This window comes from Narcine bancroftii, chromosome 10 (assembly GCF_036971445.1).
Source record: "Narcine bancroftii isolate sNarBan1 chromosome 10, sNarBan1.hap1, whole genome shotgun sequence".
Taxonomy (NCBI): domain Eukaryota; kingdom Metazoa; phylum Chordata; class Chondrichthyes; order Torpediniformes; family Narcinidae; genus Narcine; species Narcine bancroftii.
Window position 1 is genome coordinate 29,726,350 of NC_091478.1, and position 576,716 is coordinate 30,303,065.

General features: G+C 42.4%; 8 protein-coding genes and 6 long non-coding RNA genes across 53 annotated transcripts in view; 8 read left to right on the top strand and 6 right to left on the bottom strand.

Moving 5' to 3' along the window:
* The first annotated feature begins 20,568 nt into the window (after positions 1-20,568).
* entpd1 (ectonucleoside triphosphate diphosphohydrolase 1) lies at positions 20,569-63,177 on the top strand. Of its 2 annotated transcripts, none has more exons than XM_069900445.1 (10): positions 20,569-21,055; positions 30,409-30,533; positions 45,493-45,610; positions 46,932-47,082; positions 49,276-49,435; positions 50,099-50,305; positions 50,875-51,132; positions 57,859-57,972; positions 59,025-59,159; positions 62,611-63,177. In XM_069900445.1, the coding sequence occupies exons 1-10, from the start codon at positions 21,037-21,039 to the stop codon at positions 62,743-62,745; spliced, it is 1,422 nt and encodes a 473-aa protein (XP_069756546.1). In that variant the 5' UTR covers positions 20,569-21,036; the 3' UTR covers positions 62,746-63,177. The 2 variants fall into 2 exon arrangements, with proteins under 2 accessions (XP_069756546.1, XP_069756545.1); XM_069900444.1 differs by lacking the exon at positions 62,611-63,177 and adding an exon at positions 59,563-62,391 and having other exon boundaries at positions 20,575-21,055.
* Positions 52,114-59,184, bottom strand: LOC138744378 (uncharacterized). The gene is made up of 2 exons (XR_011345460.1): positions 59,058-59,184; positions 52,114-52,246 (listed from the first exon to the last, which is right to left on the bottom strand). It is a non-coding gene; the product is annotated as an uncharacterized lncRNA (long non-coding RNA).
* A 3,120-nt stretch (positions 63,178-66,297) lies between the features above and the next one.
* On the top strand, positions 66,298-81,310 carry LOC138743789 (peroxisome proliferator-activated receptor gamma coactivator-related protein 1-like). Its single transcript, XM_069899394.1, has 13 exons — positions 66,298-66,493; positions 67,365-67,508; positions 68,516-68,674; positions 70,063-73,336; positions 73,596-73,649; positions 73,870-73,903; positions 74,244-74,311; positions 74,716-75,376; positions 78,301-78,444; positions 78,680-78,791; positions 79,453-79,574; positions 79,651-79,802; positions 81,026-81,310. The coding sequence occupies exons 1-13, from the start codon at positions 66,314-66,316 to the stop codon at positions 81,127-81,129; spliced, it is 5,208 nt and encodes a 1,735-aa protein (XP_069755495.1). The 5' UTR covers positions 66,298-66,313; the 3' UTR covers positions 81,130-81,310.
* A 3,960-nt stretch (positions 81,311-85,270) lies between these two features.
* rrp12 (ribosomal RNA processing 12 homolog) lies at positions 85,271-146,630 on the top strand. Of its 2 annotated transcripts, XM_069900446.1 has the most exons (34): positions 85,271-85,470; positions 90,345-90,568; positions 91,176-91,259; positions 93,417-93,493; positions 98,603-98,708; positions 100,102-100,218; positions 100,499-100,637; positions 104,610-104,734; positions 105,383-105,481; positions 105,580-105,671; positions 108,457-108,568; positions 110,152-110,252; positions 110,884-110,998; positions 112,710-112,852; positions 114,212-114,333; positions 117,687-117,751; positions 118,373-118,535; positions 118,757-118,911; positions 119,270-119,337; positions 120,117-120,210; positions 125,100-125,258; positions 126,249-126,329; positions 126,792-126,897; positions 130,764-130,871; positions 133,041-133,198; positions 133,461-133,552; positions 136,003-136,158; positions 137,290-137,456; positions 140,960-141,067; positions 141,347-141,396; positions 142,409-142,478; positions 142,644-142,717; positions 142,848-142,930; positions 145,506-146,630. In XM_069900446.1, exons 1-34 carry the CDS (start codon positions 85,332-85,334, stop codon positions 145,594-145,596), a joined length of 3,843 nt encoding a protein of 1,280 aa, XP_069756547.1. In that variant the 5' UTR covers positions 85,271-85,331; the 3' UTR covers positions 145,597-146,630. The 2 variants fall into 2 exon arrangements, with proteins under 2 accessions (XP_069756547.1, XP_069756548.1); XM_069900447.1 differs by lacking the exon at positions 130,764-130,871.
* Positions 146,631-153,920: 7,290 nt separating this feature from the next.
* LOC138743790 (uncharacterized) lies at positions 153,921-161,927 on the top strand. Its single transcript, XM_069899395.1, has 5 exons — positions 153,921-154,095; positions 154,306-154,449; positions 154,921-156,114; positions 161,546-161,680; positions 161,854-161,927. The coding sequence occupies exons 1-5, from the start codon at positions 153,921-153,923 to the stop codon at positions 161,925-161,927; spliced, it is 1,722 nt and encodes a 573-aa protein (XP_069755496.1).
* sh3pxd2aa (SH3 and PX domains 2Aa) lies at positions 154,004-359,031 on the top strand. Of its 4 annotated transcripts, XM_069900483.1 has the most exons (15): positions 154,004-154,095; positions 161,854-162,089; positions 175,129-175,209; positions 182,701-182,776; positions 200,699-200,775; positions 220,811-220,902; positions 239,666-239,694; positions 257,691-257,822; positions 286,036-286,149; positions 313,935-314,018; positions 319,843-319,960; positions 346,399-346,748; positions 350,741-350,790; positions 353,879-353,998; positions 354,587-359,031. In XM_069900483.1, exons 2-15 carry the CDS (start codon positions 162,012-162,014, stop codon positions 356,558-356,560), a joined length of 3,375 nt encoding a protein of 1,124 aa, XP_069756584.1. In that variant the 5' UTR covers positions 154,004-154,095; positions 161,854-162,011; the 3' UTR covers positions 356,561-359,031. The 4 variants fall into 4 exon arrangements, with proteins under 4 accessions (XP_069756584.1, XP_069756585.1, XP_069756586.1 ...); XM_069900484.1 differs by lacking the exon at positions 313,935-314,018; XM_069900485.1 differs by lacking the exons at positions 154,004-154,095; positions 161,854-162,089; positions 175,129-175,209; ... (2 more) ...; positions 220,811-220,902; positions 239,666-239,694 and adding an exon at positions 257,319-257,388.
* Positions 359,032-367,259: 8,228 nt separating this feature from the next.
* LOC138744388 (probable inactive serine/threonine-protein kinase DDB_G0278909) lies at positions 367,260-373,649 on the bottom strand. 2 transcript variants are annotated; one of them, XM_069900497.1, is made up of 3 exons: positions 373,508-373,649; positions 372,117-372,461; positions 367,260-369,252 (listed from the first exon to the last, which is right to left on the bottom strand). In XM_069900497.1, the coding sequence occupies exons 2-3, from the start codon at positions 372,202-372,204 to the stop codon at positions 367,493-367,495; spliced, it is 1,848 nt and encodes a 615-aa protein (XP_069756598.1). In that variant the 5' UTR covers positions 372,205-372,461; positions 373,508-373,649; the 3' UTR covers positions 367,260-367,492. The 2 variants fall into 2 exon arrangements, with proteins under 2 accessions (XP_069756598.1, XP_069756597.1); XM_069900496.1 differs by lacking the exons at positions 372,117-372,461; positions 373,508-373,649 and adding an exon at positions 371,961-372,110.
* Positions 372,575-406,435, top strand: LOC138744396 (uncharacterized). The gene is made up of 5 exons (XR_011345504.1): positions 372,575-374,168; positions 375,481-375,671; positions 379,002-379,080; positions 400,891-401,124; positions 405,896-406,435. It is a non-coding gene; the product is annotated as an uncharacterized lncRNA (long non-coding RNA).
* Positions 395,426-409,361, bottom strand: LOC138744394 (homeobox protein vent1-like). Its single transcript, XM_069900511.1, has 3 exons — positions 409,046-409,361; positions 408,568-408,740; positions 395,426-396,217 (listed from the first exon to the last, which is right to left on the bottom strand). Exons 1-3 carry the CDS (start codon positions 409,221-409,223, stop codon positions 395,915-395,917), a joined length of 654 nt encoding a protein of 217 aa, XP_069756612.1. The 5' UTR covers positions 409,224-409,361; the 3' UTR covers positions 395,426-395,914.
* On the top strand, positions 408,551-460,240 carry LOC138744399 (uncharacterized). The gene is made up of 3 exons (XR_011345507.1): positions 408,551-409,925; positions 458,807-458,916; positions 459,866-460,240. It is a non-coding gene; the product is annotated as an uncharacterized lncRNA (long non-coding RNA).
* LOC138744400 (uncharacterized) lies at positions 424,519-425,528 on the bottom strand. Its single transcript, XR_011345508.1, has 2 exons — positions 425,195-425,528; positions 424,519-424,805 (listed from the first exon to the last, which is right to left on the bottom strand). It is a non-coding gene; the product is annotated as an uncharacterized lncRNA (long non-coding RNA).
* A 23,601-nt stretch (positions 460,241-483,841) lies between the features above and the next one.
* Positions 483,842-576,716, top strand: part of LOC138744395 (uncharacterized) — a 461,764-nt gene continuing 368,889 nt past the window's right edge. For 32 of the 34 annotated variants that reach the window (XR_011345476.1, XR_011345502.1, XR_011345485.1 and 29 more), the window contains exons 1-4: positions 483,842-483,987; positions 488,838-488,895; positions 495,234-495,295; positions 541,094-541,170. This is a non-coding gene — a long non-coding RNA (uncharacterized lncRNA). Of the gene's footprint in view, positions 483,988-488,837; positions 488,896-495,233; positions 495,296-514,540; positions 514,618-541,093; positions 541,171-576,716 lie in introns of all 34 variants that reach the window. The other 2 variants (XR_011345500.1, XR_011345480.1) reach the window with 2 other exon arrangements.
* Positions 519,201-527,208, bottom strand: LOC138744380 (uncharacterized). The gene is made up of 2 exons (XR_011345461.1): positions 526,535-527,208; positions 519,201-521,504 (listed from the first exon to the last, which is right to left on the bottom strand). It is a non-coding gene; the product is annotated as an uncharacterized lncRNA (long non-coding RNA).
* Positions 544,047-545,436, bottom strand: LOC138744393 (heparan sulfate glucosamine 3-O-sulfotransferase 1-like). Its single transcript, XM_069900509.1, has one exon. It carries the CDS (start codon positions 545,344-545,346, stop codon positions 544,402-544,404), a length of 945 nt encoding a protein of 314 aa, XP_069756610.1. The 5' UTR covers positions 545,347-545,436; the 3' UTR covers positions 544,047-544,401.

Genomic DNA, 576,716 nt, shown 5'->3' on the forward strand with positions numbered 1-576,716 from the left:
GTCCAGTAATCATATATCATTAATTTCAAGATAATTATGGTCTGGGCTTCGGGTTGAGATTCTAAATTGCAAAAATTCTAATTCTGAGGAAATGAGAAAGGATCTAGAATGCATGGATTGGGATAAATTGTTTTCAGGCAAGGATGTACGAGGTAAGTAGAGGACCTTCAAAGATGACATTTTGAGAGTACAGAGTTTCTATGTTCCTGTTAAAGGCAAGGTTAGAAGACATAGGGAACCTTTGTTTTCGAGGAATATTGGGGATCTAGTTCGGGAGAAGAGAGAGGTATAGCAGGTATAGGCAACATGGAGCAAATGAGGTAATTGAGGAGTATAAAAAATGCAAGAAAAAAAGGAAATCAGGAAGGTTAAAAGAAGATATGAGATGGCTTTGGCAGAGAATGTGAAGGTAAATCTTAAGAGTTTTTAACAGGTATATTAAGAGTAAAAGGATAGTAAGGGACAAAATTGGTCCCTTTGAAGATCAGAGTGGCCAGCTTTGAATGGAGCCAAAAGAGATGGGGGAGATCTTTTTTTTGCATCTGTATTTACTCAGGAAACTGATATAGAGTCTAGGGATGTGAAATAAGCAAGCAGTGTGGACATGGAACTGATACAGACTAAAGAGGATGAGATGCTTGCTGTTTTAAAGCAAATAAATCCCCAGGGCCTGACAAGATATTTCATCAGACCTTGAGTGAGAATAGTGTAGAAATTGCAGTGGCCCTGGCAGAAATATTTTAAATGTCCTTAGCCTGGGGTTAGTGTCAGAGGATTGAAGCTCACATTATTCTGTTGTTTAAAAAAGGCTCTAAGCATAATCCAAGAAATGTTAGGCTGGTCAGCTTAACATCAGTAATGAGTAAGTTATTGGATGGTGTTCCAAGAGATTGGATACACAGATCTTTGGTTAGTCAAAGACTGATTAGAGTCATGTTTAACCAATCTCATAGATTTTTTTGAGGAGGTTACCAAGAAAATTGATGAAGGAAAGGCTGTGGATGTTGTCTGCATGGTCTTTAGTAAGGCCTTTGACAAGGTCCCACATCAGAGGTCAGGAAGGTTCAGTTGCTCGATGTTCATGTTGCGGTAGTAAACTGATTCAATATTGACCTTACAGGAGAAGCCAAAGAGTAGTGGTGGATGATGTCTCTCTTGCTGGAGGCCAGTGATTAGTGGTGTGCCTCAGGGATTGGTACTGGGTCCATTGTTGTTTGTCATCTATAACAATGATCTGGATGATAAATGTGGTAAATTGGATCAGCAAGTTTGCAGATGACACAAAGATCAGTGAGATATGGACCAGTGAAAAAATAGGCTGCAAAATGGAGATGGAATTTAATGCAGATAAGTGTGAGGTGTTGCATTTTGACATGACAAACTAAGGTAGGACATACTTGGCAAACAGTAGGGCACTGAGGAGTGCGGTACAACAGAGGGATCTGGAAATAAACACATAATTCCCTGAAAGTGGCGTCACAGGTGGATAGGGTTGTAAAGAGAGTTTTTGGCATATTAACCTTCATAAATCAAAGTACTGAGTACAAAAGTTGGGTTATTATGGTCATCTAACTACAGGAAAGATATCAATAACATAGAAAGAGTGCAGAGAAGATTTACTTGGAAGTTGTCCGGACTTCAGGAACTGAATTATAGGGAAAGGTTAAACAGGTTAGGATTTTATTCCCTGGAGCAGAGAAGAATGAGAGATTTGATAGACGTTTTTAAAATTATGAGTGGGTTAGACAGAGTTAGGCTTTTTCCATTGAGGTTAGGTGAGATACAAACCAGAGGACACGGGCTAAGGGTGAAAGGGGAAAAGTTTAGGGGGAACTTCTTCACACAGAGAGTGGTGGGAGTGTGGAACGAACTGCCAGCTGAAGTGGTGAATGCGGACTCAATTTTAACATTTAAGAAATATGTGGACAGGTAAATGGATGGGAGGGGTATGGAGGACTATGGGCTGGATGCAGGTCAGTGGGACTAGGCAGAATAGTACAGCACAGACTAGATAGGCCAAAGGGCCTGTTTCTGTGGTGTAGATATCTTTTTTTAAATCAAAATGCATTTGTTGAACATCAAAAACAACTTTGAACACTATATACAAATGTACATTCTGGTCCTGTGTTTTTAAAAAACAAAAAAACCCTCACACATAAACACCAATACTTACATGACCCTCAGATACATGCCTGAACCCCCCCCCCCCCCCCCCGCACACCTTGGCACCTTTGCTGACAGTATCATCGGTATATTATCGATGGTACTGGTACAAATGTCTCACAGTTAGTCTTTTACTCCGTAAGCACAGGTAATTCTGAGAAAAACACATAAAGGGTTGCCATTTGTGGAAATTTTTCTGGTGGATCCTCTCAATGTGTATTTTATTTTCTTCAGTTTAATAATCCTTAATCCATTGTGTAATAGAAGGACCCCTGTCAGACTTTTAGTGTTACATAATTAGATACTTGGCTTATAGAGATGTAAATGTTATTGCGTCTTTCTGCAGGGAATTTAGGAGATTCCATATATTGCAGTTAATGGGCAAGGTTGCAAATAAACTAAATATTTCGGAGAGTGTACTGATGATTCCACTCCAGAACTCCTGTATTTGGAGCACTGATAAAACACATGACTCAGGTGGGAAGGGGAGCCATTACACCGACTGCACTTGTCCTTGTTCTGTAGAGTACTGTGGTTCTAAGATCTGAACCCAGTGCACCAGAGAAGGATCCCTGATGCAACAATGGGGTGGTATTGAGCCTCGAGATAGTTTGTTGTAGGAAGGAATGATTCCTCCATTCTGCCCATTCCTTCAGAGGAAGCAATTCCCTCAGACAGCGTGTGGAAGTGACTGGGGTGGGGATGGAATGGGCATTCGTACCCAAGTTAGTGTCATCCCCACATGCCAGAGTTCTGTCACAGACATTCTCAGCTCCAGTCATTTCTGTGATTGGAACTTCCTTCTTCAACTGAGGAACTATTTTCAGCAATGTGTGTTAATAATTGTCTCAGATCAAGGGGAAATAGGCAGGTGGAAGAGAGCCTGAGAATACAGCAATGGTACATGGAAATGAATAAATGTATTCCAATGGAAAAAAATAACATATAATTTAAAAAATAAAGTCACATTGTTTGAACAAATTTGGGAAACATACATGGAGAGCTTGCCTAGGACCTCCATCCTCTAAAATGATAAGAAGACAAAACGACTAGATTCAGTGTGTAACAAATAGATGATGCATTTTTCTTGTGTATTTTCCTTTGTGTGAAGATATTGTTTTATGGTTTTATTGTATTGTATATGTTGAATATGGGTTTTGGAGGGGGATGGGAAGAGGGGAGGGAGGGAAAGGGGGAAAAAAGGGAGAAAATGCCACTGTGTAAATTTAATGAGAAACGTTTGTACATATTTTGGTTGATATGGTTCACAGTGTGAAAAATAAAAAATTATTAAAAACAAAGGTTGACCTCAGGTTGAGTCAGTGGTGAAGTAGGCAAATGCAATGTGGGCATTCATATCTAGAGGATACAAGGACAGGGACGTGAGGTTGCGGCCTTATCAGGAACTGGTGAGACCTCATTTGGAGAACAGTTTTGGGCCCCTTATTTAAGAAAGTATGTGCTGACATTGGAGAGGATTCAGAAAAGATTTACAGGAATGATTCCTGGAATGAAGGGATTAGCATATAAGGAATGTTTGACAGCTCATGGACTTTTTTCGCTGGAGTTCCGAAGAATGAGGGGGGAACCACTTAGAAGTATTTTGAATGTTGAAGGGGTTGTTCAAAGTAGATGTGGCAAATTATTTCCTATAATAGGGGTGGGTAGGACAAGAGGGCACAACTTAAGGATTGAAGGACATTTAAAACAGATGTGGAGGAATTTCTTTAACCAGCGAGGTGTGAACCTCTGGAATTTGCTACCATGGATCATTGTGGAGGCCAGGTCATTGGGTGTATTTAAGGCAGAGATTGATAGGTATCTGTATAGTCAGGGTATCAAAGGTTTTGGGGAGAAGGAAGGGAAGTGGAGCTGAGTGGGAAAATGGATCAACCCCTGATGGAATAGCAGAGCAGACTGAATGGGCTTAAATGACTACTTCTTTCTTATGGGATAATGGTCCTGAGGACATTGATGTGAATATTTTTAAGAAGATGCAGCACTTCCTCTAACCCCTGCGTGCTCCAGCACAATAGCCTGTTCTAACCTTACATTCAGCAAGGTCCCTCTCCCTACCGTATACTGAAGCAAAGTATTCACTTAGGAGCCCCTCTCCTCACCTACCTCCAGCCGCAGCTCCCCCCCCATCCCTAATCAGCTCACCCTCACCCTCATCATTCTTTTGTATTTCACATATGTGTAAATGCCTTAGTGTTCTCCTTAATCCTACACCAAAGTCTTCTCGTGCCTCCTTCGAGCTCTTTTTTACCTCCTTCCTGGCTTTTGCATCCTAAACCTTCTGATCAGCTGCCCCACCTCTCTTGTCAATCATGGCTCCTTTACCCTGCCATCTTTTCCCTGTCTCAGTGGGACAAACTCTCCAGAGCCCCAAGTGTGAGATCCTAAAAACCTTCCACATTTCTGCTATGCTTTTCCCCGAGAACATGTTTTCCTAATTTACTTTCTTGTTCCTGTCTTATCCCATAGTAATTAGGTCTTCCCCAATTAAACACTTTCTCATTTTGTCTTCTCCTATCTTTATCCATAGGTATGATAAAGCCCAGAGAGTTGTGGTCACTGTCTCCAAAATGCTCCTCCACCAAGAGGTCTATTACCTGACCAGTTCCAGATATGGGCAGAGAAATGACAGATGAAGTTTAATCCTGATAAGTGTGAGGTGTTGCACTTTGGAAGGTCAAATGTAAGGGGAATATCTGCAGTTAACAGTAGGGTTCTTAAAAGTATTGTTGTGAAGAGGGATCTGGAGTTTAGAGACACTTGCCAAGGTAGATAGGGTTGTAAAAAAAAACAGTGATATTAAACTGGTTAGGTTGCAGGTGGAATGAAAAATGCATTTCTGTTCACCCCATTTGTTTCATCTTGTATCCGTATGTGTGAGTTCTTAGACAACACATGAATGAAGGAAAAAGATCTTTACTTTAAAGTTGTTGTAAACAGCACATGAGGCATGCCACGAGGCTGCAAGCCTCCTTTACAGATCTTACATACTGTCTCTTGCTGTGTGTCAGCCCCTGCTGGCAGCCAAGTATAATCAAATGGAAGCTATAATCCTTAAGGCCTTGCTAGTTGCATTGCAATCAAGATCACTGTCATTACATCTCCCTTTCTTAAAACGAAAGTAGCTTACTTTTAACTAACATGTTTTCTTTGTATAACTCTACAATTTTAACTTTAACACCAAGAACTTATATTTTCAATATTATCAACATTGTTAACATTTTTTAAACTTGTTTTCTGTGTTCACATTTACATAGACTAAAACTTGAAGAGCGAATAAGATAGCACTACTTCATTCTATAACAGGAGACTTTAAATTTGCTCTATGAGTGTCTTAGGAGGATTCACGTGTCTTAACGATCTCCTAATTGATTGTCTTTGAATCTGAGTTGTTGCCTTAGATGATGCATTCAAGTTGTTCAACAGTTTCCATCTTTCCATCTACTGTGGCTGGTCCCATTTGAAGTTTTTGATGATTTCTTCACAGAACAGCACCTTCATTTGTCTGAATCGTGTATGATCTTGGTTGGACTTCACTAAGGACAGTTCCTTTCTGAGTCTATAAGTTTTTTTTGTCTTTTAGCCTTACTTGGTCACCAGTGTAGAGTTCCAATAGGTTTTTTGTTCCTCTGTCAAAGTAATACTTCTGCTTTTCATTCTGCTGTTCTTTGAACTTCCTCACTTTCTCCCCCTCTTTTGGTTCTCCTGAATGGGTAAGTTTGATCTTTGCCTACGTCCCATAAGGAGTTGTGCTGGTGACATACCACATTCGAGAGACGTTGTGCAGTATACTAGCATGCTCTGGTAGGTCTGTTCCATTGTCTTTTGCCTTGTTCATCAGTCTTTTCACTGTCTGTACCAATTTTTCCACTGGACCATTGGACTGTGGAAAATGAGGACTTGACGTGGTCTGTACGGAGTCCCTCTCTTTGGCAAACTGTCTGAACTTAAAATAGCAAAACTGGGGTTCATTGTCTGTGAAGACCTCGCTTGCCCCGCCATGTCTGGAGAATATGGTTTTCATACTTGTTATTACAGCATTTGCAGCGGTGGTGTTCAGTCTACACACCTCTGGATACAGGGAGTAATAGTCTGACTACAAGATAGCTCTTCCCTTGACATTCTAATAGGTCAGTGCCTACCTTCGGGTAAGGTCCGTATGGTGCTAGGTGTGCCTTTAGTGGTTCTGCAGGATTGCTTGCTTGATATTTCCAGTATATTGTACAGTTTGACACTTCATTTGTTATATCATTGTTGATTCTTGGCCAGTACATCACCTCTCGTGGTCTGTTCTTACACTTTTCGATTCTGAGATGTCCTCCATGGATCCTTTTTAGCATCTCTTTTCTCAGACTCTTTGGGATAAGGATTTTACTTCCTTTGTAGATGATATCTTCAACCACTGATAGTTCTGCCCTGCCGTTCCAGTACTCTGAAATGTCAGGTGAGCAGTCCTGCTTTATGATGGGCCATCCATCCAAGATGTTTTGTTCTCAGTTGTCTCAGTGTTTCATCTTTGTTTGTCTCTGACTTTATGAGCTCCATTTTTGGATCTGATATGAGCAGTGCACTTGTGATCATGTCCACGAAGGCATTCATATCTTCATCCATTTTGGTGTTTGTGAGCTCTCTCGTGTCAATGCTCTAGACAATGATTATGCTGTGTACACTAGCTTACCTGGAGTGTATGCTACATTCAGTGTATAGCGTTGTAGCGTTGTATTCTAAGTGGACATTCATTTAATGGCTTTTGGAACAATGCAATCAAGGGCTTATGGTTAGTATCTACACTGATTTCTTGTCCTGACACAAACTGATGAAATCTTTCACAGGCATATGTGATGCTGAGCAGCTGCTTTTTGATTTGAGTGTATCGCGTTTCTGCGTCAGTCAGTGAGCGTGATGCATATGAAATGGTTTGCCAGTCATCATATTTTTGCAGAAGAACTGCACTAAGCCCACTATGTGATGCATCTGATGATATCTTGATGGGACAACTGGTTCCTCTGTCAGCAGTTTCTTTAGTTCCCTCCATGACTTTTCATGCTCATGATCCCACTCCCATTCAATGTTCTTTTCTGATAATCTTCTCACTGGAGCCATCTTTTCTGAAAGGTTGGATATGAATTTACCCAAATAGTTGACCATTCCATTAAACTCTGTATGCCCTTTTTGCATTGTGGCCTTGGCATGTTCCCAATGGCGGACACCTTTCTGGGATCTTGTATGATGCCCTCACTGCCAATAATATCTCCGACAAATGTTAGTTCTGTCACACCGAGCTGACATTTCTCTTTATTCAGCTTTAGGTTTGCTTTCCCTGTTGCTTCCAGCACTTTCCTTAGTCTCTCATCATGCTCCACTCTCATGGTTCTCCATATTATGATGTCATCCATTGAGATATCAACCCTGACCAGGTGCTCATAGACCACATGGATAGTTTTCTGATACACTTCAGGAGCTGAGGCAATTCCGAATAGTAACCTTAGGAATCTGTATCTACCAAATGGACTATTGAATGTGCACAGTCTTGAACTTGCTTCATCCAATTTTAACTGCCAAAATTCTTTTTTTTTTTAATTTTTATTTTTCACATTAACCATGATACATACTTTTTCCTTTTCAAATATATACAGTGCCATTTTCTCCCCCTCCCCCCTCCTCCCATCCCTCCCTCCCTACTTCCCCCCTCCCGTCCATTTAAAGTACAAAATCTAGGATACATTAAACCAGTCAAACAATGTTGTCATTCAATAAAAATAAACAAGAAATTCCACTGAGTCAATTCTTTTCATTTCCTTCTCCTTTCGTTAATTTAGGTAGTGAATGTCCCCAGTAGGTTTTCACTATTGTGTTTAATGTAAGGCTCCCATATTTGTTCAAATATTTCAATATTATTTCTTAAACTATATGTTATTTTTTCTAATGGAATACATTTATTCATTTCTATATACCATTGTTGTATTTTCAAATTATCTTCCAATTTCCAGGTTGACATAATACATTTTTTTGCTACGGCTAGAGCTATCTTAATAAATCTTTTTTGTGCATCCTCCAAATCAATTCCAAATTCTTTGTTTTTTATATTACTTAGGAGGAAGATCTCTGGATTCTTTGGTATATTGTTTTCTGTAATTTTATTTAATATTTGGTTTAGATCTTCCCAAAATTTTTCTACTTTCTCACATGTCCAGATTGCATGAATTGTTGTTCCCATTTCTTTTTTACATCGAAAACATCTATCAGATACTGTTGGGTCCCATTTATTTAACTTTTGAGGTGTAATGTATAGCCTGTGTATCCAGTTATATTGTATCATACGTAACCTCGTATTTATTGTATTTCTCATCGTTCCAGAACATAACTTCTCCCATGTTTCCTTTTTTATCTTTATATTTAAATCTTGTTCCCATTTTTGTTTAGTTTTACCATTTGTTTCCTCATTCTCCTTTTCTTGCAGTTTAATATACATATTTGTTATAAATCTTTTGATTATCATTGTATCTGTAATCACATATTCAAAGTTACTTCCCTCTGGTAAACTCAGACTGCTTCCTAATTTGTCCTTCAAGCAGGATCTCAATTGGTAATATGCCAGCACTGTATCTTGAGTTATATTGTATTTATCTTTCATTTGTTCAAAGGATAATAATCTATTTCCTGAAAAACAATTTTCTATTCTTTTGATCCCTTTTTTCTCCCATTCTCTAAAGGAAAGGTTATCTATTGTAAAAGGGAGTAACTTGTTTTGCGTCAATATTAGTTTTGGTAATTGATAATTTGTTTTATTTCTTTCTACATGAATCTTCTTCCAAATATTGAGTAGATGATGTAATACTGGAGAACTTCTATATTGTACCAATTTTTCATCCCATTTATATAATATGTGTTCAGGTATCTTTTCCCCTATTTTATCTAATTCTAATCTAGTCCAATCTGGCTTTTCCCTTGTTTGATAAAAATCTGATAGGTATCTTAATTGTGCGGCTCTATAATAATTTTTAAAGTTTGGCAGTTGTAAGCCTCCTTGTTTATACCATTTTGTTAATTTATCTAGTGCTATCCTTGGTTTCCCCCCTTTCCATAAAAATTTCCTTATTATTTTCTTTAACTCCTTGAAGAATTTCTCTGTCAGGTGTATTGGCAATGCCTGAAATAGGTATAATATCCTTGGAAAAATGTTCATTTTAATACAGTTTATCCTTCCTATTAGTGTTAGTGGTAAATCTTTCCAATGCTCTAAATCGTCCTGTAATTTTTTCATTAGTGGATAATAATTGAGTTTATATAGTTGGCCGAGGTTTTTATTTATTTGTATACCTAGGTATCTTATTGCTTGCACTTGCCATCTGAATGGTGATTCCTTCTTAAATTTTGAGAAATCCGCATTATTCATAGGCATTGCTTCACTTTTATTTACATTAATCTTGTAACCTGACACTTCTCCATATTCCTTCAATTTCTTATATAATTCTTTTATTGATAGTTCTGGTTCTGTTAAGTATACTATAACATCACCCGCAAATAAACTGATTTTATATTCCTTGACTTTTATTTTTATCCCTTTTATATTATTTTCTGTTCTTATCAATTCTGCTAGTGGTTCTATAGCTAACGCGAACAATAAAGGTGATAGTGGGCATCCCTGCCGTGTTGACCTGCTTAACTGCCAAAATTCTGATGATACATCTAACTTGCTGAAAAACTTTGCATTTGCAAACCATGACAAACCGGGACAATCAAAAGTCATGTCATCGATGCGGTGCTCAACACCTACCAAACAAGTGTCCAGCATATGGTAAAACATGCTATATGTGCAATAAAAACAACCAATATGCCCATTGCTGCAGGAACCAAGTTCAACAAAGCAAGGTTCCTGCAGTAGATGAAAGGGAGATAACATGTTTAACGTGTTCTTTCATTATTGCTCTGTTTAGATCTCTTGGATCCAGGCAAATTCTAAGCTTTCCATTCTTTTTGTCCACAACAATGAGTGAACTCACCCACTCCATTGGCTCATCTACTGAAGCATGTCCAACTCTGCTTTTAGTTGTTTTTGAAGCGCAAATGGAACTTTTCTACATGGATGTATTATCAGTGGCAGATGTTTATCCACTCTGATTGTGTGTTCTCCTGGTAGGCAACCTAGACCCTGAAATAAGTCATTGTACTCCTTCATGAGTTCATCATAGACTGTCTCTCCTTCACTTTCCACAAAAAGGACTCTTTTTACCAGGTTCTGTTTCTCACAGGTTGTTAAATATAGTCTGGCCTGTACATACTTTGGTACCACAATGAATGCTAGCATGTACTCTTTGTCCTTGGATTTCACTTTGACCATGCATTCTCCTTGCACTGGTATATCAGTACCTAAATATCCTGTCACCTTCACTTTTGTTCCATACATCTTTGGTCTGGGTCTAATCTTCTTAAAATCAGTCCCTGATATTGCAATAACTTGTGCTCCAATATCCAATTTAACTGAAATGTAAATGTCATCCACTTTTAATCTCAACATCCAGTCTCTGTTTTCTTTCTTGTTTTTAGTCACAACGTCTACATATAATTCCTCTATCTCCCTATCATCTACTGCAGGAACCTTGCTTTGTTGAACTTGGTTCCTGCAGCAATGGGCATATTGGTTGTTTTTATTGCACATATAGCATGTTTTACCATATGCTGGACATTTTTTTGGTAGGTGTTGAGCACCGCATCGATAACATGACTTTTGATTGTCCCTTTCGGTTTTGTTTGCTGGCTTTCCACTTTGGCGCACTTTTTGTTAAATGGTTTATCCACCCTGAAGCTAGATTCACTGAACAGCTCTTTGCCTACAATTTTACAGTTCTGCAGCTCTACAGAGTGCTATAGCTTTTTCCAGGTCTAGATTTTGCTTTCTTAGCATCTTTCCCTTAGATTATTATCTGGAATACCACTGTGACAGAGTATATAGATATATATATATATATATATATATATATATATATCTATATATATATATTTATATATATATATATATAGATATGCTTTTTGTGAGATAAATTGGGGAAGGTTTGTTTGAGTAGGTCACATGCAAACACTTTAAAACAGATCCTATTTGAAATACTGGAGACAATGGCTTTTCACACTTTTTTGCAAGAGCTTTAAAGAGTGCTAATGGATTATTGTTTATCAAGGCAACAGATGAAAGATCAGACTGGAGCTGGTGCTGTCTGAAAGGAGAATTTGCTGTTGTAAGAGGATCATGTGGTTTTGTAAGCAGAGAGAGTCAAACAGGCTTTTTCTTAGTTTCAGTGAGTGAGAGAGAGAGACAGAGACAGAGATTACTTGACAGTGTCAGCCAGCAGAAGTTGTGGAACTTGAACAGGACAAGCTGGCAAGAAACCCCAATGTGGAAGATGGCCTAGTCACAGCCCTTGTAGTTCATGCAACAGGAGAAGACTGGCTGTCTAATGTTTCACTTGGAATAAATAAACAGAAAGGAACTCTGAGGTGACCTGAAAAAAAGAGGTTATCATCTGGAGAACCCCAAAAGAGGCAAGTTTTGTCAACAAGTCACTGAGGTGACTGATGGAAGTACATCAGTGGTGGAGGTCTTGGAATGACAAATCTCTCTCTGAAAACTGACAAGAACCTTCCTGAGCAGTAACCATTTACCTTTCGAGCACCAAAGCCTGGTGCACAGTAGAAGAATTTTCTGCAACCAGTGAATTTGGAGGAATGAGAGTGAGAACCAAAGAACTTTTCTGAACTTAAACGCACACACACACACACACACACACACACACACACACACACACACACAACCTATATGTGTGCTTAGAATTAGAAGGGGGTTAAGTTAGGTTGTTAAGTTAATAATACATAAGTTAAAGTTTGATTCAGTTTTCATGTTTAAAGATAATTAAAAGCAACATTTGTTTCAGTAACCATTTGTCTTGGTGAATATCTACTGCTGCTTGGTTTATGGGACCTCTGGGTTCATAGCATTTTATGGGAACTTGTCCGTTCGATTTGAAAATTTGAGTTTTTGTGATTTATTAGTTTTTTTTTTCAAGCTAATTTAAAGCTTGTGTGTGGAAAAAAACAGCAGCAATGGATGTTGATAAATTTTTGTCACAACCATCACCTGCAGAGCTGAAGAGCAAGAGAAAAGAGGAACTGATGGTTATTTCTAAGGCATTAAAACTGATTGAAGTTAAGCATTGGATGAGGAAAATACAAATACAGAGGATTATAGTGAAATATTATATAGGTGAGGAAAAATTTGTTGAGAAAGACAGAAAATTTTCCATAGGATAGATCTTTTGAGTTGGAATTGGAGAAACAGAGGGTGTTGGAGGCTGAGAAACAGACGATATGAGGCAGACGAAACTGAAAAATGGAGGAAATATGAATTAGAAGTAGCTGAAAAATGCAGGGAGAATGATGAAAGGCAAAGAAATATGACTTGAAAAAGATTGAAAGGGACAGACGGTTTCAATAAGAGAAGTTAAAAATTGAGATGGAGGGAAGTAAGAGAATTGAGGCTGTAACTCCTGGGGAGAGGTGTTTTACTAGTAGAGAGATACATCTAGTTCCTCCTTTTGATGAGGGAGGTATAGATACATATTTTCAGCTTTTTGAAAAGGTTGCTGAGAGCTCAAGATGGCCAAAAGAAAAATAGCCTCTTATGGTCCAAAGTGTATTGAAGTGAAAAGCACAAATTGCATGGTCTGACTACAGAGAAAGTGGCAAGTTATGATACTGTTAAACAATCAGTGTTGGAAGCTTATGAGTTGATTCCAGAAGCATATAGACAAAAATTTAAGAAAACAAGGTGCAAACATGGAATCAATCTTATATGGATTTTGCTCTAAAAATATCTGTATAGTTTGACCATTGGTGCACCTCGAAAAGAATAAATAATGATTTTGACATATTGAGAGAATTGATCTTAATTGAGGAAATTAAAAGGTGTGTTCCAAATGTGATTAAATTATACTTGGATGAGAGAGACTTGGGTCGTGATGACAAATGGCTAGATTAGCGGATACATTTGCCCGAATTCACAAAGGTACATCTCAGAATAGTAGGCATTTTCAGAAAGTTAATGTGGAACAGAATAGTAAGCCTGAAATTCAGTCTGGAGAGAATGTTAAAAGAAAAGATGAAGGTAAGGTGGGAAAGGACAGAACTTCTAGATTTGTATGTCATTTTTGTTTGAAACCTGGTCATGTTATTGCAAATTGTTTAGTTTTGAAAAAGAGACAAGAAAAGGAGGTTTTACCAGAAGCATGTATTCAAACAGTTGAATTTAAGGCGAGCAGATGTTCCAAACCTGGTAAGGGTGTCATGGATGTTTTCAAACCTTTGTGTCAGAGGGCTTGGTTTCAGTAAAGGAGGGAGAATCATAGGTTCCAGTTAAAATTCTTAGAGATACTGGGGCTGCTCAGTCATTGTGGTTGGAAAGTGTTTAAACTCTGGAGAGACAACTTTGATTAAAGGTGTTGGAAGTGAGGTGGAGTCAATATCTCTTCACAATATTGTGCTAAATTCAGAATTAGTCAAAGAACCTGTTGTAGTAGGAGTAATTTCAAAGTTACCTATGCAGCATGTCTCGATTTTATTAGGGAATGATTTGGCAGAGGATAAAGTTGGGTCAGTTTTAAGATTAACAAATCAGCCTAAGGATGAGGTTAAAGAGGATTGTGAGATATACATGCATGTGCTGTAACAAGGTCTGTGACTAAGAAAATTATGAGAGCTGAAGAAGATCTAGTTGATAGAGACTTGCTCAGTGCTTCTGAAATAGTTTTGAAAGAGCAGAGTAATTGTGAGAGTAAGGATTTCTTTTTGTCAATGAAAGAGCTAATTCAACAGCAGAAAACAGATATAGATCTTGTTGTTTTAAGGAACAAAGCAGTAACTGAACAGGAAATTAAAGAAATGGCTTGTGGTTATTACTTGAAGGTTGATGAGAAAATGGAGACCTCTTGATATTCCTGCTAATGAAGAGTGGGGGGTGATTCATCAGGTGGTTGTTCCTAGAAATTACCGGAATGAAATTTTAAATCTAGGCCACAGTACACCTTTGGGTGATCATCTTGGTGTAAAGAAAACCATGAATAAGATTTTGAGACAATTTTTCTGGCCTTGTTTGAGGAAGGATGTTGTAAATTGGTGCCGGACATGACACTTTTGTCAGGTTGTGGGGAAACCTAACCAAGGTTCTCCAGTGGCTCCATTGCAACCTATTCCTTTTGTTGGGGAACCTTTCACTTGGGTTATTGTGGATTGTGTAGGTCCCCTGCCTAAAACTAAGTCTGGGAATCAGTACTTATTAACAATAATGTGTACAGTGTCTAGATTTCCAGAGGCTATACCATTGAGAAATATTAAAGCCAAAGCATCGGAGGCTGAGGGGAGACCTGATAGATGTGTATAAAGTCATGAGAGGCATTGATGGGGTGGACAGTCAGAATTTTACCCTCTGGCCACTGGATGACAAGTGTTTAATGTGAGGAGGAAGTAGTTTAAAGAAAATATTTGGAGCAAATACTTTACACAAGGAGGTGGATGTCTGGAACGGGCTTTCACTATTGCAAGAAGCAGATACAATGTTTGTGTTTAAGAGGCTTCTAGGCAGAAACATGGATATGAACGGGATAGAGGGATATCTATCAAGTGCAGCAGCAGATTTTCAGTTTGATTTGGACATCATGTTCAGCACAGACACAGGCTGGATGGCCTGTGTCTGTGCTGAACAAGTTGGGTGTGTAATAAAACACTCTCCAATTGTAAGAAGTGGATGTCCAGCAACCTTGCGATGTAGCAATCCAGCCCCACGTACCCATGCCAACAATTACATTTAGAAAGGGGAGTCAGAATTTGCAAATGTTATTCTGAAGGTATTAGATGCATGCTTATAAAATTATTTTTTCAATCAGACCAATAAAGTTTTTTGCAGGTGGAATAGTTCAGTGGTAATTCCTTGGATCTGCAACAACTTGTCTCATCCACATGTTATAACAGGTATTTCTGAACATCCTGGGGATTTCTGCATTTTGTCAACTAAACAGAGTAACATTCTCTATGGTGGCTGCAGTGTGTACAACTACAAAATGCACTGCAGTTACTGAGCTAGCCAGCACTGAGCACCTCCCATCACTCACCACCACTCCCACCAAGAAGAACGAGGGCAGTAGGATCCTGGGAACTCCATCAGCCACAGGTTACACACAATCGTGTCTAAAATATCATCACCACTGGGTCAGAACAGTTCTGTGGGAGCATCTTCTCCTGAGATATTGTGGCAGTTCAAGAAGGCAGCTCATTCCCCTCCCTCCCCCCACCTTCTCGAGGGCAATTAGGGATGGGTAATAAATGCTGGCCTTGCTGTCCTGAGAATAAATATTTCCGACCTGGTTAACCTGCACCCAAGACCAAGTGAGAGGAAATTCCCTCCATCTTTAACCTCTCACCACCCTCTGCAAATGACCCCATCATTCATTTGATGTGACACCTTGACCTGAGAGGGTGGCCTGGGAAGATGTCCACACTGTTACTTGAACCTCAGTCCTCTGCTGCCCAACCCTTGTTGTTTCTACACCCTGTGTGCAAGTCTTCAGGTGGCCCCACGAGTCAGGACAGCCTTCTCTGCACCGATGTGTAGTTACTAAGTCAGCAAAGATGTTTTTTCGTGAGGATCGAGAGAATCTGGTAAAGTAGGGCAAAGGTTTGCTGGTGGACAAGAGCAAGGTGTTACATTTTGGGAAGTTGAACTAGAGCAGTTCAAAGGATGGAATGACTCGGTCTGAGGCTTATTCCTACTCTTGGTGGTGAGGGAGAAGGGGTATTGTCCCAAACCAACAGAAAATCCAACTCTGAATAAGCTGGTGATTAAATTTAATGGCCCGATAGAGGAATTTTTTTTTTGTTAATGGTTGCATAGTTCATTCGGTGGATTCAAGATTCCTTTCTTGTCATGTAACGGTACAGAACACGTAATATTATACAAAATTGCCTCTTGCCTGCCGTAAGTGTTGCCTGCTGCCCCTTACAATATGAGAGAACGAGGACCAAAAGAGAGTCCCTTCAGAGTCACTGAGTGTCCGTGGATTTGTCTCCAGCTCCTGTAGCCTCTGCAGCTGCACAGACTCCTGTTCGATCCATCGGCCGCCTGAGCTCCAGATCCAAACCTTCCACGCCATCAGGAAGCCTTCAGCACCCAGGCCCTTAGGGACCCTTGCTTTCCTTCAGCACCCTCTCTTTTTTTAATTTTTCACACTGTAAACCATATCAACCAAAATACATACAAACATTTCCCTCTTAAATATACACAGTGGCATTTTCTCCCCTTCCCCCCCCCCCCCCCCCACTTGATAGAGGAATCATTGTCAGGAGATCTGTTTTCTCAGAATTCAAACAAGTTTCTGCTTGTTCTCCATCTAATTCAGATCAGTAACTGTGCCCTTGTTAATCACCACTTCATCTTGGCACTGAATGAGAGCCACTAAAGGAGTAGTTTACAGGTGCAGGTCAGTTCAGGTAGGGTGGTCAGGGTGGGGAGTAGAGCTAGCTTTGAACCTGGATCTGATTGGAGTAGAGACGAGGGCTGACGATGAAGTGTGGAGTGAGGAAGGGAGAAAGCAGAGCCCTTGATTCTTGGGACATGGGAATGAGGATCGCATCATAGTCCTGACCAATTGGACTCCTTCCAATTGTTACCCAGCTCCTGACTTCCTGGGTGGGGAGAGTGTGGGGAATGGGGGCAACTGGATTGGTGTTGCATAGAGCTATTATGGGTTTAATGAGCTGAATCAACTCCTGAAATTATTGTGTATTTCTGTTAGATCCACTTTATAAAGGTTTAATGCTAACCAGAGGTACCTTTGAAACTCCTATAGATCATTAATCATGAATTTGATTATTGGAAATGTAATCTGGTTGATAATGAAGGCCTTTGGCACCTGTGCCTTCGTTGGGTGGGGTATAGAGTACAAAAGTTCGAATGATTCAGGTGTGCAAGGTGTTGGTGGGAGCACACGTTCTAGTCACCTCGCTATAGGAAGGGTGTCAATGCAGAGGAGATTCCCCAGGATGTTGCTGGGACTGAGAGGCTTACATTATAAGGAGAGGCTAGATAGGCTGGGGCTTTGTTCGCTAGAGTGGTCACTTGATGAAGTATTCAGCTTGCAGTGATGATCCAGAGCTTTCAGTGACCTTAACTCTCCATCCCTCCCTCTCTCTCTGCTCTGTGTGCCCAAAACAGTGACTGCCCAACTCTCTCCATGGACTTGGTTCACTCAAAATTCCAGTGTCTGCAGTTCTTGCTGCTCATCTAGTTTATTCCATATCTCTCTGCAGGGACCTAACATTCCAATGTTTTCATTCTGATGATGATTTTCTTCCTGCGTTCACCCTGTCCTGGCTGACCTTTTGGTGAGCAGCCATCACCCTTCCCTGTTCCAGATCAGGAGAACCTGCAGAAGGTGGTGAATGCAGCTCAGAACATCATGCAAATCTCCTACCGCTCCACGGACGCCATCTACATCTCCAGATGCCTGCAAAAGGCAGCTGACACACTGGAGGACCCCTCAAACCCCAGACACACTCTCTTCTCTCTCCTCCTTTCGGGGAGAGGGCTCAAGAATATGAAATCAGTACCAGCAGGTTTAAAGGCAACTTCTTTTGCATAGCTATCAAGCTCCTGAATGAACTCCTTAACAGTGCTCTCATGCTGACCTTGATGGGTGATAATCAATCATCCGTGTCGTTGCAACCCCACACTGTATGAAGGTTAGAGATAACTGGTAGACTGCTCACAGAAAAACTCTTCTCATTGTGCTGGGTGTTTTGTGACAATACACTTCAAAGTAACTGTTCTGATTCCCTCACTGACCAGAGCACCTTGTTTGCAGCTTATCCCGCTGGTCATCCCTGGCTGGACCCAATTGGAGGTACCCCCTCCCTCAGCTTTCCGGTTATACCAAAGGTCTCTGACCTGAAGTGTCAGGTGCTGCACTCTCCCTACCGATGCTGCCTGACCTGTTGAGTATTTCCACCATTTTCTATTTTTATTTCAGATCTTTATATTTTCACTTTCATCTGTGCAAGCATCCAGTTTAATTCAGGCTGACATTTAAAAAAAAGGTTTTAAATACCCAACCTGGGGAGTTTGTATCACATCCACTGTCCTGCCTGATCAATCAATCTCTCCATTCTCCTTCAGGCTCATGCCCTGGTTCAATCATTCTTTGGAACAGGATCCAGTGCATAGGGCATGTTCTGTTCTTGCCAAGGGCTTGTACAGTGTGGATTCCTCCTCCAGTTGTGTTCTCCTCACCATGCCCACTCCCTGGGTAAACAAGCTTTGTTTCAAGGTGACTCTGTTTGCCAGACACTTTCATTGTACGTCATTTAGTTTTTGATCCTTCCACCAATGGGAATACATTCTGTATGTCCTTCATGACTTTAAACATTTTGATCAAAACCCTCAAAATGTCCTCAGTTCCATGGAGAATCTTCTCCAGAACATCCACAATGAAAACTTCTTGTCCTTTGAGTCATCCAGACAAATCTCTTCTACACCCTTAACATAGAACAAGAAAAGTACAGACAGGAATGGGCTCTTCAGCCACCATATCTCTGCTGCCCTGTGTACTTACTGGACACTGAACCAAGGAATAATGTACAAAGGATTGTCAAGGCAACACATCTGGCTCTGCATGATCCATCTCCCTCCCATGGTTGCCTGTTAATGTGCCCATGTAAAGCATCTTAAACGTCAAACTCACATCTGTTTCCACCACAACCCTTGGTAGTCTATTCCATCTACTCACCACTCTGTGTAAAATGACCTGTCCTGTTCCTTCTCACCTTGAACCCATGCCCTTTAGTATTTCTAACCTGGGATAAGGACTTTTTATTCTCTATCATTAACCTCATCATGTTGTACAAGGTCCCTCTAAACCTCTAAACCTCCAACACTCCAGGGAGAAAAGTCCCAGCTAATCCAGCCTCTCCCTATAATTCAAGCCCTCTGCTCCCAGTAACATTCTTGTAAATCTTTTTTGCATTCTTTCCAGCTTAATTATATCTTTTCTGTAGTTATGTAACCGAAATTGTGTACTATACTACAGGAGTAGACTCACCAACAGTTGTCACATGATATTCCTACTCCTAGACTCAATCATCTGACTGATGCAGGCAAGAGTGCAAAACACCTTTTCACTGCCCTGTCTAACTCATCACTTTCATGGAACGATGGAACTCTATTCCTAAATTTATCTGTTTTACAACACTCTCTCGGGCCATGTTAACTCCTGTCCTGGTTTAACCTCCCAAAGTGCCACATCTCGCATGTGTCTGAGTTAATTTCCATCTGTCATCCCTTGGCCCACTTTCCCAGTTCATCAAGGCCCTGTTGTAACCTCGGACAACCTTCTTTTCTGTCCACTGCACCACCAACCTTGGTGTCATCTGCAGACTTACTAACCACGATAATTACATTGTTATCCAAGTAATTCATATATATGACAAACAGTGGACCCAGCACCGATCCTTGCGGCACACCACAAGTCACCAGCCTCCACTCTGAGAAACAACTCCCCCTCCCTCCACCACCATCCTCTGCCTCCTCCCATCAAGCCAACTCTGTCTCCAATTGATCAGCTCCCCCTGGATCTCATGCAATCAGCCTACCATGTGGGACCTTGTCAAAGATCTTGCTAAAGACCATGTAGACAACATCTCCTGCCTTGCCCTCATCTCTTCAAAACACCCATGAGACACACACAAAAGCACGCCAACTGTCCTGAATCAGTCCTTGCCTTTCTAAATGCAGTAACTTAGCCATGACTGGTTAAACTCACAGGCCTGTCCTTTTCCGCTTGTCCCTGCAGTCTTTTTAAAATAAAGACACAACCCCTCTCCCCCAGTCTCCCCCGACACCTGATCTGTGATTGATGGTGATACAAATATCCCTGCAAATTCTTCTCCAGCTTTCCACTATGCCCAAGGACACACCTGCAGGTTTCCCTTGTGGAGAAGGTTGATCATGGACAGATTGAGCAGGTTGGAACAATGTGGAGAGGACAGAAGGAGATGGGACTTTACTGAACAGAACCCAGGGCTGAAGCTGACCAGATGTACCTTAGTGTGATATTTAGAATTGAATGGGGTGGGGTGGCCTTTTGTCGAGACAGGGCCACTGCGTGTTTAGGGCAGAGATAAGCAGATGTTTCCTCTGTTGGGAAGCCCAGGATTACAGGGAAAGTTCTTCCTGCAAACTTTTTTTGAAACCAGATCCCTTGTCATTCGCGCTCTCGTAAACCCATTCCCCTGCTGGGATCTGCAAATGTTGAGCTATCTGGGCACGCAGGACTCAGGCAGCGTCCATGGAGAGGATGTCAGTCATCTCTCTCCACAGACGCTGCTAGACCCGAGTCTCAGGTCTGTCCCAGCTCCTCGCCCCGCGCTGAAATCCCTCCACACACCGGTCCTGCCCTGTGCATTTGCTCCTTACTCCTGGCTGGCTGCCTGCCAGGGCGCTCTGGGCAGCAGGAAGGTTAACCGCTCGCTCGCTCGCCTCCCCACAGAACCTCCTCCACCTGATGGCACCGCCTCCTCCCCGCCTCTCCTCCCGCACAGGCGACCACAGGGCCGCGGAGTTTGTTTCATCGGGCTCCTCTGCTCCTGTCCCGTAGAGAGGCGGCCGGTTCCTCATCCGACTTAGTCCGGGTGTCGGAATCTCCGGAGCCGGGAATCCGAGGCTCTGGGGAGTGCAGAGTCCAGGAGCCGGGAGGAGTGTGGAGTCCGGGAGCAGAGTCCAGGAGAAGTGAACTCGGGGATCTGAACGGGAGCGAAGCGGCGATGCCGGAGGCAAGGGAAGGTAAGAGGCGGACGGGGGTGCGCTCTTTACGGCCGGTCCTTCGGCTCATCTGAGCGGCTCGGGGGGATGGGGTGGTGTGGGGATCACTGGGGCAGCCTCTGGTTCCGAGCCGGCCAGGATCAGGGTCATCTCCCGGACCCTCACTGACCGCTCCTCCCGGAACTTCACACCCCCCGCGGGAGGGGATTAAGTTCGGTGTTCGGAGCGGTGTCCGTTCCCAGTCTGGTCCTAGTGTCTGGTCTCGATCTAGTTTTGTCCAGAGCAGTATCCTGTTTCAGTCCGGACCCAGTGATCGGAGCTAGTCTGGTCTCAATGTCTGGTCTCAGTCCAGTCCTAGTCCGGACCCAGTCTGGTTCTATTGTCCGGTCTTGGTCCAGTCCCAACGCTTAGAGTGGTGTCTTGTCTCAGTCTGGTGCCAGTGTCCAATCTCAGTTCGGTCCCATTGTCTGGCCCCATTGTCTGGCCCCAGTGTCTGGGGTAGTGTCCGGTCTCAGTCTGGACCCAGTGTCTGGGCAGTGTCCAGTCTCAGTCTGGGCCAGTGAGCTGACACACCGCAGATGCACAGATTGTGTGAACTCTCCTGCGTGGAGCTCAGGGAGAAGATAGATCACAGAACTGTACAGCATAGAAACAGACCCTTCAGCCCATCTGTTTGTGCTGAACATGATGGTCAAATCAAACTAAAATTCTACTATCCCTCCACCCCCTTCATACTCAGTGCCACTGGCCATATGCTTCTGAGTAGCAATCCCTCTGAACCTTACCACAGAGCTATCCGCCCTTCTTCCATGCAACCTGACCTTCCAGACCAGCCTACCTTGTTAAAGCCCATGTGGAGATCAGCTGCCATTGTCTCATCAATCTCTTGATCCCCTCCACCAAAACCTCACAATATGTGAGGCACACATTGTGTTGGAACTGGTTCAGTCCAGCTAAGTGAGAACCCTCTTTCTTGGCTCACTCCCCCTCTGCCCAGCAAAGAGGGTGAGCACAATGTTCCAACTTATGTCCGTCACTGCAGCCTCTGCCATCAGCCTCTTGTTATTCTCACATGTGACCCCAGGATGCGTTAAATCTGAAATAAAAACAAAAACTGCTGGAACTGCTCAGCTGATCAGACAGAGTCTATGGAGATGAACAGAGTTCACGTTTCATCCTGAAAACAGTTGGTCAGAACTGAGGGCCTTTGAGGGTCTGGCACTTGTGTGGTGTGAATGGTACCTGCCTCATCTGCCTGAAGGCTCTGTGGAGTTTGCTGCCTGCAGATAGCAGCTATTTTGTATGATATCCTCACTGTCCTTGTGTTTGACACATGCTGAATTTCTTTGAGGAGCTAGCAAGCAGGTAGACCATGGGGGAGTAGTAGAGGTAGTGTATTTAGATTTCAATAAGGTCTGACATAAATGGTTACTGCTCAAGATAAAAGTGCTTGTGAATTGGGGTGAGATCTATTGTACGTGGTATTGTCTAACCCAGCAGAAGACAGTGAGCATCAGATGTCAAACAGTAGTTAGTGGGGTGTCACAGGGCATAGTGCCAGGACCCCAACAACACATAACCATTATTCCTAGATGATAGGACAAATGATCGTACAGAGTTCAGTGGGGCAGCAAAATGTGAGAAGGCACAGAGGGGATTGAAATAAAAATGTACAGAAATGCTGGAGGAAGTCGGCTGGTCTCACAGCATCCATAAAAGCTAAAGCTCTCAGGGCTCAAGCAATATATCTTTACTTCCTATGGACACTGCAAGACCAGCTGACTTCTTCCAGCATTTCTGTATGTTTTTACTACAGTCACAGTGTCACTCAGATAGGCTGAGTGAGTGGGCAGGAAGATAACAGTTGATGGGAAACTGGGAGGTTATCACTATGGGAAGGAAAACTGACAAAACAAGTTGTGAGGTGACTGGAGTGAGAAGGAAAACTGTTGCAGTACCACACATTGCAGGTCATCATGCACCAAGCACAGGACATTATGCCAATAGTTACAGCAAGTAATTCACAAGGTTAACAGAATATTGGCCTTATGTACAACAGAATGCAAAGATGGGGCAGGGTTTGCTGCCACGTCTGCACTGATGCCAACAATTTTTGTCTCCTGAAGGATGGATGTGCCTGCAGAGGAGGCAATTCAGAGAAGGTTCTCAAGGTTGACTCCTGGGGTGAAGTCACTGAAGGAAGGTTGACCAGTTTTTGCTAGTAGTCACATATGAAAGAAAGTGCTCACTAAAGTGGAAGACCATTAAAAAATTCACAAAACTTGCTCCAGGCATGGCAGACTTGCAATGTGGGCCAGTGTTCAGTATGAGGATGCAATGTCTGCACAGGGTGGATGCAGGCAGAGAGATTCACCCATTTCAGTGGTGTGGAGCTGTGGGTCTGTGACAGGGGTCAGGAGTGCGAGCTGTGGGACTAGGGTCAAAGATCTGTGTGAGTGGAGTCATTGACAGTAAGAAGCCTTCACACTGTCTAATGAAGAATCTGACTGAAACAGTTGCCAGCACCAGTCTCTTCAGTGCCTTTACATCCTCTCTTCCCTCAGAGACCATTCCAATGTCCCCTCACCTCCCACAGTGCCTTCTAGTTTCCAGCCTCTCTCTCTGAGTGGACAAAAGTTTCTCTGTGTGCCCATGTTTCTCCCCTTGCTTTCAGTAATGGGGAAATGTCTGTCACTGTCACCAGCCCTCTGCAGTGGTATGTCTGTGGGCTGGACACTGTGCACTGTGGATGGGAGCAGACCGTTCTCCTCCCAGGGGATCTATAACTGGGACAGCCTTTCAGAATCAGGGGCCATTTTACACTCAGGAGAATATTTGTTCATGAGTTCTGGGATTCCCTTCCTCAAAGGATATTGGAGCAATCTCTGAATAGATATTGCAGGAGCAATATTTATTGCTGCTTCTCTCAACAGCGTGGTCATGTGGCCTAATATCCTGTTGCTAGCTCCTCACCACTCCATCTTTCTGAGCTTCCTGACTGGTTTTGGCAAGGTGTAATGTCCTTTCACAGCTCATCAGTGCAGCCTCCCACCACCCCTCCCCTGACCTCGCCCCTCTAGCAGTGACTCGCACTTCTCTGGTCCGGTGAACTTCTCTGGTCCAGTGAACATGTCAGAAACTTATCTTTCTTCAGAGCAACACTGCTCTGAACCACGGCTTCCTGCTCTGTCTTGCTGTGCAGCCTGGTTTACTGGCAAAGTAGCTGCTTGGGCTGAACACTGGCGGACCACAACTGAGACCATGCGTGCTTCAGCTCACAGCCGTAATGTTCTGTTGGATATGCAGGTTCAACAGTCAGTATGTGGAAATCCCAGCACTGAAACCCACTGATGAGGTGGCTCACTTCCCTGTGGTTACTCAGATTTCCACTGCTGAGAGGCCTGGCCTCTCAGTACTGCTGAAACCTCTTGCTCAACAGTTCTCACTGGTGACTGGGTGGCTCTCTCATGGTCCCTACGTGAAGCGTCATGATCACAATCTTGGTCAGCAGGTGTTCAACTGAGCAACTACCTTGCCAGAGAGCAGCAAAGCAGAAAGCAGAGGAGCCCTGAAGAAAGACAAGTCTCTGCACTTGTTCTGTCCTAGTTGCAATGACAACACATACCAGGGCCTCCATTCCTTCATCTGGTGGTCTGCCCTGACCTTGCTATTCGTCTCCCACTTTCAATCAGATGATCTCTTACCGACTTGGAGCAAATGAGGGCAGTGGAGTGAGAGATCTGGGCTACAGGACAGCCTTATGGTGGAGGCACACTGGAGATGCAATCTCAAGCCAAGCACAGCAGCCTGGAGGATCTCGACGGGTGGGGCAGCATCTGAGGGAGAGACAGAGTAGTCGGTGTTTCAAGCTGGAACCCCCATCAAGACTGAGGATGCAGGACAGGAGGCACTGCAGGGGAACAGGCTAGAACAGGAGCCTGTGTGGGATTGCTGAACCAGGGGGAGGTGAACTAGGAGGCAGAGGATGCCACACAAAGAGAGAATGAGAAGAGAAATTAAGGGGTCAGATGGAGGAAGATGAGTCACATAGGGTGAAATGGGGGATGAGGGACAAAGGCTGTCGCTGCTGGGGAGAGGAGAATGGGTAGAGGTGGAGTATGGGGGCAGGAATGGGGAGAGGGGGATGAGAATGGCAGGGAGAAAGGAGCAGGAGAGAATGGGGTACAAAAGGTGGGGAGAATGGTGCTGTCACTGGACGAGGCCAGCAGTTACTACCTTTCTCTTACCCTGTCTGGTGGGTAATCCGCAGCTGGGGGACACTGCTCCCAGTCACTAGATAGATCATAAAATATTGGAGCAGAAATAGGCCATTCAATCATGAGCTAATCCATTTCCCCACCCAGCCCCATTGCCCAGCCTTCTCCCCATAACCTTTGATGTCCTGTCTAATCAAGAGCCCATCAATCTCTTTCTTAAATACACCCAATGACTTGGCCTCCACAACCACCTGTGGCAACAAATTCCACAAATTCACCCCCCTCTGGCTAAAGAAATTCTGTTTTAAACGGATGCACTTCAAACCTGAAGTTATGCCCTCTTGCCTTAGACTCTCCTACCATAGGAAACAACCTTTCTGCATCTACTCTGTCCATGCCTTTCAATGTTCAATAGGTTTCAATGAGATGCCCCTCATTCTCCTAAATTCCGATGAATACAGACCAAGAGTTGTCAAATGTTCCTAATATAATAACCCTTTCATTCCTGGAATCATCCTAGTGAATCTCTTTTGAACCCTCTCCAACGTCAGTACACCCTTTCTTAAATAAGGACTCCAAAACTGTTTACAATACTCCAAGTGAGTTCTCACCAGTGCCTTAAAAGCCTCATCATCACATCTCTGTTCTTGTATTCTATTCCTTTTGAAACTAATGCCAGCATTGCATTTGCCTTCTTCACCACCAACTCAACCTGCAACCAGGCTATCTCACATGAGGACTCCCAGGTCCCTTTGCATCTGGGTATTTTCAATTTTCTCCTCATTTGAAAAATAGTCTTCCCATTTATTTTTTCTACCAAAGTACATGACTGTGCACTTTCAAACATTATATTTCATTTGCCACTTCTCTGCCTATTCTTCTAATCTGTCTAAGCCCTTCTGCAGCCTCTGTGTTTCCTCAACACCACCTGCTCCTCCACCTACCTTTGTATCATTTGCAAACTTGGCCACAAAGCCATTCATTCCATCATCCAAATCATTAATGTATGACATAAAGAAGAAATGGCCCTAATACTGGCCCCTGTGGAAAACCACTAGCAAATGACAGACAACCAGAATATCGTCCCTGTATTCCAACTCTCTGCTTCCTGCAAATCAGCCAATACTCTCCCTACGCTAGTATATTTTCTGTTATACCATGGGATCTTATCTTGTTTGTAACCTCATGTGCAGCACCTTGTCAAAAGCCTTCTGAAAATCCAAATACACAACATCCACTGCATTTCCCTTATCCAGCCTGCTGGTCACTTCCTCAAGGAATTCCAACAGGTTTGTCAAGCAAGATTTTCCATAACCTCATCCTTGACAATTGATTCCAACATCTTCCCAACCTCTGATGTCAGGCTAACAGGTCAATAATGTCCCTTCTGCTACCTTCCTTTCTTTCTTGAATAGTGGAGTGACATTTGTGATTTCCCACTTCTCCCGAACAATGCCAGAATCTATTGATTCCTGTAAGATAATTACCAATGCCTCCAGAATCTCTACTATTAGGACCTGAGGATGCAATCCATCTGGTAAAGGAGACTTATCCACCAATTAGACCATTCAGCTTTCTGAGCAGCTTCTCGCTTGTAATAGTAACAACATTCACTTCCTTTCCCTGACACTCGTGGACATCCAGCACACTGCTTATGTCTCCCACAGTGAAAACTGATACAAAATACTCATTAACTATATCTCCTCTGCCATCTCCTTGTCTCCTATTATTATTTCTCCTGCATCATTTTCTAGTGGTCCTATATCTACTCTCACCTCTCTTTTACTCTTTATATACTTGAAGATGCTTTTTGTATCCTTTCTGCTTGCCTACTTTCATATTTCATTTTTTTCCCTCCTCATGAGTTTTTTTTAGCTGCCTTCTGTGTTTTTAAAAACTTTCCCATCATCTATCATTTCCCATTTCTTGCATAAACCCCATCCATTGCTGATCTGCTGTCTTCTCTACTAGTGTCCACTTCCAATCTACTTTGGCCATTTCCTCTCTCATGCCACTGTAATTCCCTTTACTCCACTGAAATACTGACTCATCTGATTTTATACTCTCCTTGTTAAATCTCAAATTGAACTCAGTCATATTGTGATCACTGCCCCCTAATGGTTCCTTTACCCTAAGCTCTCTAATCACCTCTGGTACATTACACCACATCCAATCCAGTACAACTGATTCCCTTATGGGCAAATCAACAAGCTGCTCTAAAAATCCATCTCATAGGCTTTCTACAAAATCTTTCTCAAGATCCAGTCCCAACTTGGTTTTCTCAACCTACTTGCATGTTAAAATAAATAATATTGCCCTTCTGACACATCTTTTCTATCTGCTGTTGCAATTTGTTGTCCATATCCCAGCTACTGTTTGGAGATTGGTATATAACTGCCAACAGTCTTTTTACCCTTGACATCTTGACATTTCTTTAATGATTCCCACAATGATTCTATGTTGTCCACAGCTGATGAGCACAGCCCCCCATCACTGCATCACCTACAGCTAGTGGGCACTGATCCCCCAGTAACAGACCCCTCCCACACTGGTTCTCATCTACAGCTGGATTGGCCTTGAAATCACACACAAAGGATCACTCAAGACATAGGAGCAGAAGTAGGCCAATCGGCCTATCGAGTCTGCTCCACCATTCTAATCACCCTCCCCCTCAGTCCCACTCCCTGGCCTTCTCCCCATAACCCTTGATGCCCTGACTAATCAAATACCTGTCAGTCTCTGCCTTAAATACTCTCAATGACTCACTTCCACAGCTGCCTGTGGCAACAAGTTCTACAGACTCAAGGACCTCTGGCTAAAGAAATTTGTCATCATCTCTGGTTTAAATTGATGTCCTTTTATCCTGAAGTTATGCCCTCTTCTTTCTTTTTCAATCTTTTTATTGTTTAAGTATAACATGAAATATACAATAGACAATGCACTGAGAGAATAAGGATACATTATTGACAAGATTATAATATACAACAGCCAATGAAAGGTAATAGTGTCTTTATCTCCCCGTACACAGTTAAGGAGAAAAAAAAGAATTCACATTATACTAAAACGCCCTGTACTAATCTATAAAAATAGTTATGAAAAACAAAAACAAACACCAGAAAGCCTTGGAACAGCATTTGTCAGACATAAAGAAGCATGGTCTTCACCCACAAGAGAAATTTGATGGGATCAGGGAGGGGCAACAACTCCAAAAGTAAAACGTTAGAACTTATAACACATGAAAATATTATATGAATGGGCATCAAGTTTCTTCAAATTTAACAGAAGAATCAAATGAGCCACTTCTAATTTTTTTTCTAAATTCAGGCAAGCCATGGTTTGAGAAAACCATTAGACGATAGTAGGAGGAGTGGGCTTCTTCCATCTAAAAAGAATTGCTCTCCTAGCCATCAGGGTAGTGAAAGCGATTATCTGATGAGCAGAAGCTGGACAACGACCTACATCTGTTCCTAAAACTCCGAAAAGAGCATTTAAGGGATTTGGCTGTAAGTCAATTGTGAGAATTACTGAAGGAGTACCAAAGATATCTTTCCAATATTTTTCCAAATCCAGACAGGACCGAAACATATGGGTCAATGAAGCCACTTATGAATTACACTGTCACAGATTGGATTAAAATTAGGAAAAGTACAGACAAGCTTGTCCTTGGACATATGCACCCTATGTACTACCTTAGATTGAATAAGGGAGTGTCAGGCACACATTGATGAGGTATTAAATAGCTTAAGAATCTTTTCCTACGTTGATAACTTTGGTCAATGCATATCGAAAACAGCCTAACCACGAGATGTGGAAAAAGCCTTTTTTATTTAAAGTGTTAGAGAAGTTTAAATTTGGCCCTTTTCTTTATTGGTTGGGTTAATGCTTTATATACAAACCCAGTTGCCAGGATGGTGACAAATGGTCAAGTTTCTTTACCTTTTAAATTGACACGTTCAACTTGGCAAGGTTGTCCATTGTCACCAGCCTTGTTTGCATTGGCTATTGAACCATTAGCTCAGATGATAAGAATCTTTTCCCACATCTCTGCAGAAAAAGATGTTGAAGCTCCTGCTCCCATGGCCCTTTGAATTTATCACTCAAGACTGGTCGCAATTTTAATAACATATCATATATAATTGCTTTAAACCCTTCTGGGAGGGTATCTTTCCTATAATTCTTTCCTATAATTCCATGGGCTCTCATCTTGTTCAGCAGATTCATGTGTAGCACCTTGTTGAAGGCCTTTTGAAGGTCAAAATACACAACATCCACTGCATCTCCCCGTCTATCCTATTTATGATCTCTTCAAAACATTGCAGTAGGTTTGTCAGGTATTATTTTCTTTCACTGACTTGTGTCCAGTCTCAGGCTGACCCAGTTGCCTGTTAAATGTTTATTTTGTGATCAAATATCTCGTATATACACATCCTCCGGGTCACAGAGTCACTGCCTATCTTTGGTCTGCAGACATCTATCTGGGTTCGATCTGGCATGTGTTCAGACTCTGAAAAGTTGTACTTGTTTTGTCTGTTTGTATCCATATTCTGAATATATGTTTACTTTGTGTGTTTGTGTTTTGTCCGTGTGTGTGTGTTTTGTCCACGTGTGCATTTGTCCATGATCACGTTTTGTTTGCATTTGTCTATGTGCATGTTTACATGTGCATTTGTCCATGTGTGTGTTTGTCCATGTGTGCGTTTTGTCCATGTTCTCATTTTGTCCACATGTATTTGTCTGTGTGCATGTTTGTCCTTGTACGCTTTTGTCTGTGTGTGGCTTTTGTCTGTGTTCACATTTTGTCCACGTTTGTGTTTTGCCCGTGTGCGTGTTTGTGTTCGCATTTTGTCCATGTTTGCATTTTGTACTCATGTGAGCTTGACTAAATTTATGTGTGTTTTTCTGTGTAAGTACTCTCAGCAACTTTCTGTGGTCAGGGGTTCCTCAAGTTCACACCTCTCTGAAAAAAGAAATTTCTCCTCATCTCCTTTTTCCTGTGCCCCTTGCTGTGGACTCCCCCAACACTGAGAATGGTCTTTCTGCATTGAACCTGTGTCCAGAGACAAAAACCCATGAAAGGAAGAGATGACCAAGACCTGGATGGGCTACTGAAGGAATCTATTGATGCAAACCCTCCAGTTTATCCTTATTTATTTACAGGAACAAAGAGGCGCCACTGGTGCAAGTGCTTGCTGGTGACCACTGCCGTGCTCTTGCTGGTTGTCGTTGCAGTGTTGGTGATTGTGGCTGTGCGGCAGAACAGACCAACTCCACCCAATCTGAAGGTAAACCTCAGCAGGAGCAGGGGTTTTTCCCTGCTGTGAGTCCCCTGCACCTCCCCAACTCTCAGCCTCATCATTTGTTACAGTGAGGAGGTGGCTGGATAAATCTCTGAACTGTGGGAGTCCATGTTCCCCCAGCTCCCATCCTTCCTGCTCCTCCCCCTGCAGCCCCACACCCTGCAGCCCCACACCCTGCACCCCCCCACCTTCACAGTCCCCAGCCTCCAGCGCACATCTTTTGGGATTCACCTTTATCCCGCCTGCCAGCTCCATCTCATGTCCTTATTTTGCTGTCCTGACCCCTCAGAAGCTCCCTTCTGCACACCCTACATCATCAAGGGATTTGCTTGATCTGGACATTAAATCTGAAATACACAGTTTTTCTGACCAGAAAAATCCCTCATCAGCCAGGGGTCCTTAATCTGACCAGCCTTGCCTTCACCCTGATGAGACTGTCCTATCTCACCTTTAAAAAGTCCCACTTTCCATTTGCCCTTTTACAAGTAAATATCCCTCCCAATCAATGTCTGCAAGTTCCTTCCCAATTACTTCACAATCATTCTTGCCCCAGTTTCAGGCATGAACCTGTGGACTGGAGCTATTTTGAAACCAATGGAGTTGTGCTCACTTGGCCTAAAGTTCTCCCTCAGTGTCAGTTCCGTCACTTGCCCCATCTTGTTCCCTAAAAGGACATCCAGTCTCATGGGGCTCTCAGTGTATTGAAGGTGAGGGGTCTCTTGGATACACTTTGTCCGTATCTTCCTCTGGAGCGGAACCTTCATGCTAAACTTGTTTTTCCAAGGACTTAACAAACTGAGTTGGTTATTTTACTAATTTACTAATATTTGTAATCTCAAACCTTTATTCCCCTACCTCACCTGGATTCCTACTTTTCAAGAAATTTGTAATCTCCTTGTATTTCTTATCAAGATGCACTATTCCATAATTACACATGCTGAAATATACATTCCAGTTATCCATGTCATCTAGTAAACCCCCAGTAACACCTGGATTCTGTGTGATGTGTGGTTACGAGGAATTTTGTCGTTCATATAAATTATGCCTTCTGTCACATGCTTTCTGTTTGATTGGAAGTGTTTTGGTACAAGAACATTTGGCCCCTCGTGCCTGCTCTGCCGTTCAATGTGGTCATGAATGACCTCCCCCAACACTCCCATATGACCAAAGTTCTTTCCCAATGCTGCCTGCACTGTTCCCACATGCCTTGATTCCCTTAACATCCTTAACATCCTGAATATACTCAGCAACAGCTCTCTTAGATGGAGAATTCCAAAGTTCACCATGCTTGGGAGGCATGTTTCTTCTCACCTCACTCCTGAACAGCAATTTCCTGATTCACCAGTAAAAACACAGAGATATGGGAGGAACTCAGCTGGTCTCACAGCATCCATAGGAAGTAAAGATATATAACCAACGGTTCGGGCTTGAGATCTTCTTCAAGGTGCCTTGAAGATACCTTGACAAAGGCCTCAGGCACACTAATGATATTACATTCAAAATATGTGTTAAGCATGAGTCATTGCTGGTTAAGGGTGATCGTAGAACAAGGCTCTTCAGCCACATGTCTGTGCTGTCCTTGCTGCCATTCTAACCATCCCATCTGCCTGCACATGGTCCATGTCCCTCCATTCCCACCCTGGTTATGTGTTTGTCTGAATTCCTTATGGTTGTCGTTATTAGATCTACTTCCACACCTACCACAGAAACTGTTCCTGAACAAATAGACAAACAACTGCACCCATGCACAGCACTGACCCCTGTGGAACACCACTGCTCACAGACCTCCAGTCAGAGAAACATCGTCTCTTCTCCCACCCTTTCTCCTACAACAAAGATAATTTTGGCCTCAATTTACCAACTGATAAAGATCCCATGTGACTTCACCTGTGGGTCAGCCAGCCATGAGTGTGGAATGCCTTATGAAAGTCCATGTAGACAGCATCCACTGTGCTACCCTCAGCAACCACCTTCATTGCCAATGTTTCATAAGACACAACTTGCCCTGCACAAACATGTTCTGTCCCTCACCTGACAATGCCTTTTCAGAGTTAAACAGAGATCACCCTGTGATCATAGTGCAATACAAAGTGCTGGACAAACTCAGCAGATCACAGGGCATCTATGGGAAGTCAAGGGGAAACCACCATTGATGAAGGGCTCAGGTCTGAAATGTTAGTTACCGTTTATTTCCCATGGATGCTACATGACGTGTTAAGTTTCTTCAGCACTGGTGTGTATTGCACTGCCTTTCCCGATAGTTTGTGAGCATGGCCAGGCTGGCCAATAGAATGGGGAGATGAAAGGGGGAGGAGTGGCATTGCTCATTGGGGAAAATATCACTGTTCTCAAGCAGGACAGACCAGAGGGCTCATCTACTGAGGCTATATGGGAGGAGCTGAGGAACGGGAACAGTATGACCACACTCATAGGGTTGTATTATAGGCCACCCAATAGTCAGTGAGAATTGGAGGAGCAAATCTGTGGAGAAATAGCAGACAGCTGCAGGAAACATAAAATTGTGATAGTAGGAGATATTAACTTTCCACATATTGACTGGGACTCTCATACTATAAAAGGGCTGGGTGGCTTGGAGTTTGTCAAATGTGTTTATGAAAGTTTTCTAAATCAATATATATAGCTGAATCTCCTCAGACACTTCACAAATTATAGCCATTGGGAAGTCTTCATTGTGATTGCATCAACATGAAGGCTCCAGGACAAATCCTCAAAGATGTTGACACCCAGAAAATTGAAGCTCTTGACCCTCTCAACTACTGAGCCCTTGATGAGGACTGGGTAGTGTTCCCCTGACTTCCTCTTTTATTGATATTTCTGGTTCAGTTAAGTATACTATAACGTCATCTGCAAATAAACTGATTTTATATTCCTTATCTTTTATTTTTATCCCTTTTATTTTATTTTCTGTTCTTATCAGTTCTGCTAGTGGTTCTATGGCTAACGCGAACAATAAGGGCGATAGTGGGCATCCCTGCCTTGTTGTTCTGCTTAAGTTAAATTGTTTTGATATATATCCATTTACTGTCACTTTCGCCAATGGCCCCTTATATAATGCTTTAATCCAATTAATATATTTCTCTGTTAAGCTGAATTTTTGTAGTACTTTGAATAAATAATTCCATTCTACTCTGTCAAAGGCCTTCTCTGTGTCTAAAGCAACCGCTACTGTTGGATCTTTATTTCCTTCTACTGCATGAATTAAGTTAATAAATTTACAAATATTGTCTGTTGTTCGTCTTTTTTTAATAAATCCAGTTTGGCCTAGATTTACTATTTTTGGTACAGTAAAGATATTGGTCTATATGACGCTGGTGCGAGTGGATCTTTCCCTGTCTTTGGTATTACTGTAATTATTGCTGTTTTGCATGAATCTGGTAAGCTTTGTGTTTTATCATTCTGGTTGATTACTTCCAGGAGGGGAGGAATTAATAAATCTTTAAATGTTTTATAGAATTCTATTGGGAATCCATCCTCTCCTGGTGTTTTATTATTCGGTAGTTTTTTTATTATCTCTTGCATTTCTACTATTTCAAATGGTTTTGTTAATTTATTTTGTTCGTCTGTTTGTAATTTCGGTAGTTCAATTTTAGTTAAAAATTCATCTATTTTGTCTTCTTTCCCTTCGTTTTCAGTTTGATATAATTGTACGTAGAATTCTCTGAAGTTTTCATTAATCTCCGTTGGATTATATGTCTTTTTTCCTTGATGCCAATACCATTCTCTTAGTTTGTTCTATCTTAAGCTGCCATGCTAGAATTTTGTGCATTTTTTCTCCTAGTTCATAATATTTCTGTTTTGTCTTCATTATGTTCTTCTCCACCTTATATGTTTGTAGTGTTTCATATTTTATTTTTTTATCTGCCAATTCTCTTCTTTTAGTTGTGTCTTCCTTCATTGCTAATTCTTTTTCTATATTTGCTATTTCCCTTTCCAACTGCTCTGTTTCCTGATTGTAGTCCTTCTTCATCTTGGTTACATAACTTATTATTTGCCCTCTGATGAACGCTTTCATTGCGTCCCATAGTATAAACTTATCTTTCACTGTTTCCGTATTTATTTCAAAGTACATTTTAATTTGTCGTTCAATTAATTCTCTAAAATCCTGCCTTTTAAGTAGCATGGAGTTTAATCTCCATCTATACATTCTTGGAGGGATGTCCTCTAACTCTATTGTCAATATCAGGGGTGAGTGGTCCGATAATATTCTAGCTTTATATTCTGTTTTCCTAACTCTGTCTTGGTTGGGTTAATGCTTTATATACAAACCCAGTGAACTAAAATTGTGGGCAGTAATTTTTCAAAATTAATTTTCACGAGTCGTAAAGTGGTACAGCACCGAAATGGACCCTTTGTTCCAACTTGTCTGTGCTGGCCCATTCATCTTCACAAAACCAACTTTGTCTACCTGAGTGTATTAATAAACAAACTGCAGAGTTGTGATATTTAAAAAAAAATCAAAATATATAGAGGTACCAATGAGTAAGATCTCCTATTAGGGAATGAGACAGGACAGACGACAGAAGTAAATGTAGGGGAACATTTTGGGTCCAGTGATCATAAAGCCATTGGTTTCAAGTTTATTATGGAGAAGGATAGGTGTGGGCCTTGGGTTGAGATTTTAAATTGGAGAAAGGCCGATTGTGAGGAAATAAGAAAGGATCTAGAATGCGTGGATTGGGATAAGTTGTTTTCAGGCAAGGATGTGCGAGGTAAGTGGAGTACCTTCAAAGATGGAATTTGAGAGTACAGACTTTGTATGTTCCAGTCAGGATTAAAGGCAAGGTTAGAAGATAAAGGGAACCTTGGTATTTGAGGGATATTGGGGATCTGGTTTGGAAGGAGAGGTGTATAACAAGTATAGACAATATGGAGCAAATGAGGTACCTGAGGAGAATAAAATTGCAAGAAAAACCTCAAAAAAGAAATCAGGAAGGCTCAAAGAAGACATGAGGTTGCTTTGGCAGACAATGTGAAGGTAAATCCTAAGGTATTATAACCCCATAACAGTATATTAATAGCAAAAGAATAGTAAAGAACAAAATTGGCTCCCTTGAAGATCTGAGTGGTCAGCTATATATGACACCACAAGATCTTAAATGAGGGGAGATCTTAAATATTTACTTTTCATCAGTATTCACTCAAGAAATGGGCACAGAGACATGGTGTGTAAGGAAAACAAGCAGTGAGATAATGGAAGTATATACTGATTAAAGAGGAAGAAGTGCTTGCTGTCTTAAAGGAAATAAGGGTGGATAAATCCCCAGGCCTGACAAGATAATCCCTTAAGGGAAGCTAGTGTAAAATTGCAGGGGCTCTGGCAGAAATATTTAAAATGTCCTTAGCCAGAGGATTGGGGGTAGCTCACATTGTTCCATTGTTTATAAAAGGCTCCAAAAGTAACCCTGGAAATTATAGACCGGTGAGCCTTTCGTCAGTGGTAGGTAAATTATTAGAAGGTGTTCGAAGAGATTGGATATACAATTATTTGGATAGTCAGGGACAAATTAGAGATAATCAACATGGCTTTGTGCATGGAAAGTTTTAAAAAAAATTTTTTTATTTTTCACACTATAACCATATTGACCAAGATACATACAGACATTTTTCTTCTTAAATATATACAGTGTCGTTTTTTTCTCCCTTTTCCCCCCCTCCCTTCCCTCCCTCCCTCACCCCTTCCCCATTTATTTGAAGTTCAATCTATAAGATACATTAAACCCGTTAAACAATGTTGTCATTTAATAAAAATAAACAAGAAATTTTACTGAGTCAGTTCTTTTCGTTATCTTCTCCTTCTGTCATTTTAGGTGGTTGGTCCATGGTAGGATTTCTCTATTATGTTTCATGTATGGCTCCCATATTTGTTCAAATATTGTAATGTTATTTCTTAAATTATATGTTATTTTTTCTAATGGAATACATTTATTCATTTCTATATACCATTGTTGTATTCTCAAATTGTCTTCTAATTTCCAGGTTGACATAATACATTTTTTTGCTACAGCTAAGGCTATCATAACAAATCTTTTTTGTGCTCCATCCAAATCAAGTCCAAATTCTTTGTTTCTTATATTACTTAGGAGGAAGATCTCTGGGTTTTTTGGTATATTGCTTTTTGTGATTTTATTTAATATCTGGTTTAGATCTTCCCAAAATTTTTCCACTTTCTCATGTCCAAATTGCATGAACTGTTGTTCCCCCTTTTTTTTTCCTTTTTACAGTGAAAACATCTGTTTGATACTGTTGGGTCCCATTTATTTAACTTTTGAGGTGTGATGTATAGCCTGTGTATCCAGTTATATTGATTCATGCGTAACCTCGTGTTTATTGTATTTCTCATAGTTCCGGAGCATAGCTTCTCCCATGTTTCATTCTTTATCTTTATGTTTAGATCTTGTTCCCATTTTTGTTTAGGTTTACCATTTGTTTCCTCGTTCTCCTTTTCTTGCAGTTTGATGTACATGTTTGTTACAAATTTTTTAATTATCATTGTGTCTGTAATCACATATTCAAAATTGCTTCCTTCTGGTAACCTCAGACTGTTTCCCAATTTGTCCTTCAAGTAGGTTTTCAGTTGGTAGTAGGCAAACATTGTATTGTGAGTTATATTATATTTGTCCTTCATTTGATTAAAGGATAATAATTTATTTCCTGAAAAACAATTTTCTATTCTTTTGATCCCTTTTCTCTCCCATTCTCTAAAGGAAAGGTTATCTATTGTGAAAGGGATTAGCGGATTTTGCGTCAATATTAGTTTTGGTAGTTGGTAATTTGTTTTATTCCTTTCTACATGAAACTTCTTCCAAATGTTGAGCAGATGATCCAATACTGGTGAATTCCTACGTTGCACCAGTTTTTCATCCCATTTATATAGTATATGTTCAGGTATCTTCTCCCCTATTTTATCTAGTTCCAATCTGGTCCAATCTGGTTTTTCCCTTGTTTGATAAAAATCTGATAGGTATCTTAATTGTGCGGCTCTATAATAATTCTTAAAGTTTGGTAGTTGTAAGGCTCCTTGTTTGTACCATTCTGTTAATTTATCTAGTGCTATCCTCGGTTTCCCCCCTTTCCATAAGAATTTCTTTATTATTTTCTTTAACTCCTTGAAGAATTTCTCTGTTAGGTGTATTGGTAATGACTGAAATAGGTATTGTATCCTTGGGAAAATATTCATTTTAATGCAGTTTATCCTTCCTAGCAGTGTTAGTGGTAAGTCTTTCCAATGCTCTAAGTCGTCTTGTAATTTTTTCATTAATGGATGGTAATTGAGTTTATATAGATGGCCGAGGTTTTTTATTTAGTTGTATACCTAGGTATCGCATTGCTTGTGTTTGCCATCTAAATGGCGATTCTTTCTTAAACTTTGTGAAATCCGCATTATTCATTGGTATTGCTTCACTTTTATTTGCGTTGATCTTGTACCCCGATACTTCTCCATATTTCTTCAATTTCCTATGTAATTCTTTTATTGATATTTCTGGTTCTGTTAAGTATATTATAACGTCATCTGCAAATAGACTGATTTTATATTCCTTCTCTTTTATTTTTATCCCTCTTATTTTATTTTCTGTTCTTATCAGTTCTGCTAGTGGTTCTACAGCTAACGCGAACAGTGAGGGAGATAGTGGACATCCCTGCCTTGTTGATCTGCTTAAGTTAAATTGTTTTGATATATATCCATTTACTGTCACTTTCGCCAATGGCCCCTTATATAATGGTTTAATCCAATTAATATATTTCTCTGGTAGGCTGAATTTTTGTAGTACTTTGAATAAATAATTCCATTCTACTCTGTCAAAGGCCTTCTCTGCGTCTAAAGCAACCGCTACTGTTGGAGTTTTATTTCCTTCTACTACATGAATTAAGTTAATAAATTTACAGATATTGTCTGTTGTTCATCTTTTTTTCATAAATCCTGTTTGGTCTAGATTTACTATTTTTGGTACACAGTCGACTAATCTGTTTGCTAATAGTTTAGCTATTATCTTATAATCTGTGTTAAGTAGAGATATTGGTCTATATGACGCTGGTGCAAGTGGATCTTTCCCTGTCTTTGGTATTACTGTAATTATTGCTGTTTTGCATGAATCTGGTATGCTTTGTGTTTTATCAATCTGGTTGTATGTACAGGAGGGGAGGAATTAATAAGTCTTTAAAGTGCATGGAAAGTTAATGAAGGAAAGACTGGATATTGACAATATGGACTTTAGTAAGGCCTTTGACAAGGTCCTGCATGGGGGAGTTAGTCAGGAAAGTTCAGATGCTAGGTATTCAGGGTGAAGAAGTGAACTAGATTTGACAATGGCTGGACGCGAGAAGCCAAAGAGTAGTGGTGGATGATTGCTTCTCAGATTGGAGGCCTGTGAATAGTGGTGTGCCTCAGGGATCGGTACTGGGACCATTGTTGTTTGTCATCTATATTAATGATCAGGAATGATAATGTGGTAAATTAGATCAGCAAGTTTCCAAGTGAACACTAAGATTGGAGGTGGTGTGGACAGTGAAGAGGTTTTCAAAATGTGCAGAGGGACTGGACCAGCTGTTAAAGGACTGAAAAATGGCAGATGGAATTTAATGCAAACAATTGTGAGGTGTTGCATTTTGGAAGGATAAACCAAGAAAGTACATACACAGTAAATGGTAGGGCACTGAGGAGTTTAGTAGAACAGAGGGATCTGGGAATACAGATACACAATTCCCTGAAAGTGGCATCACAGGTAGATAGGGTTGTAAAGAGAGCTTTGGGCATATTGGCCTTTATAAGTATTGAGTACAGGAGATGGATGTAATGGTAATCTCAATCTGTTTCCCAATTTATCCTTTAAAGAAGCTTTCAGTTGGTGATATGCAAACATTGTACCATGAGTTATTCCATATTTGTACTTCAACTGTTCAAATGTTAATAAATTATTTCCCAAAAAACAATTTTCTATTCTTTTCTCTCCCATCCTCTAAAGGAAAGGTTATTTATTGTAAAAGGGATTAATGGGTTTTGTGTCAATAACAATTTTGGTATTTGGTAATTCATTTTTTTCCTTTCTCAGTGGATCTTCCATATATTAAGTAAATGATGCAATACTGGTGAGCTTTTATATTGCACCATCTTTTCATCCCACATAAAGTATATGTTCCGATACTTTCTCCCCTATTTTATCTAGTTCTATCTTAGTCCAGTCTGGTTTTTCCCTTGTCTGATAAAAGTCTGATAAATACCTTAATTGTGCTGCTCTATAATTATTTTTAAAGTTTGGTAACTTCAAACCACCTTGGTTATGCCTCTCTGTTAATTTATCTAACACTACCCTCGGTTTACCCCCTTTCCACAAGAATTTCCTTATTATTCTCTTTAGTTCATTAAAGAAGTTCTCTGTTAAGGGAATTGGCATTGATTGAAATAAGAATTGTATCCTTGGGAACACATTCATTTTATTGCAATTTACCCTGCCTATCAATGTTAGCAGTAATTCTTTCCAATGTTCTAAGTCTTCCTGCAATTTCTTTATTAGTTGCTGGTAATTTAGTCTGTACAAGGGGCTTAAGTTATTATCTAACCTGATACCTAGGTATCGGAGGTATTGGGTTGTTTGTGTTTGCCATTTAAATGGTGATTCTTTTTTAAATTCTGTATAATCCGCATTAATCATTGGCATCACTTCACTTTTATTTGCGTTGATCTTGTACCCCGATATTTCTCCATACTCCTTCAATTTCTTATGCAATTCTTTTTTTGATATTTCTGGTTCTGTTAAATATACTGTGATGTCATCTGCAAATAAACTGATTTTATACTCCTTTATTTTTATCCCTTTTATTTTATTTTCTGCACATCAGTTCTGCCAATGGTTCTATTGCTAAGGTGAACAATAAGGGGGATAATGGACATCCCTGTCTAGTTGACCTACTTAATTTAAATTGGCTCGATACATATCCATTTACTGTTACCTTCGCCAATGGTCCATTATACAATGCTTTAATCCAATTAATATATTTTTCTGGTAGATTGAACCTCTGTAATACTTTAAATAAATAGTTCCACTCTACTCTGTCAAAGGCTTTTTCTGCATCTAAAGCAACAGCCACTGTTGGTTTCTTATTTCCTTGAACTGCATGAATTAGATTAATAAGTTTACAGACATTATCCGCTGTTCGTCCTTTCTTAATAAATCCAGTTTGATCTTAATTTACTATTTTTGGTATATAATCAGCCAATCTGTTTGCTAATAATTTTGCTGTTATCTTATAATCTGAGTTAAGTAGTGATATTGGTCTATATGATACTGGTGTTAATGGATCCTTCCCCGTCTTTGGTATTACTGTAATTATTGCTGTCTCATATGAATCTGGCAAGTTTTGTGTTTCTTCTATCTGGTTCAATACTTCCAGGAGAGGAGGAATTAATAACTCTTTAAATGTTTTATAGAATTCTAGCTTTTTAAATATATCCTGTACTTCTTCTATTTCAAATGGTTTTATCAGTTTTTGTTCTTCTTATTGCAATTTTGGGAATTCAATTTTAGCTAAAAATTCTTCTATTTTATCATCTTTCCCCTTGTTCTTAGTTAGGTATAATTGTTCATAAAATTCCTTAAAGTTTTCATTAATTTCTATTGGGTTATATGTAATTTGTTTGTCCTTTTTCCTTGATGCCAATACAGTTTTTTAGCTTGTTCTGTTTTAAGTTGCTAGGCTAATATTTTATGTGTTTTTTCTCCCAGTTCGTAATATTTTTGCTTTGTTTTCATTGTGTTCTTCTCCACCTTGTATGTTTGTAATGTTTCGCATTTTATTTTTTTGTCTGCCAATTCTCTCTTTTTCGTTATATCATCCCTTTTTACAACATACCTCCCTGCTGGATCTATTATTTCCTCCTCTATTTTGATTGGTACATTTTTATTAACTAATATGGTACACCGCTAGCTTTTAAATTATATGATGCTGCTGCTATGTACCCTATATAGTCTCTCTTTAATTTATGATCCACTTAAAAAAAAGGGATTAAAAGAATAGAAAATTGTTTTTCAGGAAGTAGATTCTTATCCTTTGAACAAATGAGAGATAAGTACAATATAACTGGAGATACAGCGCTGGCATATTACCAACTGAGATCCTACTTGAAGGATAAATTAGGAAGCAATTTGAGTTTGCCAGAGGGAAGTAACCTTGAATATGTGATTACAGATACAATGTTAATCAAAAGATTTATAACAAATATGTATATTAAACTGCAAGAAAAGGAGAATGAGGAAACAAATGGTAAAACTAAACAAAAATGGGAACAAGATTTAAATATAGAGATAAAAAAGGAAACATGGGAGAAGTTATGTTCTGGAACGATGAGAAATACAATAAATACGAGGTTACGTATGATACAATATAACTGGATACACAGGCTATATATTACACCTCAAAAGTTAAATAAATGGGACCCAACAGTATCTGATAGATGTTTTCGATGTAAAAAAGAAATGGGAACAACAATTCATGCAATCTGGACATGTGAGAAAGTAGAAAAATTTTGGGAAGATCTCAATCAGATATTAAATAAAATAACAGAAAACAATATACCAAAGAATCCAGAGATCTTTCTCCTAAGTAACATAAAAAACAAAGAATTTGGAATTGATTTGGAGGATGCACAAAAAAGATTTGTTAAGATAGCTCTAGCCGTAGCAAAAAAATGTATTATGTCAACCTGGAAATTGGAAGATAATCTGAAAATACAACAATGGTATATAGAAATGAATAAATGTATTCCATTAGAAAAACTTACATATAGTTTAAGAAATAATATTGAAATATTCGAACAAATATGGGAGCCTTACATTAAATACAATAGCGAAAACCTACTGGGGACAATCATTACCTAAGTTGATGGAAGGAGAAGGAAAGAAAAGAATGGACTCAGTAGAATTTCTGGTGTATTTTTGTTGAATGACAACATTGTCTGACTGGTTTAATGTAACCTAGATTGCATACCTAAAATGGATGGGGGGGGGGTGGTGGGGGGGTGGAGAAAAAGTCACTGTATATGTGTGAAAAAGAAAAAGTGTGTAGCATGGCTAATGTGATTTATGGTGTGAAAAATAAAAAATTAAATTAAAAAAAAAATTTATGTTCCACTTCAGTTAGATGCGTTTCCTGCACAAATGCTATATCTATTTTTTCTTTTTTTAGTATATTTAATAGCCTCTTCCTTTTAATTTGGTTATGTATTCCATTAATGTTTATAGTCATAAAGTTCATAGTGGCCATCTTATATCTTGTTTACACCTCTTTTCCGCTTCCTCACCACCTCCATCCCCCTTTTTCCCATTTTTATCTCTCAGTTTTTCCTTTTTAAACTCAATGTATGACAATACATTTAAAACATAAAATACTCCAACAATTCCCACACCCAATATTACCTTAACCCCAAATGTCCCCCCTCTCTGAGTTTCCCCTTATCCCTTGCCAGGCAACCATAACTCCCCTTTCCTTGGATTGTGATCTTGCTCGCAAGCGTCAACTGATTTCGCAGTGACAGTTATTCTCTCCCACCCAAACCCCCCCAGAAAACACTTTTAAAAAAAATACACATATAACAAAGTTCTCCCTTTTTACCCCCTTACTTCCTTCCTTCCCCTCTCTTTTCCCTCTCTAGATCTTTACATATACATTGTTTTTACATCTTTATATATACTTTATCACCTTTGTTCATTCTTATTACATCTCTTCATCTCTCCTTCTATCCGGCAAACGCTCTGTGAATTCTTGTGCTTCCTCCAGATCTGAAAACAGTCTGTTTTGCTACCCGGGTATAAATATTTTAAGCATGGCTGGAGGTCTTAACATGAATTTATAACCTTTTTTCCATAGAATCGATTTTGCTGTATTAAACTCTTTCTTCTTCTTTAAGAGTTCAAAACTTATGTTTGAGTAAAAAAAATATTTTTTGACCCTTGTATTCCAATGGTTTATTATCTTCTCTAACTTTATTCCTTGCCCGTTCCAGTATATTTTCTCTTTTCGTATATCTCAAAAATTTTACTAAGATAGATCTTGGTTTTTGATGTGTCTGTGGTTTCGGAGCTAATGCTCTGTGAGCCCTTTCTATTTCCATTTCGTCCTGCATTTCTGTCATTCGCAGGACCTTCGGGATCCATTCTTTTATAAATTCCTTCATGTCTGTGCCTTCTTCATCTTCCTTTAGGCCCACTATTTTTATGTTGTTTTGCCTACTATAATTTTCCAACATATAAATTTTCTGAGATAACAACTCTCATGTCTCTTTAATTTTTTTGTCACTTTCTTCCACGTTTCCTCTTGTCATTTACTTCCATTTCTACAGCTGTTTCTTGTTCTTCCACATTTTCTACTCTTTTCCCTATTTCTGTCATCACCCATTCTAAACTTTGCATTTTATCTTCTGTTCTTTTCATTTTTCTTTTAATTGCACTAAATTCTAATGACAACCATTCTTTTAATGCTCTCATTTGTTCTTCAAAAAATGCTTTATCTATATTCTGTCCATCTGTTTTACCTTCTATTTCTCTGTGAAGATCTTGGTTGTCTTCTTCCTCTTCTTCTGTGCCTGTATCTGTGTTTGTGTCTTCTTCTTCTCTTCTTTTTATCTGTGTCTCTTTTGATTCTCCTGATGAGTTGCTTGTCTCACTTTGTTGGGCCTCTTATTGTTGATCTTCCCCTCCTGGGCTGCTCATCTGTCGGGCCTCTTGCTGCTGCTCCTCTTGCCGTTCACCCTGTCGACTTTCTTCCTCGCCTGGTTCTTCACTCCCTCTCTTGCCACCTTCCTCATCTTCCAGCTGAGAGCCCTGGTTTCGGGCATCTCTCAGCTGGTTGCGCCGTGGTTGCCCGCTCCTTGGCTGAGCCCCCCCTCCTATCGGTGATTCCTTTTACCTTTGATCGCGCATGCACAGTTGCGCACTTTTGTTTGGCTCAGAAAGCCATTTGGCTCAGAGAGTCGGGGGGTCACAACTCCGCGGGGAGGCACCCACCTCAGAGATTGGGCACTCTTCGCCACTACGGCTCCCTGTTCCTTCATGCAGGTAAGGCCTTCTTCTTTCTTTTCCAGTGACTTTTCTTCTTTTTCCACCGTTGTCTTTACTTTTTCCTTCTTGGGTGCCATCTTCTTTCTCTTCTCTGCAACTTTATCTTCTATTTCTTATACTTTATATTTGTTAAGCTTTGTCTTTACTTTTTTTCTGGAGAGGGCTGGTTTTACCCTACCAGCCACTACTCCATCACATGACTCCTTGCCGAGTTGGGATGTTATGGTGAGATTGTATAAAACATTGGTGAGGCCAAATTTGGAGTATTGTGTGCAGTTCTGGTTGCCTAATTACAGGAAGGATATCAGTAAGATTGAACGAGTGCAGAGAAGATTTACTAGGATGTTGTCTGGATTTCAGGAACTGAGATACAGGGAAAGGTTAAACAGCTTAGGACTTTATTCCATGGAGCATAGAAGAATGAGAGATTTGATAAAGGTATTTAAAATTATGAGGGGGATATACAGAGTAAATGTAAATAGGCTTTTTCTACTGAGGGTAGGTGAGATACAAACCAGAGGACATGGGTTAAGGGTGAAAAGGGAAATGTTTAGGAGGAACATTAGGGGAACTGTTTCACACAGAGAGTGGTGGGAGTGTGGAACAAGCCGCCAGCTGAAGTGGTGAATGTGGGCTCAATTTTAACATTTAAGAAGAATTTGGACAGGTACATGGATGGAAGAGGTATGGAGGGCTATGGATTGAGTACAAGTCAGTGGGTCTAGGAAAAAAAATATTTTGGCACAGACCAGAGGGGCTGAAGTGGCCTGTTTCTGTGCTGTAGTTGTTCTATGGTGAGGGTTGGGGAAACCTGGCTGCGGGAACTGGTGAGCTGTACGGCACTGCTGTTGACTGATGATTGGCTCTGTTCACAGTTTGGTATTGTTTTGGATGCTGGTTCCTCTCACACGGCACTCTTCATCTACCAGTGGTCGGCGGAGAAGATGAATGACACCGGAGTAGTGCAACAACAGAAATCCTGCAGCGTGAAGGGTGAGGGCACAGCAACAAGCTAAACCAGCATCCTTCTTCCCATACACCTCCTCTAGTTCCTGGCCTCCATGTACTCCCCATTCACATACCTCATTGACATACCCCAACCTCATACCCCCCTCCACATTCTGGCACTTACAACAGGATCCCATTACCAGACACATCTTCCCCTCTCCTCCCCTTTCTTCCCTCCATAAGGACTGCTCCCTCCATAACTCCCTCATGCACACACCCACCCCCCCCCCCCCCAACCACCCCCAGCACCTTCCCCTGTGGCTGCAGGAAGTGCAACACACGTGCGCCCACACCTCCTCCATCACCACAGTCTGGGGCCTCAAACAGGCCTTTCAAGTGAAGCAACATTTCACTTGTGTATTCACAGGACTGATTTACTGCATCCGGTTCTCTCCTTGTGGCCTTCTCTACATCAGAGAGACTGGGCACAGTTTGGGAGATCACTTTGCTGAGCATCTTCATTCCATCTGAACCAGTGACAGAGACCTCCATTTCAACCATTTCAGTTCTGTGTCACATTTCATACTCACATGTTTGTCTGTGGCCTCATGTACTGTCACACCAGGACCACCTGAAAATTGAAGGAACAACACTGGATTTTTCATCTGGGCACTCTCCAGCCAGATGGCATTAACATCGATGTTTCCAGTTTCTGTTAACCTGCCTCTTCCCTTCCCAATTCTCCTCCATCCCTCCTCCCTTCCCTTCACCTAGGCATCTCTCCTTCCCTTGATTGCTGCTGTCCCCTCCCTCCCTTTCTATCACCTCCTGCCTTTGCGACCACACCTCCCCCTACTCTTCTGCTCAGGAGTCAGACGACATTTTCCCAAACCTTGATGAAGGACTCGAGCCCGAAATGTCAGTTCATGTAATTTTACCTTTGCTACATAAAGAACACAGTTTGATCTGCTGAGTTTCTCCAGCATTTTGTGTTTTTACTTCAACCATGGTGTCTGCAGACTTTCATTATTCACTTCCCCTGCATGTACTCCCTTTTCCACGTTCCTCCTCCACGCCCTCCTTTCTCCTCACTGTGCCTCCCTCACTATGTCCCCTCCACACTCCTCCCTCCCCTTACCCTCCTACCTACTTCTCCTCCCCTATCCCTTCCCCTCTCCTATTTCCCTCCTCCACCCTTCCCCTCCTAACCCCTTTCCCGATCCAATGTCCCTCCTCCTCTCCACCTCCTCTCACCTTCCCTACTCCCCTGCTCTCCTCCTTCCCCTGACACCCCACCTCTCCTTTGCTCCTACTCTGCTCTCTGGAGGCATGCCATCATTATTGGTGCATCTCCCCCCTTTCCCAGGGCCGGGTATTTCCAGTTACTGGGCTGATGTTGATCAGGCTGGCCTCTCGTTGCGAGCGTGCCTGAACGAGGCGAAGCAGAGTATTCCTGTGGGGCAGCACAGACACACGCCGGTCTATCTGGGGGCGACAGCTGGCATGCGCTTGCTGAGGTGAGAGTGCATCTCCAGGAGAGTTACTTCATACCCGCTGACCTTGCCTCTCCCTCCTCACAACCCACTGCAGGAATTATTTAGTAGGTCGGGCAGGACCTGTGGGGCAGAGAAACACTGAGCTGCCAAACTGAGTTCAGCATCTGTATTCCCTGGTGTCTTCTGTTCCAACTTTAACTCTCAGGCTGTTTTGTAACGTTGGAGCCACACAGGAGAGTGCAGACGCTGGCATAGAAAGCCAAGTACAACCTGCTGGAGGAACTCAGTGGGTCGAGCAGCATCCATGGGTGTAAAAGGGTATGGGCATGACATGCTTTTCCCATGGATGCTGCTCAAGCCACTGAGTTCTTTCAGCAGGATGTGGTTCGCTTCTCCATGTGATTTTGTTGTACAGTGAAGCTGGATGACTGATGCAGGGGCCAAGCTGATGTCTGGTCCCTTTGGTGACCAAAGGCAGAATTCAGAGGTGGGTGGTATGGGATTGAGAATCCAAGAGACCAGCTCTTAATGACTGCTCTATCAATTTATGGTTATGGCTGAAGAGACTGGCTCTGTCGGCTCATAGTTACTGTACATTCATGGTTATGGCTGAAGAGACAGTTCATGTTCCCTGCAGAGTAGTCCCCACATCTGCATTTGGTCTCCGTAAGGTAGAGGCACAATATGAACTCGGAATGTTACAGATTTGTGCACGGAAGGGGGAATTACAGGTTGCAGGGCAAGTGGCTGTGGAGCTGAATTCACAGCCAGATTAGTCACGACCTTGCTAAATGGTCGACCAGGCATGAAGGGCCAAATGGCCTCCTGCTCCCATTTCTCATGTTCTTTAGTGCAGATTGGGTTAGTGTGAGATTCATGGCCATTGTTTTGGGCATGGGGAAGGTGTCGGGGGGGGGGGGTGGAAGACAGTACACTCAGGAGGATGGGACCCTGGGGGTAGGGAGAAATGGGACCTTTGGGGGGGACAGGACCCTCAGGTATCGAGAACATTTAGAGAGGGACGGGACCCTTGGGGGCACCCTCAGGAGGATGGGACCCTTGGGCGGGGGGGGGTCTCCCCAATTGTTGGGCCCTCCAGTCTCCCCATGCGGATCCAGCAGTTTCCCTGCTTGTCAGACCCCCCCAGTCTCCCTGCTGCCATCCCCGGTGTGGGTTTGATAGTGAAGTTGGGATATGTGCGGAGAGTGGGCAGAGCGTTCAGAGGGGGTGAGATTAGAATATGAGAGGCGAGTGGTGAAATTGAAATGGTTGATGTCTCAGTGGCAATTAGAAATATAAAGATCCAGAGCAAGGCAGCAGCTGGCAGGGACAAAGTATCCAAGAGGAGGAAGAAAGTTTAAAGTGGGAGAAGGGATGGGGGGGGGGGTGGTGGAGAATCCTGGTGGAAGAAGTGGGCACGGAGATGACAGAACAAGAGTTCGGCATCACGGCATGCAAGGAACTCACTGAGGCGTAGGCAAAGGGGGACAAAGGTGAGGCCTCTACTAAAGATGGACCATTTGTCTCTGGGGGGGGGGAGAATGTCAGAGGGGATGCTGAAGACCAAACAGGGGTCAGAGTGGGTGCCAAAGGGGTGGTGGGTGTCAGGGAGGGGAGAAGAATTGGGTGGATCAGGAGATGCAGGGTTGGAGGTATCCAAGAGAGGAACGGTAGGGTTGGGAAGTCAGAGGGGGCAAGGGGAGGGTGAGAGGGGCCAGGGTGATAGATCGTAATGGAGGCTCAGTATTGTAGGGTAGGCTGCCGGGGTCAGGGTCAGAATTCATGATGGGGGCTCGGTCTTGTAGGGTAGGCCGTTGGGGTCAGGTCAGGGTGGAGATCTGCGTGTGGGGGGTGGGGGGGGTGTCTCAGAGGTGGCAGTCTCCCAGGAAGGGGAACTTCTGATCCTTGATGGCAACAGGTGGTTAAAAATGTGGATCCAGAAGAGAACGGTGTAGGAGAGGCCCTTGGCAGATTGTGGCGAGTGAGTTACGGAGCTGTGGTTGCGAGAGAGCTATGGTCCACTGGTATTGAGCTGAGAGTGGATCGTAAGATACATTAGAAGCGGAAAGTGGGTGTCAATGCAGCGTGGGTACCCAAGATCCTGTTGAGATCAAACTGGGAACTGGAGCTGAAACCATGCAGCACCTGGAGGTGGCAGAGGCCAAGTTGTCAGGAAGGACACGTGGCTGGTTTATCTCCTATCTTTGTTTGCAGATCACAGAATTCATCTCAGGCTGAAAAAATCCTGCAGGCAGTGGAAGCATTCATCCACTCCTATCCGTTTGATTTCCGGGGAGCACGGATTATAACTGGAGCAGATGAGGGGGCATTCGGATGGATTACCGTCAACTATTTGATGGGAAATTTCCTGCAGGTATTCCCTGGACCCCCGCAGCACTGCTGAACCAACTATTTCCCAGACACCCCCCTCCCCTAGCACAGCTGCATCAATTATTCCCCAGACTCCCACCGCCGACACAGCTGCATCAACCATAACCCAGACTCCCTCCCCCGGCACAGCTGCATTAACTGTTCCCTGGACCCCTGGCACGGCACAGCTGAACTAACTTCCTCCTTGTGGAGCCACAGGCCGAGAACCCTCAGCCCAGACACCCCCTACCCATCCCCCATACCCCCCACCCCGGGTCTTGGACCCAACCATCCCACACACACACTCTCCCCCCACTCCCCAGTGTCCCAGCCCTCCACAGCAAGATTTACCCAACAATGTAGCCCCTCACAGATCTCAGTCATTCGTGCTGTGGGGGGTGTGTGGGTGGGGGTGAGGTATATAGGTCTGTACAGAGTGTGAGGGGGGTGGGTGAGGAGGAGTATGTGGGTGTGTGTAGGGGGTGTATGTGAGGTCAGGGTGTGTGTGGGGTGTATGTGGGGTGGGAGTGTGTGTGTGGGGGTGCGTGTGGGGGGTGCATGTAGAGGGTGTGTTTGTATGAGGTGTGGGAGTGTGAGGTGAGGAAGGTGAGGGGCAGATTTCTTGTCGGATCGGATCCTCCACTCTCCCTCCTCCCTGAACATACAGGACATAGCTGGACCACATGAAACCATCGGGGCCCTAGACCTGGGTGGAGCATCCACACAGATCACGTTTGTTCCTGATGGGGAGATTGAATCTCCGGGCAATTCCATGCATTTCCGCCTGTATGGGAAGAACTATGAAATGTACACCCACAGCTACCTGTGTTATGGGAAGGATCAGGCGCTGAAGATGTTTTTGCAGAACCTGCAGGTGAGTGGGTTCGGGAGCGGCTGCCGTCAGAACCCCACAGCTCAAACACCAGTCTGTCTGATCACTCCAATCTCCAGCATGAGAAGGGGTCCATCTCCCTAGATACCAGAGAGGGGTCCGTTACGCTGGACCACTAAGGAAAGGGGTCCCAGAGAGGGATCCATCACCCCGGACCCCAGAGAGGGGTTCGACATCACAGATCTTAGAGTTGGATCTGTTGCCCAGAACCCCAAAGAGGGAAGAGGGGTCCATCATCCCCTTGGACCTTTGGCACAGAATGGGCTGTCTGCAACTTCGGTCTGGAGACCCTAATGTCTCCGGTCTGGGTACCCCAGTTATGCCAGTCTTGGACCCCTGGTGATGCTGGTCTTGGACTCTCGGTGACTCCAGTCTCAGGCCTCCAGCAACTCCGGTCTTGGGTCCCCAGTTCATGGCAACTTTGATCTCTTGTCCCCCTCAACCCCTGCGACTCTGGTCTCGGGACCCCGGCGACTCTGGTCTCGGGCCCCTGGCAACTCCGGTCTCTGGCTAGTAATACTTCATTGAAACATCCATCTGGTCTTTTCTAGGTGTCAGCCAACGGAATCATTTCCAATCCCTGTTTTAACAAAGGATATGAGAGATTCATCAACGTGTCCTCCTTCTTCAACAGTCCCTGCACACCCATGCCGACCTGGACCACCGACCAAACCCTGAGAGTTATCGGCACTGGCATCTCTCACCAATGCAGAGCCCACGTCAGACAGCTCCTCAACCAAAGCAGCTGTACCTGGAGCCAGTGCTCATTTAACGGTGTTTACCAGCCTCAAGTGTGGGGCAAATATGGGGTCAGTATTGCTGAATTTTCTGGAAAATCAGCCAAAATTAACTGGCAGGTGACGCTGGAGGCCAGGGTCAACAGGAGTAGCCAAGGGTCACTGGTATCACGCTGGGGTGGGGGAATGGTGTGGGGTTACTGAGGAACACCATGGGGTTGTTGGGGTTACTAAGGTTTGAGGAATTTCTGTGGCATGGCAGTGCAGAGGCTAGTGCTGCTGACACCCAGATCCAGACAGCCAGGTTCATCTGTGGAGTTGGAACTTGTATGTTCTCCCTCTGACCAGAATTTGGTCAGTCATCCTCGCTGTGAATCGTTAGCAAGTGAAGCTACCAAACTGGGTACGTTTATGACTTTTTACACGGGAAGGGCTGAGAAGGATATACACCAAATGCAGGCAGTTGGGACTCTCCCAGCATGAGCCAGCAAGAATGTGAGGCCAAATGGCCTGTTCCATGAAATTAAAGTGAGAGGGGAAGATTTAAAAGGGACCCGTGGCATCTTTTTTCGCATGAGATGGTGGGTAAGTGGAATGATCTGCCAGAGGAAATGGTAGAAGGTGGATACAATGAAATGTATGAACATTATTTAAAGGGATACATGGAGAGGAAAAGTTTGGAGAGATTGGGGATGAATGCAGGCAAATGGGAAGTCTGGTTGGTGTGGACAGGCTAGATAGAAATGTATGTGTGGCATGGTTAGCGGAGTGGTTAGCACAACACAGTTACAGCACCAGCTATCGACGTTTAAATCCGGTGTTGACTGTAAGGAGTTTGTATGTTCACCCTGTGTCTGCAAGGGTTTCCCTGGGGGCTTTGGTTTCCTCCCAACCTTCAAAATGTACAGGGGGAGTTGGTCAAATGGGTGTAATTTGGTAACTCAGGTGTAATGTCCGGAAGTGGGTTCTACCATGCTGTAAATAACATTTAAAATCTAAGTAAAATATAAAATGTTCCATTAGGCAGATACAGCATAGAATGAGGTAGGGCAGTCATGTTTCACTCATATATTTGAGGATATAATGAGTGCAGAATCAAAAGGAGTTAAATTTAGCAAAAACGGTATTATGGATAAAAGGTTATAACTTTGTGTTGCGACATCCAGAGTGTTGAAGATATTCATTCCTGGTGGAAAAAATAGATTGTTTTCAGATCCAGAAGAAGCTCATCGCTTTGCAGACCGATCACCAAATAAGCAACAAGAAGAAGAGTAAAAGAAATATTAAAAGGACTGTTAAGATAAAATATATATATCAATAAGTTGGAATGTCAATAGTTTGAGTACAGACGTTTAAGGTTTTAGAAAAAAGTTTTGTTATATTTTACTGGGGGAGCGCTGGGAAAGGGGAAAGATCTACCCACTGTGAAATCTGTTGATGTTTGCGGTCAATATCGCAACCCAGGTAGAAAAGGGAGTTGTGATTGTCTTGTGAAGTGGCAAGGACAACTCAGTAAAGGGAGAATTAATGTTGTTTTTTTTTTAAATCGTATTTTTTGGGGTTTTTTACGGTTTTTGTTATTTTCTTATTCGTTGTGTTGTCGCGTATAGTAAAGTGTAAGAACAATTTAAAGAGTGATTTTGGAAAAGGGAGATGGAGGGATTGAAGAGGTGGAAGATAGCTGAAAACAGATGAGTAAGATGAGTACATTGAACTATATGACTATTAATATTAATGGAATCCACAATCAAATTAAGAGAAAAAAGTTACTAATACTTCTTAAAAAGGAAAGAATAGACATAGCATTTATACAAGAAACACACTTAACTGAGTTAGAACACCACAAGTTGAAGAGAGACTGTGTCGTGGCATCATCATACAACTCAAAAATCAGGGGATTTGCTATATTAGTTAATGAGAATCTGCCAATTAAGATAAAGGAAGTAATAACTGACCTAGCAGGTAGATACGTAATAATGATGTGCCAGATTTATTCAGAATTTTGTAATGCTGAACATTTATACACCTAATGAAGATGACCAGGAATTTATGCAGGACATCTTTTTAAAGATAGCAGACACACAGGGACACATTTTTCCTAGGTGGAGACTTTAATTTTAACCTTGACCCATTGATGGATAAAACCAGGAAGACAACTATAAATAATAAAGCAGCCAAATTTACATTAAACTCAATGCATGATTTGAAGATAATTGACATATGGAGAAAACAACACCCAAAAGAAAGAGATTATTTATATTATTCAAACAGACACAGAACTTATTCTAGGATTGACATGTTCTTGTTGTCGGCTCAGATTCAGGGGAGAGTTCAAAAGACCGAATATAAGGCAAGACTTTTATCTGACCACTCACCCTTGTTATTAACAATTGAGTTAGAGGATATTCCACCAAAAACGTATAGATGGAGGCTAAACCTTATATTGTTAAAGAGGCGAGACTTTCAGGAGTACATTGAACGACAAATCAAAATATATTTCGAGACAAATACAAATTCAGTAACAGATAAATTTATATTATGGGATGCAATGAAGGCCTTTACTAGGGGACAAATAATTAGTTACATGACTAAGATTAAAAAAGAATCTAATCGGGAAATAGAACAGTTGGAAAAAGAGATAGTAACTATAGAAAAAGATTTAATGAGAAGAGAAGATGTAGAGAAAAGGAGAACATTGGCAGAGTAAAAATTAAAATATGAAACATTACAAACGTACAAAGTGGAGAAAAACATTATGAAAACAAAACAAAGATATGATGAATTAGGAGAGAAAACCCACAAAATATTGGCCTGGCATCTTAAAATAGAACAAGCAAAAAGAACTATCTAGCAACAAAGAAGGAGGATAAACAAATTACATATAACCCATTAGAGACTAATGGAAATTTTAAAAAAAATTCTATAAGCAATTGTATCAAACTGAAATCCAGGGAAGACCAACAAAATTGATGATTTTTTTTATCAAATATTGAATTACGCCAATTACAGTTGGAAGATCAAAATAAATTACTAAATTGCAGAAATACAGGATACATTAATGACACTACCAATGATAAAATTCCAGGTGAAGATGGATTGCCTACAGAGTTTTATAAGGTATTTAATAATCTATTAATTCTGCCCCTTTTAGATGTGGAAGAGACCCAGAATTTGTCTGACTCATGTAAAACAGCAATAATCACAGTAATTCCAAAAATGGGAAAAGATCCGCTGTCACTGGCATTATACAGACCAATATCTTTGCTAAATACAGATTCTAAATTAATTGCAAAATTACTAGCGAATAGATTGACAAATTGGGTACCAAAATTAGTGAAGCTAGATCAGACAAGATTTATTAAAAATAGAAGAGCAGCAGATAATGTCTATAAATTTATTAATTTAATCCATACAGTGCAAATAAATAAAACACCAACTGTGGCAGTTATTCTAGATGCAGAGAAAGCTTTGGATAGGGTGGAATGGAATTATCTATTTAAAGTACTATAGGAATTCAAATTACCAGAAAAATTTATTAATTGGATTAGAGCATTGTATAATGGGCCTTCGGCAAAAGTAGTAACAAATGGTATGTTTCAGACCACTTTAAATTGAGTAGGTCAACTAGGCAGGGATGCCCATTATCATCTTCCCTGTTTGCTTTGGCTATAGAACCATTGGCAGAGCTAATAAAAAGGGAACCTATGATAAAGGGAATAAAAGTAAAAGAGGAAGAATTTAAAATTAATTTTTTTGTGGACAATATTATAGTATATATAAAAGACCAAGATAAATCAATAAAAAGGTTATATATAAAATTGAAAGAATATGGAGAGATATCAGGATACAAGGTTAATATCAATAAAAGTGAAGTGATGCCAATGAACAAAGTCGATTATACAAAATGTAAAAAAGGAATCCCCTTTTAAATGACAATCACAGGCTATACGTTACCTTGGTATCAGGATAGATAACAATTTAAATAATTTGTATAAATTAAACTATCAACCGCTAATAAGAAAAATACAGGAAGATTTAGAGAAATGGAAATATTTACTGTTAACTTTAATAGGGAGAGTAAACTGCATCAAGATGAATATATTTCCACAGATACAATATTTGTTCCAAACACTATTGATTCCTTTGACAGGGGAATTTTTTGAGATTGAATAAATTGAATAAGAAAATTTTTATGGAAGGGTAAAAAATCAAGAGTGGCTTTGGAAAAGTTAACATGGATGTATAAATAAGGAGGATTGCAGTTACCAAAATTAAAAAACTATTACAGGGCAGCACAGTTAAGATATCTATCAGAATTTTACCAGACGGGAGAAAAACCGGATTGGCTCAAGATAGAATTATCCAAATTAGGAGAAAAAGTCCCAGAAATATATTTATTCTATAAATGGGATGAGAAACTGGTGCAACACAGCAATTCACCAATACTGCATCATAAACTAAAAATATGGAAGAGAATACATCTGGAGCGAAAGATAATAAATTATCAAATACCCAAAAAAATGCTACTGACACTAAACCCATTAATTCCTTTTACAAGATAAAATTGATTTTTTTAAGGGATGGGCTAAAAAGGAATTAAAAGAATAAAAGGTTGCTTTTTGGGAAATAATTTATTAACATTTGAACAGTTAAAAGACAAATTTGGAATATCACATGAAACAATATTTTCATACTATCAGTTGAAAACTTACGTAAAAGAAAAAAATGGGAACTATCTGAAGATTACCTGAGAGTAGCTGCTATGAAAACTTAATTACAGACACTGCGAGAGTAAAAAAAAATTATTACAAACATGAACAGAAAATTGCAATACAAGGAAAAACAAAGTTGGGAAAAAGATGTAAATATACGAATAAAGAACGAAACATGGGAAGAACTATGCACAGGAACCAAGAGTAATACAATAAATACTCTGTTTTGTAGAATACAATACAATTGGCTACATAGATTACATGTTACACCTCAAAATGGAATCCAACAATATCGGACAGATGTTTCCGTTGTAAACAAGAAATTGGAACAACATTACACACAATTTGATCATGTACAAAAGTGAAAACTTTTTGGGAGGTTTTAACTTAATATTAAATAGAATTACAAAAAAATAAGATACCAAAAGATCCAGAAATCTTCCTGTTAAACAACATAAAAGACAAAGAATTAACCCTAAAATTAGACAGGGCTCAAAAAAGATTTATGATGATTGCGCTCACAGCAGCAAAAAAGTGCATAATGATAACTTGGAAAACAGAGGCAACCTTAAAAATACAACAATGGTACATAGAAATGAACAAGTGTATTCCATTAGAAAAATTTACCTACAATCTATTTGAATAAATTTGGGAACCATATTGAAAGGTCAAAAACTAGCAAAGCAGTTTGTCGAAGTTATTTGGATTTTATCTCTAAAAGTGATAAGCTACAGGTGTGAAAATATACTTAAGTATGGAATTTTGGACGACACAATTTCTTTTTCTTCTTTTGTATTTTTTTATTGTTTATTTATTTTTCTTCTTTTTATTTCTCACTTTATGTTATAGGGGATGGGGAGGGTGGGAGGAAGGGGGAAAACGAAAATGTCACTGTGTCTATTTCATTGATGTTGAATATTTGTATATATTGCTATTGACATGGTTCACGGTGAAGTATTAAATAAAAAAATATATAAAAAAATAACTTGTATTAGGGGTCTACAAAGGGGTCGATGTGACTATCCAAAGTGTTGGAAAATCCCAGGGGGTCCACTGAATCTTTGGGGTCAAAAAAATTGTAGAGCCCAAGGACCCGCTTCTGCTGGGCCCCTCTCCTTTCTGGGCCCCTAGGCTAAACCTACTCAGCTGAATGTTTAATCCACTACTGGAAACAGGTGGACATTGTGCATTTGGATATACAGAAGTCATTTGATAAGGGACTGCACAGAAGTCCTGCACCGGATGCATGGAGTCGGGCTGATGTATTAGTACAGATAGAGGATTGGTTAGCCAATAGGAGGCAGAGAACGGGGATAAATGGGTGTGTCTCTGGGTGGCAATCGCTGGTGAGCGGGGTGCTACAGGTGCAGGGGTCAGTGCTCGGCCCACAGCTGTTCACTATGTACCTAAATGATTTGGAAAAGGGAATTGATTGTAACATAGCTAAGTTTGCTGACGACATGTAAAAGTACATTTTCACGAGAATGTGGGGAGATATAGATAGGTTAAGTGAGTAGGCAAGGGTCTGGCAAATGCAGCACAATGTTGGTAAATGTGAGGTTACCCACTTTGGAAGGAAAAATCAGATTATTATTTAAATGGGGGCAGCATCCTGATGTATAGAAGGACATGGGAGGGCTTGTGCATGAATCGCTAAAGGTGGGTTTACAAGTGCAGCGGGTAATGAAGAAGGCAAATGGGATGTTGTCCTTCATTGCTGGAGGGATAGAGTTTAGGAGCAGGGAGGTTCTGCTGCCACTGCTCAAGGTTGAGGCTGTATCTGGACTATTGCGTGCAATTCTGGTCTCCTTTCTCGAGAAAAGGGATTTAAGACAGAAATGTATTTAAGACAGAAATGTATTTAAGACAGAAATAGATGTTTGAACAGTAGGGCACTGAAAGTTTTGGGAAACAGGTGAATCAAGTGCACGGCCAGATTGAGTAGCGGAGCAAGCTTGACGGGCTGGATGGATGACTCCTGCTCCTATTTGTTCTGTTCATGTGAGATGGGGAGAGATCCTCTTTCCTGCTGCATCACCCTGTCACTTATTATTCTCTCTCTTTCTCTCTCACTCCCTCCTGCCAGGCAATGTCTGCATTTTATTTTGTGATGAAATTTTTTAACATGGATAAGGAGAAACTGAGTTTGGATGAAGTGAATGTAGCAGTAGATAAGTTCTGCTCCACGCCCTGGGACCAGGTAGGTGGCAGATCAGCGATGCTCCCGGTCCCATATAGCTCGGGGTGGGTCTTCAGCATCCCCCTGCACAGGACCCAAAGTCAGTCTGGCCCAGGGGTGGGGACACAGACCTTGCGTGGCAACAAAGGGGAGTGGATCCACCTCCTGATGACAGGATCGCAGGAGGGAGGGTATAGGGGAATGACAGCTCTGGGTCTTGGTTTGGCGTAGGGGAATTGTCAACTCTGGGGTTGAAGGGAGTGGGGGGCCAGGAGTGAGTGTGGGATTGACAGATCCAGGTCTGGGGAGGGTGGGGGAGGTGGGAGAATGACAGCTCCAGGTCTGGGGTGGGGGTGGCGGAATGACAGCTTTGGGTCCGGGGTGGGGGGCGGGGGGGGAAATTTTAGCTCTGGGGCCGGGATGGGGGGGATTGTTAGCTTCGGGGACAAGGAGGAGTAGGGGGATTGTCAGCTCCAGGGGTGTTGGGAGACAGCTCTGGAACCAGGATGGGAGAATTGTCAGCTCTAGGATGAGAGTGTGGGTGGGGGGGGGGGGGGGTGTCAGTTCCGGGGTTCCAGACTCACAAGGGAAAGTCCTGGATTTGGGGAGATGGGGAGTCCTGGCTCAGAAACCCAGGAAAAGTCTAGTCTGACCCCCCTCTCCTAGGGGAGATTCTGTTGGCTTTAACCACCATGGGAGATACCAGCCCGCAGCGCTATGCCCCAGGGTTTAGCCAGCCCTTGACCTGGGGTCTGGTCACCCTGGTTTCCCCCTCTGTGGGGGGAGGTCACAGCCTCCACCCACATGCCCATAGGTCTGGGCTCCCCGAATTCCCCATTGTGGGGGGGGGGGGGGGGAGGCGTCACTGGTCAGCATGTTCTTGTTCAGCAGTTCGTGCACTGAACACGCAGAAACAGAGTCCACGGTGTGGAGCCGGTGATTGGTAACGATGCCCTGTCGCCTGCTCCATGGGATTTTCACGGGCCTGAAAGGGGTAGTGGTGATACCGGGGGTGGGGGAGGGGGGTGGGTGGTTTAACACAGGGGTCGTGTCACATTCTGTTGTTTTCACAGGCTAAGAAACAGTACAAGATTAAAGAAAAGTACCTGAGCGAGAACTGTTTCTCTGGACACTATGTCCTTGTCCTCCTTGTGGACGGCTACAATTTCACCTCCACCACCTGGAACAATATTCACTTTATGAAAAAGGTTTGTACACACACACACACCTCCCAGTTCATTTCATATTACCCTGCGGCCACACCAACCCAGTTATCTCCCTGAGCTGATCCATTTGTCTGTGTGGAGTGAAACACAAAAGTCTGCAGACAGTGTGAGTGTAATAAAGACAGAAATGCTGGAGGGACTCAGCCAGTCTCTCAGCGTCCATAGGTGGTAAGGATATACTACTGACATTTCAGGCCTGAGCCCTTTTACAGGTGTGAGGTTCATACCCTGATGAACAGTTTAAGCCCAAAATGTCAGTAATATATCCTCTTGATGTCAGGGATCTATCTCCCAGTGATGGTGATCCACCTCCTGGTGACAGAACCACCTCCCGGTGACAGGGATCTATTCGCTGTTCTGGTTATGAATGTCCCTCTCATTCCAGATTGGAGGGTCTGATGCTGGCTGGACACTGGGCTACATGCTGAATCTGACCAACATGATTCCTGCCGAGCTGCCTCGACCCCCGCCCATGAGCAAGACCTCATATCTGTCTTTCATGGTCATCTTCTCCATTCTTGTCGTTCTGCTGGTCATCTGTCTGCTTGTACTCAGGAAGAAGCTCTTGAGGCAGAGATCGAAGGAGATGGCGTAGAGATTTGATCTGAAACCTGTGACACCATGTGCTTTAACTGAATTGACAAAGTTTTTGTGCAATTCTCACCCAATCTTCTGCAAGTCCACGCAATGGCTGCAGATCCCAGCTGTCCTACCCACAGGTCATGCCCCACCCACAGCTCTTTCCCCCACCCTCGGGCAGTCAGGCATGTTTACATCCCTGGGTTGTTGAGTGCTGAGGACATCTGCAACCCTAGGCTTCCAGTCTGCTATAGCCACTGAAATCCTTGCCTTGGCCGGATCACAGCAGCCACCGTTCCCACAGGAGATGCCCATCCTCCCAATTTCCCAGGACGTCTTATCCACAACCCCTGCTCACCAGGTTTCCCCAGCGCATCCTCTGCACATCCCCAACCCTGCCGAATACAGCCTCTTCCCCTGATCCTCCCTCATCCTGCCCTATCAACTACTCCCTCACCACCCTGTTGAGCAACAGCCTCTCCTTCAGAACTGCCCCATGATCCTTCCTTGTGAGCTCCTCCAACAGAACTGCCCGACCCCTCGATCCTCCCATGCACACCCCCTGCAGACATCTTCCACCTCCCTGCAACCTTCTCCTGAACGTCACCCCATTCTTTCTCCCACTCATCCTCTCATTTTCCTGCCACTGCCACTGCCACTGACTGCGCTTGGATCCCTTACCACCCCGGCTCCAGGGGACCTGGTGTGCCAGTGGTCCAGGCAGCAGGGATCTAAGTGTAGGGGAGCCCTGATTCAGGTGGATGGGGTCCCATAATTCGGACGGACAGAGGCTCTCTGGGCTGTGGTTGCAACCGCTGGTCTGCACTTGCAGCTCAGCTGTCACCAGCAGGACAGAGAACTGTTCCAATCTGCACAATGTTCTTAGCAGCTGCCAGAGTTCTCACCTCCTTCAAAGGAAGAGCATCAGGGACACGGAACATTATCAGATCCCCTCCATCCTCTAATGGAACAAGTACACTCCCGTTACCTCATCACTGCTCAATGTAAATCCTGCCACTCTCCCTGACTGTCAGCAGGAGAACTGCTGGGTCCTGACCGTCAGCAGAAGGACTGCTGAGTCCACAACATCAACCAGGACCTTCAGGGTGGGCAAGAACTCATAGCCATATCTTTACAATGAAAAGGAGGATGCTCGGGGAGAATGTTTGCAATTTTGAAGACCTATTACTGTGACTTGAAGCTTCCATTCTAATGAGGAGGGCGATAACCTCTTGATCCACTTAGTCGGTGAAGGAGGGGAGAAATGACCTGGTGCTTGTCAATCGCCTGGAAATGGGACTTTCCTGGGAAATCTCCCAATACTGTTCTAGGCCTTGAAATCCTTCCAAAATATGGCTCGGAAATGGAACCCAATGCCAAGCCTAGTATCAAAAAGTTTGGTCTGATTACCTTATGTTCAGAAAACCATAATTTTTGCATCTCACTGAGGTCTAATAGATCCTGTTTCACTCAACCATGGACAGTGCAGTAATTTTCACAGCAATTACACCACCAGGGGCGTGAAGAACAAAGTTAGTTCCTGTGAGTCTGAAGTGACGAGAAGATCAAAGATTGGAGCTGACTGGTTCATGCAGAGGGACACCATTTGTCCAGGAAATGATTTCATATATTTACACTACAGATAACAATGAAGTGTGACAGATTATGTTCTGTTTGTTTTGTATATAGATATGTTTTTGGGATAAATTGGGGCAGGTTTTTTAGTGTAGGTCACATACAAACACTTTAAAACAGATCTTATTTAAAATACTGGAGCTCTGCTCATGCTAGACATGTTGGCCTTTGCAAAAGCTTTGGAGAATGCCCAAGAGAATTCACTAATGAATTGTTGTTTACAAAAAGGCAACAGATGAAAGAACTTTTTGGAGCCGCAGACTGTCTGGAGGGGAACTTGCTGTTCTAAGAGGATCATGTGGTTTTGCAAGTAGAGAGAGAGTAAAACAGGCTTTTTCTCTGGGGGGGGGGGAGAGATAGAATCAGAGTTCAGTTCTACAATTTTATAGTCAGCAGCAGCAGCTGGGACTGGAACAGGACAAGCTGGCAAGCTTGTGGAAAACCCCATTTGGAAGATGGGTTATGAATGCTTAGTTCAGCCTGATTAAAGCCCTTGTGGTTCATGCAAGAGGAGAGGACTGGCTGTCTAATGTTTCACTTGAAATAAGAGAAACAAGAAGGAACTCTGTGGTGACCTGAAAGAAAGAGGTTATCATCTGGAGAACCCTGAAGAGGCAAGTTTCTTTGGTAAGACACTGAAGTGGCTGATTAAAAATGAATCACTTGTGGGTGTCTAGCGAACAACAAATCTCTCTGAAAACGGACAAGAACCTTCCTAAGCAGTAACCATTTACCTTTCAAGCACCAAAACCTGGTGAACTTTATAAATGTTAAATTCTATGCACAGTCTAAGAATTGCCTGCAACCAGTGAATTTGGAGGAATGAGAAGTGAGATTGGACCGTGAACCAAAGAACTTTTTCTGAACTTACACACGCATTACAAGCACGAGCGCTTAGATTTAGGGGTTTAAGTTAGGTTAGTTAAGTCAATAGTGATAAGTTAAAGTGTGATTCTGTTTTCATGTTTAAAGATAATTAAAAGCAACTTTGTTTAAGTAACCATTTGTCTTGGTGAATATCTGTTGCTGCTGGGTTTTGGGGTCTTCTAGGCTCGTAACAGAAGTTTCAGCTATTATGCTGGTTATCTATTGCCACAAACTCGTTTTCCAGTACAAGTTGTTGAGAGAGGCAGCTCACATATGTAGCATATCTTAGAACATATGCAAACATTGCATCAGGTAGCAACAGCTTTGCCTCTGACTCTTCTTCTCTACGTAGGAGCTGCCAATTTCGCTCAGCATTTACAACACCTGCAGTTGGATGATCTCAGAGCAAGTTGGAAGTCCAAGAGATTCCAGCACTGATGCAAAACTCTTAAATTCATTGCTGACGAATTGTAAAGAATGTTTATAAAATGAACACTGAGCCCAGATGTCAGCTTCTGCGCTGGTCCACAGGACAAACACAAGAACTGCAGAGGTTGGAGTGAACAACTCAGTGCAGGAGGGACTCTCTGGATCGGGCAGATGTTTGGGGTCGGGAGCCTTGTTCTCGAATTGTTGACTGGCCATTTCCCTCCATGGATGTTGCCTGACCTGCTGAGTCCTCCTGCACCTCATGGTTTGCACTAGTCCACAAGTCAGCTACTTCCTCAGGCAGTGGTTTAGGGTTGGCCAAGGAGTTCAACTCCACATGCAGCAGATCTCTGCTGGGGTAGAATGTGAGAGCTCTGCTACTAATCTTGCTGAAACATTTCCCAGCTGCTGTGGGAAGATTGTGTTTTTATTTTGTGCAAAATTATTAGTTTAATGTTTCTTTTCAATAAAATGTTCATGCAGAAAACAAGGCAAATGCTGCTTTTTGTTTACGAATCTCACAAACCCTAAACGTGGTCTCTGGACCATGTTGCAGGAATGGTCCTGCAGTTCCCCAACATCAGCACCCCTCCCAGGAGACCCCAGGGGAGAGGGGAAGCTTACAAAGCTGGAAGGCGAAAGGGCCCTGGAGTGGTGGGAGAGGGTGAGGTATAGGAGGGTGAGTGGAGGGGATCCTGGAAAGGAATAGGAGGAAGTGGATGAGGGGGGTGGGGGGGGACAGAGGATCCTCTGGGAGTGGTGGGTGGGGGAGGGGAGGAGATGGGAGGATCCTGGAGTGGTGGGTAGGATGGGTCCTGAAGTGGGTGAGGGGGAGAAAGGAGAGGATTCTCTGGGAGTGGGGAGGGGAGGGTCTGGTAGTGGTGAGGGGGGGGGAGTGTTCAGGTGGGGTGGGGAGAGACTGGGAGTGGTGGGTGGTTTGGGAAGGGGAGGGTCAAGGAGTGGTGGGTGGGGAGGGAAGGTCCTGGAGTGGAGAAAGGGGAGGGGTGGGTTCTGGAGTGATGGGTGGGGGAGGGTCCTGGAGTGGAGGGTGCAGAAGAGAGGGACCTGGAATGGTGGGTAGGGAGGGGAGGGTCCTGGAATGTTAGGAGGGAAGGGGTCAGGTGAGAACAGCCTCAACCGGTTGAAGGCAGCAAAGAGAGGGTGGGACTGGAGTGAGTGGGCAAGGTGCAGAGTTAGGAAATTAGTTATTAAATAACTAGTTATTAAATAAATAAAAATATTTATTTAAAAAATACAGCACAGGCTGGGAGATCATCTCCTGAACTAGTCTTGAGTTGAAAGGAGTTTTGGTCATGTGTCCCAGGACTCTGTTCCAGCTCAGATACCCCAGCTGAGCCCTATCCTATGGTCATTCAATGCTAACAGGCTTTGAGTTGATACAATGAGCTCTCAGCACACAAAGCATGCAAGGTCAACACCCTGAAGCATCTGTGTGTTTGAAAACAGGCTCGCTGGAGTGATCTCCAAGTAAGACTGAAGTCGAGGGTCTCTGCCCCTCCTCTCCAATATCCTTCAAGCCAGGGTGCAGTCTCTGGAGAATAAAACTGATGATGAGATTGCTGCATCAGAGGGACATGAGGGGTGGCTGTGTGTCGGCTTCACCCCTGACCCCTGGGTTCACCCATGGCCCCCAACTTTCTGATCCCTGGGCTCAAACAGGACCCCAACTCCTGGGGTCATCCTGACCCTCTGACCCCTGGGGTCAGTAGAACCCTGCAGCCTGAGGGAATCTCCTGATGTCGTACGGATTGGACAGTGTCATTGAGGAAAAGAAGAGGTGGCGGTGTCTGCTTCATGGTGAAGTGAAGGCCTGTGAGTAGTGGTGTGCCTCAGGGATGGATGTTTCTCATCGATATCAACTATCCGGATGATAATATGTTAACTGGATCAGCATCTGTAGATAACACAAAGGTTGCAGGTGTAGTGGACAGCAAGGAAGGCTTTCAGAGCCTGCAGCAAGATTGTGGGCCAGTCAGTGGAACATGTGGCAGTAGAAAAATATGTCAGTGCTGCCGTTGGTGTGGTGCCACAGGGAGCAGAGTCACAGCAATGCATCCTCTGCAAGGTCTATCCTCCTGGCACTCAATCCTTTCGCTCCATACAGGCTTTCAACTGCCTGTTAAAGGAGCTGATGGTGGTTTATTTAAAAATCCTGCAACTGCAGAGATCTGGGGCCAAGATGGCAGCACCTGTGCTGGGCAGCGGCCTCAAGGGAATCGAGTCCCTGGAGGAGCAGTGGACTGGCACAGGGCACCAGAATTGGGGAAACCAAACCCCCTCCCTCGCTGAGAAAGATAGCAGATGACCTTATAGGATAGTGCCCACTGTAATGGACAAGCAAGGGACTCTGTGGCTGAAGGACCTTCACAAGCTGTGGGCTATTGGCAACTCGAGGTCATAATACTGGGTATAATTCTATTTCGTTGTGTGCTTAATTAGGCAGTCTCCAGGGACTTCTACTAGCCTGAGGGCCAAATGACATGGTGTTTTTGTCCTTGGAGGGGTGACAGTTAACACAGAGGGTCACCTCATTGGTCAGACAGCAAGTAGGTGGAAAGTCATGACTGCTGTGAGCAAATATTACATCCACCCACAGTCTACACCACCTTCCAACTAGTCACCCTATACACCTGGAGTAATTTGATAACTGGGCTAAAAACACAATGTTGGAGAAACTTAGCAGGTCAGTGTACTTCATGTAGCAAAAATAAAGATACATAAGCAACATTTCGGGCTTGAGCCCTTCATCAAGGTTTAAGCAAAATGTAGGCAGGCACCCGAGTTTCTCCAGCATTGTTGTTACACTTCAACCACGGTTTTACCTTGAGATACAAGTACCTGGACTGGCCTCGGGTACCTATATCTGTGAAGATACCTGCAGATTGGCTTCAGGCTGCAATCAATCTCGCAGGCAGCTGTGAAGGACCAGTTATGAGATGTGTGCTGTAAAAGAGGTGGAACTCATTCTTGGCGTTCACCTGTTTTAACTTGTACACTGGTAGGATAGGTAAGTAATTTTTAAAATCCGTGGGCTGTGCCCATTGGGGAGGGGAGGCAGGTGCTCAGTCGATCCAGATCCCTTCCTTCTTCAGGTACTTGTATCCCAGGTAACCTGCATGCTGCCCAGATCGGTTTGTGGGCGGGGTGCTGTCTCCTGTCTCCTGATGACAGAAGTGGTGAGTCCAGGGCAGGGGATTGAAGATGGTACAGGGGAGGGGGTTTGGGGGTGCAAACGGAGGGAGGGGGTTGGATGGTTCATGTGTAAGGGGTGTTTGGGTCCCTGATGGAGGTGAGGGAGGGAAGAGCGGACAGGGGGTGCAGGGGAAGGAGCTGGGGGCAGGATGCAGGGGCTGGGACGGGGAGATACCTCAGTACAAACACCTGGACGATTGTAGTCAGTACCTTCACACCGACATTGAAGCAGTGATGACACGCAGCGTGGAAGCTGGCCCTTCGGCCCATCTCCGCCCTTCCGACCGGAATGTGGGTGGACGTTCGGCCCATCTGCAAGGACCTGCCCGGACCACGGTGTGGGCCAGGGGCATCAGATCCTCCCGCGGGGATCGGGATCTGCACACGGACAGGGCAGGGCGACAGCTGCGCTGATGGACAGGCGAAAGGCGGGACATGGTTCCGGAAGCGGAAGGCAGAGGCCGGTGGAGCAAGTGAAGCCGAGGAGTTGGCTGCAGATGGCGGCTCGGCGGGCGGTCGCCTCGCGAACTCGAGGCCGGGGCCGCGGGCGAAGCCGGAGGCTGGAGGTGGCCACGGAGGAGGAATCCACCTCGGTGAGCGCTGGGGCCGCTCGGCCGCTCCGGGTTCCCCTTATTCCCCCACCCGGGACCGGCAGCCGCTACCGTGACACGTGTGCGGCGCGGGGATCGGAGGGAGGCGGGCGGGCGCGGGGGCGGGGGGGGCCGCCGGGGCTGGGAGCAGGGAGCGGAGCCGTGACACGTGTGCGGCGGCGACGGTGGGGGTGGGGGAGGGGGGGGAAGGGAACCGGGCTGGGGTGTCGACACGTGGCCGCCCGGGCCAACACGTGGGCATGAGGAAGCGAGGCGGACGCTTGTCCCGGTCCGTCCCGTCCAGTCCCACTGTTGCTCTGTCGTGAGGTTGGATATGTGATGTGATTCACCCATCGGGGGGGGGGGTGATCACCATCTGCGGAATAGGATGAAAGTCCCTCTCTATTTGTGGGCTGGACAGTAGGGTGGCCATTCCAAAGGAGGACATGGTCATAGGTAACCAGACCCAGTGATTTTGCATATGTTGTTTTTGCAATACATGGTAACCTACGACCCTGTCCCTCCTCTGGAAAGGCTCTGTCGTTTAAGAGATGCTCCTGTTGGGTCTGTTCCAAGGATCCATCTGCATATCCAAGAAGAGTTCAGAAGCCAAAGCTGCTGAACCCATAGGGTGGGAAACAGGCCCTTTGGCCCCCCAACTTGTCCATACTGACCCATTTTCTATGGAAAGGTGAAAATGCTGCAGGTGCTACTTTCCTAGTGGCGTTTGGCTGCATGTCTGAGGAGGGAATCAGTTACAGGTAGACTTGTTCTGGGACCTGTAATGCTTCAGGTAATGACGGAGTTTCTGATTGTGAAGTTTCACCAGCCCATTCTTCCAATAAGTTATTTCTGTGATTTGATTTTATTGCAGACGGCCAATGGGGAAGGTTATTTCTCGTCCAACTTTCCTGACCACATCAGCACAGGTTTGGACTCTGCAGAGATTTTAGGAGCTTCTCATGGTTATGCTGACCAGACCATAATTTCCATCATTGAAGATTCATCACCCTCGGAGGTAGGAGATGATCACATAATGACTGTGAACCCTGGGACACTCCTCTCATCTTGTTCATTCACTGTATGCAATTCCAGGTGACACTGGTTACAATGCAAATGACATTGAATTGTTTCTTATCAAGTAAATTGAAGTACCATAAGAAGCTTTATTTTGTGTGCTATTCAGACAAGTCAACTAATACAGCAGGTAGTGCAATAATAATAATAATTAAGCAACGGACTCAGGATTTGTGTTACAATAGGTGAGATGGTACAAGGCATGAAGAAAAGTGCAGTAAAAACAGTGCATGGACATCTCTTCATAATTCATTTAAGAATATGATACAACAATAAAAAAGAAATGTGAATCTGGGGGTTTGAATTTGGATTCCCCAAGTGTGATGGGGTTTGGAGATGGTTCTATATCTGAAATGGTGATAGGCAATCTGGTGCACTGGAGTCAGTGTGGGGTCAGGGGTCACTGGGGGAGGAGGGGGTTGGTGGAGCGCTGGGTTGGGGAGTAGCATGGACAGGGGTCGCAGGGTCTGCACCTGGTCGGTGGATAGCGCAGGGTCGGGGGAGTGCGGGGGAGGGTTGATATGGAATGCAGTCCACACCAAGTGGAGGATGGACACTCTGGCTTTGCTTCAGTGTGAGAAGAGAGACCGACTGGTGCTGCACTCCCTGTAAACTGCAGAGCTCACTGGAAAAATGTGTAACACTGTGGTATAACAGACCAAATATTAGCAGCACAAGTGTTAGACTGACGTTAGTAGTCAGGAAAATCTGCTCATCCACCACCAGCCTATTCCTGAAGGTGCTACCTGGGTTTCACCACCAATAGTTTGCATTCTCCAAAGTTTAAGGATTGTATGAATTATTGTTTCGAGTATTGGACTGAGCTGATAATTATTTGACATCCCAAGGCCTGTGAATGTGTGGGAGAGTGTGTCTGTCCTTGTCAACAACGTACTTATATTGACAGTGCTTTACTGCCATCAATTATCAACCCTGCTTTGTTTGCAGAATAAATGCCCATTGGACGAGGAGAGTGAAGCTATGCTACTTACGGCCCTGAATGACATACTAGACGCTGTCGATGATGAAAATCCCTCTCCATTTGATACGCTTCCTGACACTAAGTTATTCACCTCAGCGAAGGATCTGCATGATGAGCTACTTGGGGTGAGAGAGCACATCCTAGCTGCGACTGGGATAATATCAAGCTAATCTTACTTGGGATCAGCAGGAGACAGTCGGCCACTATTTGTTTAATTTTTCTTTCCATTCAAAGTTATTTCTGTGTTAGTTTCCATTTAACCAGAACATTGTTTGTCCTCTTCCTTTTCTCAGTCTTACTTTTTCCCAGTCTCAATCCAATAAAATAGCACTGGTCCACAAGTTAAAGTGCTAAATTGGGGCAAGGCCAACTCTGATGGCATTGAACAGGATCCTGCAAAGGTTAATTGGGAGGAGAGGGTGTGGCAGAAGGAGGAAGGCTGGCAGGGTTAGAGAGCCCTGGATGTCCAGAGATATTGAGGATTTGGTCAAAAAAGTTGGAGCAGAGGCCTTTCATTGAATCTTGCCATTGACTTCGATCATGGCTGATTGTGTGAGCTCAGTCCTGTTCCTGCTTTCTCTTCACACCTCAAACCCTTTGGCCATAAGGGCCACACCCAATTCTCTTTTGAATACATCTATAGAACTCGACAAATGTCTGGAGTTCCTCAAATTCACAACTCTTTGGGTGAATGTTTCTTCTCATCTAATCCTATACAGCCTTCCTCTTATTCTTAAACTGCAACCCCTTGTTCTGGATTCTTTTTCCTCCCCCCCCCCCCCAAAAAAAAACCCAAGACTTTGGGAACATTCTTCCTGGAGGCGTATGTCAGTTGTAGGGGATGTAGGAATTCATGGGAGAATGAGGAGAATGGATGGGCTCAGACTTCATTGGACCAAGCGCAGACAGATAGTTGTCTGTCCACTAACTGTCCTCAGTGACCATCAAGGCATCCCTGTTGCTAGCACTTTACTCCCCTTCTCATTTCCACGCTGAGCTGCCTGTCTTGTCCTTCTCCACTGTCAGAGGCCCCAGAGGAGGAACAACAGCACATCATCTACCTGACTGTCTAGAGCCCAGTGGTATGACCATAGAACGTTACAATTTCGTATAACTTGTCCCTTATCTCTTCTGTGAAACATGAAAGTGCTGACTCTGTGATTATAGTAAAAGCAGAATCATTGGGGGAACTCATCAGGTCTTGCAGCATCCATAAGAGATAAAGATATATAACCAACGTTTCAGGCCTGAACCCTTCTTCAAGTTATGAGTAAAAAGGAGGTAGCTCATTTGGTTTAAAAGGGATAAAAGGCCATCTCCTGATCCATTCCATTCTCCTCAGCACCCTTCACCCCACTGGCCCACATTCTAATTCTTGCCTGGTTTTTACATACCCTCCGACCCTCCCCCCTCAAAGACGGAACGCTCAGTCAATGGAGGCCTCACATACAGAGAGCCCTTCACCCTTCCTGTGCTCCTATGATCACATTTGTGCTCTCTTGTTGCCTTCTAGGTTGAGCGACACTCTTGGGCCTCGTTCCCAGATTTGGGGAAGGACCTTGTGGAGCCAGCTGCTCCCCAGGGAGTCTTATGGAGGTCGGAGGAGCTAGCTAAGAAGAATCATGGTGAAGAGAAATGGCTGTGTCACTTGGGTGATGAGGCCAGTAGTGTATGTGATGCAGTCCTGGAGCAGCTGGATACAGCAGGGTTGGAGGACAGCGTTACATCAGTGTTGGAGGAGAACGTGCCATGTGTGATCAATGTGGAACATGTATCACTTTCCGACCTGATCAAGTTCATCCACCCTTACTGCTTGCCTTCTGATCCAGCAACCAGCACCGTTCATTTGGAAGTCATTCAAAAAGGAGAGGTGGACATTCTCTGTGAGGGCCACCAGGTTCCTTTCAGGCCAGTGCACAGGTCTGAAGTGTTTTCATCTGATGAAAAGCCTATGATTGCTGGAGTTCTGCACCTGGGGACCCTGCCTGGAGTCCAGGGAACAGGCCCTGCCTCGACGGCCCTGCCTGGGGCACTGTTGGGACCGGACAGGCCTGACTCAGTACAGCAGGAGAACCCACCAACTCGAAGGAAGAGGGGACGGCCGAGGAAGACGGCCAAGCCTGTAGGTTCAGCAGCTGTGAGGGTTTGTCGTGTGGAACCACCACTTACCCGGTCCAGCCTCCGAGCACAGCTGCAGGCTGTGAGCGGTGCGCAGGAGCTGCAGGCTGGACTCGCTGTTGGTTTGCAGGAGACAGGACGTTTCAGGCAGCAGATGGACCATGCGGGGCTGGTGACCAGGAGGATGCAGAGCAGAGGCAGGGCTGTGACCCGAGGGCAGGGCAGGCGAAGGATGCTTGGGAACCAGAGAATTGCAAGCCCTCAGAGGCAGGCACCCCAGACATGTGGGCTGAGAGGCAGCAGTCACATCCATGAAGGGGGAGAGGTGGGAGAGCCCCACTCTACAGCAGGGCGTCTGCAGAGAGATTCCAACACCCCAGAGGGTGCAGAGGGGCGTGAAGTGAAACCAGGCTCCAGACTTCCCCCTCCTGCCCCCTTGGGGTTGCTCCCTCCAGCCCTACCATCCCCCTCGGGGTCACCCCAGCTTCTTCCTCAGACCCCCTCGGGGCCGCCCCCTCCGGCCCTTCAATCCCACTCGAGGCTGCCCCCTCTGGCCCTTCCATCCCCTTCAGAGTCGCCCCCTCCATCCCCCTTGGCATTGCCCCCACCAGCCGCTCCCCTGGCCCCGCTGCAACCCCCCACAGCTTGTTCTCCCACCACCACTGAGCTCCGAGTGCGTCCCATCAGCCTAGAGCAGTATCGACAGCGCCTGCAGCAGCGGCTGCGTGACGAGGTCCCACGTACTTCAGATCCCCCCCCTGGCTCCAATCCCAGCGGTGCCTGGCCCGTGGTTCCCATCCATTCCATCGTGCATGGGCAGCTCAGTGTACTGCCGCTTGGCCACATCACCTCACCCACGGGATTATCTGTGCCAAACCACAGCCCCCTAGAACAGGGGCAGGCTGCTGGGCCTTGGCACAGGAACAATGGGCCCACACCCCACGGCAAAGTCCCAGAGCCGCATGGCAACACCACTGTGCCCCACAGTGATGCCCTGGCACTCAACTGCACCTCTTCATGTGCACAAAATGCAACTATGGCCAAAGCTTTGTCCCAGGCCACCACCCTGATCTCTGCCCAAAGTACACCGTTGGTCTTCCAGTCAGCACAATGCTCTCGTCCAAGCCAGGAATCTGCATACCCAGTCCCCATACCAAGCCAGATTCCTGCCATGTCAGTCCCCACAACGAGCTGTGTCCTTGCTGCGGTGGTCTCCATGCAAGGCCAGGCCCCTGCTGTGCCGGTCCCCATGCCGACCCATGTCCCTGCCGTACTGGTACCCAAACTAAGCCGGGCACCTTCCTTGCCAGTCCCTGCCGTGCCGGTCCCCGCACCGAGCCGGGTCCCCGCCGTGCCGGTCCCCGCACCCAGCCGGGTCCCCGCCGTGCCGGTCCCCGCACCCAGCCGGGTCCCCGCCGTGCCGGTCCCCGCAACCAGCCGGGTCCCCGCCGTGCCGGTCCCCGCACCCAGCCGGGTCCCCGCCGTGCCGGTCCCCGCACCCAGCCGGGTCCCCGCCGTGCCGGTCCCCGCACCCAGCCGGGTCCCCGCCGTGCCGGTCCCCGCACCCAGCCGGGTCCCCGCCGTGCCGGTCCCCGCACCCAGCCGGGTCCCCGCCGTGCCGGTCCCCGCACCCAGCCGGGTCCCCGCCGTGCCGGTCCCCGCACCCAGCCGGGTCCCCGCCGTGCCGGTCCCCGCACCCAGCCGGGTCCCCGCCGTGCCGGTCCCCGCACCCAGCCGGGTCCCCGCCGTGCCGGTCCCCGCACCCAGCCGGGTCCCCGCCGTGCCGGTCCCCGCACCCAGCCGGGTCCCCGCCGTGCCGGTCCCCGCACCCAGCCGGGTCCCCGCCGTGCCGGTCCCCGCACCCAGCCGGGTCCCCGCCGTGCCGGTCCCCGCACCCAGCCGGGTCCCCGCCGTGCCGGTCCCCGCACCCAGCCGGGTCCCCGCCGTGCCGGGCCCCGCACCCAGCCGGGTCCCCGCCGTGCCGGGCCCCGCACCCAGCCGGGTCCCCGCCGTGCCGGGCCCCGCACCCAGCCGGGTCCCCGCCGTGCCGGGCCCCGCACCCAGCCGGGTCCCCGCCGTGCCGGGCCCCGCACCCAGCCGGGTCCCCGCCGTGCCGGTCCCCGCAGCCAGCCGGGTCCCCGCCGTGCCGGGCCCCGCACCCAGCCGGGTCCCCGCCGTGCCGGGCCCCGCACCCAGCCGGGTCCCCGCCGTGCCGGGCCCCGCACCCAGCCGGGTCCCCGCCGTGCCGGGCCCCGCACCCAGCCGGGTCCCCGCCGTGCCGGGCCCCGCACCGAGCCGGGCCCCCGCCGTGCCGGGCCCTATACTGACAATGAAATCTACTCCAGTCCTTGGCCGAACCTTGCCTGTTCATCCCCCATGTCTGGTCCACATCCAGACTCCTCTGGCTGCCCCGACTTCCAGCCCAGGGCCAACTCTCCCAGCCCACCCTGCCTTTGGGGAGAACAGGCTGAACATGCAAAGCAAACTGTCACAGGATGGACCAGTAACATCGCCTAGAGGACCCGTCGCTAGTTCTGGTCATCTGCGGCTGCTTCACCAGTCCACACCAACACAGCATCAATGCAGCAGGATGTCTGCGATTGAGCACTTGAGACGGAGTGTGGCAATCTACAACATTCAAGAAGTCCCAGCCAAGGACAACGCAGAAGGTGTGTTGTTCGTGGGACTGGGGAACATTGAATCTTAACTGGGAAATCCCTATGGAGTTGAGGGCAGTGATCGGGATGGGGGCTTCCAGGAGCTGGGTCAGGGAGGGAGTGGGATGTGATAAGGGGCACATTATGGGGCCAAGATGGGTGAATGGGAATGGCATAGGTGGGGGAGAGGGCTGCTGGGGATGAGGGTGTTTCTGGCCTATTTGGGTGTTTGTGAAGTTTGGGTGAGGGTTCATTCGTGTTCTCTTCCCAGGGATTGAAGCCGGTGACGTGATGAGTTTGCTGGAGCAATTTGAAGTGACTGAGGGTAAGAAAAGGGGGTTGTGGGGGCTGGTGGTGGGGGAATGGCGGGGTTACGTGGAGGGTTCATGCGGGGAGATGTGAGGGGTCTGGGTTGGGAAGGGCAACCCAATTCAAGTGGGATTTGTGAATCTGCTCAGTGGCTGGTGTAGCACAGGGCTGCGTTCAATGCTTCGCGGGGCCGCGTACAAAGCAATGAGGGACCGATGACTGTGTTTGCTTTTCAGGCCATGAGGAACAGTCCCTTGGAGGTGGCAGTGGGTAAGTTGGTGAGGAGTGGAAATGGGTCTGTGGCTGGGGTTGAGATGGTGACGGGCTTGAGAGGGTTTGAGTGGGGGTCAAAGTGGGTTTGGGACAGCGGTTGGGGATGGGCTAGTGGAGGGGGAAGGGGGATGGGTGAGTGGAGGGGAGGGGAGGGCGAGGGGAACGTGGTGGGAGAGAGTAGTAGGGGAGGGGTCAGGGTTTGGAGTGTAGGGAGTGGGGTTCGGGGGATTGGGAAGGGGTCAGGAATGGGCAAGAGGTGTCGGGGATGGGCAAAGGGCATTGGGGATGGGTGAGTGTGGGGGTTGGAGCCAATCTCTGATCTTTGGTGTCTCTCCAGGACAGAGATGCCGGATGAGAAGAGGTTTCTGGATCATGTGTTGGCAGCAGAATTGGCAAGTACAGCAGGTGAGGTTGGGTATTGCCTAAGGACAGTGTCAGGTCTGCGGGAAGGGGTCCATTTCCCTGTGCAAGGAGGGATCTGTGGGGAGGGATCACTAGCCCCAGGTCAGGGTGGAGAGTGGGGATGCTGGTGGGCTGTCTCCCACAGTTGGGAAGTGACAGGGGTCTGCTCCTTGGGAGAGGTGTCGCACCGGGGTGGGGGGTAGAACCCCTCCATGGTATGGGATTGTGCCCCACCGTATTAGGGAGAGGTATCCCCTGGAGTTGAAGGACATATATGATTTTATATGTGAGTGTTTTGTGGGCCATGGCCAGCGGTGGGTTGGGGGGGAGGGGGTGTGCGGGAAGGATGTTGGATACGCTAGGGTTAGGACAACAAGTCACTTCTAACAGAGCTTGTGTTTCTGTAGGTTTGACCCCCCCAGCCACACCCCCCCACCAGTGCTGGAAATCCCTCGTTTCCGTGGGCAGTCATGCTGAGTCTGGCCCAGTCTCTCCACATCTCTCTGGGAGGCGAACTGAGGCCCAGGTTGTGCAGAACAGGCACACAATGTGTGTGGGAGCGCTGAGTCCACCGCGGATGTCCAATTCCACGGCCACTCCAAACACAGCCCACAGGGATCACGAGTATTGTTTGCCCAGTGTGGACAGGCTGATTCCACGACCCACACCCAGACCCAATGTTGGCTGCCGTTGGAATGTAAAGCGTCATGCTAATATTGTCATCAAACCCATCACGTTGTTGAAACATCGACCTGAAAAGTCCCGCAGCCATGTGTTGGCAGCTGGTCTGCCGTCACATGGTGGAAGTCATGTGGATCAGCACCGGCTTACAGGGGAGGATGTCCTACCACTAAAGCTTCAGGGTGGAGCAGAGAGACACAGCAGCCAAACTTGTTCACCAACCCAGGGTGGCTCTCACATAGAGGAAGAACCTTTGGATTCCTTCGAGAACCGTGGAAGGTCCCAGGCCTCGCCGTGCTACAGTCGGGAGTGTTCCAGTTCGTCTTGCTCCAGTTCCCGCTCCTGCTCCCGGTCCCGGTCCCGGTCTCCAGCCCAGAAAAGAAGACGGTAAGGCTTTGATGGTGAGGTTAGTGTTTACCTGGCATGTCCGAGGTTCATTGGTCTGATCTTGTTTGTGATGTATATATCTTGCCTTCCACTTCACTTTCCCCCCCTCCCCACCCCTCTCTGATTCAAACCCCCTGGTTTGCCTCTCACTGGTTACCCCTCCTCTCCATCTTGCCCCTCTCTGCTTCGCCTCTGGCCCTCCCACCTTTTCCCAGTTTACCCATCCCCAGTTCCACACCCCTTGCCCCCCACCCCTTCCTGGTTCACCTCATCCCCCTCACCAGGTTCCCCCCATCTCAGTTCATCCATATTTACCCCAACATTCCCATCAACTCTCCACACCATCTGTCTTTCATGTGTGCGCTACAGGACAGTCACAGCAGCCAGTCACCCTCTGACCCATGAATCATTGAGCTGTGGGTGTTCTGGAGTTGTGGAGGCATGTGGAACTTCTCCAGGATGTTGCCTGGACTGGAGGGGAGAGATCAACAGGCTGGCTTGTTTTCCCTGGAGTGAATGAAATTTGGTGGGGGGAGGGTTACCAATAGAGGGTAGGGGTGTCAGAGGCGAGAAGTAGGAGTTATAAAGGGATCTGAGGGACAATTATTTTATGCAGAACGGTTAGTGTCTGGAACCTGCTGCCAGAGTTAGTGGAGGCAGATCCAATCACATGGTGCAGAAGGATATGGTTCCATCTCACAGGGGGATGAGGTTGGCATGGATGTCGCCAGGGCATGTTTTTATTTTGTATAATGTGCCCCTAACTCAAGCTGACCCCTCCCCCCCCCAGGATTCCAGCTCAACATGCCCCACAGGGTCACTGCTATGGTTTCAGAACCTTGCTGCCATTACCCACTGTTCTCCTCACAACCACCCAACTTCAGTGAGTTTGAGGTCCTTTTTGGCACTCAGCCTGTTTCTGGGAAAACCACTCAGCTTCTTGCATGTGGCATGTGGATCTGCCATTCAGAGCACTGGGAGAGTGGGGGAGAAGGGAGCACAGTGTTGAGAGTGGTAATGATGATGTGTAGATGGGCAGAGTCCTGTACCCCTCAATGCCACTGGGAACCAACTCATGGCTCCCCTAGCCCATCCAATCCATTTTGGCCCCTCCACCAACTTGACCATGGGGTTGTGAACCTGCTGGATTTCCCATACCACCATCACAAACCACCTAGTCTCCATCAGAGTGTGACCTACACGCAGTGGCACCTCTGTCACCACTTTCTTGCTAACGATTGGCTTCCAGATTGAGGGTTTTCCCCAGTGGGTCAGTGCGCTTCCACAAGCCCTTGTCCTGGATTGGCACTCAGATCTACTGGTGAGAGAGCACCCACTGCTCCTATTGGCAGTGAGTTGCTGCAGAACTATTCTGTCAGTCACTAGATGTGCAAGAGGATTGCAAGATTGCCAGGAATGAGCTTAAGAAGCTACAGGAAAGATGTGGATGCTGTAGAGAGGGTGCAGAGGAGATTTAGAAGGACCCTGCCTGGATTGGAAAGGACACTTTATTAGAATAAGTTGAGTGAACTTGGAGAGGCATTAATGGTGTAGATGGCCAGAGGGATTTTCCTTGAGGCTGAAATGGCTAAAACGAAGGGGCAGAGATTTAATGTGCTTGGGAGTACGTATGGGGGAATGTAAGAGGTAAGATTTTCACACAATGAGTGGTGGGTGCATGAAATGTACTGCTGGCACGATGATGGAGGCAGGTTCAATTGGATTGCTTAAGAAACTTACACCCTTTGCTGTGTAAAATGGCAATTTTCCTAGTTATGTTGCAGTTAGAAAGAGTCCGACCCGGTCAACCTCGTCGGAATCCAACTAGGTCTCTGACCTTCCTCAGAGGTAGTAAGGAAACCCAGGTAAACTTAACTATGTCGCGTCAACAGGCAATTTGAACAGGAAAATGACTGACCCGCTTATTCCAGTGATGTCAGCACTTGCTTGCGTGTGTGGCCAGGCAGCAGCATCTGACCATCCCGGTGGTACTTCCAGTGAGTGTGTGACACGTGATTGTGGGGGTGGGATCCCCCTTATATTGCCCAGTTGGTGATTTAATGGATCAGTCCCCCTGCAATTTAAAGGTCCTTCCAGCACCTTTGCCCCAGTAATTGCACCCTGGTCCCAGGAGGGCTACCCAGGTGCTGCAGTTTAAAGGGGGCTAATATTAGATAAGTACATCGAACTGAGGAAAGTGGAGGGCTATGCAGTGGGGAAATTGTAGCTGGTAGAGTAGGGTATTGGGTCGGCACAACACTGAGCTGAAGGGCCTGTACTGTGCTGTAAATTTCTATGTTCTATCATTGACACAAGTCATTTAGTCAAATGGATTTACTCAGTGTAGGAGATGGAACAGATCTTGTATAGGTTCCCCAAAGATCAAGAGAAGCTGCATCAGCCTGGATATCCACCTTGTACTCTGGACTTGTGGCAAAGCAGCACTGGGTAGCAGAAGCATTCAATAGTTGATCTCAAGCCACCTGTTTGTTGCACCCTTGATGGCTACGGGTGTCTGGCTCCCTCTGGTGTTCCTGCAGCGAGGAACTGTGGATCATCTCCCATCATCCCACAGCACTGGGAGTATTGTGAGTAGATGGAACGTCTCCCCTCAGGGTCCAAGACATTTTGGCCTCCACAGTTTAGGCTGCACAATTTGGCGATGGAAATTTTGGCGCTAACAGGTGGATCTCACCATGGAGAGATGGGACCGTGGGGAGGGGGGAGCGTGGAGATGTCATTTCATTATATTTAATTAAAATTATAATCAGTTAATTATTTTATATTCATTATATTTAATTAAAAATCTATTGTCAAACTACAGACGCAAAAATGTCTGAGTCCACTCCCCACAACCCACAGCCATGCTGTGCATGTCACCCTGGAGTGGAGGGATCATGGTTAACCACTCTTCTTGGGAACAGGTGCTACAGGAGACGGTCTCGGCACTCCCGACACAGCTCACAATCAGATTCCAGGTCCAGCTCACAATCCAGGTCATATTCCCGGTCTACATCTGGGTCAAGGTCAAGATCCCGATCACCACAGAGACGCAGTGCCCGCATGAGGTGAGATTCTGGGGCAGGTTGCAGGGTGTGAAGGGGTGGATGGTGGGGCAGTGGACAGTCAGGTTGTTGGGGAATGGAGGTGGGAGGGGTGGATGGCGGGGCAGTGGGAAGGTTGGGGGTGTGGGGGAGGTTGGTGGGTTTGTCTCCCCAAACTCCATTGCTGGGGAAGGTGGCAGGCATTGGGGCAGTAATCTGCACATGCTGTGGGACGAGTTCTAACTTTCTGCTCCTGTAGTTACTTCACAGATGAGTTTGATCCATATGACGTGGGGTCAAGACACCGATATCGATACTCCAGGCAGGAGGCTCAGGAGCACAGTGTCAGCCAGCAGAGAGAGCTCGCCATCGTAAGCAACGCGCTCCGCAGACAGTTCCAGTATCTTGGGCCTGGATCATAACTCCCGGGGTGGAAGGTGGGATATTGTGGGCTGACAGAGTGTTTCAGCACTGGGGTCCTGGGCCCATGGGTTGTGAAGTCAAGTTTGTTGTCATCTGATTGTACAAGTACAACCCGATGAAACAGCTTTCTCTGATCCTCAGTGCAAAAGTAGACATAATATACATATAGACAAACAATACATATGGAGGACAAGTATTTCATATTTACAAATAAATATTGTTTCATGAATATGAGAGTCTCGGGTGGTTAGTGTGAGCCGTTCCTTTGGTTGTTCAGCATCCTCACTGCCCAAGGGAAGAGGCTGTTCCTCGGCCTGGTGGGTCTGCCTCTGACACTTTATCTCTTCCCTGATGGGAACAGCTGAAAGATGCCGTGTGCTTGGTGGAAGGGGTCCTCCATGATTTTTGGTTTCAGTATTCAGCTGGGCTCGAGGCAGAGCTCAGGCTGGCACTGCCTGGTTGGTGGAGCAGGTGCTAGGCACTGCTGTGGGAAGGGAAGCCGGGGGTGGCAGGGGCAGCGGCGGGGCCGAAGGTGTGGGGGCATAGGGGCAGGGTGGGGTGGAGATTCGAAGGAGTGGAGATGCCAGTCATGGTGATTTGTGCCAACAGGAGGAGCGGCGAGTGGTGTACGTGGGTAAGATCAGAACTGGAATGATGCGTGAAGAGTTGCGCAGACGGTTCGAGGTGTTTGGGGAAATTGAGGACTGCAACATTTACTTCCGGACTCGCGGGTGAGAACTTGCTGGTGGCATTGAGGCAACGCGCTCCCATTGGTGGTGCCTGTTGTAACCATTCAATCTCTTTCAGGGACAACTATGGTTTTGTCACCTTCCGCTACACCTGTGATGCTTTCGCAGCCATTGAGAATGGGCAGTCTGTGCGAGGACCTGACGAAATGCCCTTTGACCTCTGCTTTGGTGGCCGTCGCCAGTTCTGTAAAACCAACTACACTGATTTGGGTGAGTGAAGACATTCCATGGTAAGAGCAGGTGGGCTTCAAACCACCCCCCCCAGCACCCTCCCTTTCCTCTTATTCCCTCCTGGCTGCGTCCCTCACCTCTCCCAATGCGCAGGTATGGCACACTGGTGAACATAGTTAACCATGTGAGCAAGAGATGACGTTCTCTCCTGGGTGAGTGCCCCAACCTCCAATACACACCTGACAATTACCCATCCCCCTGCTGTTGTGCCCCGTGCTATCATCTCCCGCCCTGCTGCTTCCCCCCCCCCCCCTTCTCCCACGCTGCCGTCTTGGGTGTCTGGTTCCTGGCATAGCTCCCCCTCCCTGTGAAAGGTCTGGTTATACTTCATTTAAAAAAAAAAAAATTTTTCACACTATGAACCATACTGACCAAAATACACACAAACATTTCCCTCTTGAATATACACAGTGTAATTTTCTCCCCTTTTTCCCCCCTCCCCACCCACCCAACGTTCAACATATATGATACATTAAACCCATTAAACAATGTCCTCACACATTGAAAATAAACAAAAAAATTGTGTCATCTACTTTTACATACTGGGTCAGTTCATTTCGTCTTCTCCTTCTGTCATTTTAGGCGGTGGAGGCCCGCGGTAGGACTTCTCTGTTGTATTCCATGTACGGTTCCCAAATTTGTTCGAATACTGTGAAGTTATTTCTTAAATTATATGTTATTTTTTCCAATGGAATACATTTATTCATTTCTATGTACCATTGCTGTACTCTCAGGCTCTCTTCTGATTTCCAGGTTGACATTATACATTTTTTTGCTACAGCTAAGGCTATCATAGTAAATATTTTTTGTGCTCCATCCAAATCGAGTCCAAGTTCTTTACTTCTTATATTACTTAGAAGAAAGATCTCTGGATTTTTTGGTATGTTGCTTTTTGTGATTTTATTTAGATTTAGATCTTCCCAAAACTTTTCCACTTTCTCACATATCCAAATTGCATGTACTGTTGTTCCTGTTTCCTTCTTACAGCGAAAACATCTATCTGATACTGTTGGGACCCATTTATTCAACTTTTGGGGCATGGTGTATAGCCTGTGTAACCAATTGTACTGTATCATGTGTAACCTCGTGTTTATTGTATTTCTCATAGTTCTGGAGCATAGTTTTCCCATGTTTCATTCTTTATCTTTATGTTTAGATCTTGTTTGGTTGTACTTCATGATGCTCTTTATGATTCCTTTCAGATTCCAGCCACAATGACATCAGTTCCTATTCAAACAAAAGCAAGTTTGACTCTTTAGACTTTGACACTTTATTAAAACAGGCCAAACGAAACCTTCGGAGGTGACAGCAGAGCCCGTTGTGGAGGGGAGGAGTGGAAGGGGCTGAGGCCCTTTCTGTTTCATGCTGCTACTGAACTGCTGGACTTTTATACCAACTCTGGGCTGCTATTGATGCTGTCGGAGTTAACCCAGGACCATGAGAAGAACAAACCCACTTTTAAAGAAAAATAAAACACATGAATCATGGTCGCGCCTGCTGCTTATTGAAGTGAACTGTGAGAAAATTGTGGAGATGGAGCAGAGGTGGTGGGAGAGAACTTCGGGACAGATCCTGTGGCCTGCTCCCCAGCCTCCCACTGGGCCCTCCAGCTTGAAGACCCCAAGACATAGGAGCAGAAATAGGCCATTCAGCCCATAGAGTCTTCCCCACCATTTAATAATGAGCTGATCCATTTTCCCACAGCCCGGCCGCTCCATATAAACTTTGATGCCCTGGCTAATCAAGACCTATCAATCTCTGTTTTAAATACACACAATGACCTGGTCTCCACAACCACCTGTGGCAACAAATTCCTCCACCTATCTTCATATCATCTGCAACTTTGGCCTCAAAGCCATTCATTCCATCATCTAAATTATTATCCTAGACTCTCCCACTGTGGGAATCATCCATTCCTCATGGACCTTTTAACATTCAAAATATTTCAATGAGATTTCCACCCCTCCCCCTCATTTCTCCTAAATTCTGAGTATAGGCCAAGAGCTGTCAAAAGCTCCTTTCATTCCTGGAATTATCCTTGTGAGCCTCCTCTCAACCCTCTCCAACGTCAGCACATCCTTAAAGGAGGAGCCAAAACTGCTCACAATACTCCAAGTGAAGTCTCACCAGTTCCTTATAAAACCTCAACACCACATCCCAGCTCGTGCATTCTATTCCTCTTGAAATGAATGCCAGCATCGCATTTGCTTTCTTCATCACCATCTCAACCTGCAAGTTTACCTTCAGGGAATCTTGCTTGAGGATTCTGAGGTCCCCTTTCATCTGGGTATTTTCAATTTTCTCCCCATTTAGAAAATAGTCTGATTGTTTATTTTTCTTTGCAAAAGTGCCTGACTTTGTGACATTATATTTTATTTGGCGGTCCTCTGCCCGTTCTCCAAAGTCCTGCACCTTCTGTGTTTCTTCAACATCATCTGCTCCTCCACGTCACTGTATCATCTGCAAACTTGGCCACAAAGCTGTTCATTCCATCGTCTAAATCACTAATGTACTACATAAAAAAGAACCAGCCCCTGCAAACATGCAATGACCCCTGTTCAAAACCATTCGCAACTGGCAGATAATCAGAATATGATCCCTGTATTCTCTATTTCCTGCCAATCAGCTCTACCCATGTTGGTATGTTTCCTGTTGCACCATGGGCTCTTGTCAAGTAGCCTTGTGTGCCAAACCCTTCTGAATATCCAAATACCTAACACCCACTGCATTTCCCTTATTCAGCCTGCTTGTCACTTCCTCAAAGAATTCCAATAGGTTTGTCAAGCAAGATTTGGCTTTGGCCTATCTTGTCATGTGTCTCCAGGTTTTCCGTCACCTCATCTTTCACCATGGACTCCCAACATATTCCCAACCACTGACCAGCCAATAATGTCCTTTCTGCTGCTCCCTCCTTGAATAGTGGAGTGACATTTGTGATTTTTCCATGCCAAAATCTATTGATTCCTGAGAGAATGCCTCCACAATCTCTACTGCTACCTCTTTCAGAATCTGAGGGTGCAATCCATCCAAGAGACTTATCCACCCTTGGGGCATTCAGCTTTCTGAAGACCTCCCTTGAAATAGTAACTGCACTCACTTCCTTTCCCTGATACCCTTCGACATCTGGTCATGTCTTCCATAGTGAAGGCTGATGTAAAATACTCATTTAGCTCCTCTGCCATCTCCTTTTCTCCCATTTTTTCTCCAGCAACATTTTCTCTTGGTCCTATATCTACTTGCACCTCTCTTTTACTCTATATTCTTGTTTTTTTTGGTATCCTCTTTGATACAATTTGCTCACTTACTTACTTTCATTCTTCATCTTATCCCACCTTGTGAGTTTTTTAGTTGCCTTCTGCAAGTTTTTAAAATCTTCCCAATCCCATCTTCCTACTAATTTTTGCTTTTATGTTGGCTTTGTCAGCCACAGTGGTGACATTTTTCCAGTTGAATATTTCCTCTTTTTTAGTGTGTATCTATCATGCACATCCCCATTTCTTGCTGAAACCCCATCCACTGCTGATCTGCCGTCTTCCCTACTAGTGCCCCCTTCCAAATCTACTTTGGCCAGTCCCTCTCATGCCACTGGATTTCCCTTTATTTCACTGAATTACTGACTGCACTCCCACCCCGTGGCCGACTGTGTCACAACAGCATCCTATTCCATCCCGTGGGCCAGTGGCACTGTAGCCCCCTACTGTACCCAATGGGCACAGTGACCCTGCAGCCCCCTGCTCCACCTCTTGGGCCACAGTGGCACTGCAGCCCCCTGCTCCACCCCGTGGACCCCAGTGGCACTGCAGCCCCCTGCTCCACCCCGTGGACCCCAGTGGCACTGCAGCCCCCTGCTCCACCCCGTGGACCCCAGTGGCACTGCAGCCCCCTGCTCCACCCCGTGGGCTACAGGGGCACTGCAACATTCCCTTTTAACACTGCCAAGTATATGTGGATTGAACCGGGTAATTTAGTAGGTCCATACCCGGTAATCATGTGATGGGTAACATCCTAACCAGGAAGCGTGAGTTAAAATCAGCCAGTCTCTGACTTGGTGGGGTCAAGTGTCAGAGCCCGGCTGAGTTAACTTGTTAATCACTCTGTGGTGGGGTGAATGGTCTTGAATTACCGTGTACCGTTTATGCCTACGTGCTTGTGTTGGTTTTCAGTTTGTGGGGCTGTAGTGCGTGACTGCGCTGTGAAATATAACTTCAGTCGCCATGGCGGTTAGCACATACCTGTGCTTTAAATCAGCACATTATTTTTAATATTTAATTCAATGTAATGCTATGTAAGTTGTTATACTCTTGTTGAGGGAATAATGACAAGCTGGTTTGTGGGTTTGTCCCAAGTTTGAAGCCCGCTGTGGCAGATTTTCCCACGGTCTTTTATAGATTGAGCATGTATACCTTATTAAACTGTGCGTATTTTTTCCCATGGTCTTTTAAACATTGAGTGCATGTGTGCTTTATTCCCGATACAATTTCACTGTCATGCATGCACATAATACTTCACTTGTGACATCGCTGCTGGACGTGGGATTTTCCCCCCCCATTTAAAATCCTGGGGTCCTCATGAACCAGGTAAATCATGGTGCAGTGGGAAAGGTACCCTGAATGCAGCATGCCCAGTAAGTTTACATGCTTTCTAGGAGGGTTGGCGGCGTGAAAGAGGCTCCATTGGCAAGAGACAGGGTTTTCCTGGTTCTCACTGAGTGCTGTTTTCCTGGATCAAAGTCCTGGAACTCTTTCCCCCCCCCACCCCCACCCCTCCCATACTGTGGGTCTACCCCTCTAGGACTGCAGCGGTTCAAGGAATCAGCGTCCCACCACCTTCTCAAGAGTGATTATGTGTGGAGCTCATATCCTTGATTGAACAAAAGATGCACTTCGCCCTTCCCAAAATTTGTTGGTTTTTCACCATGTGGTGATGTTGGTGTGAGGATGCTGCTGGCTGGCACATTCCAGACTGCAGGTGAACTTGCATTGAGGCTTGGTTCAACCAATGCCAGGAAAGGCCCAGAGTCCTCCCATCACTAGGCATTGAGAAGCAACAAGGTGCCACAGGGTTGGTGTAAATGGAAAACAAATGTGATGGAATGTACAGATGTAACTAACTCGATGAGCGTGAAAAGTCTGAACGGTTTTCTTTTTTGTAAATAATTTTTTGAGAATAAAATATATTTTTGTTTAAAAAATATGTTGCTGCTGATGGTTGGTGAGACATTCGACAGACATTGGACATTTGCATTTGTGAGAGGGGAGAATGCGGTGTGGAGGTGCTCAGTGGATTGGATGCAACGACTCCGGATCCACGCTGGGATTGTCGCCCCTGGCCGGGTGATGGATATGTCCGGGAGGATCTCGCTGGGATGCAATACTTATATGGGCCGTTGGATGGCGCTGTCGCGGAGGACCGCGCTGAGATGCAGTATCGCTCGGCGCGGCGGCGCTGTGTGTGGAGGTTTCGGTGGGGACTGCAAGGGCAGAACGGGACCGGCACCGGCTGGGAACGATGGTGCGGAGTGGGCGCTTGCGGTCAGGCGTGAAGCAGAAGCTAAATCGCTGGAGAAAGGGGCACAGCAGCGAGTCGAACCCGCAGACGCGGTGCTTTCGGGAAGCAGCGCGGAGCCGCTTCTTCAGCAGGCCGTCAGGTTGGTGCCGGCGGCGGCGGCGGAGGGTCGGGGCGCACGCGGGTCGGGGCGCACGCGGGTTGGGGGTTCTGAGCTTCCCCCCTCCCCCCCCAGGGTGGACAGGAGGTTCCGAGCTCTTCCCCCCCCCCCCCCCCAGGGTGGACAGGAGGTTCCGAGCTCTTCCCCCCCCCCCCCAGGGTGGACAGGAGGTTCCGAGCTCTTCCCCCCCCCCCCCCCCCCAGGGTGGACAGGAGGTTCCGAGCTCTTCCCCCCCCCCCCCAGGGTGGACAGGAGGTTCCGAGCTTTTCCCCCCTTCCCCCTCCCCCCCCAGGGTGGACAGGAGGTTCCGAGCTTTTCCCCCCTTCCCCCTCCCCCCCCAGGGTGGACAGGAGGTTCCGAGCTTTTCCCCCCTTCCCCCTCCCCCCCCAGGGTGGACAGGAGGTTCAGAGCTTCCCCCCCCCCCTCAGGGTGGACAGGAGGTTCCGAGCTCTTCCCCCCCCCCCCAGGGTGGACAGGAGGTTCAGAGCTCCCCCCCCCAGGGTGGACAGGAGGTTCCGAGCTTTTCCCCCCTTCCCCCTCCCCCCCCAGGGTGGTCAGGAGGTTCAGAGCTTCCCCCCCCCCCTTCAGGGTGGACAGGTTCAGAGCTTCCCCCCCCCCCTCAGGGTGGACAGGAGGTTCCGAGCTCTTCCCCCCCCCCCCCAGGGTGGACAGGAGGTTCCGAGCTTTTCCCCCCTTCCCCCTCCCCCCCCAGGGTGGACAGGAGGTTCAGAGCTTCCCCCCCCCCTTCAGGGTGGACAGGTTCAGAGCTTCCCCCCCCCCCCCCCTCAGGGTGGACAGGAGGTTCCGAGCTCTTCCCCCCCCCCCCCCCCCCAGGGTGGACAGGAGGTTCCGAGCTTTTCCCCCCTTCCCCCTCCCCCCCCAGGGTGGACAGGAGGTTCAGAGCTTCCCCCCCCCCCCCTTCAGGGTGGACAGGTTCAGAGCGCCCCCCCCCCCCCAGGTTGGACAGGAGGTTCTGAGCTCTTCCCCCCCCCCCCCACCCTAGGGTGGAGAGGAGGTTCCGAGCACTCCCCGCCTCCCCTCAGTGGGTAGAGGGGCCTGAGCCCTCCCGGTAGACAAGGTCAGAGCAGTGGAGCCTGTTTGTGAGTGGGGAGAGGAGGAGGCTGGTGTACAAAATGGACAGTGAGGCGTGGAATTAAACAAAATCTCAACATCGTTGGGGTGAAACAAGAAAGTCTGCAGGTGCTACAATCGTCATCCATACGTAGAAATGTTGGAGAAGCACAGTGTTCTTCGAAGGCAGGGATATACTGTATAACTAAAATTTTGTGCCTGAAGCCTTCCTCAATGTATAAGCAAAACGCAGGAGGGCGTCTGGATTAAAAGGCCAGTGGGTGGAATTGGTGGGGGAGAGGAGTAAGGGCCATCAGCCAAGGCTGTAGATGGGCGAGGGTAGGAGAGAATAGCTGATAATTCATCGGGGGATGGGGTGGGTCTGTGACTGAGACAGAGGGAAAAGGTAAGGGGAGAGATGGAGAGGGGGCGTTCCTAACCAAAGCCAGAAAAGTTGATATTAATGCCATCCAGTTGAAGGGTGCCCAGACGGAATGACGGTTCCTTTAATTTGAAGGTGGTCTTAGCCAGTTTAGTAATGTATGAGTCCATGGACAGACATGTCAGCAAGGGAACAGGACAGGGATTTGAAATGGGTGGCCACTGGGAGATCCTCACTATTGCGACAGACAGGGCGAAGGTGCTCAATGAAGCGATCTCCCAGTCTGTGTCCAGTCACTCTGGTGTAGAGGAGACCACAACGGGAGCACCAGATGTCGTATATGGCCTCTGCAGATTCGCAAGTGAAATGTTGCCTCACTTGGAAGGAATGTTTGGGGCCCTGAGGGAGGAGGTGTAGGCGCAAGTGGAGCATCTCCTGTGGTCATGGCTGGGTACCAAGGGGGTGATTAGTGGGAAGGGAGGAGTGGACAAAAGTTTCTTGGAGGGTATAGTCCCTGCGGAAGGCAGAGAGGGAAGGGGGAGGGGCACTGGACCGGCCAGAATGGTAGCAGATCAGTGAAAGGCTCAGAAGCTGAATGACCCACACAAGTTGTGGGCTGCTGGAGACTGGCTTTAGGAAACTAGGTATAAGTACCTGGATTCAAAAGGATATTGAGGACCGGAAGTGTTCCTGAAGACTTTGGGTACTGAAGGCTACCTGATCGTGTCAGAGGTTTAGGACTGGAGCTTGGGTTCCTGATGATTTCAATAGGAATCTGTGCATCTGCAGAAGCACTGAAGACAAATCCATGGACACTCAGTGTCTCTGAAGGGACTCTTCTCTTTCTCCTATTGTTAGAGGTACCAGGCAATGCATGTGGGTACTCTGTTTGCCTTATTGGCAGGCAGGATATGGAGATGCTGGTGTGTGTTGAGTTCTGTTAGGGCCCATTAACCGCCCCCCCTCCCCCCCCCAATGACGCTTCCTTCTCCTACTCTTTGTCCCCTTTCCTCCATCTCTGCATTTATATAACTACCCCTCACCACCAATTAATTCTCACCTTTTCTCTCCTGCCCTCGTCCTATTGAAATCATCAGGAACCCAAGCTCCAGACCTAAACCTCTGACACGATCAGGTAGCCTTCAGTACCCAAAGTCTTCAGCCTCTTGGCTGTTGGCCTGTGCTCCTCCCCTTCTTTCTTCCTCCCCCACCTTTTCCAGCGATTGCCTGCTCATACCCAATAAAGGGTTCAGGCCCGAAACGTTGGCTTTATATATCTGCTGAGTTTCTCCAGCATTTTTGTGTTATCCTCAGATGTTGGGATCAAGAGCAATACACAAATGTGTTGGAGAATGTCTTCATCAAGTAGATCCTTTACTTTCTATGCATGCTGTATGACCTGCTGAGTTTCTCCAGCTCATTTCTAGACAGGGAAGATCTTGAGTAATTGAATTGTTCTCAAGTGCACTGAGAGACTGAAAAAAGTACATCAGGTTGTGCAAAATAAATTGAAAGTGTAGCACCTGGTGTTGCCTCAAAACATTCGGTTCAAACATTGCATGGATGTGATTATGTAGGGTTTGTGAAATCACCTTTTGTTAAGGAGAAGTCTTTTCATAGAATCGGAAGAATCAGAATTTATTGTCATAAACAAGTCATGAAATTCAGTGTTTTGCTGAAGGCAGAGGCTTAACATGATAGGTATGGATCAGAGGGAAAAAATAACCCAGTGAAAGAAATGTAATCTGGTGTTGGAGGTAGAGACTCATGTCGGACAAGTACTTGAATCACCAAGCCAGAGAAGGCCATGGAGCTTTATGAATCTTACTTGATGGGTGGCACAAACCAGGTGGTCAAAGGGGCTGTTTCTGTGCTGTAAGACTGATTCATTCAACAGAAATGTAAATTACATTGAGAAAATGCTGGAAACATTCAGCAGGTCTGGCGGCTTCTGGAAAGACAAATAACTCGTGTTTAAGGTGAAAGATCCTTCTTCAGAACAGTGTCAATATCTGTGACCTCTGACATCATTTTCGCTGTCCTCGGATGCCACTTCACCTTGAGAATGTCTCTGGCATTTTCTGTCTTGAATACTGGTACGTCCGCAGATAAGCCTCCACAACTCTCATGCAGAAATTTTCAAAGATTAAACCTTACCCCCCTCCCCGGCCTGAAAGAATTTCTTCCCATTTTCAATTAAAATGATTGACTTTGTGCTGAGTTACCTTACCACCTTTTATAGATGCATGATTAAAAAGTATCCCCTTACCAGCTGCATGACAGCATTGGTTTCAGAATTATTCTGCCGAAAACTGGAAGAAATGTTAAATGTCACGTGATGTCCTGAAATCCAATCCCCTCCATCGACCGTCAATAACTCTCACTGTCTTGGGAGAGCTCCAAAATATTACAGGATTCATCTTACCCCATTCACATTCCCTACCTCCGCCCTCTGTCAAGCAGAGATCCATCAGCTGGAGAACCCAAACCTCCAGATTTAAAAAGTTTTTGGCTATTGGTATCAGACTCTTCGATGATACCTTGGCCCGTTCTTTACTATCTCCCCTTGCCATGTCTTTATTAATGACACCTCTCTATTCCCTGTCTTTACCAACGGCACCTCTCTATTCCTTGCACTGTGGACTTTATTTTCCCTACCCTGCTCTATTTCATATTGTTTACACTATTTTTGTTTTTTTGTTTGTCATTATTGGCACTACCTTATTGAGGGGAGATCTGACAGAAGTTTATAAAATATTGAGAATTAGAGATAGGGTAGATGGTAAAATTGTCATACACTAGAGACCATGTATTTAAGGTGAGGGGAAGGAAGTTTCGGGGCCTGTGCAGAACAAGTAATTTTCATGAGAGGGGTGGGTACCTGGAACGGGCTGCAAGCAGTAGTAGTAGAATCAGAGATAATGGCAGGGTTGAAGAGGCTTCTCGATGGACAAATGAATGTGCATGGGATGGAGGCATAAAACTGCAGAGCTTTAGTTTAATTTTGGCATTAGGTTTGACACAGATGTAGGCTGAAGGATCTGTACCTGTGATGTGCAGTTCTCTCTTCCACCTGCTGTATGAGCTGCATTGTCTGAATAGCATGCAGAATGAAGCTTACTATGTTTTGGTACACGAGATTCAATTCAAGTAGTTACCCATTTTCTTTCTTAAATTATGTATTTACATTTGCTATTTTTGGCAAGTACTAGGCCATTACCACCTCACAGAACATGAAGATCACCATCAATCCCATTATTGTATTCATTTTTTTTAACTAAAGTTGGTTTCTTTCAGCTGCACATTTTCTCAAGAAGTGTTGTTCTCCACAATTTTCAGGTTGGTTTTGTATTTCTGTGGCTCAGTCTGTTTGCTTTTTACCTCTGATGTTTGTGCTTCTCAGGAAAGAGTGACCTGACAGTAGATGTGTTGAAACTGCATAATGAGCTCCAGTCCAACAGCTTGTCCATCGGCCCGAGGGAGTACTCAGCAGAAGGGCCAATTGCAGAGAGTGAGGAAAATGCCCTTACAGAGAAGACATTCCTTAGTGGACTATCTGACTGCAGCAACCTGACCTTCAGCCGAGTTCAGCGGTTCTGGGAGTCCAATTCTGCAGCCCACAAAGAGGTGAATGTTTAGCATTTCGTTTTGAGACTACCGGGGAAAGGTCTGTGATTGGGGGAGTGGTGTCTGGATAATAATGCGGTGTGCTGGAACTGGGGGCTTTGCTGCAATAAGCATTGTGCTTCATGTCTGATTCTGCGTGACACAGCAAGGAGTAATGGAGCTTCTCATGACTACCAGCATGGATCCAGTTCTGCTTGTTCTATCTGTTTACACGCTCTTCTGCTTGCAAACTTCTACCCGTGTGTGTTTACACTGTCTTTGCCTTTCTCTCTTTTCAGCAAAGATTGCTGGTTGAAGTTTGATAGGTATTTGTGACTGGTTTATAGAGAGTAAGTGAAGGGAAATTGTTTTATGTGGATGGTTTGAAGTGAAGAGTGGAAGGTTCGTGCCTGGTAGGAGAAACATTGTGTGGAGAACAGTGTTCATTACTAGCAGATATTGTGGAAAGAGAATCATTCAAGGTGTCATGGGGAAATTGGGAGAGAATTTGCAACCGGACAAGAGAAGTGAGTGGGAATTCATTTGGGAAGGAACAGGGAACAAGGATGTAATGAGGAGAATGGCTTCCTTACAAAATATTTTATTCTGTGATGTGTGTATTTCACAGATCTGTGCTGTATTAGCTGCTGTTACGGAAGTGATTCGCTCACAAGGTGGGAAGGAAACAGAAACCGAATACTTTGCTGCTTTGGTGAGTTCCCTGGTGTGCCCATCCCATCTATCTCCTGTGCCCAAGAAAGGCCTCTGCTTCACAACCACAGGCCGGGCAGATTTCAGATCCAGTAAAACATGAAAGTCTGCAGACACTGTGATTGTGAGCAAAAAAAACAACTTTCCTACTCGTACCTTGAGGAAGAACTCGGGCCTGAAACATCAATTATATACCTTGACCTCCTATTGGATATGCTGCGACACCTGCTGAGCACCTGCAGGATTTCTGTTTTTACAGATTTCAGATACAGCTATTTAGCTCTGTGTCTCAGTGGACTGGGAGTGGATGTTTGATTGGGAGAATGCCAATTTGTACCAGGCATGAAAAATGATTTTCATAAAGAGCATTGAATCTCAAAATCAGCACGAGTACAGTAAAAACCCCTGGTATCTAGGACCCGTGGGGATTGGTCGATGCCTTGGAAAAGTGAAATTTCTGGTTGCTTGAGATTGTGGGCTGCGTGATTGGTGAACTCCGCCATTTTGAACTTATGCATTTTTAACTCTTTATATTCCCCTATTTTTTGCTGGTTGCTTGAGGCTGCCAGTTACTTGAATTATGGCTGGCAGGGTTTTTACTGTATCAGTTTTGAATATTATTACTTTTTAAAATGTCCCATTAGTTCAGATCATAAAGTTAGCATGGCAAGCACTTAAAGGCAAGTATGTTTATCAACTGTTTGGCCATTGTATGTAGGTTGACAAAGCCTTGGGTGTAATGGAAGGCCACTATAGTCTCTCTTTTCTGAGGTTCCTTATAAAAGTTGTAAATATCATTGCATAGTTACAAAAAAATTCCTTTATTGTCATGCATCGTGCACAAAATTTGTTAACCTTTGCTGTAAAGGTACACAAAATGGTGCCACTAGTCTGGTGGCCCCACTAGTAAGGGAAAGAGAAGCAAACGAGAGTCCTTTCTGAGGCACCATGTCTGTGGATTCACCTCCTGTGCCCCCCCCAGTCTCTGCATCCATGTACTTCATGTCCCTTCCAGTGGTCAACCTGAGTTGCTAGTTCTGAACCTCCAGTGTGGTTAGGAAGCTGTTATCACCCAAAGCCCCTCAGGAGCTATTCTTGCCATTGGCACTCTCATGAATCCCAGTCCTAATATCTGGTTCCCACAAGCCTGCCTCTGTGAGTCCTTTGGCTTCTGAGGCCCCGCAGGACTTTGAAGTTATCAGTTTTGTGCTCAGTTCATCAACAGGCCTATTCAAGGGTCTGTTTTGATCAAGGACCATGATCAAGGCTGAGTAATTATTTTTCACCTCTTGCTGTGTTTTCTCCAGTAACATTTGTGAGATTGCATGGATGGGTGCAAGACTTTATATTGGGCACTGGCTTCAGTGATGAAAGAACATGCACTGCATGCAATCTGCAGTAGAGTGAATATTTTAACAATACATGAATATTGAGAACACAGATCCCACATTGGGCTCTGTTATTCATTGTTCATGTAGTTGGGATGGACCTCGAGCCTCCGGCGGCGGCAGCAAGATCGTGTTATATGGCGAGCTCTCCACTGGCCACCGAGACAGGTGCACCAAAGAAGAGGTACAGGACTGCTTAAAGAAATCTCTTGGTACCTGCCACATTGACCACCGCCAGTGGGCTGATATTGCCTCAAACCGTGCATCTTGGCGCCTCACAGTTCGGCGGGCTGCAACCTCTTTTGAAGAAGACCGCAGAGCCCACCTCACTGACAAAAGAGAAAGGAGGAAAAACCCAAAACCCAACCCGAACCAACCAATTTTCCCTTGCAACCGCTGCAACCGTGCCTGCCTGTTCACCAACGAGCCTGCAGCAGATGTGGACATACCCTCCATAAATCTTCGTCCGCGAAGCCAAGCCAAAGAAAGGAGTTGGGATGAAATGTAGTGAGCTGCGCACTTGTATTCAGAGTCAGAGCCTTGCCCTCCCTACTTCATTGTGCTATCTGAAGCACAACTGGTGTCTGTACCGGACGTAATACCTTGAAAGGTTTAAAGTCTGTAGAGCAAATGGAACAAGTAGGATGTATTCTGGAAGCCTTGAACAGATTGAGTGAGATTGTAGTTCATGGTGTGTGATGCATAGGGCAGGTAAGGCAGTGTGCAGGATGTGTGTAATCACTAAACCTAACTAACACTGCACTTCACAGATGACTACATTGGAAGCCGTGCAATCTGAGGAGTCAATCACAGCCGTTGTATACTTGCTGAGCTTGGTGATGAAGAGGTAAGTCCAAATGTTGCTGAAGATTGATGTTGTATGAAGGCAAGTTTAAAGTAAAATGCCATGTATTTGTAATTAAGATAGTCTCTTGATTGAGAGTTCAAAGTTCAAATTTATTGTCAGTATACATACATGACATCATTTACGACTTTCAGATTCTTTTTCCTGCAAACCAGGCAGTATTTCTTCTTATTGGTAACTGTAAACTATTCAAGAAAAAAAAAGCATATATAAAAGAGAATTGTAAACAAAGAAATATAAACAAACTGCAATACAGAAAAAAAAAATCAATATTTGGTAATAAATAATGTGTAAAGTAAGAAGCCTTAAACGAGTCTTTGACTGGGTGATGGTGGAGGAGTAGCAACAGTTTCTGAATGCGGTGGTACAAGTCTGGTGGCACATATACCTTTCCTGATGGCAGCAATGGTGGTGTGGATCCCTGATGATTGGTGTTGCACTCTGACGGCAGCTTTCCATGTAGATTTTCTCGATGGTGAGAAGAGTTTTATTTATGATGTCCTGGGCTGTGTCCACTACCTTTTGCAGGGCTTTATGCTCAGGGGTATTGGTGTTCCCTATACCAGACCATGTTGCAGCCGGTCAGCAAATTTTCCACCACTTATCTGTAGAAATTTGCCAGGGTTTTCTATGTCATTATCAAACTTCTGCAAAACTCATGAGAAAGTAGAGGGGCTGACATGCTTTTTTCATGATGACATTAGTATGTTGGGTCCAGGAAAAGATCTCCAAGATGGTGACTCCCAGGAATTTAAATTTGTTCTCCCTCGCCACCTCTGATTTTTCCCTCAGTAATCACTGGATTGTACACCTCTGTTTTTCTCTTCCTAAAGTCCACAATCAGCGCTTTACTTTTGATGACATTGAGTGCGAGGTTGTTGTTGGTGCACCATTCAGCCAAGTTTTCAGTCTCTTTCCTGTACGCTGACTTATCACCTTTATTTATACAACCCACTATCGTGGTATCGTTAGCAAATTTGTAGATGGTGTTATTGTCGTGCAGAGTCTCACAATCATAGATGTAGATCAAATGGAGCAAGGGACTAGGTATACAGCCTTGTGGTGCTCCAATACTGATGGAGATTATGGAAGAGATGTCCACTCTGATTGTGGTCTGGTGGTGAGGAAATCCAGGATCCAATTACATGGTGCCTTTTGTGAACGTGGTGTGATACCTCAGTGAATGAGTGGAGTGTGTTAATGTGAGTAGATGTTACATAGACTTGTAGCATCATGTCCCAGGTTAATACACCATGTAAATGTACATGCAAGTACTTATCAGTACTATTGTAGCCCCAGGAAGAAGGTGCTGGCTGTTTACCCTATCTTGGCCTCTAATAATCTTAATTATTATAAATCTCATAATTAGGACAGTGCTTAATGCAATGCCTTGACAGTGCCAGCAATCGGGACCAGACCAGGGTTTGAATCCCGTGCTGTCTATGCATGAGTTCCGGGGGCTCCGGTTTCTTCCCACCCTTCAAAAATATACTGGGGTGTAGGTTAATGGGATGTAAATTGGTCAGCGCAGACTCATAGTCCCGAATTAGCCTGTTACAGTGCTGTATGGCTAAATCTTGTGCACCTTTCCTCCTTTATCACTCCAAAGAGAAAAAACCCCTTAAAGATCTGTCAACCTTGCTTCATTTGACACGTTCACCAAACCAATCCCAGCAACATCCGGGTAAACCTCACCCTAGAATGAGGTGACCACTGATACTCTGTGGTCTACCAGAGTTTTATACAGCTGCAACATTATGGTAAACTTAGAGCATGAATTAGTACATGGAATTACAATGTTGTAGCCATTACAGGATTGGTTGCTTGATGTTCTCGGTTCAAGGGTTTAGATGCTTCAAGATGGATAAGGGAAGGAGGTAAAAGGAAAGGGAGAGCGGCATTGCTGATTGGATCCTATCATAGCTACAGAAAAGGAGAACGTCGAGAGGGGATCATTTACTGTCAGTGAGGGTGGACGTCAGAAACAGGAAAGGAGCAATCACTCCATTGGGACTAGTCTGCAGGTCTCTCATTGGGCAGCAGGATTTTAAAATTTTGCAAAAATCACAGGGTTCAACTTTCCTAATATTGACTGGCACCTTCTTTGTGCAAAAGGTTCAAATGGGGCAGAATTATCTGGGTGTCCACAAAAGATTCCTGACAGTACGTGGACCAGATGGCTCGAGGGAGGCTATAATGGAAGTAGGACTGGGTAATGAAGCTGGTCAGGTGACACCACTCAGTATTGAGCACTTTGGAGTCAGTGACCACAACTCCCTGACCTTTAGCACAGCTTTGGACAAGGATAGGGGCAGACATTTATCAAGATCAACGAGACAGGGTTGTCCATTGTCTCCAGCTTTATTTGCTTTAGTGATTGAACCTTTAGTTCAATCTATTAGACATACTGTAGGGGAGGATGAATATAAAATTAATTTATTCAAGGATGATATATTAATTTATTTAACAAATCCTAAACAATCTTTAGTTTATTTACAGACATGTTTGCAACATTATGGAGAGATGCCTACATATAAAATTAATTGGGCAAGAGTGAATTATTACCTGTTTCAAAGGATGATTATTTGGAGTGTAAACAGATTACTCAGTTTCATTGGTCTGAAAAGATAAAAGTATTTAGGAGTTGTAATAAATGTGGATTATAATCAATTATATCAGTTAAGAAAAGTTAAAGCAGATTTGAAGAAGTGGAAAGATTTACATTAACTCTAATAGTAAGGGTGAATTGTATCAAGATGAATATTTTTCCACGAATACAATATCTTTTTCAGTCTATTCTTTGTTTTTTACCAAAATCTTTTTTTTAAGGAATTAAATCCGACTGTTCATTTATTTTTGTGGAAGAGTAAATTATCTAGAGTTTCATTGCAAAAATTGACTTGGAAATGTGCATTAGGAGGCCTTCAGTTACCTAATTTTGAAAATTATTATGAGGCAGCTCAACTGAAATTCATTAATCGAATGTTAGATAGGGGGAAAACTCCTATATGGCTCAGATTAGAATTAAGTCAACTTTCAGAAAGTGATGTAAATTCTTTTATATATAGGTGGAGACCAAATTTTTTGAAGTCTTTTAGTGTTCCAGTACTTCAACATTTAATTGATATTTGGTATAAAAGAGATGGTATAATTGGATCTAAGGGTAAAATTACTGGTCGGACTCCTATATGTATGTATGTATGTATATATATATATATATATAGAAATAGGATTATACCATTTTCAATGGATAGTTATTATTTAAAGGAATGGGATTCAAAAGGTATTAAAAGGGTAGAGGATCTTTTTGAGAAAGGGAGCTTTCTTTTATTCAATTACAAGAAAAATTTCATATTTCAATTAATTCAATATTTGCTTATTATCAGATTTTTAAAAAGAAAATTTTGGAAAAGAAATTAAACTTCCCAATTTGTCCAGATTTGAAAAATTAATTACAGACCTTTGAAAAAAGGATTTATATCAGAAATGTATAGTTTATTACAAGAGAAAATGAAGAAACTTAGTGTTTTTAGAATAAAAAGTAAATGGGAAAAAGATTTATAACTTACTATATTGGAGGATGATTGGTTAAAGATATGTGAGAATGTAGTAACTAAGTTGATTAATGTAAGATATAACTTAGTTAATTATAATTTTGTACATCAGTTATATTTGACACAGGAGAAGTTGAAAAGATATGGTTTTAGGGATTCAGATCTATGTTTCCAGTAGAGTACATAAAGGGACTTTTTTACATTCAGTTTGGTTATGTGAAAAGGTGCAAAATTTTTGGTTAAAAGTTAGACAGTTTTTAGAACATTTGTATAATATTCAATTATTGTTTGACCCTTTATTATTTTTATTAGGGTTTATGACAGACTTAAGGGGTTTGAAATTGGATAAATTTCAGATTGCCTTTATTCGTTTAATTTTAGCCATTGTGAGAAAATGTATTGCAGTAACATGGAAAGATGAAGTAGAGATTAGTATTTTGAGGTGGCATAACGAATTAAAATCTTTTATTTCTTTAGAAAAAAATAACATATAGGTTACATGATAATTATTCATTTTTTAATTAAAATGTGGAATCCATATTTAAAATATATGGGTCTTAGTATATGTAAACTGTTATTTTAATTATTTTTTAATTAATATCTATATATGCTGTATTATGATATTTTAATCTTTGTATAAGGCTCCAATAGTTTGTAGAAATGGGGATAGTTTAGGGTTTTTGCTAAGGGGATTGGGGTGGGTTATTAATGTACTAATTTAAGATTACTAATATATTTTTGTAATAACGGGGTTTGTATTTTTGATTGTATTATCTCTTTTTTAAAAATATTATAAATAAAGTTTAAAAAAAGGATAGGGACAGACAGGATAAGAAAGTGTTCAATCGGGGAAGGGCTAATTACAATAGTATTCAGCAGGTGTTTGCCAGAGTAAATTGGAACAGATGTTCTTAGGGAAAAGCACAGCAAAAATGTGGAGAATGTCAAGGGGCTGCTTGCATGGGGGTTCTGGATAGATTGACGACGGTGAGGGTAGGGGTGCTCAGCGATTTAATTTAAATTAAAAAAAAATTTTTAAATTTAATATTTTTTAAAATGTGCGTCTGGTTGGGGAGAAGGTCGGGAGGTCCAAAATGAAAGTCGAGGTTATGTGACAGGATAGACCAAAGCCAGTATGGTTTCCTTAAGGGGAAATCTTGCTTGACAAACTTATTGGAATTCTTTGAGGAAGTGACAAGCAGGCTGGATAAGGGAGATGTAGTGGATGTTGTGTATTTGGATTTTTGGAAAGCCTTTGACAAGTTGCTGCACATGAGACGACAAAATAAGAGCTCATGGTAGAACAGGAACCATACTAGCGTGGGTAGAGCATTGGCTGATTGGCAGGAAGCACGCATTCCATTTATTTTCTTAGCTGCCTACATGTGATAGGTGTCCAGGCCTCACTTTCCCAGTCTATTATAGCTCGAGCAGCCTGCCTTCCTGTTTTTGCCATCATATGGATCACTAATCTCACTGATCTTAACTTGAAGGACCCACTCTTGATGCTAATTTTATGCTCCTATCTCAATTACAGGGTGCCTGTTACAGTCCTCAAAAAAAAGTTCTCAGACACAGCAAAAGTCTTTATGAACCTCCTCCCCATTCAGGCGAGTACAGGATCCATGCTGGCACTGCGATGGGTAAGTCTGATCTATGCATCGATTTGATTATATAAGTCTGATCTATGCATCGATTTGATTATATAAGTCTGATCTATGCATCGATTTGATTATATAAGTCTGATCTATGTATCGATTTGATTATATAAGTCTGATCTATGCATCGATTTGATTATATGCTCTGGTGTTCGGGATTGGAATCCTGTTCTCAGGGAATAGTGGATTTCCTGAGATTTTAGGGGTTTTACATGGAACACCACAACACGGAAGCAGGTCCATTTGGCACTTCTAGTCTGTGCCGAACCATTTTTTTTTGCCTACTTCCATTGACTTGCATCTAGTCTATAACTCTCCATACTTCTCAAAATTCTTCTTAAATGTTAAAATTGAGCCCGTATTCACCACCTGAGTTGGCAGCTCATTCCACATTCCCACCACTCTGTGTGAAGTACCCCCTCATGTTCCCCCTAAACTTTTCCCCTTTCACCCTAACCCAGGTCCTCTGGTTTTAATCTCACCTACCCTCAGTGGAAAAAACTCCCCTCATTCTTCTGTGCTCCAGGGAATAAGTCCTAACCTGTTTAGCCTTTCCCAATAACTCAGTTCCTGAAGTCCGGGCAACATCGTAGTAAATCTCTGCACTCTTTCTATCTTCTTGACCTCTTTCCAGTAGTTAGATGACCAAAACTACACACAATCCTCCAAATTTGGCCTTGCCCATGTCTTATACAACTTTTTTTTGTAATATTTTCTTTATTATTTTAAATATATTTAACAATCAACAACCATACAAAACGTCAAGAGAACCCATCCTTCCACCCCCTCTCCCCTCTGAATGTTGTCTGAAACAACTTTACCATAACATCTCAGCTCCTGTACTCAATACTTTAATTTATGAAGGCCAACATGCCAAAAGCTCTCTTCAGAACACTATCCACCTATGACACCACTTTCAGGGAATTGTGTATCTGCATTCCCAGATCTCTCTGTTCTACTGCACTCCTCATTTACTGTGTATGTCATTTCTTGGTTTGTCCTTCCAAACTGCAACATTTAACGCTTGTCTGCATTAAATTCCACCTGACATTTTTCCAGCTGGTCCAGATCCCTCTACAAGCTTTGAAAACCTTCTTCACTGTCCACAATGCCTCCCATCTTAGTGTCATCTGCAAACTTGCTGATCTAATTTACCGCGTGGGTTTTGATTTGTGGTGCAAGTGGTTGGGCAGGTGGGTGGTCAAGTACTGAGCATGCATGAGATTCTGGTCTCTGACAAACCAGGCCAGGTCCATTTGCCAGTTGCATGAGAAAAACTACCTGGTGTGAAGTGGTATTACAACAAGGAGGGTTCTGATTTCAGGTGTAAATCAATGTGCACTCTTTGGAAATGTGTTCTTGTCTCATTGATTGGCAGACAATCTCCTGTCTTTCCACTCTGCTGCGTCGGCAAGATTTGGATGCGTGGAGCTTCTCCTCAACTCTTCAAAGTTACCATGGTCTCCTCAATTTTGCTGTGCATGTCAAACCAAAAGTAAGTGGCCAATCAGAGTGTATGGTGGTGATATGACCATCTGGTGGGATATTAGATCAAGGGTGGGATGAGGGCCAGAACAAAGGGGAAGGGGTTGACAATTGGGTGATCGAATGCAATTCTGGCACCACAAGTTTGGGTATTTGGTGAGCATGGGGGTATTGAGGGGTTGGTGTTAGGGGTGGGTGGCAGAACAGTCACCAATGATGGATGAAGCTGGTGTTCTGGGGTGGGAGTAATGCTGCAGGATGGTGAGAAATGTATCCTTCCCTTTCCCCAGGTCCGAAAGGAGGCACAGCGTGGCATCTGTGCCATCCTCAGGGGAAGTGACTTTATGTTTGGGGACTTGGCTCCACCCCTTCACCCAGCTGCCCAATCAACAGCCAAATTCTGTATCAAAGAAATTGAGGCATGTGGAGGTAGGTATCAAGGGCCTTCTTGTGAGAAGGTGGGCTTGTGTATGGAGAGGTTTGTCATGGGTTGGGGAGTGGTGGAGAGGAGTTCAGTGGACTGCTGTCAGGATAGATGACAGTCTCACAGGGCTGATCTTGGTTCAGATGCTGCCTGGGAAGGATTCCTGCTGGTGGGTAAGGGAATCTCATGAGATGGGGGAATCACAGGTGGCAAAAGAATAGTGGACATCTCAGATTAAAATTAATGGCTTGCTCCAGATTCCTGCATCTTCAGTCTGGTGTCTCTAGGTCCAAGTGGAGTGAGTGGTTCCCAAGGCGGGGAAGAGGCTGGTTGTGGTGAGTTGGAAGGATCTCTGGAGTAAATAGTGGAAGACTAGATCCAAAAACGTAGGTTGAGAGCAGATTCTGGAGAGAAAAGTGTTGAGCATTTAAAAGAGCTCAGATTAGACCTGTCCCAGTGAGGGTGAGAACCAAAGATGGTGAGATTAAGAACCCTGGTTTACAAAGGAAATTAAAGGTTTGATCTAGTATTACGAGCTCCCATTTTAGTAAAATGCGATTATCACTGTAAGGGATAGTATGGACAGGAGGAATTGAATGGTCACAGTTAACATTTCACACAAGCACCGTCACAACAAGAGTCACAACCCAGTGACAATTTGATACATTGGAGGAACTGAAGGAAGGCTGGTTCCAGATTCAATACATTTGCTCTCCCCTTGCTGACTGCTGAAGAGAAAACAGCTTTTTGAAGCAGCTCTCGTGGCCAGCCATTTTAGTGGAATTCAGACCAAAGCCTGCCCTGTGAATGGCTGGGCTTTTAGGTGGATTGACCTGTGCCAGAAGGGTCTTTTAGAAAGCATTTTGATTGTGAAGTTACTTGGAAAGATCAGTGCCAGGGTCTTGGAAGCTTCATGGAGGCTGCCGATTTTGAGTCTTGCCTACAAAATAACCAAGAGTGTTATGACCACAGCTCATGTGGATGGACATTTCTTCAAAGGCAACGCAAGGAGAGTCTGTATCAGCCACAACCCCAGGCTTCACATCAGTTCAATTTTAATTCTGGGCATCAAATTTCAAAGGCCTACGCTTCAACACTGAATTTAAAAGACTGAACTTTGAAGTAACTTTCTAGATTTTGGCCTGCACACACATATCACACACACATACACCTGTGCATGGTTGGGGATAGATTTAGTGTTAAGGATAGTTTAAGAGTTAGAAATAAAATTAGTGTTTTAAAATTAAACACTGTCTGGTTCATTGTCTATTGCTGCTCGTGGTTCATACTATCAGGAAGAAGAAGAAATAAAGAAAAGTAATTCCTTTGAGATTTATAGTGATTGTAGGTGAGAACTTGAGAAAGACTTTGAAATGGTGCAGAAATCACAGGGTTGTGGTATGGGAAACTTCAGCTTCCCTAATATTGACTGGGACTTCCTGACTATGATGGATAGGTGGGGTTGAATTTGTCAGGCGTGTCATAGAAAGATGCCTGACCCAGTACTTGGACCAGCCAATGAGAGGAGAGGCCACATTGGTTCAAGAGCTCAGTAATGAACCTGGTCAGGTGGCAGACCTCTCGGTGGGGGAGCATTTCGGTGAGAGTGACCACAACTCCCTGAGGTTTAGCATAGCTATGAACAGGGATAAAAGCAGACCAAATGGGGAAGTGTTTAATTGGGGAAGAGCTAATTACAATAGGATGAGGCAACAACTAGGGTGAATAAATTGGGAACAGATGTTCTCTGGGAAAAGCACAGAACTAATGTGGAGGATTTTTTTTTCGGACCAGTGAGGCAACTAGTTAAGAGGAAGAAGGAAGCATACATTAGATTTTGGAAGCAAAAAACAGGAATGGTTGATGAGAATGATACGGTAGCCAGAAAGGACAGGAGAGCTCGAAGGGGTCATAAGAAGGCCTTGGCAAATTGGATTAAAGAGAACCCCAAGGCATTCTATGTATGTGTATGTGAAGAACAGAAGGATGATGAGAATGAAGGTGGGGCCACTTAAGGATTAAGGAGACATGTGCCTGGAGGCAGATTTTGGTTCAGTATTTACCAGAAAAAAAAGGACCTTGATCAGGGTGAGGTTAAAATAGATTAAGGGAAAGGAAGTGCTGGATTTTCTTTAACGCGATATATCTCAGGTTGCTGTGGAAAGGGAGGGAAGAAGAAGGAAGACCTCATCTTGGGAGCAGATACAATGTGTTTTAATCGGGTCCGTATTGGAGTCGGGACCTGTTGAGATTGTCATGACTACTGTGGGAAGCGAGGGAGGAGATTGCAGTGATTTTCACATAGTCACTGGGGACAGGAGGAGTACCAGGGGGTGAAGGGTTGCTAATGTGGTTCACCTGCTCAAGAAAGAGAGTAGAGATAATCCAGGAAATTATAGAACACTGAGTCTTATTTCAGTGGTGATCAAGCTGTTGGAGAAGATCCTGGGAGACCGGATTTAGAAGCTTTTAGAGAAGCACAATCTGATTGGGGATAGTCAGCATGGCTTCATCAAGGGAAAGTTAAGTCATAGGAGCCTGATTGAATTCTTTGAGGATATAAGGTAGAGTGGTGGATGTGTGTTTATGGATTTCACTATTCATTCAAAACTCATTCAGAAAGTGAGGTGGCATGGAATCCTAGGAGGCCTTGCTTTGTGGTTACAAAGGCAGAGGATGGTTGTGGTTTACATTCTGCATGGAGGTTGGTGACCAGTGGTATTTCACTGTTCTGGGACCCCTCCTCTTGTGATTTAAAAAAAAATATCTTGGAGGAGGAAGTGGAAGGATGGGATAGTAAAATTTGCAGATGGTGCGCAAGTTGGTGGTGTTGTAGATAGTCTGGAGGGTTGACAGAGGTTACAGAGGGATATTGATTGAATGCTGGTCTGAAAAGTGGGGATGGAGTTTACCCAGAAAAGTGCAAAGTGGTTCATTTTGGCAGGTCAAATGTGAAGGCAGAATACAATGTTAATGTGAGGTCTCTGAGTAGTGTGGATGAATTGAGATCTTAGGTCTGAAGGACACGCAAAGCTATTGCACAGGTGGAGAATGTTGTTAAGAAGGCGTATGGTGTGTTGGCCTTCATTAGCCATTGAATTGAGCTTCAGAGTCGTGAGGTAATGTTACTGCTATATAAGATCTTGGTTATTTAACTCGAGTTGGAATACTGTGTCCAGTACTAGTCACCTCATTACAGGAAAGATGTGGATACTCTAGAGAAGGTGCAGAGGAGATTGTGACCCTGCCTGGATTGGAAAGCATGCATTATGAGGATAGGTTGAGTGAGGATGATCTTCTCCTCAGAGCAACGGAGGATAAAGGGTGACCTGATAGATGATGAGAGGCATTGATCGTGTCGATGGCCATAGGTCCGTCCTCGTCTGTGTCTCCGCCCCCCATGGGCTGAAATAGCTAACACGAGGGATATAGTTTTAAGGTGCTTGAGAGTGGTGGGCACATGTAATCCACCACTGTCAATGGTGGTTGACTGGTACAGTAGGATTTTTTATTTTCTTTTTAAAATACTTTTACTGAGTTTATGGTACAGTAGGATTTTTAATTTTCTTTTTAAAGTACTTTTACTGAGTTTAACATAATAATCCATATACAGATAATATTGCTAAAGCAAAACAATATGATAATGTATACATAGCATATAATTAAGGTAAATGCACAAAATGGTAAGTTTTAAATTTCATTTCCAATTGTTAAATGTGATTATTAAAATGATTATCCGTATGGATCTGTTAAATAACATAACAAACCTCATTATTCATTAATATATATATATCTAAAAAAAATCTAGGATAATCATAATTAAACCCCATAAATCCATTTTTTAAAAAGACCATTAGATAAGTAGGTGGAGCATAGGCAGAATTATGAGTTTCTAGCAAATGGGCTCCGAACAGATGAATGGGTAAGAGGAATTGGGTTCATATGTTCATTATACTATGCCTGTTTGTTCTCTGCAGGTACAGAGACAGCCACCACACTGCATGTGTTGTGTTTGCTGAAGGAAGTCCTGCCCTGTTTCCCCGTCAGTTGTGTCAAGTCGTGCTGTGAGACTCTGTTGAGAGTCATGACCCTCAGCAATCCGGTAAGGTGCAAAGTTCAACACCTTGTGCTCGGGTGCCCCTTCAGCAGCACCATGAATACTCAGGCCCAAAACATTGGTTCCCTATAACTTACTGTGATGCTGGAGGGGATGAATTATGGAGAGAGATTGGATACTCTTTAGCATCAGAGGCTGAGGGGAAACTTGGTAGATGTTTATAAAATCATGATAGAAATTGGTAGGGTGGACAGTCAGAATCTTTCCCCAGGGTAAAAATATCACCACACACTAGAGGACATGAAGCTATGCTGAGGTAAAGGAAGTTTAAAGGAGATGTTCAGGACAAATATTTTACACAGAGCATGGTGGATGCCTGGAACACACTGCCAGGTGTCACGGTGAAAACAGATGTATTAGTTGCATTTAAGAGGCCTCTAGGTAAGCACATGGGTGTGGAGGAGTTGGAAAGATATCTGTTATAACAGTAAGGTTTTGGTTTGATTTGGCCATCATGTTTGTCACAGACATGGGAGCCTTGGGCGCCTGTTCCTATACTGTTCTATGAGCCAGTGTTGATTTTCCTGCTGCCCTTGCCCTTCAAGGATTCCAAGGCACTCACCCTTCCTCATTGAACACCACTTCAGCCCCAACACTGGTACTATCTCATGCTCTCTCTCTCCTTTATTGCAGATGGTCACAGCATGCTCAATGCAGGTATTCCATGGCCTCTTTGCTGCCAAACCAGGAAAATCCACCTTGACAGCAGAACTGAATGCACAGATTATAACAGTGAGTGCTTGGAGATGGCTTTGGAGGGGAGTGTGACACAGGGTGGTGAAATGTGTGTTTCTGAGGGGTCTTTACTGAATTATCTGTTTCACTGTCAGGCTCTTTATGATTACCTGCCGAATGTCAATGACCTGCAGCCCATGTTGGCCTGGCTTACAGTCGTGGAGAAGGCTCACATCAACTTGTCCAGGTAACATGCACTCACATCACCAAACCTGCGAACTGGGGGCATGTCACTCTGTTGTTCCAGGGCTTGGGCTTCCAGGGACCACAGCTGGAGGTGGTTGTGACTCTGCCATCTCAGGGCAGGAGCTTCCTGGGAACATAGCTGGAGGTCATCATCACCCTACTGTCCAGGGACCACGGCTGGAAGTTATTTGGGTTGGGAGACCGAAAGGGGTAAATTGGGAGATTGGACGTAAGTTTGGGGGCAGTGACGAACATGTATTACTTTTGGGTGTGGGGATTTTTGTGGAGGGTTGTGGACATTGTTTTTGCAGGTACTGGGGGTGATTTTGGCAGGGTGAGGTTATTTCTGGTGGATTGGTGGGGAATTATTTTGGGTGCACTGTGGAGATTATTTTGGAGGTAAGGCAGGTGGTTAGTGAGGGTTATTTTTGGTGCAGATGGAGAACTGTCTTATTGTGAGGGTGGGGAAGTGCAGATTATTTTGGAGGTGGGGAACAGGTGAGTAATTTGGGTCTCTGGAACAAGGTTTCTTGGACTGTGGGAATAGCATGCAGAACATTACAGCACAGTGATGTTGTGTTGACCTACTCAACAATCTACACCTTCCCTATCTCACACCCATAACTATTTTTCTTGCATCCATGTGCATCTGGTGAGCCTTACGTCAGTGGTGTGCAAACTAATGGAGAGGATTCTTAAGGATGGGATCTATGAGCATGTGGAGAAGTACAGTCTACTCAAGGATAGCAGCATGGCTTTGTGAAGGGAAGGTCATGCCTCATGAGTCTAATTGAGTTTTTTGAGGAGGTTAACAAAAGAAATTAATGAGGGTAAGGTGGTAGATGTGGACTACATGGATTTTAGCAATGTCCCCCACGAGAGGGTCATTCAAAAAGTCATGAGGCATGGGATCAGTGGAACCTTGGCTGTGTGGATAAAAAATTGGCTTGTAGGAAGAAAGCAGAGAGTAATAGTGGAAGGAAAGTATTCTGCCTAGAGGTTGGTGACTAGTGGAGTGCCACAAGGATCTGTTCTGCAACCCCTGCTCTTTGTGATTTTTATAAATGACTTGGATGAAGAGGCGGAAGGATCACAAGAAGGTTGGAGGAGTTGTGGATGGGGCTGAAGGTTGTAGAAGGTTACAAGAAGATATAGACAGGATGTAGAGTTGGGCAGAAAAGTGGCAGATGGATTTAAATCTGGATCACTATGAGGTGATACATTTTGGAAGGACAAAACAGAAGGCTGAGTACAGGGTTAATGGTCGGTTACTTAAGAGTGTGGATGATCAGACAGTTACATCCTTCAAGGATGTCGCACAGGTTGATAGGATAGTTAAGAAGGCCTATGGGATGTCGGGCTTCATTATGGGATTGAATTCAGTAGAGAGGTCATGTTGCTACTCTACAAATCTCTGGTAAGACCACACTTAGAGTTTTTGTCAGGCTCTGGTGTTTGCTTCTCTCACCCAGGAAAAAGATGCTGTCTGTCCACCCTACTTATTGCCTCTCATAATCTTGTAGACCTCTATTAATGCACCTTACTGAAGCCTTTTTTTCCTATAGAGCTGCTGTCACAGCCACACATGCATCACTTCCTCAGCCTCTGCTCATCGAAGCCTCCAAATCCCACTCTCACACTGGCCACCCCTGCAATGGCTACTCTTTCGTGGTGGCTCCACTTCAACTTACCCTTTTTATTGTTGAAAAAGTGTTAGCTAATTAGTTACTTAGCCAAACACAAACTGAGCATCTATCTGTACTGTTCCCTGAATGGATCCTTGCCTCTTTCATCCATAAGTGGCCCTGGCTTCACTCATTCTTCTGCTCTTCACGTATGCATAGAACACCTTCAGCGTTTCCTCAATTCTTAAACCTTCTGTATGCTTCCTCATAACTAGCTGTCTCATCTCTTTTGTCAACCATGGTTTCCTTACTACCATCTTTTCCCTGTGTCAATGGGATAAACCTATCCAGAACCCTGTGCAAGTGGCCCCTAAATATCCTGCACATTTCTTATGTGCTTTTTCCCGAGAACATCTGTTCCCACTTTACTCTCCCCAGTTCCTGCCTAATCCCATTGTAATTAGCCCTTCCCCAATTAAACCCTTTACATTTAATCTTCTCCTATCCTTGTCCATAGCTATGCTAAACTTCAGGGAGTTGTGGTCACTGTCATCAAAATGGTCTCCAACTGAGAGATCCGAAACCTGACCAAGTTCATTACCCAGTACTAGATCCAATATGGCCTTTCCTCTAGTCGGCTGGCGCACATATTGTGTCAGGAATCGTTCTTGGACACACCTGACAAATTCTATCCCTTCTATCCCTCTTGCAATATTAGGGAAGTTGAAATTCTCATAATGACAGTCCTGTTATTTCTGCACCATTCCAAATTCTGCCTACCTATCTGTTCCTCAGTGTCCTGAGGGCTATTTGGGTCCCTATAGACTACTCCCAATACAGTGATCACTCCCTTCCTGTTTCTGACTTCCACCCACACTGACTCAGTAGACAATCCCTCCACAACATCCTCCCTTTCTGCAGCTGTAATACAATAATATTACTACCCCCTATCTTTTACCTCCCTTCTGATCCCATTTAAAACATCTAAAACCTGGTCCATGGAACAGCAAATCCTGTCTTTTCATCAGCCAAGAGTTAGTGACAGCCACAACATCGTAATTCCGTTTATTGATCCACGCTTTAAGTTTGTGTCAAAATGTTGTATTTTACTGCCATGTTCCCCTTGACTCCAAGCGCATCGACTCTGACTATCTTTCTCAGGTTGCAGGGGTTGCTGTGTTTGTCTCACCTTCCTCGTGTCTTCTCGACGGCGGTCAATTGTCTTCTGTCTCCACACACCCAGCTGATGTCAGCTGCAGCAGACAACATGAAGGTAAATGGGAGGTTCTCAATGCTCATCTTCCAGTCTTTGAAATATTCATGTCATAGTGAAGAGGGGCATGATGAATGAAAGGGTTGCAAAAGTTTGAAACAAGTTGTAAGAATTGGGAGCACTATGTAGACTAAATATTTTCAGAATCAGAATTTATTGTAGAAGTTTTTGAGAGTCTTCAGTGATGTACCAAATCTCCTCAAACACCTCTCAAAGTATAGCTACTGGCGAGCCTTCGACATAGAGGCTCTAGGACAGATCCTTGGAGATGTTGACACCCTGGAATTTGAAATTCATGACTCTCTCCACTACTGAGCCCTCAATGAGGACTGGATCATGTTCTCCAGACTTCTCCTAAAGTCCACAATCATCTCCTTGATTTTGCTTGGCTTTCCAAGTCCATAGCTTGTGCTGGAATCAGTGATTGGATTGATCGACTTGTGGAGGAGGCTGCATGTATATATGGGGAGGGGGTAGCCAGTGGACGGGATCTAGTGGCATAAATCATGATAAATTGTGTGAAACTTCAAAGCACTGTTTAAAGTGTCTGGTGTCGGTGCTAACTAATCATTGACCCACCAACCATGAATGTCCAGATTACATAGATTGATGATGTCCCATTGGGAGGTAGCTTGGCTGGTGAACCACAGTGATTTTTGGAAGGTGCATACAAACCTGGTACGTTTAGCGGTGGAGTTAAGATTCACGTGGTAAGAGGATGTCGTTGACCAGTGCGGTTTCATGCTGCTAGTGTTTTATTGAGCCTGCACTCATCTGGGCAGCTGGAGTTTTCTATTGAGATTGAGGCTGGTGAAAAGGATTTGGTGCATTGCTCGCTGTGAGACAGAACCTCTGACCTGCTCTTACTGAAGTTAGCCACAATCTGCTGGAGGAACTCAGTGGGTCAAGCAGCTTCAGTTGGAGATACAGAATGGTCAGCGTTTTGGGTTGGATCCCTTCACCAAGAATGATCCATTTGACTTCCTGGTCAGTGGTTATCTTTGGGTTTGGTTAATGAGCGACTTGGCACTCAATGGGATTAGCCTGGCCAAGGTTTGGCTTCCTCTCTTGGCAGATGGTTCGAGTAGTTGGGCCATGCCTGAAAACCTACCCAGGTAGTATATGTTCAAGTATGGAATGCTTCATTCTCTAAAGCGTTCAATATGGGAGTGAACTAGTGTAATCATCAATAGCACTTCCACTTCTAAGCTCATGATGAAAAGAAAGGCTCATGGTTGGATCTGGGATACTGCCCCAAGGAACTGCTGAAGAGATATTCTGGGACAATTAATTCTCAACCTCCTACTTTTGTACAAGGTGTGAACCTAGGTGCTGGGGTAGTCCATGCTGATCCTGATTGGTGTAGTTGATAGGTGTTGCAGGATGTTGAGATGTGACCTGTCTAACAGCCACTGTATATACGTGGCTGTTTCATTTAAACCAGCTCATGGTGACACCTCCCCCGCATTGTTGAGGGTGAATGTCAAGGAATGATAGATACTCTCTTACCTGTTTTTATTGGTGTAATACTGTCTTGTGTTCAGGCCCTGATGTTGAGCTTTATGAACCACTATCGTTTGCAGGTGCTGCTGAGAGAGTGTGTGGCTCCTTTCAGTGCTGACGTCGGAGTCTTCGTTTCATCATCCCCCTCAGGACCTGCGTCCTACATCTGTAAGATGTTCAGGTGAGATGTGCCTGTAATGATCTTCTATTAATTTCACCCTGGTGTATAGAATTAGAAATAAGAGATGGCACAGGAGTGAGAAAGTCCAGTGAGGAGTGAAGTGGAAAGTGATGGAAAGTCTGAGGATCAGAATGCATGTGAACATGGGTACTGGATAAGTTGAATTAACCGAGCAAGCTGTAGGCATAAATAGCAATGTGAGCTTGTGATACAGTGGAAACATGGCATAGTAAAGGTTGGGGTGATAAATATTTCAATTTTCAGGAAAATGAGTGAGGGGCAAATAAAGGAGGGATTAAAGTTGATGAATGTGTTATTGTGCCAAAGTGCGGTTTCTGTCGCCCGAGTGGTCAGGTCTGTCCCATCTGGCTACTTTGGAAGTATAGAGTACCGCTGCAGTGTTTATCTGAAAAAGGCATAAAAAATGCCAAATTGTAGGAAGGAAAAAGATGAACAAAAGTGCAGAGAAATTATAAATCTGGCGAAGTGCAGTCACTGTGGGGAGGTCATATTAATGAGACCATTTATGGGTAGTCTTCACCAATTTATGTGTGTGAAATGGATTGCTTTCAACTGTGTTAGGGTGCCACATTTCTGTCCACTCCACTAATTGATGGTTAACTTGTTGCAGGACAGTGGAGGATGGCCTGGCCTATCGCTTTTATGCTTCCTGGGCCTTTGTTCTACAAGTTCTCAGCACGTTCTTCGAGGTTATTGGCTCCCAGGCATACCCGGCCATGAAGCAGGTAGGAGTGTGTCAAGGAATCAATGCAGTGAGGCTACCCTGCTGATGGCTAAGGTGGAAGGGCAGTGAAAAGCAGGGCACAAAAGTGGGTGGAGGGTGAGGAATATTTGGAATTCTCTCTCATGGTACGTGAAGGCCCATCACTGGCACTTCAGGTTACATTGAAATTTCAAGGATCCAGCATGCACAATTATCAGTGGTGCCATTTTAGTAAATTTTCTGGGTTATTTGTTTTTGATCCAATGCATTCACTTTTATGTTATAAAGAATCACCAATACATTTCCCAGTGATTAAAGTAAATTTAAAGGGAACCTGGGCTTGTCGACTGTGAGGGGGCGATGGGGCTGGTCAAACCGGGGGCTGAGGAATCAGGGTCCTGACGACCAGGAGGGGGTGGTGGAATTGATCCCTGATGACCAGAAGAGGGCAAAAGACGGATAACTATTGGCCAGTTACTTTAACGTCTGTAGTCGAGAAAATGCTTGAAGCTCTCATTAAGGATGAAATAGTGAGACATTTAGAATGAAGGGGTTCCATCAGGCAGACACAGCATGGATTCAGAAAGGGCAGGTCTGTTTGACAAACGCTGAAGTTCTTTGAGGATATAATTAATGGATGCAGTAGATAGAGGGGAACAGGTTGATGTTGTTTATTTGGATTTCCTGAAGGCATTTGACAAAGTGCCCCATAAGAGATGTATCAATAAGATACAGGTGAATGGAGTTGGGGGGCGAAGTATATTGACGTGGATTGAGGATTGGTTAACTGATAGAAGGCAGAGTGTCGTGAAAAATGGGTGTTTTTCTGATTGGCAGTCAATGGTAAGTGATGTGCCACAGGATTGGGTGCTGGGCCCACAGCTGTTCACCATTTAAAATTATGATTTGGAAGAGGGGACAGTGTAGTATGGCCAAGTTTGCAGATGATACTAAACTGAATGGAAAAGCAAATTGTTCAGAGGCTGTGGAGAGGCTCCAGAAAGATATAGTTAAATTAGGTGAGTGGGCAAAAGTCTGGCAGATCGAGTACCATGCTAGTAAAAATGCAGGGTCATCCATTTTGGTAGGAAAAATAGAAGAATGGATTATTATTTAAATGGTGAAAAACTGCAGCATGCTGTAATGCAGAAGGACTTGGGAGTAGTTGTGCAGGTACAGCGGGATATTATGAAGGCAAATGGAATGTTGACCTTCATCGCTACAAGAATTGAATTCAAGATCAGGGAGGTCATGCTGCAATTACACAAGGTACTGGTGAGGCTGCACCTGGAGTACCGTGTACACTTCTGGTCTCCATACTTGAGGAAAGATGTACTGGCCTTGGAGGCAGCCCAGAGGAGACTGACCAGATTGATCTCTGAGATGAGGGGGTTGAGACTAAATCGCCTAGGATTATATTCACTCAAATTCAGAAGAACGAGAGGAGATCTTATGAAAACATAAAATTATGAAAAGGATAGATAAGATAGATACATGGATAGAAGAACTCTGGAGGTTTATGGAATGAGTGCAGGTCATTGGATCTAGTGGGATGATGTTTTGGCTCAAGACTAGAGGGGCCAAATGTTGTGTTTTATGGTTCTAAAATACATTTCGGATGGGAAAGGTGGAGAGGAATATGGGCTGAACACGAACAACTTGGTGAGCATGGATGTGAAGCTGAAGAGTGTGTTTTTGTGTAGTAAAACTGACAATTTTGTGTTAATGCTTAGTGTCTGCAGACGCTCGGTGATCTACGAGCGACTCCACATTTCCCTTGCGTCATGGAACTGGAGCGAGCGGTGGGAATGGCAGTGGAGAAGATGGGACCTGAAACGGTTTTACAGGCTATTCCCCTACAGATTGATGGCACAGAGTGAGTAAAACAGTGTAAAGAAAGGAATCTTCTAGCTCATCTCTTTTCCCCATACTCTGTCTGAGCCAAGTATAAGTGTCCACGTGATTTTTATCCCCTCACCAATATCACACCCTGGACTTTATCTATCCTTCCGCACTGTTAATCCTCCCATGACATCTCATAGTCCATCTTTGTAAAGCCCTTGTCCTTGTATCTGTTGATGTGTTCGTTGTGTGTTGGGATCTGGGCATCAGCAGCGAGTCCAGCATTTATTGTTCATCCTGAATTAAGCTTGTGTTGAAGGTGCTTCCACAGTGGTGTGGGATGTGGAGTATAAGGATCTGTGTGTGGTAATGAAGAATTCAGATGGTATATAACTGAGGGAAATGTGCAGATAGATGTGTTTCCATGCCTCCTGCCCATCAGTCGGGATGGGAGGTGCTGATGGTTTGGGCTGCAAGTCAGTCTACCATGTGGGACCTTATCAAAGGCCTTGTTAAAGTTGGACAAAAACTGCCCTGTGCTCGATCCTTTTCATCACTTCAAATTTGTGAGACAATTACCCGCACACAAAGCCATGATGACAATCCTAATCATTACTTTCCAATGAGCTTAATGATAATAAGTTTATTGTCATATACATTGTACAACATACGTGCACACCAAAATTCAAACTTGCTGCAACCACACAGGTACTTGGTTTAAAAATAAAACCAATTCCAATAGTGTACATTAGAAAGAGATAAATAATATAAAAGATCAATAATAAATATTCACTATTACTTTAATGCAATAAAAGAGTGGCGCTAGAATAATGCAGACAGGCCTTTTTATGTGATGTTGACTATTTTAAGGATATTGTTGTATGGGGAGGTTCAAGAGCCTGATAGATGCTGGCCAAAATAAATGTTTTTGAAACTTGATGTGCTGGTCTTTAGGCTTCTGCCTGAAGAAGGCAGTAAGAAGAGGTTGTGACCAGGGTGATGGGGGTTATTCATGACAGTGACTGCCTTCTTGAGGTAGTGTCTCACATAGATGTCTTAAGTGGATGGGCAGTCAGAGACTGATGGACGTGGCTGTGATTATTACCTTCTGCAATCCTGGGCACTTAACTTATCTAACCTGGCTCATCTCCGGAATCAACCTGGGCAACTGCCTCCAAAGCCAGTGTTCCCTTTCACAAGTGAGGACAGTAAAAGTGCACACAGTACTCCAGAGGATTTTCCTCTCTCCAGTCTTCTGAGGAAATGCGCAGGAAAGTGGAGATGAGGACAGTCTTGATTTCCCTGACTGATAATGCAGCTCAAGGCATACTCTTTCTTTTTTGTGCTCTTCTGGGTTGTGGCAGTGATTGTTTTGGTGTGCCTTTCGTTTTAGGGAGGAGTTTGATTTTCCTCGCAGCTGGCTCATTCCTGTGATCCGAGACCATGCCAAACACACACAGCTTGCATTCTTCAACAAATACTTCTTACCTTTGGCAGCGAAACTGAAAAGCAGAGGTATGTGGTGTGTGGGACAGGGACTTTCTGGCTGTGTGGCTCTCATTCATTAAATGTCTCGGTTTATGGAGAATGTGTAGAAGGCTAAGCAGAAGTATTGAGGGCACTTTTGTAGCTGGTGGGACAGAGGCAGGTTGGAGAGATTGTGGTGATTAATTCCTCAGTGGTCATGCTTGCTCACTTCAAGTGATTCATGCACTAGAACACCTGAACTTTACTCACTCGCAGTATATCTTTAGTTAGATAATCTACATTTTGATTTCTCTTCCTGAAGTGCACAATCTTGTGCTTATTTGGCAGTTTTTTCACACTTATTCATTCAGTCTATATCCCCTTGCAGAATCACAGGATTGTTGCAAGTATGCAGTTAGCATAATGCTATTACAGTGCCAGTGATCTGGGTTCAAATCTGGCACTGTTTGAAAGGAGTTTGTATGTTCATCCCGTGATCGACATGGGTTTTCCCTGGATGCTCCGGTTTTCTCCCACCCTCCAAAACACACTAGGTTGGTAGGTTAATTGGGTGGCACGGGTTTCATGGGACGAAATTACCTCCTACCACGCTAATGCATTAAAATTTAAAAAAACACAACAGTACAGCCTTTTGGCTCACAATTTCTGTGCTGAACTTAATGCCCAAATTAAACTAGAGCTTGAGATGCAAGAGACGGCCGATGCCAGAATCTAGTCTGAAGGAACTCAGCAGGTCGAGAAGCATCAGTGAGAGAAAAAGAATTTTTCACTCTTCTAATTGGAGCCCTTCCTCTAGATGTGAAAAAACCCAGTCTTGAAGAAAGATTCCGACCTGAAATGATAACCATATCTCCCACTGATATTACTTGACCTGCTGAGTTTCTCCAGCAAATTTATTTTTATTGTAAGATAGAAACCTGCTGCCAACCAGAAGTCTCTTAGCACTACCATTGTGTCTGCTTCCTCCACTACTTTTGGCAGCCTGTTCCAGGCACCCACCACACAACCTCCCTCCCCATCCCTCACTTTGTCCTCTACTATGTGATTTTTTTACCTGCAGAGAAAAATTCTGTCTGTCCATCCTATCTGTGCATCTCGTAATTTTATAAACCTCTATCAGGTCTCTTTCCCCACCCCCACCCTGATTCTGACATTCCAGAGAAATAACCCAAGTTTGTCCAACCTCTCCCTGAAGCTAATCCCCCCCCCCCCGAACCAGGTAGCCTCCTGGTAAATGTCTTCTGTTCCTTTCCCAAAGCCTCCACACCCTTCCAATAATTGGGTGGCCAAAATTGGACACAAAGCTCCAATTGTGCTCAAACTGACCTCTTGAGTCTAAGATTGCAACATGATTTTAAGTACTGTACTCAAAACCCCACCTACTGAACCCAAGCATTCTATATGCATACTTTTAACACCCTGTCTCTTGTAGCTTTAGACTTGGATCCACACATCTCTCAGTATATCAGTACTATATTACGGTACTTCCTCCTTGACCCTCCAAAGTACAGAACCTCACACTTGAGCACACAAGAGGTGCTGAACCATATTAAAACTACCTTAAGGAGGTCTCAGCAGTCTTGGAGCGTATTAAAGTGGACAAATCCCCAGGGCCTGACTGGACCCTCTCTCCCTGTGGAAATCTGGGGAAGAAACTGTGGACTTGGTGATACATGCTGCATCATTGTTGGCCTTTGGTGAAGTGCTGGAAGATAATGTCATACTGTTATTTAAAAAGGCCATGCAGCTTCAGGCCACAGGCTTGATGGGAAATTGCTGGAGGGGATTCTGAGGGACAGGATCGACTGGCATTGAGGTAAATGGGGACTAATTGGAGGTCGTTGGCATGGATTTGACCATGGCAGATCATATCTCATCAGTCAGATAGTTTTTGGAAGAGGTGAACAAACTGTTAGGTGAAGCAGGGTGGTGGACATTGAATACATGTACGAGGAAGGCCTTTGCCAAGGTCCATGGCAGGTTAATTTGAAAGGTTAGACCATTGGCTCTTTGGATTCAAAACTGGCCTTAAAATCCCAAATGGCAGAATTCCCTGCAAATAATGGCTCAGTGTGAAATGCTGCTGGGTTCAACTTGCCCTGCAATTTTTTTCTGTTCTGTAGGGTGGTCGGCAGTGGGGGAAAAAAACTTCTGATTGGAGGCCTGTGTTATAAGGGGTCTATGCAGGTCCACTTCTGTTTGTCATCCATGTTAATGATTTAGATGGCAACATTGTTCACGATTAGTAAATTGGTGGTGTCGTTGACAGTGAGGAACGATATATATCTACAACAGAGTGGGATTTACATGATGAATGTTGGGTACCTGGACAGTGTTGCAGAACAGAGTTCCAGGGGTACAGGGTCACAGTTTCTTAAAAGTGACAACTTGTGTGGATAGGTTGGTGAAGCAGTATTTAGCACATTGACCTTCATTGGGTAGGGTATAGAGTACAAAAGTTGGGAAATTGTGAGACAGTTGCACAAGGTGCTGGTGAGACCACATTTGGAGTATTATGTGTAATTTTGGTTGCCCAGCAATTGGAAGGACATCGGTAAGTTGGAAAGGGTCACCAGGATGTTGTTGGGACTAGAGGGGTTGAGTTGTAAGGGAAGTTGGATAGACCTGGGTCTTTATTCCCCAGAGTGAAGGAGGCTGAGGAGAGACCTTATTTGAGGTTTATAAAATCACCAAGGGAATGGATAAAAGTGAATGCTCATACTTTTTCCTAGGGGAGATGATTGTAGAATTGGATGGTATAGGTTTGAGATGAGAAGGGAAAGATTAAGATTTACCCAAGAGCCATTTTTCCCACCCCAAGGGTGGCCCGCATTAAGAATGATCTGGCAGAGGAAACTCTAGAGGTTGGCACATGGGCAGATTTCTGGATAGAAGGTGCTGGGAGGGATCTGAACTAAATGCCCAGGGCAAAAGCTTCACACACTAAAGGACAAGGTTTAAGGAGAAGGAGAGGAGGTTTAGGGGAGATGTGTGGTGCAAGGTTTTAGATAAAGTGATAGATGCATGGAATGAGCTGCCAGGTGCAGTGGTGGAAATAGATACAACAGTAGCACTTAAGAGGCTTCTGGATAGACATGAATATGAAGGGGATGGAGGGACATCCATCAGGTGCATGCTGCAGACCTTTAGTTTGATTTGGACCACATGTGGTAGACGTGAGGGCTGTTTCTGTGCTGTTTGGCTCTGTTAGGCGAGAGTGCTCAATTGTGATACCAAGAATCATGCAGAAATTGAGCGGTTCTGCCGATGGAACTCCAGACTTTGTGTGAAAGTGGATGATGGGAGCTTGTGTTAACATATCAGCTATTTCTGGTTTTATCTTGTGTTTTTCTGCTAAATGAATCTGATTTCCTCTCCAGCTGTGGAACTTGCTGAGTCTGGTCAATCCCTTGTGGCTAAAATCTACGACACTCTGCAGTGGCAGGTAAGATCATGTACTTGAGGGGGTTATCAATCCAAGGAGATCAGGCTAGTAGTGTGAAAGTGGTTGGATTACTCTTGCACAGTCTGATCCACTAGGATACAGGTTGATGTCAAGATCTGATTTGTTGAGGATCAGGGTGAACATTGCTGACTTCATCACCAGTCACATTCTTTGAGTTTGCACATTGAATCTGTGACACTGAAGCACCAGTTGAAGGCTCCTCATCAGAGGAGTGTGTTCACCCCCTTGATTCAATCGTCCCTCTTTTTCTCATGCCCATAAACACCGACATGGTTTTTGCACCACTTGCCACATTAAGGGTAATTTACAATAACTTGCATGTCTTGAGGATGAGGATGGAACTGGAGCATTGGGTGAGATTGCAGTCACAGGGAGTGTGCACGTTGGCCACAGGCTGCATGAGAGGTGAGGATAGGACCTGCATCACTGGAGCTGTTTGCAGCATATGTACTGCCTGTGTTTTGTCCACCATCGTGCCTGGTCATTAGTTATTCATGTGAGGAAAGTTTAGTGGGACAGGAGAAAGGTTGTTTTGGTTAATATCTCCTGCCAGGCTCTATGTTTTAAGGACCTGATCACTTCCATGTTTGTTTTGTTTAGATATGGACGACATTGCCAGGATTTTGTACGAAACCCACAGATATAATGGTGGCATTTAAAGGCATTGCAAGAACCCTTGGTATAGCCATCAGTGATCGACCAGACCTTCGGCTGATTGTCTGTCAGGCTCTCAGAGTCTTGATCAGCAAAGGCTGTGAAAATGGTGAGTGATGTCTTTGTTAACTGGTTCACCCCCATTGCTGAATCCAGTTCTTACATGATCTGAAGAGAAAGCTGTTCGATTGACCGGGAGTCATCCGTATCATCAATTGGAAGCCCTGGCCATTCCCCTCCCCCCCCCCCCAAGTGACCTGTCCACCTTACCCCACCTTGGTCAAACATCCAAGCCCCAAGTCTCAGTCAATTGTCCTTTCTTCCGTGCAGAAGCAGACCGAGCTGAATTGAGTCGATTTGCCAAGAACTTCCTGCCCATCCTGTTCAATGTTTACTGCACGCAGCCAGAAAGTGGGGAGAATTCTACCTATCGACTCCCTGTGCTTGACACCATCAAAGTATATCTGACCCTTGCTGAGCAACAGGTCAGTCAACATGAGAACAGAAACTATTATTAATTTATTAACCTGCCTTACCTGTACTCCTGAGGAGGATAGACTTGGTTGCTTTGCTCTGTGCTAGAGCTTTGTGACAGGACCTCACTCTTCTATAGAGCCTGAAGCAATGTGTATGGGAGGTGGGGAGGATGGGTGTTTTGGGTGGGTAGAAGAAGGTTATGAAACCTTGAGCTATGTGGGTGAAGAACAGCTTTGAGACATGGTTTGTATCATGTAGGTGAGTGGAGTGAATTAGAAAGTTTGTGTACCTTGCTGGCTTGGTAGAGTTGGTGATTTTTAAAAAAGAAAACAATCTGTTGCACTGCTACTCTTTGATTTTTGGCAGCTGGTGTGTGTATTCCTGGACAAGGCCAAAGAGAAGCTGGAGAAATCGGAGAGTACAGAATTCACACGGTGAGGAGCATGTGCACAGGTCTGCATGTCTGCTCTGGACAGGTCTGCGTTCTGCTTGTCTGCACTGGGCAGGTCTGCGTTTACATATTTGTGGGCAAAGCCAGCATTTATTACCCATACCAAATTGCCTTTGAGAGGTAGTGGTGAGACAGTGTAATCCTTTGGGGAAGGATCTCCCATGGCACTAGTGGAGAGGGAGGTCCCACGGCATCGCCACTGACCAGCTGAATGTCCCAAGCACCAAGAATAACTAGACATGTCAAAGGACAGTGCCTCAGAGGGGGGGAAGGGGAGCAGGTCCCAGAGGAGTGCCCCAAAAGTGTGGGGGGGGGGCAGGGAGGAGGGCAGGTCCCAGAGCAGAGCCCGGAATGGAGGGGGGAAAGTTCCAGGACAGTATCTGGAGAGGCAGGGGGTGGGTCTGGAGTGGGGGAAGGTGATCATGGTCTGGGACAGTGCTCCAGAGTGGGGGAGGTGAGCATGGTCTGGGACAGTGCTCCGGAGTAGAGGGGGTGAGCACGGTCTGTGACAGTGGCCTGGAAGGGGAGAGGTGAGTATGGTTTGGGACGGTGCCCAGACTGCATTGATGATTCCCATTTTATTGAAACTGAATGCTACAGTGGTTAATGTTGGCTGCATTCACTGAGTTGTTAATTTTGTCAAATAGTGGTAAGATTCATCATTAAAATTGAAACATCATGTCCTGTTAAAGTTAAAATGTAAGATCCATGTTGAAACTCCCAAGACTAAATTAATGCCGGCTTCTTCTTGCCTTTCTTCAGACTGTCAGTGATGGATCTGTTTGTGGCTATGGCGCCATTGGTCGATGAGTCCAGTTTGAATCAGATATACCAAAACATTCTCCCATTCCTGCAGGTAAGCACCCATACTCACAGGAACCTTGGGAAAGATCAGTATCTGTTCAAGAAGGCCACCATGTCATTTGTCTGCTCAGCCATGTGCTAGCTTCAAGGACTTGCAGACATATTCATTCTCAGTGCTCCCTCAAACCTTACCATTAATGAACTATATTCTAGCTTTACTAATGCTCTGAAGTGCATTACCTCACATTTGTCAAGATTAAGCTCCATCTGCCTTTTTTCAGCCCATTTCACCAACACGTGGAACAATTTCCTCCCTTTCCAAGCCCTTTGCACATTGGCAGTCCCAGTTAACATGAGGGAAGTTGAACTCTCCGATTGCAGCCTATTATTCTTACAACCATCTGTGATCTCCATATATAGATAATGGAAAAATGGCTCCAACAATGTTATTTTATCTGCAAACAATCCTTTCCAATAACTACTTTGAATTTTATAAAATTTCCCCAGCCTACACTCCACCACCTGTCTTCTTTCACTTCCCAAAATAAAGTCAAGTCCAGCCATTTCTCCATGAGGAAAATCCACATATTGTCTCACAAAACTACCTTGGACGCACTTACAAGTCTTTGCACCAACAGCCCCAGACAATACCAAGAAATCCCCATTTACTATAACCATATTTCTCTTGCACCATTCTGCAATTTGATAATGAAGAGGTCCTTGTCAAATACATTGTTCAATGCACATATTCATCAAACTATTTGCTACAGCCAAGCAGGTACTTTGTAAGAAAGTTCTTACTTGTCTGAGTTAAACAAGAAAGTCTACAGGTGGTGTGACTGTAGTTCAATATGCAAATATGCTGGAGAAACTCAGCTGGTCATGCAAAGTTCTTCATGTAGCAGAAATACATAAAGTATGAGCAAAAAGGCAGGTGCCCGAATAAAATGGTGGGTGAAGGGGTGGGGGTGGGGGAGAGGATGACAGACCCACAGGCAAGAGCTGGATATGGGTGGGAGGGCAGAAGGGAACAAAAAGTAATAGGAAGAGGGGATAGCTCTCTGGAGAGGGAAAGGGTGGGGAGCTGGAGGAAAGGAGACAGAGAGAGGGGAGGGGCCTAACAGAAACTGGAGGTCGATGTTGGTGCCATCTGGTTGGAGTGTGCCAACACAGAATATTACATAATGCTCCTCTGATTTGCAGATGGTCTCATATTGGCAGTGCAAAAGGCCGTGGGCAGACATGTTAGCACGGGAGTGGCGTATGGAATTGAAATAGTTGGCCACTGGGATGTCCCCGCTGTTGCAGCCAACAGAGTGAATGCTTTGACATCCCAGTCTGCATTCAGTCTCTCCATTGTAGAGGAGGCCACAATGGGAGCATCAAATGCAATTGATGACCCTGGACATTCATACGTGAAATGTTGCTTCAATTGGAAGGACTGTCTGGGGCCTTGAATGATGGTGAGGGAGGAGATGTGGGCACAAGTGGAGCATTTCCTGCAGTCGCATGGGTAGGTACCAAGGTGGAGATGAGTGGGAAGCGAGGGGTGGACAAAGGAGTCACAGAGCGAGTGGTCCCTGCAGAAGGTGGAGAGGGGAAGAAGTGACTTGTGGTGGGACCATGTAGTAGATGATGGAATATGCAGAGGAGGCTGGAGGAGTGGTAGAAGAGGACAAGGAATTTTGTCCTTGTGTCTGGGGCGGAGAGGGCCAAGGCAGATATGTAGATAGGATAAGGAATGAGTTGATGGTGGTGGAGTGGGAAGCCATGTTCTGTGAAGGAGACATCTCAGATAATCTAGAATGGAAGACTTCATCCTGGGAGCAGATGAGATGGAGGAATTGAGAGAAAGGAATAGAATTTTTGTGGGGAATTGGGTGTTAAAAACTGTAATCAGTAGCTCCTTTCAAACTGCTGTGTAAAATGGGGTTAACTGGGCAATTTGCACGGTTAGGGCCCCGGATACACGGCAGTTTGAAAGAGTCCAACTGGGTGAACCCCGTTGGAACCCATTCGGGTCCTTGACCTACCTCAGATGTAATCAGGGAACCCAGTAAAACCTACCTAGGTTTCCTTTGTAAAGGAAAATGGCTGATCCTCTTATTCCAGTAATGTCAGCGCTTGCGTGCATGCATCACCACAGCAGCCAGCATCTGAACATCTTTCCTGTTCACCATTTTGACTTCGATTCTTAACTTCTGGCAGTACTTCTGGTGAGTGCGTGATGTGTTATTCATCGTGTCATGGCAGGGATGGGATCCAGGTTGGCGATTTAATGGGTAGATCCTCGTGCGAATTGAAAGGTGCGCCAGTAATTGCACCCAGGAGGGCTACCCGGGTGCTACAATTTGAAAGGGACTAAGGTAACTGGGTATTGGTGCGTTTGTAGATGGTGTCTATAGAAAGTTTGTCTCATGAACTGGAGACCAAGATCGAAAAAGGAGAGAGTGTTGCCTATGATGCACCAAGTGAATTTCAGGTTGGGGTGAAAGTTTGCAGCAAAGTGGATAAAGTTGATGAGCTGCTCATGAGGCAGCCCCAAAGTAGTTGTTGATGTAGCGGAGGAAGAGTTGAGGAGCCTTGCTTGAGCAGGCTTATAGTTTGGATTGCTTCATGTAGCCAACAAAAAGGCAGGCACAGCCGGATATGCATGGCCACCCCTTTGACTTGGAAAATGAGGGATAACATAGAAACTTAGAAAACCTACAGCACAATAAAGGCCCTTCGGCCAACAAAGTTGTGCCAAACATGTCCCTACTGTAGAAATTGCTAGGCTTACCCATAGCCCTCTATTTTTCTAAGTTCCATGCATCTATCCAAAAGTCTCTTAAAAGACCTTATCATATCCACCTCCACTCTGTTGCCGGCAGCCAAATCGACGCACCCACCACTCTGCATAATAAAAGCTTATCCCTGACGTCTCCTCTGTACCTTCTCCCCAACACCTTAAACCTATATCTTCTTGTGGCAGCTATTTCAGCCCTGGGAAAAGCCTCTGATTATCTATGCGATCAATGCCTCTCATCATCTTAAACATCTCTATTAGGTCATCTCTCATTCTCTATTGCTCCAAAGAGAAATGGCCAATTCACTCAACCTTTCTTCATATGGCATGCTCCCTAAACCAGGCCTTGTAAATCCTTGTAAATCTCCTCAGCACCCTTTCTGTGGCTTCCACATCCTTCTGGAAGTGATGCAACTAGAAATGTGCACAGTACTCCAACTGGGTTCTGACTAGGGTCCTATTTAGCTGCAACATTACCTCTCAGCTCCTAAATTCAATTCCACGATTAATGAAGGCCAATACTACACTCCATGCCTTCTTAACCACCGATCAACCTTTGAGCGTCCTATCTCGGACCCCAAAATCCCTCTGATCCTCCACACTGCCAGTAGTCTTACCATTAATACTATATCTGCCACTTCTCAGCCCAGTTTTGCATCCTATCAGTTGTCTCGATGTAACTTCTGACAGCCCTTTGCACTATCCACAACACCCCCAATCTTTGTGTCATCCACACATTTACTCACCCATCCCTCTACTTCCTCATCCAGGTCATTTAGAAAAATTACAAAGAGTAAGCGTTCAGATCGGATCCCTGAGGCACACCAGTGGTCACTGACCTTCATGCAGAATATGTCCTGGCTACAACCACTTTGCCTTCTGTGGGCAAGCCAGTTCCGGATCCACAAAGCCTTGTCCCCTTAGATCCCTGCCTCCTCACTTACTCAATAAGCCTTGCATGGGGAACCTTATCAAATGGCTTGCTAATATCCATATGCTCTACATCTACTACTCTTCCTTCATTAATGTGTTTTAGTCACATCCTCATGACCTGCCCTTTACAAACTCATGATGACTATTCCTAATCATATTATACCTCTCCATAAAACCTGCCTCTCAGAATCTTCTTAAGGAGCACAGCCATAGAGTACCTAACTCTACCCCTTCCCCCTCCTGACTGTGACCCCCTTGTTTGTCTCCCATGGACCCAATGTGACCACCTGCCAATAACTCCTTTCTAGTACCTTCTCACTCTTCCTGTCCAGATGAAGGTCATGAGCTGCAACTCAGATTTCCTAATGCAGTCCCTTAGGAACAGCAGCTCGACAACGGTCAAAGGAGAAGTTATTGAGGGTGTGAGCAAATTCTGCCTGGTGGAGGAGAGTGGTGGTGGAAGGGATACTGATTGGGTCTGTTGCTGAGAAAGGCTTTGAGACCTTCAGTGTGGGGGATGGAGGTGTTTTGAGATTCGATGTACCGAGTGAAGATGTGGAAGGGAGGGACTGGTTTGTGGGGGGGGGGGGGTGAGGTGTGGATAATGGAGTGGAGGTAAGATGATATCAGTTCAGTGGAGCAGGAGAATGGGTTCTCCTGGACAATTGGGTTTGTGGATCTTGGGTCAGGGGTAGAAGTAGAGGGCAGAGTTCAAATCAGAAATGCACCACTACCAACCTTATCAGTGGATTTGATCGTGAGGTGAGGATTGGTGTGGAGAGAGCAGAGGGCTCCGAAGGGATGAGATTAGAATAAATGAGGAGAGTGAAGTTGTGGTGCTTACTGGTGAATCTGTTGGAAGACCTAGAGTATAACCTCTTTTGAATCATTGCCTTTATCCTATTACTAAATTCTACATATGGAGCGTAACTTCAATCGGTGATCTCTGAAGGATATTGTGCACCAGATCGAGGGTTCAAAACGCATCAGTTGCAATTTAATAGAATAACAACATGCTGGAAGAAGTGAATAGCCTGCTGTCATTTCAGTCAGTCAGGGCTGCAGTTTTGTTGAACTTGCAACTGTGACAAGCTCATTTTTCTCATTGTAAGATATCAGAAATAACAGTGAGGGAGCGTATTTGGCCCATCTATTCAAGACAGTTTGTGTGATCTGTCCACTGAAGTGATCTGACTGAGCTGTTTGCCTCTCTGCATCAGAGCAAGGACCACAGTGTCCAGAAGAAAGCCTATCGTATCCTGGAGGTTATCTGTGGAGGTGAGCAGGAGCCATGCAGACAGTTCATTCATAAGCATTTAAAGGAATTGACGGTGACACTGGTGGGATCCCTAAAGAATGCAGCATCTCCCGCAAAGAGGGTAAGCAGCAGGAATGCTTTTTAATTTTTGGAGATGCAGAACAGTAACAGTCTCTTCCAACCCAAATACACCCCCATGACCAATGAACCCATTAACTTTGTATGTCTTTGGAATGTGGGAGGGAGCCGGAGCACTCAGAGGAAACCCATGCAGACATGGGGAGAACGTAGAAACAGACTTGAACCCTGGGTCGCTGGCCCTGTAATCTTTGGCTTGGCTTCGTGGACGAAGATTTATGGAGGGGTAATGTCCATGTCTGCTGCAGGCTCGTTGGTGACTGACAAGTCCGATGCGGGACAGGCAGACATGGTTGCAGCGGTTGCAAGGGAAAATTGGTGGGTTGGGGTTGGGTGTTGGGTTTTTCCTTCTTTGTCTTTTGTCAGTGAGGTGGGCTCTGCGGTCTTCTTCAAAGGAGGTTGCTGCCTGCCGAACTGTGAGGCGCCAAGATGCACGGTTTGAGGCGATATCAGCCCACTGGCGGTGGTCAATGTGGCAGGCACCAAGAGATTTCTTTAGGCAGTCCTTGTACTTCTTCTTTGGTGCACCTCTGTCTCAGTGGCCAGTGGAGAGCTCACCATAGAACACGATCTTGGGAAGGCGATGGTCCTCCATTCTGGAGACGTGACCTACCCAGCGCAGTTGGTTCTTCAGCAGCGTGGATTCGATGCTGTCGGCCTCTGCCATCTCGAGTACTTCGATGTTGGTGATGAAGTCGCTCCAATGAATGTAATAGGCCCTGTAATAGGGTTGTGCTAACCACTCTGGTAACTGGGCCGCCCTTTATCTTGAATTTGTGACAAGATTGCTGAGGCCTCTGCCATCTCGAGTACTTCGATGTTGGTGATGAAGTCGCTCCAATGAATGTAATAGGCCCTGTAATAGGGTTGTGCTAACCACTCTGGTAACTGGGCCGCCCTTTATCTTGAATTTGTGACAAGCTTGCTGAGGCAACAGAGTCCATTATTCATTCCTTTTTTTTGTCTCTTCCAGCCAAGGTTGAAGTGTCTGATTCATATTGTAAAGCAGCTGCCTGCAGACCATCATGATTTCATCATCGCACTGCTTCCTGAGGTAGGTTTGTCTTTCGCCCAACCTTTTCATCTTGCTAACGGACTGATGAAGTTCTGTCATGTGAGAATATGGGACATTAAAAAATTGAAGTAGATAGAGATCACAAGAGAAGAGTGAAGTTGCAGCTCTCTGTCTTTGTGACTTGGACATTATGAAAAGCTGATGAATCTGCCATGTTATCCCAGTAACTAGCTGTCACTATTTCAATGGTTTCTCTGAAGTAACTTGAGATATTTCAAATTTATTTTTGTTTGTATTCAAATGGAAGCAATCCCATTGCATCAGAAATTATTTTCAAATGGAGTTTCTTGACTCCGATGTCAAGTGTGAGTTGCAGTGATTAAGCAGGAGGTAAGTGATACTGAATTGTACTAACACTTCCCCACTCTTGCATGCTGGTGGTTTGTATGAACAAGTCATTGATAGGTGATGAAACTAATGCTGAAACTCTTAAATCTCAAGGTTATAATTTGCATGAAAGAAGTTTCCATTGGAGCACGCAGAAATGGCTACACTTTATTGGTGGAGATTGGACATGCCTTTCTGAGGTCCCATAATGATCCTCAAGGTGAGTTTTTAATCTGGAGTTTGTGTTGGAGCAGACTAACCTTGGGGTGAAGGGTAGGATAAACTCGGTCTCTCGTCAGTTGGTTCTCAAAGAGCTAGCTGCGTGGGGACAAGCTCAAGCAAAACCTAAGACAAAATTTTCAGAGCCCATTTTGGGTGCTGTTCTCTCTTGCCAGGAGGCTTGGGTGTGTTATTGTAAATTAAGTTGGTGCTAGTGATTTCAATCTGCTTTCATTGGACTTGACTCAGGCCCTGGTACATTACACTCTGGTTCAGTCTTGATCACACTGTGGAACATGCTCTAACTTTGCTTGAGGATCCAGGGAGTTGGTTTCTTAGTGCTTCAGTTATCCAGACCACTGATGAGACCACATCTGGAGTACTGTGGAAAAGTGTTGGCTTCCTTATTTAAGAGAGGATATTCACCAAGGACATGGGGGAGGGATGATTAAACTGTTGGGTATGTTAATATCAAGGGCACTTTGTTGAGACTTTTGAGGTGCATCATGGTGGAGTGCATCCCAGATTATTGAGAGAGATTGCTGTGACCTTTGCAGAGATCTTTTTTATCCATGTTAGCCCAGAGGGCTAGTGAATAACTCTCGTTATTTTATTTAAGGGCAAAAGGGACAAATCAAGTGACCTTGCATCAATGGTGGAGGAGTTATGGGGAAGATTCGATGGATAGAATGTACAGACATAGAAAAACGTGGATACATCAGGGATAGTCAGCTTTGCCACTGTATGTGGGTTGTGCAGGGAAATTTGTGTCTCATAAATTTGATTGAGTATTTTGAGGTGACAAAGATAATAAATGAGGGTATGGCAGGGGATGTTATCTGCATAGACTTTAAAAAAGCATTTAGCATGGTTCCTCATGGTCGAGAAGACACACGTGATCCTATAAATTGGGTAGTGAGGAAGGTTGTCAAAAGATTCAGTGGTATCAGCCATGATTGTATTGAATGGTGGAGAAAACCAGATGGTCTTCTCCTATTTCTCATGTTCTTGGGTTGTAGACAGGTTGGAAATAGGCACAGAGGCAGATGAAATTTAATCCGGAGAAGTGTGAGGTGTTGCACTTTTGGAGGTCAGATGTAAGGGAAAATTATTCTATTAATGGTTGGATCCTTTGGAACATTAATAGTTATAAGATGTAGGAGCTGAAGTGGGCCATTCGGCCTGTCGAGTCTGCTTCATTCTCACACTCAGCCCCACTCCCTGCCATCTTCCCATAAACTTCGATACCCTGGCTATTCAGATATCTATCGATCTCTGCCTGACCAGAGGGGTCCTGGGATACAAATCCATAGTTACCTGAAAGTGACAACGCAAATAGATCGGATGTAAAGAAGGCTTAAATCACATACCTTTTCCAGTTGGGATATCTTCTTTGGAATGGTGGATGCAGCAATAGGGCAGATTGTTAGTGTTTTTTCCACCTTGGAAATATCAAATACAGGAGGTAGGGGGCAGGGGGTCATGGATTTGAGGTGGGGGGTGGGGGAGCTACAGAGTAGTAGGTTCTAGGGGAGATAGTGGAAGCAGATATAATATTGAAATTTGGACAGGGTCATGAACAGGCAGGGAACGAGGGATGTGAGCCATGTGAAAGCAGATGGGATCTATTTAAACTAGTATCATGATTAGATAGACATTGTGAGCCAGAGGCCATTCCTCGTAGTATGATCTAAGCCCTCTATGTTTTAGTCTTCACTACTCTGGGGAAAGACAACATCCATCTACCTTATCTATGTCATTCGGCCCATCAAGCCATTCCATCATGCCTGACTAACTATCCTTTTAAATCCCATCTCCTGCCTTCTCATATACCCATTCCCAATGAAGAACTTATCTGCTTCTATCTTAAATAGTATTTAATGAATATTTCTTGTATTTATTTACTGTGGTAAAAGCATGGTGACAAGGAAACTCAGGAAGATAAATAACAATGAGATTGGATAGAGGAGAAGAGAGACCATATTACAGAAGACAAGGTGTTAGTTATTTTTATAACCTGTCTTTCCTTTATTGCTTGTTTTGTGGTTCTTTGTTTAGTTTTTAGTTTCCCACTACTCTTGAAAACTTTTAATTTGGCTTTCCCAACCCTCACTGTCCTTATTTTCAACTGGAATATACTTTTGCTAAGCTTTTTGAAAGTCCTCTTCTGTTCCTCAATTGGTATGGGCTGTGTAGGAGGATTGGATTGATTGTGGAGTTGGGCAACACTGAATTGAAGGGTCTGTACGATGTATGTTCATGTCGCCTGTGTTCATAGTGTACGTTGGCATACTCCTCCCTCATTGTAGTCTCTTTTTGTTTAGGAGCTGAATTCTAGTTTAGATTGAACCATTATACCTTCCATCTGTGTGAGAAATTCATTCATACTGTAATCACTCTTTCAGAGAAGATCCTAACCATGAGATCATTAATTTTACTTGTCTCATTATACATTGCCACATCATGTTCCCCTGTAGATCGTATAACATACCGTTCAAAAGAAAAGAAAATGATCAAGATGATTCTATGAACTCCTCAAGACTTCCTTGACTAGCTGTGTAATTAAATTCCCCTATGACAACTGCGGCTCCATTCTTATAAGCATCAAATATTTCTTGGTTTGTACCTATGCTACTGTATCAATGTTATTTCATAGTCTGTAAACTACTCCCATCATTAACTTTTCCCCTTTCTATTCTGAATCTACATCCATAGATCATCTTGTACCATCTCTCACTTTCACCCTGATCTCATATTTTTTTAAAGAGCTTTCCCACCTCCCTTACCTCCCTGCCTGTCCTTCCAAATTCTGGATATTTAATTCCCAGTCATCTCTACCCTGCCACCACACTTCTGTCGTAGCCACTGAGGGGTATAATTTGCACTCATCCTTTTAGAATTTGGTTAAGTTTATGCCTTTAGCATTTGATTTTTTTCTGTTCTCTACTTTTATTTTCTTGATTGATTTTCCCTCTGTCTTCCTGTGCAGATTCCCACCCTCCTGCCATATTAGTTTAAGCCCTCTCCTACAGCACCAGATCGATCTCCTCACCACTTAGACAACCAACAACACTTCGATAGCAGTCTCTCTCTAAATGACCATGCTACTAGAGTCTGTCTTCTTTTCACGTTTCACTGCAACTTAACCAGCACTTGCCTTATCTGCCACCTTTTTAAATCTGTCTCCTTGTTTCTCTTGACGATCCCTGTCACCCAGCTATCGGAAATATATCGTCAAACTGGAAAGGAGCCAGAACTGATTCACTTGTGAGGAGAGGCTGGATAGTCTGGGACTTTTCTGAATCAGGAGAGGGCATTAGATGAGGTAAATTGACAGAGTTTTTCCTTAGGGTTGGAGAATCTAAACCTTCAGGGGAAGGATTTAAAAGGATCTGAGGGGATAGAGGGTGTTGGGTATTTGGACTGAGCCACTAGAGGAAGTGGTAGGCACAGGGTAATTATTGTGTTTGTGGAGGGGTAGATGGATAGGAAAGGTTTAGAGATATGGGTTGATGCAGGCAAATGGGACTTGCATGGTTGGACAAATCAGACTGAAGGGCCTTTTTCCATGCTATAGAACTCTTCTGTCCTCTTGGTCACCTGTTCAAAAAACGATGGAATTGTAATACAGAATTTACTTTGCAAAGGGATCAGCTGTCATTGTATTAAATGGCCATGCAGGCTTGAGGTGCAAGTAGCTCAAACCTGCTCTAAATTAATGTGTGGATATGAAGGTTAGGAAATGAATAACAGAATCACATGCTTTAAAGATTCTGGATTGGTTTATCATTATCATTTACCTTCTGTTTGAGGAAGAAGTAGAAACTTAAGGTGTAATGTTACTTCTTTGGTGTGTTTGCTTTGCAGAGGCTATTAACCAATATCTGGCACTGGTTTATGCTGGTTTAACTGGCTCTGTAACCATGATCAGCTGCACTGTTCTTGCCCTCACTCGCCTTGTGTTCGAATTCAAAGGTATGGAGCCAGGAAAGATTTTTAAGGATGTTAAGCAGTGATGCATACATTCATTGTAGGTTTCTGCAATATTGGGCTGCAATGGGATAAGCAGATTGGGTTTATTATTAAGTAATGAGCAAGATGTGTTCACAGTGCTGTGTAAACTTAATGGCTATATGTTTGGAAGGAAGATTAAAAAACAGCACCCTGATTCTACCTGCATTAAACTGGGTTAATCTGATCATGTTAAAAAGGCTTGCATCAAAGGGAAGTGTTCCAACAAGAATTTAGTGTGTTAAGATTATTATTGGTAGAGACAAGAGGCCTAGTAGTCCCAATAAGCCAATGGATAACTGAACAGCAAAGGATCAATCTGAAATATTATAAAGATGAAAAGTACTTCAGAGCAGAAGTAGGCTACTCAGCCCATCAAGTCTGCCTCACCAGTTAATCATGAGCTGATCCATTTCCCAATTTAGTTCCACTGCCCAGCCTTCTCCCCATAACCTTTGGAATCCTGGCTAATCAAGAACTTTATCAATCTCTGTCTTAAATACACCCAATGACCTGAACTCCACAAGCGCCTGTGACAACAAATTCCACAGATTCACCACCCTCTGGCAAAAGAAATTCCTCCACATCTCTGTTCTCAATGGATGCCCTTCAGTCCTGAAGTTGTGCCTCTTGTCCTAGATTCTCCCACCACAGGGAAACAAATTTCTACATTGTTTTGATAAGCAAAAGGGGGGGAAAACATTACTAAGAAAAGGCAGCACTGCGGACTGAAGGTTAAAATCAGACCTGGAGTTACACACGAGACTATCGATGCTGAAATCTGGAGCAAGATTTTTTTAAAAACTAGGAACTCGGGGCAATGGGGTAGAATTGTTGACATTTGTTCATCTGTTCCAGAATATCTCAACCTGAAACATCAACTGCCCATTTCCCTCCAAAGTTATTGAATTTCTTCAGCAGTTCGGTTTTTGCTTAAAATCAGATCACTTGATTTTATTGAATGGCAGAGCAGGTTTAAGGGGTTGAATGGCTTACCCTTCTTCCCCCGCCCCCCACAATCATGTGCTTAAAAGACCCATCCTCCTAAAGAGATTCCTCCACATTTCTGTTCTTTGTGGACACTCTTCAATCCTGAAGTTGTGCCTCTTGTCCTAGACTTTCCCACTATGCGAAACAACCTTTCTGTATCTATTCTGCATGCCTTTCAACATTCAATGTTTCAATGAGATCCTCCTCATTCTCCTAAATTCCAACGAGTACAGGCCAAGAGCCAAAACATTCTTCATCTGATAACCTTTTCATTCCCAGAATCATTCTTCTGAATGATCTCTGAACCCTCTCCAATGTCAGCACATCTTGGGAAAGATACAAATGTCAGCAAAGGGTGATGAAGCAGTAACCAAAAAGTAATTACCATAGTGAAAAGGGTGTTCAAGCACAGCAAAGGACCATTGATTATTATGAAACTACCATATATGTCCTGTTGTAGGACAATCCGAAACTTTAAATTTTCACCTTAAAATCAGCATCGTCCTGTATAGAGTCTAAAATTCTTATCTTGATGAAGAAGCCTTAACACCACCGCCATCTTCCTTCCGGCTCCAATTCATTCTCACGCATGTCCCATTAGTTATTTGTGAAGTCTCAGCGCTCCTTTGCAGGGTCCATCCACCCAGTTTGACTGCTGTCAGCTTTGTACAGGTTTTTAATGGCCTGTTACGGGAGTCAACAGTGGTTTATTTTAAAATATCCAAGCAAAATTTAAATCTTTAAATGATAATTTTTTATTAAAATACTATTAACAGCATCACTGGTTAGCGGAAAGTGCCAGATTTTATGGGGTGGGTGGAGGGAGGGTTCATACTATTCAAAGGATATCACTCAAAACCTACATTTTAGGTGAAAATTCCTGGGGCTGTCCTATACAGAGTTGGCCAATACAAAAGCATGTATGGTAAATGAGAAGGACATTTGGAAGATGCATGAGAGGACCAAGCTGGTAATGGGAGGTCCAGAATTGTGTATGAAAGGAAGTTTAAGAGCATGGGAAAAGGGCAATAAATGTGGCGATCTGTTGAGCAGAAGGATGAGTCAGAGCTGGAGGCCAACTTTAGCATCTGCTGGAGCCTACACTGAGGGACCAAGGCCTCAGATTGTTTTTCATGTCCACAGATAAGATGGATATGCCAACTATTGAACTGTTACTGAAGAATATCTGCCTCCTGCTGCAGTCTAAGACACGAGATGTGGTCAAATCGGCACTTAGTTTCATCAAAGTTGTTCTGTTCATCATGGATACGGGTGCGCTGGCGCAACAGCTCCATCTCTTGGTGAGTGACACCACCACCACACCCCACCCCCCCCTTCCACCATCCCAGTGACTCCTCTGCTGTGTGAATGGAAATTGTTCCAGTACTGGCAATTCCATGATGCTTTCACCTTCCCTTCTTTTCCCATTCCAATCCTCTCCACTCCCCACTCCCCCCCTCTCTCTCTCCCCCCCTCTCTCTCCCCCCTCCCCCCTCTCTCTCCCCCCCTCTCTCTCCCCCCTTCTCTCTCTTCCCCCCACCTCATTTATGTTTTTTGCCTCAGATGGAGAGTATTGGCAACATGCGGGATGATAGTAGACGACATTTCCGTATGAAGATAAAGAACATGTTCACAAAATTTATACGCAAGTTTGGGTGAGTTTCTTGGAAGGCCTGCTGCTGGTAAAAATCTGTTTTGCTTTACCACCACTACATTGAAGCTATTTTACACCATTTCAAAGAATGTCCAGGACGGCTGTCATCTTTCACCAGTAAATGAGGACTAGGATTGGTCAGATTATAACCTCTCCCATTTCCTTGCAGTAACCGTTCACCTACTGCTTCCAGCTTTCCTCCTGGGTATTACAAATATTTGAAGGATGCTTCCACTGCTCTGCTCCCCTGCCAGCCCCTGACGATGAGATGTTGTTGACGATGAGTGGCAGACACAATAGAAATTTGCCTTTTTTTTTGTAAGCTAGTTGGCTCTGAGCTTATTTTTATGGAATGACATCAGAGGAGTTTTAGCATCTTTTAACATGTTTGAAGTGGTTGCTCATGTTAAGCTTGTCCAGAAAGTCATGGGATACTCAGAAACTTGGTTCATAGATGTGGGATTGGCTTGCCTGCAGAAGGCAGAGGGAGGTAGTACATGGGATGTATTTGGACTGGTGTTCAGTAACTAGTAGTGTTCTGCAGTGATCTGTTCTGGGACCCCTGCTTTTTGTGGATGAAGAAATTGAGGGACAGGTCAGTAGGTTTGCATGATGGTTGGAGATGTTGTGGATAGTGTATAAGGTTGTCGTAGGTAACAGCAGGATATAAACAGGAGGCAGAGTTGAGGAGAAAGTGGCAGGTGGAGTTCAGTGTGGGTAAGTGTGATGTCAAGTACATCACTTGAGAGTCTTAATTGTGCCGATTGTACAAAGTAATGTACTTTGGAAGATAAATCTTGAAGGCAGAGTGCCTGGTTAAGCTCTGGTTAGACCAGATTTAAGAGGATTGTGTTCAGTTCTGGTCACTGCATGTAGGAAGGATGTGGAAACTAGAGAGGGTGCAAAGGAGATTTACTAGGATACAGCTTGGATTGTAAACATGTCTGCTAAAGAAAGGTTAAGTAAGATAGGGCTCTTTGAAGTGATGGAGGATGAGAGGTGACTTAATAGAGGAGTATAAGATTGAGAAGCAGAGATAGGGTGGACAACCAGCACCTTTTTGAAGTTGTTTTTTTTTTTACAGAGTGGTGGGTGTCTGGAATGCATTGTTGGGGTAATGATTGAGGCTTGTACAATCGGCACAATTAAGACTCTCAGGTACATGATTGTAATAAAAACTGGGAATTATGGATTGAAGAATGGTTGGACTGATTGTGGAGTAGATTTGTGTAGGTTTATACAACTTGCAGGCCAGAGGACCTATACGCTGCGGAATTTATGTTCTATCTCCTGGGTAAATATTACTGACACAGTATCCTTTCCACATTGATGTTCTATTCAGTTTCCCAAAGGAGATCATTCCTTCTGACCCTTAGTAATTTCTGCACAATGGTAGCTCATTAAACCTAGAGTTCTAATGGCTGAGAAATTCATTTATGTTGGTTTTGTGAGCCTCCTTAACTTAACTTCAGAATAATTGTTAGATTTAAAAAAAACTTTTTTAATATGGACTTTTAAAATTAATCCCGTGGGAATTGTTAGGGTGCGTGTTGCTTCTCATGACATCGTGACGTCCCCTGTCAGCCTCTTTTAGTATTGTGAATGTAATCAACAGCGAACAAAGAAGTTTGGGGAACTCGGTGGATCAGGCAGCATCCATGGTCAGTCAGCATTTTGGGTCGGAACCCTTTTTGAATATTTTATTTACAAATTTTAAACCACAATAATTACATTTCATTAAATTTAAAAATTATTTCACAAAGTTATACATGTGATATATAAGAAACCACCCCCCCCCCTCCCATTTCCCTCCCCTCTCCCCAAAACCCATGCAAAGAAAGAATAGTAAGAGAAAAAGAGTAAAGAAGGAAGAACCGGAAAATGCCCAGGGAATAGAGCATTTATATCATGAACTATAATATTGGAGGTTACAAGAGCTGAGGTCTTCAGAGAGTATCAAACATACACTGTAAACTGTAAGTAATCTCTAGTGGTATACAGAATCTGTAACTGACTTCCATAATATTGCTATGCATTTCCTAGAAACTGCTGAAGCAATTTATATAAATTCAATTGGATGCATAGTTAATTTTAATTTAGGTCTGGGTGGGTACCCTTGATTGAGACTAAAATTGGAAGCAATGAAATTCAGCATATCAAGGGATGGAAGAAGGTGAGGAGGGGCCAAGAGGTGATAGGGTGTTGGACAGAAGGTGGGAGAGTTGGAGAGACAACAGGGAAGTGAAGGAGAGGCCTAATCCATCCAACTTTATCCTTGATAAATGATCTTGGCCTGAAACATTGATAGACAGTTTTTACCCGTGAATGCTGCCTGACCTGCTGAGATCCTCCAGCTTCTCTTCGTTAACTCAAGATTCCAACATCTGGCGTTATTGAGTTCCTAAATAATTAATATACTAGTTTGTATGTTCTCTATTTGCAACCGTCCAGATTTGAGATGATTGAGAGCATGGTTCCTGAGGAGTACCACAAGGTGCTTGTTAACATTCGTAAAGCAGAGGCACGTAACAAAAGACAACGGGCTATGAAACAAAATACAAGTGAGTTGGAGAGTGAAGACGAAGCTCCTCAACAGTCCAGGGACAGGTATGTTGTGAAAGTGAGTGAGAAAGTCACAATCACAATGCACATAACAGGCCCTTTGGCCCAACTTGTCCATGCAGACCAAGTTGGCATTATAGGTGTGACCCATTTACCTACATTTGGCCCATAGCCTTCTCGACCTTTCCAATCCATTTAACTGAGCAAATGTCTTCTGGGTGCTATAATTGTATTAGCTTCCACAATATCTTCTGGCAGATCATTCCAGATACAGACCACCCTCTGGGGGGATTACCCTACAGCACCCTCATAAATGTCTCCCATTTCACCTTAAATCTATGCTCTCCATATCTGGAATTGTCTACCCTGGGAAATACTCTGAGCATTCACTTTATCCATTCACTGTTCAAGGGGTAGAGTTTGATGAAGCTGACAATTTCTTAAGAGTGAGGAAGAAGAGAGACTGCATTTCTTGCATGCCTTTCACTCGGGCAAGAGTTGCTAATTGGTAGATAACATGCACACCTCGATTACCAAGTAATAGCGAGTTTCACTGCCTGCCCTGACATTTACTACAATTGCTGAGAATCTCCTGCTCTCTATTGATGGTGGAGGGGAATGTCTAAAATGTAAACTGGACAACTTAAATATGCACAAAGACTAGAAGAGAAAATGCTGCTCAATGTTGCCATATGGCATCTTGGGGAGTCCACATCCTACAGCATAGACAACCGACATCCATGCTGACCTCCATGCCTATGATACCCAGTGCCCATACCTTTCTGTGCCTTGCCAATTCAAATACCAAAATACTTTTTAAATCAACTAATTCTGATTCCATCTAGGGTAAATTCCAGATGTCGAACCACCCTCTGTAGAAAAAAAAGTACTCCTCAGATCCCCTCTAAAAATCTTTCCTCAGTTTGATGTGATAACCCAACCGTACAATGGTTCCCAGACATGGTGCCTGGTTCATGGCGATGGTGCCTGTTCTTGGTGCCTGGTTCACGGCTGTGGTGCTGGTTCCTGCTCACAGCGCCATGCTCATTCCTGGTCATGGTGCCTGGTTCCTGCCTGAACGGAAAATAGTTGTTTGTGTGGAACAGTGGTCAAGCAGGGCTCAAGGTGGGAGTGCTCAGTTCCTATATGTCTCATATTCCTCTGATTTCACTCTAGTATTGAAGACATTCTGGCTGAGACTGATTCTGAAGATGATGCAAATGAGGAAGAGAAAAAAGAATTGAAAAAGCGACCTATTCAAATGAGGCCAGCATGGCTGAAAGAAGGTGGAGAGGATGAACCGCTCAATTTCTTAGATCCACAAGTGTCACAGAGAGTGCTGGGTAAGAACACAACACTGAATAGGAGGCCAGGTGACTCTGAGCCTGCTCTATCTTTCAAGAAGAGCATCACCATTTCTTGTCATGAGCCACAGTTCACATGTTGCCTTACCATAGGAAGAATGTGGCTGGGCTGGAGGGCAGAGAATATTTGCCAGGATGTTGCCTGGATTGAGGGACTTTAGTTATGGGAGGCTGGTTTTCCCTGGACTGAAGTGAGCTGAGGTGATGGAATCAGATACAATCACTACATTTAAGGGACATTTAGTCAGGTGGTTGGAAAGGTGAGCCAAGGAGAGGCCAATGGAATTTAACTTGGACAAGTGTGAAGTATTGAATTTTTGTCAGTCAAACCAAGGTGGGATTTGTAAAATGAATGGTAGGGTAATGGGGAATGTTGTACGACAGAGAGGCCTTGGGGCTTTGATGTATTGATTTATGAAAATGGAAACTTGGGTGAACGAGGTGATGAAGCAAAAGTTGGGACATCCTGGTCCAGCTGCACAAAGCATTGGTGAGAACATACCGGGAGTATTGAGTGAAGTTCTGACCACCAGCTCCAGGAAGGATATCAAATTGGACAGGGTGCAGAGCAGGTTCATCAGGATGTTGCTGAGACTATGTTATCTGTGAAGTTTAGATAAGTTGTGTCCTATTTCTGCCTTTTCTGATTTATCTTGAAGAAGGGCTCAGGCCTGAAACATCAACAACATATCTTTGTCAAAAATCCTTTAGATGCTGAAAAGACCGGCTGAGTTCCAACATTTTGGTGTGTTTACTAAAATCACAGCATCTGCAGCCTATCGTGTTTTAACCAATCTTTGTATTGTCTGCAGTATTACAAAGCCACCCACCCACCTATTTTTCATCCATGTTGTTTATGCATTTCACAAACAGGGGTCCCAGCATTGATCCCTGTGGAACACCACTGGTCTCAGGTCACTAGCCAGAATAACACTGTTCCATCACTATCCTCCGCCTTCTATGAGCCAACCATTTTCGTATCCAAATTATCAACATGTCTTGGATCTGTTACATTTGCACTTTCTGAACCAGCCTACCAAGATGGACTTGTCAAACACCTTAATAATGTTTGAGTAGACAACATCCACTGCCCTACCCTCATTAACCATTTTTGTCATTTCTTTAAAAAAACTTGGTCAAATTGGTAAGACATGTCCTGTCCCTCACAAATCATGATGACTATTTCTAATCTGACTGCAACTTTCTAAATGTGCATAAATCCTATCCTTAAGTATCCTTTCCAATAATTTCCAAGAACTGTTGAGGACCCCTACCATCCAGCATATAGTATCTTTGACCCACTACCATCAAGGAAGGAGGTTCAGAAGCATCAAAATCGGGACTGCCAGGCTGGGAAATAGTTTCTTCCCGCTGGCTGGAAAATAGTTTCTTCCCGCAGGCTGTGAGATTGATTAAACTTGTAACTTTAGGTCTCTTATAAACTAAATTCTTTAAAAATTAGACATTTCGCGTGATAAAAGGCCATGAAATGAAACTGAATAAATTATTCCAGTATATTTATATCTATTTGTTTTATTTTTTTAAATGTGTGTGTGTAATTACACTGGTCAACAAATGTTTTCACAAGGTTTGCTTCCTGGGGATTATGATAGTTTCAGGCTGAACACAAATGTAATTTCAGATTTGCTGTATCACGTACGATGTTAGAGAAACATTAAATAAACTTTTAATGAATTTGGCATTACATGATGATACTAACATAATGCTTTCAGGTTGATTGCACACGCTGCACAAAAAATGTGAGGAGCTCAAGGTTTGTCTTGATCACCAATTTTACAACCAAAGTAAAGTTCATAGGCTTTCTTAATAAGTGCAGTCATGCTGTGTCTTTGAGCCTTAAGCGTATACTTGCCACAAATGTAACAGAACGTAGCGCAGCTGTCGTGACATTGACAAGACATTTCAGCTATATTGAATCTTCCTGAAGACAATAAATGCTATTGTTAAGTACATTCACTATGCTATTGCCTGAAGAACATGTGCATTAACATGCATTCAATCAATAATCAATGTAATGCACAGCATCTGTATATGTGAGCTGCTTTTATAGCGTCTCTGCATCTATCCTGACCAAGCATTCCCAGGCCTAAGACAACATTTGCATAGCACCTGCAGTGAGTTCATGCCTACACATGCTCCGACTGACCAAAATAGCTTGCTTTGTGGGCAATATGCTAGTGGACTTAAAATATGACAGGAAATCACAAAACTGTTATATCTAAAAAACAGTCCATGATCGGAAAAGGTTATGGCTGTTTTCATGATCAGCAGCCCAAAATCCATAAAATATACCCCAAAGTGTTCAGGAAATAAAATCTTCGATGTCCAGTGTTGTTATGTGTTGAATGAGAAATGTATTGTGTGTCTATGTGTGTGGATTGTGGCCCAGAGAAACACTTCTTTATCTGGATGGGTATGTACAGTCAGTTGATAATGAACTTGAACTGTACAGCAAGTACTGTCCTTTTGGCTCATGGTGTTGTGCTGATCTGTATAAACCTATTCTACCACCAATATAACCCATCCCAACTTTGCATCCCATAAGACCTTATTTTTCTAGTATCCATGCGACTGTCCAAGAGTGTAAATATCCATATTGTACTTGCTTCCACCACCATCCTTAGCAATGTATTCCAGGAATTTACCACTCTATTTATATTAAAAAAATACTCATCTCTGGTGTCTCCACTAAACTTTCCTCCACTCACCTTAAACAGATGTCCATTGCTCCCTGGTTAAAAGGTGCTGGCTGTCAATGCTATCTATGGTCCTCACAATCTTGTATACTTCTTTTAAATTGCTTCTATCCTCCAGTCCTTGCTCATATAATCTTTCTTCATTAGACATAGTCCCCATTCCAAGCAACACCCTGGTAACTTTGCACCCTTTCCAAAGCTTCCACATTCTTCCTGTAATGAGGCAACCAGAATGGAACACAACATTCCAAGTGTAGTCTAATCAGAATTTTAGAGTTGCAACGTTACCTCACGGCTCTTGAAGGCCTGCACATCTTGCACCTTCTTAACCACCCTATCAACCTCCAGAGATCTCTGGACTTGGATGCTAAGATCCTCCACATTGCTAAGTAATATGTTGAAGGATAGCTGACTAATGCAGGGAAGAGGTATTGTGTAGATGGGTAAAAGGTCAGTACTGATGTGTTGGGCCATCGGGCCAGTTTCTATGCTGTACCACTCAGTCTATTATGTACCTTAATTTTGTCAATGTGACAGAAGTTAAGTGTGTTGGTAAGGGGCGTTGTAATGCCGCTGGTACAGAGTTATTGAGGAAGGTGAAGGCAGTGTTTTGCTGAGGCAGGTGGTAGCATTGCAGAATGCTGGTGGTGAGCAGGAGGATGCTGACGGGCCGTTGACAATAATTAGGGTTTCATGGAGGTGCATTAGCTTACTTTTACAGAAGTGAGTTTGATTTTGACCTCAGTCTATTCTTTGTCTTTTCAGCAACTAACCCAGAGCACAGGAAGAGATCAAAGATCCAACACAATTTCACTGTAACGCCAGATGGCCGATTGGTCATCAGTGAAGAACCATCAGCCAAGCAGATGAATGGTGAACTTCCTGTCATTCTTTCCAATGTTCAACTACGTTCCTTTTGGCCAGCAGACTGGTCCAAGAAACCTCCCACCGTTTACCTAGCCACATCCAAGCACCACATTGCTCCTCGCACATCACACGTCATAAAGCTGTGTTCTAGGGTGCAAGTGGGCAATGGTAATGGAGTTGTGGTTGAGGCCCCTACTTTGAATACAATTGCCCTTGGACACTCTAGAAAGCAGAGTTCTGTTTGCTGCGGAAATGAAATGGTGATGGAAATGTCTTTGTTCACAGATTCTGAAGATGAAGCCAATGAAATCTTGGAAGAAGTTGGTGTGAAAAGTGTGAGTGTTCTTGCCCAGGTCAGGTACAGTAAGTAACAGCCATCACAGAGCAGCTTCAAGGCCAGCCCTTTGCTCTATGCCCCATCTGTAACTCCCCTGCCTACTTTTTACTGCACTCTAGACTTCTTCCCCACCACTTCATCCTTACCTTACACTGGCATAGGAGTGCCCTGCTTTATGAGATGCCACTCCAATACTGCAAGGACTTCCCACCTCCTCCAAGACATCTTAGTTTCCAATTCTGATATCTTCCCCATACCCTTCCATAATGTTCTATGTTTTCCCCTTCTCAAATCTGCAATCGCCCCCTAAAAGGAAGGAACATCCTCGTGTCGACGACAGGATGGCTGGCAAGTGGGAAGATGGTAAATAGTGATAGAATCCCTTTTAGAATGAAAGGTAAGGCTGGCACGATTAGGGAACCTGGATGACTTGAGATACTGAGGCTCTGGTCAAGAACAAAAAAGAGGACCATATTGGGTATTATCCGATAGGATCATGAATTTCTTGAGGACTAGGGAGGTCATAGGAGAACACTTGGAGAGAAATAAGGAGGGCAGAGATAAATGGGGATGAGAGGCTCTGGAAAATAACCTCCAAGGAAATTACCCAAGTATATTAAGGGTATAAGAATAACTAGGTAGAGAATAGGGACCCATCAAAGCATCAGCAAGGTCATTATGTGGAGTCACAGGAGAAAGGCATGACCCTCTGTACTTCTCATCTATATTAACCCGAGGGAACTCGGGTTAGCACATAGTGATGCCAAAGAGAGACCATGTACTGTGGTGCAGGTGCTAGAGGTCTTAAAATGAGTCCCCAGGGGCTGATGAAGTAGCAGAGACATGGAAAAACAGGCAGCTATAAGGCAAGGAAAGGAGTAGAGGGTATGGACTGGACAGAATTATATGGGTGACCTTGAAGAGATAGCTGCGTTGGCCCAAACCAGTGAGCAGAAGGGCAGGCTTCCATGCTGTATAATTTTAATTTGTGTTTTTTTTTCTCCATTTAGAAATCTGGACAAAAGCAAAGAGTTAAAAGTGCTGATGGTGATGAGATGCAGATTGATTCCAGGCACAAATGTGAGTGGAGAATTCTATTGGCCCCCCCATCTATCGTGGGCGTGTGATCTGTGTGTGTAAATGCTGCCTGTGGCTCTGTGAGAAAATGTGTAGAGTGATGTGGGTGATACTGCTTTCTTGAATTGTACATTTTACTACAGCAACTCACAAACTTCTTTGTTTCAGCTGGAAGTTCCAGAGCTGCCAGGCCCAAACCTTTGAAGAAAGATAAAGAATACGGTGCTGAATATCGATCAAAGGTGAGTGACGGCTGTATTTAATGTAAGGTGTCTGTGTGGCCAGACTGCAGCTGCTTGTCTGCCCTCTTTCACCATTCCATGGCCATGGACTTAAGTCATTAATTGGTATTCATTTGCTGTCTCCTTTCAGAAAGGTCGAGGGGATGTGAAGCGGAAAGGTAAACCTGATCCCTTCGCATATGTCCCACTTAACAAATCTCAACTGAACAGAAGGTAAGAAGAGGGCATTGGTTGGATACAGGATGTGTGCATCTGCCAGGGCAGCATGCAAGGGACATGTAGGCTCAGGCCTGGGTGCGCACGATGCTTGCAGTCTTGGCTGTGCACGGGGCCTATGGTCTGGAGCCTAGGCGCGCGTGGGGCCTGTAGTCTCAGCTGTGTGCATGGTCCTTGGTCTCGGGCCTGGGCGTGCGCCGGGCCTGCATTGTGCTACCTGGGTGCGGATGCAGGTCCTGTGGTCTGGGGTCCGGGTGCGCCCACTAGGCTCATGGTATCAGCCCTGGGCATGCGCTGGATCACGATCTCGGCCGCGTGCTGGGCTGCCGTCTGGCCCCAGGCACACGTGGGGCCTGGGGCCGTGTGTGGGGTCTGAAGGGCTTGAAGTCCAGGCCCGGGAGTGTGCATGGGGCCTGTGGTCTTGGGCCTGACAGTGTGCCAGGCCATGGTCTCAGGCCTGGTTTTTGGAATTCCTCCTAAACATCACACCTTTTCATCCTTAACCCATGCCCTCTAGTTCTCTTATGACCTAACCTCAGTGGAAAAAGCCTGCTTGCATTTACTCTGACTTAAGAGATGCATATTGAAAGGTGAATTTGAAGGTGGAGAAACTGGTTAATGACATTCTACCTTAATGTGGAAGAATGGAGAGACTTTTGATCCAAATCTATGGATTTCCAAGTTTGTCGTGCAGATTGATTGGGTAGTTAAAAAGGCAGGGGTGGCCAAACCGCGGCTTGTGAGCCAGGTGCAACTCTTCGACACATAATGTGCGGCTCGTGGAAATATGTTGGCTGACACAGGAATCGTATGAGCTGGTGCTCACAGTGGTAGTATTAGTGGGTCTCGCATGATTGCGGCTCTCAAACATCTGAAGTTTATTTTATGTGACTCTTGTGTTAAGCAAGTTTGGCCACTGCCAGTTTGGAGTGTGCAGGCCTTGGTCAGTCAGGGGATTGAGTTCAGGAGTCATGAGGTAATGTTGTAGCTCTATAAAACTATGGTGAGACCACACTTGGAAGATTGTGTTCAATTTTGATTGCCTCATTACAGGAAGGATGTAGAAGCTATGCAGATGGTATAGAGGAGATTTACCAGGATGCTGCCTGGAATGGAGAACATATCTTAGGAGGCAAGGTTAACAGAACCAGGGCTTTTCTCCTTGGAGCGAAGAAGGATGAGAGGTGATTTAGAGGTCTGCAAGATTATGAGAAGGATAGATAAATCTTTTTCCCAGGGTCGGAGTAGTTTAAGATGAGGGGAGGAAAGTTTAGGGAAACATCAGGGATAAGTTTTTTTTCTCAGAGAGAATGGTGGGTGCTTGGAATGCATTGCTAGGGGTGGTGGTGGAAGCTGGTACAATCACATTTAAGACTCTGGCACATGGATGTAAGAAAAATGGAGGGTTATGCATATGAAGTAAGGAAGGTTTGGATTGTTGAGTAGGTTGGCACAACATCATGGGCTGAAGGGCCAGTACTGTGCCGTAATATTCTATACCTTTTATAATTTTATATACCTCTGTTAAATCACTTCTTTTTCCTTAATGTTTCAGGGAATAAAGTCTTATGTTGTTTTTTGAATTTTTAGCGATGCAACACAATGACAGGCCCTCAAACCAATGCTGCCCAAATGCACCAATTAATCTCCAATTCCCATATGTTTTTGAAAATACCGTTTAACCTTTCCCTGTAACTCATTTCCTGACATCTGGTCAACGTCCTTGTAAATCTTCTCTGCACTCTTTCAACTTTATTGATATCATTGCTGTAGTTAGGTGACCAGAACAGTACACAATACTCCAAATTTGGCCTCACCAATGTCTTATACAACTTTACCATAACATCCCAACTCCTATAATCAGTACATTCTCTCATACCTTGATGAAGGGCTCAAGGCCAAAACCTTGGTTATGTATCTTTACCTTTGTTACATAAAGGACACTGACCTGCTGAGTTTCTCCTGCTTTGTGTTTTTACTTCAACCGTGGTGTCTACAGATTTTTGTGATTTACTGTTGTGTATATCCTACCTTGGATTGACCTTTCAAAATACAACACCTTACACTTGTCTGCATTAAATTCTATCTGCCATTTTCCAGCCCATTTTTCCAGCTGGTCCAGATCCCTCTGCAAGCTTTGAAAGCCTTGCTGTTCACTACACTCTCAATCTTTGTGCCGCGTCAGGCAGTGGTCAAAACCCTTCTCCAGGACTGGCAAGAAAGAGGGTAGAAGCCCAAATTAAGTGGTAGTGGGGGGAGGAGGGGACATGAGCTGGTAGGTAATGAGGAAGAGGGCTTTGACCTACTGTCCTTTTAGAGCGCATCTTCCAGTAGCAGACATTGCTGCCAGGTTTGAATTGTTCCAATAAGTGGCTCGTCTCCTCCCCTGCCCTTCCCAACACCATTTTATAAGCTCATATCTTGACAAAGGGCTCAGGCCCCGAAACATTGGTTACATGTCTTTGCTACATAAAGAACGCTGCATGACCTGCTGAGTTTCTCCAGCACATCTGTGCATTGAACTACAATCACATTGTCTGGAGACTTAAAGAAACGGCTATTGTCTTCTCAGGAACAAGGCCAAGGTGAGCGGGCAGTTCAAGGGCCTGGTGAAGAACCGAATCGCTGGCCACAGACTGCACAGTAGGAAAAGGACAAAGTGATTGACTGTGAAGAGCAGTGGATATTTGTGGACTTGGTGACTGATTCACTGCTGATGTGCTTTTCCATTATGGGCCTGGAAACAGAAAGACCTCATTTTTATGTTTGCGATGAATTGAGTGAAATTAAATCTATCAGAAAAGCATTTGTTGAATAATTGCATTGGGTGTAAAAGTCTCACAGTATGGAAACAGGCTGTTGAACTTGATCCCTTTGGTTAGCGACCTACACACCAAGCGCCTTCTGAACAACACTGTCAACCTGTGCAGCAGCTATGAATGTCCAATGGACATAAACCGTTCTCTCAGTTTGTTCACACTGCTCAGAGACCTCCCGTTAACATGGTATACTGGCTTCAGATTTAATCTGAAATGAACCACTTCACACTTTTCTGGGTTAAATTCCATCTGCCACTTTTCAGTCCAGCTCTGCATCCTATCAATAGCTCTGTAACCTCTGACAACCCTCCAGACTATCCAAAACACCTCCAACCTATGTGTCATCTCCAAACTTACTAACCCACCCTTCCACTTTCTCATTCAGGTTATGATTAAAATTCACAAAGGTGGGGGGTGGGGGTGGGGAGTTCCCAGAACAGATTCCTGTGGAACACCACTTGTCACGAACCTTCATACAGAATATGAACCATCTACAATTAACCAATGTCTTCTCTCATCATGCCAATTCTGTATCTCAAGTACAGAACCATAGACTTCCATGTGTTGTATTTCCCCTGGCATGTTCCAAAGCTGCGCATTTTCCGATGCTTCCCTGTCTATTCTCCCAACCTGTCCACGTCCTACAGACTCCCAGCTTCCTCAACACAACCTGCCCCTTCACCCATCATCTGCAAACCTGGTCACAATCAATTCCATCATCCAGATTACATTAGACAATGGTTTTTTTTAAAGTTTGTTTCCTGAAAAACACTTGTAGATTATGATAGACAACTCCACGCTGAGGAGAAAGATAATTTCAGATTTGCTGTAACATGTAGGAAGTTGGAGAAATATTAAATGAACTGTTGGATTTGGAATGTTTGATTGCGTGATGCTGGCACATTGTTAGCTCAACTGACCTAAAAATGTCTTGTCCTTGATTTTCATTTGTACTCTGCGTCAGATGCCTCTCATGTCTGCGTCCAACAGTAGTCAGCCAGCATTAATGGATTCCAGTTGCCCTAATAAGACTTTTCCATGGTTGCAATGCCCTGGTGAAACCTTTCACCATGTTCGTCACTGCACCAACATCTGCAGGGAAGAAGTCCATGTTTGAATGCAGAAAATGAATTTTCAATGACATGTTGCACTTTGTGGTTTTGTATGCTTCAAGCATGTTAAAAATATGACAGGAAATCACAAAAATAGGTTATATCTAAACAATGGTACAAGATAGGAAATTTTTAGGGTGATTTTCATGACCAGCGGTCCAAAATTAATAAAATACACCCAAAATTATTCAAGAAGTAAAATCTTTGATATCCAGTGTAATTAACATATAATGTGAAAACCCCCAGCCCCACATCCAGTCAGTGGCAGCCTGCCAAACAGGCCCTCAAGTCTCACCATGCCAATCTTCTCTCCATGCTAATACCTTTGCAGAAATACCATGTGAGGTATCAAAGACCTGAAAATCCAAAGTACAAAATATGCATTGATTCTTTGTATATCCTCAAAGAATTCCGACAGATTTGTCAGGCAAGATCTGGAAGGAAACCATAACCAAACTCAATCAGCTGTGGGAAGTTAGCCAATGGAGCAGCATCAGAGGGAGAAAAAGAGTTGTTGACATTTTGAGCTGAAATTCTTTATCAGGTCAGAAAAATTAGAATAGAAAGCAGAGTAGAAAGGCCAGGTTGGGAGGTTTGAGGCACGCCCATATGTAGCTGGTGAACTAGGCAGAGGATTGGCAGGTGTCGGACACAGGGAGGTAAGGAATACAAAGGGGCCAAGTGGACCAAGGTGAGTCATGCAGAGTGGAGTGATTGATTTAGCTCTTACTCTGAATAACTTCCTTTTTGACTCCTTAATTACGTCAAATGAAAGGCGTAGCTATGGGCAATTGCACAGTCCCAACCCTGTCTGGATTCTTGTCGGTGACATGGATCCATCTTTGTTCCAAACCTACTCCCCCTCAAACTCATCCCTGTTATAATGATGACTGCTTTGAGATTGCTTTCTGCACCAATGCAGAACACTGTTCATGCAATATTACAATTGAATGAAGGTAACTCTAGTGACATAAAAGAGGAGCATGCCAACATTGATTGGATGGGGATTCTAAGAGGAATGAGGGTAAGACCAGCAATGTCAAGGGTTTCTGAGAGTAATTTCATCCTAAAGAAGAAGGGTTCTTAACAGAGGATGAGGCAACTGTGGCTGATGAGAAAAAGCAAAGAAAGCATAAAAGCAAGAGTAAAAGAGAGGGAGGAGTGGACATCAAACCACTGGAGAAGTTGAAGACAGCCCAGGTTGAATAGGTGTTCCTCTTGTTTGCATTTGGCTTTACTCTGGCAGTGAAGACCCTGGACAAATGGGTCAATGTGGGAGTGGGAAAGAGAGTTGAAATAGCTTTGAACTGGGAGGTTGGGAAGACCATTGCAGACAGAACCCATGTTGAACCCATGGTTTGACTTTCTATAATGCAGACTCCTCCAGTTAGATAGCAAGAAATAGGTCCATGCCAACAAGGCAGCATTCTGAGCTCTTCTCATTTGCCTTCATTTATCCAAGTCCATCATATCCCTTTGTGTCCATAAATCTGTCCAAATCCCTTGAATGTCAGAAATGCATCCATTTCAACAGTTTCCTCTGACAGCTCACTCCAGATATGGACCATGCATTGAGAGAAAAAGTTTCCCCTCAGGACCCTCTTAAATCTTTCCCCCTCACCTTAAACCACTGCCCGAGAATCCAACTTCTAAAGATAACAAGCCTCCAGTCTGAGCAACATTTATTTCATGGAATAGTGTAGCCCCATCAGCCTACAATGTTGTGCAGACTTGTATAACTCTTCCCTCCCTCACAGTCCATTTTTCTTGCATCTGTATCTTTCCATGAGTCTTTTAAACACCCCTATTGTACCAGCTTCCATGGACACCCCTGGCAATGCATTCCAGGTACACTCACTGTAATGATAAAACCTACCTACTTTCCTCAACTCACCTTAAATGGATGTCCTCTTTTATTGGCTATTGCTGCCCTGGGAAAAGTATGGTCCACTTTATCAGTGCTCCACATAATTCAAGTTAAACAAGAGAATCTAGATGCTGAAGTCATACAATGGAGAAAAGTTGCTTACCTTTTACTATATATGAATGCTGCGTTGACCTGCTAAATTTCTCCAGCACTCCTCATAACCCAATATGCCTCTGTTAAATCACCTTTCATCTTCTGTCTCCAAACAGAAAAGCTCATTCAACTTTTCCTTAAAGGAAAAGTTCTCTAATCCAGGCAACATCCTGCTAAATTTCTGCCCCCTCTCCATTGCTTCCAAGTACTTCCTCTAATGAGGTGACCAGAACTGAACACAATACTCTTGAGTGGTCCCTCCAGTTTTATAGAGCTGATGCATAATTGAGAGTGTCCTGTGGAGGTGGGTCAATAACTTTGCAGTTGATTTAAAGGTTGGAGGTGTTGTGGATAGAATAGAAGGTTGTTATAGGTTACAACAGGATATAGATGGAATGCAGAATTCAGAGAAATGGTAGATGGGGTTCAATCTGGATAGAGAGAAGTGAAGCACTTTGGAAGATTGAACTTGAAGGCAGTGTATATGGTTAATGGCAGGATTCTAAACGGCATGGAGGAACAGAGGAATCTTGTAGTCTATAAAACTCTTGCAGTATTGAATTCAGTTCTGGCCACATTACAGGAAGGATGTAGATGCTTCAGAGAGGACGCAGAGATTTACCAAAATGTCTGCATTGGAGAACATGTCTTATGAGCAGAGATTGACCAAGCCAGGGCTTTTCTCTTTGGAGTGGCGAATGACCTGCTGTGCACCAATCGTTCCATGATCTTGGCTATTCCTACTTCCTTAATGAACCATTTCCCCCAACAGCATCCATGCATTTTGGAGACAGATGACCCCAAGGGATTCCTGCACTACCTCCTGTCTGTTGGTCACCCATTCCCCATCCTTCCTTACATCCTTTAACTAGTGTGACCAACTCATTAAATGTGTGCTCCACAACATTCTCAGCATTTGCCCCCTGTACTGTCCATCAGTATCTGCAGCTGGACCTATCATCCCTGAGTTCCCAGAATACACAGGAGGAACATGGTACTTACTGCCATGACCAAAAGCCTTGAAGAAAAGATTTGACTAGCTTTGAAGTAGTAGGAAAAAAGAACCTACCCACTATACCTCAGTGTTACTTGCTCTCCTCACCAAAGCCCGTTATTCATCGGAATCCATCAAAAACACTTGCATGATAGGATGTCTTTAAAAAAATCAGCCTCTATCCTCAAAGACCCCCACCACTCAGGCCATGCCCTCTTCACTCTGCTACCATCAGGAAAAAGGTACAGGAGCCTAAAGACGAGCACTCAGCGGCACAAGGACAGCTTCTCTGCTGCCATCAGATTCCTGAATTAACAATGAACTACCGACACTGCCTTACTTTCTGTACACTATTAATTTTTTTAAAATTATTGTTGTAAGATGGTTTATAATTATGAATGTTTGCACCATGATGCTGCCCCAAAACACTGAATTTCGTGACTTGCCCATAACAATAAATTCTGATTCTAATAAGCAATCAACAACACTGACAAGCCACCAACCCCTTTCAAAATTACATTCTGCTCGACCTCACCCTTTTATATTCTCCCAAAACTCAACAGCAGTCACGAATCTCCTGTTCAGCTCCATTTACTCCTCTCTCCCGATGGTGCCTCCTGTTGCTCTAGTTGGTTGGCTGGTCCGGATGTTTAAGGCACATGAGATTTAAGGTTTGCTGGTTAATTGGATGGAAAATTGAGTTGGAGGGAGGAGGCATTTCAGATTGGGTCTGACTAATGGTGTACCACAAGGAATGGTGTGGTGTTCACTCTATTTTTGCATTATGTGTAAATTATTTGGATGATGGAATTGATGTATTTTGGATCATGTTTCCAGATGATACTAAGAAAGGTGCAAGGTCAGGTCATGTTGAGGAAGCAGGAAGTCTTCAGAGAGACTTGGATAGGTTGGAGAATGGGCAAAGAAGTGGCAGATAGAACACAGTGTACAATGTATGGCCATCTACATTGGTGGAAGGAATAAATAAGTTGATGGGGAGAGAATTCTGAAAGTGGGACTTGAGAGTCAAGCGCAGTATTCCTTAAAGGTTAATGTGCAGGTTGAATCAGTAGAAAGGAAGGGCAGATGTCATTCATTTTGAGATGTTTAAAATATAAAAGCAAATATGTAATTCTGAGATGTTGGTCAAACCACCTTTGGAGAATTGTAAGCAGCGTTGGGGTCCCATATTCAAGTAAGGATCTGCTGGTGTTGAAGAGGGTCCAGAGGAGGTTGACAAGAATGATCCCTGGAATGAGAAAATTAACATAGGAGGAATGTTTGATGGCTCTGGGGGCCTGTACTTGCTAGAATTTAGAGGATGAGAAGGGTCTCATTGAAATGCTCCAAATATTGAAAGGGCTGGATAGAAAGGACATGTTTCCAGTAGTGGGAGAGTCTGGCACCAGTGGACTCAGAATAAAAAGACATCCCTTTGGGATAGAGTTAAGAAGAAATGTCTTCAGCCAGAGGGTGGTGAATCTGTTGAATCATTCCCATACTCTATATTTAAAGCACAGGTGAACAGGTTCTTGATCAGTAAGGGTGTCAAAGGATATGGGGAGAAGACAGGGGATTGCGGTTGGGAAGAGATATCTTGTGGGATCTATTATGGGGGAACCCACCTTGAATTAAAAAAGAGGACATTTCATATTTTTCTGCCCAGGCAGAACAGAAATTTTTCTCTCTCTAACTTCTTCTCCCCCCCCCCCCCCCCCCCCACTTCGTGCTCTGTCCCTCTACCTGTCACACCTCCTGATCTTTTATTTCTTTCCCCCTTATATATGTAATATAACTCCCACCAGCCTCCTCCTCTTCCTCCTTCAGCCTCCTTTTCTGCCACAGGCCACATCCCAGCTGAGCCATTGGCAACCTCCTCCTCAGCGAGCTGTCTCATTTCACAACGGCTGCCTCACTTCACTACATGAAGCAGCAACATGCGCTGGGTGATTGAGAGTGTGGATGGACCATGGTAAATGGAGTACAATATCAGGAAGTGGAAAATCATCCAGACAAGCTACCTGATTGAGAGGGAGCACAAAAAAGTACAACTTCAGCCCACCAGCTGGAAAGATTTGGAAATTAAACAAATCCCACGAGGCTGCAAAAAAATCCACATCCTTCTATATTCTGTATGTTCACATGCCTATTTAAATGCCTCTTAATGCAGCGGCTGCCAACACCTGCAGCCCCGTTTCCAGGCACCATTGTGTTCAAAAAAAACTTTCATCGCACATTTCCTTTAAATAAACATGCTGGAGAAACTCAACGGGTCACGTCAGCATCCATAGGAAGCCAAGGGTACCAACGTTTTAGCGTGGCCCCTTCGTCAGGCAAGGTGGGGGAGGGAGGGAGAAATGGCCAGGGATCGGGGGTGGGGTGGGGGAGCACCAGTGAACAGATGGGATCCAAGTGGGAGAATAGAAGAGAATAAAGCTGAGATGGAGGGAAAGGGGAGCTCTCTGCTAGAAGAGCAAAGGGAACAGTGGCTTAGCTTGGGATGGGGGTGGTGGGAGCAATGCCCCCCCCACTTCCGAGCACATTTTTGCCTTTTTGCCTGGTCACCGAGACGTGTCTGTTCTGGGCTCGAAAAGTGTCGAACAACTCAACACCGTGCCAATTTTTTTTTAGCAGCCGGATGCATCATCAAAGACTAGAAGTTGTAGCGAAACAAGAAGGCTTTTCTTCGCAGCAGAATGGAGGCTGGTCCTGGAATGAGCTGGGGGCTGTGGCACAGTCGCCTTTATGGTCGGTGGGAGGAGCCTCAGACCCAGTCAGTAAGGGGAGGGTCCTCACGCCTCAAAACTTGACCAGCAGCCTTTCAGCGCTCATAACAATAATAAACAAGAAGAGTCAGGGACACAAGCAAGTCTACTTGCTAACGTGGCGTGGGAGTACGTTAGGGGTGACAGGGAAGAAAACAGACTCGAACTGTTCTGGTCATTCTCCATGCCAAATCAGTGGGACATCTGTGTGCTGAATGTTCGGTTACCAACTGCAAGGGCGCTTAAACATCTCTTCAAACCAGATCTAATAAAGTTGTATTGCACAGATTTGTGTACAAGCAGTTTCTGTCTGATGATAGAACTTTAACAGAATATGGAAGACCGCCGGCAGCTGGAGAAAGAAACCTTGTTTGGAGACTGGAGCCGATCGTCCACTTCGCAGACGCACTGATGTGACTCTCGAGCAGCAAAGGTGGCTATTTGCTGTCACCCGGGGCTCTCCATCGGTGTCGAGCGACGTGCATAATCCTCTTCGAGTCTCCCTGACCAAGGAGCACAGCCAGAGCACAGCCAGAGCACAGGTTACGCAGGCTGACTTGGAGAATGAGCTTAATGGAGCAACCTCGATGACCATCAATTTGAATGGCAGGCTGTTAGTTCAGATAAGGGTTTTATTACAGACAGTTAAGCATATCAATTGTTATCGTTCATATTCAAATATCCATTTCACCATCTTCAGGGATGAAGGATACCAGAAAAGGTGTTACTCGTGATTAGAGCAGCTCCTGGTGAATTTTCCTGGACCTTCTTTTAATTCTTCATTGTAAAAGCTTGATTTTAGCTCTGGGGATCTTGGGAGTGATAAACTCTGTTTCCTGCCAACCAATTTTGCTCAGCTTGCCTGGTTTGCATCTACAAGGCACTTTCCCGAGAAATCCAAGAGACGAATGTGCATTTTTAAACAAATATTGGCAACACACTGGTTAAATGTTACAAAGTTGGCCAATAAACAATAGATGGAAACGTGTTGCAAATGGGGAATTAATTCTGTGATTAATGATACCTCTAAAATTGCTGGAAAAGGGTACAAGTTCAAAGTGCGTGCAGAACATAAAATGGGATATTTAAAGCCACAAAGTTTACTCTAAGTTTAATAAAAAGCCACAGTTGAAAGTGCAAGCAAATGATAGTTGATCTTTGTAAATTTGTCTCAATTGTTTAACACTGTCATCTATCTAAAATACACCTTGCAGAGAATGCTGGAGATACTTAGAACAGAGTCACTGTTTCATTGGGGTCCCTAAAGTGGTCGATAAATGCTTGGGTCGGTGAACGCCGAAGGAACTTCTGTGGGCACAAGCAGGGGTGGGATTCAGCGCCAACCTCTCGCGAGAGCTGGCCTTGGGGGCTGCCATATTATGTTTGGCTTCGGCTTCTTAATAAGCGGAGAGCAAGTCGGAGGATGGGTGGACGGAGCGGAGAATAAAGTTGGTACGTGTGTTTTGAAAGTTGGGGGGTCGTGATCAGAGGCGCCGACCCCTCACCCCCGGACAGTGCCGCCCCCCCCCCCCCCACCCACTACCCGGACATCGCCCCCCAGACAATGCTTGATACTGCCACTACCCTACCCGGACAGCACCTCCCGCCACCATTCCCCCACCCACCCCCGGACAGCGCCCCCCAACAATCCCCCCCCCCCAGCAACGCCACCGCCACCCCCCCCCCGGACAGCCTCCAACGCCATCACAACCCCCGGACAGCGCCCCCCCCCCACCACCCACCCCTCCCCACGGTCAGTGCCCTCCCGCCTGGACAATGTCCCCTTGCCACCACCCACTACCCACGGTCAGTGCCCACCCAACCTGGACAGTATCCCCTGCCACCACCCCACCCAGACAATGCCCCCAGCCTCCGCTGTTCCCCCCCCCCCCGCGCCATCATCGTCCTCGGCGTCATGTCCCCGTCCACCCCCCACCCCCCCGGCGTCGTGTCCCCGTGTGTTCTCCCCGACCCGGCGTCGTGTCCCCCCCGGCGTCAGGTTGTTGTGTGTCTCCCCCCCCCCCGCGTCGTGTGTCCGTCCCCCCTAGCGTTGTGTCCCCGTGACCCCCCCACCCGGCGTCGTGTTGTTTACCCCCACCCCCCCAGCATCCTGTCCCCGTGTGTCACCCCCAGAGTCGTGTCCCCACCCTCCCCGCGTCGTGTCCCACCCCCCTGGTCCCCGGCGTAGTGTCCCTGTGTGTGGACCCCATGTGTCCCCACCCAGTGTTGTGTCCCCGTGTGTCCCCCCAGGCTTCGTGTCCCCGTGTGTCCCCCCAGGCTTCGTGTCCCCGTGTGTCCCCACTGGCGTCGTGTCCCCGTGTGTCGTCCCCCCGGCGTCGTGTCCCCGTGTGTCCCCCCCGGCGTCGTGCCCCCGTGTGTCCCCCCCGGCGTCGTGCCCCCGTGTGTCCCCCCCGGCGTCGTGCCCCCGTGTGTCCCCCCCGGCGTCGTGCCCCCGTGTGTCCCCCCCGGCGTCGTGCCCCCGTGTGTCCCCCCCGGCGTCGTGCCCCCGTGTGTCCCCCCCGGCGTCGTGTCCCCGTGTGTCCCCCCCGGCGTCGTGTCCCCGTGTGTCCCCCCCGGCGTCGTGTCCCCGTGTGTCCCCCCGGCGTCGTGTCCCCGTGTGTCCCCCCCGGCGTCGTGTCCCCGTGTGTCCCCCCCGGCGTCGTGTCCCCGTGTGTCCCCCCCGGCGTCGTGTCCCCGTGTGTCCCCCCCGGCGTCGTGTCCCCGTGTGTCCCCCCCGGCGTCGTGTCCCCGTGTGTCCCCCCCGGCGTCGTGTCCCCGTGTGTCCCCCCCGGCGTCGTGTCCCCGTGTGTCCCCCCCGGCGTCGTGTCCCCGTGTGTCCCCCCCGGCGTCGTGTCCCCGTGTGTCCCCCCCGGCGTCGTGTCCCCGTGTGTCCCCCCCGGCGTCGTGTCCCCGTGTGTCCCCCCCGGCGTCGTGTCCCCGTGTGTCCCCCCCGGCGTCGTGTCCCCGTGTGTCCCCCCCGGCGTCGTGTCCCCGTGTGTCCCCCCCGGCGTCGTGTCCCCGTGTGTCCCCCCCGGCGTCGTGTCCCCGTGTCCCCCCCCCGGCGTCGTGTCCCCGTGTGTCCCCCCCGGCGTCGTGTCCCCGTGTGTCCCCCCCGGCGTCGTGTCCCCGTGTGTCCCCCCCCCCGGCGTCGTGTCCCCGTGTGTCCCCCCCGGCGTCGTGTCCCCGTGTGTCCCCCCCCCGGCGTCGTGTCCCCGTGTGTCCCCCCCCGGCGTCGTGTCCCCGTGTGTCCCCCCCCGGCGTCGTGTCCCCGTGTGTCCCCCCCCCGGCGTCGTGTCCCCGTGTGTCCCCCCCCCGGCGTCGTGTCCCCGTGTGTCCCCCCCCCCGGCGTCGTGTCCCCGTGTGTCCCCCCCCGGCGTCGTGTCCCCGTGTGTCCCCCCCCGGCGTCGTGTCCCCGTGTGTCCCCCCCCGGCGTCGTGTCCCCGTGTGTCCCCCCCCCGGCGTCGTGTCCCCGTGTGTCCCCCCCCCCGGCGTCGTGTCCCCGTGTGTCCCCCCCCCCGGCGTCGTGTCCCCGTGTGTCCCCCCCCCCCGGCGTCGTGTCCCCGTGTGTCCCCCCCCCGGCGTCGTGTCCCCGTGTGTCCCCCCCCCCCGGCGTCGTGTCCCCGTGTGTCCCCCCCCCCGGCGTCGTGTCCCCGTGTGTCCCCCCCCCCGGCGTCGTGTCCCCGTGTGTCCCCCCCCCGGCGTCGTGTCCCCGTGTGTCCCCCCCCCGGCGTCGTGTCCCCGTGTGTCCCCCCCCGGCATCGTGTCCCCGTGTCTGTGTGTGTCCCCCTGCATTGTATCCCTGTGTGTGTATGTCCCCCAGCGTTGTGCACCCGTGTGTGTGTGTGTGTGAGTGTGTGTCCGGCGTCGTGCCCCCATATGTGTCCCTCCCCGGTGTCGTGCTCCCGTGTGGCCCCCCCCGCCGTGTCCCATCCCCCCCAACACCATCTGCCACTGTAATTAGATGAAATAGGGTAAATGAGAGAACATTAATGACAGGGAAATTAATGAGGGAATGGAATTATATGGTGTTGCTCTGAGAGGAAGCAATGACTCAATGCATAGCATAACCTTCGATAGTAAAGAAGGAGTTTAATACAGCAAAAGCGATCCTATGTAAAAAAGGATATAAATTTATGCTAAAGTACCCAGCGGTACTTAAAATAGTTATTCCAGGGCAGCAAAACAGACTATTCTCGGATCCGGAGGAAGCACAAAAATTTGCAGAACAACTGCAAAACAAACAGAGAGATGAAGACATGTAACGAGAGCAAAAATGACCACGAACTATATATATATATATATATACATATGTGTGTGTGTATGTATATATGTGTGTACATGTGTGTATGTGTATTTAAAAGAAAATATAGAGTATAGATAAGAATTAATAAGGGAAAGAAAGGGAAGAGAGGAAGTAAGAAGGAAATTAAGAGAGTGACCTTTGTTATCTCTGAAGATTAAAATCTTTTCTGGTGGGGGCTGGGTGGGGAAGAATTACGGTCACTGTGAAATCAGTTGACGTTTGCGAATGATTTTGCAAATCCAAATGGAGAGGGGAGATGTGGTTGCCCGACAAGGGACAAAGGGCAACTCAGGAAGGGGAGGGGATAATGGGGTTAAAGGATTTTTAGATAGGAGAGTAATAGAAATATTTTATGTTTTAGAAATGTTGTCTTATAATGTGCTTAAAAAAAAACAGAAATGGATAAGAAGGAAAGGTGATGATGAGCAAACGGAAAGGAAAGATAAACAAAGTATAAGATGGCTATGTTGAATTATATGACTTTAAATATTAATGGAATACATAACCAAATTAAAAGGAAGAAACTGTTAAATTTATTGAAAAAAGGAAAAATTGATATAGCATTCATACAAGAGACACACTTAACTGAAGTGGAACACAAGAAATTAAAGAGAGATTGGATAGGACGTGTAACAGCAGCATCATATAATTCAAAAGCTAGAGGAGTAGCTATATTAATCAGTAAAAATGTACCAATCAAAATAGAAGAGGAAATAATAGATCCAGCAAGAAGATATGTAATGATAAAATGTCAGATATATTCAGAGTTTTGGAATTTACTTAATGTATATTCACCTAATGAAGAAGATCAAAAACTTATGCAAGATATCTTTTTGAAGATAGCAGATACGCAAGGGAACATACTAATAGGAGGGGATTTCAATCTTAATTTGGATTCAAACATGGATAAAACTGGAAAAAAAATTAATAGAAAGAACAAAGTAACCAAATTTATAATTAAATCGATGCAAGAAATGCAACTTTTGGATATATGGAGGAAACAACACCTAAAGGAAAAGGAATATTCATATTATTCGGGCAGACATAAAACATATTCAAGAATAGATCTATTCCTGTTATCAGCTCACATGCAAGAGAGAGTTAGGAAAACGGAATATAAAGCTAGACTATTATCAGACCACTCACCCCTGTTATTGACAATAGAGTTAGAGGACATCCCACCAAGAATGTATAGATGGAGATTAAACTCCATGCTACTTAAAAGGCAGGATTTTAGAGAATTAATTGAATGACAAATTAAAATGTACTTTGAAATAAATACGGAATCAGTGAAAGATAAGTTTATACTATGGGACGCAATGAAAGCGTTCATCAGAGGGCAAATAATAAGTTATGTAACCAAGATGAAGAAGGGTTACGACCAGGAAACAGAGCAGTTGGAAAGGGAAATAGCAAATATAGAAAAAGAATTAGCAATGAAGGATGACACAACTAAAAGAAGAGAATTGGCAGATAAAAAAATAAAATATGAAATACTACATACATATAAGGTGGAAAAGAACATAATGAAAACAAAACAGAAATATTATGAACTAGGAGAAAAAACGCACAAAATTCTAGCATGGCAGCTTAAGACAGAACAAACGAAGAGAATGGTATTGGCATTAAGGAAAAAAGACAAGCAAATCACATATAATCCAACAGAGATTAATGAAAACTTTAGAGAATTCTACGAACAACTATATCAAACTGAAAACGAAGGGAAAGAAGATAAAATAGATGAATTTTTAACTAAAATTGAACTACCGCAATTACAAACAGAGGAACAAAATAAATTAACAAAACCATTTGAGATAGAAGAAATACAGGAGATAATAAATAAACTACCGAACAATAAAACACCAGGAGAGGATGGATTCCCAATAGAATTCTATAAAACATTTAAAGATTTATTAACTCCTCCCCTTCTGGAAGTAATCAACCAGATTGATAAAACACGAAGCTTACCAGAGTCATGTAAAACAGCAATAATTACAGTAATACCAAATACAGGGAAAGATCCACTTATACCAGCGTCATATAGACCAATATCTTTACTTAACACAGATTACAAGATAATAGCTAAACTATTAGCAAACAGATTAGCCAACTATGTACCAAAAATAGTAAATCTAGACCAAACTGGATTTATTAAAAAAAGACGAACAACAGACAATATCTGTAAATTTATTAACTTAATTCATGCAGTAGAAGGAAATAAAACTCCAATAGTAGCGGTTGCTTTAGACGCAGAGAAGGCCTTTGACAGAATAGAATGAAATTAATTTATTCAAAGTACTACAAAAATTCAGCTTACCAGAGAAATGTATTAATTGAATTAAAGCATTATATAAGGGGCCATTGGCGAAAGTGACAGTAAATGGTTATATATCAAAGCAATTTAACTTAAACAGATCAACGACGCAGGGATGCCCACTATCTCCTTTATTGTTCGCATTAGCCATAGAACCACTAGCAGAACTGATAAGAACAGAAAATAAAATAAAAGGGATAAAAATAAAAGACAAGGAATATAAAATCAGTCTATTTGCAGTTGATGTTATAGTATACTTAGTAGAACCAGAAATATCAATAAAAGGATTACATAGGAAATTGAAGGAATATGGAGAAATGTCGGGGTACAAGATTAACACAAATAAATGCGAAGCAATGCCAATGAATAATGCGGATTTCTCAAAATTTGAGAAAGAATCACCATTCAGATGGCAAATGCAAGCAATGTGATATCTAGGTATACAAATAAATAAAAACCTCAGCCATCTGTATAAACTCAATTATTATCCACTAATGAAAAAATTACAAGACGACTTAGAGCATTGGAAAGATTTACCACTAACATGATAGGAAGGATAAACTGTATTAAAATGAACATTTTCCCAAGGATACAATATTTATTTCAGACATTATCAATACGATTAACAGATATTTTTCAAGGATTTAAAGAAAATAATAAGGAAATTTTTATGGAAAGGGGGGAAACCGAGGATAGCACTAGATAAATTAACAGAATGGTATAAACAAGGAGGCTTACAACTACCAAACTTAAAAAATTATTATAGAGCCGCACAATTAAGATATCTATCAGATTTTTATCAAACAAGGGAAAAGCCAGATTGGACAAGATTAGAACTAGATAAAATAGGGGAGAAGATACCTGAACATATATAAATGGGATGAAAAATTGGTACTACGTAGAAATTCTCCGGTATTGCATCATCTGCTCAACATTTGGAAGAAGATTCATGTAGAAAGGAATAAAACAAATTACCAACTACCAAAACTAATACTGATGCAAAATCAGCTAATCCCTTTTACAATAGATAACCTTTCCTTTAGAGAATGGGAGAAAAAAGGGATCAAAAGAATAGAGAATTGTTTTTCAGGAAATAAACTATTATCCTTTGAACAATTGAAGGATAAATATAATATAACTGATGATACAAGGTTGGCATACTACCAACTGAAATCCTACTTGAAGGACAAATTGGGAAACAGTCTAAGGTTACCAGAAGGAAGTAATTTTGAATATGTGATTACAGATACAATGATAATCAAAAAATTTATAACAAACATGTATATTAAACTACAAGAAAAGGAGAATGAGGAAACAAATGGTAAAACCAAACAAAAATGGGAACAAGATCTAAGCATAAAGATAAAGAATGAAACAAGGGAGAAACTATGCTCCGGAACCATGAGAAATACAATAAACACAAGGTTACGTATGATACAATATAACTGGATACACAGGTTATACATTACACCTCAAAAGTTAAATAAATGGGACCCAACAGTATCAGACAGATGTTTTCACTGTAAAAAGGAAACCGGAACAACAGTTCATGCAATCTGGACATGTGAGAAAGTGAAAAAATTTTGGGAAGATCTAAACCAGATACTAAATAAAATCACAAAAAGCAATATACCAAAAAACCCAGAGATCTTCCTCCTAAGTAATATAAAAAACAAAGAATTTGGACTTGATTTGGATGGAGCACAAAAAAGATTTGTTATGGTAGCTGTAGCAAAAAAAATGTATTATGTCAACCTGGAAATTAGAAGACAATTTGAGAATACAACAATGGTATATAGAAATGAATAAATGTATTCCATTAGAAAAAATAACATACAATTTAAGAAATAACATTACAATATTTGAACAAATATGGGAGCCATACATGAAACACAATAGAGAAAACCTACCGTGGACATCTACCACCTAAAATGACAGAAGGAGAAGATAATGAAAAGAACTGACTCATGGAATTTCTTGTTTATTTTTATTGAGTGACAACATTGTTTAACGAGTTTAATGTATCTTAGATTCTGAACTTTAAATAAGTGGGAGGGGAGGTGAGGGAGGGGAGGAGGGAAGGGGGGGAGAAAACGACACTGTATATATTTGAAAAGGAAAATGTATGTATCTTGATCAATATGGTTTATAGTGTGAAAAATTTAAAAAATTTAAAAAAAAATCCAAGGAATAACACCACACACAGTTGATCCCTCTGCCCTATCACAATTTCCCACAACAAGCTCCCTTTACAAAAATTGCCAAAATTTGTTGGTTTTTGCTAGGACACTCTAAACCGAGTGCCCTCCACCGTCACCAGGAGTGGGTGTTACCGGTTCTCGGGATGACCCATCAATCAACTCATGCAGTCACGTGTGTGAGAGAGGGTTCGCGAGAGTTCCCTCGGGACCAAGGGCATTGTATATTAGGGTTAGGGATGGGGGGGTTTGCTGTATCTGGTTTAACTGCAGAATAAAACCTAATCTTGTCATCACGTAAAAAAAAAACAATAAAGTGAATGTAGCAGAGATAATCATAATAACAAAGATACTAATGCCTGATCTCAGCAGCATATGTTTGTAATTGTTGACAGCATTCGTTCTGCCAGACACATCGATCAAACGGAGGGGTTGTCCACGTCAGAAGGTGAAGAAAAGCTGTCACTGAGGACGTGCATGTGCATGAAGGATCCAGCAAAAGAAAGGGCAAATTGTAGCAGACTGTGGCTCCGGCATCCTGGCAGTCGGCAACATGCAGCCCCTGGGCCGCACTGCGGTAGATGTGCGAGTCAAGGATGTGCAGAAGCGGAGGAGCCCCAGTAAGCACTATGTAAGTGTGGGAGGCGCAGGACTCGGGATCATTGGGATGGAGTTTGGGAGCGAATTTACAGAAGGGTCTGACCAGGGGGCAACTGGCATGGAGGGTGGGCCTGGACAGCTGTTCGGTGGACGATGGAAGGCGATGGGTGGACATCAAGGGGTGTGGGTGGGATGGATTTCAAAGTGTTGGCTGGAGGGCCACCCTGGGGCGAGAGATCAGGTGGAGATTTGAGTGGGAACATTACTTAGTTGTATAGTCATGGATGTGGAGGGAGTATAGTAGGGGCTGTGTACCCACCATTGTGGAGCATTGTTGTTGAGTGTGATTGTGGAGTTGTTGTTGCTTTTCATTTTCACTGATTGAGGTCTCTTCGGAAGGACCTAGTTGCAGAGGGGGGCACCGAAGCCCAGATATCAAAGTTTGTGAAGGACTGGATGTGGTAGACTGTAGAACATTGCAGGATAGTACAGGCTCTTTGGCCCATGATGTTTTGCAGACCTACTGGATTTAAACCTACTCCAGAACAATCTAATCCTTCCCTACCCATTTTTTTCCATCCACATCTAAGAATCTTTTAAATGTCCGTTTTATACCAGCCTCCACCACTGTCCTGAGCAAAGCATTGCGGGAACTCACCACTATGTTTATAAAAGAGTAACTGTCTCCCCTAAACTTTCCTCCACTTCCCTTCATCAGATGTCCTCTGGTATTTACTACTGTAGCTTGGGAAAAAGGTGCTGGCTGTTCATCTTGTCTATACTTCTCGTTATATTATGTATCTCTAAGTCATTTCTCATTCTTCATCACCCATCAATCTCAGAATATGCATTTAACATTAGTATCCTTGGCATTGAGGTGTTCCAGGGCTGCGCTGAGAGTGAGTGAGATGGTGTCTGGTTTGGATTTGTGTGCACAGTGGGCAAGTTGAAGTCAGTCAAGGATGGCAGGTATGCTGGAGTAAATGAGCCATGACCAGCGTCTCTCACGAAGGTGGATGTCAGAGCCACCGGTTGATAGTAAATCAGGCCTATAATTGTGATTTTCTTTGGTACTGGTATGATAGTAGCTTTCTTGATTAGGGTTATGTCTGTCAGTTGATCTGTGTAGTTCCTCAGGATACATCCTGGGACTCCGTCTAAGTGACTTGTTTTGTGTGGTTTTGCATGCTGGATGGCCATCCTTAGTTCAGCAGCAGTGATCATGGTTGATGTGGGTGTCACTTCGTTTCTGTTCAAAACAAGCCGAGACCATATTTAACTTCTTGGGGAGTGTTGTGCTATTTCATGTTATTCTGCCCAGCTTTGCTTTGTTTTTCATGATAGCATGCCATCCATAATCACTGTGTCTGTGCTGTTCACTTGGGACTTGATCTTGGTGCAGGTAACATCTTGGCTTCCCTGCTGGCCTTGTGCTTGTCCTTGGATTTCTTGCAGAGGGCTGGGACTCCTAACTTTGAATGCGTCTCACTTGGCTTTCAGCTGTGTTGACTTCAAGATTCATCTATGGTTTCCCATTGGGGAATACATGCATTGTTTTCTTGGTCTTGAAGAAGCCAATGAAAAAGCTCTGTGTCCCCTAATGAACGGGCCCCCTGCATAGCCGCGGCTGAGGTGGGGAGAACCCTATCCAAGGTGAACCTACACAAGGCTGCGAGATCAGACAACATACCTGGTTGAGTCCTGAAGGTCTTCACAGACATCTTCAACCCCTCACTTCAGCAGTCCGTCGTTCCCACAGGGTTCAAGACAGCCTCCGTCATCCCAGTACCCACCGGGATGACGATAACGGGTCTCAATGAATATTGGCCTGTGGCTCTGACCTCCACCATTATAAAATGCTTTGAGCATCTGGTGATGGAATGCCTAAAGTCACACCTCCCAGAGATGCTGGACCCATTTCAATTTGCCTATAGAAGAAAACATTCTACGGGCGATGCTATAGCCTTGTTCTGACCGACCTGGAGGATGATGCCTTGTATGCCAGGCTGCTGTTCATCGACTTCCATCTCGGTGTTTAATATTATTTCCCAGACGCTGACTGAGGAGCTGACCTCACTGGGACTCAACACCCTTCTCTGTAACTGGATTCTGGGCTTCCTACAGGAAAGATCACGTTCTGTCTGGGTTGGTAGCAGAATATTGAGCACTGTCAGGCTGAGTAATGGCGCACCTCAGGGCTGTGTGCTCTGCTGCTCCTGTTCATGCTACTGATCCATGACTGCATCACCAGATCCAGCTCTAACAGTATTCAACAGTGTCATCAAGTTTGCAGATGATTCAGCAGTAATTGGGCCTAATCAGCAACAGTGCTGAGTCACACTACAGAGAAGAGGTGGAAAATCTCGTGATGTGGTGCAAGAGTCTCAGCCTGGACACGATGAAGGAGATGATCATGGACTCAGGAGGGTCAGGAATGACCACTCTGCATGATACATCAACCAATCTGTTGTGGAGAGCACCAAGTTCCTAGGAGTTAACTGAACTAGTGCATCTTCTCACTTGTCCGGAAGGCTCAACGGTGACTGTACTTCTTGAGAAGACTGAAGCGGGCAAGGCTACCGGCCACCATCGTGTCACCTGGCTGCAGGAGCTGCATCAAGAGCATTCTTGCAGGCTGCATCACAGTGTGGTACAGTTGCTGCAGAGAACTGGATTAGCAGTCAGTCCACAGGGCAGTAAGAATGGTAGCGAGGATCTTCCCTTGTCTTCCCTCCCCCCTCCCCCCCCCCCACCCACCAAAGAAGTGATACTGGGATCGTTGTTGGAAGAAGGTGCGCTAAAACATTGAGCACTCCTACCGCGTACACAGTATCTTTCAGCTGCTCCTGTTGGGAAAGAGATACCGAAGTTTCAGACCCAGCACCTTCAGGCTGAAGAACAGCTTCTTCCTTCAGGCAGTGAGACTGCTGAATGAAGAACTGCTCAGACTAACCATTGAAACTCTTAGAGTGAAGAAACAATATTTATTTAGTTATTTGTGTATGTAATGCTTGTCTATATTGTGTGTCTGTGTGTTTTGCACAGAGGACCAGAGAATGCTGTTTTGTCGGGTTGTACCTGTGCAATCAGATGATGATAAACTTGATTTCATTACTTGTACCCTCAACCTTTAGGAATGCTTCTGCTCCTATACATAAAAAACGTCTTTCTTGTATCGGCTAAGCTTTTGTCTGGCCTTAAAAAAGGTAGGATAAAAACACTCAAACCTCCTTCAAGAAGTTTAATTGAATGTGTCAGATGGACTGGTATAACCTTAATCTGCCTTGTGTTTGATTTTTTAAAAAAAAGTAATAAATCTGAATATTTGCTACTTTTCAAAGTGGAATTTTTCTGATGAGTGAACCTTTCATACAGGCTATTTTTATGGGATCTCTGTGCAAACCTGAACATTTTATGAAGATTTATGGAGGGGTAATGTCCACGTCAGCTGCAGGCTCGTTAACAAGCCATGAAAGACCTCAACAATGAAGACGCTGTTTACATCCGGAACTGCACGGATGGCAGTCTCTTCAATCTGAGGTGCCTGCAAGCTCACACCAAGACACAAGAGCAACTTCTCCGTGAACTACTCTTTGCAGACGATACCGCTTTAGTTGCCCATTCAGAGCTAGCTCTTCAGCGCTTGACGTCCTGTTTTGCGGAAACTGCCAAAATGTTTGGCCTGGAAGTCAGCCTAAAGAAAACTGAGGTCCTCCATCAGCCAGCTCCCCACCATGACTACCAGCCCCCCCACATCTCCATCGGGCACACAAAACTCAAAACGGTCAACCAGTTTACCTACCTTGACTGCACCATTTCATCGGATGCAAGGATCGACAACGAGATAGACAACAGACTCGCCAAGGCAAATAGCGCCTTTGGAAGACTACACAAAAGAGTCTGGAAAAACAACCAACTGTAAAACCTCACAAAGATTAGCGTATACAGAGCCATTGTCATACCCACACTCCTGTTCGGCTCGGAATCATGGGTCCTCTACCGGCATCACCTACGGCTCCTAGAACGCTTCCAGAACGCTTCCACCAGCGTTGTCTCCACTCCATCCTCAACATTCATTGGAGCGACTTCATCCCTAACATCGAAGTACTTGAGATGGCAGAGGCCGACAGCATCGAATCCTAAATAACTAGTGAAATTACAAAGCCATAATTTACAGTAATATTTAGTATTGACCTCATTTCTATACATATCAAATTGTTGGCTTTGGAGCAAAGCAAACATCTTGTTCACCTGCAATGTAATTGCCACATTCTCACCCCACTTACTGTTTGTGGGGTTGCAAGGAAACTGGCAGGATGAATGCTGCCAACAATTATAAATGTATGCTGTCGAGATTAGGCTAGTTTCTAGTAGTTTTGGTATCATGATTACATGCCATGAATTCTCTGCTAAATTCACTTTACTGTTAGTGCTGTTTGTAGCTGTGACAAGGATGAAACTTGAAAATAATTTTATTGGGTGAGAATCACATGGATACTCCGTGGCTGCCTCCTGCTCCTAATGTTCACACGACATCTTGTAGGTCTCCATTGCTTGTTTAAAATTTCTCATATTTCTTTACTACAGAAGGCTATTTCTTGCATTGAGTCATGACTGCCTCTCAGAGCAACACCATATATTCCATTCCCTCATTTATTTCCCTGTAATTAATGTTCTCTCATGTACCCTAATTCACCTAATAACACATAGTGGCAGATGTCAGAAATACAAATAATCTTAAATCTTTACCCTCCAAAATAAAAGTTGAAAATTCCAGTTTGGGGGAAAGTTCGAGACGTCCTGTACTTTTTGTATGTAAAAGAATAAATCATTTTTTATAACTCCTAGCTTTATTTTTAGGATTACGTCCTCTGTTCATAATTTTTGCCCACTGAAGGAAATTTTCTTTACATGTTTTTGACAAAATTCTGAAAAACCCCAGGGCAGAGCTTTAAGTGGGGAGGGTGTGTGTGTGTGTGTGGAAGTTTAAAGGAAATGTTTAACAAGGAAATCTGCAGACACTGGAGTTGAGTGCAATGCACAGATATAGTGGTGAAACTCCACAGATCATTCAGCATCCACAGAAAATAAGGCTTGGGCCCTTCGTCGGGTATAAGCAAAAACAGGCAGGCATCTGAATAAAAAGATGGGGGAGGAGGTGGCAAGGGAGGAAGAGGGCGGTGGAAAGGAGCACAGACTAACAGATAAGAGTCACTACAGCATCAAGTTTAGTCTGGCCTTTGCATGGAAGAATTCTTAGTCTGTGTTTCTCTGTTGTTTCATCCAAACTTTACAGTAAGCATTCTCTGACCCATCTATAGCCTTTTTCAACCATTTAAAGGTCTTTTCCCATTTGGGATCGCACTTTCAATTACTGTCATAAGAAGTTATTATAACTAAGACGTAAGGTTTCGTATATTGACTGCCCAATAATAAAACCTAAAGTTTAGTAAAGCTAAACTTTCTTTTTAAGTTTTTGTAGCAAATAGTTTACTGGGAAACACTGCTTGCTACATTCTGCCTATTTAAGTACCTAGACTTTATCCTAAATCTCTTGCAGTCAACCAATTTTCAATGAGTTAAAGGCAGCCTCCAATTCTACGCATTTTCTCTTGCTGATAACCCTATGTGAAATCTTTAAGGATTGTCAGAAGGTATTCAGTTTTGAATCATGGACATACACTTTTGTGACTTACTAATGTTGATTCAAATTCAGATGTGCCAGATAACTGAATTATGGTCCTGTAGAATGAGTAGAAGGAGCTAGATAGCAAGTTAAAAATCAGGACTTCCAAGATTGTAATCTTGGGATTCCTACCTGTGCCACGTGCTCGTGAAGATAGTGTAGATTAATGTGTGGCTAAACAGCTGGTGTAGGAGGGAGGGATTCCAATATTTGAATCATTGTGCTCTCTTCCAGAGAAGATGGGACCTGTACAAAAGGGACAAATTACACTTGAACTCGAGGGGGACCAATATCCTTACAGGAAGGTGGGCTGGTGCAAATGGGAGGTTTAAACATGAATAGCAGAAGAATGGTAACCAGGCAGTAGGCCAGCAACTGGAAGAGTTGAGGGGATGGAAAATGCTTGGGCAAGCAAACCTAAAAGGGAGAGTAGGAAGAGATGGGTGAATGGTTACAAGGAGAGTGAGGGGTTGAAGTTCATTGATTTTAATGCAGCGAGTATTGTTGTTAAGGCAGATGAATTTAGAGCCTGGATCAGTACTTAGAATTATGATGTCTTGGCTGTTATGGAGACATGGCTTCAAGAAGAACAGGATTGGCAGCTCACTGTTCCTAGGTTTTGTTGTTTCAGATAAGATAGAGGTTTAAGAAAAATGGTGGTGTAACATTGGTAATCAGGGAGAGTGTCACAGCTACACTTGGACTTAATGGTTGTCTCAAAATTTGAGGCAGAGATGGATCAGCAACGAAAAAGGTGCAATCACTCTGGGCAATACAATAAGACTCCCAATAGCCACTCAGAGGTGGAGTAACAGATATATAGGCAGATTCTTGGAAAGCTGCAAAATCAACAGGTTCTCAGAGTGGGAGACTTTAATTTCCCCAGTATTGTCAGAGTTTGAGAGGTGTAGATGGGGTAAGTGCATCCAGGAGATTTCCTTGAAGAAGCGCGAGAATAGCTTTACCAGGAAGGGGGGCTTATCAGACCTTGTATTGGCAAATAAGGTTGGCCAGATGATCAGAGTTTGGGGGAGGGGGATATTTTGGAAATAGTCATAAATTTGGGCCTTGTGGAAAAGGACGAAATTGGGGAGGGCAAATTGTGACATGATTGGAGAGTAGCTATTATTGGGCAAGCCCACAACTGATGTAGCAGTTATTTAAAGACCAACTAATTAGAGTCGGTGTTCCATTGCGAAGGAAAGGTAAGAGAACCTTGGATGATCAGGGAAGTCATGAACTTGAGTCCAAAAAAAAGAGGAGGTATAAGCAAGGTTCAAGGCCAGACAGTGCCTCGGAGGAATAAAGATTGCAGGAAGAGCCCAAGCAGGGAATTAGGAAGGCCAAAAGGCACCATATTCTTCCTGGGGAGTCTTAAACCTAACCACAGGAACATTGATTTTTCTAATTTTGGGTAACTTCCCCCACCCCATTAGATTCTACTGTTTCTATCTCAAATTTATTTGCTCTGTACTTGTTTTTAATTCTCCAACTTGTTTCTCTCCCCGCAAATGGTTTCTCCCTCTACCTGTCTCTCCATTCCCCACACCTTCTGTGCTTTACTCTATCACCTCTGAACCCCCCCCACTCCTCCAACTTCTTTCTCCTTTATGTAATTTCACCTATTCTATCTTTGATACGGTTCAATTCTGAAATGTTGACTGACCATTTCTACCCATGGATGCTGTCTGACCTACTGAGTTCCTCCTACAATTTTCTGCATGGTAGGGGAGTCTAGGATGAGGGCACAACTTTAGAACTGAATGGCAGCCATTTAAAACAGATCCATTACTTTAGGAATCTCTTTAGCCAGAGAGTAAAGAACCTCTGGAATTTGCTACCACAGGTGGGTGTGGAGGCAAATTCGTTGGGTGTATTTAAGGGAGAGATTGATAAGTATCTGAATAGTCAGGGTATCAAAGATTATGGGGAGAAAGCTGGGGAGTGGGGCTGAGTGGGAGAATTGATCAGCTCAAGGTGGTATGGTGGAGCAGACTCAATGGGCCGAATGGCCTACATCTCCTTGGCACTCTGATTCTCAAGGTTCCAGCATCTGTAGTTTTTATGTTTATTTATTCTTGGTCATAACTAACTTCAAATTTAAATAGTTGTGGTCACTATTTCTAAAAATCTCTAACTCTGATCACCTGTCCAGAATTATCTCTCAGTTTCGCTCTGATGTGGCCCCTTACTTGGTTGGACTATCTGAATACTGCTTTAAGAATCCCCACTGGATGCACCCAACAAATTGAGTCCCTTTATGCCACTGGCACTCACTCGGGAGGAAGGTTTTTGACAAAATACATGTTGAGATAGAATACATTTGTTATCTACATTCTTAAGACCTTTATAGCTATGCACAAACAGGGATTCTGTTATGATTTATGGGTGAGCTTTCAGGAAGTAAGATGTATGCTGGGTCTGAATAGAGAAAGTAACTTCTGATTGTTTACATGGAACTATGACAGGAAAGGGAAACAGATACAAGGGGAAATCTGTTAACATGCAGACCTCTCCAGATGTTGCCTAGAGCAGCACCTTTATTAATGGTTGCTTGCATCATTTTGCAGTTAATCTTGCTTTTGTGGCATCTTCAGCTTGCATTACATTTGAAAATTACTTCTAACATGTATAGCTTTGTTTGATTATATAAACCAAATAATAAATGTACATTTTTGAAATACTGTTTCAGCAACAAGGAACTAACATGTAATGGCAATGCTTCAAACTTTATGAAATAATTGCATCAAATCTGAATGCACTGGAGGAGTCACGTGATGGAGTAGTGGCCGGACGGTGAACTCCAGCCCTCTCCAGAAAAGTCGGAAAAAACAAAGGAAAATACAAAGGCACAAAAATAAAAATTAAAGAAAAGTGAGTATAAAGGTGGAAAGAAGATGGCGACGAAAAAAGAAAAATCGAAATCAACGGTAAGAAGAGAGGAAGAGAAGACAACGGAAGAAGAAGGAGAAGGCCTTACCTGTTCGAAGAGGCCCGCGGTGGAGAGGGAAACCCGCTCCCTCAGGTCGGTAGAAAGTGGACTACAAAAATGGCTCGCTGAGCCGAGTAAAAGTGCGCAACCGCGCATGCGCGAGGAGTCGCGCATGCAAAAAAACACACCGACGGGAGGGGTGACCAGCTGGGGAGTCGATCTCCACAGCCGGCAATGACAGCTGCAGAACACCTGCAGCAAGAGGAGAACATAGAAGACAACGAAAACAAGAAAGAAGAGAAGAAAAGGGCAACAAAGAAACAACAGATGGCCAACCCAGAGGAAGAAGAAGAGGAAGAGTACAGTGAAATAGAAGAAGAAGGGAAAGGCAAGATAAAGGATATACTTTCTCTTATTAAAGAATACATGGAGTCATTTAAAGAATGGCAAGCGCAAAAATCTGAATGCACTAATGCTTGTGGAAGCACTGTCCTTGTATTTGTTATCAAAATTGCTCTCCCCTGCTTCAAGAAAAGCAATCCCAACTTTTGTAGCTTTCATGTTTGACATCAAGGACCAGAGGGTACAGAAGTGAATGTAAGATTTGGGATGATAATTAAATGGCTATACAAACTTGTCCCATTTGCTTGTGTTTGCCCTATATCTCTAATCCTTTCCAAGAAATGCCCCTAAAGTGGCTTTTATATGTTACTATTGTACCCTTCTTTACCACTTGCTTTGAAAAATGTGCACGACCCTCAGTTTCCTTTTAAAATTTCCCCTCATCTGAAACTCTTCTATTCTGAGAAAAGGATTACGATTATTGACTTTATTTGCATCACTCATGATTTCAGTAAGACATAAAATAAATCAAAATGTGCTGCTGTTTATGACCTGGAGATACAAAAGACTCTAGATTCTGGAATCTGGAGAAAAAAAAAACAAACTGGTGACTGGTCTCTACTTTGCAGAGACTAGATGGCAGCTTCCGAATACCTTGTACTTTCCCTGTGACCGTGACTACACCAACCATCTAATAATAATTTTAAAAAGAATTTTCTCATAATTTAGACAATCAACCAGTAGCAGGCTATTTCGGCCCATGAGTTCATGCTGCCCAATTTACACCCCATTAACCCTCACTGCCAGTCCGTTTTTGAGTGGTGGGAGGAAATCATAGGACCCGGAGGAAACCCACGCAGACACGGGGAGAACGTAAAAACTTCTTGCAGACAGCGTGGGATTTGAACACTTCTCCGGTCTTGATTGCTGGCGCTGTAAAGGTGTTGGGCATGGTCTCCCATATCATCTCCGTCTGGAGATCCCCGCTTCACCTGATCATGCCCATTTTTATTTCCTTGTAAACCTCCATTCCTGAATGGGATTGCCTTCAGATCCTCTTTCTTTATAGAGCACTGCTCTAACAGGTTCTCCTCTACTGTGCTTGATCTTGCCTGTAACAGCTTTTGGTTTGTAGAAAGTGAGGGATACCAAAGTTATAGTTGTGGGCACTTGTAAAGGGTTTTTGATTCCTAATGTATGCTTCCTTCTTCCTCTTGACTTGTTGCCTCACCTATTATGTCAATCATGGTTCCCTTTTCCTACCATCTTGTCCTGTTCAGAACACTGTGCAAGTGGCTCCTAAACATCCTTCACATTACTTCTGTGTTTTCACTGAGAACATCTGTTTTCAATTTATTCTCCTTAGTTCCTGCCTCATCCCATCATAATTAGCCTTTGCCTATTTCATCTCCTTTTGGGGAGGTCGTATATGAATACTTTGCTTTGGAGAAAAGGACCTTGGTCAACGTGAGGTCAGAATAGAGCAAGCTTATGTGCTGGACCATGTTGAGATTAAGAAAGCGGAAGTGCCAGATCTTCTTAAAAACATTAGAATTAACAAGTCCCTGCAATCGGATGAGATGTACCCTAGGTTCCTATGGGTAGGGAGGGATGAGATTGCTGGTTATCAATGATCCTTGCATCCTCCTTGGCCACAGGGAGTTGCTGGAGGACTGGAGAATGGCAAATGTTGTTTCCTTGTTCAAAAAAGGTTATAGGGAGAATACTGGGAATTATAGACCATAGAGTCTTACATCAGTGGTGGGCAAAATATTGGAGAGGATTCTTAAGGACAGGATTTACGAGCAGTTAGAGAAGTATAGTCTTCTCAGAAACAGTCAGCATGGCTTTGTGAGCGGAAGGTCATGCCTCATGAGCTAATGGAGTTTTTTTTTGAGGATGTAACAAAAGAAATTGTTGAAGGTAGAGTTGTAGATGAGGTCTATATAGATTTTAGTAAGGCATTTGACAAGATGCCCCTTGGGAGACTCTTTTAGATAGTCATGGGACATGGGATCCATAGTACCTTGGCTGTTTTAATTCAGAATTGACTTGTAGAATGCAGAGAGTAGTAGTGGATGGACCATATTCTGCCTGCAGGTCATTGACTAGTGGAGTTCTGCAGAGATCTGTTCTGGGGCCTCTGCTCTTTGTGATTTTCATGAATGACCTGGACAAAAAAGTAGAGGGACGGGTCAGTAAGTTTGCCAATGACTCGAAGCTTGGTGGTGCTGTGGATAAAGCTGAAGGTTATCCGAGATTTCAACAGGATATAGACAGAATGCAGAGTTGGGTGGAAAAGTGCCAGAGTTCAATCCTGTTAAGTGTGAGGTGATACATTTTGGTAGGTCAAACTTGAAGGCAGAGTACTTGATTAATGGTAGGATACTTAAGCATGGAAGAACAGAGGGACGTATGGATTTAAATCCATATATCTCAAGGTTGCCATTCAGGTTGATAGGGTAGTTAAGAAGACCTTTGGTATGCTGGACTTCATTAGTCAGGGGTTTGAATTCAGGAGTCGTGAAGTAATGTTGCAGCTCTATAACTCTGGTGAGACCACGCTTGGAATATTATGTTCAGTTCTAATCACCTCAATACAGGAAGGATGTGGAAGCTATGGAGCAGGTGCAGAGGAGATTTACCAGAACGTTGCCTGGATTGGAAAATATGTGTTATGAGGCAAGGTTAGCAGAGCTATGGGTTTCCTCTTTGGAGTGAAGAATAAGAGGTGACTTAATAGAGGTCTACAAGATAATGGAGGCATGGATAAGGTAGACAGTCAGCACCTTTTTCCCCAAGGCGGGAATATCTAACACCTAAGGACATCTACAGAAAGTAAAAGGAGGAAAGTTTAGGGGAGACAGCAGAGGAAAGTTTTTTTACACAGTTATGGGTGACTGGAAAGCATTGCTGGGGTGGAGGGGGTGTAAGCTGGGACAATGGGGACATTTAAGAGACTCTTAGGCACCTGGTCAAAAGAAAAATGGAGGGTTATGAGGTATAGAGGGTTAGTTTTTGGGCAGATATATATAGGTCGGCATTGGAGTCAGTGCTGTGCAAAAGGAAGTGTAGCGTGCTTCTTCCGTCCGATCACCTACAGGTCACCCTTGAGCAAGGTGTAGTACCTGTTTAGCCTCCTAATTAGGATCATGTGAAGCCATGAATTGCAGATGGTGGATGGTTTTTATAAGTAGCTGCTACAGATTGGCATTTATGGTTGTAAAACCAAAAACACTGGGCTGATAAATCTGCTGATCAATGGCCAGGGTTACCCATCCAATAAGGTCACTGCAATTAAAGAAGGCAATGGGAAATCACTTCAGTATTTTTCCCTTGTATAATTGTGAACTCGACATTGACTACGGTCTTGGTTCAAAGATGAAGCCTTCACCAAAGAGACAGGGCAGGCAGCAATTACAGTTCATAAGTTCGGAGATCATAATGGATGGAGAGACATGCGGAATGTCAAGGCACCTGAATGATGATGATATAGGTCGGCACAATATTGTGGGCTGAAGTGCCTGTGCTGTAATGTTTTATGTTCTAATGGTGACTATGAAAACCTATTGTTTAAGAGTTCATCAAGTTTACCAACATCTTTCATGGAAGGATAACTGTCTTCCTTGTTTAGCCTTATATGTCACTCCAGTTATAACAGTGTGACTGAAGTGAACCAGTACTTGCCAGTGATGTCCACTTAAATAAATATTAAACTAGAAGTATCCCTTTGTTTTATGTAAATGTGAAGCTCATCATGCTCTTCCTCAGGTCGTTGAAGCAGTGGCTAAATGAAAGCAAGGCCAGAATGTATTCAGCGGTACATGACTATTTTACAATTTTTTGCTCTTGGGAAGGCATATAAATATGGAGCCTATATTATGTTTTTCTGCTTGTGCCCAATGATGCTTGATTTTCTCAGTCAAAATGTATGGCTTTTGTTGGAACAGTGAGCAGATTCTTCAAAGGTGGGAAATGGTATGATGCTCATAAGATGTTTTGAATGATAGCAGTGAATCTGCACTCCATATTTAAATATTTTGTGAATAGATGTTCTTTGATTTATTTATTTCTGAACTCTTTCAACAAAAGTTCATTTAACTTCTGCAGGTTTACGTTATCCAAGTGAACTGGTCAGATCAGACCACAGATACAATCTACAGACGTTACAGCAAGTTTTTTGACCTACAGGTATGTTTACTTTTGTTTAGCTCCAGTATAGAGTTACTGACAGCTGCATTTTCTGTGAGGTTGACCATAGTCATTCTTCAGATGTATTTTTTAGGGGTCCTAATTTTCAGACTGTTTCTAATCTGCCTTTAAATAAAATAATCTTCTTAATGCTTTTAATGGTCAATGAACAGAAAAATATGGTCTTTTTCCTCTGAGTTGAGTGAAGCAAGGTTTGATTCCAGGTGGTAAATTCCTTCCCTTTGATATTCACTGATATTAGATTTAACTGAACTTACATTTTTCATATTTGAAAATCATACTAACTTAGAACCGGCTGAACCTAAGATGCCTGCACTGAACACTGAACTAAAACTGTTGTTTGTACATGATACATGTCCATCTATTCTCTGTATATTCATCTGTCTATGTTGAAGTAATTTAAAAGCAGATTTCTGGTCCAACCACGTCGATGCCATTGTCAAGAAAGCACATCAGTGACTCTGCTTCTTTAGCAGACTAATGAAATGTGGCATGTCTCCTATGCCTCTTACCAATTTTTATAGATGTATGCGTAGAAAGTATGGTGTTTGGTTGCTTCGTGGGTTGGGCAGGAGAACTGGTCTGTGCAAGACCACAAAAAAAAAGCAGGGATTTGTGAATCCAGCTCAGGCCTTCATGCAAACCAACCTTTCCTAGAACCATTGAACACAATGTTCAAAATGAACTGGGAATTGTAGGTCTATTGGGTGTAATTTGGCAGTAGACGTACAACCATTAACAGGCCATTTCAGTCCACGAGTCCATGCCACCATTTACACCCTAGGTATGTTTTTGAAGGGTGGGAGGAAACTGGAGCCCCTGAAGAAAACCCATGCAGACACAGGGAGAACGTACAAACTCATTTTAGACAGCACGGGATTCGAATCTTGGTCCAGTGCCGATTGCTAGTGCTGTAAAGGCGGTGCGCTAACCGCCAACCGTGCCGCCCATTTTCTCTTGTAGGCCAAAATGGCCTACAAAATGTTACAATTAAAAAAAAAAAAATTTAAATAAAAAAACCTCCAGCACTGAAACAGCCCTCCATTCATTCCATCTATAGTTTTCATCTACCGTATATACTCATGTAAAAATTGAATTTTGTAGACCATTTTTAATGTTAGATTTATGGGGTTGACTTTTACATGGTAACTAATTTTAAGGAGCTGAAATTCACTCTAAACAAATAAAGAATAAAAACAGAATGTACGGGGGAGGTCGAGTTATTGGTAAGTATCTGCGTTTCCAATCGGTGGGCAGCCGGGGAAAAGGCAAGATTCCACATTCATGGCAATGGGGGCTGTGGCTTATGAGTGGCCGGGGCTGAGGTGAGAGACTAGGATCGACTTTTACGCGATGTATGTGGAAAATTCCAGATTTTTTGGCCTAAAATGGGGGCTTGACTTTTGAGATTGATTTTTACATGAGTATATGTGGTGTTTATTTCCAATGCTTCCACTTCTGTCACAGTCCTCTCCCCTCTGCCAGGATGAAGGTGCATTACATTGAAACCATGATTCATGGACAGTTTTTCCTGTTGTCAGACTCTTTTTGAATATTTTATTTTAAAAAAAACTCAAGCAAATATATACAAACAATACAACACATTTTCTTATTATATATAATATCTCTCTCTCTATTTTTCTCCCCTTCTATGGATATTAAATAAACCATGAAAGGCAATGAAAAAAAAAATTAAAACATGTCATCTGTACCACAACCTTAATTCACTCTCTTCTTTATTATCTGTCAGGATGGTTTACATCTTATTTCTTAAGTGGGTGGGGGGGGGGGGGCTGTGATGGTGGTAAAGATCATATCTGTGCACTTTTGTGCCTCAGGTACTGCTGTCATACTTCTTTCTCAAGTTGTAAGGAATCTTCTTCAGGGAAGTGCAACTTTGGATTTCTGTACTCCATTAAGTAATACTAAGTTGAGAGTTGGATTTCCATACAACTGCTATACACTTCCTGGATACCGACAAAGCGATCTTTACAAATTGAATTTGGTGTTTGGATAATCTAAACTGTACTTCACTAATAACACCCAGAAGGAACAAATCTGGGTCTTGTGGAAACTCTACTTTTGGAATTTTTAAAAAATGTCCCCCAGTTCTACCCAGAAGGATCTCACCTTTGTACATAGTCAGGCGGAGTGGATAAAAGTTCTAACCTCTACATCACATCTGAAACACATATCTGAAATTTCTCACTTGGATTTATGTAATTTTTGTGGTGTGATATACAATTGATACAGGAAATTGTACTGCACCACCATGTATCTAGCATTAATAATCCATGTCATGCTGTTAAGACACAAGTCTTCCCACCAATTTTCATTGATCGTTGTACCCAAGTCTGACTCCCATCTCTCCCTTGACAGGTGTAAATCTGGTTTTGGACTCTCACTTTGGAATACGAAATGCATTCTAGAAATAAATTTAAATACATTCCCCTGTTGAATTAGACTCTCCATGGTGCTACACTCCGGCAGAGTCATTGATTATCCTAATTAGTCTCTTAACAAAGATCTCAATTGTCAGAAGCAGAAGAATGTTCTATTAGATAACCAAAGTTTAATTCTCAATTGCTAAAATGACATTATATGCCTTTGTTCATAACAATCCTTGATACACCTGATCCCTTCCTGGCACCAGGTGCCCAGGATCCTGTTGTTCAGCGTCATGGGTATTAAATTGTTCTGGGTCAAGGGTGCATTAGGAGACAACCCCACCTTCAATCCAATGCATTGATTTTTTTGCCATATTTGCTATATATGTTTTAATATGGAGTTATTTGTCATTTTGGAAATTAATTTGGTGTTCCATTTATAAGCTGTCATTTCCTCTTATTGAAAGTGTTGTCCAATTTGTGCCCAGAATGTGGGGGGGGGGAGCCCTCCTGCCCTCCTGCCCGTCCTCCCTCCCTCAAATGGAGAGGCGATAAATCTCGCTTGGCAAGCCCAATAAAATTTTTTGAAATCTGGCAGTTTTAGACCCCCCCCAACTTTATATTCCCATGTTAATTTTTCCATGGAGACTCTAGCCACCTTCCCATTCCATTAAAGTTTCTGATATGTTCATTGAGCATTTTGAAGAAGCGCTGGGGCAATGGAATGGACAACTTTTGAAAAAGATATTGCATCACCTTCATTTTGATACAATTTACACTGGCAACAAGAAGGTATCAAATATTTAGGGGTAAGGGTAGAAAAAGATTTAACTAATAAATATATATGTTAAATTATCTCCTTATGCTCTGGAAGATAGAGGAGGACTTGGCTAGATGGAAAATTATTTTGTCAGACTCTTGAATGGAACTGTAACCAATTAAAGGTGATGCCCCTACACTTTTTAACTGTACTTTTCTCTATTTTCCCCTTGGTCCTATTGTACCATTTCCTGCAATTTTTTTTAATTTGCCCTTCGGTTTATATATTACACCATCTGATGTACTTAGTTATGGGTAGACTGGCTGGGATAGCATGCAAAACAAAGCTTTCAATTTATCTTGGTGCATATTGAACTTTATTATCATCTATTGGTGAGTAGGTTTGGGCTCCTCATTTAAGAAAAGATGTGTTGACATTGCAGATGGTTCAAAAGAAGTTCACCAGGATAATTCTAGGAATGAAAGGGTTATCATGAGGGATGTTTGACAGCTCGCGGCCTTTACTCACTGGAATTTAGGAGAATGAAATTCTCAATGAAACCTATCGAACGTTGAAAGGCGTGCACAGAGTAGATGTGGAAAGGTTGTTTCCCATGGTGAGAGAGTCTAGTACAAGAGGGCACAACTTCAGGATTGAAGGGAAGTCACTTATAACAGAGATGTGGAGGAATTTCTTGAGCCAGAGAGTGGTGAAACAATGGAATTTGTTCCTACAGGTGGTTGTGGAGGCCAGGTTATTGAGTGCATTTAAGGCAGAGATTGATAGGATGAGCCAGAGCATCCCACATACCAAGCCGTTGTACAGCCAGTCAACATGCTCTCCACTCACATCTGTAGAAGTTTGCCAAGGTTTTTGATGTCCTTCCAAACCTCTGCAAACTCCTGAGAAAGTTAAGGTACGGACATGCTTTCTTCACAATGACATTCATCTGTTGGGTCTAGGAATGGTCCTCTGCAATAGTGACAACCAGAAATTTAAATGTGCTCACTCTCTCCAACTCTTATTTTCTCCCCAATTCTCACTGGATCATGTACCTCTGGTTTTCCCTTCCTGAAGTCCACAATCAACTCCTCGGATTTGGTGACATTTAGTGTGAGTTTGTTAATGCACCATTCAGCCAAGCTTTCAATCTCCTTCCTGAATGCTGACTCATCACCCCCTTTTCTACAACCCTCCACCATAGTATTGCCACCAAATTTGTTGATGGTGTTGTGTCGTACCAAGACACACAGTCATAGGTGTAAAGTGAGTAGAGCAGAAGGCTGAGAATGCAGTCCTGTTTTGGTCTGGTACTTGTGGAGATTGTGGAGGAGATATTCTTACTAATCCTCACTGGTCAGGGTTAAATTTTTTTACACAGAGCTGTGGGTACCTGGAATGCATTTCCAGAGGTGGTGGTGGAGAATGGGACAATAAGGGCAATTAAGAGACTCTGAGGCATATGGTGAAAAAAAATAGAGGGCTATGAGGTAGGGAGGGATGTTTTTTTGGGAAGGTATATATAGGTCAGCACAACATTGTGGGCAGAAGGGCCGATATGACAAGGGCCTGCAAATATTTTAAATGTGTTTGGAAGCTTATGGACAGGATTGTGGAGTTGAAAGGTACATTTTACAGTTACCATAATGTGGCAGAGCGAAAATGCAGGCACTGTACAAACAGGAAATATTCTGGATAGAAAAGAAATTAGATTCTGAAAGCTTCCATTGAACTGAGAAGCTTTCTGATATTGGCAAGCATGAGCAGGACAGTAACAGCTTTCAACACTGGAACATTGAAGTTAATAGTGTATTTACCAAAAGCATGGTTGGAGCTGTGCATAAAGTTTATCAATGTAAATGTGTGTCTCAGAACATGGTGGTGTGATACTGTGGCAGGAAGAAATCGAGGTCGTATAACAGCACAGAAACAGGCCCTTCGACCTCAGTGTCTGTGCCAAACATGATGTCAGAATCAATCTAAAAATCTGTTGCTTGCACTTGATAGTTATCCCTCCATTCCCTTCACATTTACCACATTGAAATAGATGAAAACCAGCAAAGGACCCAGCATTGATCCCTGAGTCACAGGACTACAGTCAGAGGGGAAATCATCTACTACCACTCTAGTTTCTCCTATGAAGCCAATGTATAATCCAGTTTACTACCACATCCTGAATATGGAGAGACTGATTTTACAGGACCAATTTCCATGCAGAACCTTGTCAAAGGCATTACTAAAGCCAACTTAGATGACATTCACTGCATTTTTCTTCATCAACTTTCATGAGAACCTTCTTGTAAATCTCTACTATGGCTCTTGCAATCTCTGCTCAAGCCTCCCTCAAGATCCAAGGGAATATGTATCAGGCCCTAATGATTTATTCATCCTTATTTGTCTCAAAGTAGCAAGTACCTCCTCCTCTGTGATCAATAGAGGTTCCATGACCTCCCTGCCGTTTATCTTCACTTTTATCATTTCTGTGTCCATCTCATGAGTAAATACAGATGCAAAAAATCCTATTTAAGATCTTCCCATCTCTTTTGGCTTCAAGAGGATCAATTTTGTCCCTTACTATCCTTTTGCTGTTTATATATCTGTAGAAGCCCTTGGGATTTTACTTCATCTTGTTTGCCAGAGCCATATTATACTTTCTTTTAGCTCCTCTGATTTCCTCGTGTTTTCTCTCATCTCTTCTGCTCTTCTAGAATCTAACTTGCTTCCCATACTGGTGTACGCCTCATTCTTCTTAACCAGGGCCTCGTTAGCTCTCAAAATCCAAGGTTTTTTGTAACTATTTGCCTTGCCTTTAATTCTGACAGGAATATACAAACTAGCACTTTTAAAATCTTACCTTTGAAGGCCTCCTACTTTCTAAAAAAACGTGTCCCAGTCTACAATTGCCAGCTTTCTGATACTATCAAAATTGGCCTTTCTCCAATTTAGCACCTCAATCTGAGGATCTATTCTTTTCTATAATTATCTTGAAACTCATGGCGATATGATCACGAGATCCAAAGCACACACTTCTGTCACCCTCCTTGTCTTGGTTCCCAAATTGGAGATGCTACATTGTATTATAGATCCAAGTTTCCCTGTTAATTGGTTTCTTTACTGTAGTGTTAAATGAGGGCAATCCAACTTGCTTTATTTGGATTGCTTGATTGAAATATTTAAAAGAACTGGTCTTTCTGGAAAAGCACAATCAATTATTTCTTACTCAAGATGGCACAGGCGAAGTAAGGAAAATTTTGAGCTGTTCCAGAAGACCCTTGCTTAATAAGAGGTGTTTCCCTAATCCAGGCATCACATTTGCAAATATCCTTCAAACCCTCTCTAAAGCATCAACATCCTTTCTATAATAGAACATTACAGCACAGTACAGGCCCTTTGGCTCATGATGTTGTGCTGACCCATGTAAACCTACTCAAAAACTAAACCTTCCCTACCTTACATCCATGTCCATGTTTAATGTCCATATCGTACCAGCCTCTATCACAACCCTGGCAATGAATTCCAAGGACCCGTTACTATGTGTGTGTATATATATATTTAAAAAAAATCTCTCTGACATTTCCTAAACTTTCTTCCCCTCAAATTATACAGGTGCCCTTTGGTGTTTGCTCTTCTTGTCCTTACAAAAAGGTACTTGCTGCCCACCCTATCTATGCTTCTTATAAACCAGTAGACCTCCATTGTCACCTCTTGTCCTTCTTCGCTCCAAGGAGAAAAGCCCAAGCTCTGACAACCTTGCTTTGGAGTGACAAAGGATGAGAGGTGTCTGAACAGAGTCAGATTATAAGATTATATAAGATTAGGAGAGGTATAGATAGGGTGGTCAACCAGTACCTTTTCCACAGGACAAAAATAGCAAATACCAGAGGACATCTGTTCAAGGTGAGTAGAGCAAAGTTTAGGGGAGACGTCAGAGACAAGTTTTTTTTAAATTAAAAATTGACGGGTGTCTGGAATGCATTGCCGAGGGTTGAGTCTGATACAATCAAGACATTAAAAAGACTTGGATAGGCATATGGAAGTAAGAAAAGTAGGGGTCCTGGTTGTGAGGAAGGGAAAAGAATGAGACTGTTGTGAAGTTGGTGTACATGGGTCATGCAACTGTGAGCTGAAGGGCCTGTATTGTGCTGTCATGTTGTATGTTCTAATTTTCTGTACTTAAGATCTGTTTCTGACTGAATAGTAGCTCTTGTTGCAGATTGGATTCAGAGATTATATAGAAATGTATCATGAAGCATTGATGGGTAGCAAGATTGTTATACTTTTTCATGTGTATGTATATATACCTTTGACCATTCCTCACTGCAGATGCAGCTCCTGGACAAGTTTCCCGTTGAAGGAGGACAGAAGGATCCAAAATTGCGGTGCATCCCATTTCTGCCTGGTGCGTAGCATCTTAAATAAGTCATTCGTTACTCCCTTCAAAGTAATTTTTCATGCTTTTTTGAGGATGCATTCCTTTCTCCAGCTTGGGGCAACTGGTCCACCACCACCTGGAGACGATTTGGGGCATAGAAATGACCCATTATCCCAGCAGGAGTCATTTTGCATGCAAGGTTACTTCCACCTTCTGCTCACCCTAACTTTATCAGCAAAGTCATTATTACTTTGTGGAGAAACACCAAAACAGCAGATGCTGGAATCTTGAGCAAACATTGAGCTGCTGGAAGAACTCAATGGATCAGGCAGCATCCATGAAGAGAAATGGTCAGTCAACATTTTGGGTTGGGACCCTTTTCTTGAGATTAAAGTATAAAGGGATGATATTATGTATATGAAGGGAGAAACCAATAGACGATAAGGTATTGGATAGAGGAAGGGTGGACCTCCAGGAAGTGGAGAGGGGCTGAAAGAGAAAAGTAAAAATGGGTAAAGGAGAAATGGGAACAGTGGAACCAGAGGCAGATGAGGATTATCTAAAATTAGAAATGATGTTCATGCCTTCGAATCCACACTGCTGAAGATCAAACTGCGCTGGGTAGGTCACGTCTCCAGAATGGAGGACCATCGCCTTCCCAAGATCGTGTTATATGGCGAGCTCTCCTCTGGCCACCGAGACAGAGGTGCACCAAAGAAGAGGTACAAGGACTGCCTAAAGAAATCTCTTGGTGCCTGCTACTTTGACCACTGCCAGTGGGCTGATATCGCCTCAAACCGTGCATCTTGGTGCCTCACAGTTCGGTGGGCAGCAACCTCCTTTGAAGAAGACCGCAGAGCCCACCTCACTGACAAAAGACAAAGGAAGAAAAACCCAACACCCAACCCCAACCAACCAATTTTCCCTTGAAACCGCTGCAACCGTGTCTGCCTGTTCCGCATCGGATTTGTCAGCCACAAGCAAGCCTGCAGCTGACGTGGACATTACCCCTCCATAAATCTTCGTCCACGAAGCCAAGCCAAAGAAAATAGAAGGAATATACTTGACCTCACCCTGGCAACAGATGAAGCCAAGGATAAATGTATCTGGGCAGGAATGATTGGCTGATTTGAAATTGTTCAACTTGGACCCACAAACAGAGCAGTATTCAGTGAAGTAGTAGCCCAATATGCATTTGGTTTCGCTGATGCAGAGGAGGCCACACTTCCTTCTCTATTCTGTGTAATTTAGAACACTACACTACAGCACAGTACTGGCTCTTTGGCCCTTGATGTTGTGCCGACCCATATATAGTATTCCTAAATAAAAGTACTGAACCCTCCCTATCCCATAACCCTCCACTTTTCCTCCATCCATGTGCCTGTCTAAGAGTTTCTTAAATGCCCCTAATGTTTCATCCTCCACGATCATCCCTGGCAAGGCATTCCAGGCACCCACAACTCTCTGCAAAAAAAAATAACTTACTCCTGCCTCCATCTTATCTATCCCTTTCATAATTTTATGTTTCTCTCAGATTTCCTTTTATTCTTCAGTATTCCAGCAAGGATAGTTCCAGGGTGCCTCAATTTCTCCTCAGAACAAATCCCCTCATCTCTGGAATCAACCTCGTCAATCATTGTACATATACAACCAGACAAAACAGTGTTTCTCAAGACCACAGTGCACACAAAATACACGCTCATAGTAGTAACTAATATACATAATGATATACAGTACAACTCCGATTATCCGAAAAGGTTGGGACTGGGCCCATTTTGGATAAACGTTTTTTTCGGAGAACTGGTTATTTTTTAATAACAGCCCAGTAGCAACAGCAAATCGCTTGTAACAAGTGTTTAAAGAACCACAAACAACAAGGTAAGGCTTTTAAAGCGTTAAAATAATGTTTAATTCTCACCAAAAAAAATGCTGGCCACCGCTGATCACCGATACCTCCCACTGAGGCCTCACTTGTGCTGGGAGCCCGAGGGTCCTGCTCCTGCCTGGGAGCTTGAGGTTTCCGCTGCTGCCACCGCCAGGAGCCTGGGTCCACTGATGCTGCCACCGGGAGCCTGACGTTCCTGGTCAGTTCAGCTCTGGAAAAATTTTAGATAAATGAGGGTTTCGGAGAAGCCAATTTCTGATAATAAAAGTTGTACTGTAATTTAAAATAAGGGGATATAATTATTTTGGAATTATTTACTCGGTTACAGAGTGCTATTCATTAATCTCACAGCCTTTGGGATGAAACTACCGGTGTTTCCTAGTGAGTTAAAGATGCTGTGTGCTGAATGCAAAGGGTCCTTCATAATTCTTTGAGCACTATTTAAACAATCCTCCTGTTAAATGTTGACAATAGTGGAAAGGAAGTCCTCGGTGATCTTCTCAGCTGTTTTGATGATCCTCTGTATTGACTTCTGGTCCAAAGCTCTGCAGCTATCATACCACACAATGATGCATCCAGACAGGACACTCCCAGTTGTGTTCCTGTAAAATGTCAAGATCAGGCTGACCTTGCCCTCCTCAACCTCCTTCGGAAGTGTAGGCATTGCTGTAAAAACACACAGAAATGCTGGAGGAACTCAGCTGGTCTTTTCAGCGACCAAAAAAGCAAAGATATATTGCTGATGTTTCTGCCTGGGTCCTTCCTCAAGAAATGAGCCAAATAAGCCAGAAGCAGGAAATCTCAGAAAGTCTCAGATTTCAGATAATGCTGGCTGGGGGAGGAATGCAGAACCAGACAATGGTGGCTGTCTGCCGCAATAGCATGGATCTCCCAGTGGGAGATGCTGACATGTCTGTCCATGGTTTCATGCATTGCCAGACTGAGACCACTTGCTAATTGGAGGAACAACACCTCCTCCTCCAACTGGGCACCCTCCAACTGGATGGTATTAGTATCAACTTCTCTGGCTTTCGCTAAAACCCCCACCCCCTCACTTCTTCCCATAGACATATGGGGACTCTTTGGATAAGGGGGGGGCAGAGGGGTTGATTTGCACAAAACTTTACAGAGGGCCTGCACTGTGGCTGGGGAGGGGGAGGGGGTAGGAGTGGGAGGGAGTGGGGAGGGGAAGTGGGAGCGGGGGAGTGGGAACTGGGGGAACTGGGACTTGGTGGGGGGGGGAGCAGAGCAGAGACTGAAGAGGTGGGGAGAGGGAGGGACGTGCTGTGCTTCAGTGACCCAGTACCATGCTAAGGCCAAGTGAGGACATTTGTGGCTCCTCCCTCAGGGAGCCACTATCTCCTTGCCCTCCCTGAGCCCCTCACTCACTGGACAGGGCCTCCCCACAAAAAAATTAAAGCCTTACTTGTTGGGAAACTCCGCGAACATGTAGCCACACTTGAGCTGAACTTGTCAGACCTTGACTGCGCCCCACTGTGGTCTGCACCCTAGGTGGCTACCTAGTTTGCCTAATGGTAGCACTGGCCCTGGTTATAACCAGCAGAGTCAGTCACACCGGGGTGGGGGGGGTCCAGATATATCGAGTGATGATGATGGATTTCAGTGACCTCTCAGGGAACGTCAGATGCTTTCTCTGTCCAATTTATTTTCTTGATTTGCCCGAATTTTCCCCACTGTTTTTCCTGAATTTGGGAGGGCAGTTGCCCCCACCGCCCCCTAGTTCTTGTGCCTATATTTCTTCCCCCATCGCATTCCCCCTGCTCTGTCTTGTTTTTACCTCTATTCTGTCTCTTTCCCTTTTCCCTGTCTCCTTTGGGACAAACATGATAAATTCTTACATTATCCCTTATCATATCTAATTCACTCCTTTTGTTGGGTTGGATTCCTCCCCAGCCAGCATTGACTGAATTCTGAGGTATCCTGCTTTTGGTTTATTCTGCTTATTCCTTGAGGAAGGGCTCAGGCCCAAAACATTGACAATATATCTTTGCTTTTTTGTAAACTGAAAAGTCCGGCTGATTTCCTCCAATATTTCGGTGTATTTTTATTATATGCCCAGTGCCTGCATACTTTTGTGTTTCACTCTGTTCAGTTGATCCACTACGAAATCTCTTCAAGGGATGCATACCCTGAAAGTTCTCTCTGAAAGGAGTTCTGTAGGAGTCTCTCTCACAGCTTCCTTCTGCACCTCCTGCTTCTCTCAAGCACTATGACCATGTTCTCACCCAGACTTGCCTCCGCCACCATCTGGTGCCATGTGGATTCCATTTCCGTTTCCAAGCATTCCACTTTGGCCCCCAATAGGATCTCAGGCATTGACTTCTGCTCTCTTCCCTTCTCCTGCCATATCCTACAGACTACCCTCAGTTCGATGTGCAAGTACCAGTGTCTCGCTACCACAGCAAACTCAGTCGCCATGATCTGCCATAGACCTTTCCTACACTTCATCCTCTGCTAGATCCACGCATTCAACCGCCAATTCTACACATACCTGCAAACTTCCACCCTGACTTCAAATTCACTCTTTCTTTCCTCGATTTCTCTGTCTCCATCTCAGGAGACAAGTTTTATAAAAACCCACCAACTCCCACAGCTACCTCGACTACACCTTTTCCCACCGTGTCCCTTGAAGGATTCCATTCTCTCAATTGCTCCATCTCCATTGCATCTGCTCCTTGGATGAGGACTTCCATGCTAGATCATCAGTGATGTCCTCCTTCTTCAAACAATGTGGCTTTCCCTCTTCCACCACCAACTCGGCGCTCACCCACATATCCTTCATTACCTGCACATCCACCCTGGCCCCCTCTGCCACCAAGCACAACAAGGACAGGATTCCTCTTGTACTCACCTATCACCCTACCAGCATCCTCATCTAACATATCATCCTCTGCCATTTTCGCCACCTACTATGTGATCCCATTACTAGTTGCATATTCCCCTTGCTGCCTTATGCAGGGACTGCTCCCTCCATGACTCCCATGTCTGCTCCTTCCTCCCCACCGAATGTCCTCTTGAGACCTCCCCCTGTGACTGCAGGAGATGTTCCACTTGCCCACACCTCCTCCCTCACCACCATTCAGGGCCCCAAGCAGTCATTCCAAGTGAAGCAGCAATTCACTTGTGAATCTGCCGGGGCCATCTAGTGCATCCGGTGTTCCCATTGTAGTCTCTACATTGGAGAGACCGGACGCAGCACCTTATCTCTGTCTGCTGCAATAGCCCGGATCTCCCAGTGGCCACCCATTTCAATTCTCCATCCCATTCCCTTACTGACATATCTGTCCATTATCTCATGCACTGCCAGACTGAGACCATCCACAAATTGGAGGAACAATACCTCCTCTTCTGTCTGGGCACCCTTCAAACAGATGGCATTAATATCAACTTCTCTGGCTTTCGTTAACCACCCCCCCACCACTTCTTCCCCCATTGCTTTCCCTTAGCTCTTGTCTCTCTCTCTCTCCCTTTTCCCTGTCTCCTTTCGCACAAACATGATAAATTCTTAACTCATCCCTTATAATATCCATTTCACACCTTTTGTTGGGTTGGATTTTTCCCCAGCCAGCATCGTCTGAATTCTGAGACTTTGAGATTTCCTGCTTCTGGCTATTCTCTTTATTCCTTGAGGAAGGACTCGAAACGTTGGCAATATATCTTTTCTTTTTTTTGGACGCTGAAAGGACCAGCTGAGTTCCTCCAGCATTTTGGTGTGTTTACTGCTGACTCTCATGTTACCCTTGTAGGCACTACTGTATCTTCCTGACTAATGAGGAGGTGTTGTAGATCCTGGGTAGGTAGACCTTTATATGCATACCAAAACATTTTACGCTCTTTACTGTCCACGATGAATCCATTGATGTCTAATGGAGAAAGGTTGACCTTCCCACTGTGACTCCCATGCATTTTAACCTTTTGGATCAGCCAACACGAGGGACCTTATCAAATGTTTTACTGATAACATCATGGCCTTATCTCATCAAGCATCTTTGTTACCCCTTTAAAAATCAGTCAATTTTGTTAGACATGACTGGCCACACACAAATTCATGTCAAGTCTCCATAATTAGCTCATGTTGTTCCAAATGCACTTAAATCCTCTCCCTATCCCTGTACATCCTCTCCAACAGCTTCCCTTCTATCCCTGTGAGGCTCACCAGCCAATAATCTCCTGGATTATCCCTATTTCCCATGTTGAACATAGATCTTCTGGAACCTCTCTGGTTGCTAGTGAGGATACAAAGATCTTTGTCAAGGTCCCAGCAGCCTCCTTTCTTTTCTCTTTTAATAACCTGGGATATATCCCATGAGGCCCAATGGTCTTATGCAGCAATACCACCTTCTTGATCTCAAAATAGCCAAACATGCTAGCATTTTTCACCTTGCTCTCACCATCCTCTGTGTCCATGGTAAATATTGATGCAAAAGACTCACCCACTCCAAACACAATTTCCCCATTTTTCCGAGAAAGGTCCTCCCTGCCTGCCCCCCCCACCCCACCCTTTGCCATTCCCTTATTTAAATGCAAGTGGAAAACTGGTGGAGGTACTGTAATGGCAGCATTACTGCCTGCGTGGACCTGCGGGGAGTGAAATCACAGCACTCCCACAGGGACCAACTGTCCAGTCTGACTGTCATCAGCTCTGCACAGGTTTTAAACAGCCTGTAAATGGAGTTGATGTTGGTTTCATTTAAAATCTCCCATCTGGTCTGAGGAGAAGCAGAGGAAGTTACCTATGGGACGGTGACCACAACATCTGATCAGATGCTGAAGAACGCCCAGGCAGCAGGCTGTTGGCGATTTGAGGCAAGGAACCCATGCAGGCTGTGGGCTGCTGACGCCTGCGGTCTAGGATTCACACTGTGCTACAAAACAGCTGAAGACTGGCAAAAGGGATACCAGGTATTGGAACTGGGATGCGGGAGGGTTTCGAGGGTGTTGAAGGATTCCTGATCGTGTCTGATGGTTTGGAATGGATAAAGTGTGGCTGCAAAAGCTGGAGGTGAATCCATGGACTCATGATGACTCTGGGGGACCCTCTGTTTCTTCTCTTTCTCTGACTAAGTGGCATTTTAGGGAATTTCTGCTTATGCTGAATCTGTCTGCCTGGTGTCTGTTTTCGGCAGATGAAAACAAATTTTGTGTAATATTGCACCATCTTTATTACATGACGATAAATTGAATTTTGAATCTTAAAATACCTTTAATCCTCGTCGCAAAATGCATTAATGTCCCCTTTTGGCCTTCCTCAAGCCCTGCTTGAACTCCTTCCTGCCATCTTTATATTCCTGCTGGAATTTAGCTTCCTAAAACTGTTACATATGCTTCCTCTCAACCTTTTTTTTGAATATTTTATTTTTGATATTCAAAGACTCATACAAGTCCAAACAAACAACACAATCTCTTTCAACAATAGTATATAACATTACAGAGTCTATTTTTTCCATTACCTCTTTCCCCTCCCTCCCATACCCTAATACAACAAAGAAAAAATTGTATGAATTAAACAAATACAAAGAACCAAATATCAGTAAAGTCACAAACCCTTAAGGGAACTTAAGAAAAACCCAAAGAAACCTAAAATATAAAAAAGATAAGGAACAAAATACTTGGATAACTACATGTATGGCATGTCATCTGCGCCACCTCATTGATCTTGCTCTCTGCTTTTGACTTCATGTACATTTTTTATCATCCAAGGTTCCCTTACCTTGCCATCTTACCTCGTCTTTACTCCTGCAGAAATTTGCTACTTCTGGACTCTAATCAGCTGGTCCTTGGACAACTCCCACATGTCAGATGTGGATTTGCACAATGTTAGCAACTCCCAATTGACTCTCTCTAGCTCCTGTCTAATAATGTCATAGTTTGCCCTTCCCCAGTTCAATACTTTTCTGTAGAGTTGTCTATGGAGCTAGTTTAATTTTCACGCATTCATATATTTTTTAAAGATCTAAATAATTGTTTGAATTACTTGTTGATGTAAAATGTTCACAACAGATCTTGAAGCTTTCCTGAATGCTCCCTATGTGATTTATTGCATGGTTTTCTTTCCAGATTTTTCATTGTAATGAAGCTTTGATTAAGTTCACCTCATGTTAATCTGTGGAGCAGATTCAGAGCCAATGTCATCTGTGGTGCATCTAGCCCTTCACATAATATCTCTTCTGAAAAGTGAACTTGAGTTAAATTGAGTTCAAGCCACAATATTCACTCTGTGGTTGTAGCCTTCATCCTAAAACTGGCCCTTTGAGAGAAAGTGTTCAGCTTGTCGCCATCTGTTACTGTTGAATTGTTGGGATTTATTTGTGGGTGTGCCGCTCTTGTGCTATTAAAACCCCTGACTTCAGCAAAAACACATGCTTTGTGTTTTAATATACCAGTCAGCAAGCTATCCCCTGCCAGTAATTATATGCAGCCAGAATATGTATTATTCTTGTTTAGTTTATGACAGGACAGCACTGTCACAAGAAAGAGAAACAAATGCAAGAATGGAAGACCATTCGGGAATCTAAATGTATTTAGTCAGATATTATACTCTAGCTTCTTTTACCTTTATGTTCTTTGAGATCACACAAAATCTGTCAATCTCATTAAACTGGAAAAATGAGTATAGGCTGTTGAGAGAGGATCTTATTGAGGTCTTTTAAATCATGAGGGGCACAGATAAGTTGAATAGTGATGGTCTTTTTCTTAAAGAGGAGAGGACATAACTCTGAGGTGAGAGGATGGTATTTACAAGGGTCGTGAGGGGTGGCACATCAGTCAGGGATGGGCATATGCAGTGAACTGCCAGAGTGGTGGAAACAGATATGTTAATTTTCTTTCAGAAACACTTGGATAACTACATGTATGGGAGGTGATTCTGAGGGTATGGGCCTAATGTAGGCAAGTGGGACTAAAGTAGGAGGGCATGTTGTTCACCATGGACAAGCTGGGCCTGTGGCCTTGTTTCTTTGATGTATGACTCGATGGATTGTGGTAGAATGTTAAATGTTACTGGGCATTATCAACCTGTCCAGAGAATTTTGGAAAATTATCATGTATGCCTCTAATATAACTGCCATCGCTTCTTCCAATTTTCTGGGATGCATTTGATCAGGGATAAGGGACTCGTCTCCCTCCAGGTCCACAGGTTTGCTCAGCACTACATCTCCAGTGGTAGCAATCATTTTGAGGTCCTCACCTCTCTTCTCATCCTTCAAATTATTTTTTGGGCATGTTAGATGTGTCCTCCACGAAGAATGTTGCAAATCTTCAGCCACTTCCATGTTACGCAATGTTAATTCCCCTTCTCATCTTCCAAGGAATCAAAGTTCACTTGAGCCACCGTTTCTGCTTTAGGTAGTTATAAAAACTTTTTCTGCCTGTTTTCCCCAATACTCCATTTTGCCACTAATTTTTGCTTCCTTCTATGCCCTCTCATGTTGGCTTTAGCTTCCTTTGTCAGCCACAGTGGTGACATTTTCCCATTTTAATATTTCCTCTTTTTTGGTGTGTATTTATCCTGCACCTTCCCCATTTGTTGCAGAAACCCCATCCATTGCTGATCTGCCATCCTCCCTACTAGTGTCCCCTTCCAATCTACTTTGGCCAGTTCCTCTCTGATGCTACTGTATTTCCCTTTATTCCACTGAAATACCAACATTTGTCTAGTTTCTCCCCTAATGGTTCTTTTACCCTCAGCTCTCTAATCACCTCTGGTGTATTACACAACACCCAATCCAGTACAGCTGATCCCCTCATGGGCTCATCAACAAGCTGCTCTAAAAAGCTTTCTCATAGGCTTTCTACGCTTTCTCTCGAGATCCAGTCCCAACCTGGTTTTCCCAATCTACTTGCATGTTAAAATCGCCCATGACTACCATAACGCTGCCCTTCAGACACACCTTTTCTATTTGCTGTTGTCATTTGTTGTTCACATCGCGGTTACTGTTTGGAGGTCTGTACGTAACTGCCATCAGCGTCTTTTTACCCTTGTCATTTCCTCACTCAACCCACAATGAATTGGAATCTTCTGATCCTCTGTCACCTCTTTCTAATGATTTAATGTTGTTCCTTACTAACAGAATCCTCCTGTCCCTCTGTTACCTGCCTATCCTTTTGATATACTGGGTATCCTTGAATATTCAGCTCCTAATGACATCCATCCTTTAGCCATGACTCCGTGATGGCCACCACATCATACCTGCCAATCTGTAGCTGTATTACAAGGTCATCCACTTTATTCTTTCTATGAGTAAGTATATGACCACTAGAAAATGACATTGGAACTGTAATAATGGGAGACAAAAAGACAGCAGAGAAATAAAATGAGTATTTTGCATCAATCTTCACTGTGGAGGACATTAGCAGTGTACTAGATGTCGAAGGGTATCCGAGAAGGGAAGTGAGTGCAGTTGCTATTTCAAGGGAGAAGGTGCTCAAAAAGTTGAAAGATCTGAGGATGGATGTATCGAGCAAATCAGGGTCTCTTCTGTCATTTAAGAGAAGGTTGGATGTGTACATGGAGGTGAGGGAGTTGGAGGGTTATTGGTGGTGAGCGGGAGGTTTGAACTAGTGGAGTTGTTCTAGTGAACTGGTGCAGACTCGAAAGGCCGACATGGCCTGTTTCCGCTCCGTAAATGGTTATATGGTTATAAGTTTCCCGAACCAAATGGATTACACCAGAGTGGATGTATGAAGGTTGTTTCTCAAGGTGGGACACGAAGGCACAACTTCAGGATTGAAAGGTGTCTGCTTAGAAAGGAGATCTGTGGGAATTTCAGGACAGAGATTAATAGGGTCTTGATTAGCCAGAGCATCAAAGGTTATGGAGAGACGGTCAGGCAATGGGGCTGAGTGGGGAAAATGGATAAGCTCATGATTAAATGATGGGGCAGACCTGATGGGCTGAATAGCCTATTATTGCTTCTATGACATAGTTTTATCTGTATAATAAACTTGAACTTGAGTACTTTGCTTCAATATTCACTAGCGAGAGGGACCTAAGTAAGTGTGAGGTCAGTATAGGACAGGTTAATGTGCCGGAGTACGTTGAGATTAAGAAAGAAGAAGTGCTGGATCTTAAAATTATTTGGACAGATAAGTTCTTGGGCTGGATGGTTATACCCCAGGTAAGTGAGGGAAGAGATTGATGGACTATTGGCGATGGTCTTTGTGCTTTTCAAGCTCACAGGAAGTGAGTGGAGGAAAATTTACGGGAGATGACAGAGGTAAATTTTTTACGTAATGGTGGCTGGATAGTTCGGAGTTGAAAGATTTTTTGATAGGCATGTGGATGTAAAAAAAAATGTTAATGGGTATGTGGTAGGGAATGGTTAGTTTGTTGTGGAGTAGCTTTATGGATGTTAGCACAACATTGTGGGCCAAAGAACCTTTTCTGTGCTGTAAGCTTCTCTGTAATCTGATGAAAGACATTTTTGCTATTGTCGGAGTGCAGTGAAGATTCACCAGACTCCTTTCTACGATGACAAGTTTGACGTATGAAGAAAGACCTGCTAGACTAGCGTCTTTCTCGTTAGAATGCTTCAGAATGAGGAGTGATCTCATTGAAATAACTGTCTGAGAGGACTAGACAGATTAGACTAGACAGGAGGAATGTTCCTGATGATGGGGAAGACCAGAGTATGGAATCATGCGTCAAGGATAATGGGTAAGCCATTAAAACTGTGATGTGGAGAAACATCTTCACCCAGTTTGTGAGATATATTTAAAAAGATGTGGCCCTATTAGCTAAAAGGACCAAGGGGTATGAAATAAGGCAGGAATAAGTTACTGAAGATGTCTGATCAGCTCCGATCGTATTGAATGTTGAAGCCAGATAGAAGAGTAAATGGCCTTCTTCTACTCCCATTTTCACATTTAGAATCACATTTTGATTAGGGAAAATAATGAGAAACTGTATCTGTATATAGTTCAATCAAGTGTTGCAGGATCAAAAAGCAGTGAGGTGTGAGATTAGGTGTTTTTTTGGAAAAACACTTTGCATTTGACAATGGTGTCATTTTCCCTGCTTGAGGGAGTAGAAGCCCACTCTCCTTATTTTAAAAATAGTCCCTTCTCCCATTTTCCCCTTAATTCTAGGAATCATTCTGGCTGGCTTTATTGCATGCCTTCCATCACGAGTATAACCTTTAATCAGGAACATTGAGCCAGCATTCCTCCTCCCCTTTAAGCCACGTGTCAGTAATTGTTTGCATTCTTATCTGTCTTTCCATGTCATAAGCATGTCTGCTTGATTGACATCCCTGTTGCATTTGGGACTATTAATGTTAAACCAGCTACCTTAAGGTGTTTTTGTTTTTTCTTTAAACTTTTGTTTTTGCCTTTCAGTCTTTTTTCCCCCCCATATTCATTACAGCTCTGCAATTTTCCCTTCTGAATCAATTCTCCATGTCCCATCACCCTGGCAAGCTTGTTTATTGCTGAAAGTTCAGATCAAAAACTTTTAACTATGATTCTTTCCCCATGGTGCAGCTGCATGTATCTACTGTTTATCCAACAATTAAAAAAAAATTAGTTCAAATGTTGGTGTTTCTAATTTACTGAGAAAGAAATACTTCACACTTCTCTGCCCAAAAGCACCCTCCAGACTGTAAATATCCTGACTCTTCAGTGTCAATGATCTTAGACTTGTAGCTTTTTAATTCCTTGTGTGCACTCCACCTTCTCCAGTGTTGGGAGTTGGTGGTGTATTTTGGGCTGGGAGTTGGTTGTGTATTTTGGGCTGGGAGTTGGTGGTGTGTTTTTTGCTGGGAGTTGGTGGTGTGTTTTGGGCTGGGAGTTGGTGGTGTGTTTTTTGCTGGGAGTTGGTGGTGTGTTTTGGGCTGGGAGTTGATGGTGTATTTTGGACTGGGAGTTGGTGGTGTAGTTTGGGCTGGGAGTTGGTGGTGTAGTTTGGGCTGGGAGTTGGTGGTGTAGTTTGGGCTGGGAGTTGGTGGTGTAGTTTGGGCTGGGAGTTGGTGGTGTAGTTTGGGCTGGGAGTTGGTGGTGTAGTTTGGGCTGGGAGTTGGTGGTGTAGTTTGGGCTGGGAGTTGGTGGTGTAGTTTGGGCTGGGAGTTGGTGGTGTAGTTTGGGCTGGGAGTTGGTGGTGTAGTTTGGGCTGGGAGTTGGTGGTGTAGTTTGGGCTGGGAGTTGGTGGTGTAGTTTGGGCTGGGAGTTGGTGGTGTAGTTTGGGCTGGGAGTTGGTGGTGTAGTTTGGGCTGGGAGTTGGTGGTGTAGTTTGGGCTGGGAGTTGGTGGTGTAGTTTGGGCTGGGAGTTGGTGGTGTAGTTTGGGCTGGTGCAGGCCCTGTGGTTCTCCACAATTGCTTCAATATTCTGAACTTGACGATTCAGCTCAATGCTCTATTTTTGACTGCCACAAAGTGCCTTTAATCTGACATTTCTATATGTTGAGTCTAAGCTTCTGCCCGATAGAACTAAATGACCTGAATAGATCTTTGCAGTTAAATGCATACCACGTAGTCAAATCTTAATGTGAAAAAAGTGGGATTGCGTTAAATTGGTGTTTCAATAAATCACTGCCAGGAGCATGACTTCCCCATTCCTGCTGAGAGCCCTACTTCCCTGCTCCTGCCCAGGTGCCTGACGTCAGAATCAGAATTTATTATCTGATTTCTCCATGAAATTCAGAGTTTTGTGGCAGCATCAATAGTGCAAACATTCATATTATAACCATCTTACGATGTTACTATTAAAAATAACTAAAGAATAGTGCATTTAAAACAAGGCAATTTCTTTGCTTCATGGCTAACTCAGGAAACTGATAGCAGCGGGGAAGAAGCTGTCCTTACGCCATGAGCGCTTTTCTTTAGGCTCCTGTACCTTTTTCCTGATGGTAGCAGAGTGAAGAGGGCATGGCCTGGGTGGTGGGGGTCTTTAAGGATAGAGGCTGCTTTTTTAAGACATCGCCTCATGGAGATGTCCTCGATGGAGTGAAGTCTAATGCCTGTGATGTCACAGGCCGAGTTAACCACCCTCTGGAGTTTATTCTTGTCCTGAGAGTTGGCACCTTCATACCAGGCAGTGATGCAACCAGCCAGAATGTTCTCCATGGTATACTTGTAGAAGTTTTGAAGAGTCTTCAGTGACATACCGAATCTCCTCAGACATCTCACAAAGTATAGCTGCTGGCGAGCCTTCCTCGTGATTGCATTGACATGGAGGCTCCAGGACAGATCCTTGGAGATGTTGACACCCAGAAATTTGAAGTTCTTGACCTTCTCCACTACTGAGCCCTCGATGGGTCACGTTCCCCTGACTTCTAACTCCACACTCCTGCCCGGGAACACGATGCCCGAGTCCAATGACTCATCGTGTTATATCTGAATTTGATTTAAATCGGGGCATGTAAAATTGGGGTTTTACTGTACATACATAAATCCTCTTTGAAGCAATGTATATGTTTTTATTGTTAGCTTTGTTACAAGTTCATATTCATTCCGTTTCTTACTGCAAGTTGTCTGAAAGTACCCATGTCAAGGTTCAGGATTTTCTATTATTCAATGCCCTCTGAAACATGGAGATGATTTTTCACATTTAGAATCATAAGTCCTACAGCACAGAAGGAAGCCCAGCTTCTCTGTGTCAAACATTGTGCCCTCTTGCTGTAGTCCCAATTGCCTGCATTCAGCCCATGCCCTTCATAGACCCTCCCTTCCATGTAGTTAACCAGGTGCTTCTTAAAGAAAGCTTATGTACCTGCCTCCATCACTTTGTCTGGCAGCTTGTTCCATATGCCCAGCATCCTCTGAGTAGAGAACCTTCCCCCTAATGCCCCTCATAAATCTTAACCCACTCACATTATAGTTATTTCTCTTGTATTCTTCCAGGAAACAGACTGTCACTATTCATCGTATCTGTGCCCATCATGATTTTATTGACCTCAATAATGATTCCTTTTCAACTTCCTATGCTTGAAGAAATACAGGCCTACTTTTTCCAGTCTCCCACAGAAGCTTCCCTAATTTTGGCAACAACTTCACAAACCTCTTCAAGTTTATTATCATTTGACTGTACTTTGTTAAGGGGCATGGGGCAGAAAACCGGGTAGTAGTTGATGGAACATATTCTGCCTGGAGGTCAGTGACTAGTGGCATTGTGCAGGGATCTGTTCTAGGATCCCTTGAGCTTTGTGGTTTTTATAAATGACTTAGATGAAGAAGTAGAGGGGTGGGTCAGTGAGTTTGCAGATAATACAAAAGATGGTAGTGTTGAGAATAGAGTAGAAAGTTGTCTGACATTATAAAAAAGATATAGACAGGATGCAGAGTTGGGTGGAGAAGTGGCAGATGGAGTTCAATTAAGATAAGTGTGAAGTGAAGCACTTTGAAAGGTTGAACTTAAAGGAGGAATATCTGTTTAATGGCAGATTCTTAACAATGTGGAGGATCAGAGGGATCCCTCAAAGTTGCCATTCAGGTGGATGAGGTGATTAAGAAGGCGTATGGTATACTGGCCTTCATTAGTCAGGTGACTGAGTTCAAGAGGTAATGTGGCAGTTCTAGAAAACTCTGGTTAGACCGCACTTGGAGTATTGGGTTCAGATCTGTTCAGCTCATTGCAGAAAGGATGTAGATGCTTTGGAGAGGGTGTAGAGAAGATTTACCTGGATTGGCAAACATGACCTATGAAGCAAGGGTGTGCGAGCTAGAGGTTTATAAAATGAGTAGAGACATTGATAGGGTGGACAGTTGGAATTTATTCCCCAGGGATAAAGTGTCACATGTCAGGATGTTTGTTTAAGGTGAGGGGTATCAAGTTTAAGGGAGATATGTGGGACAAATATTTCACACAAAGTGGTGGATGCCTGGATCGGGCTGCCTGGAGTTATAGTGGAAGCAGATACGATGGTAGCATTTGAGGCTTTGGATAGGCACATGAATAGCAAAGGGGATAGATATCTTTCAGGTACAAGAAGCAGATTTTTAGTTTGATTTGGATATCATGTTTGTAAGAGATACATGAGTCAAAGGGCCTGTCCTGTGCTGTTCTGTTGCACATTCTAAGAATCCCATACAGATATGGGCAAGAAAGAGCAGATGGTGATTAATCCAGTCATGTGAGGTGTAACACTTCGGGTTGTCAAATGTGATGGGAACTTAATCAGTTAATGTCAGGACTGTTAAAAGAATTGATGTACAGAGGGATCTGGGCTCCTTGAAAATAGCCAAACAACCACAGAATACAGGGTGGTGAAAGGGATGTTTGTTATGTTTTCCTTCATTGGGCATTGCATTGAGTACAAGAGTAAGGGAGTCATGTCTCAGCTATTTGTGGTTTGGTTACCCTTGCCATACTTACTACATGCACTTCTGATTTCTTTTGTCTGCTGAAAATTCCAGCATCTACAGCACAATACAGGCCCTTCGGCCCACAGTGTTGTGTCGACTTAATAATCTACTTTAACAACTGCCTGGTACTTCCCTACAGCATAATCTTCCATTTTTTCCTCAGTTCCCTGTACCTATTGTGTGTCTCTGTCAAGATATTGGTTGAATGCTTTACCGAATACCTGCACTCTGCCTTTGGGTCCACGTTTAAACTTCTTGAGGCCAACTATTTCATTTCCTAGTAATATTAACACACAGGGCAGGTTTGTCCTCTGCCCCATCCATTGGCTAAACGTGAACTTGAGGAACAACACATAATTTTCCTTTGACCTTAAACCTTACAGCAAGAAAGTTGAATTTTCTAACCTGCATGTGGTTCCACTCTCTCCATCTCTTTTTCACCTACTCCTGTTCTAACTTTTCTCTGCCCCTCCCAATGGTCTCTCCCTTTGCCTTTCTCTACACCTATATCTCCTTCTGTCCAAAACCTTATCACCTCTTGGCCCCCCCCCTTTACTTCGTATTACCCTTTCTTACTTCAGTATCTATAAAAGGTATCAAAGCAAAATGTTGACTGATGAATTCAGTCCATGGATGTTGCTTGACCTGCTGAGCTCCTCAGGCTTCTCATTGTTTGCTCAAGATTCCAGCAGCTGCAATTTCAGGATGTTGCCTGGATTAAAGGGGATGAGCAGTGGGGAAAGGTTGGACAAACTTGGATTGTATTCTCTGAAGCATTGGAGGCTTGGGGGAAACTGAATAGAAGTTTATAAAATTACTGAATTGGGAAGGGGAGGGGGCAGTTAGCCTAAGTGGAGAGATTGAATCACCTGGAACTTTTCTAGAATTTAAAAGAATGATGGTGGATCTTGTAGAGACATATAAAGGGATAAATAAAATAGAGGCAGTAAAGTTATTTCCACTGGTATGTGAGACTAGAATTAGGAAACATAGCCTCAAGATTCAGGGAAGTAGATTTATTATGGAGACAACAAACTCATTTCCCAAGGAGTAATGAATCTGTGGAATTCTCTGCCCAAGAATGCAGGAGGCACTGCATAATTAAATACAAGACAGGCAGATTTTTGCACTGTAGGTGAATTGAAGGTTATGGGGTAAAGGCAGGTAGGTGGAGCTGAGCCTGCAGTCAAATCAGCCATGGTCTTACTGAATGGTTGAGCTGCCTTAACAGGTGAGATGGCCTACTCTTGCTCCTGTTCCTTCTGTTCTTATCCATACAGAATCATTTTTCCAAGGGAAAAATGCCAAATATTCCAGATGAGGCCTGAGAAAGTTTAAAGAAGCTCTGTGGGGCAAACATTTATGCATAGAATGGGCTAGTAGGGGTAGTGATGGAAGCAGATGCAATAATAGTGTTAATGAGGGTGCAAGATAAACATGTGACTACAGGGAATTGAAGGATATGTATCAAGTGCAAGCAAGAGAGTTTTAGTTTATCTTGGGGGCATTCTGTTTGGCACAGACATGTGGGCTATAGGGCATGACCCTGTGTTGTACTGTATTATGTTCTTCGTAGAAACCTTTTAATCTGCTGCAAAATGTTCATTTTAAATTTTACATGTATTTACAGACATGTTGGAAAAGTGTTGCTGGATTTTGACTAAAGTAAGATGTAATTCTGGGTTTTTGAAGTGTGTTGTTGAGTTTAAATTGTTGACATATGGGCACTCATTTGCTTTGAATTGCAGGAAAAATTCTCTTCAGAAGAAGCCATGTGAGGGATGTGGCTGTAAAGAGACTTGGACCCATTGATGAATATTGCAGGGTAAGAAAATAGTGAATGCCATCTCTTGTATTTTTATAATGTTAATTTTGGAAGTTGAGTTCACTCTCTTTTGTAGATGTCACTCACATGTTGGAGTGACAACACCCTTTGAGTATTGAAACATGGTTAAAAATAACATTTGGGATATTGTGACTTCAGGATCTATTCGAGGATGAAACAAATTTTATAAGAGCTTGCATTTCTTTAGTTTCTCTTTATATTAGTTGTGTGCCAAATTACTTTGTAGAAATTGCATTTCAGAATGGTGGTATTACTGCAATGGAGCGTGGAAGCCAGATATTGCTTCAATTCACAGAGGACGGTACCATTGTTGGCCTGATTTTGAGCAGTGGCAAGACGGAATATAGAAGGGGAGATGGAGCGTCCAGTGACAACAACCTCTCCATCAATGGAGTTGGCCATAGACTTCCGGAAATGGGGTGGAGCTCACTTTCTCCTCTCCACATTGATAGCACTGAGGTGGAGATAGCAGGCAGCTTCAAGTTTTTAAGTGTAAGTAATTCCTGAGTGGTCTTGGTTCACCCACACTGAGACAATGGCCAAGACAATGGCTACTTCCTCAGAAGCATGAGAAAATCTAGGGCGACCCCTGTGGCCCCTCAGCATCTTTTATAGATGCACCATCAAAGGGAGGCATCACAGTGACATGGGAATTGCTCCCACTAAGATGAAAAGAGGGATGGTGAGCAGCCAAATGTCATGGTCCATGTAGGGACCAATGACATGGGTAGGGAGGGTGATAAGGTCCTACTAAGAGAATTCAGGAGTTGAAGGACAGGACTTCCAAGGTTATGATCTTTGGATTGCTTTGCCACATCCATTAGAACCTTGCACAAGCTCTTGCATCTATTATACTTTAAAAATAACATAGATGTATATTATGTAGTGTAACTAAGTGGACACTGATAAATAAAAAGTGAATATTGCATAACTCACACTAAAATTATAATTGACATTCTGCTACTAGGTCTGGATATTGTTTAAAAAACTGAATGCTGGAAATAAAATGCCTCTAATATATTGTTTGTCTTCAGCCTGATCTGGAATTGTGTAGCTGCCTTCAAAATAAAGAATCATTTCAGTAAAAGTCCTCTTGAAGCATCTTGTATTGTACAGCCTACATTTAGATTTTAGAAACATAGAAGATAGGAGCAGGAGTAGGTCATTCGACCCTTCGAGCCTGCTCCGCCATTCAACGAGATCATGGCTGATCTTAAAGTTCAGTACCCCGTCCCCGCCTTCTCTCCGTAACCTTTAATACCCTTATACTGAAGAAATAGATCTAATTCCCTCTTAAATATATTTAATGAACCTGCCTCCACTGCCCTCTGTGGCAATGAATTCCACAGATTCACCACCCTCTGGGTAAAGAAATTCCTCCTCATCTCGGTCCTAAATGGTTTGCCTATTATCCTCAAACCATGGCCCCGGGTTCTGGATTTTCCCATCATTGGAAACATCCCATCTGCATCCACTCCGTCCAGTCCTGCCAGAATTTTATATGTCTCTATGAGATCCCCTCTCAATCTTCTAAACTCCAGCGAGTACAATCCCAATTTGCGCAATCTTTCCTCATAAGTCATTCCTGCCATTCCAGGTATCAGCCTGGTGAATCGCCTCTGCACTCCCCATCTCTTAATCTATTGCCATTCAAATAGTAATCTGCCCTCTGGTTTGTATTACCAAAGTGGATAACCTCACATTTATCCACGTTGTAGATAAGAACTTTTAATTTTGTATCCTCCAAATCTCGTAAAATAAAAGATATACATTTAAAATCTGCCATAAAATTTGAGCAGAGTCTTAACGGGACCATAGCCTAAAAGAAACATTAAGAATAACTGCATTAAAGTACCCCAGTATAGAAGGAAGGAATAAATATAAAAGATGAATAATAAATATTCAGATACAGATAGTACAAGAAAATAAAATGTAGTTTCTATAGAGCAGTTAAGTCTTTTCAAAGTAGTTCATAGTTTTTGTAGTAGCCTGATAGCTGTTGATGGAGCTGCTGGACTTCTGGCTTCTGTACCTTCTTCCCGAAGGTAGTAGCAAGAAGTTGTGATTAGAGTAATGGGAGTCCTTTATGATGTTGGGTACCTTGATAGGAGGTTGGAGCTCGTGGTGGACTTGGTCATATTGCTTCTTTCTGCAGTTTTCTATGATCCTGGACACTTAATTACTAACCCAGGCTGTCATGTGACTAGTTAGTATTCTTTCCATAGTACACTTGTAGAAGTTTGATAGAGTATTTAATGACATGCTAGGGCAGCACGCTTAGCATAACAGTTAGTGTGATGCTGTTACAGTTCCAGCAATCGGGACCAGGGTTCAAATCCTGCACTGTCTGTTAGGAATTTGTATGTTCTTCCTATGACTGTGTGGGTTTCCTCCCGAGTGTTCCGATTTCCTCCCACCATTCAAAGCATATAGGAGTTGTAGGTTAATTAGGTGTAATTGGGCAGCATGGGCTTGTGAGCCAAAAGGGCCTGTTACTGTGCTATATGTCTAAATTTAAATGTGTGAGGTTAGAAATAGGATCCTTGCCTAAGTAATCAAATTATGATAATAGTCCATGAATGGGCCCCATATCTTGTCAAATTCAACCTTGATCTCTTTAACATTAGATCTAATTTTCTCCAAACTCAAGCAAGACATAACATCCTGTAACCATTCCACATGAGTTGGTGCTCTGCTGTCTTTCCATCTTATCAAAATTGCTCATTTGACCATCAGTGAAGAAAAAAACTACTGTTCTTTTTTGAATTGAATTCAAGGAAATCTCTCTTCTAGAGAATTACCAAGCAAAGCCATAAAAGGACACGGTTCTAATTACTTAGGCAGGGTGCTCTGGGGATTTTCTGTCTGGTGTTTGAGAGCCAATACTTGATTATTTCCAATTTATTTGCTGGTTGTCCATGTTTAATGGGAGGTTAGATTAGTATAGGTTTTTCTTTATTTCTTTAATCTTATTTTTTTTCTACAACTAGAAGAGATTGGTCTATTTAGATAATCACACTGTATATCTCTTAGAATATGAGGTGAAATTCTCAAAAGGATTTTTTACTTTTTTCAAGAATTATATAAGACAATGAATAATTTATGTGACTCATATTCTGTATTGCATGATATAAAACTATATAATTAATTAATATATAAACAATGTATACATGTAATATTTCTCGCTATCAAATTAATAAAAAATATTTTAAAAATAAAGAAATAGAAGGATAATACAGCTTAACGTGTGGCTTAAAGTATGGAGTAGAAGGGAAGGATTTAAAGTTCTGTATCATTGGGCTCTCTTCCAGGGAGGGTGGGACCTGTACCTGTGCTAAGGTTAGTATCTGAACTGGAGAGGGACTAATACCTTGCAGGAAGGTTTTCCCATTTTACCCTGTGGGGGGGGGGGGGGTTAAACTAGATTTGCAGGGGTATGGGAACCAGAGTGTAGTTGAAGTGGGAAAAATATTATGTGAAGATTGCATTCAAAGACAGGATTCAAAGAGTGGGAAAAATGTGAGGTGAATTATTGAAAATACATTAGAGTTTGCCAAATGTGTTTAGGAAAGTTTACTAAATCATTATATAGAGGGTACTCTCTAGAGAGAGTGCACCACTGGATCTTCTGTGGGGGAACGAGACAGGACAGCAGATAGAAATGTTTGTTGGGGAACACTTTGGGTCCAGTGATCATAATGCCATTAGTTTCAAGATAATTATGGATCATGATAGGTGTGGTCATCAGGTTGAGATTCTAAACTGGGAAGAGGCCAATTTTGAGGAGATGAGAAAGGATCTGGAAAGCCAGGATTGTGACATTTTTTTCTGGCAAGGCTGTGTTCAGTAAATTTCACCTTTAAAGGTGAAATTTTGAGAGTGCAGAGTTTGTATGTTCCTGTCATGATTAAAGGCAAAGTAACAGGCATAGAGAACATTGGTTTTCATGGGATATTGGAAATCTGATTGAGTGATGTATGATAGGTATAGGCAACAAGAAGCAATCGAGGTACTTGAAGAGTACAAAAAATGCAAAAGAAGGAAATCAGGAAGACTAAAAGAAGACATGAGACTGCTTTGACAGATAAGGTGAAGGAAAAACTTAAGGGCTTTTACAGGTATATTAAGAACAAATTAGAAGGATGTGCTTACTGTCTTAGGGCAAGTGAGGGTGGTTAAATCCCCAGGGCCTGACAAGGTATTCCCTCGGATCTTAAGGGAGGCTCGTGTTGCAGGGCAGAAATATTTAAAATGTCCTTAGCCATTTGAGGTACAGGGGGATGGGAGGTAGCTCATCTTGCTTGTTCTTCTTTAAAAAAAAGGCTCTAAAAATAATCTAGGAAATTATAGGCGAGTGAGGCTCACATTAGTAATGGGACTTACAAGTATTTGGATAAATAGGGACAAACCTATCCTGAACCCAGCACAAGTGGTCGTGAAACTTTCTCCACGTTAGAACTGTGCTTTCTCTCTTGAATATCTATTTCCAGTTTACTCTCGCTAGTTACTGCCTTATCTCATCATAATTAGCCCCTCCCATTTTGACTTCTTTTATCCTTGTCCATAGTTATGCTCAGGGAGTTGTGGTCACTCTCCAAAATGCTCCCCCACCGAGAGGTCTGCCACTTGACCAGGTTCATTACCTAGTATTAGATCCAGTATGGCCTCTCCTCTCATTGGCTGGTCCACATACTGTGCCAGGAATCCTTCTTGGACATACCTGACAAATTCAGCCTCATCTATCCCTCTTGCAGTTAGGAAGTGCAGTCAATATTAGGGAAGTTGAAGTCTCCCATGAAAACAACCTTATCAATTTCTGCACCATTCCAAAATCTGCCTCGGTATCTCAGTGTCGTGAGAGCTGTTTGGGGGTCCCAAGACTACTCCCATCACAGTGATGCACCCTTCCTATTTCTGACTTCCACCCACATTAACTCAGTAGACATTCCCTCAGCAGCGACCTTCCTTTCTATAGCTGTGATACGATCTCTGATCAGTAATGCCACTCCCCCCCCCGCCTCTCTTACTTCCCATCCTTTTAAAGCAGCTAAACTCCAGTATTTGCATCAGCCAATCCTGACCTTCAGCCAAGTCTCTAATGGCCACAACATTGTAGTTCCACGTACTGATCCACGCTCTAAGTTCATTACCTTTATTCCTAATACACCTAGTGTTGAAATAGAAATATTTCAAACCCTCTGATTACTTTTATTTTCTCCCCTCCCTGTCCTTTCTCACAAACTCAGAACACATAACATGATGCTTTCGACCTGTTGCCCAATTTTCTGCACTCACATTCAGGTTCCCATTCCCCTGCCAAACTAGTTAAAACCCTCGCCAACATCTCTACCAAACCTGTCTGACAGGATATTGGTCTCTCTCTAGTTCAGATGCAGCCTGTCCTTTTTCTACAGGTCAGAACTTCCCCAGAAGAGATCCCAATGATCCACAAATCTGAACCCCCTGCCCCCTGCAACAACTCTTCAACCAAGCATTCATCTGCTATAACTTCCTATTCCTTCCCTCACTGGCACATGGCACAGACAGCAATCCTGAGATTACTATCCTTGAGGTCCTGCTGTTTAACTTCTTTCCTAATTCCCTATATTCCCTCCTCAGGACCTCATCCCTGCTCCTCTCTGTTATTGATCTGCAAGTGGAATACGACATCTGGTTGCTCACCTTCCCACTTGAAAATTCTATGGACTTGATCAGAAAGGTCCCTGACTCAGACAACATCTATTTGGGAGCCTTGATTTTGTTCACAGAATCACCAACGAATGAATCCCCAGTCACCATAACTCTCCTCTTCTCTCCCTCTTCCCTTCTGAGCCGAAGAGCTAGTCTTCACACCAAGGATGTGACCACAACAACTTGTCCCTGGTGGATCGTTTCCCCCCCCTCCCCCAACTCCCCCCCCCCCAACAGTATCCAAAACAGTATACTTATTTTTAAGGGGTACAGCCACAGGGGTGCTCTGCACTGTCTGCCTATTCCCCTATCCTCTCCTAACAGTCACTCAGCTACCTGCCTCCTGACGTTTGGGAATGACTATCTCCCTGGAGCTCCTCTCTATCACTGCCTTTGCCTCTTGAATGATCCAGAGTTCATCCAGCTCCAGTACTCTAACTCGGTCTCCAAGGAGCTGCAGCTGGATGCACCTCTTGGAGGGAGAATTGTGCTCTCCCAGCTTTCCCATATCCTGCATTTGGAGCATTACACTGCCCTTGCTGCTGTTTCCTTTACGTATTCTTAATAAATATGTAAAGATTTTAGCTGGCCTTAGCTGACTTGAAAGAAGCTCATCCTTAGCTGCTGCTAACTGAAGCTTCGTGAGCCCAAAGCATCAAAGTCCCACTCCTATCCTGAGCCACTCACACAATGGCCAGTTTGCACTGGTCGCTCCACTTGAGCTTCCTCTCTTTTTATTTGTCATTGCCACTTTTATGTAGTACTCACTCCCATCAATCACCATTCTGTTTAATGCTTGTCCTCTGCTCCCTTTTTAAACTTGCTTATCATAAGCCTGGTTCTGATACTTTAGTCTCTGAGTCCTTCACCCCTTCTCTCTCTGCGATGGTCCCAAAACGACTCACTGATAAAACTAATAAAGTTGGTTATTAAATGCGATTACTTATGTATGAATGCTTCTTTGGCATGAGTTGCCTCGTTCTGAGAGCTGGAAATGCTATTGAATGTTGTACTTGGTAGAAAATGTGCCTACTTTTAATCGCATAATGAATTAAAGCCCACCTTGTCTATGTTGTTCCTGTTGCCAGTGTAAACCAGTTCCATTTGCCGCATGAGGTCCCTGCCTCTACATGTGTCTGTACAGACAAGTGTGTCTAACACATCTGTTTTCATCATCTCCCCTGGCAGGATATTACAGTAAGAGGGTGTAGATGGGCACTTGAATATGAAGCAGATGGAGAAATATATTCCAGATGCAAGCAGCAGATTTTTAATTTGGTTTGGACCATCATGTTCGTCACAGATGCAAGGGCCAATCAGCCTGATCCTCTGCTGTGCTATTCTCTGTATATAAATGAGAGGTCTGTGATGTAATGTGAACCAAACTGAATTATTTGTGCTGATAGCAACAATATGGAGTATAGATATCATGAGGCATAATTCCAAATAGCGACTCAATACTTTCTTGTTTAGAAGCTTCGTGCCACTCTTCCCTTATTTAACTCTCCTCAATGATTAACCTGAATCTGTCATCTTGTATTCGTTGCCAATCAGTGCAACACTGTTTTTGCACAAAAGACAAGGAGACTTTTCTGCATCATTATGAACCTGGGTCAATCTGAGACAGACAGACAATGCAACCCTCTCTTCATTCACTGAAGATCAGTGAATAGTACCAAAAATGAACAATATTCTTGCTTTATCTTGTGTCCATGTTAATCTCTGGTGAAATTAACCACTGTTCAATGTCATATTTGATGTGATTTGTGGTTTATCTCATTAATTTGCATATATTTCTAACTTGAATGACTATATTTGTCACAACAGACCCACTTGATAACATTGTTTGACCACAGGCATAACTGAATAGAGTTCTAGTTGCCACATTACAGGAAAAAAATTCTGAATTCTGGCACAGAACAATTGACAAGATTGTTATTCAACATAATTGTGTCTTAAAATGTTTAACCACAGGCAGGTCCTTGCTGTTGCAGCAGACAGAGATACTCAATGAAATTATCTCCCAGTCTATGGCCAGTCTCCCCAATGTAGAGGAGGCTGCATCAGGAGCACTGGATGTAGTAAATGACACCTACAAATGAAGTGTTGTTTCACTTGGAAAGAACTGTATGAGGCCCTGAATAGTGATGAGGGAGGACGTTTAAGTGCTGTACATGTGTACCACTTCTTGCGATCACAGGAGTAGCTAGCAAGGGGGGCGATTGGTGGGAAGGAATTGCTGCACAAGGAAGTCATGGAGGGAGTGATATTTATGGAAAGCAGATAGGGAAGATGTATCTGGTGGTGGTATTCCACTGTAGGTGTCAGAAATTATGGAGAATATGTTGGATCTTTGTGCTGGTGGGGTGGAAGGTGAGGATAAGTGAACCCTGTCCTTGTTACATGATGGGGCTGAAAGGGACCAGGCAGATATGCGGGAAATGGAGGAAATGCGGGTGAGGGCAGAATTAATGGCAATAGAGGGGAAACTATGTGTTCTGCAGAAGGACAATATCTCAGTCCTGGAATGGAAGGGCTTGTATAAAACAGAAATCTTCAGCGCAGTACAGAACCTTTGTCTCAGTGTTGTGCCAACTCAATAACCTATTCTAACAACTGTCTAGAATTTCCCAACCTCCTAACCGTCAATTTTTCTCAGCTCTATGTATCAATCTAATGGACTTTTAAAAGATCCTACTGTCCCTTCCTTCACCAACATGGCCAGCAGTGCATTCCATGTACCCACCACTTTCTGTGAAAAAACTTATCTCCCCCCCCGCCCATACCTCCAAGCTCCTTAAAATTATAATCTCTCGTGTTAGCCATTTCAGCCTAGGGAAAGAGCCTCAGGCCATCCACATGATCATTGCCTCTTCATAATCTTGTATACCTCTATCAGGACAGCCCCTCATCCTCTGTTTCTCCAAGGAGAAAAGACCAAGTTGACTCAACCTATCCTCATAAGGCGTGCTCTCCTATCCAGGTGGCATCCTTGTTAATCATCTCCTGCAGTGAGATGACAAGAATGGAACACAATATTCTAAGTGGGGTCTAACTAATGTCTTGTATGACTGCAATATTACTTCATGGCTCTTGAATTCAATCCCACAGTTAATGAAGGCCAACACACACCATATGCCTTTTTAACAACGTTGTCAACCTGTGGAGCAATTTTGAGTTTCTGTCTCAGTTTGTCCACCCTGCTCAGAGATGTCCCGTTATCATGGCACTTTGCCTTCAAATTTGACTTTTAGAAATGAACCACCTCTTTTTTTCTGAGTTAAACTCCATGTGCCAGCTCTGCATCCCTCTGTAGCACCACCAACCTTTGTGTCATGCACAAACTTGCTAACCCACCCTTCCACTTTCTCATCCAGGTCATTTATAAAAATCACAAAGAGTAGGGGACCTAGAACAGATCAGTATGGAACACCACAGGTCACTGACCTCCTTGCAAAAAAAACAGATAATCTACAATCACCCTCTACCTTTTAAAAAAAATATTTTATTTTTCATTTTTTAAATAAATATTTCTAATAAATCTTCTATATCACAATATATTAAACTTTACAACAAAAAAACAAAGAAAGCCCCTCCCCCACCTCCTACAAAATATAAATCCACACACCATCAGAGCTCACATTTATACTATCCATAAAAAATTGATGTGGGGAAGTCACATCTGTAGCAGCATCTGTTATCATTATTATAATTGGGCCCCTCTATGTTCCAAATTTGGCTGCCATATCTTTACAAGTATATCATTCTTGGTTTTTTTTTTAGATTGTATGTAATTTTCTCCATAAATATACAACTATTCATCTCTGTGGTGCATCATGCTATGAGTAAGGGAGAGTTGGACTTCTAAATTATTGCGATACACTTCTTAGCCACAGCTAAGAATATGGGTAGAGCTGCAAAATGCAAGGGGGCAGAAGACATTAGTGGGAGTTGTATATAGACCACCTAACAGTAGTAGAGGTTGGGGATGGCATTATACAGGAATTGGAAATGCGTGTAACAAAGGCAAGGCAGTTATAATGGGTGACTTTAATCTCCATATAGACTGGATGAATCATATTGGTAAGGGTACTGATGAGGATGATTTCTTACAAGGTATATGGGATAATTTTCTAACCCAGTATGTTGAAGAACCAACAAGGGAACAGGCCATTCTAGACTGGGTTCTGAGTAATGAGGAAGGGTTAGTTAACAATCTTGTTGAGCGAAGCCCTTTGGGCAAGAGTGACCACGATATGGTGGAATTTTACATTAGGATGGAAGTGACAGGGTTCTGTAACTCAGGTTCTGAACTTAAAGAAGGGTGACTTTGAGGGTATGAGATGCGACTTGATTAAGTTAGATTGGCAAATGTTACTTAAAGGATTAACTGTAGAAAGTCAATGGCAAGCATTTAAGGATCACCTGGATGAAATACAGCGTTTGTTCATCCCAGTTTGGAAAAAGAATAACTCAAGGAGGGTAGTACATCCTTGGATAACAAGGGAAATCAGGAGAATATCAAGTGTAAAGAGAAAGGGTATAGACTAGCCAGGAAAGACAAAATACCAGAGGATTGGGAGAAATTCAGAGTTCTACAGAGCAAGACAAAGGGATTAATCAGGAAAGGCAAAAGAGATTATGAGCGAAAGTTGGCAGGGAACATAAAAAATGACTGCAAAAGTTTTTATAGATATGGAAAGAGAAAGAGACTAGTAAAGACAAATGTGGGACCCTTGCAGTCAGAAACAGGTGAATTGGTAATGAGGAACAAGGACATGGCAGACCAATTAAATAACTACTTTAGTTCGGTCTTCACTAGGGAAAATATGAATAATCTTCAGGAAATAATAGGGGACCATGGAGCTAATGTGACGGAAGGACTGGGGAAAGTAAGTGTAAGTTATGAGGTTGCGTTGGATAAATTGAAGGGATTAAAGGCAGACAAGTCCCCAGGGCCAGGTGGTTTGCATCCCAGAGTGCTAAAGGAAGTAGCCCATGAAATAGTGGATGCATTGTTGTTAATTTTTCAAAACTCTTTAGATTTTGGAGTAGTTCCTGAGGACTGGAGGGTGGCTAATGTAACTCCACTTTTGAAAAAGGGAGGGAAAGAGAAATCAGGGAATTATAGACTGGTTAGCTTGACATCGGTAGTGGGGAAAATGTTAGAGTCAGTTATTAAAGATGTGATTGTGGCACATCTGGAAAGTGGTGAATTCATTGGTCAGAGCCAGTGTGGTTTTATGAAGGGAAAATTGTGTCTGACTAATCTTATTGAATTTTTTGAGGATGTAACTAGTAGAGTGGATAGGGGAGAACCAGTAGATGTGGTTTACCTAAATTTTCAGAAGGCTTTTGATAAGGTCCCACACAGGAGATTACTATACAAACTTAAGGCACACGGTACAGGGGATATGGTATTGAGGTGGATAGAGAATTGGTTGACAGATAGGAAGCAAAGAGTAGGAATAAACGGGTACTTTTCGGAATGGCAGTCAGTTACTAGTGGGGTACCACAAGGCTCAGTGCTCGGACCCCAGTTATTTACGATATATATTAATGATTTAGATGAGGAAATAGGAAATAGAAAACAGCACTTCCAAGTTTGCAGACGACACGAAGCTGGGTGGGATTGTAAGCTGTGTAGAGGCTGTTAAGAGTGTGCAGGGAGACTTGGACAGGTTGGGTGAGTGGGCAAATGCATGGCAGATGCAATATAATGTGGATAAGTGTGTGGTTATCCACTTTGGAGGAAAGAATGGGAGGGCTGAGTACTGTCTTAATGGTATCCAATTAGGAAAAGGGGAGATGCAAAGAGGCCTGGTGTCACTGTGCATCAGTCATTAAAAGTGGGCAGGCAGGTGCAGCAAGCAGTAAAAAAGGTGAATGGTATGTTGGCGTTCATATCAAGAGGATTCGAGTACAGGAGCAGAGAGGTATTGATGCAGTTGTATAGGGCCTTGGTGAGACCTCACCTGGAGTATTGTGTTCAGTTTTGGTCTCCTTATCTGAGGAAGGACATCATTGCCATGGAGAGAGTGCAGAAAAGGTTTACCAGATTGATACCAGGGATGGCGGGACTTGCATATAAAGAAAGGCTAGAGCGACTCGGCTTGTTCTTGCTGGAGTTTAGATGATTAAGAGGAGATTTAATAGAAACGTTCAAAATTCTTAAGGGATTTGACAGGCTGGATGCAGGAAGATTGTTCCCAATGTTGAGCAAGTCTAGAACCAGGGGTCACAGTTTAAGGATAAAGGGGAAGTCCTTTAGGACTGAGATGAGGAAGAATTTTTTCACTCAGAGGGTGGTGAATTTATGGAATTCTCTGCCACAGGAAGTGATTGAGGCCAGTTCTATAGCTATATTTAAGAGAGAGTTAGATTTAGTACTTGTGAGTAGGGGGATCAGGGGGTACGGAGAGAGAGCTGGAACAGGGCACTGAGTGGATGATCAGCCATGATCAAAATGAATGGCGGTGTAGGCTTGAAGGGCCAAATGGCGTACTCCTACACCTATTTTCTATGTTTCAAACACCAATCAGTCCAACATCTTTCTGATATTACAACACCTAAGTCCAACTCCCATATCTCTCTCGACCTTTGTAAACCTGGTTTTGCCCTTTCACTCTGGAGAGCATGGTACATTTTTATAAATTTGGGTGTATTCCCCAGCCAGATCATTGTTCCATTTCATTAACTTCAGGTAGGACCAATGTTGGCCCCCATCTTTCTCTCTGTAGAAAAACAGAAGAAAGTTTCATTAGCTAATCCATATTTCTGTTTTAGTTGATCAAAAGACACGAGTCCCCTCTGCATAGCAATCTTCAATGTATTTTATTCCTTTGTCATACCAGGAGTTTAATATTCTGTTACCTATATTCATAGGCAACAACACATTCTTACATAATGGTGCTCTTAATGATATCCCTGCTTTTTTCCCCCATACTTTCTTGCCATACTCTAATTATATGTTTTAATATAGAAATAACCATCTTTTTTGTTATTGACTTAACACTCCACATAGATAAAATCCTTCGCTGCCCCCTCTTTCATTGAGTTTAGTCCCATTCGAATCCAAGGTGGGGGTGGTGGTGGGGTGGGGCTGACTTCCTCAAAAAATGATGAAAGAAATCTGGCTTGTGCTGACAAATAATACTTTCTAAAATTTTGTAGCCTTAGACCTCCTACCTTATAATCCCACGTTAATTTTTCCAGTAAAATTCTCAGCGCCTAATTATTCCATAGGAATCGCCTAATACAATTATTTAATAATTTAAAGAAACTTTTCAGCAAAGAAATAGGCAGCGATTGAAAAAGATTTTGTCATCTTGGCATCACTTTCATTTTGACACAATTAACCCTTCCAATTAAAATAATCGGCAAATCTTTCTATTTCTGCAAATCCTTCTCTATCTTCCCCAACAGGGGAGTATAATTTAATTCGTACAAATTTTGTAGGTTATTATCAATCATGATTCCTAAGTATTTAATTCCATCTACTTTCCATTTAAATCAACTTCCTCTTTGAAGCTTTCACAATCAAAATTCGTTAATGGCATTATCTCACTTTTGGTCCATATTAATTTTTATAACCTGATACTCTTCCATATTTTTCAAATGTTGTTTGCAATTTCTCTAGAGACGCAGCTGGATCAGATAAATATAATGGGACATCATTAGCAAAGAAGCTGATTTTACGTTTTCTTGTCCAACTTTGAAGCCTTTAATATCTGGATCTCTCCTTATAATCTCCACCAGTGGTTCATTTGCAAAAATAAATAGTGCTGGGGACAGGGGACACCCCTGTCTATTCGATCTTCTCAGAGGGAAACTGGTGACAATTGACTAATAGTTATAATTTTGGCTTGAGGTTTATGATCGAGTTTTTTAATTCAATTTATAAATACTCTACCTATTCCAAATATCTCCAATGTTTTAAATAAAAAAGGTCATTCTAAGCAATCAAATGCCTTTTCTTCATTGAGAGAGACTGTTGTACTCGAATTCAATTTTGATTCAGCCATATGTATTATATTGTATTATATAGTCTTCCTTAACAAATCCCATCTGATCTGTCTGTATCAATTTAGGTAAATATTGCCCCAGTCTATTAGCTAGCTCCTTTGCCAATATAATCAGCATTCAAAAGTGAGATAGGTCTATTTGATGAGGTTTTTAATGAGTCCCTGTTTTTGTTGAAAAAGAGTCCAGAAGAGTCTGAGTCTCCTCTACCCAGTCTAGCATTTCCATTACAATAGGTATCAACTAATCCTAAAATTGTCTATAAAACTTGGGTGGGAACCCATCCTCTCCCAGAGACTTATTAGCCTGCAGAGTGTTCAGAACCTTCTCAATTTCTTCTCTTGTGAAAGGGGCGTCTAACTGCATCTGTTATCTCGCTTCTAATTTTGGAAGCTCAACGTTCACTAGGAGCTCATCCATCTCATTATCATCTCCTAATAATTCTGTTCTATATAGTTTTGTATAGTATTGCCTAAAAATATCATTAATCTCTTTTTGGCTGTACATTAAAATATCGATTTCTATTTTAATTGCATTTATCATCCTTGATGATTCCTCTGACGTCACTTGCCAGGACAAGACCTTATGTGCTTGTTCTCCTAATTCATAATATTTTTGCTTAGTTTTTAAAGTAATTTTTCCATTTTATACATTTGTAATGTGTTATATCTGTTTTCTGTTCTCTGAGTCTATATTTTTCTTGTAATCCCATCCTCTGATATTCTTTCTCCAGTTCTGTTATCTCTTTCTCCAAACCATCCAATTCTACATTATAATGTCTTTTAAATTTTTTTTTGTATAAGGAATGATTTGCCTTCTCAACTAAGTTTTAAGCATATCCCATATCAAAAAGCTGTTATCGGTGGAAGAGAGATTTGACTCATAAAATAGTTCTATCTGTCTCCTAATAAACTCACAGAAGTTTGTCCTTTTCAACAATGTGGCATTAAGACGCCATCTGTACACATTTTATCGTTTTTCCACGATCGCAATAGTTAAGGATAATGGTGAGTGGTCTGACAGTAGCCTCACCAAGTATTCCGTTTTTACCACTCTGCTTTTTAACTGTGCAGACATTAAAATTAAATCATTCCTTGTATGTGAATCATGGACCCTTGAGTAGAACAAATAGTCTCTCTGTGGGGTTGAGCTGCGTCCAGATAACAATCAGATTTAAATCTTTCATAAATTATAGTGATGCTTTTGCAGCCTTTGCCCTTGTTACTGTTCTCGCTGATTTATCAATTATCGGATCTAGACAGAAATTAGAATTCCCCCTAACCAACATATCTTGTCTACCTTCTGCCACTTTAAAAAATATATCCTTCATAAAGCCTTCATCATCATAATTTGGAGCGTAAATATTCATAAATGTCTAGGATTCTGCATAAATTTTACAATGTGCCGTTACAAACCTTCTGGCTTGGTCAATCGATATATCTTCTACTATTACTGGGACATTCTTATTAATTAAAATTGCTACTCATCTCACCTTTGAACCGAAAGAAGACAATATTACTTGCTCACCCATCCTCTTTCTAATTTAGCACAGTGTATTTCCTGCAGGAAAACTGCATTTGCTTTTAGTTTTCTTGAAGTATGCTAAGACTCTTTTTCACTATCTCGTTTAGCCCATTAACATTCAAATTCATCAATTTGAACATTCTATCCATACCAGTTTTTAAACAAATATTGTTCAGCGATAAAACCTTTTTGATTATTCAAATAGTACTGATTTTTCCTCTTTAAAAAACATATATAGAGCCCCTGCTCTGACAGAGATGTAAATAAGAAATCCCAGAAGCCCGCAAATAAAGCCCGTGGAATCCTCCAAGAAAGAAGAATACATCCCTTTAGTGCCATTTTGCAAAACTGCTCCATTCCCAGCACCACTATCCCCCTTAGACTGGGGTCTCCACCCTGCTATTATTTTTTAACAGGCTCTCGAGTTCTCCGTGCAAATTTCCATATCATTTAACAAAAAATACAAGACAGTTAAGAAAATATACTTTTTACTTGGTCCCATTGTGAACATTCTTCTTAATCTTCTTGTTTAGTATCTTTAATCTTTTCATAATCTTCATAAAAATGTATCTACTTCTTATTAGTCTTGATAAAATGTTAATTACCATCCATTGTTTTGACCTTCAGTCGCAGGATATATCATCGAATATTTTATATGCTTTGCCTTTTTATGTCATCGAACTCCTTCCTTTGTTAAATCAAAATTGGGCTAAAGTCCTGAAAGAATAGCACTTTTCCATCGTCGATCTCAAGTGGGCCACTCTGTTACTTGGAGTAATCAAATGCTGCTCTCAAAACTACTTCTCATTCCCAGTCGCTCAAAAGTCTTACCAGAAGAAAGGTGCCAGGGTCTCTGGAAAAATTGGTCTGGGATTATAGCCTGGGCAGATTACGAATACTACTGGGCAGCCCGGTTAAGATGCATCACTTTCCTCTTCGATGGGGAAGGTGTACCATCCATGGCATAAATTGACCTGTACGTGATAGGTGAGCAGGTAGGAGAGGACCTTATTTATAAATGGGACACTAAATTGCTAACAGAAAAGAAAGGCAGCCCCATATTAAAACAAATAATTCTTATTTGGAATAAAATTAACCAATATGTGGGAACCAAAGTGGGGCTGTCTCCAAAAACACCCCTGACTCCAAAAAGATAATACCATTGATGGAAGATAACAAGATCCTGGACACCTGGCATCGTAATGGTGTCAGGTGCGTAGAGGACGGATACGAGTAGGGGCAGCTAATGTTGTTTGGACAATTTAGGAATAAGTATAATTTATCAAATAAGATGTTCCACTCCCACCTTCAGATAAGATCTTTTTTACAGGACAAATTAGGTCTGACTATGGCCAATGTGCAGTGACACAGAGACCATAATTCGAAGGGGTAGCATGCAGAAGTTCATTTCGGCAATGTATTTCTTGCTCCAAACGGAACGCCCGAAGCCAGGCCTTGATAAGTTGTGGCAGAGGTGGGAGTCGAACTGAGGACTAACGATTGATGAACGGTGCTGGTCCGATTACTGTCGGATCAGCATGAGCTGTAGTCATCAATGCGCAGTACAGGCTGGTGCAACACATTATTTTGCACCAGCTGTACCTGACGGCACAAAAATTGAACAGATCTAAACCCGAACTATCAGTTTTTGATGTGTCATTGCAACAGGGACTCTTGTGCACGAATCCTCGACTTTCCAAGGTGGTATTGGGCCAAGCCCTGGGGAAAAAAAAATCATAGGCAAAGAATTCCCATAGGACCCAGAGCTCCCTCCCTGTTGGGAAACATAATGGATGTAAGACTTACAATGAAGCTATCCATATTTCAAATTCAATTTGTTATGATTGCATTGGCTGTGGCCAGGAAGTGCATAGCAGTTACCTGGAAGTTCAACTCCTACTTGGAGCATTGAATGTTGGAACACAGAAATGCAGATCTGTGATCCCCTGGAGAAAATTACCTCCAACCTAAGGAAACAATATGGTACCTTCTTGAAGGTCTGGCAGCCCTACTTAGTTCAAGTTGTCGTGTGAACTGCTGTGCGTCGCTGCCCTGCCCTTCTAATTTGCCCCTTCATTGGTGAGGGAGTGGAGGGGGTCCATCCTGTTCCAGCCAAGGAACGCTACAAAAAAGGAAGACAGCCTATGTGCTAACTGCCGTGACACGACAAACCCATAAATCCCTAAATATAAATTTCATACCTTTGTTGTGAGTGTTTTGGTCATTATGTGTAAGTATAATTAGTTTGGTGTTCAATGTTTAACATTGGGTGGGGGGGGGGGGGGTGGAGAAGGGGTGTAAAGCGCATTGAAAGAACCAAAGACTTGTTGATCCATCAAAGGAGTAACCAAGGGTACTTACATATGCTTGCCTTTTTCAAGGAGATGTGGAGCAATCCATGCTGCAAGCCCCCACAGGCAAGGCTCCTCAACTCTTCCTCCACTTCATTGGCAACTACAATGTTGCTGGCCTCCTGCACAAATGACGATCTAGTCAACTTTATCCACCTTGCTGCCAACCTGAATACTGATCTCAAATTCACTTGATCCATCTCTGACAACATCCTCCTCCTGCTCGATCTCTCTGACTCCATCACAGGAGACAAACTACAGGTAGTCCCCAACTTTCGACTGGGTTTGGTTGTTACAGACTGGTCAGATCTCGAAATGGATGCAAGTCAAAAATTCACTTTTATCTTTTGTCAAATACAACACTGAGGCCACCAAGTCAGCTCTCACGAGAGGTTGGCCATTCCTGCCATAGGCATTATTTTCCATAGATAATTTTTATATATTTATACAGACGCGCTTTGGAATGTCAAACTTGAAGGTGGACTACATTGTTAATGACAGAATTCTTAACAGCACTGAGGAACAAAGGGATCTTGGGATTCAAACCCTAGACCCTTCAGCGTTGCCACACAGTTAATAGGTGGTTAAGAGGGCATGTAGTGTGCTGGCCATCATTACTCGGGGAACTGAGTTCAACAGATGTGTTCAAACTCTCAGGGTATCACAGAAAATACAGTGTTCAATTCCTGTCACCTCATTATAGGAAGGATGTGGCGGTTTTTAAGAGGTGGCAGAGGAGATTTACCAAAATGTTGTTTGGAATGGAGCACACATTGTATAAAGCAAGGTTGACCAAGCTCGTGCTTTTCTTTCTGGAGCTAAAGAGGATGGGAGGTGACTTAATAATACAAGATTGAGAGACATAAATAGTGTGTACAGCCAGCACTGTTTTCTTGGGATAACAATTGTAAATACTAGAGGACATCTAGAGCGTGAACATAGAACATTACAACACAATGCAGGCCCTTCAGTCCATGATGTTGTGCTGACTGATAGAAACTTACTTAACAAACTAAACCTTCCCTACATAACACCCATAACCCTCTATTTTTCTTGCATCCAGGTGCCTGTCTGAATCTTTAGTATACTTATTGTACCGGCTTTCACCACCACCCCTGGCAAGGCATTCCAGGCACCCACTCTTCTCTATGTAAAAAAAAAATCCTTTGTGTCTCCCCTAAAACTTTTTCCTTTTGCTACTCTCACTGTGGAAAAAGGTGTTGGCTGTCCACCCTATCTATGCCTCATAGACCTCTATGAAGTCACCTGTTTATGATGAGTGTAGGAAAGTTTAAGGGAGACATCAAAGATATTTACTGTATTTCCTCCACACTGAGTGTGGTGGGTGCCTGGACTCATTTGCCAGGGGTGGAGATGGAAGCTGGTACAATAGGTACATATAAAAAAACTCCGATAGGATACAAGAAAAGTAAAGGGTAATGTGCAAAGTAAGAATTCTTAAATGAATATCTGATGGTGGAGGTGTAGCAATTGTTCCTGACTGTAGTGGTATGAGTCTTGTGGCATCTTCCCTGATGGCAGCAGTGAGAACAGAACTTGCCCTAAGTGGCGTGGATCCTTGATGATTGCTGCTGCTCTCCGATGAAAGCATTTCTCCTGCCTCTCCTAATGTCCACTTCCACTACTTTTTTATTTAGGCGCATACCTGCTATTTGCTCATACCTTGATGAAGGGCTCACACCCAAAATGTTGATTATCCTTTACTCCTGCAGATGCTGACCGACCTGCTGAGTTTCTCCAGCTGTTTTGTGTATTGCGTAGAAGAAACTAGAGTTAGTTATTCTCCTTTGAATGGAGGAAGTTATAAGGGTTTCTTGTAAACATATCCACGAAGGGTACAGACATACAGAATAATTTCCATTGGCAGAGGGATTGGGGACTAGGAAACCTCTAGAATAAAGATGGCAAAGAAAAATGCGATGAGAGGAAAACAGCTTTACACAGTGAGTGGTTGGGGGCAGCATTCAAAATGGATTGAATTAGAGTAGCCAAGAGGGGGATAGATATATAACTGAAATTTTTTAAAAATTGCAAGACTTGAGCAAAGAGTGGATAAGTGTTTGGAATACACAAACGTGCCAGGGTCACAGAGCATCTATAGGAAAAAAAGGATAACCAGTGTTTCGGATGAGATCTTTGTCAAGGGCTCAGTCCTAAAACTAGTTACCATTTGCTTTCTGTAGATGTTGCATGACCTACTGAGTTTCCCCCAGCATGTTTGTGTGTTGCACCACAATCACAGCTTCTGCAGACTGTTGAACTGGATTGTTTGGACCATTGGTGAGGCCAAAGTTGCCTATGCTACACTAATCATTCTATGATTAAGTAAATTGTATGGTGACTTGACTGTGTGGAAGTACATTGTTCATTTGGCAATGATTAACCATTTATGTAATCCACTCTAGGCTCTGGTACGACTGCCACCCATGATCTCTCAGTGTGTGGAAGTGCTCCGGTTTTTTGAACCTCGTCCTGAGGATTTGAATCCACCAAAGGAGTAAGTACAGAACTGAAAGTGTCATCCCCACAGGATGCTGACGGCAACTCAAATTGTGCAAAGTGATGTAGTTTAGAGTCATAGCGTAGTACAGCATAGAAAAAGGTTATTTCGGCCAAACATCATGTTTGTCCACAAAAATTATATCTGCCCGCACTATGCCAAATCTCTCAATGCCCTGTTCGTGTTGTTGCCATGTCATAGATGTTATTGTTCCTGCCTCCATCACCTCTTGTGTGAGCTTATTTCATCAGTTTATCAGTGAAATAAAGGAGACTGCAGAGGTTTGAGGGAGTTGCTGGCCAAATTTGATGGTAGAGCAGCAGTGGCTGACGTTTCTGAGCTTAACTCAGAAGGCACAGGACAAATTCATCTCAAGGGTGAACAAGTGAGTTTGAGGTGACATGGCTGACAGCGTAAAAGCAAAAGGGATGGTCTGCAATACCGCTGAAAAGATTAGTGGAAAGCAAGAGGTTTGGGATGCTTTTAAAAGCAAATCTAAGGACAACTAAAAGAATAAGGAGACAAACTATGAAATCTGAAGATAAGCTCACTAAAAGAAGATGTGAAAAATTTTTTTCAGATATATAAAGAGCAAAAGAGAGGCGAGGGAGCCTCTGGACTGCTGGCAGGTGATGCTGGGGAGATAGTAATGGGGGATAAGGAAATGGCAGATGAATTCCAAAAGTATCTTGCATTGAAGTTCACTGTGGAAAGCTGCTGCAGTAACACAGAGGTTCGAGTGTCAAGGGGCAGAAATGGATGTAGTCACTATTGCTAAGGATAAAATGTCTGAAGGTGGATGTCACCTGGATCAAATAAACTACATACATTCCAAGGTTCTTAGAGGTAGCTGAGGAGATGGTGGAGGTTTTCAAAATGATTTTTAAAGAGTCACTGGATTCCAGCATGATTCCCAAGAACTGTAAATTTGCAAATGTCACTCAACTCTAAGGAGGGAGGGAGACAAAAGGCAGGAAATTATAAGCCAGTTAGTTTGACTTCAGTAGATAGCAAGATGTTAGAATTTAATACCAAGGATGATGTTTTGGGCACTTGGAGGCACAAGACAAAATAGGCATAAGTCGGCATGGTTTCCTCAAGGGGAAATCTTGCCTCTCATACCTACTGGAATTCTTTGAGTTAACAGGAAAGACAGACAAGGAAGAGCCAGTGGATGGAGTTCACTTGGATTTTCTGAAGGCCTTTGACAAGGTGCCACACATGAGGATGCAAAGCAAGATAAGAGCAAATGGTAATGAAGGGAAGGCATGGCATGGAGGCAGAGAGTGAGGATAAAAGGGGCCATTTCTCGTTGGTTGGTGTAGACCAGCAGTGTTCCACAGGACTCTGTTCCGGGAACATTTCTCTTCACAAAACGCGCATCATTAATTTAGATGATGGAATTGGTGGCTTTGAGGCCAGATTTGCTGATGATACAAAGATAGGAGGAGGAGCAGGTATCATTGAAGAAGCACCGCAGAAGGAGAGATAGGGTAGAAGATGGAGAAAGGAAATGGCAGATGGAATACAGTGCAGAAAAGTGTATGATCATTCACTTTGGTGGAAGGAATAAAGGGGAGGTATATTTTCTAAATGGGTAACAAGTGCAGAAATCAGAGGTGCAGAGGGACTTGGAGTTCTCATGCAAGATTTCCTCAAGGTTTACTTGCAGATAGTCAATGGTAAGGAAGGTAAATACAACGCTTGCATTAATTTCAGGAGGGATAGAATTTAAAACCATAGATGTAATGTTAGTATGATTGCACTTGGAGTATTGTGAGCAGTTTTGGGCTCCTTATCCAAGGAAAGATGTGTGGTCGTTGGACAGGGTACAGAAGAAGTTCACTAGAATGATCCCTGGAATAGGGTTATTATGAGGAGCATTTGATAGCTCTGGAACTGTGCTCAGTTTAGAAGGATGAGGAGGAATCTTATTGAAAGCTATCAAGTACCTAAAGACCTGTATAAAGTGGACATGGAGAGGATATTTCTTATGGTGGGGGAGTCTGGGACCAGAGGGCACAGCCTCAGAAATCAAAAACATCTCTTTAGAACAGGGATGAGGAGGAATTTTTTTTTTTTTAACCCAGAGTGTGGTGAATATATGAAATTTGTTTCCACAGACAGCTGTGGAAGCCAAATCATTAGGCATATTTAAGATAGTGGTAGATATTCATAGTAAACTGAGGAGTGTACCAGGGAATACAGATACATAATTCCCTGGAAGTGGCATCATAGATAGATATCGTTATAAAGAGAGCTTTTGGCACAATTGGCCTTCATAAATCAAAATATTGAGGGTAGGAGGTTATGGTAAAGTTGTATAAGATAGCCAAAATTGGAGCATTGTGTACCTAGTCACAGGAAAAATATCAATAAAATTGAAAGAACGTAGAGAAGATTTACTGGGATGTTGCTGGGATTCAAGGAACTGAGTTACAGGGAAAAGTGAACTAGGCTGGGAGGTTATTCCCTGAAGTGTAGAAGAATGAGGGGAGATTTGATAGATGTATACAAAATTATGATGGGTTAGATAGAGTAAATGCAAATAGGCTTTTTCCACTGGGTTTGGTGAGATACAAATTAGAGAACCTGGGTTAAGGGGTGAATGGGGAGATGTTTAAGGGGACATTCTTCTCACCGAGAGTTGTGGGAATATGGAATGAGCTGCCAGCTGAAGTGGTGAATGTAGGCCAATTTTGACATAAAAGAAAATTTTGCTGAGTTGCAGACCCTCCCTTTTGCTTTTATGCTGTCTTTGACTTCCCTTGTCAGCCACGGCCACTGTATCCTCCCTTTAAAACTCGTTCACCCTGAGATAAATTTGTCCTTTGTCTTCTGAGTTAAGCTCAGAAACTCCAGTCACTGCTGCTCTACTGTCATCCCTGCTTGGGATAGATTCTAACCTCTGAAGTCAGAGTAACCTGCCTATAATTTCCTACCTTTTGTTTTCCACCCTTAATAAAGTGTGGAGTGACTGATGGAATAAAACCACCAAGTCAAATGGCCATCTGTAATATTGGCTCAGGTTGTTCTTCCCCTTTGTTCCTTTTCCTCTAAGTAGAGAACATGACATTGTGGGCACATCTTCCTTTTCTGCATTTTTTTTCTCCATATTCTCTAACGGCTCCCTTATTTGCACTCTCTTTTTATTCTCTTAGAGATATTCCCAACCCCCGCTGCCTTTCAGTTAACACTGTCTCCTTCACAGTTCTATCGGAGGGTCTTTGACCTAGAGCATTAACTCCGTTTCTCTTCCCATAGCTGTGACCTGACTTAACGAGTCCTTGTTTTAGATTTTCAGTATCTGTGCTTTTTCTGACTTTCACAATTTTCTAATGGTTGTTGCTCAGAGATATGTAACTTGAAGTTAGGCTTCAGAAGGGTCAAGGATTGTTGGTCATTGACCTAAACCATCGCTATTTTTCAGTCAACATAGTTAAGGAATTGCATCTTTTTATTTGTGTGTAAATGATTTGTATTATAAACTCTCTTTACTGTTTCAAAGAAATTGAGTGTTGGATGAAGGAAACAAATTATAAGAACATGAGAAATAGGAGCAGGAGTCGGCCATCTGGCCTGTCGAGCCTGCTCTGCCAATTCAATGTGATTATGGCTGATCTGATGATAGGCTCATCTCCACTTACCTGCCTATTGCCCATATCCCTTATATAAAAAAAATCTATTCATCCTAGCCTTAAATATATTTGCTGAGATAACCTTCAGTGGGTAGCGAATTCCATAGATTCACCACCCTCTGGAAAAAGCAGTTCCTCTTCATCTCTGTCCTAAATCTACTACTATGAATCTGGAGGCTATGATCAACTGGAAATCTAGACTAGCTTGTCATCAATAGAATGATGGTGACAATCGTCCACTTGGATTGTCGTTTACATGTATACACTGCCACCCAGTGCTTATGTGGGTATGTTAATGTTTGGAGTCTATTTTATCCCATTTGGGTGGTAAATTGGGCCATTTCAGAACAGTCCAGGGTATAAACGCAAGTGTAGCATTTGTTGCAGTTACTGAGGGGAAAAGTCGTGGGAAGGGATGAGTGGATGAGGGAGTCCTGGAGGGAGTGTTCCCTACGGAAAGTGGGCTGTATCTCCTCCTTCACAACCATTTGGGGTCTTAAGCAATCCTTCCAAGTGAAGCAACTCTTGTGAATCTGTAGGAGTCGTTTTCTGCATCTGACACTCCTGACGTGGCCACCTCTACATTGGACAGAGATGGATGTAGATGGGGAAATCATTTCGTTGAGCACCTCGCTCTGTCTACTGCAACAACAAGGACCTCCCAGTGGCAAACTAGTTCAAGCACAAGGCCTCATGCACTATCAAACCGATGCCACCAGCAAATTGGAGGAAAGGAACCTTGTATTCAACCAGATGGCATTAACATTAACTTCTCCAATTACTGTTGACCCCCTCCCTATCCCTCTCTCCTTTCCCATCCCCTTACCTATGCTCTCCCTTCTTAGCCCTCTGCTCTCTTCCCTAACACTTCACAGCTTCTTTCCCTTGTAGTTCTCACCTGTATCCACCTATTACCTCTTAGCTGTCAACCTTCCTCCCTCCTCTTCTCCTTCCCCTAAATTTTTTATTCAGGTGTCTACTTCCAGATTTCAGATGAAGGGCTCAGGCCCAAAATATTGGTTACCCTTTATTTCCTTTCTCTGCTGTATGACCTGACGAAATTCTCAAGCGCATTTGTGCATCGCACTTGACACCAGCATCTGCGGACTTCTTGTACCCTGTACTGTTGCAGCAGTACATCCCTGCTCTTAAATTCAACCCCTCCAGCAATGAAGGCCAACATCCCATTTGCCGCCTTGATTACCTGCTGCACCTGCAAACCAAGTTTTGCCAAGTACCTCTAAACATCAGCTTTCACCATTTAAATAATAATCTTTTTCAGGTTATAAATTGAATCTTCAAAAGAGTGAATGTTATCCCATCAACAGAGCAGCTCTGCAACTTAACCAATCAGACCTGCCTTTTCAGTGTAGTTGATCAGGTTTCATGTACCTAGGTGCAAATATCACACACACATATAAAAATTTTTACTTCTCTTATTGACCAGGCAAAATCAGATTTTCAGAGATGGAGCAATTTACCCATCACTAATGGACAGAATAAATGTAGTCAAAATGTACTTATTGCCAAGAGTTATTTACTTGTTTCAAACCATTCCTTCATTTCTTCCAAAATATCTTTTCACCTCATTGGATAAAATAATTTCCTCCTTTATTTGGAGTAGGAAATCGCCAAGGTCTGAAAAGCACTATTGCAAAACTTTTACTACTGGGCAGCACATATAGCAAGCTAAATTGCTGAGCTCTCCTGATGTAAACTGGAAAAGTCATCTTGTAAATCGTCAACTTTTGCCGCCATGGTATATTCTTCATTACCCACAAAACCTCAAACCACACCAATAACCCAGTGGTGCTCTATACGTTAAAAATTTGGTACCAGATTAGTCGTCACTTTAAATGGGCTGCGGCATCCGTTCAGGGTCCCTTAAATAGCAATCACTTATTTTTTCCTTCAGTCACTGATTCTTGTATGGCAAACTAAAGGTATCAAATACTTGCAAGATCTTTATGCAGATGGAATGTTTAGCAGCTTCACCTCTCTGTCACACACATATGGCTTATCTGCATCACATTTATTTTATTGCTTTCAGATCCAACACTTTATTTCAAAGTATTTCACAAACTTCCCTCAGGTACCTGCCAAGCAACCTTGGGAAGATCTAATATCAGCTAATCCAGGAGTGAGAGGGACAATTTCAAAAAGTTCCAGTTCTATTTTCTCAATTAAAAGTCATTCACTTTCCAAAATAAAGACAGAATGGGAACAAGAATTGGAAATGGAACTTGAGGAGAAACTTGGGAAGAGGCTATTGAGATCATTTGTTCTACCACCTCCTGTGCTTGTTTGGGAGTCAAAGGAGCTGCAACAGGGTTCACTTTTCAAAATCCAGACAGTCAGCCATTTATTCTGAAATAGAGGACAAATGCATTCGGTGCAATGGCTCCCCTTGCCACCCAAGTCGTTTTTTTTTTTCATCAGGGCCCTAAAATACAAGGGTTAATTTTCTCATAATTTGGGCATATAGCTTGTAATAGGCCATTTCAGCCCTCGAGTCCATGCCACCCAATTTGCACCCCATTAACCTACATCCCCAGTACATTTTTGAATTCTGGAGCAAAATCTTCAGCTCACTGTCTGAAATATTTAAAGTCAAATTGCAACCTTGCCCATTGATTGCAATATTTGGAATCTCCCAAATTCCATGCAGAAAGACACGATAGAATTTGCATCCCTTATAATGTCACACTGGAAGTCTGACAGGGGTCCTTCTATTACATATTGGATTAAGGATATCAGTTTTTTATTAAACTGGAGAAAATCAAATACACGTTAAGAGGGTTCACTGTAATTTTTTTTCACAAATGACAACCCTTTATGTATTTTTTCTCTAAATTATGAGTGCTTATGGAGTAAAAGATTAACTGAGACATTTGTACCAGTGCAATCTGTAATATACTGATGATACTGTCAGGGAGTTGGGTGTCAGGGCATGTATCTGAGGGTGTAGGTGAACATTGGTGTATAAGTATGTTGGTTTTTCTGTTTTTTTAAAATAATGGGAGCACAATGTGTTCAAAGATGTTTTTGATGCTCAATAAATATGTTGGGGTAAAAATGATCTGATCTACTTTGAGAAGACCTGGCAACCTCCTTTTATATCTTCTCTACACTCTTCACATTTTATTGATATCTTTCCTGTAGTTGGGTGACTAAAATGGCATACAATACTCCAAATGTGACCTCACCAATGTGTGATACACCTTCACCATAACATCCTAACTAATGTACTCGGACACAGACTGGGAGATTGTTTGGTTGAGTACCTTTGTCTGACTGCTGTAATAATGGGGACCTTGCAGTGGCCAACCATTTTAATTCTGCACCTATAACCTCTTGCCTGTTAGCCTGTGCTCCTCCCCCTGCCATTCTTCCCTTCTCCCCTCCACTTTTTTTATTTAGATACTTACCTGTTTTTTGCTCATACTTTGACAAAGGGCTCAGGGCTGAAATGTTGGTTTTTCCCTGTGGACACTGCAGGACCTGCTGAGTTTCTCCAGCACTTTTGTGTATTACACGACAGTCAGAACATCTGCAGTCCTTCCTGTTTAACTCCAATTCTCAATACTTTAATTAATGAAAACCAACATGCCGAAAGATTTCTACCTGTGACACCACTTTCAGGGAAATGTGTATCTGAATTCCAGATCCCAGACTTTTCGCGCCCTCCCTTTTACTGTGTGTATCCTACTTTGGTTACTCCTTCCAAAGTGTAATACCTCACACTTGTCTGCATTAAACTCCATTTGCCATTTTGAAGCCCATCTTTCCATCTGGTCCAGAACCCTCTCCAAGCTTTGAAATTCTTTCTCGCTGTCCAATACCCCTCCAAATTTTGTGTCATCTGCAAACTTTCTGATCCAATTTACCATATTGTCATCCAGATTATTTATCATGTTCTCTTCAGCAGTCTGAAACCTCACTCATCCTCTGGCTCTATTCATAAATACTGGAGTGAACATACCTGTTCCCCAACTAAAAAAGATTGTGCCAAAAGAAATCAGTGGGAGAAATAGAATGGTTGATGTGTCCAGTATGAACTCCTCATTAAGGGAAAGAGCGCACTCAATCAATTTTTAATACCTGACCTCTCCAGCACAAAGCCATCATTACTAAATCCACAGTTTTCCCAATATGAGTAAATCCCACCCCATACTGTATATCTTTTTTATTAATTTATTACTATGGATATAAGACTCACTGGCCAATAATTTCCTGCTTTGCACTGTTGCCATTCATTAAAGGAATAACTTTACCCATTCTCCAGGGCTCTGGGAGCTTGAATTTGTCAAGGATCCAGCAATCACCTGTTATTTGTCCCATCAGGGTTTGGGGAGATTCACCTGCATGTTCTTAAAAAAAAACACCACCACCTCCTTTGTCATTTTACCCAAGAATATCACCTCCCTGAATATTCCCCATGTCTTTCGCGAAGAGCTTATTTAGTACTTTCCCCTCTTCCTCTGGCTCCAGGCAACAATTCCCTCATTTGCCCTTGAATGATCCTATCCTCTCCCTAGTTCCTCTGTTTTTTAATGCATGTATAAAATAGCTTGGGATTTTCTTATTAAATTGACCAAAGATATTTTATGGCTCCATTTAGTCCAACTGATTACAAGTTCTTCCCTGCTTCCTTTATAGTCAATTTAATACAATTTAAGATTCCTAAATGTTACATGTTCTTCCTTTTTCTTTTTGACTAAATTTGAAACTTTTCTCATTATCCAAGATCCCCGAACCTTGCCATCCTTCAATTCCAGGTAGAATCATGGTAAGTCTCTTCTCTACTCTTTCCAAAGCCTCCTCATCCTTTCTGTAATGAGGCAATCAAAATTGGCCAATGCTCTAATCAAGTTTTCTATAATTGTAGCAAGATTTCCTTACTCTTGTACTCAAATGTCCTGACTTATAAAGGAAAGCATGCTGTATGTATTCTTTACCACCCTATCAATTGGCATGGGTTCTATCAAGGAGATATGGACTTGGAACCTGAGAGCCCTCGTGTTGTGAACTGTATACTACTTACATTTGACCAACTAAAGGGATATACCTCTGATTAAACTCCACCAGCATTTCTCTGCCCATATCGCCAACTGATCTATATCCTTTTATATTCTTTGATAGCCTACACTGTCCACAACTCCACCAGTCTGTGTCATCTGCAAGTTATGTTGAAGCAATGGTTAAGAAAATGTCTCTTCTTCCTCAGAGATTTTGGCATGTCATAAATTCAGCATATAACCTGTGTCCCTCAACGGTTCTTATAGATGCATCAGCATGTCAAGATGTATCACTTATTGGTATAAGTACTGCAGTGATGCATCTTCACAGAATAATTCTGATGCAAACAATAGAATTTTCTCAAACAATATGTAGATTGCCCAATTTGAGAGAATGCAATACTCTGTCTCCATGGTGGGCAAATGGCTAATGCGTTGGTAGAAAACTTAGGAACCAGTGACCAAAAGTCCATTAGGTTTAAAATAGTTTATGGAAAAAGATAGGATTGGTCCATAAGTTAAACTGCCTAATTGGAGTAAGGCAAGGGGAGAGCATACAAACTCCCTACAGACAGAGTGGGATTTGAATCCTGGTCCGGTCCTGATTGCTGACACTATAAAGGCATTGTGCTAACCACTACCTCAACTGTGCATTGACAGGAACTTGTAAGGATAAATTGGGGGAGGGTGTTGCAGGTAAAGGGATGAATGAGTATGTTGGAAATGCTCACCAGTTCGGCAGCATCTGTGGAAAGAGGAGCAGTTCAGATCATAGACCCTTCATCCAATGAAAATAAATACTGTGCGTTTCCAGTATTTTTACATTTTATTTCATATACCTGGATTAATGACTTTTTGATTTTGGCAGAGTCCCTTCCTATCCTAGTTCCCTAGCTCTCTTCCCTCTTGATGAAGGGCTCCAATCTAAAATGTTGACATGTCTTTATCTCATACTCTTGCCACTTGATTTGCTGAATTCCTTCAGCAAAGTGCTTTGCTCATTGTTTGAAGGTTCTCTTTTCATGCTGTGTGATTCCTGCCTGAGACATTATTAGACTCATTTGTTTATACTCATGATATCGCTGTTTACATTTTTCTTGCCTTTAATGTGTGCAGTTTCATCTGCAGCATCTACTGTGATGGTCAGACCATATCAATTTTTTTTTCAGGAGGGAGAGCAGGAGAAAAAAAAATTGTTCCTTGTCTCTCATTTGCTTGATCTGATTATTTTCTTTTTGTGTTATCGAGTTCTTTGAGAGCAGGCACAGTTTGCATGCATTATTTCTGCCTGGATCACATTCCTCCTAATTATGATCTTTTCACCAATGGAAACAATAATAAACTGGACCTTGTCTGGTGAGAGGGAAGAATAAGGAACAACCTTGAATATCAGTCATCAGAAAGAAATATTTAATCATTTGAAAAAATTGTGCTGTTTCCAATCTCAATACTAAGTTCCTGACAGTTTTATACAATTTTTCTGAGGTGCCTGTCGGGAGAAATATCAAAACTATGAGGATTCAGGTGGTAAACATTCAAACCTCAAGTGACAGATCTTCTTTGGGTTCAACCTGTGAACAAGATTGTCTGATCTGTTATTAGTGTGATAGAAAATTAAGGAAGCCTGCATGCAGTACAGAGATCTTGAAATTCTATTTGCTTAAGAAGGCATAGGTTGTAAAAATACAATGCTGGGGAAACTCAGCAGGTCAAACAGTGCACTTTATATAGCAAAGATAAAGATACATAACCAACGTTTTGAGCTTGAGCCCTTCCCCAAGGCATAGCAGTTAACACTGTTACAGCACCAGCCATCGGATCCTGGGTTCAAAACCTGTGCTGTCTGTAAGGAGTTTGTATGTTCTCCCTGTGTCTGCGTGGGTTTTTTCCAGGGGCTCTGGCTTCCTCCTAGCCTTTAAAACTTACCAGGGGTTGTAGTTTAATTGGGTGTAATTGGGCGGCATGGGCTCGTGGGCCGAAACGGCCTGTTACTTTGCTGTATGTCTAAACATAAATTTTAAAATATTATGTGCTGACCTTCGTTTGATGGGAGATTGAGTTAATATTGCAGCTCTATAATTATTATGTCCAGTTGTGGTTGCCTCATTAAAGGAAGGATGTGGAAGCTATGGAGAAGGCACAGAGGAGATTTACCAGGATGTTGCCTGGATTGGCCAATGTGTCTAATGAAGTAATGTTGACAGAGCAGGGACTTTTTGGAGCAATGAAAGATGGGAAATGATTTAATATAGGTATACAAGATTATGAGAAACTTGGATAGGGTGGACAGCTAGCATCTTTTTCCTGAGGTGACAATAGCAAATACCAGAGGACGTCTGTTTAAGATAAGTGGAAGAAAGTTTAGTTTAAAAAATAGTACCAGACATACACTTCTTATAGGGAACAAGATAGGGCAAGTGACTGCAGTATCAGTTGGAAATCTCTTTGGGACCAGAGACAGCAACTCAATGAGTTTTAAATAATTATGGAGAAATAAAAGACTGGTTCACAAGTTAGCATCGTAAATTGTGGCAAGGCCAATTTTGGAGCTCTTGGGGAGAAAATAAGAGAAGGTGATTTGGAAAGATTGTTGCAGATAGAGGATTGGCTGGAAGGTGGGGGTTGGGGGGGTTGCTTTGTAGAATAAAATGATTGGATAGTGCCAGGACAACAATCTTGCTCTCTCTATGTCAGCAAGATCAAGCAGCTTATAGTTGATTTTAGGATCGAGGGGCCGAGGGACCAGGAATGGAAATGGGGATGGTTAAAACCTTCAAGTAGCTGGTAATCATATCGCAAAAAAACTTATGAAGCCAGGACATCAAGGGAACCGTGAAGAAGGCATACCAATGCCTTTACTTTTTAAAGAATCTGACGAGATTTGGCATGTTGTTGAATATCAAACTTCTCAGGTGCATTGTAGAAAATATGGGACTAGTTGCATCACAGCCTGGTTTTGGAATTTGACTGCCCAGAAATGCTGAAGGTTCTAGACAGTCACATAGTAAGGTCCATCACAGGATCTGACTTCCCATCCATTGAAAACATGGATGTGAGGCACTGCCTCAAAAAAGCTTTTAGAATTATAAAGGATCCCCATCACCTGGTCACAACTTCTTCTCACAGCTACCATCAGACAGAAGGTACAGAAGCCCAAAGACCAGTACCTCTGGGTTCAAGAGCAGTTTCTTTCCACCATTTATAAAGCTCTTGAACTTCATAAGGGACTCCTGCAAAAGGACTATCTGTACTACTGCTTTCACTTATTTTTGCCCTAGGATCACTGTGAATATTTATTATATATCTATTTTAATGTATTTGTTGCCTCTCTTTAATTCACTTTTTTTTTAAACAAAGTACCTGTCCAGTTGTAGAAAGTAAGAATTTTGGTCCATTTGTATGTGGTACAATGTATATGACAATAACACTCATTACTAGGTAGCAAGAATTTAGGCACAGCAAGTACTTGCTGGGGTGAAGGGCAAAGGTAGCAAGTTTAGGGAATTCTGGTTGATCAGGGATATTGAAGCTCTTGTAGGTTTTTAAAAAAAGTAAACATATGCCAGATTTAGGCAGTCTGGATGAAACAAATCCTTTGATGAGTTAAAGAGATATGGTTGTGTACACATTGTGGAAATTGGTCCCATTAAAGAGCAGCATGGCTGTTTTGGCGAAGAAGGTGAGAGATTTCCAGTGACCATTTCTCATCAGTTCTTTCTGTGAAGAAGATCATGGAAGTCAAGGAATCGAAGCAAATGAGTTGTTGTGTTTTGGACTATGAGTTGAGAAGAGGTGCTCGTGGCCCGACCAAGTTCATCTTTGGACCTCGTGGGAAGTTTGAGAAGAAATTGCAGAGAGCCCTGCAGAGATATTTGGAATATTCTTATCTAGCTGTGTCTTAAATATATGTAATGAGGCAGCCTCTACTGTTTCCAGAAGCAGAGAATTCCAGATTCACTATTCTCAGGGAAAGGCAGTTCCTCTTTGTCTGCTTCTGAAGGCTATATCCCCCAGTTCTAGTGTCATGCACGTGGAAATAACTTTCTTGCTTCTGTCTTGTATTATCCCTTTCATAATTTTATGTTTCTATAAGATCAGATTCAGATTTCAGATTTATTGTCAGAGTACATACATCACATACAACCCTGAGATTCTTTTTCCTGTAGGCACGGCAGAATTACCACTTATTGATAGTGCAAAAAAAAACTGTACACAGCATACACATGTAAACAAATGTAAACAACTGACTGCAATAGAGAGAGGAGGAAAAACAAAAACAATAAAGTGCAAAAGTAAGAGTCCTTAAATGAGTTTGTTGTTGAGGAGTCTGATGGTGGAGGGGTAGCAGCTGTTCCTGAACCTGGTAGTGGTACCTCTTTCCTGATGGCAGCAGCGAAAACAGAACATGTGCTGGGGCATGTGGACCCTTGATGATTGCTGCTGCTCTCCAACGGCAACACATCCTATAGATGTTCTCAATGGTGGGAAGGGGTTTGCCTATGATGTCCTGAGCTGTGTCCACTAACCATTTCATGGGTTTACACTCAAAGGTATTGGTGACCCCATATGAGACTGTGGTGCAGCCATTCAGCACACTTTCTACCACACCTGTAGAAATTTGCCAGGGTTTCCAATATCATACCAATCATCCACAAACCCCTGAGGAGGTAGAGGCGATGACGTGCTTTCTTCACGGTGCCATTAGTATGTTTGCTCCAGGAAAGATCCAACAAGATAGTGACTCGCAAGAACTGAAATTTGCTCACCCTCTCCACCTCTGATCTCCCAATGATTACTGGATCCCCTCTCATTCTTCTGAATTACAGCGAGTGACTCAATCTCTCTTCAGTGGCCAATACCCTCATTTCTGGGATCCACCTGGTGAACCTCTTCTGCATCACCTCCAAAGTCAGTATATGTTTTTTTAGGTAAGGAGACCAGAATTGCATTCAGTGTTTCAGGTTCAGCCTCACTAGTACTCTCGATAGTTACTGTAGAACCTCCCTGCTCTTAAATTCAATCCCTCGAACAATGAAGGCCAATACTTCATTTGCCTTCTTGATAACTTGTGGTAACTGTAAACCAACCTTTTGTGATTCATGTTGAGTTAAATAAGAAAATCTGCAGATGCTGGGGTTGAGCGCAATACACAAAATTGCTGAGGAATCTCAGCATTTGTGGAAAGTAAAAGGTAAATCAAAGTTCTGGGCCTGACCCTTTGTCTGAAATCTGAAAATGGACACCTGAATAAAAAGGTGGGGAGAGGTGGGAGGAAGACTAGCATCTAAGAGGTAATGGGTGGATACAGGTGAGAGCATACAAGAGGAAGAAGCTGTGAAGTATTGAGGGAAGAGGTCAGAGGACAAAGAAGGGTAGCTTTCTGAGATCAGATAAGATCAGGCATTTTCAGGCTAGTATGGCCATAGGTGAGCGAAAGTAAGGGGATGGGGAGCTGGAGGAAAGGAGACAGAAGTCGGGAAAGTAAGAAACTGGGGGAGAGGGTTAATGGAAATTAGAAATCAATATTTATGCCATCTGATTAGAGACTACCGATTTGCGAAGGGCCTCGATTTGAAAGTACAACATGCCACGGACAGAATTTTGTGATTCATGCTTCTCACTCCCAAATCCCTCTGCATGACACCATGCTGCAATTTTTCACCATTTAAATAATATTGCCTTTACAGCGCCAGTGATCAGGATCGGACCTGGGTTCGAATCCCATGCTGTCTGTAAGGAGTTGTACATTCTCCCCAAGGCTGTGTGGGTTTTCTCCAGGGGCTTTGATTTCTTCCCACCCTTCAAAAAAAAAGCATACCGGGTTGAAGGTTAATGGGGTATAAATAGGGCCTTGTTGCAGTGCTATATGTCTAAATAAAGAAAAGAAATTAAAAAGTAGGTGATCTTACATTTACAAGCATTGTGCTCGACCCTTGTCCACTCACTTAACTTGCCTATATCTCTCTGCAGATCCCACGTGGGAGATTAGCCAGGGAGGTTCAATCACTTGTTTTTCATGGTGAGGTAGTAAACTGGATTCGACATTGGCTTTATAGAATAAGCCAGAGAATGGGGTTCAAATCCATAGATCGCTCCAGGATGCTGCTCAGGCTGATAGGGAAGTTAAGAAAGTTTATGGTATGCTGGCCTTCATTAGTATGGAGATTGAGTTCAAGAGTCAAGAGGTAATGTTGCAGCTCTATAAAACTCAGGCTAGACCACATTTGGAATATTGTGTTCAGTTCTGGTTGCCTCATTACAGGAAGGATGTGGAAGCTTTAGAGATTTAGGGTCTCCAAAGACATTAGAATGCAGAGGAGATTTACCAGGGTGTTCCCTGGATTGGAGAACGTATCTTATGAGGTAAGGTTAACAGAACTAGGACTTTTCACTTTGGAGTGAAGAAGGATGAGATGTACAAGATTATGAGAAGCATGGACAGGATGGACAGCCAGCATCTTTTTCCAGAGCGTCAGTAGCAAATTCCAGAGACTGTCTGTATCAGTGAGGGGATAAACGTTTATGGGAGATCTTAAGGGTATGCTTTTTGCACAGAGAGTTGTGAATGCCTAGAATGCATTGTCAGGGCAGGTGGTGGAGGCTGGTACAATAGGAACATTTAAAAGACTCTTGGACAGGCACATGGATACAAGAAAATAGAGGGTTATGGGAGTGAGGTAGGGAAAGTTCATGCTGTTGAGTAGGTTTATGTACATTGGCACAAGATTGTGGGCCAAAAGGCCTGTACTGTGCTGTAATGTTCTATGTGGTAGAGGACATTTGCCTCTGGAGGCCTGTGATTAGTGTTGTGTCTCAAGGATCGTTGGAGGGTCCACTGCTGCTTGTCATCTATGTTGATGATAATGTGATAAATTGGATCAGCAAGCTTGCAGATGACACAAGGATTGGAGGTGTAGCAAACCATGAAGAAAGCTTTCAAGGCTTGCAGAGGGATCGAGATTCAGTTGGAAAAATGAGCTGCAAATTGACTGATGGAATTTAATGCAGACAAGTGTGAGGTGTTGCATTTTGGAAGGACAAACCAAGGTAGATATATAATTTCCAGAAAGTGGCGTCACAGGTAGATAGGGTTGTAAAGAGATCTTTTGGCTTATTGGCCTTCATAAATTAAAGTATTGAGTATTGGGGTTGGGATGTTACTTTAAAGCTGTACAAGACATTGGTGACGCCAAATTTGGAGTAATATGTGCAGTTTTGGTCACTACAGAAAAGATAATAATAAAATTGAAAGGATGCAGAAAAGATTTATGAAGATGTTGCCTGGACTTCAGGGTCTGAGTTACAGGGAAAAGTTAATCAGGTGATGACTTTATTCCCCGGAGGGTAGAAGAATGAGGGGAGATTGGATAGAAGTATAAAAAAAAATATGATGGGTATAGATAGAATAAATGCAAGTAGGCTTTTTCCACTGAGGGTAGGCGAGATACAAACCAGAGGAAATGGGTTAAGGTTGAAAGGGGAGTAGTTTAGGGGGAACAGAGGGGGAATTTCTTCACACAGAGAATGGTGGGGGTGTGGAATGAGCTTCCAGCTGAAGGGGTGAATGCCAGCACAATTTTCATAATGAAGAAAAATTTGGACATGGATGGGAGGGGTTTGGAGTGATAGGGACTGGGTGCAGGTCAGTGGGATGAGGCAGAATAATAGTTTGGCACAGACTAGAAGGGCCAAAGGGCCTGTTTTCTGTGCTGTAATGTTTGATGGTTCAGTCAGCAATGTCATCGGTAAACTTAGATATGCAACACTGGTCCAAATCACAAATGAAAATGGCAAACAGTTGGATGCCGACCACTGTGGCACTCCACTCACCACTTGCCAACCAGATAAACACCTATTTATCCCTACACTCTGCCTCCTGTTGGTTAACCAATCCTCTATCCATGCCAGTACTTTACCTCCAACTCCATGCATCTTTACCTTTTGGATAAGTCTTTAGTATGGCATCTAATCCATAAAATTTGAAGTGGAATCGGGACATTCAGCTCATCCATTCTGTTCTACCATTCAAATCTTGGCTGATGTATTTTTCCTCAACCACATTCTCCTGTCTTTTCACCAAAACCTTTGACACCCTTACTAACGAAGAACCTGTCAACCATTGCTCTAAATGACTTCTTTATCAAATATCTTCCAAGTAGATAGCATCTACCTGTTCCGTCTATTCACTGCTCTTGTTCTATCCCCAAAGATCTCCAGTATATTAGTAGTAGCATCTACCCAATGATCTAATTTTTTTTTGCCTGATGGAACATTTTTAATCTAGATGTCTTGCTATTTCTTCCTTAATGATAGCTTCAAGTATTTTCCTGATGACAGATGGTTAGTTAAATGGCTTATAGATCTGGCTTTTTGCCTGCATCCTTTTTAAAACATTGGCGTGACAGTTGCTGTCTTCCAATCCATTGGGACCGGCCCAGAGTTCCGGACATTTGGGTAAATAATCTCAAACGCCACTACTTTAATTTCTGCCATTTGTTCCACTACCCTGGGAGTTGAGCAGAAGTTTAAAAAGTTAGGCCATTATCTCAGAATTGTTTATAAATTTATAACACTCCAGTGAGGGTGGAAATGGGATATGAAGACAGATAAATGAAGAGCTAAAGAACTGGTACAGGAGAGCTTCAGATGCTTGGATCATTATGATTGTGTTTGAGATTGGTGGGACCTGTGGAAGAATCATACTGTAGCTGTGTCAAGCTTTGGTTAGGTTGAACTTGGAGTATTGTGTGAATCTCTGGTTGCCCCATTACAGGAAGGATGTGGAGGCTTTGTAAAAAGAGTAGAAGAGATTTACCAGGAAATTGTTTAGATTAGAAGGTCTGATATATGGGGAGAAAAAAAAAAATTACACAGCCATGAAATGGACTATCTGGTGCGTCAGTGAGGCTGAGACCATAGGGAATTAGGTGTCCTCATTTGCAGGTGCTACTTACTAACTTGGAACTGAACAGGAGAGTGTGTCCTGTAAGGAGATGTGCCTCCAGCAAATGGTTGTTGTTAAATGCCTGAGCACTCATGCTGATTTTTAGGCTCTGAATAAATCTCTGTCTCTCTAGAACGCCACATACTGGGAACAGAGAGCCCTTTCTGACTCCTGTGAGTAGATAATGGGAGGTCAGTGTCATTACAATTCTTTAACCTTGGGCCATGAATTTTTGGAGCCAGGCAGCTTGTAGCCCTGTCACAATGGGGCCCATTCTCTTGGTCAGCGGATGCAAAACTATTTTTTCAGGATCGACAGTTAATCAATTGTTTATGATTTATGATTTATTGTTTATGATTTGAATTAATACTCTGGATGTTCTGTCTGAACGTGAAGATGCATTTTCAAATTTCAACTCCTGCCACCAAAGAGAGCTGGAAGTATCACAAAAAAGTTGGTTGAAGTAAAAACACAATGCTGGAGAAACAAAGCAAATTAAACAGTGTACTTATGTGGTAAAGATAAAGATGCATAACAAACCTTTCAGGCTTGAGCCCTTCATCAAGGTATGGATGATATGTGGGCAGGCGCCTGGCAGCATTTTTCCATACCTTGATGAAGGAAGGGCTCAAGCTCGAAACGTTGGTGATGTATCTTTGCGAGCACTGATTGACCTGATGAGCTTCTTCAGCATTTGTGTTCTGACCAAAGAGAGCTGATGGCATTTCATTGTTTTTACACTTTGAGGGACGATTTCTTCTCTGTAATTTTCAAAGACTGAAATGTAAGGCTGTATGATTATGAAAACATTGGACAATGTAACTGAAAGCTGAAGATTTTTAAAACTGACTATGTTTTCAAATATGTTTTTGTAATTTGTTATTGGAGTAAATTTGGATTTACTGAAAATCTGTGCAAGCCCCTTTAAACAGTAGATGGTATGATCTTCAGGCAGATCACATGATTCTGCAACAACTGTTGGAGCAGTTGAGCTATTTTTCTCTTGCCGGCTGTTCTGTGCTTCAGTCAAGTTTCTTCCATCTCTGTGCCTGAATGATGAGCGAGGAAGAAAACTGCAAGGAGCTGCAGGTACATGCTCAGGCCTCCTCTCCCACAGATCTGCCACTAATCATGTCCCTGTGCTGCTGTTTGTTTTACAGAGATTGTGGAGGGGCGAGGAAGAAATCAGGTAAGCAGTGTTTGTTTTTGATTTTGTTCATATATGTGGCAATGAGGTCTTCAAACACTGTTTTCAGAACCATACGAAGGAAGGAGCTAGGTCCGTGCTGTGGAGCAACTAACTCCATACTGGAGGCAATAGCAGCTGGTGATCGCACTGACTGGCTGATTTATACTCTGCACTTGATTGGATACTTTGAGTAGAGTCTATTTGTGCACCTCAGCATCACAGAAATTCAGTCTTCACAAACACCTTAAAACACACACAGAATGATGCAGGCAGTATTATCTCTCCCAGGGCCATTAAGCTGTTAAAGCAAGGCCTTGCACTGTTAACCACCTCATTTCTTTATTGTCTGCAGGTGAACCAAAAGTAAGTATTTGCTTCAATCTATTCCTTTGGATTTTTTTGCTAAGATTATGCTGATGAATGTGTGGTCTCTTGTCTGCTTTTTTAAATGAATCAATCTGGTTGAAAGCTAAAAAAAAATGATTGACAATATTTAGGAAAAATAAAGCAACACTTAGATACTGTGGAATTCAGTGACAATGAACTGAGGAACACTCTCCCACTTAATTTTGCTCCATCTTGGAAAACTAATTGATTGAGCCAACTCTTTGAGACACTGAACAAATTCCACCCCTTTGTAAGATGGCCACCCCATTCAATATAAGGGAAATTAAAATCTCCCAGTAATACTACCCCATGATTCTTGCAGCCATCTGCAATTTCCCTTGATGATTGGGGGAATAGAAAAAGTCCCAATAAATAATCATTCCTTTCCTGTTTCTAAGTTAAACCCACATAGCTTCACTGGATAATCCCTTAAGAACATAGTCCCTAAGCACTTACTTTACATCATCCCTAATCAACAGGATATCTCTCTCCTCCTCTCTTCCTGTTCCTGTGTTGCACATGTGGCATCTGTACCCTGACATATCAACTCATCCATTATCTTACCAGATGATTTAAACATAGGTGGAGGAGGAGGTAATGTAGAAGAAACACAAAGGTTGCAGAAAGACAGACAAATTCGGAGAATGGGCAGAGAAGTGGAAAATGGAATATAATGTCATGCAATGTACAATCATGCACTTTGGTAGGAAAAAATATAAATGGGCAGGCTATTTTTTTAAATGGAGAGAAAATTGAAAATACACAGATACAAAGGGACCTGGGAGTCCTCGTGCAGGATCGCCTGAAGATAAACTTGCACATTGAGACAGTGGTGAAGAAGGCAAATGCTGGCGTTCATTTCAAGAGGAATAGAATATAAGAGCAGAATGTGATGTTGAGACATTATAAGGCACTGGTGAGGCCTCACAGAGTATTGTGAAGTGTTTTGGGTTCATCATTTAAGAAAAGATGTGCTGACATTGGAGAGGGTTCAAATGAGGTTCATAGGGATGATTCTGGGAATGAAAGGGTTATCATAGGAGGAGTGTTTGACAGCTCTTGGCCTGTACTCATTATAATTTAGGAGAATGAGGGGGAATCTCATTGAAACATTTTGAATGTTGAAAGGTGTGGACAGAGTAGATGTAGAAAAGTTGTTTCCCATGGTGGGAGAGTCCAGAACAAAAGGGCACCACTTCAGGATCGAAGGGCATCCGCTTAGAACAGAAATGTGTGGGAATTTCTTCAGCTAGAGGGTGGTGAATCTGTGGAATTTGTTACCACCGGTGTTTGTGGAGGCCATGTATTTAAGACAAAGATTAATAAGTTCTTGATTAGACAGGGCCTCAAAGGTTATGGGGAGAAAGCTGGACAGTGGGGCTGAGTGGGGAAATGGATCAACTCATGATTAAATGGTGGGGCAGACTCGATGGGCTGAGTAGCCTATTTCTACTCCTATACCATATGGACGTGGTCTACAAGATCACAACCCATCTTTAGCCTTATCCTCACCCTCCCAAAATCAATCAATCCACATCCTCTGATTCTGTTTATAATTAAAATGCTATTGATCTCTCTGTTGAATACATTTAGTGAAACAGCATCTACAGCTCTCTTTGATGGGAAATTCCATAAACTTCCATTCCTTTGGATGGTGGAACATATTCTTCCTGGTCATCAGGGAGTAGAGATGTTCCAGAGGAATTTTTGTGATTTTTATAAATGACTTGGACAAAGTTGAAGGGTTTGGTCAGTAAGTTTGCAGATAGCACAAAGGTTTGAAGGCATTGTAGATAGATGTGGCAGATGGACATTCATTCTGATAAATGTGAAGTGATACACTTTAGAAAATTGAAATGGAAGGCAGTGTACATGGTTTACAACAGAATTCTTAGCTGTGTGGAGGAACAGAGGGATCTTGGGGTCCAGGTTGATAGATGCCTTAAGTTGTTAGGGTTGTTAAGAAGGTGTATGGTGTGCTGGCCTTTGTTAGTTGGGTATTAAGTTCAAAAAGTGTGCGATAATGTTGTTAATCTATAAAACTCTGATTAGACCACACACAGAATATTGTGTTCATTTCTAGTTGGCTCATCACAGGAAAGATGTGGAAGTTTCAGAGAACATGCAGAGGAAATTTACCAGGAAGTTGCTTGAATTGGAGAACGTGTCTTGTGAGGAAAGATTTGAATGAGCGAGTACTTTTCTCTTCGAAGTGATGGAGGTTGAGAGGCAACTTAATAGTATAAGATTTAAGAGGGCATAGATAGGGTGGACAGCCAGCACTTTTTTCCTGGGGTGACAATACCAAATACCAGAGAACATCAGTTTAAGGTGAGTGGAGGAAAGCTTACAGGAGATATCAAAAGTATGTATTTTCACACTGAGAGTGGTGGGTGTCTGGAACGCTAGAGTGGTGGTGGAAGCTGTAACAATTGGGATATTTAAAAGACTCTTAAAAGACATAGAGTTATGATTTAAGGTTCCATTTATTGTCACGTAATAATGCATAAAAATGTAACATACATGATATACTTCAACTTTTGACTGCTGTAAGGCAGTCACAATGACCATTGCCCTGTGTAACTGAATGTCTATGGATTCACCTCCAGTGTTCCTGCAGCCTCTGCAGTTGTACAGACCCCTGTTCTATCTGTTGGCAAACCGAGCTCCAGATCCAAACCTTTGACACCATCAAGAATCCTTCAGCTCCCAAGGCCCTTCAGGAGTCCTTCTTTCCTTCAGAATCTTTTCGAATCACTATTCCGATACCTGGTTCCCATGAGCCAATCTCCAACAGCCTACAGCCTGTGTGGATTCTTTGACCTCACTGGTCTGTTTCCATGATCACCATTTTGTATGGTCTGTAGCACAGACATAGCCATCTTGGGGTTGAAAAAACCCACCGTCAGCTCCTTTAACAGGTTTAAAACCTGCATGGAGCCGTTGGCATCAGGACCAGGCAGGATAACCCTTTGGAACAGCGCTCCATCTCCCTTCCCCACTCTCCTGTGTCTGCCCCAGCAGCAGCACTGATTTTTAGCAGCTCTGCCAGTGCAGCCATTTTTTATGGATGTGAACGATGGAAGGGTTAGAATAGGTTTATATATGTTGGCCAATATCATGGGCCAAAGAGCTGGTAGTGCTCTGGTGTTCAATGTTAGATGTAAATTGCTGCAAAATAGACTTGCCATAAAATAAGGTGCATGGTGTTGGGAGTAATATAGCAGCATGGATGGAGAATTAGATAATTAATAGAATGCAAAGAGTTGGGATAAATGGGTATTTCTCTGGGTGCCAATCAGAGGTCAGTGGAGTGCTGCAGGGATTGGTGCAGGGCTCGGAACTGTTATTGATACACATTAATAATTTGGAACAGCGAACTGAATGGAGTGTATCTAAGTTTTCTGGTAACTCAAAAGTGAGTGGAAAAGCAAATTATGCAGAGGGATGTAGATATAGGTTCAGTGAGTGATAATGAGAGGCACTGTTTTTGTGGATGGCCAGAGGATTTTTCCCAGGCCTGAATTGGCTAACATTTCTGGGACTGGATTTTGAATCCTGCACTGTTGGTAAAGAGTTTGTATGTTCTCCCTGTGTCTGAGTGGGTTTGCTCCATATGTTCCGGTTTCCTCCCACCCTTCAAAAATGCAGGTCAATTGGGCGGCGTGGGCCCAAAAGGCCTGTTGCCATACTGTATGTCTAAATTTAAATTTAAAATGTAAAAATTTAACACCAGGTGCATAGTTTTAAAATTAGTCATACAGTACGGTTACAGGCCCTTCTGGCTCACAAGCCCATGCTGCCCAAATACACCAAGTAACCTTCAATTACTGTATGTTTTTGAAGGGTGGGAGGAAACTGGAGCAACCAGAGGAATCTCACACAGATATGGGGAGGGCGTACAAACTCCTTACAGACAGCGACAGATTTGAACCTGGGTCACTGGCGCTGTAATAGTGTTCTGAAAACTTCTAGACCAACCATTCCACCTGTGTTATAATTTCCTTCGTGTTTATAATTCAGCTTCACTGTATCAGAACCAGCCAATTTTGCTATCAGTCATTCATTGAAATACTAACTCTCTTTCCCTTCCATGAACATGAACTGTGTGGACACTTCCAGCTGGTTTGACCTGCATTTGGCAGCTTTGTTGTTTTTCTAACATCTTGACCAGATGGCTTCTTCAGCAGCCGATCATCAACCCTCCAAGCCTGGCCTCACTTTATCAGAGATGTCCCCTTTGTTCCATCTCTTCCCCACCATCTCTGCCATGCAAAATAGTATTTTTCTCTTTCTTAGTTCTGACAAAGCCTCTTTGATCTGAAACAATACTTCTTTGCCTTTCACACACACTGCCTTAGTGTATCCAGCCTTCACTGCTGTTAGTTTAGGGTTAAAATGTTGACCAAATTCCTATATAATGGGGCAGAACTTTTAAATTAGCCAGGAGCAAGTATAGTTCTGCAAGTACAGAGGTGATGTATGAGTAGGGCATAGAATTGTAGGACAGTTAAAGGTACAGGAAGACTCCTATGCCAGTTATTTTCCTGTTATCTACGAAACCTTGCAATTCCTATCTATTCACTTTTCCTTTGGCTTATGCTTAACTTATTTCCATTTGGAGTATCCTTTTACTTTTTTCTTTTACTTTCCCATTTGGCTATTGGTTTAAGTTGGAAGTAGCCCCTGTTTTTCTGTTGGCATCATTTTGCAGTATGGCTAAAATCCTGACTTTTGCCCACTGTACTATTTGCACTGTGTTTAACTTGCACTTTGCCTGTCAGCAGAATCTACAGTAAAACCCCTGTTAACCAGAATACAAACAACCAAGAAAAAGAAATTGTGGAAATTAAATATTTTTAAAAAAGCAATTTTAAAATTGGCACATCTTGCCATTCGTTCACCAGTCACGCAACACACCATCTCAAGCAACCAGAAAATTCACTTACCTAGCATCTACAAATCTCCATAAGTGCTGGATATCAGAGTATTCACTTTCTTCTTCTTCTTTGGCTTGGCTTCGCGGACGAAGATTTATGGAGGGGGTAAAAAGTCCACGTCAGCTGCAGGCTCGTTTGTGGCTGACCAGTCCGATGCGGGACAGGCAGACACGATTGCAGCGGTTGCAAGGGAAAATTGGTTGGTTGGGGTTGGGTGTTGGGTTTTTCCTCCTTTGCCTTTTGTCAGTGAGGTGGGCTCTGCGGTCTTCTTCAAAGGAGGCTGCTGCCCGCCAAACTGTGAGGCGCCAAGATGCACGGTTTGAGGCGTTATCAGCCCACTGGCGGTGGTCATTGTGGCAGGCACCAAGAGATTTCTTTAGGCAGTCCTTGTACCTTTTCTTTGGTGCACCTCTGTCACGGTGGCCAGTGGAGAGCTCGCCATATAATACGATCTTGGGAAGGCGATGGTCCTCCATTCTGGAGACGTGACCCATCCAGCGCAGCTGGATCTTCAGCAGCGTGGACTCGATGCTGTCGACCTCTGCCATCTCGAGTACCTCGACGTTAGGGGTGTGAGCGCTCCAATGGATGTTGAGGATGGAGCGGAGACAACGCTGGTGGAAGCGTTCTAGGAGCCGTAGGTGGTGCCGGTAGAGGACCCATGATTCGGAGCTGAACAGGAGTGTGGGTATGACAACGGCTCTGTATACGCTTATCTTTGTGAGGCCATCATCAATAATATACTTATCCATAAACTGCTTAAATGTTTCAAATATGGAAGTTCATACACTCAATTCTGGCAAGGAACAACTTCCAAAGTTATCTGAATTACAAACACAGTAGGTTAGCTATGGAGCAGCACATTTTACAATTCTGTGCAAATCTAAGCTTTGTTTCTCCACCATGGTGAAGTCTGCATGGTCCATGTGATTAAGCCAAACCCCTACACTGAATGAGATGCAAAAGTAACTTAAATTTAGAATGATCAGAGCGCAGCTAGAATGTCTGCCAGCATGCTCAATTAGATGTGTGGATGAAATTATAGTTTAAGTTGCCAGCAAACCCCGTGGTAGATTTTGGTATGTGGAAAGAGGGTGCGGCAATAATAGCAGTATTCATGATCAAGGAAGAAACCTGTGAGTTTGAACTGATTTGAGATCAAGACTGAAAAAGAACAATTTAATACATGAGACACAAAGGAGAAGCAAATGCTGGAATCTGGAGGTACTCAGCGGGTTGAGCAGGATCAGTGGGAGAAACAGAATGGCCGATGTTGCCAGCTGAAACTTCATCGAGACTGGTTAAATGTAGTAAAGATGTGTAAATTGGAGAGGTGGGGACTCCCGATGAATCAGGAACAGGAGAATTGTGATGGACCCTGGCAGTGGATTGGTAGATATCAAGACAAAGGGGGAGAGAAGCAAGAAACACAAAGGGGTCAGTGGAAGAGGATGAGTCACACAGGCTGGAGTGGGTGATTAGAGACAAAAACTACCAGTGCTGGGATTGGATAGGGAGAGAAGAGAGAGAACAGGGAAGGGGGTGCGGGTAGTGGGCGGGCGGGGTGGGGGGGGAGTAAGAGGAGAAAGTGGAAAAATGCATTGGGGAGAAGGGGAGGAGAAAGATGAAACCAAAGAAGAAGGGAGATGAGAATGGGTGGGGGATAGGAAAGGGGCCAAAAAAGAGGGAAGGGGAAGAGCAGAGGATCACAGAAAAGAAAAGTACCAGAAATAAAGTTCTATGTTCATACCATTGGTCTGAAGACTGCCCAGGTCTATCCTGGACCTTCTCCACTGCCAGAGAGGAACAACATCTCATATCATCTGACTCTACATATATAATGCTATGAAATAGCATTTTTTTCCGGACCACGGTGCATGAGCGCACACACACACACACACACACACACACACACACACACACACACACACACACACACACACACACACACACACACACACACACACACACACTATACACAGTACATATAAGCTCATAAGACAAAGAGGTAGAAATAAGCTATTTAAACCATCTAGTCTGCCCCGCCATTTAATCATGAGCTGATCCATATTCCCACTCAGCCCCACTGCCTGACCTTCTCCCCATAACCTTTGATGCCCTGGGTAATCAAGAACTTATCAATCTCTTAAATACACCCAATGACTTGACATCCACAACAACCCTCTGGGTAAAGAAATTATGATGCATCCCTGTTCTAAATGGCCACTCTCCAATCCTGTTGTGCCCTCTTGTCCTAGGCTCACCCACAATGGGAAATAACATTTCTATATCTACTCTGTCCACGTCTTTAAACATTCAAAATGTTTCAATGAGTTCCCCCCCTCCATTCTAATTTCCGAGTATAGGTCAAGGACCTTCAAACTTTCCTCAAATGATAACCGTTTCATTCTTGGAAACATCCTCGTGAAGCTCCTCTGAACCCTCTCTAATGTCAGCATATCCTTCCTTAAAGGAGGAATACAAAACTGCTCATCATACTCAGAGTGAGGTATCACCAATATCACATCCCCTGATCTTATATTCTATTCCTCTTGAAATGAATGCCAGCATTTCATTTGCCTTCTTCCCCACTGACTCAATTTGCAAGTTTACCTTCAGGCTACCCTGCACAAGGACTCACAGGTTCCTTTGCATCTGGGTACTGTATTTTCAATTTTCTCCACATTTAGAAGAGAGACTGCCTGTTTATTTCTTGTATCAAAGTCCATGATGTACACTTTAGGACATTATATTTCATTTGACACTTCTCTGCCTGTTTTTCTCATCTGTCTAACTCCTTCTGCAGCCTCTCTGTTTCCTCAACACTACCTGCTTCTCTACCTACCTTCGAATAATCTGCAAACTTGGTAACAAAGCCATTCATTCTGTAATCTAAATCTTTGATAGACAACATAAAATGAAGCGTCCCCAACACCAACCCCCGTGAAACACCACGAACAACTGGCAGTCAACCAGAAATGTGATCCCTGTATTCCGAATCTCTGCTTCCAGCATGTTTCCTGGTATACCATAGGATCTTGTTAGGTAGCCTCATGTGCAGCACCTTGTCAAAAGGCTTCTGAAAATCCAAATACCCAACAGCCACTGCATCTCCCTTTTCAAGCCTGCTTGTCACTTCAAAGAATTCCAATAGATTTGTCAAGGAAGATAGTCCTTTTAAGGAAAACATGCTGGCTTTGGCCTATCTTGTCGTGTGCCTCCAAGTTTTCCGTAATCTCCTCTTTGACAATTGACTCCAACATCTTCCCAACAACTGAAGTTAAGCTAACTGGTCTACAATTTCCATTTTGCTGCCTCTGTTCCTTCACTCACTTCCCTGATACCCTTCGACATCCAGCACACTGTTAATGTCTTCCACAGTGAATATTAATGCAAAATACTCATTTAGCTCCTCTGCTATCTCCTTGTCTCCCATTATTATTATTTTCTAGTGGTCCTATAACAACTTTTATCTCTCTTTTACTCTTTAATATTGTTTGCTGGCCTACTTTCATACTATAGTTATTCTGACCGGTTGCATCAACGTCTGGTATGGAGGTGCCAACGTGCAGGACAGGAAAAGGTGTCAGAGCATTGTGAACTCAGCCAGCATCATCGTGGGCATTAGTCTTCACTCCATTAAGGATATCTACAAGAGATGATGTCTCAAGAAAGCGGCCCCTTCATCAAGGACCCTTACCACCCAGTCCAATGACCTCTTCTGACTACTATCAACTTCCCAATCCTCCATCTTCCCACTAATTTTTGCTTCCTTGTATGCCTTCTCTTGTGCTTTTGGGTTGGCTTTGACTTCCCTTGTCAGCCACAGTTGTGACATTTTTTTCCATTCATTTGTTTCCTCTTTTTTTAATATGTACTTATTCTGCACCTTCCTCATTTCTTGCAGAAACTCCATCCATTGCTGATCTGTGGTCCTCCCTACTAGTCCCCCTTTCCATTCTACTTTGGCCAGTTCCTTGCTCATTCACTGTAATTCCCTTTACTCCATTGAAATATTGACACATCTGACTGACTTTAGTTTCTCCTTGTTAAATCTCATATTGAACTCAATCTTATTCTGATCACTGTCCCCTTAATGGTTCCTTTACCCTAAACTTTCTAATCATCTCTGGTGCATTACACCGCACTCAATCCAGTACAACTGATCCCCACGTGGGCTCATCAACAAGCTGCTCTAAAAAGCCTTTTCATAGGCTTTCTACAAATTCCTCTCTCGAGGACCAGTTCCAACCTGAAATTTTCAATCTACTTGCATTTTAAAATCCCCCATAACATTGCCTTTTTGACATGTCTTTTCTATTTGCTTTTGTAATTTGTGTTCACATTGCAGTTACTGTTTAGAGATCTGCACATAGCTGCCAACAGTGTCCATTTACCCTTGCCATTTCCTAACTCAACCCATAATGATTTGAAATCTTCTGATCCTATGTTATCTCTTACTAACGATTTCATGTTATTCCTTACCAACAGAGCCATGCCACCCCCTATCCTTCCTTACCTGTGTATCTTTGGGCATTAAACTCCCAATGACATCCATCCTTTTGCTGCAACATCATACCTGCCAATCTGTAGCTGTGCTACAAGGTCATCCACTTTGTTGCTTATGCTGTGTGCATTTAAATACAAAACCTTTATCCCTGTGTTCGTCACTTTTTTGACTGTGTCTCCCTGTTGCAACTCTTCCCCCTGACTGCAATTTTCCCCAGTCTCCCAGTTTCCCACTATTCTTTGCAACTTTGTGTAAGTGAGCTTTTAATTTGATGTCTTCCTTTATTTCCTTAGTTATCCAAGGCTGCCTCTTTCCACCCATACAATCCTTGTTTTTAACTGGAATATAGATTTTTTTTTACTCATTGATTCTTGCATAATAGGGGAATAAAACAATTCTGAGGGGTAACTTTTTCACAGAGAGCAGTCCATATTTTGAACAAGCTACCATAGGAAGTAAAAGAAGTGGATGCAATTTTAATGTTAAAAAGATTTTGAAAATCATGTTCTAAATATAGGAAAATGGGATTAGTTTGGAATAACAACTTGATCAATAAGGCAATGTGGGACTGATAGGAAAATCTCATACCTCCATGCAGATATCTACACGACACTGGGATGTACAGAGGGGAATAAGGAAGAGGGTTATTTTAGAGTCATGGAATTGTGCAGCCCAGAACAGACTCTTCGTTCATTTTGGACATGCCCACATAGCCTTTCCTGTCCATGTTCCTGTCTGAATGTCTTTTAATACGTAACATAGCCTCTCCTTCTACCACATTCGTGGTCCAGTTATCAAATAAGGTGAGATACAAGGAAAGATATTGCAAGTGTAGTGAGATGGTTTCAAGATAATAATATCAATAAGAAGAAGAAGATGATCACTGACTTCAGGAGAGGGGGCAGAGACCACACCCCTGTCCACATTAAAGGCGCTAAAGTCAAAAGAGTAAATTGCTTCTGCATTTCTGAGCAATTGAATTCCCAAACTAGGCTGTGATGCAATATAGATAAAGCAGGAAAGGAAGGCAGGAGTGGGGCCCAGAGGTAATAGAATATTGGAGAGGAGTTGTGAGAGATGGGGAAAGAGGTTGGGAGAGAAACCATTAGGAAGTAGAGTGGGGAAAGAAAAAGAGAAAAGATCAGTAAAGGAGTAGGTATAAAGAAAAGATTGGAGCAATGGAATCAGATTGGAATGGGGTCACCTCAAATTAGAGAAATCAATGGTCGTGTTGTTAGTTTTAATGATGTTTTGTGGCTCAAATTTATGTTGAGCCTTGCCCTGACAATGGCGAGTTGTGTTCCACAGGGGTCAGTGTTGGGGCCATTTCTTTTCAAGTGGTTTATGTTTTAAAGTTGTATATTAGTGATTTATATTCTGGAATGAATGGCTTTGTGGCCAAGTTTGCAGATGATACGAAGGTAGGTGGGGGTGGGGGGTGGGGGGGTAGGTAGTGTAGAGGAAACACAGAGGCTGCGGAATGATTTATATTGATTAGGAGAATGGGCAGAGAAGAGGCAAATGAAATATAATGTTGGAAAGTATATGGTCATGCACTTTAGTAGAAAAAAAGAAAAGGGCAGAATTTTTTTTTTAATGGAGAGAAAGATGAAAATTCCCAAAAGGCACCCGAGAGTCCTCATGCAAGATAGCCTGAAGGAAAACTTGTATGTTGAGATGTTGGTGAAAAAGGCAAATACAATGCTGGGATTCATTACAATAGGAATAGAACACAAGAGTAGGGATGCAATGTTGAGGCTTAATAAGGCACTGGAGTATTGTGAGCAGTTTTGGGCTCATTTAAGAAAAGGTGCTGACATTGGAGAGGGTTCAAAGGAGGTTCACAAGGATAATGGCGGGAATAAAAGGGTTATCATCAGAGGAGCATTTGATAGCTCTTGGCCTGCTCTCGTTGGAATTTAGGAGAATGAGGGGGAATCTCATTGAAACATTTTGAATGTTGAAAAGCGTGGACAGAGTAGATATAGAAAGGTTGTTTCCCATGGTGGGAGAGTCTAGGACAAGAATTTGAATTATGGAATGAATGGCTTTGTGGCCAAGTTTGCAGATGAAACCAAGGTAGGTGGAGGAACTTCAGGATTGAAGGGCAACCACATAGAACAGAAATGCATAGGAATTTCTTCAGCCACAGGGTAGTGAATCTGTGGAATTTGTTGCTGCAGATGGTTGTGGAGGCCAGGTCATTGGGTGTATTTAAGGCAAAGATTAATGTTAAATTAATAGCCAGGAGATCAAAGGTTATGGGGAGAAGGCTGGACAGTGGGGCTGAATGGGAAATAGATGAGCTCATGATTAAATGGCGGGGCAGACTCGATGGGCTGAATGGCCTGTTTCAGTTCCGATGTCTTATGGTCTGATGGATGAGGCAAATGATAGACATGTCACTGCAGGATTAGGTTAGGGAGTTAAAATGATTGGCAACAACAGCTCAAGTTTAGCCCACAAACCTAATGGCATTAACTCTAATTTTAGCCAATCCCTACCCTATCTGATTCCACGGTTCCCATTTCTTCATTGTCTATGACAACTACTTACTTATTTCTCTCTCCAACAATTCTTTCTTAGCCTGCTTCCCATTGGTTTATTCCTCAACCTGTCTTTCCACCTCTCTCTCTTATGTCTGTCACCTCTGGGCCTTTGCCCAGTGTCGTTCGCCTTTATATATGTAATTTCACTCATTCTATCTCAGTCATGACAAAGGGTTCACACCTGAAATGTTGACTGACAATTCCTACTTACAGATTCTGCCTGGTCTGCTGAGTTCTTCCAGCAATTCTTTGTTTGCTCAAGTTTGGATTCATTTGTGTTTCTCGGTTTACTTTCCACAGTGTACTAGAAGTTTGATAAGAATATTTGACGACATGGCAAATCTCTGGTTCCTTCGAAAGAAGAGACATTTGTGTGTCTTCTTCACAGTTGCATTGATGAGCTGACTCTAGGAGAGCTCCATTCCCTGACATAACACCCTAATTTCAACCCCCCCTGCTATTCTAGTTTTGCTCCCCAACAGCTCTTGCAAACCTGTCTGTTAGAACATCGTGAGCAGAGCAGCTCCCTTGCCATGCTGTGATGCATTCAGCAAGTACGTTTTCAGTGGTGCAACTCGAAGTTTTTGAGGGACAAGGAGACCTGACAATCTTTAAAAAAAATTGAGACATTGGCACCACATGATTGTTCTAGGTCGGGTCTTTGGAGATATTTTATCCCAAGAGCTTGAAGCTAGCTACTCTTTCGACGCCATTAAAGTGAATGTGTGGACTCTGCCTCCTTTCTTGAGGTTAGTGATTAATTCCTTTATCTTATTGATGTTGTAAGTGCCACTTTACTTTAAATATCTTTCCTGTGTTCTTCTCATTGTTATTTAATACCAATTTCACAATTCCATAAATATTTTTATCTTCTGAGAGATCTGCAATTTTGGCTCCTATTATATAAAAAAATACAAAAAAAATTATTTCAAAATGACAGCTTTGGGAGTGTGCAGGTACAGAAGACACAAGCAACTGCAGATGCTGCAATCTTGAGCAAACGACAAGAAGCTGGAGGGACTCAGTGGGTCAGGCAGCGTCCTTGGAGAGAAAGGACAGTTAGTGTTTCAGGTCAGGATTCCTTTTTTTCAAGTCTGTGACTGAAACTTTAACTGTGCATGTCTCCAGGGGTACTGCTTGATCTGAGTGCTTAGCTTTTCATTGCTCGAGGAATATTTGTTGTAGAAATTCAAGGATCCTGTAGGTGGCAGCAAAGGTAGATAAGGTGGTTAAGGCAGGGAATAGGCCAAAGGTAGATAAGGAGGTAATAATGTAAAAACACAAAGCTGGAGAAACTCAGCAGGTCAAGCACTGTCCTTTATATAGCAAAGGTAAAAATGCAAAATCGACATTTCAGTCTTGAGCCCTTCATAAATGTATGGAAAAATGTCAGCGTGCGTCCAAACAAAAAAAAAGTTGGGGGGGGGGGAACCTGTGGTCGCAAAGGCTGGAAGTGATAGGTGGAGAAGGGAGGGAGAGAACAGCAGCGATCAAGGGGAAGAGGGATGGCTGGGTGAAGGGAGGAGGAAGGGAGGGAGGAGAGTTGGAAAGGGGAAGGTAAGCGGGGAGGGGGAAAAGGAGATCAGGGGAAACCAGAAAAGTCTATGTGAATGCCATCTGGCTGGAGAGTGCCCAGACAGAAAAAAATCAGGTGTTGTTCCTCCAATTTGTGGGTGGTCTTGGTGGGATGGTTCATAAGACCGTGGACGGACATGTGAGTGTGGGAGTATGACACAGAACTGAAATGGTTGGCTACTGGGAAATCCATGTCACTAGTGGAGACTGAGCGAAGGTGCTCAGCTAAGCGATCTCCCAATCTGCGCCCAGTCTCTCCGATGTAGAGAAGGCCACAAAGGGAGCACCGGATGCTGTAAATCACTCCTGTGGTGTTACTTCACTTGAAAGGCTTGTTTGTGGTCATGTCTGAGGAAGGAGGTGTGGGCACATCCTGCAGCTGCAGGAGAAGATGCCGCTGTGGGAGAAGGAGGGATGAATGCCCAAGGGATGTCCCTCTTAATTTTTTCCTCTCTCACCTTAAACCTCTACCCTTTTCTTCTAGAATCATCTACCCTTGCATTATCCATGGCCCTCATGGTTTTATAAACCTTTATAAGATCACCCTGAGCCTCCTCTGCTATAGGGAATAAATGCCTAGCCTTTTTAACCTTTCCCTACAAAACAAGCCCTCCTGTCCAGCAACATCCTAGTGAATATCCTCTGCATCCATTCCACCCCTCCCTTCCAGGTTAGTAGAAAACTTTTCCCTACAATAGGAACATTTAAAACTAATGGGGATTGGTTTCAGGAAAGCAGTAAAAAAAAAGTTTAGTGTAGATCTGAGGAAGAATTGTAAAGTTGTCTCTGAAGCCCTGATTAAAATGTGATTTCCCTGAGAAATCTTAGAGATCTTCCCTCATAAAATTTCTTGTGGCAGAGATCCTGTTGCCTCTGTTGTTTATGGGGCCAAGCTGATGGAGTTAACTGCAGTTTAAAACATTATACCATAGTACAGGCCCTTCAGCCCACATTGTTGTGCCAACCTATATGAACTCAATCCACAATGTTCTATTCCTTCCCTACCTCACACCCATAACCCTGTTTTTCTTACACCCATATGCTGATCTAAGAGTTTTTAAAATTTCCCTATTGTACCAGCTTCCACCACTGGCAATGCATTCCTGGCATTCTGTCTGGGCATCTCCGACAGATAGTATTAACATTGACTTCTCCAATATCTGTAAAACCTCTTCCCTCGAGTCTCTCTCTTTCCCTATTTCTCTCTCTTTTCCTCCATCTCCCCACCCCCTTCGCATCATTCTCCTTTTAGAGAGCAACCCTGCCCCCTCACTTCTCAACTTTTTTCTCTCCTACCCTCCCAATTGTATCCACCTATAATCTCTTGCTGGTCAGTTTGTGCTCCTCTCCCTGTGCCTTCTGCTCTCCTCCCCCCCCCCCCCCCCCACCATTTTATTCATGCCCTGTCTATCTCTTTTATTCCTTGACAGCCATTGTTCTCGCACTGCCGAAATGGTGTTCACAGCAATGGCACATCGTGGCATCGACCTCTCTCTTGACCCATTCCTCCCCCCCCCCCCACCGTGGCAGCGGCCTCTCCCCTCCCAATCACAGCAACGACCTCTCTCCCCACCAATTGCACCCCCTCCCATTCTTCCCCTGATTGCGGCCCCCACTCTTCCCCCAATCGCGGCCCCACACTCTCCCTCCCCCATTGCGGCCGCCTTCACTCCTTTCTCCCCCCCCCCCGATTGCGGCCCCCCCCACTCGCCCCCAAATTGCAGCAGCACCTCAGCCAGGGGCGACCTTGTGACATCAGCACGCAAGTGCTGTCATCACCAGAGTAACCAGATTGGCCATTTCCCCTTTTCAAACCGGTGGAGGTGCTCAGATAAGTTTTACTGGGTTCTCTGACCACCGCTGAGGGAGGTCAGGGACCTGATTGGGTTGACCCGATTGGACCCTTTCAAATTGCCATGCAACTTGGGGGGCTAACTGTGAAAATTGCTTTGTTAACCCCATTTTACATGGCAGTTTGAAAGGGCCTATTGACTACTTTCTCTTTATTTTTAGACATTCATCCACCTTTTGTATCCTTTTAATCATGAGGAAAGTTCTGGAGGAACTCTGCATCAGGACTTTGACTATCTCTAACTCTCTCCCTCCACCACCACAGATGCAGCCTGACCTGCTTAGGTCTCTGGCAGTTTTATTATGTTCCAGAGTCTAGCATCTGCATTCTCTTATACCACTGGAATTGATCTATTCTTTCATATTAACATCTTTTTTTCCTAAATGTTATTCTGTGTTTGTATAGTAGGTTCCCAGGTAATGGACGACTTGATTTATGGAAATCTGACTTTTTGCAAATGTCCCCATACATTTTAGAAGTATTTTCAAGTTGTAATATGAATTATAAAATCATTTGTGTTCATCAAAGACAGGATATAGTATGTTATATTTATTTAATTATGGATAGTGTTAGGGTAGGTGAAAATATGACAGACTGAAAGTAATATCTTACCCGTGATACTTCCAGCGTTATCCATAGTAACAACTTGCCATGAAGCAATGTCTGGGGCTTGGACCACAAGGCAGAGAAAAAGAATGTGCTGTGCATTGATGTTTTATACAGTTCTGATCTGAGCTTCTAGCCAATAATGACCCTAGGTGATTTAAATTAGCCAGTGGCAAGGTGTGCACTATTGGGTGGCTGGAATTCAACCTTGATTGATGGGTGATGTGAATAAGTTTCAGCCAGGCAGGGAGGCCATGTTTTCCTCCACAATCCACATAATGGTGTGAAGAGACTTTAAAAAGTTTTTATTTTGTTAATAATTTATTGTGAATAAAGTATAATTTTGTATAAAAGTATGTTTTGGTACAATAAAACTGGAGTAGAGTTTATAAGCAAGAAATGAAGGGCTGTCACAGCTGTGTATACTGAAGTCTGGGATGGTTAATGGTGGAACGGACTTGATGGGTGAATGGCTTATGTCTGCTCTTTTATTTTGTGATTTTAATCAAATTGGATTAAGGTGTGTGGAAATGAGGGAGGGGGCTTGCTCTTGGGTGGATTGAAGTAGTGGTTGAACTCCACAGCTGGAAGCTGAGGGGTGGGTTTGGTTTCTCTGGCCTTTGTTCTTTGGTGATGTAACTTTGTACAGAGGTTGGTCTGCATGATCTGAAAGTGTCAGTAAAAACGGTGCAAGTATGATGAGAACAGAATGAATTCTGGCAGCATTTGGTATTCAGAATCGGAATGTACTGTCATGAACAAGATACAAAATTTGGTGTCATGTGGCAGCATCACAATGCAAACTTTCATATTTTGTATATATGTCAGGAGACAACAAATACTTTCTCACAGCTTCTAGGAAAAGCCGATGTACACAGCCCAGTGAAGCTGGGAGCAGCTCTGGAACACACGAGGCCAACGTTGACAACACTTGGAGGAGGAGGACTAGACTTGAAACAGAATAAAAGCAGACTCCATTCTAACTCAAATAATTGAGTAATGACTTTGTTGAATTGAATAAGAAAACAGTTAATCAGATAACTGGGTTGGGAAATGCAGTTTTTCAATGTCTGACTGTTATGTAAACAGCTTGCCCTCCCTGGACCCTCCCACTCATGTGTTTCTATTTAAGGCTTTTGGAGCAGCCGATTGCCATTGGTGTTCTCATCCCCCACACTGCCTCTGGTCTCTCTTTGGCAGAGAGAGACAGGACGGACTGTTTATTATTTTTAACTGTCTCTGTGGCGGCTGTTGGCATTCTCCCTGATTATGAGTGTGAGATGAGATTGAAAATTGTGGATATTTCGAGTCCTGTGCTAACATCTCTTTCGGGATGAAAGCAACAAGGATCATAAATTAAACACAACCTGAAGATTTGAATGTTACGCGGTGCAGCTGAGGGGTTGGAAAGGAAGATTCTATATGGCCAGATCTTTAGGAATATTCTGTACACTGTGCTTGAGTTCTGATTGGCTGAAGGGTGCTAAAGATTTGGCCTATCGTTAGTGGAATAATCTGTCGCTTGCAAGGAGCCATGGCTGCGAGTTGGCTGACAGCTTGCTTTTTCCCTACTCCAGGTTCGGAGGCTGTCTCGGAACCCATGATTCTGGATCAGTATGTGGTGGTCGCCAACTATGAAAAGCAGGAAAACTCTGAGATTAGCCTGAAAGCCGGGGAAGTAGTGGATGTTATTGAAAAAAGTGAGAGTGGTAAGACAAATAACTTTTTAAAATTTCTCTCTCTCTCTCTCTCTCTCTCTCTCTCTCTCTGACTCTCTCTCTCTGACTCTCTCTCTCTCTCTCTCTCTCTGTCTCTCTCTCTCTCTCTGCCTCTCTCTCTCTCTCTCTCTCTCTCTCTTTCTCTCTCTATCTCTCTCTCCCGGATCCAGCACTGTACATTACTTCCATCTGTGTCTGCCTTTGGCTGAGTGTCAGGAGCTCCCTGTTGCTTTGGGCGCCAGGCCAAGATCTGCCTTTCTCTAGGAATGTCTGCAAAATTCTCTTTTAATTGCCAGTGTAAAATTGCTGTAAACAGAGTTAATGTCACAATGCTCCTGTCAGACTGTAACCATGAAATACAAGGATATTTTGTTTACCTCCTAGTTCTTGTCCCATAAACATGAAGATTACAGTTTGGAATCGATCTATTCTACTCCTGAACTTTCTTAATATCTGACTTTTTTCACCATTTGTACATTGGTGCAATAGAACTGGAGGTGGCAGCGTGCTACTTCAAGTTGCCGTTCTTGTACTCTTTAATGAATTATTTGTCCATGTGGAGTCTTCAGCTGTTATACTACTGTCCACTGCTGTTGTTGTCGTTAGTATTTGTATAGATGGGGTTGTGCTTTATTGTGTAAGAATCCAATGTCGATGTACCAATAATGCCATATGGAGTCATATACACAGCATAGAAACTGGTTCTTCAGCCCAAGTTGTTCATGCTAATCCAGTTGCTCTTCTGAGCTTATCCTATAGCCACTCAACCCTTTCATATCAATGTTAACAGCAGAGTACAGGCCCTTGTTTGTCATCTATATCAATGATCTGGATGATTATGTAGGAAATTGGCTCAACAAATTACACAATTGGAGTCGTTGTGGACAGTGAGGAAGGCTTTCAAAAATTATAGAGGGATCTGGCCCAGCTGGAAAATGGGCTGCAAAATGCCAGGTGGAATGTAATGTGGACAAGTATGAGGTGTTGCACTTTGGGAGGACTAACAAAGGTAGGACATAAACAGTAGGGCACTGAGGAGTGCAGTAGAAAAAAAGGATCTGGGAATAAAGGTACATAATTCCTGAAAGTGGTGCCAGAGGTGGATAGGGTTGTAACGAAAGATTTTTACATACAGGCCTTCATAAATCAAAGTATTGAGTACAGGTTGTTATGGTAAAGTTGTAGAAGACATTTGTGAGGTCAAATTTAAAGTATTGTGTGCAGTTTTGGTCATCTAACAACAGGAAATATAACAATAAGATTGAAAGAGTGTAAGAAGATTTTCAAGGATGTTGCCCGGACTTCAGGAACTGAGATCCAGGGAAAGGTTACACAGGTAATTGAGCGATCAAGTTTAACAGTTGAAGACAAAGCGGGGAGTGGTCATCATAAAAGTGGGTTGAGTCAGAGTGGTAAGTCTTTGGCTCAACAGGCTTCAGTGATGACAGGTAAGAGGCAAGGAAAAGTCGGTGTTGAAGACCGAAACGGCCACCCTATTTGATGAACACAAAGGATTCAGCAGGTAGGCACAGGTAAGGGTAGGTTTTTTTTTTAAAGAATTAATATATTTTGTTCATCTTGTCATAAACAGTGGGAATGGCAGCCAAGGCAGGGGAATCCTCCTTTTGCAGAATGTGGGTTGTCAGGGAAGCCAGCAATATCCCTGACTTTATCTGCGAGCAGTGCATCCAGCTGCAGCTCCTGACAAGCCGAGTTAAATTGGAGCTGGAGTTGGATGCACTCCAGATTATTCAGGAGGCAGAGGAGATGATAGGAGTTACAGGGACACTATCACATCTAGGAGGCAATTAGTGGGTAGATGGGTGACAGTCAGGAGAAGGAAAGGGAACAGACAGGCAATGCAGGGCACCCCTGTGGGCATCCCCCTCAAAAACAAGTATATCACTTTGAATACTGTTTGGGGAGGGGGGGGGGGTCGACCTACAAGAGACAAGCCTTGGATATTAGGTCTCTGGCACGGAGTCTAGTCCTGTGGCTGAGAAGGGAAGGGAGGGGAAGAGGCGAACTGTAGTGATAGGGGTTTCCATAGTTAGAGGGACAGATAAGAGGTCTTGTGGAAGAGATTGAATATCCTGGGTGGTATGTTGCCTCCCTGGTGCCGGGGTCCGAGATATCTCAAGATCGAGTTCACGCATTCTCAGGAGGGAGGGTGAGCAGCCAGATGTCATGGTCCATGTAGGGACCAATGATGTGAGTAGGAAGGGTGAGGAGGTCCTGCAAGGAGATTTAGGGAGTTAGGTGTGAGGATGAAGGACAGGACCTCCAGGGTAGTGATATCAGGATTGCTACCCGTGCCACATGCTAATGAGGTTAGAAATAGAAGGATGATGTAGCTTAACATGTGGCTAAAGACATGGTGCAGGATGGAGGGCTTCAGGTTTGTGGATCATTGGGTTCTCTTCCAGGGAAGACAGGACCTGTTCCAATGGAACAGTTTGCATCTGAACTGAAAGGGGACCGTGTGGGAAGGTTGCTAATGTTGCTTTAGAGAGTTTAAACTAAATTTTTTTTTCATCAATATTCACTCAGGAGAAGGACACAGAGTTGTGGGAAGTAAGAAAAACAAGCAGCGAGGTCATGGAACCTGTTCAGATTAAGGAGGAGAAATTGCTTGTTGTCTTAAAACAAATAAGGGTGGATAAGTCCACAGGGCCTGACAAGATATTCTCTCGGACCTTGCGGGAGGCAAGTGTAGAAATTGCAAGGGCTTTGGCAGACATTTAAAATTTCCATAGCCACGGGTATAGGGCCAGAGGATTGGAGTGTAGCTTGCGTTGTTAAAAAGGCACAAAGGTAACCCTTGAAATTATAGGCTTGTGAGCCTGACATCAGTAGTAGGTAAATTTTTGAAAGATGTTCTAAGAGATTGGATATACAATTATTTGGATAGCCATAGACTGATTAGGGATAGTCAGCATATCTTTATGCATGGTAGGTTGTGTTTAACTAGTCTTAGAGTTTTTTGAGGAGGTAACCAAGGAAAATTAATGTAGGAAAGGCTGTGGATGTTGTCTGCATGGACTTCAGTAAGGCCTTTGACAAGGTCCCACATGAGAGGTTAAACAGGAGGTTCAGACGCTAGGTATTCATGGTGAAATAGTGAACTGGATTCGACAATGGCTGGAAGGGAGAAGCCAGAGAGTAGTGGTGGATGATTGCTTCTCAGAATGGAGGCCTGTGACTGTGGTGTGTCTCAGGGATTAGTGCTGGGACCATTGTTGTTTTTCATCTATATCAATGATCTGGATGATAATGTGGTAAATTGGATCAGCAAGTTTACAGATGCCATTAAGATTGGAGATGTTTGGACAATGAAGAAGTTTTTAAAAGCTCGCAGAGGGATCTGGACTGAAAAATGGCAGATGGAAATGTAATGCAGACAAGTGTGAGGTGTTGCATTTTGGAAGGACAAATCAAGAAATGGCATACATGGTAAATGGTAGGGCAATGAGGAGTGTGGTTGAACAGAGGGATCTGGGAATACAGGTATATAATTCCCTGAAAGTGGTGTCACAGTTGGATAGGGTGGTAAAGAGATCTTTTGGTAAATTGACCTTCATAAATCAAAATATTGAGTTGAGGAGCTGGGATATTATGATAAAGCTGTAAAAGACATTGGTGAGGCCAAATTTGGAATATTTTGCAGTTTTGCAACTAACTACAGGAAAGATATCAATAAGAAAGAAAGAGTACAGAAAAGATTTACTAGGGCATTGCCCATACTTGAGGAACTGAGTTACAGGGAAAGGTTAAACAGGTTAGGACTTTATTCCCTGGAGCATAGAAGAATGAGGGGAGATTTGATAGAGGTTTTTAAAATTATGAGATGGATAGACAGAGTAAATGTAGACAGACCTTTTCCACTGAGGGTAGATGAGATACAAACCAGAGAACATGGGTTAAGAGTGAAAAGGGAAAAGGTTAGGGGGATTGTGAGGGGGAACTTCTTCATTCAGAGAGTGGTGGGAGTGTGGAACGAACTGCCAGTTGAAGTGATGAATGTGGCTCAATTTTTACATTTAAATAGAATTTGGACAGGTATGGAAGGCTATGGATATTGCAGGTCAGTGGAACTAGGCAGGAAAAAAAATGGTTCAGCACAGACTAGAAAGGCCGAAGGGGCCTGTTTCAGTGCTATAGAATTCTATGTTTCTATGCGGTGTCATAGGATTTATTTGGTTGTTATTATGCGCTATTCATTTAATGTACTAACTGCAAAGCATTTAAGAATCCATGGAAAAGTCTATGACAGGGACCTTGTTTATCAAAGTTATTTTGGTTTTCATTTTATACTGTTGTGTGATGCACTTGCCCTATTGGATGTTTGAAGAAGGGTAATTCTGTCAGTAAGACGGTGACCTGTAATGTGGAATAATCATGCAGTCTCATGGTCTATGTAAATATAAGGTACCAGTGTGTCGATAGTAACTGGATAATCCAGCACAGTATGAATGGAAACTAAATAACCCATGAAAACACGTGAAGTAATTCTACAATGTTCAGTAACTAGGCAAACTATAATAGCATGTGAAGTCAATGGGTGGTCACAATCTGGAGTAACTGTACAAAGTGGGAAGTAATACACCAGCATTTTGGGTGCTGTGACTGGTTTGTTTATTAAATATACAATCCTAACCAGTACTCCAAAATTGAAAAGTGAAACAAGATGGGTGTGGGAAATTCAAACTAAAAGCAGAAAATACTGGAAACATTCAGCACATAAGATAGCATCTGAGGAAAGAAAACCAAAGATTTCAAATGAATGGCTTTCATCAGAACTTGAAAAGTTATCCATCTGAAACATGCCGTGCTCCTCTGTCCAAAGATGCTGCTTCACAAGCTGAGAATTTCCACATTCTGTTTTAATAAGATAGTAATAATGTCTGCAGTAACCGTGCGATCTCATGGTGAGTAGAGTCACTGTGATCCTGCGGTTGATACGTTCACCGTGTGTCCCCCCGATGAGTACTGTAACAGTCGGTCCCTGCGGTAAGTTCTGTTGTAGCATGCTTCAACAGGGATTTTATCTGAAGGCTTCACCTGGCGATTGGAGTCAGGTGACTCAGACAGTTGGATTTAAAAAGCTTAGATTAGCAGGAAGCAGTAAGAAATCAAGTGATTCAGGGAACTTTTGACACATGGTGGTATTAATTTACTTCAACTCAGCAGTCGAGGGAGATGGTACTCTTAACTGGAGTTCCACACATGCAGCAGTGAGTAGGAAATTTACAACTAATTATTTTTTTCTACACTGTCCCTGTGGTGAGTGCGGTCATCAAGTAAGACTCTGGTGAGTACTGTGACTGCGCAACCCCTAAAGAGTACGGTAACTGTACGATCATGTCGAGGACAGGAACTGAACCATCCTGTGGTGAGTACCAAGAGGGGGCATTTAATGGTGTGTCAATTCAGAGTCTGTTTTCTTTTAGTACTTAGAACATCATAGGAACAGTCCTTTAGGCCCAGTTGTCTGTGCTGACATGATGACCAAATTAAACTAAAACTCTTATCCTTCCACTTTTTGGTATCCTTACTTTCCCTTCATATTTTCATGCCTTTTTAGAAACCTCTGAAATGCTAGTCTATCTGATTCCACCACTTTTGCTGATGGTCTGTTCCAGTCATCCGTTACTGTCACTTTAAAATACAGGTACTTGCCCTGCACATCTTCCTTAAACTTCCTTCCCCTTTCAATAAATGTTAGTCTTCTAGTGCATGGTGAAATTTTTACCCTGCGATAAAGATTCTGACTGTCTACCTGATCAATGCGTCTCATGACCTCATAAACCTCTATCAGATCTTCCTTCAACCTTCGATGTTCCGGTGAAAAATTTGTCCAATCTCTCTCCATTTCAGATACCCTTTAAATTGGGGAACATTGTGGTAAAGTATAACACGGAAATCTGCAGGCATCTTAGTTGAAGTAAAAATACAATGCTGGAGAAACTCAGCAGGTCAAACAGTTTCCTTTATATAGCAAAGGTAAAAATACATAATTGACATTTTGGGCATTGTGGTAAATCTCTTCTTTGTCAAAGACTCCATTTCCTTCATGTAATGAAGCAACCAGAAATGCATGTGGTATTCTAAGTGTGGCCAAACCAAAGTTTCATACAGCTGCAATATTATGACTTCCTTCCTTTTATGCTCAATGCCCCATCCAATGAAGCCAACTGCAATAATATGCCTTCTTTATCTTTGAGAATAGAAAATAAAGAATGCATTGAGGATTCTGTTATTCAGCACCTTTGATCTGCTCCACCGTTCTAAAAGATTGTGGCTAATATTTTACTACAGTGCACTAAACCCATGCCCCTTAATATCTCAAATTCCAGTTCAGCACAGTTCTCGTTGCCACATTGTAGAAAAGATGTGATTTCATTGCAGAGGAGATTAAAGAGAATTTTGCCAGGATTTTAACATTTTAGTTGTGATGAAAGATTGGAATGCTGGACTTGCTTTCTTTGGAACAGAGGAAGCTGAGGGGAGATGTAATTTGAGTCCATAAACGTGAGGGGCCAAGGTAGAGTAAATCGGAAGATCTGCTTCACCTAGCGGCAGAGTCAGGCATATATTTAAGTTATTTGTTTAAGGATTGGAGGGAAGATGAGGGTGTTTTACACTCAGAACTTGACAGGGGTCTGGAACATGTTGGCTGAAAGGGAACTTTTCTGCTTCTATCTTATTCATCCCTTAATTGTTTCTGTCAGATCTCCTCTCATTTTTCTGAATTTCAGCAAGTATAAACCCAGGCAAATAAATCTATCTTCATTGACTAACCCCCTCATTTCCATTATCAACTCGGTGAACCGCCTCTGCTCTGCTTTCCAAATCAGAACCGCATGCAGTACTACAAATTTGGTCTCACCATTACATACATAAAACGTGGAACACATAACAGTGCAGCACATGGCCTATCAGTTAGCAAACCTAGTATCCCAGGTTTGAATATGGCATTTCCTGTTAGGATTCATTCATTTTTCATGTGTCTGCTTGGGATTCTTGAGATGTGCCAGTTTCCTCCGACCCTCCAAAACGTATTGGGCTTGTAGCTTAATGGGTGTATTTGGACAACATTGGCTTATGGGCTGGAAGGGCTTGTTACCATGCTGCAATTATAATTTTGTATTCCTCTATTAAATCTTCCCTCATTCTTCTATGCTTCAGGGAATAAAGTCCAAATATGCTTAACCTTTCCCTATAACTCAGTTTTTCATGTCCGAGCAACATCCTTGTAAATTTCCTCTGCACACATTCATTTTTTTAAGTAATCAAAACTGCACACAATATTCCAAATTTGGCCTCACCAGTGTCATGAACAACTTCACCCAACATCCCTACTTTGATTTATGAAGGCTGATGTGCCAAAAGCTCTCTTTACAATTCTGTCTACTTTCAGGGAATTGTGTACAGTATCTGTATTTCCAGATCCTTGTGTTCCTCAGTGTCCTAGCATTTACTGTGTATATCCTACCTTAGTTTGTCCTTTCAAAATGCAACACCTCACATCTGCTTGTGCTGAATTCTATCTATAATTTTGCAGCCTATTTTTTCAGCTGATCCAGGTCCCTCTGCATCTTTGAAAGCCTTCATCGTTGTCCATTACACCTACAATCTTTGTGTTACCTGCAAACTTCCTGTTCCAATTTACCACATTACCATCCAGATTATCGATACAGATGACAAACAACAATAGATTCAGCACCGATCCTTGAGACGCACCACGAGTTATAGGCCTCCAGTCCGAAAGGCAATCATTCGCTGCCACTCTCTGGCTTCTCCCATCCAGCCATTCTCTAATTCAATTGGCTACCTCAACTGAATCTTCCTGACTTATTTCCCATGTGGGACCTTGTCAAAGGCCTTTTTAAAGTCATGTAGTCAACATCCACAGCCTTTCCTTCATCAACTTTCTTCCTTGAAAAATTCAATTAGGCTTGTGAAGCACGACCTACCTCTCACAAAACCATGCTGATTATCCTCGAGAAGACTATGCTTTTCTAAATAACCATATAGCTTGACCCTAAGAATGGTCTCCAAAATTTTCCCACCACTAATGTAAGGCTTACTAGTTTATAATTTCCAGGATTTTTCTCTTACTGTTCATAAGCAAGGGGACTACATTTGCTATTCTCCAGTCCTCTGGTATCTCCTGTGGCCAGGGAGGATGCAGACTTCATCACCAACACATCAACAATCTCTCTCCTCGCTTCCTGTAGTAATTAGTGATATATCCCGTCCTCTTCCAGGGTCTTATCTGACAAGTTTTAAGAGGATCCAACACTTCCTCTTTCTTAACTGCAATATGCTCCAGCACATTAGCCTTATTTATACTGACCTCACATTTTCACAAGGTCCCTCCACCTTTCTCAGGGCACATGTTGCCTTCTTTATCCCTAATTGGTCCTACCCTCTCTCTGGTCATCCTTCTGATCTTCACGTCCATGTAGAATGTCTTAGGGTTTTCCTTAATCTGACTTGACTTGTCTTCCCATGCCCCCTATTATCTCTCCTGGCTTTTTAAAACTCCTTCCTGGCTGCCTTATCATTCTCATGAGGCCTTCCTGACTTTTGCTTCATAAACTTTATGTGTACTTCCTTCTTCATTGTGACTGGCTATCTCACTTGTCAACCATGGTTATTTTTTTCCTGAAAAAGAAACTCTTCCCAATTTACTCTTCCAAGTTACTTTCTAATCCCATCGTAATTTGCACTTCCCTAATTAAACACTCTTCCATTTTGTCTCCTTGAGATGAGAGGGAAAAGATTTGAGGGCTTTTTTTCACATTGAATTATCTGAGAGGATGAGCAAATGTAGGTTCTTGGGAGTCACTATCTTGGAAGATCTTTCCTGGAACCAACACACCAATGGCATCATGAAGAAAGCCTCTACTTCCTCAGGAGTTTGCGGAGGAGCTAGTGGAGTTGTTCAAGTGAATCAGTATGGACTTGAAGGCCTGTTTCTGTGCTGTAAACGGTTATATGGTTATATGAAGTTGCCAGAGAAGTGGAAGTAGGGATTGTAACATTACAAAAAAATACACTTAGATATACATCAATCACAAAGGTTTGAAGTGAGATGGGTGTAATACTGGTAAATGGGACTAGAATGGGTAAACAACTTGGTCATCAAAAAAGAAAATGGCGCCTTACAGTGGTGACTTTATGCGTGCAGCTCTGATAGAAACTGCACGATCCAGTGTTGATCAAGGGCTGAGTAGTGGAGAAGGTCAAGAACTTAAATTCCTGTGTGTCAACATCACCGAGGATCTGTCCTAGAGCATCCATGTCGATGCGATCATGAAAAAGGCTTGCCAGTGACTGTGAGGTGTTTGAGCAGATTCAGTATATTACTGAAGACTCGAAAACTTCTACAGGTGTACTGTTGAGAGCATTCTGGCTGGTTGCATCACTGTCTGGTATGGAGGTGCCAACTCTCAGGACAAGAAAAAAACTCTAGAAGATTGTTAACGCCCTGTGACATCACATGCACCAGAAACACACAAATGCTGGAGAAACTCAGCAGGTCAAACAGCGCCTTTATGTAGCAAAGGTAAAGATACATCACCAACATTTTGGGCTTGAGCCCTTCATCATGGTGTGGGGGAACATGCTACAGGCACCAGACTTCACTCCATCGAGGACATCTGCAAGAGGTGGTGTCTTAAAAAAGCAGCCTCTATCCTCAAGGACACCCCACCACCCAGTCCACACCCTCTTCACTCTGCTACCATTGGGATAAAGGTACAGGAGCCTAAAGATGAGCACTCAGCGGCTCAGGGACGGCTTCTTCCCCTTCTGCTGTCAGATTTCTGAATGATCAATGAACCACAGACACTGCCTTTTCGTGCATTTAAAAAAAATTATTGTTGTAAGGTGGTTTATATAAATGTTTGCATGATGATGTGCCGCAAAACACCTAATTTCATGATTGATGATTTGATGATTCATGATTTGATTATGACAATAAATTATGATTTTGATTCTGACAAATTGGACTGAAAGGTCTGATTCTGCAGAAAACTCTTGAGACTATGATCCTCACAAGTGCTGGCTCTGTGGAATGAGTTGCCATAGGAAGTGGTAGAGGTGAGTATGATTACATTTAGAAGACATTTTGACAAGTTATTGGAAAGGTTCAACTGGATCTGTGCAAATGCAAGAAAATTGAACTAGCTCAGCGAGGGTTCTGGGTCCACATGGATGAGCTGGGTTTTAAAGTGTTTCTGTTCTGTATCACTGAAGAATTTGGTTCTTTCTAGCAGCAGCAAGAGAGTGTGTACACACTGAGTCCTCTTCCAGGATTTCTCTGCTTTCCCTGCATGAAGTCCCACACAAGTTTCCACCCTTGGTACTTGGCATTATTCAAAAAAATTACCAGTAAAAAGTAATGAGTATCTAAAAAACAAAAACAGATGAGATTAAGTACATGAGTTTATAAATTCTTCAAATGAACTGCAATTACATTCCAGGGGGCATTTCTTTAAAGAGTTCTGCTTTGAGTTGTACTTTCTGTGTGGCCAGGCACATAACTTGGCATTGTGGGAATTTATGGGAGAGAAGGAGACCATTTAATTCTCAATTTAATTCCATTGTATAAGCCATTAATTTAGTTATTTGAGGAGATTACCAAGAAAATTGTTGAAAGGAAGGTGATGCACAAGGTTTTTGAAATGGTCCTGAAAGGAAGGCCTTGATGAGGGGTTCAAGCCCAAAATGTTGGTTTTGTATCTTTACCTTTGCCACTGTTTGACCTGTTGAGTTTCTCTTGCATTGTGTTTTCACCGCAAGGAAGGTAGTCCAGAAAGATGGACAAGAAAATCTGCAGGACACATTGAATGTGCCAGGCTTTAGATGTGTCAAAAAAGATGGAGGTCAGGGGGGATGGGGGGTGGAGGTAAGGGAGGTAAAAGATGTGGGGAGTGGCATTGCTGCTCAGAGATACTATCACAGCTGCAGAAAAGGGAGAAGTAGTGGAGGGATTGTTGAGTGAGTCAATGTGGGTGGAAGTCAGGAACAGGAAGAGGACAATAACTGTGCTGGGTATATATTATGTAACAGAGACATTGAGGAGCAGATAGGGGGGCAGATTATTGAAAGGTCCAAAAATAGTAAGGTTGTTGTGATAGGTGATTTTAACTTTCATAATATTGATTGGTACTATCTTAGAGTGAAATGTTTGGAATTGGTTCGTTGTGTTCAGGAAGGTTTGTAGATAGCCAACTAGAGGGGAGGCATCACTTGACCTGGAATTGGGGAATGAACCAGGTAAAGCATCAGAGCTCTCAGTGAACAAACACAAACCTCTCTCCTTTACCTTGGCACTGAATAAGGACAGGAATAAATAATTTGGGAAAACATTTAATTAGGGTTGGGAAAATATGATGCAAGTACGCAGAATACGCAGAAACTTGGGGCCATAAATTGGGAGCAGAATATTTGGGGAAGAGTACAGCAAAATGTGGCAAATGTTCAGAGAATATTTGCATGGCGCTCTGCACAAATTTATTCCATGGAGACAGGGAAAGGATGGTAAGGTGAAAGTTTCTTCCTGGCTACCATATAGTTTTCATGAGGCCTTCCTGTTTTTTTGCTTCCTAAATCTAATGTATGCTTCCTTCTTCCCTTTAAATAGCTGCTTCACCTGTTTTGTCAATTATGGTTCCCTTTTCCTACCATCTTTTTTATCCAAAACCCTGCGTAAGTGGTCCCTAAACATCTCCCAGGTTACTTCTGTGTTTTCTACAGAGAGAGAGAATCTGTTCTTAATTTACTCTCCCTCGTTCCTACCTCATCCTATTGTAATTAGCCCTTCCCCATTTTGTCTGCTTTTATTCTTGTCCATAACTGTGCTAAGGATTAAGGGGGTTGCAGTCACTGTCACCAAAATGCTCCCCACCAAGAAGTCTGTCACCTGATCAAGTTCATTACCCAGTACTAGATCCAGTATGGCTTCTCCTTTCGTAGGCCAAACTAGTTTAAACCCTCCCCAATATCGCTAACCAACCTGCCTACTAGGACATTGGTCCCTTTCTAGTTTCTGTTCAGCCCATCCTTTTTATATAGTTTATACCATTGGATTGTGCCCAGGTATGGTCCGACCTAGGAGGAGAGGCAAGCCCCTCCAGCCCAGGTAAGAAACCTGCATAGGAGAAGGCCACTCCGATATAAAACCTACGACCCAAGGACCTTGCTGTCACGTCCCAGCTTGCTTGGCCACGGCACACAAACCATGGGTGTAAAGGATGGGGCCAGTACTGCACACACTGCACTCCACCTAAAAGCTCCTTTGCACAGGCCCGAGGACATGTCCACGTCCTCCCCCTCCACGTCCTCCCCCTCCACGTCCTCCCCCTCCACGTCCTCCCCCTCCACGTCCTCCCCCTCCACGTCCTCCCCCTCCACGTCCTCCCCCTCCACGTCCTCCCCCTCCACGTCCTCCCCCTCCACGTCCTCCCCCTCCACGTCCTCCCCCTCCACGTCCTCCCCCTCCACGTCCTCCCCCTCCACGTCCTCCCCCTCCACGTCCTCCCCCTCCACGTCCTCCCCCTCCACGTCCTCCCCCTCCACGTCCTCCCCCTCCACGTCCTCCCCCTCCACGTCCTCCCCCTTAAAAAATGCTCACAAACTCAAGCTAGCATGCTGGAACATCAGAACCATGCTAGACAAGGCTGACAGCCACCGACCTGAACGTCGGTCTGCCCTCATCGCACATGAACTCCTCAGACTTGACATCGACATAGCCGCTCTCAGTTAAGTCCGCCTTGCAGATGTAGGCAGCCTCCAAGAACGCGGCGCGGGAACACTCTACTGGTCTGGCAAGCCTATGGATGAACGACACCTATCTGGTGTAAGCTTCATGGTCAAGAACTCCATTGCCTCCAAACTCGAAAACCTCCCGACAGGCCACTCGGACCGGATCATGTCCATGCGACTCCCCCTTCAAAACAAGCGTCGCATCACCCTCATCAGTGTCTATGCTCCAATCCTCCAGGCGGAACCAGCAGAAAAGGACAAGTTCTACACTGATCTGTGCAACCTCATTCAACGCACCCCTTCAGCCGACAAGGTTGTCATCCTTGGCGACTTCAACGCTCGCGTCGGCAAAGACTCAGAAACCTGGCCAGGAATCCTGGGCAAACATGGTGTCGGCAAGTGAACGACAGCGGGTGCCTCCTGTTGGAGCTCTGCGCAGAACAGCGGCTTGTCATTACAAACACCCTTTTTCAGCAGAGGGATAGCCTGAAGACTACATGGATGCATCCCCGATCCTAACACTGGGACCTCCTGGACTACGTCCTGGTGCGAGAAAGAGACAAACGAGATGTGCTCCACACCAGGGTCGTGCCCAGCGCGGAATGCCACACTGACCACCGGCTTGTTCACTGCAAGCTCAACCTTCACTTCAAGCCAAAGTCCAGGAACAGTAAAGCCCCCAGAAAGAGGTTCAATGTTGGAAACTTGCAGTCAGACAAAGTGAGAGGAAACTTCCAGGCAAACCTCAAAGCAAAGCTCAAGGATGCAATCCGCCTCATGGACTTTTCCCCTGAAACCCTCTGGGATCAGCTGGAGACTGCCATACTGCAATCCACTGAAGAGGTACTGGGCTTCTCCTCCAGGAAAAACAAGGACTGGTTTGACGAAAACAACCAGGAAATCAGGAACTGCTGACAAAGAAGCGAGCTGCTCACCAGGCTCACCTTGCAAAGCCATCCTGGCAGAGAAGAAACGAGGCTTCCGTTGTGCATGCAGCCATCTTCAGCGCAAACTTCGGAAGATCCAAAATGAGTGGTGGACGAGCCTCGCCAAACGAACCCAGCTCAGCGCGGACATTGGCGACTTCAGGGGTTTTTACGAGGCTCTAAAGGCTGTGTACGGCCCCTCACCCCAAGTCCAAAGCCCGCTGCACAGCTCAGATGGCAAAGTCCTCCTCAGCGACAAGATCTCCATCCTCAACCGATGGTCAGAACACTTCCAATCTCTTTTCAGTGCCAACCGCTCAGTCCAAGAATCCGCCCTGCTCCAGCTCCCTCAACAGCCCTTAAGGCTAGAGCTGGATGAGGTCCTCACCCGGGAAGAACTGAAAAGAGGCAAAGCAGCAGGTATGGATGGAATCCCCCCAGAGGTCTGGAAGGCTGGCGGCAAAACTGCATGCCAAACTGCATGAGTTTTTCAAGCTCTGCTGGGACCAAGGAAAGCTGCCTCAGGACCTTCGTGATACCATCATCATCACCCTGTACAAAAACAAAGGCGAGAAATCAGGCTGCTCAAACTACAGGGAAATCACGCTGCTCTCCATTGCAGGCAAAATCTTCGCTAGGGTTCTCCTAAATAGAATAATACCTAGTGTCGCCGAAAATGTTCTCCCAGAATCACAGTGAGACTTTCGCGTTATCAGAGGAACTACTGACGTGGTCTTTCCCTCAGACAGCTCCAAGAAAAGTGCAGAGAACAAAACAAAGGACTCTACATCACCTTTGTTGACCTCACCAAAACCTTCGACACCGTGAGTAGGAAAGGGCTTTGGCAAATACTAGAGCGCCTCAGATACCCCCCAAAGTTCCTCAACATGGTTATCCAACTGCACGAAAACCAACAAGGTCAGGTCAGATACAGCAATGAGCTCTCTGAACCCTTCTCCATTAACAATGGCATGAAGCAAGGCTGTGTTCTCGCACCAACCCTCTTTTCAATCTTCTTCAGCATGATGCTGAAACAAGCATCCGGTACCGCACGGATGGCAGTCTCTTCAATCTGAGGTGCCTGCAAGCTCACACCAAGACACAAGAGCAACTTGTCCGTGAACTACTCTTTGCAGACGATGCCGCTTTAGTTGCCCATTCAGAGCCAGCACTTCAGCGCTTGACGTCCTGTTTTGCGGAAACTGCCAAAATGTTTGGCCTGGAAGTCAGCCTGAAGAAAACTGAGGTCCTCCATCAGCCAGCTCCCCACCATGACTACCAGCCCCCCCCACATCTCCATCGGGCACACAAAACTCAAAACGGTCAACCAGTTTACCTATCTCGGCTGCACCATTTCATCGGATGTAAGGATCGACAACGAGATAGACAACAGACTCGCCAAGGCAAATAACGCCTTTGGAAGACTACACAAAAGAGTCTGGAAAAACAACCAACTGTAAAACCTCACAAAGATTAGCGTATACAGAGCCGTTGTCATACCCACACTCCTGTTCGGCTCGGAATCATGGGTCTTCTACCGGCATCACCTATGGCTCCTAGAACGCTTCCACCAGCGCTGTCTTCGCTCCATCCTCAACATTCATTGGAGCAACTTCATCTCCAACATCGAAGTACTCGAGATGGCAGAGGCCGACAGCATCGAATCCATGCTGCTGAAGATGCAACTGCGCTGGGTAGGTCACGTCTCCAGAATGGAGGATCATCGCCTTCCCAAGATTGTGTTATATGGCGAGCTCTCCGCTGGCCACCGAGACAGAGGTGCACCAAAGAAGAGGTACAAGGACTGCCTAAAGAAATCTCTTGGTGCCTGCCACATTGACCACCGCCAGTGGGCTGATATCGCCTCAAACCATGCATCTTGGCGCCTCATAGTTCGGCGGGCAGCAACCTCCTTTGAAGAAGACCGCAGAGCCCACCTCACTGACAAAAGACAAAGAAGGAAAAACCCAACACCCAACCCCAACCAACCAATTTTCCCTTGCAACCGCTGCAACCGTGTCTGCCTGTCCCGCATCGGACTTGTCAGCCACAAATGAGCCTGCAGCTGACGTGGACATTACCACTCCATAAATCTTCGTCCATGAAACCAAGCCAAAGAAAGAATACCTTCCCCAGAATAGATCCCAATGATCCACAAATTTGATCCCCACCCCCTGCACCAACTCTTCAGCCACACATTCATCTACCACAACTTCCGATGCCTACTCTCTCTGGTGCATGGCACAGGCAGCAATCCCTCTTCAAATTTTTCTTGTTCATGAAACGATTGCACCAACCTACTGTAGCCTCAAAATCATCACTGAGTTCTGGTTGTGATTTGGCCCACTGCAGTGCAATTGTTCTTAATTTAATTTGGGTGACTATGTAGCAATCTTGCTTCTGTTCATGTACACATTCTGCAATGTGATTTTCCAACTCTGGCAAATGAATGATTCCTTTCCTCAAGAACATTTCCTTTTTGATACGTTTCTTAATATCTCTTCTTTCTTCCTCCAATCTCTTACGAACTTCTCATATATATCAAATTTTCTTGCAGCAACACAATTATTGGTTTTCTTGGTCATTTCTATCACTTTCAACTTAAAGCTTGCTTCATATTTTCATCGCATGCTGCATTGTGTCGATGGACCCTCCATGATAGTAATCACCTCCAGCCAACGCACAGCAGATCAATCTGCGCAATCTATGGGTGTCGACGTATACGCCAGTCAACGGCCCATCTCAGGGGGAGTCGACTTATACGCTGGCCAACAGGGCTCCTCAGGCAGCTAGAAAACTGGGATCGACTTGTACACCAGATATACTATAAAACCCTTAAAATGAGGCTAAAAAAGGTGGGGGGGTGGGGGTTGACTTGTACGCCAGTCGACTTGTACATTGGAATATACAATAGATAAGTTGCCATGACCAGATGAGATTTATCCTTGACTACTGTGGGAAGTGAGGGAGGAGATTGCAGTTATCTTCACATAGTCTCTGGGAACAGGAGGAGTACAAGAGGGTTGAAGGGTTGCAAATGTTGTTCACCTGTTTAAGAAAGAGAGTAGAGATAACTATGAAATTGTAGACCACTGAGTCTTACTTCAGTAGTGAGCAAGCTGTTGGAGAAAATCCTCAGAGACAGGATTTACAAGCATTTTGAGGCTTCATCAGGGGAATTTCTTGTCTCGTGCACTTGATTAAGTATGTAACAATGAACATTGATGAAGATAGAATGGTGGATATGTGCATATGGATTTCAGTAAGGAAATTGTAAAGTCTCCATATGCCAGGCTCATTCAGAAAGTAAGGAGACATGGAAGGAGACCTTACTTTGTGGATACAAAATAAGCTTGCTCAAACAATCAGAGGGTTCCTATTCTGCATGGAGGTCAGTGAAGAGTGGTGTTCCATAGGGATCTGTTCTGGGACCCCTATTCTTTGTGATTTTTATCAATGACCTGGATGAGAAATTGAAAGGGTGAGTTAGTAAGATTGCGAATAACACAAAAGTGGGTCATATCATGGACAGTCTGGAGGGTAGTCAGAGGTTTCATAGGATGCGATTCTGGGCAGAGAAGTGGAAAATAGAGGTTAACCTGGAAAAGTGTGAAGTGCTTCATTTCAGTAGGTCAGAGGCAGAATATAATGTTAGAGGAAGGATCCTGAACAACGTGGATGAACTGAGAGATCTTGGAGTCCGTGTCCTTAGGGCACTCAAAGCTGCTGCACAGGTTGACAGTGTGGTTAAGAAGGTATATAAGGTGTAGGCCTTTATTGGCCAAAGGGATCAAGTTCAAGAAACGCAAGGTAAGTTATATAAGACTTTGGTTAGACCCCACTTGGAATATTGTTTTCAGTTCTGGTCATTTTATTGCAGGAATGATGTGGATGCTAAGAAAGGGTGCAGATGAGATTTCCAAGGACTTGGCCTGGATTGGAGAGCCTGTGTTATGAGAATAGGTGAGGTGAACTTGGTCTTTTCTCCACGTGAAGGAAATGGAGGAATTTCTATCAGACGCAAGCAGCAGCGTTTTAGTTTGATTTGGACATCGTGTTTAGCACAGAAAGGCGTGTTTCTGTGCTATACTGTTCTATGACTCAGAGAGATTTTTGTATAATAGGGGAATAGAGGGTTATGGGAAACAGGCCAGTAAGTGGAGCTGTGTCAGATTAGCCATAATATTATTGAAAGGCAGAGCAGGCACTTCTGGTCTGATGGCTGACTCTTGCTCCTTCTTCTTGCATTTGTAGTTTTGCAGCACAGACAGTGGGCCTTTGGCTGTATTTATGCACGCTGACCAGGTATGCCCAAGCTAGTCTCATTAGCTTGTGTGACACTTTCTGAAGGTGAGGAAAATTTTAGTCAGTATTTTGCAGCTAGTTTATCACACATTTGTTTCAGAATTTTACATTTGGAATAAACGCTTGTTATTGAGACATGTTTAAGGAACTGATTGGAAAGAGAACAGCATCTAGTTAACATGCATGTTGCTTGAGATTATATAAATCATTTTTTTTGCAAGTTTTGCAGCATACAATTCAGTATTGGACATGATTATGACTGATCAAAAGTAGAATGTTCTTCTGGTGAAACTCCAAACTAATCTTGTAGCTGTAGATTTTTACTACACACCACTGAATTTTTAGACATTGCAAGTGATGAAGATCTAGAAAAAAGGTCGTCCTGGATTCAAGTGCTGCAAGATGCATCCATGCCTGAAACGAGAATTTGGACAGCCATGACGAGAGGACAGGAGAGTAGAACGAAATGGATTGCTCTCCCATAAAGCTGGCATGAATATGATTGGCGGAGTGGACTTCCCTGTACTCCTGCTACTTGGGTTACAATGATGTCTTATGAAAGTGAGAGTTAAGCCACTTCACAGAGTCATAGGGTTATTTAACATGGAAACATGCCGTTTATTTGAGAGTTAAACTAAATATTGATCGAGGATTGAATCTTATTGAGGAAATGGGACAAACCAGTGCACATGGACAGAGAGCAGTGGGATTGCCAATTAGAAATGGCAGTGAGATCATCTTTAAACCAGTGAATAACCAGTTGCTCCAAATCTCGATACCCAGATTTAATGGAGACCCTACTTACTGCAGAACAAAGGTTTCTATTCACTCCCAGCTCAGTCAGTCAATGGTTGGCAACTGATTTATTCGATTTGGCTTGGAACCTGCCAACCTTAGCTGCTGACTATGTAAAGTTCTTCAACTAGTTTTTGAAACTTTTGGCTCCATTTCATATTGTAGGGCATTTTAAAATTCCAGAAATCTGAACAACTTAAGGCCAACATTGTGATAATATTGAATTACTGGCTTAATACTCAGTAGTTCATTGCCTTAGAATAATATAGCAGAGAAGGAAGGTAATCAGCCTATCATACTTGCCTCAACCTTTTGAAAGAGGTAGCTTTTGGGCCCAACTGTGATTTAGCATAGCTCAAAAAAAGTTTTGTGGTTGATAGGACAAAAACATTGGAATCTAGGAAGGTTATTGATAGTCTGGTCAGTTGAAGTGAAGTGGCAAATAGCTTTCAATCTATTAAAGTAGGAGATAATGCAATTAAGGTACAATCAATGGGAAGGTGCTGATCAGCAGAGGTGTTAATGTATATGCACACGGATCCTAAAGTCATGAGGATAGATTAATATGGTTAATATGTAAAAGGGATGTTTTCTTTATTACTCCAAGCATAAAACTAAGGTACAAGTATTAGTCCAAGGGTATAAACGTACCTTGAGTACCATATTTTCACTCATATAACGCGCACACGCATATAAAGCTTGAAAAATCTTAAACTATGCAAAAATATTCCTGTTTTTGCGCACATGCATATACTGCCCGGGTGTAGTATTCTACATTCCAACTCACAAGAGCAATTTGCATTTATTTGGTACAGGAGACAAAGCACATTCCATAGACCCACTATCTGCCACAGTTAATTTCCCATGATTTACAACCCATTCAACTTCTCCCTGAGATGTCAGTATAGACGATATCCTCTGGCAACACATTAACAAGCTTTGGAGAGGATTGGGAGGAAAGAGGTGCAGTGGTTATTTGCAAAGATAGAGGAAATCAATTAAATAGATCGAAGACAGGCTTCAGAGTTGAGCAGGATTTTAATTCTGTCACGATTTAAAAAGCCTTTTTTAAAAATAAACCTTATCTTGTTAAAAATAGTGTGCAATTGAGAGATTTATAGTTTGATTTGATGTAATGAGGATGATTAAACTGATGCCATAGGGCAGAATCATTCTAATGTTGTCTCAGAGGCACTTGATATGTTAATCTCCTCCCTCAGGGCAATTAACATTTATAAGGTGCAGTTCCCTAGCCAGAATAACCTGTTTCTCAGAATACCATGGCACTCAGGCCAAAAAGATATTCCTAAGATTGCCAAGATCAAAATTTTGAATTTTGTCATTTTGTACATAGCCAATTCCCATGTTCATGTGATTTATTGCCACTATTACTTTCCTACACTCGCTATAAATTGTGCGCGTTGTTTCATTGCTGCTACTACTTTCCCACACTTGCTGTAAATTGTGCACCTTGTTCCAACATGTACACATTTTTTGTATAGTGCACACACACATATAATGCGCAGGGGCTACAGGTTTGTTAAAAAATGCAAATAACGCACATGTTCTATGTATAAAAATATAGTACTGTGTACAGTTCTGTGGGGTTTGCACTGATGAGGATTAAAAAGAGATTTTGCAGATGCCACCAGGGATGGAAAAGTTCAACTGGGAGGAAGGATTAGGCAGGCATGGGTTTTAATCTAGACAGAATTGGATTTGGAATTGGTTTACCTGCAAAAAGCAGAGGGTAGTACAAGATGGAATGTATTCTGTCTGGGAGGTTGTTGACGTGGCGTTCCGCAGGGATCTGTTTTGGGACCCCTGCTGTTTGTGATTTTTATAAATGACCTGGACGAAGAAGTAGAGAGATGGGTCAGTAAGTGTGCAGATGACATGAAGGTTGGAGGTGTTGTGGATAGTGTAGAAGGTTGTTGTAGGTTACAACTGGGTATAGGTAGGATGCAGAGTTGTGTGGGAAGTGGCAGATGGATTTCACTCCAAATGTCCTTGGAAAGGTCTTGGGGTCCAGATCCATACATTTCTCAAAGTTGCTGCGTAGGTTGATAGGGAAGTTAAGAAGACGTGGAATGCTGGCCTTCTTCAGTCAGAGGATTGAATTTAAGAGCCATGAGGTTTTGTTGCAGCTCTATAAAAGTCTGGGTATACCACACCTGGAATATTGTGTTCAGTTCTGGTCGCCTCGTTACAAGAAGGATGTAGATACTTTAGAGAGAGTGCAGAAGAGATTTACCTGGATAGGAGAACATGTCCTATGAAGCAAGGGTGAGTGAGTTAGGTCTTTTCTCTTTGGAGCAATGAAGTATGAGAGGGGAATTCATAGAGAAGAATAAGATTACGAGGGGCTTAGCTAAGGTGGACAGCCAGAAACTTTTTCCTGAGGCGCCAATAGCAAATACCAGAGGACATTTATTTAAGGTGAGTAGAAGAAAGTTTCGAGGAGATGCCAGGTATGTCTTTTCACACAGAGAATGGTGATGCCTGAAATACATTGCTACATAGATGTGAGGTAGGGAAAAAATAGATTGTTGTGTGCTATATTCTATGTTAGGTCTCCCCTCAGACTCAGATAGAATAATCTGTTTATCCAACCTCCTGTGACTTGTGGTGTGCCTCAAGGATCGGTGCTGGATCCATTGTTGTTTGTAATCTATATCAGCCATTCTCAACGGAGGATACAACACATTTAAGGGGATCATGGACTGAAATCATGAGATGTTTTTCATTTAGTCAATAGGAGAGAAGTACGGACGGAACAAATAAATCTTGGCTGCTTCACAGGGAAGGGGGTCCATAAACTTTGAGTAGAGACCAAAGGGTGCCATTGCCAAAAAATGTTAAGACTGGTTGCTCTATATCAGTGGTTTTAAACTGTCCCCCTAAACTCACATTTCACCTTAAGCAATTCCTATCCCATAGGTGCTCTGTGATTAGTGAAGGATTGCTTAAGGTGGTATGTGAGTGACAAAGAAAACATTTGAAAACCACTGTTTTAATTGGACCTAATTGACTCATTGTGTGCACTGTTTCATAATTCCAAAGAAAATGGACAATTTTTCTCAAGCAAAATATTTCAGTAACACTTGGATCTAGAACAGTGGTTCTCAACCTTCCCACTCAATTTTTTGGCAACTGAATGAATGATGAACTGCTCATACAAATTCTCCATGACTCAAGTTTTTGTTTAACAATAAATATTTATTTATTTTACTTAGTACATAGAACACTACAGGCCCTTCGGCCTTCAATGCTGTGCCAACCCATATATTCCTTAAAAAAAATACTAAACTCTCATTACCCCGTAACTCTTCACCTTTTCTCCATACATTTTTAAAAAAACTTTATTTATTTTAAAAATCATTAAGAAAAAAACAGTATACAATCCATTAAGAACAATTTTTGTATAAATATATAAATAAAAGAAAACACAAAAAAAACCAAACCCCCCACCCCCACCCTCCCACCCCATCAGCCAGCTCTTTTAAGGAGAGCCAAAAATATAAACAAAAAACCCTAAAAATATTTAATAAGTCAAAGTACATCCAAATGCATATATTCCAAATAAGGTAGCCACTTGTTAACAAAAAAAAGAATAATTATCGTGCAGGTTATTTGCAGAATAATGCAAGCTTTCAATTCATTCTGCCAACGTATTATACTAATCGTTATATTATCTTTCCATGTACTAGCTACACATTTTTATGTCACAGACAACACTAATTGTACAAATGCAATTTGAAATTAATCCCCTTAAAGGAACCACGTAGCCCATTAGAAAAATAGATGGGTCTAATAGTAACTTAATATTGTATAATTTTTCCAAAACTAATCTAATTTCTTCCCAAAACGATTGTACTTTAACACAAGACCAAACAGCATGTAAAAAAGTTCCAGTACATAAACCACATCTAAAACAAGAATCCAAAATACTAAAACCATATTTTTTTCAATTTCTCTGGAGTTAAATATAACTGATGTAAAAAATTATAATTAACCATTCTATATCATACATTTATCAATTTAGTTATACTATCATAACACATATCCACCCAATTATCTTCCGAAAAAATAAAGGTTAAATAATTTTCCCATTTAAGCTTAAACTTCTCCCATTCGGTTTATCCATAATATCTTGTAACACTTGATACATAACAACCCTTTTTTGGTATAGAGGAAATCAAAGATTCAAATTTCATCAATACAGGTAGAATCATCTCTTTACCATAGATTATCTTTTACCAAAGCTCTAAGTTGGTAATAAACAAAGAAAGATTTTTCAGAGAATTCAAATCATTCCCTCAATTGATTAAAAGAAATAAGTTGTCCTTCCTCAAAACAATCCTGCAATATCTTTATACCCTTAGAATCCCAACTCTTTAAATGGTTATTAAACATTGAAAAGGAATAAGATGATTATTATATAATGGGATTAAAATTGATAATTTACCTTTTGATCCTAAAACCTTATTTCTTCTAGTCCATACCTTTAACAAATGTTTAAATATCAGCATATTATTTTCCCGCAACAAATTCATATTCCATCAAAATATAAATTGACGCACCTCAACTTTGAAGCCGTCTCCACTTTCGCCCAACTTGGAGGTTGGTCCAAATCCATCAATCTACTAATAAATTTCAACTGAGCTGCTTCGCTTCATAATAATTTTGAAAATGAGGTAACTGAAGTCCACCTAACACATATTTCCAAGTAAGTTTATACAATGCTACCTGTGGTAATTTACATTTCCATAAGAATTCCCTCACGACTTTATTGAAATCCTGAAAAAAAACCTTTGAAAGGGAACATGGTATTGATTGAAATAAATATTGGATTTGAGGAAAAATGTTCATCTTAATACAATTTACTCAACTAATTAAAGTTAACGAAAGGTCTTTCCATTTAATTAAATCTGCTTTAATAAAGAATCATAATTTAACTTATAATGATTGATAATCAGCATTTACAGTTATTCCTAAATATTTAATTTTATCAGACCACTTCAGTTTTATAATATTTTTAAACTCTGAATAATCACCCTCTCCAACTGGCAAAATTTCACTCTTATCTCAATTAACTTTATATCCAGATAATTTTCCAAATTGTAATAAACATTCCTGCAAATGTAACAATGACTGTTTTGGTTCAGTCAAGTATATCAAAACATCATCTGCAAATAGATTAATCTTATATTCCTCATCCATAACTCTCATCCCTCTTATCTTTTCATTCTGTCTTATTGTCTGAGCTAACAATTCAAAAGCTAATGCAAACAAGGCTGGTGACAATGGACACCCTTGCCAAGTCGAACATGACAATTTAAATGGTAAGGAAACTTGACCATTTGTCACCACCCTAGCAATTAGGTTTGCATATAAAGCTTTAACCCAACTAATAAAAAAAAAGGGCCAAATTTAAACTTCTCTAACACTTTAAATAAAAATTCCCATCCAATCCTATCAAAGGCTTATTCCGCATCTAGTGGTTGGGCTGCTTTCGATATGCATTGACCAAAGTTATCAATCGAAGAATATTATAATATGCATTCCTATTCTTAATGAAACCTGTTTAATCAATATGTATCAACTTAGGTAAGTACTTGGCAAGCCGGTTTGCTAACACTTTTGCTAAAATTTTATAATCTACATTCAATAAAGAAATAGGTCTATACAAAGATACTTTCAATGGATCTCTGTCTTGTTTCGGAATTACAGTAATTAATGCACTTGAACAAGATTCCGGTAGCACCTGTTCTTCAGTTATTTGTTGTAATACATCCCCAAACACAGAAGATAAGTCTTCATAAAAATTTTTATAAAATTCCATAGAGAATCCATCATCCCCCGGTGACTTTCCATTTGGCATCTCCTGTATAGCCTCCTTAATCTAAAAATCTGTAAATGGAGATTCCAATTCCATAACATCTTCCTCCCCTAATACTGGTAACATTAATTTAGTTAAATAAGATTCAATAGAACCATTATCCTGTTTCCCCTCAGAAGAATATAATTTTTGATAAAATGAATAAAATTGGTCATTAATTTCCTGAGGTTTATAGGTAACTATTGAATTCTTTTTAATAGCATTAATAGTCCGTGAAACCTTTCCATTTTAAATTGCCATGCAAGTACCTTATGTGCCCTCTCACCCAATTCATAGTAATGCTGCTTAGATCGATTAATTAAAGGCTCAAATTGATAAGTTTGCAATGTATTATAACGTAATTTCAGGTTTGCCAGAGCTGCTTTTTTATCTTCTGTCACATCTTTCTGAAATTCCTTCTCTAACTCAGCAATTTGTTTCTCCAACTCTAAACTCTATGCCATATATTGTTTCTTAACTCTCGTAGTATAACTAATAATCTGCCCTCTTAAATAAACTTTCAATGCATCCCATAATATAAAACGACTATCTACAGAATTAACATTCTCAGCCAAAAACAAAGTGATATGTTCTTTAACAAAAGTAACAAACTCCGTTTTTTTTCAGAAACATTGTGTTGAACCTCCATCTATAAGAATAACGTACCACTTCCAAACTTACACAAAAAAAACAATAAAGAATGATCCGATATAACCCTACTTTTATACTTAGCCTGTAATACTCTACCCTATAAATGTGCCAATACAAAAAAATATCTATTCTTGAAAATGAATCATGCCGAGATGAATAAAAAGCAAAATCTTTCTCCGTAGGATTAACTCTTCTCCAAATATCCACCAGATTTAAATCTTTCATCAAAGTCCCAATTTGTATCACCATATTTGATTTCCTTATACTTTTCGGAGATCTATCCAATAAAGGGTCCAAAACACATTTAAAGTCTCCCCCAACTAAGATATTTGCATTGGCCTGATTTAACAACAAAAAAGTTTCGAAAATAAAATGTTCATCAACTATATTAGGTGCATAAACATTAAGTAAAGTCCAAGATTCAGCAAAAATTTTACAATTCACCTTATAGTCCTCTAGTATTTCAATAATTGTAAATACTACTTTTAATCACTTTTATAAATTTTAAAAACGGGTATTTAAAAGACTAGCTGGTGAAGGGTGGAATTGCACGTTTGTCTTTTACGCCATCTTGCCTCGCACCACCCCCCCCCCATACATTTGCCTGTCAAAGAGTCTCTTAAATGCCCCTAATGTTTCAGCCTCCACCACCATCCCTGGCAAGCATTCCAGGCACCCACAACTCTCTGTGTTAATATATAACTTCCCTAAACTTCCCTCCCTTCACTTTGTGCATGTCCTCTGGTGTTTGCTATTGCTGCCTTGGGAAACATCTGTTTCCAATTTACTCTTGCTAGTTCCTGCCTCATCCCTTCGTAATTAGTCCTTCCTCAATTAAACACTTTCCCAGTTTGTCTGTTTTTATCCTTTTTCATAGCTATGCTGAAGGGAGTTGAGATCACTCTCACCAAAATGCTCCCCCACCGAGAGGTCTGCCACCTAACCAGGTTCATTACCCAGAACTAGATCCAGTATGGCCTCTCCTCTCGTCAGCTGTTCCACATACTGTGTCAGGAATCCTTCCTGAATACACTTGACAAATTCAGCCCCTCCATCTCTCTTGCAGTCAGGAGGTGCCAATTAACATAGGGAAGTTGAAATCACCCATGACTACAACCCTGTATTTTCCGCTCCATTCCAAAATTAGCCTGCTTATCTGATCTTCAGTGTACTGAGGGCTTTTTGGGGGTAAAAGATTACTCCCAGCCCAGTGATTACTCCCTTCCTATTTCTGACTTCCATCCACACTGACTTAGCAGCCTTTCTATAGCCGTGATACTATCCCTGACCAGTAATGCTATTCCACCCATCTCCTTACTTCTAGTCCTATTCCTTTTAAAACCTCTAAACCCTGGTACCTGCATCAGCCAATCCTGCCCTTCAGCCAAGTTTCAGTAACAGCCACCACATCATAGTTCCACATACTGATCCATGCTCTAAGTTCATTCCCTTTATTCCTAATACTCTTAGCTTTAGACACATTTAAACCCCTCTAACTGGTTACATTTATGTTTTGTCCCCTGTGCCTGTCCTTTCTCACAAACTCAGAACAATGCTTTTGACCTTCTGCCCTAATCTCTGCACTCACACTCTGATTCCCACCCTCCTGCCAAACTCCCCATTAGCAAACCTGCCTGCCAGTTCAGGTGCAGCCTGTCCTTTTTGTCCAAGTCAGAACCTCCCCAGAAGAGATCTCAATGATCACAAATCTGAACCCTGCCCCCACTCTTCAGCCACTCATTCATCTGCCACAACTTTCTTTTCCTACCCTCTCTGGCACGTGGCACAGGCAGCAGTCCCAAGATTGCAGCCCTTGAGGTCCTGCTTTTTAACTTCTAACTCCCATTATTCCCTCTTCAGGACCTCATCTCTACTCCTATCTATGTCATTGGTCTCTACATGGACCACGATATCTGGCTGCTCACCTTCCTCCTTCAGAATGCTGTGAACTCAATCAGAGACGTCATTGACCCAGGCACTTGGAAGGCAACATACCATCCAGGAGACTTGATCTCGTTCACAAAACCTCCTATCTGCTCTCCTAACCAACGAGTCCCCAATTACCATAGCTCTCCTCTTCTCCCCTTCCCTTCTGATCCAAGGGGCCAGGCTTTGTTCCCAAGACATGGCCACTATGGCTTGTCCCTGGTAGATCATTCCCCCACCTCCCCCCAAGGTATCCAAAATAGTATACATGTTGCTGAGGGGAATGGCCGCAGTAGTGCTCTGCACTGTTTTCCTATTCCCCTTCCCTCTCCTTACAGTCATCCAGTTACCTGTCTCCCCAAGGCTCCTCTTCATCACTGCCTCTGTCTTCCATCCAGCTCCAAGTACTGTGCATATGTTATCATTTGTTTGTATGTGTATTTGCAGAATGTTACACTGAGAAATGGAGAACTCTGTTTTGTCAGGTTGTATTTGTACAATCGGATAATAAATAAATGAACTATCTTACCTCACAGCTCTTGAACTCAATCCCCTGACTAATGAAAGCTAACACATCATACACCTTCTTAGCCACTCTATCAACTTGAGGGATCAATGGACCTGGTGCCCAAGATGTATTCCTCCACGAACTCTGCATCCTGTCTTTCCTGTTGTAACCCATGTCAACCTTCTTCATTATCAACATTAAGTTATTTTGTGCACTATACAATTCAGATGGAGGGGAAGCTATGGCTGAAGTAATTGGGAGATGAACTGGAGTATTGGTTTGGAAGGTGATCACTGGTTAACCCATAAACAACAGCTACATTTGCTGTACATTGACAAAGCTGATATTTGGCCAGATGTTTAGGTGAACCCTGTATGAAAATGCCATTGCCTACTATTTAACTCCTCTAAATACATTTTTCACTTTCTATTTTAGGTTGGTGGTTTGTGACTACCACGGAGGAGCAAGGGTGGGTCCCAGCTACATATCTAGAGTCACAAAATGGAACCCGAGATGATCTGGATATCAGGCCAACAAGAGCTGGAGAGGGTAAGCATGCCATTGGTCTTTAGAGCCATGATAAACGTGCTGCTTCAAGGAACTGAAGAATGTATTTAACATATTTGAATACCAAAGTTTGAAGTCTTCCATTCATGACAATTTCAGTACTGGTAGATATTTGGAACCCTAGAGATAAAAGATGAGGTTACCTTGGATATAGGGTTAGGACTTTAGTTAACTGGGACAAACGTTGGTCTGAGGTGGTATTTTAGAATCTCTGCAGTGTAATCAGGCACCAGGGTTGAGAAAGCTATTCATTCCAATGCAGACAGCAAGCACAACCTTTTTGGCTTTCTTTTAATATTTTATTTTTATGTTTTTGTTTCATAACTGACATATCAAATTTTTCCATTTTCGAAATATATAAGTATATAACTTTTTTTTCTAACAAAAGAAAACACAACAACCCTTTCCCAGTATAAATCCATACTGGGTTTACAATTGGGTTTAAAAAAAGAAAATCTTCATTGGGGAGTTTTATAATAATAGTACCTTTTTATATTTGGGCCCCTATGTAGTCCATATGGTTGCCATATTTTTATAAATATGTCATATCTATTTTTTAGATTATTTGTGATTTTTTTTCCATAGGATTACAACTATTCATCTGTCTTCCATCGTGCTATCTGTAGAGGGGAGTAGGGCTTCCAAATAATTGCAACAATTTTTTTGCCACAGCTAAAGCTAATTTAACAAATGAAATCTGAAATTTAGTTAATTTGTGACTTATTTCAATAAAATTCCCAAAAAATAAAGCTCCAGGTCATCTCTGAAGGCCACCCCTGTAATCCTTGTTAGTATTTCAGTAATATCCTGCCAGAAAGGTCTCACCTTCACACATGACCATGCAGCATATAAGAACGTTCCTATTTCTAACCCACACCTAAAACACATTTCCTCTATTTCAGATTTTGATTTATGCAACTTCTGTGGTGTGAGATATAATTGGTGTAGGAAATTATATTGCTCTAATCTGTATCTTGTTTTTATAATTGAGATTGCCCTATCCAAACACCAAGCAGACCACCATCTTTCCATTATTGCGACTCCAGATCCGACTCCCAACTCTCTCTTGATCTCTGTAAACCTGGCTTTGCACTTCCATTTTGGAGAGCAAAGTACATCCTAGATATAAATATAGGTGTATTGCTCAGCCAAATCATTTGTTCCATCTCACTAACCAGGTGGGGCCAAGTTTGGGCCCCATCTTTCTCTTAAGAATGATCTTAACTGGAGAAAGCAGAAGAACATCCCATTATCTACTCCATACTTATTTCTTAGTTGTTCAAAAGACATGAGATCCTTCGATATCTTATTCCTTTGTCGTACTATGAATTCAATGTTTTGTTACCCAGGCAGTAGTACATTTTTACATAATGGTATCCTCAGTGATACAACTGCTTTTTTTCTGCTACACTCATTTATTTCTTGCCATATTCTAATCATGTGTATTAATATAGGATTATCTGTTTTTTTTGTTATTGATTTGACATTCCACATAAATAAAGTCCTTAATTTTCTCCTCTTTTATTGAATTCAGTCCTATTCGAATCCTCGAAGGGGGACTGTTTTCTTCAAAGAAAGATGATAAAAATCTAATTGTGCTGATAGATAATACTTCTTAAAATCTGGAAGTCTAAGTCCTCCCAATTTATAGTCCCATGTTAACTTTTCCAGTGCAATTCTTGGTAACTTTGTTTTTCCATAGGAATTGTCATACAATTATGTAATAATTTTAATTTTTTTTTAGTTAGTACAATAAACAACGATTGAAAGTGACACTGTTGTCTTGACATTACCTTAATTTTTATACAATTTACCCTTTCTATTAATGTAATCGGCAGATCTTTCAATTTCTGTAAAAAAATTTTTTATATATAGTAGAGGTATATAATTAAGCTTATACAAGTTCTGTAAATTATTATGTTGTTGTGGCTACTACAGTCGAGCTACTGAAATAATACAAAAACACACCAGACTAGTCAACTTAAGACTGACTTATTCAGGGTTTACAGGCTTCTTTTATATACTTCATGTCCCGGGCTCCACGAGAGAAGGTGGGACATCATTATGAGATTGCTGCCGATTCACGGGACCGGCAGGTTTGAATTTAGCCTTGTAAGTGTCCCGCGCCTTTTGACAGGAGACTCAACAGCTCAACGTGCCATTCCTCAGCACTTGGTATCTCTTGCGTGCGGTCCTGGTGAGTAGGCAGATGTTCACATTATGGTTCCGCACACCCGCAAAACCGCGCCGGGGACAGTTCACATTGCCGCGCTGTGCGCCCACTCGGCCCGCTACACGGCCGCTACAATGTCATTATTCCTAAAAATTTAATTCCATTCTTCTTCCATTTAAATCTCGTGCCTTTTTAATATCTTTCATAATCAAAATTCTGCAATGGCATTATCCCACTTTTATCCATATTTATTTTATATCCTATATTCTTCCATATTTTTGTAATCTTATCAGTGATTCAGCTGGACCAGGCATATATAATAGCACTTCATCAGCAAATAAACTAATTTTATGTTCTTCCTGTCCAACTTTCACCCTTTTTGTCTTTCTGATGGAAATCATGCACATTGAATGACAGTATAACAAAGTGGCAAATCTCCATTGACTAGTGAGCTGTCCAAACTTGTTGGCTACATGCCATCGGGAGTAAACTATTTCTTCTGCTGTGTTTCTGGATGCAAATTCTCGAAGAAGGCCATCACCCAGCTGGTTAGCCAGGGCGAACCTTCATAATGCCTCTGACCACATCAAACCAGAGAACACCACAGCCCAAAAACTCTTCGACCTTTCTAACCTGTGGCAAACTATTATTCTGCCTGGTCCCATGAACCTACATCTGGACCATATTCCTTCATGCCCTTTCCATCATCGTACCTGCCTGATTTTCTTGTGTCAAAATTGAGCCTGCATTCACCACTTCATCTGTCAGCTTGTTCCATGCTCTACTCTGCGTGAAGTTCTCACTGTTCTTTTTAAATTTAAATTAAAAAAAATTTAGACATACAGACTTATTCCTTTTACAATGGGTAATCAATTTTTAGATATCTGGTCTCATAAAGGGATTAGACATATTGAAGATTGTTAGAAATGAGAACATTTGATGTTATTTGATCAATTAAAAAATAAATATGGAAGACTTAATAACACACTCTTCTGCTATTTTCAGTAAAGGGCATATTTAAGGGATAAATTAGGCCCAACAATGTTATTACAGGTACATGATCCTTTATCCTGAACCTTTAGGGGATGGTGTGTTCCGAGTTTCGGATTTTTCCAGATTTTGGAAATTCCACCCGAATTGTGTTGCCATATCCACCCCCACTCACTTCCAGTCATCCGGCCGCCTTCCTCAACCAAGGTCCCTTGGCTGCCCAGCTGTCTTCCCCAACCGCGGTCCCTCGGCCGACTCCCCTGACCGCGGTCCCTCGGCCGCCCTGACGTCTCCCCCGACCGTTGGTCCCTCGGCCGCCTGGCAGTCACCCCCAACTACTGGTCCCTTAGCCGCCAGGCAGTCTTCCCCAACCACTGGTCCCTCAGCCACCCGGCAGTCTTCCCCAACCACTGGTCCCTCAGCCACCCGGCAGTCTCCCCCAACCGCCGGTCCCCACTTGCCAGATTTTGGAGCTTTCTGGATTTTAGATGTCTGGATAATGGATGGTGTACTTGTACCAAAGTGTAGTGATATGGATACTTTGAACTGAAAGTGAAATATAGAGAAATTTACTTCTGCCATCCATCTTTTACTTCAAATGGGAACTCCTAAGCTGGGGGTTCATAAGTCCAGATAGAGATGGAAATTAAATTTAAATGTTAGAATTGATGAACAAAATTGCTCTGATCTTTGTAAGGATAGTATTGTGGTGGCACACCACTAGGCAGGCGAACCGGCCCCGCTTGTAATCCACGCGGCGGGGCAGCCAGCCAAAATGACGCTGTCGGGGGTTTTCCCTTCTTCTCAGCACAGGGCCTAGAAGCCCATGCTGGGGGACCATGTGACGACCGGGTGACATCAGCGCCCTCCAGTGCAGTTCTCAGCTAGGTCTGGGCTGGGAGTATAAGTCCAGCCCAGCAGCCTGTAATAAATCAGTTCTGCTCACTGAGCTCAACCCGTCTGGTTGTGTTCTTTCAATAGCAGTGTAGCTGCTGCTACAGTATGACAAATACAATAAATATAAGGGTCAGGTTGGTTCAATTATATCTCATGCTATAGAAATTAAATAGGTTGAAGTCAGATTTATCAGATCAGTGTTTTAGATGTGACAAAGAGGTAGGTAATTATTTTACATTCAACCTGGTCATGTCCCAAGATAAATTCTTTTTTGATAGATTTAGGATTTTTTAAAGAACAGGTTACAGAAATTAAATTTCCACAAAATCCAGAACAATTTTTATTGGGATATATCTTAGGGACAAGACATAAATTGAAATTATCTAAATACCAAACAGAATTTGTCAAAATAGCATTAACAGTGGCAAGAAAATGTATAGCAGTGACTTGGAAATATGATTCGCATTTAGGTATGGCACGGTGGAATGCCAAGATGCATAGTTGTGTTCTCCTTGAGAAGATTACTTATAATTTAAGAAATAATTGTGATATATTTTTGCAAATTCAGCACCTGTATTTACTAATTTCAGGTATAAATTTGTAGTCGTCTTCCTAATCCTAGAGATTTGATTAACCTTCTCCAAAGAATTAAATAAAATATATATTGGAGATCCGTGTTATTTTCTTGGCAATCCTTTGTTTTCCTTGCTTTCTTTCCTTTCCCTTTTTCTGTTCTTATTCTTTTTACTTCTTCTTTTGGGGTTTCTAGGGTGGGGGTGGGGGATTTAACCATCAATTTCAATTTTGTAACTGACTACATGTATGGACAAAAATTTTAAATAAAATATTTTTTAAAATTTTGGACAGACAGCACAGTTACAGGCCATTTCGGCCCATGAGTCTGTGCCGCTCAATTTACACCCCATTAAATTACACCTCAAGTGCACTTTGAATGGTAGGAGCAAACTGGAGCCCCCGGAGAAAACCCACGCAGACATGGGGAGAATGTTCAAACTCCTTATAGACAGCATGGGATTCGAACCCAGGTTCGGACTTGATCGCTGGAGTTTTAAAAATGTTATGCTAACTGCTGCACCAACTGTGCCACCTTTTAAATTTTTCACCTTTCACCTTTAACAGATGTACTCTAGTTTTTATTTCAGCTAATCACAGTGTAAAAAACTTTCTTGCATTTAATCTATCTATACCCCTCATCATTTTGTACACCTCTTTCAAATCTCCCTTCATTCTTCTATGCTCTAGGGCAGGGGTGTCAAACTCAAATTCACAGAGGGCCAAAATTAAAAACTTGGACTAAGTCGTGGGCCAAACTAACTATTTATTGAAAATTTTCAACAACATCTGCATGTTTTCTCTTCTTTCAACATATGTCATGTTAAACTTTTTCTTATTAAAATAATAGTTTTGGTTAAACTCTTTCCAGAAGAAGCATTCACAAATGAGAAATAAAATATTCAATAAATAATATTTCTCTATAGCCTTTAAGCTCCTTTGAAATGTTTTTTTCCACAAGCCAACAAGTCAAAAAAATAACAACTTGCTTCAATGACAAACAGGTTTGTCTTTTAAAATGATGAACATAGAGTCTGCCTCCCACCTGTCTTGAAAGGTCCTGTTTTCTGTCTTTCGTTTGGCCATTTTTCGTAAGGGGTTTATTACGTGCGAGTTGGGCGACAGGTCGCAGATGCTAATGAAAGTAAAGAGAGGAGGTGGGGGCGATTAGCGGGCTGTCGGGCTGGCGTCAACGCATTTGCAAAGCATTCTGGGATTTGTAGTATTAGCTGTGCATGTGCGTGGCGGCCAGCGGGCCAGCTCTAATACATATTTGATATGATCTTGAGGGCCAAATATAATTATATCACGGGCCAAATTTGGCCCGCAGGCCTGAGTTTGACATGTGTTCTCTAGGGAATAAAGTCCTAACTTGTTTAACCTTTCTAGATAACTTAGTTCTTTAAGTTCCAGCAACATCCTTGTAAATCTCCTCTGCATTCTTTCAATTTTATTGACATATTTCCTGTAGTTAGGTGACCAAATCTGTATACAATACTCCAAATTTAGCCTCACCAATGTCTTAAACAACTTTACTATAACATTCCAACTCCTATACTCAATACTTTGATTTACTATATATGGCCTTGTATAGATGATCCGGAAAATTAAAATTTTCGCCTTAACATCAGGGGTTACAAAGAGTCTAAAATTTCTACCTTGATGATAGTCTCAACACTGCTGTCATCTTCCTGCCAGTTCAAATTTATTCCCACACTTGCCCCATTAGTTATTTGCGGCATCTCAGCATTTCTCCATGGGATCTATCCACTTAGTCTCACTGCTGTCAGCTCAGTACAGGCTTTAAATGGCCTTTTGCAGGAGCTGACGATGGTTTATTTTCAAATACCCAAATAAAATTTAAACCAGATGAAGGAGCTGGAGTTGCAAATGTGTCCTCAGCAGATAATTCAGATGGTGATGACATCATTGGCCAGGGCTTCAGTGAGATGGAAAGTAAAGGCAGGCGCAAAAAGAAATGTTCTCAGTATCCTCAAGAGGGAGGATGAGCAGCCAGAGGTTGTGGTCTGTGTAGGGACCAATGATGTGGGTAGGAAGGATGAGGAGGTCCTGCAAAGAGAGTTTAGGGAGTTCAGTGAAATGTTGAAGGACAGGACCTCCAGGGTTGCGATCTCAGGAGTGCTACCAGTGCCATGTGCTAGTGATGCTAGAAATAGGAAGTTAATGGAGCTAAATACATCGCTAATGAGATGGTGCAGGAGGGAGAGCTTCGTGTTTCTGGACAATTGGACTCTGTTCCAGGGAAGGTGGGATCTGTTCTGATTGGACGATTTGCACCTGAACTGGAAGGGAACTAACATCCTTGTGGGTAGGTTTACTAGTTTTGCTCTGGGCGGGGCGGGGGGTTTAAACTAGATTGGCAGGGGGATGGGAACCAGAGTGTTAGAGCAGATAGAGATAGTGATGAGGCTAAAGGTCATGAGAGGACTGCATGTATGGACAGAAATCAAATGTTTGTACGTAATAGAAATGTTTTCAGGTGTATTTATTTCAATTTAAAAATTATTGTTGGTAAGGCAGGTTGTGTATTGGCAAGTAGGATTACGACATTATTGCTGTAAGTGAGACTTGGTTGCGGGAGGGACAGGACTGGCAGCTCAATGTACTGGGGTCCCATTGTTTCATACATGATAGAGGGGGAGGAGTGGCATTGCTAGTCAGGAAAAATATCACAGCTGTGCTTAGGCAGGACAGCCCAGAGGGCATGTCAACAGAGGCCATATGGGTGGAGCTGAGGAACGGGAAAGGTGTGACCACACTGATTGGATTGTATTATAGACCGCCAATAAAGTCAGAATTGTAGAGAGATAGCAAACTGATGCAAGAGACAAAGTTGTGATTGTAGGAGATTTTAACTGAAAAAGGTTGGCTCGGAGTTTGTCAAATTTCAGGAAAGTTTTCTAAATCAGTATACTTGATTTCCTATGAGGGAACTAGACAGGTCAGGTTTCTGAAGTATGTATAGGTGAATATTTTGGGTCAAGTGACCATAATGTCATCAGTTTTAAGTTAATTATGGAGAAGGATAGATTTGGTCCTCGAATTGAGATTCTAAATTGGAGAAAGGCCAATTTTGTGGAAATGAGAAAAGTGGATTGGGATAAGTTATTTTCTGGCAAGGATGTGTTCAGTAAATGGAAGGCCTTCAAAGACAAAATTTTGTGAGGGCAGAGTTTGCATCTTCCTGTCAGGATTAAAGGCAATGTTAACGGGCATAGGGAACCTTGGTTTTCAAGGGATATTGGTGATAGGTTAAGAAGAAGAGAGGTGTATAGCGGATATAGGCAACAAGAAGAAAATGTAAGAAAATACTTAAGAAGGAAATCAGGAAGGCAAAAAGAAGACATGAGGTTGCTTTAACAGATACTGTGAAGGTTTCTACAAGTATGTAAAAGGATAGTAAGGGACAAAATTGGTCCCTAGAAGATCAGAGTGGTCATCTATGTGTGGAGCCTGATGAGATGTGGGAGATTTTAAACAATTTTTTTGCATAGTATTTACTCAGAAAACTGGCATAAGTATAAGGAAGGAAGGGAAACAAGCACTAGTAGCATGGAGCATCTAGAGATTAAAGAGGCAGAGGAGATGCTTGCTGCCTTGCAGCGAATAAAGATAGATAAATCCCCTGGGCCTGGCATTATTCCCTCGGGCCTTGAGAGAGACTAGTGTAGAAATTGCAGGGGCCCTGGCAGATGTATTTAAAATGTCCTTAGCCGTGGGTGAGGTACCGAAGGATTGGAAGGTAGCTCATATTGTTCCATTGTTTAAAAAGGGCTCCAAAAGGGGGGGCGTGGCCATGCAAATGACTTAGATGTGTTTTGGTTGAGCTCTCCATGAAGAGTATCAAAAAGATGGTTAAAATCTCAAAATTAAGAAATTTTTCACCAAAAATAGATAAAGCAAGTACCAAGAGACCAAGGCAGCAAAAAAAAAAGCTGAGGATGCTTCTACTCAGCCAGGAACATCGAGCAAAAGCCCATGAGGGAGGGGCATAAGAGTAGCCTCGGGACCGATGGACCCCGACAGAGCTGGGGAGTTGGGACAAGAACTAAATATTATCCTTGAGAAAATGGAAAATTTGAGTAATCGATTTGCAAGTGTCAAAACTGTAATGAGAGACATGTCTGAGAGGATGACTGAAATTAAACAAATCGTTGAAGATTTAATGTAAAGAATGACCCAAGTAGAAATGGACTTGGTAAATGCACAAGATAAGCTAAAAACTATGGAAAAAGATGCAAAGAAATAGGATGTTGGACAGACAAGGTCTGCTGGACAAGATTGACCAAGTGGAGAATCTTAGCAGATGAAATAATGTTCAAACTAGCGGACTGAAAGAAGGGATCAAGGGGAGATATCCAGTGAAGTTCTTTGAAACATGGATCCCACAAGTGCCAGAGAAGACAAATTCAGAGAAAAACTACATAGGTCCGGACCCTCAGACCTAGAAGAGCTGGTGATCAGCGACCATGACTGGTCCTGGTAAGTCTTTTGAGTTACCGGGAACTGGAGACAATGCTGGGAGCAGCGTATGAATACTGTAAGCAAAATAATGGCCCAGCCGAGAATGACCATGAAAAAGTGCTATTTTTTTCAAGATTTTAATGGTAACAAGGGAAAAAGCTGCAAAAACGATAATATCATTTATGAAGGATTTAAATTATATTGATATATGGAGGCAACTTAACCTCATAGAAAGAGATTATTCATTCTACTCAATGGTACATGATTCACATACAAGGATTGATTTGTTTTTAATGTCTTCCAGTTTAAAAAGTAGAGTGGTAAAAATGGAATATTTGGCAAGACTGTTATCGCTCACCATTAACTTTAACTATTGCAATAACTGAAAAACAAGGAATTGTGTATAGATGGTGTACCAATGCCACACTGTTGAGAAGGAAAGACTTTTGTGAGTTCATTAAGAGACTGATAGAACTATTTTGTGAAACTAATCTTTCTTCTACTGATAATAGCTTTTTAATATGGGATACACTTAAAGCTTACTTAAGAGGACAAATTATTTTTGATACAAAAAATCTTGAGAGAATATGCTACAGAGTTGGATGGTTTGGAGGAAGAGAGGACAAAACTGGTAAAAATAGTATAAAAGAAGGGGTTTACAAGAAAAATATAGAATTAGAGAATTTAAAAATGAGATCTAACACATTACAAATGTTTAAAATGGAAAAACTAAACAAAAATATTATGAATTTGGAGAACAGGCACACAAAGTTCTATCTTGGCAGGTAAAGGCAGAGGAGTCATCCAGGCTGATATTATAACATATAATCAAAAATAAACAATATTTTCAGACAATATTATACAAAACTAAAGAAATCAGAATTATTCGGAGATGAAAATGAGATGGACAATTTTTTTAATCAAATATTGAACCTCCAAAATTAGAAGATAGAGAATGAGTTGATTTAAATGCCCCTTTCACAGGAGAATTGAGAAAGCTTTGGATACTTTCCAAGCTAATAAGTCTCTGGGGGTGGCTGGGTTTCCTCCAGTTCTGTAAACAATTTAAAGACTTGCTGATGCCTCTTATAATGGATGTATTGGACCGGGTGATGGGGACCCCGACCCTCCCAGAATATTTCTCAACTGCTATAATTTCAGTGCTACTGAAGAAAAGTAGAGACCCTTTGAAAACTTCATCATATCGACCTATATCTCTTCTGAATGCTGATTATAAGATATTGGTGAAGGCGCTAGCTAATGGATTGGGGCAATATCAACCAAAATTAATATATGCAGATCAGGTGGGATTTGTTAAAGGAAGACACTCTTCAAGTAGTCTGGGTAGACGATTTAACCTAATACATATGGCAATCAAAGTTGAATCCGATATAACAGTCCCCCTAGACACAGAAAAAGCATTTATCCATTTAGGATGGTCTTTTCTATTTAAGACACTTGAAAACTTTGGTATTGGCAGAAAATGTATAAATTGGATAAAAACTCTTTATCATAAACTACAAGCCAAAATTATCATTAATAATCAGGTGTCAATGGTTTTTACTTTGAGTAGATTGAGTAGACAGGGTGTCCTCTGTCCCCAGTGCTTTTTATCCGAGTGATTGAACCACTGGAGGAAATTATAAGGAGAGATCCGGATATTAAAGGCTTCAAAGTTGGACAGGAAGAACATAAAATTAGCTTATTTGGTGATGATGTGCTATTACATATGTTTGATCCAGCTGAGTCCTTGATCAAATTACAAACAATATTAGAAAAATATGACAGAGTATCAGTTTATTAAATAAATGTGGATAAGAGTGAGATAATACCAATGACGAATATTGATTATGAAAGATATCAAAAAGATAGTAGATTTAAATGGAAGACAGGTGAAATCAAATATTTAGGAATAATGACATAATAATTTACAGAACTCGTATAAATTTAATTATACTCCTCTTAGAAAAAATAGAGAAAGATTTACAGAAATGGAAAGACTTGCCGATTACTGGGAAGAATAAATTGTATTAAAATGAATGTGATGCCAAGATTACAGTATCTTTTTCAATTGTTGCCTATTGCACTACCTAAAAATTTCTTTAAATTATTAGATAATTATATAAGGCGATTCCTATGGAATAACAAAGTACCGAGAATTTCATTGGAAAAGCTAACACGGGGTTAGCTTAAAATCCAGATTTTAAGAAATATTATTTATCAGCACAAGCTAGATTTTTCTAATGATTCTTTGAAGAAGATACTCCCTCTTCTTGGATCCAAATGAGATTGTATTCAATAAAAGAAGGGACATTGAAGGACTTTAAGTGGAATGTTGTTAATAACAAAAAAAGACAGATAACCCTATATTAATACATATGATTAGAATATGGCAAGAAATAAATGAATGTATTGGGGAAACAAAGCAGGAATATCAATAAGAACAGCATTATGAAAAAATGTGCTACTGCCCATGAATCTGGCTGGCCAGCAAAATATTGAATTCCTGGTTTCACAAAGGAATAAGATACATCGATGAATATTATGTGGAGGGAGCTCTTACGTCTTTTGAACAATTAAGAAATGTGACTTTCTATCGTTTTCTCCAGATAAGATTGTTCCTAAGAGAAAGATGGAGGCCAAATTTGGCCCCACCTGAAATTAGTGAAATGGAACAAATGATTTGGCTGGGGAATACACCTAAATTTTTTTTTTATTTTTTATTTTTCACACCATAAATCACATTAGCCATGATACACACTTTTTCTTTTTCACACATATACAGTGACTTTTTCTCCCCCCCCCCCCATCCATTTTAGGTATACAATCTAGGTTACATTAAACCAGTCAGACAATGTTGTCATTCAACAAAAATACACCAGAAATTCTACTGAGTCCATTCTTTTCTTTCCTTCTCCTTCCATCAACTTAGGTAATGATTGTCCCCGGTAGGTTTTCGCTATTGGGGAATACACCCAAATTTATGACTAAGATATACTATGCTCTTCAGACTGGAAATGAAAAATCAGGTTTACAGAGATCAAGAGTGAGATGGGAGTCGGATTTAGGTGTTGCAATAATGGAAAGATGTTGGTCTGATTGGTGTTTGGATAGCATGATGTCAATTATAAATGCAAGATCTTCCTTCTTCTACCGATCCATCCCATAGGGTGATGAAGGTTCCCTTCAGTCATTCTGTGGGGTTTGGTATGAGGATGCACGATAGTTCAATATAGTTTTCGACAGCAATTAGATCTTACATCACAGAAGATGCATAGGTTAAAATCTGAAATATCAGAGATGTGTTTTAGATATGGGACAGATATAGGAACATTTTTACATGCTCTGTGGTCTTGTGTTAAGGTGAGAACTTTTTGACAGGATATTACTGAAATATTAACAAGTATAACATGGGTGGCCTTCATGGGTGACCCAGAGCTTTATCTTTTTGGGTAACTTTATTGAAATAAGCAATAAATTATCTAAATTCCAAATTTCATTTGTTAAAATAGCCTTAGCAGTGGCTAAAATGTATTACTCAGAAATCCAACTCTCCTCTACATATAGCACGATGGACTGCTGAGATGAATAGTTGCATACCTATGGAGAAATTACATATAAGTTAAAGAACAAATATGACATTTATTAAGATATTGCAGCCATATTTGGATCATATAACTATAACTACAGTAATAAAAAGGACAATAATAGATGCTGCTATAGTATAAATACAAGGGATTTCCCCATATAGAATTTTTTATGGTTAATATAAATGTGTGCCCTGATGGTGTGAGGATTTATATTACGAAAGGGGTTTTTTTTGTAAGAAAAAAAACTTACTTTGATATTGGAGTTTACTTTGTATATTTATGGGAAAAAAACAAAAATAAAATATTCAAAGATAAAGGCTCCAAAAGTAAACTAGGAAATTACAGGCCGGTGAGCCTGATGGCAGTTGTAGGTAAATTATTGGAGGGTGTTCCAAGAGATCAGATATGCAAGAATTTGGACAGCCAAAGCCATGTGCGTGGTGGGTCGTGCTTAACGAATCTTATAGAGTTTTTCGAGGAGGTTACCAAGAAAGTAGATGAAAGAAAGGCTGTGGATGTTGTCTGCATGGACTTTAGTAAGGCATTTGACAAGGTCCCACATGGGAGTTTAGTTCAGAAGATTCAGACACTAGGTATCCATGGAGAGTTTGTAAACTGGATTCAAAACTGGCTGAATGGGAGAAGACAGAGTGGTAATGGACAGTTGCTTCTCAGACTGGAAGACTGTGATTAGTGGTGTGCTTCAGGGACCATTTTGTTGTTTATTGTCCATTTCAATGATCTGGATGATAATGTGGTAAATTGGATCAGCAAGTTTGCTGATGACATTAAGACTGTGGGCATTGGGGACAGTGAGGAAGGTTTTCATATCTTGCAGATGGATCTGGACCAATTGGAAAATGTGTCAGAAAATGGCAGATGGAATTTAATACAGACAAGTGTGAGGTGTTGCATTTTGGAAGGACAAACCAGAGTAAGACATATACAGTAAATGGACATGGCCTGGATTGGACAAACTGTCTTGTGAAGAAATGTTGTCTGAGCGCGGGCTTTTCTCTTTAGAGCTGCGGCATATGAGAGGCAACTTAATAGAGGTGTATAAAATTATGAGATGTATAGATAGAGTGGACAGCCACCACCTTTCCCAAGGACAGTAATGGCCAATATTAGAGGATATTTATTTCAGGTGGAAAGTTCAGAGGCGTCGTCAGAGGTAAATTCACAGAGAGTGGTGATGGCTGGGATTGGGGTGGTGGTTTCAATAAGGACATTTAAAAGACTCTTGCGAAGGCACATGGATGTAAGAAAAATGGAGGGTTGTGGGCTATGAGGGTGGGAAGGGTTAGATTTATGTGAAATACCTTTACGTAGGCCGACATAACCCACAGCACATAAACCTTTCCCCTAAATACTTTTACATAGTGTGCCAAAGGGCCCATACTGTGCTGTACTGTATGTTTAAGGTAAAGCCTCTCGTGAGGAACTCAAAGCCATTAATTTCAATAAAGAGAATGTACTGAAGAAATCAAGTAGACTAGACAAATGCTGCCTGAATTTCAGTTCTGATGAGATAGCTGCAGATGTAGCAAATATGTCAGTGATGTCTTTCAAAATTACATTGATCCTGCAACACAGGATCCAGAGGCCATAATCTCTAGATTGCTGCCAGAGCCATATGCTTGTCAGGTTCGGAATAGAAAATACAAGTCAGATAACTGGGTGGCTGATGAGCTGTTGCAGGGGGAAGGGATTCATCTTTTTGATCATTGGGATATCTGATGAAAAGGTGATCAGTACAAGAGTATGGGTTACATCTCAACTGGAGGTGTCCAGTTCTCTGGTAGGGAGATTTACTAATGCTTTTTGGATTGGTAGGGGTGAGGCTCAGAGCACAAATGAGGCAGCTGAGAGGTTTGGTTCCAATAATGGACTGAAAGAGGGCAAATGTAATGGACAGGAGTACAGCAGAGGGAGTGTAAAGATAATTATTTCATTACAAGACATGTAACAAGTAAGGCAGACAAACTCAGGCACACTGGGAACGGTGTGAACTAGATTTAAATATGAAAGTCTGCAGACATCATGATTGAAGTAAAAACACAATGCTGGAGAAACTTAGGTCAAAAAGTTGCCTCATGAAGCAAAGATAAAAATACAGAACCAACATTTCAGGCTTGAGCCCTTCATCAAGGTATGAACAAAATGTAGGCAGCAGATAACAACAGGTTCAATCAGGGACTCATTTAAGGACTCTTACTTGTGCACTTTACTGATTTTTTAAATTTAGTCGGGTATTGCACTGTCAGTTTGTTTACATTTATTGTCTGTTTATAGTTCTTTATTTGTTTACATGTATACGCTGTGTACAATCTTTTTGCACTACCAGTAGGTGGTAATTCTGCTATGATGGCAGGAAAAAGAATCTCAGGATTGTATGTGAAGTCATGTATGTACTCTGAATGTAAATTTGAAATCTGAACAAAATTGTGGGGGAGGAGCACAGTCCAACAGGTAGGAGGTGGATAAGGGAGGGAGCAACGAGCGGGGGGGGGGGGGGGGGATAGCTCTGTGAATGGAGAGGGATGGGGGGTGGAGAGCTGGAAGAAAGGAGACAGAAACAGAGAGATGGGGAAGAGAGAGGGAACAGGGAATACTAGTTTGGCTGAGGGCCTGTTCTTTGCTCTATGACTTGATGTCACAGGATGAAAGTTAGCAAAAGTAAAGCTATTACAGTACAACTCCAATTATCCAAAATGGTCAGGACAGGGCCTATGTTTGGATAAAAGGTTTTTTCAGATGACTGGTCATTTTTTAACAACAGCCCAGTAGCAACAGAAAATTGCCATATCAATGTTTAAACAACAACAAACAAGGGAAGGCTTTTTAAGCATTAAAATAATGTTTAATTCTCACCAAAAAAATGTTGGCTGCAGCAACCCCACCGATCACTGAAACCTCCCAACCACTGCCGTCAATCCCCAACACATCTCCAATGCTGCCATTGATTTCCTGGGCTGATGGAACACTCACTGGTGAATCAGCGGGTTCCTGTCTCCCCAGTCAATGGAGCGCCTGACGCCCAAGTCCCAACTCCGAATCTTCCCCAAGGCCTACCACCACACACGCACACCGGGGTGTCTGGTGTGCATGTGTGGAAGTTGGCTGAGGGGAGGGTTCAGAGTCAGCATTGGGAGCTCCAGTGTGCCGAGGAGGAAGGGTGGGAAAAGGGAATAGGAGGAAAGGGCAGGGGAGGGAACGCCACTGAGCCCAAGGTCCCACTCCTGCCCGAGAGGCCACTGTCCTTGACGCCAGGACAAGGGATTCTTCTGATCGCTTGCGGCTAGGAGATGGTGGCACGCAGTTTGAGAGAAAGTTGGAGAGAAAAGTCAATAGGAGAAGGTAAAGAAGAAATGGAAAGAGAGGGGAAGGAGTTACCTGAAACAAGGGCAATCATCGTTCTAATTTCATGTCGAGTCAATTTTTTTTCAATCTGTGAAGTAAGTTTGGCTCCAAAAAAATTTTGGCTAAATGAGGATTTCTGATTTGTTTCAGAATCCGACTTCAGATAATTGGAGTGCATTTAAAAATGGAGGGAAAGGGGAAAAAAATGAGATCCAGTATCCCTCTCCACTCATATCTGTTGTCAGTAAAATGTTGGATGTTGTCAAGTATCAAATCAGATTTGTAATGTGAAGGCAGTGTGCCATGTTTTAATAGATATAAAATACTTTTTGACAAACTCAATACCCTGAAGAGGTTTTTTTTGATTAAGCAAGTCTTGTATGAGTCTGCCATCATTTCATGGCACCTGATCTCATCAGACAAATAGATTTGGGGCAAGTTAGCAATTAGACAGAAGATCACCTTTGGATAACAGCTGCAATAAACCATCTGGAAAAGAAATGGGCTTCATAAAATAATTTTGTCCTTAAATTCTTCAGTGAATGACCCACTGTGTAATATCCCAAAACCCTTTCTATCTACAAATAACATGTCAAGGAATATCTTGCTCTTGTCTGGATGAGTGGAAATCCAGTTGCACTGAAAAACCTCATCAATATCCAAGGCAAAACTGCTCCATTGTTTGTTAAACAATAACATTTTCAGATACCAGAATCCAATACCCAGCATCCATATGAAAATAAAAGGTAACCAACATTTTGGGCCTGAAAAATATTGGGTTATGTGTGTGAGATAGGGAAAGATTAGATTGTTGTGGAGTAGGGTTACATAGGTCAGCACGGCATTGTGAGGTGAAGGGTCTGTACTGTCCTGCTATGTTCTATGTTCTATGAACTGTTTCTGTTTGTTAAGGACAGTGAGTGATGGTTCCATCAGTGATACCCAAATCCCATAACTGAATGAATTATGTTCCACTGTAAAATATTTTAATGACATCAGGATGTTTACTTTTGTTAGCTGGTGTGGAATGCAAGAACAGCAAGGTTACTTCTACATCACAATTATTGGGTTGTTTTTATATCCACAGTATCATTGGACCAGAGAGAGTGTAAAAGGAGATTAATAAGGAGGATGCAAGGACTGAAAAATAGTAGTTATGTTCAAATATTGGATATGGCTTAAATGGACAGGCACAGGAATGTGCAGGGAATGGAGGAATAGGAATCCTTGCATTATGAGGAGCAGGGGTTTTCTAAATAGGAAGAGCTACTTTCCTTTATTAGATGAGTTGAAAAATAAGTGCAGGGATAATTATTAGGTCTCAGGTTCTCCCATTCTCCCTTTCTTTATATTATTCTCTAAAATCTTCCAGTTTGGCTGGACTGTTTCTCTATTTCATGTCTGGATCCAGTGATAGATATCAATTACATTGATTGAGATGGATTGCATTGATCAACTAACAATTTATATACCACCATAATGAGAGAAGGGAAACAAGCTGTATTCTAGTCTTTTAACATCTACTGATTTCTATGTTTCTTCTACATCCGAGCCATTCATTAAATGTGAAATCACTAAAGTGTCTGATCATTGTCATGTTTTGTTGTTAAAATTGTAATCTCTGAATAATTTGCATATTGTGTTCAATCAACTGTTTTCACAGGTTTGTTTTGAATCATTTTCTTATATACTGGCATATGAGCATTTAACTCCCTGAGTACTATTGATAAAGGCTTAAACAGCACAAATATTCATTGGGTTATAGCCTGCTGAAAAATTGCTCAGTAAATGTGTGGTTAAAAATGCCGTATCTTCCCCGGAACTGATTTCAAGTCCAACTGCGAGGACACAGTTGGATGCTATAGCCCTCAAATTTAATTTTGTGCATATAGTGGTATTCCTCGCAGGCTCGTGATGAGAAACTGCTCCGAACAGTGCTCTTCATCCCAGATGTTGCGATCATATCGATGTCAACCAAATAGGTTGACATTTGGTTTAGAGATGATCCATTGTCGAAGTGGCTTCAGACATAAAGTGGGTCAGATCTGATGCTTACGAAGCACGCCAATTTATGAATAGCACCTAAAAATAGAAAATATTAGTGCTCAGGGAGTTAAAAGGGCTGTTGATTACCAGTATTTTCATTGTTGGTACTAAAACAAAAACCCTTTGTGGTATCTTGGCTGGAGGAAGAATTGGAATGAATGAACATGGATTTAACTAAAAAACAAATGGAGAGAAAACATTTTTATATTAAAACAGCATTCCAACAGTGCAGCAGGCACTTTGGCCCATTTAGTCCGTGCAAAATAATTATTCTGCCAAGACCCATTGACCTACACCCAGACCATAGTACTCCATACCCCTCCATTCACGTACCTGTCAAAATGATCTAAATTATTGAAATCACTACTTCAGCTGGCAGCTCGTTCCATATTCCCACCATTCTTTGTGAAGAAATTCTCCTGAATGTTCCTCTTAAACCATGTCCTCTCACCTAACCTCAGTGGAAAAAGCCTTCTTACTCTATTTATACCGCTCATAATTTTGTACATCTTTATCAAATCTACCCACTTTTGCTGACGCTCAATAGGTTCAATTCATGGATAGGACAGGTAAAAAAAAATTACTCAAAAAGCACATAGGATTCAAGGTTGTTACAGTGACTTGGCTGGAGGAAGGGCAGGATTGGTTGATGCAGGTACTGAGGTTTAGGTGTTTTAAAAGGAATAGGATAAAACGGGGTGGGGAGTAGCATGACTGGTCAGGAATAGTATCATGGCTAAAGAAAGAGAGGAGGCTGTAGAGGAAGTGTCCACTGATTTGGTGTGGGTGGAAGTAAGAAATAGGAAGTGAGAAATCACTATTCTGATAGTAGTCGATAGGCCCCCAAATAGCCCTTGGGACACTGAGGGGCAGAGAAGTAGGCAGATTTGGATTGGTGCAGGAAATGCAGGGCTGTAGTTATGGGTAATTTCAACTTCCCTAATATTGACTGGGACATCCTGACTGCAAGAGAGATGGATGGGGCAGAATTTATCAGGTGAGTTCAAGAAGGATTCCTGATGGAGTATGTAGACTAGCCAATGAGAGGAGAGGCCATGCTAGATCTAATCCTGGCTAATGAACCTGGTCAGGTGGCGGATCTCTCAGAGGGGGAGCATTTTGGTGAGAGTGATCGCAACTCCCTTAAGCAAAACTATGGAAAAGGATAAAAGTAGACAAAATGGGAAAGAGCTTAATTGGGGAAGGGCTAATTACATAGGGATGAGTCAGGAACTAGCAAGATTAAATTGGAAAGAGATGTTCGAGGGAGAAAGCACAGAACTAATGTGGTGGAAGTTTAGGGACCATTTGTGCTGGGACAAGGAAAAGATGGTAGGAAAAGGGAACCATGGTTGACGAAACCTGTGAGGCAGCCAGTCAAGAGGAAAAAGGAAGCATATATTAGATATAGGAAGCAGAAAGGGTTAATGAGAAGTATATGGTGGCCAGGAAGGAGCTTTAGGAAGGACTTAGGAGAGGTTGAAGGGGCATGAGAAGGCCTTGGCATGTTGGATTAAGGAGAACCCCAAGGCATTCTCTGTGTATATGAAGAACAGAAGATGATGAGAGTGAAGGTGGGGCTGCTAAAGGATAAAAGGGACAACACGTGCCTGGAGGTGGAGGAGGTTAGAGAGGACCTAAACAAATACTTTGCTTCAGTATTCACAAGAGAAAAAGGCCTTGATCAGGGTAAGGCGGAATAGAACAGGCTTGTGCACTGGACAGATTTGAGATTAAAGAAGAGGAAATGTTGGATCTTCTTAAAGACATCAAGATTGAAAAGTCCCTGGGCCTAGACACAGTATACCCCAGGTTACTGTAGGAAGTGAAGGAAGAGATAGTTGGGCAGTAGTTACGATCTTTGAGTCTACTGGCCGCAGGGAGGTGCCAGAGGATTGGATAATGGCAAATGTAGCCCCCTTGTTTAAAAAAAAGGTAATAGGGAGAATCCTGGGAATTATAGACTGGTAAGTTTTACATCAGTGGTGTGCAAATTATTGGAGAGGATTCTTAAGGATATGAGGATTTGGAGAAGTACAGTCTACTCAAGGATAGCATGGCCTTGTGAAGGGTAGGTCATGCCTTACAAGCCTAATTGAGTTTTTTGAGAATATAACAAAAGAAACTGATGAAGGTAGGGTGATAGATATGGTCTACATGGATCTTAGAAAGGCATTTGACAAGGTCCCCCATGAGAGATTCATTTAGAAAGTCATGAGCCATGGGATCCATGGAACATTTGCTGTGTAGATTTAAAAAAATTGGCTTGCAGGTAGAAAGGAGAGAATAGTGGTAGAAGGAAAGTATTCTTCCTGTAGTTCAGTGACTAGTGGAGTACCACAAAGATCTGTTCTGGGACCCCTGCTCTTTTATAATTGACCCTGATGAAGAGGCAGAAGAATGGGTCAGTAAGTTTGCAGATGATATGAGGTTGGAGGAGTTATGGATGAAGCTGAAAGTTGTCAAAGGTAACAAAAGGATATAGACAGGATGCAGATTGTGGTGTAAAATTGGCAGATGGAGTTCAATCCGGATAAGTGTGAGGTGATGCATTTTGGAAGGACAAACCAGAAGGCTGAGTACTGGGTTAATGGTTGGTTACTTAAGAGTGTGGATGAACAGAGGGACCTGGGGGGGTCTAAATCCATACATCACTCAAGGTCGCCGCACAGGTTAATAGGATAGTTAAGAAGGCCTATGGGATGCTGGGCTTCATTAATAGAGGGATTGAGTTCAAGAGTAGAGAGGTCATCTTGCAACTCTACAAATCTCTGGTGAGTCCACATTTAGAGTATTGTGTTCAGTTCTGATCACCTCATTATAGGAAGGATGTGGAAGCTATGGAGAGGATGCAGAGGAGATTTACTAGGATGTTACCTGGATTGGAAAATGTCTTATGAGGCAAAGTTAACAGAGTTGGAACTTTTTTCTTTGGAGCGTAGAAGGATGAGAGGTGACTTAACAGAGATTTACAAGATTATGAGAGGAATAGATAAGAGGACAACCAATGCCTATTTCCCAGGGCAGGAATAGCAAACACCAGAGGACATGAGAACAAAATGAAGGGAAGGAAGTTTTGGGGCGACATCAGGGGTAATTATTTTACTCAGAGAGTTGTGGGTGTCTGGAATGCCTTGCCAGGGAGGGTGGTGGTTGCTGAAGCATTAGGGGGATTTAACAGACTCTTAGTCAGGCACATGGATGGGAGAAAAATTGAGGGTTATGGGGTCAGGTGGGTTTAGTACTTTTTTAAGTAAAATATGGGTCGGCACAACATCGAGGGCCAAAGTGCCTGTACTGTGCTGTAATGTTCCATATCCAAGAGAACATGGTCTACAAGAACATGATGGTCATGATGAACTATTCTCAGATATTTGAAGGCAGAATACAACCTTAATGGGAGGGCTCTGAGCAGTGTGGAAGGACTGAGAGATCTTGGGCTCCGTATCCATAGGACACTCTAAGCTGCTGCACAGGTTGATAGTGTTGTTAAGAAGCAGGATGGGTGTTGGTCTTCATTAATGGTAGGATTGAGTTCAGGAGGTGTGTGGAATGTTGCAGCTTACAAAAAGTTGGTTAGATCCCTCATGGAATAACGTGTTCACTTCTGGTCACCTGTCTTCTCGAAGGATATGGATGCTCTATGAGGATAAGTTGAGTAAACTTGGTCTTTTCTCCTTGGAGCAACACAGGATGAGGGGTGACCCATACAAGATAATGAGAGGCATTGATTGTGTGGATGGCTAGAGTCCCGTTTCAGGGCTGAAATGGCTAACATGAGGGGGCAAGGTTTTAAGGTGCTTGGGAGTAAGTACAGAGGCAATATAAGAGTTAAGTGTTTCACACAGATAATGGTAGGTGCATGGAATGCACTGCCAGCAATGGTGGTGGAGCAGATACAACAGGATCTTTTTAGTGACTATTAGATAGGTACATGGAACAGAGAAAAATGGAGGGCTATGCAGTGGGGAAAATCTAGGCAATTACTAAAGTATATTAGTTTGGCACAGGATGGTGGCCTAAGGGCCTGTGCTATACTTTAGATTTCTTTGTCCATGTTCTCCATTCTAGTTCAGCCACAGCTGTCATGTAATGACTTTAAAGGTGAAAAAGAGATGTAATCTTCTAGGAATTAAGGACTTTTGTTTTTTGGATAGAATCCAGAAGCTAAGGTTGTTTTCTTGGAACACAGGATCTTACAAATATTTAAGATTTGAAGAGTATGGACACAGTAGGTGAAGAGAAGGGTCAAGACAAACTCAAGATCATTGGCTTAAAAAATCAACAGTTAAAAAAGAGGAAAGCAATTTTTGACAAGTACTTTGCAAATGGAATTCACTTTGGAGGAGGGGGAGGTGATTGGGGGAATAGTGAAAGCAGATTCGATTGTTGTTCAGAAGGAAGCTTGAAAAAGCATCTCATAAAATTGGAATTTGTAGGGCTTTGGGGAGAAGGACTAGCTTGATTGTTTTTAAAAGCCAGGACAGATTCAGATGGTAAAATAGCCTATCATAACTCCGAGCTCCATATTTGTAGACCTTCCAGTGACGTTGCATGTACCTCTCAATCCCTCTCAGAATTCTCTATATTTCTCTAATTACATCAAACATAGAATTATTTTAAAAGCAGATGAATATAGGCCAATCTTATTCAATTTTTGTCTGAAATGCTCCCCTGATCCCAGGAGCCAATCTTTGGATTGACTCTTCACTGACTCCAATTTGAGTTGATATTTTTATTCAAATGGAGGGTAAACTGACACAATACTAAACCCTGAGGCACTCCAATAGTCATGGTCCTCCAGTTTGAAAACTAACTACAACCACTGTCTGACTCTGAGCCAGTATTCTATCCAGTTGGCTAGTTGGCCTCCTATCCCATGTACCCTAACCTTCCATACCAACATACTATGTCGGACCTTATCAAATGTTTTACTTAAAACCCATTCCTGAAACTTTTCCTGTATCTAATGTATGCCTCCTTTTTCTTTCTCTAAGACCACAAGGCACAAGATGGAATTGGGCCATTCAGCCCATCAAGGTTTGTCTGCCATGCCATCATGGCTGATTTACTATCCTTTTTAGCCCCATTCTCCTGCCTTCTCCCTGTAACCCTTTCTGATTTATGCCTCTACATCTCTTGTTGGCCAGGATTCCTCACATTCTTACCCTTTTCCCTACCAGGATCATGTAGTCCTGGACCGTTCTTATAACCTTTCAAATGACTCTCAAGGCATTTGTGATTTTACTCCAACATTGGTATCCAGTCAAATATTACTAATTCCTGCCTTATCCTGTCAAAATTACCTTGCCCCAATTTAGGATTTTAATTTGAGACCCAGTCTTAATCATAATCATTAGTTTCCCCTTGTGTTCCCCCTAAACTTTTCCCCTTTCACTCCTAACCCACGTTCTATGGTTTGTATCTCATCTACCCTCAGTGAAAAATACCTATCTACAATCCCGCTCATAATTTTAAATACCTCTATCAAATCTCCCCTTATTCTTCTACACTCCATGGAATAAAGTCCTAACCTGTTTAACCTTTCCCTGTAACTCAGTTCCTGAAGTCTGGGAAATATCCTAGTAAATCTCTGAACTCTTTCTATCTTACTAATATCTTTCCTGTAATTAGATGACCAACCAAAAATGTACACAATGCTCCAAATTTGGCCTCACCAAATTTAAGCTCATCTATTTGCTGGTCACCTGCAAGGATCTATGTACCTGAACTCCCAGTTCCCTGTACACATCAATGCCTAAGAGTTCTGTCATTATATATTGCCCTTGCACACTTCACACTAGTCAAGTTTAGACTTTGCCTGCCTTTTCCCTGCCCATATCTAGAACCCTCCACACTGACTACAGCTCCATCAATGTTAGTGTCATCTGGAAACTTAATAACTCACCCAACTACTTTATCATCCAAATAATTTATATATTATCACAAACAACGGAGGTTCCAACACCAATCCCCACAGAACACCACTGGTCATGGAGCTATAAGCCAGAAAAACACCTTTCCACCACAACCCTCTATTAGTCAGCCAAATCCAAATCTAAACTATCAACTCGCCATGTGTCCCATGCATGGAAGTAAAACACGAAAGTATGCAGAAGTCATGGTTAAAGTAAAAACACAATGCTGGGGAACCTCAACAGGTCAAACAATTTAATTTATGTAGCAAAATAAAGGTACATAACCAACAATTTGGACTTGAGCCCTTTCTCAAGGTATAAAGATAGCATTAACCCTTTTTTCCCTGTAATTTTTGGATCAGCCAACCATTTGACAAAAATGTCTTACTAAAATCTACATAGGCAGCATCCACTGCCCCACTCTCATCAGCCAACTACTTTTTGTCATCACCTCAAAAAACTCAACCAAATTTGAAAAATGTGTTCTTTCCCACAGAAAGCCACACTGACTGTCCCAAATGTGACCCTGGAATTCCAAATATTCATAAATCCTATCCCTTAATATCCTTGAAAATAATTTACCGGCACTGATATGAAGTTCACAGGCCTATAATTTTCTGGACTATCCTTGTTTCCCTTCAAGAACAAAGGTACAACATTGGCTACTCTCCAGTCCCTCTGAGCTTTCACTTGTTGCTAATGAGGATACAAAGATTTTGATGAAGGCCCTAGGTTACAGGATACTGTTCATCAATCTCACTGCCCATGGGAAGAAGCTATTTCCCAGCCTGGTAGTCCTGATTTTGATGCCCAGTACCATCTCTTTGATGGTAGTTGGTCAAAGATACTGTGTGCTAGATGGAAAGGGTTGTCAATAATTCTTTGAGCCCTATTTAATGTATGCTCCTGGTGAATGTCATCAATGGAGGAAAGGGAGACCCTAATTATCTTCTTGGCCTTTTTAATGATTCTCTGTATTGACTTCCAGTCCAAGGCTTTGAAGCCACCATACCACACAATGATGCAGTCAGATAGGACCCTCTCAATTGTGTCCCTGTAAAATGCCAGTAGCCTGACCCTCCTCAACCTCATTAGGAAGAGTAGGAGTTGCTGCACCTTCCTGGCCAATGAGGAAGTATTGTAGGTCCAGGATAGGATGTTCTTTATATGTACACCAAGAAACTTTGTGCTCTCCATGTCAGAACCATTGATCTTCACTGGAGAATTATCAACCTTTGTCCCTTTTTCAACCACTTCTTCTGGCAGCTTTTTCCATATATGCACCACACTTTGTGTGAAAAAGGTTCCCCTTCGGTCTATTTTAATTCCCCCATCTTAAATCTATAATTTTTTGTTTTAGCTTCATCTACTCTGAGGAAAAATACTATCTATGATCCTCTTGATTTTATAAACCATTATAAGGTTCCCCTCTGCTCCAGGGAGTAAAGTTCTAGGTAATCTAGCCTCCATATAATTCAAGCCCCATGAGACTTGGCAACATTATTGTAAGACACAGAAGCAATTTTCAATTTAATTTTTAAAATTTAGACATACAGCCATTTTGGCCCACAAGTCTATGTTGCCCAATTTAGATCCAATTAATCTACACCTCCAGTATGTTTTGAACAGTGGAAGGAAACCAGAGCGCCTGGGGAAAACCCATGCAGACACAGAACGTACAATCTCCTTACAGACAGTGTGAATTCGAACCCTGGTCCCAATCGCTGGCACTGTAAAGGCATTGCGTTAACTGCTATGCCTACTGTGTCGCCCATTGAGTCTGCCATACCATTCTATCATGAGCTGATCCATTTTCCACCTCAGCCCCAACTCCCTGGCCTCTTCCATAACCTTTGATGTCGTGGCTAATCAAGAACCTATCACTCTCTGCCTTAAATACACCCAATGATTTGGCTTCCACAGCCATCTGTGGCATCAAATTCCACAGATTCACCAACATCTGGCTACTGTGAATGTTTTCTTTGCTGTTTCCAGCAATGACCAGCGATATGCTGCAGGATCAGTACTGGCTCCTCATATTTGACATATACCTCCTTTTACTTCACTGAAACCTCAATGTGTCTCTTCATTCAGGGTCTCCTGTTCATACCAGCCTTGCCCTTCATTCTAAAAGCAACACACTGTCCTTGAATTCTTGCTATCACATTTTTAAAAGCCTCCCACTTGTCAGATGTCCCTAAACCTGCCAGCAGCCTTTTCCAATCAACCTCTGAAAGTTCCTGTCTAACACTTTGAATGATTGGCCGTGGCCTGATTCAGACTTTTAACCTATGGCCCTCTCCTATCCTTTACCATAATTATAATTATTTAAAATCAATAGAACTTGGTCACTGGTCCCAAAGTGCTCTCCCACTGAGTGTTACTCTGGCCCAATGTTGTTTGTCAGCTGTATCAATGATCTGGATGATAATGTTGTCAATTGGATCAGCAATTTTGCAGACGAGACAAAGATTGGAGGTGTTGCAGACAGTGAGGAAGGCTTTCAAAGCTCGCAGACGGATCTGGACCAGCTGGAAAAATCGGCTGAAAAATGGCAAATGGAATTTAATGCAGACAAGTGTGAGGTGTTGCATTTTGGAAGGACAAACCAAGAAAGTTCATAAATGGTAAATGGTAGGGCACTGACGAGAGCGATAGAACACAGGGATCTTGGAATAATTTCCTGAAAATGACGTCACAGGCAAATAAGGTTGGAAAGAAAGCATATTGGCCTTCATAAATCAAAGTATTGAGTACAGGAGTTGAGAGGTTATGATGAAGTTGTACAAGACATTGGTAAAGTCAAATCTGGAGTATTGTGTGCAGTTTGGTCACCGAACCACAGGAAAGATATCTACAGGAAAGAGTGCAGAGAAGATTTACTAGGATGTTGCTTGGACTTCAGGAACAGAGTTACAGGGAAAGGTTAAACAGGTTAGGATTTTATTCCCTGGAGCCTAGAAGAATGAGGGAAGATTTGATAGCAGTATATAAAATTATGAGGGGGATAGGTAGAGTAAATGTAATCAGGCTTTTTCCACTGAGGGGAGGTGAGAGACAAACCAGAGGACATAGGTTAAGGGTGAAAGGGGAAAGGTTTTGTGGGAACATTAGGGGGACATCTTCCCACAGAGGGTAGTGGGAGTGTGGTACAAGCTGCCAGCTGAAATGGTGACTGCGGGCTGAATTTTAATTTTTAAGTTGAATTTGGACAGATACATGGATTGGAGGGATATGGAGGGCAATGGTTGGGGTACAGGTCAGTGGGACTAGGGAGAATAATAGTTCAGCATGGACTAGAAGTGCCTAAGAGACTGTTTCTGATCTATATTGTTCTATAGTTCTGTAGTCGAGCATTGCCCTTTCACTTGTCGGGCTATCTATGTATTGCCTGAGAAAACTATAATAAAAAAACCCCAACATATTCCACCCATCCAAGCTCTTAGCACAATGGCAGTCCCAGTTAAAACTCCCTAATATTACCACTTGGTGCGGAGGGAATCTGCAGCTTTTATATCTCAAGAGGCATGGTCAGACTAAAGTCTTTTTTTAGTGCAGAGAGAAGTACACAACCTACTGCAACAAGACGAACTAAATGTAATACTTCAATCCAGCAGTGTCCTTCCAGCCCTGATCCTTGTGGTTTCTATGTGAATATGTTCATCTCCTTGTTGTTAACACTTGGCTGTTTGATTTGTATGTTTTGTAATACATTTCACTCCATACTTGTAGTCACTAAGAGACGCAAAGCTCATCTGCGCCGGCTGGACCGGAGGTGGACTCTGGGAGGAATGTGTAACCGCCAGCAAAACCCAGGTGAACAAAGCCCGGCACCCTCTAAATTCATATACACGATGTCAGGTTTAATTCAATGACTGGATAGAAGGACCAAAGAGTTTGTACTTTCTCTAAAAGGCTGACTATTCCAACTTGTTGATTGTGCTTGTGGCTTCTATAATGCTCTTTGAACAGCTGTTGATATATTTTATTTGATTTTTCTCTCTTTGATTTCTCTACTGATCAGAGTGGATGCAAACAAAAAAGTTTGTTAATTTGGAAAGCTGGTAGGATAAAAAGAAAATCAATCAATAGGATAAAACTGTAGAATTTTAGTGTTGGTTCGGCAAAGAATGAGGCTAAACTTATGCCAGCAGTGGAGGAAAATTCTGAAATATTTGGTTTTTAAAAAGATTTTGTGAGTTAAGAGTTATAGAACTGAATACATGGTGATATTTTTGTCTCTGAAATCACCATGTGCAATACAGAACCAAAAGCTTGGTGTAGCTGAGAGAGAGCTATTAGTACAAACTCGATATTTCAGCAGGAAGAAATCTGGTTCGTCAAGTTCTGGTAAAGTTGAATGCTGTTAATTTTCAGCACTTTTGTGTATTGCACTGGGCCCCAGCATCTGCAGATGTCTTGTTTACCTACTGTTAATTTTCCTCATCAATGCTTATGCTCTTGTCCCATTTAAAAAAATCTATCTGATCTACAACCTCCCTCTTCAAAATTGTTAATTAAAAAAGGCATAATAAATAATAAAAGTCTGCAACTACCTGCTACAATTGCCTCCTGCTGCACTGGTTCTGCTGCTCTATACTCTGCCTGTGCCTCCATACTCAGCTTTACTTGCCCCAGGTTTCCCTCTACCTATCTGCCCCTGGGCACTTTCCACTGCCTAGAAGTTGGTCTTCTCTCCACATCTTATGAAACAGGGAAGTCTGCAGATGTGGTGATTGTCATATGATACACAAAAATGTGGAGAAAGTCAGCAGGTCATGAAGCATCGATAGGAAGCAAAGATATATAGCCAACATTTTAGGCCTGAGGCCTTTGTCAAGGTATGAGTAAAAAGCAGGCAGGCTCCTGAATAAAGGAGCACAGGCCAACAGGCAAGAGGTCACAGGTGCATTTGGATGGCAGGGCAGAAGAGAGAAATTGCTGAGAAGTGATAGGGGGAGGGGGTAGTGCTCGGAATGGAGAGGGAAGGGTGTGGGGAGCTGTAGGAAAGGAGATGGGGAAAGAGAGAGAGAGAGAGTCGGCGGGGAAGGGGGTGGGCTAACAGAAACTGGAGAAGTCGATGTTAATGCCATTTGGTTTTTGGGTTCTCAGATGGTATATTAGGTGTTATTCTTCCAATTTGGGGTGGCTTTGGTTTGGCTGTGCATGAGGCCTTCTTTCTGTGCATTTTGATCATATTCCCAAGTCCCTCCCTCCTTCATCACTTTATTTTCTCTCTCTCTCTCTCTCAAGCTCAGCCTCTGCTGCCAAGTTCTGCTATTCTCTCTTTCACATGCTGTTCAGCAAGACACGTTCTGCCCTTGCTCCCTTTGCCCTTTTTCCCATGCCGTAGCCTTTCTATGTTTCATCAAGGGAAATAAGACCTGCTCAATGAGTAAAAACTCCAAGCCGGAGAAATTCAGCAGATCAGTGTACCTAGTTTGGGTGCCTACCTTCATTTTATTATACCTTGATGAGGGGCTCAAGCCTGAAACATTGGTGATGTATCTTTATCGTTGCTAGATGAAATAAACTGTTTGACCTGCTGAATTTCTCCAGCATTGTGTTTCTACTTCGACCATGGTATCTGCAGACTTTTGTGTTTTACACCTGTTCAGTGGGATTTTGTTTTGGAAACCCTAAAGCTGTTCCAGAGCCAGTTTTAAACTGGGAATTTTGGTTTTGTTCTTCATTATTTCTGGCTCTTCATTGCCAGATGAAGCTTTTTAAGAATGAGCTATTTCACATAAAAGCAAATGGCATAACTTGTCAGGTCTTTCTCAATATTATTCACAGAAGTGATCTTTGTGTGTTTTAACAATTCCAAAATAATCAGATTTATGTAATTCAACAGCATCATTTACTTTAACACACAGCACCTGCTTTCAAATATTGGCTTCGATTTTATTTAATGTGGTGCCCTTTCTTCCCAAAGCTGCTTGGACTACAACGTGTTGAATATATTACACAGTTCAACATTTGTTAAGTCTAACTCGCTCTTATTGAATGGCAAAGCAGAATTGACGAGGCAGATGGCCTATTCCTGGTCCTATTTCTAAAAATTATTCCAGCGCTGAACTTTCATCACCATAGATTCATACAGGACAGAAACAGGCCCTACAAGCCACCACAACCATGCCCATCAATTTTGCTGATCTGTACTAATCCTATTTATGTCTATATCCTTCTATCCCATGGCTATTTAAATGCGTGCTTCTTAATATGTTTGATTCCACCAGCTCCTCCATATAAAAGATTTCCCTTTACAACAACTTCCTCTCATATCCTACCATTTCTGATACCCTTGCCATCAGAAAAATGTTTATGTTCACAAGAATTTATGATCTTAGGAGAGAGAATTTGTAGAATACCAATGAGATGGCATTTTAGAGTAGCTTGTTGATGGGCCCATGAGGGGATCGATTGTACTGGATTGGGTGCTATATAAAACACCAGAGATGATTAGAGAGCTTAAGGTAAAGGAACCATTACTGGGCTGTGATCATAATATGATTGAGTTCAATTTGAGATTTAACAAGGAGAAAGTAAAGTTAGATGTGTCAGTATTTCAGTGAGTATAAGAGTTGGGATGTTATGTTAAAGTTGTACAAGACATTGGTGAGGCTAAACTTGGAGTATTAGGTGCAGTTTTGGTCAACTAACTACAGGAAAGCTATCAATAAGATTGAAAGAATGCAGAGAATATTTACTAGGATGTTGCATACACATCAAGATCTAAGTTACAGGGAAAGTTTAAATAGGTTAGGACTTTATTCCTTAGAGCAAAGAAAAATGAGTGGAGATTTGATAGAAGTATTTAAAATTATGGGGGTATAGATAGAGTAACCGTGGATAGGCTTTATCAGCTGATGTAGGTGAGATACAAACTTGAGGACATGGATTAAGGTTGAAAGAGGAAAAGTTGAGGGGATATCACTCTTCACATAGAGTGGTGGGGGTGTGATATGAACTGCCAATTGAAGTGGTGAATGTGGGCTCAATTTTAATATTTAAGAAAAATTTGGACTGGTATGTGGATTGAAGGGGTAAGTAGGGCTATGGATGGGACAGGTCAGTGGGGCTAGGCAGGGAAATAGTTGGGCACAGACTAGAAGGATTGAAGGGCCTGTGTCTGTTCCGTAATGTTCTGTGGTGCTTTGGTTTTATGGCTGGAGTTTCTGCAAGAAATAAGGAACGTGGAGTCCAGGTATATTTAAAAAAAAAGATATTTCAATGGAAAAATGACACAACTGTGGCTGACAGGTGAAATCAAACCCAAAGTGGAAGCAAAAGGAAGGGCATGCAAGGAATCAAAAATTAGTGGCAAGAGACAGTACTGGGAAGCTTTTGAAAGTTTTCAGAAGGCAACCAAGAATGTTTTTGGGAAGGGAAAGATTAACTTTGAAAGGAAGATAGCAAAATAATATCAAAGAGTATACCAAAACCTTTTTCAGTGTATGTTCAGTGTAAAAGAGGTGAGATTAGATATAGGACTGATAGAAAATGAGGCTGGAGAAACTGTAATGGGAGACAAGAAGATGGCAGAGGAACTGAACTAGTATTTTGTATCAGTCTTCATTGTAGAAAACATTAGCTATAATCTTGAGTTTCAAGGCTGTCAGGGAAGAGAGGTGAGTGCAGTAGATAAGACTCCCAGACCAGGTGGAATGCACCCTCAGGGTCTGAAAGAAGTAGCTGTAGAGATTGTGGAGCCATTTGTAATGATCTTCCAAGAATCAATAGATTTTGGCATTGCAAAGGTCACTTTGCTATTTAAAAAGTGAGGGGGGGGGGCAAATTTTAGACCTGTCAGCCCTACATTGGTGGTTGGGAAGTTGTTGGAGTTATTTTTCAAAGATGAGGTCATGGCGTACCTGGAGGTGCCTGACAAGATAGGCCAAAGTCAGCATAGTTTCCTTACGGGAAGATCGTGCCTGACAAACCTGCAATTTTTTGAGGAGACCACAAGCAGGCTAAACAAAGGAGGTGCATGTTTGGATTTGGATTTTAAAAAGGCCTTTGACAATGTGCCGCACATTGAGACCCATGAAATTACAGGAAAGATACATGGGTAGAGCACTGTCTGAATGCTAGGAAACAGAGAGTGGGATAGCTATCGGTTGCCAGTAGTGTTATGCAGGGGTTGATGTTGGCGCTATTTATTTTTACGTTGTATATTAATAACTTGGATTGTAGATAAATGGCTTTGTGGCTAAGTTTGCAAATGATACAAAGGTAGGTGGGGGGGGGGCAAATAGTGTGGAGGAAACAGAGAAACTTCGATAGATAGAAGAACAGACAAAGAAGTGGGAAATGAAATAAAATGTTGGTAAGTGTATGGTCATGCACTTTGGTCGAAGCAATAATAGGAAAGACAATTATTTGGATGGGGGGAAATATTCAAAATTTGGAGGTGCAAAAGGACTTGGGCATCTTCGTGCAAGATAACCTCAAGGTTAACCTCCAGGTTGAGTCAGTGGTGAAGAAGGCGCATACAATGTTGGCATTCATATCTAGAGGAATAGTATATAAGAGCAGAAATGTGATGTTGAGGCTTAAAAAGGTACTGGTGAGGCCTCACCTAGAGTATGAGGTAAGCATTTAGCTCCTTATTTCATGAATGGGTGAACTGTCATTGGAAGGTTCAGAGAAGATTCACAAGGATGATTCCTGGACTGAAGGGATTAGCACGAGGTATGTTTGACAGTTCTTGGAGTATATTCCTTGGAGTTCAGAAGAACTCATCCTGTTTATAGCCCATAACCTTATCACATCAACATGGTTGCAACAGGACAGTTTGTTGTTGATATTTGCTCTATCTCCACTTCAGCGCCGTTAATAGAGACAGGGGCTTTTTGAAAGCTGGTAAAGGAACCAATTGAGGTCTACAAAACTTTGAGAGATGTAGACATGGTGAATACTGAGGAACCTTTCCCTTCAGCAAAGTATGTATAAACAGAAGTCGAGGGCTAAAATAAGAGGTAGGAAATTGAGGGAAATATTTTTCTCACAGAAGATGGTTGAAATCTGAATCACACTTCCTGAGATGGTGGAATCACAGCATCGAAAAACATTCACATGAGCAATTGAAATGTCAAGGGATTGAAGGTCAGGAGATGAGCACTCGAAAATAAGATCACTACTTGAAGCTGATACAGGCATGAAGGGGCAAAAGGCTCCATGACTCATTGCCTTTTTGACTCCTGATTAATGAGTTAGTAACAAGAGAACATCTGTTGTAAATTGGTACCAAAACTTCCATGGACACCAGGCAAAGAGGTTTCTTGAAACATAAAATTTCTGACTAGAAACAATCCATTAGTGCTTTAAATTGTTAATGGTCATTTGAAAGGATGACAGATATTAAATTAACTGAAGACAATTTCAGAAGCTGGTGTTAATGGTCTCAATGGATTTTTCTGCATTGTTAAGCCATCTGATAATTCAATTCCATTCCTTCTCTTTATTCAAAAGGTTTCTGAATTTAAATTTAAGAAAAGGAAAATTAAGTGTGAGGAAGCTCATTGAATTGTTCCTGATGCCAATAGCTTATCACCAACGTTTCCTAATGAATGATGTATTTGTGAATGAGTTTGCATATATCTGGCACTAACTTTGCTGTGATGTTTATTTATGATAGAGGAGAAGTATATCACTGTGCAGCAATACATCAACCAGAGCAAAGATGAGATTGGCTTTGAGAAAGGCGTCATGGTGGAGGTCATACAGCGGAACCTCGAAGGCTGGTGGTTTATCAGGTGAGCTTTATTTCACAGCTAAAGTGGGAGAAAAAAAATCAGTATTCTCGCTTTCCTTTTAATGACCATGTATTTTACAGTCCAGGATGATATACATAGTGAAGCAAGTTCTATTGAAGCTGTTATAAGCCTAGAATGGCCATTTTAATTAAAATGGGATTCATGGTTAAAAGTATTCAAGTGAGAGACATAGAAGATGAAAGAACAGCAACATTGACCTCTACAGCTTTCTCTATCCGGGTCATTTCAAAGGGCATTGCATTCAGTGTTGTAGTTTTGAAGTCAATAGCCTGCTGTTGTTTCTGCCTTGATGCCAGTGGTCTTTATCAGGTTGATGGAGAAACAGAGAGAGCATTGTAAGCAGCAGTATGACTGAGATGTGCAAAACTCCCATTTTTGATGACTGCCTGTTGATAATGTACAAACATTGAAAATAATATACAGCTGAGCAGAATTTGTCAGGGGTTTTTGGAAAAAAAAATCATGTTTGACTATTTACTGGTGTACTACAGGGATGTGATTAATAGCATCTATAAGGGTTTAGATGTTTTAAAAGGCATAGAGTGAGAGATAAAAGAAAGGGGGTGGGGAGTAGTATTACTGGTCATGGATAGTATCACAGCTCCAGAAAGGAAGAACACTGTAGAAGGATTGTCGACTGAGTTGGTCTGGGTGGAAGTCAGAAACAGGAGCTGTTTGAGAGTAGTCTGTAGGCCCCCAAATAGCCCTCGGGTCACTTAGAAATGGTGCAGAAATTACAGGGTTATTGTTATGAGAGTCTTCAACTTTCCAAATATTGATTGGCATTCCTGACTGCAAGAGGGATAGATATGGCAGAATTTGTCAGGTGTGTCCAAGAAGGATTCCTGACCCAGTATGTGGGCCAGCCAACTAGAGGAGAGGCCATACTGGAGACAGACATTTTGATGACAGTGACTGCAACTCCCTGAGCTTTAGCATAGTTATGAACAAGGATAAGAGCAGACAAAATGGTAAAGCATTTAATTGAGGAAGGACTAATTACAATAGGATTAGGCAGGAACTGGGGAGAGTAAATTGGGAACATGTGTTTTCGGGAAAGGCATAGAAGAAATGTGGAGGATGTTTAGGAGTAATTTGCGGCAGATTTTGTATAGGTTTCTCCCCCTGAGACAGGGAAGAGATGGTAGGATAAAGGAGCTGTAGTTAACAAAAGAGGTGAGGTAGCTAGTTAAGAGGGAGAAGGAAGCAAAAGACAGGAAGGGCTCATGAGAATTATAGGTAGCCAGGAAGGAACTTGGGAGAGGTTAACGGGGGCATGAAAAGGCCTTAGCAAGTAGGATTAAGAAAGCCCCAAGGCATTCTATACTTGCATGAAAAGCAGAAGGATAATGAGAATGAATGAAGGTGGGGCCACTTAAGGAATAAGGAGGTAACAAGGGTCTGGAGACGGAGGAGCTTAGGGAGGTCCTAAATGAATTCTTTGCTTCAGTATTCACTAGAGAGAGGGACCTTGGTTGAGGTGAGTCAAAATAGAACAAACCTATATGCTGACCATGTTGAGATGAAGAAAGAGGAATTGCTGGACCATATTAAAAACATTACCTTTGATAAGTTCCTAGGACTGGACGAGATATACCCAAGGTTGCTACAGGAAGCGAGGGAAGAGGATACTGGGGCATTGACACTGATTTTGGCATCATTGCCACGTTGGAGGTTCTGGAGGTTAGGAGAAAGGCAAATTTAAATTCTCTCTCTTAACTTTTATGTTTAAAAAAGGTAATAGGGAGAATCCTGGATATCATGGACCAGTGAGTATTATATCAGTGGTGTGCAAACTATTGCCCACAATCTTAGGGACAGGATGAAGTTTGAGTTTTTAGAGAAGCATAGTCATCTCATGGATAGTATGGTTTTGTGAGGGTCAGTTTGTGACTCATTAGCCTAACTGAGGTTTTTGAGGAGGTAACAAAAGAAATTGCTGAAGGTAGGGTGGTAAATGTGTATATGGATTTTAGTAAGGCATTTGACAGGTTCCCCCTTGGTAGACACATTCAGAAAGTCATGAGGCATGGGATCCATGGATCCTTGGTTATATGGATTCAGAATTGGCTAGCCTGCAGAAAGCAGAGGGTAGTAGTGATTGGAATGTATTCTGCAAAGAGGTCAGTGACTAGTGGCATTCCTTAGGGATCTGTCCTGGGACCCCTGCTCTTATTTATATTTATAAATTACCTTGACAAAGAAGTAGAGGGATGGGTCAATAACTTTTCAGATGACATGAAGGTTGGAGGTGATGTAGATAGTGTAGAAGGTTGTTATAGATTGCAACAGTATATAAGCAGGATGCAAAGTTGGGTGGAAAAGTGTCAGATAGTGTTCAAACAGGATAAGTGTGAATGATGCATTTGGAAGGTTAAAGTTGAAGGAAGAGTACATGGATCATGGTAGGATTCTTAACAGTATGGATTTGGAGGTCCAAATCCATAGATCTCTCAAAGTTGCTGTGCAGGTTGATAGAATGTGAGGGCTTATGATATGCTGGCCTTCATTAGTTGGAATTGAGTTCAAGAGTTGTGAGATAATGTTGGAGCTCTATAAAACTCTGCTTTGACCACACTTGGAATGTTAGGTTCAGTTCTGGTCGCCTCTTTAAAGGAAGGATGTGGAAACTATAAAGGGGATCAGCCTGGATTTGGAGAATGTGTCTTATGAGGCAAGATTAGCAGAGCTGGGGCTTTTCTCTTTGGAGTGGATGAGTTGTGACTTCATGGAGGTCTACAAGATTATGAGAGGCCTAGATAAGGAAGACAGCCAGAGTCTTTTTCCCAGGGCAGGAGTAGCAAACACCAATGGGCATCTCTATAAAGGAAGGGAGGAAAGTTTAGGGGAGATGTCAGGGGTAAGTTTTGTGTTTTTTTTTTATACACAGAGTTATGGGTGCCTAGAGTGCATTGCCAGGGTTGGTGGTGGAGATTATTACAATAGGGACATTTAAAAGACTTTTAGAGAGGGAGGTAGAGTTATGGTGATGGGACAGTTTAGTTTTTTTTTAAAGTCTGTTTATATATCATGTGTCGAAAACCCTATACTGTGCTGTAATATTCTATAGTTTATGTCAGAGGAAGTTGTTTAATTTGATTTTCAGAAAAATTTGTAAAAAGACCTTTGCAGGAGGTTGTTCAACAAGATTTGTGCACATGGATTTAGATCAGAGAAGAATACAGCACAGGAACAAACCCTTTGTCTTGCCACATGTGAATTGACTATTGATGCCAATCTGAGTAATACCATCTGCCTGTGTGTAGTCTGTATCCCTTAATTTCCTGCCTGTTTTTTTTTCACTTTTTTTATTTTTCACACCATAAATCACATTAACCATGATACACACTTTTTCCTTTTCACACATATACAGTGCCATTTTCTCCCCCCCCCTCCCATCCCACCCTCCCTACCTCCCCCCTCCCGTCCATTTAAGGTACAAAATCTAGGATACATTAAACCCGTCAAACAATGTTGTCATTCAATAAAAATACACCAGAAATTCCACTGAGTCCATTCTTTTCATTTCCTTCTCCTTCCGTTAACTTAGGTAGTGATTGTCGCCGGTAGGTTTTCGCTATTGTGTTTCATGTAAGGCTCCCATATTTGTTCAAATATTTCAATATTATTTCTTAAACTATATGTTATTTTTTCTAATGGAATACATTTATTCATTTCTATATACCATTGTTGTATTTTCAAATTATCTTCCGATTTCCAGGTTGACATAATACATTTTTTTGCTACGGCTAGAGCTATCTTAACAAATCTTTTTTGTGCATCCTCCAAATCAATTCCAAATTCTTTGTTTTTTATGTTACTTAGGAGGAAGATCTCTGGATTCTTTGGTATATTGTTTTCTGTTACTTTATTTAATATCTGATTTAGATCTTCCCATAATTTTTCTACTTTCTCACATGTCCAGATTGCATGAATTGTTGAATTTCCTGCCTGTTCATGTGTCCTGTATAATTTGCTTCTTAAAAGTTGTGATCATATCTGCTTCCACCACCTCTCTTGGCAATGTGTTGCAGATGCCTACCATTCTGTGTTCAAATAGCTATTTGCCTTGCCAATCTCCTTTGAAATTCATCCGCCTGACCATAAATATTTCTTCTGCGGTATATGACATTTCCAAGTTGGGAAAAATAATTAACTAGTGACCTTTTCAACCCCCTTCATAATTTTATAAACTTCTTTCAGGTTACCCTTCAGCCTCTGACACTGAAGAAGAAACGATCCAAGTTTGCCCAACCTCTTGTAGCAGTACATTCCAATCCAGAGAACATCATTTGCACCCTCTCTAGAATCTCCACGTTTTTCCTATAGTCTGGTAATAAGTGAATTGAATGACACATTGTACACATATGCCCAAAAATACTTGCTTCAGCTGAACAGGTAAAGAAAGTCTGTAACAGTAAACTAATTGGAATTAAATTAAGAGACAATTAGATAGACAGTAAATATTGACAGAAATCCGAAGTACAAAAAAGTGACTTGCAATAGTGCAAACAGTCCATGATTAGTGTACCAAGGGTAAGTTCAAGAGCTTGATAACTATTGAACTCGTTATTGAACATCGAGATGCTGGTTTTCAAGCTTCTATACCTTTTGCCCGAAGATAGCAGTGAGAAGAGGCTGTGTAATGGTGGTGCTTAATGATGCTGGCTGCCTTCTGGAGGCAGCACCTCACTTAGATATCTGCAGTGGCTCCCAGAACTGCACGCAATACGACAAAAAATGGCTAAATCCATTTTGTACAGCTGCAACACAACTTGCCAATTTTTCTATTTAATGCCCTGAGTAATAAAGGCAAGGATGCCGTACACCTTCTTGAAGTATGACAAGATAGTGAAGTCAGGATGATTTCCTGAAGGGAAAAATCTTGCCTGGCAAACCTACTGCAATTTTTTGAGGGGATCACAAACAGGCCAGACAAAGATCATGCAGTGGATGTTGTATATTTGGACTTTGAAAAGGCCTTTGACAAGGTGCTCACACTGAGGCTGCTTACAAGATGAGAGCATGTGGACTTACAGGAAAGATACTGGTATGGGTAGATCACTGACTGGCAGGAAACAGAGTGGGAATTAACAAATCCATTTCTGGTTGGGTACTGGTTACCAGTGGTGTTCTGCAGGGGCCACTTACTTTTATGTTGTTTGTTAATGATTTGGATTGAAGAATAAATGGCTTTGTGGTGAAGTTTGCAGATGATACAAAGATAGGTGGAAAACAGAGAGGCTGCAAAGAGATTAAGAGAATGGGCAGAGAAGTTAAATACAATGTTGGAAAGTTTATGGTCGTACACTTTCAAGACAAGTTTATTATCATCTGATTGTAAAATCCAAGGAAACGTTATCTCCAGTCCTCAGTGCAAAACATATAGACACACAACCAGACATACAGACAAATATTACATATGCAGGACAAGCATTCATATACGGTATGAGAGTCTTGGATGGTTAGTGTGAGCAGTTCCTTTGGTCATTCAGCATTCTTACTGCCCATGACATGAAGCTGTTTCTCAGCCTGGTGGTGCTGGCTCTGATACTCCTGTATCTTTTCCCCGACGGAGCAGCTGAAAGATGTTGTGTGCGGGGTGGAAGGGGTCCTCAACGATTTTGCAATACGAATGCCAACATTGCATTTGCCTTCTTCACCAAGTTAAGGGTCCTTAACTGAGTCTCTGATTGAGTTTGTTGTTTAGAATTCTGATGGTAGAGGGGAAGCAACTGTTAATGAATCAGTTGTAAGAGTCCTGTTGCACATATACCTCTTTCCTGATAGCAGTAGTGAGAACAGAACATGTTCTGGGTGGTGTGGATCCCTGATGCTCTTCAACAGCAGGGTTCCATGTAGATTTGATAGTGGGGAGAGTTTTTCCTGTGATGTACTGGGCTGAGTCCACTTCCTTTTGCAGGGCTTTCTGCTCAGAGGTATTGGTGCTCCCATACCAGGCCGTTATACAGCCGGTCAGCACACTTTACACTACACATGTGTAAACCTTTTCCAAGGTTTTCAATGTCATATCAAACCTCCACAAACTCCTGAGAAAATAAATGAGCTTACGTGCCTTCTTCACTATAACATTAGTGTGTGGGTCCAGTAAAGGTCTTCCGAGATAGTGACTCCCAGGAATTTAAATGTGCTCATCCTCTCCACCTCTGATCCCCCAATGATCACTGTATCGTATACCTCTGTTTTTTTCCTCCTAAAGTCCAAAATTAGCTCATTATTTTTGGTGACATTGAGTGCGAGGTTGTTGTTAGTACACCATTTAGCCAAGTGTTCACTCTCCCTCCTGTATGTTGACTCATTGCCCCTTTTTATACAACCCACTACCATGGTATCATTGGTAAATTTTGTTGATGGTATTGTTGTTGTAATGAGCCTCGCAGCCAGAGGTATAAAGTGAGTAGAGCAGGAGCTAAATATCAGCCCTGTGGTGCTCCAGTACTGATGGAGATTGTGGAGGAGATTTTATTGCCAGTCTATACTGAGAAGGGTCTGGAGGTGAGAAAATCCAGGATCCATTTACCTGGTGGGGTATTGAGGCCCAGGTCTTGGAGTCGGCTGACTAGTTTTGAGGAGTTGATGGTGTTGAATGATGAACTGTAGTCGATAAAGAACACCCTGATGTATTCATCTTTGTTGACCAGATATTATATCATTGTAGATGTGAGTGCCACTGGTTGGTGGTCATTTAGGCAGGTTACCTCTCTCTTCTTGGATAATTGAAACTTGTAGGTACCATGCACTGCCAGAGTGGGATATTGAGGATATCTGTGGAGACATTGGCAATTTGGTTGGCACAGGTTTTTGGTACTTGACCAGGTACTCCCATCAGGGCTGGATGCTTTCCTTGGATTCACTCTCCTGAAGGAAGCCCACATGTCCTCCTCGGATACTTTCAGAAGAGGATCATTAAGAGATATGGGGGTAAGAGTGGGTCTTCTTTGTTCTGGTGGTCATATCGGGTGTAGAATTCATTGAGTCCATCTGGGAATGCAGCTTTGCTGTCTCCAATTGCACTGAATTTGATCTTGCAGCAGTTATGTTATTTAGATCCTGCTTCAGCTGATGGGTATCCTTTGTTGTTTCCATTCTCATCCAGTATCTTCACTTTGCTTAGGAAATGGCTTTCTGTAGGACATACCTGGTCCTTGAACAGTGTTTTTGACTTAAATGCTGTGATTTGGCTCTCATTAGGTTCCGGATTTCTAGTCAGGTCTTTGGCACAGAGTCTGGCCCTCTGGCTAAGAAAGGGAGGGAGAAGAAGAGACGAGCTGTAGTGTTGGAAGATTCCATAGTTGGGGGGCAGATAAGAAGTTCTGTGGAAGAGATCAAGAATCTTGGATGTTATATTGCCTCCCAGATGCCAGGGTCAGAGATATCTCAGATCATGATATTCTCAAGAGGGAGGGTGAGCATCCAGATGGATCCATGTAGGGACCAATAATAATAATAATATGGGCAGGAAAGGTGATGAGGTCTTGCAAAGAGAGCTCAGGGAGTTTGGAGTGAAGCTGAAGGACAGGACCTCTAGGATTGTGATCTGAACATTGCTACCTGTGCCACGTGGTAGTGAGGTTAGAAATAGGAGGATGATGCAGCTTGACATGTGGATAAAGACATTGTGCAGGAGGGAGGGCTTCAGGTTTCTGGGTCATTGGACTCTTTCAGGAATGGTGGGACCTGTACTGGCAGGATGGTTTGCATCTGAACTGGAGGAGAGACTAATATCCTTGCAGGAAGCATTGCTTGTGCTGCTCAGGTTTGGGAGTGGGGTGGGGGGCGGGGGGGAGGCGGGAGGTGTTAAACTAGATTGATGTTTAGGGAGAAAGGCAGATAGTGGGGGAGGTAAATTATCATGTTAAAAATACATGTAGAGATAGAAATCAAGGGATTGTGCATGGTGGAAATAATGTTCTCAGATACATCTATTTCAATGCAAGGAGTATTGCAGGAGAGGCAGATGAGCTGGATAGATCATGGATTGGCTCGTGGAATTATGATACAAGGCCGTCAGTGAAACTTGGTGGCAGGAGGGGAAGGACTGGCAGCTCAATGTTCTGGGATTCTGTTGTTTTCAGATAGAGTGGGAGGGATGAAAGGGGGAGAAGTGGCATTGCTTGTCAGGGAAAATATCACAGCTGTTTGCAGACTGGACAGACCAGAGGGCTTGCCTCCTGAGGCTATATGAATGGAGCTGAGGAACCAGAAATGTATTACCACATTATGGTGTTGTATTGTGGACCACCCAATAGTCAGAGAAAATTGGAGGAGCAAAACTGTAGAGAGATAGCAGACCGATGGAAGAAAAGATGGTTGTGATAATAGGAGATTTTAATTTTTAAGATATTGACTGGGACTCCCATACTGTAAAAGGGCTGGATGGTTTAGAGTTTGTCAAATGTGTTCAGGAAAGTTTTCTAAATCAAGATATCGAGGTACCAAGTAGAAAGAGTGCAATACAGGCAGTCTCCGGGTTAAAATCTAGTTCCATTATCTTTAACTTGAATTTAACTTGTATTTAAGTTGGAACAAGTACATACGGTTCTTATTTAGCGTGAGTTAGTCAAATGTTTATCTTAGTATGTAGCAAATATGGTTTATATTTTACCTTAATATGCATGTAAAACACTTAAACACTTTCAAATACACTACAGCAACTTAAATATAATAATACAGTACATAATTGGATGATGTAGGATGGGGGGGTCTCCAAAATGGTCGATATCGACCCCTGAGGGGGTCAATGGGACTATCCAAGGGGTTGAAAAATGGAAGGGGATTGATAAAAGCCGAGGGTCGATTGAACTTTTGAGGTGGTAAGAATTGTAGAACCTGACATCCCCGTTCCTGCCATGGGCCCAAGGTCACTGCTCCTGCTGGGAGTCCAATGTCCTCAGGTGTTGTTCAATGGTTTGAAAACTCCTTCTATGGTTTGGATAGTGCAGGGAGCCCGATCGCAGCGGGGACAGCAATAACTTTCAACACAACCACTTCACTCTATACCACAGCTCAGTGCCTATGTTTCAAATATTTTAAATTAGAGTCTTGCAAAGTATTATGAGGTGGTTTAAATAGCAACAATAAAAGTGTTAGCGTTGCAAATTTAAAACTGCGGGTTAAAAAGAGTATTGTACAGCATATTGTACAACCAACCGACTTGTTGGTTCGTAAATGTGAATTGTTCGTAAATTGGACATTTTAAACCGGGGACTGCCTGTACTGAATTTCTTATAATGAGACAGGACAGGTGGCAGAAGTATGCGTAGGGGAACACTTTGGGTTCAGTGATTATAATGCCATTCATTTTCTTTCTTTTTAAAATATCTATTGATATTTATTCAATAGAAAAAAAATGAACAGTACAATTATGATGTTTGCTACAGAACTAGTAAAAAATTACAATAATGATCATATGTAGAAATTCAGAAATACAATAGCACAAACATAATGATACAATAGAACCGAACAAAAAAGAAAAAATTAAACCCCTTCCCATAAGCAAGGTTGAAGGTTAACATTTAAAAAAAAATTCAAATGGCATAATCTTGCAGAGGGACAGCATCTTGCCAAAATTTCAAATCAACACTAACTCTTAAGGCTATGATTTAAGTCCATAAACGAGCCCCATATCATTTTGGAATTTGATATTTGAATCAATGACAGCATATCTACTTTTTTCCAGTTATTAGCAAGGCATAATATCCTTAGCCATTGTGCATGTGTAGGTAAAATATTGTCTTTCATTTCATCAAAATTGCACGTCTGGCCATTAATGAAGAAAAGGATAAAATGTGACATTGAATTGAAATTTGTATAGCATCATTCCATAAAGAGCTAGTAAAGAGTTAGGTTCCAATTGTAATTTAAAAATAACCAATAGAATTTGAAAGACTTCCTTCCAAAATTTTTTTAAGCTCGGGCAGAACCAGAACACATGAATTAAACAGGCATCACCTGTTTTACATTTGTCACATCGAGGATTTATGCCTGGATAAAAACGAGACAGTTTAATTTTAGACATATATGCTCTATGAACCACTTTAAATGCAACAGACAATGCCGTGCTCAAAAGGATCAGTTTAAGAATACCATTCCACATCTCATTGGTCATTAAAAGGTTCAAATCTTGCTCCCAGGCATTCTTGATTTTAATTAGAGGCTTGTCTTAAATTAGCCACTTTGTCATAAATAAGAGGTATGCAGCCTTTATAAGGAGGTTGTAGTTTAAAGAATGAATGCTATTTGTTTCAACATAATTATGGATAAGGATAGGTCTGGTCTTTTGGTTGAGATTCTAAAATCGGAGAAGGACAATTTTGAGTAAATGAGAAAGGATCTACAAAGTATGGATTGAGCTGGTTGTTTCCTGGCAAGGATGTGTTTGGCAAGAGGGAGGCCTTCAAAGGTGAAATTTTGAGAGTACATTGTTTGTATGAACCTGTAAGGACTAAAAGTTAACAGGCATAATGAACCTTGGTTTTGAGGGATATTGGGGATCTAGTTAAGAAGAAGAGAGGGGTACAGGTAGTCCTCGACTTACAACCTTAATTGGGACTGAAGGACTGGTCTTAAGTCAGATTCGCATGTCTTAGAGGTATTTAAGCAATTTAAAAAAAAATTTCAACAAATAAACCTTTATTGAAGAATCTCAGTGAGGCAAACAAGCATTGAGGTCACGGACCCTGTACAGATTAAAGATGAGGAGATGATTGCTGTCTTAAAGTGAATTAAGGTACAAAAATCCTCAGGTCCTGACAAGCTATTCCCTCATTCTTGAGGGAGGTACGTGCAGAAATTTCAAGGGCCCTAGCAGATATTTTAAAAATGTTGGAGGATTGGCAGGTAGCTCATATTGTTCCGTTATTTAAAATAGGCTCCAAAAATAACCCAGGAAATCATAGGCTGGTGAGCCTGACATCAGTAGTAGGTAAGTTTTGGAAGGTGACCTAAGAGATCATATATACAAGTATTTGGATAGTCAGGGACTGATTAGGGATATTCAATATGACTTTCTATGTGATAGGTCATCTTTAACCAATCTTGTAGGATTTTCGAGGAGGTTACCAGGAAAGTTGATGAAGGAAAGGCTGTGGATGTTGTCTACATGGACATTAGTCAGGCTTTTGACAAGGTCCTATGTGGTGACTAGTGATGTGTCTCAAGGATTGGTGCTGGGTCCATTGTTTGTCATCAATATTCAAGATTTCTTTATTGTTATTGTACACATTCCCCGATAGTGCAGAATGTGTAATATCACACTAAATTGCCTTCTGTCTGACTTGAGGCAGGCAAAGAGTTGCCATTAGTCTTGTCCAGCACTCCGTACAATGAGAGAGAGAGGAGGAAAAGAGAGTCTCTTCGGAGTCATTGACTGTCCGTGGATTCAATTCCAGTGCTCCCGCAGCCTCTGACTGCTGTTTGATTCATCACCAACCCTAAGTTCAGGTCCAAATCTCTGACATGATCAGGAAACCAACTCTCAAGGCCCTTCAGGAGCACTTCTTGCCCTCAACACCCTCTTAAATCCCGGTTTTGATACCTGGTTCCCATGAGGCAGTCTCCAGAAGTTTGCAGCTTATTCAGATCCCCCAACTGCATGCTGCCCATAGCCTGTGTAGGTCTCTCAGCTGCTGAATCCCTCACTGGTCCGCTGCCATGATCACCATCCTGTGGTGTCATCTCTCCTGCTTCTCCTTCTCAAAGGGGGTTGTTCTTCCCATTTTTGATGCCCTGCACTGCTCTGCTGCTCCCCAGAGTCTACAACCCATCGTGGCTTCCACCATCCTGGGCACAGACAGCTGTGGTTGCAGGTTTTAAATAAAAAAAAACAATTGGCTCCTTTAAAGCCATAAAGAGCCGTCGGCAGTAGAACCTTTCAGAGCAGTGCTGTGTCTCCGCTCCCCACTCTCCCAGTTCTGCACCAGAATCTGGTAAATTGGATCAGCAAGTTTACAGATGAGACAAAGATTGGAGGTGTACTGGACTGTGAGGAAGGTCTTTCAAAGCTTACAGAGGGAACTGGACCAGCTGGAAAAAAAATCGTCTGCCAAATGCAGATGGAATTTAATGCCCCTCTCTTCCCTGGAGCGTAGAAGAATGAGGGGAGGTTAGAAGGCAATAAACAAAATTATGTGTGCTATAGACAAAGTAAATGCAAGTAGGCTTTTTCTACTGAGGGTAGATGAGATAGATGCCAGAGAGCATGAGTTGAGGGTGAAAGGGGAATAAGTTTTTGGTGAACATTAGGGGTAACTTCACACAGAGAGTGGTGGCAGTATGGAAAGAGCTGCGAGGTCAAGTGGTGAATGTGGACACTATTTTCACATTTAAGAAAAATTTGCTCAGATACATGTTGGGCAGAGTATGGAGGGCTATAGACTGGGTGCAGGTTAGTGAGGACTAGGCAGAATTATATTTTGAAAACAGAGTAGAAGGGCTGAAGGGCCTGTTTTCTGTGCTGTAATGTTCTTTGGTTCTAAGATCATGATTAGTGCCTCCACGATCTCTATAGATAGAACCATAGGACATTACAACACAGAAACAAGTGCCTTTGGCCCTTCTAGTCTGTGCCAAACTTTCTTTTGGCCTAGTTCCATTGACCTGCACCCAGTCTATAGCCTCCATACCACTCCCATCAGTGTATCTGAACCTTCTTGATCAACCTCCCATGTGGGACCTTGTCATCTCCTTGTAGACAACATCCACAGCCTTTCCTTCATCAACTTTCCTGGTAGCCTCCTTGAAAATCTTTATGATTGATTAAACATGACCTAACATGCACAAAGCCATGTTGACTATCCCTAATCAGTCCATGGCTATCCAAATAAATGTATAATTTGCTTACTACTGATGTCAGGCTCACAAACAACAGAACAACATGAGCTACCGGCCAATCCACCGGCACCACACCAGTGGCTAAGGACATTTTAAATATTTCTGCCAGATCCCTTGCAATTTCAACATACACTAGCCTCCCTCAAGGTCTGAGGGAATATCTTGTCAGGCCCTGGGATTTATCCACCCTTATTTGCTTTAGGACAGCGAGCACTTCCTCCTCTTTAATCTGTATAGGTTCTGTGATCTCACTGCTTGTTTTCCTTACTTCCCATGACTCTGTGCCTGTTTCCTGAGTGAAAACTGATGAAAGAAAAATTAAGATTCATCTTTAAGGGGACTAATTTTGTCCCTTACTATCCTTTTGTTATTAACATATCTGTAGAAACCCTTAGGATTTTCCTATACATTGTCTTCTAAAGCAATCTCACATCTTCTTTCAGAACCCAAGGGTGCATTCCATCTGAGATTGGAGACTTATCCTCCCTTAGACCATTCAGCTTCCCAAGCACCTTCTCTCTGATTTATTGTGACTGTACTCACCTCTCTTCCTGACACCCTTGAGAGTCTGGTATACTCTTAATGTCTTCCACAGTGAAGACTGATGTATAATATTCATTCATTTCCTCTGCCATTTCTTTGTCTATTATTAGATTTCTCCAGTCTCATGTTCTATCAATCCTATACCTCATCTTGCCTCTTTTTACCTTTAATATCTTAATATATTTAAATCTTTAAGTATCCTAAAATTCTGCTCTCATAGCTCCTAATGAAAAATCCACTGCTGATCCCTTCCTCAGTCTAACAGCAACTTGCATCGACCTTTTCACCAACTGCTCCATCATCTGACTGAACACTCTGGTTCCCCCCCAACCCGCTTCGTTAGTTTAAACTCTTCCCTCCAGCTCTGGCAAGTCTGCCCAGAAGGTTGCTGCACCCTCTCCAGCTCAGGTAAAACCCATCCTTTTTTTTTCTAAATAGGACCTACCTTCCCCAGAAGAGATCCCAATGATCAGTAGATCTGAATCCTTGCTGTTTGCACTGACTCTTCAGCTATTCATTCATTTTCCGTGACTTTCTTTTTCCTGCCTTCACTGCGGCATGGTGCAGGCAGCAATCCAAAGATTACCACCCTCGAGGTCCTGCTCTTTAATTTCCTTCCTAACTCACTATATTTTCTTTTCAGGACCTCATTCCTTTTCTTGACTATGTCATTGGCACTAACCTGCTAGAACTTGCTAGATCCTTTCTAATACTATACCACAAAAACTGTCCTTTTTCCAATTTAGTTTTTCAACCTGAGGACTAGAACCGTCTTTTTGCACAATTTTCTTGAATGACTTATACACTGCTGTAAATAGCTTAGGTTCTAAAATTGGCTTTGGAAAAAAACATGTATTCTAAAAGTTAAAGAGTTGTGAAGGCAAATTTGACATTTCATTTGGCTATAAATATTGAAAATTCTGCATGTTTGTAATTGAAAATCTAGCTTAAATCATTTGGTGGGGCCCATTTTCCAGATATTATGCAGGTATAATCTGCTGTGATTTACTTCTGTTCCTTGGACTACGCTAGTTGTACACTAATGTGGATGAAGGGAGTTTGGATCCCTTGATACCTATACTCTATGGCCAATCACGCAGACTTCTGGTGGAACTCATCCAACTCTCCCAGAATGCTTCTGTCAGCAGATTCCCTCATTTCCCGTCTTTTTCAGTTATTCCCCACTGGAGTAATTCCAGCATTTCAGAGCTGGAAAGCAGATGGCAGGAAGCGGTTTTCAGACATGAAGACATTTTACTCCCCTGACTTGTTTGTCTGTTTCTTGCCTGCATTTGCTTTACTTTTTAAGCCTTGGCCAGGGCCACATGAAGTTTTATAATTCACTCTTTAGGAGATTTTGAACTGTGTCACCACATTTGCTTCTGAGCTATCTTTGCTTGGTTTTCTGATTGAAGTAGTTCAGCAGAGGATACACTTTTGAGTTTAAAATGGGGTTTCTATTGCAACATAATGTTGAAGATTCTTTAAACTACACAAAAGTTTGTCTCAGTGAGAGGTAATAGTTGAAAAGCTATGTTTCTGCTTTTGATTACAGTATGAGAAGATGCTGCCAAATTGCCTCACTCTGAACAAAAGGGAAATATTAGAACAAAGAACCCAAAAGTACAGGCCCTTCAGCCCACAATGTGGTGCTAACCCATGTAAGCATACTCCACAACAATCCACTTCTTCTGTTCCTCATACTCTATTTAAGAGTCTTTTGAATGTCCCTAGTTTATCAGTCTCCACTACCAACCTGACACTCATTTTTTAAAAAAAATCTGACATCTCCTCTAAGCTTTTCTCCCTCACCTTAAACAAATGCCCTCAGGCATTTGCCATTGTCATCCCAGGAAAAGGTGCAGACTGTCCACTTAATAGAAAACCCTCAATCTTGTACACCTTCAATAAATCACCTTTCATCATTTGTCACTCCGTGAAGAAAAGTAATATCTCTGTCAACCTTCTTTCATTAGATATGTTGTCCAATCCAAGCAACATCCTGGTAAATCTCCTCTATACCCTCTTTAAAATATACATCCTTCTTGTAATGAAGCAACCAGAATTGTACTTGATACTCCAAGTGTGGTCGAACAAGGGTTTCTCAACCTGAAACTTTACCTAACAGCTGTTGAACAGTCCCCCAGCTAATGAAGGCCAGCACACCATACACCTTCTTAACCACTCTATCAAATTGCACAGCAACCTTGAGGAATCTATGGACCTGGACTAAGATCTTTCTGTTCCTCCTTACTGAAGAATCCTGCCATTAATCATGTACTCCATCTTAAAAGTTCAACCTACAAAAGTTCAAAGTTCAGATTTATTGTAAGAATACAGGGACAACATCACATATAATCCTGATTATGTTTCCTGCAGGCCAGGCAAAATTTCTACTTATTGCTAGTGCAAAACAAAACTACTCAAGAAAAAATATGCATACAAAAGAGAGAAATGTAAACAAGAAGAATGTGCAAACAAACTCTGCAATACAGAAAATAAATATTCAGCAATAAAAAATGTGCGAAGAGTCCTTAAATGAGTCCTGGATTGAGTTTGTTGTTGAGGAGTCTGATGGCAGAGGGGTAGCAACAGTTTTTGAACCTGGTGGTGCGAGTTTTGTGGCACCGATACCTCTTTCCTGATGGCAGCAGCGAGAACAGAGCGTGTCCTGGGTGGTGTGGATTCTTGATGATTGCTGCTGCTCTCTAATGGCAGAGTTCCCTATAGATGTTCTCAGTGGTGGGGAGAGTTTTGCCTGTGATGTCCTGGGCTGTGTCCACTACCAGATGGTGCTTGTTTCACACTCCTACTACTCTCTGTGTGAAGTTCCCCCTAATATTTCCTCTTAACTTTTCCCCTTTCATCCTTAACCAATGTCCTCTGGTTTGTATCTCGCCTAACCTCAATTGAAAAGCCTACTTACATTTACTCTCTCTATGCTCCTCATAATTTTGTATACCTCTATTAAATCTTTCTTAATTCTTTCTCGCGTCAGGGAATAAATTCCTAACCTATTTAACCTTTCCCTTTAACTCCGATCCTGGAGTCCGAGTAACATCCTTGAAAATCTTCTCTGTACTCTTAGAATCTTTATGATATCTTTCCTGAGGTTAGGTGACCAAAAATGCACTCCAAATTTGGTCTTACACAACTTTACCACAACATCCCAATTCCTATATTCAATACTTTGATTTATGAAAATCTATATGCCAAAAGCTGTCTTTGCAATGCTATCTACCTGTGATGCCACTTTCATGGAATTATGAATCTGTATTCCCAGATCCCTCTGTTCTACTACACTCCTCAGTGCCCTACCCTTTACCATGTATGTCTTATATGGTTTGTCCTTCCAAAATGCAACACCTCATACTTGTCTGCATTAGATTCCACCTGCCATTTTTAGCCCATTTTTCAGCTGGTCTAGATCCATCTGTAAGCTTTGAAAACCTTCCTCACTGACTACAATGCCTCCAATCATATCTACTGCAAACCTTCTGATCCAATTTATCACATTATCATCCAGATCATTGATATAGATGACAAATAACAATGGTCCCAGCACTAATCCCTGAGACACACCACTGGTCACAGACCTCCAGCCTGAGAAGCCATCATCCACGACCACTCTCTGACTTCTCCCTAAAAGCCAATGTTGAATTCAGTTTACTACCTCATCATGAAGACTAACAGTCTGAACCTCCCATGAAGAACCTTATCAAAGACCTTACTAAAGTCTACAGCCTTTCCTTCTTCAACTTTCCTGGTAAATTCCTCAAAAAAATCTTAAGATTGGTTAAACATGACCAACCATGCACAAAGCCACTCCTTGGCTATCCAAATACTTGAATATCTGATCTCTTTGTGCACCTTCCAGTAACTTATCGACCACTGATGTCAGGCTCACTAGCCTATAATTTTCTGGGTTACTTTGGAGCCATTTTAAACAATGGAACCACAGGACCTACCCTCCAATCCTCAGGCATCACACCCATGGCCAAGGACATTTCATATATTCTGCCAGGGCCCCTGAAATTTCTATGCCAGCCTCTCTCAAGGTCCAAGGGAATATATTGTCAGGCCTATTTGCTTTAATACAGCAAGCATTTCCTCCTTTTTAATCTGTATAAGTTCCATGGCCTCATTGCCTGTTTTCCTTACTTCCCCTAGACTCCATGCCAGTTTCCTGAGTAAATACTGATGCAAAAAACCCATTTAGGATCTCCCCCATCTTTTCTGGCTTCATACTTAGCCGACCACTCTGATCTTCAAGGGGATCAGTTTTGTCCCTTACTATCCTTTTGCTCTTAATATGTAGAAACCCTTAGGATTTACCTTCACATTGTCTGTCAAAGCAACTTCATGTATTCTTTTAGCCTTCCTGATTTCCTTTTTAACCATATAACTGTTTACAGCTTTCTCTTACATTTTTTAAATACTCCACAAGTACCTCATTTGCTCCTTGTTGCCCAGATGTGCAGTCTTCTTAACCAGATTCCCAACATCACTTGAGACCCAAGGTTCCCTATGCCTGTTAACTTTCCCTTTAATCCTGACAGGAACATGCACACTCTGTACTCTCAAAATTTTGCCTTTGAAGGACTTCCACTTAACGAACACATCCTTGCCAGAAAACAACTTATCGCAATCCACTTATTCTAGATCCATTCTTGTTTCCTCCAAATTGTCCTTTCTCTAATTTAGAATCTCAATTTGAGGAACAGACCCATCCTTCTCCATAATTAACTTAAAATTAATGCATTATGATTGCTGGCTTGAAAATGTTCCCCTACATATATTTCTGGCACCTGTCCTGTCTCATTCCCTAATAGGAGATCCAGTATTGCACTCTCTCTAGCTGGTACCTCTATATATTGATTTAGAAAACTTTTCTGAACACATTTGACAAACTCCAAGCCATCCAGCCCTTTTACAGTATGGAAGTCCTAGTCACTGTGGAAAGTTAAAATCTCCTATTATCACAACCTTATGTTTCTGGCATTTGTCTGCTATCTCGCTACAGATTTGCTTCTCCAATTGTCACTGACTATTGGATGGTCTATAATACAACCCATAAGTTTGGTCATGCCTTTAATGTTCCTCAGCTCCACCCATATAGCCTCAGTAGACAAGCCCTCTGATCTGTCTGCCTGAGCACAGCTGTGATATTTTCCCTGATGAGCAATGCCACTCCTCCCCCTTTCATCTATTCCACTGTATCACATGTGAAATAACAGAACCCTGGGACATTGATTTGCCAGCTCTGCCCCTCCTACAAGCAAGTTTCACTAATGGCCATAATGTTATAATTCCACATGCCAATCCACGCTCTAAGCTTTTGTGGCTTTCCTACAATACTCCTTGCATTGAAATAGATGCACCTGTGAACATTTCCACCATATACAACAGTTTGATTTCTTACTTTACATGCAGACTTCACATCTTTTTCCTCTACCACACCTCTATCTGCTCGGGCACTGTGGTTCCTATCCCCTTGCAAATTTAGTTGAAACTCTTTCTCCCCCACCCTCCCCAGAGCAGCACCAGAAAACCTTCCCGCAAGGATATTAGTTCCCCAGGTCAAATACAACTGTCCCATCGGTACAGATCCCACCTTCCCTGGAAGAGAGCCCAGTAATCCAGAAACCTGAAGCCCTCCCTCCAGCACCATGTCTTTACCCTACCATCCTTCACTAGTATCAGTGAGACAAACCTAAAGACCCTCCAAATTTCTGCTGTACATTTCCCTGAGAATATCTGTTCCTAATTTATTCTCCCAAGTTCCTGCATAATACCTTGTAACTAGCCCACCCCAATTAAACAATTTCTCATTTCACATGTTCTTGTCCTTGCCCATGGCTATGCTAAAGGACAGGGAGTTATGGTCATTTACTCTGAAATGCTCTCCCACCAAGAATTCTGTCATCTGACCAGGTTCATTGGCCAGTGCTAAATCCAGTGTGGCCTGGTCAGTCTGTCCATGTACCATGTCAAGATTCCTTACTAAATACCTCACAAACTCTGCATTAAGGAGGTGCCAGGATATATTGGAGCAATTGAAGTCTCCCATAACAACAATCCTATAATTTTTGCACCTTTCCAAAATCTGCTTATTTATCTGTTCCTCAGTGGCTCAGAGCCTATTGACAGGCCTATACAATACTTCCAGTAGTATTAACATAGAACACAAAAGCACTGTACAGGGCCTTCAGCCCATAATGTTGTGCTGACCTATACAAAGCTACTCAACAATCTAACCCTTCCCTACCCATACCCATCACCCTCTATTGTATCCATGTGCCTATCGAAGACTTTTAAATGTCCGTATTTATACCAGCCTCCATCACCACCTCTGGCAATGATTCTGGGCACCCATTACTCCGTGTGTAAAAATAGAGTAGTGGGTTCCCTACTTCTCGCCTAAACTTGCCTCCACTCACCTTATATAGATGTCCTCTAGTTTTTGCTGCTATTTGCCCTGGGCTAAAGGTATTGGCTGTCCACCCTATCTATGCCTCTCATAAATTTGTATATTACATGTCCTCTCATTCTTATTTGCTCCAAGAGAAAATAAGAGAAAAGTCCAAGCTCTGTTAACCTTGTATCACAAGACACTTTCTCTAATCCAGGCAGCACCCTGGTAAATCTCCTCTGCACTTTGGCCAAAGCTTCTACATCCTTCCTGTAATGAGGTGACCAGACTGAACACAATATTCCAAGTTTGAGATTTTTGTTTGGTCTCATCTCACATATGGAGCTCAGTTAGCCCGTGGAAACCATCCCACTTTGGGTAGAGGCTCCAACCACAATCAGATCAGAACATATCCAGTCACTGACTCTGTGACCTGTTTTCTGGTGCTACCCAGACCACATGCCTGATAAATTCCTCACCCTCGTGAGGTGAATCTGTGCAAGGGTAGTAATTGGTTCTTGTCCCAAACCTTCCCGAAGGAACAATTTGGTCCTTTCCTGTTTCTGATTTCCACTCATACTGACTTAATGGACAATCCTTCATGACATATTTTTCACAGCTGCAACTTCACACAATAAAGTAAACACATTTCAACCCATCCAACCAACTGCATTTCTGCCTTATCCACTCCCTACCCTTCCTCATTGCATCTGCACGTTGCATCTACTTTTCCACCAACTGCTGATTATCAGATTTAACACCAATTGCCATTCCCCTGCCCACCTAGTTTCAACCTCGCCCAACAGCTCAAGCAAACCTGCCACAAGGACATTCATCCTTCTTAAATTCAGATGTAACCTAGCCCTTTTGTACAAGTCATACCTTCCCCAGAAGAGATCCCAATGATCAATAAATCTACCCCAACTCTTCAGTTGCACAGTTATCTACCATAACTTCCTATTTTTCTTCACTTATTTGCACCTTCAGATTATCATCACTTTTCTTATCCATGTCAAGTCAAGATAATTATCATGTGATTGCACAAGTACAACCCTACAAAACTGTGTTCTCCGGACCTTGGTGCAAAACACGCAGGCACACGACCAGTCATAACACACATTCAGACAAACAATACATATGCAGGACAAGTATTCATATATTCAAATATATAAATATTGTTTCATGAATATGAGAGTTTTGGGTGGTTAGTGTGAGCAGTTCCTTTGATCGTTCAGCATCCTTACTCCCCTTGGGAAGAAGATGCTTCTCATCCTGGTGGTGTTGGCTCTGATCCTCCTGTACCTCTTTTCTGACGAGAGCAGCTGAAAGATGCTGTGTGCAGGGTGGAAGGGGTCCTCATTGATTTTCAGTGTCCTCTTCAGACAATGATCCTGGTAGATCATGTTGATGGGATGAAGGGAGATACTCTGCCACTCTTATGGTCCTGTGGGTTATCCTTTAATCCATTTCTCTGCAGCAGCCATTGTGATGCAGCCGGCCAAGGTGCTCTCAATTGAGCTCCTATAGAAGGTTGGCATAATGGTGGCCAGTAGCCTTGCCTGCTTCAGTCTTCTCAGGAATTTGAGTCACTGTGTGCCTTCCTGACAAGTGAGATGTTGAATGTCCACAATGGATCACTAGTTAAGTGAATCCAAGGTACTTGGTGCTCTCCTCTCTTTCCACCTCAGAGTTGTTGATGTGTAGTAGAGGGTGGTCATTCCTGGTTCTTCTGAAGTTCACAATCATCTCCTTTGCCTTGTCCACGTTGAGACTTGGGTTGTTATTCTCGAACTACATCATGAGATTTTCCACCTCTTCTCTGAGGTGCGACTCATCACTGTTGTGTCATCTGCAAGCTTGATGACACTGTTGGAGCTGGATCTGGTGATGCAGTCGTGGGTTAGTAGCGTGAACAGGAGCGGGCTCAGCACACAGCCCTGAGGTGCACCACTGCTCAGCATGACGGTGTGTGTCGTTTGCTACTGACCCAGACAGACTGTGGGCTTTCTATTAGGAATTCCAGGATCCAGTTACAGAGAGAGGTGTTGAATCCCAATGAGGACAGCTTCTCCACCAGCCTCTGGGGAATGATCATATTAAACACTGAGCTGAAGTCAATGAACAGCAGCCCGCTGTATGAGGCATCTTCCTCCATGTGGGCCAGGGTGGAGTGAAGCGACAAGGCAATAGCATCATCTGTGGAATGGTTTCTTCTATAGGTGAATTGAAATGGGTTCAGAGTCTCTGGGGTGTGTGCTTTGATGTGTTCCATCGCCAAATACTCAAAGCATTTCATAATGGTGGAGCTCAGTGCCACAGGGCAGTTGTCTTAGAAACCTGTTATTATCATCTTCTTGGGTACTGGGATGATGGTGGCTGTCATGGACCCTGCAGGGATGATGGTGGCTATCTTGAACACTGCAGGGATGATGGACTGCTGCAGTGAGATGTTGAAGATGTCCGTGAAGACCTCTGTCGATTGGTCTGTGCAGTCCATCAGTAATTGATCAGGTATGTTGTTTGGTCCTACCTCCTTGTGTGGGTTCATGTTGAATAGGGTTCTCCTCACATCAGCCACAGCCATGCAGGGGGCCTGTTCATCAGAGTTTTCTTCGGCATCGCCTTGTTTTTCTCTTCTAACCATGCATAGAAGTATTCAGTCTGTCTGGAAGGGAGGTGTCATTGTCCTTAACTCGTAAGGTTGACTTGTGATCTGTTATAGTCTTGATCCCTTGCTACACACGCCTGGTGATGCTGGTGTCACAAAGCTGTCTGTCGATCTGTGTGTATCCCTGCTTTGCCTTCTGGATTGCATGGGAGAGTTCAGCCATGGCTGAAATTAGTGCCATCCTCTGCCCTGCCCTGAAAGCAGCATCACAGGCTCTGAGAAAGGCTTGGGCTTCTGCATCCAACCATGGTTTCTGGTTAGCCCTGGATGTGAAGCATTTGATCTCTGTGACATCCTGTATCACAATTCTGGCTGCTTTCCCTCCCTCTCAAGAATTCTTTGGACAGAGACATCTCTAACACTGGCACTTGGGAGGCAATATCCTACCCAGGAGTCTTCGTCTCCTCCATAAAATCTCCTGCCTGTTTCCCTAACCATTGAATTCCCTATCACTATCCTCTTCTCCCCTCTCCCTTCTGAGCCACAGAGCCAATCTCAGTACCAGAGACCTGGATGATGTGATTTTTCATCTGACAAGTCGCTCTTATCAATATCCAAAATAGTATGCTTGTTATTGAGGTGAACAGCTAAAAGTGTATACTGTAAATTAGTTCTCACTCTCAAATGATCCAAAGTTAATCCTGTTCCAGTTCCCAGAATCTGTCAGAAATTGCAGCCAGATACACTTCTCACAGGTGTAGTAATTTCCTGGAAAAAGTAAACAACTGCCCTGACCACAATTCCCACAACACTAACTGTGTAATAAGAAAGAGACCTTACTTGACCCAGCTCATGACATGACGGGCAAAACCCTCCCCATTATTGAGTACATCTACAGGGAACACTGCCTTCAGAGAGCAGCAGCGATCATCAAGGATCTACACCACCCAGCACACACTCCGTCCTTGCTGCTACCATCAGGGAAGAGGAATAGGTACCACAAGTCTTGCACCACCGGGTTCAGGAACAGCTGCTACCCCTCCACCATCAGACTCCTCAACGACAAACAATCAAGGTCTCATTAAAGGACTCTTACTTTGCACTTCATTGATTTTCTTTTCTCTCTGTACTGCATAGTCAGTTTGTTTACATTTCTTTATTTGTATACATGTGTACAGTTTTTTTTTGCACTACCATTAAGTGGTAATTCTCCCTCAACTGCAGGAAAAAGAATCTCAGAGTTGTATGTGATGTCATGTATGAACTCTGACAAGATATCTGAACTTTGAACAAAAGCTTCATGTCTTCTCACACATCTCTTCCTCTCAGCACTGCTACACCCATAAACCTTACCTGTACCTTCTCACTGAAGCCTTTTTCCCCCAAAAGAGCTGTAGTTGCTCCCAACACATGGACCACTTACTTCACACCAAAGCCTCTTGCCCATTTAAACACTAGCCATGTTACTGGATCTTTAATTTTTATTGCCTGTTACTAATGAGCTAATTAATCAATTAGTTATGAACTAACAATTTACAAATGTGCCACTTTTGGGATACTGTTCTTTGAAACTCACCAACATATCCTAAGACCTCCTACATTTCCACTCCTGTGCCTCTCACTCCAAGTCCTGTCTTCAGTTTAATGAGCCTCACCAAAAACTCCTGAGACCTAACTCCTTTATACTCCATTCAGAAACAAAGTAGGGAATTTATGCTTGGACTCGGAAGAAGTGGATGAGATACCAAATAATTAATTGCACCAGTATTCACCAAGGAAAAGGATGTGCAGGAAGGTGAGAGCAATGTGGGGAATGTGAATGTGCTCGAGGATTTTGAGATGAAGACAGAGGAGGTACTGGGTAATTATGAAGATTGTTAAGGTGTATAAATTCCCATGCCTGTCAAGATGTATCCCGTGTTATTGAAAAATGTAATAGGAGATTGCTGGGGCCTTGATAAAAATTTTTGTAACAGCAAAGGTTCAAGAGCATAGAACATTTCAGTACAGTACAGGCCTTTCAGCCCACAATGTTGTGCCAACCTACATAAACCTACTCAACAATCTAACCTTTCCTACCTTGCATCTATAACCCTCTATTTTTCTCACATTCATGGGCCTCTTTTAGAGTCTTTAAAATGTCCATATTGTACCAGCCTTCACTATCACTCCTGGTGTAGCATTCCAGGCACCTACTAATGTCTGTGCACAAAAAAAACTTACTTTTGACATCTTCCCTAAAAATTCCTCCCCCCACTTAATACACATATACCCTGGTGTTTGCTATTCCTGCTCTGGGAAAAATGTGCTGGCAGTCCACCTTATCTATGTCTCTCATAATCTTGGAGACCTCTATTAAGTCACCTCTCATTCTTCTTCACTCCAACGAGAAAAGCCCTAGCTCTGCTAACCTTGGCTCATAAGATATATTTTCCAATCCAGGAAACATCCTGGTAAACCTCCCCTGCACCCTCTCCATAGCTTCTACATCCTTCCTGTAATGAGGTGACCAAAATAGAACACAATATTCTAAGTGTGGTCTCACCAGAGATTTATTGAGCTATGACATAATCTCATGACTCCTCAATTCAATCCCCTGACTAATGAAACCCAGCATGCTATAGGCCTTCTTAACTGCCCTATTAACCTATGCGGCGATGTTGAGAGATCTATGGATTTGGACCCTAAGATCCCTCTGTTCCTAAACACTGTTAAGAATTCTACCATTAACCATGTATTCCATCTTCAAGTTTGATCTTCTAAAATGCATCACCTCATAATTAGAACCATAGAATATTATAGCACAGAAACAGGCCCCTTTGGCCTTTCTAGTCTGTGGCAAACCATTTTTTTTTTTGCCTAGTCCTACTGACCTGCACCCAATCTTTAGCCTGCCATACCTCTCCCATCTATATTCATATCCAAATTCTTCTTAAATGTTAAAATTGAGCCTGTATTCATCTCTTCAGTTGGCAGCTCATTCCATACTCCTCCACTCTCTGTGTGAAGAAGTTCCCCCTTTCACTCCTAACCCATGTCCTCTAGTTTGTATCTCACCTACCCTCAGTGGCAAAAGCCTATCTACATTTACTCTTTATATCTCCCTCATAATTTTAAATACCTCTATCAAATCTCCCCTCATTCTTGTACACACTAGGGAAGAAAGTCCAAACCAGTTTAACCTTTCCCTGTAACTCGGTTCATACAGTCTGGGCAATATCCTAGTAAATCCAGATAGAACTCCATCTGCCAATTCTCCACTCAACTCTGCATCCTGTTTATATCCTGCTGTATCCTTATACACTATTCACAACACCTCCAACCTATATGTATTTCTGGTGTATAAATGACTTGGATGTAAATGTAGATGGGTGGGAAAGTTTGCATCTTTATTTTAAGATAAGCTGTGACCTGGAACTCATTTCCTCTACAGATGATGGAATATATTGGCATTGAAGAAAGAATATTTTGTAAGGCAATAGGACTAATGTAATTGCTCTTCCAGGACTTAGCATAGACTAATTGGTCTGATTGACAGCTCTTGTACCATGACACCTCCATAAATTCCATGAACACAACTTACCATCTAAGAGCATTTAGACATACAACACAGTAACAGGCCATTTTGACCCTAGGAGTCCATGCCTCCCAATTTACACCCCATTAACCTACACCTCAGTATGTTTTTGAAGGGTGGGAGGAAACCGGAGCCCCCGGATAAAACCCACGCAGGAATGGGGAGAATGTACAAATTCCTTACAGACAGCATGGGATTTTAACCCAGGTTCAGTCCCAATCACTGGTGCAGTAAAGGCATTATGCCTTTTGTGTTCAGATTTTGTTGCTTGTGGGTATGGCTGTTGGCTAGAAAGATTTGAGAGATTGAATTAGTATCGAACTCAGGGAATCTGATGGAATCTGATTGTTTGAGGAGTGATATTTACAGCAACTGCGACAAAACTGAAAAAAATATCCTTTATAAATTTGTATTTTTTTCACCAGATATCAAGGCAAAGAGGGATGGGCACCAGCATCCTATCTGAGGAAAATAAAGGATGAACTTTCTCCAAGAAAAAAGCCTGTAAATGGTCCAGTGGAGATCATTGGGAACATAATGGAAATAAGTAACCTTTTGAACAAGAAAACCAGCAGTGAGAAAGACATACAGATGGAGAACGAGTCCAAACTTTATGATCACCCTCCACTGACCGGAAAGGAGATCAGCCTTCCACTACCTTGTGAGCAGTCCAATGGTGATATCACTGCCATAATGGGAACAGAGAAGAGGCTCAGCCGAGCTGCACCAGGGTCACCAGCTGTTGCCAGGATCGCTCCACAAAGAGCAGAGATAGGTACAGGGTTTTCTAATATAACTGAAACAAATTCCAGCATTAGCAATTAAAATGTTAACAGTTGACTAGTGTATTAAACTAGAAGTATGTTCATTATTACAATTGTAAGTTTTGCTATTAGGGCAGCATCAGCTCAGAATATAAGACATTAGGGTCTCAAAAATAAATTCTGCAATATTGTTTCTCACTCAGATAGAAACTGACCATTGCATCTCAGCTTCAGTGGAATAAAACAAATTCTTATTTGCAACAGCTAAACAGGTAGTCATAAAAAAGACTACAATAGTATACATCATTGAATTAAAAAAGTGACGATAAATATTCGGTTATCCCAGAGCAAGAAAAAAAGGTGACTTTGCAATATTGCAGTCTTTTTGTGCTATCGGAGTAGTCCATGATTGGCATAACCAGGGATGTTCAAGAGCCTGATCACTATTGGAAACTGTCCTTCAACCTAGGTGTTGGTCTTCAATCTTCAAAGACAGCAGTGAAAAGAGATTGTGACCAGGGTGATGCGGGCTTTTTATAATGTTGGCTGCTTTCTTGAGGCAGTGGCATGCATAGATGTATTCAGTGGTTGGGAGGTCAGAGCCTGTGATGGACCTGGCTATGTTTGCTACCTTCTGTAGCATTTTGCATTTGAGTATTTATATCACCAAACGATGCTGTGATGCAAGCAGCCAGTTTTCAGTGCACTGATAAATTTGATAGAGAATTTGATGACATGCCAATTTGCCTCAAACTCCAAAGAAAGTAGAGGCATTGGTGTGGGTACTTCATGCGGCAGAAATATGGATTCCCAGGAACTTGAAAGCTCCAATCATCTTCATCTTTGTCCCATCGAGGTATAGTCCCTCGGTCTTCTCTTCCTAAGATCAGTGATAAGCTCCTTAATTTCTGTGAGAGTAAGATTGTTGTTTTGGCATATATTTGAGTCAACTCAGCCCAATCTTTTTATTATCAATGATCATTTCTTGAACAATAAATTCCTGCATCTTCATTACAAATGATGGTAACTCTGATTTTTATTTCCATTTTTCCCTTAAATAATGGAGTTGCATTTAACTTTCCAATCTTTGGGAGCTTTTCATCACAGAAAAAAGGCCTTCAGCCCTTCTGGTCTTTATTTTGCACAGTCCTACTAACCTGCACCTATTTCATATCCCTCCATACCCATGTACCTGTCCAAATTTTTCTTAAATGTCAAAATTGAAACTGCATTCACCTTGTTTGTCAAAGAAACCTCGTGTCTTCTTTTTCTCTCTTGATTTTCCTCTTGTTTTTCTTGCATTTTTTATTCTCCTCAAGTGCCTCATTTGCTTCATGCTGCCTCTTCTTCTTATCTAGATCCTCAAAATCCTCTGAGAACCAAGGTTCCTTATGCCTCTTAACTTTTAATCTTTACAGGAATATTCAAACTCTATGCTCTCAAAATTTCATCTTTTAAGGCCTTCCATTTACTGAGCATATCCTTGCCAGAAAATAACATCCCAATCCATGCTTTCTGGATCATTTTTAATTTTCACAAAATTTGTCCTTCTCCAATTTAGAATCTCAGTCCAAGGACAGACCTATCCTTCTCCATAATTTTCTTGAAACTAATGGAGTTAGGATCACTGGACTCAAAATGTTCCCCTACATATACATCTGTCACCTGTCCTTTCTCGTATGCAATTCTGGTCGCCCCATTATGGGAAATATATAGGGGTTTTGGAAAGGGGACTGAAATGGTTTACCAGGATATTTCCTGCTTTAGAGCAACCATTCTCAAAGGGGGTTCTATAGCCCCCTGCGGGCCACAGCGCATTTAAGTAAAAGCCTTGTTTTTTTTTCACCTCAAGTAATATAGTAGTAGTTTTTATTAGTTTTTTATTTGAGATTTCTTTATAATCAGTAAGAGATGCACAGAAGAAACCAAAACTTGACTACTTCATAAGAAAAAGGGGCCCATAAACTTTGAGCAGAATCCTGGGGGGGCCATAGCCAATAAAAGGTTGACAATGGCTGGTTTAGAGTGTTTCTGTTATGCGGAGAGTTTGGACAAACTTGGGTAATTTTCTGTGGAGTGTATGAGGCTAAAGGATGACCTGATAGAGGTGTTTAAAATTAGAGAAGGCATTGATAGAGTGGACAGTCAGAATCTTTTCCTCAAGGCAAAAGAGCCACACACTAGAGAGCAAGTGATTTTGGTGAGGGGGAGAAAGTTTAAGGGGGGGGAGGAGATATTTTACGCAGAGTGGTGGGTGCCTGGAATTGGCTGCTCGGAGTCATGGTGGAAGCAGGTACAGTAAAACCCCTGTCAAGTTGAATTCAAGCAACTGGCAAATAAATCTCAGAAAATAAATAGAAAAAAGTGAAATTTAAAATTGGCGTCCCTAGTGGTTAGTTTGTCAATCACGCAACAACCGGAAATTTCACTTATCCAGCATCTACTAATCACCATAGGTAGTGGATACCAGTGGCTTTACTGAACAATGATATTGTTTAAGTAGCTTCTGGACAGATATTGTATATTAGATAAGATGGGGGTACTTTCACTGGAATGAAGCAAGTTCTGTGAGACAAAGAGAATTACAAAATTATGAGGGGCATAAATAGTATAGATACTCAAAATAGTCAGGGCAACGGAGTTGCGAACTAGATGACACAGGTTTAAGATGAAAGGAAAAATTGGAGTTGTAAGTTTTTGCAGAGTGACGAGTATTTGTTATGAGCTGACAGAGATGACATTGTAGGAAATAGGAGATGAGGAGGAATCACTTTTCCCAGAGTAGTAAATCTGTAGAATTCTCTGCCCAAGGAAACACTGGAGGCTGCCTCATTGAATTTAAGCCACAGTTAGATAGAAGCTGCTTCTCAGGAGTATCAGAGCCAGGCTGAGGAACAGCTTCTTCCCACGGGCAATGAGAATGCTGAATGACTGTTAAACTGCTAAAACAACTCCGTGTGACTCTACTATTTAAATAATAATATTAATTTTAATATAGAGTGCTCTCTATAATGTTTGGAACAGACACTTTTTTTCCTTTATTTGCCCCTGTGCTCCACAGTTTTAAATTTGTAATCAAACATTTAAAGTAGATTGTACTCCAGGTTATTTTGTTTTGACCATGTAGAAATAACAGCACTTTTATACATAGTCCCCTCATTTCAGGTCACTATTATGTTTAGGACATTTAGCTTCACAGCTATGTTTAATTGCTTCATTGGCGCGTCTCAGGAGTCCTGTGGTCCACTTGCACTGGTGGCCCACCGGCGTGTCTCAGGAGTCCTGTGGTGCACTTGTACTGGTGGCCCACCAGCACATCGCAGGGGACGAGGCAGTGAGCACATGGTTTGGAGTCCGCCACTTTTGGGGAATGTGCTCAGGGGGAGCAGTCTGGCCACTGGCCAGAAATAGGTCTGAAGATATTTGTTTCTCCTTAGTTTTCAAAATGATAATAGGTTAGTGATAAAAGGTGTAAGTGTGATAAAAATAATATAATGTTGGAAGAATGGACGGAACATCAAATTATAGGCTACCCATAAATTTTGTGTTGTTTACAAGCCAAAACACTTAAGCACAAAGTAACATATTTAGTTAAGATTTTATTCTATACTTTGAACTACATTATTTTGGGTACCTAATCTTTTGTGCGCAGATTTATTTCCTTAGTGCGCTGGTTGCAAAACGTGTGTGTGCGCGCGTGATGCCTTTTTTATGTGCTCGCTCCCCCTAATGTTAGAACCTGGCTACGGCCTTGCTGGTATTCCAAGGAAGACCTCCATGAGTGTTGGCACAAGATTTCTCATCATAATGAAGAAAATTCCCAAACGCCTGTCTGATAGATCACAAACACTCTTCAGGGGGCAGGTGTGGATACGTCAGTGACTACTGTCCGCAGAAGACTTCATGAACAGAAATACAGAGGCTAGCTGCAAGATGCAAACCATTAGTTAGCCACAGAATTCAGGCTCAGAGGATTATTTTATTTTTATTTGATTTTTCACAGGTTCCCCAAACCTAAGGCAGAAGCCACCACCACGCAGAGAAGCCAGCATGGTATGTATTGATTTTGTTCTTTTGTCATGTGATCACTTCTTAAACAGAACGTACAGACACTCTCTACTTGCGTTTATGGTATATTGTGACTGATGCAGCAACAACTTTCCAAAGCATGTCAGAGTTGAACCTGATTGCAAACAACCCACAGAGGTGTTTTATAATATGCTTCTTGGAAGAGGAAAGTTAGGTAGGTCGTCAATGAGGTGAGGTGGGGTCATGGGGATTCCAGACCTTGCAGCTGCATCAACTGTAGTGATTAAATTCAGCCATAATCAAGAAGTCAGAATAAAAGGAATACTAAAATTGGCGAGTCTAAGAGTATAGAGTGAAACAAGAAAGTCTGCAGTTTGTAGTTAATACACAAAAGTCCTGGAAAAACACAGCAGGTCTCGTAGCGTCCAAAGGAGGCAGAGGTATATAACCAATGTTTTAGGCCTCAGCCCTTCGTCAAGGAGTTTAAGATTTCATACAAAGGGAGAGCTAAGTCCATGAAAACAAGATTTTAAAACTGAGCCATTGCTTAACTGAAAGCCGGTTAGGTTTTGTGAGCTTAGATTTGATGGGTAAATTGGACAATGTTAGGAAATTTAGAATTCAAAGCCAGGATCTTGCAGTCTGGAAAAAGGGCAGGACTGGCAAGGTAAGGGAGCCTGGATGATAGAAGTGGAAATTTAATAATTTAGTTTGAAAAAGATAGTGTATAGAACAATAGAACACTACAGCATAGAAACAGGTTCTTCAGCTCACCTCGACTGTGCCGAACGACTTTTCTGTCTGTGTAAGATTTAGGAAGCTAAAATCAGACAGGGCCCTTGAGGAATATAAAAATGGCAGGAAAGAGTTTTGGCAGGGCATCAGAAAGTCCCAATGGGGCCATGAAATGTCCTTGGAGAGTGGGATTAAAGAGAATCCCAAGACATTTTATACACATTGAAACATGAGGGTGACTCGAACACTGAAGGACAAAGGAGTAAATTTATGCTTGGGTCAGAGGACATGGATGAGGTACTAAATGAGTAGTTTGTAAGTTTGCACCAATCTTCAGCATACGGAAGGGCACGAAAGATGGTGATGGGGACCTTAATGTAGGGAATGCAAATGTGTTGATGCTTATTGATACCAACAACCTTGCACTCAACATTAGCAAAACCAAGGAGGTGATTGTGGGCTTCAGAAAGAAGTCAAGAGAACATGATCCAGTCCTCAGTGAGGGCTCAGTAGTGGAGAGGGTCAAGAACTTCAAATTCCTGGGTGTTAACATCTCCAAGGTTTTGTCCTGGAGCCTCCATGTTGATGGAATCACTAAGAAAGCTCGCCAGCAGCTATACTTTGTGAGGCATTTGAGGAGATTTGGTATGTCACCAGAAACTTCTACAGCATACTGGCTGGTTGCATTACTGTCTGGCATGGAGGTGCCAACTCTCAGGACAAGTAAAAATTCCAAAGGGTTAACTCGGCCTGCGGCATCACAGACACCAGACTTTACTCCTTTGAGGACATCTATTTGAGACGGAGTCTTAAAAAAGCAGTCTCTGTCCTCAAGGACCCCCATCACCCAGACCATGCTCTCTTCACTTTGATGGGGGTCCTAAAGACCCTAAAGACAAGCACTCTTCGGCATAAGGACAGCTTCTTCCCCCTCTGCCATCAGATTCCTGAACGATCAATGAACCACAGACACTGCCTCACTTTGACTTTTCATGCATAAGTTTGATTTATTGTTGTCAGGTGGTTTATATAAATGTTTCCACTTTGAAGCTGCTGCAAAACAACGAATTTCTTGACTTGTTCATGTCAATAAATTCTGATTCTGATTTAAGAAAAATGTGATGATGGGTCTTTTAAAAAACATTAAGGTGGAAAATTCCTGGAACCTGATGGGATATATTCCAGGTCATTAAAAGAGGAAGGGAGGAGATTGGACCAAAGGCCTGTTCCTGTACATTACTGATCTGATCTATGGCTCACTGGTATAATTACAGGTACAAAGGGATCAGTGGAGTGCATTTACACCATTTAATAGAAATATGCGCAGTAACACCATTGTGAGGAATATGATCCAAACGTAGGCAAATGGGGCTGGGTGAGGTGGTTGGATTGGGTAGTGTGGATGTGTTGGATTATAAGTGTGTTGGTGTGCTGTATGACTATAAATAGGAAGGTATTGATTGCCAGCATGGATGGGGTGGGCCCAAGGAGCTGTTCTGTGCTGCGTGACTTTGAATCTACCCTCCCACTAAGAGGCTTTCACCCAGTTGGAATAACTATTTAAAAAATGAATAGAAATAAGGGCACAGGAGTAGGAATTCTTTTACAGTTTGCAATAGCTTTGTGCACTGCATAAATTAATTTTTATAAGACTTAATTTTCTGAACACACCATTATTTTTCATAGGGAATTACTAAATCAGGTATCATCACTTCTGAAGATTAATATTTGAAAGAAAGTAGGATTCCACAGGGAAAGAGTGGCACAAGATTTATATCCCTCAAGTATCTGTACAGACAGGATTGGTTAATTCGCCTCCTTTCCTGTGTAAACCTGAATTGTTCCAGGCCATACTAGTACGTCTTCATCTCAGGAATGAGTGTTCTTAGCAAAGGGTTATCAACAGTTGCTTTTCACATACTTAGACAGGTAACCTTTTGTTAGATGACAGTTTCCATAAAACATTACAGCGCAGAAACAGGCCCTTTGTCTGTGCCAAACCATTTTTCTGCCTAGTCCCACTGACCTGCACCCAGTCCTTAGCCCTCCATACCTCTGCTATCCTCGTACCTGTCCAAATTCTTCTTAAATGTTAAAATGGAGCCCACGTTCACCACTTCAGTTGGCAGTTCGTTCCACACTCCCACCGTCAAAACTTCCCTCAAAAAAGTTTAAGCAAAACAAATTACTGTGCAACTTCATTTTTTCTGTTTCTTCTCAAAATCTAATATAGTAACAATAAGGAATAGGAAGGAAAGAAAATATTTTTAATGTGTAACTGAAAAATTGTATTCAAATGGTTGGCATTTGTTCTTCTGGTTCCACGTAGCTATGGAAGGGTTTCAACCAGTGTTCACTTCCTTCTCCAAATATCCAGGGATTTCAGTTGCCCAAGCCACCAGAGCCACCTGCTGTTGAAGTGGAGTACTACACCATCGCAGAATTCCAGACGCACATTGCTGATGGCATCAGTTTCCGAGGGGGACAGAAAGCTGAGGTATGGATCATATTTCATTTGTCTCTGGCTGAAATTGTCACAAGGAAGTTCATTAAGAGAGAGTTTGAGAAGGTGGGATGCGACTTCATTGCCCTAATTAATTGTGCCATGTAAAACCCGAAAGTCCGCAGACTCCATGGTTGAAGTTAAAACACAATGCTGGAGAAACTCAGCAGGTCAAACTACATTGTGTATCTTTATCTTTGCATATAAAGTACATTTGATGAAGGTCTCAAGTCCGAAATGTTGGTTATGTATCTTTATCTTTGCTATATAAAGTACACTGTGTAACTTACTGAGTTTCTCCACCATTATGTTTTTACCTTACTAGTGTCATTGCTAGGTAATGGAAAAAAAAACTACATTTTTCTCTTTACTAATGTGATTTTCAAAATTGCATAATTTAATTCCTCCCTCCAGTACTCTGTACTGAAGTTTGAAATATTTTCATTTAAAAAGGCTTTAGTGGTAAACAAGGACGTACACATTCCTGAGCAGCCCTGACTCCAACCTTCACACTTAACCTTTATCTGGTTGTTCTTTATATCGGTTTGAAATCTAGTAATTGTTTACATATTTAATCTCCAGGTCATTGAGAAGAATTTAGGCGGCTGGTGGTATGTTCAGATTGGGCAGAAGGAGGGGTGGGCACCATCATCATACATTGACAAAAGGAAGAAACCAAACCTGTCCAGGAGAAGCAGCACACTGATGCGGCCGAAGGTCCCTCCCCCAGCACCACCCACCAAGAGCAAGGCCAACTCTGAGGAAACAAGCCCGGGAAGTGAGAGGGAATGCACCCAGCAAAAACCAAAGTTTGAGGAACCAGAGTACGATATTCCATCTTCACTCTTTGACCAGGAGCCACAGAATAGTTTGAGGCATACTGCCGATGAACTAGTTCAAGAAAGCTTATCAGATGAGGACCAGGTAGACTCAAGCCATCAGCAGATGAAACAATGCCCAAACTTCACTTTGAGGAAAGCTCACTTTAAAGTTGGAGAATCTTCAGAAAGCTTGCCTTATGATGACCAACACATGTGTGCTCCTGGTGAGAAGGACTGCAACCAAGGAGAAAGTATTAATAGTTTGGCAGTTAATGGCACCCAAGAACCTGTGGGTCAGATTGTTGCTGTGCTGTCAGGAACTGAGACACGATGTTCACCAAAGCATTCTTCAAAAAATCTGAAAAAAACTGAGACCAAAAAGGACCTGGATCTTGGAAAGAGTACAGAGAATGATTGCAAATCCATGGTTGATACCAGTGGCTGCATGGCACAGAAAACTGCACCAAAAAGAGAAACTGAGGCATGTGAAACAAATTTCCACATGGAACAGAGAGTTATTTCTAGTCCTGTAACAAAGCCAAAGCCTTCGGTCAGGCCAAAGACTTTCCTGGTGAAACCAGAATCCCAGAACATGGGGATGAGTACCATCAGGCGCCATCTTAGACCTACAGCACACATTAAACACAGCTCCAAAGGCACAAAAGGTGACGATGTAGAAACCAACTCCTTAACGTCCTCTGAAAATTCAGAAGACTCCTTCACTAAAAGTACAGTGGATCTTTCAACAAATGTTTCGCCCTGTCCTTCTGGACTGGACATAGCCAGACCTAGTGAGTCCGTCTCCCAATACAAGACAGTGGATAAATATGAGAAAGTGCAGGATAACGAAATCAGTTTCCCTGCAGGAATAATGGTAGAGGTTCTGGAGAAGCAGGATAGTGGGTGGTGGTTCATTAGAATCGGAGACTCTGAGGGATGGGCTCCTGTCTATTTCTTGGAGCACGTGAGTGGAAAGCCTGCAGAGAGCATTGCTGAGTTGGTAACAGCTGGAAGTGAGAGATCAGCAAATGAAAACCAATTCAACAGCACTGAGAAAATAGACAAGGTCCAGACATTAAATAACATTAACCTTAATCTAAAGAGAGCAACACCCCCAATTCCAGCAAAACCCCCTGGAGGGTTTACTAGACTGGGAGGAAGCGTGAAAATGAGAAATGGTTTAAAACAAGCAGCTGTGAGACCACAATCTGTGTTTGTTGCCACCTCTTCCAAAGAAAATACCAATCTGGCTGCATCACTCAGGAGGAATGAATCCATGGTGTGCACAGACAACATGAGGTCTGCAGTCACGATTCGCCGAAATTCATCCTTCAATAATGTCCGGTTACGGAAGAAAACCAATGAATCTGACAACCTCCACTCATCAACAATATCTCCCAACCAAGCAAAGATTAAATCACCAGCAAAGTGTGGAGTTATTGAACCAGATGGCATGGGAAAAAATTTGCAGAAAAATGGAATCCCTGTGTCTACTGTGAGACCAAAGCCTGTGTGCATCCAAGAGAAACCTCAGTTCATTCAGAACAACTGGAGAGAGGTGTATGTTGCAATTGCTGATTACCAGGGAGATGAAGAAACCATGGGTTTCCAAGAAGGTAGTTGTGTGGAGGTGCTGGAACGCAACCCCAACGGTTGGTGGTACTGCCAAATATTAGACAGTGGACGATGTCAAAAAGGATGGGTGCCTTCAAATTATTTAGAAAAAAAATACTAATATTTGTTTTTATATAAAATATTTTTAATTTATAGATGCAATGTGCATTGTCTAATGGAACTATCAGGCAGTGCTACATGCCTGGCATGGAATAAATGTTGCTATATTTCAACTGCTGGATTGCTGAGCTAGTGTATACCAGTAAGACTATACATAAATATGATCATTTACAAAAAGCTACCTACAGACAACTGGAATCGTTCAGTATGTTTGCACGTGTGGCTTCACAAAGCTGAGGCTTCAAAGTGGACACAATTGTTTACAGCTGGAAAAAGGCGTGTTGCATTTCCCACATGTGACAAATTTACTCAAAAGCCGGACCTTTGAGCGGAGGAAGAGTTTTAAGTTAAATATTATTGCTGTGTATTATTTACTTGTAACAGAATAGTCAGGAGTTATTCCATTTTTTTGTTCACTGGCGCCTTTAGCATGCCTTAAGTTCGTAAATTAGCATTACTTTCATTGCGTCAAACATGTAAAAGATACGTAAGTCTGCTATGGTCTATTTCCTTGGATGCGACGAGGTGGCATGTCATCCTCTCCAGCCTTCTCATCTTCTGGAGCAAGGGTAACCAATGAAGATCAACACCATCCTAGAGTGGAGGGCTCAGTCTTGGGGAGAGATTATTTAGGCTGAATTTATTTTCCTTGATGCAAAGGATGCTGGGGAGGATCTGACACAGCTCTACAAAATTAAAAAAGGTATAGATAGGAAAGATGCAATCTCTTTCCCATGGTAGGCATAGCAAAAGCAAGAGAATGCAAGTCTAAGGTGAGAAGAAAAAGTTTTGAAGAGGATTATTACATTGGGAGCAGTTGATATCTGGAACATGCTGCCAGGCTAAGTTGTGGAATCAAATACAATTTCTACTTTGAAGAAGCATTGAGACAAGCACTTAACTAGGCAAGACATAGAAAACTATTGGTCCCAAGCATAAAAGCTTGGCTTGGAGAGGATGGATGTCCGAAGGGCCCATTTCTCTGATGTCTCCATCATCCTTAGCATCAGGTGAGATAATTTTTTTAAAAATCTGGGGATGTGCAATGAAGTAAACATAGATAAGTGTTTTGTTCAGTTGTTAAAGTTCTCTGGTCCCTTGAATTCATTTCTGCTAGAATCTTGGATTTTTAAAAATTATATAACAAAGAAATGTTCAGAAAGACAGTGTTAATATTAAATCCAAGATTCAGGATTAAACTTATTGTCAGGTAATAAAAACAGTGCAATATTACACAAAATTGGTTTTCGTCTGCCGTAAGGCGGACAGATTTGTCATCGGCAGAAATTTCCTGAAACGCCTCTTACAGTTAGAGAAAGAGAAGCAAAAGAGAGTCCCCTCTGAGTCGCTGAGTGTCCGTGGATTCGCCTCCAGTGCTGCTGCTCCTGCAGCCATGCAGAGTCCACTCCATCAGCAGCCCAAGCTCCAGATCCAAACCTCGGATACGATCAGGAACCCTTCAGTGCCCTCGGCACCCTCTCGCATCCCAGTCACGATACCTGGTTCGCCTTGAGCCAGTCTCCAGCCAATCTTCTGCAGTGTTACTCATAGAAAGCTTTCAACACAGTCCTAGATATTGTAAATTTATTGAGGCCATTATATTCTGCCTACATTATTTATTTTTATCCATATCTGTGCGTCGGAATCATGGATTTAATATTCCTTTTGCACGTGTAGCAGAAACAGTAATGAATCCTGAACTAAGTACACATAACCTCAAAGACAAGAGGTGAGAGCTTTATCCACAGTATATATATTTATTTATAGAGTAGCATTGCTTTTTGCTGGCTTTTGTTTGCCTATCTTCTCAATAGGTCCAAAGTCTTTTGTATATATTGTGTTGCAGTAGGCCTGAATAATATATGAACTTGATATAACCATCTATTCCGGTCCAAGAGAAATTACGTGATGAGATATACATCAGATCCTGCCACACACAACATCACATATTCTCTTTTGTTATCCAAATGGAATGTAATTCAGGGTCCCATCACTGGGACTTCAGCCCAAATTTATTCACGAAAGGCCATGACTAAAGAATTTGATTCAACAAGTTGAGCTTCATATTTGATACAATGATGCATAAGGGGTTGAAGACTAAGTTGTGTGACCTTTTGAGTCAAAACAAAAGGTATTACTTACAGATGACCATGACTTTGATTGTAGCTGTGAATTATACATCAGTAAGAAATCAGGCCAAGATTTTTGGAAAAAATAACAGGCTGGAAGGGTTTATGCTTCCTCGTCAGCAGGGCCAGTGTTGTGTAAAACATGATTGTATTGCCTCCAGTAATGTAAAAATGTACTAAATATGTGCAAACGAATGCACGACCCATTCCTCTGGGAACTGAGGAAGGTCCACTTCTTCTTGGATTACTATAGGGGCATACAGGCTTTTAAATATTGCGTCTCCACTTTCAATCATAAGTTGCCTATCAGGAATAAAGGATTTTCTAACAATGCAATACACAATTTGAAATCTTTGTTGATGTTTTATGTTTATAATCATCTTCAAGAATTGGCACAATTAAAGTTTACAGACCTGTGTGAGGTGAACTGCATCCACATTCAAAATGCTAAGTACTTTGAGCTCATGGATATCATTAATGGGGTTTTTTCTTCCCAGCAAGCGCATGGTGTTATAAAGAATTGTAGTTTTTAAAGTTGCCTCAAGGTTGGAAGAATCCTCTGATCTCAGACCATATACTTAAATTAAAACTGATCCACCTTTTCAGTTTATAATAACTTCTATTCTGCTGCTAAAGCCAATATTTTCTCTCTATCGTGGTATCTAAGACATTTTATAAGTACACATGTTGGCTTCTGATCTGGCGGAGGTCGCAGTCTCAAAGCTTCATGTGGCCTTTCAATTTCAATAATATTTTCAAATTTATCTGGTCCCAGGACCTCTGGAATCTATCGTTGGAAAAAGGTTTACTGGTTCATCACCTTCCTCACCTTCTTTAAGACCAACAATTTTTAATATTGTTTATTCTATAAAACTCTCTAGTAGGTCCACTTTCCCCCAAAGCTGCGTCTTTTCCATGGCCCGTGCTTCAGTATCATTCTCCACTTTCACCTTTCCATCCTGTATATCATCCACACCAGCTTCCATGGTTTTCACTTTCTTCAACCCTATCCAGTTTATTTTGCAATTTCTGGATAATAGTAAAATATTTCTACATTTGCTTATCTGAGTTCTTCATATTTATTTTTTTCTTTCAAATCCTTTAATAACTGAGCATTTGTGCATTCTTCCTCTTGTGACACTTTATCATTAAAATTTCTCATCTGTCTTGTCACCTCCTCTTCTTGATCTTCTTCCTCTTCATCACTGGCCTGCGAATCCGACAGAAAAATTTCTTCTTGTTCCTAGAATGGCGCTGGGCCAGCAGAAAGATTGCTGGCTTCGACGTCTTCTCGAAGCTCCTCTGATCTGCGCATGTACATTTTCTCACATACGTGCAGTTCAACTTTTTCATCGATGCCATCACCCTGGAGAGACCACAGAGTGTTGGACAGTCCCCGCAGGGGCACGACTCGACTTGGGATGAGTGCTCACCTCACCTCCTGGATCCATGAAAACGGTAGGCCTTTTTTCTTTATCTTGTCTTCTTACTGTCTGTGTTCGTGATGGGCCGGTGATGGTCTTCACTCTTAGGTGACATAGTTAAAACATTGTGTTGAAGTTCTAAAGTAGTTTTTAATAAGTTTGGTTAGTTGCACTTTACTTATATTAGCACTTTTTTTAACTAATTCCCAGGAGAGTTGGAATTCCACAACTTGACTCTAGCACATCTGATGACCACACCCCCTTCCCAAATCTATACATATTTGTTGATTGAGTATTATTTCTTAAAAATAATTCTAGATAGAAACCAAATAAGTTACAATATACCAAGCCTTGGTCATAAACACAGAGTAAATATCTGTGATAATATGATCTAAGACAACCATAACCATAATCAAAAAAAGGAATAAATAGAAAAAAAGGGGGAAAAAACTAAAAGTAAATCTAATCCAATGGTTCTCAACCTTTTTCTTTCCATTCACATACTACTTTAAGTAATCCCTATGCTATTGGTGCTCTGTGATTAGTAAGGGATTACAAGGTGGTATGTGAGTGGGTGGGGGGGGGGGGGGGGGAAATGGTTGAGAACCACTGCTCTAGACCCAATTGTTAATGAAATATTTTTTTTTGCTTGAGAAAAATTGTCATTGGCCCATTTCCTTTGGAGTTAAGAAACTCCTTTATTTTGGAGGAAGTGAGATGAGTTAAAGGAGAAGTTATTGAGGGTGAGGACAAGTTCTGCTAGGTGGAGGAGGGTGGTGGTCAAGGGTGACTGGTCAGATCCTCGGTCCAGGGTTTGCAGAGTTTTTTGAGGAGGCAACAAAAGAAATTGATAAGGATAGTGTGAAAGGTGTGGTCTATATGGATTTTAGCAAGGCATTTGACAAGGTCCCCCACAAGAGACTCATCCAGATAGACATGAGCCTTGGGATTAGTGGAACCTTGGTTGTGTGGATAAAAAAAATCAGTTTGCAGGAAGAAAGCAGAGAGTAGTAGGAAGGAAAGTATTCTGCTTGGAGGTCAGTGACTAGTGGAGTGCCACAAGGATCTGTTATGGGACTCCTGCTCTTCGTGATTTTTATAAATGATCTGGATGAAGAGGTGGATAGATGAGTCAGTAAGTTTGTGGATGACACAAAGCTTGGAGGAGTTGTGGATGGAGTTGAAGGTTGTCAAAGGCTATAAGAGAATATAGACAGGATGCAGAGATGGGTGGAAAAGTAGGGGAGTAAGTTCAATCCATCCAGATAAGTGTGAGGCATTTTGGAAGGACAAAGCAGAAGGCTGAGTACAGGGTTAATTGTCGGTTACTTAAGAGTGTGGATGAACAGAGGGACCTTGGGGTCAAATCCATACATCCCTCAAGGTCGCTGCACAGGTTGATAGAATAGTTAAGAAGGCCTATGGGATGCTGGGCTTCATTAATAGGGGGGTTTGAGTTCAAGAGTAGAGAGGTTATGTTGTAACTCAACAAATTTCTGTTCAGTTCTGGTCACCTTATTATAGGAAGGATGTGGATGGTTTGGAGATAGTGCAAAGAAAATATACCAGGATGTCACCTGGATTAGAAAAAAAATGTCTTAGGAGGGAAGGTTAGCAGAGCTGGGATTTTTTGGAATGTAGAATGATGAGAGGAGACATAATAGAGGTCTACAAGATTACGAGGCATAGATAGAGTGGGCAGGCAGCAATTTTATCCCAGGGCAGGAATAGCAAACGCCAGAGGACATTGTACAAAGGGAGGGTTTAGGGGAGACATCAGGGATAAGTTTTTTTTTGTGTAGAGAGTTGTGGGTGCCTGGAATACCTTGCCAGGGATGGTGGTGGAAAGTGAAACGTAACAAGGGCATTTAAGAGACTCTTAGACAGGTACATGGATGGAGGAAAAGTGGAGGGAGACGGGTACTTTTTAGGAATATATTGTTCGGCACAACATTGAGGACTGAAGGGCCTGCACTGTACTGTAGTGTTATATTATTCTACCTAATCCCACTGACCTGCAGCCAGTCCATAGCCCTCTATACCTCTCCCATCCATGTACCTGTACAAATTCTTCTTAAATGTTAAAATTGAGCCCACATTCACCACTTCAGCTGGCAGCTCATTCCATACTCCACCACTCTCTGTGTGAAGAAGTTCCCCCTAAACCTTTCCTCTTTCTCTCTTAAACCATGTCCTCTGGTTTATATCTCACCTACCCTCAGTAGAAAAATCCTATCTACATTTACCCCTCATAATTTTAAATACCACTGCCAAATCTGCCCTCATCCTTGTATGCTCCAGGTAATAAAGTCCTAACGTGTTTAACCTTTCCCTGTAACTATTTCTGTCAGAGCCTCTGCAGTATCTACACTAGTCTCCCTCATTGTCTGGGGGAATATGGAATATTTAATCTGATATTATACTGACAGTAGTTCAAGCAGGAAATTGGCCAGAACAAAATGGATTTTCTGCTCTTCAATTACTACATCTAGTTGAACAATATCAACCAAAGTGTGACCTCTCCAGCAACACAGCAATACAACATGACAGTGTCCATTTAAATAATGTGCTGATGTCCTGGGATGAGTTTTTAACATATACCTTTGACTTGGAGAATATTTACATGGCATTTGGTGTATTCTAAAGATAGAATTGAAAATTAACCATTTTCCACCCCATAATTTCAGTTTTATGGCAGAGTGGGGAAATGGGACAAATGAAACTGGTTTATCATAGGATTGGCACTGGCACAACTGGCTGAATGGCCTGTGGTGTATGTTTATGACTTTTTTTCTGGTTTTAAATGATCTTCTAGTGTTGATGATTTATGCGTGAATATACCTCCATAATATAAAATATTTCAAGTTACATTACCATTCTTTATGCATTTTATCCAACTGGTTCCAAATGTTGAACCTACTGGATACTCCACAAGCATCACGTCACATCAAAGCTAATAACCATCTTACCAGGTAACCGTGCAGAATTTTCTGGATTGTGATCCCTGTTGCATACGTGTTCCTTTTCCAGCCGGAACAAGGCTCCTGAACAAAAGGGTGATGGTCTTGTATTTAAATGCCCGCAATAACTAAAAGAAGAATGATGATCAAGTAGTGGAGCTGGTTGCATTGTGGCTGGGAACTAAATAGCCGTGGAGGCACAGTGTGTAGGGAGAACAAGAAGGTTGTCTCTGCTGGTTAAAAATGGAATTAAATCTTCAGAAGATATAGAATCCTGTTGGAAGAATTAAGAAACTGTCAGGGTAAAATGACCCTGATGGGAGTTGTGTAAAGGCCTCCAATTAGTAGCCAGGATTTGGCATGCAAACCACAGAGGGAGACCAAGAAAGAGACCAATGTTGCATTTCAATGTGCAGGTTGATTGGGAAAAAACAGGTTGGTGCTGGATCCCAGGAGAAGGAATTTACTGACTGCCTTCAGGCCGGCTTCTTTGAACTGCTTGTGGCTGAGCTGACCAGGGAAATGGCAATTTCTGGATTGGGTATTGTGTAATGAACCAGAGTTGTTAAGGGAACCCTTAGTAAACAATGATAACAGGATAGATTTTGAGCGGGAGAAACTAAAATCAGATGCATCAGTATACCTGCAGAGGTATGAGAGAGGAACTGGCCAAAGTGGATTGGAAAGGCACATTCGGCAGGGTGGATGGCAGAGCAGCAATGGCTGGTTTCTTCGAGAAATAAGGAAGAATGACACAACTGTGCTGTCCAGAGAAGGCAAAACCAAAGCAAAAGCAAGGGCATGAAGCAAAAATTTTTGGGAAGTCACAGGACTGGGAAGCTTTTAAAAGCCTATGGAAAGCAATCAAGAAAGTCATTGGGAAGGAAAAGATTAACTTTGAAAGGAAGCCAGCAAATAATATTAAAAAGGATACCTAAAAGTATATTAAGAGTAAAAACGAGGCAAGAGTAGATATAGGACTAATAGAAAATGACACAAAAGAAATTGTAATGGGAGACAAGGAGATGGTGAAGAATTGAATGAGTATTTTGTATCAGTCTTCACTGTGTGAGACACTAGGAGTATTTTCACCTTTCAAAGTTGTCAGGGAAGAGAGGTGAGTGCAGTCATGATTACCAGAAAGAAGGGGCTTGGGAAGCTGTATGGTCTAAGGGTAGATAAGTCTCCTAGACCAGATGGAATGCACCTTCGGGTTCTGAAGGAAGTAGCTAAAGATTTGTGGAGGCACTAGTAATGGTCTTACAAGAATCAATGGATTCTGGCATGGTTTTAGAGGACTGGAAAATTGCAAAGGTAATTTTGCTTTTTAAAAAGGGGAAGGAGGCAGCAGAAAGGAAATTATAGACTTGTTAGCCTAACATCAGTGGTTGGGAAGTTGTGGAGTCTATTGTCAAGGATGGGGTTATGTATTATCTGGAGGTGCGTGACTTGTGAGGCCAAAGTCAGCATGGTTTCTTTAAAGAAAAAATCTTGCCTGACAAATCTACTGCAATTTTGTGAGGAAACTACATACTGGCCGGACAAAGGACATGCAGTGGATGTTGTATATTTGGACTTTCAGAAGGACTTTGACAAGGTGCCACAAGGCTGCTTAACGAGATGCGAGCCCATGGAATTACAGGAACGATACTGGCATGGGGAGAGCATTAGCTGATTGGCAGGAATTAGAGAGTGGGAATAAAGGGATCCTATTCGGGTTGGATACCAGTTACTAGTGGTGTTCCGCAGGGGTCTCTTCTTTTTTATGTTAATAATTTGGATTGCAGAAAAAAATACTTTTGTAGCTAAGTTTGCAGATGATACAAATATAGGTGGAGAGGAAGGAAGAAACAGAGAGGCTGCATTAGGAGAACGGGCAAAGAAGTGGCAAATGAAATACAATGTTGGTAGAAGGAATAAAAGGGCTGACTATTATTTGGATGGGAAGAAAATTCAAACGTCGCAGGTGAAAAGGGACTTGGGAGTCCTAAAGATTAAAGTCACAGATAGCAAAGTGGTTAGCACATTGCTGTTACAGTGCCAGTGATCAAGACCAGGGTTCAAATCCCGCGTTTGGGTATAAAGAGTTTATATGTTCTCTCCGAGTCTGCATGCATTTCGTCCAGGGGCTCCAGTTTCTCACCTTTCAAAACGTACCGGTCAATCAGGTGTAATTGGGTGGCATGGGTTTATGGGCTGAAATGGTCTGTTTAATTGTGCAATTATTCATTAGTAAAACAAAGAGAGTCTGGATTAGATGGTAGGAAATGGAATTAATTATTTAAAAGCCAAGTGCTACTTACTGATCACAAACGTGTCAACAATTAATCAGAATGTAATTCATATAAATTCTTAATTCAAGTGGATTTTACAAGAGAATTTAAAAAATCAGTAAATGCAAAAGCAAGAGTCCTTAAACAAGTCCCTGATTGAGTTTATTGTTGAGGAGTCTGATGGTGAAGGGGTAGCAGCTGTTCCTGAACCTGGTGGTGCGAGTCCTGGGCACATGTATAGTACCTCTTTCCTGGCGGTAGCAGCAAGAACAGTGTGAGTGTGAGTGTGAGTGTGAGTGTGAGTGTGAGTGTGAGTGTGTGTGTGTGTGTGTGCTGGGCAGTATGGATCCTTGATGATTGCTGCTGCTGTCCAACTCATATGTAAGAAAAATAGTACGGGGATGGTTTAGTTTGTTGAGTAGGTTTCTATCAATTGGCACAACATTAGGCCCTTTCAAACTGCAGCTCCAGGTTAGCCCTCCTGGGACCCAGGTCTGATTATTGGGTCTAGGGTGCTGGATGCACCTTTCAAATTGAAGACGAACCTTTCAAATTGAAGACGAACCTACCTGTTAAATCGACAACTTGGCAATTTAAGGGAGATCCCGCTCCCGCGATGATGCAGTAAGTGATATGTCACGCACTCACAGGATCTATTGGATGCCAGTCTCTTTCTCTCCCCCCCCCCCCCCACCACCAACTGGCTGTCATTAGACCCCCACCCCATCAGTTGCTACCCCTCCTTCAATCACCGCCTCTTCCCGTAAATCTCCACTCCCATCTCAGCGATGTAATGCTGCTGCAAATGGAGGGGTGGGGGGGGAGTAATGTTGTTGCCACAGCGACATCCCGCTCCGGTTCACAGCAATGGCTCAATGCAGGAGCAATGGCCATCTTCTTTACCCATAAACCCCCAAGCCACTGAAACCTCTTCTGCATTGAGCCATTGCCGCAAACCAAAGCGGCATTCACATCAGTGGCATATCGCGGCCCCCCACTCTTTCCCCGAAAACGGCAGCGACCTCTCTCTCCCCCCCTCGTGGAAGTGACCTCTCTTTCGTCCCCACTCGTGGCAGCGACCTCTCTCTCCACCTCGTTGAAGCGACCTTTCTTTCGTCCCCACTCGTGGCAGTGACCTCTCTTCTCCACCCCTCACAGTAGCGATCTCTCTCCCCCCCCCACCTTCGCGACAGTGACCTCTCTACCCCCGATCCTACCCACATTAGACCTCCAAAAATGAACCACCTAATTTTTCTCTGCATTAAATTCCATTAACCATTTCTCTGCCCACCTGCCCAACCGATCAAGAACCTGCTGCAATTTTTGGCAGCCGTCTTCACTACCTACAATACTAGACACTTTAGTGTTATCTACAAACTTGCTGATAACGCCATGTACATGTTCATTGGCATGGTTAGTGCAGTGGTTAGCACCACACTGTTAGAGCACCAGTGAATGGGTCCGGGGTTCGAATCCCATGCTGTCTATGAGTTTGTATGATCTCCTCGTGTCTGTGTGGGTTTCCTCCGAGCACTCTGGCTTCCTTCCAGCATTTGAAATGTACTGGGATTGTTGGGTGAGAATTGGCAGCACGGGTTCATGGGCCAAAATGGCCTGTTACCGTGCTGTATGTCTATATTTAAATTTAAACTTAAATATAGATGACCGAAAACAATGGGCCCAGGACAATTCACAGGCCTTCAGTCTGAAAACCAACCTTCATCCATTTTTTTTCCTCTACCATAAATCCAATTTTCTATCCTGAAGCCAATTTTATATTTGTATTCTAATGAATCAAAAAGGACAGATAAAGCCGTAAAGTATGATCTAATTGAATGGTGAAATATACTCTGAATTATATTCCAGGTTTGTTCATGGTGACATACATTGTACAGATCTCCATTAAAACTGCTCTTAGATTTTTATTTGTGCACTTTATTCTGTGCTATTGTTTATTACTGGAACTGATTCCTCCCTCATTGGATATGATGTGAAATTGAACCCAACACTGGGAGACTTTATTTGGTCTGCTCTGTTGGAGAGTTATTATCTCACTGACTTTCCATCGGTTCCAATTGTTTGAAAGTGGACATTTATCAAAGATGCTCAGGAAATACACTCCTCTTCTTCCTACACATATTTATGAATCACAGCGTCTGACAACTGGTGAGGACTTTCAGGTTGGATGCGATGTTGGCTTGATGCTCACTCAAAACTGCAAGAGTCTCAGACATCTTACTCGCTGATTCAGCCAGATTAGTCAATATTGGTGTGATTTGCCCAGCACAAACATTTACCAGTGTACGTTCACCCTTTAGAATGGGTTGAAGTTGTTCAAGAGGTTTCCTCTCCTCTTCTTTCCCTTTGCAATGGAAGAGACCTCTCTGGGATCCTGGAGGCGATCTTCCTTCCGTGGGGGACTCCACCATGTTGTGTAAGGTTATTGAACTCAACTCCTCCAACTCTCCAGTCAGATGCAAGGTCTTAGTAGGATGTTTCTCCTCTTTACTTGTTAGTTCAGGCGGTATAATATTATTGAGTCCCCATGAGTGCAACAGGTTCTCTTGGCCCACTAGGTATGATGATTGAATACTTTGTGATGCTTCTGGCAATAACTCTTGCTTCTTGATGTAAACTGTTCGTGATGGAATGATTGGTAACAATTCCTGTTCTTGACTGGAGACTAATGGTGGAAGTGTTTGCATTGATTCCTGCTTCCTGCCATGGATTGGTGATGGAAGAGTGGGTTTTACTGATTTCTGCTCCCTACTGTGAGGTGCTTGCGTTGGAATGTTTTGTAGTAATTCCTGCTTCTGGATGATAACTGGTGATGAAGTAATGGTTTGTAATACTTCCTTCTCCCTGTTGGAGATTGGTGTTGCTGGGTTGGTTTGCAATGATTCTTTCATGGGAAATCCTTTTGTTGGAATGGTTTTCAACAATAACTCTTTGTTTGAGACTGCTGTGGATAGACTGATTTGGATCAATTCTTTGTCTCCACTGATAAGATCTGTAATATTTTGGAAAGATTCCTGCTTTCTTCTGGTAAGATCTGACGGAAATGTTTGGGAAGATTGTTTGCTGGTAGTGAACACTACTGGTGCCTCAAAGTGAATGGATGATTGCTTTGATGTATCCAACTTGCTATTGAGGCTTGATGGTGGTGACAATTCAACTTCCAAATTTTGGCTAGATGATTGGAAAGTTATAATGGTTTGTAAGGATTGTGGGATTAATTCCAGTTCGTTGGAGGGTAGTGGAGAAGGAGTATTGTAGATTGTTGGAGATGATTCAACCTCCATGTTGAGGTGTTTTGCTGGTAATATTGTGAAGAAAGTGGGTGAAAATATACTTTCCCCTTCATTGCTGGGTTGCTCTGTGAGTTGGGGAGCTTCTTCTGCTATGTTGGTCAGATGCAGAAATGGCCCATTTTGAAAGGATCCAGGGGACCATTCTTGCTGCATTCTGATAGGATGTGGGCGTTGACCAGATAATTTGTCTTCTCTGCTGGAGAATGGCGGGACTGAGCGTGTTTGGCTCCATATTTGCAGTGTTTGCTGATCTCTGCCGGTAGACAGGTGGGGTGTGGGTGGTTGAACTGACTCTTCTTGATGTCTGTGGGATAATGCATCAACTGCCTTCCCCTTTCTTCTTGTCATCCGTGGTGGTGCTGGGATGTTGGGAAATGTGGTTAGCAACATGTTTTTATTTCTGTTAGTCGGTTGTGGTTGAATTTTCTGGAAGCTGCTGCTAAAACTGGAAGGATTTTCCAAGGAGAGAGATGTATCTGCAACTTTGCAAGTTAGATCCGGGGATGAAGATATTGTGTTGAACATGTTGTCATTGAACAAGTGTTCCCCTGATGAATGAGCCATAGTGATCTGGACTGATATGCTATCACTTTCCTCTGAAATACAATGCAAATAACTTTTAAGATAGGGAGAAAGACTTGTGTGGTGAATCTCTGCCAAGCTGCCCATCTCCCCTCTGGCAAGCCTTGCTGTACTAACATTGGCTGTGCATTATCTCTACCATTAAAGACATTCCCCTTGGGTATAACTGTGTATGCACCCATTGTCTTTCCTTATTTGACCATAAATCTCTGCTAATAAAAGCCATGATTATTGTTTGACCACATTGTCTTTGTCTACTTCATTAACTGGCACTTCAACTTGTTAAAAAATACAGTTGATAAAGATGTCCTTTGGCATCTCTTGCAATGCTAGAGACCTTGAAGTGAAAACTGATACAAAAACCTCCAAGTTTGAAGATAATAGCAAATGAAGGGTCACAGTTGTCTGTAATTATCTTTGACAGAAGAGAATCAAGAGATGGGCAGACCCAATTCAATGTGAATAAAGGAAATGTGAGCTTTGGAAGGCAAAAATAATACAAATAGAATTAATGTACTAAATCTGGTCAGGGTAAGGATTTAGAGAGTCTATTAGCTAAATCAACAAGGCCCTTGGCCCAGTGAATGGCATTAATAAAAGGAGCAGAATGTTTTGGGATTTTTCCCTGGAGCGTAGAACGAGGGCTGATTTTATAGTGGTATTTAAAATTATGAGGGGTATAGATAGAGTAAATATAAATAGGCTTTTTCCAATGAGGGTAGATGAGATACAAACCAGAGAACGTGAGTTAAGGGTGAAAGCAGAAAAATTTAAGGGGAACTTCCTCACACAGAGAGCAGTGAGAGTGTGAAACGAGCTGCCAGCTGAAGTGGTGAATGCGGACTCATCTTTAACATTTAAGTAGAATTTGGACGGGTGCATGGATGGGAGAGGTATGGAGGGCTATGGACTGGGTTCAGGTCACTGAGACTAGGAAAAAAATATGGTTCAGCACCGACCAGAAGGGCCAAAGGGGCCTGTTTCTCTGCTGTAATGTCCTATGGTTCTAAGAGAATGTGAATGCATCTTGAAGAATTGCAAGAGTTGGAAATGGTTCCAAAGGAATGGAAAATTGTAAATATCATTCCACTCTTTAAGAAGTGGGAGAGGCAAAAGGCAGGAAATTATGGGCTGGTGAGCCTGACTTCAGTGGTTGGCAAGATTCATGAGTCTCTTGTCAAGAATAAGGCTCCAGGGTGCATGATAAAATAGGCTGGTCAACATGGCCTCCTTCAGAGGAGGACTCGCCTGACAAAACTGCTGGAGTTCTTTGAGGAAATAAGGAGCAGGATGGAGAAAGGAGAGTCAGTGAATGTTGTTTATTTTGGATTTTCAGAAGGCCTTGGACAAGGTACTGCACATGATGCTGCTAAACAAAACAGGAGCCCTGAACTGGAGTGTGGTGAGGTTAAGCTGGATCTTCTTAAAAACTTTTAAAAATATATAATTGACTTGGATGAACAAGTGGAGTGGTGGGTCAGTAAGTTTGCAGATGAGATGGAGGTAGGAGGCGTTAAAACATTTCAAATGTTGAAAAGGATGGACAGAGTAATGTAGAAAGGATGTTTCCCATGGTGGGAGAGTCTAGGACAAGAGGGCACAACTTCAGGATTGAGATGCTTAGCAATTCTTTTAGCCAGAGGGTAGTGAATCTGTGTAATTTGTTGCCACAGGTGGTGTGGAGGCTAGGTAATTGGGTGTATTTAAGCCAGAAATTGATAGGTTCTTGATTAATCATGAAATCAAAGGTTATGGGGAGAAGGTCAGACAGTGGGGCTGAGTGGGAGGATGGATCAGCTCATGATTAAAAGGAGGGACAGACTCAGTGGGCTGAATGGTCTGTTTCTGCTTCTATGTCTTATGGTCTTGTGGATCGTGGAGAAGGTTGTTGTGAGTTACAACAGGATATAGACTGAATGCAGGGCTGAGTGAGAAGTGATGCACGTTGGAAGGTCAAACCTGATGGCAGAGTACGTGGTTAATGGCAGGATTCATAACAGAGTGGAAAACAAAGGGATCTTGGGTCCAAGTCCATAAATCCCTCAAAGTTGCCACGTACGTTGATAGAGTGGTTAATAAGATTATGATGTGTTGGCCTTTATTAGTCAGGGGATTGAGTTCAAGAGCTACGAGGTAATGTTGCAGCTCTATAAAACTGGTTAGACCACAGAGTACTGCATTCAGTTCTGCTTTCCTCATTTCAGGAAGGATATAGAAGCTTTGGAGAAGATGCCTAAGAGATTTACCGGATGTTTCCTGGATAGATTGGAGAACATGTCTTATGGAAAAAAGACTGACAAAGCCAGGGCTTTTCTCTTTGGAGCGAAGAAGGATGAGAGGTGACTTAATAGAGGTCTACAAGTGGCATAGATAAGGTAGACAGCCAGCACCTTTCTCCCAGGGTGACAGTAACAAATATCAGACGACATCTGTTTAAGGTGAGGAGAAGAAAGTTTAGGGGAGATATCGGGGTAAGTTTTTTTAAACAGGAAGTAGTGGGTGTCTGGAATGCATTGCTGGGGGTGCTGGTGGAGGCTGGTACAATAAGAGCATTTAAAAGATTCTCACACAGGCACATGAATGCAAGAAAAATAAAAGGTTGTGGGTGTGAAGTAGGGAAGGTTTAGATTGTTGAGTAAGTTTATATAGGTTGGCACAAAAACTTGGGCTGAAGGGCCTGTGCAGTGCTGTAATGATTTAAGTTCTATGTTTAAACACAAACCTCTCATGCAGCTCATAACCTGTTCAGTGAGAGTTGTCACCTTCATCTGAGAACCTAGCCTGGAACTTCTTGGGTATAAAACATGCACTTGTCTGGGTGTCTGTCTCACACCAGGCTGAGACTGGTGAGTCCTGGTCATTTCTTCTCTGACCTTACCTTGGAACAAGTTTTGCCGAGAATTCGTAACACTCCTTTTGTGGATTTTGCCGAGGAACGTTGAGAAATGCATCATCCTGTTGCCCATGAGATCGGGACAACGAGGGAGCGTTTTCTCTATCAACTTCTCTCACTTCCTCTTTCTCATTCTCTGAGCATTGTTCCCCCTGTTCAGTGGCTCCAAGAATTTGTTCCTCATTGATATCGATTCAGGATGGGGATTTGTTCCACACCATCCTCTTGTTTGGACGTGACTTCTGATTTTTTTTTTCTCAGCCTGTGTTTCTTTCCAGTATTTGTCCTTGGATCTATCTCTTTCTATCCTTCTTCAATCTACACGTGATCCTGCCATACATTTATAAACACACTGCTGCTATAGAAACCTTGGCAATTATGACCCTCCCTCTGTCATTCAGTTAAAGACAGTGTTACCCTACAAGTCATTGTCTGTGGCAGCAAATCTGCCTGGGTCATGGATTTTCCTTATACCCCTCACCCACAAATCCCCATTTGGCCAAAAGATTCCCAATTTGCAGAAGAGATGCCTGATTCTCAAGAACAATGTAAACGCAATCCTGTGTGGTGATCCTCAAGGCTAGTCTTTGTACTTGATGGCTCCTCCGATCTCATCTGGGATCTCTCCTTTCCCTGCGAAAGGCTCCATCTCCAAGGATTCTCCCTGCATCTTAATATCTCCTTTTCCCTTGGTAGCATCTTATTCCAGGTTATCTCTCCTTATCTTCCCAAGCCATTTCTTAATAGAGATGTCAATGAGAAACTTCTTCAAAATGTCCCAACAGCCAAAAAACTTTATACCTTAAAAATTTTATTTTCCATGGTGATGATTACCTCTTGATTCCCACCCAATATCCAGAGAGGGAATTTACAAACCAAGACTCCTGCATCTTGTGCAGGGTCCAATTAGAACGGGTCTAATAAATCCTGATGGGGCTGACCATTTTCAGCTCAGAGAAATGATTAAATATAAACAATTCACCCCACCCCAGGGCATGGCACCCAATTCACCCACCCGAGTGCGTTCCCAATTTGGACCCACTCCAGAGTGTGGCACCCACTCCATACCACTCCAGGGTGTGACACCTACTCTATACCACTCCAGGGTGTGACACCCACTCCACCCACCCTAGGGTGTGTGGCACCCACCACCTTACCCCAGGGTGTGTCCCCCACTCTGCCCCACCTCAGGGTATGACACCCACTCTGCCCCACCTCAGGGTATGACACCCACTCTGCCCCACCTCAGGGTATGACACCCACTCTGCCCCACCTCAGGGTATGACACCCACTCCACCCCATCCCAGGGTGTGGCACCCATTCCACCCCACCCAGGATGTGGCACCCACTTCGCAATTAAACAAATTAAAAAAAACCTGAATCTGAAACAACCCATTAAGTGAAAATTCAGCAGAATGATCAGTGGTCTTGTAGGGAACGCATGAACATTTAGTTGGTCTTGTCAGAAGTGAAGTAAGACACAGATTTTTGCAGAGTTGGGGAATTAAGGGTTGTGGGGAAAAGGCAGGTAGGTAGAGCTGAGCCCATGGCCAGATTAGCACTGATCATATTAAATAACAAAGCTGGGCCCTTTTCCTTATGTTCTTATGACATCACAAATGTCCAGTGACATCATAAGGAAATTAGATTCACAAATAGTTTATCAAAGTTGTCCATAACACTTGACTCTTTTTCAAATTTTCACGGTAACAGGCCACTTTGGCCTACGAGCCCATGCTTTCCAAATGCGCCAATTAACCAACAACCCCCACTAAGTTTTAAAGGGTGGGAGGAAACCGGAGACCTCCAGGGAAACCCCAAGCAAACATGTTAGTACATACAGACTCCGTACAGACAGCGCTAGATTCGAATCCCAGTCCCGATTAATGGTGCTGTAGCAGCATTGCACTAACTGCTATGTCAACTGTGCCACCCACAAATTTGTTGGATTTGTTTAGCAACCCATTCTTCAAGGCTCCTCAACACTTCCTCGGCTATATCGATGATTACATTGGGGCTGTGCCTCCTGCACCCATGGTGAGCTCAACTTTATCCACTTTGCCCAACTTCCACCCTGACCTCAAATTCACTTGGTCCATCTCCAGCAATTCAATCTCCTTTGTCCATTTATCTGCCTCCATTTTGAGAGACAAACTATCAACAGACATTTTCTATAAATCTTGTCACCCTCCACAGTTACCTTGACTTCACCTATTCCCACCCTGTGTGTTGTGGGGATTCCATTCCCTTCTGTCAGTTCCTCTGTCTCCACTACATCTGCTCCCAGGACGAGGCCTTCTTTGATATCCTCCTTCAGAAGATATGGCTTTCCCCTCCTTTGTCATTAAGTCACCCCTCACCTACATCTCTATTTTTTGCACATCTGCCCTAGTCCTTAACCCCTTCTTACCCCCCCCCCCCCACTGATGCCACAAGGACAGGATTCCCCTTGTCTTCATCCACCACTCGACTTGCTCCACATCATTCTCTGCAATTTCCACAACCTACAATGGGATCCCACCACCAGATACAACTTCCCATCCACTTCCCACTCTATTTTCCATCGGCATCATTCCTTCCATGACTTCCTTGACTACTCATCCCTTCCCACCAATCAACCTCTCTGTACGGATCCCTGTGACTGCAAGAAATGCTGCACTTTTACTTGCACCTCCTTCCTCATCACTATTCGGGACCCCAAACAATCCTTCCAAGTGAAGCAACACTTTATCTGTAGAGATCATTTACTGCATCTGAAGCTCCAGATGCAGCCTCCACTACATCGGGGAGACTGGCCTTGAAGATCATTTTGTTGAGCATCTTCACTCTCTTCACTGCAACAGCAAGGACCTTGCATTAGCCAACCATTTCAATTCCACACCCATCACCACACTGAGATGTCTTGCCCATGGCCTCAAGTGCTACCAAGTTGAGGCTACCTGCAAACATTTAGCAGTCTCTATTGATGGCATCAATAGTGACTTTTCCATTTCCCGTTGACCTGGTTGGTCGCTCTCCCTCTCTTCTTTATCTCTCTGTCTCCTTCCATTTCCCCAATCCCTTCCCATCTTTCTCCCATAATGAGCTTTCTGTCTTAGCCCAGTTTCCTCTCCCACATCTCTTCACCTCTTTGCCATTCACCTGCATTCCTCCACCTGCCTCTTCACCTCACCAAGTCAAGTGAAGTTTATTGTCATCTGATTTCACAAGTACAACTCGAAACAGCGTTCTCCAGTCTTCGGCGTAAAATATGCAGACACACAGCTCGACATAATACACATACAGATGTTGTCATTCAGCAGTTAAATTTTTAGACATACAGCACAGTAACAGGTTCTTCTGGCCCAAGGGCACCGGTTAACCTATAAATCCCGAACACTTCTGGAGGGTGGGAGGAAAGCGAAGCACCTGGCGGAAATCCAGGCAGACACAGGAAGACAGTACAAACACATTCCAGACAGCATGGAATTCGAACCAGAGTCAGGGGCGCTGTAATAGCGTTGCGCTAACCGCTATGCCAACTGGACACGAACTGCATCTGTAAATATTTATCTATCCTTTGATATTTCATGATCTACGTTTCTGCCTTGACAATGAGGAAATTTAATGAGGACAGAGTGATAGGGAAAAGGGTAGGGAAGATAAAGTAATGGCCAGGAAAAGTAATGTTGGGAGGAGAAAGTAAAAAATCAGATGGTGCAGTGAGTTTTCGGGTCAATGATAGTGTTAAGAAAATTACAAAGAAAAATAGTGGGCAGAAAATCAAAAAAGGTTACAGAAGTCACTAGATATTAAAAGATCAAAGAGCATAAGGGCACTTTATCTGAATGCCCGCAGTATTAGAAATAAGGTTAGTGAACTTGAGGCGCAAATCGGTACCCATGCCTATGATTTGGTAGCCATCATGGAAACATGGCTACAAGGTGACCCTAAATGGGAATTAAACTTTCAAGGGTATCAGGTGGTACAAAGAGATAGACAGGATGGTAAAGGAGGTGGAGTTGCACTCTTAATCAAAGATGAGCTCCAGGCAGTAGTGAGGGATGATATAAGATCTAAAGAGCATAATGTTGAGTCCATTTGGGTAGAGATAAAGAATAACAAAGGGAAAAAATTATTCGTGGGTGTTATCTATCACCCACCAAATAACAATAGTTTAGTGGCACAGGAAATAAATAGAGAGATAAGTGAGGCATGTAATAATGATACGGCAGTAGTCAAGGGGGACTTTAACTTCCACATAGATTGGGAAAATCAAGTTGGTTGTGGGAGTCTGGAAGAGGACTTCATAGAATGCATCCGCGATAGCTTTCTAGAGCAGCATGTAAGGAACCCACAAGAGAAAATGCTCTCCTGGATCTAGTGTTGTGCAATGAGATAGGTAGAGTAAATGATGTAATAGTCAGAGACCATCTGGGAAATAGCGATCATAGTATGATTGAATTTCTCATTCAGATGGAAGGGGAAATAGTTAGATCTAAAACTAATATATTATGCTTAAACAGGGGTGACTACCATAGGATGAGGGAGGAATTGGGCAGAGTGGACTGGGAGCACAGGCTAATTGATGAAACAGTTGAAGAACAGTGGAAGATTTTCAAAGAAATATTTTGTAATGCTCAACAAAAATATATTCCGGTCAGGAAAAAGGGCAGCAAGGGAGGGAAAAATCAACCATGGTTAACAAAGGAAATAAAGGAGAGTATAAAATTGAAGGCGCAGGTATACAAAGCTGCAAAGAGCAGTGGGAAACTGGAAGATTGGGATAACTTTAAGAGACAACAAGGGGTTACAAAGCAGGTAATAAGAAATGGGAAAAAGGATTATAAAAGTAAATTGGCACAAAATATAAAAACAGAAAGCAAAAAATCTTATAAATATATAAAATGGAAGAGGGTGGCCAGAGTTAACATAGGACCCTCGGAGGATGAGAAAGGAAAACTGGTAGCAAAAAATGAGGAAATGGCCGAGGCATTGAACAAATATTTTGTGTCAGTCTTCACAGTGGAAGACACGTCCAGCATGCCCAAGTGCGGAGTTAAGGATGCGAATGTTGGGGAGGGCCTTGATAAAATAGTTGTTACAAAGGAAGTAGTGATGGAGAAACTAATGGGACTAAAGCCAGTCAAATCATCTGGTCCTGATGATATGCATCCAAGGGTTCTGAAGGAAATGGCAGAAGTTATAGTTGATGCATTGGTGGTCATATACCAAAATTCCTTGGATTCTGGGCAGGTCCCGGCAGACTGGAAGACAGCAAATGTCACGCCACTTTTTAAGAAGTGATGTAGGCAGAAGACTGGAAATTATCGGCCAATTAGCTTGACGTCTGAAGTTGGAAAAATGCTTGAAGCCATCATTAAAGATGAAATAGTGAAACTTTTGGAACGTAAGGGTTCAATCAGGCAGACGCAGCATGGTTTTAGAAAGGGAAGATCTTGTTTGACAAACTTGTTAGGGTTCTTTGCAGCATGGTTTTAGAAAGGGAAGATCTTGTTTGACAAACTTGTTAGGGTTCTTTGAGGATATAATGGATGCGGTGGATAGAGGGGAACAGGTTGATGTTGTATATTTGGATTTCCAGAAAGCGTTTGATAAGGTGCCGCACAAGAGACTTATCAGTAAGTTACAGGAAAATGGAGTCCGGGAAAGTATATTGGCCTGGATTGAAAATTGGTTGTCTGACAGGAGGGAGAGAGTCGGGATAAATGGGAGTTTTTCAGGTTGGCAGAGAGTGGTAAGTGGGGTGCCGCAGGGGTCGGTGTTAGGCCCACAACTGTTTATCATTTACATTGATGACTTGGAGCAGGGGACAAAATGTGATGTAGCCAAGTTTGCGGATGACACCAAATTGAGTGGAAGAGCAAATTGTAATGAGGATGTGGAGAGTCTGCAGAGGGATATAGTTAAGCTGGATGAGTGGGCAAAGGTCTGGCAGATGGAGTACAATGTTAGTAAATGTGAGGTTATCCACTTTGGCAAGAAAAATAAAAGAGCTGAATATTATTTAAAGGGTGAAAAACTACAGCATGCTGTTGTGCAGAGGGACTTGGGAGTGCTTATGCATGAATCGCAAAAAATAAGGTTGCAGGTGCAGCAGGTTATTAAGAAGGCAAATGGAATGTTGGTCTTCATCGCTAGAGGAATTGAATTCAGGAGTAGGGAGGTAATGTTGCAACTGTATAAGGTACTGGTGAGACCACACATGGAGTACTGTGTCCATATTTGAGGAAGGATATACTGGCTTTGGAGACGGTCCAGAGGAGGTTTACTAGGTTGATCCCTGGGATGAAGGGGTTGACTTATGATGAAAAATTAAATCGTCTAGGATTGTATTCGCTTGAGTTCAGAAGAATGAGAGGAGATCTTATAGAAACATATAGGATTATGAAAGGTATGGATAGGATAGATGTAGGAAGGTTTTTTGAGCTGGCCGGGGAAATGAGAGGACACAGTCTCAAGATTCGGGGGAGTAGATTTAGTACAGAGATGAGGAAAAATAGTTTTTCCCAGAGAGTAGTGAATGTTTGGAATTCTCTAACCAGGGAAGTGGTTGAGGCTGCTTCATTAAACATATTTAAAATTCGGTTAGATAAATTTTTACATGATGGAGGAATTAGGGGATATGGGGAGAAGGCAGGTAGGTGGAGTTAGGTCATAAATTAGATCAGCCATGATCGTATTGAATGGCGGAGCAGGTTCGATGGGCCATTTTTGGCCTACTCCTGTTCCTACTTCCTATGTTCCTATGTTAACGTGTACTATTGTAGTCGTAACTTATGCACCTGTTTGACTGCAGCAAGTAAGAATTTTGTTGCGTCTGTACCTGGTGTTTATGGAGGTGACAATAAACTCTCATTCCTCATTCAGGTTAACAGCAGGACTCCCATGTGCTGAGGGATTTGAGGCTCCAGGTCCATAATGAAAGAGGCCACACGTGGATAGAAAGGTATATGGCATTCTTGCCTTCATTGGGCACGACCTCAAGCATACACATTTTACATAGAGTGGTGGGGTCTTGGAACAGGCCCAGGATAGTGGTGGAAACAAACACAATGGCAGCAGGCAAGAGAGTTCCAGATGGACCAAGGAACATGAGGGAGACGGAGGATTACCGACCAATCGAGTACAAGCAGTATGGTTCCAGTGTGAAGGTGGGTCCACAACCACAACCCCTTTGTGCCACCAGGGACCATTGCCTTGGGGACAGAATGCAGCCGAGGGTTTGGAAGCAATGATTGAGTTGTAACCTGAATTTAAAAATCACATAACATCCTGAGATCAGGTTTCATTTGGAGCAGTGTTAGAGAAGTTCATGGTTCTGAAATAAGATGGATGGCTATTTACCCATTTTGAACTCACTTTAATGGCTCTTGTTGACCTGCATACAACAGATTTTCCCTTGGGAAATCAATGCTGATTTTGGTTTGATTTGTCATGCACTTCCAGGTACTTCCAGGCACTTCCAGGTACTCCGTAACCTCATCCATGACAATCTACAACAACTGATGACAGCTAACAACTCTATACTTTCCTTTCTGCTGCCTCCATCCCTCTCTAAATAGCAGTGACCTTTGCAATTTTCCTCTTTCCATGTCCCATTGCTCATGGTGGTCCCAGTTCTGTCATTCACCATGTCCTCAGCCACAGGGTTTGCTCCTGCTTCTGAACACTTCTGTCAAGAAAATTCTTCTCAACTTAGTTAATTAAATAACTAATGCAAGTGGTAAGATTCAAGCTTCCGTTTTATTGATGGAACGTCCCACAGAGGTCCGGCGTCTGCACGAGTCTTGTCTGACCTAATGTTACAAAAGTTGGTCTTTATAGGCAAGATCTTTTCTCATATTTGACATGATCATGAAATTACTGAGACAAACAACTTTTACAGAAAGATGTGTTGAACATGATCATGGGAACACACAAAGGTTGGTGATTAGAGAGCATTTTGTTCTTATCTAACAGTTTGTTTGGACTTGTTTGTTCTTGGAAGACCCCTATTGATTAATTATTCCCTGCAATAACATGTATTAAGCTGAGTCATGCCCTTTTGCTTAGTCCAACATTATTCAATTTCTTCCACAACTTCCTATACCTAATCATGGAACAGAGAGGGGAAGGTATCAATGGTGGGAGGTCTGTTGGGATAGATGCTTGTATGTGCTTCTGGGAAGTGGGTGTGAGGTCTGCAGCGATGCTCAAGCTGTGGGAGTGAGGTGGAAGTTGTGAGGTTCATTGTCGCCCTCTGATTCAAAGTCTGTCATTAGCATGTGAAGTCAGTAGTGGGAATTTGTGGAAATGTGTTCAATGATGAGTGAAGTCAGGGAACCTCGTGCAACAATTCCTCAGGGTCCCGGAGCTCGGCTGCTGGCATCATAATTCATTCCACTGACATCTGAATGTTTGTTGATAGGGTCTCCTTTAGATGCTGCACCTTTCTCCAATTTTCCATTTCCTTTGACAAGTTTCCAGAGCAGCAATATAAATTACTGAAGCCCACTCTGCCTCAGTACATACCAGTCTGCAAGATCTCTCAGGTCAACCCGGATAAATGGGAGGTGATGCATCTTGGAAGGACAAACCAGAAGGCTGAGTATAGGGTAAATGGTCGGATACTTAAAGGTGTGGATGAACAGGGACCTTGGGGTCCAAATCCATACATCCCTCAAGGTTGCCGCACAGGTTGATAGGATAGTTAAAAAGGCCTTTATTAATAGAAGGATTGAGTTCAAGAGCAGAGAGGTCATGTTGCAAGTCTACAAATCTCTGGTGAGACCATACTTTACTGTTATGTTCAGTTCTGGTCACTTCATTACAGGAAGGATGTGGAAGCTATGGAGAGGGTACAGGGGAGATTTACCAAGATGTTGCCTGGATTGGGAAATGCCTCATGAGGCAAGGGACTTCTCTATTTGGAGTGTAGAAGGATGAGAGGAGACTTAATCGAGGTCAACAAGGTTATGAGAGGGTGGACAGACAACAACTTTATCCTAGCAGGAACAGCAAACACCAGAGGCCATCTGTACAAAGTGAAGGGAGGGAAGTGTGGGGGCAAATTTTTTTTACACAGAGAGTTGATGGTGGAGTCTGAAATATTAGGGAGCATTTGAAAGACTCAGAAAGGCACAAGGATGAAGAAAAATAAGAGGGTTACAGGTTAGGGAGGGTTTATTACTTTTTTTAAGGAATATATGGATCGGCACAACATCAAGGGCCTGTACTGTGCTGTAGTGTTTGTTCAACTCAGTTGTAGGATGAAGATTGTTTAAAACAGGGCAAAGCCAGGATGGCTTTTGTGCTTCATTAAAATTAAGATTATTGTTTGCTACCATGGGCGGCTGTGGAGGCCAGGTCATTGGGTGTATTTAAGGCAGAGATTGATCAGTGTGTGAATAATCAGGGTACCAAAGGCTATGGGGAGAAGGCAGGGGAGTGGGGTTGAATGGGAGAATGGATCAGCTCATGATGGAGTGATGGGGTGGACTCGATAGGCTGAAGGCCTACTTCTGCTCCTCTATTTATGGTCTCATGGACATGACATTTCCACTTCCCATGCATCCTACATCAGAAAGGACTCGCATCACCCTGGACACAACCTCTTCTTACTGCTACCTTCAGGTAGGAGCTAGAAGACCAGCAGCTGAACTTTCAGGAACAGTTTTAGTCCAACAGCGAACAGGTTCTGATCCTCCCCGCACTCCAATGATCAGGGACTGCTCTGACCTTTCAAAAGCACTGGCTGCAATGGTGCAATCATGTGGTTTGCAAAGCTATCAATGGGAATATTTATTTTCCATCTTATGAATTGATTGTCTCTCAAATTAATTAATTAATTATATGGTTATAGGTTCTGCAAGTCCGACAGCCGCATATAAGAATGTAGGTGTCTCTGACATTGTGTCATGCGCACGATGATCTGCGGGTCATCACCATTATCACAATTTGTTTGTTTACATGTCTGCACTACCAATTAGTGGTAATTCTGCTGCGCCCGCAGGAGAAGGAATCTCAGGGTTGTATGTGATGTCATTTACGTACTCTGACGGTAAATCTGATCTGGTTTACAGGGTGTACTGTTGCACCCCATCTTCCCCTTGAAGTATCAAAGAAGTATCAAACTTGAGGCAATGCAGGAAACTGGACGGTAACGTCAGATATTTGCACAAATTGACGATGACAGCAAGCAGCTGGGATTCAGACATGAGACGCAATTGAAGGATCTCTTTCCAGTTTTCCAAAATTCCCTGGATTCTCAAATGATTGGAAAATGTAACCCGTCTCCTGCTTTCCTTCTCGTATCACCAACTTGAAGTAAGTCAGCCTGACAGAAACGGGTCCCCAGGCCCAGGTTGTCCACACCCAACAATGTCCCCATCGGTGGTTCACATATCAGTGGGACTGAATTGTAGTTACATGAAATCTATGTCCAAATGTAACTGGGAACCAGGCATTTCAAGGTCTTTGGACAAGGACAATGCGAGATGATTTAAAAAAATAACTATACAGCACAGTAGAGGCCCTTTCACCCATGAAGTTGGGCCAACCTCTATAAACTCACTCAACAATCTCACCCTTCCCTCCCTCACACCCATAATCCTCCACTTTTATTCCATCCATGTGCCTGAGTCTTTAAACGTTCCTATTGCACCAGCCCCCACCACCACTCCTGGCCATGCATTTCAGGCTCCCATGTATAAGAAACTTACCTTTGACATCCCCCTAAACTTTCCTCCCCTCACCTTGTACTGATGTCCTCTGGTGTTTGCTATTCTCGCCCCAACTAGGCCTGGGGCGCAGACCTCAGAGGGGTGCTGTTGAAGAAATATTCCAACAGCTCTGGCACCACTGCATCTTGAATGATGCAGTTCTGACATTGTGTTAGAAGCCCGGTGTCAGCACCCACACCACCACCATGCTCAAGTGCCTAGGACACAAAATAGTCTGGCACCGGCCCTGGCTGGCTGTTCACCCTATCGATGATAATCCCTAATATCAGAGGCTGACATCGGAACATCATTCAAGATTCAAGATGGTGTACCTGGTAAGGTGCTGAAAATCTGCGCCAATCAACTAGCCGGAGTGTTCATGGACATTTTCAATCTTTCATTGCTGCAGTCAGAGGTTCCCACCTGCTTCAAAAGGGCATCAATCATCCTGGTGCCCAAGGATAGTAGAGTGAGCTGCCTCAATGGCGACCACCCAGTAATAACTTCTACTGTGATGAAATGCTTTGAGAGGCTGATCATGGCCACAATTAACATGCAAAGATCTGGACCCACTGCAATTCACCTATCATCTCAATCACTCCACAGCAGACACAATATTGCTGGCTCTCCACTCAGCTCTGGATCACCTTGAAAACAGCAATTCACATACACGGCTACAGCTCAGCCTTCAATACCATTATTCCCTCAGTGCTGGTCAAGAAATTACAAACTCTAGGCCTCTGCATCCCTCTCTTATTGACTTCCTACTTTGGAAGGCCACAGTCAGGACGAATTGGAAACAGCGTCTCCTCCTCACTGATCATCAACAAAGGCGCAGCCCAAGGATGGGTGCTTATCCCACTGCTCTACTCATTATACACCCACGACTGTGTGGGTAGGCACAATTCCAAAGCTATCTACAAATTTGCTGATGACACTGTAGTTGTTGGCAGAATCACAAATGGTAATGAAGCGTACAGGAGGGAGATAGATCAGCTCATTGAGTGGTGTCACAACAACAACCTTGCACTCAACATTAGCAAAACCAAGGAGATGGTTGTAGAGTTCAGGAGGAAATTGGGAGAACACGACCCAGTCCTCATTGAGGGCTCAGTCGTGGAGAGAATCAAGAACTTTAAATTCCTGGGTGTCAACATCTCCAAGGATCTGTCGATGCAATTATGAAGAAGGCTCGCCAGCGGCTCTACTTTGAGGTGTTTAAGGAGATTCAATACGTCATCAAAGATTCTTGAAAACATCTACAGGTAGAAAGCATTCTGTCTGGTTGCATCACTGCCTGGTATGGAGGTGCCAACTCTCGGGACAAGAAAAAAAACTCCAGAGGGTTGTCAACTCTCCCTGCAACGTCACGGGCACCAGACTTCACTCCATCGAGGGCATCTACAAGAGGTGGTGCCTTTAGAAAAAACAGCCTCTATCCTCAAGGACCTCCCACCACCCAGGCCAGGCCCTCTTCACTCTGCTACCACCGGGGAAAAGGTACAGGAACCTAAAGACGAGCACTCAGCGGCCCACTACCATCAGACTCCTGAATAATTAATGAACCAAAGATGCTGCCTTACTTTGACTTTTCATGCACCATTTATTTTGTCAGGTGGTTTATATAAATGTTTGCACTGTGAGGCTACCGCAGAACAACGAATTTAGTGACTTGTTCATGTCAATAAATTGATTCTGATTCAATACCACCATATAGTGTCAGGGTGAGTAAACTGTAAGAGCCCACGTTAGGCACAATACCACCATCTGGTGTCGGAAACCACCAACTGCAAGGGCTGTGAAGTACTGCTATCTCAGATTCCAGATTTCTGGTCAAGAGTTCTTTTCTTTGGCTTGGCTTCGCGGACGAAGATTTATGGAGGGGGTAAAAAGTCCACGTCAGCTGCAGGCTCGTTTGTGGCTGACCAGTCCGATGCGGGACAGGCAGACACGATTGCAGCGGTTGCAAGGGAAAATTGGTTGGTTGGGGTTGGGTGTTGGGTTTTTCCTCCTTTGCCTTTTGTCAGTGAGGTGGGCTCTGCGGTCTTCTTCAAAGGAGGCTGCTGCCCGCCAAACTGTGAGGCGCCAAGATGCACGGTTTGAGGCGTTATCAGCCCACTGGCGGTGGTCAATGTGGCAGGCACCAAGAGATTTCTTTAGGCAGTCCTTGTACCTTTTCTTTGGTGCACCTCTGTCACGGTGGCCAGTGGAGAGCTCGCCATATAATACGATCTTGGGAAGGCGATGGTCCTCCATTCTGGAGACGTGACCCATCCAGCGCAGCTGGATCTTCAGCAGCGTGGACTCGATGCTGTCGACCTCTGCCATCTCGAGTACCTCGACGTTAGGGGTGTGAGCGCTCCAATGGATGTTGAGGATGGAGCGGAGACAACGCTGGTGGAAGCGTTCTAGGAGCCGTAGGTGGTGCCGGTAGAGGACCCATGATTCGGAGCCGAACAGGAGTGTGGGTATGACAACGGCTCTGTATACGCTTATCTTTGTGAGGTTTTTCAGTTGGTTGTTTTTCCAGACTCTTTTGTGTAGTCTTCCAAAGGCGCTATTTGCCTTGGCGAGTCTGTTGTCTATCTCATTGTCGATCCTTGCATCTGATGAAATGGTGCAGCCGAGATAGGTAAACTGGTTGACCGTTTTGAGTTTTGTGTGCCCGATGGAGATGTGGGGGGGCTGGTAGTCATGGTGGGGAGCTGGCTGATGGAGGACCTCAGTTTTCTTCAGGCTGACTTCCGGGCCAAACATTTTGGCAGTTTCCGCAAAGCAGGACGTCAAGCGCTGAAGAGCTGGCTCTGAATGGGCAACTAAAGCGGCATCATCTGCAAAGAGTAGTTCACGGACAAGTTTCTCTTGTGTCTTGGTGTGAGCTTGCAGGCGCCTCAGATTGAAGAGACTGCCATCCGTGCGGTACCGGATGTAAACAGCGTCTTCATTGTTGGGGTCTTTCATGGCTTGGTTCAGCATCATGCTGAAGAAGATTGAAAAGAGGGTTGGTGCGAGAACACAGCCTTGCTTCACGCCATTGTTAATGGAGAAGGGTTCAGAGAGCTCATTGCTGTATCTGACCCGACCTTGTTGGTTTTCGTGCAGTTGGATAATCATGTTGAGGAACTTTGGGGGACATCCGATGCGCTCTAGTATTTGCCAAAGCCCTTTCCTGCTCACGGTGTCGAAGCGAGAGGAAACTTACAGGCAAACCTCAAAGCAAAGCTCGACGTTGCAACCCGCCTCACGGACCCGTCCCCTGAAACCCTCTGGGATCAGTTGAAGGCTACCATACTGCAATCCACTGAAGAGGTACTGGGCTTCTCTTCCAGGAAAAACAAGGACTGGTTTGACGAAAACAGCCAGGAAATCCAGGAGCTGCTGGCAAAGAAGCGAGCTGCCCACCAGGCTCACCTTACAAAGCCGTCCTGTCCAGAGAAGAAACAAGCCTTCCGTCGCGCATGCAGCCATCTTCAGCGCAAACTCCGGGAGATCCAAAATGAGTGGTGGACTAGCCTCGCCAAACGAACACAGCTCAGCGCGGACATTGGCGACTTCAGGGGTTTCTACGAGGCTCTAAAGGCTGTGTACGGCCCCTCACCCCAAGTCCAAAGCCCGCTGCGCAGCTCAGACGGCAAAGTCCTCCTCAGCGACAAGATCTCCATCCTCAACCGATGGTCAGAACACTTCCAATCTCTTTTCAGTACCAACCGCTCAGTCCAAGATTCCGCCCTGCTCCAGCTCCCTCAACAGCCCCTAAGGCTAGAGCTGGATGAGGTTCCCACCCTGGATGAGACATATAAGGCAATCGAACAACTGAAAAGTGGCAAAGCAGCAGGTATGGATGGAATCCCCCCAGAAGTCTGGAAGGCTGGCGGCAAAACTCTGCATGCCAAACTGCATGAGTTTTTCAAGCTTTGTTGGGACCAAGGTAAACTGCCTCAGGATCTTCGTGATGCCACCATCATCACCCTGTACAAAAACAAAGGCGAGAAATCAGACTGCTCAAACTACAGGGGAATCACGTTGCTCTCCATTGCAGGCAAAATCTTCGCTAGGATTCTACTAAATAGAATAATACCTAGTGTCGCTGAGAATATTCTCCCAGAATCACAGTGCGGCTTTCGCGCAAACAGAGGAACCACTGACATGGTCTTTGCCCTCAGACAGCTCCAAGAAAAGTGCAGAGAACAAAACAAAGGACTCTACATCACCTTTGTTGACCTCTGGTCAGAGTACATACATGACATCACATACAACTTTGAAATACACATACAACTTTTCCTGCAGGCACAGCAGAATTATCACTAATTGATAATGCAAAAAAAATCTACACAGCATATACCTGTAAACAAATAAAGAACTGTAAAAAGATAATGAATATAAACTGACTGCAATACAGAAAATCAATAAAGTGCACAAGAGTCCTTGAATGACTGAGTTTGTTGTGGATGAGTCTGATGGTGGAGAGGTAGCAGCTGTTCCTGAACCTGGTGGTGCGAGTCTGGTGGCACCTAGACCTCTTTCCTGATGGCAGCAACAAAAAAAGTGTGTGGCTTGGGTCTGATGATTGCTGCTGCCCTCTGATGGCAGTGTTCCCTGTAAATGTTCTCAGTAGTGGGGAGGGTTTTGTCTTTGATGTCCAGGGCTGTGTCCAATTTCTTTTGGAGGACTTTTATACCAGACTGTGACGTGGCCAGTTAAGCACACTTTCTGTAAAGATTTGCCAGGGTTTCTGGTATCATTACCAAACCTCTGCAAACTCCTGAGGAAATAGAGGCACTGTCATTCTTTCTTCATTATGCCATTGGATTGTTGGGTCTTGGAAAGATCCTCTGTGATAGTGATTCCCAAGGACTTAAATTTGCTCACCCTCTCCACCTCTGATCCCCCGATGATCACTGGATCATAAACTTTGGCTTTCCTTTCCTGAAGTCAACAATCAGCTCCTTAGTTTTGGTGACATTGAGTGCAAGGTTGTCATTATCATTCAGCCAAGTTTTCAATCTCCTGTACGCTGACTCATCCCCTATACAACCCACTACCATGGTATCGTTGGGAAATTTGTAGTTGTTGTTGTCGTCGTCGTACCGAGCTGCACAGTCGTAGGTGTAATGTGAGTAGAGCAGGGGGCAAAGAACCTGTGGTGCTCTGGTACTGATGCAGATTGTGGAGATGTTTTTACTAATCTTCACTGATTGTGGTCAGGAGGTGGGGAAATCCATGATCTAATTACACAGGAGGGCAGATTACTATTTGAATGGCAATAGATTAAGAGATGGGGAAGTCCAGAGAGACCTAGGGGTACTTGTACACCAGTCTCTGAAGGCGAGCATGCAGGTACAGCAGGCGGTTAAAAAGGCAAATGGTATGTTGGCCTTCATATCAAGAGGGTTTGAGTATAGGAACAAGGATACCTTACTGCAGCTGTACAGGGCCTTGGTGAGACCCCTCCTGGAGAATTGTGTGCAGTTTTGGTCACCTTATCTAAGGAAGGATGTTCTTGCAATGGAGGGAGTGCAGGGGCGATTCACCAGGCTGATACCTGGAATGGCAGGAATGACTTATGAGGAAAGATTCCGCAAATTGGGATTGTACTCGCTGGAGTTTAGAAGATTGAGAGGGGATCTCATAGAGACATATAAAATTCTGCAGGACTGGACAGAATGGATGCAGATGGGATGTTTCCAATGATGGGAAAATCCAGAACCCGGGGCCATAGTTTGAGGATAATAGGCAAACCATTTAGGACCGAGATGAGGAGGAATTTCTTTACCCAGAGGGTGGTAAATCTGTGGAATTCATTGCCACAGAGGGCAGTAGAGGCAGGTTCATTAAATATATTTAAGAGGGAATTAGATCTATTTCTTCAGTATAAGGGTATTAAAGGTTACGGAGAGAAGGCGAGGACGGGGTACTGAACTTTAAGATCAGCCATGATTTCGTTGAATGGCGGAGCAGGCTTGAAGGGTCGAATGACCTACTCCTGCTCCTATCTTCTATGTTTCTGTTTAACTTGGAGTGTTATAACTCGTGTTATAACAGAGTACTGCATGAAGTGATATAGACCCAAAACATTTCTAATTTTAAACATTGAAATAAATGTGTGCTTTTCAGACATTTTAGAAAGATTAATAAATCCAAAAAAAATAATTCAATCAATTTTGGTGAACTAGTGAATGAAGTCAGTCTTGGTGGTGGTGGCTGGTCTGGGGAGGACCTGCTGTCATCCATGTAGTAGACCTTTTCACACTACATTGTAAAAATGGAGATTACCCGGAAATTTTCCTGGGAATTTTAAACAGGTCTGCAGCCCAACCTTGTGATGCGTGCTGTGTCATGTAGGTGATTAAAATTAAAAGATACCACCAGAGAACAGCGGGCTGCCTCGGCCTGTCGCGACGGCAGTGCGATGCAGGATGAATGGCCGTCCTCGCTAATCAAAAGACTAAAGTTGTGAAACTGACAGGCTTTTATTAACTATAGAATTGAACGGCCTTCAACCTCATTGACTGATCAAGGCAGAGTGGAATGAGAAGCATTGGGAGGTGTGTCCAGCCAGCAACACAGCCAATCATAGCATAACAGTTGTTAAACAAGATCAAGACATACACAATGAGGAACTCTGAGGAGTGCTGATGAGTAGAGACACCTTGCAGTACAAGTACATGGTTCCCTGAAAGTGGCAACTACAGGTGGACAAGGTGGCAAAGCTTACTGTCATCAGTGAGGCATTGCGTGTAGGAATTGGAACATCATGTTACAATTGTACACATCATTAATCATGCCACATTTGAAATACTCTGAGCTATTCTAGTTGCCATTGCAAAAAAAGGATGTGATTTAGCTAGAGAGGGTGTGTAATGCATGTCAAAAGAACCAAAGAGTTGTTGATCCAAACCAAGGCTTTTATTAACTAAAAGACTGGAGCATATCACAAGTAGATCGACCAGTCCAGAATGACCTGGTCTGGCTAGGAGCAATCCTTTAAGACCTGCCAGTAGGTGTGGCTACACTCTCAGCCAATCACAGTCATCCTACACTACCATCTGTACAGATGTACAGTGGTGATAGAATCTGTACTATCACAGGGTGCAGAAAAAATTCACGTTGATAAGAGGATTTAATTACAAGAAGAGATTGGTTACACTGCATTAGTTTTCCCTGAAGTGCAGGAGGCTGAGGGGTGACCTTGTAGAGATTGATAAAATCAGTATCTGGTAGATACTGTCTTTTCTACAGAGTCTTTTCTACAGAGTAGGAGAGTCTAAAACAAGTGTACCTAGTTTGAGGTGAGAGCGGAAAATTGTAAAGGGGACCTGAGGGCTACATTTTCTCCAGAGGTTGGTGGGTATAATGGTACAAACTGACAGGAGGTATCAGGAGCAAGTACAATTACAACATTTAAAAGGCATTTTGATAGGAAAAAATTAGATCTTAAAACACAGGAGCAGAAATAGGCTATTCAGCCCATCGAGTCTGCCCCACCAATTAATCATGAGCTGATCCATTTTCCCACTCAGCTCCACTGCCCGGCCTTCTCCCCCAAAACATTTGATGGTCTGGCTAATCGAGAACCTACCAATCCCTGCCTTAAATGACTTGGCCTTCACAACCACCTGTGGCAACAAATTCCACAGATTTATCACTCTCTGCATCTCGGTTCTAAGCAGAAGCCCTTCAATCCAGAAGTTGTGCCTTCTTGTCTTAGATTCTCCCTCTTTGGGAAACAACCTTTCTACATCTGCTCTGTCCATGCCTTTCAACATTCAACAATGAGATCCCCTCATTCTCCTAAATTCCAATGCAGCACGAGCTGTTAAAAATTCCTCCTATGATAACCCTTTCATTCCCAGAATCCTATTTGTGAACCTCCTCTGAATCCCCTCCAAATTCAGCACAGCCTTTCTTAAATGAGGACCCCAAAATTGCTCACAATACTCCAAGTGAAGTCATACCAGTGCTTTGTAAAGCCTCAGCATTACATCCCTGCCCTTGTATTCTATTCCTCTTTAAACAAATGCCAGAATTACATTTGCCTTCTTCACCACAGACAACCAGCAAATTTACCATCAGGCTACCCTGCACAAAGAATCCTAGATCTTTTTGCATCTGGGTATTTTCATTATTTCTCCCCATTTGGAAAATAATCTGCCTGTGTATTTTTTTTAAACCAAAGTGCATGACCATCCATGTTCTGACATTACATTCGCCACTTCTCTGCCTATTCTACTAATTCAAGTCCTTCTGCAGCCTTTCTGTTTCCTCAACACCACCTGCTCCATCTGCAAACTTGGCCACAAAGCCATTTGTTTCATAATCCAAATTATTAATAATACAAAATGAAAAGAAGCAGCCCCAGCACTGGTCTCTGTGGAATACCACTGGCAACTGGCAGAGATATTGGGTCACATTTAGGCAAATGGGATCATCATCTTAGCTGGGCATTGTGGTCGGCATAAAGGAATTGGGCTGAAGGGCCTTTTTTTTGTTGTATAACTCTACATATTTAATCGACCAATTTCATTTATAACAGATAAACCACTCGCATTGGATGGTATGCAGCTTGGTATCAACAAAATAGCTGGCCATAATTCTCGAGTGATATGGGAATGATGCCAGACAAGTGTATAATAGTGGTGTGTTCAAAAGGGAGAAACCCAGAAACTCCTGGCCAATTAGTTACACATTTGTGTTGGAAAATGATCACACATTTTAACAGAGGATAAATTAATTGGCACTTTAAAAATTGTTAGGCAATATTAATTTATTAAAAGGCAAATTTTATTAATTCTTTTGAACTAATGGAGTTGATGATGGACATTTAAATTTAGACACAGAGCACGGTAAACATGCCATTTCAGCCCAGCCACCCAATTACACCTAATAGACCTACACTCTATGAAAAGTGGGAGAAAACTGGAGCCCCCGGGGAAAACCCACACAGACACATTCATATCTGTGCTATATGCCATCTAGAAGCATTAAAATGTTGTTCTGTTTTCCCATATCAAAAAGTGCAGTGATATTTAGCAGTAATCACTGCACTTCTAGATCCTCCAATTCATTCCCATATCACAAAGCTATGTAGTTGATGTGTTAATTAGGCTCTGTAACTGTGAAGGACCTTCAGCTTTGTCTGAATGGAGATTAACTCCATGTGCAAACTCCTTAAGTGGGATTCGAACCCCGGTCCTGTAACAGCATTGTGCTAACCACTGTGCCAAGAAGTTCATGATAAAGTATCAGATAATACATTTGCTAATAGGAGTTTGCACATGGAGTTAATCTCCATTCAGACAAAGCTGAAGGTCCTTCACAGTTACAGTGCCCAATTAACACATCAACTACATAGCTTTGAGATATGGGAATGAATTGGAGGATCTAGAAGTGCAGTGATTACTGCTAAATATCACTGCACCTTTTGATATGGGAAAACAGAAAAAATTTTTAATGCTTCTAGATGGCATATAGCACAGATATGAATGAGCTGGAGGTTTGGAATTATATTTTCGAGGAAAAAAACAGATTGAAGGTAGAAGAAATGCAAATGAAGAAGAAGGAAGAAGCAAATGGCCCAATTTTTAGTTGGTGTAGGAGCAAATAATTCTATAGTGTCTGCATACAAATCTTTGAATACATGCAAGTTACTTGGTACTGTAAATGAGGCACAGAATCAAAACTTTATGAAATAGTGTTAGAGACCAGCAGTTTAATTGTGGTCAACTCTAAGCGTGGTTTCAGAAAGAAATTTAAAGTGTCAAAAAGGGTACAAAGATTTATTAGAATATCAGGATGAGGCACCTCAGTTATGTGGCAAGTTTAGAGGTACCAGGTTGTTCTACTTAGACCACAGATTTTGTAAGGTTATTGAATAAAAGTGTTCAAAATTTTGCAGATTGGGAATCTTTTTTCCAGTTGCAGAAAATGTGGTAACTAAATGGAAAGAATTTAAGGCAGTTGGCAAAGGACTAGGAGATAAATATACTGTAGCAAAATTGGATCTGGATATGGCTTGGTGTACACAGCCCCAATGATGTTTTAAAGGGGTGGGATTAGATAATATTTAGAAACTTATGGGAATAATTTGCCAACTCTTGAAAAATGCTGAAGGTTCAGTGGCTGAAAAGTCTCTTGTGGTATATTGTTCCATGATTTTTAAATTCTAAATTTAAAAATTTTTGACAGACAGCACGGTAACAGGTTCTTCAGGCCCATGAACCTGTGGCACCCAAACACCCCAATTAACTACAACCCCTGTACATTTTGAAGGGTGAGAGAAAACTGGAAACTTAACAATGCTTCAATGAAGGGCAGCCAATGAATAATTGTAATTATGCAGTATTGTGGCTGTCCATCCTCAGCAAACTTGTCACAGGCCAAGATGTTCATTATCTGACATGATGTCTGTTTCCTAGTATAATCAAACCTTTGTGATATGAAGGCAGAGGCTAAGAGGTTAATTTCAAAGAATATAAGTTGATCAAATTTGTGCTTGGGAAGAAAAACAAAGCAGTAACAGAAGTTTGCACTAATTTGTTGAAGTCTTGTGCTAGAAACATGATACATGCTGTAACCCAAAAAGACGACTATCCTGTTGCCTCTGTAGATGGCTGCCTAAACCTTTGACTGTGGTTTAGGTTTGACTAGCAACAGATGTATCTGAAGTCCCATGACAGCAGTTTATTGAAACAGATAAAACCAATGGTTCAACTAGACTACAGTCTCAGTTTTGACAAGACTTAGAGAGCTCATTTGAGCCAGTGAAATAGGATAAGGCACAATGTGTAATGCTTTGGGAAGTTAGTCATGGTGAGCTCAGGATGACTAGAAAAATTGTGTGGGGATGGTGAAGTGGAAAAGGCTAAAAATCAAGATTGTGATCGGAAAGAACCAAATGCCATGTGGTGTGGATAGAGAACTGCACTCTATACATAGTCGTACGTGCCATGACAGAATATGTTGTGTTTTATATTGTATATAGGTATGTTTTTTGGACAGAGTGTGGCAAGGTTTTTAGTGTAGGTCACATACAAACACTTCAAAACAGATCTCATTTAAAATACTGGCTCAAGCCAGACAGATCGGCTCTGAAGGCCTTTGGAAAAGATTTGGGGAGTGCCCAAGCAATATCACTAATGGATTGTTGTATTGAAAAATAACAGATGAAAGAACTTGGAGGATTGGAGCCGCAGTCTGTCTGAGTGGAGGTTGCTGTTCTAAAAGGGTCGTGGTTTTGCAAGCAGAGAGAGTAAATAAAATCGAGAGAGAGAGAGAGAGAGAGAGAGAGAGAGAGAGAGAATGAGATTTCAGTTCTACAATGCTAGAGATCAATAGCAGCAGCTGGGACTGGAACAGGACAAGCTGGCAAGCTTGTGGAAAAATCCCATTTTGAAGACGGGTTGTGAGTTCTTAGTTCAGCCTGGTCAAAGCCCTTGTGGTCCATACAAGAGGAGAGGAATGGCTGTCTAATATTTCACTTGAAATAAAAGAAACAAAAAGGAAGTCTGTGGTGACCTGAAAGAAAGAGATTATCATCTGGCAAACCCTGAGGGAGCAAGTTTCTTCTGCAAGATACTGATCTAAAAGGAATCAGTTTGAGCCCAGCGAACAACAAATCTCTCTCTGAAAACCGACAAAAACCTTCCTGAATGGTGACCATTTACCTTTCAAGCACCAAAGCCTGGTGAACTTCATAAAGGTTAAATTCTGTGCATAGTATAAGAATTGTCTGCAACCAGTGAACTTGGAGAAATGAGATTGGACTGCAAATTAAAGAACTTTTCTGAACTTGTATACACATGCGCTTAGAATTAGAAAGAGGTTATCTTAGGTCAAGTCAATAGTAATAAAATAAAAGTTTGATCCTGTTTTCATGTTTAAAGATAAATAAAAGGTGTGTGTGTGTGTGTGTGTGTTTTAATGGCAAAAATCAATCCACAGCCTGGTTGCAATCAAAAAGAGAATAGGTCTGATGACAGGCACAAGGAAAAAATGTCAGCTGGCCCAAAAATATCTCCTGCCATGTGCAAAGAACAATTACTTCACAATTTCTTTTCAAAAGTAACTGCTCCTTCACCGACTAGCCTTCCTGTCTAGCTGGTACCTACATTATCTTGAGTAGTTTTATATTGGCAAAGTCCCCATTTAAAAAAAACAGAAACTAGTTATGGGCATGCAACTAAATGTTATAATAATAAAAAGACTCACCTGATTTAACAGTGGCAACATTACCCCTTTGTTTGTGTAATGGTTTAATCGAATATACTGTAACTGATCTACCTTTTTTGAGATTTCTTTCACATCCTCTTTAGGAAAGAAGTGCTATATATTAAAAAAAGGCCACATTACAAAGCTTAGCAAATTTGTTTAAAATTCCTAGCCTTGTAACTTGAGCAAAAGCATGTATTTGAAAGAAATTAGCTAAACACCACTGCTAAATCTTCAAAGAAAGGAATTTAAATCTACAGCATAAAGTATTTGCCGAATAACATCACTCCATGTTATTTCAGGCACAAATCTTTAAAAGATCCACATTGAATTTCTTAATCTAATGCTGTAACTTCATTTAATTATCTTTTCAAATTTGGCAGTTATTTTCAACTAGTTAATCTGAAGACAGTAATCACAGTATTTTACGATAATCTTTTGTAATTTGTGTGAAGGAATTGTTGTTTCAATGTGAACTGCAGAGTACACAGAAGATCATCACACTACACTTTTATTTGCATACCACAGAGAAAAAAGATCTAAATATCACCCTTTGTGGTTGATACTATGGACCAAGAGCAGTCATGTATATCCCCAAATATAAAGGTAATTTGAGAAGCTCTGCATGAATGTACCTGTATTGAAAAATATTAAGTTTTTTTAAAAAAAGTATAAAATATCATAACCAAATTTAGATTGCTTTATAAATGACTGCCTGGTCTTGAAAATCTTGAGATGCATTACAGAGAAGTACACACATACAACTTCAAAAATAGTTGAAAATTGACTGAAAAAATATATACTATAATCGCATGGTAAAGGAATGTACATTATTTTTTTGTCAGGTGTAGTATATATTGCTGTCGATCTAATCTATTGGGTGGTGAGGTTTGGGTGGAATCGACCAGTAGTAACTTTTGGACTGATTAGAGGTAGATTTGGCTGATAGCCAAAGCATCGTAAGAAGTGATCAGAGATTGAAGTTTGAGTGAGGACAGGTCTGAATTCAGGGTAGTGCGGAGAAAAGCTGGAATCCACCATATGATGCCCGCTCTGAATAGAGTGATATGGATGGGAGAAATATTGAAGGAGCAGTCTTGTCTTGAAGGCCTCAGCCTGAGCAATTTGAAGCTGCTGTTTAAGTTTCATCCGACGATTCTGAAACCAGGTTTTGACCTAAAACAAATGTAAAAGACAGATAATTGCTAAATGAGCAGTGCAGTTTATAATCATTTTAAATATCTGAGCACAATTTACTAGTTTTTCCCCAACCCCATCTCCAGCCTTGTGGAGGTACCCTCGTCTTGCATGGTGCATAGAAAGCATTGCGAGTGTTTGAACCTTGTGGTATAAACCTTATCACATATTTCCTAGAATATCACAATGCAACATCAAACACAATAATTATTTTCTTCCAAATTTGACTTGGTTTCTGAACCTGTTGATGCTTGCTAATGAATCTAAATCACCACCAACTCAGTTGAAATTGTGACTGTATCCGGTGCAACTCTAATTAGTAAAGGTTACCATACCTTTAAACTTTGAGGTGAGCAATAACATTTTTTTTTATATAAACATAGACACCTTACTGCTGAATCCTTATTTGTAACATTCAAAACAAATAAATCTTTAAAATTTTTAAGTTCAGACATACAGCACGGTAACAGGCCCTTCCAGCTCAGAAGCCTATGCCACCCAATTACATTCTACAACCCTGTACAGCTTTGAATTTTATCTTGATCAAAAGCCAGGGTTTGCAATTGCTGCACTAAAATATCTGGTCTCCAAAATACTCTCAGACTGGGAGTTCCAGAGATTCAACACTGCAAGAAATTCCTGTGTACCTTAATGGAAACATCTCTACATCTAGTCATGTTGCCACCCTCCTTAATGGAAACATCTCTACATCTAGTCATGTTGCCACCCTCCTTAATGGAAACATCTCTACATCTAGTCATGTTGCCACCCTTCTTAATGGAAACATCTCTACATCTAGTCATGTTGCCACCCTCCTTAATGGAAACATCTCTACATCTAGTCATGTTGCCACCCTCCTTAATGGAAACATCTCTACATCTAGTCATGCTGCCACCCTCCTTAATGGAAACATCTCTACATCTAGTCATGTTGCCACCCTCCTTAATGGAAACATCTCTACATCTAGTCATGCTGCCACCCTCCTTAATGGAAACATCTCTACATCTAGTCATGTTGCCACCCTCCTCCCCCCTCTGCCCAAAGATCTTCTATTTCAGAAAGATCACCACTTCATCTTTTAAAGCACCAAAGAGATACAAATTTATTCAACTGCTTGTGATTGAATTCATCTTTCATGCCAGAAATTACCCTAGTGAATCTCTTTAGGACTGACTCCTTTCTTAAATAAGGAGACCAAATTTGTATACAGTATTCTAGTATCCTGTTTAATTGCAACAATGCTGTTTCTAAATTCCAACCCTTTGCAATGAGGCCAAAATGCCATTCGTCTTTTAAAAAGAAAATCACTCGTTGCACATGTTGGATAACCTTTTGTGATTTGTGCACAAGAACATCTGGTTCCCTTTGTTCTTTGCTCATCTGCTATCTTTCTCTATTCAGATATTAGTCCAGCATATCCTCACCCTTTTGTACATTAAGATCAATTGGCCAGGTTTTTGCCCACTCACTCATCCATTCTTTTAAGTCCTGCCATTTATTGTATACTTTCCCCTTGCGTAGATCAAAGTGCAACACCTCACATTTTTTTTACATTAAACTCCACCTACCATTTCTCTGCTCATATCTGCAAGTGATCTACAGCTTGTTATGTGAAAGCCCACTACATCAAGTAATGACTAGTAACTAGTTACAAGCATCCAAGTGGAATAACAGGATTCCACACTATTTCCCTCTATGGGAAAGGCAATTCTGAATCCAAACTATCAATGTACTGGGGATCTCATGAATCTGTATGTTTCATGTCAGCCTACCATGGGGGGGCTTTATCAAATGCCTTAAAGTACAGGATTAAAGATCTCTTGCTCAAATCTATTCAGGACCTTCCTGAGACAACATTGGAATATTGTGTCTATTTTTGGTCTCAGAAGGCTCACCAGAAATGGCAAGTATGTCAATTAAGGATAGATTGAGTTGTGTGGGCCTGTAGTTTTGAGAAGGAAAGTAGATTTAATTGAATTGTCCCAAAGTAAAAGGATTAGAAAGTTTAGATATTGGAGAGCATACATCCCCCAGCAAGGTGTGGGGAGGGGGAGGCAATGGATGATTGTCTCAGGACTTCAGACAAGATATTTAGGACCAAAAAGGAGGTAACTTTCTCCCCCCCCCCCAACTTAGTGGGTGTTATCCTGTGGAATTCTTTACCACAGGCTAGTGGAAATCAAGACATTGGATACATTCAAGGAGGTAGATTGATATCTGGTCACAAAAGGCATCAAGATATATGTAGAGAGCAGTAATATGCTATTGCAGTGATTCTCAACCTTTTTTAAAAACACCTCCCCCCCCCCCACACTCACATACTGCCTCAAATAATCCCTTACTAACTACAGAGCACCTATGGCAACCTATAACCTGGAGTGCTGAGTCCCCCCCCTTCCAAAAAAACTTTATTCACAATCAATTATTTTTTACAGAAAAGAAAACAGTTCCAAGTCTTTTCACACCCACAAATGTCAGTCATATTTATACATTCCCATCAATGTACATTGTTACACTTGTTCTATTAATACAATTACCACTACTATGGCCCCTGTCATTTCCCCCCCCCCCCCCCCCCCATCCCCATCCCCAAACCTGTTGATTGAGGGACTTGTCACATCTGCCTTGACCATCTGGCAAGGATTTCCCCCTTCCCCCCCAAAAAAAAATCACCTAGTGCATTTGCCACTGCACACATTGAGGGTGTGATAAGAACATTTTTTCCCCCCAAAATATACTTTATTCACAATAAATTATTGACAAAATGGAAAACCATTCAAAAGTACATTGTTACATTTGTTCTCTCAATACAACATTACCACCACTGTGGCACCTTGTTGTTTCCACCCCCTCTGTTGTTTGAGGGACCTTCCCTTCAGTCTCAGTGCTCAGTAATGAGAGGACTCTGGACTGTGGTCCTTCCCCACAGCACCCTCATGATAGCTGCTCCAAGTCTCAGTGGAATGCACCAGTCAGCAGCATTCCAGGACCGACATCTGACTATGTTGAAAGTCCAACGGGTTTCAGGCAGACCAAAGTGGGTTTTTCAGTAGTTTAGGATGTCTGACTCTGGGTGCATCTCCAGGAACAACCTGTAGATCAGAGTCCTCTGTCACACTTCCGCTGGAGATGAACCATGACAGGTTAGTAAGAGATTACTTAAAGGTGGTATGTGAATGGAAAAAAGGTTGAGAACCACTGTGCTATTGAAAAAGGGGAATAATAGAACAGGATGGAAAAGATGAATAGTTGGCTCCTGTTATATGTTTACACAGTGGTGGTGTGCCAGAAGAACAATAGAAGGGTTAATGAGTTGAAGCAGTAAGTGGTCTTGAGGCCAAAGGTGAAAAGTAATTGAAAACTTAGCTCAGGGTCAAGTAAGACATAAACCTATTTAAACATGAAATACAATTGATATAGAATTGACAAAATCAATTATGTTTAAGTTAATGTTACTATATTCTTCTTAGAACTGGAGTGAAATTACAACATTGAAAAATGTTGACATTTATGGAGGACATTTTATTGACATGTACTCTTCCTCAGTACAGTTTTTTGCACTGCCAATAAGTGGTAATTCTGCCTGGCCACAGGAAAAAGTCTCAGGGTTGTATGTGATGTCATGTATGTGCTCTAACAATAAATCGGACTTTGAATAATTCTGTGGAATCTTGCTGTGGACAGCTCGTCATAGTTTTCTCTAGTAATGCTCAAACAAGCAGCAATTTGCACAGAACATTCCTGTCTGTTTTGACTACAAATTCACAAATGGATGACTTGCATTGAAAATGAAGCAAAACACCAATGTAAGAATATAGAAATATAGAACTTGTGTTTTAAAATAACTACACAGAAATCATTGCAGAGGAAATGGACTCCAGGAAGCAAGGCACAAGCCTGAGACGCTCAAACACTCAGACAAGAATCCATTCTCATCTCATCTATAGAGCCTTATCCTGATGCCTGCCCAAATCCATTTCACACAATAGCACCAACTGGCCAGCACTAGAATCAACGAGCTGTCAAACGGGAGCCCATCATAAATTGGTCTCCCATCCAAAACCAGCTGATAGCTTACCACTTGTCGGACTCACTATAGGCTGCAGTAATCAACCTGTAGTGCTAAGGGTGTCACTCAAACCCTGAATGCTATTGTTCTGAGGCTGAAGTTTCTGTCTCCTTGGCCAACGTTAAGAATCTATGATTACTGTGGAACCAGATATTTACATGTTAAATGGAAGCCAGAAACCAGACAGGCAGGTACTGATAATGATGTGTAATGAGAACTACCTTTCCAGACCTCTGTTAAATCTAATCTTCTATGTACCTGTAAGATGTTCGTAATCATAACTGGTGCTTGAGATTAAATGACCAACAACAAACCATTTCCTTGTTATTATGAAGGAGGAAATGCAAGATGGAAAACTTAAGCTGTGTCAATACCTACAAAGAAATGTTACTCATTTTGTATGCAGGAAAATGCTTTAAATATTGTACCCTGTGAGTGTGTTCTTTGAATGAGTTCACATAATCAGAGTGAGGTGACCACTGTCTACTAAACACTATAGACTGTACATTCCCGCTAGTGTTATTTTAATAAAGTCTGTTTGAATTGTATAGTGTACCTTGGTTGTGCTTTTATACCTTGACAGGAGCACGGCTATCACATTGGCGAAGTCAGCAATCTCTTGCTAGGAATATCACCATGTATGTTGTAAGTGGCCACAAGGACACTGGGACATCGGACGGAGCAGCAGTACACCCTCAGCACCCTTGAGCCAGACCTCCTTTGCTGACCCAGGGTAACATTGTGGTTCCTCATACGAGGTTGATCTGGTTCCCTGCCGAAAGAAAAACGAACCAAGGCACAGCATCCAGTACCCAAGGTGAGATGTGTTTACAGTGATGACTTTATAGTGAGAGAAAAAGGGTTTGAGAATACGAGAAGTGTTTGTGATAAGTTATGAGAAGTCTTCATGAGATGGTTTATAAAAGAAGTGTTTCTGTTACAATATACCATATATATATGGTATATATAGTCTGGAAAAACAACCAACTGAAAACCCTCACAAAGATTAGCATATACAGAGCCGTTGTCATACCCACACTCCTGTTCGGCTCCAAATCATGGGTCCTTTACCGGCATCACCTACGGCTCCTAGAACGCTTCCACCAGCTTTGTCTCCGCTCCATCCTCAACATTCATTGGAGCGACTTCATCTCCAACATCAAAGTACTCGAGATGGCAGAGGCCGACAGCATCGAATCCACGCTGCTGAAGATCAAACTGCGCTGGGTAGGTCACGTCTTCAGAATGGAGGACCATCGCCTTCCCAAGATCGTGTTATATGGCGAGCTCTCCACTGGCCACCGAGACAGAGGTGCACCAAAGAAGAGGTACAAGGACTGTCTAAAGAAAGCTCTTGGTGCCTGCCACATTGACCACCGCCAGTGGGCTGATCTCGCCTCAAACCGTGCATCTTGGTGCCTCACAGTTCGGTGGGCAGCAACCTCCTTTGAAGAAGACTGCAGAGCCCACCTCACTGACAAAAGACAAAGGTGGAAAAACCCAACACCCAACCCCAACCTACCAATTTTCCCTTGCAACCACTGCAACCGTGTCTGCCTGTCCCGCATCGGACTTGTCAGCCACAAACGAGCCTGCAGCTGACGTGGACATTACCCCTCCATAAATATTCGTCCACGAAGCCAAGCCAAAGAAAAGAAAAAGAAAGAAAGAATCCTGCCATATAATAGCTTGCTGCCTACAAATTGAGAAAGCTCACCTGTCAGTGCAGGTATACATGGCAGGAGATGTTCTGACACTTGGGTATCATTTTGGGCAGCTGGTTACTTCTTGGCCAGGTCTATTTAAACTATTTGAACATACTGTGTTTTACCACATTAAATTACAATACGCTACTACTCGGAATCAGGTTGTTGCGGTAGCTTGCGCCAAATTATTCCTGCTAAGTGCAAAGGTCAGTTGGCAGGCAACCCAGTCAGATCCAGTACTCCTCGCCACTAACAGATACCCCGACATCAATTCGGAACACAGGCTGGGAATATAGGGCAAGACGTGGACAAAAGCGGAGAAGGGTACCCAGTACATACAATGTGTCACATTAAACAATACCGTACCCTGTCAGTGGCATTAACCAAAAAGTTAGGGGATGAAGCAGGAGGGACATGGAATACCAGTACAATTGCCAAAGCGGAACAACTGCTATGGCAAAAAGATGCCTCTAAGAAATGGAAAGATAGGATTAGAGAATGAAAGGAGGAGGCTTAAAAAAAGTAGGATGAGGAAAGAAATAGGCACTGGAGGGTAATCGCAAGCAAGAGAGGCATAGCAGTCTACACTCAAAACGGTCACACTAAGACATGGCAGGTATTGCAGTCAGAGTGCGTCTGGCATGATAAATAGCAGACGAAAGATAATGAACATAAAAACAAGCACTTATTAACTAATAAGATAACTGAAACCCAAAATGATCTTTTGGTAACCTCTATGTCTGGCATAGAGACCCTATTCACCCATGACGATGAGAAAGAGGAGTCCCTGAACTCTCAGGGGATAGCCCCTCCACCCCAATGCTACAACCCAAACCATCCAAGCCAGAGACAGGTCCCAGTCCCTACAGCACCAATCTTCTATGCTTCCAATGAAGAGGTAGAGATACTAGACAACCACAGACTCCTTCCAAACAGAACAGTCCCCAATCCAAGAGCAGGCCATGGGAATCATCCAGATACTATGGAACTGTATACCCACTGGAAGCCAAAAGAAATGCTGATCTCACAGAATGCTCCCGACAGGGAAAACAGATCCAGTGAAATTTGTCAATTACATACAGTCCACAATGACCATGTATGCAGCACACTCCCACGATCTTTTCTCCCTCATACATGCAATATTAGATGTTGAGGAAAATGAGAAATGGAAAAATGCAATGGGAGGGGGAGCTGCACCCATAGTATCCTTTAACCTGATGGTACAACTACACAACATTGAACAGGGACTATAATACTCCACAGACATGCGGAATTTCCCGAAGCACCCTATTGATATGGGCAAAGTACTAGCATGCAAACCCATACCCAAAGAGTCTGCCACTGATTTTTGGGAAAGATTCACTGCCACATACAGAACACATGCCAGTGATAACACAACAATGGGGGAACCTCATCACAATTTAATGCCATATTAATGCAGACCCTGTCTGACAAAATGGCCCTATTAATAAAGACTAATCTTGACTAGGCAGATAATACCAAGGAACAACAGCGACGTGCAGTACTTATTTTGTGGCTCAATTGCAAAGAAGCTGAGGCTTCCACACCATTAAAACTTTAATAAGAATTCCCCATTCGCCAACAAGAAACTGACCTCGACAGCTTAGCAGCAAACAGCAACTTGAGCGACACTGCTGCCAGCAGCTATCAGATTTTATTTCAGAGAGGTCATCAATCTACACTTCAGTGACAGGTATTACGAGCCCAGAGGACCCCAAAACCCAGTGTCTCGTATTCACCAAGACAAATGGTTACTTAAACAAAAGAGTTGCTTTTAATTATCTTTAAACATGAAAACAGAATCAAACTTTAACTTATTACTATTAACTTACTTAACCCCTTTCTAATTATAAGCGCACATGTATGTAATATGTGTGTGTGTAAGTTAGAAAAGTTCTTTGATTCACAGTCCAATCTCACTTATCATTCCTGCAAGTTCACTGGTTGCAGGCAATTCTTATACTGTGCACAGAATTTACCATTTATGAATTCCACCAAGCTTTGGTGCTTGAAAGGTAAATGGTTACCACTCAGGAAGGTTCTTGTCAGTTTTCAGAGAGAGATTTGTAGTTTGCTGGACACAAACTGATTTCTTCTAATCAGCCACATCAGTGTCTTGCCGAAGAAACTTGCCCCATCAGGGTTTTCCAGATGATAACCTCTTTCTTTCAGGACACCATGGAGTTCTTTTTGTGTCTCTTATTTCAAATGAAACATTAGGTAGTCAATTCTTTCCTCTTGTATGGACCACAAGGGCTTTGACCAGGCTGAACTAAGAATTCAACAACCCTTCTTCAAAATGGGGTTTTTCCACAAGCTTGTCAGCTTGTCCTGTTCCAGTCCCAACTGCTGCTGCTGAACTGAAAAATTGAATTCTCTCTTGCACATGCACACAGAGAAAAACCTATTTGACTCTTTCTGCTTACAAAACCACATGACCCTCTTAGAGTAGCAAAACTGCACTCAGACAACCTGCGGCTCTAAACCTAATCCTCCGAGTTCTTTCATCTGTTGCTTTTCAAAACAACAATCCATTAGTGAAGTCTCTTGGGCACTCTTCAAAGTTTTTGCAAAGGCACTCAGAGCCAGGCAACTGGCTTGAGCAGAGCTCCAGTATTTTAAATGAGATCAGTTTTGAAGTGTTTGTATGTGACCTACACTTAAAAAAAAACCTGCCACAATTTATCTCTTATAAAACATATCTATATACAATACAAAATACAACATAATCTGTCACAAAGGACTGGAGAGCTCCCATGCCTATGAGGTACAGAAACAACCAAGCACAAGTTCTCCAGTATGACAGACCACCAGACAATCATTCCAGACCCTACCCCAACAGACCCTCAATGACCTGCTTTAGATGTGGGGGGGAGGGGCCACCAGAAGAGGTAATGTCCCACTCCACCAGAGGATATGAGCATCTCACAGGGCTGACAGATTCCCTTCACCTCTCCCAACCCTTTCAGGCAATGACTACAGGCTGACATGCCAGCCTTAATGTTTTCCTTGGTAGCAAAATGCAACAATGAACCGATTGTATGAATGAAGGTCCAGGCAGTCCCCATCCCATGTTTAATTGATTCAGGGGGCCACACTCTTTAACACATTCTGGAAAGGAAGCAATGGTAAAGATGGCAAAACAAACCTGGTGACACCACAAGTACCATCAGGAAGCCCTTGAAACTGGTATCAGAATGTAATATAAGTAAGAGAAGAAATCCTGGCAAAGCATTGGTGTACCGAAAGGAATCACCCCAATGCCACAACAACCCTTTGATACCATACAAATAGATTATCGAATTACTTAGCATTCAGTCGTACAAGTATTGCTTGACAATAATTGAACTTTTTAGTAGGTGGATAGAAGCCATACCAACCTCAAATACTATAGCAGAGACAATGGTGGGTATCTTACTCCAAGAAATTATTCCAAGATTTGGAATCCCAACAATTATCAGTTCTGACAATGGGCCACACATCATAGCTAAAATTAACAAGGAAATCTGCAATCATTTCCAAATAAAACAACAATTTCACTGTGTACACGACCCTCAGGCAGCAGGGATTGTAGAAAGAGCAAATGGCACTTTAAAAGCAAAGTTAACAAAGTTGATCGAGGAGACAGGGTTGAAATGGATCAAGTTCCTGCCACTGGCACAATTTGAGATGATGGTAACCCTGCATACTGCCACTGGCCTGACTCCAGCAGAGATCATATATGGCCACCCCCTGCGCACCCCATGGGGGGCAGAAACCAGCACATAGGTGACTTTGGACCTCCATGCCTTGAATGAGAGGATGATAGAAATACGTAAAGAAACTAACCCACATTCTTGTCAGCTTTACATTCATTCACAGGTTATCACAACCCAGAGGACAGCAGCCGAAGGACAGGGGGACATCACCATTCAACCAGGGCACTTTGTTCTTCATGGTGGAAAGGACCAGCCCAAGTACTTCGCTCCACACCAACCACACTAAAGGATTGGCACGACAACACGAAAGATGAAAGCAACCCCTGCAGGACATTGACTGACAGCTTCTCGTGTATAGTTTTCATATTATGCTACTGCTCATGCTAATGTGTAATGAGAACTACCTTTCCAGACCTCTGTTAATCTTATCTTCTGTGTGCCTGTAAGATGTTTGTAATCATAACTGGTGCTTGAAATTAAATGACCAACAATAAACCATTTCCTTGTTATTATGAAGGAGGAAATGCAAGATGGAAAACTTGAGCTGTGTCAATACCTTCAAAGAAATGTTACTCCTTTTGTATGCAGGAAAAAGCCTTAAATATTGTACCCTGTGAGTGTGTTCTTCGAATGAATTCACACATAGGGAGGTGACCATTGTTAATTAAACATTACAGAATGCGCATTCCTGCTAGTGTTAATTTAATGAAGTCTGTTTGAATTGTATTGTGTACCTTGGTTGTGCTTTTATACCTTGACAGGAGTGCAACTATCACACCAAACAAAGCCTGAAACATTGGTTAGGTATCCACCTTTTCATTTTTGATTTTGAAAGTTTGGTGCGTTGAGTTTCTCCAGCATTGTGCTTTTGCACTGAAAATGAGATCAGGTTAGACACATTTTGCACTCTTTTCACCACACTGTCCATTCTTTCAGGAGACCAAGACACCAAAATGCCTTCCTGTTTTTTGCTTTGACTTTAAAGAAGTGCTCAAGCACATAATGGCAATAATATATCTTAACCTCCTATGGGTGCTACGAGATCAGCTGAGTTCCTCCAGCATTGCTGTGTTTTACAGTGCTGGGGAGGGGCGTCGCCGAGGTCCCGGGGAGGGGAGGGGAGGGGCGTCGCCGAGGTCCCGGGGAGGGGAGGGGAGGGGCGTCGCCGAGGTCCCGGGGAGGGGAGGGGAGGGGCGTCGCCGAGGTCCCGGGGAGGGGCGTCGCCGATGTCCCGGGGAGGGGAGGGGAGGGGCGTCGCCGAGGTCCCGGGGAGGGGAGGGGAGGGGCGTCGCCGAGGTCTCGGGGAGGGGAGGGGAGGGGCGTCGCCGAGGTCCCGGGGAGGGGAGGGGAGGGGCGTCGCCGAGGTCCCGGGGAGGAGAGGGGAGGGGCGTCGCCGAGGTCCCGGGGAGGGGCGTCGCCGAGGTCCCGGGGAGGGGCGTCGCCGAGGTCCCGGGGAGGGGCGTCGCCGAGGTCCCGGGGAGGGGAGTCGCCGAGGTCCCGGGGAGGGGAGGGGAGGGGCGTCGCCGAGGTCCCGGGGAGGGGAGGGGAGTCGCCGAGGTCCCGGGGAGGGGAGGGGAGTCGCCGAGGTCCCGGGGAGGGGAGGGGAGTCGCCGAGGTGCCGGGGAGGGGAGGGGAGTCGCCGAGGTCCCGGGGAGGGGAGGGGAGTCGCCGAGGTCCCGGGGAGGGGAGGGGAGTCGCCGAGGTCCCGGGGAGGGGAGGGGAGTCGCCGAGGTCCCGGGGAGGGGAGGGGAGTCGCCGAGGTCCCGGGGAGGGGAGGGGAGTCGCCGAGGTCCCGGGGAGGGGAGGGGAGGGGCGTCGCCGAGGTCCCGGGGAGGGGAGGGGAGGGGCGTCGCCGAGGTCCCGGGGAGGGGCGTCGCTGAGGTCCCGGGGAGGGGAGGGGAGGGGCGTCGCCGAGGTCCCGGGGAGGGGAGGGGAGGGGCGTCGCCGAGGTCTCGGGGAGGGGAGGGGAGTCGCCGAGGTCCCGGGGAGGGGAGGGGAGGGGCGTCGCCGAGGTCCCGGGGAGGAGAGGGGAGGGGCGTCGCCGAGGTCCCGGGGAGGGGCGTCGCCGAGGTCCCGGGGAGGGGCGTCGCCGAGGTCCCGGGGAGGGGCGTCGCCGAGGTCCCGGGGAGGGGCGTCGCCGAGGTCCCGGGGAGGGGCGTCGCCGAGGTCCCGGGGAGGGGCGTCGCCGAGGTCCCGGGGAGGGGAGGGGAGTCGCCGAGGTCCCGGGGAGGGGAGGGGAGTCGCCGAGGTCCCGGGGAGGGGAGGGGAGTCGCCGAGGTCCCGGGGAGGGGAGGGGAGTCGCCGAGGTCCCGGGGAGGGGAGGGGAGTCGCCGAGGTCCCGGGGAGGGGAGGGGCGTCGCCGAGGTCCCGGGGAGGGGAGGGGCGTCGCCGAGGTCCCGGGGAGGGGAGGGGCGTCGCCGAGGTCCCGGGGAGGGGAGGGGCGTCGCCGAGGTCCCGGGGAGGGGAGGGGAGTCTCCGAGGTCCCGGGGAGGGGAGGGGAGTCGCCGAGGTCCCGGGGAGGGGAGGGGAGGGGCGTCACCGAGGTCCCGGGGAGGGGAGGGGAGGGGAGTGGCGTCGCCGAGGTCCCGGGGAGGGGAGGGGAGGGGCGTCGCCGAGGTCCCGGGGAGGGGAGGGGAGGGGCGTCGCCGAGGTTCGGGGAGGGGAGGGGAGGGGCGTCGTCGAGGTCCCGGGGAGGGGAGGGGCGTCGCCGAGGTCCCGGGGAGGGGAGGGGCGTCGCCGAGGTTCGGGGAGGGGAGGGGCGTCGCCGAGGTCCCGGGGAGGGGCGGGGCGTCGCCGAGGTCCCGGGGAGGGGCGGGGCTGGTACTGCGGACTCACCTGCGTCTCTGATAGGCGGAGTTCCCCAGCCAGGCTCCGCCTCACAACGCTGCCCGGGTACTGCTGGCGCTGGAAGCTGCGTTCGAGCATGCGCACTTGTTCCTCGGTGAAGCTGGTACGCAGCCGCCGGCGGTCCGCCCACTGTCTGCTCCTGGAGTCGCCGCTGCCGTTGGCTGTGTTTGGGTGGGGAGGGGGAGAAACACAAGACTCACAACCCCGCTCGGGCAGCATCCCCGTCTGAAACGTCCGCCTCCTCGCAATCAACGGAGCGGGGAACAAACGTCCCAATGACTTCACGTGGAACCTGAAGCCGCCTTCTCGGGTCCAGTGTGAACCCTCGCCGAAAAACGGACGGGAATCATTTAAATACCCCCCCCCCCAAAAAAAGGTGCGACTCTCGGGTGGAAACAAAACTAAAACGGATGGTTCACATTCTGCCCTTCAAGGCTCCAGGTGACCCGTCCCCTCCTTCACTTACCAGCTGCCAGCTGGGGGCTGAGGCCCTGGTTGGGGCTGGGGAGTGAGCGACCTGGCTGCTCGGTGGAGCTCTCGGCCGCTCGGTTGCCAGGAAGCGAGTGGTTGCAATGACTCTGGGCCTCTTCGCCGCGCTGGCTGCTCCGGGCAAGCCACTCCACTGAAAAAGCGGCTTCCAGCATCTCGAGCGGAGAACCGTAAGGCGCGGCTGCTTTCCGATGCACGGCTATTTATGGGACATTTCCTCACATTGCTTCGACATCAAAGCAAGGATCCCAATAAACAAGGGCTTGACTCACCGGCCCGACGAAAGCGGCATGAATATACGACGCGGTGAACTCAGGATATCGAGATGTGGCGCCAAGTTCAACCAGAAATAAAATCACATTGAGAAGTGTTGGTAGCTTCACGAGTCCGTGGCCTTCGGCGGATTCAACCCCAGCACGATAAATGGCAAAATGATCTGACAAAGATAAACGCAGAACATCCCAGAGCCAGGAGCAGTGACGGTTCAAACGGGGTCACTGGTCAGATCGGATCAAACTGTGCGCATTTGCTTGCCTTGGTTGACGCTTTGAATATGCAGACATCCCTCTCTCCAAAGCCATTTGTTTCTTTTTTTTTATCTTGGATGAAAGTGATGCATCTTAGGACAGGGAATCTCTGGTGGTGTAGCATTAACTGTAGGGCTGCAGGAGGCTTTTCAGATTCTCACCATCCAATTCATTTCGATGGTCAAACTGTATTTCATTTTAAGACCTCAATTGGGATGTAAAACTGAGTTAACAGGGGACCTGCAGATACTGGAAATTTGAAGCAACACCTAAAATGCTGGAGTAAGGTCAGGCAACATCCATGGAAGGCAATAGATAGTTAACATTTCGGTAAGTAGAACTAGTATTTATTGTCCAATCTAGAACATAGAAAACCATAGCACATTACAGGCCATTCAAACCTATATATTCCTACAAGTGGTGGAATAACCATTAAACTGAGTAGGCTTAAGCCTAGGGGCCTGGAAGGTCATGCTCCCTGCAGGAGCCGGGACCTCGGGCTCTATAATTTTTTGACTCCAAAAGTTCAATCAACCCCTGGATGTTTATCGACCCCCCCCCCCCCCAAGCATTTTTCAACCTCTTGACCCCCAGAGGTCAATATCGACCACTTTGGAGACCTTTAATTTGTTATTTAACAGAACCTAAATCACTTTATTCTGTTCAACGAAGGGGGGGGGGGTCGGGCCTTACTAAAGCTTAACCTAGGGACTGGTGGTAATTAGTCTGCCACTGATTCCTACCAAAAAATAACTAAACCTTTCCTTCCTCGTAACCCTCTATTTTTTTTTCATCCATGTGCCTGGCTAAGAGTCTCTTAAATGCCCCCAGTGTTCCAGCCTTCACCACCATCCCTACCAAGGTATTCCAGGCACCCACAGCACTGTGTAAAAAAAAACTTACCCCTGATGTCTCCCCTAAACTTCCCTCCTTTCACTTTGTGCAGATGTCCTTTGGTGTTTGCTACTCACACTCTTGGAAACAGGAGCTGGCTGTCTAACTTGTATATTTATTTTATCATTAGTTGCATGCATTATTATTTCCAATATATATTTTGCATTTCTTAATTTCAAAAATAAAAGTATTCATAACAATATACAATACAAAACAATACTTGGTTTTCTCTATCATGTTTTTATCAAGTTAGTGCATTCCTAGTCTCAGTATATTCTATCATTCTTTGTACGAAATGCCCATCTCATGCAAGTAAATGCATAGAGCCATACATCCTTTTAGTGTTTGAGGGGCTATTGCACAGTATTCAGCCCCTCAGTGGCAGCAAAATCATTGATTTCCATTTCTGCACCCCAAAGCTTTCATGTTGGCTGCACCAAGCTTCACTGTTTGGAATTTGAATTCACTCATGGACATCTCATACCTGAAAACTAACAAATTTTGGGAGGACTATAGTTCGTCTTTCACCGAGTTGTGATCATCCAGCAGCATTGGATGTTTGTATTGCTATGCATTCCTGCAAACAGCCCATAAATCAAAAAGGCTTCTGTAAATTAAAGTCAGATTAGTCTGGTAAAATTGGTAGCACTGCCAGAGCAGCTATAATGGAAGCACTATCTCAGGTATGGACCCAGTGGTGTGGGGAGCAAGAGACACAACATTGCTCCACAGGGTCCAACTGCCCAGTCGTCATGTCATTGGCTCTGCACTGGCTTTAAAAGGCATGGTAGAGGGGCTGATGGAAGTTTTAACATTCTATAACATGGCGATGCCTGTGTCAGGCAGGGCTGTAGACTCTGGGGCACAATGGCTGATGCTGGGCACCAGAATTGGGGGAACACCACCGCACCCCACCACTTCGAGAAGAAGAAGCCTGGGAAACGTCCCTACAAGAAGGTTACCATGGCAGCAGATCAGCAAGGGGCTCAGTGGTCGAAGAACTCAAAGGCTGCGGGCTGTGGGTGACTTGCGGTGTGGAGTGATTTGACATTCTTTTTTTGGTCGCTCTGTAGTTGAATTAACATGATTATTCTTTCTCAAATCACCTATAAATTGTTAACTGCACAATAAACATATTGGACCGCCAGCTATACGTGACTGGTAATTTAACATCACAATCACAGGTTAAGACAAACCAAGACTCAATTAGGGTTTTTAGACTGCAGGCAATCAATTTAATTTGCAGTTACATGGCCAGTCTAAAAGGAAAGTGCAGGAATTTGTAGTCAATTCCTGCACTGTGATTTATCCTGCAGGACCCCTACTACTTTTCGGGGGAAGCCTGCTGTCTAAATTGCACCGCAAAACTCACCTCATGCATTTGACATCCAGCTGATAACTCAGGCCACGTTGCTCCACGTAAAAGCACTGAGACTAATGTACACAGGATCTTCAGGGGTGCAGTGTAAACAACCACAAGGTGAGTAATTATGTTAATTTATTACTGTCTAAAAAGAAACACTTGTTTGCCAGTCCTGCATGCAACATTTCTTTATTTTTCAGCAGGTAAAGACAGGTGCTAAAATCCTCTGTCGGGTGCAGAAGAGCTGCTGAAGGTGCTTTGTGAAGTCCCACTCAAAACAGCCTTTGATAATTTGAAATGTTTTATTTTAATGTTCTTGTTTGCCTCTAATAGAGATGTCTTAAACTGTTCAAATAATTAAAACATCGATTTCATGAAAAGTGCAACGACAATAAAAGAAATAATGCACTTGCCTTTTCCATGGTGTCACGAAAACATATGCTCGCCCATCCTGGCAACGCAGGTGGCCGGATGTGAAGTGAATGGCTGTGCTCCCTATACCAGACCACCACTTCACCGCTGGACCTATTGGTGAAGGAGGCAGCCACATATTGCTGGTATCTGACTCCAGGATATTTCACGATACTTGAATGTATGAATATATGATAATAGGAGCAGGAGTAAGCTCCTCAGCTCTCAAGCCTGCCTCAATATAATCATGGCTGATTTCCCCAGGCTTCATCTGCTCTTCTGTATCGATTATCTGAAACTCTCAAATCCCAGATCTTTCAAAAAATTATTTACTTCCTCCTTTACTCCGCTTCTGTTCACGCTACTGACTCATGACTGCATCACCAGATCCAGCTCCAACAGTGTCATCGAATGTGCAGGTTACACGATGGTAGTTGGCCTCATTAGCAACAATGATAGGTCATTCTACAGAGAAAAGGTGGAAAATCTTGTGAAATGGTGCAAGAGTAACAACCTGAGTCTTAATGTGGACAAGATGAGGGAGATGATCGTGGACTTCAGGAGGACCAGGAATGACCACCCTCCACTACACATCAACAACTCTGTAGTGGAGAGAGTGAAGAGCATCAAGTTCCTTGGAGTTCACTTAAATAGTGACCTATGGTGGACATATAACATCTCACTTGTCAGGAAGGTGCAACAGTGACTGCACTTCCTGAGAAGACTGAAGTGGGCAAGGCTACCAGCCACCATCATGTCAATCTTCAGCATGAACTCTATCGAGAGCATCTTGGCTGTCTGCATCACAGTGTGGTACGGTTGGTGCAGAGAAATGGAGTGGAGGTCCACAGGGCCACAAGAATGACAGAGAGGGTCACTGGAATCTCCCTCACTCCCATCGACATGATCAACCAGAATAGTTGTCTGAATAGGTCGCACAAAATCTTTGAAGGCCCTTCCACTCTGCACAAAGCATCTTTCAGCTCCTGTTGGGGAAGAGATACGAGAGCATCAGCGCCAGCACCACCAGGCTAAAAAACAGCTTCTTTCCAGGGGCAGTGAGAATGTTGAACAACCAAAGGAAATGCTTACACTAACCATATAGGACTCTCATATTTACAAAGAAAAAAATCATTATATGAATACTTATTCTGCATATGTATTATTGGTCTGTATGTGTGTTCTGTCTGGTTGTGTGTCTGCGTGTTTTGCACCGAGGACTGGAGAACACTATTTCATCAGGTTGTACTTGTACAATCAGATAACAGTAAACTTGATGACTTGTAATATCCGCAATGACCTAACTACAATAGCAGATTTCAAATTTATTATCAGAGTACACACATGGCATCACATACAACACTGAGATTATTTTTTCCAGTGAGCAAGGCAATTATTGGTAGTGCAAAAAAAAACTGTACATAATGTAAACAAATAAATAAATGTAAACAACTGACTATGAATGCAGAGAGGAAAAAAAACAATCAAGTGCAAAAGTAGAGTCCTTAATAAGTCCCTGATTGAATTTATTGTTGAGGAATCTGATGGTGGAGGGATAGCAGCTGTTCCTGAACCTGGTAGTGTGAGCCTTGTGGCACCTATACCTCTTTCCTGATGGTAGCAACGAAAACAGCGTGTGCAAGGTGGTGTGAGTCCTTGATGATTGCTGCTTCTCTCCGACGGCAGCATTCCCCTTTGATGTTCTTGATGGTGGGGAGGGTTTTACCTCTGATGTCCATTACTTTTTGCAGTGCTTTATGCTCAAGGGTATTGGTGTCCCCATACCATACTGTGATGCAGCTGTTAAACACACTTTCCACCCCACATCAGTATAAATTGGTCAGGGTTTCCAACGTTATGCCAAACCTCTGCTTGATGAAGTAGAGGTGCTGACGTGCTTACTTCACGATGCCGTTAGTGTGTTAGCTCCTCCAAGGTTGTGACTCCCAAGAACTTAAATTTGGTCACCCTCTCCACCTCTGATCCCCCAGTGATCCCTGGATCCAACCGCTCTATGGACGACACCCTCGTCACCGCCCTCCATCTGCCCTCACCCACCTTGAAAATAAGGACTCGCATGTTTGAATGCATTTTATTAACTTCAGTTCAGCATTCAACACAGGAAGTTGATCCTGCTGGGCCTAAGCACCTCCCTCCGCAATTGAATTCTTGACTTCCTGAAGCAGTCTGGATCGGTAACAGCGCTTCCAAGACCATCACACTGAGCAGGCCCACCCCCCACCCCCCAGGGCTTTGTGCTTAGTCCACTGCAGTTCATTCTGCTGACCCACGATTATGCAGCTAAACAGTTCGAACTACATTATCAAGTTCGCTGACGACACGACTGTGGAGGGGTTTATTAGTAAGAATGAGGAGTCAGCGTACAGAGATGAGGTGCAGTCGCTAAATTTACTGAGTCCACTAAACTGTTAGGCTTCAGACTTGACATTTATTTTAATTTGCTAATACTCTCTAAAAAGCTTTGTGATGTTGTGGTGTACTAAAGTATTGTGTAAATAGAAATTATTTTAGTTACAATATTTTGTGAAGAGTTGGGTGTAATAACTTGAGATAAGGACTACTGTACCACACAATGTGCTGCACAGAGAGAGGTATTTCACCCTGATATGCCTGTATTTTCAAAGTGCTGTAAGATTTTTGAACCTCTTTCTACACTAATCTGAAATTAATAATCTGACATCACAAAAAGGACTGACTGCACTACTTTTACACCATACTTTTTCTTGCATTATGTTAACTGAATATTTATTATCTGTCATTCATATTTATTATTTCATTTTAATTTAATGAATATTATTGTAGATTTATTCTTACTTCAGTCTGTTTGACTGCAGTAAGTAAGAATTTTGGTCTGTACAATGATTGTGACAATAATCTTATTACCATTAGTCCAGCATTTTTTTATTTTATAATAATTTTCCAATTCTTGGCAGGACATTCTAGATAACATCTCACTCTACAAAAAATATTGTTTTATTACCTCTGGTTCTTTTCTTAAGTCCCTGTTGGTGGGTGGGCGAACATGGCAGCCTTCGTGAGGGCGTCCTTGGTGGCCTCGAATGCGGTGCAGGCTTCTGGGTTCCAAGCGAGCGTCTTGTGCTTGGCTGCAATGAGGGTGAACAGCGGCTGCATGATGCGCGCAGCTCCCGGGATGAGGCGGTTTTAGAAGTTGACCATACCCGCGAACTTCTGCAGACTTGAGGCTGTTCGGGCGTGGTAACTCCCTGATAGCGGCAACCTTCACAGCGGCGGGTGTGGCTCCTTCGGCCGTGATGTTACGGCCCAGGAACTGCATGGACTCTTTCCCGAACTGGCACTTGGCCGGGTTGATGGTAAGGCTGAAGTTGGCCAGCCGGGAAAAAAGGGCATGTAGGTGGGCCTTGTGTTGCACCCGGTCTTTGCTGGTGACAAGGATGTCATCCAAATAAATAAAGACGAAATTCAAGTCCCTGCCCACAGAGTCCATGAGGCGCTGGAAGGTCTGAGTGGCATACTTGAGCCCGAACGGCATGCGCAGGAATTCAAACAGGCCAAATGGGGTGATGATGGCCGTCTTGGGTATGTCCTCAGGGTGCACCGGGATCTGGTGATATCCATGCACCAGGTCAACCTTGGAGAAGACCCTCGTGCTGCGCAGGCTGTAAAGTCCTGGATGTGAGGGATGGGTAACGGTCAGGATTGGTTGCCTTGTTGAGCCGTCGATGGTCTCCGCAGGGATGCCAGCCACCAGGACCAGGTAGAGCGGTGAGGCCCACGGGCTGTTGGACTTCCGAATGATCCCCAGCTCCAACAGGTACAAAAACTCCTCCTTCACTACCTGGAGCTTGTCAGGCGGGAGCTGGCGTGCCTTGGCGTGAACTGGAAGACCCTGGGTGGGGATGTGGCAGAACACCCTGTGGCATGGTGAGGCAGCAGAGAACTGTGGCTTGAGGAGTGTCAGAAACTCGTCCAGGATCTGCTGGAACTTGTCTCTGGGGATGCTGATCATGGCCATCTGTGGTTGCTCCGAGCGGGAGCTGTTGAGGCGAATGGCCTGGAAGGTACAGGCATCCACCAGGTGCCTACTTTGAATATCCACCAGAAGCCTGTGTGCGAGGAGAAAATCTGCACCCAGGATGGCAGTCGGGAGGGACGAGACGGTGAACCTCCACACAAAATTCTGTTGGCCGATCTGGAAGTGGACTGTCTTGTCTCCATATGTCCAGATTGCCGTTGCGTTGGCCACATGGAGGGGAGGTCCACGAGGTCATTTCCTGAATTTGATGGCCCTGGCTGTTATGATGGTGATCTGGGCTCCAGTGTCAACGAGGAACCGCCCACCACTGACTGAGTCCCACAGGTAGAGAAGGCTGTGTCCTTGGCCAGCTGCCACAGGCATTAACAGCGGCCAGCCTGGTCATTTCCCTGGAACAAGCAGGGCTGACGACACTCCCGAGCCTTGGCTCCCCAGTGCTGGTGGTAGAAGCAGAGGCCTGAAGCGGATGCTATGGCCTTGGTTATGCTCTTGGGAGCCCCTGCAGGGGCCGGGTGCTCAACCGCAGTGCTAGGGGTGGGCTTGGCATGGTCGTGCCTGTACCCATGACTCGTGACCTGCTGGACCACTGAGCCTTCCGAGAATCGTACGAGCCCTAGCTCTTGGGCCTTCTGGGTGACCTTCCTCAGGTCAGTGAAGCTCTCCTGAATCAGCAGCAGGTGGATGTCCCCGGGCATATGTTCGAGGAAGGTGCACTCGAAAAGTGGGGAGTTGGTGTGTTCACCCATGAGCATGAGTATCTCGTCCATCAGTTCCAGGGTGTCGAGATGCAGCACCTGAGTGGCATGCTGGGGTCTGGATAGTCCGAGGGGCCCGGTAAGCACTCGCTTGATGGTCTCATACTTATCCTCGGCGCGTGAGTGCGGAACAAGGTGCAGCACGTGTCTGGCAGTGGCCTGGTCCAGGGCAGCGACCACATGGTAGAATTTGGTCATGTCGGACAAAATCTGGTGGAGGTGAAACTGGGCCTCCACGTGGACGAACCAGGTCTCTGACTCCTGAACCCAGAATTCAGGCAGTTTCACGGCTATAGCGCTGATCCCAGGCTCGCTCATGATGGGTTCAAAGACGTTTGAACCAGTCGAGGTCACCAATTGTAGTGGCGGCTACACTGCTCCTGCAATAACACACGCAACCAGATGGGTTGAGCTCAGTGAGCAGACTAGTTTATTGCAGGCTGCTGGGCTGCACTTATACTCCCAGTCCGGACCTGCCTGAGAACCACGCTGGAGGGCGCTGATGTCATCTGGACGTCACGTGGTCCCCAAGCGCTGCTTTCTGAGCCCCGAGCTGGAAGGAAGGGAAACCCCCGACGGCACCATTTTGGCCGGCTGCCACGCCGCATGGCTCACAAGCGGGGCCGGTTCACCTGCCTTGTGCTGAGCCGGCACAATGTCACCAAATACAGTGCCCAGATTTGAGCACAATATTCCACTAGAGCCCTGTTAATAAACTTTGGCTTTTTTTCATCGGCCATGTTTGTGTAAATACTGTATAGATACAGTATGTCAAGGGAAGATAACCAGTATATAGAAGTGAGAGGGAAGGGTGAGACAAATCTCTGGACAACAAATTTTTTCAAAGGATTTGCTTCCTTATGATAGACAACTTCAAGCTGAACATAAAGATAATTTCAGATTGGCTGTGTCAGAATTAGAAGAATCAGTATTTATTGTCATGAACAAGTCATAGTGGAAATATTCATATTATAAACCATCTTACAACAATAAATATATAAAAAATAAAAATAATATAGGAAAAGTAAGGCAGCGTCTTTGGTTCATTGATTATTCAGGAATCTGATGGCAGTGGGGAAGAAGCTGTCCTTGTGCCACTGAGTGCGTGTCTTTAGGCTTCTGTACCTTTTTCCCAATAGTAGCAGGGTGAAGAGGCATGGACTGGGTGATTGGAGTGTTTGAGGATAGAGCCAGCTTTTTTAAGACACCACCTCAAGTGGATGTCCTCGATGGAGTGGACTCTAGGGCCTTCGACGTCACAGCCCAAGTTAACAATCCTCTGGAGTTTTTCCTTCTCCTGAGGTTTGGCACCTCCAAACCAGACAGTGATGCAACCAGCCAGAATGCTGTCTATGGTACACCTGTAGAAGTTTTTGAGAGTCTTCGGAGACATACCGAATCTCCTCAAGAGCTCACAAAGTATAGCCGCCGGTGGGCCTTCTTCGTGATTACATCAACATGGAGGCTCCAGGACAGATCCTCGGAGATGTTGACACCCAGGAATTTTAAGTTCTTGACCCTCTCCACTACTGAGCCCTCGATGAGGACTGAGTTGAGTTCCCCTGACTCCCTCCTGAAGCCCACAATTATCTCCTTGGTTTTGCTAACATTGAGTGCAAGGTTGTTGTGACACCACTCAATGAGCTGATCTATCTCCCTCCCATATCCTTGCTCATTGTCGTTTGTGATTCTGCTGATGACTGTGGTGTCATCAGCAAACCTGTAGATGGCATTGGAGTTGCGCCTGACCACACAGTCATGAGTGTATAATGAGTAGAGCAGTGGGCTAAGCACACATCCATGGGTTGCGCCTGTGTTGATAATCAGTGAGGAGAAGACGTTGTTTCCAATTCGTTCTGACTGTGGTCTTCTGATAAGAAAGTCAAGAATCCAGTTGCGAAGTGGGTTACAGAGGCCCAGTGTTTGTAGCTTCTTGACCAGCACTAAGGGAATAATAGTATTGAAGGCCAAGCTGTAGCCGTTGAAGAGCAGCTGAGTGTATGAGTGGCTGCTTTCAAGAAGCTTTTTCAGGTGCATTCTATGCTAAGAATATACCTGAAGAAGCAGAAGCGGCTCTTTAAATTGCCGTTCAGGTGGCAGCGTTTAAAGCGCAACGCTGGCCACCTGAAGGACACAGCTGCATAGGATGCGGCTCTGAGCAGACTCCGGCTCCTGCCCAGTGTCAGCTGTGATCAGCAGCCTGACCCTTTAACATCTGCTTTCAGCCAGCTGCATTCAGGTGGCTGGGGAGCCACTGAGCTGAACTGATTATCCCTCTCGGAGAAGGGTTACGTAGCTCGCCTCAAGAGCGCCTCCTGCACATTCAGGTGGCCTCAAAACAGCCGCATATTGCCTAAACATGCAGCTTTACGTGCGAGGCAATTGGCCATCTGAAAGTGCCTAAGGTGATCCAGAGCTGAGTGGAGAGCCAGTGATATTGCATCTTCTGTGGAGCACTTGTGAAGCTAAGCGAATTGGAGTGGGTCCAGATCTGGCCATGACTAGCCTCTCAAAGCATTTAATCACAGTAGAAGTTGGTGCTTTTGGGTAATAGTAGGAAGTTGGAGAAACATTAAATTAATTTTGATTGAACATAGCATGTTTAATCGCATAATTTGGTGACACATAGTGTTAGTTCAACAAACCTAAAACTGTTTTTCCACTGATTTTCATTTGTACTCAGTATGAGATGCTTCTCATGTCAGTGTCCAACAATAGTTGGCCAGCACTGATGGATTCCAGTTGCCCTATGCTGCTTTTCCATGGTCTCAATGTCTTGGTGAAACTTTTCACCATGTTCCTCACTGACTGCACCAAGGTCAGCAGGGAAGAAGTCCAAGTGTGAATGCAGAAAATGAATTTTCAATGACATTTTACACAGTTCTTCATGATTTTGTATGCTTGAAGCATAGGTTATATAAAAAAATCGGCAAACGATAGGAACATTGCAAGATGATTTTCGTGATCAGCAACCCAAAATCCATAAAATATATCCAAAAGTGTTCAGGAAGGAAAATCTTCATTGTCTATTTTAGCCAGTACGTGGAATGGAGATGGATTTTTCAGTCTCAATCCCTTTGCAGGGTTTAGGCGGAAGCATGGAGTATCACTTAGCCATGACACCCCTCCCTCTCACTTCTATATAGTGGCTAATTTCCCCTCAATATAGTCTGGACTCCTGATGCAGGATCCCAACCCGGGTCGTCAACCCGCGGATTTCCTCCCTCCAGCAGTTGATTTTCTTTCCCCAGAATTAGCAGTCTCTTCTTTCGATTGGGTCTGTTACATTGGAAAGGTGCAAGTCAGCACACAGCATTCGCCCTATTTTAGTGAATTTGCGCGTGTTTTTAAAAAAAAAAATGCAGAACTTGTTTAGGGGAATGATGCACCTGTTCGTCCTTCGCTGGAATGAGTTGGAAACTTGTCCGACTGAACTACTTCCCCCATCGCTTGCGTCAGATGTAAAGCGCCTCCAATCATTTCATAATTGTGAAATAAGATTTCTGAATCAATCACTAAAGTGATTACTGCCCCCAGAGCTAACTAGTTCTTTTTGCATTAACAAGACCTTTTCAACAAGTGGGTGGTAAGTTCTTGTGTGTGGCTAAAAAGGGAGAGTTTCCAGTCGGTTGGTCCCACAACCTAAATCTGCGTTGTATTTTGAGTAAATGACAACCTGCGAGACCAATTCAGTGGGTTGTGTCGGATCTGTGGAGGGAGAGAATCAGGCGTTTCGGGTTGCTACATCAGGGTGGTGTCAGGTCTGGACCCGCCACAAATGATGCCAAATTCCTCCGTAGTTTGTTTTGTTCCAGATCCTAGCATCTGCCGTCTCTTATATCTCCTGTTCAGTATTTGTTCTGCGCAAACCATGGAAGTCAGCCCCGCCATCCTGCGCTAATCCGACTACAATATGGGGTTGTGCTGTGAAGTAGCCCCATATTGAACGGGCCTGTGGGAAAGGATTTTCCATCTCTGACGGATTCTTTTTCATGAAGTTTGTTAACCAGTTAGGCCAGTGGTTCTCAACCTTTTTTTCTCCCACCAACATGCCACGTTAAGTAATTAATCCCTTACTAACCACAAACCGGTGTGGGGGGCGTGGGGGGGGGGGAAAGAGAGTTGGTGGTGGGGGATACACCTGCCTTTCACCAAGAGAAGGCTTGCAATCCCAATATTGGACACTTGTGCAATGGTCGTGCTCTCCAAAGTGGGCTTTGGCGAGGAGATCCAGAATTGGATTATCTGCTCTGCATGGTCATCTGCAGTACAGTCCAAATCAATGCAATGGAAAGAGATAGCTTCCCCATCAAATCTGGAGTCAGCCAGGGTTGCCTGCTCTCTCCAGTCTTATTTCTGTGCCGCATAGAGCCATTTGCTGAATCCATCAAGAAGGGCAAGCTTAAGTGGAGTGATGTGGCCTGGCAGTGGAGGCACTTCCTTTACATGGACGATGTCCCTGTCTTCTGTTTGAACACACGATTGGTCCATAGATCATTCAGCATCTGCAGTCATTATGTGCCTACATCAGGCACCCGGACAAACTGGAAAAGCTAGGCAGTACTTGTTAGATCTGAAAGTGTTGGGGATCAGGTGTGGAGGGGCCGAGGTGTGCAATAACAATTGGACAGAGTGGATCACAAAAGTCCATCAGAAATTAGGTTTGTGTACATTACACAGGTGTGGCCCATTCCTCACACCTCCATCCAGAGAAGTCTTTTTGGTTCATATATGGGGATCCAAGATGGAAAGTTCCAAAGGGTTGCCATGCTCAAGTAACTAGATACAGGGTGGAAGGGTGGACCCAACATGCCCCTCATCCTAATGACTACCTTGGTGTGTGTGGGTTAATCAGTGCTGCTATGTGCTGAGATTATACCTGTCCTATTCTTCACAACACATGGGCATGGGCTCATTGCTGCATAATGTTCAAGTCAGCTGGACTTTGCCACACCACCTATCCTTCATAGAAAACCATTTCTAGACAAACACCTTTGACAACAAGGCCACCAGGCAGTGGTCAGCACAGAATATTCTGCAGGCATTGAGAGATGAGGACTTGATGGACATGGTGGGGTAGTTCTCTGACTAGACCATTGAGGCCATCTGACAGAATGCCTTATTTCCAGTACTCACAAGCAAGCACCAGGACATGGCCTGGAGAAGAGCCCTCCCAGTCATATCCTTCCTGTATAATTGGAACATCACCCACTATGCACATTGCCCCCAAGGTGACTCCAGAGAGGAGACAGTCATTCACCTCTCTGCAGAATACAAATGTGTGTGGAGAATAATGCAACGGTCCTTATCACTATACATCCCCAGCAGCAGTGTGACACTGGGAGGACATCAACAAGGTTGAAGGTTAGGACAGCATGGTTGGCATAGCAGTTAGTGACTGGGCTTCAAATCCTGGGCTGTCTGTAAGGAGTTTGTTCCCTGTGTCTGTGTAGGATTTCCCCAGGGGACTCTGGTTTCCTCCTTCTGTTCAAAATGTATGGGGGTGGGGGTGGGGGAGTGAGTGTAGGTTAATTGGGCGGCACGGGCTCGTGGGTTGAAATTATCTGTTACAATGCTGTATGTCTACATTAAAAAAAAATTATGTGAAAAATACACTTTTGTCTGCCTGAGTACATGTTTGGTTTTAAAAAAATTCATTGAAATGCTGGAGGAGCTCAGTGGGTCAGGTCAGGCAATGCTGTATTGTATCTGCGTCTGTAGTTTTTGTGTTTCACTGAGGTTCAACATTCATCTTATTTATATCATTGAAAAGATAATAAATACATCTGAAGTACAAAATGGTTGCTTTCAAAAATGGCTTTATTCCTGTGGACACCAGCTACAACATTTGAGTGCAGGAGTCCAGTTTGAACCCAAAGTTGTAGGTCTTTAAGTGCAGAAACGAGCGAAGACATCCGGCGATTCATTCTATATTTGTAAAGAATTTGCATAGGATTGGTCAAATGCACGATCTGTCGATCCGGTGGCATGGTTAGACATATCAACCCCTGCTTATACATGGGCATGATGGTTGGGGCAGCGGGGAGATTGAGTAATTGGACATGAAAGGGATTTTCAAACTCCCCTCATAAACTCACATTCCACCCTATGCCATAAGTGCTCTGTGATTAGTAAGGTGGTATGAGTGGGAAAGGAAGGTTGGGAATACTGAAATATTTTGCTTGAGAAAAAAATGACATTGGTCCATTTCCTTTGGAGTTATGAAATTGGGAGTCAATTAGGTACGATTGAAACAGTATTTTTCAAATTTTTTCTTATCACAAAGCACTTATGGCATAGGGATTACTTCAAGTGGAATGTGTTAGGGTGGTGGGGATGGGAGAGAAGAAGGTAGTTTGAAAACCACTGCGTTAAAGGGATATGTCGCCATGGACGAGTTGGGCCGAAGGGTCTGTTTTCGAGCCGTAGAGCTTTTTAATTCAAAAGAAAATAAAACCAGTCCTTAATGTCCATCCATAAAGTCCGCGTCCTGATTTTTTGTACAAGACGTACGTCCCAATTCCTCACCCCATAACCTCACACTGATGAGGAAACAATAAACGGGGAAGTATCCTCGGCCCAATTACGAGCTAATCACACACATAAAAAGATGTTTTAGCCTGGGCTCAGTTTATTGGACACTATTGGCAACAACCAATGGTAAATAAATACCCTGTACGTGGAACTTTCTTAAGTGAAACGACCGGTAGGTAGGTGCAGGCTGAAGGGAATGTGTCCGCCAACCAGGATTTGAAGGACTGACCCACCCCGATGAAATCGCCCACTAAATCTCAACCCCTTCTCAGAACAGGGGCGTTAATTAGAACTATAAAGTTAACTGGGAAAGGAAAAAGTTGGGTAAGGTTCTTTAATTGAAAATGCGATTATTTGTTTTTAAAGTGGATTTTTATCGAAGAGCGAAATTGTTGCAGGATAACTGTGTTGCAGTTTCGAACTCTAAGGCTGTTTTTTGGTACGAGAAGATTTTTGAGTATATTGTATCTTTTTTAAAATTAGGCCCTGGAAACTTTTAATCAGGTCCATCTTCTCCCGAGCCCCCCACGTCTTTGGATTTGAGGTGATTTGTTTTGTCGTCCAAGACAAAAGCCGCACATTATAAACGTTGTAAAGGTTGAGTGGTTTCTCAGTAATCTCCACTATTCGATTTAAATGTCGCGAACACCGATGCACACGAATGTACGACTCGATCTCCATAACAATATTTGGGCAACTTGATCTTGTCTCGAACTGTCCCAGGACATTAAGATTCTCTGATGTGGAGGCAGTTGGATTTGTGTTTTGGACACAAAAGTGAGTTGTGATATTTGACGCCCTTTCAACGAAGGCATTTTACTTTCAACCAAGGTTACAATTCGACCTGGTTCACTCAAGCAGTTTATTGCTCCTCCTTGCATTCGATATGGAAAATAAATTCTGCAACAGAGACAACAGGAGGACTCTGAATCTGAATAAGGTTGATTTTATTAGAGGAAAGGAGTAAAAAAACCCTGCTATTAGCAAACATAACAATGAGCCGGGGATGTTATTTTTCCTGAACCAATCCAGTCACGCACGGAGTCGGTAAAGCAGGCGGTGAATCAGTCTGTTCGCGGTTTGAAGTGGGCAGATGTCACCTCTGCCGCCCCATTTTCCCATGCCCTATGCCTCTTTAGACCAAATCCTCAAAGAGGTATGTGCATAGGAAGAAGGAACAACGAGAACAAGAGCAATCTCTGGAAATCCGTGCCGTCCTGTAATTAAAAAAAAACCATTCGTAATAATGGAGTCAAATGGATCACACAAATGAAACATTGCATGGAATGATGAATATTTGTTTAAAACAAATAAACAAATTATTTTTTTCATCGTTACAGCTATCATAACCGTTTTTAAAGCACAAAGGAAACCATGAAATTACACACAAGACGCAAGGAGTACCTAAACTTGTTTATTTGACAAATATAAAGTCTTTCTTTTCCTTATAATCGAATGCTGTCATATTGAAAAATGCAAAGATAAATAACAGGCCTAAAAGTCGAGACATCAAATCCTAATGATGAAATAAAATATATTCCTTTTCCTCCTATGTCTATGTTATAACAGTATTTATATCCAATTAGGTAAGGAGGTTATGACTTACCCTTCTTGCAGACAGAATACTGAGAAGCAGCTTCGCGTCCACATTTATCCAATCTGAAAGACCTTGAGAGCTTAGTTAGCAAAACAGTGTAACTGTTTTTGAATATATTTAAAAAAAAAACAAGCAGCAGACTCTGGCCAAGGTCTTGCAGCACCTGCAAGATTGTTTTTAGTACAAAACCCTTGTTCAGATGGAAAAGCGCATATCTATGAAATGGGCAGAGAGGAGGTCTGATATGGATAATTGGATCAAGAATGGAGGGGAAAAAAAGTACATTGTTTATGTGGGGAATTCAGTACAAGGAGTAATTTTTTTAATCATCTGTTGATGTGTCCTATACGTCAATGCATTGAAAATGATAATATAACGGAGAACTTGCAGTTCCAAGAAGTTTACAGTAAGTTTTTTCTTATCTCCCTCCCTCCCTTCCAACAGATAGGACAGGACCCAGACACCAAGGACAGAGTACAAAGATTTTTACTGCTGTACAGCAAATCTTAAGGTCTAAACTGACAAAAAATCCCATCTCCATTTCTCAGGGACAATGTTCATATAATAAATCACTTAAAAACATTAATATGGTGTTGTCGATGTTGAAATGCACCATAGAATTCAGTTACTTTTAGACTTATTTTTAAATATATATTTTTGCATAAGAATGTTCAACTCATTTGCTTTGACTTATTTGGGCTCTTATACATTGTAAAATTGGCCATATTCCTTTCTTTCAATCTATAAACTTAACTCTGTTGTCATTAACAATAAGAAGATCCAAACATTTTCATGTGAGAAAGAAGCAATAAAAAAGATATCTAGGGCAGGGCTTGTTATTGAAAGAATAAATCTATTTCATTGTCACCCCTTAAATGAGACACGATCACCCTACTAAATCCTGTTTAAAGGTGGCAGAGAAGATGAAGCATAAATGAATGAGACAATAATGTTGAACTAGACTCTATCCTCCTGATATCCTCAGATGTGGATTTTACAGTGAATGGATGCAGGAGCTAAGGAATATTTTTCCGCACCCAGCTTCAGCAGCCCTTTGGTCCTGTTGACCAAGATAAGTACACTCAGGTGCAGAAATGAATCTGGGGCAGCTGATTCCCATGATTCTGCCATGCAGTGATTTATTGATGATCTTATCAATCTATTGCCTGAAAACATTAGTGTTTTGGACATCACCACAAGTTGGATCCACCCTCCAAGGTGGTAATGAAGAATAATTTTTGACCAAATCAAGGAACCAAAAAAATAATTTGGAGCTTTATATTCTCATTACTGTTTAGTAAGCACGCTAGGAAGTGATTTTGTGGATTTGAGCTATGAAGCATTCAGGCTAAATTTGTTTGAGATAACAAAATGCAGTTGAACTCGTGTTGAGAAGAATCGGAGATGTTTGAGATATCCATAATGTATAGAGGTACCGACATTCTCCATTGCTGCTATATGATCATTATTTACTCATTTATGAAAAAATTACCCGAGATATATCTATTCTAATAAGATTTAGCAAATTGGGGAAATAATGGGAAAATTGAAGAATTCTAAATATTAAGTTTTAACAATTTGACTTCACCTAATTTTTCCATTATTCTTTATTGGTGTGAAACTTAACCAGTTCTTTGAACCACAAATGTTAGATGGTTGGGCTTTGTTTCGTCCCACAGCCAAAATTCTTTGCAATCATGCAGTATTTACATTTTAATAATTGCATAAAAATAAGAATTGTGGAAACCGTTCAAATCATGATCAATTCCATGAGGTGGCCCGAATTAAATTTGAGCTGGATTGGGTCTGCCAAGATGATTCTTTGGGAGTTATTTTATAATTGTGGTAGTTCAAAAGTAATCATTCAATTTTATGGTGTTTCAGCTCTTCACTGTTTTGAAAACTTCTGGCTAATAAGTTTGGAGCTCACTGAAAGGAAGTTTTGATATACACTGATTAGATTGATTATAAAACAGTTCAGGAAATCTCCATTTACATTTGTGGTATTGGCTTGTGAACATTTCTCTGCTTGGTGAATCGGGTCATCTCCATCCTAAAGTCCTGGCATGCCATCTCCTGCAGAAGAATGGTGTACTCAGGTTGAGAGGAATAGCCTTATGGGTTATTATGAGTCCATTTTCCAAAGAGCATTCAGCAGATGAGAGAAAATTAGGTAACCTTTATTAAACAGAAAGGTAAGGTCTAGCCACAAAAACCCTTTCAATTGAAGGCTAATTTTATGACCAGGAACCCAAAGGCTTCCACAACCAGTCATCTCACTCCCATCTATTGTTCAAAGAAGCACTTTGAAATAACACAAAACTCTCAGTATTATGCACAATACATATAATGACACGTGGGAAGCTTTTATTTAGAAAAAAACATTTAGGGGGTTAAATTTTGACTTTTCCATTTAACACATTTAACAAATTTCTGGTGTTTCCTCCCATCATACCAACTTTTTTTTTCCACCATCTCTTCCCTGTCACAATCCTCCGTGCCCTCTGTATTAATAGCCCTGCCTCAGTCTATTGCCTAGCTCATGGACTCCCTGATCAAACTAACCACAATGAGAAGAGATGGTAAAGAAATTACCATATGTGTTTCCATCTGTAAAGTCTTTTGTGTCACACGAGAATTGGAGGAGCAATCTGTACAGTGATAGCAGACAGCTGCAGGAAACCTATAGACTGTGTTTCCCATACTGTAAAAGGGATGATGGCTTGGAGTTTGTCAAATGTGTTCAGGAAAGTTTTCTAAATCAATATATAGAGGTACCAACTAGAGAGAGTGCAATACTGGATCTCCTATTAGGGAATGAGACAGGACAGGTGACAGAAGTATGTTAAGGGGGACATTTTGGGACCAGTTATCTTAATGCTGTTAGTTTCAAGTTAATTATGGGAAAGGATATGCCTGAGCCTCTGGTTGAAATTCTAAATTAGAAAGGCTAATTCTAAGGAAAAGAAAAAGGTCGAGAATGCATGGATTGGGATAAGTTGTTTTTGGACAGATGTGTGAGATGAGTGGACGACCTTCAAAAGTGAAATTTTGAGAGTACAGAGTTTGTATGTTCCTGTCAGGATTAAAGGCAAGGTTTGAAGGCATAGGGAACTGGTTTTTGAGGGATATTGGGGATCTGGTTTGGAAGAAGAGAGAGGTGTATAACAGGTACATGCAACATGGAGCAAATGAGGTACCTGAGGAGAATAAAAGGATAACAAAGGTAGGATGGAGATTAGGGTAGAAGGTAGAAAAGAGAATGTATGTGAGGGTCATTCTCTGAAATGCATATATTTTAATGCAAGAAGCATAGTGAACAAGGTAGACGAGCTTAGAGCATGGACAGATACTTGGGGTCACGATATTGTGGCAATTAGTGAGACCTGGCTACAAGAGGGGCAGGACTGGCAACTTAACGTTCCAGGATACATTTGTTTTAGATGTGATAGATCAGGGGGTAAAAAAAGGGGGAGGAGTTGCTCTGCTTGTTAAGGAGGACATTACTGCCGTGAGGTGGCAAGATGGTCTGGAGGGATCGTCCAGTGAGGCTGTTTGGTTGGAATTGAGGGGTGAAGGAGACATGAGGGTGCTAATAGGGGTGTATTACAGACCACCAAATGGGTCAAGAAAACTAGAGGAACAAATGTGTAGAGAGATAATGTATATGTGTGAGAATCATAAGGTAGTGATCATGGGAGATTTTAACTTCCCTCACATTGATTGGGATACCCATACAGTTAGAGGGCTGGATGGGCTAGAGTTTGTTAAATGTGTTCAAGACTGTTTTCTGAATCAATTAGTAGAAGAACCGACTCGGGACAGTGTAATACTGGATCTCCTGTTAGGGAACGAGCTAGGTCAGGTATCAGACATTAATGTGGAGATCCAATTGGGTCTAGTGATCATAATTCTGTTAGTTTTAAGGTAGTTTTAGGGAGGAGCAAGGAGGGGCCTAAAGTTGAGGTTCTGGATTGGAGAAGAGCAAATTTCGAAGGAATAAGAAGGGATTTGGGGAGTATTGAGTGGAACAGGATATTTTCAGGTGAGGGTGTAAATGAGAAATGGAGGATATTCAAAAAAGAAATTTTGAGGGTACAGGGTAGTTATGTCCCAGTGAGGATCAAAGGAAAGGCTGGAAGTCATAGGGAGGCTTGGTTTTCGAGGAATATTGGAAATTTGGTTAGGAGAAAAAGGGAGGTGTACAAAAGGTATAAAGAACAGAGAGCTGACAATTTGAAGGAGGACTACAAGGAGTGTAGAAGGAATCTTAAGAAAGAAATTAGAAAGGCCAAAAAAAGGCACGAAGAGGCTTTGGCAGACAGAGTAAAAATAAACCCAAAGGGTTTATATAAGTACATTAAAAGTAAAAGATTAGTGAGTGATAAAATTGGACCCCTTGTAGATAGTGAGGGTAGGTTGAGTGAGAAGTCAGAGGAAATTGGGGGAAATTTTGAATGATTTCTTTGCCTCGGTATTCACTAGGGAAAAAAAATATTGAACCAGTTGAGGTAAAGAAAAATAGTGGGGAGGTAATGAAGCAGATAAGGATAACCGAGGAGGTAGTGATGGCTGTGTTGAAAAAGATAAAGGTGGATAAATCTCCGGGACCGGACAAAATATTCCCAAGGACACTCAGGGAGCCTAGTGGACAGATAGTGGGGCCATTAAGGATATTTAGGATGTCACTGGCCACGGGGGTAGTGCCAAACGATTGGAGGGTGGCGTATGTGGTTCCGCTGTTTAAGAAAGGGTCTAAATGTAAACCTGGGAATTATAGGCCCGTGAGTCTGACGTCTGTGGTGGGCAAGTTGATGGAAAGTGTTCTGAGGGTTGGTATTTACAAATATTTGGAGGTACAGGGATTGCTAGGGAGTAATTAGCATGGTTTTGTCAGGAGTAGATCATGCTTGACAAACCTGATTGAGTTTTTCGAGGGGGTTACAAAAAAGGTTGATGAAGGGAAAGCTGTGGATGTTGTCTATTTAGACTTTAGTAAAGCTTTTGACAAAGTTCTCCACAGGAGGTTAGGAAAAAAGGTGGAGGCATTAGGTATAAATGAGGAGGTAGTGAAATGGATTCAGCAATGGTTGGATGGGAGGTGTCAGAGAGTAGTGGTAGAAAATTGTTTGTCCAATTGGAGGCCGGTGACTAGTGGAGTTCCTCAGGGATCGGTCCTCGGTCCACTATTGTTTGTTCAGGTAGATGGTGTGGTGAAGAAGACATTTGGAATGTTGGCCTTCATAAATCGGAGTATTGAATTCAAGAGTAGGGAGGTTATGATGAAATTGTACAAGGCATTGGTGAGGCCAAATTTGGAGTACTGTGTACAGTTTTAATCACCAATTATAGGAAAGATATGAACGAAATAGAGAGAGTGCAGAGAAGGTTCACGAGAATGTTGACAGGATTTCAAGGTTTGAGTTCCAGGGAAAGGTTGTGCAGACTGGGGCTTTTTTCTCTGGAGTGTAGAAGATTGAGAGGGGACTTGATAGAGGTGTTTAAGATTTTAAAAGGGACAGACAGAGTAAACGTGGATAGGCTTTTTCAATTAAGAGTGGGGGAGATTCAAACTAGAGGCCATGGTTTAAGATTGAAGGGGGAAAATTATAAGGGGAACATGAGGGTAAATTTCTTTACGCAAAGGGTGGTGGGGAATGAGCTTCTGACAGACGTGGTCGAGGCGGGATCATTGGTTACATTTAAGGAAAGACTGGATAGTTACATGGATAGGAGAGGTCTGGAGGGGTATGGACCGGGTGCTGGTCAGTGGGACTAGGAGGGTGGGGATTTGTTACGGTATGGACTAGTAGGGCCGAAGTGGCCTGTTCTGTGCTGTAAGTGGTTATATGGTTATATGGTTAAAATTGCAAGAAAAACCTCAAGAAAGAAGTCAGGAGGCTAAAAGAAGACACGAGGTTGCTTTGGCCGACAATGTGAAGGAAAATCCTAAGGGTTTCTACAAGTATATTAAGAGCAAAAGGATGGTAAGGGACAAAATTAGTCCTCCTGAAGATCAGTGTGGTTGGCTTTGTATGGAGCCAAAAGAGATGGGGGCGATCTTAAATTTTTTTCATCAATATTCGCTCAGGAAATGGGCACAGAGTCATGGAAAATAAGGGGAAAAAAAACAGTGAAGTCATGTAACCTATACAGATTAAAGAGGATGAAGTTCTTGTTGTCTTAAAGCAAATAAAGGTGGATAAATTCCCAGGGCCTGACAAGATATTCCCTCGGACATTGAGGGAGACCAGTGTAGAACTGCAGGGGCTCTGGCAGAAATATTTCAAGCGTCCGTGTGTGTGTGTGTGTGAGGTGCTGGAGGATTTAAAAAAAAAGGCTCCAAAGGTAACCCTGGAAATGATAGGCTGGTGAGCTTGATGTCCGTAGTAGGTAAATTATTGGAAGATGTTCTAAGAGATCTGATCTACAATTATTTGGATAACCATGGACTGATTAGGGATAGTGAACATGGCTTTGTGTGTGGTAGGTCATGTTTAACCAATCTTGTAGAGTTTTTTCGTGAGGTTACCAGGAATGTAGATGAAGTAGATTTTATCTGCATGGACTTTAGTAAGGCCTTTGACAAGGTCCCACATGGGAGGTTAGTCTAGGTATTCACGGTGAAGTAGTGAACTGGATTTGACAATGGCTGAATGGGAGAAGCCAGAGAGTAATGGTGGATGATTGCATTTCATACTGGAAGCCTGTGAGAAATGGTGTGCCTCAGGGATCAGTGCTAGGACCATACTTGTTTGTCATCTATATCAATGATCTGGATGATAATATGGTAAATTGGATCATCAAATCTGCAGATTACCTTAAGAATGGAGGCATTGTGGACAGCGAAGTAGGTTTTCAAAACTTGCAGGTGGATCTGGACCAGCTGAAAAAATGGGCTGAAAAATGGCAGATGAAATTGTAATGCAGACAAGTGTGAGGTGTTGAATTTTGGAAGGACAAACCAAGAAAGGACATGCACGGTAAATGGTAGGGCTCTGAGGAGTGAGGTATAACAGAGTGATCTGGGAATACAGATTCATAACTTCCTGAAAGTGGCATCATAAATGGAAAGAGTTGTAAAGAGAGTTTTTGGCATATTGGCCTTCATAAATTAAAGTATTGAGTATAGGAGTTGGGATATTATGGTAAAGCTGTATAAGACATTGGTGAGGCCAAATTTGGAATATTGTGCACAGTTTTGGTCACCTAACTATAGGAAAGGTATCAATAAGAGAGAAAGAGTGGCAGAAAATATTTACTAGGATGCCTGGACTTCAGGAACTGAGTTGCAGGGAAAGGGTGGGAACATGGGTTGAGAGTGAAAAGAGAAAAGTTTAGAGTGAACATGAGGGGAACTTCTTCACACAGAGCGTAGTTGGGATGTGGAATGAGCTTCCCAGCTGAAATGGTGAATACAGGCTCAACTTTAACATTTAAGAAGAATTTGGAGAGGTATGAAGGGCTAGGGACTGGGTGCAGATCAGTGGGAGTAGGCAAAAAATTGGTTTGGCACAGACTGGAAGGGCCAAAGGGGCCTGTTTCTGTGTTGTAATATTCTATGGTTCTATGGTCAGGATATTTTTCATTAACTACAGCTTGGCATTTGCACCGTCATACCAGCAAAAGTCACGATCAAGCTAAAGATCAGGGATTCTGTCCATTTCTCTGCAACTGGATCCTTGACTTGCTGTCTGGCTGTAGAAAGTAAGAATTTTGGCATGTATATACATTACAATATGTATGGCAGTAAGCTCCTAATCATTATCATGTGATCTTACTTTATCGAAGTTTTTAAATGTATTGCCACATTTTTTAGTTTTGCAGTTCTTCTTCTTTGGCTTGGCTTCGCGGACGAAGATTTATGGAGGGGGTAAAAGTCCACGTCAGCTGCAGGCTCATTTGTGGCTGACAAGTCTGATGTGGGACAGGCAGACACGGTTGCAGCGGCTGCAGGGGAAAATTGGTTGGTTGGGGTTGGGTGTTATAGGTTATAGGTTATAGGTTGGTATTTATACAAACAGAAGACGATTCCTGAATGAGAAAATCCCTCTTCAATACGTGTGATAAAGTTCAAACAAATTATATGAATATTACAAGATAAGGCTCTGAAAAGTATATGCAACAAAACTGTTGTCTTACCAGTTTATTGAAAATGTGTGCTGCATGGATCAGGTTCTAACCTGCTGGGGAAGTTATTTTTATAAGGCTCAGACGGACCTTGGCTATGTTATCAGAGATGAGCTGTTTTCGACAACACACTTTGCTGCTTGTTCCCTGAAGTCTGCATATTAGCTTATTCACTGTTTATATTGGTTTTGATAGGCTGAAAGTTTTATTTAGGTTGGATGAAGAATTTTCACTTTACTGGTCTAAATTGGTAATTCCTTGCAACCATACATTAAAAAGGAGCAAAAAGAATGATGTGGAACAAGTAGTCACAATTCTTCGTAGAGCCCTCAATTGTTTTGCATGAAGAAGATATTACGACTTCATCAATATTATATTTTCATGAACAATATTAAGTATCTCTTTATGAAACAGTTTCTGAGGGTTCAGTCTGCTCACTAAGAGGCTCCAATAGCTCAGTGGTTAAACCAGGGGTCATGAATTTGTTCCTCGCTGGGGCCTCATTTCTGCGAGGGGCGCTGGACAAAGTGGCAACTCTCTGTCTTCATTACGGTCGACAAAGTTAAAGAATTTCATGTATGTTACATTCTAAATGTCATATTATGTGACAATAATAGAACCTTAAAGTGACAGGAAGAGAGAGGCATAAATGGAAAGTAGAAATCCAAGTTGAGAATGGTTAGCGTGGTGGCACAGTTAACATAGCAGCTCGCGCAATGTTATTACAGGATCAGTGACTAAGGTTCAAATTTGGCGCTGACTGTAAGGAGTTTGTATGTTTTTCTCGTGTCTGCATGGGTTCCCTGCGGGTGCTCCATTTTCCTCCCACCCTTCAAAAATGTACGAGGATTGTAGGTTAATTGGTTTATTGTCAGGGTTAATCTTGTTGTTTTGGTTTTCCCACATGGTTTTTTGTAAACTTTATATCCAAAATGGTCACCAGAGTGGTGACATTTCTTGCGATGTGCCTCGAGAGCATACAAAAGTAAGAGTTTTACTATATCTCGGTACATGTGACAATCACCTAAGCTTTGAATTCTTTTTTTTTTTTTGAAGACTTTATTTATAAGCTTTGAATTCTGATTTCCTGGATTTGCATTGTTTTATCAATTCATCCAACCAGAATATATATTCTGTCCTTATTATATGTCCATAATTCATTTACTGATCCCTCTTTAATCATTTGGTTTCTCTAAAATGTTTTCTGGTGTGATAATTTTGGCTTGCATAAAGCCATGGCATTTATAGTAAGAGAATACGAGTGGAATTTGATTTGCCTGCTCAGCATCAGCTTGCTTTCCAAATTAATAAAGGAAATAACTAGGGGTGTAAATCAGGCTGTGCATTGATGATTGCCCAAGACCCATTCCAAGCCAATGAGTTAGAGCAGGTTTACTTATTAATTCTTGGCATATGGGGCATCATTGACAAGTTGATTTCTCGTGGCATCTAAATACCACTGCATGTTTAGAGGGCATCCAGTGTCAGCATATCAGAGAAACGAATCTCAAGATAAAGATCGCAAGCTTCCTTGTTTGAAAAGTGTAGGCTCAATAAGAAAAAAAATGAAGACATGCAAGTAAACTAACACAATACAAAAATATAAATTGCCCTCAGTTGCATGCAGAATTGTTGGCATTTTCCTGCTGAATCCAGGCCTATAATTGTGTTTTTTTTTAAAAAATCATCAGCTTCCTTGTTAATGAGTTGAACTTTTTGAACTAGAACGTTAGGAGTAGAGCTCGTGGTTTCTGCATTTTAAATCAAGTGTCCTGTATTGCCAGTACAAAGCATAACTATCATTTTACTAAATAATTTGCATTAACTTTCATCATGGTAACTTTCATCAGTACATATCATGAATTATATATGTGGCCACTTCAATGTAGATGAAGGTCAAACCAGGTTATGGTATTTAACATTGAGAGACCAATGAAAATATGTGTCAGCATGTTTGATGTATCTTTTCCTATTCTCGCCCTTGCTTTCTGATCTTGATGTTGGATGTATTTCTGCATCTGGCATGTTGCCACATCTCTGCCTTTTGTACTATCTCTGCACTTGGACATTTGTCTCCATGTTGGTGACCTCGATATGTGAAAATTTCTCTGTTGAATGCATAGGCAGAATGTTTTCTTTCTTTTTATCTTTTTGCCTTGCAAGCTTTAGTTTACCATTAACATTTTTCTTTGTTGTTTCTATAATATGGATGTGTGTGTATGTGTTGCAGTTGTGTGTGTGTGTGTGTGTGTGTGTGTGTGTGTGTGTGTGTGTGTGTGTGTGTGTGTGTGTGTGTGTGTGTGTGTGTATCAAGCTTGCTATCAGGAATGGTGGCAGTGATAACCTGGAGTATTTTTTGTTTACTTGGCTTAGCACCAAGGCACTGGGAGACTATCTCCTTCTCTACCTCCCTTCTATCCTGTGTTTCACAAGACTGGAATTGCATTCTCTCTCATTTATGGACCAAGTGTTTGAATTTGTCAATCTCAATTTCACCATACTCTGTTCAGCAAATCTAAAGAAAAAAATCATACATCTATTTCTTCTCCACATATGGAGAATAGCTGCAGCTGTTCTGTGTCTTCTTCACATATTTAAAATAAAAAAAATATATTAAAATGATCTCAGTTAATTACATAAAAATATTCATACAAGATTCCCTTGCCACCTGTAGCAATAAAGTTGCTGAACTGTTTAAATGGGTCAAGGACTCTTTTAAATAGCAAACAAAATAATTAACTTGGCATTTGTATATTAATCTACTGAAATGCTTGATTTCAAAAGTAACTGTACTGGGTTCTAATTTTTACATTTGGTAACGAGTGGACGAGTTTTTTTTGGTTGATGTCGAAATGTTTCATTTTTTAATTTCTCTGTTGGTGAGGGAGCATGTGTGAAACTTAGTGTGGGTAAAGTTAATAACTTCCAGTATACATGGCAGACTTAGTACCCCTGGTATTTTCCTTATCCTTTCACCTTGAAACTCTCCATTTCAATATCATTTATTTCTGTCTGTTCTGAGACTCTTCCAGTGTTGTCAGGGCTTTAGAATCAATAGGGATTTCTGTTTTGAAAGCCAAGATGTACAAATAGTCAACAATATCAACCCTGAAACTGAGAATGGAATTTAATTTGGATTTTTTTTTAAAAAAACAAGGATTGAAATTATTTTTTAAGATGAATACTTAATTTATAAGCTTCGTTCTGGATATTACCTCATGGTGTGCAGTTTTAATACTTGTCTTGAACATCAGTGCCAGACCACCCCAGGGCTGCGTTCTTAACTCCCTGCACTACTTTTTTTCTACTTACGAGTGTGTAACTCAGTTATGACAATAATACCATCTACAAATTTGCCGACAATACCACAGTAGTGGGTTATTTTTTTTTAAAAGTGATGAGTCGGCATATAGGAGGGAGATTGAAAACTTGGCTGAATGCTACACCAACAATGACCTCTCCCTCAATGTCACCAAAGCTAATGTGCTAATTTTTGAATTCGGGAAAGGAAAGCCAGAGGTGTACAGTCCAGTGATCATTGGGGAATCATTGATGGAGAGGGTGAACAAATTTAAGTTCTTGGGAGTCACTATCTTGGAGAATCTTTCCTGGACCCAACACACTAATGGTTTTGTGAAGAAAAAACATCAGCACCTCTACTTCCTTAGGAGTTTGGTATGACACCAGAAACACTGGCAAATTTCTACAGATGTGTGGTGGAAAGTGTGCTGACTGGTATGAGGACACCAATCCCCCTGAGTGTAAAACCCTCTGCACTATTATCTACAGGGAACAGTGCTGTCAGAGGGCAGCAGCAATCATCAAGGATCCAGACCACCCAGCACATGCTCTTTTCTCACTGCTGCCATCAGGAAAGACTCACACCACCAGGTTCAGGAACAGCTGCTCCCCCTCCACCATCAGACTCCTCAACAACAAACTCAATCAGGGGCTCATTTAAGGACTCTTACTTGCGCACTTTATTTAAAAAAAATTCTATCTGTATTGAACAGTTTGTTTACATTTATTATCACTTAGGTTGTGTACAGTTGTTTTTGCACTATCAATAAGTGGTAATTGTGCCTCGCCCACAGAAAAAGAATCTCATGGTATGTGATGTCAAATATGTACTCTTGACCATAAATCTGAAATCTGTTTGGGGGTGGGGGGATAGGAAGCAATCCTCCCCATCACTCATACCGCCATAGTACCACATTGACACAAATGGGCTGCTACAGGATGACAATGTGACATAAATATATAAAAAAAGGATTTGCTTAATGAAACTGCAGGAAGGCAAAATGTGGTATATCTGAGAATGTACTTCTATTAGAGCCAAACCCATTGTAAATACTATGATTATATTTTAACACCTCTCAAGCTATGTAGCTGTTAAAAAGGATACAAGATCAAGAATAAATATTGTAAAGAGTAGTTTCATGTGATAACATAACATAACAATTACAGCACGGAAACAGGCCATTAGGCCCTTCTAGTCCGCACCGAACCAAACACCCCTCTCTAGTCCCACCTCCCTGCACAATGCCCATAACTCTCCATCTTCTTCTCATCCATATACCTGTCCAATCTTTTCTTAAATAATACAATTGACTCCGCCGCCACGATTTCTCCCGGAAGCTCATTCCACACGGCTACCACTCTCTGAGTAAAGAAGTTCCCCCTCATGTTACCTCTAAACCTCTGCCCCTTAATTCTTAACTCATGTCCTCTTGTTTTAATTTTTCCTCCTCTTAACGGAAATAGTCTATCCACATCCATTCTGTCTATCCCTTTCATAATCTTAAATACTTCTATCAAATCCCCTCTCAACCTTCTACGCTCCAAAGAATAAAGACCTAATCTGTCCAATCTCTTCCTATACTCTAGATGCTTAAACCCAGGTAACATTCTGGTAAACCTTCTCTGCACTCTCTCCACTCTGTTTATATCCTTCCTATAATTAGGCGACCAGAACTGCACACAGAACTCCAAATTAGGCCGCACCAATGTCTTATACAATCTCAACATCACCTCCCAACTCCTATATTCCATGCAATGATTGATAAAGGCCAGCATACTAAAAGCCTTCTTCACCACCCTATTCACGTGAGTTTCTACCTTCAGGGAACGATGTACCGTTACTCCTAAATCTTTCTGCTCTTCTGTATTCATCAATGCTCTCCCATTTACCACGTACGTCTTGTTTTGATTCTTCTTACCAAAATGAAGCACCTCACACTTATCAGCATTAAATTCCATCTGCCATTTTTCAGCCCACTTTTCTAAGCAGCCCAAATCCCTCTGCAATCCTTGAAAACCTTCTTCATTATCCACTATTCCACCTATCTTAGTATCGTCTGCATATTTACTAATCCAATTCACCACCCCACAAAAATTTGCCTTTAGATTAGGGCATCACACACAGGGTTCCACTCTGCCCAGCGATTATTTGGGTTCTATTTTGATTATTCAGTTTCAATGGCATTAATCAACCAGATAAATTGAGAGGGGTTTTATATTTATTTTCAGGGATGAGCTGAGGAACTAGAGCACAGTTCATCCCTGGCAAATTTTCACATAAGCATAACTCTAGATTTGCAACAAAAGTGTTTTGAGATGAAATGAAGGATACAAAATGAATCCCAAAACTTGGTTCTCTTTCTTACCCCATTTCACTTAGAAAGCCTTCCCTGTTTGTGTTAAAATAGGTGGGCTGTGCATCAAAGGCTCCTGATTTTGACATTGGTCTGGCACATAAGTCATGGCTAGTGGGTGTCATCTGTACAAGTTCAATCAAGAGATGCCACAAACTGGACTGGAAAATATTCAAGCAAATACAATGAAAGTGAACTGCCTGCAATACAAAAAAAACAGAGAATGATTTTAAGCCCATTCTTTCCTTGAAGTGACAGCACTTCTTCAAAACCTCTGCGTGAATCTGAGACCACCACCTTCAGGATGGATCTTGGGTGCATGGTATATCTCCTGCCCTGAGATCTTCTTCCAAGACATACATCATGGCATGAAGTCACTTTGTTCCTACTTTTTCACAGGGTAAAATGACGGAACTTCTCACCCCTCAGCATTTCATCAAATGAACTGAAGTGGTTGATGAAGATTCACCACCACTGTCTTCAGGACAACATGATATGGCAACGAACAGCCACCTTGAAAGTTTCAAGCATATTCCAAGAATAAACAAAAAAAAAGAATTTGGCTGCCTAGAAAGTGAATTTCATCTAGTTTTTGTACATGCAGTTGCTTTTAACATTTTTGTCCCATTGTGTTACCTTGAAAAAAAATTACAAAACTAATCAAAGTGTCATTTAGAATCAGAATTCTACACCATGGAAACAGGATCATTCCACATTGTCCAAGCTAGTCCCATTTGTCTGCAATCAGCCTATTTTGCTCTAAACCAGTGGTTCCCAAAGTTTTTTGGGCTGCCACCTCCTTGACTCCCAGGTCACACACCCCCACCCCCATACAACAGTGCTGAGCAGGGGGTGGGCGGGGGAGCGGCGCTGAACAGGGGAGGGGTAGTGATGCTAGTGCAACATGGCGGCCACCAAGACCAACTTTCATGAGAATACCTTGTCGCAGTTTATTTTGCTCACTATTTCCACACTGAGTCTGGCTGTGGCAACTGACAGCCCTTTTGGAGACTGCAATGCCAGAAAATTACTGCAGTGGCTTCTTTATTAAACTTTGCAGCAGAGTGAATAATAATAAGATGGAAGGTTCAGACTGCCCCCTTTATTCCTCACTGCTCCCTTGGATCTTTCCACTGCCCACAGTGGCGGGGGGGTGGGGGGGAACACCACCCACTTTGGGAATCACTGCTCTAAACCTTTCCTATCCATGTGTAGTAAAATCCCTAGTATCTGGCACCTATGGGGATTGGTGGATAAGTGAGTTTTATAGTTGCTTGAGATTACGTGTTGCATGTTTGAACTATATGTAAGGGGGGTACCAATTTGAAGCTTTTTTATTTTATTTATTTATGATTTGTTTTTACTGGTTGCTTGAATTCCGGATAGCGGAGATTTTACTGTACTTGTCTAAATGTCTTTTCAATGTTATATTTTAACCACTTTGTTCCATGTGCACACTAACCTCTTTGTGAAGAAGATGCCTCTTAGGTCCCTTCTTAAATCTTTCCCCCTCACCTTAATTCAATGCCCTACCATGGGAAAAAGGTGATGACTATTTACCTAATTTATGCATTTGATGAATTTATAAACCTCTCGGAGATATTTAATAAATACCTTAGGACTGTGGAATCCCAGTCAATCTGATCATAGTTAAAATCAACTACTATGGTCCTGTTATTTCTATGGCTATCTGTGATCTTCAGTGTGAGCTGACTGCTAGTCAGATTGTGCAGAAAATGAAGTTCCAGATTTAGGAATTATCAGCCAGTTTAGCCCAACACCAAAAGGCTGAAACAATGGTACTGTGGTTGAAGTGTCAGTAGGCTGTTGCACCACTGACTAACTCTAACCATCTTCTGAGTGGTTATCAATGAGTCCTTCAAGCTGACATTGGCAACAGGAAGCATCCATTCTAATGTTGTTATTCATGTAATTTTATTTAGAGGTGATCTCATGGGTTATATACTCAGAACTTAAACTGTGTCACATAACTTTGAAAGAACAGGTCATATTGACTTGGCTGCCCTGTTTTGATTTGGGCCAATTTCTTTCATTTTAATTATTAGAATGAAATATAACTTAGACTTTTTTCCTTTCATCTATGCCGTAGGTGCTCTGTAGTTAGTAAGGGATTACTTAAAGTGGTATGTGAGTGGTGGGGGGGAATGTTGAGAACCACTAATCTAAACTGTCAGATTTTCTTTGTGAATCAATTCCAGACTGACCCTGCAAGGTGTATGTAACAGTAAGGTGTCTGAACTTATTCCATAAGACCAAGGAGCAGAATGAGGCTGTTTGGCTCGTCGGGTGTGCTTTGCCATTCAAATCGTGGCTGCTGCATTTTTCCTCTCTGCCCCATTCACTAGGCCTTTTCTTGATGACCTTGCCTGAGAAATTTTAGCCATTTAACTATGATTGTTACTTTGTCCCCTGTGCAGAGGCAATCTGGAAATAGTTACTTGTTGCAGTCTTGCAACAAGATATGTGTGAATTCAATGATTAGAAATTGAATTTGAAAGCTTAGCTGAGAAGAGAAAAGTCAAATTGGATGAAGTTGCATTATTTGTAACATTGCATACTGATAGCTTTAGTAAGGAACTGGTTCCTAGTGTACAACTCCTCTGGTGCTTCATCAGCATTGAATTTTTAGTCCCTTGCTCAACTTGCTTTACACAAGACTGTGTGGCTTGGTACGATAATACCATTTCAAATGTCATTGTGAAGAAAGCATGTTAGCGCTTCTACTTCTTCAGGAGTTTGCAGAGGTTCGGTGTGACATCGGAAACCTTGGCAAATTTCTATAGATGTGTTATGGAAAGCATGCTGGCCAGCTGCATCACGACTTGATATGGGGGCACCAATTCCTCTGAGCAGAAAGCCCTGCAAAAGGTAGTGGACACAACCCAGTACATCACAGGTTAAACTGTTCCCACCATCGAGAAAACATGCATGAAATGCTGCTGTTGGAGAGCAGCAGCAATTATCAAGGATTCGCGCCACCCAGGACATGGTCTGTTCTTACTGCTGCGATCGGAAGAGGTTTAGGCGCCACAGGACTCGTGCCACCAGGTTCAGGAACAGCTGCTCCCCCTCTACCATCAGACTCCTCAACAACAAACTCAATCAGGGACTCATTTAAGGACTCTTACTTTGCATGTTTATTTATTTATTACTGAATATTTTTTCTGTATTCCACAGTCAGTATGTTTACATTTCTATCTTTTGTATGCATATCTTTCTTGAATGCAGTTTACATTCACCAAAAAGTAGAAATTCTGCCTGGCCTGCAGGAAAAATAATCTCAGGATTGTATGTGGTCTAACAATAAATTTGAACTTTGAACTCCTCCATATCTGCCAGTGTTTCCTGTTTCTTTCTGCTGCAGCTGGATGATTTCATGCTACTACTCCTTGACTCACTGTACATTCTCTCAATTACCCAGGGTATGTTGAGGAAATTTTAAATGTTCAAGATTGATGTGTTTGAGATGAAGAAACAGAACAATTCACATAAAAAGTAGATATTTGACAACAAGATGAAGATAAGGACATGGTTAAAATCCATGGCAACCTAAGGAAATCACTTCAGGCTCTTTCAAATGAATGATTAGAACTAAATTTAACTGTAATGATTGATGATGTAGCACAACTATGCTCTGAAAATCCAGAAAAAGGACAAATGGCTGATGATGGAGGAGAACATTTTGAGCCTGATTTAGTGAAACTAAATTTAGCAGAGAACTGTACAAAATTGATTTTTTTTCCCCTCCTACTTTGCTTCTATGAGCAATTGGCCAAATACTAATTTCTTCACCTTAATTCTTTCTCATCCGTTGAGTTACTGAGGCCAAATCCAAGTTGCAGATGAAACCTTCCAATTGGTAGAACAGCAACTGGAAACCAGGTGTGTATTTCTGTTTCTCCATATAATTAATGTTAAGTGAGTCGTTCATCTGTAAAATGGCAGTAAAATACAAAGATTATCAGCATTCCCTAGATCTATGGCAGGTCTGACCAACTATGGTGCCAAGGTCACTCAGGATTGGACCTAGAAGCCTAATACAACCATTCAGTTGAGTAGCAAGATGGCAGTCGGACATAGTATTTAGTTCTGACTGTTCTATGAATATGATTGATTCAGATTTCAAATTGTATATTTTGGGGTATTCATGGACTGGGGAAAATGTTAAATAAAAGAGCATTACCACCAATCTCTATCAGTTTGGTTGCTGTTCTTTAAAACTGCTTATACAAAAACAAAACCAGTTACCAATCATACACAGACAAATATAGAGTTTTTATAAAACAAAAAATATTACACACTAAAATCTACTGCCATTGTAACATGTAAAAATATTGAATTGGTCAAAATAACAATCACAGGGTGGCTTAAATGAGCTTGTTAGCGACTTGTTCATGGACAGATTATCTATTTATTTATTTATCTATCACATTCATTCATTAAAAAAAATCAACAACATGTATTGAGGTAAATTTCATTCAATGCATCAGAATCAGCAAATGAACTGTTACATTTTTACAGAGGAAGGCACTTGGAATCCAATCAGGATGTGGGAGTTCTTGCTTGTCTCTCCCATTCCTGATGCATCTTGACATTCCTATCCCATATATTTATCCTCAATGGATCCTCTTGTTCCTGCTCTGATCACAGTCTTTAGCAATGATATTTGGCTGTTTGTATGTGAAAGTCAAATTACAAGTTGCGTTCTGTGTTAAAATTCTAAATTATTTTAGCTTGGCTTCATCTTCTGAACGTGATGATCCTATTTGGCTCGGCACTGTGAGTGCATGTGCAAAAAGCCGTGTTCATGAGAAAACTGTCATCCATCAGATTTATTCTGCAATACCTGAGTAACAACAAACCACAGGAATTCTATTGTTGGGGTAGGGTCTGTGAAGATGTGGTGGGTGGGGTGCAGCTGGAATTCAAAGAAATATATTAAACAACCCATGGTCATAGTAGACATGAAGAAAGGGTCAACAAAAAGAAAGTTACTGCTGGTCTTTTTTGGATCACACTGATGACACCTAATTGCCTGTAACATGGAAGGTCACCTCACTGGTCAAATACGAAGCACCCTACTGGTCGGAAGTAATAGTCAAAGGTTACTTACCCGTTTCAATCAAAATCAGCCCCACTCAGACAAATCAGATTAAACCCCCTTCTTACAAGATAAAAGAGCAGAAGTAGGCCAATCGGCCCAGAGGGTCTTCTCTACCATTTAATCATGAGCTGATCCTTGTCACTCAGCCCACTCCTTGGCCTTCTCTCCATAACCTTCTGCTTGGTTATCTTCCAAGCTGAAGTCATGTGACTCATGCCTGGGCCAGTCTCCAGCCCCAGGAGTATAAATCACAGTGCATGTGTGATTTTCTCTCTCTTTGTTTTCTCTCTCTGGTCCTGGTTGCGATCTTTGAGTAGTGGGTGCCATAAGGGGTGGGGCCTTGACTGTGATTCACCAGGTTTAACTTGTACATTTGAATCTGTAACTAGATTGCTTTTTGAATCTGTGTTTTGTACATCAGGTAGTTGTAGGTCCTATTTGTTCTGAGCCTCAGCAGTCTAAATACCTCTTCTTGGTACTTGTTATTTTGGTTACTTTGCATGTGAGCAAAATTGGTTTGCAACAGGGGGTTCTGACTCCAGTATTGTGTTTACTCCCAGTTGTAAATAAAATTTACATTTTGATAAACATGCATATTTGTCTGGGGTTGTAACTCCTCAATCCTTTGAATCTGTTACTTCGCCCCTCACCACCACACTGCCCTGCAGTTCTGAATGGTTCCCTCTGCAATCTTGCTTCTGGAGCCCCACTGCATGCAAGTGCAGAAACTGTTCTCTAAATGTACCTGGTCAGGATTATGGCCACAATAGTAATTCCCTGTTGTAAATCCACTGCCCCCAGAGCAGAAGGAAAGTGCCCATCTTTGGAGTGGCATTTCTTTAGCTAGATGATCAAACAAATCTGAAATAATTTAAAAAAAAAATTCCCTCAAGTTACATCAATGGCCAATTAATAAGAGTGACATACAGATGTTAAGCATGTGTCAATGACTTCATTTTGTTTCAGCGTCCCTGAAAGAGATGCTCATAGGCCTGTTACTTCTTTCCTACATCCTTCTTTAAGGTTTCCTTTTGAAACATTCATCATTTTTTGAGTATTGTTGGACTGTGGTTCTCCTTTACTTTTGTTTGGTGTAGATTCTTTGCATAAAAGGAATTTCAGCCAATTATTTGCTTTGTTCCATGGGGGATATCAAATGACTGACCATTTAGTAATAACTTTCCAAACCAGGACATTTTTATTTTTATTGCAATTCACTATAAAAAGCCTGCATAATCTTAAACCTCGATCAGATATTCCTTTTCCTACCTTCATTCTGATTAAAAGAGCTACATTTTCTCTGGTTCCTCTTGCGTATAAGCAAACACTGTCAAAACAGTGCCTTCAAGAAGCATTTTCATGTAATTGCATCACAGCATGTTGAGTCAGTAGACATTTTGTAGTACGCATAATCCTGTACGTCACCTCTACTGCTTGCCATTGCTGCTCTTCCGAAACACAGGACTTGTCTTTTTTGCTCCTCCACCAGACATTATCTGCTCTTTCTTTCTCTCTCCAAATATCCCTTCCTATCTACAGCCCTCCTGATGTGAACAATCATTTAATGATCAGAATCAGTATTAGAATTTACTGTTATGAACATGTCACAAAATTTGTTGTTTTGCGGCAGCGTCACCGTGCAAATATTGCTATAAATTACATTTCAAAATAAATAGTGCAAAAAAAAGGAGAAAGTGAGGTCATGTCTGTGGTTCATTGTCCATTCATAAATATGATTGGGGAGGGGAAGAAGCTGTTCTTGTACTGCTATGTACTCTTCAGGCTCCTGCTCCTCCTTGATGGTAGCAGGGCGAAGATGGCATAGCCTGGGTGGTGAGGGTCCTTGAGGATAAAGGCTTTTTTCTTAAGATACCGCTTCTTGTATATGTCCATGATGGAGTGAAGACTGGTATCTGTGATGTTAATGGGTGAGTTTTTTTCTTTTCCTGTATATTGGCATGTCCAAACCAAACAGTGATTCAACTATTCAGAATGTTCTCCTCGGTACACCTATAGAAATTTTTGAGATTCCTTCGTGACATACCTTCTGCATGATTATATCTACATGGAGTCCCCAGGAGAGATCTTCAGAGATGTTGACACCTTGGAATTTAAAGTTCTTGACCCTCTCCACTGCTGATCCTTCAAAGAAGACTGATTTGTTCTCCTGAAGTCCACAATCAACTCAAGATTCAATTTATTGTCATTAGAAATAAAAGTATCCTATTTCATGAAATTCCCTTTTGCCTGCTGCAAGGCAGACGGATTTGCCACTGGCAGAAATTGTCCAGGTCCTCTTACATTTCTTACAGTTAGTGAAAGAGAAGCAAAAGAGAGGACCCCCCCCCCCCCCCCGAGTCACTGAGTGTCTGTAGATTCACCTCCAGTGCTTTTGCAGCCACCCAGAGTCCAGTCCAAACCATTGGCAACCCGAGCTCCAGATCTGAACCTGCAACATGGTTCCGATAACTGACATTCCTTTGGCCAGTTTGTGCTAGTTTCTAGCCGTCCGTAGCTTGGCACGAGTCTCGCGACAGCAGTCTCCAGGAGCTCCTTGGTTTTGCTATCGTTAAGTGCAAGGTCGTTGTGATACCACTCAACTAGTTGATCTATCTCGCTCCTGTGCACTTCCTCATTGCCGCCTGTGATTCTGCTGACAACCATGGTGTCATTGACAAATTTGTAGATAGCATTTTAATTGTGGTGAGCCATACAGTCATGGGTGTAGAGCAGTGGGCTAAGCACACATCCTTGAGGTGCGCCTGTGTAAAGTTGTCGAATCTCTTCTGTCTTAGATGCTTTGATACAACTATTTTCCTTTGGTAGGTTTGCATTTCACTCCCTTGGCTTAAAAGCTAACATTCTTTATAGCTACCTTTCTCTACTTTTTCTTTGAAGCCACTTTGATGCCATATCATAGATATCCATATCACACTAATTTTCTCCTTCAACATCTACTTGATACACAAAGCTGGATAACATTCTTAGAGGTTTCTTGTGGACCCCAAGGAGTTGTTTTTAGTCATTGTCCTTTTACAGAACAGCACATCTTCCAAGGCTGTGGTCAGGAGATTATTTGTAGGCTCATAGAATCGAGGCTGAGGGGAGTTTTGACAGAAATTTATAAAATTATGAGAGATGTTGATAGGTAAACATAATTTTTTTTTTAACCAGTCCAAACCACAACACATATTAAAGGCAGTGCCTTCAGTGTGTGTGAATACATTAGTTTAAAGATGAACAGGGAAAGTTTTTTTTTAACTTGGAGGGAGGTGGGTGCCTGGAAGGTCTAGTGGTGGAAGCTGATAATGGTAGTAGTTTTTAAAGAGTTTCTAAATAGACACATGAATATACAGGAAATAAAAGGATATGTAATAAAAGGATATGCCCTATGTGTAAGCAGCAGAGTTTTAGTTTAATTTGGGCTCAGACATCGTGACAGGCTGCTGACTGTCATCCCCAAATGACTTGTATGTTTGTGGAAAGTAGTGGTAACTGTGTTTAACATTGAAATTAATCTTGCCATTCCACTCAAAGCTATTTTGGGGTTCAGTCAAGCCCCTAGCTAGTGGGGCCAGCAAGTGGGGAGGTGGTTTGCATTATCAGGGGATATCAGCTATATCAGGGGACCAGTGACACCAGTCATCGGCATTGGCAGTAGAGGAAGGTGCATCAGGAAAGAGTGTGGAATCAAAATATGTGGTGGGAGTGACAAGAGGGTTGTTGATTATAGTTTGGGAAGTGCAGAGAAGTTCAAGATTAGGTGGGAGATCAGAGTTTTCATGAATTCTGAATTTATTTTAAAAAAAATTCCAATTTTTTATTTCAATCTCTGTTTCCGTAGCACTGAAGAAATCATTGTTTAATGAGCCCTGTTGCTAGGCCAGAGAGTGAACTATTCTGGGGTGGATCCATCACAGTTGATTCTATTCACTCTGAACAAGATCCACGGGCACATATTTCAAGCAGTGATTGAAGAGAGGGAATACAGAATTTTTTTTCCTCTCTCCCGAGATAAGCTAACTCAGAACAAGCCAAGGACAGAACTCCCCTGAGAAGCACTTGTTTGCAAACATTTGTCTCCTTCTCTTTTAAAAGTCAGCTTTGCCTTCTTTATTTTATTACTCTTATTTAACTTTCTGTTGCTTGACTTGCTTTGCCTTTGGTAGTTTTGTGGCAATTAATCAATAACATTGCCTCATTTATGTTTGCTGCTCTTATTGTATCCTCTTCAGATATACTTTGAACATATTGACAGTGCAATGTCATTCTTTAAAGCATGCTTCAATTTCTGAGACAAAGATGTCGAGAAAATGTAACAGTTTACAACTAAATTTCCCACATAAGCACTCAAAAAAAAAATCAACCAAGTTCAGAGAAGGTCATCCCATTGTGGCTATTGGCCACCGCAAGTGGAAGAAACATGCTGAGTTGAGTAGAGTTTCAAACCAACTGATTTTATTGATTCAAACTTCTGCACTTAAAAGGTCCAAGTGGTATCAGTGCTCAAGACGGGCAGAAGTGATGTCAATTTCCTCTGTTGTTTGCCCTGCACTGAGAACTTCCGAGTATATCTCTGACTGCGAACTCGACTGCAACTGCTGGTACCGGTTCACCTGCCGCATGGATGAACTGCCACACCATCAGACTTTTCGGGATGAAATAGCACCTATCCAGAAATTGTATTGAGGTTTAACATGCATTATTCTCATGAGCACATGAAATATTGATTATACTTCTAATTACACCTCTCTGGAGACTACAGACCCTGGAATCTGGAGAGCAGTGATTCTCAACCTTCCCTTCCCACTCACATTCCACCTTAAGCAATCACTTACTAATCACAGAACACTTACGGCATAGGGAATACTTAAAGTGGTATGTGCATGGAAAGTAAAAGGTTGGGAACCACTGAACTTGAGGAACTTGACCAGTCAATCAGCATCAGTGGGAGAAAAGACCCTGGTCCTGAACAAAGGTTGTGGGCCTCAATGTTGACCGTTCTATTTCTCCCACCATTCTATTGCTCAATCCATTGAGTTGCTCTATTATATTGTGTGTTGCACCACACAACTCCTGTTTTAAGTATCTCTTTAGCAAATTTCATAGATCTTTTAAATGGTGGTATAAAATCAAACAATAGTTCACTACACCAAAGGATTTCACTCCAATAAAATTCTCCATGTGACCCTGAAATAGTTAGACTGAACATTCACTGTGATTCAACTCAAGACAGCTCTTTGTGAGGAAGTCCTTCATAGCAAATCCCCAGATATTGGCTTTAAAAGTGTAGAAATTATGCTAAGATCTGCAGAGTACTTTACAGCATATGAAAATGTGTGGTTGAGCCTTTTATTTTGTAACAGACACATTGAAAAATAGGCACTGAGTAACAGAACAATAAAAAGATAAACCATCTTTCAACAAATCTGTTTCTTCAGTTCTTTTGCAAAATTGGCAAAGGAGAGGCAGGCAGCTGCTTTATATCCTGTCTGAGATTTCTTCTCTCAAAGTTGATGAGAAACAAAACCTTGAGCGGGGAATATAATGAGCAACCCCAGCTCATTTATTGACATTACTGCAGACACATTTTACCGCCATGTAACCTCTGTATACCAGGGTGAGTCGAAATGCAGTGATGTCTGGGGAGGTGGGTTTGAAGTTTGGGACTACAAGATGTGATTTATTTTTGTCTCAATTGCTCTGGAATGCAATTATGATTTTCTCTCCATTTCTCCCAGCCCCATCTTGAAGGTGTTGTGGTAAAGCTGTGGGGCTGGGACTAAAGAGATAGAGAGTATTTTAATGTATTCTGAGGAATTTCACTGTTTATTCCATGCTGTTGGTCACAATAGATGGCTGGAGAATAGGTTTGAGCCTCCAGAAGTGCTGTTTGAGATAAGTCGGTTGAAGCTAAGGGAAGAAATTGACATCTTTCTGGCATTCCCCTTGGGGAATGAGAAGACATTTTTACGCCAATATTTGGCTTCCAGCATTTTGGAACCCACTCTTCCCAATGGCTTTGTACCAATTCAATTTCTCATGAGGTTTCTTTGCAGCCCCCCCACTTCTCACCAGGATTTGACATTCAGGGAGAGCCAGCAGAAATTCAGGCTCATGGTATTATCCACAAATATGCTATGATGTTTTATACAGTATTGTTTCATTACTGCTAAACATTCACATTGTACATGTAGATTTCTAATGTCAACCGTGTCTGCCTGTCCCGCATCGGACTTGTCAGCCACAAACGAGCCTGCAGCTGACGTGGACATTTACCCCCTCCATAAATCTTCGTCTGCGAAGCCAAGCCAAAGAGAGAGATATAAAACAAAGTAATAAATATGATAATTGAAAGAGTACAAAAGGCCACAAGATGGCAGTAGATGGCAATGTTTCAAATGGCTGATATATTCTCAATGAGATTTTCCCACCTTACTTCTTTCTGTAAAGGATCTCTTATTTTAATTTCTTCATCTGCCTCAGGATGAGATTTTCTGCTCCAGAGCTTCTGAACTGTCTCCTCCTTCCAGAAATATGGAGCCCTCAATATACTTCCTCCAAATCAAGCATGTCTGCTCAAACCCCAAACCCCTCCACCACTACACTCCCCAAGCATAACAGCAATAGGATTCTTTGGTCCTCTCCTTTCACCTGCAAGCCTCTGCATTCCAACAAATTATCCTCTGCCATTTTGATAGCTTCAATGTGATCTCACCTCCCATTTCTACTTCCCTGGTTCACTTATGTATCCCTTCCCATCTCTCCCCTTCCTTTGGTACCTTCTCCTCTGACAGAGGCTTAACACCTGTCCCTTTAACTCCTCCCTCACCACCATCCAGGTACCTAAGCACCCCTTCCAGGAGAGGCAGAGGTTCACTGGCATCTCTTCCAAGTTGATCTGCTCCTTGTGTTGCCTGCTCTACACTTATATCAAGTGTAGACTTGGATACAATTTTAAGAAGCTGTGCTCTGTTCATAATAACCATCTAGTGGATCTGGCTGTATGTCACTTGAACTTCCCTTTCCTACTCACAAACTGCCATGTAGAGACCAAACATAAAATGATGAACAACAGCTTGAATTCTGCTTGGGTAGCTTAGAACCAAATGGTATGAACATTTTCTCCTTCCATACACTCACTTGTTCACCTGGTTTTCTTCTCTGCTTGTTCACCTCTCGTACCACCACCCAAAGAAAAACCTGCTTCATTATTTCCTCTTCATGTGGCTTGACCTATTACCAATCAACCTCTGACCCTCCCTCATCCATGATTCCATCTGGCCATCATCCCCTCTCCTTCTGGTTCCACCTCCCACCTACCAGTCACTACACTCACTCTCCACTACTTTCCGCTCCGCTACACACTGACAATCTTTCACAGTCCTGAAGAAGCGACTCAAAGTGGATCTGCTCATTTTACCTCCACAGATGCCGCTTGACCTGCTGAGTTTCATGTTCTGTTTCCCTAATTTCAGCATCTTCAATCTCTTTTGTCCTGTTTTCAAAATGCTTTGCATGGACATGTTTTTCCACCAAGTACAATGCTACCACTTGTGATATGAAGTTATCACAGTGGTTAACTTAACATGTGGTATAATATATTATTTATGCAAAATTTCCATGATCTCCACTTCAAACTGATTCTGTACAATCTAGTGTTCTTTGGGGGATCAGAGGTGGAGAGGGTGAGCAAATTAAGTTCTTAGGAGTCACTATCTCAGAAGATCTTTCCTGGACCCAAAACATTAATGGTATCGTGAAGAAAGCACATCAGTGCCTCTACTGCCTCAGGATTTTGTGGAGGCTTGGTACATCAGAAACACTCGCACATATCTATAGATGTGTGGTGGAATGTATGCTGACTGACTGCATCATGGTCTGGTTTGGGGGACACCATTACGCCTGAGCATAAAGCCCTGCAAAAGGTAATGGACACAGCCTGGTATATCACAGTAAAAACCCTCAACACCATCAAGAAGAATTACAGGGAACACGGAGCGCAGCAGCAATGATCAAGTATGCACACCACCCAGCACACACTCTACCTCTTTCCTAAGCGAGAACATAGTAAATCTTTTATGCGCTTCATCCAGCTTGAGGCCTAATTCTTTACTTCGAATTGTATTGGCATCAAGGAAAAAGGACAAACAAATTACATATAATCCAATGGAGATTAATGAGATCTTTAAGGAATTTTATGAACAATTATACCAAACTGAGAACGAGGGGAAAGGTGATAAAATAGAAGAGTTTTTAATTAAAATTGAACTGCCGAAATTGCAAGAAGAGGAGCAAAACAAGCTGATATATCCTGTACTTCCTCTATTTCAAATGGTTTTATTAAAAAAAGCTGCCAAATAATAAAATGCCTGGAGAGGATGGATTCCCAATAGAATTCTATAAAACATTTAAAGAGTTATCAATTCCTCCTCTCCTCAAAGTAATGAACCAGACAGAAGAAACACAAAATTTGCCAGATTCATGTAAGACAGCAATAATTAGAGAAATACCAAAGACGGGGAAGGATCCACTAACACCAGCATCGTATACATCAATATCTCTGCTAATAATTTTGCTATTATCTTATAATCTGAATTAAGTAAACAGATTGCCTGACTACCAAAAATATTATGATAGCCTTAGCTGTAGCAAAAAAAATATATAATGTCAACTTGGAAATCAAAAGAGAGCCTGAGAGTACAGCAATGGTACATGGAAATGAATAAATGTATTCCATTGGAAAAAATAGCATAATTAAAAAAATAAAGTCACATTATTTGAACAAATTTGGGAACCGTACATGAAACATAATAGAGAGAGCTTGCCTTGGACCTCCACCCCCTAAAATGATAAGAAGACAAAATGACTTGATCCAGTGTGTAAAAGTAGATGACACAATTTTCCTGTTTATTTTCATTGTGTGATGACATTGTTTAATGGTTTTATTGTATATGTTGAACATTTAATGGGTTTGGAGGGGGTGGGAAGGGGGGAAGGGAAGGTAGGGGGGAGAAAATGCCACTGTGTATATTTAAGAGGGAAATGTTTGTATGTATTTTGATTGATATGGTTCACCGTGTGAAAAATAAATAAATTTTTTAAAAAAAGGAAAGGGGTATAGGTGCCACAAGACTTGTACCACCAGGTTCAGGAACAGCTGCTGCCCCTCTGCCATCAGACTCAACAATAAACTCACTCAGGGACTCATTTAAAGATTCTTACTTTGCCATCATTTTTTTTCCTCTCTGTATTGCAGTCTTTTTTTTTACATTTCTTTATTTATTTATAACTGCATCATGTACAGTTTTGTTTTGCAATACCAATAAATGGTAATTCTGCCTTGCTCGCAGGAAAAAGAATCTTAGTGTTGTATGCGATGTCATGTATGTACTCTGACAAGAAGTCTGAATCAAAGGGATGAACCTGGATCTGTGCCTGGATGAAACTTGCCATGGGTCACCTGGAGTTGGATCATGTAACTGTTGACTTCATTATTGGCAGGACCAACTCTGATTTGGGTTTTGATCTGTTGGCATACAGGCCACAAATGTTGTCTTTAATAAATCAGTTGACCTTTATCAAGCACATTGTCCCTTAGTAAATGCAATATTCCAGATCAAGCTTCCGTTATTTTCATGTCCGCAAAATGCACAAGATTATTTTCCTTGTTTACCCTGTAAGGGGACACATGGAGATATCACTCGTCCAGCAGCCCTAATAAGATGGGAAAGAGAAGCAAAAGTGCATCCCTTCATAGACATTGAGCATCCATGGATCCTGCTACCTCCTCTGTTGCTGCTACCTCCTGTCCCCTGGAACTCCATAAGCACATAACCTCCTGACTGTTCTAATCGTGACCCCAGCTCAAGGCACCAAGTCATCCTCCTCAGCCCCTAGACCTGAATCCCCAATGTGATTGTGAAGCTATCAGTGCTCAAGACCCTAATAAAATCAAATAAGGAATTTCATTGGCAATTTCATACCTAGGTGATGGTTAGCTCATGAAATTTGCTACCATATTGATCAACTGAAGAAAACTGATGCTTTTAAGATAGATAGAAGATACCACATGAGGGAGAAAGGGAGGGTTAGATGAAGTGAGCTGGAAGGAAGCATATGTGCATCAGAAACATAGATGGAGGCTGGTTGGATTCCTGTAGCATGTAGATCAAATGAATAATAAACAGATAACATGGATGACATTGACAATGGCTGAATGGTGCACAACAACAACCTCATACTCAATGTCATCAAAACTAATGAGCTGATTGTATACCTCTGGCTTTCCCATCCTGAATTCAGCAATCTAGTGAACAATGGGGGTTCAGAGGTGGAGAGGGTAAGCAAATTTAAATTCTTGAGACTCATTATCTTGGAGGACCTTTCCTAGACCCAACACACAAATGGTGTCATGAAGAAAGCACGTCAGTGCCTCTACTTTTTCAGGAGTTTGGTATGACATCAAAACCCTGGCAAATTTCTACAGAGGTGTGGTAGAAAGTGTGCTGACTGGCTGCATCAATACCCTGAATGTAATGCCCTGCAAAAGTAGTGGTCACAGCCCATGACATCACATGCAAAACCCTCCCCACTATTGAGAATATTTACAGGGACGCTGCTGTCAGAGAGCAGCAGGAATCATCAAGGACCCACACCACCTAGCACATGCTTGTTCTCACTGTTACCATCAGGAAAGGGGTATAGGTGCTACAGGCCTTGCACCACCAGGTCCAGGAACAGCCGCTCCCCCTCCACCATCAGATTCCTCAACAACAAACTTAATCAGGAGCTCATTTAAGGACTCTTACACTTTGTTGATTGTTATTTCTCTCTGTGTTGCACCGTCAGTTTGTTTACATTTTTTATTTGTTTACAAGGGTAGACTGAGTACAGTTTATTTTTTTGCATTATCAATAAGTGGTAATTCTGCCTGGCTCGCAGGATAAAGAATCTCAAGGTTGTATGTGATATCATGTATGTACCCTGACAATAAACCTGAAATTTTAATCTGATTCCAAAAAAGACATTTAATAAACAAATTTCAGGGACAGAAATAACATCTTGCAGATCAATGGGACAGAATTTTAACGCAAACATGTAGGAATGACTGCAAGAAGGGATGAACACAAGTTACAGGGGCTCGTGCTCCTTCCTTGGCTGTACTGATAAAATAGATACAGTACCTGTATCAACCATCATCCAAACCTTTATTTCCCTCCAACACTGATGGGTATGCATTCACCCAGTCTTATTATGAAGAGAGATGGTGTGAGAGTTTAAAAATCTCCAACAACCTGAATATAATTTTTAATAATTTTAGAAGCCAATATTATTGGCTCAAGTCTAAAGTTACATTCCCTTTTTTGTTATTTCTCTTTATTATTTTGACTTCTGATTGTACATTTATTCACAAGGGTTCTAGAAAAGATGATGGAAAACTCAGGAGAATAACTGTTATTGAAAATAAAACTAATATCACTGAAATACAGCTGGCTCATCAGGAGATTTGAAGATATAGATTGGAAAGAGTAAATCAACTTTTTCTACTGGAGACTGCAGCTCCAGGGAAACAGTTTTCAAGCAAAAAAATTTTTAAGATTAAGTCAAATCTCAATGTTGACAAAAATATATTTTGAACACTTTCCCCTTAAAGTAGGAAACACTACTATTTTTTGGAATGCTCCATTTTATGAAAAAGCGATTTTGTGTAAAATAACTATAATAAACATTAAAATAAATTCTAATTGTTTCAGGTGAATATTCAACATTTATATCAGAAACCAACGAGGTCCAAATCTTTTCTATTGATTGAAGTATCTTAAAAAAAAATATTAAAATGAACTTCATTCACCATGAATATATATTATGATGAATTTTTTATCATATATATATATTTATAAATGTATATATATATATATACATTCTTAGTGTCATGCTCTATACATTACTTTCTGAACATTGCAATGTTAGCTAATCATTATTCCATCTTGCACCCTATGGATGTTCACTGGAGTAATAAAACCTTCTGTTGTTTGAGGGGCTTCCTCAACAATTTCAGCCCCTCAACTTTCAGTAATGGAAGGACTCTACACTGTGGTCCTTCCCCACAAAGCATTTGTGTTGGCTGCACTCATTTCATCTCTCAGTGCATACTCCTGCAGCCTGGAATGTGTGAGTGGGCAGCATTTACATCTCACTGTGCTGGAGGACCAAATTTCAGGCAGACCAGCTTGTCTTTCACTGAGACGATGATCTTCCAGCAGCACTGGATGTCTGGCTCTGCATCCCCAGGAGCAACCCTTAAATCAGAGTCCTCTGTTACTCTGCTGCTTGGGATGACACTTGCATCCTTCTCTAGAACATCTTTCAAATCCAATTTGCACAGAGGTGGGTGACTGTCTCCTCTTTGTTGCAGTTGTCTTGAAGGGAACATGCACTGGGCCAATATTCTGGTGGTACAAGAAGAGTCTGACCAGAATGGTCCCATCTCACCACCAGCCAAGTGAGATCTTTGTGTTTGTTGGCAATGTTGGTGATGAGGCATTCTGCCAGATGATCTGGACCATCTACTCCGGGAACTTCCTCACAGTATCCATCAAATACTTGTCCCTCAGTATCTGCACCAGATTCCGTGCTGACCACTGTCCAATGGATTTGGGGTCAAAGGTGGAATCTCTTTTCCATGAAGGAGAGGTAGTGTGACAATATCCAACTGACTGGGTTATTTAATAGCGTAGAGGCCAGTCCCATTCTTCACAACACCTGGGACAAGTAGAACATCAGGATGTTGTTGCATTTGGTTCTGTTCATTAAAGTTTGTCTGTTGGCTGGGTCCAAACTGAATATAAAGGGCAGACTTGCTTTACAGCCAAAGAAATAGTTCAGGACTGCAGTCCCTGCTTTATTGTAGAAATGCAGTGAACAATTAACACAACCACCAATGTGATAATTGCATTAGTAATGTTGATTGAGTGGTTAATATTGGCCAGTGACAATATTATGAAGATGCTTTGTTGGGAGGGAAATAAAGAAGCAAAAACAATTCAATGTAAAGCAGTCTGAAATGGAGACAAACCCAGTACCAATCTTTGGCAGTGAGATAAGCTTCATCATATTTTTCCTTCATCAACGCGATAATATGACTGATTCTAATTCAATTCCAGCTCATCCCATGTGATTTCTAGACTTACCTTTTTCATTGCTCTCCTGGCCTGGCTTCTCTCTACTACTCAATGTAGAAACTCTGATGACTGGACTCTCACCAGGCCTCACCCACCATCTGATCAGTTGTCCAACAACATCTCAATCTCAAAATCCTCATCCTTTTCAAAATGCACATCCTTTTCAAAACCCTCAATGCCTGATAAATCCAAGTTTTTAGTCATCTGTCCTTGTATCTCTCTCTGAAGCCTGGTGTCATTTTTCTTGGTATGGTGCAGGGTGATATCTCACCACATTAATGGGATGTTGCTGTTACTCTTGTTTGGATGACAACAGCTAAAAGAGTGCAGAAGAAATTAAAAAATATATTTTTAATTCACAAATCAAGAAAACAGAGAAAAAAATGTACCACATGGGAGAGAAACAGAAAAATTGGCAAAGAATAATCACATTTGCAACACAGAAGAGCATCTAGCAAAACACTAGGTAGAACAGCTGCTGCTAACAGGACGTTAAGTCACAGCCTTATGTTACTGTGACTATCTTCATGGCTCATTGTGGAGCCCCCTTTTGAATGCTTTTGCAATTAATAAACACTGACATGCATGATAAGGTCTACTGGAGGATCTCCTGTCCGCTGCTTGATTTCTTTTCCCTTAAGCTCCCTGTTATTTTTGAGGATCTGCCATTGTTCAGGATATTGCTGAACCTTTCTAATCTTTTTTATTTAGACATACGGTTTAGACACGGTAGCAGGTCTTTCGGCCCACGAGTCCGTGATGCCTAATTACTTCCAATTAGCTTACAACCCCAGTAGAACATTGGGAGGAAACCGGTGCACCTGGAGGAAACAAACACAGATACTGGGAGTATGTACAAACTCCTTACAAACACCACCGGTCAAAAACTCCGGTCGCTGGCGTTGTAACAGCATTATGCTAATTAGTTTCCTAACTGTGCCTCTTTTTCTGGGGTTAGGAAGATATTGCTATTTCCTAGCTTAATGGACTGCTGTGCATATTCTATTAATTTTCCAGAAAGAGAATCTTCTGCATCTTAGGATAGAAATTCATTTCAAATGTATGTCAAAGGTTCTCAGACTTAGCTTTGACTCTCTATATTCTATATCTGTGACTGACAAAGAGTTTTGTTGAAGATGATTTTGGTGGCATGTTAATATGCTTAGTCTCCATACTGTTGTTATTTTAGGTATGCATGCATTTCCCTTTGCTATCTATTTGTGCCTATGAATCCAGTCAGCAGGAGATGGTGGAGCCCAGCTATTTACCTCTTTCAGCTTTCAACCATTCATGTTGGTGTTAATTATTGATCTGTCGTTAATGAAAAATTTCTTCTTTCAAATTTACCTGCAACCCAGTGCTTTAAATCCCCACTTTTTTTATTTCATTCCTTGTTCAGGCAAAGACGGGATTTCTTGTTTGATTCTAGCCAGCGGGCACGTCATCAGAAAAACATGTTTGTATTCATCCTACCTCCTTCTAAAATACCAGTAATATTCCCCAACGTCTTTAAAATTATGTTTTTCAGGAAGATGCTGAATAACAACTGGGAATGAGGATAACCCTGAGGAACGCCTATGAAGAGAAGCTTTTATTTTCTTCAGTCACTACCATACCACTTGAATTCTTATATAAGAGGTGAATTATTTTAGCAATTCCTTATTAGTCAGAGAGTGACGAAGTTCTACAGCACAGAAACAGGACCTTCAGCCCAACCTGACCATTTGCCTTGGTTCAGCTTATAGTCCTCTAAACCTTTCCTTTCCTGTACCTTGTCTAAATGTCCTATGAACATTTGAATCATCTGTGCTGTGACCACTTCCTCTTGCAGTTGATATCCCCACCTGTGTGAAGGCAGTGCCTCTCAGTTCCCTTTTAAATCTTTCCCCCCTCGCCTTAAATTTATGTCCTCTACTTTTAGATTCCCCTAAACTGAAGGAAAAAGTCTATGACTGTTACCTCATCTATGCTCCACAAACTTCCATTTTCCACTTGGCCTCCTATGCTCCAGGGGAAAAAGTTACAGCCCATCCAGTCTCTCACAATTGAAGCCTCCCAATCCCGGTTACATTCTTTTGAATCTATTTACACTTTTTGTACCTTTAAGATGTGTTTCTTGTAGCTGGGTGACCAAAACTGCATGCAATACTCCAAGACTCACCACCATCTTGTGCATTTCTGCTCTGTACTCAGTGCCCTGACACCATCCTGTTTACCTGTGTCACCACTTGCATGGAAGTGTAAACCTGTAATCCAAATCTTTGTTGTACAGTACAGCAGGTCCTCACTTAATGTTGTTGATACATTCTTGGAAAGTGCTACTTTAAGTGAAACAATGATAAATGAAACCAATTTTATATCATGGTAAAATACAGCTGTACTTTATTTTATTTTTTTCATCACCATTATAACAAAATCACATTGAACTGAACAACCTCATCCTAGGTCCTTGTAAGAGTTGCACTGGTTTAACCTCCCAAAGGCAACACCTCCATTTGTTCAAATTTCTTTTAAAAATATTTTTATTAAGGTTTACAATAATACAAAAATTAAACAGTACAATTATATAATTGATTACAAATTACAGGAAAAAGAAAGAAAAAAAACCCCAGAAATTCAAAACTCCGACCACGATATAAAGTTGGGGGAAAAAAACTATCAAGTGAAAACGGCATCGAAGGGTATGACAACCCTAAAACTTAAATTATGATAATGGTCCACAAAAGGGCCTCATATTCAATGGTTACAGGAGGTAATGCCTTTCCTAAGTTTAGAAAAAAAATAGACATAATGTTAAAAATGTAAAAATGAATTTTTATAAGACATGGGGCCTGCTCATGGAATATTACCACAATTTAACGAATTAGGGTGTTTGGATGCTCTCGAGCAGAGCTGCCTGGTTGCTGAATGTCGTCTTTTGTTTCATAAGTATTCTAGATATACAAGTAATCCTTGTTTAGAGGGAGGGGTTTGATTAATGGGGGGGGGGGGGCAGCTTTATTTTTTGTTTTTTTAATTCTTTTGACATACTTTGTAAAATGGGTTTGATTGAGAGGAGTACACACAATTTACACTCTAAATTCAAGTATTATTTGAGAAGTACATATTGTCTGTTTTATATTTTAATCTATGTATGGTATTAACATGTGTATTTTTTTAATTAAACTCAAAATATTTTGAAAAGAAAAGGGCCCCATGTCTTTAGGAAATTAGTATTTGAATCTTTAATGGCATATCTATTTTTTAATAAACTTAAATAAGACAATTATTATTTAACCATAGTGTATGCGAAGGTGCAGTGTTATCTTTCCATTTAATCAAAATTGTGTATCTGGCTATCAATGAAGTAAAGGATAAAATTTGGTTTTGAGTTGGAGTCAGTAAAACGCCCTTTATCTTGAAATGATCCAAAAAGAGCAATTAAAGGGCAAGGTTCCAATTTAATCTTGAGAATCACCAACAAAGTTTGAAAAAAATGATCTTTCCAAAATTTTTTGAAATTAGGGCGTCCAATACTTTTCAATCAAAGAAGCCTCAGCAAGTTTACATTTGTCACATAGAGGGTCTTTATCAGAGTAAAAATGAGATAATTTAACTTTAGACATATGTACTCCATGGACCATTTTAAATTGAAATAAATAATGTCGTGCACAAAAGGGTAATCAAATTACAAATAAAATCCCAAACCTTGTAAAAGAATGAAAGATTCAAATCCTGTTTCCAGCCTCTTATGATCTTAACTAATGAGGCCATTCTTAAATCAATCAAATTGTTGTATTTAAGAGAGATTGGACCTTTATGAGAAAGTTTTAAATCAAGAATATTTGCCTCAATTTGCAGAAAATTAGGGATCTGATATTGAAGAAAATTTCTAACCTGTAAATATCTAAAAAAAAATGTTTGTTAAGTTAAATTCCATCTGCCCATTTACCCAGTTTGACTTAATACTGTTGAAATCTTCACTTTCCACTATACCACCAATTTTGGTGTAATCTGCAAACTTACTAAGATCTCTACATTGTCATCCAGCTTGTTCATATAGATGACAAACAACATTAGACTCAGCACCAATCCCTGTGGCATACCAATGGGAGCAAGGCTCTAATCTGAATAGCAACACTCCACTACCACATTCTGTCTTCTGCTATCAAGCCAATTCTTTATGCAATTGGCTAGCTCACCCCAGATCTCATGTGATGTGATAATTCTAGACCAGCCTATCATGCAAGACCTTATTAAAGACCTATGTTGAAAATATCCATTGGCTCATCAATCTCCTTGGTCACCTCATCAAAAAAGCTCAATCAAATTCATGAGAACATTTTAGCTTTTGTGATATGATCATACTTTATCAAAGACCTTAAAGTTGATAACATTGATATTGTATCATCCTACAGTAATGGTTTGGGTGTTAAAAGTGTGTGTGACAGTGTACATTTTTTACTCTGTAAATTCTGCTCGTTCATCTGCCAGAGTCCTTTCAATGCCCTTCAATTTTATTCTGGCTGACCCTGAATGACTTAATTTCACAAGCACAATTAAGCCAAAATTTATGCTTAATAAGACATACTCTTGAATGTGAAGATGCCTTTGGAATGGATTGCAAACTGACGTCCTATCTTAGTCTGACATCTTATTTAGACGGATGTATTTCGTGCAACTAAAGCATTTGTGAAGTCTCTATTCTGGAGAACCAATTTCATAAGCTGTTAAATCTAATGTGATTTATATTGTTCTTAGCTGCAGATCATGTTGGTAATTCTGTCCTGTAATTTTGTTTTTATGGCTACAAAGGAGATAATTGAGTTACTCACCATCTCTGATTATAGCATTCCTTCATGAACTATCTACGACACCTTATAATTATCCTTCCTTAAATGGTCAAATTGGATTATCATTTCACGTGTGAAACATACTTAAAATCAAGATATAACTCTCTTAATGACACATGATATTTATCTCGTGAAAAGTAACCCTATAACCAATGTCCCAAGTTTAACCCTCACTAAGTGGTGAATTAACTGACGTCCATACATTCAGGGGAGCAGAGGAATTGTAGTCAGGCATTTGCACTTCTAGACTGGAGAGAGAAGATCTGTTATAATTCCTGATCATGTTAATTAACTGCAAGCCTTGGCTGCAGTTAAGTGCAAATGAGGTAATGATAGTCAGTTTTTTAAAATATACATATTCATTCAAAGGATGTGGGCTTTGTTGGCCCATCATTAATTGTCCTTGAGACAGTGGTGGTGAACTTCCTTAAACCACAGCTGTGGATATACTCACAATCTTAATGAGGAGGGATTTCCAAGGTTTTGACCCAGTGATGGTGAAGGAGCAACGACATATTTCTAAAGCTGCTTTCAGGTGGCCAAAATTCCCGACTGTAAGGCCACCTATTTTACCCCAATGCAGCTGTTGGGTGGCCACCTGAAAGTGGAGAACCCGGCCAGGAGGAGCACTTGCCTAACCCTCCTCCTGTAGGTATATTCTCCGGCTCGGAGAATCCCCTATTGCACCTGAAAGCAGCAGTGAGACTACGGCCACAGTCCACAGGAGCCAGCATTCGCTCAGATGCGGCTCTCCTTCAGATGGCATATTCAGGTGGCAGAAAGGCGGCTTCTCCACGACCACCTGAATGTCCCAGCTGCACTCCCCCAGCCACGTCTGCCAGCGCATTATTTGCGTCCGAGCACCCGAAAGTGGCTAAGTCAGGTTAATGTGTGGCTTGGAGGGCAACTTTCAAGTGGTGGTAACTTCAGTGATGATGTCTGTAACTGAATAGCCATAGACACAGTCAAATGTTTTACATAGGAACATAGGAAGTAGGAACAGGAGTGGACCAAAAATGGCCCATCGAGCCTGCTCCGCCATTCAATACGATCATGGCTGATCTAATTTATGACCTAACTCCATCTACCTGCCTTCTCCCCATATCCCCTAATTTCTCTATCATGTAAAAATTATTCTAACCGAATTTTAAATATGTTTAATGAAGCAGCCTCAACCACTTCCCTGGTTAGAGAATTCCAAACATTCACTACTCTCTGGGAAAATCTATTTTTCCTCATCTCTGTCCTAAATCTACTCCCCCGAATCTTGAGATTCTCGTTTTAGTTTCCCCGGCCAGCTCAAAAAACCTTCCTACATCTATCCTATCCATACCCTTCATAATCCTATATGTTTCTATAAGATCTCCTCTCATTTTTCTGAACTCGAGCGAATACAATCCTAGACGATTTAATCTTTCATCATAAGTCAACCCCTTCATCCTAGGGATCAACCTAGTAAACCTCCTCTGGACCGTCTCCAAAGCCAGTATATCCTTCCTCAAATATGGAGACCAGAACTGGACACAGTACTCCAGGTGTGGTCTCACCAGTACCTTATACAGTTGCAACATTACCACCCTTCTCCTGAATTCAATTCCTCTAGCGATGAAGGCCAACATTCCATTTGCCTTCTTAATAACCTGCTGCACCTGCAACCTAACTTTTTGCGATTCATGCACAAGCACTCCCAAGTCCCTCTGCACAACAGCATGCTGTAGTTTTTCACCCTTTAAATAATATTCAGCTCTTTTATTTTTCTTGCCAAAGTGGATAACCTCACACTTACTAACATTGTACTCCATCTGCCAGACCTTTGCCCACTCATCCAGCTTAACTATATCCCTCTGCAGACTCTCCACATCCTCATTACAATTTGCTCTTCCACTCAATTTGGTGTCATCCGCAAACTTGGCTACACCACATTTTGTCCTCTCCTCCAAGTCATCAATGTAAATGATGAACAGTTGTGGGCCTAACACTGACCCCTGCAGCACCCCACTTACCACTCTCTGCCAACCTGAAAAACTCCCATTTATCCCGACTCTCTGCCTCCTGTCAGACAACCAATTTTCAATCCAGGCCAATATATTTTCCCGGACTCCACTTTCCTGTAACTTACTGATAAGTCTCTTGTGCGGCACCTTATCAAACGCTTTCTGGAAATCCAAATATACAACATCAACCTGTTCCCCTCTATCCACCGCACCCATTATATCCTCAAAGAATCCTAACAAGTTTGTCAAACAAGATCTTCCCTTTCTAAAACCATGCTGCGTCTGCCTGATTGAACCCTTACGTTCCAAAAGTTTCACTATTTCATCTTTAATGATGGCTTCAAGCATTTTTCCAACTTCAGACGTCAAGCTAATTGGCCGATAATTTCCAGTCTTCTGCCTACATCCCTTCTTAAAAAGTGGCGTGACATTTGCTGTCTTCCAGTCTGCCGGGACCTGCCCAGAATCCAAGGAATTTTGGTATATGACCACCAATGCATCAACTATAACTTCTGCCATTTCCTTCAGAATCCTTGGATGCATTTTATCAGGACCAGGTGTTTTGTCTTGCTTTAGTCCCATTAGTTTTTCCATCACTACTTCCTTTGTAACAACTATTTTATCAAGGCCCTCCCCAACATTCGCATCCTTAACTCCGCACTTGGGCATACTGGATGTGTCTTCCACCATGAAGACTGACACAAAATATTTGTTCAATGCCTCGGCCATTTCCTCATTTTTTGCTACCAGTTTTCCTTTCTCATCCTCCAAGGGTCCTATGTTAACTCTGGCCACCCTCTTCCGTTTTATATATTTATAAATTTTTTGCTTTCTGTTTTTATATTTTGTGCCAATTTACTTTCATAATCCTTTTTCCCATTTCTTATTACTTGCTTTGTAACCCCTTGTTGTCTCTTAAAGTTATCCCAATCTTCCAGTTTCCCACTGCTCTTTGCAGCTTTGTACACCTGCACCTTCAATTTTATACTCTCCTTTATTTCCTTTGTTAACCATGGTTGATTTTTCCCTCCCTTTCTGCCCTTTTTCCTGACCGGAATATATTTTTGTTGAGCATTACAAAATATTTCTTTGAAAATCTTCCACTATTCCTCAACTGTTTCATCAATTAGCCTGTGCTCCCAGTCCACTCCGCCCAATTCCTCCCTCATCCTATGGTAGTCACCCCTGTTTAAGCATAATATATTAGTTTTAGATCTAACTATTTCCCCTTCCATCTAAATGAGAAATTCAATCATACTATGATCGCTATTTCCCAGATGGTCTCTGACTATTACATCATTTACTCTACCTATCTCATTGCACAACACTAGATCCAGGAGAACATTTTCTCTTGTGGGTTCCTTAACATGCTGCTCAAGAAAGCTATCGCGGATGCATTCTATGAAGTCCTCTTCCAGACTCCCACGACCAACTTGATTTTCCCAATCTATGTGGAAGTTAAAGTCCCCCATGACTACTGCCGCATCATTATTACATGCCTCACTTATCTCTCTATTTATTTCCTGTGCCACTAAACTATTGTTATTTGGTGGGCGATAGATAACACCCACCAATAATTTTTTCCCTTTGTTATTCTTTATCTCTACCCAAATGGACTCAACATTATGCTCTTTAGATCTTATATCATACCATCAATTTAGCTGTGGAAGCTTGAGTGTTGTGGCCCAGACGTTGTGTGATAAGGGGCTGTAATGAAACTAACACATGTGCTTTTGTTCAGTGTAACAGTGCAGAAGTGCAAAGGAAACTATCAGGCAATGAGGTCACATCGAGGGCCAAGGGGGATATAATGCTTAGAAGTTAAGTCTAAATTTATTTGTCACAAATTAGCTGGTACAGTAAGAAGAGTTTAAATTTTTAAAATTTTAATTTGAACATACAGCATGGTAAGAGGATGTTCCAGCCCACGAATCTGTGCCGCTTAATTACACCCAATCGACCTACATAGGTTTTGAAGGGTGGGAGGAAAGTGGAACACCTGGAGGAAACCCATGAGACATGGGGAGAATGTACAAACTCCTTACAGACAGCGCCGGATTCAAACCCGGGTCTTTAGCGCTGTAACAGCATTGTGCTAGCTGCTATGCTAACCATGCCACCCATGGTTCCTCTGCCAACAGGTTATCTCTAAGGTTCATACAGCTGTTTAAAGAGAACAATTCATAGAGTATATGATTACAATGAAAAGAAAGATCAATTGGCACTAAGCAAAAACAGCATGAGAGTACTGTTATGGAGTTCATTCAGGAGCCTGATGACTACATGGAAGAAACTGTCTTTTACACATTCTCTCCAATGGGAGGAGGGAGAAGTGAGTGTGCCTGGGGTGTGATAGGGCTTTCATATTTTTGCTGCCTTTCCTAGGCAGCAGGTGATGGAGATGGAAGGGAAGGAAGTTGTATTATGATGTCAAGTTTATTGCTATCCAAGTACAACCTGACAAAACAGCGTTCTCCAGTCCTCAGTACAAAACATGCTGACACACAACCAGAAACAACACACATACAGACAAATACTAGATATTCAGGGCAAGATTTCATATAAATAAATAAATAAATAAGTAGATAGATTCTGTTCTGAGTTGCATTCACTACTTGGAAAGGAACTTCCATTAAGTGACTTGGGTCAGGCTTTGGGACCTCAGATGGAAGTCAAGAGTGAGGGTTAGACATGGAAATCTTTAAGTGTCAAAACTGGCCTCATTTGGATTGGATTAAAAAGTATGGTCCATAATGAGTGTAAAGAATAGAGAATTGGTGTACCTTGGGCCATAGAGGGAGTGGTGGTGGGGGATCTGGTGGTGCAGGGAGTGGGAGAATGAGGCTGGTGGTTTAGGCAGGGAATGCATGTACCACGGCAGTGGATAGAGACCTGATCATTGAAAGATGCGTTGAAAACCTTGATACTCTGAGTGTGCCTGACAACAGGGTTCTCTCAGAATAACATGAACTAATTTCTCAGGCAAAATTCTGCAGAGCTTTGCATGGGGAATTATGGCATTACATGTATGCCTGATGTGGAAACTGTAGGGCTAATGCAAGCATGGCTCGTGACCAGAAATCTTCAGTCAAATTTATGGAATGGTTTGATTTAATTGGGAAATTAATGTAGTTGCATTTCACTCTGAAAATATCTGATTTTTATTTGCATAATGTTGAGTAAAAACATTGATACATTTATTCATGTTCAGGCAAATGATTTGCTGTAAAACATTAATGTTTTTTACATCAAAGGAAATGTGTATCAGTTTTTTAATGCATAGTTACTGCTTGTGGCGTTCAACTGAAAGCTGTTAGTCTGAGTATATGAAATCCAACAGCTTGTTACTCTTTCTTTAGCTTTACTGGGACTGGGCATATAAGGAAAATCCCAGTCTGACAATTCATAACAATCAAATCTTATTAAAATCCCAATAATTGAAGTAAGAGACTAACAAAATGAAACAAACTAACAAAAACTCATGAGAATTATCCAGAATGTTTCATAATAAACATCACTTCCTAGAAATTCTTGGTGCATATTTTATGTAATCCCAAAGTTCAATTCTGTGTGATTGCAGATTGGTTTGTTCAAGTTGCTATGGTTTTCACTTCCCCTTTGATTCCACTTAGCCTTGAGACAAATCAATATATTTTGGCCAAAAATGAATGAGACTCATTTTAGAAATTTGCGTTCCTTGTTGCAAATGTCCAGTAGTGTACTTAACCCACTGCAAATAGATCTGTTGAAGAAAACGTACTTGTTCCCAGTGATTGAACATCAACAGAGCACAATCTTAATTCTGGCACAGATTTCTGACAACTAGAAAATAGTAACTGCTTGCAGTAAACAAGAAGATTTTCTGACCATTTGAACATTGAACCTATGTGTATGACAAAGTGTGTGGATGACAAAGCACATTCATTAGCTCATAAACTCTTAAAACAGCAGGGAGAAACATCTTGGACTCTCGACTGTTTTAGTGGAATCATTGTTAAATCCTGCTGTGTATTTTGTACTCATGGGTCCTCTACCGGCATCACCTACGGCTCCTAGAACGCTTCCACCAGCGTTGTCTCCGCTCCATCCTCAACATCCATTGGAGCGCTTTCATCCCTAACGTCGACAGCATCGAGTCCACGCTGCTGAAGATCCAGCTGCGCTGGGTGGGTCACGTCTCCAGAATGGAGGACCATCGCCTTCCCAAGATCGTGTTATATGGCGAGCTCTCCACTGGCCACCGTGACAGAGGTGCACCAAAGAAGAGGTACAAGGACTGCCTAAAGAAATCTCTTGGTGCCTGCCACATTGACCACCGCCAGTGGGCTGATATCGCCTCAAACCGTGTATCTTGGCGCCTCACAATTTGGCGGGCAGCAACCTCCTTTGAAGAAGACCGCAGAGCCCACCTCACTGACAAAAGGCAAAGGAGGAAAAACCCAACACCCAACCCCAACCAACCAATTTTCCCCTGCAACCGCTGCAACCGTGTCTGCCTGTCCCGCATCGGACTGGTCAGCCACAAACGAGCCTGCAGCTGACGTGGATTTTTACCCCCTCCATAAATCTTCGTCCGCGAAGCTAAGCCAAAGACATATACTGACTTGTTTGGCATCTGTCTTTTTACAAATCCATCATTTTTTTTTCAATATTGTGAGGAAATGGTTTCTTAATGGCATTCTTTAAATATCTTGGATCATAATGAATTGAAATCTTGTATTTGTATTTGTGACAAATGCTTAAGCAGCAACACAAGACAGCTTGGTGGCTCATATATTGGGCCTAAACTCTCGTGAGGTTTTTAAATATATAGTTGCTTCTTATACTGTAACACAGTGGAAAATATTTATTAGCCTTTTCATGGCTAAAAACATTAAATATGCATTCTGGTTCATTTCCAAACCCATGTTCACTCCGAATGACCCCCAAAGTGCCAATAATATTTTTTAATCTAGTTTGAATATTTCTTAACCCCATCCTTTAATTTGTGCAGTTCTTGCTTTTGCCTCCCTTGCTGGGTTGTTCTCCATCCATGCTTTCATTCTGCTTCACGTGATGCCACCGTGATTTCCCTTTTACGTGTCAAAATCCTTTAGCTAAGCCTGCAGTTTTTCCCCATCAATCATATCTTTATTGAATCTGCTTATCATGACCATGGACATATTTTACGCAAACTCGTTTGAATAAAGAAAATATATTATTTGTAAAGTCACTGAGGTTACAAAATGTCAAGGAGAGCGTAAGTGACAGAAAAATATTGTTACAATAGAAACAGATATTTTGTAATTTTTAAATTTTTTTGAATTTTTCACACTATGAACCATATCAATCAAAATGTGGTTTGTGGTTTAAAATACACACAAACACTTCCCTCTTGAATATACACAGTGGCATTTTCTCCCCTTTTTTCCCCCTACCTTCCCTCCCTCCTTCCCACCCCCCTCCAAACCCATTAAACATTCAACATATGCAATACAATAAAACTATTAAATAATGTCATCACACAATGAAAATAAACAAGAAAATTATGTCATCTACTTTTACACACTGGATCAGGTCATTTTGTCTTCTCATTTTATCATTTATAAGCCCTCTCTGTTGTGTTCCATGTTTGGTTCCCAAATTTGTTCAAATAATGTGACTTTATTTTTTAAATTATATGTTATTTTTTCCAATGGAATACATTTATTAATTTATATGTACCATTGCTGTACTCTCAGGCTCTCTTCTGATTTCCAAGTTGACATTATACATTTTTTTGCTACAGCTAAGGCTATCATAATAAATCTTTTTTTGTGCTTCATCCAGTTTGAGGCCTAATTCTTTACTTCTTGTATTAGTTAGAAGAAAGATCTCTGGATTTTTTGGTATGTTGCTTTTTGTGATTTTATTTAATACCTGATTTAGATCTTCCTAAAACTTTTTCACTTTCTCACATGCCCAAATTGCATGTACTATTGTTCCCGTTTCCTTCTTACAGCGAAAACATCTATCTGATCATGTTGGATCCCATTTATTTAACATTTGGGGTGTGATATATAGCCTGTATAACCAATTATATTGTATCATGCGTAACTTCGTGTTTATTATATTTTTCATAGTTCCAGAGCATAACTTTTCCCATATTTAATTTTTCATCTTTATGTTTAAATCTTTTTCTCACTTTTTTTTGGGTTTATAGCTTATTTCATCATTTTTCTTTCTCTTGCAGCTTGATGTACATGTTTGTTATAAATCTTTTTATTATCATTGTTTCTGTATCACATATTCAAAGCTGCTTCCTTCTGGTAATCTCAGTCTGCTTCCCAATTTGTCCTTTAAATAGGTTTTCAGTTGGTGGTATGCAAACATTGTACTATAAGTTATTCCATATTTGTACTTCATTTGTTCAAATGTTAATAAATTATTTCAAAAAACAATTTTCTATTCTTTTAATTCCTTTTCTCTCCCATTCTCTAAAGGAGAGGTTATCTATTATGAAAGGGATTAGTTGATTTTGCGTCAATAATAATTTTGGTATTTGGTAATTTGTTTTTTTCCTTTCTACGTGAATCTTCTTCCATATGTTGAGTAAATGGTGCAGTGCTGGTGAACTTCTATATTGCACCAGTTTTTCATCCCACTTATAAAGAATATGTTTTGGAAAGAATTTTATCTAGCTCTATCTTGGTCCAATCTGGATTTTCGCTTGTTTGATAAAAATCTGATAGATACCTTAATTGTGCTGCTCCATAATAATTTTTAAAGTTTGGTAGCTGCAAACCTCCTTGTTTGTACCATTCTATTAATTTATCTAGCGCTATCCTCGGTTTCCCACCTTTCCATAAGAATTTCCTTATTATTCTCTTTAGTTCATTGAAGAATTTCTCTGTTAAGGGAATTGAAATAGGTATTGTATCCTTGGGAAGACATTAATTTTAATGCAATTTACTCTCCCTATCAATGTTAATGGCAATTCTTTCCAATGTTCTAAGTCATCCTGTAATTTCTTTATTAATGGCTGATAATTTAATTTGTATAGGTGGCCTAAATAATTATCTAATCTAATACCTAGGTATCGGATTGCTTGTGTTTGCCATTTAAATGGTGATTCTTTTTTAAACTGTGTAATCCGCATTATCCATTGGCATCGCTTCACTTTTATTTGCGTTGATCTTTGTACCCCGATATTTCTCCATATTCCTTCAATTTTTTATGTAGTTCTTTTATTAATATTTCTGGTTCTGTTAAGTATACTATGATATCATCTCCAAATAAACTGATTTTCTATTCTTTCTCCTTTATTTTTATCCCTTTTATTTTGTTTTCTGTTCTTATCAGTTTTGCCAATGGTTCTATTGCTAAAGCGAACAGTGAGGGATATAGAGGACATCCCTGCCTAGTTGACCTACTTAATTTAAATTGGTTTGATACATATCCATTTACTGTCACCTTCGCCAATAGTCCATTATATAATGCTTTAATCCAATTAATATATTTTTCTGGTAGGTTGAACCTCTGTAATACTTTGAATAAATAATTCCATTCTACCCTGTCAAAGGCTTTCTCTGCATCTAAAGCAACAGCCACTGTTGGTTTCTTATTTCCTTGTACTGCATGGATTAAATTAATGAACTTACAGACATTGTCCATTGTTCATCTTTTCTTAATAAATCCAGTTTGATCTTGTTTTACTATTTTTGGTACACAGTCAGCTAATCTGTTTGCTAATAATTTGGCTATTATCTTATAATCTGAATTAAGTAGAGATATTGGTCTATATGATGCTGGTGTTAGTGGATCTTTTCCCCGTCTTTGGTATTACTGATATTATTGCTGTTTTACATGAATCTGGCAAGTTTTGTGTTTCTTCTATCTGGTTCATTACTTCCAGGAGAGGAGGAATTAATAACTCTTTAAATATTTTATAGAATTCTATTGGGAGTTCATCTCTCCAGGTGTTTTATTGTTTGACAGCTTTGTTAATATATCCTATATTTTCTCGATTTTAAATGGTTTTATCAATTTGTTTTGCTCCTCTTCTTGCAATTTCGGTAGTTCAATTTTAGCTAAAAACTCATCTATTTTGTCTTCTTTCCCTTCATTCTCAGTTTGGTATAATTGTTCATAGAATTCCTTAAAGGTTTCATTGATCTCTGTTGGGTTCTATGTAATTTGTTTGTCCTTTTTCCTTGATGCCAATACAGTTCTTTTAGCTTGTTCTGTTTTAAGTTGCCAGACTAGTATTTTGTGCATTTTTTCTCCTAGCTCGTAATACTTCTGCTTTATTTTCATTATGTTCTTCTCCACCTAGTAAGTTTGTAATGTTTTGTATTTTATTTTTTTGTCTGCCAATTCTCTTCTTTTTGTTGTATCTTCCCTTGTTGCTAGTTCTTTTTCTGTACCTACTATTTCCCTTTCCAACTGTTCTATTTCCTGATTGTAGTCCTTTTTCATCTTAGTTACATAACTTATTATCTGCCATCTAATGAAGACTTTCATTGCATCCCATAATATAAATTTGTCTTTCACTGATTCCGGATCTATTTCAAAGTACATTTTAATTTGGCGTTCAATAAATTCTCTAAATTCCTGTCTTTTAAGTCTTTCTTTGGGATCTTTGGCTTGGCTTCATGGACGAAGATTTATGGACTCTTTTGTAGTAGTCTTCCAAAGGCGCTATTTGCCTTGGCGAGTCTGTTGTCTATCTCGTTGTCGATCCTTGCATCCGATGAAATGGTGCAGCCGAGATAGGTAAACTGGTTGACCGTTTTGAGTTCTGTGTGCCCGATGGAGATGGGGGGGGGGGGGGGGGGCTGGTCGTCATGGTGGGGAGCTGGCTGATGGAGGACCTCAGTTTTCAATATATATTATAATTCACTAAATTATATCACACATTAATCAATTTAGGGACACTATCTTCCCACTAATTTTATCATTTTGTCCTATAGCCTGGGCTAGCAGTTCTATAACCAACGCAAACAAGGCTGGTGACAAAGGACAACCTTGTCGAGTTGATCATGTCAAAGAAAAAGTATCTGAAATTTGTCTATTCGTCACCAACTTAGCCAAAGGATTTTTATACAAAGCCTTGATCCAACTTGTAAAAAAATGGGCCAAACTTAAATTTTTCAAGTATTTTAAATAAAAAAAAAACCGTTCAACTCTATCAAACGGTTTTTCCGCATCTAATGCAACTATCGTTGACTGATTCAAACAATTTCTTGACGCATTAATGAACGTAAGCAAGCTGACAATATTATCAGAAGAAAATCTATTCTTAATAAAAACTGCTTGATCAACATATATTAAATGTGGTAAATAATTCGCAAGTCTATTTGCCAATACCTTAGCTACTATTTTATAATCTACATTTAATAAAGATATTGGTCGATAGGATGCAACTTTCAATAGGTCTCTGTCTTTTTTTGGAATAATTGTAATTATTGCTCTAGAAAAAGATTCTGAAAATGCTTGCTCCTCTTTAGCTTGTTTAAGAACATTCATAAAAACAGGAAATAAAACCTCATAAAATTCTTTATAAAACTCTACAGTAAACCCATCTTCTCCAGCCGATTTTCCACTTGGCATATTGAATATAGCTTCTTTAATTTCTAAATCAGTGAAAGGAACTTCCAAATCTGTCCTATCCTTATCTTCTAAAACTGGTAAGTCCAAGCCAACTAAAAAACACTCAACACGCTCCTTATCCTGAATTACTTAAGAAGTATATAAATTCTGGGAAAATGAACAAAATTCATCATTAATTTCCTGAGGTTTAAAAGTAACTCCTGTATTATGTCTTATAGCATTTATTGTCCTTGACACCTGTTCTGTCTTTAATTGCCGAGCTCAAACCCTTATGACTCTCACTCCTAACTCATAATAGCACTGTTTGGATCTCTGAATTAATTTTTCATATTTGTATATTTGCATTGTATTATAACGTTATTTCAACTTAGTCAAAAAGGCCTTTTTATTCTCAGTTGAGTTTTGCTGTAATTCTTTTTCTAAAATAGTTATCTCCTTCTCCAAATTTTGACTTTCTGCCAAATGCTTTTTTTTAATTCTTGCAGAATAACTAATTATCAAACCTTTTAAATAAGCTTTTAAAACATCCCACAAAACAAATTGTACTGAATTAATAATAATTGCAAAAAATACTGACTATGTTTTTTAATATAACTTATTGTGGAAAAAAATCTGAACACAAAGGATAAAAATCCATCCATAAGTTGTTTATTAGAACTCATGAGAAGCCAGCTGCATATTATTCGGGCAAGGGCAGAAACCACAAGGCTACAGCTTATCTCCAAGCATGTCTGCAGGCACACAATGGTCCACAGTTCTCCAAAGTTCTGATAACAGATGACCGTGTATGACTTGTCTCGCAACTTGTTCCGATGATGTGACCAAATCGCTGACATTGTGAAATTACTGATATTGTGTACCCACTTGTTTACTTCAGTGTATAAATTGGGCTACATCACAGCACGCTATTAGAGCTGGCCCAGGCTGGGTGCTGGGTTCACTCTCCAAGATATCTTGCTAATAAAACTCTTCTGAAGTGTTACCCTGGTGTTAGTCGTGACATTCTTTCTCTGCAACAAATCTGGCGCTGCGAGCAGGATCCTATTTGACAGGATCACGAACCAGGGGACTGCGGGTCCCATAATAGTGAACGGGTGACAGCCCTGGCCAAGAACCTAGCTGAAACTGGGTGAGGCAGGCTTACGCACTGAGATTCCCTTTTGAAAGGGTGAGGTGATGAACAGAGAGTAGGAGTCTCTCTATCTAAAATGGGGGGAAGACGGAGAAGTAAAACCCAGGGTGGCAACACGGACAGAAGAAGCACTGGTGCATGCGCTTTAAAGTAAGGGAGTTAATAGTTGCATGTATATACTGTAGCGTGGACTCGAGTCCACGCTGCTGAAGATCCAGCTGCGCTGGGTGGGTCACGTCTCCAGAATGGAGGACCATCGCCTTCCCAAGATCGTGTTATATGGCGAGCTCTCCACTGGCCACCGTGACAGAGGTGCACCAAAGAAAAGGTACAAGGACTGCCTAAAGAAATCTCTTGGTGCCTGCCACATTGACCACCGCCAGTGGGCTGATATCGCCTCAAACCGTGCATCTTGGTGCCTCACAGTTCGGCGGGCAGCAACCTCCTTTGAAGAAGACCGCAGAGCCCACCTCACTGACAAAAGGCAAAGGAGGAAAAACCCAACACCCAACCCCAACCAACCAATTTTCCCCTGCAGCCGCTGCAACCGTGTCTGCCTGTCCCGCATCGGACTTGTCAGCCACAAACGAGCCTGCAGCTGACGTGGACATTTACCCCCTCCATAAATCTTCGTCCGCGAAGCCAAGCCAAAGAAAAGATATACTGTATAACTGTTATTAAGACTTAACAGGAAACCAAGAATGGAAATCTCACAGCAAGGCCAAGTATTCCCGAGCAGAAAAGTCTGTTCTCGGGCCACGACAGTGGCCCCAGATGAAGAGAGCCACAAAAATTGAGAGGAACAGAGAAGACGCCACCAACTGGTAGGAGATCCGCTGCAGCCCCCAGGCTCACCAGCCGACATCATGATGAGGGAAACAGGGAATTGGAATTATGCTGTCCCGTTTAGTAACAAGTGGTGGGGGCAACAGTGGGAAGATCGGTACTGATGAAGATGGTGGCGTAGGGGGTGTGCTTTCCTGACCTTTTCTGCGGAATGGAGGATTGTAAAAAGCGAGTAGACGGCCTGAATTATTATCAATTTTACTGGTCCTTTGATGAAGAGAATCTTACTCATGAGGACACAGCTCAACACCCATTTGGGGTAACGACATCCCAACCCCCGACTTAAGTAACCAATGCATCTGCCCCCAGTGCCGTGCCCCCGCCTCCTGCCGACATGACTGTTGGCCACATACATCATCTCTTCACCACCTGTCAGAACAATTTCTAATTCCCCATCGGCAGTAAACCTTACTAAACCATAAGATATGATGAGAAAGGAAAATTGGGCAACTGAACAGGTAATTACCCAGGACTGACCCTGACAAGGGATGCACAAGGAGGGATGTACTGGGAACCATACTGAGTGGAGGAGGAACTGGAATAGGGGTGTTGAATTCGGCAGATATTGAAACACTCCAGAACAAGACATAGACTATAGGCAGTGAAGTGGGAAAAGGAATTGGGACCAGAAACATGTGGGGAAAGACGATATGAGAGGAGATAGAGATGAGATATAATTTACAAAGAAAAGTATGGGACCATACAGGAAGTTTTATGAGCCTTGCACACTTGCCCATTCGGAAGGAACTGTACCTGGCAGTTAGTTTCCATAAATCAAACCGTAGTGAAACCCCTATATCCTCGATTAGATTCGAATAAAGACTGAATTAATAGAAATGGCTATGGATTACAGGAATCACCATCCGCCACAACCCCTGGCTCAACAAACTGACTCCTTGCAGCCGCAACCCCTGCCCAACAACCCCCTGTGAAGGCCCCTGCACCACGGGTGGCCTCCCCCGACTCCTCCATTGGCCCTGACAAATGGGATAGGAAAGATAAAAGAGGAATTGCCCGGGGACAGAAGAACTAGACCAAATGCCAGGGTCAACTATACGGTCCAGCTTCCCTGAGTAATGATTGGTGATGTACCTGTTTTGAAGCCTTAGTCTCCGGGAAAGGCCCGCGACATGATAAGTGCTGCCCCAGACCCCTTGAAGAGACCTATCTCTTTTCACCATTGGGTCCAGCAGACTTCTGCCATCTATCACCCCCTGCCGGGAGATATCCGCTTCCTACTGCTTATGGGGCACAGTCGCCAGTGGTCAGGGGAAATTTCGTGATCACGCCTGGTGAGGAGGGAGATTGGAGACAAAATGATGAGTTGGTAGACCAAGGGAACGAGTCTCTAGAACACTGGCTGAAGAATAGAGGGAAGCAATAAATTTAGAGGTGCACTAAAACGCGGTCTGTACCTTTCAAAAGAAAGATGAAGACATCTCGGGATTTGCTGTGCAGTTCAAAAGCGTATGGGACGAAAATGCTGGAGTTCCGCTTGAGGAAAACCAAACCCTCGCGTTCGAGACTCTGTTAAATTGTATGCTCCTGCAATTTGCTCAAATGTATAAATTAAAGCAATTAGACTGGCAACGGAGGGGAACTTGGTACACCAAATTGTTGCAGGCAACATAGCCACTTTTTGCATTCTTAACGACATAATGCAGCAATTATTGAGGGCCGAATTAGAGAGAAAGTTGTTGCCCCACCATGCTGAGACCTGGAAGACACTGTTTAATCTATCCCAATATTGGCTGTGTCCGGATAGGAGGTACACCCAGTGTGAACCTGAAGGATATAATGTTACAATGCAATTAGCAAAGTGGGGGGGGGGGGTCAACCCGTCATTATGGTGTAGATTTGTGCCAATTCCTCAACAATTTGGTACACAATTCTGAGAACCACTCTTTAGAGGGATATGGGTGGATGAGAAAAGTCGTATGCATAATGGCCAACATTGTCTGTAGGCCACAGTACAGACCTTGCAACAAGAATGCTTTCTTTTCAATTCCTCTTCATTTCAACTCACAAGAGCATATTGCAGTGACTTGGGTCAAGAGATAAGTCACATTCCACAATGTAATCTGCTGCAATGTACATCCTATTGAACCTCTACCAGAGGTATCAATTGTCCATTAGTTTTAGAGGCCCTTTACATGCTAACCTCCCTCAGGAAACGAGGCTGGCTCATTGATATTGAGAGCCTGTAGTGCTCCAACCAGAATGTCCTGTTTCTGGGGATCCAATGGTGCTCAGGCCAAAGAGATATTTCTGAGATGGCCAAGAATGAAACTTTGAATTTTACCATCCTCTCAAATAAAACAAACTCCCAGAGCCTTGTGGACCTCCTAAAGTATTGGCAGCAGAACATATCCCACCTTACCATGCTCTTTGAACTACTCTATAGGATCTCCCATAAGAAAGCAACATTCCTATGGGAAGCAGAACAACAGGCTGCTTTTGATACAGCAAAGCAAGCTGTTGAACAAGCCCTACCACTTGCCCCCTGCCAGGCAGGTGTTCTTTTTAAATTACAGATCTCGGCCAGTAAGGTAGGTGCTGAATGGAATCTTTGCAGAAAATCCAAGGGTGCAGAGTCCTGCTAGTCTTCGGGACAGAATCTCCGCCTGGTGCCACCGCTCGCTACAACCCATTTGATACCGGGACATCGGCCAACACTTTCCTCAGGGTCGCTTATGAATTTGTGAGCACCTGTACATTGACACTGAACTGACTACTGACCAACAAGACAGTTCGTCATGTATTTTGAAAAAATCGGCAAGAGAACAGCTGTTGCTCTGGAAACTATCACTGGACTTTCTAATCAAGCCTTTAACCTTTTTTTTTAAAATTGCATGTTTAGCTGTAGTTTTTACAATCCATAATATCTCTAAGCACACTCAGAGAACCTGAAATTTATAAATACATAATTGCAATGTGGATGTAAAGTTAGTTTGTGAGCTGACCAGTCAATGATCAGACCATGGTAGGAAACATCGTATATATTTTGTTTTGCAATGACGGCATCACCCCAGAAACTCCCATGAACAGAAAAACACCTCATGGGGGTTGGCGCTGTGGGAGCCTTTATTTAAAAACACTAAATTGGCTAATTTTCTGTCCTGTCTCCTTCTGGCTATCGTTAAAGGGATAGCCACTTGGGGCACCTGTTGAAAGAGAACATATACAGGAATGGTATCCTAGTGTCAAAAGTCAGCCCAGAAAAGCAGATGCCCCAGGTTCATCCCAGATGTATGCCTGCTGGCCTGCCCCCTGCCACACCATGGGGTAGCATGGTGACAAGCATCTGGGCTCTGCTGAGAAGTGCCCAAGCATGAGGTCAAGGTGCGAGATGCACAAGCCAAGAGAGGGCTCTGGCACCTGATGGATGACCTTGCACTGCCTGCTCATTGGTGGTAAGGGTGCTCACATTTGCCAGCTAAGCCGGAGTACCCAGGCATAGGTGTTGGTGACCAAACAAATTTCTTTTTCTATCCTCCCCTCTGACACTGGGGAGCAACTCACACAGCACCCTGGCCCATTGGTAACACAATAACCCTGTTTGGTCAGGGGCACAGGGTGCTGGTGAGGTGTTGTCATTGAATTTGACTATCTGCCTTGCCCAGCATTCGGACGACACTAGTGAATATATTGACCCACTTGATCAGTATTTTTTTTTAAACATGTTTTGACTTGTAACATACATAGTTATTGATTGTCTCATGATTGGCAGTGGTGTGACCTCCGAGGGGTAGATTGCATTGAGAACGTGGAGGCAGGTAGAAGGTTATTGCATTGCACACCGACAGCAACTCCTCGCCCACCCTCATTAATTATACTCACTTGAGCAAACTAATTAGAGACAATAAGCAGATCACCCAATTAATGGAGGAAGTAGGACGAACCATGAGCCAATCGAAGGTGAATTTGACGTACAAGGAGGGGGAGTTAATCCGAATCACAGATCAGGTTACCCAACTTTCAGCCCATCATTGGTGGGATATCTTCAAAGGGTGGTCCACCAAATCCAGCAGTATACTTAATCTGGCTTGGCATCCTGTTGTTCTTATGTTTGTTGCCCTGCTAATCCTATTGTTCCTAATCAATTGACTGTGGATTAGGCTTAAGGGGATGAGAGGGAAAGACTGCAAGAAGGGTAGAGTATAAGTTGTTGAAAGTGACCGAAGGTGTAGAAAGGAAAGGGGGAGAGAGGGATGCTTTCATCAAATTGTATTATAAATGAGGTGTTGATCTCTGGATCAACAAGGAGGGAACTGTGGAAGAAAATCCGAACACAAAGGGCAAAGAATCCATCCATAAGTTGTGTATTAGAACTCATGAGAAGCCAGCTGCATATTATTCAGGCAAGGGCAGAAACCACAAGACTACGGCTTATCTCCAAGCATGTCTGCAGGCACACAATGGTCCACAGTTCTCCAAAGTTCTGATAACAGATGACCGTGTATGACTTGTCTCGCAACTTGTTCCGATGATGTGACCAAATCGCTGACATTGTGAAATTACTGATATTGTGTACCCACTTGTTTACTTCAGTGTATAAATTGGGCTACATCACAGCACGCTATTAGAGCTGGCCCAGGCTGGGTGCTGGGTTCACTCTCCAAGATATCTTGCTAATAAAACTCTTCTGAAGTGTTACCCTGGTGTTGGTAGTGAAATTCTTTCTCTGCAACACTTATAAACTCTGGTTGTTTCAATAACATCCCGTTAAACCTCCAACGATAAGGAGTCTCTACATTATCCAAACCTGAACATGAAATTAACAATAGAGAATGGTCAGACAAAATCCTACTCTTAAATTCTGCATGCATAAATCTTCCCTGTAACTGTGCTGAGACTAAAAAGAAATCAATTCTAGAAAAAGAGTCGTGTCTGGATGAATAAAAATAAAAGTACTTTTCCATTGGATTTAGTTTCCTCCAAATTTTCACCAAATTCAAGTCTTTCATTAAATCTAACATCCGTTTGGCCATTTTAGTTCTTTTTACAGTTTTTGGCAATTAAAATCACCACCAACCAAAATATTTCCATTAGCTTGGCTCACATTCAAAAAAGTTTCAGAGATGAACTGTTCATCGTCCACATTGGGTGCATAAACATTCATAAAAGTCTATGTTTCAGTGAAAATTTTGCATTTCACCAAAAGTACTCTACCTGACGTGGCAGAAAATGATTCTAACTGAAACTGTATCTTCTTATGGATTAAAATAACAATGCCCCTAGCTTTGGAATTAAATGAAGATGCAAAAACATATCCTACCCAGTCTCTTTTTAATTTCATGTTCTTTCTCAGTCAAATGAGTTTATTGCAAAAAGGCAATATCAACCTTCATTTTCTTTATATATGCCAATATCCACTTCCTTTTAATTGGATTGTTGAGCCCTTTAACATTAAAAGTTTCAAAATTTAAATTAGCCATAACTTTATTCCCTCCTAGGATTGACACCTCACACAACAATTACAATTATACAAAAAAACCCTTAACCTCCCCAAACAATAATAAAATTTAAAAAAAAACTCTTCTATATAAAAAAACCTACTATTACAAAAGTAGTACCCCTCTCACCCCCAGGTGCGGTCAGTACCACAAGTGATGGATGACTTTAGAAGCAGCAGAATCAACCACTTCCCCCCAACCAAACCTCACTAAAATACATATATCTTTCTTGTAATTCGTCCCAGTGGTTCCAATACACATTCAGTTTGAGCTTCATCTTCTATATCAATCAACGATTCTGATTCCAACTTCTTTTTCCCATTCCCATTCCCAATCTTGATCTCAGGTATTTTTCCTATCGATTTCTTCAAATCTGGAAAAGAATTAGCAAAAGTTAATGCACCATAAGGACTCTCAAAAAATTGAGACTGATTTGGTCCATAAAACACCTTAAATATCGCTGGATACCGAAAGGTAAACTTATACCCTTCCTTCCACAACACTGCTTTAACTGGATTGAACTCTTTCCATCTCTTAATAATCTTCTGACTTAAATCAGCATTAAAAAAAGAGACCCTATTGCCCTGAACCATTACAGGGCTTTGATTAAGACGAGCATTTTGAACCGCAAGCCACAAAATCATTTCTCTATCCTGATATCGTAAACATCTTAAAAGAACTGCTCTTGGTGATTGACCCGGGAAATGTTTTCTCCTTAACGCTCTATGAGTCCGATCTAATTCCAATCCATTTGGAAAAGATTCAACTCCCAACATCTCTGGAATCCATTTTTGAAAAAATTTTAACAGGATCTGAACCTTCAATATCTTCCGGCAGACCAACTATCTTAATATTATTACGACGACTTTGGTTTTCCAGCGAATAAGTTTTTTGTAACAAGTCCCTCTTCTGAACATCCCATCCTGTAAACGAATCCTCAATATGATCCATTCTCTCTGAGTAATGGTCCACACGATCCTTACAGTCAAGAAAAGCTTCTTCTATCTTCTTAAATGCTTTTAAACACTTTTTGACATCAGTTTTAATAAATGTAATTTCCTCACACATACTGGTCATTTTTTCCTTCATATCAACAAATTGGTCATTTAAAGTTTCAAAGCTTTGAGTCATATAAGACATCATGTTTTCATTTTGTTTAGTAAGTTTTTCAAACATAAGTTTCACAACGTCCATCCTTGCTATAGAAGTCTTTAAAACTGGAGAAGATGTCAATTTAGGAGAAGCAGCTTTTACTGGGAAAATAGATATTTTTAAAGCCTGGGGCCTACCTTCAATAATTCTGGCTGTAGCTAATAACAATTCTTGTTCTTCCTCTTCTAACACTTCTAGGTTGTCTTCTTCTTCTTCCTCCTCTACTTCGAACCTGGCAGCCCTGCTGTGGGTTTGGAGCCACTTCCACACCACTCTGACCTCGCCGGCATGGTGTGGATCGGGCCCCCCACAGCTCGGGCCTGTTCCAGGATTTCGCGCATGCACAGAATGTCGGCCGTGCACAAGTGAGCGTCTCTATACGCGTCGCTGCGTTATAGGTGCTCCGCTGGCTTTGCGATCGTGCTTGAGCACTGGCCCCCCCATGCTCCTCAACCAAACCTGGCATGACTCTGGTATCACGCTCGCGCTCCTCCTGGCCAACCGCCAGGCCAAAGACGTTGGTGCCATTTTGCGCCTCCCGATGCGTAGAGGATGTCAGCGTCTCTTCCAGCTTAACCCAGGTTCCACACTGAAGCTTCGGATCCATCTCCAACTGCTTCTGAAGTTCCTTCTGTAAGGTAGGCCTAGTTTCTTCTGAACTTTGTACAGACTTAAAAACTAGTTATTTTGTTAACTGTCCTTTTCCTTTATTCATTTCCAACATCTTCAGAGATTAAATTACTTCTCAAAATATTTATAAAATTATAAAAGTCACTATAATTCGGGTACTAAATGGTTCAGTCAGGGAGAGGTGTCTCTTCACGTCCTCTTCCTACGCCATCTTGCCACACCCCCTGATATGAAAGTCTCTGTCAGCATTTAATGTCTCAAACTTCCAATATCACTTAGTGGAGTGGGGGAGAGAGAGCAGCACAGGGAGGCAAGGTCACTCTTCAGAATGATAATTTACCAAAGTGAGCCTTGGCGTTAATGAGTTATTGTAACTATTTCCTCTGACAATATTATCTTTCTCAATCCTGGTCTGGTGCTGAAGTTACTGGGGTTGAATGATTAGAGAGTGAGTTGATCACAATTATTCATTGTTCATTCAACTCAGCCTTATGAGTTATCTGTATTGCAAATAGTTTCTGTTTAAACTAAACAATAGTAGTTTACATGTAATTGCAATACTATTAGTTTATGTGCACTCATGGAACAGCATTACAGCATGTTGTGTAGATAATGTAATACAGATGTCTATACTTTTGTTTCTTAATATATTATTTTCTTTTGAATTTTAACCCGTTTTATTTATCTATACACTGTGGACTTGAATGAAATAGACTGAACTTGCAGATTGGCCAGGGCACTTAGGTTAATGATTTGAACCTTGCATATTTTTATGGTTAAGTCTGTTTTGAATTGGATAGGTTGAACTCTGGTGGGTGTTGAGTCCTGCAGAGATGAGGCAGGGGTTGAAAGTTAAAGTGGAGTAATATGCCTGGGTTGGGGGTGGGGGTAACAGACCCTGCCAAATACAACAAACTAACAAACCCTGTACACTTTTTTTTGGAGGGTGGGAGGAAACAGGAGCAGCCAAGGAAACCCGTGTCGTCACAGGGAGAACTGCAACTCCTTACAGATAGTGCTGGATTCAAACCCAGGTTGCAGACACAGTAATAGCATTGCACTAATGGTGCCGCCCATGACTGTATGACTGGAAGACGGTAGGATTGTTTTTGGTCATGTTTTACCCCTGCAAGAGTTCATGGCCTGTTATTTTACACCTTGTGTTCAGATTGATTGGCAGATATCTCATCAGGAACCATTGATTGGTCTCTTCCATGCCTGGTAAAGATTGTACCTGTTTGGAACAAATGGATAGGTTGACTATTTGGAGTCATGTACAAAAATCAAGTCAGCTGGATCTTGGCTGACCAATGAGAGGAAATTTATGAAAACATTATCTGCTTGTTCTTGCCCTGTGTGGAATCGGGTGAATTTATTTTTGATCCTGAATCTAGAGACACACAGTAAACGTAGCATGCAGTCAGACACTGGTTACATGGTGTAGCATGACTAATAGTTTCAGTAGTTTATATTTTAATAGTTGCATGCATTCTCTGTAAATGGAAAACAAACGTGTTATGATTGTAGAAGGGATATCGCAGTATTGAAGTGTATTTAGATGCTGTTATAAATAATGAAAATTAGTGTTGGGATTCATGGTCCCACTGTCATGGGTTCTGTGCACTGATATGTGCCTGGAATATGGGCCTGTTTAAGGAGGTTGGTTGTAAGAATTGATTATACTTATACGTACCTCACTTGCCCACACCGATCTACTCTCAGTGATTTCTTCCACCTTCAATCTCCTGGCTTCTCTCATCTCTTCTTCCTCCCTCCAATCCCATTTTCATTGCTGTTGATTTCCTTTATTTGTTCTATTCCATTCACCCACCCTCAGTCAATTTAAATCTCTTGTCTCCTGCAGTCCAGTATTGGGTCTTCCCTCAACTTTATCCTTTGTGCTCTCCTACCTCTAATTCCCTACCTTGACAAAGGCCTCAGGCTTGAAATGTTGGTTACCCTTTAATTCTCAGAAAGGCGGTGTGACCTGCTGAGTTTCTCCAGAACTTCTGTGCTTTGCACAACAATCACCGTGTCTGAAGATTTTCCTGGTTAACTCTAATTCCCTTCCCTGATTTTATTCCAATCTCTTTCATCTTCCTTCATGCCTCTTTAGCCTTTACCTCCTGTCGCACACCAGTCTTCTTCATCTCTCTAGATTCTCTGACCACTTTCCTTTCTTCTCCAGTCCCTATGCTTTGACCTGTCTGATCTCCTGTCATCTCACCACTGCTCTCCTCCTGTTCTTCTTCCACATAGCATGACCTGGAATTGCCTTTTGATTCCCTAAGCATTCACTGTAATGTTCCAACTTCATTAAGATCCTGTCCTCTCACATTCAACCAAAGGGCAGAAAGCTGATGGAATATGTTTGGCAACAGAGCGCAGGGAACAAGCTGCAGATCAACAAGTGTACACATCGTGGATCAAAATTTAGGGCCCCAACATCCATTGGTCTGTTCAAAAGGACACCTTTCATTTTAGTGCTCATGTATGGGGGCATTGACAGTTCAGCAGCAACTATGGTCAATAGCACGATATTGTCAACTCAACCAGTGCCATCGTGGGCATTAGTCTTCACTCCATTAATGACATCTTTAAGAGATGGTGCCTCAAGAAAGCAGCATCTTTCATCAAGGACACCCCAGGCTGTTCTTTTCTCATCATCAGAAAGGAGGTACTGGAGCCTGAAGATTTCTGAATGGACAATGAACCTATGGACACTACCTCACTTTTTCTCTTTTTTTGCACTAGTTATTTTTAAAAAATCTTGTATTTACAGAATTGTAAATTATATTAATTATTTCACCATGTTCTGCATAATCTTCTTCTTTGGCTTGGCTTCGCGGACGAAGATTTATGGAGGGGGTAAATGTCCACGTCAGCTGCAGGCTCGTTTGTGGCTGACAAGTCCGATGCGGGACAGGCAGACACGGTTGCAGCGGTTGCAGGGGAAAATTGGTTGGTTGGGGTTGGGTGTTGGGTTTTTCCTCCTTTGTCTTTTGTCAGTGAGGTGGGCTCTGCGGTCTTCTTCAAAGGAGGTTGCTGCCCGCCAAACTGTGAGGCGCCAAGATGCACGGTTTGAGGCGTTATCAGCCCACTGGCGGTGGTCAATGTGGCAGGCACCAAGAGATTTCTTTAGGCAGTCCTTGTACCTTTTCTTTGGTGCACCTCTGTCACGGTGGCCAGTGGAGAGCTCGCCATATAACACGATCTTGGGAAGGCGATGGTCCTCCATTCTGGAGACGTGACCCACCCAGCGCAGCTGGATCTTCAGCAGCGTGGACTCGATGCTGTCGACCTCTGCCATCTCGAGTACTTTGACGTTAGGGATGAAAGCGCTCCAGTGAATGTTGAGGATGGAGCGGAGACAATGCTGGTGGAAGCGTTCTAGGAGCCGTAGGTGATGCCGGCAGAGGACCCATGATTCGGAGCCGAACAGGAGTGTGGGTATGACAACGGCTCTGTATACGCTTATCTTTGTGAGGTTTTTCAGTTGGTTGTTTTTCCAGACTCTTTTGTGTAGTCTTCTAAAGGTGCTATTTGCCTTGGCGAGTCTGTTGTCTATCTCGTTGTCAGTCCTTGCATCTGATGAAATGGTGCAGCCGAGATAGGTAAACTATTGTCATAAAATGACAAATTTCATGACATGTTCATGACATGATTCTGATAGGTGACAATAAGGGTTGCTGATCAGAATCTCTGCTGGTGACCTTGTCTGTGGGACACATTCATGGTCTCCCCTGAAAAGTGCTATTCCTAATGGAAATTCCCTCCAATATGTAGCAAATGACACCACTTGATAAAACTCGGTTTCTTTCTGCACACATGCAACACTGTATTCCTATATTTGCATTGTCTATTAAGCAATTTAGTTATCTCTGGGTTTGGGAAGCAGACAAACAGCAACATTGTTCTGTTCTCACAGATCCTGCTTTGTCCTTGATGTCTGTGCCAGGCAGAGCTTTATACAAATAGAAAAAAAATATTGATGGGAATGGTAATGAACATCTTTTTAAGAGTATTGTTCTTGAGTTGTGGACCTGGAACGTGTACCCATATAATGCCAGAGCTCACCATGTTTGATTTAATTGATTTTCTTTTATAAACTGGCAGGTTTGAGTTAAATGCAAATTTCTGCCTGCAATATAATAAGGTTACCTTTTAAACAATTTGCTCAGATTCAAACAGCAAAAAAAAAGCCTTTCAGACGTCAACGGCTGGGGAATGATAAGCAGCAGATAAATTTGGTGTGGATTCCGGGGATTTTCAATCACAATTTAGACCTTGCGATATCGAGGATAATTGTTTCGTTCAATGTTCACATGACAGTTAATTTTTTGCTGAAGCTGCAACATCGACCACATTATTTAAATATCACATCCAGAGTTTTGCAGACCAAGATGTTGAAAGGTCATTTATCTATTAGACTAGAAACAAACAAGAAGCAAAAGATTTTAGTTAAAAATTATCTGCAGTAAAATAATGGTGTTGTGAAATCTGATGTGGGAAATAATTGATTTAGATTTATAGAAGGGAAGGATGAACACATTATTTGAGTGTGCTACAAGTTCAAGGATCTTGGAATTAAAGAATATTTTGCCTCAAGTACTAGTGATAGCTTGGATTCCAGATTAATTACTGCATCATTAAATGGTGCACAAAGCCTTCTATTTTAAACTATCAGTTGTTTTATTTTTTAAAAATTGTTTTTACGTTGAGAAGCATTTTCTTAATACGTTAACAATTTCATTATGAATAGAGGGCAAAAGAGATCTTTCCCAATAACCTTCATTCTTAACCATGCATCCTTCCATGAACCAGCATTCATTTTTCATGCTATCTTTCCTTGTAGTTTATCAAAATTTCTATTACACTTGATTGATTTCCACATTTATGTTGTTTTACTGACAAATACATTGTACTATGCCTGAGGAAGCAATGTTCTCATTTCTTATTTTTCTACAAGTTCTGTCCGAGTGATTTGCTTTGTGTCTGCTCTAAACTAACACTCTAATCTAAATTTACATTCTAGGATCTACCTTGTATATAGGCACTTTTTGCACAGCCGCTGAGAAGCAGAAAATTTGTGCAAATGTTCTGCTCTGCTGGCTGTGTAAAAATGTCCTGATGGAATTTATTTGCTAAATTCCATCCTGTAATTTTTCCACCAAGATCCCTACACATTGTTATGGAGCAGCTGCAGTCTAAATTGACCACAGGCACTCAGAAACTGGGCTAATGAATGACAAACTCAGTAACACAGAAACAACCACTCCAGAGGTAAGGATGACATTTTTTTCACAGAATTTTTCCTTTATTTCTGTGTTTTTTTTTAAATTTTTTTTACACAGAAATAAAGGAAAAATTCTAATAAAAATTTGCATACTTACCTCTGGAGTGGTCGTTAACACAGCACCTTTCCTAAGCACTTTTACACTGATGTCTCAAGGATGTATTGGCCATCTCTCAGTTCCCTCTAAATCATGTTTAGACATCATCAACAAGCAAGGGCTTGTTGGCCTACACACTGGCATCCAGTTAAATGGCACCTTGATTTTAGAATTTTTGTCCCTGTCTTCTTATACCTGCAATCATTTTTTTTAGCCCCTGAGAACCCTTTGAAATTTTGGCCACATGTTGATCCTTGATTTAACTGTTTCACAGTTGGTGACCATTCTTTCAGCTTAACAGCCCTGAAACTTTGGAATTTCTTCCTTACACCTTTAAGTCTCACAACATTACAATGATCCTTTAGTATTCCTCATTAAAACATCCCTATTTTTGCTTTAGCTCCACTGGCTTAATTATCTCTTGCATGGATCACTGTTAAAATTTGCTGCAAAGTTCCTTGATATGTTAAAGGTGCTAGTTAAATGCATGTTGTTGTTATTAAGTTTTAAAAGAAAGCTGATACAGTTAAAATACGTCCAATTTAACCTTGCAGGAACAATTGAATTGAATTAAAGATTGTCACACCTAGGAGTTGGGCTCAGTCCACAGAGGTAAGTGTAAAAGTGGCAGGTTTTGAATGTGATTGCCAATTTTTTGTCAGCTTGTCTAAATTATGAGAAGTGTTGCTATGGGCACAGCAAAGGAATTGGGTTAAGCCTACACAAGGTTATTTCAAGCTGAAATATTGTAGCCATAACGCAAAAAGTAATTTATCTTCCCATCTGGCCTGAATTTAAATCCAGGCTATCCAGGGATGAAATGATTCGTATTGCCAACCCTGTACTTTGTTGGAATGGTTAAATATTTATTGGGTAAGGGTCTTTATAATCTCTGGTTGCTTCTTTGTAAAAATCACCATAAATCAGTGATAACACACTATTCAGTTAACAAAGCAGCCAAATGTGGAATGTTAAGTATCACATAATCACGGAGAAAGACAACACAGAAACAGGCTGTTCAGCCCACAGAGTCCATGCTGACCCTCAAGCACCCATTCTGACATTGTCTTACCCTTATCTGTATCCCCACCTTACCATTAATTCCCCTCAAATACCACCATATAAATGGGATAATTTCAGCCTCCCAACCTGCACATATTTGGGATGTGGAAGAGAACTGGAGTACCTGGAAAAAAAAAGCTCGTGTGGTCACACCTGGGATAAGGATTGAACCCCAGTTGTTGGGGCCACGATGCAACAGCTCTACCATCTCCATCACTGTGCTGCCCTTGAACCTTGAAAAATCAGTCACTCAAACATTTTATAATTAAAACCTATTTTAGCAGTTGGGTTGAGTTGAACTCAACATGATATGCAGTCTGATGTGGATTTTCTCAGAGATTTCTGGGTAAGATGTCTGAATTAGTATTGCTGTATCTTAACATATATAATGTACAACAGTACTGTTGTATCTTAATGTATGTAAAATATGGTGGTTGAAATTCATCCTTTGCAATGTTCATTTATTTTCTTCATGCTTCTTGAAAGCACATACCTGCAAACACAGCACTCACAGAGATCAACTAAAGTGGTGTTTGCCAAAATCAAACCAGTGGTGTGAGAAACATCCCCCAAAACACCACAACCTCACTGCCATGGAAGAGAGCATATCATTAAGATCAAAGTTCATTGAAATTAATGGAGTAGGTTCACCCAGTCACAACAGGGTAGCAGTGTTTTGAGAAAGTGCAGGAGTGTGGTGACTGAACGAATAAGTGGCCATGGCAGTTCTTCCTTTGTCCATCCAGAAAGGACATAGATCCCTCCAAACACAGGCACCATGGCCAGTTGAATGATGTAAACAAGATCATCATTCAGAAAATCTCTCAGGGAAATGATTAAGTGGAAGGGATGAGTACCTGTTATTGACTGTTAGAGGGAGTCGAGGCAAAGGGGAGCATAAAGGAACCCAGAATGAATGAGAAATCTATTTCATTTTCATTTCCCATAGTGAATGCTATCAATGTCTCCCTCATTTGTGTGATAGTAGTCTTTTCAGATCCTGATTATAAAGGTATAAACCATCCCGGGATAATGAATGGTTTCAGTTTTTATTTTAGTCATAAGTTGGAAAACAGATAAAAAGTTATTCAATATGGTAATCTTGCCTCCACAGTATTGAACTGAAGGTGTAAGACAGCCTATGTGGCAATAGGCGAAAACAAATCAGATGATGGGGGGATGAGTGTTGACTGTTAGACATTTGTTTCAGATTGCCATAATATATTGGGTTATTTCTCAGGATAATTTCTAATGCCAGTGCCCAGCAAGCCTGTGTATTCTGCCCTTTACAATACTCCCTCGACACTCATAACTGGCCAAACACATTTCTAACTCCATCTGCAAGTCTACAGATGATGCCATTGTAATAGGCCAGATGTCAAACAATGAAGGGATACAGTATAAGAAGACAACAGAGACTGGTGGCATGGCATCAGGATAATAACCTTGTCATTAACGTCAGCAAAATGAAGGAACAAAGTCTTTGCCTTCAGGAAATAGAAAAGAGCACAAGTCCCTGAATATATAAGCAGTGCTGAGGTTGAGATTTGGAGAACTTCAGTTTCTTAGGAGCATGTATTGCTAATAGCCAGTCCTGGTCTAAAAAATGTTACAACCAAAGACTGTACTTTCCTAGAAGCCTGTGGAAATTCAGCATATACCGAAGGTCCCTTACTAACTTTTACAGATGCACCTGAGCAACTACCTGAAACTAATCAGTAATTAATCTTCTGTGATGAATCTCAAAGGTAGCTTGGGCCTTAGAGCACATTTCAGGAACCCTGCTGCCAAGGTGAAAATGCTTTGAATTGATTATTCCATGACAAACAGATCTTGGCATCCAGAATCCTGTTTTGGATATTGGGCATTTGTCATTCCTCTTTTCATGTGAACATTGGTGACTGAAAAGCTAGCTTCTCTCTATGCTGACTGAGTGCCTTCAGTGTCTATGAAAGTGACAGTCACACCATGATATCTACTCATTTGAATGATGCCTTGTTCAAGTTTCAATATTATGTCTGGCTGCCTTTGGTGACAGATTCCACATGCATTCAAAATGTTTGGAAATTTTTTTCCTGAGGTGGGATTAGAGAAGGCCTCCCTTTGATCTGTACAACAGTGATATGTCATGGGAAGTCAGCTTTCTCTGACTTTTAAATCCCCATTTGTTCCTCTTTTGTGTCACCCAGTCCCAGTTTATCAACTTCAGTAGTTACATACAGGTACACGATCCTTTATCCGGAACCCTTGGGGGACAGTGTGTTCCGAATTTTGGATTTTTCTGGATTTCAGAAAGCCCACCCGGATTGTGCTGCCGTATCCACCCCCACCCCCTTCCAGTCGCCCGGCGGTCTCCCCCAAGTGCGGTCCCTCAGCCGCCTCCCCCGACCGCTGGTCCCTCGGCTTCCCGGCCTCCTCCCCCAAGAGCGGTCCCTCGGCCGCCCGGCAGAGTCTGTGGTGGAACACTAATGTGTGTGTTGCTGCCTCTTCCACAGTTATTGTTTGGGAAAAGTCTAAAAAGGCAGCAGGAATGAATACTGGTAATTCTTCTGCAAATCTTTGGAGAATAGATTTAACAGCAGGAATAGACATAGATATTTTTATATTGTAGATGGAAGGTCAGTTTGTTGATGCTTCAGAAGAAGAGTTCTGTGGTCTGAGGCTATTAACACGACTAACTCAAGTTAGCTTGAGGTCATTGTCATACAATGTGGAGGCAAGCCCTTTGGCCCAATGTGGTCACTCTGTCCAAAATATCCTACCCACCTGCCTGTGCTTGGCCCATATCCCTTCAAATTCATACTTATCCATGTATCTCTCAATTTTTTTCTTAAACATGTAATAGTGCCTGCCACAACTGTCTCCTCCAGCAACCCATTCTATACACTCACCACTCTCTGTGTTTTAAAAAAAACCCAAAATGTTCCCCCACAGGTTCTTGTTAAATATCTTTCTCCTCACCATAAACTGATGTTCTCTGGTATTCATTCCCCTCATCTGAGCAAGACACCTTATATTCATCCAATCTATTCCTCCCATGAATTTGTACATCTATGAGATCACTTCTCTTCTTCCTGCGCTCCAATGAATATAACCCTAGCCTGCTCAATAATTTATGACCCAAAGTTGCTGCAGCCAATTCATTAGATATTACAGCCTCAAAATGAGATCACACCATACACAAGGGGTTTTTAAAAACAAGAATTATCCTGCATGAGTTCTCTATCCTCTGCATACATTAGTTACTAGCTTGTTCTGATAAGTCTGTCTTTAGAGCTGGTGGAAAAAAGGGAGAGATTGGGGAAAGTGGGAGAGGAGGAGGTGAGTACTTTACAGAGCCTCTTCTCTGTACTGAAATCCTCAATGAGTAAATATTAGCCCCAAACACTTTCTCAAGTCTCATTCTTTACCTCTCATTTTCTTTTTCAGATCTCCTCTGGACAATTTTTATGATTCTTCATTCCCTGCTGTGTTATGAGACGAACATTTATTGAATGCTTCATTTTTCTCCATTTCATTCTTAGGTTATTTTTCAGTAACACAGAGTAGTTCTTGCTTTTATAGCTCTTCTTTATCCTTTCATCAAATGTGTCTTGTCAACTCCCTGAAGGCGTAAATAGTTAAAATGTGATCAGAACCAAGGAGTTTTTCTCATTTCTCATAACCCGTTATCTTGCAGACTTGACTACTCCAACATATAGTCACAACAAAGTCATCAACTGAAAGCATTACTCTTCATTTTTATGTCTCTTCTTCTCATGAAAGGTGGATTTTATCTTAAACATTTTCCAATCCAGAGTTTTTCTTACCCATCCTGGTTAGAAACAGGAGGTAAAAGAGGCTGCAGATGCTGGAATCTGAAACAAAATATAAACTGCTGGATGAACTCAGCAAGTCAGACAGCATCTGTGAAAGCAAATGGGATAGTTAATGTTTCAGGTGAAGACTCCGAACCAGTCTTGGCGCAGGGTCTCAACCCAACATCGACCATCCTTTTGCCTCCAAAGATATTGCTTGGCTATTGAGTTCTTCCAGCAGTTTACTGTTAGGTGTTTACAACAGCAAATAAATAATGAAAAAAATGACAAACTAGGGATAGTCTGACAGACTAAACAAGATTAAAAAATAACCAGAGAATCTTAAATTAATTGCTGCTTCTCAGATTAAGCAACTATTTATTTGCTGGCTTTTGGAGCATGTGATGGGAAAGAATTGCACAGCCCAGAGGATTAATCTTGCCGTTGGTTGGATTTCCTTGAATAGCATATCTATCAGCCTTATTACAATTATGGCATTGATTAATTAACACAGCTAGACATTGACAAATGTACCAAAACTAAACAGAATGATTCAGCCAAAATGTAGGAAATAATAATCTCAAAAATTCTCAGATGAGACAAATAATGTCACCTTGATAATGTAAAGTAAACAGAAAAATGCTCGGTTTGACAGCATTGAACTGTTCAGGGATTTCTTGGGGGATTTATTGCATATTTATATGACAGTAGTTGGGATGTACATGGAGTATATATGTCAAATGTCCCAAGATAATTTGTCAACTGTTAACACTGAATCGGTAAAGAATGCTGTGGTTATCAAATACTGTAGAATTTCTGATATTCTGAAATATTACTTTAAGAATAGAATATCAACAAAAGTGGATTTTCCACAGGATCTGGAGATGTACTTTCTGGGAGATATTAGGGACATGAGTTTTAGATTGAACAAAGATCAAATTCCGTTTGTGAAGGACATCTTGTTGGTAGCCAAGAAGTGCGTAGCGGTTTTGTGGAAGTCCGACTCTCAACTAACTACCACACAATCGAATGTGGAAATGCAGAGATGCATTCTCCTGAAGAAAATCTAAGGAAGAAACATAACGCATTCATCAGAGAGTGACAACCTTGCTTGAAATATATTGACACACAGATTGATTAGCCCCCCCTCACTTTGAAATAGGGGTATGATAGCAATCCGTCCTAGTGACCAAGAAAGTTAGACAGGATGCAGGCAATGTGCTTTTTTTAAATTAAAAATTTTTTTTTCCTTTTATTTATTTTTTTTTAAGCCTTTGTTATTTAGTCATCCTGGTGGTTTTTTTCCTCGGTTTCTGTAGGGGTCTGTGACAATTTAATTGACTTTTTTTTCAGTAGTGTAGGGGGGGATGCGGGGGGTTATAAACACAGACTTTGTATATTTTATGAATGTTGAAAAATTATACTGTTTGAATTTTGAGAGTCTATTAAAATCAAAATAAAATATTCAAAAAAAGAATGGGATATCAAGAAGAAGATTATTTTCCATTAATTTTATCTGTCGTAAATAATGCTTGTGTGGAGATTATAGAGGAAGAGTTCTTTGGATAACTTGTGAAATGATAAAAATATGGCTTGGAATCCCAATCACATTGAACATAATTCAGATATAAACCAAGTCTAGTTTATTGTCATCTGATTGTACAAGTACAACCTCACAAAACAGCGTTCTCCGTTCCTCAGTGCAAAACACCCAGACACACAACCAGACATAATACACATGCAGGTCAAGTATTTATATAAATAAATAAATACATAAATTTTGTTTTGTGAATATGAGAGTCTCAGATGGTCAGTGTGAGCAGTTCCTTTGGTCGTTCAGGATTCTCACTGCCCGTGGGAAGAAGCTGTTCCTGGTAGCGCTGGCTCTGATACTCCTGGATCTCTTCCCTAACAGGAGCAGCTGAAAGATGCTGTGCATGGGGTGGAAGGAGTCCTCAGTGATTTTGTGTGACCTCTTCAGTCAATGATCCTGGTAGATCATGTCGATTGGTGGGGGAGAGAGAGACTGCACTGATCCTCTGCGCCACTTTTTTGATCCTTTTCATTGACCTTTGGTCCATTTCTTTGCAGCAACCACACCACAGAGATGTAGCCAGCCAGGACGCTCTTGACGTGAAAAGGGACAGGAAAAGGTGAGCATAGTGACATTGGAAATTAAACAATCATAGATGCTGGAAATATGAAAGAAAGCAGAAAATATTTTCTCACTTTTTCAGTTCTAATGCAGAGTCTTTGACCAAGGTGTTTTGCTTTTGACTGATTCAGGCAGAGAGATGAGTGACTGACAGAAGCAGGAGAGTGTGAACAGTTGGGTGGAAGTGAGGTAGGGTGAAAAGGCTTTTCACAGAGGCTCCCCCAGTGAAGCTACACACATCATGAATCTAAGGCCGTGCTCCTGCACTGCTGGTATGTCTGGCTCCCTCAGGCAGTTTAATGCCACCCAAGCCTTCAAGAAAGATATTATTTTGTTAACCATCTTGTGAGCTGTTCTGAGTATGTGTTGAGTAAAAACACAGAAATACTGGAGGAATATATTTAGGTGTTAAGAGAGTAATTAAGCTTTCAATTGAGAGTCTTGGTTCAGCAGCTGGGTATATTCTGGGCTATGGCCTTTATGGCACTTATGATGCAGTTACATATGGTGACCAGTGCAAATATTAGTTGTTATCACAATGTAGATTTGACTCAGGACCTTGCTTTTACAATTTGATTCATGTGTGTTGATAAGTGTTTGTGATATTTTTCTGCTTAATTCTAAATGTATATTACGGCAAGTTTGAATTGTTTAAATTCAAACTACATTTGGAAATAATTTTTGTAATCCATTGCAGGCATATTGTAAAAATGTTATTCTTGTAATGTCTTGCAATTCAAACATTATTCACTTTCCCTCTGAGAAAATGTATAATTTCTGCATAAAACCCATACTTTTCTTCAATTGATGGTTATGTTATTTCCTGTCAAAGTCCAGTGCCATGTTGTGCATGAACACTGTTAAATGCTGTTCCATTAGAGCAGTGGTTCTCAACCATTTTTTCCACTCACATATCACCTTAAGTAATCCCTTACTAACCACAGAGCACCTGCCCCATCCTATTCCTGTGATTAGTAAGGGATTACTTAAAGTGGTATGTGAGTGGGGGTGGGGAGGTTAAAAACCACTGAGTGAATGCAGTTGTTGACCTTTTAGCTTTTGCCTTTGTTTAGATTAATGGCTTTCAAACTTTTGCTTTCCATTCACATAAGTAATCCCTGTGCCAAAGGTGCTTTGTGATTAGTAAGGGATTATTTAAAGTGGTATGACAGTGGAAAAAAAAGTTTGGGAACCACTGTTTTAATCATACCTAATTAACCCATTGTGTGCATGGTTTCATAACTCCAAAGGAAATGGGCCAATTTTTCTCAAGCAAAATATTTCAGTAATAGGGTCCAGACCAGTGATTCTCAACCTTCCCTTCCCACTCACATACCACTTTAAGAATCTGTTACTAATCACAGAGCACTTATGTCATAGGGATTACTTAAGGTGGAATGGAAAGAAAAAGTTTGAAAACCACTGGTTTAGATCGATGAATCTATTCCAGTTACTTGATAACTGAGAAGAAGTCTAAAACAGTGATGATAAAAGTTGTGGAAGAATCTGATGATGAAAACATGTCTTTTTGTCACTCAGGCAATGCATTTTGTGAACATAATACTCCAGAGAACCACAATTCAGTAACCAACTGGATGCCCATAATTAATAAAATTCAGTGGCAACTATTGAAATCAAAGTACAACTAAAATTGTCTGAGTTCCACCGTTTACAAGGTCTATTTGAAGTTTTTTCGGTTTTACAGCAGAACTAGGCAATGCTGCAACTGAATGCAGAGTTTCTGGCATTATAGCTCTTGAAAAAGCAATCAACATATTGTGACAATTCAAAACACACAAAAATGAAGTGCATCTTAACCTCTATACGAGTGCCAGTGAAACATGGAATGTTGAAAATGAAAGCAACATTCTAATCGGGTAATAATGCAATGGATCATCTAACACAAAGGAGCCATCCTTCAAGAGCAGAACATCTTGTTGTCAGCCAAGTTAGGTACTTGAAAAATGATTTAATGCTGGGTCTTTGCCATGCAACAAAATACACCGGAGCTTCCATCCTTGAGAATTAATGACAAACATACTTTCGAAAATCTGGTTCATCTTGAAGCCATGACGGCTGATGTCACAGCATTTGTTAATCTCAGTAAACTTGAAAATGAAGAAAAAGTTAATATACTGACCATATAATAGTCTACGGGCAGGTAGAAATTGGTTGCGCATTTTGAGAAAGACTCCTGCTTGGAGTAAGATAGATTTGGTCCATGCATGCTGTACTCATGCCTCCACAGTCATCACTAATTATAAATAAACCCAAATCGAAATGGATAGAGCCAGAGATCTGCAGCAGGGAGAAAGGAGCCTGCAATGACAACAGGGCACATTCAGCTTGTTGTTCCTTGCCAAATTCTTGGTGACATTATTATCCACTGGAAAACTGTAGGATGTAGCACATTAGCATAGTTTTGCAAACCTCTTGGGTGAACAACATCTCCATGAGCAACAAGCAATCTGCTGGAAAAACTGAGCTGAGCAGCATCAGTAAGAGAAGGACAAAGAAGAAACTTCTTCTTTAAGACTGAGAGTACAGAGGGGAGAGATGGCTGGTGCAATATGAAGTGGAATACAAGATGTTTCTCTAGTTTATGTCGGGCCTTACTCTGGCAGTGGAGAAGGCTAAGGATGGACAGGGGATGTGGGAAGGGGAGTTCAAATGTCAAGATCCTGAACAACTTCTCTTTTGATGCTTTACATTTCCTTCAGATCAAGTCATGTTTATTGTCACCACTGACCTACTGCAGGGGGAAACTTCTGTACCTGAAGAAGAGCATGGGGACAAGACAACACATGGCCGGCTGTCAATCAGCCGACCTGAATAGACCAAGCCCTACCCGGTTGGGTGTCAATCACCCTCCGGAATACAAGCCTGAGCCGGCCCTTCAAAGACACTCTCAGAGTTTACAGCAGCTCTCCTCACAGCTAGCTCTGTAGAAGTCTATGTTGAATAAAGCCTGTTGTACAGTCTTTTGGTTTTGTGTGTTTGCTTCTGACCAACAGCGCACCACAGTCATCTAATTGTACAAATGCATTCTCCAGTCCTCGGTGAAAAACATGCAGCCAGGTAACCAGACATAACACACATGCAGGTGAACAATACAAATGCAGGGCAAGTATTTCATCTCTGCACATAAATAAATATTGTTTTGTGAACATGAGTGTCTCAGATGGTTAGTGTGAGCAGTTCCTTTAGTCGTTCAGCATTCTCACTCCCCGTGGAAAGGAACTGATCTTCAGCCTGGTGGTGTTGGCTCTTGTATCTCTTTCCTGATGGGAGCAGCTGTGCACACGGTGGGAGGGGTCCTCAATGATTGTGCACACCCTTTTCAGATAACAATCCCGGTAGATCACATTGATAGGGGAAAGGGAGACTCCAGTGCTCCTCTCTACCACTCTTATGGTCCTGTGGAATGACCTCTGATCCATTTCTCTGCAGCAATGGTACCACCCTGTGATACAGCCGGCCAGGATGCTCTTGATAGAGCTCCTGTAGAAGGTTGACATAATGTTGGCCAGTATCCTTGCCCACTTCAGTCTTCTCAGGAGTTTAGTCACTGTTGCACTTTCCTGACAATTGAGGAGATGTGTGTCTGTCCATGACAGGTTATTAGTTGAGTGAACTCCGAGGAACTTGGTGCTCTCCACTCTCTCTACTACTGAGTTGTTGATTTGAAGTGGAGGGTGGTCATTCCTAATCCTCCTGAAGTTCAATATCATCTCCTTCGTCTGGTTCACGTTGAGACTCCCGTTGTTACTCTTCCATCATTTCAAGAGATTTTCCACCTCTTCTCTGTAGTGTGATTCATCATTGTTGCTGATGGGGCCAACTACTGTTGTGTCATGTGCAAAACTAATTTCACTGTTGGTGCTGGTTTCGGCAATGAAGTCATGGGTCAGTAGCGTGAAAGGAGCATGGCTGAACACACAACCCTAAGGTGTGCTGGTGCTCAGCGTGTCAGTGCTAAATGTTCTGCTACTAACCTAAACAAACTGTGGCATTTCTGTTTGGAAGGCCAGGATTCAGTTACAGAGAGGGATGTTGAGTCTCAGCGAGGACAGCTTCTCCACCAGCCTCTGGGGAATGATCATATTAAACACAGAGCTGAATTCAATGAACAGCAGCATGGTTGATAGGCAAATTGAAATGCCACTGACCTCTACCATTATGAAATGGGTCCAGTGTCTCTGGGAGGTGTGCTTTGATGCATTCCATCATCAGACATTTGAAGAATTTCATAATGGTGGATATCAGTGCCACTATATCCCTTAGGTACCAGGATGATGGTGGCTGTCTTGAATCCTGCTGGAATGATGGACTGCTGCAGTGAGGTGTTGAAGATATCCACGAAGACCTACGTCAATTGATCTGCGCAGTCCTTCAGTACCCAACCAGGTAAGTTGTTTGGTCATGCTGCCTTGCGTAGGTTCACCTTTGATAGGGTTCTCACCTTGGCCGTGGCTATTCAGGGGTCTGTTCATCGTGGTGGGGGGGGGGGGGTAGACACAGAGCTTTCTTTGGTGTCATCCTGTTCTTCTCCTCAAACCCGTGCATAGAAGATGTTCAATCTATCCAGAAGAGAGGCATTATTGTCATTAACTCGCAAGATTTACTTGTAATCTGTTATAGTCTTGATGCCACGCCATTTTGTGAACCTCCACACTGCTCTCAAATTTAATTACATAGTTTCTGACACTTCTCTCTCCTTCTACATCTCCCTGTCAGGATATCAGCTTATAGATTGACATTTACTCCAAATCCACTGGCTCCCATGGAAATCCAGACTACAACTTCCCCCACTCTATCTCCTGTGAGGATCCCATCCTTTCTCTCAGTTTCTCCACCTCAACTGCATCTGGTCTCAAAATAAGGCCGCCTGTTCCAGGACATCTGAATTGTCCTTTTCTTTTAGGGAATGAGGTCACGAGGCTACAAAGGGAATTTATGGAAATTAATATAAAAATAGGAAGAATATGCTCCAATTCAACCCTAATTGACTTGTTATGTGCACGGTTTCATAACTCCAAAGGAAATGGGCCAATGGCAATTTTTCTCAAACAAAATATTTCAGTAACAATTGGGTCTAGAGCAGTGGGTCTCAATCTTTTCTTCCCACTCACGTACCACCTTAAGCAATCCCTTATGTGAGTGGAAAGAAAATGTTTGAAAAGCACTGCTCTAAACCCATCCTATCCATGTATCTGTCCAATCCTTCCTTTAATGTTGCAAAATTACCTGTCTCAACCACCTCTTCCATGCACTCACCATCCTCTGTGTATAAAAAGTTATCCACTCAAGTTGCTGTTAAATATCTCTCCCCCTCCTTCAACCTATTTCCTCTAGTTCCTGATTCCTCTAGTTCCTGATTCCTCTAGTTCCTGATTCCTCTAGTTCCTGATCCTCTAGTTCCTGATTCCTCTACTCTGTCTTCACCCGATCTATTCCTCTCATGATTTTTTAATATCAACATGAGCACAATGTTACAAATAGGGTCTCACCAACATCTTGTACAATTGCAACATGTCGTCCCACTCCACACTCGATGTTCTGACTGATAAAAGCAAATATGGCGAGAGCCTCTTGACCTGTGACACAACTTTCAGGGTTCTATGTACTTGTACTCCTAAACCCCTTTGCTCAACAACACTCCCTAATACCTACCATTCATGTTAGACCACCCAAAATGCAACATTTCTCTATTTTACATTCCATAATACAACACATTAAACTCAAAGGGCTGAGTGGGCCACTTGTGCTCCTAAGTTGCATGATGTTAAAAGTCCTATAAATGATTTAAATACTGCCCTCAAGGGAATAAATTCACAGAACAGCAGAGCTGGAAATTAGAGATAAAAATGCAGATGAAGAGTTTGAACCAGAGTGCTCTGGGCAATAAAAATTCATTTAGAAATCTTGGAAACATTTACAGGGGATATTTCTACTAATTGCCCAGATTGACATGTCTTTTGAGAAGAGACTGGCTGAGTCTGGTTGTCAGGCTTGCTGATGAGTGAGTGAGCAGGGAAGACATGTTGGACCTCGAAAAGAACAGCCTGCATTCAGCTAATTGTGGGGAGGAAGCTTAATCACAAAATCATACTAGTTAGAGAGATGCTCAAGAAATATTTATTTTTTGTTTAAATTTAAACATACAGCATGGTAATAGGCCATTTCGGCCCACAGCCCGTGCCACCCAACTTACACCCAGTTAACCTACACCCCCGTTACGTTTTGAATGGTAGGAGGAAACTGGAGGCTCCTGAGGAAAATCCACGCAGACACGGGGAGAATGCACAAACTCCTTACAGACAGCGTGGGATTCGAACCCCAGTCCCAATCACTGGCACTGTAAAGGCGTTGTGCTAACCGCTCCATCAACCATGCTGCCCTTCTGGAAGGGTTATATAGTTTTATTAAACTACTTCCCTTGATGTTCATTTGTTGCATGTAAATAGCTGGACAAATTGAATGTAGTTTCATCAAAGACAGTTTGTCTGTGGAAGAAGTGTGGGAATGCCCTTGGTGGGATATCCAGTGTAGACCACAGGGTGGTGCCATTGTTACATCCAAGATGAAGTCACTTGTCTATTCAGAAAGAGGCATTATGGGCATAGTGCTGTCCAGAAAGCCATTACCCAATAGTCTTTATCACACAAGTGCATCTTCTTGTCATGACTTCTCATGTCCAGGGGTGGCCAAACCTTTTGGTGTGGGTTACATACAGGAAAATAAAAGGAGCCACGTGCTAAACAATATTAAGCCCAGCAGTGTTCAACCAGTTGCACTGCAAGAAAAATGGTGTTTTTAGACCAGAAAAACACTGAGCCATCGAAAATTAATTTTCTATCAAAGTAACTATATGACACTACTGAACTGTTGACATTGCAGTAGTTTATTGATGTGCTCACATATTACAGTAGGCATTTTGGTATCTGCTACGCTTTAATTTAAATTGATGCAATAAAACTCTCATTCAAAAAGCAATGCAAAATAAAAATCTGGGTGCAAAATAAGAACAGGATAAAAGATCAAGAAAGGAACAAGGCCATCTCCACCATTTCTCCACAACTCTCAGAGAATATAGTTCATGGCCCAATGTGTCCACCTTAATAATTGTGATTCAATTTGTAAATCTCAGGATAGGCTATTAAAGTTAACAGATTCCTTTTAAATTAAACAAACACACTTCCCCTTGACTTCTGTGAGAAAGTATTTATTTTCCCAATGTGTCTGAAATTTTTAGAAATTCCTTGCTATTTTCCATCTTTTCGGTTCCATCATGTTTAATCAACTGACATAAACAGTTTTATTAAACTGAGGTAAACGTTTTCATCAATGAGTAACATTGCAGTGGTTGGTCTAGTAGTTGTTCAAAATGGCGGCGGCATCTAGTGTTGAAACTAAGAAGTGCAATGTACATACAGTGCAAATTATTGTTAGAACATAGGCCATATTCCATTTTATTTTTAAAATTCACCCTGGGCCACTTAAAAATGGGCAATGGGCTGCAGTTGGCCCTCAGGCTGTAGTTTGACCACCTCAATCTAAAGCATAATGTACTGGCATTAGGATAATATGGTATTAGTGAGCTCCCAAGGAGCATTGCAAGTGAATGCAGTGGTTCATCCTCAGACACTGTGGGCAACACTTTACAGATTTTTTTTCTTTCACACTTTTGAAAAGAGTTTCCATACCTTCAATTCTTAACAATGATTCAGCAGTTATTAAATTAAAAATCTCATTCATGCTCTGATCCAGAAAGCCCAGGAAAAATGTGTAAAACAATATGAATGGTTATAAACATATATTCAGACTGAAACGATTTGAAAAAAGTTCAGAATCAGGTTTATTGTTATGAACATATATCATGAAATTTGTTGTTTTCCAGTAGCAGCAGTATTGTGCATTACAGGTGAAAATATTGCTATACATTACATTTCTGTAAATACGTTATTAAAAATAGATAAATTAGTGCAAAAGAAGAGGGAAAAAAAGATTGTGCCTGTGGTTCATTTCCCATTCATAAATCTGATGGCAAAAGGGGAGAAACTGTTTTTGTAACTTGGGTATTCGTCTTCAGACTCCTCTACCTCCTTACTGATGATAGCAGTGTTAAAAGGGCCTTCTGCAGGTTTAATGTAACAAGCAGGCAGAGGTGGTGTTATTTCTGCCCAAACAGTACATTGCACTGCATCAGCTAAAGGCTTTCATTAGAATTTTTCTGCATGAATATATAATAAGGTTTCTTTTCAAAAGACGTGGAAGTGATTGACACAAGAAAATAGCCATTTTACGTGTATAGAACATTATTTCAAGTGTATCTGGGAAGGACCACCAGCTATGCCCACTCCCTGCATACCTGAATTCTGCCAATACTAATTATACTACCCAGTTCAGTTACAGCTACTTTAATAAGGTTGGCAGTACTGATAGATGTTGAATTAAGCCACTGGGGGCTGACAATAGGCTGATTGGCAGTACAGGCCTACCCCTCACCCCGCCCCCCCCCCCCCCCCCACCCCACCAATCTGGAGCTGAACTATTTTCTGTCAGCTTTATAGTGAATATGCAAATTGTTTCAGGTACTGGAGAGCCACAGCTTTGCCAGTGTCTCCTCTGTGTGATCTGTGGGATGTTCTATTAAGGAACGAGAATGATTGCACTCTCAGTAGATAATCAAAGATTCCACCTTCACAACTTGGGAAAAGTAGCTTTGAAATTAAAATCTGTCGTGGTGATTTACTAAACAATAACTTCAGCAGCCATATCCAGTGTATGCGTAAATCTTCTGCTTCCACAATGCACTTCGGTTTTAAGGCTAGTGGACATTCATGTCAAGGCTTTGTGAGTTATCTGTTTGTGAGTTTGCTTTGAATTAGAGAAGTATTGAATTGTCTCAGGGTTTTTGCCAGTAGGATTTACTAACTGTTATTCACAAAGTGAAGCAGACAGCAGGAAATGAGAATACTCCAATACTGTCCTGTCTTTGCCAGAACTCATCGCAGCGTGGGACCAAAAGATGATGTGATATGTTGACGGAATGAGGCCAGAGGAAGTCAAAGCTACTGTGAAGTGTTTATGTAAATGTTTCCCTTTCCTAGCATAAAGAATTATGGAAAATAAGCTCCATATTTTAATGCTTTTCATGGGTAATTAGATAAGTGGAGATTTCCCATGGCAATATTTCATTTTATAATATTGCATGTTGTGGTTTTGTACCTTGAAATTACATCCAATGTTTAATAAACTCCATTTTATTACCCAAGTTACTTGTATCTAAATTATGCCTTGGGAATTGCCTTTAAAGCATGACTCATTTATTGAGACTTGCCTTTACCTGGTAGTCTTTGCAGGTTTTCACTGAATGTGTGCTGGCCCCATTTAAATATTAACACTGGAAAACATTTTTATTTTATTTGTGACTCCTAGACTATCAATCCCTGAGGTACTTTGGAGATCCAGTTCAAATCTTAAATCAGCCCATTCTGCCTGTTATGCCAACAGATTTAGTGTTTTACTTCTAGTCCCATTGCCCTTTTCATACTCCACTCCTCAATAAATATCTCCCTTACTTTTCTTAGTTCAGTTCTATTTCATATGTAAAAACACAATGCTGGAGAAACCAGGATTCTCCACCCCTACTCAAAACCCCTTCTGCTGCTTTAAGCCTTCTTCCTCCTCTTGGACACCTTGTCCTGGCCAGCTGCCCGGTCTAGAACATTTTATTTCCACTCACCGCCGAGACACCAACCGTCTCAAACTACTCACCTCTTTTATTCCAATCTCACCTCCTCTGAACGCTCTTCTCTCCACACTCTCTGAAACAATTCCCACCTCACTATCAAACCCGCAGACAAGGGTGATACTATTGTGGCTGGCACACTGATCTCTCCTTGCTGAGGGCAGACGACAGCTCTCAGTCATCTCCTCTTATTTACCCCTTCAACAGGACCTCACCACAGAATGTTTTACTCCATTTCTTGTGTTATTATTAGATCCCTTTCATTTAAGGCAGTACTTGCCAGATCTTTGCAATGCTGATTTCATTTGACCACATACCACGTTTTTGGGCAATTGACCTTTAAGCCCCCCTCTACTACTACAGCAGTTGCAAAAACCGTATGTATTTATATGGTACCTTTAATATGGGAAAACATTACACAGCTCTTCTTAGAAGAGTTGCCAGAATGTATTGGATGATGTAATCTTAGAACATGAAAATAGAGGTGGAGGGTGAATGTTTAGAGAGGCAATTTCTGATCTTGGGGCCTTGGCAGGTGAAGAAATGGAAATAACTGGTGCAGTGATGGAATGTGAAGAGACATCTCTGGATAGTGTGCCTGGAGGGATTTTCATGGAGAGAGAAAGATAAAGATAGGGAAAGTGAGATGTTTAAAAACACAACATTGCATAGCTGACTATCAGTGCAAATCACCAAGTATGTGGTAAATGTTGGTGCTTAGTGCTGTGATATGGGCAACAGAGATTTGGACCATGCCAAATTTGTGGAAAGGATAGATTAAGGGAATACAATTAAAGACTGCAGCCAACCCGGATAAGGTGATGGAGAGTCTGATGTCATTTGTGTAATATGAAAAATGACATTGTTTTGAATGCTGAAGCTGAGATCAAACTAGAAGATGAAAAACTGGATGGTGGAAATAATACAGGATCATTGGACGTTATAACGCAAATGCAGAAAATTCAGCTTCTTTCTTCTTTCTCCCTTTAAACGTGTAATTTTCTGCTTCTATCCTTGTCTTGATAAAGAATTCAGATGCGAATTGATGTTTGACCTGTTCAGCTCCACCAACAATTTGTTGCCTGCTCAGGACTCCAGCAGCTGCAGATTTTGTGTTTCTCAGTTTTGCTTTTGAAAGTATGCACCCAACAGTAAACCTTTGTCCTAAGATGGAACAGATCAAGGCTTTTCCTTCTGAGGGGGAGCAAGATCTCACAAGTTGCTATCATCCATAAGCAACATTACACACACTACAAGCATGGAGTCAATGAGGGACAGAAATTAAATGCTCAGAGTTTGATGGTGCTGCATGCTACCTTGTGTTGAATGAGGTGGCAGACTGCTATTGTAGCTATACTCGTGGGCGGTTTCCTACTTGTTTTGGATAAACCATAGATTGAATTGTTCACTCACTAACAGGGAACATGAGCTGAGTTTAGACCATCGTGAGAAATTAGTTTTAACCAACTGACAATATGTGTTGTCACAATACTCATCCTGTTCAATGTGATAGGAACCGCAGGTTCAAACATTTGGTTTATGGTTTGGTGCAGAGGAGCCCACAATGTGAAGCTACCATTTGTGGGACTGACTGCCTCTGAGACAATCCCGCCCAAAGCAGCAATCTAGACGAGCTTTAACTGATTTTGCTAGTTAAGGATTTGAATCCCTGACTGTGGCATACAACCTCTGTCATTCTGTTGCAGCCAGTATGACTAATTGCCTGCTTCCATTTACTGATCCATGCTGATTCTGATGGGCAATGGGCACTGGTCATGCCATGGAGTGATAAAGGGATTTAATGCTGTGATTACTGTCAGGCACTGGTGTGGTGTGATAGCAAATCATCACTTTTCGTTCCATACCACTTTGTGGTAAGGTCTTGACACAAAGGCATGTGGAAGTAGGAGCAGAAGAAGGCCACCTGGCCCTTCCAGCTTGCCCAGCCATTTCATATCATCAGAGCTAATCTTCCCCAGTCTATAATTCCCTTGGGATTTCACCTCCACATCCTCCTGGGCAGAGAATCCTGGAAATTCACATCCTCTTCAAGGCACTTCTGATCCTCAGTTTTAAATGCTTATCTGGTAACTGTGCCATTGCCCATTTCTCCTTTATTTTACACTCTCTATTCTGATCATTAAGAGGTGCAGGGTCTTCAGATAAGTGTTTCATGCAAAAAATGACAGGGTCACAAGATTGTCCTGGATGAGCACTGCAGGCACCCTAAACTGTACAGGGCTCAGGATCGATCTCACCTCGAGGAACTCAGTGGCACTTTCTATTAAGATCCTTGTGGCTGTGTAGCTGCCATTGTAATTCCATCGTCTTGCATGAATGGGAGTTTGGACTCCAGCAAAAACATTACAAGATAAAGGGGATATCCTTTGCCCACATGGAATTGCATCACTTAGCTAAGTGTGCACTGTATAGTGTCTGCAACTTGACATGTTAACTCTGTTTCTTTGTCCACACATATTGCTTGAGCTGCAGAGTAGACATAGAACATTACAGCACAGTACAGGACTTTTGGCTCTCATCTTTGTGCTGATCTATATACTCCTACCAAAAAAAAGCTAAACTCTTCCTACCTTGTAACCCTCTATTTTTCTTTCATCCATGTGCATGAGTTTTTTAAATGCCTTTCATGTTTTGGCCTCCTACAGCACCCTTGGCAAGGTATTCCAGGCACCCACAACTCTGTGTCTCTCCTGCACTTTCCACCCTTCACTTTGTAGAGATGTCCCCTGGTGTTTCTTTTACTGCCCTGGGCAAAAGGCACTAATACCTCGATTAGGTCTACAAGATTCTGAGAGGCATAGATAAGGTGGACAGCTAGCGCCTTCTTTGCCCCAAAGAGAAAAGTCCCAGCTCACTTAACCTTATCTCATAAGACATTTTTCATCCAGGAACATCTTGGTGAATCTCCACTGGACCCTCTCCATAGCTTCCACATCCTTCCAGAACTGAACACAATAGTAAAGTGTGGTCTCACCAGAGATTTGAAGAGTTGCAACATGACCTCTTGATTCTTCAACTCAGTCCCCCTATTAATGAAATCCAGCATCCCATTGGCCTTCTTAACTATCCTATCAACCTGCACAGCAGCCTTGAGGAATGTATGGATTTGGACTCCTAGGACCCTCTGTTCCTCCACACTGTTAAGTATCCGACCATTAACCCTGTACTCAGCTTTTTGATTTATCCTTCCAAATGCATCACCTCACATTTATCCGGATTGAACTCCATCTGCCACTTCTCCGCCCAACTCTGCATCCTGTCTTTATCCATTTGTAACCCTCGGCAACCTTCAGCATTATTCAAAACTCCTCCAACCTTCGTATCATCTGCAAACTTACTGACCCATTCCTTCCGCTTCTTTATGTAGGTCATTTATAAAAAAATCACAAAGTGTAGGGGTCCCAGAACAGATCCCTGCGGAACCCGCTAGTCACTGGAATTTTCTCTTTCTCTTCTTTATACAGCTTTCCTGCTCTGCTTCTCATCTTGCTTGTCTATGTGCCATTACCATCCTCTCTTGCTTTGCATCATCCTCCTTATTATGTAGCCACCACCCGAGCTCATGCCACCCTTCTTGACCTTCCCCATTATCCTGAATGATCTGTTGTACATCCAACTGAAACTCCAGCTCTTTGATCTAGTCTGTTAGGAGTCATAGTCATTTGCTCTTCCCACAGCCATAGTCATTGGGGACACGAGAACATACTTTGACTTCCCATTTCCTGCAGGAGGAGCACTGCACCACCCTATCTGCCATCCCACTGCACTAACCATTGAAGAGAAATGAAATGACAAGCCTTACCTAAATAAAAATGGTGGGGATGCCAGAGCTGCTGCAACGACAGCGCTGCCACTGGTGCGGACCTGGGGAGAAGAGACACAGAGCTCCCCCGCGGGGTCCTACCATTCAGTCTGACTGCCGATGGCTGTACAGGCTTTAAGCAGTGTGTGGTGATATGTAATTACACCACTAGGTCACCAGGGGTCATCCCGGTGACCTTGTATATAAAGCAGTCCAGAGCTACAGTCTAGCCTTCCAGCTTAGGAGAAGGTGTCTCTCAGCAGAGAGACAAGACCTCTTAGTGTACATATTAGTTTATTAAAGATGTCTTATACTCGCACTGCTGGTGTGGTTATTGTCAGTACAATTTAATAAACTAATATGATAGCTGCTAGGATGGAAGCTGCTTCTGCTCCAACATGCATTCCCGACCACCTGGAGACTCTTCCTGAGGAATGGAATCCAGGGATGACTAGCACGCACGTGCTTCTGAGGACAGAGATGGCGAGGAACCGCTGTACTAGAATCATGGTGGAATGCAGGGAAGACCACAGAAGTACGATAGGGCAGGAAAGAAATGGCCAAGAGCCCTGCCTGCCTGTGGGTTCGCCGGTACAGGTGCCGCCGATCCTAAACTCCGGTCCGATCAGAAAGGGGCCACTACAAGTGCGGGTGGAAGGATCTCCACAAGTCGTGCTCCCGATCGCCACATATGTGCAGAATTCCCAAACACTCCAGAGCCAGGGAAAGCAGTCACTGCTACCATCACTCCCCCAGCAGTTTCCTCAGTACCACAGAGACTTGATGCTACTGCTGGGATCCCCACTAAGCCCACTGCAAATGTCCCAAAGCCAGAGACAGAGACTCAGCCACCAGTCCCAAGCACCCAGGTTACTCCTCCAGCAGACACAAGCCCCACAGAAGCACTACCAGCAGCTCCCAGTAACCCAGGGTCCACCCTTGCTACATTTAAGGGACCAGAGACTGCAGCTTAGCCATGTGCTGTGACCAGACAGGCTGGAGCTCGACCCCAGAAATCCTGGAGCTGGCACACACTTCAGCCGCTGGCAGAGATGCTTTCTGAATTATGTGGAGGGTGCTGAGGCATCGGATAAAGAGCTATTAATGCTGCTGTTAGCCCAGCTGGGAGACCACCTTACTCCCTTATACAGGATGCCAGGTCCTACCAAGAGGCAATGAGCATTTTACAGAGGCATTACAGTGAGGGGCATAGTGAAATCCACTCCCGGTACAGACTCATGACCAGGTCACAACAAGTAGGGGAGTCTGCCAGAGACTTTATACTCTCTCTCTGAAAGACCTGGCGAGAGGCTGCAACTTTAAAGCAGTATCAGCTCAGGAGTATGCGGAGGACCTTATTAGGGACAGAATTATTGCGGGCATACAATCCACTGAGACGAGACATCGATTGCTGGAGAAAGGAATGGTGGGGCTAGATGAGGCAGGGACTATTGCAGAAGCTTTAGAAAGCACCAGTGAAGAATTGGAGGAGTGCTCACAGGACCTTGAGGCTTGGACAAATGTCACACTGCTGGACTCTCTAGCCCAACTAAAAGAAAAGTATGCTGCCTCACAGGAATCCACAGCAGCAGCAGCACCTTGAGGGTCCCAAGTGCTTTTTCTGTGGACAAAGAAAGCACCCCAGAGCCCTCGGCCCTGCCTGAGAAAATATCTCTTCCAACTGTGGAAAACGTGGGCATTATGCAAACGTCTACAGAAGCCCCAAGGCCACAGGCAAGGCCCATTCTCATGCTAATGAGAGGAGAGAAAACTCTTCTTTCTCCACAGACAAACAGAAGAAGAATGCCATGTGCAGCTGGCCATCTTAGACAAATGCTACAAAGCAGAGGACACAGTCTTCAGGAGATGAATATGACGCCGAGTACTATCGGATGGAAGGACACGAAAGACACGCCAGACTTGCTTCCCTATGCATGAATCAGGTAGTTCCACACAATTTATCTGACGCCACTGTGTGCATCAAAATTAATGATGTGAGGGTAAATTGCTTAATAGATAGTGGAAGCACTGAAAGTTTTATTGACCAGGGGTTAGTCAACCTTGCCCTCCCCACATGCCTGAGTGAGCACCAGATCCTGTTAGCAGCCAGCAGCCTTGCGGCTGAGGTAAAACAGTTTTGCAGGGTTACTCTAGAAATCCAGGGCACAAACCTCACCTCTGTGCCCTGGTACTATTGGGGTTAGATTTTCAGTGCCAGTTAGAAAGCATTACAATAGTGCACAACGGGCCTCATCCCCCCCACTACGCCTTACGAAGAAACAACACTGCAGCCTGTCTGTCCTGAACATAGAACCCCCTCCGCTGTTCACACACCTGACCCCAGAATGCACATCAATAGCCACAAAGAGCAGGAAGTACAGCCCGAGGACAGAGGTTCGCAAGCTACTACAGGAGGGCATCATAGAGCAGAGCACCAGCCCCTGGAGAGCCCAGGTGGTTGTAGTAAAGTCAGGAGAAAAACTGCGCATGGTAGTGGATTACATCCAGACAATCAACAAATTTACCCAACTAGATGCCTACCCCCTGCCACATATAGCAGACATGGTCAACAACATTGCACAGTATAAGGTGTTCTCCACCATAGACCTGAAGGCAGCATACCACCAACTGCCCATTAGAAACAGTGATCGCATTTACATGGCATTTGAGGCAGATGGCAGGCTGCATCAATTTCTGCGACTTTACTTCGGTGTCACCAATGGAGTGACCCTGTCTCAGAGAGAAATGGACTGAATAGTAGATGAGTTCCAACTGAAAGCGGTGTTCCCTTACTTAGACAACGTGACAATCTGTGGCCACACTCAGGAGGATCATGAGACACAAATTTAAAATGCTTCTTCCAGGCAGCAGAGGAAAGGAACCTAACGTACAACAGGGACAAATGCATCTTCAGTGCCGGGAAGTTGCCAATCCTGGACTACATAGTGCAGAACGGGGAAATCAGCCCAGGCCCAGCCCGTATGCACCCACTCCTAGACCTCCCAGTGCCACACACACTGAAAGCACTAAAAAGGTGTTTGGGGCTGTTCGCTTACTACGCCCAATGGGTCCCCAACTACGCCGACAGGGCCCGCCCACTTATAAAAGCCTCAGTTTTCCCACTGTGCCCAGCAGCCACCAGAGCATTCAGGGACATTAGGGACCATATCACTAAAGCTACCATGCGGTCCATAGATGAATCGATCAAGACGGATGACCGGTGGCCTTTTTCTTCCGAACCCTACAGGGGTCAGAAGTAAGATACTCAGCAGTAGAGAAGGAGGCTCTAGCCATTGTGGAAGCAGTAAGGCACTGGCGAGATTATCTGGCATGCAAACACTTCACACTCATCACGGACCAACAGTCTGTGGCTTTTATGTTCGATAACGAGAACGGGGAGAATTAAGAATGACAAAATCCTGCGCTGGCGGATAGAATTGTCTACATTTAACTACAACATTCTATACCTCCCTGGGAGACTCAAAGAGCTCCCGGACGCACTGTCCAGAGGTACTTGTGCTATCCTTAACCACACGTCCCAGTTGCAGAACTTGCACAATGAGCTGGGCCACCCGGGGAGTCACTAGACTGTTTCACTTCATTAAAACCCAAAACCTCTCATTTTCAGTAGAGGAAGTGAGGTCAGTGAACAAGAGCTGCCCTATCTGTGCAGAATGCAAACCACAATTATATCGGCCAGACAAAGCCACCCTGATAAAAGCTACCAAACCTTTTGAGCGCCTCAGCCTTGATTTTAAAGCCCCGCTCCCTTCCAATAATAGAAATGTCTATTTCCTAAACGTTTCCCCTTCGCAATCCCGTGTTCTGATGTATCAGCAGCCACTGTTATAAAATGCCTCCAACCCATCTTCAGCATATTTGGGTACCCGAACTACATACACACAGACAGGGGAGCTGCATTCATGAGCGCAGAAGTACAGCAGTTCCTGGATGAGAGAGGGGTTGCTACCAGCCGCACGACAAGTTACAATCCCAGGGGAATGGACAAGTCGAAAAGGAAAATGCCACTATCTGGAAAACGGTCCTCTTGACTTTAAAAGCAAAAGACCTGCCTGTTACTAGATGGCAAGAAGTGTTGCCAGAGGCCCTACACTCTATACTTTCTTTGTTGTGTACTGCCACTAACATGACCCCACATGAACGTATCTTTTCTTTCACAAGAAAAGCCACGACGGGCACAGTGCTGCCAAAATGGATGATGACACCGGGACCTGTTCTCCTCCGGAAGCACTGCAGACCCCACAAAGCGGACCCGCTGGTGGATCAAGTGGAGTTGAGGCACGCGAACCCTCAGTATGCCTTCATTACGTTCCCAGATGGAAGAGAAGACTTGGTGGCCACCAGGGATCTCGTGCCGGCTGAATGTGTGAACAACACGGAGGAAACACAGATGTCTACGGATCAACAAGGAGCGCATCAGCAGTCACTAGAACAGTCATCCATCGAGTCACCCCAGAGGACTAGACCACCCACCCTGGGAACACCCGCCCCACAAAATATCACCACCCTAGAGTTGATGGCAGGACCTAATCCCGTACAAGAGGATCCCCAGCCCACACGGCCACATGACCAACCAGTACTTCCCACTCCCACACCTCCACCAAGAAAGGCTGAAAGGCAGACCGCACTTCCCACCCCTATACCACTACCGAGGAGGTCCAGAAGGCAACAGAAGCCACGAAAAATTTTGGACATGAACTTACAAACAAGGGAAGGAGGACGGTGGGGGGGGGGGGTATAACAATTTTTTAAGGGGGGGTGAATGTGGTGATCTGTAATTACACCACTAGGTCACCAGGGGTCATCCTGGTGACCTTGTATATAAAGCAGTCCAGAACTACAGTCGAGCCTTCCAGTTTTGATTTGCAGAGAGACAAGACCTCTTAGTGTACATATTAGTTTATTAAAGCTGCCTTATACTCGCACTGCTGTTGTGGTTATTGTCAGTACACAGTGTGTTAAAGGAGGCACCAGTGTTTTATATAAAATCCTGTGACTGAGGGCTCTGTGCTCAAGATGGCAGCACCTGTGTTTGACAGTGGACATGAGGGCTTGCATACTTCAAGGGAGCAGTGGACTGGCACAAGGCCAGTCTTACTGGCCTTACTTGCAGAGAACATTCCCCGAAGAGAAGCAGAGGAGACAACATGGTGCCGGATTAGTGAGGGGCTCTGCGGCTGAAGGACATACACAGGCGGTGAGCTGCTGGCGACTTGTAGGCAAAGAACCCACACAGGCCGCAGAATGCTGGTGACTTGAAATTAAAGGACTCACACCAGGCTGCTGGAGGCTGGCTCATGGTAACTAGGTATCAGAACCAGATTCTTGAAGGTGCTGAGGGCAAGGAGGGTTCCTGAAGGGGCCTAGATACCAAAGGCTTCCTCATTGTGTCAATGGGTTGGATTTGGCTCAGGTTGCTGATAGTTTGAACTGAATTAGAGTCTTGTGCAGCTGTAGTAGCATGAGAGGAGAATCCATGGACACTCGGTGACAGGGGGAACACTTTTGGTTCTCTTTTTCTGACTGTAAAGGGCGTTGGGCAAAGCTAATGGCAAATCTTTGCATTGTTGCAGACTTAAGGCAATTTTGTGTAACATTACATTTGTTTTGTTACATTATATCTGATCTGATATTTCTTGTTTTAGCCCTACAGAAGCCTCTTGAGCCAAAGCTTCAGCACTTAAACTGTATCACAGCAGTTAACAGCTCTATCATTGGCACGGTTAGTGTGGTGGTTACACTGTTATACAGCCTCACAAAGATTAGTGTGTACAGAGCCGTTGTCATACCCACACTCCTGTTCGGCTCCGAATCATGGGTCCTTTACCGGCATCACCTACGGCTCCTAGAACGCTTCCACCAGTGTTGTCTCCGCTCCATCCTCAACATTCATTGGAGCGACTTCATCACCAACATCGAAGTACTCAAGCTGGCAGAGGCCGACAGCATCGAATCCACGCTTCTGAAGATCCAACTGCGCTGGGTAGGTCACGTCTCCAGAATGGAGGACCATCGCCTTCCCAAGATCGTGTTCTATGGCGAGCTCTCCACTGGCCACCGAGACAGAGGTGCACCAAAGAAGAGGTACAAGGACTGCCTAAAGAAATCTCTTGGTGCCTGCTACATTGACCACTGCCAGTGGGCTGATCTCGCCTCCAAACGTGCATCTTGGCGCCTCACAGTTCGGCGGGCAGCAACCTCCTTTGAAGAAGACCACAGAGCCCACCTCACTGACAAAAGACAAAGGAGGAAAAACCCAACACCCAACCCCAACCCACCAATTTTCCCTTGCAACCGCTGCAACCGTGTCTGCCTGTCCCGCATCGGACTTGTCAGCCACAAACGAGCCTGCAGCTGACGTGGACATTACCCCTCCATAAATCTTCGTCCGCGAAGCCAAGCCAAAGGAAGGAAGGAAGTTATAGTGCCAGCGACTGGGATTCGTATCCTGTGCTGTCTGTAAGGATACATCTGTTATACGTTCTCCCGTGTCTGCATGGATTTCCTCCGGGTGCTCCAGTTTCCTCCCACCCTTCAAAGCATACTGGGTTTGTAGGTCAAATAGGTGGAATTAGGCACATTGTGTATCTATGTCTAACCACTGCAACTTCCAAAATGGCTGTTCAAAATGCTGCATTTTTGGTATTTGCTCTGTAATGGCATTGTGCTATTAAGTTAGGGAGCAGAGAGACCTAGGGATGCTGGTACATAGCTCTTTGAAGATGGCAGCACAGCTAGACAAAGAGTATATGGGACATTTAACTTCATGAGTTGGGGCACTGAATACAAGTATTGGGACATGATGTTGAAGTTCTACAAGATATTAGTGAGGCCACACTCAGAATATTGTGTGCAGCTTTGGTTGCCTGGATGTAGGAAGGATATTATAAAGTTGTAAATGGTACAGGATTAGAGAAATTGAGTTATTGTGAGAGACTGACAAAGCCAGGCCTGCTTTTTTTAAAGAATAAGAGGCTTGAGAGCAGTTCGCATTGAGGTCTATAAGAACATGAGGGGCATTGATAAGGTGAGTGGTGATAGTCTGTTTCCAAGAGTAGGAGAATCTAAGATGAGGGGATATAACTGCTGTAAAAAGTGAGAGGGGTGGGATTTAGAAGAGATGTGAGGGGACAGTTCTTTACTCAGAGGGTGGTGGGATATGTAATGAACTGCCAGACAAAGTATGTTAGCATCCTTAATGAAAAACTTGGACAACTAAATGGGTGGGAGGGAATTGGAGGGATTTGGGGCTACGCGGGCAAGAGGGACTAAAGCAGGAGGACAAGTTGTTTGGCATAGACAAGATGGCCTGTTTCTATGCTGTGAAGCCCTCATGACTCTGAATCTGCCATGATCCAGCCTATTTAACAAGTGTGACTTTATTTTTTTGAAATTCCCTCCATTACTTTGGGTCATCTGCAGTGTTTGAAAATGTATTCCAAATATTAGTATGCATTAAATGTATGGTGATCCCAGCACTGAACGCTGGGTGGCACAACTGCACACTTCCATCCAGGCACAACACAAGCATTCAGGGATATTCTTTGTCTTCTGTACCAGAGCCAATGTCATATCATTGCAATCACAGCCCCTTCAAAATGAGATTTCGTTTTGCTAAATGTTCATTGCACTTCAAATACTTTTTGAAAGTCCATATGTGCAACAAATGCCCTCATCTATTATCTCCTTATTTTGTCTGGAACTCTATCAATTAATCACACATGGTTTGCTTTTAACAATCGATGAGGGCTTTCATTTATCTGCTTGTATTTAACAAGTATTAAATTATATTAATTCTGGAGTTTTGTTCCTAAAATTTTCCCTATTGTTGGTAATGGGGTGTCTCATTGCTGAATACATTCCTCTCTCATTACACTTTTACAAGTGTAATGACTGAACTGAATTTTCCTTGAATAAAACATTGGGAAAGCATAAACTATTTCCTTCAGACCCAGAGAAAAGCTCAATTTTTCAGTTACATTCCTCCTTTTACTTGACATCTCAGGCTAAACTGGACTGCATTCAGTATTTTATTTGACCCCGAGATTATTCCCTGAAATCATATTCATTATATCACTGATGTAGACTGTTACTACAGTGGTGTCCTGATGAATGATTCCCCCAACACGAAGCGTCTCCCACTGATGTTGCCTGATCTGCTGAGTTGCCCCAGTATATATTTTTTCTCTACCTCAATCCTACTTCAGCTGATCCACTCCATGTTTTTATTAATGCCAACTCTGACCATATCATTTCACTCTCTTCTGCACTGCCAGAATCCCATCAAACCTGCACTTCCTAGAATCCCAACCTGCACTAAATTGAATCAATTAATTGATTTGGATGTTTGGTACACTATGACAACCCTGCCACATCCACCAACCCCTTAATTTTAAACCGTATTCTATGTTAAAATCACTTAAAGGCTTTGTTCCTCCCTATCTCCTATTACTTAAATCTTCCTGGTTTGATCAAGAATTACAGCCCCTTGTCTGTCTCAGCAACATGTCTTTGAATGATTACACCTTGGGCCGTTTTTATAATTTCAAACTTCATCTCACGCAACGCCGTTTCAGTGCCATTGATCAGACTGGGGTTCAAATCCAGCTCTGTCTGTAAGGAGGTTGTATATTCTCCACATGTCTGCATGTGTTTTTCCTGGGGGTTCTGGTTTAATCCCACTGTTCAAAACGTATAGGGGGGGGATGGTGGGGGTGTAGGTTAAGTGGGTGTAATTGGGCTGCATGGACTTTTGGGCCGAAATGGCCCTGTTACCATGCTGTACGTCTAAATTTAAAAAAATTAAAATTATAAATTTTAAAAATTGCTGTTATTACTTTCCTGATATTGATCATATTAAACAGAAGCTGAAATATTTTTGTAAAGGTTATTTCAGTAAGTAAGCAATTATGTAAAAAAAAATCTCCATTTTGTTGTGTTAAAGGGTTAAAATAGACACCAGAGCTAAAGTTAGTCTTCGCCATCTGAGTGTATTTTCAATCTTCTGTTCTGCCCATGTGAATGTTACTTCAATGAAATTAGATCTGGGATTAATTTGCAATTGTTCAGATCTACTCTGCTAAGTTTGTACAGAGATCTCTTTCAATCATCTCTGCACTGATTAAATAAGAAAAAAGGGCACAGTCATTTTTATTCCATGAGAAAGAGCCAGAGAAAGTAGTAGGTTGGGTACAATTACGGCATTTAGATGGTCAAACAGATAGGAAAGGTTTGGAGGGATATGGACTGAATGTAGGCAAATGGGACGAGCTTGAGGAGACGATTTGATCAGCATGGGCAAGATGGGCAGAAGGGCTTGTTTCTATGCTGTATACCTCCATGAGAGCAGCACAGGCTAGAGCTTGTATTCTTGTTTTTGTGCATGTTTTATTAGAACATTTTAAGATGATAGTTGGGTGCCCATTAGAAATGAAGCTTGCAAGGATTTGTTATGAGTTCATGTTTAGATATCTTATTTTCTAAAACATTATCAGCTTCTGGCAGAAGGCAGAAAGTTTGTAACTTGAGGCTAATTTGTTCACTGCTGAATGCGTCATCAAGCATATTGGCAGTACTGTGGCATTCAGCTCTCAAGATGGATTTAATGTTGCTGCACAAGTTGTTTACATTGAGAGATGAGGAAATAGAGATTGCCATGCTTTGAGGGATTAAATCGAAGAAGATTTTACAACAAGCATTTAAAACTATACAACTGGGCATGCATAATATTATTTTGTCTCACTTTATCCAATAACAAACATAAATCCAGATGGACACAAGAAGAAAACGGAGAAAAATTGTTGTAACATCACTGCATTAGCAGCTGCTAATCATTTATATTCTAACCTTACAATAAATGCTTAAGATTCTGATGAGGGAAGATCAATTTGTCAAAATTGATAGGCAACAGATTTGAGATTGATCTTTGGAAGCCCCTGTTCTATTAGCTTGGTGTTTATTTCCATTTGAGCTGTTCATCGAATGGACTTCATCCAAAGATCCCCTTTGAACTTTTCTTCTTTTAACCTAATCCTTTGCTATTTAGCTTGTGACACTCCTGGACCATTCCTGTTTTAATTTATCTATACCTGTTATATACTTATGTTTTATCCATCCCTAAATATCCCTGACTAAACAGAGTTCCCTGGATTTTCTATAATTTCCTTTCACTCTTGTGGGAATATATTGGCCCTAAACACAGTCTTTCACATTTAAAGCTGTAGACCAACTTGCATCCAACTTTAAACTGATCCTGTCATATGATATTGAAATAAGCTGTCAGAAATAAAACTTCTCACACATGAGTCTCTTTAAAACTGATGACACGACAAGCTTTATTTACAAGTCTGCAGAGTTGGACTCAACTGGTTTCTCGCCAGTTAAGCCCCGATACATACAGTGCATTGATTTTTATAACTTTATTATTTGCCCTTCCCCTTCTTATTAATACTGTTTTAATTGGTTAGTATTACAAAAACATTCTAAGTATAACTGCATTATTAATTATCACGTTCGTTACGTACGCTGTGAACTCTACATTCACTGAATTCTGTTTCTCACACTTCTTATCAATCCTTTGTCTCCTGCATGTCTCTCACTATGACCATGAAAAGATAGGTTTAAAAAAACATATTCAGCAGCTCCTTCTGTCCTTGACTGCTAGTAAACTCTCTGTCCGTTCTGGCTTCCCTGTTTATGATTAATCATCACATTTTAACTTAAGTCTTTTTAACCTAAATTCTCTATATCACAATCCACCCCTTTCTCTCTTTAAAATGTGTTGAATATATGTATAGATATTAATGGGGATTCTAAGCTAGGGAAGAGAAATGTTTTATGATACATTAATCTCACGCTGAAATAAAAGTCTTACAGGGTCTCCCATCCCCCCTGGTTGCATAGCTTGTTCGACCATGGAAATCACTAGGCTGCGTAGACAAGGAATAATACAGGGCAAAATAAGTAGGAGGAATAAAATACCTCCGATGACCCACAAGAAGGTATGCCACCAGGTTCCTCCAAACCATTTGTCCATCCAATTAAATTGTGGGAAAGGATGCCAGGTTTGAACCGGTACATGGGACAATGTACGAATATTATCAGCGATTTTACGAACGGCTTTTCCATTATCATCAATCTGTAAGCAGCAGTTAGTCAAATTAAGTTTACCACATACACCTCCTTCCGTGGCTAGGAGATAGTCTAGGGCTAGACGGTTCTGATATATAGCAGAGCGCATTTGACCTTGCTGGGATGCAAGTAATTGCAGGGCTATAGCTGTTTGATTTGTAACAATTTCAAGCACTGCTTGTAAGCGAATTATACGATTTAACATATATATAGGAGTACGATAACCCCAAGATCCATCTTGAGCCCATGTAGCGGCTCCATACCCATACCCCCTTTCCCAAACTCTTTTAAGAACAGGATTTGATTGGTATGGTCCTGTGATGGTGGAAGTGGTACAATTCCAAAACTGAATACTGCTATTAGACAGGGGTAGGCAATTAGTTTTAAAAACAGTAGATAAGAACCAAGTCTGAGGTTTAGGAAACCAAGTGAAAACACCAGGTGAAATGCAAATCCATACAGCCTTGCAGGGACTTTCTCCTACTGGGTATTTGCCGGCTCGTGAGAGACAATAAAAACCAGAGGGGACGTTAGAGAGAGACCAGGTTTCTCTTGATCTCGTTCGGTTAGTTGTCCAAATGCGGGAAATCATGGTCAATGAATTGAGAGGTTCTCCCCACCAAGGCCATTGTTCTGACATCCGTGGACCCCCGCAGACCCAACAATTGGTTACATTAAAAGTTCCTGCAATTTTAGTTGCCAGATCTACAAAAAGGTTTTCTCCCCCAATTGCATTACCGAAACTTACATGGTTATTTGGATGGACTCGAACTAAGTCCGGCTGTCTTAAAGGGACAGGCAATTTCGAGTGTGGAGTGTAACTTCTCATTGGAACAGTACGTTGGTGTATGCAAAACCAGAGTCCATCAGGGCATGGTGGGCTTGAGTCACCTTTCCAACCGTTAAGAGGGAAAGGAGCGGTATTAGGAATCTGTATATAATGACCCATATTATTTCCTTCTTTTTCCACACAAGGGGTATATGGATGTTGGGTGGTATTTTCTGCCCAGCATTTCTCAGGAACTGAGGTATGGGAAATGAAATTACCTTCCTTTCTTCCCCAAATGTGGTCCTGAAACAGGACCACTGTATCTCTGCATTTCTTACATTTCACACCTGATAAAGACATAGGCAAACTAAGAAAAATCAAAGAACATAACAATAACATTGTGAATTAAGTCTTTTTGCGAAATCGTAAGGTAAGAGGTTTTTCTCCAGGAATACAAGTCCAATCTGAGTTCGTATCAGGGTCCTGTGGCACCTCTACAGGTCCCTTAAATCTGGATGCGTGTGTCCACCCCTTCTCTCTTGTTCGTGCTGCAGCTTCTGTAGTTAAGAGAACTTGGTATGGACCTTCGCACTGGGGCTGGAGTTTTTCAGTCTTCCAGGTTTTGATAAGAATCCAGTCTCCTGGTTCCACTTTGTGTAAAGAAAAGTCTAGAGGCGGTGTTTGTGCCAATAGTCCTCTCTTTCGTAAATCTGTAAGAGAGCGTGACAGTGCCTGTAAATAGTTCCTAACAAATATATCCCCTTCCCCCAAGGTGGGACACCCCTCAACTGTACTCCAGAAGGGAAGCCCAAACATCATTTCATAAGGGGACAGCCCTACATCTTTTCGTACGAATTCTTAATAAGGCTAGGGGCAGACACTTTATCCAAGGCATTTTAGTTTCCACCATTAACTTTGTCAATTGGATTTTTAGTGTTCCATTCATACGTTCGACCTTCCCTGAGCTTTGTGGATGCCAAGGGGTATGTAATTTCCAAGAGACCTGTAATGCATCACAAATCAATTGCTGGATTTTTGAAGAAAAATGTGGACCCCTGTCTGAGTCTATAGAATCCATTATACCATATCTGGGGAGGCGAGCTACTGTAGAGGCTGTAGTATTTATTGTTGGGAAGGCTTCTACCCATCGGGTAAAGTGATCTATTATCACCAACAGATATTTCCATCTTTGAACTTGAGGTAACTCTGTGAAGTCGATCTGGATACGTTGAAAAGGGCGTATGGCTAATGGTTGACCTCCCATGGTCCCTGTCCTCATTATCTTCTTATTAATTTTTGTGCATAGGTAACAATTTTGTACCTCTTGTTGGGCCAAGGTGTAGATTCCCTTACACACATAATCTCGAAGCACTGTGTCACATAAGGCTTGGGTGCCCCAGTGGCTCTGTTGATGCAGGTGTTTTAAAATATTGCGAGTTATTTCTTTATTTAGAACAGTTCTTCCATCTGGTGTTTTCCATGTTCCATCAGGTAACTGGCTTGCGCCCAGCTGATCCATGTTCTTTTCTTCCTTAGCAGTGAAAATGGGAGCTGTCTTTATGCCTTGCCTTATTGGGATTAAAGTCAGCAAACGGACTTCTTGTTGCATGGCTGCTCTTTTGGCTTCTTCATCAGCCAGTCTGTTTCCAATTGCTGTTGGGTTATCTCCCCTTTGATGGCTTGGTATGTAGACCACTGCTATTTCTTGGGGTAATGTTAAGGCTTCTAGAGTCAGAGTAATCATCTGTTCGTGTGCCAATTCCTTTCCTCTTGATGTAATTAGACCACGCTCCTTCCAGATCTTACCAAAGGTATGCACTACCCCGTATGCGTATTTGGAATCTGTGTAAATTGTTCCAATTTTCTTTGCCAGTATTCTGAGGGCTCTCTGCAAGGCATATAGTTCACAGGATTGTGCTGACCAGCTTCCGGGTAGTCTCGTGGATTCTACTACTTTCCAAGTATTTCCTTCTATTATAGCATACCCATTTCTTCTCATTCCGTCAACACATCTGGCGGAGCCGTCAATGTAGAATTCATATCCTTCTCCCAGCGGAGTATCGCAAAGGTCTTCTCGGGTCTTGGTCTGAAGATCTGTCAACTCGACACAGTCATGCTCCACCTCTTTCTCTGTTTCACTGCCGTATAAAAATTGAGCTGGATTGCAGCTATTAATTTTTGCAAACTGTAAATCTTCTCCAACCATTAAAATGGTTTCATACTTTAATATGCGAGAATCAGTCAGCCATCGATGGGCAGTTTGTGTTAATAAAACACTCAAAGAATGGGAGGTGTACACAGTCATCTTTCCTCCAAAAGTAAGTTTACGTGCTTCCTCTACCAACAGAGCAGCAGCCGCTACTCCCTGGATACACGTCGGCCATCCGCGAGACACTGGGTCCATCATTTTGGAAAGGAAAGCTACTGGGTGTCGCTGACCGCCTTTTTCCTGTGTTAAAACTCCCACAGCTGTTCCTTGGTTATGAGTGACAAATAGCTGGAAGGGCTGTTTTAAAGAGGGCAGAGTGAGCACTGGGGCTCGTGTTAGGCGATGTTTCAAGTCCTCGAACCATCCTTCCTCCTCCTGGGTCCATTTCAATGGATAGTCATTTTCATTTGTCAGTTTATCATACATAAACTTCACCAAAGCTGAGTAGTCCTCTATCCATAACCTACAGTATCCTAAGAGTCCCAGGAATTGTCTTATTTCCTTCTTATTATGGGGTAAAGGCATTCTAGTGATTTCCGCAATTCGTTCAGGGGTAATCCGTTTCTGTCCTTTACTTATCTGGTGTCCCAGATATATCACAGTTTTCTCAACAAACTGTAACTTGTTTCTGGACACTCGTAGACCCTTTTTCCCCAGATAATTCAAGAGTCTAATGGTCTCTCTCCTCATTTCTTGTTCTTTGGGTCCTGATAATAGTAAATCATCCACATACTGCATTAGTTGGGAATCATCAGATTGTGGATAGTCCATCAGGATTTGTTCTAGCATTTGTCCAAACAGGTTTGGAGATTCAGTGAACCCTTGGGGCAATACAGTCCACCGAAACTGTCTCCGTCTACTTGTCCATGGATTTTCCCATTCAAACGCAAACATATCTCTACTTTCCTCTTCTAACGGACAAGTCCAGAAAGCATCCTTCAAGTCGATAACACTAAACCACTCATGGTCTGGGGGAATCCGACTCATAATAGTATAGGGATTAGGCACCACTGGGTGGCGGGTCTGAACAATAGCATTCAAACTTCTTAGATCCTGAACTAGGCGATAGGATCCATCTGACTTTTTTACTGGGAGTATAGGGGTGTTATAAGGTGACATGCATTCTTCTAATAGTCCGTCTCGTATTAAAGTCTCAATTACCGGCTGTAGCCCTTTTCTCCCTTCCAAAGAAATAGGATACTGACGTTTCCTTACCGGCTGATGACCTGGTATTAATGTGACATGTAAAGGTGGGATGTCCAGACCTCCTCGATTTCCCTCCTTATACCAGACTCTCTCGTCAATCTGCCGTTCATCCTCTTCCTTTAAAGCGCAGAGGTGGACTCGCACTTCTCCGTCCACAGGGAGAGCACCCAAACCTAGGAGAGCCTGTAAGTCCCTTCCTAGGAGGTTAAATCCAGCCGAAGGTAATAATAAGAGGTCTTGTACCCCTTCTCTTTCTTCCAGTTTCACTGTTACTTGGGGAATTATTGATACCATTCTGGGAGCCCCTTCTATCCCAGAAATTGTCAAATTACTTTTTATAGGCTCAGTTCCGATTGGCACAGTTATTACACTACTTCGTTCCGCTCCTGTGTCCACCATAAACACCACCTCTTCTCCCTTGGGACCAATTTTTAGTTTTACCAGGGGTTCCCTCTTATATTTGGTCCCTAACATTTGGAACCCCTGACACCCCTAATCTTCTTCCATAAGTTCGAGGGCACGCAATTCCCTCTTGTATCGGGGGCATTCCCTCTTAAAGTGTCCTTCCTCATTGCAGTAATAGCACTTAACGAACCTCCGGGGTCTTCCCTCTCTTGGATATTTTGGATTGTTTAGAGGAAGGTTTTGTTTTCTTTCCCCTCTGGATTCAGCATTCATCTGTCGGATAGTCTGTACCATAACCTTTGTCGCCTTCTTTTGATCTTCTTCTTCTCTCTGCACATATACTTTTTGTGCCTTTTTTAACAGTTCACTTAGGGGTTTTTCACTCCAGTCCTCCTCCTTTTCTAGTTTCTTTCTAATGTCTTGCCATGATTTGGAAACAAATTCAATTCGAATAAGCTGTTCACCCATTGGTGTACTAGGGTCCACACCAGCATACTGTTGGACATTCTTTCTCACCCTCTCCAAAAAATCAGTAGGGGACTCGTCTTTCCCCTGGTGGTTCCCAAATGCCTTGGTAAAATTGTGACCCTTTGGCACAGCCTCCCGTATCCCTTTAATTGTCCACTCTCTATATTGTCTCATACTTGCCAATCCCTCGGGTGTTCGTTTGTCCCACCTGGGTTCATTTAAGGGATATTTTTGTTCATGGGGTCTAGGGTCCCCAGGTTGTTCATATTCCCACATGAGGAGGGCAGCCCGTCGAATCATCTGCCTCTCCTGGGGTGAAAATAATGTTCCCATTATTGCCTGCATCTCTTCCCACGTATATGTGTTTGGTCCCAAGAATTGGTCAAGCTGTTCAGCCAGTCCTATAGGATCTTCCAATAACTTTTTCATTTCTTTCTTAAATCCCCGCACCTCTGTACTAGTTAGGGGAACATTCACATATCCCGTTCCCCCTCCCGGTCCTCCCATAGGAACTTCTCTCAGGGGATTTAGGTTTATTGAAAACTTTGATGGTCCTGGACCAGTCTGGGATCTTGTCCAGGGTCGGTTTACCGGTGGAAGTTTAGGGTCCGACTCCCTTAATTCATCCTTTTTATCCCGGCCCCCTTGGGGGCAATCAGATTCATCACCTTTCCCCTCCGGTAATAAGCTTTCCTCGGGCGCAGTAGGCACCGGGGGAATATAAGGAGGGGGAAGGTTGTCCAAAGGTTCCCATTTCTTTTCTCCTGCCACTCTCAATTTAAAACATTCTGTTAAGGATCCTGGCCAGGGAACCCAACAAAATGCATATGCTGACTCTTCTTGATTCACCTTTGGTCTCAAATTTACATATATGTTTAATGCTTGTCTAACCCAATCCTCATCAGATCCAAATTTCGGCCACCAGACCGAGGAACCTTTAATAGGTTGTTTTGACCAAAGGAGACAATATTGGACCATCTTTTTCTTGTTTTTGTCCCGATATCTTTTACTATCCCAATTTTCAAACATTCTCCCCAAAGGGCTGTCAAGGGGTACTCCCAGGAATTGTCCTGAATTTTCAGATGAGCCCTTAGATTTTGATCCTCCCATTTTCCCACCTAGATCTGTTTATCGTTGCTGAGGACCCTCTCGCTCTGGACCCTACTCCCTTCCTCTCAGACGCCTCGTCGGAGGTGCTGTCCCTCCTTCGGTTACCGCTGAGGTTTTCCTGGGGTTGACCCCTCTCTTCTCGGCACTTCGTCGGAGGTGCTGTCCCTCCTTCGGTTACCGCCGAGGTTTCCCTGGGGTCTATCCTAGAGTCCCGCGACAGGGTCCTCACACAATGACAAAAGATCTATACTTAATCTATTCCGTTAGGTTTTTATCCAAACAGGTGTATCCCGTTACACCTGTTACCCAATCCCCACACCACAATCGTAAGTCGTCACTTACCGGTGTCTTCCCGGGGATTGAACCGTCACCCTTCTCCTCTCCGTCTTGTCGTGTCACCCTGTCCGGATACCACTCGCTCAAGCCGCCCGAAGCGACGAGCAAGGGACTAGGAGCCGCTGAACTCAGCGGGGTGCACCGCCTCCGATGTCCCTCTTCTCGCCTCCCCTCACGGCCGGAGTGTAGATCCCGGACGAGCCCCCATTTGTCAGAAATAAAACTTCTCACACATGAGTCTCTTTAAAACTGATGACACGACAAGCTTTATTTACAAGTCTGCAGAGTTGGACTCAACTGGTTTCTCGCCAGTTAAGCCCCGATACATACAGTGCATTGATTTTTATACCTTTATTATTTGCCCTTCCCCTTCTTATTAATACTGTTTTAATTGGTTAGTATTACAAAAACATTCTAAGTATAACTGCATTATTAATTATCACGTTCGTTACGTACGCTGTGAACTCTACATTCACTGAATTCTGTTTCTCACACTTCTTATCAATCCTTTGTCTCCTGCATGTCTCTCACTATGACCATGAAAAGATAGGTTTAAAAAAACATATTCAGCAGCTCCTTCTGTCCTTGACTGCTAGTAAACTCTCTGTCCGTTCTGGCTTCCCTGTTTATGATTAATCATCACATTTTAACTTAAGTCTTTTTAACCTAAATTCTCTATATCACATAAGCTTTCCCCCAATTCAGAACCTTAATTTTTTTGTGAATATTTTATTTTGACTTTTTACAGACTCAAAGTAACTTCAACAATCAATACAATCTTTTTTAATGTTCATAGAACGTTCAGAGTGTGTTTTGTTCCCCCACCCCCCCAAACACATAACCAGACCGATTTTATAAATACAAGAGGGGGTCAGAGCCACCACAGAAAACCTAATTAACTAAATAACCCAAGGAAGATACAAAAGAAAAAAAAACTAAAAGAAAATCCAAAGTAAAATAAAATAAACTAAAAAAGGCTTTCAAAAATAAAACACACACATGCCTGTGCCATGTTCCAATTCCTTAACTCCAATCCTTTTCCTACTAGGACAGATTTTAATAATATCCATATTTTGCTGGGAACGGGAGCTAATCAATCTACATGCCCATGTATTTTAGATATAGTTGCCATGCTTTAACTAATGTGTCATGTTTCCCCCTTAGATTGTAAGTGGTTTTCTCTAAGGGAATTCAATTCTACATTTCCATATTCCATTGTGTGGTATTTAATTAGGAGTTGGACTTCCACATAACCATTATACACTTCCTGGCTACCGCCAAGGCAACCTTCATGAACTGAATTTGATATTTGGACAGTCTAACACTCACATTTCCAATAGTTATCAAAAGGTACAGCTCCGGATCTTGTGGAAATCCATTTTTGTAATTTATTTCAAAATGTCCCCCAGTTCTTTCCAGAAAGATCTCACCTTTGTACATAGCCAGGTGGAATGGACAAAGATTTCAATCTCCACACCATGCCTAAAGCATGTTTGTGAAATTTTCTGGTTTGATTTATGTAATTTTTATGGTGAGGTTTTTGTGCAAAGAATTATATTGCATCAACCTGTATCAGAACCTTAATTTTCATACAATTCTTTCCACTAGCTTGAAACTTTGGAGTTATTGTAAATTTCCCTGAAATGCCCCCCTGTCATGCTGAAAAGAGTATTGGGTTTGGTGGGTTCCTAGAGGGACGAGTCTGGACACAAGTGTTACAATCACACGTAACTTTAATTAACACACAGGAGACAAACGGGAGAATGTTGAACGATACTCAATTGCTATAATGACATAGACTTCACATCAGACCTAGGTTGGACTCCGATACCAGTGGCCGCCTGCACTCTACAAACTTGGGTACACACTCTACAGGCAGGGACTTACACACACACAATCACACACACACACACACACACACACACACACACACACACACACACACACACACACACACACACACCATGAGGCAAAGAGAAAGAATGTGCTGTGCATTGATGTTTTATACAGTTCTGATCTGGACTTATAGCCAATAATGACACTAGGTGATTTAAATGGTAAGGTGTGCACTAATGGGTGGCTGGAGTCTAACCTTGATTGGCAAGTGATGGGACTTCCAAATAAGTTTCAGATAGGGAGGACACATGACAGACAGTGAGGCTGCGTTTTCTTCCATAATACACATATAACACCCCCAACCCCCCACCCACCCACACCACTGATACTCTCATTACTTACCTAGTTACATTCTCTAACATGAGATCTCGTAAGTCCACACCCTTTTTTTATGGTTACAGTAGCAGTTGGTGCTCTGTGTCCTGGCTTTGAACCAGCTACTCTCTGTAAGGAGTTTCTTTGTTCTCCTCTTGTATGTGTGGGATTTCCCCGGGTGCTCCAGTTTCCTCCCAACCTTCAAAAATGTACAGGTTTGGGAAGTTCGTAGGGTAATAATTGGATTTCAATGACCAGAATCGGATTCTAATATGCTGTAAATTTTTTAAAAAATGGAACTCTTACTGCATCTGTTCCAGTCACGATGTACCTTTCTTTTAAGTGAGAAACAGGCTAGTTTTAAGTCCATAGGAGCAGAAATAATCTATTCATCCCATTGAGTTTGCCCTGCCATTTAATCATGAGCTGATCAATTTTCTCACTCAGTCCCACTGCACGGCCTTCTCCCCATAACCTTTGATGCTCTGGTTAATCAAGAAATCATCCATCCCTCGCTCAAATACACCCAATGAGCTGGCCTCCCCAACTGCCTGTGGGAACAAATTCCACAGATTTACCACCCTCTGGCTGAAGAAAATCCTATGCATTTCTATTTTAAGTGGAGACCCTTCAATCCTAAAGTTGTGCCCTCTTGTCCTAGACTCTCCCACCATGGGAAACAACCTTTCTATATCTATTCTGTCCATGCCTTTCATCACTTTAAATGTTTCAATTAGGCCCCCTCCCCCACCATTCTCCTAAATTCCATCAAGTACAGGCCAAGAGCTGTCAAATGCTCCACATATGATAACCCTTTCATTCCTGCATTCATCTTTGTGAACCTCCTTTGAACCCTCTCCAACATCAGCACATCTTTTCTTAAATGAAGAGCCCAAAACTGCTCACAATACTTCAGATGAGAACAGGCCAGTGCCTTATAAAGCCTCAGCATCACATCCTTTTTTATCCAGGTCTTCTCACTCCTGATATGAACAGCTACTGGACTATTCAGCAGCCTCACACTCCAGTCATTATCATTCCAACCTAGGATAAAGGTAGAACTGTATCTGTCCACGTTGAGTTAATTCCATATTATGAATCACTTTCTAATGTTTCAGAATCACAACCTGTGATTTTAAATCAAATCTCTGTCCTGAATAGTGTGCTTATAACAGTCCAGAACAATAGTAATATCAAAAATAAAAAAGGAAAAAAATTAACTTACCAATATTGAGATGCTAAATCATACATATAGCATGAATGTGGAAATCGGAGGGTTATATATCAGGTTTGTATTGTATTTTGTTGGAAAGTGAAAGTAAAATAGATTGGGATAAAGATAAAATGAAATAACAATAACTGAAGAAGATTGGTCTGAAATCTGCCATAATAGTGTTCAAAAATTGATTAATGCTAGATTGGCGATGATTAATTATAGTTTTATACATCAATTATATTTAACACCTGAAAAATTAAAAAAATTTGGTTTTAGTAAGTCAGATCTTTGTTTTCGTTGTGATCAGGTTTCTGGTACTTTTTTACATGCTGTTTGGTTGTGTGATCGGTTACAACAATTTTGGAAAGGTATTCAATCTGTATTTAATAATCTATATAATCTTCATATTGTATTAGACCCTGATATATTTTTATTAGGGAATATGGAACCGTTGATTGATTTAGAATTAGATAATTACCAGATCTCTTTTATTTACTTAGCGCTGGCAGTGGCCAAGAAATGTATAGCGATTACGTGGAAGAATAGAAATGTATTGTCTTTAGATAGGTGGTATTCAGAGATGAAGTTTTGTTTGGTTATGGAAAGAATATCTTTTTCTATACAAGATAAGATGTCTTTTTATGAATTAAAGTGGACCCCATTTATTGATTATATACAATTTAAATAAGTTTGAATTAATCATTTTTTTTTCTTTAAAAAACCTTTTTTTTATTATATATTTTTTCTATATATATGTTTTCTTTCTTTTTCTTATTATTTCTTTTTTTTTAGTTTTTTATTATTAGTTGGTTTTTTTTGTTTAAGTTCTTTTTGTTTTTGTTTTTTCATATATATTTTTATATAATAAAAAATTTTTGGATTAATAATTAATACTTTATTAATATTTTTTATATATATCAATCTTTTTTTTAAAGATATATATTTTTTATTTTTTTAAATTATACTAATAGTATTAATTCTTCACTCTTTATCGTGGGGGTGGGGAGGGGGGGTTAAGGGGTTAAAAATAGTTTTTTTTAGTCTTAGTTTTTAGTTGTTAGGGGGAGATGCCGAGATTGGTATTGTATTAACTATGTTACTTTGTACTTGTATTTCTTTATTTTGTATTTTTTCTGTACGTGAATTACTTACTTCATATGTTAAAATTAATAAATAAAGTTTCGAAAAAAAAAAAAAGAATGTGGAAATCGGGACTAAGACAAAGTTGAATGACCAAATTCGATATTTTATCTTGCTGAAAAACAGTTAACTTTAATTTCCTGAAAATGAATTATTTTTCAATCAAATGAACCTTGAGTCATTTTTGTCCAGTGAGATTTTCTGTAATGTCGAATACTCAGAGTAACATGGAGACAACATTTCACACTAATCTTATGAATAAAAATTGTGAGTTGCATAATCAAATGTGCAGTCAGCAGTGCAAGTTTCAATAACAATTAGTTTCTGATCAGATCTATTTTTATGAGATAATTTATTATATTTATTAGGTTAATAGCCTCAGCATTGATCAACATGTTCCTGGCTTTTTTTGTGGTTTAATTTTAGACATACAGCATGATAACCGGCCCTTTCGGCCCATGAGCCTGTACACCCAATTGAACACAACCTCCAGTACGTTTTTGAATGGTGGGAGGAAACCGGATCCCCCGGAGAAAACCCACGCAAACACACGGACAAAATACAAACTCCTATAGACAGTGCGGGGTTTAAACCCCGGTCCCAGTCACTGGCGCTGTTATGACATTGTGCTAATTGCTACGCTAACCATGCTGCCCCATGTTTATCTATACCTTCATCATTTTAATTTATTGGTTCCTGATAAAATGCCTTTAGAAATGGAAAGATGAACTGTAATAGAGTGGAGATCACCAAGTTCCTTGGAATCCACTTAACTAGTGACCTATCACGGACGCACAGAATCTCCTCACTTGTCAGAAGGCGCAACAGCGACTGCACTTCCTCAGAAGTTTGAAGCGGCCAAGGCGACCGGCTACCATCATCTCAACCTTCCACAGGAGCTGTACTGAGAGTGTCCTGGCTGGCTGCATCACAGTGTGGTACAGTTGCAGCAGAGAAAAGGATCGGAGGTCAATCCACAGGATTGTAGGAGTGGCAGAGAGGATCACTTGAATCTACCTCACCCCCAATTGACATGATCTACCAGGATCGTAGTCCAGAGGGCGTGCAAAATCTGAGGACCCTTTCCATCCTGCTCAGAGCATCTTTCAGCTGCTCCCGTCAGGGAAGAGATACAAGAATATCAGAGCCAGCTCCACAAGGCTGAGAAACCACTTCTTCCTACGCGCAGTGAGAACAATCAACAACCAAAGGAACTGCTCTCACTAACCATCTGGGAATCTGATAGTTTCAAAACAATATTTATTTATTTGTGTATATGAATACTTGTCCTGCATATTTGCTGTTTGTCTGTATGTGTGTTATATCTGGTTGTGTGTCTGTGTGTTTTGCACCGAGTACTGGAGAACGCTGTTTCGTCAGGTTGTCTTCTTCTTCTTTGGCTTGGCTTCGCGGACGAAGATTTATGAAGGGGTATGTCCACGTCTGGTGCAGGCTCATTGGTGACTGACAAGTCCGATGCGGGACAGGCAGGCACGGTTGCAGCGGTTGCAGGGGAAAATTGGTTGGTTGGGGTTGAGTGTTGGGTTTTTCCTTCGTCTTTTGTCAGTGAGGTGGGCTCTGCAGTCTTCTTCAAAGGAGGTTGCAGCCCGCCGAACTGTGAGGCGCCAAAATGCACGGTTGGAGGCGATATCAGCCCACTGGCGGTGGTCAATGTGGCAGGCACCAAGAGATTTCTTTAAGCAGTCCTTGTACCTCTTCTTTGGTGTACCTCTTCTTTGATGCACCTCTGTCACGGTGGCCAGTGGAGAGCTCGCCATAGAACACGATCGTGGGAAGGCGATGGTCCTCCATTCTGGAGACATGACCCACCCAGCGCAGTTGGGTCTTCAGCAGCGTAGACTCGATGCTGTCGGCCTCTGCCATCTCGAGTACTTCGATGTTGGTGATGAAGACATTCCAATGAATGTTGAGGATGGAGCGGAGACAGCGCTGATGGAAGCGTTCTCGGAGCCGGAGGTGATGCCAGTAGAGGACCCATGATTCGGAGCCGAACAGGTTGAACTAAGAAAGCAAAGAAGCATGTAGTAGTTGCTGCTTTTACCGATTTTTACTTGATAATAACAGGTTGTTTTAGAATGCCCCTTATTTCGTTTAGTGTACATTTTTGAGATTGACCATTCCAAATTGTAGGACCAATAATGAAAATGAAATATTTGTATTTTTAAAACAATATTTTTATGTAACCCATATAGGATCTATAGCAGTGGTTCTCAACCTTTTTATTTTCACTCACATCCCACTTTAAGTATTTTCTATGCCATCGGTGCTCTGTGATGAGTAAGGGATTGCTTAAGGTGGTATGTGGGTGAAAAGAAAAATTTGTTTAGTTAGGACAACAAGGGTTATGGGAAGAAAGCCAGAGTGTGGGGCTGAGAGGGAGGGTAGTTCAGCTCATGATGAGAAGGGCGGAGCAGACTCGATGGGTCAATGTGCTGACTTCTGCTCCTATATCTTGAGATCCAAAGAAGTCTGCTGATGGTGGGGAACTGGTACAATACACAAAAGTCCTGGAGAAACTATGGGTGTTTGCCTGAATTTCAGCATTTGTGATGAAGAGCTCAGGCCAGAACTGTCAGCTATCTGTTGCTTCCCAAGGATGCTAGGTGACCTGCTGAGTTCCTCCAGCATCTTCTAGTATTGCAATAGTAAATCTGCTACTCTGGCAGTACCAATGTTCTGAGGGTGCAGGATTATTAGAGCTTTATTCTGGTGCTTTGCTCAACACTCATTCTTCGGCAAACATACCATAAGCCTATTAACTGTTTCCCCTTTCTCATTATTGTTCGTAAACTATGGTTAAGCACTTGCCTATGTGAGTACGGCGAGATGCATTACAATATTGAATAAATGTAAATGAGCATTTTATTTAATGTCAGATTTATTTTAAATAAATAGATCAGCTGCAATTATTAAGTTCGTTTATTATTTTCTGACTGTACATACACAGCTAAACAAAATGGCATTCCTCTGGGCCATGAAACACACACAATACACACCATATAATAATCAAATACATATTATTTAAAATAAATATAAATATTTGGGGATGATTTACTTCGTTACAGGATACTGTCCAGCCTGTGGGGATAAGCTATTTTCCAGCCTAGCAGTCCTGATTTTGATGCTCCTGTACCACCACCTTGATGGTAGGGGTCAAAGATACTGTGTGCTGGATGTAAAGGGCCCTTTATAATACTTTAAGCCCTATTTAAGCAGCGCTCTTGGTAGATATTGTCAATAGAGGAAAGGGACCCTCCAGTGATCATTTTGACCATTTCGATGATCCTCTGTATAGACAAGGTCTGATGTGTTGCAGCTACCGTACCACACAATGATGGAGCTAGACAGGATGATTTTTTTTTAAAAAAAATGTTTTTTTTCTCAATTGTGTGCCTGTAAAAAATTGTTAAGATGGGTGGCACTAGCTTTGCCCTCCTTAGCCTCCTGAGAAAGTGTTGGCACTGCTGGGCGTTCCTCACTAAAGAGGAGGTTCAGGATAGGTCGACCTTTACATGCAAACCAAGGAATTTTGTGTTACCCGCTCTCTCCATGGATGTGTAATGACAAGCAGATTACCTTCATCCTTTTGAAGTCCACAATCATCTCCTTTGTCTTGTCCTTGTTGAGACTTGCGTTGTCATTCTCACACCATTTTACAAGCCACTCAATCACCTTTCTGTACGATGATGGCTCATTGTTGCCGATGGACCAACTACTGTTGTATCATTGCCAAACTTGATTCTGTTTGAACTGAATGTGGCAGTAGTCATGGGTCAGCGGGCAGAACACACAGCTTTGAAGTGTGCCAGTGTTCAGTATGATGGGATTGACTGTGGTTTTCCGGTTAAGAAATCAGTAATCCAGTTGCAGTCTCAGTGAGGACAGTTTATCGGCTAACTTTGAGGTGTGATCATCTTGAACACTGAGCTGGTCAATGAACAATAGCCTGGCATGTGAGGCATCATTCTCTTGATGGGTCAGGACAGAGTGGAGGGTCAAGGCTATGGCATCATCCACGGACCAGTTTGAATGGTAGGCAAACTTGAATGGGTCCAATGTCACTGGAAGGTGTGATTTTAGGCGTTCCAACACCAGCTGCTCAAAGCATGTTCATAGAGATTAGTGCCACTGGTAGTCCAGCTATTGTCACTCTGTTGGGCATCGGAATGATGGTGGCTGCCTTGAATTTTACAGGGACACTGGACTGCTGCATTTGAGACCTCAGTCAGCTGGGCCACACAGTCCTTTAGCACCAGACCCAGATGTGTCTGGTCCTACTGCTTTGCATAGTTTCACCCTGGTTAGGATCCTCCTCACCTCAGCCATAGCTATACAGGATGCCTGTTCTTCTGGGGGAGACAGGGCTTTCTTTGGTGTTACATAGTTTATCTCATCAAAGTGTGCATAGAAAGTGTAAAGGTTAAAACCTTGGTTTGAACCAAAGGATTTTGCTTCTTAGTTAATTTTGTGCCTATCTCTTTAAGAAAAAGTATTGTTTGTAGTGTTACCATAGTGACTATGACATAATATGTTGTAATATCCACGCAGACTAAGAGCTTGCATCCCATTCTTCAACAAACTATGAAGGAGACATAAGCTCAAGATAATTTTCTTTGAATTTGTCTTATTTTGTCTTATTTCTTCTTGCATATCTCTTTAAAGTTGAATATCATTATGTCTTTAAATATAACTGAATGTTTTGTTTATTCATTGTTATGAAAATCTTAATCTTTTTCTTTGGCTTGGCTTCGCGGACGAAGATTTATGGAGGGGTAATGTCCATGTGCAGTTATACAAAATGTTAATCTGTTTTATCAATGAATTAAAGCTACATAAAGCTGCATCTGCAAAATTTGATTTATTGGATTAATGAGATAGTAATTCAGAATATCGTCCTTGCGTTTCCTTGAAGATGTCATGTTTTGAAATTAGGAAATACTAGAACCTGGAAAGTGTCGTCTATAGAAGGTAAAAAGTAAATCACAATTCTATAGACATGGTGGTTGAAGTAAAAAGACAAAATGCTGGAGAAGCTCAGCAGGTTAAACAGTCTCCTTTATGTAGCAAAGGGAAAGATACAGAACTGATGTCTCGGGATTGAAGGTGTTCAACCTGTCAGGAAAGGAGGCATCAATTTTGCTTTAGAGTAACTTAAATATTAAAAGAACGTGTTTTTAACTTGCATTAAGCTTTATCAGAATTGTATCTTCTCACTATGGTGAACAGTGTGGGTTATTAATGACTAAAAGCTTCACAAATGAATTTAATAGAAAAGTATATAATGAAGAATGCACATAAACTGTGTACTATGGTCTTGCTCCCTTCCTATTTTATTAAAATTTATGTTGTGTTAGCCCATGGTAAGAAGGAATATTTTGCTTTGCTTTATTTCATAATATTTATTGGAGGAAACAACTAAAATTCAGCCAGTCACATTGTACCCTGTATAATAATGATCCATTTACACTTCTCAAGCAGCTAAGGAGTTTAGTAATTGGTATAAATGGCAAAACAATGATTTACCCAGCTGTACCATGCACAACAGAGTACAAAATCATTAAATGTTATATGCCCCAGTGTGCTGAATTCTGGAGAACTGGCAGGAATTTGTAATGCATCAGGGCACTCAGTTTTAAACTGGAAAGTCAAACTGCCCAGAACAATCATGTTCTTCCTGGCTTCAGAATAAGGTGACTTTGAAAAATTTGCTCTAAGCTTTTCCATCTTCCACACTTTGCTTTCAGGACTGCTGGTTGGGCTATAGAATATTATTGCTTTTTCCAATCAAAATGAAGATGACTTTTACTAATTTCAAGACATGGTCTGGAAATGTTCAACTTTGAAAAATCCTTGCCAAGTCTATCAGTGGATCAGACACACAGCTAAATTGGTCACAAATCTACTGCTAAGACTGTCAACAAGCAAGCGTAAATAGTTTCAACCATATTGAATTTAAATGGGGTTGTCCTTTACTCAGATGAGAATTATGGAAGAAGATTGGATGACTGTGGGGTCAACTATGCTCAGGTCAGATTTAAGTTTAAGTTCTGACTCTTGATTGCCCAGATACACCCAGAGCACCAGGTAACATAGCAAGGAGGCACATCTTTTGTGTTCACTCAGCCTGACCACTATGTACCTACAGCATCACTCAGCCTGACTACTATGTACCTACAGCATCACCTACAGCATCACTCAGCCTGACCTCTATGTACCTACAGCACCACCTACAGCATCACTCAGCTTGACCTCTATGTACCTACATCCACAGCACCAGGTAACATTAGCAAGGAGGCACATCTTTTGTGTTCACTCAGCCTGACCACTATGTACCTACAGCACCACCTACAGCATCACTCAGCCTGACCGCTATGTACCTACATCCACAGCACCAGTTAACATTAGCAAGGAGGCACATCTTTTGTGTTCACTCAGCCTGACCACTATGTACCTACAGCACCACCTACAGCATCACTCAGCCTGACCACTATGTACCTACAAATCCACAGAAATGTCAATGACTTCAAAAATGCTCTAACTCTAACAGATCACTTACTCGATGGAAAATTGGGGATCAGCAACAAATAACACTAGCTAATTTGAACAAGTTGCATGATCTTGAAAATGAATAATACTTATTAGAGAATTAAATATAAATGTTTTTTCACAAAATAAGTAGAAACTAGAAAGTACTTTTGATAATAGGCTAGCCATACTGGATCACAGGGAACATGCTGTGTTCCTGAATGTAATGAGACAGTCACAGGGAAGTATTGTCACCACTGCAATGTACCAAAGACAATGTTAAGTCTTTGTGCAGGTTATTCACTCATATAGCAATGTGATAACCAGCCAATACCGCCTTCATTCTGCATGCCTTCACATTTCAGTGTGATGGAAGCAGGCCTTGATGAACCATTAAGCAAAATAGGGCACCAAGGGAAGGAGACACCACATAATGGGTCCAATACAAAATGATTAACCACTTACTGCAAGAGCAAATGCATTCCAATAGTTTGCAGGAAAAAACCTGCAATTCTGCTTTTATTTTTCTCACATAAAATGTGAAATTTGCAGCAGAAACATTGTAAATTTGAACATAAGAATGGAATCTGCTTTAAATAAACAGAACTGGACCATTTGTTCCATAATCCACATCCATGAATGAGCTGTGAATATAGTTTGATGATGCAGCTTTAAGTGAAGCACAAACATAAAATGGTGCCACCAGTGAGTAATTCTACCACCACCTGATGCACACAATTGTCTCCATAAATGGTTAGTTTACATTTGTTCTTCAGTTTTTCATTGGCCAATGAACAGTGGCATCCGGCAATGTAATCTTCACTAACGAGGACCACAGGGACAGAAGAGCTTGTTCCCATACCTGACAAGGAATTTGAATTCCAAAAGGAGGCTAAGGTTGGATTCAATTTCTTTGGAGAGCAGTTAATATTATGAAACAAAGATTTAGATAACTGCAGTGTTTTCTGTTCAATAGACAAATCTGACTTTATAACTCAAATACCTAACTTGCATACATGCAAGTTGGAATGTAAGTCGAGGAGTGCATGATTTGGTCTGGCAGAATACTGGATCAAGTCAAGAGAATATGAGGGCCTAATCTAATTTTAAAAAGAATGTAATGTTCAGCTGTCATTTTGCAACAAAATAGGAAGATTATAGTCAAGGAGACTACTTACCACAGACACAAGGATGATACCAGAGAGAGGAAAACATTATTTATGGGAAGAGAATTGTGATTGTTTACACTGCAATATTAAACAATCAAGAGAACATTTAATGGAGATTTTTAAATTACAGAATAACTCTGATAATCTAGCGATGTCGGACTGGCAGCTTTATCGGGGTATTGGAAGTTATCTCTCTTCAAGCTCTGAAGCGTTTTCAATTCATGTTGTGAAAGATTTTGCAATTAGCCTAACAACATTTCCAGTAAAGCAGTGGGTTTAAAGGGAGTGTGGTAAGCAGAGCCCTGGTAAGTTTAAAAAAAAATGTGGGAACTAGGGCCTGGTAAGTTTAAAAGGAGTACGGGAGACAAGGATCTGATGTGGTTGGAAGAATACAGGAAATGGCCCTCAAAACAAATGTGGGAAATGATATATGATCAGCCAGATGGTAAACCATTGGGATTTCAAAACAATCGTTGGAATTTTACCATATATTCAGTTGGGTCAGAATAAAGAGATGCAATTTCTCTTTTTCATGTCATAGAACTATAAAGAAATAATTTGTATTAAAGTGCCTTAAAGGAAAACAAGAGCATGGAGAAAATACTTTACAGAGAATTGTCAGAGCATGAAATGCTTACTCCATGTGAATACATTGTAGAATTTTGTGTGCTCTTAAAGAGGAAAGGGGTAAATATTTGACAGGAGTTGATACAGAACCATCAGAAGAGATGAGAATTGCTCTCATACAGTGGAGGATTATCCATTAGGCTGAAGCCTAAGGGCCTGGAAGGTAAGGGGACCCGTCCATGATCTCATTGATCGTCCAACAGGCCAATGAAGTGCTGGCATCTGCTTGGAGGGCATGATGTATGGCCAATGAAAGTAGACGTGGAGGGGTATGAGAGCAGTAACATCGTCAGGTGATGACGTGAATAGAGATTGGTAGCAACTGTTGCCTTGAGAATAAACGCCATAGTCACGGTACCCATTAACATCTGGGGTCTGGAGCAAGGTGAGTACTGCTGCACTATCATAATTGGGCCTCAGCCTCATCTAGGAGTGGGTGCCTCTGCTGTGAGTGGGGTTGGCGGCATTCTCTACAGTCCCTCGGGTGCCATGTGCTGCCCTGCTCTGTGTTTACCGTGTCCACTGTAAAAATGGCAGCTGATTCTGGCTGGGACTCATCGGCCCGGATGGAGGCCTGACTTGCAGCGCAGCCGTGATCTGACGGCTGTATTACCAGCTGCTGCTTGTATCTGGAAGCTGTGGATTGGAACACATGGGTAGTGTGTAACGACGGCGGAGAGGGTGCGGGGAGCTGGCCTGCCCTACCATCGTGTTGATTGCATCAAAACCTGGTGGCCAGCTACTTCCAGAGCAGAGAACCAAGCCTGGGCATCAGAATTCTCCTCCTCCACCATTTATTCTATTTAACAAAGGGTAGGGGCTGTGGGGCAGGGGGAAAGGTCTGGGGATGGGGGGGGGGCTTACTAAAGCTCAGCCTAGGGCCTGGGTGGTAGTTAATCCATCACTATCTCACAGAATGGTCCACAGGAATAAATTGGGCTAGCTTCTGATATACAGATGTTGATGACAATCACCAATCTGGGTATTCGTGTTGTCTTGCATTAACAGCTTCAGGTATTGCTTTTGAAAGCATGGTGTCTTGGGAGTGTGAATCTGTGAATGGGTCATGAAAAGCCTTGACCCAAAATGGTTACCATCCGTTTGACTTAATCAGTACCTCTAGAAGTATTTTTTTTTGCACAAGTTAAACAGCTGGCTGAACAGTTCTTCACCACTGGTAATATATGTCAATAGTTAGCTGCATGTGAATGAGCTTGAAACTCACAAATGATAGAAGTGCCCAAGAAGTCATCATGTTTATTGTCATCTGATTGTACATGTACAACCTGATGAAACAGCGTTCTCCAGTCCTCGTTGCAAAACACGCAGACACACAGATACAGACAAACAATGCATATGCAGGACAAGTATCATATCTATACAAATAAATAAATAAATGTCATTTTGTGCAAATGGTTGTTCACCATTCTCACTGCCTATAGGAAGAAGCTGTTCCTCAGCTTGGTGGTGCAGGCTCTGATACTCCAGAAAGCTGCTGTGCGCAGGGTGGAAGGATGCTCACTGATTTTGCGCACCCTCTTCTGACAATGATCATGGTAGATCATGTAGATGTGGGGTGGGGGGTGGGGAGGGAGACTCCAGTGATCCTCTTTGCCACTTATGGTCCTGTGGATTGACCTCTGATTTATTTCTCAGCAGGAACCCTACCTCACTGTGATAGAGCTGGCAAGACAATCTCAATCAAGCACCTATAGAAGTTTGACATATTGGAGGTTGGTAGCCTTTCCTGCTTCAGTTTTCTCAGAAAATGCAGTCACTGTTGTGGCTTCCTGACAAGTGAGGAGATGTTGAGTGTCCATGATAGGTCACTAGTTGAGTGAACTCCAAGGAACTTGGTGCTCTCCACTCTACTATGGAATTGTTGATGTGTAGTGGAGGTGGTCATTCCTCTTCCTCATGAAGTTCATGATCATCTCCTCTGTCTTGTCTACTTTGAGACTTGGGTCATTACTCTTGCATAATTTCACGAGATTTTCCACCTTTTCTCTGTAGCGCAACTTATTGTTGTTGCTGATGAGGCCAGCTAGTACTGTGTCATCTGAAAACTTGATGATACTGTTGGAGCTGGACCCGGCGAAGCAGTCGTGGGTCAGTAGCGTAAACGGGGATAGGCTGACCTCACAGCCCTGAGGTGTACCAGTACTCAGCATGATGGTGCTCGACATTCTGCTACTGACCTGGACAGACTGTGGTCTTTTTGTTAGGAAGTCCAGGATTCACTTATAGAGAGAGAGATATTGAGTCTCAGCAAGGACAGCTTCTCCACCAGCCTGTGGGGAATGATGTATTAAACGCCAAGCTGAAGTCAATGAACAGCAGCCTGGCGTACGAGGTGTCATTCTTCAGGTGGGCCAGGATGGAGTGAAACGACAGGCTATAGCATCGTCTGTGGAACAGTTTCTTTGACAGGTGAATTAAAATGGGTCTAGTTTCTCTGGGAGGTGTGCTTTTATGCATTCCATCACCAGGTGCTCGAAGCATTTCAAAATGGTGGAGGTCAGAGCCACTAGAAGAAGAAGTAGGATAAACAAATGCAACTTCTACAATAACATCATTCATAACCTATTTGAACTGATGGGTAACTATTGCTTACTTGGTGCTCCCTTAACATTCTATATCAAAGCGCAAAATGTTTTTGAGTATGTGTATAAAAAGAGCTCAAAAACTCCAGCCTGTATGAGGTGCTGTTATGTCAGCACTCAAGTGTACTATTGTACCTTTTGAAGTTTTCAAAATTCATGTACTTTTTTTCATGAAACATTAGCAAAGAAAAGCTCACTGAAAAGTTCAAGATATATAAATAGAGTGAAATTAAAAAAGAACAAAATGGCAGACGTGCTGTGGAAAATGCAGGAAATTGACCTGCATCCAACATTGGTTTTTATCTAGGCTGATGATGTCACTTCCTGTCCATGTGATAGAAGCAATGGTGTATTTATACCCAGCATGTAACCCTGGAGGTATCAGTCTTGTACTTGACTCCACAGTGACTTCTCCATGTATGTGTACTGTGATTCCACACGTGGACACTGACGTCTATAGCAGCTCAGTATAGAATACTTTATTATAAATAATAATATAAATAATACTACATTATAATAATACTTGTATAAATAAATGGAACAAGATAAGAAAACTAAAGTGAGTTAATTGTCATTCTACATTATTTTGTACATACACGTATTAATAAATCAAAATGTAGCACCAGGAAAACATAGATAAAAAAATTGTGATTCAATACAATGTGTGGCCTGCAATATTTTCTCAGAAAATTGACTGGATATGTAATTATGGATCCATTAGAAGAAAATGTTTCTATAGATTTAAGAGCAGGACGTGCTTTGTTGGAGTTGAGTTGTGGGAGGGTACTGAAAATCTGAAATCCAACAAGTTAAATGGACCACAGTGAGCTCCAAATAGAAATGTGGCCAATGTGAATTTATGCAGTTTTAGTGATATGCCTTTCATGTTTAAAATCTGAGAGTTATTGGCAGGTTTGAACTGTTTTTTGAGGATTATAATTTAATATATTTGGTGAAGGCTGCAGTGATCTATCAGAAGAGTGGAGGATGAGAATTCAGCTGTCAGACAGGTTACAAAGTCCTTGCAAGTTGAAAAGATAAATGAGTTGCAATACATGATAAGAACTGACAGAAAATGAAACCACAGGAACAAATTTATGTGCAGCTCAACCTTTAACCTGATGGGCTATGATGGCATTTGTGTATCAAATGGCATAAGATTGAACTTCATTTTTTTTTTAAAGTGGCACCTGAATTAAAAAGCTGTTTTTTGGACATACTTGGTTCTTTTTAATTTCTCTCTATTTATTATCTTGAACTCTTTAGTGAGCTTTTCTTTGCTAATGTTTCATGAAAAACAAGTACATGTATTTTGAAAACTTCAAAAGCTACTGCTATATTTTATTTGTAAAGAAATCAATGGCAATTATTCAGCAACATTAAACCCTTTTTAAATAGAGTCACACATTTGTATTTTATAATAAAATCACGATTTAGGTGTTGCAAATATTCTGCTCCTATTTAAAGATAAATGATGTCATTGCATTATTAATGGAAAATGTGTAATAAATTTGATGGAAGTGACAGTTTAGCATAAAATGTAGATGAATGTGCATTTGCAACCCATCTGTATTTCTTAATTCTATTTTTCTGTTATACACTATGTATCTTGAAACTGAATGGTTCCTTTTCATAATCTGAATGCTAGGAATGAGCAGCATATAAACAATTAATTAACAAAACAAAGAATATTAAAAATATATTATTTATTTTGATATAAATAGCACAAAGACAGCAGAGAAAAAGGTGTACGTTTGTGTTTCATCTTATTTTAAAGCAACAATGAGTAATAAGATCACAAATCATAATTTTATCTAACAGTTTACAATGTATCATGAGTGTATAGGATCTATTAACACAAGGCCATTGCCACTTTCCTCTCTGAAATATCACATTTGAATATTTGAAATAGAAACAATATCATGCATTTTCAAACATGCAAAATATCTTGAGTTGAGAACATTTGTCATGGTCATTTACACATTTTATTTAAAATGGATATGGAATTTTAGGCCATCCGTTTAGACAAGCAACAATCAGCAGAACATAAAGTCACTAGCCCATTAAGCAAAGAATTGTCAATAATATCTCATCTATATTCATTCCATAGAGACAAACCAGCAGTGTCACTACCTTTGAAGTATATTATATATTATTATCTCCTCTTTCCGTCAAGGAATGTTTCATCACTGAACGTGTTCCTATTTTTTGAAATGAGCAGTTTAGGTTTGTTTATTCCGACCACGGTACTGCTGCTGAGATTGGACATCCTGCTTGCTGGATGGCAGCAGACCACATGAATTTAAAAAGGATGCCATTACAAAAACACAATTGTTTTGATTGTTTTAATCCTTCCATGTCTTAATGCCATTTAAAAGTCTGTTGGACCATCTGGAAAAATCTCTCATTGTGTTCCCTAAAGTAAGCACGTAGCTCCTCCAGCACAGTACTGTTCACAACTGGATGGGGGCGACCCTTGGATTCATGTAAACATCTTTCTTTGCCATCACTTCGAAGACAATAGAAACCCTTGGTCTGATTAAAGTAGAAATTGGATGTCTTGATCTTTGCAGGAATGTTCAGAAATGTTTCGACTTTCTGTAATTCCTCCAGTGGGTTCTTTATAAGAGCACCACCATCGACTATATGTATTTGGTTCAGCGGAAAATACCGAAGCCAGTTGCCCATGTGAACGTCATATAGACTTCTCTGAATGGCCTTGTATTTAATATTGAGGGCTCCATTTTTAATGACCATTTCTTCTATGGGTTGGACAGACTTGTGGCTTTCTAGCCGATTGTAGTAAACTTGGGTATAATCCGATATCACTCTCTCGGTCGGATCTCTCAGGATCAACAGCAATCTGGTAGAACTGTTCATATCCCGGATTCTTTTCGGAGCCTTAATAGATGTGAAATAACCTGGCGTCTTCTCTATTGTGGTTTGGTGTGGATAAGAGAAGGGCATCAGCTTCCTGTACCATTCTAAACCTTTTACATAGTTCTCATCCCAGTCAAAAAAGTGGACCTCAGTAGCAGCAACCACAATATCAGGGTGAATGTCCAACATCTCCAACAGAGCCCTGGTCCCTCCCTTGCGAACACCAATAATGATAGTTTGTGGAATCAATTGACTTGTAATGGAAGTTTGTGACTTTGATGACTTGTGTTCCGTTTCGTTGCCTTGTATTCCACCATGGTATCTTAATGACTGAAACAGTGTTCCTTCTCTCCACTGAGAACTTCCAGAGTGCACTGTGTTTGTTTGGGCTACCAGAAGGAAAGCCCCCGCCAACAGGCAGGCCATGAGGAGAAAATGGTCCAGTTAACGGTAAGATATGAAGTCTATTGTTATCACTTAAATTTCAGTCAACACTTTCAGATGAAATGACGTGAGCAGAAACACACGAGGATGAATTTTGAAAGTTGCCTTGAGCTCCATCTGCCAAAGATGAAACCAACAGAATGAATGACATTGAAACAAAATGTAAGACTAAGCAAACACAACATGGCTTTTTTTCAGATTCTCAATCACTTTTACATCTATTAATTCTGAATCATTTTTCCCCATTGTATATTGAATAGTTTATACATTTTAACAGTTTCAGTTGTCTTTAACATAATGGTCTAGAAACCTAATTGTGCTGTAAACACTGGATCACAAGACAAGTCTAACTCATGTTGGTTTGACCTGGTGCAGCTTGCCCTTGAAATTAATTGAAACACCTGACTGAGATTATTGCTGCAATGAGCTGGTGCCAATTGTGCATCATATTGAATTGACACTCGTTCAAGGACTGTTATTCAGGGATTGACTAACACCAGCTGCACCCAAATGATACTTGATTGTAATTTTCCCTGATTCCTTGAAAAACCAGTGCTCATGGACTCAAACCACCACTGGAAATTATACACAGAGCTGAAATAATTTGACGCGAGCCATAATCAGATCATGGATGTGAGTTGGATATTAATCCACTGACGCTCTTCTTGAGGTTATAATGAAAGATCTGGAGGAAAGAAGAAAAGGCTCTCTGAGTCAAGGGACCCAGAATTCATTGCAATCAACTGACTATAAAATTGCAAAGGCAACTCCAGAGATCAAAACCAGGAATAAGGGACCTGGAAGCAGTTCTGCAAAATGTTTCTTGATCTTGCTGATATAGTTAAGGTTAGTGAATCTGTTACAAATCTCATTTCTCCAACTATATTGGTGCAATGCACTATGCAATACACTGTATTAATTATGCAGAAATATTGATCACAATTCCAGTGTAACAAATTCCTACCACACCCTCATAGATTTACCAATATTCATGCATATCTCACAATTCAAACTGTTTTTCACCACATTAATGGATTATACAGTGATGTTGTAACATTCTCAGTATTCTTTCTTCCTTCTGGCAGGAAAAAGTGACACACTTCTCTTGTTATCTACAGCAGACTGCTGGCTGTCATTACAGATATGAATATAGTAGTATGGAGAAAGAATGCTGGGTCTGACTGATGGGGATGGAGTGGAGATTGCAGATGAAGGTGTGCTCCTATTTAAGGCTCCTTCTTGCTACCTTTCCACAATCTATTCTGATTTATAGGATGCAGATTTTTTATTTCTGTGACATTGTATTTCCAGATTTGGTAAGGAAGACTTGGTCAGTTGCAGTAATCTTCATGCACTGCAGTTACTATGAATCCTCAATGGATTACAGTGAATGTTCAGAATGGTTGATGTGGTTGGCTTCAATGTGCTGATGTTCTTAAGGAAACAGGAAAGTACACTCATATAGACAAAGAGAAAACATTTCATTCTTTCACAGTTTTAATATGCATTATGGATGGTGGAAAAGGTTTGTGGGTCATAATTTGAATGTTCTGCAGAATACACACCCTATTATGTGCTCTGACTGCTACAATAATGAAATGCCTGATGCAGAGCAGTTTTAATTGATGGAGATTTTCTGACTGTTGATGTCAAGGTACCAGGCATTGGGAAGGTTTTTGGATGTGAAGGGGAGTCACTTGGACTTCATCTGACTGGAGATTCCTTCGTCCATGTGTTGGGTGATACAAATCTAGTTTGCAACTCATTAGCCCACGGTGGAATATTCTCCAGATCAAATTGATTGCAGGCATGTAGGGACTAGTTGTCGGAGACCTGGTTGTGTGGAATGGGTATTCTAAGATGGGGGGGGGAAAAAGGTCTGTAAGTATGAATGCCTCTACACATCAATCCTTTGGCTTGCTTTTCCTCCTACTCTCTCTCTTCCCTTGACTATCAAAGTGCCACAGGCACCAGATCATGGAAGGTTATGGGTGAGCATAAATTGGGTGACCATGGTCCTGAAGGATGCTTCCACAATTATCCCTGGCAGCAAGTGTGGAAAGAGAAACTGTTACCATTAGGGTGAAAACCATTTATCAGAATTTCTGCCTGGCCTGCTGAGCATTTCCAGCACTCTGTTTTTAGTTAGTGCTTACAGCATGATTTTCTTTGATTTGTTTCCATTTCCCATCGATCCTTAGTGTCTGAAATATAATAGGGACAACTGACCAACAATGAATGAGTCTTGAGTGATCTGCTGGGTCAGTGGCATTCATCATTATCATCTGCCAGAGATCACGCACAGTCATGCGTTCAGGAAATGAAAACCCATCTTATTCATTGGGGGGGGGTTCATAGAGACACTAAAGCTATTCAATTCCTCCTTGAGTTATGGGAAGACCACCATCTTGGGAGGTATTGGCCATCTGTCAGCCCTAATAAAGAGTTTCAGTTGGATGCATTGACCATTCTTCTTCTGAGATTGTGTTTGTCTTCAGATTCCTGCATCTGTGGTCTCAGAAACAGGCTGTGCTGCACCACATGTGTATTTGCCTACCGTTTGGGGTTGTTATCAATCACCCAATTTTGTACAATTATCCAAATTCCAGAAATTAGCCAGAAAATGATGCAATAAGATGGGTACTTCGGTGCTTCCAATTTGCTTTTTAATCTTACAATTGGAGGAATAAATCTGGGTCAAGGATTGCTCATGGTGGGTCTTCCCTCCCTCCAAAATATACCATGGGGTCGGGGTGGGGGGAACTCACAGAGAGAAGAATTAGGGAGGAGAGAAGAGCGAGCTTTCTCAGGTGGATCCTACATGCCTTGACTTCTCTTTTTCAGCTTAGAACATGATCAGGGAAAGGTACACCAATGCCATGAGATGCCAAGACTGAGATGACCCACTGCTCATTTAGTGATAATGAGTTGATTCTCATACATACATACAATGCCCATGTGCACTAAAATTCTTGTTGCAGTGAAAAAGGGACTTTTGTTTTAAACAATTATAATAGTATATATTAAAGTACCCCTATATGAATGAGACAATAAATATAAAAGAAATATTTATAGCAAGAAAGAAGTGGTGTTTCAGTAATGCAGATTGGTCTTCTTGAGGTGCTAGAGCAGTTTGTTGTTAGGGTTAGAGCAGTACAGGATTGTTCAAGACCTTGATAGGTCATAGAACATGGCAGCACAGTACAGACCTTTCGGCTCTTGATGTTGTGCCAACCTGTATATTCCTATATTTAAAAAAAAAAATCTAAACCTTCCTACATTGTAACCCTCTATTTTTCTTTCATCCTTGTGCCTGTCTAAGTCTCTTAAATGCTCCTAATGTTTCAGTCTTCACCACCATCCCTGGCAAGGCATTCCAGGCACCCACAACTTGCTGTGGAACTAAATACAATACTCTAAGTGTGGTCTCATCAGAGATTTGTAGAGTTGCAAAATGACCTCTCGTCTCTTGAACTCAATCCCCCTATGGAAGCCCAGCATCCCATAAGCCTGCTTAACTATCCAATCAACCTACATGACAACCTTGAGAGATGTATGGATTTGGATCCCAAGGTCCTTCTGCTCCTCCACACTTTTAAGTATCCAATCTGTACTCAGCCTTTTGGTTTGACCTTCCAAAATGCATTAACTCACACTTATCTAATTGAACTTCTGCCACTTTTCTGCCCAACTCTGCATCCTGACTACTCCCTTTTGTGGCCCATGACAACCTTCAGTACTATCCACTACTTCTCCAACCCTCGTATCATCCACAAACATTGACCCTTCCTTCCACTTCTTCATTTGGGTCATTTAAAAAAAATATATCACAAAAGAGTAGGGGGTTCCAGAACAAATCCCTGCAGAACTCCGTTAGTCACTGACCTCCAGGCATTTAGGGAAAAAACCCATTCTTGAACATAAAGGTGCTATCTTCCTAAAGATGGCAGTGAGAAGAGGTTGTTACCAAGGTGATGGGGGTCATTATGATGTTGGTTGCCTTCCTGAGTTAGTGCCTCGCATAAATGTCTTCAGTGGATGGGAAGTCAGACTGTGATGGACTGGCTCCATTTCCTGTGGATCATTTGTCTATTTTATGATTTTGTATATTTATAGTACTGGTTTTCTCTTGGAGAGCTAGTCAACTGCAGCACTGTCCAAGTAATCTGCATCTCTCTGAAATTGACTTCATATTGAGAAGTACAATTCATAGTAATTGAATCAACCTTTCTTTGATGTTTAAATATAGCTCTGTTGAAAGATGACATTGATGGATAATTTAGAAACCGCTAAGAAATCATCAATTTTACATTCAGAATGCATGTTATACTAACTTGTAATTAAATTTTAAAATTCCAATTTTCTAGCATATTTACTTTTGGTAAAGGAAAAAATTAATGAAGCAAACTTTGAAGACTATCAAACTAAATCTCATTTACCTTTATAAATAAGGTATGTCTCAAGCTTGGGTATCATCTACAACTAAAACAGATGTGTAACAGTCCTGAACTCAATGGATCAAGTTTGCAAGCCTACTCGGAGTATAAATGTACAATGTAATCCTGACAGGAATGAGTTTGTTCATATTTCATAATGTCTTGAATGGTGGCCATTTGACCCATTGAGTCTATGTGGGTCTTTGAGAAATCTTATTCCTCCACATCTGCCTGTAATTTGTTCTCTCATACCAAGACACTAACTCTTCCTGCTTCTCTCAGCTACCTATGCATTGATCAATTTATATTCACCAATTAACCTAATGACCAGCAAGCCTTCAAGATGTGGGAGGAAACTAGAGCATTTCAGTAGAATTCAAACTCGGTCACATGGAAAACATGCAAACTCTAGGCAGGCAGCATTGGACACGAGGCACTGGAGCTAAGATTAAGGAGCATGATGAGCAGTATCTTTGCATCAATATGTCAATGAAGATTTTTCTTCCTGAACGCTTTTGAGAATATTTTATGGATTTTGGGCTGCTGATCATGAAAATCACCTTAAGATGTTCCTATCACATAGTTTTTTAAGATAAAACCTATTTTTGTTTTCCTGTCATATTTTTAACATGCTTCAAGCATACAAAACCTGAAATGCAACATTTTCTACATTCGCACTTGGACTTCTTCCCTGCTGATCTTGGTGCAGTCAGTGACGAACATGGTGAAAAGTTTCACCAGGACATTGCAACCATGGAAAAGCAGTGTTAGGGCAACTAGAATCCATTAATGCAGGCCAACTATTGTTGGACACTGACATGAGAGGCATCAGATGCTGAGTACATATGAAAATCAGTGGCAAAACATTTTTTGGGTCAGTTGAACTAATGCAATGTGTCAGTATTATTATGCAATTAAATGTACTAAATTCAATGCAAGTTGATTTAATGTTTCTCCAACACCAATGAAGCAATTAAACATACCTGATCAATTACAAATACCTGTGAAGTCAAATTTCCCAAACATTATGGTGCCCTGAAATGAGGGGCTATGTATTTATAAAAAAAAAAAGCGATGTAATTTCTACAAGGTCAAACCATAATGTATACAAATAACTTTTATATCAAATATCTGGAATGTGTACTTTAATTACATGTGAATTGTTTGATTACAAATTTGAAAGTATGGATTAGTGACAAAGAAAGTGTCTTTGTCCCAAACATTATAGAGGGCACTGTACCTGTTCAAATTCATGTTACTATGAATGTTTTTTGGTTTTGATAGTGTTACATTTACCTGACCTAGAAGTGGAACTATTAGTACATGAATCATTAATCTTTGAGGTCAGTTAAACATGTGCAGAATATAGAACATGGAATACTATAAGCACAGGATTAGATCCTTCAGCCCACATGTCTGTGCTAAATGCAAGGCCCTATTTTAACTAAAAATTTGCTTCTTGCACATGACACTCATCACTCCATTCCTTGGTTATTCATGTATCTATCCAAAGCCCCTTAAATGCTGCTCTTGGAAGCCTGTTCTCGGCACACATTACTCTCTATGTAAAAGTATCTTGCTCTACACATCTCCTTTAAAGTCCACCACTCATCCCTCACCTTAAATGCCCTGCCCTCTAGTTTGTGACATTTTACCCAAGGTATAAAGTTCTGTCTGCCCTATCAATGCCTTCCATAATTTTATAAACTTCCATCAGATCACCCCTCAGCGTCTGATGCTCCAGGGAAACCAACCCATTAGTCCAACCCCTCTCTATAACTCATACCCTTTAATCTAAGCAATATCCTCATAAATTTGTACCCTTTCCAAAGCCTCCCCATCCTTCTTGCATAGAGTACTTCAAGAACGGTCTAACTAAAGCTTTATATGGCTACTGTTACGAGCCCAGAGGACCCATATTAAACCCAGCAGCAATAGATATTCACCAAGACAAATGGTTACTTAAACAAAAGTTGCTTTTAATTATGTTAAACCTGAAAACGGAATCACAATTTAACTTGATGTAACTAATTTAACTTCTAATTCTAAGCTGACGTGTATGTAATGTGTGTACAAGTTCAGAAAAGTTCTTTGGTTCAAAGTCCAATCCAATCTCACTTCTCGTTCCCCCAACTTCACTAGTTGCAGGTAATTCTTAGACTATGCACAGAATTTAACATTTATAAAGTTCACCAGGCTTTGGTGCTTGGTAAATGGTTACCATTCAGGAAGGTTGTTGTCGGTTTTCAGAAAGAGATTGGTTGTTCCAAGACATCCACAACTGATTCCTTTTTAATCAGCCACTCCAGTGTCTTGCTGACAAAACTTGCCCCCTTCAGAGTTCTCCAGATGATGACCTCTTTCTTTCAGGTCACCACAGAGTACCTTTTTGTTTCTCTTATTCCAAGTGAAACATTGGACAGCCAGTTCTCTCCTCTTGCATGAACCACAAGGGCTTTGACCAGGCTGAACAAAGAACTTACAAACCTGTCTTCAAAATGGGGCTTTCACAAGCTTGCCAGCTTGTCCTGTTCCAGTCCTAGCTACTGCTGCAGGCTGTAACTCTGTAGAAGTGATTGTGTGTGTGACTCTGAGAGAAAGCCTGTTTTTCTCTCTGTTTGCAAAACCACATGACCCTCTTAGTATAGCAACTACCCTTCCAGACAGAAGGTGGCTCCGACAAGCTCTTTCATCTGTTGTCTTTCGTGAACAAAAATCCATTAGTGAAGTCTCTTGGGCACTCTCCGAAGCTCTTGCAAAGACTGTTGGCCTCAACACGTCTAGCATGGGGCAGAGCTCCAGTATTTTAAATAAGATCTGTTTTAAAGTGTTTGTATGTGACCTACTCTAACAAACCTTTCCCAATTTATCTCTCAAAAAACATATTTATATACTTTGTCACACTACAACATGACTTTCTTTATCTTCAGTGACCCACCCAATGAAGACAAGCACATCATACACCTTCTTTACTGCCCTATCAACTTCCAAGGCATTTTAAGGATCTCTTAAAGACCCCTCTACAGATCAAAGCTTTTAAGAGTCCTACTATTAACTATACATGTTTCCATTACATTTGACCACCCAAAGTGAAACTTCACTTGTATGAACTAAATTCTACCTGTCTTCTTTACCCATATCTGTAAACCATCTATATCTTTTTGTATTCTTTGATAGCCCTCTACACTGTTGACAGCTCCACTGATCTTCATGTCATCTGCAAATTTACTCGCCCATCCACCTACTTTTTCATCTTGGTTAATTCTATAAATCATAAACAACCTGAGATCCTGACATCAATCCCTCTGAAACATTACTGGTAAAGTGCCTCCAGGCAGAATAACAACCTTCCACCAGTACCCTCCTCTATGGGTCAGCTAACTCCACATCCAAACTATCAATTTACTGTGGCTACCACCATCTGTACTTTCTGGATCAGTCTACCATGACTGACTTTGCCAACTGCCGTACTAACGTCCAAGTGGACAACATCAGGTCCCTACCCTCATCATTTTGTCACTGTCTCAAAATTACAATCAAATTTGTAAGATGTGGGGTATAAAACCATGTTGACTGTCACTAAGCTGTCCATGCCTTTCAAAATATGTGTAAATTCTATCCCTAGGTATCCACTCTTGTAGTTTACCTACTTCTGATACGAGGTTCACATGCCTGATAATCCTGGATTACCCCTATTTCTCTTCTTGAATAATGGTGCAACATTGCTACTCTCCCTGCCTTCCCCCCCCCCCCCCACTTTTTTTCAAATGCTTACCTACATTTGGCTCATATCTTGTTAAAGGGCTCAAACCTGAAACATTGGTCATGTATCTTTATCATTGTTATATAAAGTATGGTGTTTGACTGGCTGAGTTTCTCCAGTATTGTTTTGACTTCAATCACAGTGTCTGCAATCTTTCATATTTTACTCTATTGCTACTCTCAGTCCTTTAGGACCTTCCCTATTGCCAGTAATGGCACAAAGATCTCCTTCAAGGCCCCAGCAATTTCCTCCCTTGTTTCTTTCAATAACCTGGGATATATCCCATCAGGTCCTGGGACTTTCCCACCTTGACATTTTTCAAAAGTACAAATTCTTTCCTGATCTCCAAATACCCTAACAGATAAGTATATGCCCAACATCTCACCTGCAAATGTTCCCACATCCGTGAAACTTGCCACTATGGTTTGGAATTGAGAGTGATGAGGTATGTTCGGGCAACTTTCACTTGGTTCCAACACCATCTGTTGAGCTATCCCAGAATGAAATCCTGCTCAATATGACAGGAAGGAGAGCTGTGGTACTAACTTATGGTGATTCAGTTTTGTGCCAAAAGTAATGTTAGTTCAATATTAAATTGCATCTATGCTAAGAATGCGCCTGAAGAAGCAGAAGCGGCCCTTTAAATTGCCGTTCAGGTGGCAGCGTTTAAAGTGCAACGCTGGCCACCTGAAGGACACAGCTGCACAGGATGCGGCTCTGACCACACTCCGGCTCCTGCCCAGTGTCAGCTGAGATCAGCAGCCTGACCCTTTAGCATCTGCTTTCAGCCAGCTGCTGGGGGAGCCACTGAGCTGAGCTGATTATCCCTCTCGGAGGAGGGTTACATAGCTTGCCTCAAGAGAGCCTCCTGCACATTCAGGTGGCCTCAAAACAGCCGCATATTGCCTAAACATGCAGGGCAATTGGCCACTTGAAAGTGCCTTGTAACAGCACAAAAGTCAACTTGATTGACAGCTAAGATTACAACCAATTGTTTTGGGTTAGGTGCTGACATAAGCCGATAAATAGAGTGTGTTCTTGTTGATTTGAATAGAGGCACAACTCATCAATCACCTTGTTCAAGTTAAAGGTCAGGGAGACTGGCAAATTAATTATTTTAAAATCAATGTTGTTTTAACTACTTGGATGCCTCCATATCATTTTTTAGCAAGGCTTAAATTAAGTGTAAAGGATGCCTAACCACAATGAACTGAAATTTATTTCAATGTTAAAATTGGGATCCTGCACTGGATTTATGCCATTATTTTTAACTCTTCCAGAGTGTATCAAGCAAGAACCTCTCATTGAAATCTCACTATTTAGTTTGCACAATGTTATTTCAGCAATAGTAAACCTGGGTTTGAATCCACTGCTGACTATAAGGAGTTTTTACGTTACCATGTGGGTTTCCTCTGTGTGCTTTTTAAAAAAAAAAAAGCATACGGGGTTTGTAGGTTAATTGGTGTATTTGGGTGGCATAGGGCTTGTGGGCTGGAAGGCTCTGTTACTGTGCTATATCTAAGTTAATGAAAAAAGTTAAGAAATAATCACCTGGAGGAACTCAGAAGGTTGAGTGACATCAGCTTTGGGTTGCAGCCCTTCATTAAGACATGATGAAAGGTTCCCATCTGAAATGTTGACTTTTTTTTCTCTCCCACTGATGCTGCTTTATTTGCTGAATTCCCCAGCAGATTGGTTTTTGTCCAAGATTTCCAGCATCTTCAATCTCGTGTGTGTTTCCAAGCTATCCTCACTGTGACTGGACTGTTAACTATCTTAATTAATAGTCCCTAAAGGGTCATTCATAAGCAATTAACATCCAGTCACAAAAGTGATCTTTGCGAGTCAATGTTAATCAAACCTCAAATGTCTTTTCCTTTAGAATGCTAATTCATCTGTCTCAGCCCTTTACTCATCTCCAGTATGTTTAACCCACAACACATCAGGGCTCCACCCACCAGTTCCCTTTTCCCCAAAATCAATCCAACTTGGTCTTGTTCTTTGAGGAAACGGTAAAACATCTGTTCTGTAGTTCCGGAGACACGAGACAGCACTGATGTTACAGTAGACACTCAGGAGACTGCAGATGCTGGAATCTGAAGCCGAACACAATCTGCTGGGGGAACTCAAGACATTTGTGGGAGAAAAAGAACTCTATTTCAGGTTGGAATTCTTCATAAAGTCTTGACGAAAGGTTCTGACCTGAAGCGCTGACTGTATTTTTTTTTCTCCGTGATACTTCTCGATCTGCTGAGTTTGGCTCGAGATGTCTTGCACTGATGCTGCTCGACCTGCTGAGTTCCTCCCGCTGATTGTGTTTAACCACTAATGTTACACCAACTGGTGTATTCCATACAGTGATTATTACAATTCCTGGCTTGGCATTTATCATTTGTCTGAAATCCTGCTGAAGAAAGATAAAATTAATTTAAGCCGGTTTATTGTCTTTGAATTGACAAAGTGCTGATCAAATTTTTGTTAATCTATCCCATCCTGTTTCCTTTCCCCCCCCCCCCCCCCCCACATCAAACGTGGATTTTAATGAATCTGTTTTCATTTCAGTGACCATCTTCCCCTGCTGATTTCTTCAGTTCCTGGCCAATTCACTCTATTTTCTACATGAATGGGTCCTTTTGATATATTTCTTCAAATGATAACCCTGTTTTATGCTTTCTCCAAGCTCATTTGATTTCTGGAACCACTTCCTATTCATGTGATCTTATTCTATCCAACCTACTGACTATCCTTGCTGAAGTGCCAGTTGATGAAGTAGACAAACACGATATGGTCAAATAATAATCATTGCTTTTATTAGCAGAAACTCATGGTACAATAATGAAAGACAGTGGGTGCATATACAGTTACACCCAAGGGGAGTGTCCTTAACAGTAGAGATAATACACAGCCAATGTTGGTACAGCAAGGCTCACCAGAGGGGAGACCTGCAGCTTGGCAGACATTCACCATACCTGCTTCTTTTCTTGGCCCCAAAATTAACGGATTGGTCACCGGTCCTCTTCCTCGGGCATCATTTCCATGCTACTGTATTTCTTTTGGTGCTCCCTTTTGTCATAGAATTAACCATGTTGTGGATGCAACCAGCCAAGACGGGCAGACACAGACTGTTAAGTTGCGATATTAAGATGTGGCACATGCATTCTCATTTTACCTAATCCCTCTATCATGTACATTCCATCTGCCTGTATATTGTTGATGGATACAATAATTCTTAATTCATGTGTCAGATTCCTGCTGCTGTGAGTGCAAATCTAAAGCCCAAAATGTGGATTAGTAGCTGTGATATCACCCTTGATACACAAATTATTTCAGTTGCTGCAATCTGCTGGAAGAACTCAATGGGTCAAACAGCATCAGTAGGAGAAAAATAATTGATGACCTTTCGTATTGGAACCTCCCACTAAGATAAGGATTTAATCATGGGTATGTACTTCTGCTAGTGGAAAGGTCAGAATCAATGGTCAAGTGAGGATTCATCAACATTTTTGAACCATCCTATTGCCTTAAATTAAATACTCTGGGCAATCCATCCAGAAACCTGTTCACCTTGCCTCTAGGTACTTGGCAATGATCTGGAACTTTTAGGAAGTGATCAGTAATCTTTTAGAGCTTGTCAATCATTGCACCTTAATTTTGTCCAAGATTATGGACGAACCATGGATTCCAGTATGAATTGCTGATATCAATCATGTTAAATGCTCAGAGTTAGCTTCTTCCTGGGAGAACAGTGTTTAAGAAAGAGCTGACAAGCCATCAGTTGAAGCCTGACAAACCATTTATAGATTAAGGGTTTAGTGAAAGAGAAAGAAAGGGAATTGTCTAGATTTGTCCCGGTATCCAGGTTTATTTCATTATTTGATATTTCATTGAATTTGTATTTGTATAAAATGGTTGCATATCCTATGAATATTAAATGTATGTTTGTAATTCTATGAAAGAATAAGCAAACATTAGATAAACAGCTTAAGCTAGATCTGTGAAAATCAAAGAAAGATATCAGTGAGAGTCTGAATGTCTAGATTGTTTTGATTTTACACAGGCCCCTCCAGCCCGGGTAAGAAACCTGCATAGAAGGGCACTCTGATATAAAATCTATGACCCAAGGACCTCGCTACCATGTCCCAGCTTGTTTGGCCACGGCACACGAACCATGGGTGTAAAGGGTGGGGCCAGTACTGCGCACACTGCAATCCACCTAAAAGCTCCTTTGCGCAGGCCTGAGGACATGTCCACGTCCTCCCCCTCCATGTCCTCCCCCTCAAAAGATGCTCACAAAATCAAGCTAGCATGCTGGAACATCAGAACCATGCTAGACAAGGCTGACAGACCTGAACGTCGGTCTGCCCTCATCGCACATGAACTCTTCAGACTGACAAAAGACAAAGGAGGAAAAACCGAACACCCAACTCCAACCAACCAATTTTCCCCTGCAACTGCTGCAACCGCGTCTGCCTGTCCCGCATCAGACTTGTCAGCCACAAACGAGCCTGCAGCTGACGTGGACATTACCCCTCCATTAATCTTTGTCTGCGAAGCCAAGCCAAAGAAGAAGAAAGAAACTTTCTAATCATTCTACCAATACAGTTGGATAAGATCTTAGTTGACACCTTTTGAATTTGAGAAGAGAATAGAAGAATCTATTGTGCAGAAAATAATTCTAGTACATTATCCCATTTTAGAGAGGATGTAAAATGAGGGAAACTTGGGACAAACCAACCACTACCAAGCAGATCCATGACAGATGCCATCTCCCTAGCCCAACACGCAGACCTGGAACTCCTGCATCAGATTAGAGCTCTGCCTCCAACAAAACTCATCTCCAAACTCCATGAACTTGGCCTCAGCACCCTTCTCTACAATTGGATCCATGACTTCCTATCTTGCAGGTCACAATCGGTGAGGATTTGTGTCAGAACATCCATAATCATCCTCTACCCTGGATCCTTGAAAGGCTGTGAACACATAGCCCCCTACCATACTCCCTGTAACTCCATGATTGCATGGCCAATCCTACTCAAGACCATCCATACATTTTGCAGATTACATCATAGTTGTAAGGAAGTTCTCTAACAATGACCATAAGACAAGGGAGTAGAAATAGGCTCTTGAGCCCATCAAGTCTGCCCTACCATTTAATCACTAGCTGATCCATTTTCCCACTCAGCCTCACTACCCGACCTTTTCCCTATAAACTTTTGATGCTCTGGCTAATCAATAACCTATTAATCTCTCCTTTAAAATACACTCAATTATGGTTTATACACAGCCGTTGCACAATGGGAAATTTTTGAAAATTTCCTGCAACATAGGCTGTGTAAAAAGTTCGGAACAGATGAACGACTCATTTCCATTTTGAAATTTTTCCTTTAGCAGCACTAGACATTTTTGCAGACTTCTTGCAGTGTAAACTGAACTGCTGGCCATCCGCAACAAAGGGCTAATGAATATGGCGTACATGATAATGCGTTCAGCTCGTATCACTTTTCCTAAGGCAGCTTTGTTTCCAGCCAATGGTCGTTACAATGGCATTTTAACTGTAAACAGATGACACTGTTTTAACAAAAACAGTTAGCGTTTATTATTTTTCCTTCTGCGTGCATTGTGTCCATTTCGTCAAGTTATCTCTTGAGTCTGTCGTTACTCCGGCTCTCCTAAAATTGTGAGGATCGTGTTAAAAATAAAAGGGAACCATACTCAAATATATTTCTCTCTCTCAAGTTTACCTCAAATATTTTTTAACTGGGTTGTATGCTTGGACTTGTATCAGAGAGCACTGCTCAAGCATTGATACAAGCTTGGGTACACATCAGTTCTGATGTAATTTATAACTAAATAATAACACTGCTCTTTGGTATATTGTACTGTAGTTACTTATAGGTTGCGTTCATGCATGTGAAAGATGTGTGTACCAGTCATTATGCTAGAAAGCTCTGTACCAATTGATGTCTCACTCTGTAACTTTATGCTTCTGTATTGCGTCTTGTTTGGTGTGCTATGTTGAGATGTTGACCTGGAGTGATTGCAAGACCAATTTTATCACTGTATCTTGGAACATGTGGTTAGTGTAGCAGTTGGCACAATAGTATTACAGTGCCAGGGAACTGGGTTTCAATCGGCCGCTGTCCGCAAGATGCATGTTCTCTCTGTTTCCACCTGGGTTTCCTTCAGGTGCTCCACTATCCTCCTACATTCCAAAGATGTACAGGGTTAGAAGGATAATTGGCCACATGCTATATTTAGGGTGGCATGGATCAGAAGGGCCTGTTACTATGTTGTATCTCTAATTTTTTTAAATTAAATTAAACTTGAATGATGTTCAAATAGGAGGACGACTTGAGAAGGCTGTTGAAGAGCACATGAACCCTTCACTACACTGGTAGAGCAATTCATTACAAAATCAAAGTTTTACTTAACTGCAATAAAACACTAGGTGTCATTCAAAGTTTTATGTTCCTTGTCGGGTGCAACTACTGAGAAGGATGTCAAGGTCTTCAAGAGGTGCAGAAGAGATTTACTGCAACAACACCAATAAAGAAGGATTTCTGTTAGATGGGAGGTTTTAGAAACTGGGATTGTTTTGCAGAGAGCAGAAAAAGCTAATGGGTAATTTAATTGAAGTGGCTAGAACACAGCTCAAGTTTAATGCAGCAATAGGGAAAAAAAACTGTTTCCATTGGAAAAAGGATCAATAGAAAGGTTTCATAGATATGTTAATGGAGGCAGTTGGCGCAATGCTGTTACAGGCCTAGAAGAAACACAACGGGATACTGAGCCTTTGTTTCTTTTTGGCTGTGGAAGGAGATTAAGGTCAAAAGTCCACCTGGAACAAGGGAAGGGCAGAAGCCCCATGCAATTTAAAGGTGATGAAAAGTTTGTGAAATCAGTCTTTCATTTTCTTTGTTTTGCACTTGAGAAATGTGTACAAACTTTGACTAAATGAAAAAAAATTACTTTCAATATCTTTAAAATGTGCAAGGACATTGAATTGTTTAATGGTATATTTTTGTATGTTTGGGCAGTACAATTCCAACAAGAAATCATCAGGAAAATTTGGGTCCCTAAATTGCTTTCTGTTTTCTCTATGCAGCTTGTGACACTTGGAACTGTGGCCAATAATAGGCATCACCTTGCTTAGAAGTTACTTTAAGGATTGTAGGTCATAAATACCAACAACAGGTGGTTCAGGTCACTGAAGTAAAACAAGGGTTTTACAGTACTTGTAAGGTTATCTTCAGCATAACTTAGAGACCTAGCCCAAATAATGCTCACCTTGCTGGAAACATAATCCTTAAGTAAAATACACATCCATTATGACATATCTCCCTTGTCCTCCAGCTCTTCCATTTCTGTTAGGTCGTGATGTCCACTCTTACCCACTTGTTACTGTCTCCCACCACTCACTTGACTCAGAAGGGAATGAAGGGTCACAGGAAGAAGGACAGAAAATGGGGTTGAAACGGATAGTAAATCTGTCATGATAGTGTGCAGTCTCAATGGGTTGAATCTCCCAATTCGACTCCTTTGTCTTATTCCCTATAGATCAGCAGATTCAATTTCACACCCTCTCCATGCTGTCTAAACTTGCTCTATCTTGATTCCCTTCCACAAATCCTTGGTTGTTAGAACCATATTGATCCATGGCTGTTGGGCCTCTCTGTTCCAGCCTCTCCAACTATCAAACTTTCTCAACCGGTAACCTCCTACCAGACACTATCTATCCTCCATTCTTCCCTTCAACTCCCAGTTTTTCACTCATGTCTGGGACTGGACCTCCTTTTAATTTGAAGCTGAATACAATCTGTGGGAAGTACTGAACAGGTGAAGCGGGGGGGGGGGGGGCGGGGTGGGGGGGGAAGAATGGTCAACATTGAGGGCTAGAATGAGTTTACCATTCTTTCTCTCCCACTGATGCTGCTTGACCTACTAATTTTATCCAGCAGATTGCATCCCTTTTCACACTAACTTGTAAATTGGCTGTTCAACGAATTGGTTAAAGAATCAGTTTTTGCCATTTACACAGGACCACTGTTAACTGGTTCTCTGAATCCTTTTACACTCACCACCAGGCATCCCCAGGGAGATGGGAGCCTATTCTCCACTGGTGACGTCTGAGTGATGCATTGAGCGATGGTGGACCTGCCCTTCCAGAATTCCATGCAGCAGAGAAACCCCTCCATGAGTGCTCTGTGCATACAGTCCTTTCTCTGCCGCATGGAATTCTGGAAGGTTAGGTTTGCCATCGTCTTTATAAATTTATAAAATTTATAAAGGTTTGACGCCTGCATAATGATTCACGAGTGTTCACATTGGCCCTTTAACCGGATTATTGGCTGTTAATTACTAGGGTAAGGTGGCAGTGTGAAAGGAGCTTGTATTTAGCTTTAAATTCCAACATCTGCAGTCTCCAGTGGTCTTAATTTACATTGGAGAAGCACATGTACTGGAACATTGAGCAAACTGTGCTTCTCAAGGAATTTAATGGGCCAGGCATCATCTGTGGGTTGAAATGGTCAGTGAAGATCAGGAACCTTAGTCAAAACTGGTCCAATTTACAATGGCAAAACAGTAATCTTTTACCTGAATCCTGGAATGTGCTGAAGCTGAGCTCTGAAACAGAACATTTGTTGGCTCATTACCACCTTATCAGCAGTGGCATTCAGATTCCAGCCCATTTGGACCATGTTGCTTTATGATGTGAAATACAAAGGTCTGCAGGCACTGCAATTGTAGTCAAAACACAGAAATGCTGGAGGATCTCATTAGGTCTTGCAGTGTCCCTAGGAGGTAAAGATATATTACCATGGTTTCAGGCCTGAGCTCTTCAAGGAATGAGAAGAAGCAGGCAGTGCTTGAATAAAAGGAATGTCAGGAGTACAGACCAACAAGCAAAAGGTAATAATTGGATATGGAGGAAAGGTCAGAGAAAGGGAGAAAGGAAAAGTGAGAATTAATAGCAGGGAGGGGCGTAACTGCACTCATTTACTACCGCTTACAAACAAATAAAGAATACACTCACTCATTTCTTTCAGCACGCCATGAAGTCAACTTTCTTTTATTATTCACGAGACACAACATTGCATTCTCAATTTCTCCAAACACCACCTAGCTGCAGACTATGCCTAACTCTTGCATGTGGTTGAATTCTGATTTCGTGATTTTTTTTAATTTTTAAAAAGGACCATCTGGGGGTCATCTTCAAGCCCGTGCTACCACTGGAGGACCTCGAGTCTCTATATGGTGGGTTACTGTATGTTTAATGCCTGTATGACAATGTGGGGTCACAGGGCGAGGAAAGGACAGGAGCCAGGTTGAAGGCTCATCAGGCTGCTGACAACATTGAAGAGACGACAGATGCAACTCACTTGCATACAAGAGCTGGGGTACATGTCGCTGCAATTTTTCAAATCCACCAAAAAAAAAATGATAAATCCATTCCCAAAATGGAATTTGCCACATTTGCAACCATGAAAACCCACAAAAAAGTTTCTTGAGACTGAAATCCATCGTGAGTGACCTCTGGCCATATGTTTGAATATGAGAATCATTCATGGCTGAAAAAAACAAGATATATTGGGGTGTCTGCATTCCTCCATGGTTGGAGGGACCTGCGTAGTCAATGCTGCCATTTGCTGCACCAACTCTGTTATCTTTAGGCTTCTTCAGGTGCCTTCTCCGCCAAGAATGCGCCTGAAGAAGCGGATTCAGACCTATGGAATGGTTGTTCAGGTGGCAGCGCTGAAAGCGCAGAGCTGGCCATCTGAAAGGGACAGCTTCACGGGAGGTGCCTCGGAGTGCACTCTGGCTCCTGTCCCTTTGGGCTGTCAGTGCTGGGGCTGATCCCACTGCCCCGTGCGCTCTCCACAGCCCTGTATCAGGCCCCACACTGTGGGGCACTCGGCGCGGACTGTCAGAGCTGGGGCGGCCGGTGCAGGACATCCCCACATTGATCCCTCTGCCCTGTGCTCTTCCCACAGCCCTGTATCAGTCCCCACACTGTACTTTACCTTCTGACGTCACACTGACGATCGTGAACTATGCTGGTTTATTATTAATAAAAAGTGGAAATCTTTAGTTTGCCCTCCCCGACTGCTCCTTTAAGGAGTTTACCCTCATCACTACCCATTTTAAATTGGGTACTGTGAACTCATGGGGTCACCACTTGTAACTGCACTGATTTACCACATCTTACACAAACAAATAAAGAATACACTCACTCGTTTCTTTCAGCATGCCATGAAGTCGACTTTCTTTTATTATCCACTCGACACAACATTGCATTCTTCAACTCCCCAAACCCAGCTAAACTCCTCTGAACTTCTCTTTATCTCACTGCCACTTGGGTAATCCTGACACTCCTCCTCCTGCATCTTCGATTCAATGCCTTTATACGACGCTGAACACATATGCACTATTACTACCGCATGTCGCATGGTTACATCATCAGCGGCAGACAGCACCATGCCTGATGAAGGTAAGTACCTGACTATGATGGGTTGCCTGTGTGGATGCAAAGCTGTGGTAAATGAGACAGAGGGAAATGGGAAGAGAGAGCAAGCCTCAGGAAAGGAGACATGGGGGTAGAGCTAATGGCTAGCGGGGAAGTCAATGTACATGCCATCCAGTTTGACGGTGTCCAGATAGAATATGAAGTGTTGTTTATTCTATTTGTGGGTGGTCTCGGTCTGGCAGTACATGAGACCATTCATTGCTTTATGTGCAGCTTTCACACACTTTGACAGAACAAAGAGGTGTTCAATAGTGGGATCATCAAAAGCAATAGACTTTTGAATGTGAATGTTGTAAAGGATGACTCTTTACAAATGGTTTTAGGCTTGAGTTGCCTAAAACTTTCAAGCACTGGTTATTTGGGGATTCGATGGAGAAATTAAATGCCTTGCAGATAAACGTAATATTTTTTATCAATTATGTTTTGGATAGCTAGAGGCAGGTAAAATTTTATTCTAATAAAAACACAAAAATGCTGGGGAAACTCAGCAGGCTATACAGTGTCCAAGGGAAGTGTGACAGAATATAGGTATGTTTTTGGGAGATGAGTTGGGGAAAGGTTTGTTAGTGTATATCACATACAAACACTTTAAAACAGATCTTATTTGAAATACTGGAGCTCAGCTAACGCTTGACATATTGGCTCCACAGGTTTTGCAAAAGCTTTGGAGAGTGCCTAAGAGACTTCACTAATGGATTGTTGTTTTCAAAAAGGCAACAGATGAAAGAGCTTGTCAGAGCCACCTGCTATCTGGAGGGGAACTTGCTGTTCTAAGAGGGTCATGTGGTTTTGCAAGCAGAGTCAAACTGGCTCAAATTTGAAATTTAAGAAAAATTTGGACAGATGCATGATTGGGAGAGATATGGAGGGCTATGGTCCAGGTGTGGGTGAGTTCGACAGCATAAAAATAATTTGGCACAGATTAGAAGGGCTGAAGGGCCTGTTTCTGTGCTGTAGTGTTGTATGGTTCTGAGGCCATTTCCAAACAGCAAGACTAGTCCAAATAGTCTGTGGAGAATGCACATACTGTGGCTTTGTGAGTTTCCTTCGGTTTCCATTCACATGTGAACGGGTCCAGGGTGGCAGGTTAATTCACCACAGTAAATTGCCTCCACAGAGCACTTGAGGGGTAGAATATGGGGTTACTTGATGGGATTGGGGAGGAGAATAAATGGATTATGGTAAAATTGATGTTTGGTGGACTTGTTCCCATGTTGCATCTCCATTTGATTACAATGTTTGGACATTTTATACCATTCAGTTAAGTTTGTCCTAAATCTGATGGTCCAGCTATGAAGTGTATCTAGTCCTTCAGTCAGTAGTGAGAAATGTATTGCGTGTATGCGTGAGCACCAAGGTTCAGAGAAACAGTGTTTCATCTGGTTGTGTATGTACTGCCAATTGATAATAAACCTGTAATAAAATATGTACCAGTACATTCAAGAAGTGTAAAGAATGGAAGTTGCAGATGTTACCACATCATGATGTATGTTGTAATGTGGAAAAGAATCAAGTTCATCGACAAAAATTGGAATAATGTAACAATTTTCTTTCCTATGTTGCTATCTTTATCCTGGCACATTTATTTGAGACCTGCTTACAAGTATCCAATCTATTGACTCTTTATTTCTTAATTATCATATAGATTCCTCAAAATAACTACCGGTATCTAACTTGGACTGAAACGAAAAAAGACTGTGATGATTTGATTGTAGATGAGACACAAATGTGCTGGAGAAACAGGTGTATAATCGAAGATGATGTATAACCGAAAATGATGTATAACCAAAGTTTTGGGCCTTAACAGCATGGGAACGGTGAGGGGAATTGAAGTGGGTGGACACTGGAAGATTACCCACTCGTACAGCGTACGAGCGAAGGTGCGCAATCTCCCAGTCTGCGTCCAGTCTCTCCAAAGTAGAAGCGGCCACAAAAGGAACACTGGTTGCAGTAGATGATTCCTGAAGTGTCACTTCACTCGGAAGAGCAATTTTGAGGCCCAAATGGTGATGAGGGAGGAAGTGTGGGTGAAACTTTAGCATTTATTGCACTCACATAAGTAGTTACCAAGGGAGTGATTGGTGGGAAAGGATGAGTGGACGAGGGAGTCACAGAGGGAGTGATCTCTGGAAAGTGGAGAGGGAAGGATATGGGAAGATGTGTGTGGTGGTGGGATCACAATTTAGTTGGGAGAAATTGAGGATGATGATACATTCGATGCAGAGGCTAGTATGATGGTAGGTGAGAATGGGGCAGGGAATTCAAATGGGTCACCACTGGGAAAATGGTCAAGTGCAAAACCTTGGTTATATATCTTTGCCTCCTATGGATGTTACACTTTTGTGTATTAACTATCTAATGGACTATATCCTCTGATATATAGACATTACCAGATAACAAGGCATGTCCAACATGATATTTTCACCTCCATTATAAGGTCTATAGAAAAACTTTGTTTTCTCCTTTTTTTTACCTGATTTGTTCTTGCACTCGGCAGCATTTTTCTGAGACAAAGTAATGAATGACGCCCAGAATCCTAGTGGTGTTTATTTCTTATAAAGAATGAGAATACGGTTTCCAGATTTATAAATGCACTTGGGCTTCTTAATTTAATTATTCAGAAGCAACAGAAATCTGTGATAATCTTACCTTCCAGTTTACACAACTGACTGATGGTATTGGTGCCAAGGAGTCCACAGCAGGATGGGCATTCTTTCAGAGCCACAGAGCCTAGAAAAGTAATTGCATATAAAGAATTATTTGCTGCCATTGATTCCAATGAAACCAGATAATTTGGCCTTTCAAGTCTGTACCAGTGATTCCTTTCCATGTAAGCCAACTTTTGCATTATTTAATTGAAACTAGTGGTTTCCAAACTTTTTCTTTCCCTTCATGTACCATCTTTTAGTAAAACCCTATGCCATAGGTGCTCTGATTAGTAAGGGATTATTTAAGGTGGTATGTTAAGGGGAAAAAAAATTTGAGAACCACTGATCTTTACCTACCTTTGGCTTAGCGGACAAAGATTTATGGAGGGGTAATGTCCACGTCAGCTGCAGGCTCGTTTGTGGCTGACAGGTCTGATGTGGGACTGGCAGACACGGTTGCAAGGAAAAATTGGTGGGTTGGGGTTGGGTGTTGGGTTTTTCCTCCTTTGTCTTTTGTCAGTGAGGTGAGCTCTGCGGTCTTCTTCAAAGGAGGTTGCTGCCCGCCGAACTGTGAGGCACCAAGATGCATGGTTTGAGGCAAGATCATCCCACTGGCGGTGGTCAATGTGGCAGGTACCAAGAGATTTCTTTAGGCAGTCCTTGTACCTTTTCTTTGGTGCACCTCTGTCTCGGTGGCCAGTGGAGAGCTCGCCATATAACACGATCTTGGGAAGGTGATGGTCCTCCATTCTGGAGACGTGACCTACCCAGCGCAGTTGGATCTTCAACAGCGTGGATTCGATGCTGTTGGCCTCTGCCATCTCGAGTACTTCGATGTTGGTGATGAAGTCACTCCAATGAATGTTGAGGATGGAGCGGAGACAACGCTGGTGGAAGCGTTCTAGGAGCCGTAAGTGATGCCGGTAGAGGACCCATGATGCGGAGCCGAACAGGAGTGTGGGTATGACAACGGCTCTGTATACGCTAATCTTTGTGAGGTTTTTCAGTTGGTTGTTTTTCCAGACTCTTTTGTGTAGTCTTCCAAAAGTGCTATTTGCCTTGGTGAGTCTGTTGTCTATCTCATTGTCGATCCTTGCATCCGATGAAATGGTGCAGCCGAGATAGGTAAACTGTTTGACTGTTTTGAGCTTTGTGTGCTCGATGGAGATGTTGGGGGGCTGGTAGTCCTGGTGGGGAGCTGGCTGATGGAGGACCTCAGTTTTCTTCAGGCTGACTTCCAGGCCAAACATTTTGGCAGTTTCCGCAAAACAGGACGTCAAGCGCTGAAGAGCTGGCTCAGAATGGGCAACTAAAGCAGCATCATCTGCAAAGAGTAGTTTATGGACTAGTTGCTCTTGTGTCTTGGTGTGAGCTTGCAGGTGCCTCAGATTCAAGAGACTGCCATCCGTGCAGTACCGGATGTAAACAGCGTCTTCATTGTTGAGGTCTTTCATGATTTGTTTCAGCATCATGCTGAAGATTGAAAAGAGGGTTGGTGCAAGAACGCAGCCTTGCTTCATGCCATTGTTAATGGAGCAAGGTTCAGAGAGCTCATTGCTGTATCTGACCGACCTTGTTGGTTTTCATGCAGTTGGATAACCATGTTGAGGAACTTTGGGGGGCATCTGAGGCGCTCTAGTATTTGCCAAAGCCCTTTCCTACTCATGGTGTTGAAGGCTTTGGTGAGGTCAACAAAGGTGATGTAGAGTCCTTTGTTTTGTTCTCTGCACTTTTCTTGGAGCTGTCTGAGGGCAAAGACCATGTCAGTAGTTCCTCTGTTTGCGCGAAAGCCGCACTGTGATTCTGGGAGAACATTTTCGGCGACACTAGGTATTATTCTATTTAGGAGAATCCTAGCGAAGATTTTGCCTGCAATGGAGAGCAGCGTGATTCCCCTGTAGTTTGAGCAGTCTGATTTCTCGCCTTTGATTTTGTACAGGGTGATGATGATGGCATCACAAAGGTCCGGAGGCAGCTTTCCTTGGTCCCAGCAGAGCATGTAAAACTCATGCAGTTTGGCATGCAGAGTTTTGCTGCCAGCCTTCTAGACCTCTGGGGGGGGGGGATTCCATCCATACCTGCTGCTTTGCCACTTTTCAGTTGTTCAATTGCTTTGTATGTCTCTTCCCGGGTGAGGACCTCATCCAGCTCTAGCCTTAAGGGCTGTTGAGGGAGCTGGAGCAGGGCGGATTCTTGGACTGAGCGGTTGGCACTGAAAAGAGATTGGAAGTGTTCTGACCATCGGTTGAGGATGGAGATCTTATCACCGAGGAGGACTTTGCCGTCTGAACTGCGCAGCGGGCTTTGGACTTGGGGTCAGAGGCCGTACACAGCCTTTAGAGCCTCGTAAAAACCCTTGAAGTCACCAATGTCCGCACTGAGCTGGGTTTGTTTGGAGAGGCTCGTCCACCACTCATTTTGGATCTCCCGGAGTTTGCGCTGAAGATGGCTGCATGCGCGACAAAAGGCTCATTTCTTCTCTGGCCAGGACGGCTTTGCAAGCTGAGCCTGGTGGGCAGCTCGCTTCTTTGCCAGCAGCTCCTGGATTTCCTGGTTGTTTTCGTCGAACCAGTCCTTGTTTTTCCTGGAGAAGCCCAGTATCTCTTCAGTGGATTGCAGTATGTCAGTCTTCAGCTGATCCCAGAGGGTTTCAGGGGATGAGTCTGTGAGGCGGATTGCATCCTCGAGCTTTGCTTTGAGTTTTCCTGGAAGTTTCCTCTCACTTCGTCTGACTGCAAGTTTCCAACATTGAACCTCTTTCTGGGGGCTTTACTGTTCCTGGACTTTGGCTTGAAGTGAAGGTTGAGCTTGCAGCGAACCAGCCGGTGGTCAGTGTGGAATTCTGCGCTGGGCACGACCCTGGTGTGGAGCACATCTCGTTTGTCTCTTTCTCGCACCAGGACGTAGTCCAGGAGGTCCCAGTGTTTGGATCGGGGATGCATCCAGGTCTAAACCTTCAATAAATCCATCAGTTCTTTATTTTAGACACACAGCACGGTTAGAGGCCCTTTTGGTGCATCAGTTCATAGTGCCCAAATAACTGACAATCCCCATAAATTTTGATGGGTTGGAGGAAACCAGAGAACCCAGATTAAACCCATTCAGACACTGAGAGAATGTACAAACACCTTACAGACCGAGCCAGATTTGAACCCGGGTTGCTGGTGTTGTAATAGCACTATGTTAACCTCTATGCTAGCCACACCACTTTTGTTCTTCTACTTGTCTTCCTTCCCCTGATACATATCTGTGCTAAATCCAATATTGGAAATGCGTAAGTGAGATTTGGTTGAGATTCCTGGACCTAAAGAAAGGTTTGGTGGAAGTTATGATTAATTATCAAAACAAGTCAACAAGGATAAGGGTGGCAAGTAAGAGCTCTTGGTGTGAAAATATTATGAGCAGGAGCTGCTCTTCTGCAGAGAAGGAGTTTAAAAGGGTTATCAGAAATCAATGCAGAAAGAAATCAGAAAATATTACATTTGCATATAGTTATAGATTCAAAGAGCTATAAGGCATGAAAACAAGCCCTACAATCAAATTTGTCTATGCTGACCTTCTTGGCTTTTGAATTGGTCCCCAATTGCTTGAATTGGCCCATAATCCCTCCAGTTACATAGACCTGTCCAAATATATTTTAAATGCTGTAATTGTTCCCATTTCTGCAGCTTCCTCTGGGAGCTCATTCCATCCAACCACCACTTCCTATGTGGGAAAGTTGTTCCTGGGTTCCTTTTAAAAAATTTTTTCCCCTCCCCCTAAACCTATGCCCTCCAGTTTTAGACTCTCCTATCCTATACCTCTCTAAAGTCTCCTCCGTCTCCTATGCTCCAAAAAAGAAAATTCTTGGGCCATCCAGTCTCCACTTCCAGCTCTAGCTCACCAGTTCCAGTAAACCTACTCATGACTCTTCTTCCCACCTTTTTCAGCTTTCAGGGAATATGGTAGAGTATTGGTGGAGAGGAGATATAATTGGAACCTAGATCAAATCTTAATAGGATGTTTAAGCTTTTGTATCTTCTGATTCAATCTTAATAGCTGGAAAGGGAATTGGTGGTAAGGAACTGGAGATGTTCTGAAGGCAGGAGGTTTTGACCTTCCCATTGTTTTATTGTATGTAATTATAGCTCAACTAAGGATGGATACCAGATTATTTCTTCCCCCTGCATTTTAATGGCTGTACTGTGTTTAAAATGATCCTACAGCCAAAAAAAATGTCAAGTAGGATTTCCACTCTTAAACCATGACTTTCGCTTTGATTATTAAGACCATAAGATACAAGAGCAGAAATGAGCCATTTGCTCTGCCATTCCATTATGAGCTGATCTATTCTCCCATTCAGCCTTACTCCCCTGCCTTCTCCCCATATCCTTTGATATCCTGACTATTCAGATACCTATCAATCTCTTCCTTAAATACACTTAAAAGCATTACCTCCACAGGTGCCTGTGGCAGTGAATTCCAAAGGTTCCCTACTCTCTGGCTAAATAAATTCCTCCACATCTGTTTTAAATGGGTGACCTTTAATCCTGAAGTTGTGTTCTCTTGTCCTTGTCTCTGCTACCATGGGAAACAACTTTGGCACATCTACTCTGTCAAGGTCTTTCAACATTTGAAATGCTTCTAAGAGTCCTCCCCCCTTCCCCCCCCCCATTCTTCTGAACTCCAAGGAGTACAGTCCAAGAGCTGACAAGTGTTCCTCATATGCTAATACCTTCATTTCAGGAATCATTCTTGTAAATCTTCTCTGAACCCTTTCTAAATCCAGCACATCCTTTTTGAAAATAAGGAGTCCAATGCTGTACTCAAGTGAGGTTTATAAACCTCAACATCACATCCATGTTGTATCCTATTCCTCTAGACACGAATACCAGCATTCTCCATCACTGGCTCAACCTGAAGGCTAACCTTTAGGGTATACTTATGTGTGGAGGAAACATGGCCTCCCTGCCTGTCTGGGATGTGTGTATTGCGGTCACATGTCCTCCCTATCTGAAACTTATTTGAAAGTCACACCACCTGTCAATCAAGGTTGGACTCCGGCCACCCATTAGTGCCCACCTTGCCATTGGCTAATTTAAATCACCTAGGGTCATTATCCAGATGCCTGGATCAGAACTGTATAAAGCATTGATGCATAGCACATTCTTTCTCTCTTCCTTGTGGTCTAAGCACTGGACATCATTCCATGCCAGGTCACTACTGTGGATGTCACTGGAAGTGTTGTGGGTAAGGTGTGTACTACCCTGAAACTGAGCCGTAGTATTGGGATAGATCAATACTTGCAGAGAGCCACAGCCCCTGTTAGTACAGGGAACCAGATAAGAGTGTGTAAACGTGTCGAGTATAGTTTCATTATTGTAACCTAGATCTGAGGTGAATGTCTATAGTGTTGCTTAAGTGAAATGGTTATCGAGTACGGTTTAACATTCTCCTGTTTGTCTCCTGTGTGTTGATTAGTTACATGCGACTGTAACAGTTGTGTCCAGACTAGTTTCTGAAAACCCACCAAACCTGATACTCTTCCCAACACAATACTGCATGACAATTCCCAAGTCCCTTTGCATCTCTGAATTTTGAATTTTCTCCCCATTCAAATAATCGTCAGCCCTTTTACTCTTTCGACCAAAATGCACTTTCTAACATTGTATTTCATTTCTATCATTAGAATGTAGCTAATTTAATCCTTTCTGTTTTTAAATGTGCAAGATATGGGCAAAATGTTAGGGAAATCTTTCCTGGATGAAATAGCATGAGAATTCTGCATGTAGCTAGATTGAGGAATGGGGCAGGGAAAATTGTTGATGGGATCCAGGATGTGGTGTGTGTATTTGACTTGGAAACATTTGGATAGGGCTGTAATATGTGGGAAGATGATGAAGGAAAGATGTATGGTGTGAGAAAATCGGGATAGGAGAAAAAAGAATTTGGGAGTATTGAAAAAGCAATTGCCAGATTTTGCTGAGAAAAACACAGGGGTGGTTTTGTTTTGGCTTGTCAATGGCAGAGCAGGAGAAAGGTGGTACAATTTGTATCCTTGTATATTGTTTTACAAAAGAAGATATTTTATTGTGGTCATCCATTTTGACATTATGGTGCAATGCAGTTGAACATCATAATTGAAATGAAACAGTAGAGGGAAAGTCTTTTCGAGATTGGTGAAGCCACAAATGCTGTATCATGGAGCAAAGCAGGAGACTGCAGGAGGACCTCAGTGAGCTAGGCGTCTCTGTGGTGGCAAAGAGGTCATTGATTTTCTGGTTCTTGACTCAGTACATCGACGATCCCTTTGCTTCCACAGATGCTGCCTCACCTAATGAGATCTTTCAGCAGTTTGATTTTTGCCAAGTAAAGTCATCGTTTAGTATGACTTCCTATAAGTGCAAATAACTGATTATGGAAAGGAAAGTTGCCAAACCACAACAATGTTTGCAGTTTGGCATTTCAGAGACCATGATCCCATCATAAGCTGCAAAATCCAGGAAAATAAAGCTAGTTTATGAATAAAGTGGCAAAGCCAACCAACGTGCTTTCCACGATAAAGCTGTAATAACTAAAAGTATTTACATATTTGATAAGACTAGTATTGTTCCAGTGATGAAGTACTCTTAATGGGTTTGTTGCCACATCGTCTCGCACTTGCATGGTGCCTTCTAAATGGGAAACATAAACCTTTGAAAATGTAATGTTATTATAGTTTATCCATGCAAATCTACCTCGACATTCAGAATGATGAACTGCCTGTAGCTGATAAATATCGAACAGGCACAGACTATGGAGAAGCGAAGCAATTAAGTACTGCAGTTAAATCTGTCAACATCAATGAGGGAGGTACTTCCATGATATGATACAGAGACCAGTTTCTTTCAAATGATGGGTGTCTGTGTTCATGGGAAAATACAGCTTGTGCTATTAGGGACAGAATTACTGTGTGAAGCAATAATCACTTACCTATTACAGGCAAACAAACTTTGTCTTAATGTTGCTGCTTTTCATTTACAATGCTTGTTACATTGAAATTGAAGGCAAATAGGTCATGTGCAGTATTTAGCAATGTGATACGGACGCTGATGCTAAATGGTATTAAAAAGCACTAAACTTGCATTGTTGATTGCCCAACGCAAAGTTGGTGCTTTATGTAATCTTGTTAACGTAAAGTTGCACAGTCTTAATGAACTATGGATTGTGCTGCAGTCATAATGCAAATTTCAATTCTTTGTAGCTTTTGAACCTCTATACATCAATCGAGAAATAATAAGGTATGATTGAATAGAGCTCACAAGTTGATACTTACATGCACTGGTTAGGTTGGTGACATGGATTATTAAAATTCATGTTATTTTGTGGTAATGGAGCACAATCATTTGGGATTTCTTTGCAGTTTAGGTCATAAAAGTAGGGTAGGGATCGTTGCTGCTTGATTGACGGTGAGGATTGTCAAATTTCACATTATCCTCAATCAATCAAAAGATGTTCTGGTGCATTGAAGGCAGTAGTGAATTTTATTGTCAATGTCCAGAGTTGCCTCTTGAGATAAAGTGAGGTCTCACCAATTATTGTTGGAGGGCAGTCCTGTGCAACAGAAGCAGGTTGGCTGAGGACCTTATTTTGTGGATGCTTAGATTAAGGCCCATTTTCTCATTGCTTTGAATGAAGGTACAAGTGAAGCTTGGAGTTCTGCTTCTGAGCATGTGTAAATGAAAGTGTTGTCTGAATGGGGCAGTTGAATACTGAGATTTGGGTCACCTTGATTCTAAAATGGCTCCTTTTCTGATGCTACCTGACCTTGTTATTTTAAAATAGATGCATGTTTAGGATTTCAAGAGCTAAATTAATCAGAGATTTAGAGTGATTGTGGAATACTTTCCTGAAATTTAACTGTATATTGAAATTCATCTGTCTTCTGCTTGGTCCTTGATGGCATGCAGGCCATGATATTAACCAAACACAGCCATTCTCCATGAAGACTAACATTTTGACCTCAGGTCAAGCTCAACCCTCTCTATCCCACTAATATTCCACACAAGCATATGTGCATGACCCATTTGTGAAAATACATAACATGATAGTACATAAAATAAATGTTCATGGAATTATGGCTAAATGATCAACATGGAAAAAAGACTGATTCAAGGACAGAAAACAGACTAGCATTATTATTAAGTATTTAAAACATATTGACATCTATCTTTGTTCTGGTCAAGGATTACTAAACCTGAAACATTGCTGCTCTCTTCATAAATATCACATGATTGGGAGACTTTTTCTAGCATTTTCTGCTTTTATTATGGACGGACTGTTGCGTGTCATTTAACAGAAACCATGTGACCCTCAGTTAGTCAATTAAATGAAAAAATGGAGTATAACTATTTGTTTGCTACTGATGATGGGAAAATGGAAAAAGTGGACCTTATGAATCCTTGCACATGAAGTGACCTCCAACATGATCAGGGCTGGTTGCAAACTTTGCGTTCACCTTCACATACGATATCCATGAATCCCTTATTGTTCTCCAATACAGTCAGCAGTGTAGGGCTGGTAAACAATAGTGAATTCAAATTTCACTTTGTAGCTTTATCACAATGTAGTTAGAGTACAAAAGTAAAGCCGTCATGCTAAGATTGAGTTTTATTGTGGCTGTACTGGAGTATGGTGTGGTTTGGGTTTTCACACTTGAGAAAGCATCTACCTGGCTGGGCCTCAATGCTACATAGTTTAATTACTGCACTGAAGGTCAGAGACAGTAATGGAGGTCCCTCAAGTAATGCTGCCAGGAGTCAGAAATCTTGAAAGTTTTTGACATTTGTTGTTTCACTTCCTGTACAACTGACAGGCTGTAACAAAATAAGCAGTGATTGCATGTAGTGCAAGTCTTTTAAAGAGCTTTCCAGTTGTGGCAACCTACGTTGCATCCACATTTTTGCAAAGTGATTGTGCTAACTGTTCCCTGAGGAGATGGTAAGCAGGAGAACTACGGAAATTAACAAGATTCAGCAGGTCCTTCAACATAATTTGTCTCATTACCCTGGTGAGTTTGCATCTTGTCCAAAAGAACTGTGTGTGAAAGCCGCTGCACTTTCTTTGTGTTCTAAAAGATCTTTGATTGCTTTTATTCATTTTCTTGCCTTGATTGGCTCTTATACAAATGTCTAAAAGAATAATTGAAAGTATTACTACTATGACCAATTCTACAGTTGAACACGTGTTGTTGCCTGCAAAATGTAAGGCAGAGGTGCAAAGAATCCAGTCATTAGACTTTGAACAAAAGGCCAAGTCAACATAATCCATTCTCTTGCCAGAAATTCCCAAATCCTGAGAATGAATTTTGAAAAAGGCTGTCCCAATATTGTGGCAGTAAGGGTCTGCCTGGTGTAGACTGATCAATATTAATACCTTCATGAGCCTTGTTGCTCCAAGAAAGAATGCTGTGGGAGTTGGAAATACTTTAAGAGAAGTGAGGGGTCCCATGAATGTTGCCAGGCAACACCATTGGAGCTAGTAAATTTCCACTAGCTTGGAGTTTCCCAGATGAGGTGACTTACAAGAACAATGCCTCAGGAAAGGGGGTACCAGGTTATGTGACTGGCTCACAAAATGATGCAATTTGCAGATAAGTAATGTGTAGTTTAATGCTGATAGGGTGATGCTTTTTAAATGGGAGTGACTGTTTTATGTTTGGTTAAGTCAGATTGGGTGAGGTATACAACCCCATGCATTTGTAGGTTTGGGAGCTCCTTGATTCCCTATAGGGGTAATGGACTTCCTGCCAAGCTTGTGTGTAATACAGGAGTCCCAGGAAACTAGAGGATCTGAGTCCTCCATTCCTTACAATACATTTGCTGAAGAATAGAGCCCCATACTGAACCTCGACGAAGGGTTGAAGAGAGACCATCCACAATGATGAGGCTTTATCATGCCTGGTTTTCACTCTCTAACTGCTGGCTCCCTTCTTTGCTAAACCTTTTACACTACTGATCTAT

Coding starts and splice junctions, on each gene's coding strand:
- entpd1 (XM_069900444.1), top strand. Junction 45,611..46,931: donor GAAATCCTGCAGCGTGAAGG/GTGAGGGCACAG, acceptor CCCCTTTCCCAG/GGCCGGGTATTTCCAGTTAC. Junction 50,306..50,874: donor TGTTTTTGCAGAACCTGCAG/GTGAGTGGGTTC, acceptor GGTCTTTTCTAG/GTGTCAGCCAACGGAATCAT.
- LOC138743789 (XM_069899394.1), top strand. CDS start 66,314: ATGGACAGGCGAAAGGCGGGACATGGTTCCGGAAGCGGAAGGCAGAGG. Junction 75,377..78,300: donor CCAGCCCAGAAAAGAAGACG/GTAAGGCTTTGA, acceptor TCTTGGGAACAG/GTGCTACAGGAGACGGTCTC. Junction 78,792..79,452: donor AGCAGAGAGAGCTCGCCATC/GTAAGCAACGCG, acceptor TTGTGCCAACAG/GAGGAGCGGCGAGTGGTGTA.
- rrp12 (XM_069900446.1), top strand. CDS start 85,332: ATGGTGCGGAGTGGGCGCTTGCGGTCAGGCGTGAAGCAGAAGCTAAAT. Junction 130,872..133,040: donor CCTTGTGTTCGAATTCAAAG/GTATGGAGCCAG, acceptor TCATGTCCACAG/ATAAGATGGATATGCCAACT. Junction 133,553..136,002: donor AAATTTATACGCAAGTTTGG/GTGAGTTTCTTG, acceptor GCAACCGTCCAG/ATTTGAGATGATTGAGAGCA.
- LOC138743790 (XM_069899395.1), top strand. CDS start 153,921: ATGCTTGGGTCGGTGAACGCCGAAGGAACTTCTGTGGGCACAAGCAGG. Junction 154,096..154,305: donor CGGAGCGGAGAATAAAGTTG/GTACGTGTGTTT, acceptor CCCCCCCCCCAG/CAACGCCACCGCCACCCCCC. Junction 161,681..161,853: donor CCCTCGGGACCAAGGGCATT/GTATATTAGGGT, acceptor AATTGTTGACAG/CATTCGTTCTGCCAGACACA.
- sh3pxd2aa (XM_069900483.1), top strand. CDS start 162,012: ATGCAGCCCCTGGGCCGCACTGCGGTAGATGTGCGAGTCAAGGATGTG. Junction 200,776..220,810: donor CCATTGATGAATATTGCAGG/GTAAGAAAATAG, acceptor AATCCACTCTAG/GCTCTGGTACGACTGCCACC. Junction 353,999..354,586: donor GAGGGGGACAGAAAGCTGAG/GTATGGATCATA, acceptor TTTAATCTCCAG/GTCATTGAGAAGAATTTAGG.
- LOC138744388 (XM_069900496.1), bottom strand. CDS start 372,099: ATGACCAGGACTCACCAGTCTCAGCCTGGTGTGAGACAGACACCCAGA. Junction 369,253..371,960: donor GGTTATGAGCTGCATGAGAG/GTTTGTGTTTAA, acceptor ATTGTATTTCAG/AGGAAAGTGATAGCATATCA.
- LOC138744394 (XM_069900511.1), bottom strand. CDS start 409,223: ATGCTGGAAGCCGCTTTTTCAGTGGAGTGGCTTGCCCGGAGCAGCCAG. Junction 408,741..409,045: donor CAGCCCCCAGCTGGCAGCTG/GTAAGTGAAGGA, acceptor ACCCAAACACAG/CCAACGGCAGCGGCGACTCC. Junction 396,218..408,567: donor TCCGCCTATCAGAGACGCAG/GTGAGTCCGCAG, acceptor CATTTGTTTTAG/GTCAAAACCTGGTTTCAGAA.
- LOC138744393 (XM_069900509.1), bottom strand. CDS start 545,346: ATGGCCTGCCTGTTGGCGGGGGCTTTCCTTCTGGTAGCCCAAACAAAC.